The following is a 471,647-nucleotide window of genomic DNA, read 5'->3' on the forward strand; positions in this document are numbered from 1 at the left end:
AGATGTCCCTTCATTCTGATGAAGGGACGTCTCGCCACGAAGGCTACTCTATTTTATTGCTTTTTACTTATATATTTTTACAATTTTATGTATTTTATAGCTTTTAACGCTTTTATTTTATAACTGCTTTAGTATTTCATTTAGGTATATATATATATCTTTTATTTATTTTAATAAAGTTTAAATTAAAGCAGTTTGTCGGTCGTTGCTAGAAAGTATATAGTGGTAGAATCACAGATAAAAATACCATAAAGTACGAGGGGAGGTCGTCACCTTTTTCAAGCCGGCACTCCTATGCAGTGGTCCATGGGAACCCCGCATCCCAACGAAAAATTTTCCACGGTTTTCGATTTTGTTTGTGTTTTTAGGTTAAATTGATTGGTAAATGTAAAATAAATAAAAATCAAACATATTTATAACATATTACATATTCCAATCAATGTTTCCTCAATTAAACAATAAGAATATAATGCAGATGAGAAACCAAATAAGAATTCACTAGTTCCACAATATATAATAATTTCGATACACAAACGAAATTGTAATTATTTATTATTATTATTATTTAGTTTTATTTATTTATTTTATTATTATTATTTTTTTATTTATTTATTTTATTTTTTTTTTTTTTCAATTTAATGAGAGAGTTGTTGTTTGGCGTCCACCAAAACTTGAAACTGTAGAACAGTTTTCGCCAGACAAAGTTGCATGTCATCTGCAGCAACTCATCTGATTATTATTATTATTATTATTATTATTATTATTATTATTATTATTATTATTATTAGCAGCTACATGGTGCAAGGAAGCCTAAGGCTTATGCTGCACCAGCCAAAAAAAAAAAAAAAAAAAATCCCGAGTTACCCCGAGAGATAGAGAGATAAAAGGGAATCACCATGATTTGGTTCTTTGTCCTAATAGTACATCCCAAAAACGGGGTTTTTTGTCCAGCAAAACGGACAAATCGACCATAGAACACACGAAATTAACAGACATTAGACAACTGCACTACATATTAATTTAATTATTCAGAGACACTAAAAATAATAGTTTCGGTTTGTTTTTTTTTCTTCCTCATAGCACATCTGAAATCACAAAGTCGGTTCAAAGGGTGACGCAAATAGTTCATAGTTAGACCTATGTAGACCTGTTCATAATTAGACTAGTTATTTTTGCTTCTGTTCCGGAGAGAATAATGGAGTTACTGGTTAAAGATGCATTGCAGGATCGTCTAGACAAGACTACAGCAAAATTCAGACACAGCATGGGTTTGTTAAGGGAAAGTCTTGTGTGACAAGTTTGATTGGATATTATGATGTAGTTACAAAGGAACTGGATGCAAAAAATTATTTTGATATCATATACTTGGATTTCAGGAAAGCGTTTGATATTGTTGCACATGAAAGACTGTTATACAAATTTGATCGGTATGGCATTAAGAGCAAGCTGCTGCAATGGATAAAGGGATGGTTGAGGATGGTTGGGAGACGGCAGAGAGTGATAATTAATGGACACTGCTCTATGTGGACTAATGTTATTAGTGGAGTCCCCCAGGGTTCGGTGCCTGATCGATTGTTGTTTTGTTCATTTCTTAATGATATCGGTGAAGGTATATCAGGCTTAATGTCCAAATTTGCAGTTGATATAAAAGTTGGCAGGGTTGTTAACGATAGTAACGACAGTATGCTACTTCAACATAATCTAGAAAAGTTAAGTATATGGGCTGAAAAGTGGCAAATGAAGTTTAATACAACCGGGCCTTCTCCAACAATAAAATAGAACCTACTTTCACCTCTGAGGAAATGAATAAAGCGCATGACAGAACAAAAATAAATAAATGCCATGGTCACGATAATATTGAGGCTGACGTCATCAAGAAAGCAGCTATGCATCTTCCGAACCAACTATTAGTACTGTTCAACAAATGCTTTGCGAAAGGAATTTTCCCTGATTCTTGGAAACAGGTAGTGCTTCGGAGTAATGGATCGGCTGCTTCAATCCAGATTATCTACCTACTACCAGACAGCCAACTTAGACTCTACAAAGCAGTATGCCTTTAAGCTAGGATGCTCCAATGAAGACGTTATAAACAATCTCCTCAATACAGAAAGCTAAACCACAGAAAAATATATACTGGCTATCTCCATTGACTTTGTTGGTGCCTTCGATTCCGTCTAGTGACCCAGCATTTTCAGGAGATTACGTCAACGTAATATTCTACTCAAACTCTACCGCTGTCTCCAGAACTACCTCTTCAATCATTCAGTAACTGTTCAAACAATTTTTCAAAAACTCCCGACCAGTTGTTACAGGTTGTCCACAGGGCCCAGTTCTTGGCCCCTACTTTTGGAACTTAATACTAGATGAATTTCTTCTTATAGATCTTAGCCCTGTGGACTGCAGGGCCTATGCTGATGACCTCATCCTCCTTATCAAAGCTGATTCTGGAACTCAGCTTGAGCAATTTGCCTCCCCTGATGAGGTCATCAGCAATTTGCTGATGACCTCATCCTCCTTATCAAAGCTGATTCTGGAACTCAGCTTGAGCAATTTGCCTCCCCTACCTTAATTTTCTCCAGAGATGACTAACTAGTCATCTCTCGAGAAAAAACGAAGACTATCCTCCTCAAAGGATCCTTGGACATAACAAGACTGCCCCAAAATAAAATCTCTGGGCAGACATTGCAACTCAAAATAGAACTCAAATATCTAGGAGTAACCTTTGACTCCCGGTTAACATTCTTACCTCATCTTAATTACCTCTTCAACAAAATATGTCGTTATACTGCCATGATCGTAAGAATTAGCAGGGCAGACTGGGGTTTGAAGAGGAGGACTCTCATGCTACTTTACTAAACCATCTTCTTACCAGCTGTGCGTTATAGTGCAGGCATATGGTTCTCTCGTGCCATCATTGCACGTAATAAGGCAAAGCTACAAACAATTCAACGCAATATCCTATTCACTGTGACCAGAGCTTGCCGCACAGTCAGTAATTCCTCTGGACATGGAGGTTATTCGTCACGGCCATGCATCCCGCATGAAGAGAGGCATTCCCACCACCATTCTGGATATAACACTCGATCTAGCTATTGATCCAAAAAACGAAATGAAACAGATCTCAAAGCTCTTCCAGCATTGGCAAAGATCTTGGGAGCAAGCAGCCAAAGATGAAACAACTAAAAGATTTTTTCCATAAGTTATGGTTGCTGCACCAAAACCTCCTCAGTGGTACTCACCAGGCGTTCACGTCTCGTTCTTCCTCACTCACCGATTCTAATCTCTGGCCTTGTGGGGACAACAAAGACTGGATTCATCTCATTTATAATTGCCCTTTTTTTTTTGATTTACCCAGAAGTCTCCTAATTACCAGAACTGGAAATATACTTCAGGGGCAGTAACACCTTTACATAATTGACAAAACCGACTACAAAGCCTTCACTACTTTCGACCAGACTCTATTTGAAATGCGTCAAATCCACCTATAGCAAAGTTTTCAGCGCACCCCCTTCTTATAATGGAGCGAAAACTCAATTAACAGAACATATCCAAAATGGAATCAAAGAAAACACCAACAGGATATTGATCATTATCCTGACACAACAGGAATTTCTCAACGTTCACAAAGGAAATTCTCATACAAATCCACGAACCCAAAAGATATTTTCTACAATAGACACAAGAACTCCAAGCAATCTTTGAGCTTCATGAATCCAAAGCAGGGTCATGCCATTTGGCAACCTGACTTTGCGGTCACTTGACCTCACGATCTTTTCTCCATATCCTGAGGTAGGGTGCGCTTTTCTCTGTGGGCTCCCCACAGATTCTAGACTAAGTGGCCAGATGAGCAACATAACCCATACTAAGCGAACATGAACATACACTAATATATGCTATCTCGCCTTCACAGTACTGTCTTACTTCACAAGAGATCCAAATGCGGAATTGTGCGAAAGCACCGGTGCGGCGTGACAAAAAACATCATGTCACTATGCCTCCAAAACCTCTCTCAAGCTTTTAAATACCATTCAGGCAAGGGGAGTTGGTTTAAATAATGACTCATATCTAACAGAGTCCCTCCACTCACTGTCTCATAGATGTACTGTTTCCGCTGCATGCCTTTTCTACAGATAATTCTATGGGCACTGTTCTTCTGAATTGGGTTCTATAATTCGCTTTGTCTCTTTCAAAAAAGGCCGAACACGTGCCAACACCAGCCAACATCCATTTACTGTCAAACGTTACACTCACAGAACCAACTTTTCATCTTCCTCGTTTATTCATTCAGCTGCCGTTTTCTGGAACAACATTCCTTCATACATATTTCCTGAAAATTATTCTACCGACGTTCAAATCTAATGTCAACAAATATCTCCTTTCGTCTTCCCAACCTTCAATCATAAAAAAAGAAACGATTGATGTAAATTCTCCGAAAAACGACAGGAGCTGCACGTGCCATGGTAATCCTATCATGAATCTGCCACTGGATGCACATAAGAGCCTAATTTAGGTACTGTTTTCACAATTCATTGTCGCTGATATAATTTCCTATGTTATCCACTTGCTGTGTTTTTCGTCGTGTGAAGAGATCTTGCACGAACCATGTGAAGGCGTTGTAATCCTCTTCAGACTCTAAGAGATGGTTCTCTCGGTTTCATCTTAGGTATGCTGTCCTAGTAATGAAGATGCACCGTAGGTTATCATGTAATAGACAGTCATACATCAGGCGTTGCCAACTCTCCAGCCCCCCACATGAATGGGTCTGGTCCTCTGCAATGCCCAGCAAGGAGACTTTTGCTTTGATAGATCCGTGTCCGGTAAAGAGAAAAGTTGAGTAAAGGCGGTTGGAGAACCAAAGGGGAGTTTTCGAGTACACTCTGCCAATGCCAGCGATATATTTTCGTGTGATTTCTCCTTTAGGTGATCTTGTCCATCTTTCTTGCCATACCACATGCAGATTAGCATTAGCAAAGGCACATGAGGCAAGAAAGCAAGCTTATATAACATCAGCCAATAAAAAAAAAACCACCCATATTTCACCCATCCACTCGCTCCAAACGTTTATCAAGTTTTACCTTGAATCTATTTAAGCTATCAACTTCTTCAACGACAGATGGAAGTTTGTTCCAGCAATCAACCCCCCGCTGGCTGAAGGCAAAATTCCGAACATCTATCCTATAATCGTCTTTCCTCAATTTGCATTAATGCCCTCTCAGGTGATTATTCTCAGCAAGAGGAAGAGTCCCGTCAGCATTGAGCATGTTCAAACCATTCAAGGCTTTATACATCTCAATCAGATCACCTGGCAGGTGCCTAGTCTCCAGACACTGTAATTTGCAAAAATTAAGCCTTTCTTTGTAAGAGCAACCCTTTATTCCATTCATTAATCTTGTTACCCTTCTCTGTACTCGTTCTAACAGCTCAACATCCTTCTTAAAATGAGGCCTCCAGACATGTATACAGTACCAAAGGTGTGGCCTGACCATTGCCTTACACAAGGACACAACCACCTCCCTATCCCTGCTAGAAAAATTCCTCTTTATCATTGACAAGACACCAGGAGCTACCCTGGCAGACCGTCTGCACTGCTCAGGAAACTTCATATCTGCCTGCACAATTACCTCCAGGTCCTTTTCATTCTCTACCACTCTCAGTGTGGTACCACATTGACAGTGGTTTGAGAATGAAAGAGTTGACACGTTACTCTGGGGATCCTGCTTCCCATATGTAGTACTTTACATTTGTTAAGGTTAAACCTCATTTGCCACCTCTCAGCCCATCTGCGTAACTTTTCTAGATCCTGTTGCAGCACTTTACTGTCATTAGTGTTATTAACAACCCTGCCAACCTTCGTATCGCCTGCAAATTTGGACATTAAGCCTGATACACCATCATCAGTATCATTTATAAATGCAGAAAACAACAATGGACCCAACACCGAACTCTAGGGACTCCACTAATAACATTAGTCCATGAAGAGCAGTGGTCATTGATTAACACTCTCCGTCTTCTCCCACTCCACTCAACCATCCCTTTATCTCCAGCAGCAATTTGCCAGCCATGCCACACTGCTCCAATTTTGCAGCAGTCTTCCATGTGCAACAATATCAAAGGCTTTTCTGAGATCCAAATATATGATATCAAAGTTATGATATGCATATGATATGATATGATATGCAAAGAATAAGCATCCAGTTCCTTTGTGACTACATCATTCTATACAATCAAATAAGTTCAGACAAGACTTCCCATTAACAAACCCATGCTGTGTCCGAGCTATAACTGAAGTTTTGTCTAGTTGATCCTGCAATACTTCTTTAACCAATGCCTCCTTTAATTTCCCTGGAACATAACTGAAACTAACAGGTCTAGAATTACTTTTGACACCCTTTGATCCTCCTTTGTGGATTGGGGTTACATTTGCAGATCTCCAGTGCATGTGTACCTCCCCTGAGTCCAGGTAAGCTCTCATAGTTATGGCTAAGGGTTTGCTTATTTCCTTTGTCGCCTTCTTTAATATAACTGGAGAGATTCCATCTACCCAAGGTGGATGGAATCTCTCCAGTTATATTGTGTTTATCTTCAACAATTTCTTTTCCACTTTACTCCCAGTTATTACAAACTTATCTAGCTTACTGCCATCGTTCAATACACCTCTGGCATTCCTCTCCTTGAATAAATCCTCATGTGTGAATGTTGATGCAAAATATTCATTCAGTTTGTTTGCTTCCTGAGCAGGATCATCACCAGTTGAACAATCGATATCCAGTGAACCTATCTGATTCATCCCCTTCCCAGAGGCGGATTTAACGGCGGGCCCACCGGGTGCGCGCCCTGGGCCGACTTCTGAAGGGCCCACGCAAAACCCCAACAAATTATTTGAACATATTAGTTCAAAACTTTGTGATTATTATTATGCTATTATTAATTATATTATACATATGTTATATTCAAATTTTATTGGAAATAAAACATTAATAGTACATAATATTTTTTATTTATTTAAAAAATTGATTAACATGTATTTTTATTTTCTCTGTCTCCCTTTTTTTTTTTTTTTAAGAGGCCCAATATTTTATTCTGCGCCCGGGGCCTCAATCGACCTTAATCCGCTCCTGCTTTGTTGGTAAGTGAACCCTTTTGTTACGTTCACCAATCTTGTTGCTCTTCTATGCACCCATTCCATGAGGTCCAGATACTTCTTAAAATTAGGCTTCCAGACCTGTATGCAATATTCAAGATGTCACCTAACCATAGCCTTATACAATGGGATAATCGCATCCTTATCCCTGCTGGCAAAATTCCTGTATATCATTGACAGAACTCCATGAGCTGTTCTAGCAGTCTGTCTGGACTGCTTAAAGGCCTTCATATATTGGACTATAGAATTACCCCTAAGACTCTTTCACTCTCCACCTTGAGTGTGGAATCACCTAATTGGTATGTTGTTCTGGGATTACTGATGCCCATATAGCATTTATATGGTATCATAGCATTTATATTGTACGCATCGACTATCTGGTCATCTCTGGGGCCGATGACCAGATAGTCGATGCGTACAACGGAATCGGTGTAACGCATATAAGGATGTATTGAATCATAAGATGAGGGCTTCGGAGACCGGTGAGTTCTTGTCTAGTGCTCCCGAATGCTGCGTATGTCTTTTTCCTAATGTGTTCGAAGGGAAGTATGAAGTTTAAACCTTCATCCCACTTAAGGCCAAGGTCAACATGTGCGGGGAATTTTTGGACTCTGGTATTGTTCACAAAAATCGTAATTTCATTTTTCTTATTTTTGCTGGTGAACGTCATGTGGGCAGTTTTATTTTCAATAAGTTTCAGGCTAATGTAGTGCAGATATTCTTCTAGCTTCCTGATTGCCTTGTTTTCTTCCTCTGATAGATGGAGTGCAGTTTCTTGTTCTTTAGAGGTTACAAAAAATGTAATATGTAATAAATTGTTCACAGTTTTGAGCTAAAAATGGAGCTAGTGCTATTGCGAAGGTGGAGGACAATACGTCCCATTGAGGTACTCCCCTGGAGATACAGTAACTTGCTGTTTGTTTCCCGTTTATTGCGATAATTTGTCTTTCTTGAAGGTTGTTAGTCAGAATGGTTAAAGTGCTTCCTGAAATGAGGAAATACTCCTTGAGGATTATTGTTATAGCTGGGATTGAGACGTTGTCGAAGGCTGCTGCTACATCCAGGAAAACTATGTCCAGCTGTTGTTTATTATTTAAAGCTAGCTGTATTCGGAGTAGAGTCTCCATTAAATTTGTAATAGTCGACCTTCGAGGAAGCACAGAATATAAGTATTTTGGCCTGTCCCCAAAGCAGTGCTGATTGACGGTGTTCAGGATTGCTTTCTCAAATATTTTTTGCAGAGAGCTTCCGATTGCGATGGGCCTGAAACCTTTACTGGTTTTAGGATTGTTTTTTTGGAACTGGTTTTACGTAATATCTCTTCCATGTTTTCGGGATAACCCCCTCACTTAGTATTCGTTGGAAGAGGTGGTGGAGCGGGTCGATTATGTAAGGGCTACATATTTTTATCATGAATAGCGGGAACTGGTCCGGCCCGATCGCTGCTTTACTGGGGAGCGAGTTAACAGCTTCCTTTAAGTTTTCCCTGCTGATATTAATTTCACGTAATATGTTTCTAGCTCTAGTTTGGTTAGTGCCAGTGGGATCCATTCAGTTTTTCAATCATTTTCTGCATCTCGCGGTTGTTTTCCTCACAATTTTTCTGCTTTTCATTCAAAGGCTTTCCGAATGTGACTTCTGTCCACTCTCTAAACAGCTGGTCCGTCATTTCTTTTTTGTTGTTTTTCTCGCTAACTATTCTCTTTCCTTTTTTTAATTTTTCCTTCATAACCTCAAAGTATGCTTGTCTTTTCAGTCGAATGAACTTTGCCCTTTCGCGTTTATACACTGTCCGATCAGTCGGGTGCCCAGTTCTTTTCCACTTTCGGTAGAGCTTTTGCTTCTTTTTGAACATAACTTTAACTTGTGGAGTGAACCAAGAGTTCACTCTGTCGGAGATCTTTAATACTTTCGCAGCTCCTAGATGGGCGATATGCAAGAGTAACCGCGAAATCTCGTCTATGGCTTCTTCAGTGGACATCTTATGTAGACTTTGAAAGTTGTATTGCGCTAAGCATTGCAAGATGACCTCGTATTTAATATATTTTGTAAAAAATATCAAATTCGATTCATTACCCTGATGTGTGCCGCAGTTCTGATCGGCAGTCTGTCTTCGGAGAGCAACCTCCATTGAAAGCGCAGAGTGGTCTGAGGAAAACTGTAAGGAGTTGTCTATTAAGTTAACATCTTGCGCGTTATAATAAATTAAATCCAAGCGTTGTAATCCTCTTGTCGCAGGTGTTGTTAATTGTTTCATTCCAAGTGCTTCTACTGTGGCGTCTAGCTCTGCTTTTGCATCTTTATTCCTTGGTAACGGCATATTCAGATCTCCTAAGATGATTGTGTCAATATTTACGTCAAGTTTGATACCAGCCAGGTAAAGAACTCATTTCTGATCTCTCTCGTATGTTCTGGTGGCATGTACATAAGACAAAGCTGTACCTTGCTGTTCTCACCAGAGAATGTGGCGATAACAGCTTCAAAGTTATCAGAATTAGAGCTTTGTTCTTTCACAATCTGGAAGTCGGTTTTATATAGCATCATTACTCCTCCGCCCCTTTTGATCTCTCTCCCTCTACCAATGCACTTGTAGCCTAAATTGTCAACCAGAGCGTCAACATTTTCAACATGTACCGGAAGAGCATGTACCAGGAGTGGCACATCGGTTTCATGAACGTTTGTTCTGGATGTCTCATTTATAGTAGCAGACATGGAGAGTGATTCCAGCTCCTCTTGAAGACTGCAGAGGCATACCTTCTAAAAGCTAAAAACGTTTCTTTTGATTCTAACAGTTTGCTTTCCGGAATGAGTGTGGTTAAATTTAGATCCAGTAAGAGTTGATTGCGTATGTCCATGTAGATGTTACACGAGTGCATTGCGCGGTGGCAGCCCTCCAGTTCTCTGCATTCAAAATGGGCATCATTTATAAGCCGTTTATAAAAAAGGTTATACCTTAACTTCTAAACAGTGTATATAAATGGATATGGGTAATAATCTCTGCGTAAAGCTAGCGATAGTCCGCCAACTGTTTAAAAAGATGAAGATTATTAATGCAGTGGTGGGCTAAGTGATCCATAAATGTACGCAGCGACAAATTGCTGTTTTGGAGATCTAGGGCAATTGAAATTCTTTGATTAATCACCCTGAACCTCAGCCAGTGCCTTTTCTCAGCTGATTCTCCTTGTATGAGATACTCATTGTAGTTGGCCACTCTCAAGCAAAAGTTCACTCTCTCAAGAGAATGAAGACTCTCAATAGTCCACTCTCAAGCAAGTCTTATAGATGGAATGACATACAAACCCGTCTATGAACACACTTCTACTACAGACACGCGTATGCGGAACACGTTCTACTGCCGTTAAATTCAAATTATTTTTTGCTAGTATAATAAAAATGCTAGTATAATAAAAACACTCTCCTCCTCAGATAGGCACGAAAATAGAACTTGTGCTGTCCTCCTGCAATATTTATCGCTTTGTACGCTTGCTACCAGCCAACGAAAGCCCCCCTGTTTCTCGGTAGGGTTTGATTATGGCTGACATGACTGTTAGTTCGTTACTGAGAATTCGCTGACTGTTTACAAACAAAATAAATCGGTGCTTAGGTTCGTTTCTCTAGAAAACTGAAAAAGCACCTACTAGTACATGTACTGTAATTCGCCTCAGCAGTACAGATCAAGGCAATTATATGTCCTTTGAGAAAAAGGTGTTCAAGGGTGCATTGCTGTGCAATTAGTAATGCAACACACTGTCAGGTTCTTAAAAGTATATGCTTTTAGTGGCTTCCGTTCTCGTAGTTTCTGATCAAAATTAATAATAATTGCCAAGACTGTTTATGGCATTTACTAGACAAGTTAATTAAATAATCAAAAAGTTAGTAACATGGGAATTAAATTTACAAAATGTCACTGAACAGTTTGGAAATCATGTAAGAGTATAATTCAAAAATGCCCAGCTGGCGTATGACAAGTTCTGAAAAAAATTGGTTGTCCCTGACGTCCATCTTTCCAATAATTACCTGACATTCCACAAATGGCTGGCATGTGCAGTGCTCACTGTTTCATATATTCTATTTACCGCTGCTGCATGCTGCGTTTAAATCATTGTCGATGATCTTAGATATGCCTTGAGCTGTACGATGCATACGTAAACTATGTTATTTGAAGATAATAAAGCACTCAAACCTAGGTTGTTTTAATTATGTTTATATACAATTTAGAAATGTGTTCATAATGGAGTCAAACGTTTCGTCGTATTTTCTTGCCACTTCTTCAGTGACAGCTCTCTTTACAATATCACAAAAGGTCGCCCAGGTTAGAGGGCTTGCTTCATGCTCTTGATAAAAAACAACTTCTTGTGACTTAGGGTGACAGTGATATTGCAAAGATAGCTGTCATTGAAGAAGCGGTAAGCAGATACGACGAAACGTTTGACTCATTTATATACATATCTTAGTCGATCTGAACCATCTATAGTGAGGTATAAATAAATGAGCAATTGTTCAGTCACGAGATTCAGTGAAATATTTCAGTAAGATTAGATCGCAGTCACAAGGTAAAGCTATAGAAAGTTAAACAAAAGGCCAATGGAGTAAGATAGACTTGGCTTTTAATTTCAGTTTTCGTATACATAACCAAATGAATTCGGAAACATTTGACAAAAATTGCTTAAATGCAAATAGTACAGCATCTGTTGAGAGGCTTCTTTCAATCCACTCCTGAACTTTCCAGCGGTGGTACGTGGGTGCATCAACAACGTCGCATTAAAATCCGGCATTGATCCATTAGATCCGCTATGTAATGTTTCCTGAATTTCGATTTATTTTTGGCTGACGAGTGTCCCCTTTCCTTGCAAGTTCTGACACATCATCAAGAGAGCTAACCTAAACGTTAAATATTTTTTTTACGTTGTTTTACAATTTAAATGGATATCAAGCAGCAGATTCATTTTTGGAATAACAGTGATAATCAAATTTTATAGAATGCACGAAATCAGCAACACCAGCCCAACATTTTATGGAATGAATCGAAGCAACGTTGCGTAAAGCATACCAAGACCAGATATTCACTCCAGCAGAATATGATGCTCGAGAAAAACAAACCCCTCTGAAATTTAATAAAACAGAACATAAAAAGCTCGATATGACCATCTCTAGGAGATTGCAAGGGTACTCCACTTCCGAAAAATTATTCCATTACACACATTTGCTCACCACTTTTCCCTAGTTCAGCAGAAATGCTTTTCAATTCTATACTTCCATTAGCATACTACTCTGAAACGCCTATGGGACGAGTATTCAACTTGCCTCATGGCGTATCAATAATCCATTGTAAGAATATGCTTAGCACCGGCTGGTATCCCTAATTTCTGTTTGAAAATTGGGAAATGTCCAATCCACCTTAACCATTAAATATTACGCTAATATATAAAACGTACTATAGAAAGAATTACAGAACAATATAGGAAAAAATATTCGATACAATTCGGTACAAGCACCTCTTTGGCCAATTCCAGCATATCTCTTACGTCTGCCAACCTAATACTTTTCTTGGAGTTTGTATCGAAGTTATGGATCATCGATAGCCAGTCGATCTAGAAAATACACATCTGAGGTGGTTTTTGACAAGTGCAACACGAATTTTATTCTGAGGACTTGAGTATTAGCCAGTTGACGATCCCTTTTCATCTAATAATCTATCTTTCGCCCCATGTACATGAAGAAATTACTACCGAAATGCAGTCTAATCCATTCCCTCTCCCCCAAGAGGGTTCCTTCAAGGTGCTCCTCATTGTTGGTTTCATTCATTTGTGGCTGAATGAGATGCCAGGATTTTGATGGATCAATAGTGAAGTACAACCAATAGAAGTGGACTGTGCTATCGAAAAGACGGCTCCTAGAACGTCAGTTCAACTCCGCCCCGTGTCACTCTGGAGGACAGTACTACTCTCAATGGTTCTGGTATGTACACTGTGCTGCCACTTTATTAGGTATGACGCCTCCGTAGCCAGGTGAGCAGGAGCAGCAGTGCGTAGTACACGCTTCTTGATTAGACCGGGGTTCGAGCCCGTCACCACCAAATACGGACGATGCGGAAGGGTCAGGGAATGACCACCGCATATCCCCGGAGCAATATGGCCTTAGTTGCTAATACTCCTAAAAACCAAAAATAATTAACTAACTAATTATTTGGTACACCCCTGCTGTGCACACAATTGGTTTGTCCCTCAACGTTGCGTCACATGACCACAGTTGTGGATATAAATGCAGCAGAACAACCTTTCTAGTATCAATTAAGCGTACAAACCGTAGCAAGAATGGGGAAAAGGAATGATCTAACGGACTTCGAACGTGGCATGGTAGTAGGTGCAAGACGTGCTGGACAGAGCATCTGTGAAACGGCAGTTTTCCTGAACTTTTCACGCGCCACAGTTTCAAGAGTGTATCGAGAATGGCGTAACGAACAGAAAACATCCTCTCAACGGCACTCCTGTGGAAGAAAATCGCTTGCTGATGAGAGAGGTCAGAGGAGGATGGCTAGAATTGTGCAAGCAAACAGATGGGCCACAATGTCACAAAACACGTCAGAATACAACCTTCCTGTGCAGAACAAAATATCGAAACAGACCACTAGTCGCACTTTGTTGCGAATAGGCTACAATAGCCAACGGCCACATCGCGTACCTTTGTTTTCAATGAAGAACAAGAGAGCACACCCCGTGTGGGCACAGAAACACCAGCACTGGACTATCGAGGATTGGAAAACAGTTGCTTAGTCTGACCAGTCGAAGTTCCTGGTGCATCATGTTGATGGAAGGCTCAGAATTTGGCGAAAACAACATGAATCCATGGACCCGTCATGTCTGACGACTACTGTGAAAGGTGGTGGTGGGGGCAGTGTTATGGTGTGGGGAATGTTTTCCTTGCACACGTTGGGTCCATTGATACCCATAGATTCACGTCTGAATGCCACATAGTATCTAAACATCGTTGCTGACCAAGTGCATCCGTTCATGTTGACAGTTTATCCTCAGTCAGATGGTTACTTGCATAAACGTTATTACATCTTTCGTTGATGGATTACAATATTTATTGTATATATATATATTTTAGTTGTAATAATAAATGAGTAAATATTTTAAAAATCTAAATTTTAACACCGTTTAATTAAAAAAATATCTGTTAAAAATTAAACAAAAATACATTATAGACCGAAAACTTAGACGAAACTGTTAAATTTCCAACATTTTCCAGTGATGAAAATCGTTTAAAATGTGAAAATTTTTAAAAGTGCACATGCGCGTAGATCTTTGCATATTAAAAAAGAACTTAGTTCCATTCATATTTTGTTATTAAAAAATAGTTAAACGAGATAAAATTTTAAACATTCGCAGGCCCAAAATGTCTGAATAATTAGAAAAATTTAAAGATAGTTTTAAAGACTTTTAATGAATAGTCTTAAAAGTATAAAAACTATATACATTTTTAGAAAGTGTTATATAGTTTTACAATTTTACAATTTTACAATATTTTTACAATTTTACTTTTCCCCAGCTTTCTGCCAAGTTCTGAAATCAATAACTGCAACAGTAAGTGACATAAAGGAAGTCTGAAGAAAAGTCTTGATGTAAGTCTCCCATATTATCGTTCTGTCACCACCCCTTAGAAGTAATCGACTCTGGGAATTCTTTATTGTATGGCATTTTTATTGCATTGTGTTCTTTATTATATGGCATCCTTCTGTTCGTATTTTCTGCTAATTATTTTCTAAACGGACAGGTTATTGCATCTGCATCATATTAGTACATAGTGATCCCTGAAGTAGGTGAATTGACATCGTTTTAGTTATATCTCACATTGAAAAACCTTAACGACGAGTTGCCCTAATATAGAACTACTTCAAATAAACAATGCTTTACCAATGGTGAAGAATAGTGGTGTTACTTATTGTCGGTGGATTCCATCACCCAGATGGACCTTTGAAGGGTTTTTGGCCTCTCGTTGTTGGTCAGGTATGTACCTCCGTGTTGCAATAATCTCTGTCAACATTATAGGCTCCATTCAAAAGAGGACAGTTAGGTTAATCAAAAAGCCATCTCTCATAAATCTTTTCACTCTCTCTTTCTCTCTTTCTGATAGACATACTGGTTCTATTGTATGCCTTTTCATAGATACTACCATTGGCACTTTTCTTCTCAGCTGGCTTCTATAATTACCCATCTCTCTTCGAAACCGTGCTAGAAACGATCAACTTCCTGTTACTGACAAATTTCAAATTTACTGAACCAACTTCGCTTCTTTCTCATTTGTTTCTTCAACTTCCGCTTTCTGCCTCTTTCGTAGAATACAACGAATTTCCTATATTGTCTTCAAACTGCCATCTTCAATCTTAATTTCTTAACGGATTTCTAAATCCTACGACTGATCTTCAACCGAAGCAAGTCTACACCCTACACTCCTGGCTCTCCCAACTATTACAAAACGTTTGGTTGCTACAACATACAAGTGTAAAATTTTCTTCGTAATATTTGTAAAACTTTTCGGACATTTTTAAAGTTTACCCATAATATCATGTGTTCTTAATGGATTACAATAGTTATTGTATTGTAATAAAGGTGAATCTTTTTTTTACTGTTACTTTCAAGAAAAGTAATTATAGACATAGAATATGAATATGAAGAACTTAGTCCATTTTTTGTTATCAGAAAACAGCTAAATGAGCAGAATTTTACACATGGGCAGGCCATAAATTTCTGCCTGTTAAATAATAGTTGCAAAAGTTTAAAAATAGTTTTAAATACTTTTAATAAATAGTCTTAAACTATAAAGTGTTTAAGGGCAAAGGCCTCATGCTACGAGGTAGAATGACTAACATGTAGGTTAGTGCAAATGCATCAATTTAACATAGCTATCTCCCAAAGTAGTTAAACTAATTAATTTAATTAAATTGGCATCGTTTTGGTGAATGCCTCATATTGTGAATGCCTTCACAACGAGTTGCCATGGTATTGTGCTACCTCCAATAAATAATACTTCACCAGTGGAGAAGACTTTTTATTTATTCTCAGCGGATATCACCATCCAGACGGCACCCTTTCAAAGCTTGTTGGCTTCTCTTCGGTGGGTCTTAAAAAGATAGTCTTAAAAATGTAAAAACTATATACATTTTAAGACAGTATTATTTACTACCATATTCAAACAATTTTTATAATTTACTTTAAATTTGTCAAGGTATAAATGTGTAACTGCTTTAAAGAGATATGCAGTAAAAACTTTAACTATATTTAAGAAAGTTTAAAAAAAATTAAATCAGATTTTTTTTTCTTAAAGCGTACTCAGTGTTTTCGAAGAGAACCCCACATGTGTAGAACACCGCTACATGGTTAATATGTAGAAAAAAAATGTTCTTTTTTTAATTCTCTTGGGAGTATAACAATATTTCACAATTTATTAAAGGTTCCCATAATTGTGTTTTTTTTAAGTTTATAATTATAAATAAATAAATATTTTTAACAAGCTTCTTTCTAATACCATTTATTTAAAAAAAATATTCTGCTGAAAATTAAAAAAAATACACTCTGAAGAATTAAATGAAAAACTGTTAATTTTCGAGTGATTTAAACCGTTAAAAGGCGAGATTTTTAAAAGGACTGCAGCATAAATATTTGCTTATTATATGTATAAGTTGACACAAAACATTTCAGAAATATATAACGATTTATAAACTATTATCTACTTCCATTTTTAAAATGCTTTTAAAATTTATCTCAAATTTGGCGACAAAAACTTTGCAAACTACTATCCGAGTTTTCGTCTTGAATAAGGAAATTTTATATTAAAACAATATTTTCACAATTTTACTCTTTCCCAGCTTTCTTCTAAGTTCTTAAATAAATAACTAGAGCAGTGTGTGAAATAAAGGAAAGAATGAACCAATCTGATGAAAAGCCACTTAAAATAGGGGCTCACATCTGGTGAGTATGGGCTTGGCAAACCCAGGGTCCTCATCTGGATATCATCATTCTCTCTCTCAGGGTAACTCGGGAATTTTTTTTTTTTTTTTTTTTTTTTTTTGGCTGGTGCAGCATAAGCCTCAGGCTTCCTTGCACCATAGGAATAATAATAATAATAATAATAATAATAATAATAATAATAATAATAATAAAAGAAAAGGAGGCATTCCAATATTAATACCACAGCGACCTAACAGTTGCTAACTTTAAAGTTCTAGTAAGTGTCAACGAACCGGTTGGAAGAGAATAAGTTGTTTTTGTAAAAATAATTAATAATATTGCTATATAACATAAATGTAAATATAATTATTAAGATTATTCTTAAAAATAATTATAAAATATTTACAAAATTACTACAAATTAACTTTTATTTAATATACCATAATTTATCCTATGTATCCTGCAATTCTGAAAAATTGTGTGCTTGAAATTACCTTTTGTTGGTTTATTGGAAATTTATAAATCATGGGAGATTGTAGTCGCCTTAAGAAAATTGAAAGAATATATCGAATCCAATGTGGTGTTGTCTTCTCTGTTGCCAAGGCCACAACATCCTTTTTAAAATGATGAGGAAAAATTTTTGAACATTACTTCACTCTTCTAATTTCATTCCATCGTTCATCAAAAATGCGTCTGATAATCTATTTTCTTAAAAAGATAGCAGCGAAAACTAGTTAAAATAAAAACCTGGTTGCGTTTTAAAAATTAAAAACTTAATAATTTAATGAAAATTAAATTTTTACTTTAAAATTGAAAAAGAAAATTATGTAACATTAAATATATATATATATATATATATTTATATTAGGAATTAGCTTTTACTTACTGTAAATTATCCAGTACATGATCATATTTACATCACTCTTCACATACGCAGTTAACCTGAAGTTCTAAGAAGAAAGAGACTCTAAATAAATACAAAGGTTTTAAGTATTCAGTTCGGTTTCACAGTTTCCGACTTTATTGAAATTATGTGAATTGGAAAGAACACTTTTGTACCTTCATGCATTGCTGCAGCCACCAAGATTTAATCTACATGTGTACTACTCGTTTTTCAGGTGCAACAATTTTTCCTTCATGGTATTTCCGGATTTGGCACCACTTTCGAGCAAATCGTATCAACAGAAGGTGCAGTCGCATCGTTGAAAGGCTCAAAGGTAATAGAACCTATAGTACTCAGTACTGTGCTTGTGCTGGAGGTTCAGAAGACGAGAGAAGATATTTGTTAACATTAGACTTTAACTTCTGTAGATTGTAATTTTCAGGAAATACGTATGAAGGAAGGTTGTTCCAGAAAACGACAGTTGAATGAATAAATGAGGAAGATGAAAAGTTGGTTCTGTGAGTTAAGTTGGACAGTAAATGGATGTTGGCTGGTGGCAGCACGTGTTCGGATTGCGTTGAAAGAGAGAGCGGTAATTAGAAAATCCAATTCCGAAGAACAGTATCTGCAGAAAAGGTATGAAGCAGAAACAGAACGTCTACGAGACAGAAAGTGGACTCCGGTAGAGATGAGTCATTAATTAACGTAACTGCCCTCTTCTGAATGGAATCTAGAAGCCTGAGAGAGGTTTGGGGCGCTTTGCCCCAGATGTGGGAACAATATTCCATGGCAGGGCGGAATTGCGATTTATACAGAGTGAGCAGCTGTTTGGAAGAAAAGTATCGTCGAGAGCAAAAGAGAAAAACCAAGTTTTTTAGATGCAAAGGAAGCAATATTTGTAATGTGCTTGTGCCAAAACAGATTAGAAGTCAGGGTAATCCCGAAAAGAGATATAACATCTTGCCTAGAAATCGGAGTGTCACCAAAGATAATCAAAGGAGCAGAAGATTTCTTTTTGCGCGATATAAGACAAAATTGAGTTTTAGGATTGAAATCAACTAAGTTGTCTTTGCCCCACTGGAGATCGGCATTGGATAGGATTTCCAGTCAATGGAAGGTCATTAATATACAAGAGGAAAACAGTGGGGGAAAGAACTGAACCTGGGGGGACGCCAGCATTAGTGAAGTTAGAAAGAGAGCCATCAACCATCACCCTCATGAGCGATCAGAGAGAAAAATGGATGACCAATTATAAAAAACAGTTGGGAAACCATAAGATGGAAGCTTGTTTAGAAGGCCTTTAAACCAAATACGATCGAAAGCCTTTGAGATGTCAAGAGCAACTGCTTGGGTTTCACAGAACTTTTCCATTGAATTTGTTCATAAATGGGTAACATAAGCCGTTACTTGGCGATCGTTAATCAGACAGAAGGTTTCTAGGTAGTTTAAGAGTTGGTGATTAATTGATTTTTCCATTAATTTAGAGAGAGTAGAAGTATTTGCAATGGGACGATAATTGGATGGGAGGGATTTGTCACCCTTTTTTGGAACTGACTGGATAAGAACAAATTTCCAAGCAGAAGAAAAAAACACCCTTGGAATAAGAAAGTGAAAAAAGACGGCAAAGAACAAGAGTAAATTCAGGAGCACAGATTTTGAGAACAAGTGGAGAAATACCATCAGGACCTGGAGCTTTCTTATCATCAAGATTCGTCAAAATCCTTCTGGTATCCTTTTGACGGAAAACCACAAGAGGTATTGAAAGTGGTATATAGCAGAAAGACAGAAAAAAAAAAGAAAACAAAAACAAAAGAGGACGGATTTTGTTTGTTCCTTAAGATAGTTTGCATTATTCATATGTATGAGTAATGCAAACTTACTCGTATGTATGAGTCTCTCTTCTCTAACACAGATTTCCTTAATTCTATCTCCCTGCGAAGGAAATTATGACACATGTTGACCCCAAATGAACGCATGTGCATGTCGATAATAAATTTATATATTCTTTGCAGTCCCCAAATAAATATCATCTTAGTGAGATAAGCTTACTTCTCCACCAGTTTCAAATTTTCACTATTTTCTTGTACACTATTATATATATATATTTATTTATTTATTTATTAAAGAAGGCAGCCCAACCACCTTATTGCAATACTGTACATGTAATTTATTGCATAACATATACTACCACTAGTTAGTTATCATTCCTAGCAAATGGAATCATAGGCCAAATTCCGGATGGTATCAAATACAGTACGAATCATCTGGCAGCATACTGAAAACATCATATACAGCATCAATATAATACTTTCCCTTGGTAGGATACGTTAGTTCATATATCAATGAAAAAGATATTTCGCACTAAAGCTTCTCATGAATCTCCTGGATTTGCTTTCTTTCTCACACGGTAAGTGTTTCTCAAGAGGAAATATTCAACTGTTTCACTTCAACAAAGAAGGTCGACTTTGCACTTCAGTACATAAAGTCACAATCAGGATAAGTCAAGAACTTTTTAACTATAACAGCGTTTGCAAATGATACACCTTTCACATTTCCATAAAATTCCGCTTTCTTTCATTTTACTAAACCCTCAATTAGTTCCACTCAATGGTTCCATACTCGCCAAGCTCTGTAGTCCAAATAATCAAAGTGTCATTCCTCCTACAGTCCCCCGGTGCCGATCCCACCTTGAAAATTGTCGGTTTTTGGACACTTTGAAAAACCTCAATGTATCTTTTCAGATGAGGTCTAGATACTTGGACACAGTACTTGAAAGACAGCCTTACAATTGAGTTGTACGGTGGGATTCAGGCCTCTTCACACACTCTTTTTCCCCCGTGTATTTATGACCTTTTTTCCATGCACTGGAAACCTTATTCATAGTTTGCCGATGATAGCACATTGCATTCCACCTTGAGAAACTTTGCTCTGCACAAATAGGTACAACCTGTCGTAAAAACTTTAAATTTTTGATTTTTGTCACCAAAGCAGCTCATTCTTTTCAAAATGGATCCCGCATGTCTAAAACCACCGCTGCATGATAGACATCTAGAAAAAGTTGCATTTTTGGTAACGCCTGGTTAGAGTATTCCAATATAGTATTTTATCATTTCTTAAGGGATTCCAATACGCATTGTAAGTAGTTTTTTTACTTTGTAATAATAATAAAAAAATAATATATATTTTTTAAGCTGCATTCTAATACCATTTATTTTAAACGACCTGCTGAAAATTAAAAAAAAAAATGCGAAATTTTTAAAACGCGCACCTTCCCATAAATCTCGGCATTATATATTTATAAGCTGTTACAAAACATTTTAGACATTATTATTATTAGCCATATGGTGCAGGAAGCCCTTGCTGTACCAGCCAAAAACAAAATAAATTCTGAGTTACAACAAGTGAGAGAGAAAGAGAGAAGGGAAATCAGCAAGAAAGAGAGGAATGATGATATCCAGCTCAGTACCCTGGGTGTGCCAGGCCCATGCTCACCAGATGTAAGTCCCCGGGGTTATTTACCTCCATTTTTTTTTAAATTCTTAAATTTATTTCAAAATTTGGCACACAAAATTCGCGCCTGCTATCCTAGGTGAATGTCACATTCGAAGTTTTCGTTATTAGTATTAGTACATGTATTAGTAATGGCAGCGTGGTGCAAGGAAGCCTATGGCTTATGCTGCACCAGCCAAAAAAAAAAAAAAAAAAACGAACAAAACAATTATACAATGTTAAAAAACTAATAATTAATAAAAGAAAAGGAAATTAAACTTATCAACTTATGCATTTCCCTCCACCCGAAGGTAACTATCCATATGAACTTTAAATCCAGATAACGTTATTCAAAATTATAACGAAAAACATTAAGACAATATTTACACAGGCCAACAATTTTAGTCTTACTAGCTTGTTAGAGAGTTCTGAGATAAATAAATGAAGCAGAGTGCGTGAAAAAAAGGGAGGAATGATCCAGGGTGAAGAAAAGCCACTTGAAAGAAAATTAGAGATTCTAATATTTATACCACAGTGATGTAACAATTGCAAATCCATAATTTCCATTAAGGGTCAAAAATACGTTTGGAAACGAATAATTTGTTTTTTATTTCAATTTAAAATGTAGATTTCATGACATAAAGGAAAAAATAAATGCAATTTTTTTCTGTTATAATAAAAGGTTTAAAAAAATGACTAGAAATTAACTTTTAGTTACCATACCATAACTAATCCTATATATGTACTATACCAGGGGTGGGCACGCATGAGGTCAATGAGAGCCGCATTCCGGTTTTTCATATATTATAAAGAGCCACACCATAGTTACATAGTATTAAATACACAAATTCAAATTTAATTTAATTTAATTAATATGATTACATATTCTACACAAGCCTTAAGTGCTATGTAAAGTATACATATATAAGAAAATATAATTAAGAGAAAGAAAATACAAAATAATTATTTCAAAATTTTAATAATAAAAATGCATTAATAAAAAGTATAACATTTAACGAAGACCTTTGGTCAAATCTTTGAAATTTGGTGTAAAATTTGTTAAAGCCGTTCGCAGCAATTCAGCGAGATGATGATTGGTCAACTGTGAACGATATTTCGACTTCACGAACTTCATTGTGGAGTACAAAGATTCACAGCAATATGTTGTACCAAAAATTGAAATTAGACGGCAAGCAGCTTTCTTTAAATGTGGATATTTTGATTCTGGCACGAGTTTCCAAAATTCAATTACATTAGTAGATTTGTGCTGCATTTGCAATGCCTGATCCTCTTTCATCTCTAATAACTCCAATTGCCCAGCCGCTTTTTCAACAAATATTATTTCAGAAATTGGAAATCCATCTTCAATAATATCACAAATAAATGGGTTCACAAAATATGCAAATGTAGATTTCAAACTTTTCAAATCTTCAAACCTATGTTCGAAATCTGCTTGCAATTCTTCCAATTTTTCTTTGTATTCGTCTAACTTTTCTTCTTTGATATTAATTATATTTGCTTTTACTCGTGGAAAATGATTAAATATTTTGTTCTTAAGATCGTACACAAAAAGTCGAAGTTTAGCTTCAAAACTAAATACAGTTTGTGACAAATCAATAATATTTTTTTCCTTTCCTTGTAAAGCCAAATTAAGTGTTTGCAAATGTTCTATAATGTCTGTAAGGAACATTAAGTCAGAAAGCCAAGTTTCATTTTCTAATTCTGGGTATTTTTTACATTTTTCTTTTGTAAATGTTATGATAGGATTTAGGAGTTCCACAAAACGGCCCAAAACATTGTAAGTTGACAGCCATCTTACAACACACCATAGGGATAAATCACTGGGCAATTCATCTGTTTCGTCATTCCCTCGCAACTCTTCTAAAAATTTCTTAAATTGACGATGTGTTTTGGCATTTGTTCTAATTAAATTCAAAATCTGCAAAACAATCTTCCACACATTTTCGTATTTGAAGTACTTCGCTATGAGATGCTCGCGGTGAATTATGCAGTGAAGAGGTAAGAAACGTGGAATTTTAGGATCGCTGTTTAAAAGACCAATGAGACCTTGGTTTTTCCCTACCATTGCAGGCACCCCCGTCAGTCGCAACACTTACAAGTTTATCACGAGGCAATTCAAACCTATTCATTACTTCATCAAGCGCATTTCTAACATCGATACCGCGAGTTGTTTCGATAAGAGCTACTAGGTCTAACATTTCTTCCTTCACATTTACGTCTGCAGATACATAGCGGACAAAAACGGCCAATTGTGGAACATCCTGAATGTCTGTAGACTCGTCGAGAGCTAAACTAAATGCTGTACAATTTTTCAAATCACACATCAAACTATTTTCAACATTTTTACTAATTGCACCAATACGACGCTCAGTTGTACGGCGTGACATAGGAACCTGTGCGATCAATTTATGCAGTTTTGTATTATCTGGATCCAAAACTTTAACCACTTCTTCCAAGTTTCTTTTAATAAATTCTCCTTCTCCATATGGACGTTTGGCACGAGCAATATTCCAAGCTATCAAAAAACTAGCTTCTTTTGCTCTGTCATCTTCGCGACTAAAAGAAGACAAGAGTCCTTGTTGCTTATGAAGACCAGATTGCAAGGACTTAAGTTTCTCTGTTCGCAATTTTGAATTTAATGGATATTGAGTTGAAAAGTGGGGATGACTTACTTCGTAGTTTGCAATTGTAACTTTACAAATAAGACACAACGACTTTCCATTATTGTCAATAAAAGCAAAATTTTCTACCCACTCTTCTTGAAAGATTCTATTTTCTTGTTCGTATTTTCGTTTTTTGATATTTTCTGAGGTCATGTTATCAAAAAATTTAAATAACTTTAATTCCAAAGTCTGAAATTGAAACAAAATAATTAAATTAATTTACGGCGCGGAAAAATTACACTCGTAACTTTTTACGCACAAGTCCACTGGTGGCGCCAGCAGTGTAAATGCGCACGGATTTATTTATAATCAAAATAAAAATAGCAAGATATCTAGACAAAAAAAAAAAAAATAAACACAACATAAAATCCGTATAACAAAATATTAGTTACTTAGTTATATTTTTATAATTTAACAAGATTCACTGAAAAAATTTCTGAAATAATAAAAAAAAACGGATTTAAATTTTCAATGGGAGCCGCACTTAACTCAACGAAGAGCCGCCTGCGGCTCTGAGAGCCGCATTTGCCCACCGTTGTACTATACTGTACTTCTAAAAAATTATATTTAGAAGGTTAGCCTTTTACCTCCCTTATTTGGGAATTTTTCAAAATCATGGGAGACTCCAGTCTCTTTAAGAAGTCTCCTTGTTGTCTTTGCTGTTTCCAAGGCCACAACATTCTTTTGAAAGCGATGAGAAGGGATTTTTGAACGTCAATTCACTCTTCAAATTTGATTCCATCTCTCATCAAAAATGCGTCTGATTAACTATTTTCACAAGAACATAGCAGCGAAAACTAGTTAAATTAAGATCAAGTGTTTTCTTTATATAAAATGTTTAAAAAATTAAATTCTACTTATCGTACCATAATGTTTCCTCTACTTCTGAAAAATGATGTTTTGAAAATTAGCCTCTTTTTATTTCAATTTAAAATGCAGATTTCATGACATAATGGAAAAAATAAATACAATTTTTTTCTGTTGAAATAAAAGGTTAAAAAAAAATGACTAGAAATTAACTTTTAGTTACCATACCATAACTAATCCTATATATGTACTATACGTCTACAAAATTATATTTTGAAATTTAGCCTTTAGCTCCGTTAATTGGGAATTTTTCAAAATCATAGGAGACTCCAGTTTCCTTAAGGAAATTGTAAGAATATATCGAATGCTATGTGATGTTGTCATTGCTGTTTCCAAGGCCACTACATTCTTTTGAAAGCGATGAGAAAGGATTTTTGAACATCACTTCACTCTTCAAATTTGATTCTATCTCTCATCAAAAATGCGTCTGATTATCTACTTTCACAAGAAGATGGCAGCGAAAACTAGTTAAATTAAAAACAACTGTTTTCTTTATATAAAATGTTTAAAAAATTAACTTTTACTTATTGCACCATAATGTTACCTCTACTTCTGAAAAATGATGTTTTGAAAATTAGCCTCTTTTTATTTCAATTTAAAATGCAGATTTCATGACATAAAGGGAAAAAATAAATACAATTTTTTTCTGTTATTATAAAAAGGTTTAAAAAATGACTAGAAATTAACTTTTAGTTACCATACTATAACTAATCCTATATATGTACTATACTGTACTTCTAAAAAATTATATTTAGAAGGTTAGCCTTTTACCTCCCTTATTTGGGAATTTTTCAAAATCATGGGAGACTCCAGTCTCTTTAAGAAGTCTCCTTGTTGTCTTTGCTATTTCCAAGGCCACAACATTCTTTTGAAAGCGATGAGAAAGGATTTTTCAACATCACTTCACTCTTCAAATTTGATTCCATCTCTCATCAAAAATGCGTCTGATTAACTATTTTCACAAGAACATAGCAGCGAAAACTGGTTAAATTAAGATCAAGTGTTTTCTTTATATAAAATGTTTAAAAAATTAACTTTTACTTATCATACCATAATGTTTCCTCTACTTCTGAAAAATGATGTTTTGAAAATTAGCCTCTTTTTATTTCAATTTAAAATGCAGATTTCATGACATAAAGGAAAAAATAAATACAATTTTTTTTCTGTTATAATAAAAGGTTTAAAAAAATGACTAGAAATTAACTTTTAGTTACCATACCATAACTAATCCTATATATGTACTATACTTCCAAAAAATTATATTTAGAAGTTTAGCCTTTTACCTCCCTTATTTGGGAATTTTTCAAAATCATGGGAGAAATCTCCTTGTTGTCTTTGCTGTTTCCAAGGCCACAACATTCTTTTGAAAGCGATGAGAAGGGATTTTTGAACGTCAATTCACTCTTCAAATTTGATTCCATCTCTCATCCAAAATGCGTCTGATTAACTATTTTCACAAGAAGATAGCAGCGAAATCTATTTAAATTAAAAACAACCGTTTTCTTTATATAAAATGTTCAAAAAATTAACTTTTACTTATCGTACCATAATGTTTCCTCTACTTCTGAAAAATGATGTTTTGAAAATTAGCCTCTTTTTATTTCAATTTAAAATGCAGATTTCTTGACATAAAGGAAAAATTAAATACAATTTTTTTCTGTTATTATAAAAGGTTTAAAAAAATGACTAGAAATTAACTTTCAGTTACCATACCATACCTATTCCTATATATGTACATACTTCTAAAAAATTATATTTAGGAGGTTAGCCTTTTACTTCCCTTATTTGGGAATTTTTAAAAATCATGGGAGACTCCATGATTTTTTTTTCTCTTGTAATCAGTTAGACTCCATGATTACAATTTTTTTCGGTTATTATAAAAGGTTTAAAAAAATTACTAGAAATTAAATTTTAGTTACCATACCATAACTAATCCTATATATGTACTATACTTCCAAAAAATTATATTCAGAAGTTTAGCCTTTTACCTCCCTTATTTGGGAATTTTTCAAAATCATGGGAGAAATCTCCTTGTTGTCTTTGCTGTTTCCAAGGCCACAACATTCTTTTGAAAGCGATGACAAAGAATTTTTGAATATCACTCTTCAAATTTGATTCTAACTCTCATCAAAAATGCGTCTGATTATCTATTTTCACAAAACGATAGCAGCGAAAACTATTTAAATTAAAAACAACTGTTTTCTTTATATAAAATGTTTAAAAAATTAAATTTTACTTATCGTACCATAATGTTTACTCTATATCTCAAAAATGATGTTTTGAAGGTTAACCTCTTTTCATTTCAATTTAAAATGCAGATTTCATGACATAAAGGAAAAAATAAATACAATTTTTTTTCTGTTATTATAAAAGGTTTAAAAAAATGACTAGAAATTAACTTTTAGTTACCATACCATAACTAATCCTATATATGGACTATACGTCTACAAAATTATATTCAGAAGTTTAGCCTTTTACCTCCCTTATTTGGGAATTTTTCAAAATCATGGAAGAAATCTCCTTGTTGTCTTTGCTGTTTCCAAGGCCACAACATTCTTTTGAAAGCGATGAGAAAGGATTTTTGAACATCCCTTCACTCTTCAAATTTGATTCCATCTCTCATCAAAAATGCGTCTGATTAACTATTTTCACAAGAAGATAGCATCGAAAACTAATTAAATTAAGATCAAGTGTTTTCTTTATATAAAATGTTTAAAAAATTAACTTTTACTTATCATACCATAATGTTTCCTCTACTTCTGACAAATAATGATTTGAAAATTAGCCTCTTTTTATTTCAATTTAAAATGCAGAATTCATGACATAAAGGAAAAAATAAATACAATTTTTTTTCTGTTATAATAAAAAGGTTTAAAAAAAATGACTAGAAATTAACTTTTAGTTACCATACCATAACTAATCCTATATATGTACTATACGTCTACAAAATTATATTTTGAAATTTAGCCTTTTAGCTCCCTTATTTGGGAATTTTTCAAAATCATAGAGACGCCAGTCTCCTTAAGAAAATTGTAAAAATATATCGAATGCTATGTGATGTTGTCGTTGCTGTTTCCAAGGCCACAACATTCTTTTGAAAGCGATGAGAAAGGATTTTTGAACATCACTTCACTCTTGAAATTTGATTCCATCCCTCATCAAAAATGCGTCTGATTATCTATTTTCACAAGAAGATAGCAGCGAAAACTAGTTAAATTAAAAACAACTGTTTTCTTTATATAAAATGTTTAAAAAATTAACTTTTACTTATCATACCATAATGTTTACTCTACCTCTCAAAAATGATGTTTTGAAGGTTAACCTCTTTTCATTTCAATTTAAAATGCAGATTTCTTGACATAAAGGAAAAATTAAATACAATTTTTTTCTGTTATTATAAAAGGTTTAAAAAAATGACTAGAAATTAACTTTTAGTTACCATACCATAACTAATCCTATATATGTACTATACTGTACTTCTAAAAAATTATATTTAGAAGGTTAGCCTTTTACCTCCCTTATTTGGGAATTTTTCAAAATCATGGGAGACTCCAGTCTCTTTAAGAAGTCTCCTTGTTGTCTTTGCTATTTCCAAGGCCACAACATTCTTTTGAAAGCGATGAGAAAGGATTTTTCAACATCACTTCACTCTTCAAATTTGATTCCATCTCTCACCAAAAATGCGTCTGATTAACTATTTTCACAAGAAGATAGCAGCGAAAACTAGTTAAATTAAGATCAAGTGTTTTCTTTATATAAAATGTTTAAAAAATTAACTTTTACTTATCGCTCCATAATGTTTCCTCTACTTCTGAAAAATGATGTTTTGAAAATTAGCCTCTTTTCATTTCAATTTAAAATGCAGATTTCTTGATATAAAGGAAAAAATAAATACAATTTTTTTCTGTTATTATAAAAGGTTTAAAATAATGACTAGAAATTAACTTTTAGTTACCATACCATACCTAATCCTATATATGTACATACTTCTAAAAAATTATATTCAGAAGTTTAGCCTTTTACCTCCCTTATTTGGGAATTTTTAAAAATCATGGGAGACTCCATGATTTTTTTTTTCTCTTGTAATCATGTAGACTCCATGATTACAATTTTTTTCTGTTATTATAAAAGGTTTAAAAAAATTACTAGAAATTAACTTTTAGTTACCATACCATAACTATTCCTATATATGTACTATACTTCCAAAAAATTATATTCAGAAGTTTAGCCTTTTACCTCCCTTATTTGGGAATTTTTATAAATCATGGGAGAAATCTCCTTGTTGTCTTTGCTGTTTCCAAGGCCACAACATTCTTTTGAAAGCAATGAGAAAGGATTTTTGAACATCACTTCACTCTTCAAATTTGATTCTATCTCTCATCAAAAATGCGTCTGATTATCTATTTTCACAAGAAGATAGCAGCAAAAACTAGTTAAATTAAAAACAACCGTTTTCTTTATATAAAATGTTCAAAAAATTAACTTTTACTTATCGTACCATAATGTTTCCTCTACTTCTGAAAAATGATGTTTTGAAAATTAGCCTCTTTTTATTTCAATTTAAAATGCATATTTCATGACATAAATGAAAAAATAAATACAATGTTTTCTGTTAAAATAAAAGGTTTAAAAAAATGACTAGAAATTAACTTTTAGTTACCATACCATAACTAATCCTATATATGGACTATACGTCTACAAAATTATATTTTGAAATTTAGCCTTTAGCTCCGTTAATTGGGAATTTTTCAAAATCATACGAGACTCCAGTCTCCTTAAGGAAATTGTAAGAATATATCGAATGCTATGTGATGTTGTCATTGCTGTTTCCAAGGCCACAACATTCTTTTGAAAGCAATGAGAAAGGATTTTTGAACATCACTTCACTCTTCAAATTTGATTCTATCTCTCATCAAAAATGCGTCTGATTATCTATTATCACAAGAAGATAGCAGCGAAAACTAGTTAAATTAAAAACAACTGTTTTCTTTATATAAAATGTTTAAAAAATTAACTTTTACTTATCGTACCATAATGTTTCCTCTACTTCTGAAAAATGATGTTTTGAAAATTAGCCTCTTTTTATTTCAAATTAAAATGCAGATTTCATGACATAAAGGAAAAAATAAATACAATGTTTTCTGTTATTATAAAAGGTTTAAAAAATGACTAGAAATTAACTTTTAGTTACCATACCATAACTAATCCTATATATGTACTATGCTGTACTTCTAAAAAATTATATTTAGAAGGTTAGCCTTTTACCTCCCTTATTTGGGAATTTTTCAAAATCATGGGAGAATCCAGTCTCTTTAAGAAGTCTCCTTGTTGTCTTTGCTGTTTCCAAGGCCACAACAATTTTTTGAAAGCGATGAGAAGGGATTTTTGAACGTCAATTCACTCTTCAAATTTGATTCCATCTCTCATCCAAAATGCGTCTGATTAACTATTTTAACAAGAAGATAGCAGCGAAAACTAGTTAAATTAAGATCAAGTGTTTTCTTTATATAAAATGTTTAAAAAATTAAATTCTACTTATCGTACCATAATGTTTACTCTACTTCTCAAAAATGATGTTTTGAACGTTAACCTCTTTTCATTTCAATTTAAAATGCAGATTTCTTGACATAAAGGAAAAAATAAATACAATTTTTTTCTGTTATTATAAAAGGTTGAAAAAAATGACTAGAAATTATCTTTTAGTTACCATACCATAACTAATCCTATATATGTACTATACTGTATTTCTAAAAAATTATATTCAGAAGGTTAGCCTTTTACCTCCCTTATTTGGGAATTTTTCAAAATCATGGGAGACTCCAGTCTCTTTAAGAAGTCTCCTTGTTTCCAAGGCCACAACATTCTTTTGAAAGCGATGAGAAGGGATTTTTGAACGTCAATTCACTCTTCAAATTTGATTCCATCTCTCATCAAAAATGCGTTTGATTAACTATTTTCACAAGAAGATAGCAGCGAAAACTAGTTAAATTAAGATCAAGTGTTTTCTTTATATAAAATGTTTAAAAAATTAAATTCTACTTATCGTACCATAATGTTTCCTCTACTTCTGAAAAATGATGTTTTGAAAATTAGCCTCTTTTTATTTCAATTTAAAATGCAGATTTCATGACATAATGGAAAAAATAAATACAATTTTTTTCTGTTGAAATAAAAGGTTAAAAAAAATGACTAGAAATTAACTTTTAGTTACCATACCATAACTAATCCTATATATGTACTATACGTCTACAAAATTATATTTTGAAATTTAGCCTTTAGCTCCGTTAATTGGGAATTTTCAAAATCATAGGAGACTCCAGTCTCCTTAAGGAAATTGTAAGAATATATTGAATGCTATGTGATGTTGTCGTTGCTGTTTCCAAGGCCACTACATTCTTTTGAAAGCGATGAGAAAGGATTTTTGAACATCACTTCACTCTTCAAATTTGATTCTATCTCTCATCAAAAATGCGTCTGATTATCTATTTTCACAAGAAGATAGCAGCGAAAACTAGTTAAATTAAAAACAACTGTTTTCTTTATATAAAATGTTTAAAAAATTAACTTTTACTTATCATACCATAATGTTTACTCTACTTCTCAAAAATGATGTTTTGAAGGTTAACCTCTTTTCATTTCAATTTAAAATGCAGATTTCTTGACATAAAGGAAAAAATAAATACAATTTTTTGCTGTTATTATAAAAAGGTTTAAAAAAATGACTAGAAATTAACTTTTAGTTACCATACCATAACTAATCCTATATATGTACTATACTGTACTTCTAAAAAATTATATTTAGAAGGTTAGCCTTTTACCTCCCTTATTTGGGAATTTTTAAAAATCATGGGAGACTGCAGTCTCTTTAAGAAGTCCCCTTGTTGTCTTTGCTGTTTCCAAGGCGACAACATTCTTTTGAAAGCGATGAGAAAGGATTTTTGAACATCACTTCACTCTTCAAATTTGATCCCATCGCTCTTCAAAAATGCGTCTGATTATCTATTTTCTTAAAACGATAGCAGTGAAAACTAGTTAAATTAAAAACAGTTTTTTTTGTTAATATAAAATGTTTAAAAAATTGCTGGAAATTAACTTTTACTTACCATACCATAAAGTATCTTGTACTTCTGAAAATTTATGTTTTGAAAATTAACCTGTTTTTACCCTTATTGGAAATTTGTAAACTTCATGGGAGCTTCCATTCTCCTTAAGAAAACTGAAAGAATGTATCGAATGCAATGTGATGTAATATTTAAAATATATATATATATTTATTTATATTAGGAATTAGCTTTTACTTTCTGTAAATTATCCAATTAAATCATTCTTTACATACCTTCTTAATCTGAGATTCTAAGAAGAAATAGTCTCTAAATAAATACAAAAGTCTTAAATATTCAGTTAGGTTTCACATTTTCGGACTTATATTGAAATTATCTGTATTGTAAATAACAGTTTTGTACCTTCATTCTTTGCTGCAACCACCAAGATTTGAACTTCCTGTGGAATGCTCGTCTCTCATGTGCAACACTTTTTCCTTCTTAGTAGTTTCCAGAATTTACACCACTTTCGAACAAATGGTATCAATAGACAGTTCTGTCCCATCTTTGAAAGGCTGAGCTTTTAGACAAGGTGGCATCTTCCATGTAAGTGGCAGATAGATTAGCGTTGTCTAATCTATGTTGATGATAATTCTGGCTACGAGATCACGCAAAGGGATATTGATCGACAAAGGCTTAACAACTTCTATAGCTGTTCCCAACATACTTTTCCGTATTCTCATTTATCATTAAATACTATTTGAAATCTGTTTAAGGTTTTTCCAATGTCCAGTTTAAGTCTTGTGGATATTTAAAGGCGAGAAAAAAAATATGGGTATCAGTCAAAAATGTAAGTTGAAGTTCTTACATTTTTGACTGATATTCATATTTATTTCTTTGTGATTTCATTATTGTGCTTAAACAATTCAACTAATAGACTCATTCTGACAGTTTTTCATCTCCCAGATGGATGAAGTGTTCCGATCTCGTTTGCTTTCTTTTTTATCCTTTTCAACAGGTCTCTGTCATTGTGAAGACAATTTCTTTAGCTGTAGTATTTCATGTGGAGTATTGCATCTTTCTTTTTACGTCATAGAGAAGCATGCTGTTTTGGTACTTCTCCACCAGTTTCAAATATGAACTAATTTCCATCGCTCTACTACAGTGATATCCTGAACAAAAACTGCTTTTAGAAGTTGAGCAGAAAAAAGCGGGCGCAGAATTTAAAAAATTCTTACGAATAGTTTGAAAGTGCCGTTTTTCTGTTGTTTCTAAAAGGCAAAAGGAATTCGAATTAAACTTTTCCGAGGAACTAAGCCACCCAGACGGCACCCTTTTAAGACTTGTTAGCCTTTCCTCGGTGGACGAGTAGGTACCTTCGTGTTCCAATAAGTGACAACCCAGTTACAAAGTATAACTCCACAATCATAACTGTGTTGTCACTTATTGCGACATCAGGTTACCTACTCGCCCACCCAGGAGAGGACAACAAGCCATGAAACGGTGCGGTCTGGGTGGTGGTATCCGCCAAGAATAAGTAACAGTCTTCTCCATTGTGAAGTGTTGCTTATTCCAAGTAATGCAATATCAGGGCAACTCGTTGTGAATATTTTCACAATATCAGATAGAACTAAAACAACGCCAATTTACTTATTTCAGGTTCACTATATACTCATAATTATGATGCAATTGCACTAATGTGTCCATTTAGTGAATCTTATCGTAGTTTGAGGCTCTAGTCCAAAATCTGTTTTAGTATAACACTTCGGTTAATATTAAACGTAACTGCCACATTTTTTTTACGTTATATTATATGCTGCAAATAGTAATAAAAGAAACATGTGCGTAAAAGAAGCACATGTTTCTTTTATGACTTCTTTATCATGTTGAAATTGTATTAGAATTTTGCAGGGTATGGCGTATTTCTCAAAGAAATACAAAGTTCAAAACTAATATATATATCACTTACACCAAAAGAATAACTCAAAATCAAAATATTACCCAGAACATTCCTACGAAAGGACCGTATTTTGGGAAATTTAAGTCGTTAGGCTGTCATAAATATGCCATATGCTGTCTTTTAATAGTCACTGAGAAAACTTAACGCTGTCCTCGATGAAGGCTATTTGCTGAAGTGGGTAACAATACTGATTGTTCCGAGATTCAACAACCAACAACGCCAGCCATTGTACGTTTAGAGTGGTTAATCTCTTCAATGGTAATAATCGATTTTCTGAACAATCCCAATTGCTGTTCAAAATGGCGACTGTTGTGTTGTAATTAGATGAATGTTTCAATCAAGCTTTTTTTTGTTGTTGTTGTTGTTGTTGTTCTGTCGCAAATTAGGTTAAAATTTCACTGAAAGGTTTAAAAATGTCTTAAACCCATAAGGAAAATCAAAACATGCGTTTCCTAGAAGCAAGTTAAAACAACTTCGAATGTCCAATAATGTGTTTACGGAACTTCAATATTTATCCAGCATGAATGCGTCACAAAGAAATAGTGGTCCAACAGTGATTTATTTAAGCCCTTGTCGGAAGAAAACTATTATGGCACAGGACATCTTATAACTATAGTGGCTTTACAGCGGCCTCCGTAAAAATAAACCCATGCATAAAGGCCTACATACATATAGTTTGCTATATTTAAAACAAATACTGCACTCGCTCTGCAATCCGTAGGATTTTACTGCATGAGGGAAGATTAGTGTAATGCAATCACCATTTCAGCAAATTTGTATTATAAAAAAAACATCCATCAAACTTCCATCTGGTCTGAATACCAGACCCTGATCAGAAGTATAGTGAGGTTATGTGGCTCCCCTTTACCATAACGAAACCGTGTTATCTGGCACCTTGATGGAAACCGGGGCACATGCCCCTACTCCATCCCAGTCGCTATTCCACTGCCCTAAATACTGTCATAACCTTCCTTACAAATACAATTTCCTTTTAATGGCAATACCGTTACCGTGGCCAGAACAGTTCAAAACTACATTTTGAGGTTTTTCTGTAGCCGATATATACTGCGTGATCAGTTAATTAGGATCATCCATTGTCTGCGGCAGTGTACTGGCTTGATCTCGCGATCTGCTCATCAAGCTACACATATGACAATAGCAGTAGTATCAATATGATGTCAGGAACAAACTTATACGGCATTAATAAAGCACGAGAACGCACCAATCCTTCGCTTGCACCTCTCTTAAAATAATCTTTGTAATCCTCCTTGAAATTCATCTCTCCCATCTACATTGCACAAGACGGAAGTTTGCTCCAATAATAAATAACTCTGTGGCTAAAACATACATTTTCAATTTACATCCCCTTGTGTGTATCGTCCAACAGCTGGTACGGATGCCATAAGCGTTTTATCGACATAATCCACCGAAATCCTTATTAAACGTCAACAAGTCTCTTCACTGCTACCTAGTTTCCAGACTCTGAAATTAACGGTTCAAGCCTTTCCCTGCAAGGTTACCATTCTGTATCTTCCGAATCACTTCCGATAGTCTGTATCCTTCCTAAATTGAGGTTTCCACCACTGTTTGGGATATTCAAGATGCTACCTAACCATTGCATTTCAAAACGGAATAATCATCTTGCCCCTGCTGTCAAAGTTACTCTGTATCACTGAGCTATCCAAACAGCCTATCTGCTCTCTGAGAGAACTTCAGGTCGGACTGCACAATTATCCCATTATCTCTTTCGCTCTACACCAGCTTGATTGTGGTACCACCTAATTGCTATGTAATTCTGGAACTACTGCTGTCCAAAAAAGCAGTCCCTTTCATTTATCAATGTTAAACCTCAATTGACACTTTCCACCCAATCTTCTTAATTTATAGATATCTTGTTTGAATCCCAGGCCCTGATCATAGCGGGTTATGTGGCGCCCCTTTACCATAACGAAACCGTGTTATCTGGCAACTTGATGGAAACCGGAGCAAATGCCCCTACTCTATCCCAGTCGCTATTCCAATGTTCTGAATACTGTCATTCACCTTCTTAAGAACCTTTGTATGACAAAATTGGGCATTAAAATCGATATTTATTTTTCGATATCGTTAAGAAAAATTGAAACAGTAAGGCATCCCAAAACCGAACCCGAGGGAACTCCTCTAGCAACTTCGGTACATTTTTGGTTAGTAGCCATTAATAAGAACTCTCTCCTAGCTAATCAAACATCTCTTCCACACCAGTAACTTGCCATATTTTTACTCTGCTCTAGTTTGTACAGAAGTTGTATGTGGATCATTATCAAACACATTACTGAAATCTGTGCGCGCGATGTTAAAATGATTACTATACCCCCCTTCCTCTGGGGCTACCTCATATTAGCAAATGAGCATAATCAGACATGATCTTCTTTTAGCAGATCCGTGCAGTCATTATCACATAAATGCGTTCGTGCAAAAAAAATCATTCAGAGCAGTCTGGACAATATTTACACCATGTATATTGAGGGGTTTGGTTGGTCCCTTTCTTTCCAGTGCTAGTGAAATACCAATAATTCTCTTCCTCCCTCTCAGAAAGAGACTAAGCCATCCTGAAGTAAGGCAGCTTGTGGAAATTGCAATGAACACTCATTGTTCCAACGGAAGAAATTATAAAGAGGTGTGCAAGAATCAATCATTGTGCATTTAAGCTATTTGATGTAAAAAAATAATAATAAAAAATAATAAAAACCGAAAAGTTCTCTAATATCTCTTTGTGTTATCCAGCATTCAAAGAACAGAAGAAAGATATTTTAAAGGCAGTGTATTTTACTTTCCCCTAAGAGCAGTACTATTTATAATAATAGCGCAATACGAAGGCAACTCATGGCGAAGTGCCTACACAGTATGATATCGATGTAGTAAGTAGCAAACCCAGTTTACTGAAAGCTATGTACAGAAAGAGGTCCAGCTCAGAATATAACATTCATAGGGGAAATTACTTTATAACCACCCTATAGACCGAACATTTAAAAGTACAGCTGCCTCGCCTAAGTCCGGTTCTCAGGGGTTCTTTGCGTTCTGAGACACCGCCCTCTTAGCTACTTGCTTTTCTTTCAGATGGATTGTCTAATTACGGAGAAACACCAATAGGTGAAAGTTTGTGTAGATGTTTTTGATAACAGCACAGTCGAGTTGTTCAGTGTTCACTATAAAGAGGTAGATTTGCGAGTTGCTGATCTTTTTCAGAAAAAAAGGAGACAATCGATGGTCTTTTAAAAAAATTTCCTTTATCGTATATGCACAGTATTGATATCAACGTGGAACGTATTGAGCATTACAGCTCTGGTTTATACTAAGTAAAAACTTTCAGACTCTTAGGTGAAATCTCCACTATGAACATCAGCTACCACTGCATGGATGGTCTTGCTATTTTGCCCAATTACCATTGGCACTTTTATTCTCAATTGGCCTCTATAATTACCCATCACTCTTCGAAACCGTGTTAGAAACAATCAACTTCCCTTTACTGTAAAATTTTAAATTTACAGAACCAACTTTGCTTCTTCCTCATTGGTTTCTTAAACCACCGTTTTCTGCCTCTTTCATTGAATACAACGAATTTCCTGTCTTGTCTTCATCCACAATCTTAATTACCTTAACCGAATTCTGTGACTTTTCTTCTTAATATCTGAAAAAGTTTACGGATATTTTTAAATTCCGTTTAAGCCAGGTTTACCAATAATATCATACGTTCTTAATGGATTGCAGTAGTTACTGCATGTTTTTTTTTTTTTTTTTAGTTTTTAATTAAAAATAAATAAATATTTAATATAGGCGTTTCTTTTATAACTTTCATTAAAAAGAAAGTAAGAAATTGAAAGTGTCTGCAATTCTGCCCAAACAGGATAGAAGGGAGTATATGATGTGGACTTGTCAATGAATTCTGCCCTGAATGGATTGTGCAAGACTCATGGGCTATAATTTTTCACAGCGTGGTCTGTGCTTGTTAACAGGAGAGATTGCTTCTACAGGAATTGGATTCATTAAATAGAAAGGGTGCAAGAATATTTGCTGATGATATCGGGGCAATGTTAGGTGGGACGGACAACTGCTAGCTTGGGGGAAGACTCACAGACTAATAGATTAATAGTAGCCGCAGGCAAAGGTGAAAGTGATTCTCTCACTGTTTCTATAGGAATTAGCAGCAGCTTAGAAAGCGAAGTGCTGGGGATTTTAAAGACTGATGGGAGCCATCATGAAACAAACAAATACATGGGCTGCGTTAGGGTAAATCAGAGTAAAAACGGTTCATGTATAGCAATGCTAGGTATACACCTATGTATGGGAAATGAATTTGAAGTGCTGGTCAAGACATCAAAGGCAGATAATGTGTACAAATTGATAGAAAAAGAGATGGGGTCATGATGTTAGTTAATACATATATAAAATATAAGGAAGTGTATCCAGTTAACTTGGGTGGACAGTGCAGTGTTGAGTAAAAAGGATAGGCTGAGTAAAAGGTTGAGTAAAAAGGAAAGGGGCAATTTTTAAATTCTGTGCACTCGGACCAACTGATGATGTTACCAACAGCAAATTCTAAATGGGATGCATTGAAGGAATTATTCTTGTAAGATACTAGGCTTTTTCTCCCAACTAAGAAATACTGTTCAAGGTTTAGGCTTAAATGGATGTCAGATGAACTAATGAGACTCTTGGCAGACATAAAAAATGCATGGGATGCATATAAATTATCAGGAGACACAGATGCCTATGGTAGATATAAGATAGTCTGTAATCACGTCACAAATGATATTAGGCTAGCAAAGGCAGATTACGAAAAATCTTTGGTAAAGGGTGTAAAAAAAAACGGCAAAGATTTCTTTACTTGTGTAAAGTCTACAAGGAAGGGTATAAATCAGATTGGTCCACTTGATATCGATGGTTCGATTGTCGATGATTCTGCTCAGGTAGCTGAAAAACTGAATGAGTATTTTGCATCCACATTCGGATATGAAGAATTCTGTTGGGAAGTGGTGGGTGGAAGCTTTTCAAAATCTAACAAGGAGTTAAATGATTTTGTAATAACTGAGAGCAAAGTGGATGTGAAATTGTTTAAGTGAAATATAAGGAGGGCACCTGGGCTGGATGGGATTTGTCCAGTTATATTAAAGGAGGCAGCAAAGGAAGTAAGCAGACCCTTAGCTATGATTATGAGGGCATCCTTGGACTCAAGTGAGGTCCCCACGGACTGGAGATGTGCAAATGTATCCCCAATTCACAAAGGAAGAGCGAAAGGTGACACGAGTAATTCAGACTTGTTAGTTTAATTTTTGTTCAGAAGAAAATAATGGAGTCACTGGCTAAAGATGCATTGCGGTTATAGTTGATCATCTAGACACAAGTGCAATAGTTCGTGTTGGGCCCATTGTTGTTTTATGTATTTATCAATGATATTGATGAAGAAAAATCAAACTTAATGTCCAAGTTTGCAGATGATACGAAGGTTGGTAGGGTTGTTACCGACAGTAAGGACGGCACACTACTACAACAGGATCTAGAAAAGTTGAGCAAATGGGCTGAAAGATGGCAACTGAAGTTTAACATTGACAAATGCGAAGTACTGCATATGGGTTCAGAAACCCAGGATAACATACCAACTGTTTGGTACTTCACTTAGGGTGGTAGAAAATGAAAAATACCTCAGAGTTATTATGCAGTCACACATGAAGTTATCTGACAGTGCTGATAAGCTGCAGGTTTCTAAAAGGCAAAAGGAATTGGAATAAAACTTTTCATAGCAAATTAGTAGAGAATTAAATCCATTATAGCCACATTTATTGATATTTTACGAGAATGTTTTTAAATGAGCTTGATGGACTAATATTGTTCTTTCATGTGTTTTCGCTGCCAGCAGAATTTAATGTAATTATATAATGCGATTGTTTTAACTGCTCAGAAACAACCTTTGCATTATCAACGAGTTGCCTCTGATTACATTATATCTATATTCGAGCAGACCGATACGATAATTATTATATTTCGGATTTTTAGGTGTCTTCTCCATTGGTGGATTGCTGCTTATTCGAGGTAGTTGTGGAGGTTATGTAACATAGCCATTACAGATCGGGTGGTCAGAATTCAGTGATCACTGAGTAAGTAGCTGGGGCACCATTTTTAGATTGTATAAAAACATTTTACAGTCTGAAAATAATTATTTTAATAAAGAAAATGAGAAAAAATATTGTTTAATGAGTAAAAACAGATATCTATCTGTAATTCATAAGCTCATCTTTCAGAGGTTCAGCTTTTAGATAAGTTTGAGATACATGAGTGTTGTCTCAAGTACGTTAAAGATGTACGTGGCAACGAATTCTTGTATGAGCCATTCATGGATGGACAAACTTTCATAATTTCAACTACCTACTTTTCAGTATCCCTAGTCAGCACTCTATTTAAATTCTGTAGGCATCTGCTTAAGGTTTTTTACAATGTCCAATTTAAGTCCTGGAGCTATTCATTCGCCTTCTCACTCGGGTTAAGTCTAATAATGATCAAGAGAATTTTCTCTCTGTCTTGTTGTCTGAAGTTCTTAACATTTTTGGCAGCTACGCCATATTTCCTTTTTGATTCCATCAGTGTGTTTACAAACATTAATTAATAGACGCATGCTCACATTTTTTCGTCGCATGGATGAATACGAACGGTTTCCAATCTTGTTTCCTTTTATCCTTTTCAACAGATCCTCGTTCATTCCAAAGAGGATTTTTTAGCTGTAGTGTCGTTTGTTCTTCAGAAAATAGAAAGAGGGCCAGCGGTAGTACTTTCATAATAAACGAATGTTTCATTTATTTATTTTTTTACATTTAAAATGGTGTTGTAAGATGGACTTCAGTTTGTCCCTTAAGATAGTTTGCATTGATGGAAGGTTACTGAGAAACCCTTACTCATATGTATGACTCTGTAATTTCGAACACAGACTCCCTTAACTTCAATTTCCGTGCGAAGGAAATCACGACTGCTGTTGACCTCAAATGAACTCGAGTGCATGTTCGATAATACATTTGTATTTATACATTCTTTGCAATCTCCAACTAAATATCCCACAATTAAATAAGCTTACTTCTCCACCACTTTAAAATATTCACTATTTTTAGTTATTTACTGAACCAACTGCTGGGCTAAGAAAGGGCACCGAAGGATTAAACATTTTTGCGAATAATTTAAAAGTTTGGTTTTTATGCTGTTTCTAGAAGGCAAGGAAGACACAGGCTTTTGTTTACACCGGCCAAACAAAACAAAAAACCTAAATAAGAAAAGAAAATGCCAGTTATGTGCTTCCCTCTAAACATCTTCCCCTGTAATTTTAATTTATAGTCTCAACGTCTGGAATTCTTTATATATATATATATATATATATATTAAAGAGTGCGGCCCTAGTCCATTTTCCTGGCAACTCAACCACCTTATTGTAAAACTGTACACGTAATTTCAAGCATAATATATACCACCACTAGTTTGTTATCATTCCTGGTACATTGAATAGTCTGCCAATGACACTGATGAGTATAACGAACAACTGCACAGAGAAAGAAAATGGGCCAGTAAATCAGATTGTCCTATAATGGGGGATTTTAACTTTCCAAATATTAACTGGAACTTGTGAGTTAGTCACTTGAAGACTAGCAAGACTTTTGTGGATTTATTGAATGATTGTTTTCTGCTGCAACATATTCGAGAGGCAAACAGAGGGAATAATAGTCCCTCTGATTGCCTCTCGAACAGTGAATATTCACGTATTAAGAATCTGCAGATAAAGGAACCACTAGGTGACAGTCATCACTGTGTACTGATGTTGGATTTACTCAAAGATGTAACTACCATCAGGAGTAAAGGAAGGGTCTTTTCTTTCGTAGAGGTGATCAGACAGTTTTTAAAAATTGTATACAGTGGGACCAACTAATGATGTTACCAACAACAAATTCTAAATGGGAATCATTCAAGGAAGTAACCTTGGAAGATACTAGGCTTTTGGTCCCAACTAATAAATAGGCCTAAATGGATGTCGGATCAACTAACGAGACTCCTGGCAGAGATGAAAAATGCATGGACGCATATAAATTATCAAGAGACACAGATGCTTATGGTAGAAATAAAATAGTCTGTAATCATGTCACAAAGGATGTTAGCCTAGCAAAGGCAGACTGCGATAAATCTTTTGAAAAGGATGCAAAGAAAAACAGCAAACAGTTTTTTATTTATGTGCACTCTTTCTAGAGTTAGGAAGGTTACATATCAGAAGTTAGAAAGGTTACGTATCTTTCTAGGAAGGTTACATATCAGATTGGTCGACTTGATATCGATGGTTCGATCATTGACGATAATGATCAGTTAGCTGACAAACTGAATGAGTATTTTGCATCTACATTCACTTATGAGGAATTGTGTAGTCAAGTGGAGGCCAGAAGCTTGTCAAACTCTTACAGGGAGTTAAATTATTTTGTAATAACTGAGAGCAAAGTGGAGGAGAAATTATTGAAGTTAAATATAATGAAGGCACATAGGGTGGATGGGATCTATCCAGTTATATTAAAGGAGGCAGCAATGGAAGTAAGTAGGCTCTTAATATTGATTATGAGGGCATCCTTGGACTCATGGGAGGTCCCAGTGACACCATTCTGTTCTGAAGAAAAGAATGGTGTCACTGGTTAAAGAAGCACCGCAGTTATCGTAGATCATCTAGACAAGATTACAGTTATAGTTGAGACACAGCATGGGTTTGTTAAGGGGAAGTCTTGATGAACAATTTTATCGGTTACTATGATGTGGCCACAAAGGAACTGGATGCAAAAGATAATTTTGATATCATATACTTGGATTTTAGGAAAGCTTTTGATACTGTTGCACATGGAAGACTACTGTTCAATTGGGAGCAGCATGGCATTAAGGGTTGCTGCCATGGATAAAGGGACGGTTGAGTGGGAGAAGACCGAGAGTGGTATTCAATGGACATTAGTCTTCGTGGACTAATGTTATTAGTGGACCTACCCCAGGGGTCTGTGTTTGGCTCATTGTTTTTTCTGTATTTATCAATGATATTGACGAAGGTATATCAAGCTTAATGTCCATGTTTGCAGATAATAAGAAGGTTGGCAAGGTTGTTACCGACAGTAAGGACGCTACGCTACTGCAACAGGATCTAGAAAAGTTGAGCAGATGGACTGAGAGGTGGCAAATTAAGTTTAACATTGACAAATGCAAAGTACAGTACTGCATATGTTGTTGTTGTTTGTTGGATTTATTGGTGCGAGGACACAGTACTGCATATGGATTCAGAAATCCTAGAGTGACATACCAACTGTATGGTACTACACTCAGGGTTGTGGAGAATGAAAAAGGTTTGGGGGTAATTGTGCAGTGAGACATGAAGTTTTCTGAGCAGTGCAGACAGACAGTAATGTCTTTAAAAGGCAAAAGGAATTAGAATAAAACTTTTTATAGGAAATTAATATAATTAAATCCGTTATAGCCACATTTCTTGATATTTTACGAGAATGTTTTAAAATGAGCTAGCTGGACTAGTCTTGTTCTTTCATGGAGATACCCTTTCAGGTATCACCATGAAAAGTAATAAAATGAATCCTAAACACGATTCGTACAACTCTTTCTATATTCACTGTGAATAAAATGGCTTTGATCTATTACTAAAGGATTACTGTTGGCTTGAGTGAGTCATTATTCGGCCTTTTAATGGACGCCCGCCTCTTCCTGGTACTACGTCATCGGCCAGTGACTTAGTTATCGAAACAAGTCAGCAGGAATGATAATTGGAGCATTTTTCAGCTGTTCCAAAATACCCACTGGAAAGATTGTCTACAAATGATTCATCTATCTCTTCATCCCACTAGAATTTGTATGACACTAACTCCTCTGAAAACACCTTCCTGCCCTGTCACTTGCTAACAATTAAGCCACATAACTTATGCCTTACTGCAGCATCAAAAGATGCAATTACTGTATTCTTTATGAATGATTGCAGTCTTGTAAAACATAATTATGAAGTCCTCGCTTAACTGACATAATGGAATCTGCATCCAGACCTGACGGTTTTTTACTGAGACCTGGTTCACTTCTGGAGTTTAATTACAAATTCCAGACTATTCTATCTTTCAAAATTGCAGATGTGATTCTAAAGGTGGTAGAGTTGCTATTTAAGTTCACAATCATCTGCGATGCTCTGTCCTTCTTATCACAAATCTGCCCGATCAAGCTTGTGAACTCACTCTTATCCGCATTACCACTTTAATGATTGAGTGTCTATACAGACCTCCCTCAGCTTCAATTAATAGCTTCCTTGTAACTCTTGACAATATCTAACAGTCCCAGTAAGCACTGGGCATGCAAAATTGAGAGTAAGAGTGTGTTATAGGCCCAATTATTCTGATGAGTATAATGAGCAATTGTGCAGAGAAATAGTGAGCCAGTAAATCAGAATGCCTTGTAATGGGGGATTTTACTTACCAGATATTGATATTGACTGGAACTAGAAAGTTAGCCAAACGCAGGCTACCAAGACTTTTTTTGATTTATTGGATGATTGTTTTCTGCAGCAGCATGTTTAAGAGCCAACCAGAGAGGATAATACTCTTGATCTGGTTATCAGCAGTGATCATTCGTGTATTAAGAATTTGAAGATAAAGGAACCACTAGGTGACAGTAATAACAGTCTACTGATGTGGGATTTACTTAAAGATGTAACTACCATTAAGGGTAAACGGAAGGGGTTTTGTTTTCGTAACGTAGACTACAATGGTCTCAGACAGTTTTTAAATTGTATACAGTGGACTCAACTGACGATGTTACCAACCGTGAATTCTAAATAGGAAGCCTTCAGGGACTTAATCTTGGAGGCTACTAGGCTTTTCATACCAAATAAGAAATACTGTACAAGGTTCAGACCTAAATGGATGTCAGATGAATTTATGAGGCTCGTGGCAGAGAAGAAAAATACATGGGATGCATATAAATTATCAAGCGACACAGAAGCCTAAAGCAAATATAAGCTAGACTGTAATCAAGTCACAAAGGAGGTTAGGCAGGCGAAGGCAGATTACGAGAAATCTTTGGCAAACGACTGAAAGAAAAATAGCAAAGTGTTCATTACTTATGTAAACTCTAGAAGGAAGGGGATGAATGAGATTAGTCCAATTAACATAGATGGTTCGACTATTAATGACCCTGCTCAAGTATCTGATAAACTGAATGAGTATTTTGCATCTACATTCACAGATGAGGAGTTATTCAAGAAAGGGAATGCCAGAAGCTTATCAAACTTTAACAGGGAGTTAAGTGATTTTGTAATAACTGAGATCAAAGTGGAGAAATTGTTGAAGTTAAACATAAAAGAGGCACCTGAGGCAGATGGAATCTATCCAGTTATATTGAAGGGGCAGCAAACCCTTAGCCATAATTATGAGAGTATCCTTAGCGTCATGGGAGCTCCCCATGGACTGGAGGTATGCACATGCATCCCCAGTTCACAAAGGGGGAGGGTGCAAAGGGTTATAAATAATTATAGACCTGTTAGTTTAACTTCTGTCCCGGGTGAAAAAAATTGAGTCACTGGTTAAAGAGGTGATATAGACAAGACTGCGGTAATAATTCAGAAACACCATAGGTTTATTAAGGGAAAGTCTCGTCTGACCCATTTGATTGGATACTACGATGTGGTCAGAAAGGAACTGGATGCAAAAAATAATTTTGATATCATATACAGTACTTGGATTTCAGGAAAACTTTTGCACATGAAAGACCGCTGTACAAATTGGAGAGGCATGGCGTTAAGGATAATTTGCTACAATGGATAAAGGGATGGTTGAGGCGGAAGACGACAGAGAGTGGTCATAAATGGACACCGCTCTACGTGGACTAATGTTATTAGTGGAGTCCCCCAGGGTTCGGTGCTGGGCCCATTGTTATTTTGTGTATTTATCAATGACATTGGTGAAGGTATATCAGGCTTATTGTCCAAGTTTGCAGATGATACAAAGGTTGGCAGGGTTATTAATGACAGTAAAGACAGTATGCTACTGCAACAGGATCTAGAAAAGATAGGCAGATGGGCTGAGAAGTGGCAACTGAAGTTTAACATTGACAAATGCAAAGTACTGCATATGGGTAGAAGTAACCCCAGAGGTACGTACCAACTGTGTGGTACTACATTGAGGGAGGTGGAGAATGAAAAAAACTCGAGGGTTATTGTGTCATTAGATATGAAGTTCTCTGAGTAGTGCAGGCGGGCTGCCGCGCGAGTCATGGAGTTTGTCAATGATATATAGAAATTTTTCTAGCAGGGAAAAGGAGGGATTATCCCTTTGTATAAGGCAATAGTCAGGCCACACCTTGAGCACTGCGTACAGGTCTGGAGGACTCATTTTAGGAAAGATGTAGAGTTGCTAAAACGAGTACAGAGAAGGACAACAAGATTGGTAATCGGACAAAGGGGTGCGCTTACGAAGAAAGGCTTAAGTCCTGCAAGTTGCAGCATTTGGAGACTAGACACCCGCGAGGTGATCTGAATGAGGTGTACAAGGCCTTGAATGGTTTGAGCAGGCTCAATTTAAGGCTGAAGTAGACAAACATTTTGAGTGACCCAATGGGTGAAATGGAAAGGTTTTTTTTTTTTTTTTTTGGACGATGCTGTTTAAGATTACTTTCTTGCATCATATGCCTTAACTAATGCTAAACTCTCAAACCAGGAGCTCTTTTTTTTTATCCCTCCGCTCTGGGATCACGAGATTTAAGACATCAATTGAATGAAAAAGGGAGCCCCTGGCTTTGATCAAATATCTTCTGCTCTGATGAAGAAAGCCCTTAACTCAATTCTTACACCACCTAAGTATATTTACAATTTCTCCTTTCAATCTGATAAATTCCCTTTCAATTCAAAAGAGCAGCAGTCATTGTCCCTGTTCCAAAGGGAAAACACTGCAATTCTAACAACACTTCTCTTAGTTTTTTCAAAATTCTTCGAAAAAATTCTTCATAGTATACTCATGGGATTCCTGGAATTCAATCAGATTAATCATCATCAACAGTATGCCTATCGTTTATAAAGGTCCACTGACTTAATAATTGTTGACTTTTGCTCTAGGATCATGGATAGTCTTGAAAAGGGGTCACTATGCAATAGAAAATTTCCTAGACTTATCTAATTATAATAATATTATAAATTATATTTTACTCAACAATCTTGGCTTGAGATGAAAAATTAACCTTCTCCTTGAAGATTAGGAGATTTGTTATTTCTCCAGAGTAGTACCTCAAGGCTCACTTCTCGGGCCTATCCTATTTGTTCCTATCCTATTTTGTTTTTTACATGAATGAATTTCTCTCTCTTCTTCCATCTTCCCATCTTGTAGCGTATGCCGATGATAATTCCATTCTGACCACAGATAAAGACGGCAATCAGCTTCAACTCACAATCTCTGCCTTGCTCTTTGTAATGCATGACTGGCTTCAAAAGAATCAGCTTATACTAAATCCAGAAAAGTCGAAATATATGGTGTTTAGAACGAAAAATAAACCACTAAATATTTATTTCGAAATAACATACAAAGGCAAACAACTGGAAAGGTGAATGAAACAAATTTTCTAGCAGTTTGGCTTGAGTTGGGATAAAATTTAATCATCTTACGGAAGAAGACCGTCACTAGTGGGGAAATTCGCCCGAGTCTCTGCCTGGGTGTCTCCTTCCCTTCTCAGATTAGCATTCCCCTCCTTAATTCACCTATGGAATCATCTCATGGGGTACCCCCTGTCAAGAATACCTTGAGAGATTCAACTCCATTCTCAATCAATGCGTTCATTCAATTTAGGCCTCCCCTGGAATGCACTGGTTAATTCGAGATACAAAGAAGCAAGACTTCTAAGCATCTACCAACTGCTAAAGAAAGCTGAAGCCGTCTTTGTCTACAATGCACTGTCGTGCACAAATGAATCACACCTTTAGTTCTACTTTGCAGGGGCTATCATTCATCGAAATATTAAACGAAACCCAACGGCAGTATTGCTTTAACAAACGGATATTTTATATTTTTTAATCTTTGAAATGGCTTTGCAAGATGGACTTGCATTTGTCTTGAAGATAGCTTGAATTCGATGATGCGAAATTTCTGAAACACCGGAGCAAGCCTTAATCTCATCTGACTCGTAGGTATGACTCTTCTTTAACACAGACATCATTGACTTTTAATCTCATCTGACTCGTTAATAAATGGCCTCAGCCATTTATTAACACGTAATAAATGTATACTTAGTCCAGATATAGATATATATAATCATACTTTTAGCTATATCTCATATTAGGAAAACTTTCACAACGAGTTGCCCTGACATTGCACCACTTCGAAAAAGTAACGCTTTACCAATGGAGAAGACTAATGTTACTTATTCTCGGCGGATACCCTGGCAGAGGGCACCGTTTCAAGGATTGTTGGCTGTTCCTCGGTGGTTGGGTATCTTATCGTAGTTTGAGGTGTAGCCCAATTTTTTTTTTTTTTTTAAGTATATAACACGTAATTTAAAAATAAACATTATTGCTACAATTCTTATGCTATTATACAGGCTGCAAATGATTGCAAGTGTTTCTTTTGTGGCTTCTTTATCATGCTAAAATTTTCGTAGATTTTTGAAGGGTACGAGGGGGTTTGAAAAATTTTTAGCCTCAGCCATTTTTTGAAATATTTGACCCATTTAATTATCATATTTGTCATCAGAGATCTTTTTTATTATAAAAACCATAAATCCAGAAAAAAATAAATAAAAATGTAATTATTTTGTTCAGCCTTTAAAGAAATGGAGTCAAGGGAAAATCACAAGTTTGAGAAGATGGAGTACCATGCGATCATAAAATTCCTTCATTTCAAAGGGTTTTCTGCAAAAGCAATATTTGAAGATATGACCAAAACACTAAAAGAACAGTGTCCTTCTTATGCAACTATAAAAAATTGGGTTGACAAATTAAAAAGAGGCAGTTCTGTCCTTGAAGATGATCCAAGGACGGGAAGACCGATTTCTGCACCAACTCTCGAAAACATCGATCAAATTCATGAACTGATACTTAAAAAAAAAGGCGTCGAAAATTGAGCAAAGTCATCATCTTCCTTCAGGACAACGCACCAGCACACAAGGCACACCTAACAATAGAAAAAATCGAACAACTGGGTTTCAAATATTTGAACCATCCACCTTATTCACCTGACCTAGCTCCCTCTGACTACCACCTATTCCCCAATCTCAACAAAATTTTAAAAGGCACTTTGACACCACAAATGACGTCACAATAACTGGCATGACGCATGGTCATGCCAGTTATTGTTCCCGGTTAGCCCATGTTGTATTGGGTAGTCAATGTATTGGGCAGCCACATCAGATAGCTGCTGTACTGAGGGCAAAAGGAGGACCTACGAAGTATTAGATAGGTGGTCGATATTCAGTGATCACTCAGTGTATATATATATATAACCTAACAGAAAACAATAAATAAATAAAATTTTATGAAATATAAGAAAAAACGTATAAAAATAGAATGCAAGTAGAACGAGAATGCAGATTATGCATGAAGTAGATGTGTCTCTCCCACCCCAACTGCCAGCTAACATATCCTACCCCCGGGACAAGATGGGCAGTTTTATCATCGTACTGGAATCGACACAACACGCTATTTGGCGATCTGAACCGGGTACTCAAACCCGGTTCCCTTTAAAACCCATCTCCAAGCAGGGGAGATGGAGCCAGGTTTCTTGCTCATTCCACCATACTTTGCCTGGTGGGAATAGTCCCGACTGAGCTCTTTGGGGATGCCTACTCTGTTGTCCTCATCCTTCTACCTGTTCTCCCCAGTCTTCCCCCACTCTTAACTAAACTGACCGAGTACCCTTTAAGAATGCCGCCAAATTCTAAATCAACGTCTAAATTCTGCCGCTTTCTCATAAATCTTTCGGTCTTTCCAATTTCTACAATTTCTAGTGTTCAGCCCTTTTTTTTTTTTTTTTACATAGGCCTTGCCACTGAAATCCTTGGAAATAAGGTGGTGGAGCCTGCCAGAGTACTAAGGAAGCAGCCTTCCTGGTGATCGCTGCTTCCTGGTGGCTAAGAGGCCAGAAACAACTAAACAACACAAACATAGCACTACACTCATTTAGGGGCCGCCTTACATAAGACAACGCATGTTCTGGATGTTGCAGCAGCCTTCGACTACATCTCCATTCCAGCTTTGGCGATAATTCCTGAAGGAGTATTTTCTTATTACAGGAAGCACCTTAGGCGATCCTTCAAATAAGGCAAGTCACTGCAATTAACGGGAAACAAACCGCAACTTACTGTATCAAACGGAAAGTACCACAAGGGGCCGTTTTGTCCGTCACTTTCTTCGCAATGGCATTAGCACCAATTTTAGCGCAAAATTGCAAACAATTCATTGCATATGCAGAATTTTTTTTGTCGCCTCTAAAGATCAAGAAACTGCACTTCACTTATGCGAGGAAGCAAACAAGACGATTAAGAAACTGGAAGAATAGTTACACTACATTGGTTTAAAACTAAATAAAAAGAAAACTGCCCAAATCACCTTCACCAACAAAAAGAACGAAAACGAAATTAGAATCTTTGTCAATAATACCAGAGTTCAAAAATCCCCCCGACATGTCAACCTTGGCCTTAAGTGGGATGAAAGATGAGCCTTCATATCACCCTTGGAATATACTAGAAAGAAGACGTATGCAGCACTCTGGAACACTACACAAGAACTCGCTGGTATCCGAAGCCCTCATCTAATGATTCAATACATTCTTAAATGTTTTGCGCCAAATCCGCTGTACACATCAACTATCCATCAGCCCCTAGAGTCCAAGGCTTTCCTATTTAGCCATCTTAGGAGCCAGTATTCCACGCCTAAGGGTGTGGAATACTTGCTCCTGATATGGCTAAATAGAATAGCCAAGAAACGTCTTAACGCTGGCAAAGTTATTAGCAGAGAGACTAGATGCGCCTAAAGTTGAAAATGTGAGCCCTCACCCTAAGATGACGCGATGAAGAATAAAAAATCTGAGAAAAGACCGCTTTTCTCAGGTTCTTACATTTCTGATTGCTACCAATACTTCTTTTGTGATTCCATTATTCTGCTTACACCTGATGTTTTATATTTTTGAACTCTTAAAATCGCCTTACGTTTGTTCTTGAAAATAAATTGAATTCGATTACACCAAATAACTGAAACACTGGAGCAAGTCTTACTCGTAGGTATGGCTCATTTATTTAACACAACTTAATTAACTTTCAACTCTCTGCGGAGGAGGTCAAGATCGCTGTTGACCTCATATGATGTTCGATAATAAATTTTATACATCTCTTGTAATCTCTGATTAAATATACTCAATTAGACAAGCACTGTGTTGGTACTTCACCAGTTTCAATTAATATATATATATATATATATATATGACTTACCAAAAGAATAAAGTCCCAGTGTCTCTTCTGCTATCAATTAATTTTGCCTTGTGAGCACTGTTCTTTAAACAATACTTGAAACTTAAACGAAAAAAGAATTAAATCACTGCTGATAAACCGAAATCACAATAGTGCACAGAACTATCCTACGAATGGATCACAATTGGAGAAATTCAAGTCCTTAGGTTGTCACAAATATATTATAAGATCTCTTTTTGATGGTCATTAAGAAAACTTCACGCCCTGCTAGATGAACGCAGTTTGCTGAAGTGGGTAACAGCACTGATTGTTCCAAGATTCAACAACACCAACCATTGTACGTTCAGAGAGATTCATCTCTACAATGGTAATAATAATTTTTCTCAACAATCCCATTTGATTTTCAAAATGGCGGCTCCTCTGTTGCATTTTGATGAATGTTTTATTCGAGCAATTTATTTTATTCCACGAAAAATTATGTCCACACTTCGATGAAGGGTTTAAAAATTTCTTATATCTGTAATGAAAATAAAAACATGCTTGCGTTTCATAAACAACATACGAACACAATTTTGTCTTAATCACAATACTGCCAGAACAGTTGAACACTACGTTGCAAGGAGTTTAGCCAATATATACTGAGTGAACAGTTAATTTGGGGTCTTGCATTGGCTGCCTCAGGGTACAGGCTTGATCTCGTGATCTGCACACCAGGCTATACGTATTACGGTAGTAGTAGTACTATCAATATGATGTCAGGAACAAGCTTATACGGAATCTGTAAAGCATGAGAACACACAACTCCTTCACTCGAACATCCCTTAAAATCATCTTTGTAATCTTCCTCAAAATTCCACGCCACGAGGTGGCGGGCCAACTATACACGTACTAAATCAAAGGTATTACTACCAGCACCCATAGGAAGAAGCGCAAGTCGTATGGGTGCAGCAGTCTCCTATAATTACGTACGGTGGTGAAGACCATAAAGAATCCCGCATCCACTGGAGAAAGTCTAATACCAGTGGATACCAGCAGTTCCCAGGAAACTCAAATCTGGGTACGACGGAAGTTTATTCCCCTGTGAGAATTACATACTTTTTAAATGCCTTTGCCAGCAGAAAGGGATGAAAAGACAAGACAATGATTATAAATGTTCACAAAACAGAAAGGTAGTAATACATCACCAATTAGTAACCCGATAAAATAAAATATGAGAGATTCTTGCGTTTGTTTTAGAATGAAAAGGGAGAGATTTTTTCAATCTGCGCGAAAAGTCTGACTGATCATAACAGAGGATGGAGTTGACAACGAAGGAAGCATGCAGTCTTCCGGCTTAATTCCAAGCTTCCCAGCGTTACTGCAAAGATTTTCTTCCCAACTAGTTGCATTGGTATTGCACTACTTTCAAATAAACTACATTTTCAAAAGGTTAAACATTTGTATCATCAATTGATTCCATATTGAGATTTAATTTTTTAATATCTTTCTATACATTACAATAATTTTCTCCCTAGTGAAATTTATTCAGCCAATGGGAGAAGAGAGATGCGGGTTACGTGTTAATACGTAATAAATATTAAAATACGTAACAGATGCTTGTTTTACTGTGGAAAAATAAGCTCCTGGTTAAGCGTGGTCACGCACTGTGTTTATCTAAAATGACCACGCGGTACCATTCTTGATTTCCATATGTAACGTATTTATTTAAATAAACTAAATGCAACATCTATATAATATCGGTGTAGATACACCATAGACAACTTTTAAAGAAAAACTACGATCATAGTGTGAAAGGCACCCACCGATGAAAAGCCAACTAGCTCTGAAACGATGCCATCTGGGTGGTGGCGCCCACCGAGAATAAGTGACAATAGTCTTCTCTATTAGTAAAGAGTGACTTATTAGAGGTAGCGCAATACATGGTAACTCGTTGTGAAGAATGGGCACATATGAGATACAGATGAAATCATGCCTTTCACATAACGATCGTAGTTTTTCTTTGTAAGAGTTGTCTATCGTGTATCTACACCGATATTATATAGATATAGTAACATATTTATGTATTCTTTTTTTTTTTTTTATGAAAACCCAAAACACGAGAGGTATTAGAACCTATAGTACTTAGTACTGTGCTTGGGTTGGAGGTTGAGAAGACGAAAGAATATTTGTTGACATTGGACTTGAACTGTAATTTTCTGTAGACTGTAATTTTTAGGAAATACGTATGAAGGAAGGTTGTTCCAGAAAACAGCAGATGAAAGAATAAATGAGGAAGATGAAAAGTTAGTTCTGTGAGTTTGAAGTTGGACAGTAAATGAATGTTGGCTGGTGGCCAACATTCATTTACTGTCCAACTTCAGACTGTTTCGAAAGACTGTTTCGTGTTCAGACTGTTTCGAAAGAGAGAGTGGGAATTATAGAAGCCAATTCAGAAGAACAGTGCCCAGGGAAATATCTGTAGAAGAGGCATGCAGCAGAAACAGAACGTCTGTGAGACAGCGAGTGGAGAGACTCTGTTAGAGATGAATCATTAATTAACCTAACTGCCCTCTTCTGAATGGAATCAAGAAGCCTGAGAGAGGTTTGGGGGGTACCACCCCAGATGTGGGAACGATATTCCATGGTAGGGCGGATTTGCGATTTATACAGAGTGAGCAGCTTTTTGGAAGAAAAGTAACGCCGAGAGCGAAAGAGAAACCCAAGTTTTTTAGATGCAGAGGAAGCAATATTTATAGTGTTATATTATCTATCCAGTTATATTAAAGGAGGCAGCAAAGGAAGTAAGAAAACCCTGAGGCATAATTATGAGAGCTTCTTTGGACTCAGGGGAGGTACCCATGGACTCGAGATATGCAAATGTGACCCCAATTCACAAAGGATGATCAAAGGGCGACACAAGCAATTATAGACCTCTTAGTTTAACTTCTGTTCCAGCAAGATAAATGGAGGCACTGGTTAAAGAAGCACTGCAGGATCATCTAGACAAGACTTCAGTTATAGCTCGGACACAGCATGGTTTTGTTAAGGGAAAGTCTTGCCTGACCAATTTGATTGGATACTATGATGTCGTCACAAAGGAACTGGATGCAGGGAATAACTTTGATATCATATATTTGGATCTTAGACAGGCTTTTGATACTGTTGCACATGGAAGACTGCTGCACAAATTGGAGCAGTGTGGCATTGGAGGCAAATTGCTGCTATGGATAAAGGGATAGTTGAGGGGGAGAAGACAGAGTGGTAATCAATGGACACCGCTCATCGTGGACTAATGTTATTAGTGGGGTCCATTATTGTTTTCTGTATTTTTAAATAATATTGATTATGGTATATCAAGCTTAATGTCCAAGTTTGCAGACGATACAAAGGTTGGCAGGGTTGTTAAGGATACTAATGACAGAATGCTGCTGCAACAGGATCTAGAAAAGTTGAGCAGATGGGCTGAGAGGTGAAAAATAGAGTTTAACATTGACAAATGTAAAGTACTACATATGGGAAGCAGCAACCCCAGAGTGACGTATCAACTCTGTAGTACTACACTGACAGTGGTAGACAACGAAAAGGACCTGGGAATAATTGTGCAGGCAGATATGAAGTTTTCTGAGCAGTGCAGACGGTCTTGCAAGAGTAGCTCATAGTGTCTTGTCAATGATATACAGGAATTTTTCTAGCAGGGATAAGGAGGTGATTACTCCCTTGTGTAAAGTAATGGTCAGGCCACACCTTGAGTACTGTATAAAGGTATGTAGGCCTCATTTTAAGAAGGATGTAGAGCTGTTGGAACGAGTACAGAGAAGGGCAATAAGATTAGTGAATGGAACAAAGGGTTGCTCTTACGAGGAATGGCTTAAATTTTGCAGATTACAGTGTCTGGAGACTAGGCACCTGCGAGGTGATCTGATAGAGGTGTACAAAGCCTTGAATGGTTTGAGTATGTTGAATACTGATGGAATTCTTCCTCTTGCTCAGAATAATAACCTGAGAGGGCATAAATTAAAATTGAGGAAAGACAGATGTAGGATAGATGTGCGGAAATTTGCCTTTAGCCAGCGGGTAGTTGGTTCGTGGAACAAACTTCCATTCTTTGTTGTGGAAGTTGATAGCCTAAATAAATTTAGGACTCAGCTGGACAGGTATTTCGAACGAACGGATGGGTGAAGTGGAAGTTTTTTTTTTTTTTTTTTTTTTTTGGCTGATGCTGCATAAGCTTGCTTTCTTGCATCAAATGCCTCTACTAATGCTAATCAATGGATAAGACACATTTTTTCACTTTTTTAAAATCCACTTTTATATTTTTAAATTAGGGCATACTGGAAGATATAACTCCTATACCGCAAGGTTGTCTGGGTAATGTATTCATTTATATTCGGAATACCGAGAATAAACAACACAGACAACCTTGAGGGAGGTTATTGAGATAGTTCCCCCTAAACAAGGATGAAATTGTAATTTCCTAGTTCAGTCACTTTTCAGGTTTTTAAACAAAGGTGAGGGTGGGGGAGATATATCAGTAATTGTACAAAGTAAAATATTCACTGTATTCCAAGCAGCTAATAACGAAGTCTGCATTTTACATTAGGGACAAATAATAAAGAGGCCACATATAATAGGTTGGTGCCTAGTCTCCAGTGCCTCCAATTCACAGAATTGAAGCCTTTGTTGGTAAGTGAACCCTTCTGTTTCCTTCACCAATCTTGTTGCTCTTCTATGCACCCATTCCATGAGGTCCAGATACTTCTTAAAATTAGGCTTCCAGACCTGTATGCCTTATACAATGGGATAATCGCATCCTTATCCCTGCTGGCAAAATTCCTGTATATCATTGACAGAACTCCATGAGCTGTTCTAGCAGCCTGTCTGCACTGCTTAAAGGCCTGAATATTGGACTATAGAATTACCCCTAAGTCTCTTTCACTCTCCACCTTGAGTATGGAATCACCTAATTGGTATGTTACTCTGGGATTACTGATGCCCATATAGCATTTACCAATGTTAAACCTCAACTGCCACTTCTCAAGCCCATCTGCCTAATTTTTCTGGATTTCTGCAATCATGTCTCAATTTCTATTAGCCGCCCTGCCAACCTTTGTATCAATTGCAAACTTAGACAAGAAGCTTGATATGCCTTCTTCAATATTGTTAATAAATATCCTGAACAGTAAAGAGCCCAGCACTGAGCCCTGAGCAACGCCACTAAAAACATAGTCCCAGAACAGCAGTGCCCATTTATAGCACCCTCTGTTTTCTGCCACTCAACTGTCCCCTTATCCATAACAGTAACTCTTTCCTAATGCACACATTTGTACAGCAGGCTTTTGTGCATAAGTGTCAAAAGCTTTAGTGAAATCTGTCTATAATGTCAACTTATTATTTGAATCCAGTTTTGTTAGTACAGCATAGGGACAATCAGATAATTCAGACAGGTTCTCGTTTAAGCCCGTGCTCTGATTTCCATATAATTCCATTTCAGTCTGACTCCATTATTTGCCATAGAACAGAAGTTTGTGAATAGGAGACACATTTGCACACCCCAATCTAGAGGAAATTTTCCCAAATACAAGGATGGTCTCATAATTATGGGCAAGTATTTGCTTACCTCTTTTGCTGCTTATTTTAATAATTGGATAATTCCATCAACTCCAATTTTTTTTTCATCTTCAAGCAATTCTCTTCAACTTTTTTCTCAATTATATCAAATTCATTTAAACACCAGTTAGAAATTGGTGTTATCCCTAAAAATTTCTACATATATGAATGTAGATAAAAAATATTTTGTCAGCAATCTGAACAAATTTGAATTAATTTGAAATTTGAAGGTGTCTGCAATTCTGCCCAGACACGATAGAAGGGAGTACATGATGAGAGCCTTGTCAATCAATTCGGCCCTGGAGGGAATGTGCAAGGCTCAAGGGGTAGAATTTTTTTCAGCGTGGTCTGTGCTTGTTAACAGGAGAGACTACCCCTACAGGGATGGGATACACTTAAATAGAAAGGGTGTAAGAATATTTGCTGATGCTATGAAGGCAGTGTTAGGTGGGTCGGAAAACTGATAGCTTGGGGGGATACAAGGACTAATAGTTTAACAGTAGCCAGGAGCGGATTAAGGTCGGTTGAGGCCCAGGGCGCAGAAGAAAATATTGGGCCCCTTAAAAAAACAGAGAGACGGGGAAAATAAAAATACATGTTAACCATTTTTTTAAATAAATAAAAAATATTATGTATTATTAATGTTTTATTTCCAATAAAATTTGAATATAATATATGTATAATATAATTAATAATAGCATAATAATAATCACAAAGTTTTGAACTAATATGTTCAACTAATTTGTTGGGGTTTTGCATGGGCCCTTCAGAAGTCGGGGTCCAGGGCGCGCGCCCGGTGCGCCCGCCGTTAAATCCGCCTCTGACAGTAGCCGTAGGCAGAGGTGAAGGTGATTCTTGCACAACCTCTATTAGAATAAGTAGCGACCTGGAGCGAGGGGTGTTGGGGGTTTCAGGGACTGATGGCAGTCATCGTGAAACAGGTGAGTATATGGGATGTGTCAGGGTAACTAGGAATAGGAATAGGTGCATGTATGCTTGCATGTATACTAATGCAAGAAGTATAGTAAATAAATTTGATGAATTTGAATTGTTGGTCAAGACATCAAAGGGGGATATTGTTGGGATAGTAGAGACGTGGTGTCACACTGATATTAGGAATGCAGAATTGGAATTTGGGGAGTACAATGTGTACAGAAAGGATAGACAGGATAGGAATGGAGGAGGTGTCATGCTGTTAATTAAGAAAAACATAAAATCAAAAGAAGTGCGTCCAGTTGATATAGATGAACAGTGCGCTGTTGAGTCAGTTTGGCGTGACATAAACACTGCGAAAGCTAAAATAAGAGTAGGAGTGTGTTATAGGCCTAATGACCCGAATGAGTACAATGAAAAATTGTACAGAGAAATAGAGTGGGCTAGTAAACCAGAATGTCTTATAATGGGGGATTTTAACTTCCCAGATATTGACTGGAACTTGTGGTTTGGGCACTCACACACTAGTCAGATTTTGTGGATTTATTGGATAATTGTTTCCTGCATCAGCATGTTCGAGAGGCAACCAGAGAGGGTAATACTCCTGATCTGGTTATCAGCAGTGATCATTCGTGTATTAAGAATTTGCAGATAAAGGAACCACTAGGTGGCAGTGATCACAGTGTACTGATGTGGGATTTACTTAAAGATATGATTACCATCAGAGGTAAAGGAAAGGGTTTTTGCTTCTGTAAAGGTGAGTACAGTGGTCTCGGACAGTTTTTAAATTCTATACAGTGGGATCAACTGACGATGTTATCAACAGTAAATTCTAAGTGGAAAGCATTCAAGGAATTAATTATCAAATGAACTAATGAAACTCGTGACAGAGAAGAAAAATGCATGGGATGCATATAAATTATCAAACGACTCAGAAGCCTATGGCAGATATAAGCTAGTCTGTAATCAGGTCACAAAGGAGGTTAGGCAGGCGAAGGCAGATTACGAGAAATCCTTGGCAAAGGATGCGAAGAAAAACAGCAAGGATTTCTTTACTTATATAAACTCTAAAAGGAGGGGTATGAATCTGATTGGTCCACTTGATAATGATGGTTCGACTGTTGATGATCCTACTCAGATAGCAAACAAACTGAATGAGTATTTTGCATCTACATTCACACATAAGGAGTTATTAAATTTTGAAAATGGCAGAAGGTTATCAAATTGTAGCAGGGTGCTTAATGATTTTGTAATAACTGAGAGCAAAGTGGAGGATAAATTGTTGAAGTTAAACATAAGAAAGGCACCTGCGGTGGATGGGATCTATTCAGTTATATTAAAGGAGGCAGCAAAGCAACTAAGCAAACCCTTAGCCATAATTATGAGAGCGTCCTTGGATTCAGGGGAGGTCCCCACGGACTTCAGATGTGCAAATGTATCCCCAATTCTCAAAGGGGGATAGAAGGGTGACACGAGTAATTACAGACCAATTAGTTTAACTTCTGTTCCGGGGAAAATAATGGAGTCACTGGTTAAAGATACATTGCAGGATCATCTAGACAAGACTGCAGCAATAATTCAGACACAGCATGGGTTTGTTAAGGAAAAGTCTTGTCTGACAAATTTGATAGGATATTGTGATGTGGTTACAAAGGAACTGGATGCAAAAAATAATTTTGATATCATATATTTGGATTTCAGGAAAGCTTTTGACACTGTTGCGCATGGAAGACTATTGTACAAATTGGAGCAGAATGGCATTAAGGGTAAGTTACTACAATGGATAAAAGGATGGTTGAGTGAGAGAAGACAGAGGGTAGTGATAAATGGGTGCTGCTCTTCGTGGACTAATGTTATTAGTGGAGTCCCACAGGGTTCGGTGTTGGGTCCACTGTTGATTTGTATGGTTATCGATGATATTGATGAAGGTATATCAGGCTTAGTGTCGAAGTTTGCAGATGATACAAAGGTTGGAAGGTTTGTTAATGACAGTAATGGCCGTGTGCTACTGCAACAGGATATAGAAAATTTGGGCAGATGGGCTAAGAAGTGGCAACTGAAGTTTAACCTTGACAAATGCAAAGTACTGCATATGGGTAGAAATAACCCCAGAGAAACGTACCAACTGTGTGGTACGTTTCTCTGGGGTTACTCCTACACTTAAGGTGGGAGAAATTGAAAGAAACCTGGGAGTAATTGTGCAGTCAGATATGAAGTTTTTTGAGCAATGCAGACAGGCTGCCAGGGCTGGTCATGGGGTTTTATCAATGATATATAGGAATTTTGCTAGCAGGGAAAAGGAGGTGATTGTCCCTCTGTACAAATGGTCAGTCCACGCCTTGAGTATTGCGCACAGGTCTGGATGCCTCATTTTAGGAAGGATGTAGATTTGCTTGAGCGTGTACAGAGAAGGGCAACAAGATTGGTGAGGGGAATGAAGAGATTCTCTTACCAAGAGAAGCTTAAGTTCTGCAAATTGCAGTGGCTGGAGACTAGGCACCTGCGCGGTGATCTGATTGAGGTGTATAAGGCCTTGAATGGGTTGAGCACGCTGAATTCTGATGGGATCCTTCCACTTGTTCAGATTACGAACCTAAGGGGCATAAATTCAAATTAAGAAAAGACAGATGTAGAATAGATGTGCGAAAATTTGCCTTTAGCCAGCGGGTGGTTAATTGCTGGAACAAACTTTTATCTGTCGTTGTGGAAGTTGATAGGTTAAATAAATTTAAGGAGGAACTTGACAGGCATTTGGAGGGAATGGTGCGATTTTTTTTTTTTTTTTTTTTGGCTAATGCTGCATAAGCTCATACACTTGCTTTCTTGCATCACATGCCACTACTACTACTACTACAAGATCATTAATAGTTATGCCTTTCACATCTAGTGGACCAATGTTTTTCAGGAAAGCTTTTGATGCTATTGCACATGGAAGACTACTATACAAATTGGAGCAGTATAGTATTAAGGGCAAGTTGCTATGTGGATAAGAGTGTGGTGGAGTGGGAGAAGACAGAGTGGTAATAAATGGATGTTGCTCCTCGTGGACTAATGTTATCAGTGGAGTCACCCAGGGTTCGATGTTTAGCCACTGTTGTTTTGTATATTTATCAATGAGATTGATGAAGGTATATCAGTCTTAATGTTGAAATTTCCAGATGATACAAAGGCTCGTTGCCAAGGTTGTTAATGACAATAATGGCAGTGTGCTACTGCAACAGGATCAAGTAAAGTTCGGATCAAGTAAAGACAAATGCAAAGTACTGCTGCTGTTGTTGTTGTTGTTGTTGTTTTGGTTTTTAGGAGCATTAGCAACTAAGGCCATATTGCTCCAGGGATATGCTGTGGTCATTCCCTGACCTTTCCGCATCCTCCGTATTTGGTGGACACGGGCTCGAACCCCGGTCTAATCAAGAAGCGTGTGCTACGCACTGCTGCTCCTGCCCACCTGGCTACGGAGGCGCCACAAAGTACTACATATGGATAGAAGTAATCCCAGAAAAACGTACCAACTCTGTGTACTACTACACTTAGGGTGGTAGAAAATGAAAAAGACATGGGAGTAATTGTGCAATCAGATATGAAATTTTCTGAGCAGTGCAGCCAGGCTGCCAGAGCAGCTTATGGGTATCGTCAATGATATACAGGAATTCTTTAGTAGGAAAAATGAGGTAATTATTCGTTTGTATAAGACAATGGTCAGGCCATGCCTTGAGTACTGCATACAGGTCTGGAGGCTTCATTTTAGGATGTATAGTTGCTTGGGTGAGTACAGAGAAGGCCAACAAAATTGGTGAAGGGGGTGGTCTTACCAAGAAAGGCTTAAGTTCTGCAAATTACAGTATCTGGAGAATAGGCACCTGCGAGGCAATCTGATTGAGGTGTATAAAGCCTTGAATGGGTTGAGCCGGATCAATTCTGATGGGATTCTTCCTCTTGCTAGATTACAAACCTGAGGGGGCATAAATTCAAATTGAGGAAAGGCAGTTGTAGAATAGATGTGTAGAAATTTGCATTTAGTCAGTGCATAGTTTATTGCTGGAACAAACTTCCATCTGTCGTGAAAGTTGATAGCTTAAATAAATTCGAGGAGCTGGACAAACGTTTAGAGGGAATGGATGTGTGAAATGCGTTTTTCTTTTCTTTTTTTTTTTTTTTGGCTGATGCTATATAAGGTCCGCACATGTAGCAATGGTATCGTCACCATCCTCCCAACACCGGGTGGAAAAGGCGGGGGTTCTAATTTTGTCGAGGATGCAAGGAACTTTAGTGGGCTTTTTTCACTTAGTGACTGAGTTAGTCGGTCTCTGGCATAGTTAGCAAGATTTTTCCACCCAGAAACTGGGGTTTTTTTCGTCCAGCAAAACAGGCAAATTGACCAGAGAACACATGCAATTTACAGTCATAATACACACACACACACACATATATATATATATATATATATATATATATAGATGTAAGATTACAGGTGGCCCTAATATAATAATTTGAATTTTTTGATGCTTCATAAGCTTGCTTTCTTGCTTCACGTGCTTCTACTACTACTACTGCTGCTATCTCTTCTTTCTTTCAGTCTTAACATAAGCAAAGAATTCTTTGCTACATTTGTTTGCATTCTTAGCCAAGGAATGCTCAAAATCTCCCCTAGCTTGGATAACCCCTGAGTATCCTGACTGCAGACTAGTTTGTAATTGCTATAAGATTTCACATCCCAATACTTTATAACCATCCCACGCAATTTTATCTTTTCTGCCACTAGTCTCATCAGGTTATGTGACATCCAATCTAATCCTTGGAACAGTATTTCTTAGTTGGTATAAAAAGCTTAGTAGCTTCTATGATTACTTCCGCAAATTCCTCCCATCTAAATTTTGCAGTTGGTAATACCATTAAGAGTAGGAGACCGGCGCAATTACTTAACAAGTGTCAGGCCACTGTTGAAAAAAAGCCGTGAATTAAGGTTGAATTTGAAAATGTCTGCAATTTTGCCCAGTCTCATCGGAGCAATAGAATCGTATTTGCTACTTTGTATATACTTTGTACTTTCTCCTGCAGTGCAGAATTACGATATACGCAAATACGCGTATATTGTATATTGTTGAAATTATATTAAGATAAAATTAATTCCTGTTGTTACATCAGCGCCTGGATTTTCATAGTTTATGAGTAATTTTTGAATTTTAATTAATCATTAATTTACTGCACTATAACGAAAAATCTCTTCTCTAGTATTCTAATCATTCAGACTATTATATTTTATATTTTTCTTTTCATTGATAGGCTACCAATGGTAGCTAGAAAAATGAAACATCTATCAGGGGCTGAAAAAAGACAAATTAAAAAAAGACGCGAGCAAGTTGCCAACCAACAGAAAGGAGCATTGGACAAATTTATAACTGGCCTTGGCCATTCAGGCCATCATAATTCGAGCAACAATGAAGATGAAGAACAAGGAGCTTCCATCAGTCAACAGGGGAGTACAGTGGTCTCAGACAGTTTTTAAATTCTGTACAGTGGGATCGACTGACGATGTTACAAACAGTAAATTCTAAGTGGGAAGCATTCAAGGAATTAATCGTGGAAGCTACTAGACTTTTCATACCGATGAAGAAATATTGTTCAAGGTTTAGGCCTAAATGGTTATCAAATGAACTAATGAGACTCGTGACAGAGAAGAAAAATGCATGGGATGCATATAAATTATCAGGCGACGCAGAAGCCTGTAGCAGATATAAGCTAGTCTGTAATCAGGTCACAAAGGAGGTTCGGCAGGCAAAGGCGGATTACGAGAAATCTTTGGCAAAAGATGCTAAGAAAAACAGCAAGGATTTGTTTACTTATATAAACTCTAAAAGGAAGGGGCTGAATATGATTGGTCCACTTGACATCGATGGTTCGACTGTTGATGATCCTGCTCAGATAGCAAACAAACTGAATGAGTATTTTGCATCTACATTCACACGTGAGGAATCATTACAGTTTGAAAATGGAAGAAGGTTATCAAATTGTAGCAGTGTGCTTAATGATTTTGTAATAACTGAGAGCAAAGTGGAGGAGAAATTGTTGAAGTTAAACATAAGAAAGGCACCTGGGGCGGATGGGATCTATCCAGTTATATTAAAGGAGGCGGCAAAGCAACTAAGCAAACCCTTAGTCATAATTATGAGAGCATCCTTGGATTCAGGGGAGGTTCCCACGGACTGGAGATGTGCAAATGTATCCCCAATTCACAAAGGAGGTTCGAAGGGTGACACGAATAATTACAGACCAGTTAGTTTAACTTCTGTTCCGGGTAAAATAATGGAGTCACTGGTTAAAGATGCATTGCAGGATCATCTAGACAAGACTGCAGCAATAATTCAGACACAGCATGGGTTTGTTAAGGGAAAGTCTTGTCTGACAAATTTGATTGGTTATTATGATGTGGTCACAAAGGAACTGGATGCAAAAAATAATTTTGATATCATATACTTGGATTTCAGGAAAGCTTTTGACACTGTTGCGCATGGAAGACTACTGTACAAATTGGAGCAGAATGGTATTAAGGGTAAGTTGCTACAATGGATAAAAGGATGGTTAAGTGGGAGAAGACAGAGGGTAGTAATTAATGGGTGCTGCTCTTCGTGGACTAATGTTATTAGTGGAGTCCCACAGGGTTCGGTGTTGGGTCCACTGTTGTTTTGTATATTTATCAATGATATTGATGAAGGTATATCAGGCTTAATGTCGAAGTTTGCAGATGACACGAAGGTTGGCAGGGTTGTTAATGACAGTAATGGCAGTGTGCTACTGCAACAGGATCTAGATAATTTGGGCAGATGGGCTAAGAAGTGGCAACTGAAGTTTAACCTTGACAAATGGAAAGTACTGCATATGGGTAGAAGTAACCCCAGAGAAACGTACCAACTGTGTGGTACTACACTTAAGGTGGTAGAAAATGAAAAAGACCTGGGAGTAATTGTGCAGTCAGATATGAAGTTTTCTGAGCAATGTAGACAGGCTGCTAGGGCAGGTCATGGGGTTTTGTCATTGATGTATAGGAATTTTGCTAGCAGGGAAAAGGAGGTGATTGTCCCTCTGTATAAGGCAATGGTCAGGCCACGCCTTGAGTACTGCGTACAGGTCTGGAGGCCTCATTTTAGGAAGGATGTAGATTTGCTTGAGCGTGTACAGAGAAGAGCAACACGATTGGTGAGGGGAATGAAGGGATCCTCTTACCAAGAGAGGCTTAAGTTCTGCAAATTGCAGTGGCTGGAGACTAGGCACCTGCGCGGTGATCTGATTGAGGTCTATAAGGCCTTGAATGGGTTGAGCACGCTGAATTCTGATGGGATCCTCCCACTTGTTCAGAATACGAACCTACGGGGACATAAGTTCAAATTAAGAAAGGATAGATGTAGAATAGATGTGGGGAAATTTGCCTTTAGCCAGCGGGTGGTTAATTGCTGGAACAAACGTCCATCTGTCGTTGTGGAAGTTGATAGATTAAATAAATTTAAGGAGGAACTGGAGAGGCATTTGGAGGGAATGGTGTGATTTTTTTTTTTTTTGGCTGATGCTGCATAAGCTCCTACACTTGCTTTCTTGCATCAAGTGCCACTACTACTACTACTACTAATAATAATAATAACAAAAAGAGTTAGCTGAAGTTGAAAACAGGTATAGAAGAAAGCAACAATGATGAAGAAGATGAAGAACCAGTCAACAGTCAACCAGGTGAAAAACCAGTAGAAAAAATATAGAAGAAAGTCCATTAGAAAATATTGAAACGCAAACGGAAAATATTCCATTCGAAGTTACACTAAAAGATATTGCTCTCTGGACTAACGTTTTATCTAATGAAATGGTTCAATTTATAATTTCAAATAAACCAAAAAATATAACTACACTTAAATCGGTCTATAAACACGGTGATCGCATTTACTACAGAGGCTTGTGTAAAGACCATTTTTACAGAAAAATTTCGAATGGTGAAAAAGAAGAAAGGACGTGGCTAATTTTTCCCGAAACATCCAAATCAATTTATTGTTACCCATGAAAAATGTTTTCGGACTCAAAGTCTAAGTTGACTACAGGGTTCCAAAATTGGGAAAATATTGGAATAACTTTGTTTGAGCATGAAATGTCAAAAGAGCACGTCGCTTCAATTTGTACATTATACAAGCGCTCCTCTACATTAAATGTTCAAAATCTGCAAATTACATTGCAAAAAGAAAATTAATTAATAATATGTACAAAAAAGCATTAGATATGAAAGCAACTTTTCCAAATGTGGAAATTATTTTGAAAATTTTGTTAACCCTGCCAATTTCAAACGCATTGGGGGAACGCTCATTTTCTTGTCTAAAAAGAGTAAAAAATTATCTAAGAAATTCAATTTCAGAGGAAAGACTAAATAATATGGCTATTTTATATATAGAGAGCGATTTACTTAAAATTATTGATTGTGATGAGAGAGTTAATAAGTTTGCAAAACGAAAAGCAAGAAAAAAATTTTTTTTTTACAAATGTGAAAATATTTATTTAAATATTTTCACATTTGTAGTTTTAATTTCAAGTAAAATTCTATGATTTTTTTGTTCAAATTTCTGATTGTTACTCCTATTATAGGTATACTATCATTAATTATAATTATACTTTTACATATGTTCAACTATTAGTTCAAAACTTTGTGATTATTATTATGCTATTATTAATTATATTATACGTATATTATATTCAAATTTTATTGGAAATAAAACATTAATAGTATATAATTTTTTTATTTATTTAAAAAAATGGTTAACATGTATTTTTATTTTCCCTGTCTCACTCTCTCTCTCTCTCTCTCACTCTCTTTTTAAGGGGCCCAATATTTTCTTCTGCGCCCGGGGCCTCAACCGACCTTAATCCGCCACTGCCCCTTCCTTCTAGAGTTTACATAAGTTAAGAACTCTTTCTGTTTTTCTTTGCATCCTTTGCCAAAGATTTCTCGTAATCTGCCTTCGCCTGCCTAACCTCATTTGTAACTTGGTTACAGACCAGCTGATATCTACCATAGGCTTCTGTGTCACATGTTAATTTATATGTATCCCATGCATTTTTCTTCTCTGTCACATGTCTAATTAGTTCATCTGACATCCATTTAGGCCTAAATCATGAATAATATTTCTTTGTTTGTATGAAAAGCCTAGTGGCTTCCAAGGTTAATTCTTTGAATGCTTCCCATTCTGAATTTGCTTCCCATTCTGAACATCATCAGTGCGTTCCACTCTATAGAATTAAAATACTGTCTCAGACCACCGTAGTCACTTTTACGAAAGCAAAAGCCCTTCCCTTTACCCTTGATGGTAGTTACCTCTTTGAGTAATTCCCATTTCAGCACACTGTCTTCACTGCCACCTAGTCGTTCCTTTATCTGCAGATTCTTGATGCATAAAGAATCACTACTGATAATCACATCAAGAGTATTACTCCCTCTAGTTGCCTCCCGAACATGCTGCTGAAGAAAACAATCATCCAATAAATCCACAAAAACCTTGCTAATGTGTGAGTGACCAACCCACAAATTCCAATCAATATCCGGGAAATTAAAATTCCCCATTATAAGACACTCTAATCTACTGGCCCACTTTACTTCTCTGCACAATTGCTCATTATACTTATCAGATTCATTAGGCCTATAAGCCACACCTCTCATTTTTCCTTTCCCAAAGAAATTGAATTGTCCACCAACATCAATTGGTGCACTTCCTTAGATTTTATGTGTTTCTTAACTAACTGAAAAAAGCCTTCTGCCTTCCTGTCCTGTCTATCCTTTCTGTACACATTGTATTCCCCAAATTCCAGTTCTGTGCTTCTTATGGCTTTGTGACCCCATTTCTCTGATATCGCAACAATATCTGCCTTTGATGTCTTGACTAGCATTTCAAAATCATCGAATTTATTAACTGTACTCCTAACATTGGTGTAACTGCAAGTATACACGCACTTGTTTCACTCTTAGTGACCCTAACGCTCCCCCCCCCCATGTATTTACTAGTTCAACTATGACTCCCAGCAGTCCAGGAAATTCCGATTTCCTTGCTTTCCACGCTGCTGCTCCATTGCATTTCAAGAGAAGTAGTGCAAGAATCACTTTTACTCCTGCCAGCGGATACTGTTAATCTATTAGTCAGTGTATCCCCCACAAGCTAGCAATTTTACGACCCACCTAACTGTTCCACAGGTTTTTATGTTTTAGCGTGCGTGCTTGCCTAAATAATGTTCTCTGTGAATCACTTGGCTTCCAACAAGGCTGCACGCTAATATGTGTTTCCAGAAGACCGAGGTTTCCTATGATAGTCCAGTTGTTGGATTAGGGCAAAAACCTTGCGCCCTCAAACCCACTCAGATTTAAATAAGAGTAAGCTCGCAGCATCAAGATCACGTTGTGATTAAACTCAAAAGCTCTTTTTTTTTAATTTGACCTTTGAGCCCGCTTAACTCCAACTCAAAATCTACTCAGTGAATTATGTAGTAGTAATTATGTGTATCAGAGAATTGTCACAAGGCAAAATGATCAACAAAACAAGTTATATTAAACATTCTTGCATTGATCCTTGCAAGATGGCTACTGGATAGGAGGCAGAGGGTTGATTAATGGTTATTCTTCAGATTGAGCTAATAGAAGAAGTGGGATTCCTTAGGATCTGTCAGTTTTTGATTTTCTTAAATGACATGGACAAAAGAATAGAAGGCATGATATCATAATTTGCAAATGATGTAAAGATTAGTAGAGTAGTTAATGAAGAATGGCTTCTTCAGGATGACTTAAATTTAAGAAATGGTCAGAAAAGTGGAAGCTATGCTTTAATGCAGAAAAAGGCAAGGTCTTAGGCTTTGAATAGCAATTACAAATTAACTTTATTCACTTGGTGGGGTCGAATTAAAAACAGTAGAGGAAGAAAGGGATTTGGGAGTTGTTTGGCAATGAAGTTCTCTGAGCAAAATAGACAGACAGCAAGAAAAGCTCATGCAGTCCTATCGATGATATATGAGACAATTGCTTGTAAAGATAGGCCGGCCATAATTCCACTATATAAAGCAATTGTAAGACCACACTTGGAATACTGGGTTCAAGTGTGGAGACTGTACCGAAAAAAAAAAAAGCATCTCTTGTGAAAGGGGCCGAAGACAGACAACTTGCCTAGTGAAATTCTAAAAGACATCCAAATGAGAAAAGACTTCAAATCTAGGCAAGAACTTGGAAATTAAACATCTTAGCAGAGTGTATAAGGCTCTGAGAGGAGAAAGTAAAATTAATGAGAGTGAAATTTTCACTGCCATAAATGATTCCAGAACTAAGGACAATAAATTCAAATTATGGAATAGAAGTTTAGATTGGATTGCAGTCTTAAGTTTTCTTTTATCCAGAAAGTGGTTGAAGTTGCCTCCACAGGTAATTGAGACTGACAGCTTGGGGAAATTCAAAGGTCTTCTGAATAGGCACCTATGTGAAGAGTTGAACAGGTACTTGATTATTTTTATTTTATTTATTTTTTTTTAATTATTTATTAATTAATTTAATTTTTTTTTGGTTGGTGCAGCAAAATGCTATACATTCCTTGAACCATATGGCTAATTTTAAAACCAAAACCATATAAGTCATACACATGAGTACAATTGAACTGGTCAAGGCTTTAGATTAATTGGTATGTGGTTGCTTGGTGAATTAACTGAATAGCAAGCGTTATCTTGCTATTAGTAGTGTTACAATTTTGGAATGTTCTTCATGTGGCTTTTCCACTATTTCTCTTGCGAAAATTCACAATCCAATCACTGATGGCAGTCAGGCCATACAATTGCTCTACTATTAGAATAAGAATATATGTGTCAACTTAACAATTACAATGAGTATTATAACAACTAATGGTCAGGTCGCGTTAACTGTTAGATTTCAATTATGAAAAGTAGATACACAATTTTCAGCATGATTTTTATGAGAGGAGAGGTCAGTGTGTGTGAATTAATTAAAGGCAAGGGGAAAGTATGATTAACTTCGAATGGTTGGGTTTGTGTTGTTTTAAAAAAGGTTAATCACTTACCGACAAATGGTCGTTCGCCCCCGGTACTTCTTAATCCTGCTCTTTTATCCATACGTACGACTCTGGGCTAACTTCCTTGACTTTCTCTATCTGTTGATCTTAGACTATCGCTAAGCTTCTCGGATCCGCTCTCTGACTCTTACAACCTGAAAACTCCGAAACCTACAGTAAGACTGCCAAAAAGATTTCTGTTTTCTTTCCCCTTTTCAATATAAATACCTCTGCAACCCCTAACTGAATTACCCATGACCTGTTCTGATCTCACGGGTCAATAATGTGGAGCAAAGAATTACACTTGGGGACTGTCAACTTTGGGATTTGACACTACTACAAATGATATATTAAATAGATAAAGGAAATCTCATGTTTGTGTAGAGCAGTTTCTTTTGTCTTGCAATCGCGGTCATCGAACATAAATCGATACACTTATACGAACGGAATTTTGGAATGACAGTCATTGTGTTTTTTAGATTCGATTGCATAAGAAATTATGTCTCACGGTCTGGCACTCACCCACTTCTGTCAAAAGTCGCGATCTGCTCTTTCCGTTCCTGAGGCAGTTAAGCATACGCGGACTGCCCGTTGCCATCGGGGAGAGGGGTGACTCACGTCATCTAATTGCTCTGAGCACTAAACGACGGTGTATAGTTTCATCAACAACAACCCTTAGTGCGGTGCTGGTGCAGCTGCGGAATCGAAAGTTAAACGGAATTCATTCCATTAGATTAGTTGTATAGGCCATGGAAAAAGAAGACAGGCACTATAAGGAATAAATGCTTCTTAATAGCAGGTGAAAGGGATAAAAAATGATAGCATTTTTTAACACTTTAACATAACTCTGCCCCTCGATAGCATCAGTAAATATTCTTTCACCCTTTCAATTTAAATGTATCCCAACCCTCTAGATGCAGTCTCCCCTGTTAAAAAGCACAGATCAGGCAAAAAAAAAAAAAAAATTCTACCCCTTGAGTCTTGCACAATCTCTCCAGGGCCAAATTGATCGACAAGGCTCTCATCATATACTCCCTCCTATCATGTCCGGGCAGATGGGTAACAAGGCATTTCTTCTCTGCCTCTGTTCGCCGGATCCACTTTGAAAAATCTAGGAAGGTATAGGGCAGAGGTGGGGAACCTTTCTACATTCGAAGGCCATATTTGATTAAACCAAGATATTATTAAGCAGCATGCTGAGATTTAAATATATACAAAAAAATATATATTTTTGTAGGTATACACCGATGAGCCAAAACATTATGACTAGCGAGTCGTTATGCAAATCGAAGCAACTGCAGGTGAACTACGACGCGTGCGCGGGTCGGGACACGATATAAAAAACACCTGATACTGAGCCCGTTAATGAGTGTTACTCTTGTTCTTCAGATGTGAAAGGAAGCGGACTTAATCAAGTTTGACAAAGACAAATTGTAATAGCCACACGACTGGGTCAGAGCATATCCCAAACGGAACGTCTGGTGGGATACTCACGATCAGCCGTGATTAGTTCCTACCGAAAGTGGTCCGATGAGGGAAAACCCACGAACTGCAGGCGACAGAGGTGTTGGACGACCACGTCTCATCGATACTCATGGTGAGCGAAGGCTCTCCCAGATGTTAAGTGGCAACAGAAGGGCGACTGTGGCTCAACTCGCCGGTAATTGGAAAGCTGGTGGCGGAGGAATGTATCACAACACACTGCATCGAACCCTGATAAAATGTGGCTCCCTAGCCTAAGGCCGCTCCGGGTGCCCATGCTAACCACAGTTCACCGGCCTGAACAATAGGAAGATCCTAGTGCAGGCTCCCTACTGCAAGGTTGAACGCCAGGTACACAGGGGCTGCCCTCAGGGCTCTGTACTGGGTCCCCTGCTATGGAACTACGTGCTGGATGAGTTCCTCTCCCTGGAACTGGGGAGCGTGCAAGCGCTCGCATACGCAGATGACCTCTCCCTAATCCTCTCTGCTGATTCAAGAGCACAACTGGAAACGCTTGCCAACTCAGCACTTTCTACACTAAGAGAGTGGACTGAAACTCATCACCTTAATATCCCTGCCACCAAAACCCAATCTATCCTACTAAAGGGATATCTAATTCCTACCAGACCACCGCAGATAAAAATCTACAACAGAACGATCAAGTTGTCCACAGAACTCAAGTACCTAGGAGTGATCCTGGACGGAAATTTATCATTTACACCCCACTTAAAATACATCCAGAAGAAAATGAAAAACTACACTGCCATGCTTGCCAGGATTACCCGCCGCGACTGGGGGCTGAAAACAAGAACCCTAGCAATACTTTACAAAGTAGCCATTATCCCTGCGATTGCATGTGCTTCTGGTGTCTGGCACCATAAGGCCTCTACGGCGGTAAATCGTCGGCTACTCAACATCATTCACCGACCGATTTTATTAACCCTCACCAGAGCGTGCCGCACTGTATCTACTCATGCGCTGAAAGTACTCACTGGGACCCTCCCTCTTGATCTTGAAGTGATTCGCCTAGGCATGTTACAGCAGCTTAGACGCGGAAATCCAACTACCTTCCAGGATCACACCACAGACCCAACTGCAAATCGGACAGTGGAGAAGAAAAGACTCCAGATCTATTTGCGATCAATATGGCAGCAGCGCTGGACGAACTCCACAAAAGGGGAAGTCACGCGGAGGTTCCTCCCCGATCTACAACAAATATACACACAGTATCCGGTATGGCTTTGCCCTGGATTGTACAGCACGTATCTCCTAACAGGACATGGAGCGATCCGCCACAAATTACACCTTCTCGGACTCGAAAACAACCCAATGTGTCCATGTGGCTCTGTGGAGACCTGGGGACACCAGATGTATGACTGCGAATTTTATGAAGATCTTCGTGTTGAATTAATCATCCAAGTGCGCCTTAATTCCAAAAACAGGGAACACTACTTACTGGAAGATGAAGCCTCATATATAGCATTCACCAAGTTTACCCAGAACCTGTATGCTAGATGCTTGACCATTCCTCTGCCTGCAAACTTCGAATAGATGTGTCAAACAAAGCTTCTCAGAGACCCCCAACCAGATGTCAGGTTTCACTGTTTGATCCTTCATGCAAGACAAAACTGGAACTCTTATGAGAAGTGACAAAACTCCACTTCCCAGAAATTGACTACTGGACTGGACAACAGTCCCATGAATAACTCCCAACTGTGACATTTTGCACAACCTATTCAGCCAAACCAACATTGGATCGCCTCTGCTGGGCCTCAAGTTTTTCTGGATGGTGTGGACCTGACCCTACGGTCTGGTTTGCTCCCACTCATGCACACCGGCCACATTAGCAACCTGATCCAGCTCCCTTGTTTGGCTCACTGTCTTATCTGTTCCTGGCAGAGCGGGGAGGGGACAGTTTGCTGTCCCCTTCCCCCCTATTTCTTCCCTCTGGTGGGGCATGGGCATGCCCCACTGTAAACTGGAGTTGCCTTCCTTTCGGTTCCATATTTCTGAGTATCTGCCTTCCAGTCTTCAGCCTTCACCCCACGCTATCTGACAGCAACGTGAACATGCCCCAGACAATCTAAAATCACCAATCTAAATTAATTTTGCCCAACATTTTGGACTTCTAGCGCTCCCCGCGACGCGTACGCGATATATATATTTTTTTTTAGGTCCTAGCCACTGAAATCTCAGGAAATTAGGTGGCAGGACCTGCCAGAGTGAACTATATACTAGTGAGTACCTGGTCTGCCTCCACGGGGCGAAAGTGGGACAACGTCTGGCCTCAGTAGGGGTCTGGCGGCTAAATGACCAGATGAACAACGGTACAAGGCATCACACATATACAAAGTCCATACACTTTTGAATCTCTGGCTTTTCCAGTCAACTGGTTCGCCCACAATGTAAACTATGCGGAGATGGGGGAAACGCCTGGTGCCGCTTGACCCTAAACACACTTTACACTTTACACTTCACACAGTTCACCGGCGACATCGCCTACAATGGGCACGCGAGCATCGAAGCTAGACCTTAAATGATTGGAAAAACGTCGTTTGCCGATGAATCGCGTTTCCTGTTGCATCATGTGGACAGTCTGCGCGAGTAGCACAGTGGTATCGTCACCCTCCTACCCACACCGGGTGGAAATGGCCTTCGAATGCCGTCAATGACGCCAGCAACTTTAAGAGGCTTTTTTTTTTTCACTCCGTGGTTGAGTTACTCGGTCTTACGCGTAGATGGAAAGGTTTTTTTTTTCCCAAAAACTGTGGTTTTTTCAACCAACAAAACAGGCAATTGAACAGAAAACATACGCAATTTACAGATATAATAAATAAATCGGTAGATGTAATCATTTACTGGTGACCCTAATATCATAATTCGTTTTTTTTTTTTTTTTGCACCATGTTTACCGCCAGGTACGTGTGCATTGCTTTCCTGGGGAAGTGATGGAGGGAGTCTGGATGCACTGTGCATTTGCATTAGCATTAGAAGAGGGATATGATGCAAGAAAACAAGTTTATGCAGCATCAGCCAAAAAAAAAAAACTTCCACTTCACCCTCCGTTCATTCGAAATACCTGTCCAGCTGATCCTTAATTTTTTTAGGCTATCCCCATCCACAACAAGGGATGGAAGTCTGTTCCACCAACCAACCAATCAACCACTCCCTGGCTAAAGGCAAATTTACGCACATCTATCCTACATCTGTCTTTCCTCAATTTGAAATTATGCCCTCTCGGGTGATTATTCTGAGCAAGAGGAAGAATCCCATCAGCATTGAGCATGTTCAAATCATTCAAGGCTTTCACCTCAATCAGATCATCTTGCAGGTGTCTAGTCTCCAGATGCTGCAATTTGCAAAACTTCAAGTCTTTCTTCGTAAGAGCAATCATTTGTTCCATTCACTAATCTTGTTGCCCTTCTCTGTACTCGTTCCAGCAGCACTACATCCTTCTTGATATGAGGCCTCCAGACCTGTATACAGTACTCAAGGTGTGGCCTGACCATTGCCTTATACAAGGCAATAATCCAGAAAAATATTCCTATATATCATTGCTAGAAAAATCTGCTAGAAAAATATTCCTATATATCATTGATAAGACAACATGAGCTATTCTTGCAGACCGTCTGAACTGCTCGGAGAACTTCATATCTGCCTGCACAATTACTCCCAGGTCCTTTTCATTCTCTACCACTGTCAGTGTACTACAACAGAGTTGATACGTTGCTCTGGGTTTGCTGTTTCCCATATGTAGAACTTTACATTTGCAAAAGTTAAACTTCATTTGCCACCTCCCAGCACATCGGCTCAACCTTTCCAGATCCTCTTTCAGCAGCAAGCGTCAGTATTGTCCTTAACAATCCTGCCAACTTTTGTATCGTCTGCAAACTTGGACATTAAGCTTGATATACCATCATCAATATTATTTATAAAAACAGAAAACAATAATGGACCCAACTCCCTGAACCGTGAGGGACTCCACTAATAACATTAGTCCACGATGAGCAGTGTTCATTGATTACCACTCTCTGTCTTCTTCCACTCCATAGTAGCAATTTGCCTCCAATGCCACACTGCTCCAATTTGTGCAGCAGTCTTCCATGTGCAACAGTATCAAAAGCTTTTCTAAGATTCAAGTATATATTATCAAAGTTATGCCCTGCATCTAGTTCTCTTGTGACTGCATCATAGTATCGAATCAAATTGGTCAGGCAAGACTTCCCCTTAACAAAACCATGCTGTGTCCGAGCTATAACTGAAGTCCTGTCTAGATAATCCTGCAGTGCTTCTTTAACCAGTGCCTCCATTAATTTTCCGGGAACACAAGTAAAACTCACAGGTCTATAATTACTTGTGTCAGCCTTTAATCCTCCTTTGTGAATTGGGGTCACATTTGCACATCTCCTGTCTATGGGTAACTCCCCTGAGCCCAAGGAAACTCTCATAATTATGGCTAAGTGTCTACTAACTTCCTTCAATATAACAGGAGAGATCCCATCCACCCCAGGTGCCTTTCTTGTGTTTATCTTCAACAGTTTCTCCTCCACTTTACTCCCAGTTATTTCAAGATTCTGTTGCTTACTGCTAGAGTTGAATACACCTCTGGCATTCCCCTCGCTGAATAACTCCTCATGTGTGAATGTCGATGCAAAATATTCATTTAGTTTGTTAGCTACCTGAGCAGGATCATCAACAGTTGAACCATCGATATCAAGTGGACCAATCTGATTCATCCCCTTCCTTCTAGAGTTTACATAAGTAAAGAACTCTTTGCTGTTTTTCTTTGCATCCCTTGCCAAAGATTTCTCGTAATCTGCCTTCGCCTGCCTAACCTCCTTTGTAACTTGGTTACAGATCAACTTTATCTATCATAGGCTTCTGTGTAAAGTATTAATTAAATGTATCCCAAGCATTTTTCTTCTCTGTCATATGTCTCATTAGTTCATCTGACATCCATTTAGGCCTAAACCTTGAACAGTATTTCTTAGTTGGTATGTAAAGCCAGTAGCTTCCAAGATAAGTTCTTTGAATGCTTCCCATTTTGAATTTGCTGTCTGTAACATCATCAGTTGGTCCCACTGTATAGAATTTAAATACTGTCTCAGACCATCGTAGTCGCCTTTACGAAAGCAATAACCCTTCCCTTAACCCCTGATGGTAGTTACCTCTTTGAGTAAATCCCGCTTCAGCACACTGTGTTCACTGCCACCTAGTGGTTCATTTATCTGCAGATTCTTAATGCATGAAGAATCACTACTGATAATCAAATCAAGAGTATTACTCCGTCTATTTGCCTCCCGAACATGCTGATGTAGAAAACAATCATCCAATAAATCCACAAAAGCCTTGCTAGTGTGTAAGTGGCCAACCCACAAATTCCAGTCAATATCTGGGAAATTAAAATTCCCCATTATAAGACTCTCTGATTTAGTGGCCCACACTATTTCACTGCACAGTTTCTTATTATACTCATCAGAGTCATTAGGCCTATATCACCCTGCTACCCTCGAATTTGATCTCCCAGTGCTTATGTCACACGAAACTGACTCGACACTGCACTGTCTAGCGATGTCGACTGGCTTCACTTCCTTGGATTTTATGTGTTTCTTAACTAATAGCATAACCCCTCCTCCCTTTCTATCCTGTCTATCCTTTCTGTAGACGTAGTCTGCGTGGTAGCACAGTGGTATCGTCACCGTTCTGCCCACACCGGGTGGAAAAGGCCCGGGTTCGAATCCCGTCGATGACGCGAGGAACTTTAGTGGACTTTTTTCACTCTGTGGCTGAGTGAGTTGGTCTCAGGCGTAGGTAGCAAGTTTTTTCCCTCAGAAACTGGTGGTTTCTCGTCCAGCAAAACAGGCAAATCGACCAAAGAACACACGCAATTTACAGACACGAATACCCGTTAATGTAATCATTTACGGGTAACCCTAATATAGTAATTATTTCTGTAGACGTACTCCCCAAATTCCAGTTCTGTATTCCTTATATCTGTGTGACACCACGTCTCTGATATCCCAACAATATCCGCCTTTGATGTTTTGAGCAATACCTCAAATTCATCAAATTTATTTACCAAACTCCTACCATTAGTGTACACGCAAGTATACATGCACCTGTTCTTTTTCTTCACTACCCTAACACAACCCATGTGTTTACATGTACCGCAATGACTCCCAGCAGTCTTTCAAATATCCTGCGTCTTGTTTTCCAGGCTTCTGCTCATTCCAATAGAAGCAGTGCAAGAATCACTTTCACCTGTGCCAAGTGGCTACTGTTAATCTATTAGTCCTTGTATCCCCCCCAAGCTAGCAGTTTTCCGACACACCTAACACTGCCTCGATAGCACCTAAGTTGTCCGACCCACCTAACACTGCCTCGTTCTTGGAGATATTACATGTTCGATGCTTGCCGGCTACTATCGGGAGAACCACCTGACATCACTAATTGACTGGCACTTAACGGTGGTATAGCATTTCAACGACTGCATCCCCTTGGGCGGTGTTGATTGCACTTGCGAAAATGAAAGTAAAATGCAGCCATCTCCGAGGGAGTGACACTATCTTAAATGTAAAGGCCGTGACAAAAGTATAGGGCATCTTGAAGCATAGACTACTTCATATAGGCAAGCGAAATGGATAAAAATGGAAGCATTTTTTATTTCTCCAGAATTCCTCGATCGTCTTCTTCTTGGCTTGTCCGTTTTCTTCTTTCCTATCTGCTTCCAGTTTCCAGTAGAAGGCTCTTTGGTCTTCATCGACGATTCGGTGATGTTTATTTACCTCTGGGAGCTCTCTTTGTATCGGCCTAGTCTCTTGATGAGTGCAAGGAAGTTCTGCTTCATTGTGTCCAAGTATTCTCCTATTCTCTAATTTCTAGTCTCGTGTTTGCAGCGTATGCTGCCTCTCTTGAGGATGCTCTTCACCTTTCCAATCAATTTCCTATTTCTATTGCCCTGTTCGTACTGGGTCAAATGACCTATCTTTGCTCTTAAATCTTCTATCTTTTGGCGAAATCTTCTTTACCAAGCTGGTGGTTCCTTCAGTTTTCGGTTGTTCTGCTGCTGGTCTCTGGTTTCCATTAATCCTAGTGGCTGCTATGGCAGCACAGTATAAGGCTGTGTGGATAGCCTCCAGCATTGCACAATTGTTGTAGTAGTAGTAGTAGTAGTAGTAGTAATAGTAGTGGCATATGATGCAAGAAAGCAAATGTATGAGCTTATGCAGCATCAGCCAAAAAAAAAAATCACACCATTCCCTCCAAATGCCTGTCCAGTTCCTCTTTAAATTTATTCAACCTATCAACTTCCACAACGACAGATGGAAGTTTGTTCCAGCAATTAACCATCCGCTGGCTAAAGGCAAATTTCCGCACATCTATTCTACATCTGTCCTTTCTTAATTTGAATTTATGCCCCCTTAGGTTCGTAATCTAAACAAGTGGAAGGATCAGATTACGAACCTAAGGGGGCTTAAATTCAAATTAAGGTAATGTCGTATTATTTACCGATTGAGGTGGGCTGTTATTCTCTAGAGGATTTTATCTGGCCTCTGCTTGGGTATCACGTGGGTTCTTCTGGGTACATTCCTTCGAATTCTGTTAGGGCCTTCTTCCACTCGTGTTTTATTCTGGATATCATGACTTCGTCTCTTTTCACTTCAGCTACTCTAGATTGTATTTCTTCTTGATCTTCTTCCTCTGGTTCCGTAAATGCTTTTCCTCCTCTGGTTCCATATTGACCATATTCTTTGCTCCTTGAAGTTGATCGCTCATATTCTTCTTTCTTTTTTCCAATATGGCAAGACCTATTAGGTTCTTCGTTTTCCAACCACTTGAATGTAGTCGCGACCTTAATTGGCGTACTGATGCAAATATACATTGTCATATTCGGTCTCTAGCCTTGTTATTTCATCGAATACTCGCATGATGTACGTATTCATTTCAATGCTTCACTTCATGCATTGGCATCTTCTTCCTTCCAGGGTGGTCACTAGCACAGTTGAGCAGGAACCACTTCCAGTTGGTGGGGTTGGATAGTCTTTCCCTTCTCTTGTAGTAGCCTTATGGGGGACAGCGCCACTTGCTCCACTGTCTTTCTCGGGAGACTGTCTCTAACTTTTCGAACCGACTCATCTGCCTAAGGCCTGAACTCGAGTGACTTTATCATGCGCCACACTCGATGCAGTATGATTAATATTTCTCTGTGACATCATCCATCTATGGATGTGGACTTGTTTAGCTTCGGCTTATATCCAGTGTTTTTTCGTTCTGGCGAGTGACATCAGAAAGCGCCAATACCTGCCTCAGCCGTCACTCCTACCTTGGGGAAGGTTAGTCCTATGCAGCAAAATTGAACCCGGGTACATTGGGCTGGTAGTCCAGTTTCTTAACCACTGGGCCGTCGCGCTCCTATTATTAGACATATGGTGCAAGGATTCCTGCGGCTTATGCTGCACCAGCCAAAAAAATTTTCTGAATTACAGAGAGAGAGAGAGAGATTGTCCCATTTCATAAGGCAGTAGTCAGGCCACACCCTGAGAACTTCATAAAAGTTCGGAGACCTCATTTTATGAAGGATATAGAGCTGCTGGAATGGGTACATTGTAGGACAATGAAATTAGTGAGGGGAGCAAAAGTGAGCTCTTACCAAGAATGGCTTAAGTCCTGCAAATTGCAGTATCTAGAGATTAGGCACCTCGAGGTGATCCGATTGAGATGGGCTTTGAATGGATTAAGCAATCTTAATGCTGTTGGGAATTTGAGCAATCTTAATGTTGTTGGGAATTTTGTCTTTCTCAGTCGGCTCACATGAGAGAGCACAAATTCATATTGAAGAAGAAAGGTTGCAGAAGAGATGTGCAGGAATTTATCTATAGCCAGCAATTCCCGTTCATTGCTGGAACAAACTTCCATACGTTGTTGTGGACGTTGATAGGTTAAATAAATTCAAAGAAGAATTAGACAAGCTATTGGAGGGAATGAATACCCTGCAATTTTTCTGTTGTATAACTTTTGTAGCGCTTCCTTGCGAAACGATAATTGCTTCTGAACAACTGACTTCTGTATTCCGCCTTCTTTCTCGATGCTCCTGATGGTATTAATGCTAATCGCCAAATTGCTAAAAGTACTGAATTAATGAAACTGTATGATATTGTGTCTGCAGTTCAGTTGCGTGGATTCTTTGGTTTGTTTTCCTGTTTGCTGGCTGAATGAAAAACTTAGCTTTCTTCGAGGTTTGGGACTTACGCTATTCCGGAAGTGAAACACTGCCACGTTGCAATAAAACTAATAATTTTTTTTCCAACTGGGAGTATTCAAAGTCAGATCTTTTTTTTTTTTTTTTTTTTTCACAGTGTTCAAGTGCGTCGATCGTACTTGCTACCATGCACATTTCTGTCGCTTCCTGTGCATAACTTCCACTCCTCAACCCAGCAGTTTTCCCTTTTTACCGTAGGGCGACTCTGTGATCGTCGTATACCTTGTTTGTGTTATAACTTTATTTATATTTTATTTTTATCTTTTACAGATACACGTGGTGCAAGGAATGGTAGTTTCTTATAGTTTTTTGATTTCGGTTTTGTGAAAATGAGTGGTTGCCAAAGTTATGAATCAATTATCAATTTATTGTGCCGGTTTAGAATGAAATATATTTTAAAGAGGCATGTAATTAAGCCATTACATTTTCAATGGAAAACAACATTGTTGGCAATTTCAACATTCAACTGGCGTACCCACTCTGATGTACATGAATTGCCCATATCATTTGACAATGGGTAGGTAATTGTTGTGAAAACGAATTGGGAAATATTTGTAACTTAGCTTATTATAGGTTAGAAGAATGAGTATTAGCCATACAATACATAGCAACCGTTTTTTTTCCCGGAAACTCGGGTTTTCCATCCAGAAAACAGATAATCGACCTCAGAACACAATTTACAGACAATATATACAAAGCAATATGGTCTCGGTCGCTGATGTTCCTAAAAACCTACAACAACAACCCTTGTGCAAAGGGTAACTTTTCACATCCGTTTCATAAAATGTTCCTGATTAGTTTGAATTGATGCCACTCTCTACCTGTTGTTATGTTGTCCGAAAATTTTGTATTCATTCATTTTACTATTACCGCCAGTTTTATTAACCTCATTCAGACTCTTAGGGGTACTAATTTTTCCAGTCCCTGATATGAGAATTGAATGGCATGACTTGATCTCTAAGATACATAAAATAACATTTGCATTAATTACGACAATATTTAACACAAATTTTGAAACAACAAATAGACTCCTATACAAAACTATGTTTGAAATTCTTCTTTGAGCTTTTCATCTGTGGTAAGAAAAGAAAAAGGCACAGAAAAACTTTTAGGCTAACTTGCATGGATACAGGCCTTTTGTTATGTCAGTTTCACAGCTTTGACACTATATGTAGGGTTGGATGTACTGGAGATTGTGATTGGGTTGGATTTTTACAGTGTGCTAATGAGTGTGGATGAGGTGGTTTTGGACAAGTCCATAGCTGGAGTGTTAGTTTTGTTGCCAGTCTAGCTACTCGTTGCAGCAAGTAGGTCAAATCTCTGGATATTTCCAGGGTGTGTGATGGCTGTAGAAGAAACTGGACTGGCTCTTGCTCTTTTATTCCCAATACTTTTATTTTTTTATGAAACCCCTAAACACGAAAGGTATCAAAATTACAGTACTTAGTACGGTGCATGGGTTGAAGGAGATGTAGGTGGGGGTTACCTGAAACTTGGCTCTGGCTTCATGACATTTGTTTCAGTGCTTTCTATTCCCTGAATCCAAGGATGCTCTCATAATTATGGCTATGGGTTTGCTTACCTCCTATGCTGCCTCCCTTGATATAATTCCATATCAAGGATAGATTCCATCTGCTTCCAGGATTACTTCCTTGAATGGTTCCCATTTAGAATTCACAATTGGTAGCATCATCAGTTGATGCCACTGCATAGAACATAAAAACCATCTGAGACCTTTAGAAGACCAAAAGACCTTTGCTTTGCCTTTTTCTTTTATCATGTGATGTGAGCAATACATGAAGGAACCAGTTTTTTCCTGCTTCCTTCGTGTATCATAGCCTTGAGATCCAACCGGATAGTGCTGCACCATCGTGATATCCAAGCCTGAAGCAGGAATTGAATCTGCGATCTTTGGGTTGCCAGGCAGGCATTTTATCCACCTGGCTAGCCCGGTCGGCTGCTTTGCCTTTGACAGTAGTTATATCTTTAAGTAAATACCACCTCAATACACTATGAACACTACCTTATTGGTTCTTTTATCTTCAGTAGCCTTGATAATCAGATCAAGGCTATTGCTTTCTCTCATTGCCTCTCTAATGTGTTGATGTAGAAAACTGTCATCCAGTAAATCCACAAAAGATTTGTTACTGTGAGTGACCAATCCACAAGCTCCATTCAATATCTGGCAAGTTAAAATCCTGCATTATCAGACATTGTAGATTTAGATCTACAATTTAGATCTAAATTCAGATCTACAATGTCTGCATTATCAGACATTGTAGATCTGATTTACTTCCCCACTTTATTTCTTTATGTAGTTGTTCATCATACTCATTACAGTCATTAGGCCTTACAACACACTCCTCTCATTTTTGTTTCCCAGTGCTTGTCACATTCCTTGAAATTGCACTAGCCTCCCATATTAACTGGATGTACTGTCTTACATTTTATGTGCCTCTTAACTAAGAACATAAGCCCTCCTACCCTTTTTTCCTTTCTGCCCTTACTATATATAGTAGTGCTCAAAAAATTGCTTTGCTTCATTTTTTATGTCGTCCTATGGCAACTGCTCTTTTAGAAATAGCTGAAAGAACATAAGTAATAACATATGAAACTGTTACTTGCAGAAAAATTTAATTTTATGCCTTATTATTATTAGCCACGTGATGCAAGGAAGCCTGAGGCTTATGCTGCACCAGCCAAAAAAAATTTTTTTTCTGAATTACCCCAAGAGAGGGAGAAGGGGAATCACCAAGAAAAAGAAGAATGATGATATCCAGCTCAGGACCCTGGGTGTGCCAAGCCCATATGGGTACATATTCAATGAAATCAGTACTGTTCTCCATAAAGACAGCATGTTACTTATGGTTCATATAAAAAAAAAAATTATTTCTTTTCATTACTTTTTTAATACTACGATGACAAGCAACTATATAACCAGAAAACACAACAATGTGCTCACTAATATTTTGTTGGCCCACCCCTTGCTTTGATGACTTCTGCACATCATCATAACATTGACTGGATAAGGTTCTGAATGAATTCTTTGTAAATCTCATGGTACCAAACATGGATTAATGTCTCCTGTAGCTCTTAGCGTTTTTGGTTTCTTTTGCATTACTGTAATACCCATTTTGTTCCAAAATTTTCAGTTGGATTGAGGTTGGATTAAATAGTCCAGACTATTTTGTGAATTGATATATCCTTCAACCATTTTTACACCTGTGTACAGTAAAGCAAGAATGTGACATTTCATAAATTTAACACATTTGCTAATTTTATGAAGTAGTACTTATGGTTTTGGCTTTATGACACGGAGCAGAATTGTCGTAAAAAATGCAATTGGCAACATCCCTGTAGTGACTGATCTCTAATTGTGGGAAGTAATTTTATCTCAAGAATGTCCTTGTACACCTCAGCATTCACTGTACTCTTTGCAAATTCAAGTTGACCAACTCTTCTATGTAAAATATGGCCCCATATCATTTGAGATGCAGAATTTTTCACTGTGGAAACAGTACAGTCAAGATGACATTCTTATCCTCCTTGTGTAACAGTCTGCTGGCTATCCAAACCATATAAGTTGAATTTTGATTCATCAGGGAAAATAACACATTTCCACTGATCCTTAGACCAACGAACATGTTCTTTTGCCCACTTTAGATTAGCATTAGTAGAGGCATATGATGCAAGAAAGCAAGCTTATACAATATGCCAAAAAAAAAAACCTTCCCATTCACCATTGCTCCAAAAGTTTGTCCAATTCTTCCTTGAATTATTTAAACTGTCAACTTCCACAATTACAGATGGAAATTTGTTCCAGCACTCAACCAATCAACCACCCTGCTGGCTAAAGGCAGATTTCCACACATCTATTCTACAACTGTCTTTCCTGTTTGAATTTATGATGCTCAGCTTCCATTTAGACCAACTAACATGCTCTTTTGCCCACTTTAGATTAGCATTAGTAGAGGCATATGATGTAAGAAAGCAAGTTTATACAACATGCCAAAAAAAACAAAAAACTTCCCATTTCACCCTTGCTCCAAAAGTTTGTCCAATTCTTCCTTGAATTATTTAAACTGTCAACTTCTGCAATGACAGATGGAAGTTTGTTCCAGCACTCAACCGATCAACCACCCTTCTGGCTAAAGGCAAATTTCCTTACATCTATTCTACAACTGTCTTTCCTCAGTTTGAATTTATGGTGCTCAGCTTCCATTTTTTGCATGGTCAAAACTGGCTTTTTTTTCTTGGGAAAATTGCTATTAATCCCGATGAGAAAAGTTATCTGCATACTGTTGCAGTACTTGCCCCTACCCCTGTCTCCTCCCATGCTGTTTTGAGATCTGTCAATGAGGATTCTGTTTCGGACACACAGACAGACCAGTAATATGTCCTGCACTGTAGAATATCCATGGATGTCCACTTCCTTTTTTGCCGACCGGGCTAGCCAGGTGGGTAAAGTGCCTGCCTGGCAACCCAAAGGTCGCGGGTTCGAATCCCGCCTTGGGCTTGGATCAAAGTACTGCAAAAACCTTGGGAGGTGCACTATGGCCACAGAAGCCGATGCGCCAACAACTACAAAAAAAAAAAAAAAAACCACTTCCTTTTCTTTCTCTGTAGACTGCCAGTTTCTCTGATAATTTTCATAATAAATGTGCCACTGTTGGCTGATTACAATGAATCCTCTGAGCTATTTCATGCATAGAAGGTCCCTCTGCATTCAACACAGCAGCAGCAGCACTTTTCTACATGGTGTTAATTGTGAAAACTTAGCCATTGCAACAGCACAGAATATTGGACTTGTGGCATATGCTCTGTATTTATACTGCTGCTAATTGATACAAACATGAATGGCATGTAGCATCATCTCAATGAGCTTGCTAGAGATGAATGATGATTAGGGTAATGCTATTTCAAGACATATATGATATATTGCCAAATTTCACAGTAATTTGGGAATTTTTGCAAGTGATGCAATTTTTTTGAGCACTACAATGCACAGTAGTGATGATTTAGAGAATATGTATCATTATAGAGATTTAGAGAATATGTATCATATAATGTCTAATCATATAAATCTCTAATGTCTGAGTGATACCACTTCTCCGATATCTCTACAATATACACATTTGATGACTTAACCAGTACAAATTCATTAAATTTATTTACTATATTCCTAGCATTAGTATACACTCAAGTATGTGCACCTGTTTTTACTCATGGCAACCCTACCACAACCCATGTTTTTTCTTGTTTCATGAGGACCCTTGCAGACCTTGAAATCCCTGACATCTTGCTTTCCATTCTGCCGCATGTTCCAAATAAGAGCAGTGTAAAAATCACTTACACCTCTGCCTGCGGCTGCTGCTGTTACTCTATTATTCTATGTATCACCCCCATGCTAGCAGTTTTCTGATCCACCTAATACTGCCTTGATAGCATCAGCAAATATTCTTGCACCCATTACAACTATATCCCATCAGATAGCATTACCCTGTAAAATGGACTCTCCCATTAAAAAGCCTATTTCCTCCTGTTAATTTATAGAATCAGTTATGATGTTCAATAGCAGTTGATTTTTGTGGATATACAGAGTGTCCACTAAAGAATAACCACATTTTAAACTTTATTAATTCCAGAATAACTGAAGTTATACATAAGTAATTTTCATTGTCATTAAATGAAGAATGTTATTGGTGTATAATTATTATTTGTTTTTCCTCCCATGTCTCTGATATCTGACTGAAATAAATTGTAACCACTACCTAAAAGCTACTGTAATTGGGTAGGGCCAGTGTGTTATTATTATATGGTCAGCTGGAACCAAATCACCTACCAAGATTCACTGGCTTTACATTTTACTGATGGTAATGCGTGTGTAAAGTAATTGAAAAACAGACATATGTAATTTCTAAGCCATCATTTTTTAAAGGGGAAAATTAAAAGTCACCACTAGCAAAGAGAGATAAGACTTTGGCTATAAACATTTCTGGAAATCAGATTAGTAAACAAAAAACCCCAGCCAGTTCTGGTGTTTCTCCACAGCAAGAAGAGACCCCTCCCACCAGGGTTATTCTCTCTGTGCAGTCCTCCATTAAAATTTTCATTATGTATGAGGTAAGGTAAATTAGCTCAACCCTGTATTTGGAGTTCAGAAAATCTCTGAACAGTTAAGTAGTTAGTACCTCACTTGGTAGTCAGTCAAACATTCCTTAGTTTGAAGACTGACAACCAACTTTACTGATACATACAGAAGCACTCCTACACTAGGGTCCTTCTGACTGCTCGCGACTTGATGAAAATTTTAATGGCTGCTGGATAGGAAGGGATGAGCCCAATTCTTGGTGAGCACACTCACTTGATGTTACCCACTTGACTTCTCTTGGTGGGATTATATTAAGAACATCATATTCCCAGTTGTTATCAGGATTATCACTTTTGAAGCAGAAGATCACATGCACAAAATTGCAGTTGTTACTCTAGAAATGCTGCAAAATATTTGGAGAAAAGTGGAATTCTGTTTATTCATCCTGCAACTGACTAAGATGTCACGTATAGACATTTGTTTATCCAGTTATGAAACTTGATATCCATTCAGTGATAAAATTTGTCTATTTTTGTCCTGGAATTATTAAGGTTTGAAATTAGATCATTCTTTTGCAGATACCCTTTATAATTGTTTATAAAACTCATAAAATTGTTTTTTTTTTTTTTTTTTTTTTTTTTTAAACAATTCAAATTCAGATACCTTTCACTTAAGAATCTTATGTTTTCAAATATGGCTCTTAAACTTATTTAAGTTGCAGTGTTAGTGTGTGCATAATCTATAATGACTTTATATTCTTGATTAAAGTCCCTTAAATTAAAAAATTTAAATACCTGAATGATATCAGTGTCAGTTTTAGTATTCCTCAGGTATTGTTTTTGCTTTTGACCTATGTCACTGATTGCATTAGAATTACAGGATGTATGGCTGTAAAATCAGTTAACAGAATACTCACTTTTACCACACCATGCAATGTTTATTTGCATCCCTGTGTAATTTACTTGCCTTGCCCTCTAATGACTATTTCTTGCAGCAAACTGCCTATGCTATGCTTCGTGCGATGCATTGAATCATTTTTGGTAGACAGCTCTCTGTAGTTGACAGAGACCACTTATAGTGGTGAAGAATATAAAAACCACATGGAAATCAGAATTCTTTTGACAGTGAAACCATCTACTTTACTTCTAACCAAATATGGTTGTCACTATTGTTGGACTGTTGGTGTTTGTTTACCACTCATTTTATTTGAAAACTATTATTTTATAAATGTGATAAAACAATAACTATGTTTATCATTTAAAACAAAAACTGTGTTTATCATTAAAAACAATAGCTATGTTTATCATTTAAAACAATAACTACCTATGAACACAGTGATGTTTGTAAATTAGTACGGCCTCCGTAGCCGAGTGGGCAGGAGCGGGAGTGCAGTAGCACACGCTCTTTGAGTAGACCGGGGTTCAAGCCCCTGACTGCTGAATACGGTCGATCTGCCAACCCGCACTGGACCAGCGTGGCAGATTATGGTCCATTTCCCTCAGCATGAATTGTTGAGGAGGCTTCCATCCTGCAGTGGGTTGATAATGGCTGCACTTTACTTTTTACTAATATTTAGGGCTCAGTAAACATGGTTCCCATGGTGACAAAAATCCTGACTGCCAACTATCACTTAAGAGGTCAGTCTTACAGCTGTGAGATTGAACTGCAAATTTTTCATTTTATGATCGCTTTTTCAATTTATGATCATCTTTTTTAATTTTAACCCTTTCATGAGTGAATTTTCAGAATATGTATGGGTGTATGTGCTAAAGGAGCATAAATTATGTTATGGAATTTTATAGTTTTGTAAGAGTGCAAATTGTGTTACAAATGCTTTCTTTTAAATATTATTTTGTTTGCATTTAGAGTGAAACCATGAGCAACTATTAGTTTGTTTGTATTTTTACTCTAATATTTAGTAATCGTTTGACATGATTGTTAAATATTAGAGTGAAATTATTGTCAAAAATCAAATCAGAATTTCAAAAAAAATTGTGACAATAAAAAAAAAACTATTTACCACTATCTAAGATGCACTTTTTTCAGAAATCTATCTCAAAAAAAATCACCCTACATCTTATAAGGCAATGGTTGTGGTTATCATAAACAAGCATGTTGTTACGTTTTGTCTTGTCTTGTTGATGATTTTAGAGTTTTTACGAATATACTGGTACTTTTTATGAACCTTGCTAAAATGTTAAAAACGACCAGATAAATTACCAGTAAATTTATCTGCTGATGGAATAACCCAGAAAATGCCTTTTTTTTTTTTTTTTTTTTTTTTTTTTTTTGAGAAAAAAAAACCTTGCAGGATCTGTTAAGGTACCATAATGAATATTTTTACAGTGTAGCTGCAGCCACTGTGCATGTGTTCAATTTATTTTAGATTACCAGTACCCTAGTATGATGGCTTGCTTACACAATTGGTTACAAGTTATCAGTTATGCAAAGGAACACAGAAACAGATCTGCAGGAAGACATTTTAGGCCACCACCAGCAACAGAGAAAATGAACTGGGAGTGACAAAAACAAGAGGATAAACTCAATATGGCAATCAAAAACAAGCATAACCTTATCAACCCACAGTAAAATGGGCAGGACTTGAGAAAGAACTGAATAGCTGGGTAATAGAGCAGAGGAACTGTAGTATATCTGTTTCATCAGTCATTTTTGAGTCCTTTTGCTGCTGCCTTTTGCCTATATATACAAAGCTTGCCTATATATACAAAGGGACTTGATGATGTTGGTAACACAACAAGTTGATGTTATAGATTTATGAAGTGAACCAGCTCAGCTAAGATGAAATGAACAAGGATAACCCAGAAAATGTGAAAACCAAATCCTGGAATTTCTCAGATTTATATTAATGCTAGGAAGTACACAAACTACAAGCTTGGCCAAATTGGTAATATGGATGAAGTACTGACAATGTACAAATTAGTGCAAACACATCATATTAGTATGCAGCAAACTCTGAATTAGCATAAACAGCATTGTTTTAGTTAAATCTCATATCATGAATACCTTCACTGCTGCATACTAATATGATGTGTTTGCACTAACTTGTACTTTGTCTAATTCTCTTGCAGCCTGAGGCTTAAGCCCTTAAAGTGTTTCAGGATGAAGTACTGTTAACATTTGATGTACCCTCAAATAGAAGTGTGGATGCTGATCATACAGGTACAAAATCAGTAAATATGAAGACATCAGGCTACGAAAAGAACACTATAGTGCTGGTTTGGCTTGTTGTGCTGATGGAATGAAACTTCCACTGCTCCTTGTATCCAAGAGAAAAACTCTGCCAATGGAAATAAAATTCCACCAGGTATCTTTGTCAATATTGATCCTAAGGGGGTGGATGGATGAAGATGGAGTCAAAATGTGGCTGGAAAAAGTGTGATCATGGCATCCTCTGTTGGTCTTCTCAAAAACCAGTACTACTGATATGGGACCAATTTCGTTCACATAAAAACAGAGGCCATAAAGAGGAGGATGGATAATTTAAAAACACAACTTTCTGTAATTCTTTGTGGACTTACTGGCAGGCTACAATCACTGGATGTTTTTATTAACAAGCCATTTAAAGCTCTCATGAAAGAAGAATGGACTAAGTGGACGAAGGCACCACAATGCAACTTTACACCTACTAATCGTATGAAGAGACCAACGATTTTTCAAGTAGTAGTAGTAGTGGTGGCATGTGATACAAGAAAGCAAGTGTATGAGCTTATGCAGCATCAGCCAAAAAAAAAAAAAAAAAAAAAAATCACACCATTCCCTCCAAATGCCTGTCCAGTTCCTCCTTAAATTTATTCAACCCATCAACTTCCACAACGACAGATGGAAGTTTGTTCCAGCAATTAACCACCTGCTGGCTAAAGGCAAATTTCCGCACATCTATTCTACATCTGTCCTTTCTTAATTTGAATTTATGCCCTCTTAGGTTCGTAATCTGAACAAGTGGAAGGATCCCATCAGAATTCAGCTTGCTCAACCCATTCAAGGCCTTATACACCTCAATCAGATCACCTCACAGGTGTCTAGTCTCCAGCTGCTGCAATTTGCAAAACTTAAGCCTCTCTTGGTAAGAGGATCCCTTCATTCCCCTCACCAATCTTGTTGCCCTTCTCTGTACACGCTCAAGTAAATCTACATCCTTCCTAAAATGAGGCCTCCAGACCTGTACTCAGTACTCAAGGCGTGGCCTGACCATTGATTTATACAGAGGGACAGTCACCTCCTTTTCCTTGCTAGCAAAATTCATATATATCATTGACAAAATTCCATGACCTGCCCTGGCAGCCTCTCTGCATTGCTCAGAAAACTTCATATCTGCCTGCACAATTACTCCCAGGTCTTTTTCATTTTCTACCACCTTAAGTGTAGTACCACACAGTTGGTACGTTTCTATGGGGTTACTTCTACCCATATGCAGTACATTGCATTTGTCAAGGTTAAACTTCAGTTGCCACTTCTTAGCCCATCTGCCCAAATTATCTAGATCCTGTTGCAGTAGCACACTGCCATTACTGTCATTAACAACCCTGCCAACCTTTGTATCATCTACAAACTTTGACATTAAGCCTGATATAACTTCATCAATATCATTGATAAATATACAAAACAACAGTGGACCCAATTCCGAACCCTGTGGGACTCCACTAATAATATTAGTCCACGAAGAGCAGCACCCATTGATTACCACCCTCTGTCTTCTCCCACTTAACCATCCTTTTATCCATTCTAGCAACTTACCCTTAATACCATTCTGCTCCAATTTGTACAATAGTCTTCCATGCGCAACAGTGTCAAAAGCTTTCCTGAAATCCAAATATATGATATCAGAATTATTTTTTGCATCCAGTTTCTTTGTAACCACATCATAATATCCTATCAAATTTGTCAGACAAGACTTTCCCTTAACAAACCCATGCAAGTGTGCCAATGGGTAAAAAATTCTTGGGACGCAGTAAAGACTGAGACAGTTATGAAGTTATTTAAGAAGTGTGGCATCAGTAATGCCTTGGAGAGCACAGAAGATGATACAGGTAGTTCCCAACTTTAAACAATGATTTACTTATCCAAAAAAATGAAAAAATAGCCTTTAAAATCGAGGAATGAAAATCAAGCAAATTGTAATAAAGAAGTTGTTTATGTCATACAATTGTTAAAGAATGTTTATTCTCCATCATCATCGATTAAATGCACACTCGTTGGTGGTTCTTCACCAACGAGTGTGCATTTAATCGATGTGCATTTATAGTTCTTCACCAACGAGTGTGCATTGTTGGCTCGGAACTTGTTGGTTTGTTGGAAGCAAAAGGAGTCGTCTTCTTTGGAAATGCTTCAAGAGTCGTTTGTTTCCAAGACAGTCTTTTCTTTTCTTTATAAATTTCATGATAGCATGCATATCCCCAGGGGCTCATATCTGGTGAGTATGGGCTTGGCACACCCCAGGGTCCTGAGCTGGATATCGTCATTCTTCTCTTTCTTGGTAATTCCTTTTTTCTTCTGACTCTCTCTCTCACAGGGTAACTCTTTTTTGGCTGGTGCAGCATAAGCCTCAGGCTTCCTTGCACCACATAGCTAATAATAATAATAATAATAATAAGCATTTTTTAAATCTGTAGCAACTTTTCTAGTGCGCTCGAAATTTGAATCTTGTGACTCGAAAATCTCAGTTGCTTTTTCAATGTGTTGAAAAGCTTAGTCAAGCTCCTTGAGAGTGAACAGGAGTTTCAGCTTTAAATCTTCTTCTTCCTCAGCTTCTTCACATTTTGCCATTTCAAGGTCTTCATTTGTGAGCTATGCATTGTGTGTTTGAAGCAGATCAGTGATGTCAGTTGTAGAAACCTCAAGCTGCAAGTGGTTAGCAATATTAACAACCACTTCTGTTTAATTTTGTGGGATCTCTGCTGGTTCTTGAAATCCTTCAAAATTATCAATAAACTGATGACAGAGTTTATTCCAAACACTGTTCATATTGTTCTCTGTAATTTTGTCCCAGACTCAGGCTCATTTTATTATCTTGATTGCATCTAAAATATGGGATTCTTTCCATAATTCTTTAAGAGTTGGACCTCCCTCCTTATCTCTTTATCTCTGCTCAAACAAATAAACACACGCACAGTAGTACTGTATTGTATAGCTATGCATTATACTATTTGAAATGCTGTATTTATGAATGTTTAGCATTTATTTATCGCAATTAATAGTCATATTTTTGATTCTGTTGATACTTGAAAAAAAAAACTTGTAAACCCAGAAACTGCCTGTATTCTGTTTGATGAGAATGACCATTTTCACTGAGACAGCAGCAGCAGTGACCCTGAAGGTGAGGTTTGTTGATGGTCAGCATGACGAGGATGACAACAGCAATGGATTTCCAGCTTTTGAAAATGAATAAAAACTTTTTATTTTATTGCCTCATTTTTGTTTATTGTTCCTTTTTAAAGATGAATTAGAATAATATTTTTGTATTTGAATTTTGAGATGATTAAAATATTTTGGGTTCACTCCAGAGCATGCATTGTTATTATAAAAATAGTCATGTGTATAATAAGATGCTTTTGTTTAAAAATAATTAGAAGTATGGGCAATAAAAGAAATCAGTTTCTAAAAAGTGCAAAAATGCTTTTTTCCCTCCTTTTTTATATATATATATAAATCTTTCCTAAATTATGGGTGTCTTATACCCCAGTGCATTTTATATGGCAGGAAATGCTGTATATGAAAATGAACTCATGGTTACTTTTTTTGATGCAGTAATATCCTCTGCACGAATGCTCTATCTGTGTATCATTTGATTCAATTTCATTTCTGCTAGAGTGAATTCTAGAGAATTTATCAATTTCAGCTTGAAAAACTGTGACTAATTTTTTCTTCTGAGTTTCAAAGTATTTTTTTACTGCCACCTATTATATGAGTATATCCTAAAGATGACAGTACAAAATACTATATTATATATTATAGTGATATATATATATATATATGTATATATATATATATATATATATACAGGGTGTTTCAGTTAAACGTTTCAGAACTTCTAAGAGGGGTAGAGTACATCCTGACAACTCGAAATCATATAGCAATGTGGGGTCGGAAATGCTTTCCTGAAGCGGTGTTGTACACAGAAGCACCATAAAGAAAAGAGACCGTAAGTGAGAAATCGTTTTAATAATACATGAAAAGAAGCAAAAGGTACATGGATTAAAGTAAGTGTTCGAAGTTTCTTCCACGGGCTACAATGCACGCCTCACATCTCCGACGCATGGACATCCGAACATTCTGGAATACTCCAGGCGAATTTCGAATTTCTTCGGCAGCTATTGCGATTCTTGCAACCAGCTCCTCAGCATTGTCAACAGGGGTGTCATAAACTAGCGATTTCATATGACCCCAGAAATAAAAATCAAGGCATGATAGGTCGGGTGACCGAGAAGGCCAACGCACGGGACCACCATGTCCGATCCACTGTTGACCAAATGTGACATCCAGGTAGTTACGAACATCTCCGCTATAATGGGCAGGGGCTCCATCGTGTTGGAACCACATTGTCTGTTGCGTCGATGCAGAAATCTGTTCATCTCTCAAAGTTGTGGCAATACTTGCTGCAGAAAGATCAAGTAGATAGGTCCGGTTAGACGACACGGTAACAGGTAAGGTCCGATGAGGTAATCTCCCATAATACCGGCCCATACATTGACCGAAAATCGAATCTGTGCTGCACGACGTCGTATTGCATGCGGGTTCTCGATCGCCCAGATATGGTCGTTATGCATGTTGAAAATTCCTTCCCTTGTGAAGGATGCCTCATCGGAAAACAACACTTCAGCAAGAAAAAGGGGTTTTGTAGCACATTTTCCAAGGTACCACTGTGCGAAAGCAATACGAGGTGCATAATCCTCCGGTTGCTGTGTCTGGACACGCTGCACGTGAAACGGATGCAGGTCTTGTTCTCGGAGAATCCTCCAGACGCTGCAATGGGAAACCCCAACTGCGTTTGCTAGACTTCGTGTACTCATTCTTGGATTCCCCTGTACATGCTGCAGCACATTCTGTTTGACGGCTGGAGTCCGTGCTGTTCTTACCCTGTCCCTGTCAGCTCTTTCAAATGAACCTCTCTCAGCTAACCTCTGGTGCAGTCTTGCAAAGAAATTATGACTGGGAATACGCCTCATCGGATATCGTTCCCCGTACAAACGCTGTGCGGCTGGCCCACTACAATTTGCAGCCCCGTACGCCAAATGCATATCGGCTAACTCTGCGTTCGTGTAATCATCCATCCTACTAACTTGGCATTCTTGTGCGAAATTAAGATTCCCTGCACTAAAGCTCGGGATTTTCGATTCTGCCCATTGGTATATGATTTCGAGTTGTCAGGATGTACCGTACCCCTCTTAGAAGTTCTGAAACGTTTAACTGAAACACCCTGTATATATATATATATATATAGTGGCAGACAAAAAAACTGCATCACTTGTGAATTTTGCAAATAATGTGTTTTTTGCTGCATTGTGGGTTGCAGAAATGTTCAAAATGCATTTGTTAGATGGGATATATATATCTGTGAATGAAATTCAATAAAAAGACCCCACCTGATATACCTAATTGCCATAAATATTTTCCCCAAGGGTAAAATACGTAATTAATGGAAATATGAGAAATCATGCAAATGGCAATTATGAAAACCAAATATATATTTTATTGCATTCACATGTACAAACTGAAATGAAAAGTTAATTTAATAGTATTATGTACTGTAAATCAGCAAAATAAGTCCTCAGTATTTTGTTGTTCCTCCTTGAGCTGCAATTACAGCCTTGCAACGATCTGGCATAGAGCTAATCAACTTCTGGATATATGGTTGCCCAATTTCATGGTACCACACCCTTACAATGCTCTCCTGCAGCTGAATCTTACTTGTTGGCTTCTGAGCAATTGTGGATGACATTTTGTACCAGCAATTTTCAATAGGGTTCAAATCTGTACTCTTCCCGTGCCAGTCCAACACTGTAATTGCAGCATTTCTGAGGTATGGCTGCACCTTAAGAGAGAAAAACAAGGGAAAACATTGGTGTAAGTATGTTTTAAGCCTTGTGAGACAAGAAGACAAACTCATCATTAAATCTAAATAGCATTAAACTTACTGATTTTGCTGTGTGGCAAGGTGCTGAGTCCTGTTGAAAAATGCAGTTTTGGACGTCTGTATGGTGATCCCTAATAACGGGTTTCAGGCACTCCTCCAAGATAGCAGTGTGGGTTTCTGCATTCACCGTTCCGTTAATAAACTTAATTTGCCCCACCCTTTGCTTGTTATGCATCCCCAGACCATCTTTACGGTCGACATTATGCAGTCAGAATGTTATGCCTCTGATTTTCGTCTTCTGACATATCTCTTCCCATCCGAGCCATGCAGGTTGAATTTCGATTCGTCAGAGAAAAGATGATGTCCCATTGCTCTTTTGTGCATGAAACATGCATTTTAGCCCAAGCAAGTTGGCTCTTCCTCATTTGTTGGGTCAACACTTTCACTTCTTCTTGGGCCGATAGGTATGTAGACCACATTCCGAAAGCCGTCTTTGGATAGTCGTGCACTTGTTTCAACACCAGAGGCCATATCAAAATCCAGTTTTAGATCAGAAGCACTAGCATAGCAATAAGAAGGCATAGCCATTTCAAATATCGATCTTGGGAAGGCAAAGTCAATCTCTTACGGCCTGATCCAGGCCTTCTCTTCACATCACCGGTTTCACACTTTAATTTCAGCACCCAGGATACTGTTGGCAGCCTATTTTATCAGTGATAGCATGCGTAGAAAGTTCTTCCTGAGACAGAGCAACAGCTACACTTTTTGTTCTTGGTGTCAACTGAACATATGGAGCCATGCTTACACCTCTGCAAAACAGAATACTAATAAGCGTGTATACCCTTCCAGTGCCGTATTTATAGAAGTGGCTGATGCAATACCTTGCAATTACTGTCTGATGCAATAGAAGCTTTATCTGATGCAATTCCTTTGCTTTGCAACAAACAAAATAAATAAATAAATTTTCTGTTTATACTCCGGGACGACCAAACGGTCAGAGGAGTTTACAAGATACACAGAATACAAGAAACAGCACCGTATTCAGCAGTCACGGGCTTGAAAAATAACTGTAATCAAACAATATCTTATACGTTTCACTTCAAATGTTACTTTTTTTAAGGTGATGCTGTTTTTTTTTTTTTTGTCTGCCACTTTATGATTAGAAAAGAAAAAAAAAAGAGATTCTAGAAAATACTGGAAGATTTCAAGACATATTGCACTAAGTAGACAAATTATATATATATAATTTGTCTACCAACCTTTTGCTTCCAACCTTCAAAAATGTATATGTATTATATACTCATATACATACTTATACATGTTTGTAAAATGTATATGTACTTTTACAAAAAAAATTATATGTACATATGAATGAAAGGGTTAAATGGAATAGTCATATGTATAGTTATATAATTTAGGGCTAAGTTCATTTTAAAGAATTGGCCTGATTCATATGTGGCAATTAGATCTGTATAGGATTTCTAAAAGATGTTTTTAGCTCCTGAAATTATAGTACAAGTACATACTAATACAGAGGCATAGTTAAAATCATAAATTTTCTGGGTATGTCCTAATGAGAACAGACTTCTGTTTTAAATTGTGCAAATTGTGTAAAAATTATCAGACTTATAAATATATACTTATATGTATAGCTAGTTACCCAACTGAATTTGTTACAGCCTCATGTGTTATGAAATTTCATAAAGTATAACTACTTATTTATTTTATTTTATTTTATTTTATTTTTTTATTTTTGTAAAGGAAAGTTATGAAGATTGGTACAGGAAAACTGGCAAGGTTTTCAGATGGATGTGCTATTGTACAACTTGGCGATACTACTGTAATGTCAACTGCTGTTAGCAGAACATCGTCATCGTCTGTTAATTTTATGCCTCTGGTGGTAAGTTTTACTAAAGTTCCCCTTGTAAATTAAAAGATATCACATTCATTATATGGTTGCCTCTGACCTTAAATCCTTGAACCACCTCATCATTGAAAATGCTGAGAGGTGGGTTTAATCTGACCATGCTCATGTTACACTTGTCAGGTGCACAAAAATTTTGAACCAAGATCAATGGTTAACTTTCTCTACCTTCCCAAATATAGCTGTAGTTTTACTAGAATGGTTTTTAAAGTGAAATTTTATGGCTTTCACAGAGTAATTGATTGAAAACATCTTTGAGATGTAGTGTGGCCTTGGCACTTTTTTGTGTTTAGCATTCATGTTACACCCCTTACAGTTGCCACTCCAAAATCATTTTCTGTCACTTTATTTTGCATAGTTTTATTTTGTCTTTATTAAATTAGTTTTGGATAACCTGATCTACTATAAAATAATTATCAAAAATTTGAAATTTAAAAAAAGAAGAATGCATGATTTCTCAGCTAAAGCAGTTGATTTGCTATTTACAATTGACCTGAGAAAGTAGATGAGAAATATTCTGCAGAATGTCCGTCGGTGAATAAGTTTACTCTTGTAATCATTTAAATGAAATAAATGCAATTTTCAAATCAATGCAGGAGTAAGTGCTTTTTTTTTTTTTTTTTTTTTTTTATGAAAACCCCAAACACGAAAGGTATCGAAACCTATAGTACTTAGTACCGTGCATGGGTTGAAGAAGTATGGGGGGGGGATGCCGGAAACTTTGCTCCAGAGACTAAACATGGGTTTCACCACTTCAAGCCTCCAATAAGCAAAGTGGTGGTATTTCACCGCTTTTATATTCATATTTTAAAATTCCCTGTATAATGTATGTCATTTACGGATTTGATCACTGTAAACAGGTGTTATGGAAACATAATTTTCTTGCAAAATAGTAAAGGTCTCAGGGCCATATTTCGGTGTAGACATTGAAATAATTTTAAAATTATATTCAACTCTGCATTCAGTCTCTCTCTCTCTCCCTCCCTCCCTCTGATGTTTTAGTATCAGCAACTTTTGGGCATTTGAACCATTGTGTATTATATCTGTAGAAATGTGTTCATTGGTCAATGTGCAGGCTGAAAAACCTGAAATAGCTCATGAGGGGAACCCTTTCCCTTTGTAAGATACCCGATCTTACAAATGTAGAGATAAATTTTATTCAAGATAGGGAATATAAAAATTTCTGATATTTAGGATATGAAAATAGTGGGAAGGATAGATATGTAGTAGTCAGGGATTTCGGCGGACTGCTAAGGGGCTCCCGTGGGAAAGGAAGGTGTGGAACCTAAACAAAATAAATAAGGAAGGGAGAGGGATGCTATGGATGTGCAGAGGAACCAGTTTGAAACTATTGGATAGTATTTCAGTATGGATTGTAGGAAGAAATAAGGGACCGAAATTATGTGATATATGGAATGGCAGGAGAGGTATTTTTGCGGAAAGCGAAACAAAGTGAGTAGATGGGTGAATAGAATGTGAGCAGAGGGAAGAAGTTGAGGTAAAAAAAAAAAAAAAGGAAATTTGCTAGTGAGGACCACTGAGAGAGAGAGAGAGAGAGATCCCAGATGGCCATATTATTGAAATAAGACAAACAAAAAATTCCTGTGAAAGGGAGGCTCAGCCACAAGAGGTATGGCCTAGACAAAGAGGAGGAATTGGCAAATGAGAAAGAAAGGGACTGTTTTGAATTAATAATGATTGGTCAGAAGGAAAGGGGAATATAATAGAAGTGGTGAGATGAAAAAAGAGAGAACATGAGGGGAGAAAAGAGAGAGTAGAAAGTGAGCAGATGGGTGAGTAGAATGTGAGCAGAGGGAAGAAGTTGAGGTAAAAAAAAAAAAAAAAAAAAGAACTGTGAGTGGTTGTTGTTTGGTTTTTAGGAGCATTAGCAACTAAGGCCATATTGCTCCGGGAGATGCGGTGGTCATTCCCTGACCTTTCCGCATCCTCCGTATTTGGTGGTGACGGGCTCGAACCCCGGTCTAATCAAGAAGAGTGTGCTACGCACTGCTGCTCCTTCCCACCTGGCTACGGAGGCGCCAACTGTGAGTGGTGAGGAAGTTGAAGTACGTGAGAAAGATGAACTTGAAGTGAGTGAAGGAAAGATGGTCATGTAGAAGAAAGGGAGCGTTTCTTTTTCTCTTTGTGTGAGTAGTGCTATCCTTAGGAAAGGAAAACCAGGAAATGCCAAGGAACCTGAATAGTCAAGGAGAAGCCCAGAATGATTACATCGTGGATCTGTTGTTATCAAGGAGAGAACTGGAGAGTAACAGGACTTCGACAAAGCAGTGGAGATTTTGTGGTATGGACTATAGAGTGCGGAAGCTGTGTCCAGACTAGAGACGTGCCTAGAGACATGCCCTCCCCCGGTGTTCGAGGTACAGAAGGAAAGGGAAGCAGGAAGGAGGACAGTGCAGGGGTGAGCTAGGAGCTGGGAATCCTCATAGGAATATGAGGATTCTTAGGAAAAGGAGGAAGAAGAAAGTAAGTGCCAGACCAAATTTACATTAACCTATTTATACTGCTAATGAATAGGACTGGTGAGGTGGACTAGGTCTAGAGACTATAAGGATTATAGGAACTAAAGAATAGATTTTAAGTGTTATATTAGAGCTGGAAAGGGATAGTGATAGCATGGCCACCTAAACCAATCTTAGAAAGGGGAAAATAAAAAAGGGAAGAAGTTGAAGGAAGGGAAAATTAAGAATAATTTCTTAAAAAAAAAAAAAGGGAAGAAGGATGAATATAAAGAAAGAAAGAGAGAGAGAGGTGATTGAACAAATGATGAGGTTAAGAACCTGCCCAACTATTTTAAGAGGTAATAAATTTATAATACTGTTGAAAGAGAGAGAGAGAGAGAGAGAGAGAGATGATAGAAATGGGTAAGAACCTTGTCATCACAGTAATCTTGGTGATCATGTGAATGACAAAGAAGGATTGTGTGAAACTAAGAAATTTTTTTGTTGTAAAGGAAATTTGGCTAAAAACAATTAACAAATGTAATTGAGAGGGGTTAAAACATTAAAAGAAATCATTGAAGGAGGAGAAATTTTTTTTGTAATAATTAATCATGGTATTTTTTATTATGATGAAATTTAAGTGTGGATATATATATATAAGTCGCATTAATATTAAATTAAATTAAGTATGCATAAATGGATGTGAAAGTTACACAAGGTGCCAGTAACTATGCAGGTGACGAAAGTAGAAAAAGAAGAGTAGTAGATTTCTGAAAGGTGAAAGAATGTTAATATCCTAGAGGTTATGATGAATTAAGTAAATTATGGGCTGGATTGCCAAGCCAATATAAAGCAGGGAAACTGTGAAGTAAAATTAGTACAACAAAATACAGTACAGTCAGTCCTCGTATAACACGTGTTTACATTACACGAATTCAATCATACACGATTTATAAATAGGGGAATGATATCTTATATAACATGAACTGAATTTGCTTATGCACGATTCGCCTATGTGTTTACAAGAAATGGCAGTCAAACGCAGAATCACCCCAACCGAACGCAACACGATAGGAATGAAGAGAAGATTCTGAAAATGTATTTATGTTTCTTATATCAGTGAAGAGGAAACACATTTCACCATAATAAAGTAAAAACCCATACAATTCCAGCTATCGGTATTATCGCAAATGCAATTAGATCGAGTTTACTACCAGTTTATAACAGATTTCACTAGCAGAAACGCAACTGGAAATTGTTTTTATTGTTTTATGGTAGTAAACCCTAGAAACGTGCTTTAGTAACATGTGAGGTGTTAATAGTGTATCTCTGCCTTTACGGTATTGTTTATTCAGTTGCTACACGCGCGCAGCTTTGTTTATGTGTATCAAGCATGCCTCCTTGTTTTGTAATTATGCTTTATTCCCTAAAAATGAGTAAAATACTTAAAAGGTGTGAAAAGGAAGCATCCTGGTGAAGACACTACAGATTCAGAGAGAGAAAAAGAAAAGCAATATCGATAAACAGAGGCGGACTGGGTCAAAAATTCTTACCTGGGAAAATTTATAGTGGCCTCATACTAGCGTTTATGGCCAAAATCACACCGGCCTCCGGCCAACCGGGGTTTCCCCGGTAAGGCTTATGGCCAGTCTGCCTCTGCCGATAGAAAAAAAAAATATGAAATTGTGAAACGTTTTGAGCGAAATGAAAGACCATGTGATATTGCAAGTGCTACAGACCTAAATGAGGCAACGCCGAGAATTACAAAGAATGCAGAGAAAATAAAAACAACTTTCATAGCAGGAACAACTCAAAGTGTAATTAAAATCCATTAGATTAAGACACAAGAATTGGAAGAGATGGAACCGCTGTCATCTGTTTGGATAGAAAATCAAACAAAAAACAAGTTTTCTTACGATAGAAGCAAAAGCATTAGCAACATTTTATTACGTAATAGTCATAATAAAATACGTAACTATTTTATTACGATTATTTATTGTGTTTGGTAATGTTTTGGTTACAAATGTGTGTTCAGTCTTGGGTGGTCGGCACCTAACCCAATTTTTCTCATAGGGCCTGTTCATATTGCACGAAGGTTTCTAGGAACACAACTATTATGCTATAAGAGGACTGACTATACTAATAAAATGCAAATAAAAATAAAATAAAATGGTATAGCTGTCATCAGATATGGGGGGGAGAATAAATAAAGACGAATTTTGTCTTTATTGATTTAAAATACTCCTTTTGTCCCTTCCCAATCCTCAATTTAATATCTCACCCTTATACTATTTGCTTGTTCCAAATTCGTTGATTTCTTATCTATACAAAATTAAATCCTACACTAAATTCCACATATTTATATTAAACATATTGATATTAACCATTTTTATCCCAACTCGATACTTATTTTTACCTAAATAAATTACACTACATTGGGACTACCTTGTCCATGCTGTATTAGAAAGTGCTAATTTCATTTTCATTCATTTTTGGCCTTTTACCTTTCTTCTACTACTATGGACAAGTAAGAAACACAGTTCCTGATACATGGTCAGGTGTTGTCCCCTGATAAAATACCTGATCATGTATCATTATTTATTTCAGCTGACATCAGATCAAACATTTTTGCATTACCTATATTAGACCATTTACTAAAAATGTTCTCTCCCCCCCCCGACGACAGCTATACCATTTTCATTTTATTTTTATTTGCATTTTATTAGTACTATATTTTGTTGTACTAATTTTACTTTACAGTTCCCCCACTTTATATTGGCTTGGCAATTCAGTCATTAATTTACTTAATTCATCGTAGCCTCTAGGATATTAACATTCTTTCACCTTTCACTAATCTACTACTCTTCTTTTTCTACTTTCCTCACCCTTATAGTTACTGGCACCTTGTGTAACTTCACCCACATCTTCACCTGAAATCAGCTAACTACAGTTCTGATCGAAAAAACCACTAGAAGTTCCTCCAGTCTGCGATGGGATTCAAACCCAGACTACTTCAGATGAGCGACAAGATTAACTTAGAGACAAGATCAGCATCCACAAGTTGACCTAAATTGTTAATATAATTTTCATCATCAATAATATGAATCCACTATTTATGTAAAACTTAGGTTCATGGCAGCTGGTTTAAGAGTTTGGAATCACTCATCACTTTCTCTTACTGAACATATGTTAACCTGTGAATGATGTAATCAATTGTAACCATGCAGTGTATGGAAGAACTTTCACTGAAACACATAAGATAATATGTACGTTTTTAGACATACCTATACCTACATGTACCTTTTAGTCAGTATTCCTAATATTGGAACACATTTGCCCTACACAAAAAAAAAAATAGTAAAAGTTGTAGGGTTATATTTTGATGCAGATACCTGAATTATAAGAAAACTGTATGCATCTCTGCATTCAGTTTCCATCCTGTGGTCACTAGTCTCTCTCTCCAGCAATAGACTTTAAGCTGTCAAGTGTTGCACTTATGTACACAAGAAATGATGCCATTATGCACGAGTCAGCCTAAATTCCACAGATCATCAGAATAAGTTTTTTTGTAATTAGGCTTAGATATGATGTATACTGTGCAGTACTTTGTGCTAGAAGCTGTAAGGTGAAGAACCCAAATTTCTTTTTAATGACATGATAAAATTATAACCATGTAACTTTCACAGAAATTTACACATGTGAAGATCAGTTACATATTACATATTATTTAATTAATTGAGCTGGCTGGCTAAATTAAAAAAAAAATAAAAATAAAGAAAGAAGACAGCAACACTGCATTATGAATTGTGAAAAGAATGCATGACTAAACTGGAAATCAGAATTTGCACAAGTTGCCGGCATCAGACTTGGAATTTTTTTAAACAATAGCATATATGCTGATTATGCCTGTCATTCTTAACCAGAGCTTGAATTATTAACAACTGAAATGTTGTTAACAACTATTAACAAAATATTAACAACTGAAATACTAATATTTGGGAACAAAACCAAAAATATTTTTTGTCAGGGGCTTATCCAGTACATGTTTTAATATTATAGAATAGTTCTTATCGATTCTGACGTTCCATTTCCAGAGTTAAGATGTGCTCAAACTTGTAATTGGCAATGGCCAACTTAACATCTTGTAAAACTCTCTTTTTGGAAGCATAACAATGGATATCAACCAGTACAGTTAGATTAGTTTTGTTGAACAGATTTATTAAATATCACAAGAAATTAAAATTACAAATATGTTAAGTGCATGCTACGTGTACTTTACATTTTACACATACTACTGTATTGCATTTTTTAATAAAAAATTTAATTAAAATATTTATTAAAGAGATGCCATACAGTAATAAATGAATCCAAACTCCTAAAAAAAAAAAAAAAAGGCTAAAAAGCTGAGTTTTTGTTATCTGAGATTTTACTCATCTGAGACACTCTTGGTCTCATTCATCTCAGGTAATTGAGGACTCACAGTGTGTTTTCGGGATGATTGTAACTGGAATTTTTTGTGCTGCCTCTATTGGAGAACAGTACTTTGAATTACTGCTTCAGACATTTAGCTTATATCATCAATTGCATTTTGAGTGTTCTCTTTAAAAGAATCCATTTGTTGTGATTTATTTTTATAAAAATTTCACCAATTTCTGTCTATTTTTAAACCTGTTTCTGAAATCTGAAACTGATAGATTGGGAGACTGGTACAGCCAGTTGTCTTCACTGAACTGTGACATTGTTGAAACTTACATTGTTGAAATTATTGTTAAGGTCATACGATGTTTAAATTTAAGTTTAAATTTGAAAAGATTTAATGTAATTTACTTGAAGAGAGCACAATTTAAATTTATAATTATTTATATATTACATTTTATATTTATTATTTTATATATTAAATTTTATATGTAAAAAGTCAATGAAAAATAAGCCTAAATCACATGATAGGTTAGTGCTATGATGAAAGTTGTAATTGCCATGCCTAATGCTGGGTAACAGTTGATTTATTCACTATTAAAATAGTAAATTGTCTTTTATGTTAATGTGGCCCCATATATTATCCAAATACATTTTGATAATCTCTAAAAGTTACTTTAAATAACTTGTTGAAGTGTGTGTGTGTGTGTGTGTGTGTGTGTGTGTGTGTGTGTGTGTGTGTGTGTGTGTGTGTGTGTGTGTGTGTGTGTGTTATATAATACTATATAATTGCTGAATGTTACCTGAACTGAAATTGAAGTGACATTATTACCAGAAGAGGACAGAAATGCAATGTCAGAATTGAAATTCACTTAGATGGATGCATTTAAAATTACATAGAAACACTAGAAAAGAAAATAAAAAAAAAACTTAATAGAACTTGGTTGTAGGAGTGCGAATTAAAGTGAGGTGAAAAGGAAAAAAAGTCAGTGATATTAACATTTCACTTCTTTTATTATGTTTTTTAAGGATGGATAAAATTACTTTAAAAGAATGTCACTGTCTTCTATTTAGCTCTCTGAGATCACACAAAATAGGAAATCATTCCAATTTAAAATTGGTACATGGTAAATTTACAGGTTATAGTTATTTCACTTAACAAGTAACCTATTTGAATGAAAAAGAAAATGTTTTCATTAGTTTTGCTGAACTCTCTCTCTTTTTAATTATTATTTAATTGAGAGAGAGCTCAGCAATATTTCTCTCTCTCTCTCTCTCTCTCTCTCTCTCTCTCTCTCTCTCTCATTAATAGCAATTAGCTGTGGTATCTCAAAATGAAACATATGAAAAAACAATCATATTTGTGCTCTAGAATGCACTAAGATATGAATTAGGGGTCCCTAAACTTATGCCATAACATAGAATGGCATAAGTTTAGGGACTTTAGAATGCTTAAGAAACAGTGCCATTGTTGCTCACTGTACTGTTATGCCCAATGTTATGCCAAATTCAAAAACTTTCCCTGTTAACCTTTTCCCTTTTACTTGTATCGTGGAAAGAACTAGAACTAACCTCTTTTTTTAAGAGGTTACTTCTCTCCAATCAAAATTTTGTAGTTAAAGAGTGTGTATGTCATTTCTGTAGATAGTTTAAATAAATTGGATGATAACTTGCATACAGTTGATCTCAGAGGTTTGTCACAAACCTTTCATGATAAGGTTCACCTGAAATGCTAAAAGGTAGATGGAGTTAAGTGTTTCAAACTTGATTAATTCCAGTCATTTTTTGACAACCAGATCCTCTACTTATGCCTTCACACTGACAGGGCTATTAGTAATTCTAGGGATATCCTATATGCAAGGTCTAAAAATATTATGACTGCTTAGTGTACTGGAGGTGACTACCATGGTGTGAATCAACATAAGCTGGTGTGCTGTCAACACCACACAAAGAAATGGCTGAGCCTATGTGGCACTAGATAATATTAGGTTGTTGTGGCACTAGGTAATATTAGGTTAACCATCACCCACTGCAGCACTATCATTTTGCTTAAATGAGAGCTTGAAGTAGTCAGAACTACATTTTGCTTCCAGAACAATGTAAACAAAATGTAGTTCTGGCCATCTCATCTGTCATGCAAAAAATGTTCTAAGATTGTTTATTACAAATGAAGCAGTGAAGATAGATGGCTAAGATGATGATTTAGCTTATTTGGGGTGATGGGAGAGATTTCACTAGGTTACTATTTCAATCCATTTCTAGGTCCACCTAACCAGTAATGAGGTGTGTGTGTGTGTGTGTGTGTCTTCGGCTCACAATCATAATGGATGTGAAAGTAGAACAAAGTGTGTCAAGTTTTGTGTGAAGCACAGGAAGAATGAGACACATTTATGCTCCCTTTCCAAATGTTAAGAACTGAATTTGGTAATTAGCATTAGTAGAGGCATATGATGCAAGAAAGCAAGCTTATATAGCATCATCCAAAACAAAAAAACCCTTCCCATTTCATCCATCCATTCACTCCAAATGCTTGTCTAGTTCTGCCTTGAACTTATTTAAGTTTCTGACCTCCACTACAACAGATGGCTTCTGTAGCCAGCTGGGCAGGAGCAGCAGTGCGTAGCACATGCTTCTTGATTGAACTGGGGTTCGAGCCCATAACCACCAAATGTGGACGATGCAGAAAGGTCAGGGAATGACCACCTCATATCCCCAGAGCAATGTGGCCTTAATTGCTAATGCTCCTAAAAAACATATAATAACAACAACAGCAGCAGATGGAAGTTTGTTCCAACTATCAACCACCTGCTAGCTAAAGTTGAATTTCTGTACATCTATTCTACAATTGTCTTTCCTTAATTTGAATTTATGCCCCCTCAGGTGAGTAATCTGAGCAAGAGGAAGAATTCCATATGAATTGAGCTTGTTCAATCCATTCAAGGCCTTATACACCTCAATTAGATCACCTTGCAGGTGGACGCCTCCATAGTCAGGTGGGCAGGAGCATCAGTTCGTAGCACACGCTTCTTGATTAGACCGGGGTTCGAGCCCGTGACCACCAAGTACAGAGGATGCAAAAAGGTCCGGGAATGACCACCGCATATCCTCGGAGCAATATGGCCTTAGTTGCTAATGCTCCTAAAAACCAAATGACAACAAATAACCTTGCAGGTGCCTAGTCTCCATAAGCTGCAATTTGCAGAACTTAAGCCTTTCTTGGTAACATCAACCCTTTGCTCCACTCACCAATCTCGTTGCCCTTCTCTGTACTCATTCCAGCAGCTCTACATCTTTCCTAAAATGAGGCCTCCAGACCTGTATACAGTACTCAAAGGTGTGGCCTAACCATTGCCTTATACAAAGGGACAATCACCACTTAACCCCTGCTAGCAAAATTCCTATATATCATTGACAAGACATCATGAGTTACTCTTGCAGCCTTTTTGCACCGCTCAGAAAACTTCATATCTGACTGCACAATTACTCCCAGGTCCTTTTCATTCTCCACTATCCGGATGTAGTACCACCCAATTGGTATGTTACTTTGGGGTTACTGCTACCCAGTTCTTTTTTTGGAATGGTTGAGCCTACCGGCACCTTTACCAGTGACGTGTGACATTTGGATGCAGTGCACTTGGAAATTTGTAATATTCCGTAAATTTTTTTCACATGTTTACCTACTATTCAAATAAGCTTAAAATTATATTTAACTATTTGCATTTTTTATTGTCTATTGTTAAGATATTTTCTATATAAAACTGTATAACCATTTTTATAATTCTAAATTACTCAGTCGGACCTCTGTTTAACGAAGTCCTTTTATTGTAACAAATTATTTTGAATTCCCCTTGGAAGTTACATTTAAAATACTTTCCGTTGAGTGAGAAAATTTTCATATAGCGAACAGATTAGGCGAGAATTAACTCGGTACACGCTGTTTGCATTTCTGGCTTTCAGGCAATTAGTACTGCTGCACGAATTAAGAGAGCTAAAGCATTCTATAACTTAGTGGTACGCAGTAAAACCTATTCGACCACCTGTCCCACATACGGAGGAGTCACGCTAGTCAAGAGTGAGAAGATTAAGGTGTATTCCCAATAGGCTTTGGCCCACTTTCTACTGCAGTGGTGTCCAACCTTTTCCCTTACAGGGGCCATATTCAAAAAAATTCAAAGTTAGATTTCTTTAGTGTGTTACATTTTCCGTATTTTGTTGCATGTAAAAGTAAAATTGAAAATATTCAAAAATTTTATTAAGTACAATACACAGTTACATTTACTGAACAAAACATTTAATGAGAAATTTTTTTTTGATAATTAACAAAATTTAAAATTCTGTTTTAGTTCACTTTCCTCGCGGGCCGTAGGTTAGACACCTTTGTGAATCAACTGTAAGCGCCCCGTTCGAGAATTAGAAAAGTGATTTTCTTTTACCCCAAGAAATAATCATCTGTTGTTTTGCAGAAGTATGTTCTCCCCATTTTTTCGTAAATTTTTCCTATCTCTGTTTACATGGTCACAGTACCTGAATATCCGAATGACACTGTCATTTTGGACAGTTTCAAAACAAAGAAAAGAAAAAATTCAAATTTAAGAACTAGTGACAATACCGATGACGAGAGAAGGAAAATGAGGACAACAAAGGTATTAATCCTTCTAAACTTGAATTGTTGGCATTTGGTGAAAATGAAGTTAGAAAATTGTCAATTAGGTTACAGTTAAATTCATATAATCCTATATGAAATTTTCATGTGGTGCAAACAGGTACCCAGGAAAGCATATGGTATTTTGTCTAGGATTTATAGGACCTCTGCAAATAAGCAAATGAGAAATTCTCTGTGTAATGCAGTGGTAAGACCACATTCAGAATATTGTATTCACTTTTGGAAGTAATACTTGAAAAGACACAGAACTACTAGAAACGGTTCAAAAAAGGGTGACTAAATTGGTGAAAAGTTCTAATCAATATCCATATGAAGAATGGCTTAAAGGCGCAGAATGCAAAACATGGAAACTAGGTATCATAGGGGACCCTGACTGAAGGGCCTCGAGTGCCAAGTGAGTGATCTAGCAATTTCCAAAGAGAATTTTGAAGCATTTTTTCTATAAAGAAGTGGTTAAAGAGATTTCTAAAGCCTTTACTTTCAAATTTATTTATTTTCTGACTCTTTTTAAATAAAGAAGGAACCTTCTACAAGAAAGGAAAATACCTTTCTTTTGTATATATATATATAACTAACTTCTCTAACACACTAACCACTAACTTCTTATCACTTGGTCACTGGTGGCACCGCTTCTACCTCCACGTGGCAGGGCCAGTAACCTGGTGGATAAACCAACCCTCAGGAATAAAAGGAGCAGAAATGGAAACCAATGAATTTCCACAGCTAGAGCCCAAGAGCACTCAATGTAAAAACCTTGAAATGGATCATGACTTCCGTACCTCAAAGAGAATGAAAAAAGACGCTGGCAGACAGAAATCGCATTTTCCTGATTATCCATTCTCTGTCGGCACAACCTGTTAGCAAGCTTTCCCCTTTCATCATACAATGATGCCTGGAAAATGCAGCAGCATCACCAAAAATGGTGAAATGTCTTGTTGTTGTTATTTGGTTTTTAGGAACATCAGCAACTAAGCCCATATTACTCCGGGAATATGCGGTGGTCATTCCCTGACCTTTCTGCACCCTCCGTATTTGGTGGTGACGGGCTCGAACCCCGGTCTAATCAAGAAGCGTGTGCTAGGCACTGCTGCTCCTTCCCACCTGGCTACGGAGGCACCCCGAAGATGGAGGGGGTAACCTGACCTTTTTTCTTTAGAATTACTGGTAGACTAGTGGATAAATTGTTTATTAAGAAAAAAAAAGGCAAAGGAAGCCCACACGAGAAGCACGGCAAACTTCGAAAAAGTTTACCGGTGAAACTAGGTTACGAACATTTTTTATGATGCCAGAACTTCCAATATGACTCTGTTTGTGATTCAATTAATTAATTCAATTAGTGATTCTAAAGAAAAAAGGTCAGGTTACCCCCCCCAACTTCAGGAGGGTTTCAAGCTCCCATGGGATTCAACTTCTACTCCAGACCGATAACACCCACCGTCTGTTTACCGAGCGAGCAACAATACAAATGCCGTTACGGTAAAGTACTTTTATCAGTAAATTTCATCGAACGTTTGCATGCTTTTCGCGCAGGCTTTCTCTACCTTAGCCATTCATTCATAATGGTGGAAAATTAAAAGTTTGGAATTCATTGCTAAAAGCAAACACTATTTTGTGTTGAGCTGTAAATCGGAACAAATCTTAAAATTTTATAAAAAGATTATTCATCTATGTAAACTAATATCGACACAAGAAAAGAACAAATAAAACTGTGTGCCAAGTCTATAAAGCATCAACCAGTGTGCTAGTACTGAGTAGTTGTTATTTTCTTGTACCTTTACATTTACGGCACTCGTTGGCTGACCACTTAAGTATGACCGTTTGTTTACATTACATCACACCGCTTAGCTGCATTTTTAACTCAGATATGCATTGTGGCATATCACTCCTAGTGCTGTTTACACTTATATGCATAAAGGCAGCAAATATGTTAAACAAGGTGTCAGGAAATCTGCATTGGATTTGGTTAAACACAGTTTCTCACTAAGTCATCCAATTCTTGCTGGTTAAGGGAAATATGAGGCTTTACTTGAAGAGGTGTAATTCCAGTTATCCTGTTCACCAGACTCATCATCCAGTTCTGAAGCCTTTGCAAGGAAATTGGCAGGTCTGTGTGACACTGGAGCAGTAGAGGATAGTATGTTGAGATATGTTACAGCTTTTCGATCTGTAGACTTTTTAAATTTTGCTATATCCACTATAAGCAGCAATCACTGTGTTTTGTAGGCTATTTCTGTATTTCAAGTATAGCAAAAAGCATATACTTATGACTACCACATCACCATCCCTCTAGTTTTGACATGCAAAAAACACAGCAGAAACGAGGTGAACACAACTTGTCGTGATTAAAATTATAACCACATAATTTTCAGTAGGATGACTCTTTCACATCATGTACTCATCATATCTTTTTTCTAACCACAAATTATTCAAAAAAGAACAAAGGGATAAATATTCCAATTTCTATCCTTTGAACCAGTAATGCATTTCCACTAGATCTACCTGTTAATGAAGAACTACCAGTTACTTCTTTAAATACTCTAGAAGAAATGCATGTAAACAGAAAAGATACAAATGAGGAGTTGGTATCAGAGATGTTTATTGAGAAAGAAATATTTTCCCACGCTAATTTAATTGCAGTACAATAACTTGACATCTAGTTCCGAGATCAGCATTTGAAAAAAATGATCAAGTTAGGAATATGCAGTATTGCTTGTAATATTTGTGCTATATGCATTTATATGCACAAATGATTACCATTTTCCACAATATGCATTTTTATATATGCACATATGCATATACAAATATATATGTGCATATTTGTGTATGCATATATGTAATCTGAAGTCTAATGGTCATTATCCAGTGATAATTGGGCTACTTAAATTCCTTTGAACCAAACATTGGAAGTTATAGCGAGTAGACTGGGAGAAATACAAGATATGGCAAAATAGCTATACTTATTATTTAGAAAGGATCTGCATTTGTTGATAAAGAGTCAGAAATATTTAATTGAAGCATGTTACTGCATTTACACTCCCACATCTCATGCAATACTGCCTTTGCAACTTGTCTATTAATGGTGCTTTTTGAGTCTAAATAAATAAACATAATTTTTAATCCTTTTCAGAGAAGAAGATCAATCTGTCAGCTGCAGCCTTCTAGTAGATTAATGTGGTCCTTACATGTTCCTCTATGTTTTTCTGGATGCTCTAGAACTTGCACATCAGCTGTGAAAAAGTTCAAAAGATGTTTCAAAATGATCTTTTATTTAAAAATATGCAATGTACATATTATGATAATATTAATTTTTTATCATTAATGTTAAAAATATTGGCATAAAATATTAATATTCTGGGCAGAGTTTTTTCTGATGTTCTCACTTATGGGTATATGCATAAAGCAATTCTAATGGTTTTAAATTGCCATAAACTTATTCTACCAATGTCAGCCTGCTGCTGGAAAATTCTGAGATGGAACTTTGACTACCAGTGCATTTTCAATAGCTAACTAACTTCCAGTCCAGGCTCAGCCTCGATTTTTTTTAGTTTGTTGTTGCTACCACAGTTCCTTGTGAAGCTATTAACATGAATTTTAAAACATGATATCCTTGAAAAGATATCATCTAAAATAAGTATAGTACCTTTCTGACTGCAATTTGTGAATCATAGACTGCAATGGCAAAATGACTGGTTAAGTTACTAACTGATGGAAGGTAGCACCTAGAATGGGGAGGGGACTGTTGAGCATTTTATGAAGAAATGGGATGCATTTTTTGGTGAACCACATATCAGATTTATGTATATTATCATTCTAAGGTTAATGAGTCTTGTCCATCCTGAATACCAATTTGCTGGATGGATCATCTTATCTCATAGAACCTGCATGACACCATTTAAACTTATTCATTTGGGATATGCCATTTTCTGGAAAAGTTTTCCCAGAAAAACGTTTGACACAAATTTTCAAGCAATTCCATTAACTTTTTTGGATGGAGCAGTTTTTCTCACAGTTTAAGCTATTGAACATCTTTGATGCAACATCAGTTTCATTTCAGTTTAATTATCATGATTTGATGTTCATTATTTGTTAACTTGACAAAGAAGATTTGCATATTATGTTATATATTTTTTCCAAAATTTATTTATCAATAAAAATCATTTGTTAGGTAGACTACAGACAAAAAGCTGCAGCAGCTGGTAGAATTCCCTCAAATGTTTTGCGCCGTGAGCTTGGGCTTACTGAAAAGGAGATTTTGACTAGTAGGCTCATAGGCAAGTTTTATAGTTGAATATGATCTTAGTCATTGTGAATGTGATTTTGTTTTGTAATTTTATTTTATTTCTTTTCAACAAGGCTATAAATTACCCCTTGACGTTTCCTTAATTTTTCTTTGATAAATAGAAACCATTGAATGAATTTAGATAACCATATTTGACCCTATAGTACACCAAGAAGATTCCAACAACCCTAAACAACTAAATCCATAGATTTATTCTCCTACCTTAACCTCTTCACCAGAACACCTGGAGGTAAAATCCTCCATAATATATCCTTGTGCCCAAAAATCATCTCATAGAAAAATCACATGGACTGCACTAAAATCAATTACTTCCACCCCAATTACTTCCCAGAAAACTCCACTCCAGTATCACATAAACAGGTAAGCTTTTTAAACTTAATAGTTTAGGAGAATAACTCTAAGGATTCTAACTGAACTGTATGAATTAAATAATTAACTAACTAATTAATTTCTTATGATATACTAATGGTCTTTGTAAAATGTTTCAATTATTGTACATTGGACATTGTACATTATACAGTATATATTGTAATTATGACTCACAATAATGCTGAATGTTATCAAATTACCCATAAAGAATTATGTAACTGAAAGTTGAAACCAAGCAACTGTAACCCCATCGGTAATTTCTACAACTTTAATTATTTATCATAATTAGGTTATTAATAGAATTTTATAAAACTTTCTAGGAAATTTTACCTAAACCCAATGTTCTAACCCCACAGTCCTGAAGACACGAAACAGTGAGTTCCCGAAATGTAGCCAGAATTTTGAAGTGTTTGGCATTGAGGTGTTTCAGTCATTTCAATAATAAATTACTTAAATCTAACACATGATATAATAGTATAGTCTCAATTAATTAATTATCCCACAAAATGAATATCAGTTTATTAGTATTAGTAGTGGCAAATGATACAAGAAAGCAAGTTTATACAGCATCAACAAAAATTTTACAGAAAACATTACAATAAAACATTATACAGCATCAACAAAAAAAATAATAATAAAATAAAATAAAATAAAACCCTTCTCATTTCATTTGTCCATCCTTTCCATTAGTTTGTCCAGTTCTTCCTTGAATTTATTCAAACTATCCATTACTATTGCTGGAAGTTTGTTCCAGCAATCAACCACCTGTTGGCTAAAGGTAGACTTCTGCCGCACATCTATTCTGCACATTCATCTTTACTCAATTTTAATTTATGCCCTCTCGTGTGTAGTCTGAGCAGGAGGAAAAATCCTATCAGCATTGAGTTTGATTAATCCATTCAAGCCTTAAACATCTCAGTCATATCACCTCACAGGTGCTGTTGGTCAGCTTGCTCAAAAAGATGCAGTTGTATTGGAAGAACAACAGGAAACCAACCCTCTATGTCACATGGCCAGAGAGACTTACATGGAGAAAAATATTTACAATGCAGTTGATAATAAAATGCATGTTCAAAACTTTTCTATTGATGAAATAATCAGAACATATTAAAGAATTGCTTTGGTGCCAAATCAATAAACAATTACATTTAGCAGAATTCAACATAAAGAGTTTTTGTATAATTGATACAATACTGAAGTCATGAAATGTTGTAGTGAAGTGTTCTCACTTGAAGTGATGGCTTTATCAATTTTCAAGTCATTAGCAAAGAGCTTTGATTTGAAAAGAGTTAAGCTGTGCAGTGATGTCATCACTGCACAGCTTAAATAGATGCACAGCTTAAAACTGGTGAAAAACCCATACAACCCGAGGATGCAGAGTTGGTTGAGAATGAATTAGAGTTGGTGCCATTGACAACAAAAGCACATTGGTTAGATAATGCAAGATCCCAATAGAGGAGGAAGAATTCCAAATTCATTTGGTTTGTGTTTGGAAAATATGATTAATTATCAAAAGCCTGAGCTGAATCTTGGAGGAGAGTATTAAACAACTTGCCCTGATCCAGGCAATTACAGATGCCCTATGTAAAAAATAGCTAAATTAATGGTTTTGTCATGAATCCAAATTGAGAAACTGATAAGATGCTGTGAAGACAGTAATTTGAGTTCTATACTTGCAATTAGCATTAGCATTAGCATTAGTAGAGGCATTTGATGCAAGAAAGCAAGCTTATGCAGCATCAGCCAAAAAAAAAAAAAAAAAAAAAAACCCACTTCCACTTCACCCCTCTGTTCGTTCAAAATACCTGTCCAGCTGAGCCTTAAACTTATTTAGGCTATCAACCTCCACCACAAAGGATGGCAGTCTGTTCCACCAACCAACCACCTGCTGGCTAAAGGCAAATTTCCGCACGTCTATCCTACATCTGTCTTTCCTCAATTTGAATTTATGCCCTCTCAGGTGATTTTTCTGAGCTAGAGGAAGAATCCCATCAGCATTGAGCATGCTTAAACCATTCAAGGCTTTATACACCTCTATCAGATCACCTCGCTGGTGCCTAGTCTCCAGACACTGTAATTTGCAAAATTTAAGCCTTTCTTCGTAAGAGCACCCCTTTGTTCCATTCACTAATCTTGTTGCCCTTCTCTGTACTCGTTCCAGCAGCTCTACATCCTTCTTGAAATGAGGCCTCCAGACCTGTATACAGTATTCTAGGTGTGGCCTGACCATTGCCTTATACAATGGAATAATCACCTCCTTATCCCTGCTGGAAAAATTCCTGTATATCATTGACAATACTCCATGAGCTACTCTTGCAGCCCGTCTGCACTGCTCAGAGAACTTCATATCTGCCTGCACAATCACCCCCAAGTCCCTTTCATTCTCTACCACTGTCAGTGTAGTACCACAGAGTTGATACGTTGCTCTGGGGTTGCTTTTTCCCATGTGTAGTACTTTACATTTGTCAATGTTAAACTTCATTTGCCACCTCTCAGCCCATCTGCTCAACCTTTCCAGATCCTGTTGTAGCAGCATAGTGTCAGTAGTGTCCTTGACAACCCTGCCAACCTTTGTATCATCTGCAAACTTGGACATTAAGCTTGATATACCATCATCAATATTATTTATAAATACAGAAAACACTAATGGATCCAACACTGAACCCTGAGGGACTCCACTAATAACATTAGTCCACGATGAGCAGTGTCCATTGATTACCACTCTCTGTCTTCTCCCCCTCAACCACCCCTTTATCCATAGCAGCAATTTGCCTCCAATGTCACACTGCTCCAATTTGTGTAGCAGTCTTCCATGTGCAACAGTATCAAAAGCCTTTCTAAGATCCAATTCAAAGGCTTTAGTAACCATGTTGAGGATAGGTTTCCAATTTTTGGATCGAGTCTGTTTTTATAGACAGAATTAAACTTCTTTGAGCCGTCATTTCATTTCTGTCATTTGGTTTTTTTTTTAGGAGCATTAGCAACTAAGGCCATATTGCTCTGGGGATAATGCGGTGGTTAATTCCCTGACCTTTCCGCATCCTCTGTATTTGGTGGTCACGGGCTCGAACCCTGATCTAATCAAGAAGTGTGTGCTACGCACTGCTGCTCCTGCCCACCTGGCTATGGAGGTGCCTTTCTTTGAGCCAGATGGATAAAATCTCTCAGATGAACAAAAATTAAAAAACTTGTTTAAGTCCAAATTGGAAACCGATAGAAGCTGTCTTTTTCATGATTGTTTATGACATTTTTTACTTTTTATGCTGCTAGTTTATATTAAATTTTAAAACTGTATATTACTCATTTTAGAATTGACACACAGAATATTTTTAATGAATTAAATGCTTTATATGTTAAATAATATTAACATCTAAATACTAAATTAAATATAAAATTAAGGTAAATTAAAATCTTCATCTGTCAAAAATCTTTTTTCTAATTATAAACATTATAATTTTTAAGTCTGATACTGTTTAGAATTTACTTTAAGAATATAATTTATATGGCATGCAAATTTAAATCATTTAATTTATGTTTTTTAGATCGTTCTTTAAGAACCTTGTTTCCTTCTGGGTATTGTTGCGAAACTCAGGTAAATGCTTATATTCTTTCCTTCTCTTTTCTTTTTCTTTTTTTTTTTTTTCTTTTCTATTTCTGGTTAAATGCTTTTTTTTTTCCCTTTTCTTTTCTAATAAACTTCAGAGAATTGGAATAATTTCCTCTAAGTAATTAGTGGCTACAGTGTGACGTCTTGTATTGCAGATTAATTTTTAAAAAACCGTAAGAGGAGTTAGATTTTGAATTTATTTCTTATGTTACTTTCATTTTTTGTTTATTTTTTAAAAAATTTAAAATAAAGTAAGAATGAAAATTTTTTACCTAAATGCTTTTGAATATTAAGTTGCTCAACATTAGAAAGAAATTATTGCCAAAATTCAAATCTGATTTTTTAAAATTCATTAGAAACCATTAAAACTTGTAAAAAATTTTCTTAGTTATTGTTATTTTTTAATGCATTAATGTTCAGTTTATCTATTATTTATCATTTAATTCAATTTCATCAATTTTTGGATCTGAATTCCAGAGAATACAAAATGTAAATTTTGGCTTTTTTAAAACCCCAATCAGTAAACAATGTCCAGCAATTGTGACTTCCTCCTCCTTTGATTTTTAAAACAATTTTCACGCTGCTATCTATTAAAACTGTCCATAGTAGTTGGAAACATAAATAAGAGATAGTAGCACATCCTGGAAGATTTCAAAAACAGTTTATATGGTAACAAACTTTATACTTGAATCATATATGAAACAACCTTGGAAAGCTTAAATTTACATATGTACTCTGGAAAGGGTCAAGCATAGTTTTAGAAAATATGGTCTATAGACAGATCACATGGCTTCTAGAATGTAAAAATATTATGAATGGCAATTGAAATGGTTTTGAAAGAACCACTCTACACTAGATATTAATAATAATTAAATCTGAGGTGAACATCCACAGTGCATTATAAGAAGACAACATTTGGTTTTGGTCAATTCAGATATTGAAAAGGCTTTTGATACTACCTGGTGATATAGCATCCTTGAAGAACTATATAATTCTGTGGCCAGTAACCACAATTAAACTGAAGCTTCCTACACACTCAGGCATATTAGGTTTACTATCAATGTGTTTCAGCCAACCTGTTTGTCCAATATATATGAGGGTGTTCAGCAGTGGTCCATCTTCAGGTAACATTTTCACAATAAGAATTTCTAACAGGACATTCCAAAGACATTTGAAATATAGTAGGGTGTCGATAATCTGAACTAATGGGGACTGGGGGTAATTTGGACTTTCAAGAATTTTTGAAATTATCAAAAATACTGTTCTGGAGACTGAAAAAAAAAAAAAAAAAAAAAAAAAAGGTTTAGTAAGTTTAGAAATAAAAACACTGGCTTTAAAATTTGAGGGACCACCTAATTTTTTGTTAAAATTCAGTGCCTTTTCACATAACAAAGATATGGGTTCTCCTAAACTTTTTCTCTGTGTGAACCACAAATACAGTAAATAAACAGCATCTTTGAGGGATGGGTCATTGTCTGTTCTCATAGTTTTACTTTTTTTTACACCGTCTGAATCAAGTTTCAATTCAAACTTTAAAATTTTTTCCTTGTTGTTTTTAATGTCTGTTATGGTTGACTTTCCAACCTAGTAAAATTTTGCTATTGAAGACCCGCTTTCTCCCTTTGAAAATCTATTTAAAATCTCAATCTTTGATTCAGTTGTTAAAAATTTCTGCTTCCTTTTAAAAGATGAAGAAAATTACAGTACTAATCATAAAATAAAACTCTGTTCAGAATCTTTTTACTCCATATCTCACTTGCATGTATCGTGTTAGGTGTAATTTCTGGATGCTGTATTCTTTGTTATTGATTGAAGGTTATCTTTTTTTACTGTTTTTAGATTTTACAACCCCCCAAAAAAAAAAAAAAATGTCAGTGAACAGAAACATTAGATTGCAAAGTGTGTTGAATAACAGATTACAAACTGTTATGTTTAGTTAGTATTGTATGTATATTAATTAACCTATGTACATAAGCATAAATTAATTTCTATTTTTCTAACCGGTGGATAATGTTCTTCTGATTTTCACAATCATTTAATTTTAGTAATTGATAAGGATAAAAAGAGGTGTAAATTTGTGCTTTTTATCTTAATTTTTATAGCCTGTAGGTAATATTTCTCTGATTTTCACTTATTAGAATTGCCGTTTAATAGAATCAAAATTCAATTCTAAACGTGATCACAATGACCAGTTAACGGGTGCTTACTTTAACCAGTCTGTAGCTTATATATATAAATATATATAATATATATATAATAAATAACTTATATATATATATATATATATATATATAAAAGTTATTTATTTATTAAAAAATATAAAATAATTATAATACATGAGTAAATAACAATCAGTTTGTGATTACTTTAGTTTAGTAACAAAAAACAGTAAAAATTATTTGGCTTATTATTGCCATTTTAGTTTAGTAACAGAACAGTAAAAATCACAGTCAGTTATATATCCATTTTAATCATTAACATTAATTGTTAATGAGACAATTGTGGCTGGTGGTTTTATATAATATGTACAGTATATATTCAAGCTAAAATTACTTAATTTGATCCTTAGGTCCCCACATTCTGATATGCTCAGCCTGTCTCTTGTTATTCCCACTAAATTATTAATATGGCTTAATTCACCTTCCAGTAGATAAGGACTGGGGAAAGTTAACAAAAGCAATTCTGCCGGAGTTTGTAATTTAGGATATTTATTTCTCCTGTATCTTCACTATTCCAATAGGAGGCATACCCTTTAGTTTGGAATACAGATTTCTCCTACAGATCTTCTGTCATTTCAGTTAACTCGAAAAATAAATTTAACTTGAGACACATCACACTCAAACAGTCGTAGAATCCATCCTTTAGATCAGGGATTCTCAACAGGGGCAAAAATGGTTTTTGGGGGACCGAAAAAATCATGGCTATTACAATGGTTTGTGGCTCTCCAAAGTTCAACCCTAACCAACAACATCTTATTCCTTAATATTTAATTTCTCTCATTAGGTTTTCTTTTCCCCTGAGACAACTGATTTTTAACACATAGGTATATTATATTAGGAGTAAGTGAGAAATTTTGATAAAAGGAAGATAGTGGGCATGATTTAATTAAACCACATTTGTTTTTCATAGGCATTAAATGCCTAGGTGTTTTCAGAGGTAATGTCTCCACAATCCTAGGCATTTGCACCTTTCCGACAGCTGCGACTTTGGCAGCGGCATGGTAGGCATGGTTTATTTATTCTTTTGTTTCATTGGTCAATATATGAGGCATGGATGGGATGAGGAAATGTGTCAGTCTATTGTTTCTACTTTCTAAGCGACAATTAGTAATGATTTATTGTTTCCATGTAGCCGTGATCAAAGGAGGGAAAGTGTAGTAGCACACGCTCTTTGAGTAAACCGGGGTTCAAGCCCCTGACTGCTATATACGGTCAATCTGCCAACCCACACTGAACCAGCATGGCAGATTATGGTCCATTTCCCTCAACATGAATCATTGAGGAGGCTTCCATCCTGCAATGGATTGATAATGGCTGCTGCTTATCTTACCTTACCTTTTTATTTCCATGTGGAAGTTGTTTATTATTGATCCATAGTGCTTTTGTGAGTGACATGGGCTATGAGAGTTAAATAAAAATAGTTCATATTTTATTAATTAATTTGTAAGCTCAGACTTATTTAGGAAATTTTCATACTTTAATTCCATAATTTTTTTGATAATGTAGCTGCATCTTTGCTTAATTTAACAATAGTTATTTCAACACTAAATAATTAAATAAAAAGAAACGAGTAAATAATTGTTCGAGAAGGTGCTTAAAAGCAAGACAAATTCCCAGAAAGGAAGGCGAACTTTGACCCAGAGAAGGTCAAGACCAAATTCCCCTAAAAAGGCTGAGAAAAAAAAAAAGGGGGGGGGGGGTATATGCAGATAGCAGAGCAAAGGTATGAGATAGTCCAGGGCGACCGGATTAATGAGGATTAGACAATAATAAAGTGCAAAAAGGGAGCATGATTTTATATAAAAGGAACTGTGAGGTGGGAAAAGGGGTTCTTTCAGGTAAAGCCTTGATTGTGTAGAAGTGGTGTACTGGAAGGAGTTTTGGGTCAGTGTAAATAGCGGAGTATGACCAGGGTAGGCTACTAAGGTTTTGGGGGAAAAGATCAACTAGTCGCAGTCAAGGAGATGTGAAGGGTTATGGAAAACAGAAAGTCTGTTAGCATCTGAGTCCACTCTAAAGTCCTGAAACAAGAAGATAGCCTAAGAAAAAGGATTTTCGAATTTAAAGTCAAAAATGGAAAAATCATCCTCTGTTAAGGGAGCTGGCCCAACCTGCCGATGACAAAAGGAACTGTAAATACAAAATTTTCATACTATGTCTAGCCCAAAATCTTGTCCAGAGAAGAGGAATTAAGCTTAAATTGAGAACTAAGAAAAAAGGCACTCTATGTTCCTATTAAGAATTGACTCATTTAACAAGTGTAATAAGAAAAAGAATTAATGGTATATGTACATGAGTTCTAGCAGAGATATGTTTAATAAAGTAGTAAGGATCCTTGTTGAGAACTGGAATTATTGCGAGGCTTAGTAATTGAGCATACAAAGGAAAAGGGTTTAAATAACTTGCTTGTGAAGTTAGTGGTAAAGAAAGGGGAAAGTTATTTCTTATTATCTGTTACAATAATGTATAATTCCATGCTTAAAACCTTTTTTATTAACAAGTTGGAAATATATTTGTGTTTCTGTCAAGTTGCTTCATTATACTCTAGTTAACTTACAATCCCTAGACACACAAAAGCAGTCAGTGGCCCAAAAGGGGAATAACAATAGGTTATCCTTAATTCAACAGAAGGTGGTTTAATTATATATATATCAAGGTATATATTTGTATAAATAACATAAAAGCAACACCTACAAATTCTTTGTAGTTATTCAACCCATCGTCAATCATGTCAAGTGCTGAAAGGAAAAAGTGTCGACAGTATCTGGATGAATATGTAGCTTACGGTTTTATTGAAAGTCCATTCGACTCAAGACAGCCATGTGTCTCATGTGTAATAATTTTTTTTCGAATGAAGTTATCGAATATTTTAAAAATTTAAAACAATAATTTGAGCAACGTAACACTGCTACTTCCTTATTTAAGAAGAACACACACAAACAAATGACAATGGAATGATTACGTCTTATAAAATTGCAGAAATCATTACAAAAACTAGTAGTGCTCATACAGTTGCTGTGACCATGATACAACCCACATTAGAGACTAATTTCAACAGTGATGCATCAAAATCTTTCTAGTATTTTAATAGCATTGCCATTGAGCAATGATTCAATTCGAAGACGAATCATTGAGATGTCAGTTAATGTTGAAAAGCAGCTAATTGACAAACTAAAAACGAGAAAATTTTCTATTCAGATTGGTGAATCCGTAGTTACTGACAGTAAGGCCCTTCTAATGGCACCGGGTTTTGGCACATTATAGCCTTTGTTGCTAATGCACCAATAAAATCCAAACCAACCAACCAGCCCTTCTAATGGCATATGGTTTATTTCGATGATGATTGTAAATTGCAAGAAGAGATGTTTGTAAAATCTATAGAAACTGACTGTACTGGAGCATCCATTTTTGCTGCTGTAAAAACATGGTTTCATGAAAAACAAGTACCATTGGAAAATGTGGTATCCTGTGCCACTATTGGTGCTATCCCCATGGTTGGAAGACAAAGGTTTTATAGCCCATCTAAAGGAAGTATGTCCCAAAGTTCTTACAATACTCTGCATTGTGCGCCAAGGAGAGATTGCTTCTACAGGGATGGGATACACTTAAATAGAAAGGGTGCAAGAATTTTTGCTGATGCTGTCGAGGCAGTGTTAGGTGGGTCGGAAAACTGCTAGTTGGGGGGGATACAAGGACTAATAGATTAACAGTAGCCACTGGCAGAGGTGGAAGTGATTCTTGCACTGCTTCTATTGAAATGAGCAGAAGCCTGAAAAACAAGATGCAGGATATTTCAGAGACTGCTGGGAGTCATTGCGGTACAAGTAAACACATGGGTTGTGTTAGGGTAGCTAAGAATAGAAACAGGTGCATGTATAACTGCGTGTACACCAATGCTAGGAGTTTGGTAAATAAATTTGATGAATTTGAGGTATTGCTCAAAACATCAAAGGCAGAGATTGTTGGGATATCAGAGACGTGGTGTCACACAGATATAAGTAATGCTGAACTGGAATTTGGGGAATACAATGTGTATAGAAAGGATAGACAGGACAGGAGGGGAGGAGGGGTTATGCTATTAGTTAAGAAACACATAAAGTCCAAGGAAGTGAAGCCAGTCGACATCGATGGACAGGGCAGTGTCGAGTCAGTTTGGTGTGACATAAGCATAGGGAAATCAAAATTGAGAGTAGGAGTGTGCTATAGGCCTAATGACTCTGATGAGTATAATAAGATATTGTACAGGGAAATAGAGTGTGCCAGTAAATCAGAGAGTCTTATAATGGGGGATTTTAATTTCCCAGATATTGACTGGAATTTGTGGGTTGGTCACTCGCACACTAGCAAGGCTTTTGTGGATTTATTGGATGATTGTTTTCTACATCAGCATGTTTGTGAGGCAACAAGAGGGAGCAATACTCTTGATCTGATTATCAGTAGTGATTCTTCATGCATTAAGAATCTGCAGATAAATGAACCACTAGGTGGCAGTGATCACAGTGTGTTGAAGTGGGATTTACTCAAGGAGGTAACTACCATCAGAGGTAAAGGGAAGGGTTTTTGTTTTCGTAAAGGCGACTATGATGGTCTGAGACAGTATTTAAATTCTATACAGTGGGACCAACTGATGATGTTACCAACAGCAAACTCAAAATGGGAAGCATTCAAGGAACTAAACTTGGAGGCTACCAGGCTTTACATACCAACCAAGAAATATTGTTCAAGGTTTAGGCCTAAATGGTTGTCAGATGAACTAATGAGACATGTGGCAGAGAAGAAAAATGCATGGGATACATACAAATTAATGGGTGACATGGAAGCCTATGATAGATATAAGTTGGTCTGTAACCAAGTCACAAAGGAGATTAGGCAGGCAAAGGCAGACTACGAAAAATCCTTGGAAAAGGATGCAAAGAAAAACAGAAAAGAATTCTTTACATATTTAAACTCAAGAAGGAAAGGGATGAATCAGATTGGTCCACTGGATATTGATGGTTCAACAGTTGAGGATCCTGCTCAGGTGGCTAACAATCTAAACGAGTATTTTGCATCTACATTCACGTGAGGAGTTATTCAGGAAGGAGAATGATGTAGGTAAAGTAAACATTGGCAGTGAGCTGGATGATTTTGTAATAACTGAGAGGAAAGTGGAGGAGAGATTGTTGAGGATAAACATAAAAAAGGCACCTGGGGTGGATGGGATCTATCCAGTTATATTAAAGGAGGCAGCAAAGGAAGTAAGCAAACCCCTAGCCATAATTATGAGAGCTTCTTTGGACTCAGGGGAGGTACCCATAGACTGGAGATGTGCAAATGTAACCCCAATTCACAAAGGAGGATCAAAGGCTGACACAAGTAATTATAGACCTGTTAGTTTAACTTCTGTTCCAGGTAAATTAATGGAGGCACTGGTTAAAGAAGCAGTGCAGGATCATCTAGACAAGAATTCAGTTATAGCTCAGACGCAGCATGGTTTTGTTAAGGGCAGGTCTTGTCTGACCAATTTGATTGGATACTATGATGTAGTCACAAAAGAACTGGATGCAGGGAATAACTTTGATATTATATATTTGGATCTTAGAAAGGCTTTTGATACTGTTGCACATGGAAGACTGCTGCACAAATCGGAGCAGTGTGGCATTGGAGGCAAATTGCTGCTATCGATAAGGGGATGGTTGAGTGGCAGAAGACAGAGAGTGGTAATCAATGGACACTGCTCAACGTGGACTAATGTTATTAGTGGAGTTCCTCAGGGTTCAGTGTTGGGTCCGTTGTTGTTTTCGGTGTTTATGAATGATATTGATGATGGGATATCAAGTTTAATGTCCAAGTTTGCAGATGATACAAAGGTTGGCAGGGTTGTTAAGGACACTACTGACGCTATGCTGCTGCAACAGGATCTGGAAAGGTTGAACAGATGGGCTGAGAGGTGGCAAATGAAGTTTAACATTGACAAATGTAAAGTACTACATATGGGAAACAGTAACCCCAGAGCAACGTATCAACTCTGCGGTACTACACTGACAGTGGTGGAGAATGAAAGGGACCTGGGGGTGATTGTGCAGGCAGATATGAAGTTCTCTGAGCAGTGTAGACGAGCTGCAAGAGTAGCTCATGGTGTCTTGTCAATGATATACAGGAATTTTTCTAGCAGGGATAAGGAGGTGATTATTCCCTTGTATAAGGCAATGGTTAGGCCACATCTTGAGTACTGTATACAGGTCTGGAGGCCTGATTTCAAGAAGGATGTAGAGCTGCTGGAACGGGTACAGAGAAGGGCAACAAGATTAGTGAATGGAACAAAGGGTTGCTCTTACGAAGAAAGGCTTAAGTTTTGCAAATTACAGAGTCTGGAGACTAGGCACCGGCGAGGTGATCTGATAGAGGTGTATAAGGCTTTGAATGGTTTGAGCATTCTCAATGCCAATGGGATTCTTCATCTTGCTCAGAATAATCACCTCAGAGGGCATAAATTCAAATTGAAGAAGGACGGATGTCGGATAGATGTGCCGAAATTTGCCTTTGGCCAGCAGGTGGTTGGTTGGTGGAACCGACTTCTATCACTTGTTGTTGAAGTTGAAAGCCTAAACAAATTTAAAGCTCAACTGGACAGGTATTTCGAACGAACGGAGGGGTGAAATGGGAGTGGTGTGTGTTTTTTTTTTTTTTTTTTTTAGGCTGATGCTGAATAAGCTTGCTTTCTTGCATCATATGCCTCTACTAATGCTAATGCTAACATCATCTGGTTGCAAAAAATATTAGTCCAGTTCTTTATCAATCTCTCGGTTTAGTTATTAAAACCATCAATAAAATAAAGTCACACAGCAAATATCAGAAAATTTTGTGCTGATAGTGAAGAATGGTATGCGAGGCTTCTTTTACATTTCTTTCTTCTTTTCTTTTCTTTTTCTTTTTCTTTTTTTTTTTTCTTCTTTTAGAAATCAGATGACTTTCTAAAGGAAACTGTCTAACAAGATTTATAAATCTTTTTGATACAATAATTAGTTTTTTATAAAGTGAAGGAGACACAGATTTAGCAAAGGAGATCCGCAAACACAAAAACAACATATACTATATGGCTTGGATTTTTCAAATACTTAATGAAGTATCACTTAATCTTCAAGGGAAATTAATTATGGTGATAGACTACAAATGCATATAAAGCCCTTACTGAAAAACTGGAAATATTTGAAAGCAATTTAATGAGAAAACAATTTCATGGTATGCAAGAGTTAGACGAAATCAAAGAATCCCTCACCAAGAATGAGCTTAAGAAGTATTCAGACCGTTTGTGTTCTTTAAAAGGTGAATTAAAAATAGATTTTCAGATTTATTTTCTTTTGAAGTGAAGCCATGTATGTTAGATCCAATTGGATGGGATGCATGGTCTGCTAGTGAAGAAATTCAGGAACTCATTGAATTAAAATGTAATGAAGAATGCAAATATAAATTTGAAAAAAGGTGGAATGGCTGAATTGTGGGGGATCAAAAACAACTAAACTTCTTTTTCCAACAGTTTTTTGAGAGTGTGGTCTGAAATGGCCATATTTTTTTGTTTTACAAAATCTTATATGGTTGAAAGTGGTTTTAGTTCAGTAAATAAAATATTAACAAAGGAAAGAAACAAAATTCATATATGTTCAAGAGGAGAAATTAGAATTAAACTTACTAACATCATTCCAAACATTGAACATTAGCTAAAAAGCATCAGGCTCAGGGATCCCATTGAATAAAAAGAGTAAGTAAAAAGTATTTTCTTGGGGGGGGGGGGCGATTAGGGAAAGAAATTGTCTAAAAAAGCCCTTTGGGGGTGATAATTAAAAAAAGGGTTGAGAAACACTGCTTTAGATGCATCCTTCCAGGTGGCCTTTCATCTTTGATGGTTTCATGGAATCATTCTGAAAGGGTTTTCTCACATTGATTTGTAGCCAGACGAAGAAATAAATCCCAATGTTAAATAACCTTGCAAATATAGATGCACTTCTTTTTTGAGAGCAACATAGTATAAGGATCTTCTGGAAAACTAAATGTTATCACAATTGTAATATGTTATTATTTGAAATAGCTTACGGTAGTATTTAAATATGTAATATGCTTATGCATGAACTGTTCAGGTGGTAACAATGTAAATTTAACTATGACAGATCTGTCAGTCAACTGCCAGCAGCCATTAACTATCATTACTAGCAGTGCAATGCACGTATATCACAAGAAATGGCTGTTTGGTGGATTATGGTTCTGCTGCCTAGTGGTAAAATTCATATACCACTGTAAAAAATTCTGTTAGCTCAAACCAAAAATTAACAAGGCTGATTTTCATGATGTTCATGGTTATATTTTTAAATCTTATACAGTTAAATCTCCTTAATACTAATTTGGTTTATACAAAGTACAGGTAGTTCCCAACTTTACGAGTTAATTCATTCCTATCGCACGCTTGTAAAGCAAAAACTCGTAAAGTGGGAATTTATTTTCCATTGACATAATTTTAAAAACAGGGGTTATGTTCTCAACAATGAAATTAGTTAGCCAATTAGTTTATGTTTAAACAATGATTGATTTATCCAAAGATGCTTTTGGGAGACAAAAATAACATATTTTACATTGAGCTGATATAAATAACAATCAACTAAGATGCATTTACATATGATCAGTTCTAATTTACAGAAAATAAATGAAAAGTTTTAGGTTATAATAACAAATTAGCATTTAGCATATCTAAGTTATGATTACGATCTAAAGGAGCAATTCTATGTTACAGTTATGTTACAATGAGTTTTTTCAGTTACTTTGTGCTTAACCTATTTTTAAAATGGAAATCGAGAACAACGACCAAATTCCGTTCCTGGACATCCTTTTTTCAAGAAAGGCTAAAAAAACCCACAGATACCAGCATCAAACTAAACTGTAAATCCTGCCATCCTTTCTCTACAAAAATAGGCATTCGAAAGTCTTTCATCCAGAGAGCCTACAGTGTTTGCAATGAAGATAATATACAACTGGAACTAAATTCAATAACCAAGGTTGCCTTAAAGAACGGATATCCAATTCACGTCATCAATAAAGCCATCATAGACACCACCAAGTCCATTACACAACCACAACCTTGTATCGACAGAATAAGCACCTCCATATGTATGTATATACCTTCAATCAGCTCTAAAATAGCCAAAGAAGCCAAGAAATTTGGGATCTTCACTTTCTACAAAAGTTTAGCCTCCATCAAACAGAAGCTACAGTCCAACTACCCAGATAATCCTAGAGTTCCTATATATAAGATATAGGTCCTATATATAAGATAAGTGTGGATGTATTAGTATATACACCGATGAGCCAAAACATTATATCCATCTACCTAATGTGATGTTGGTCCTCCACGTGCAGCCAAAACAGCTCGTACCTAGTGAGGCATGAACGCTACAAGATTTCTAAATGTGTCTTGTGGTATCTGGTACCAACATATAACCAGCAGGTCCTTTAACTCCTGTAAGGCTCGTGGAAACATGAGGAAGACTTCCAGGGCAATACCTGAAAGTCTTCCTCATGTTCCATGAACCAGTCTCAAATAATCTGGATGGTGTGGCATGATGCATTATCCTGCTGAAAGATGGCACTGCCAGAGATCATTGCCATGAAAGGGTGTACCTGGTCAGCAGTGATGTTTAGGTAGGTGGTAGACATCAGAGTGCCCGGCACATGGATGACTGGACCCAGGGTATCCCAGCAGAACATCGCCCAAAGCATGACACTGCTGCCACCAGCTTGTTTTCGTCCCACAGTGCATCCACAGGTAAATGACGCACACATATCCGGCTGACCACATGGCCTTCTTTCAATCACTCAAGGTCCAGTTTTGATGCTTGCGTGCCTATTGTAGGCACTGTCGCCGGTGAACCGTGGTTAGCATGGGCCCTCAGAGCAGCCCCATTTTCAGCAGGGTTCGATATACTGTGTGTTCTGACATATTACTCCCGTCACCAGCATTCAAATTATCGACTAGTTGCACCACAGTCACCCTTCTGTTGCCACGTACCATCCGGGAGAGCCTTCGCTCACCTTGAGCATTGATGAGCCGTGGTCGTCCAACTTCTCACCGGGGTTCGTAGGGTTTCCCTCAGACCACTTTCAGTAGGTACTAACCATGGCTGACCGTGAGCATCCCACCAGCCATGCTGTTTCGGATATGCTCTGACTGACCCAGTTGTCTGGCCATTACAATTTGGCCTTTGTCAAACTGGCTTAAGTCCGCTGCCTTTCCCATCTGAAGAACAAGAATAACACTGATTAACGGAGCTCAGTATCAGGTGTTTTATTATACTGTGTCCCGACCCGCACACGCGCCGTAGTTCATCTGCTGTTACTTTGATTTGCGTAACAACTCGCTGGTCATAATGTTTTGGCTCATAGGTGTATATAGGGGAATCATACAGATGCCTACAGTGTAGAATAAAAGAGCACAAAAAAGATGTAGAATTCAACAATCTGATACAGCCTTCCAACGTGGTAACACCTTCAATTTCTGTAACACAAGCATCCTTTCCACAGATAGAGATTATAACAAGAAAATTTAAAGAAGCCTTTCTTATCAAATTATTTGGATACTCAGCAATCAATAGAAAACAGGGGGTTGATTTCAACCCACAGTATATTCATCTTTTAAAAGAAAAAATTAGTGAAGAAATAAAGTTCCAAGAAAGAAAAAGAAGTGAATCAACCAGAGGAGCAGACAGCATACAGAAACAGTCTACATACCTGATGAGCAAAGGTCAACTCAGGTATCCTCTACACTAGCAGTTCCCAATCGGTGGTTCACGAAAATGTTCTGGGGTTTGCACTAAAAATTCTGTAATCAGAATTTTTAGTGCAGACTGGAGATTTGCAGTCTGCGTGGGTAGCACGATGGTATCGTCACCGTCCTCCCCACACCGGGTGGAAAAGGCCCGGGTTTGAATCTCATCGATGACACGAGGAACTTTAATGGGCTTTTTTCACTCCATGGCTGAGTTAGTCAGTCTCAGGCATAGTTAGCAAGGTTTTTCATCCAGAAAAACAGACAAATCAAACATAGAACACATGCAATTAACAGGCATAAGACACACAGCACAGCAGATGAATTTAATTATTGGGGTGGCCTAAAAGTTTGGGTTTTTTTTTTTTTGCTTAGATTTACATAGGTATATATGTAAATTATATACCTATGTAATTATATATTATAATTATATATATTATAACTGGAATTATATATTATAACTACAAAATATAACTAATAATAAACAACAAAGTGAAATAAAATTAAATAAAAAGTACAGTATTGCCAAAGGAAGACACCACATCTCCCACAATCCCTTATAATTACTTGACTACCTTACAGTATATCATGTTAAATATGTTTTCCATACTAAATTTTTTTTCATTATTATTATGTATAGGTATTTTTATTATGTATAGGTAGTTTTATTCATTATTATGTATAGGTATTTTTTTTTGAACCTATAGTACTTATTACCATACATGGGTTGAATGTTGAAAAGGTGAAAGAAGATACTTGTTGACATTAGACTTGAACTTCTGTAGATTTTAATTTTCATATGAAGGAAGATTGTTCCAGAAAACGGAAGTTGAATGAATAAATGGGGAAAAAGAAAAGTTTGTTCTGTGAGTTTGAACTTGGACAGTAAGAGGATGTTGACTGGTTGCAGCATGTGTTCGGACTGCTTTGAAAGAGAGAGAGAGAGCTGGAATTATAGAAGCCAATTCAGAAGAACAGTGCCCACTCAAGTATCTATAGAAAAGGCATGCAACAGAAACAGAAAGTCTATGAGACAGAGAGTGGAGAGACTCTGTTAGAGATGGATCATTAATTAACCTAACTGCTCTCTTTTGAATGGAATCTAGAAGCCCAAGAGAGAGGTTTTGGGGGCACCACCCCAAATGTGGGAACAATATTCCATGGTAGGCTGGATTTGCATTTCTACAGAGTCAACAACTGTTTGGAAGAAAAGCAATGCCGAGAGCGAAAGAGAAAACCCAGATTTTTAGATGCAGAGAAAGCAATATTTGTAATGTGCTTTATGCCAAGAGAGATTAGAAGTCAGGGTAATCACCAAGATCTCGCATAGAAATCGGAGCGCCATCAAAGATAAGCATAGGAGCAGAAGAATCCTTTTTGCAAGATATAAGACAGGACTGAGTTTTAAAAGGATTGAAATTAAGTTATCTTTGCCTCACTGAAGAATTACCTGGATATCAGCATTTAAGGATTTGGCAGTGGGTACTCGAGAAGTTGAAGCTGTTTGAGCAGGGCAATTTTTCTCAAACTGGAAGGTGTGCTATCATCAGCAAAACTATGGATAGGATTTCCGGTCAATGGAAGAAGGTCATTAATATACAAGACAAAAAGAGTGGGAGAAAGAACTGAACCTTGGGGAACCACCAACATTAGTGGAGAAGTTAGAAGACAGAGCCATCTACCATCACCCACAGTGAGTGGCCAAAGAGAAAGCTGGATACCCAATTACAAAGAACAGCTGGCAAACCTATGGTTTGCCAGCTGTTCTTTGAAATAAAAAGCCTTTGAAATGTCAAGAGCAATGGCTTGAGTTTCACCAAACTTTTCCATTGAATTTGTCCATAAATTGGTAACATAAGCCATTTAAAGAGTTGGCAGTTAATTGATTTCTCCATTACTTTGGAAAGAGGAGAAGTAATTGCAATGGGATGATAATTGGATGGAAGGGATATGTCACTCTTTTTAGGAACTGGCTGGATATGAGCAAATTTCCAAACAGAAGGAAAACACTTTTTGAATAAAGTGAAACAAGACAACACAAAACAGGAGTAAGTTCAGGGGCACAGGTTTTGAGAACAAGTGGAGAAATACCATCAGGACCTGGAGCTTTCTTAGAATCAGATTCATCAGAATCCAAGCCGACCGGGCTAGCCGAGTGGGTAAAGTACCTGCCCGGCAACCCAAAGGTCGCGGGTTCGATTCCCGCCTCGGGCTTGGATCAAAGTACTGCAAAAACCTTGGGAGGTGCAATATGGCCACAGAAGCCGATGCGCCAATAACTACCAAATCAAAAAAAAAAAAAAAAAAAAATCATCAGAATCCTTCTGATATCCTTTTGATGGAAGACCACAGGAGGCATTGAATGGAGTGTACTGGGAATGGTTTGACATGATTTAACAAGATCATCAATACATGAGTTGGAAGAAAAATCAGCTTTATCTTTGGCTGATGTGGCAACAGAACCATCTGGTTTTGACAGAAGTCGGAACAGAGATGGGCAAAAATTGGGGCCAATAGCTTTGGCAAGAAACCAGAATACTCGGCTATCATTTGGACAAGAAGCAAGTTTTCTGCTCTTAGCCTGTTCGAAATCTAGTTTGGTCTGATTAATAACTGCTTTACAAAGTATAAATAATACTTAATATTAATTTTTATTATTACGCAATGTCGCTTATAAAAACGTAGTACTGGAAATATTTTATAATAAAAATTCAGGAATATTTCAGAGAATATAGGCTTAGTGGTTCGCATTTAAAATATTACGTTGAAAGGGGTTCGTGAGTGAAAAAACGTTGGGAACTGCTGCTCTACACCACAACCCGAAACCAGAGCAAGAGAAAAAAGGTCATCGCACAAGCACCCTGGATCCAGGATAGGCAACCGGCACTATTCTTATTGGCTAACTATATGAATACCTTACCTATAAACATATTGCTGACTGAGCCTCTTGTCCATTTAGGTCTGAGCATCCAGCAGGAGGGTTTGGTCAGCAGGTAAGAAGTTTATTTATTTAATTAAAAATAGATTAACCACAATGCAACTGAAAAAAGCTCATTGTAACATAACTGTAACATAGAATTTCTCCTTTAGATCGTAATCATAACTTAGATATGCTACTTGCTAATTTGTTATTATAACCTAAAACTTTTCATTTATTTTCTGTAAATTAGAATTGATCATATGTAAATGCATCTTAGTTGATTGTTATTTAGATTGGCTCATTGTAAAATATAAGTTATTTTTGTCTCCCAACAGCGAGGTCTGATGGGTATCGGCAAGGTAACTGAAACGTCACTCAATGTATATTAGTTTAGGTAACACCTAAAATAATATATTAAAAACTCCATTTGGTATAAGAGTGGTAATTTAGATAAATTATAATTTAAATGGTTAGAAACCATGTAACGTCCTTCCCTAACCATATTAATAAAAACAGTTTTTCTAAGTTGTTTACATACACTCCCTCGCTCTCCACGGGAAAAGATGGCGCCTCCGTATTCAGGTGGGCAGGAGCAGCAGTGCGTAGCACATGCTTCTTGATTAGACCGTGGTTCAAGCCCGTGAGCCACCAAATACGGCGGAAAGGTCAGGGAATGACCACTGCATATCCCCGGAGCAATATGGCCTTAGTTGCTAATGCTCCTAAAAACCAAATAACAACAATGGGAAAAGGTCAGTTGCAGTTGTTACCCCAGTTCAAAGAGTCTTTTGCTTCAATACAGTATAATCTATTTGTTGTGCCATTTTATCTGAGCTGATGTCTTTTTTGGAACTTGCATCTTTAAATTAATTTAAAGTTTGTTTATGTTAAATCTCATCTAGTAGTGTTATGGCGACAAAACGTAAACTGACAGAATTAAGCCTGGAAAGTCTTGTTATTGCTTGGGGCAGCATTGCATCAAGTGTAATAATCAACTGCTTCAGAAAGAGTGGCTTTGGAGAGAATATCATTGAGGAATGGAGTAATTTGAAGGAGCATATGGATTTTGTTGGCGAATTTCAAGAGTTTGTGAAGGACACAATGTAGTTTCTATCACAGCAACGCAACAACAAAAGAGTTACTGAGCACCAAGAAAATGATGATGTTTTTGTTACCAGTCCAGCGAAGCACACACACACACACACACACTGCTATTTAAAAAAGATGCCCAAAATGCATTGAGCATAATAGAGAATGTGTTTGCCTGCAGTAATGTTGATAAAGAAACAACTATTGCATTTGATAATGTCTATGCTGTAGTTAAAAATGCATATAGGACAAAACTGCACAAAGAACATTGGATTCTTTCTTTGAATTAAATTAATTAATTTATCAAAAATTAATGGTTTGTATGTCTCCTTTTATATTAAGATTAATTCTTTTTACTGTGATACTCAAATATTGTTTAAACTAAGGCAATTATTTTGCATGAAGCAATGGGACTATGCTTAAGATTCACTATTGAACGGGTCAGTGCCTTTGCACCATTATTCTGTTCGTAGTGAACTGTCCAAGTCAGTGATTGGCATCATTTTAATTGTATCTCATATTGTCAATCAACCTTCACAATGAGTGGCTGGGGTATTGCACTGCTTTGAATAAATAACGCTTCACCAGTTGCCTATTCTTGGCAGATACCACCACCCAGACGGCACCATTTCAAAGCTTGTTGGCTTACTCATTGGTGGGTGGACAGGTACCCTGTTGTTGCAATAGTGGCAACCCAGTTATGAAGTATAAGTCCACAATATGAGAGATGCCAGATGATGTGTAATAGTATAAACTAAGGCAATTATTTTGCATGAAGCAATGGGACTATGTTTAAGATCCACTTAAGATGCCAATCATCAAAATCTTTTGAAATCTTTGCAATATTTTTAAGTACATTATCAGTGGCATCTAGATTATGCAGATAATATCAGAACTAGTATTAATTTTTACATTAATAATGGAATTGATATCATGAATAAAGCAATGTTTCTATGGGAGGTTTTTTTTATTTTATTGGAATTTCAACGATGTGATCTTTTTAAAAAAGCAGTAGTAGAATTAGTAAAAATAAGATAACAACTGATTTTAGAAAGGGAAATAGCCATCTATTTATCATACACTGGGCAAAGATTTTACCTGATTATTAAAAACAGTGAGAATTATTAGACATATAAATGTTACATAGGGGCATCCAAGCTGTTTTGGCTAGGGGCCAAAACAGATAAAATGCTGAAGGTCGTGAGCCATCAAGACCAGTTTCTTACCATTATTATGCATTTTTCAAAATATAATTTAATTTTCTGTTATCTACATTTGTATATACATTTTTTTTTTTTTTTTTTTTTTGCATTTAATAATTAAATACAAAAATTAACCAATTAAAAATGGATATGTTCAACAATCAATGTGAAATTATATTTTGTGACAAGCTAATTTTAAATTTGGGGGGGATATAACAAAACTTAAGGCTGCTTACATGGCCTTGAACCACACGATGTGAAGGATTGGGCCACAAGGGCCTGCAGTTTGGAGGAGTGATAGACCATCAGGAGAAGGAAGCAAAACATATCGCTTGGTGCATAATGGCCTAAGTAGCTGATGTATGAAAAGTTCATAAAGAAAAGAATATTGAAACAAAAGTCCATTGCAGATTGTTTATGATTTTCTCACACATATATTTCTTAAAGGTTTATGGAGAATACCAACATTCAGTGTGTCTATTTGTAATAAAAGTGCATAAAATGTTCAGTAATAATTTTTATTAATGTTGAACTCTATTGTTTTTCTCCGTCTCTCTCTGTTTGTTTGTGCACCAGTAGACTAAATACAATAAACTCCTGTTATAGTGTTTTCAAGGGGACTGACCTGAAAGTGCACTGTAAGCAGAAAAGTTGATATACCAACCTTAAACAATTCAAGGGTGCTGTGATTTTGACAGAAAACAATCTTTCAGCTTTGAGCACAAATTTTCAATTGAGTTTGAGTTGACTATTACTTTGCCATTTGAACACTATTATTGTTATAATTATCAGCAGCAGCATCATTATCTCTTGACCTTAATTATTAGAAGACACCCCAAGAGAACCACAAGTTAAAAAGGGTGATATTTGCAAACTAAGGACACCACATATCCTAAGGTTACATTGGTTATACAATAGCTTCACATGTGAAATATTTACAGAGGTCTTATTTACATTTGCTTGTATTACATAGTAAATATGGAATGATATTGGTAAAACATGTATATATGGAATGATATTGGTAAAACAAGGATGTACGGACTCTGCAAGATGACATATTTACAAAGGCTGATTTTCAAAGCTATACGTGACTCTAAAATTTGGCAAAACACGGTAGAAAGAGTAATTGTATGCTCAGCATGCATGCACATGGTTCTTTTACAGTTGGGGGCATTGAAATAGAGAAGTCATAAATTATATTATGATCTTTTGGTCATTTCATGCTCATTTTAGCCATGTGGGTACCATCCTCCTGAAATATGAGATATGAAATATGATCAAAATATTTGAGGACTGAATTAATATTTGGGAAATGATGAAGGTTATGTGTCATTTGGGTAAATCTCCAAAGTTGACACTGCCTTCATCAATTCCAATGCTTCTGCAACTTTGGGAAGCATTCCTGACATTTTTTTTTTTTTTTTTTTAATTGTTATTTATTCCTGTGTCAATATTTTGACTAATTTCAAAGATATAAGGAAACACAAAATAAGGAAACACAATATAAGGAAAATCAATCACAAAGATATAAGGAATGCAGAACTGGAATTTGGGGAGTACAATGTGTACAGAAAGGATAGACAGGACAGAAAGGGAGGAGGTGTTATGCTGTTAATTAAGAAAAACATAAAATCAAAAGAAGTGCATCCAGTTGATATAGACGGACAGTGCACTGTTGAGTCAGTTTGGTGTGAAATAAGCACTGCAAAAGCAAAAATAAGAGTAGGAGTGTGTTATAGGCCTAATGACTCGAATGAGTACAATGAACAATTGTACAGAGAAATAGAGTGGGCCAGTAAATCAGAATGTCTTATAATGGGGGATTTTAACTTCCCAGATATTGACTGGAACTTGTGGGTTGGTCACTCACACACTAGTCGACTTTTGTGGATTTATTGGATGATTGTTTTCTGCAGCAGCATGTTCGAGAGGCAACCAGAGAAAGTAATACTCTTGATCTGGTTATCAGCAGTGATCATTCGTGTATTAAGAATTTGCAGATAAAGGAACCACTAGGTGGCAGTGATCACAGTGTGCTGAAGTGGGATTTACTCAAAGAGGTAACTACCGTCAGGGGTAAAGGAAGGGGTTTTTGCTTCCGTAAAGGGGAGTACAGTGGTCTCAGACAGTTTTTAAATTTTGTACAGTGGGATCGACTGACGATGTTACAAACAGTAAATTCTAAGTGGGAAGCATTCAAGGAATTAATCGTGGAAGCTACTAGACTTTTCATACCGATGAAGAAATATTGTTCAAGGTTTAGGCCTAAATGGTTATCAAATGAACTAATGAGACTCGTGACAGAGAAGAAAAATGCATGGGATGCATATAAATTATCAGGTGACGCAGAAGCCTGTAGCAGATATAAGCTAGTCTGTAATCAGGTCACAAAGGAGGTTCGGCAGGCAAAGGCGGATTACGAGAAATCTTTGGCAAAAGATGCTAAGAAAAACAGCAAGGATTTCTTTACTTATATAAACTCTAAAAGGAAGGGGCTGAATATGATTGGTCCACTTGACATCGATGGTTCGACTGTTGATGATCCTGCTCAGATAGCAAACAAACTGAATGAGTATTTTGCATCTACATTCACACGTGAGGAATCATTACAGTTTGAAAATGGAAGAAGGTTATCAAATTGTAGCAGTGTGCTTAATGATTTTGTAATAACTGAGAGCAAAGTGGAGGAGAAATTGTTGAAGTTAAACATAAGAAAGGCACCTGGGGCGGATGGGATCTATCCAGTTATATTAAAGGAGGCGGCAAAGCAACTAAGCAAACCCTTAGCCATAATTATGAGAGCATCTTTGGATTCAGGGGAGGTTCCCACGGACTGGAGATGTGCAAATGTATCCCCAATTCACAAAGGAGGTTCGAAGGGTGACACGAATAATTACAGACCAGTTAGTTTAACTTCTGTTCCGGGTAAAATAATGGAGTCACTGGTTAAAGATGAATTGCAGGATCATCTAGACAAGACTGCAGCAATAATTCAGACACAGCATGGGTTTGTTAAGGGAAAGTCTTGTCTGACAAATTTGATTGGTTATTATGATGTGGTCACAAAGGAACTGGATGCAAAAAATAATTTTGATATCATATACTTGGATTTCAGGAAAGCTTTTGACACTGTTGCGCATGGAAGACTACTGTACAAATTGGAGCAGAATGGTATTAAGGGTAAGTTGCTACAATGGATAAAAGGATGGTTAAGTGGGAGAAGACAGAGGGTGGTAATCAATGGGTGCTGCTCTTCGTGGACTAATGTTATTAGTGGAGTCCCACAGGGTTCGGTGTTGGGTCCACTGTTGTTTTGTATATTTATCAATGATATTGATGAAGGTATATCAGGCTTAATGTCGAAGTTTGCAGATGACACGAAGGTTGGCAGGGTTGTTAATGACAGTAATGGCAGTGTGCTACTGCAACAGGATCTAGATAATTTGGGCAGATGGGCTAAGAAGTGGCAACTGAAGTTTAACCTTGACAAATGCAAAGTACTGCATATGGGTAGAAGTAACCCCAGAGAAACGTACCAACTGTGTGGTACTACACTTAAGGTGGTAGAAAATGAAAAAGACCTGGGAGTAATCGTGCAGTCAGATATACATTGTCAGATATACACTGTCTACATTGCTCAGATAAGTTTTCTGAGCAATGTAGACAGGCTGCTAGGGCAGGTCATGGGGTTTTGTCAATGATATATAGGAATTTTGCTAGCAGGGAAAAGGAGGTGATTGTCCCTCTGTATAAGGCAATGGTCAGGCCACGCCTTGAGTACTGCGTACAGGTCTGGAGGCCTCATTTTAGGAAGGATGTAGATTTGCTTGAGCGTGTACAGAGAAGAGCAACACGATTGGTGAGGGGAATGAAGGGATCCTCTTACCAAGAGAGGCTTAAGTTCTGCAAATTGCAGTGGCTGGAGACTAGGCACCTGCGCGGTGATCTGATTGAGGTCTATAAGGCCTTGAATGGGTTGGGCACGCTGAATTCTGATGGGATCCTCCCACTTGTTCAGAATACGAACCTACGGGGACATAAGTTCAAATTAAGAAAGGATAGATGTAGAATAGATGTGGGGAAATTTGCCTTTAGCCAGCGGGTGGTTAATTGCTGGAACAAACTTCCATCTGTCGTTGTGGAAGTTGATAGGTTAAATAAATTTAAGGAGGAACTGGACAGGCAATTGGAGGGTATGGTGTGATTTTTTTTTTTTTTTTTTGGCTGATGCTGCATAAGCTCCTACACTGGCTTTCTTGCATCAAGTGCCACTACTACTACTACTACTATTTCCTCATTCCTTTTAAATTTCTGACCTTTAGGGGTGGGGTAAAAAAAGGGCTTGATATAAATAAAATAAAAATCTTAGGAGTAAATCCGGTGAATATGACAGATAAGGACAATAATGATGGGGTGCTTTGCAAGTAATTCTTGATTAGAAAGTGCTCAGCGTGCAAGAGCATTGTCAAGCATTAATTCCCCAAAGCCCACTTTTTCAGATGTTTTCTATGAATATCATCATGTAATCACTATAGAACTTTTGTAGTATTCTTTGTTCACCGTTTGATGACGTGGAATAAATTCATAATTAACAATGCACTTTAATTCAAGAAATACAATAAGAATGATTAATAAGATCATCACATTTAGTTAAGATTGTCTTGCATTTTGGAGCCTTGAAGAAGAATCCTCCACTGGAAGGACTGGCTTTGTTTCCAGGTCATAGCCATTCATCACCAGTAACGATAGAATAAATAAGTATGGGTCAGCAGCAGCATGTTGACAAAGATTCTGATATGTGAGAACTCACTGCTTACTCTCTCTCTCTCTCTCTCTCTCTCTCATTTTTCACCAGATACAAGCTCATCTTGTGAAGCTCAAAAGCAAAAGAAGGCAAGTAATTTCTGTTGGATCCCAGAACATGCAGGCATTGAAGGTAATGAAAGTGCTGATCGAGCAGCAAAGAATCCTACAAATACAAACCTAAGGCTTTACAAAGTTCCACATTCCAATTACAGACCTATGATAAAACAGATTCTCCACACTCAGTGGTCACAAATGTGGCAAAATGAACCAAACAATAAACCGTTTCAAATAAAAAATGAACTTCATCCATGGAATTCGAGTCTTTGTAAGAATCGGCACGAAGAAGTCATTTTAACCAGACTGCACATTGTACATACACATCTCACACACTTGTACTTACTCACGAAAGCAAATCCTCAGAATGTCTTCACTGTTCATGTCAACTCACTATAAAACATTTCCTTATAGAATGTACACAATACCACAATGGCGTGACAATTAGCCTTCCATATCTCTATAAATATTCAGGATTCCCTGACTTTATCACAAATCCTAGGCAATAACTCCAACATTGAAAATATATTTACTTATTTAAAACTAATAAGATATTTTAGCCAATATGGCCAAAGTTGCTTTTGCTCCAAAAAAAATCCAACAACAACCAACCTCTCTCTCTCTCTCTCTCTCTCTCTCTCGCTGATCATCAGTTAGAATGTGCAACACAAACTTGGCTGAAACGCATCACATTCCCAAATTTTGTATTGAAATTGATTGACATGTCCCATAAAAAATACCAGATTCACTGTGGATAATTAAACACTCTTGACTAGATTACAAACATGAGCAATTGAATTTTGGCTTTTGAAGTTGAAGAGTGGCTAGAGAAAAAAATCGTCTTCAACAGACAAACAGTCCTTTTTAAGCATTACGAATCACTGATTCAAACAATGTGTAATATCTTCTCCGAAAGTTGTTTTTAACATTTTGTTAGGCTTCTATTTCTCTTTTCTACTATTTGAAACTAAAATTTTATACAGATTTGCTGCTCAGTAAAATCACTTATTTTCAAATGTGACAGCATACATAAAACATGTTCAACTTGCACTGATTCAGACTGGCTATAGAGATAAATGGGTGATTCATGTGCATTATTATGTCTAGGTGAGTTATTAAACATATTGTAATGAATTGCAACTTGCTGTGATGCTGCAATTTCAAGTTATAAAGTCAGTCCTCAAACTTTTTTGATCACATCTATGCCTTCACCTTGTGTACCAGGGTTGTTTTTGTCATTGATTAATGTCAGGGATTTCCATTCTTGGATATTTATATATATATATATATTTTTTTTTTTTTTTTTGCATTTAAATGTACCTTTGATAACATACAATTGTCTGATACCATTCCTTGACATAACTTCCCATGCCATGACACATGATGTCACAATGCTTCTTTATCGCGGTGTGCATCTGGATTCTGGTAACAGTATCTTCACCCAAGGTCATATACATGCATATTTGATACCATTGGTGCCAAATAAGAAAATGCATTATATTATCATTCCAAATCACTTTTGTCCAATCATCTTGTAGTGAACGTAAAGATTGGCAGAGTCGTTAATGATCAGTGCTACGCAGCACTCCTTCAGGATGACTTAGCATTAGCATTAGTAGGGGCATATGATGCAAGAAAGCAATCTTATGCAGCATCAGCCAAAAAAAAAAAACAAAAAAAAAATGCTCCCATTTCACCCCCTCCATTCGTTCCAAATACCTGTCCAGCTCAGCCTTAAATTTATTTAGGCTATCAAATTTGGAAGTTGATAGCCTAAATAAACGACTTGAATGGACTTCAGAGATGGCAGAGAAGTGGCAGCTATGTTTTAATTCTGCTAAATGCCAAGGTCTTACATTTGGAGAACAGCAACCCACAAATAAATTATACACTTGGTGGGGTTGAATTAAAAACATTGGAGGAGAAAAGGGATCTGAAAGTTACAATACAGGCAGATATGAAGTTTTCTGAACAGTGCAAACAGGCAGCCAGGAAAGCCCATGGTGTTCTATTGATGATTTATCAAACATTATTCTGTAGAGATAGGGAGATCATAATCATACTGAATAAGTCAATTGTAAGACCACATTTTGAATACTGTATTGAAGTATGGAACCCTCAAATGAAAAAAGACATCGAGCTTCTTGAAAGGGTACAAAGAGGGGCATCTTGAATGGCAAGATTGGCAGAAGGATGACCATATGAGGAAAGACCCCAATTATGTGGGCTACAGAGCTTGGCAACCAGGTGTCTCAGAGGTGACTGATTGAGATTTATAAGGCTCTGAGAGGGATTAATAAAATGAATGAAGGTGGAATTCTCACTTTTATAAAGAATTCCAGAACTAAGGGCCATAAATACAAATTACAGGGGTTGAGGTTTGGATTAGATTGTAGGAAGTTTTTCTTTTAGTCAACGAGTCATCGATTGTTGGAACAAGTTGCCCTCGCAGGTAGTTGAGGCTGACATTTTGACTAAATTCAAAGTGCAACTGGATAGTTATCTGTGTGAGGAGGAAGCATATAATTTGTATTCTTTTATCTCCTTGTGTTGTTTTTTTTTTTTTTTTCCTCCAGTGCAGCAAAGTCCTGTGGTTTCCTTGCACTATACGGCAAATACTATTACTGTCATCTAAGATCTACATGCCTTAGCAGATTTACATATTGATGCCTATGTTTTTCATTATGCTTCTTTTTAGCCTTTCTCACCATTTTATATACCATTTTTTGCATAACTATTAACCAGTTTTGCATAATTGTTTAATAAACCATTTTTGCATTTTTTTTTTTTTTTTTTTTTTCTAATTGTTCTGTCAGTAATGTTCACCTCAGACATTTCTAAAATTTCTTTTATATTTTTGAAGTTCTGAGGTCTTGTGGGATCACTCAACAAATTTTTCTTTCATCTAATTGTAGGTATTAATTTAGGTTTTTGATCCATTTGGGGAAGCCCAAGGATTTTTTGTAATTTCTTCATACATATTAAGAAATATATATGAAGTATAGCTTCATGCATATTTCTCCTTCCTCGCAAATTGTAACTTATTTTCCTGTGAAATTTAATTGATTTAGTAACCAAGAATCCTTTTAATTTTCTTTGGTGTTATGTTATAACTTAGCATAAGAAATACTCAAAGTATCCTAAGACTAATTCAAAATAAAGTTGTATGTGATACGTAAATGCTAAACTTCAATAGTGTTTCTATATCTCATATAATTAATCATAAATTAATTCATCACATAAATGTAAACAGTGCATAATTGGACACTAGGACTGATATGACACAAACAAGCAATGATCATGTGGCTGTGATGGTTGCTGTTCAAATTCATACACAAAATGGCAGCAAAATATTGCAAATTGGCACATATTGATCCCAAATTGTGTATAAATTTTTTCTGTTTATACTCTGGGATGACCACATCCCAGAGAGAGAATAAAAGGAATAGCACCGTATTTAGCAGATGCAGGCTTGAACTGAGGTCACTCAAAGCATGAGTATTTGCTTTGACCGTGTGGACGCCGACATTGACAGCATAATAAGTAAGAAGAAGGACAGACACAACTTTATCAAAGCCCTTGAACCCTGATGTATTGTAAAGTTGTATTTACTTCTGTATTTGTGTCTAGCTCTGTGTTTTTATGCTGTATTTGTATTTCTTTTGCACTTGTGATCGGTATTTTGTAGCCTTTTTGTATGTGTTCGCTGTATTTTGTAGCCATTTCTATTTGTACGCCGTACTTATCTTATTTATATGTGAACCCCTGGCGCTTGTCGCCGTGATGGGATATTGTGCTGTAACTCTACTTCACAATAAAGATTTATTTATTTATTTCTGCACCCTCACACCTGACCATTTTTTTTTTTTTTTTTTATGACTATGATGGCCTGTATTTCATTAAATAGAATTTTTTTTTTTTTTTTTAAATAATGGTTGTAAATATCAATCTTAGATTTATGTTGCACTACAGTAGTTAATAAGTCAGATGTAAAATATGAAACAATTGGTCAGAAAAATTATTAAATTTGAAAGAGCAACAGTGAATGTGCAGAATTAAATTTTGTTACTGTAAAAGTGGTATAGATTTATAAAATTGTTTATGATATTTATTATTTTTTTTTACAGTTAATATGTACTCCTGTTGCATATGATGGTTTAAATGATCCTGATGTTATTAGTATAAATGCAGGTAAGCGAAAATAATAACTGTATTAATACCTGATTTAAAGATAAATTGGTAAAATCAGGAAATGAAATGCCCCAACACATTTCAGTAACTTTGTTTCCTGCTGCATACTCTTTTTTTTTTTTTTTTCTTTTTTTTTTTTTTCGTGATTATTTTTTTAAATTTTAATGTAAGCCACAAATGCAAAAGATATTAGAACCTGCAGTACTTAGTATCATGTATGGGTTGAATGTTGAGAAGACAAAAGATACTTATTGATATTAGATTTGAATTTCTGTTGATTGTAATTTTCAGATAGTACATGTGAAGGAAGATCATTCCAGAGAACCAAAGTAGAAGGAATAAATGAGGAAGAGGTAAAATTGATACTGTGGTGAGTGTGGAGTGGGACATTGTGTGGATCCTGACTGGCTGTGTCATGTGCTTGTTTTGGTCTAGAAAAGAGAAGGATTTTTGTTAAATCTAACAAAAAAATCATGTTTCAGAATAGAGCAGTAAAGCAAAAGAGCTCAGAGCAGTGAGAATGCTTCATCTTAGCAGGGAGAAATTGCTGGGGCACACCCTATGAATCAGGGTCTTATCTTTTTTTTTTTTTTTTTTTGTTTATGGCATGTTTATGGAGCTGTGAGGAAATTTAAGCAAAAATTCAGCATTTTGATGGGTGAATTTGAATGCTTGAAGAAATGAGGTTGATACCTTTGAAGGAATTAAAATGGGGGGCTTATTGAGCACTCTGCTGCCCACCTCAACACTAGAGCTTACACTTTTGCTTCAGGAAGCACAGCTGGATTACCAAAGGTAGACGACAGATCACATGGAAATAAGAAACATGCTATGCAAAAAGAATAGGTGGAATATGACAGTGTCTGCCTAAGATAGGAGGAAGTACATTATGAGAGAGCTGTCAATTATTTCAGCTGTAGAGTGGTACAAGGCTTGTGGGTTAAATTTTTTCTTAGCATGACCTGTGCTTGTTAACAGAAGGAACTGTTATTTTTATGGATGGAATACACTTAAAGAAGAGGTGCACGATTATTTGGCAATGCTGTTAAGGCTGCACTATGTGGGTTGGAAAACTGCTATTTTTTGAGGAGAATATGCAGATTATTAGATTAATGGCAACCATAAGCAAAGGTGAAATTGATCTTGCAATGCATCTATTAGGATGTTCAGCAGTCTGGAAAGCAATGTGTCGGGGATTGCAAGGGCTGCTGGGGACCCTCATGGGACAAGAAAATATATGGACTGCATTAAGAGCAGAAATGGGCATGCATGCTTACTTGCTTTGAATACTTATATTATAAGTATAGTGAATAAATTTTACAAATTTGAAGTATTGGTTAAATCATCAAATGTGGACATTATAAGGATATCTTTCTTGGAGAGTGCACAGAGGGGATACAAATTTAAATTGTAAAAAGATAGTTGTAGGCTAGGTGTGTGAAAATTTGCTTTCGGAAAGAGGGTAATTGATTGTTGGAATAAACACACAGATTTGGTCCTGTGGAAGTGGGTAGTCTGAATACATTTAAATGATTTGATGAAGTACTAGAAGGGATGAGTAAATAAAGAGTGGTTATGTTTTTTTTTTCACTGCCACCTAGTGGTTTCTTTCTCTGGAGATTCCTAATGCATGAAGAGTCATTGCTTCTAATCAGATTAAGATTATTGCTTTCCCTTGTTGCCTCTCTAACATGCTGATGTATAAAACAGCTATGCAATAAATTTAGAAAAGTTTTGTTACAATGTGAAGACCAACTACAAGTTCCAGTCAATATCTGAAAGTTAAAACCTCCAATTAATATTCTGATTTACTGATCCATTCTGTTTGTCTGTTTAGTATGTCATTCGGCCTGCAACATATTCTACTCTCATTTTTGTTTTCCCAGTATTTATATCACACCAAACTGACTCAATATTTAGGACCTGTGCCAAGCATATTATGTGAATGAGATTTGTATGTAACAGTTCCAGTTATTGTGCTGCTTTCATAACATGTGGAGCAGTATTGGTTACCATCATGAGCACCTTTTCCTCATTTTCACTTTTAGGCCATTAAAGTTTAAGAGAACCATTAAGTGGAACTTAATGGTTCTCTTTTAATGACATCATTCTTTCTAGCATTTTGCATGCTGAAGGCAAGACTTACTAATTTCTTCAACACATAGCTCTTTCCCAATCATTTTTACTGTGAATGGGAAAGAGCTGTGATAATTCTACCTGTCATTGCTAATGCATTGGTAGTTTTGTTTACTGATAATCACACAGAATTGTCAAATTGTGTCTTGGAAAATAGATTGCACTGTTGAGTGGTAAATTAAACTTATATAAATTTTGCATAGGGTGGATTTGTCAGTAGTTAATTAGCACAGTTTTTCTCCAGGAATTGATTAATTAGTACAAGGTAGTTTATGCTAATTAATCATTCATTCTACAGGAATGAATGGATTGATAATTTTTAAATGGTATGTTGCTACAAATCAGAGTTGTACATAGATTTTGGGAACAGGAAACATTTAGAAAAAATACATAATCTGAGTCAATGGAGACTGGAACGTTTTAACATTATTCTCCTCATGAGTAGCAGTGCTCACAAGGAGAATAGAAATAAAATGTTTCATTCTCTATTGATTCAAATTATGCCTTGGTTCACCTGGGATTTTTTAATGCAACACTTAAGAATGGACCAGATAAAATATTACCTTTTCCATTTCCTTAAAAGAAAAGGCTGAGCACTTTTTTTTTTTCTTGGCATGATTTAAAAATCAAGAAAGGATAAAAATTTTCATCATAATTAATTAATTCCATACAATTCAGTGCTTCAGACAAGCAGCTGTTTTCTTTTTTGCATGTTCTGATGGAGAATCATTTGTTTCCTTTCTAAGCAAAATTTGCTGAGCTTTGAAAAATACATGTTATGTGTATATGTATGTTTTTTCCCTAAAAAATGTATGCCTTTAAATATGAAATATGTACTGCATATCTTGGGCACTGCATCTGAAAAACTTGCAGGTTTAATGATGGAAGAGACAGTCTTGCTCCATCGTGGTATATTTGTAATTCATATACAGGGTGTCTCAAAAATACACGGCATAACTTCAGGAATGAGTTCCTCATATGTAGACAATAAAAATATTTTATATAAACATAGTTCCAGAAATGCTTGGTTCCCGAGTTATTAACTGGAATGTACTCCTGTACGCCTGCCCTGTGAGTTTGTTTGAAAGTACATGGGGCCCAAATAACTTATCACCAAAAACACCCGCCCAGACATTGAGGCTGAACCACTGTTGGTGATGTGATGGAAGAATTGCATATGGGTTTTCCTCAGCTTATACATGCTGATTGTGAAAGTTTTGGATTCCGTCTCGTGTGAACTGTGCTTCATCTGTGAATATCACTAAGGCAGGAAAGTGAGTTGTACCACACTGCTGCAGGACCCACTGGCAGAACATTACTCGCGCAGGGTAATCTGCTGGTGACAAGGCATGCACCCGTTGCAGATAGTAAGGATACAGTTGGTGTTCTCACAACACTCTCCAAATAGTCGAACGTTGAGCAGCCAGTTGCATTGCTATTCTGCATGTGCTGATTCCAGGAGTGGCATGCACAACATCCAAAATCTCCTCCTCTACTTCAGGAGTCATAGATCTTGGTCGTCCTCTGTCGGCAGCACGAGGTGTAAAGGTCCCATGTTCACAAAGGCAGCGATGGATACCTTCAAACGTTTTCCTGTCTGGACATCTTCGTTTTGGAAACCTTTCGTGGTACAAACAACGAGCCTCCAGAGCATTGCCGTCTGCCAAACCGTACATAAAGTGCATATCTGCTTGCTCCTGATTTGAGTACATGATCAGAATGGAAAACCACCAGATTCTGTCAGTACCTTGTGATGAAGGAGGAAATTCCTGCGGGAGATAAGACATTTTGGTTAATAACTCGGGTACCAAGCATTTCTGGAACTATGTTGATATAAAATATTTTTATTGTCTACATATGAGGAACTCATTCCCGAAGTTATGCCGTGTGTTTTTGAGACACCCTGTATATAAAAACTCCTTATTGCAAAAATTTACAAATCATTTTACTGAATAAATTTCAATTATTGTACTAGTTTTTTATTGTTCTCTGCCTGTCTGATAAAATAGCTAATGACCATAGTTACTGCAATGTTTTTATATTACAGCTTCTGCAGCTCTTGCAGTATCTGACATACCATGGAATGGACCTGTAGGAGCAGTAAGAGTAGGATTAATTGATGGAGAAGTAATTATAAATCCAACTCGTAGAGAGATGTCACATAGTATTCTTAATCTTGTAGTAACAGGTGCTGAGCAAACCCAAGTTGGTGAGTTAGTATCATTAATTGTAATATTAACTGTCAAAAAATGACAGTGTTCACAGAAAGTCACAAAAAACCTTTTAAACCTTAAAAATATTAAAATTGAATTAGATTAAACTGTAAGAAATATATTTAAGATTTCTCACTGCTGGTGTACTTTATATTTATAGGGTTGCTTTGAGTAAATTTTCAGTAAGACTAACTGGTTTTTTTTGGGTTTTTTTTGATGAAAAAAAATTAAAATAATAAAGGACAAAGAATCTATTTTTATTTTTTCCACATTTCCCAAAGACATTGAGAATGGCATAAAACATAATGTGTTCATTTGTATAACACTTTTTGAGCCAAAAAAGTGGCTTATTGTTAGTGCACATTTGCATTGTCGTAATGAATAACAATATATATTTTACTATAAAATTTAGCCTTTTTTCTCAGAAAAACCAGTGGTAGAATTTTTTTTTTTTTTTTTTTATGCCTACTAAGTGGTTAAGTATTTATTTATTTTTACATATTTTTAATAATGCCAATTAAAAATAATTGGCATTATTTTTAATGCCAATCTTATTTTTTATAGTTATGTTACAAGCAGCAGCAGAAAATTTACTTCAGCAAGATTTCCTAAAAGCCATAAAGAAGGGAGTAAAAGAAACTCAGAAAATAGTATCTGCTATACAAATGCTACAAAAAAAAATTGGAAAGCCCAAGAGAGAAATAACTGTATCCAATGTCCCTTCCCTTGAAATTATTGAAGCTGCTAAAGTGTAAGCAGAAATTTTTTTGATATACACATAAGTGTTATTATATATAGATATACAGTAAACCCCCGCTATTCGCGGGGGTTACGTTCCTGAGAAATGTCGCGAATACCGAAAACGCGAATGCTGAGTTATGGCTCCCATAGTAATAAATGGGTTCCTCTCCAAAGTATGAAATATATAAGAAAAACTAGTCTAAAATTTTGTCTATGTATGTATTATATGTACCTTCATAATATGACTATGTAAATAGGCAGTACATAGTGAAATGCAAGCATATGGCATCGAAATGAAAATAACAAACGATTTAATGTTAAATGTAATATTTATTAGAAATTTCAAACCAGCGCCTTTGCTGACTAAAAAACTTATCCCGCCAGTGCTATCACCAGTTTCGCTAAAGTGTTGATAAAGGAGTTTTGCCTTTTCACAAATGATGAGTGAACTTAATGGAATTTTATTTTGAGTTCGGTCTTCTATCCCCAGATTTAAAGCTTTTTCCATTTTTTCTAATTTAACATCACGAGTTACAGAGCAAATTTTTGAAGCAATTAGCGCGTTTTCACGGACACTACGGCAGATTTTTTCTTCCGATTTTTTGATTGATCGTACCCTCGACTCATTGATTTTATAATGTTTTGCCACTGAGGAGACACTTTCACCATTAGAAATTTTGTCTAATAACTCAATTTTATTCGCTAATGTCAGTACCTTCGATCTTTTCACATTTCACTTGTTATTCGTAGCCATATTTTTGTATGGGTTAGAAAGAACTTGTCCACAATAAAGTCACTTTCTTCCGTTAACTTTCTTCCAAAAAAAGTCTATTTTACACTGCAAAACGGTAGATTTATCACTTTTGTAAGCATATCAATTTATAAATTGATAAATTCATTCAATTTATAAGCATATAAATTAAAAGCAAACGACGAAACCTTCCACGACAAGCGCATAACACATACTGAACAAGGATTAGCGAGAAACATTCACGCTCACGATTTTTTCACCCCTCTCCCCCCACCCACTGAGCGTTGTTTTGACCGGGAATGATAATTTTAGCCACGTCCATGTTTTTTTATGGTGGAAAATGTTCACAGCATTTTAAAATTCACATTTTTTTAGGTTTCATTTTATATTAAATCAGCGACCGCGAATACAGATACAGTGAATAGCGGGGGTTTACTGAATTTTAATTATGAGAAATGGGAAACATTATTACACTTTCTGAACTTTTCTACATCATTGTGGTAAAAGAAACTTGTTTTAGTTCATTCTTTGTGTATTGTAACAGTTAATAGAAATAGATAATAATAAATTTAAGGAGGAATTAGACAAATTATAATTTGTCTAGTTGGTGACCTGTCCAACACCTCTAATTATTAGAGGTGTTGGACAGGTGACCAATTCACCAAACTTTTCACGTCATGGGAAATGTGGTTGTGTTTTTTTTTTTTTTTTTTTTTTGCTGATGCTGTATAAGTTTGATTCCTTCAACATTGTTTATGGAAAGTAGAACCAACACTAATCCCTGAGGGATCCCACTTGTTACACTGATCCAGCCTGTAATCCAGTGGAGGAACTTAAGCAACTCCAGTTTATGTAGCAGCCTTCCATGAGGGACAATATTAGCATTTGCATTAGTAGAGGCATTTGATGCAAGAAAGCAAGCTTATGCAGCATCAGCCAAAAAAAAAAATAAAGTAAAATAAATAAATAAAAAATAACCACTTCCACTTCACCCCTCTGTTCGTTCGAAATACCTGTCCAGCTGAGCCTTAAACTTATTTAGGCTATCAACCTCCACCACAAGGGATGGAAGTCTGTTCCACCTACCAACCACCCGCTGGCTAAAGGCAAATTTCCGCACATCTATCCTACATCTGTCTTTCCTCAATTTGAATTTATGCCCTCTCAGGTGATTATTCTGAGCAAGAGGAAGAATCCCATCAGCATTGAGCATGCTCAAACCATTCAAGGCTTTGTACACCTCTATCAGATCACCTCGCTGGTGCCTAGTCTCCAGACACTGTAATTTGCAAAACTTAAGCCTTTCTTCGTAAGAGCACCCCTTTGTTCCATTCACTAATCTTGTTGCCCTTCTCTGTACTCGTTCCAGCAGCTCTACATCCTTCTTGAAATGAGGCCTCCAGGCCTGTATACAGTACTCTAGGTGTGGCCTGACCATTGCCTTATACAAGGGAATAATCACCTCCTTATCCCTGCTAGAAAAATTCCTATATGTCATTGACAATACACCATGAGCTACTCTTGCAACCCATCTGCACTGCTCAGAGAACTTCATATCTGCCTGCACAACCACCACCAGGTCCCTTTCATTCTCTACCACTGTCAGTGTAGTACCACAGAGTTGATACGTTGCTCTGGGGTTGCTTTTTCCCATATGTAGTACTTTACATTTGTCAATGTTAAACTTCATTTGCCACCTCTCAGCCCATCTGCTCAACCTTTCCAGATTCTGTTGCAGCAGCATAGTGTCAGTAGTGTCCTTGACAACCCTGCCAACCTTCGTATCATCTGCAAACATGGACATTAAGCTTGATATACCATCATCAATATCATTTATAAATACAGAAAACAATAAAGGACCCAATACTGAACCCTGAGGGACTCCACTAATAACATTAGTCCACAATGAGCAGTGTCCATTGATTACCACTCTCTGTCTTCTCCCCCTCAACCACCCCTTTATCCATAGCAGCAATTTGCCTCCAATGCCACACTGCTCCAATTTGTGCAGCAGTCTTCCATGTGCAACAGTATCAAAAGCCTTTCTAAGATCCAAGTATATAATATCAAAGTTATTCCCTGCATCCAGTTCTTTTGTGACTGCATCATAGTATCCAATCAAATTGGTCAGGCAAGACTTCCCCTTAACAAAACCATGCTGTGTCCGAGCTATAACTGAAGTCTTGTCTAGATGATCCTGCAGTGCTTCTTTAACCAGTGCCTCCATTAATTTTCCGGGAACAGAAGCTAAACTCACAGGTCTATAATTACTTGTGTCAGCCTTTGATCCTCCCTTGTGAATTGGGGTTACATTTGCACATCTCCAGTCCATGGGTACCTCCCCTGAGTCCAAGGAAGCTCTCATAATTATGGCTAAGGGTTTGCTTACTTCCTTTGCTGCCTCCTTTAATATAACTGGATAGATCCCATCCACCCCAGGTGCCTTTCTTGTGTTTATCTTCAACAATTTCTCCTCCACTTTACTCTCAGTTATTACAAGATTCTCTAGCTTACTGCTAGAGTTGAATACACCTCTGGCATTCCCCTCGCTGAATAACTCCTCATGTGTGAATGTCGATGCAAAATATTCATTTAGTTTGTTAGCTACCTGAGCAGGGTTATCAATACTTGACCCATCGATATCAAGTGGACCAATCTGATTCATCCACTTCCTTCTAGGTTTACATAAGTAAAGAACTCTTTGTTATTTTTCTTCGAATCCCTTGCCAAGGATCTCTCGTAATCTGCCTTTGCCTGCCTAACCTCCTTTGTAACTTGGTTACAGATCAACTTGTATCTATCATAGGCTTCTGTGTCACGTGTTAATTTGTATGTATCCCATGCATTTTTCTTCTCTGTCATATGCCTCATTAGTTCATCTAACATCCATTTAGGCCTAAACCTTGAACAATATTTCTTAGTTGGTATGTAAAGCCTAGTAGCTTGCAAGATAAGTTCTTTGAATGCTACTCATTTTGAATTTGCTGTTGGTAACATCATCAGTTGATCCCACTGTATAGAATTTAAATACTGTCTCAGTCCATCGTAGTCGCCTTTACGAAAGCAATACCCCTTCCCTTTACCCCTAATGGTAGTTACCTCTTTGAGTAACTCCCACTTCAGAACACTGTGATCACTGCCACCTAGTGGTTCATTTATCTGCAGATTCTTAATGCATGAAGAATCACTACTGATAATCAAATCAAGAGTATTACTCCCTCTAATTGCCTCCCGAACATGCTGATGTAGAAAACAATCATCCAATAAATCCACAAAAGCCTTGCTAGTGTGTGAGTGACCAGCCCCAAATTCCAGTCAATATCTGGGAAATTAAAATCCCCCATTATAAGACTCTCTGATTTACTGGCCCACTGTATTTCTCTGTACAGTTTCTTATTATACTCATCAGAGTCATTAGGCCTATAGCACACTCCTACTCTCAATTTTGATCTCCCAATGCTTATGTCACCCCAAACTGACTCGACACTGCACTGTCCAGCGATGTCTTCATCCAATGTATCACAGTAATTTACTGGATTGGTCTAGCATGACCCCTGTTTTAACAAGTCCATGCTGGGATCTATTCAAGATACCATTCTTGTCGAAATGGTTCTGAATTATATCCTTAATTACTGACTCTATGATCTTTCCTACCACAAAAGTTAAACTTTGCTGCTGTATAAGTTTGGTTCCTTCTCTTTATCACCATCTTTGTGGATTTGGAAGGCATTAGCCTTCTCCAGTCCAAGGAAATATTCCTGGAGTCCACTGAAGCTCTTATTAACATTTCTAATAGTTTGATATGCTCACATTCAGCCTTTTTAATTACAGCTGAATATGTACCTTCTTTTCCCTGGAGCCTTGCCTTGCCTTTCTTTAATCTTAGTACCTTTTCTAACAAACATTTCTCTGTGTAGTGTAACTACCGCAGAGGAATGGCCATGCCTCTGTGATACTAAACCAGAAGTTCTTAACCTATTTGTTGTGACCAAAAAATGGGTAACCATGTTTAGGGTGGATCACAATGATCCACTTTAATAAATTGAAATTTTTTCCTACCCAACATGATAGCACTAATTTAACCAAAACTATTATTCTGTAAAACTACCATCTAAAAACCTAGTTATTATTCATATTTTAATAATATATATATATATATATATATATATATATATTTATTTTTATTTTTTTTTTTTCAGATACTCAGTTTCCTAAGCGTTATTATTTTAATAACAATAAATACTTAATTTGTTGACATCAGTAAAGTGATTAAACAAAATACGTGATTAATTCAAAACCAAACTGTCAGTTGTGAAGTTAATTTTTAAACATAATCTGGATCCCAGCCAAAAAAAAAAAGTTTAAGAACTCCTGGTATTGCACCAGGTGATGAGAGTTGTCTTCTACTCAGTAGACAACTCTCATCACCTGGTGCAATACCACCACTTTAAAGGAAGCTTGAATCAGTGACAAAAACAATGTTCGGACTCCATAGAAAAGTTCTGCATCGTGGCATTTCTTCTATCATCCTAGCTGCCAACTCTCCAGATTTACAATCGAGATTCTATCCTTTTTGACCCTGTCAATTTCTCATTATCCTAATATATCCATAACATTGTTTAAGGATATGCTTAAACCATGTGAAAGTAATAGTGCTGAAACTCCAGTGCATTGTGTATCACAATTATTACTGCTATTACGTTTAAAAAAAAAAAAAAACTAAACAGCAAACTAAATCTCTATGATAACCCTCAGGGATCTTGCGGTCCTTTTTGAGACTTATCACAGTCATTTCCTCAGATATGACAAGCCTAGAACCTCTTACCTGAGAGCTTAAAATACTTATGAAACTGATATTCAGGTGGCACTTCTGATTCATATGGATAAAATTTTGGTGAAATCCAGTCATTCTATGACAACCAAATCCTCTGTTTGCAACTTCATGATAGTCGGACCGTTTAGCAACCCTAGGTATACACTCTTCATGCATGTTCTGAAACACTGCACCTCGTATACTAGAGGTAACAACCCAGCTGTGAAGCAAAGTAAGCATTGATTAATATCACAGAGGAATGCCATGTCTGTGAACATGGCATTCCTCTGTGTGGCATCCACACCACACAGAGGAATGCCATGTGTTCACAGACCAACTGCTAGATTGTCCACTGGATTGAACCTATGGGTAACTCATAGGAGGCATCCGGATCAGCTAATGCATAATTTTCCAGCCCTATTCTTCCAGATAGTGACAGGAGGGAGTCCGCATAGTGTGTATGTGCTGGGGGGGGGGCCATTGTCAAACATACTATGTCAAGGAACTGGGTATGTTCTCATTGTGTGTATGTCATATCCAAAAATTTTATTACTTCACACATGTATCACCCTCTACTTTTAGAAGAAAATCTTTATTGTACAGTAAAGATACAGATACAATAATGTGCCCGCCACAGCCAGGAGGCCAGGGGCTTTTACTTTATCTACTGAATGCATCATGAATAGTTAGACTGATAGAACAAATTAAACCTCTCCCAAACACTTCCTTATTTATTTATTTATTTCGTATGATGTGATCAATACACAAAGGAACCAGTTTTTTCTTGCTTCCTTCGTGTATCGTGGCCGGGATATCCAACCAACTGGTTGGTTCGGCACCATCGTGATATCCAGCCTGAGGCGGGAATTGAACCCGCGACCTTTGGGTTGCCAGGCAGGCACTTTACCTACCCGGCTAGCCCGGTCGGCACTTCCTTATTCATTTCACAAATATACGTGGTCTCAGTTATCAATGATGTCTTTCTACTTACAATCTGCCAAGCCTACTTACTTTTTCTGATAGGATCCCAATTATTGGTGGCCTCATCTGCTGATTTCAGTTGTCCTAATTATTTGTTGTATGATTCCTTTCACCATAAAGGTGTTACTTGATGGCTTTTCTCTGATATTCCTTGTGAAAGAGTAATTTGGAATTTCTTTTTTTCTCCCATTCTGTCAAATTCATCTGTTGCCTTTTTCACTCCCAACTCCAGTAATCTCTTGGAACTCTTTGACTTCCTTTCTCTGAAACTCTAATTGCTCTAGGCCAACTTTCCTAACAATGAGGTACTTTTATTGGCAATTTTAACTTTCACAACTCAAACTGGCTTTAGTTTTCTAGTCACATGGATCCAGCTGGGTGAGATGCTGATGCTTTTGCTATAACAAAAGACTTCACATAGATTGTTCATTTACCTTCCAGAATGCCAGACAATGTTCTGATGTAAGTGTTTGCTCAGATCGTGTCAGTGAAATTATTCTTGTAGGAAGAAATCCTGTATTCCATACTCCACCTGAAATTCTCACCCTTAAACCTCAGTTTTCCAATAAATGTAAAAATGCTGTTCAAGATAAGAATGTTGCATATTGCAAGCCAATTGCAATATTCAACACTAAAGTTCACAACAGTAAAACAGTTATTAATCAATTCAAACTTGACTTTGAACATGATAAGAATAGAGAACTTGCTTCTTGTGTGAACATTCTGGACTCTTGTGAAAGCTGTTGGCTGCAGCTTTTGCCCATCTATACTCCTGCCTCTATTAAAACATGATGGTTCTATTGCCTGCTCAGCTAAAGATAAAGCTAACCTACTATCATCCTACTTTTCTTCTAATTCTTTTATTGACAATCTTGATAAACTACCACCTGCCATTCCCACACAGTCCACTCACTGCTTCATGTGGTCTTCCTTCAAAAGGATATCAGAAGAATTTTGAACAGCCTTGATACCAAGAAAGCACCAGTTCCTGATGGTATTTCTCCACCTGTTCTCAAAACCTGTGCTCCTGAGCTTACCCCTCTTCTATGTCACCTTTTTAGACTTTTTTATAACACTGGTGGTTTTCTTTCTGCTTGGAAATTTGCTCATGTTAAACCACTTACTTAAAAGGGTAACAAATCCCTCCCATCCAATTATCATCCCATTCCACTTATCTCTATTCTTTCCAAATAACGAAAAAGTTCATTAACCACTAACTTCTAAACTATCTCAAAACCTTCCAGCTGATCAATGATTGCCAATATGGATTCTATCATAAATCTACTGGTGTGATATATTGGTTATATTGCTCATCTGGACAAATTCAGTGGAAAGTATGGCAAAACTCTAAGCAGTTGCTCTTCACATTTCTAAGGCTTTTGATAAAGTTCAGTGTAAAGTTCTTCTATATTTGGCATAAACCTTATATCTTATGGATGGCTGACTATTTTTTGCAGTTGAGTATCCAGTTTTCTCTGGCTACCTAATTGAGACTGCTCACTGCAGCTACGTTAGATATCTCTCAGTCTTCTAAATTTTCTACTGATGCTGTTTTTTCCCAAGGTTCAGTTCTTTTCTCCTACCCCTTTTATCTTGTATATCAATGAAATTTTTCCCCTGACTGCAAATGTTATCTATTATTTTGTTGATGATAGTACATTGCAGTGCACCTTCCAGTTTGAGTACATACAAAAGCTTTTGAGAAACATTTCTCTGCACAAGCAGCTTCATCTTCTTGAATATCTATTACCAGTTCCTTAAATTCTGATCTTGAGGTAACTTTCCAACGAGTCAGAGATAACTTAGTTTTTTTTTTTTTTTTTTTTCCTTTATTAAGTAAGAAAAAAAATTTTTTTTCTTACTTTATTAAGTTAATAAACAGTTTGACTTGCCACAGTCATGTAGATTAGCATATTTTTCTATTTATTATTATTAGTAGTAGAAGCAGGGGCTTTTTTTTTTTTTTAATGAAAACCCCAAGCACAAGAGATATTTGAACCTATAGTATTTAGTATGGTGTATGGGTTAAAGTTTGATGCTTGTTATAACCCCAGGGGCTCACATCTGGTGAGTACGGGCTTGGCACACCCAAGGTCCTGAGCTGGACATCATCATTCTTCTCTTTCTTGGTGATTCCTCTCTCTCTCTCTCTCTCTCTCTCTCTCTCTCTCTCTCTCTCTCTCTCTCTCTCTCTCTCTCTCTCTCTCTCTCCCCCTCCCTCCCTCTCTCAGGGTAACTCAGAAATTATTATTATTTTTTTTTTGGCTGGTGCAGCATAAGCCCTGGGCTTCCCTGCACTGCACCATATGGCTAATAATAATAATAAAGTGCTAACATACTCATTGGGGGTGATAGATTGAACACCAAGCTGGAGGTTATCATGAGAAAGACAAGGACAGTAATGACCAAGAGCCGCCAACACTACCCAAAGTCAGCCGTGGAGAGACTGACAATTGCTCGGAAAGAAGGAGGAAGGGGCCTGATAGACCTCATCAAGCAGCAGAAAACAGCGATTGCTAACCTCAAGGATTACTTCAAAAAACACACAGCAGCACTCCACTAAGCCATAAGGAAGATAGACAAGCGGTATACCCCACTCAACCTAAGCGAGGAGTCTCCTCCCAACCAGGAGGCACAAACAAAGCTAGAAAGATGGGCAGAGAAGACACTACAATGTTCTCCATCAAGATCACATAGATAAAATTGCTTCCATTGCATGGCTCACGAGCGGAACGCTCTTCCTCGAGACTGAAAGATTCATGTTCACCGTCCAAGACCAGGTAATCAACACCAGAAACTATAGAAAATATATCGCCAAGGAGCCTGAAGTGTCCGATGATGCCACCTGGCCTCAGAAATGATCCAACACATCACTGCAGGATGCAAGGTGATCACCCAGACTGTGTACACTCATAGACATGACCAGTAGCCAGGATAATTCATCAGAAGCTAGCAAGGAAATACCAGTTAATCAAAGAAAGTGTACCGTAGTACAAGTATGAACCCCAGGCAGTACTAGAGACCCCAAACCACAAGCTCTACTGGGACCGCACCATAATAACAGATAAGACAATTCCGCACAACAGACCGGACATAACCCTTGTGGACAAGAAGGAAAAGGCTACCTGTCTGATTGACATAACAGTACCCAACACTGGCAACCATCAGAAAACCCATGGAGAAAAAATCAGGAAGTACACGAACCTAAGACAGGAGATCAAAGAGATGTGGCATATGCACCAAGTTACAACCATCCCGATCATCGTGTCAACCACAGGTATGGTGCCAAAGACCCTACATAACAGCCTAGCAGCAATAGGTCTCCCAGCAAACACCTACAGTGAACTCCAGAAAGTCGCAATCCTGAATACCTGTAGAATAGTCAGAGAGTTCCTCAACCAACAGTTCCTTGACGTGCTCCTGAATTCATCCCCAGAAATAGATCAACCAGTGCAGAATACATTGGTTTCATAGGAGGTAGTCCTAGTTGGGGGCCCAGTTGTTAGGAAAATGGAATATATTCTGTAATAAAGACAGACAATATGTCTTCTGCTTGCAAAATTTGACATTGTAACAAACAATTTGTCAGCTGTTAATGGCATTAGTGGGTGCATGGCAGTACATATGGGACTAATGATTTAAAGCTTCGATGAACTGATGAATTGCATTAAACACTGAAAGAGAAAGTGTAATAGAATAAAAATTAGTAAGTGTAATAGAAAGTGTAATAGAAGACCATTTGAAAAAAAAACACTTAACTTAAGTGATTCATCAGGATTGTCAAAATCAATAAAGTAAAAAACTTAATTTTTCTGTACCATGTCAGGTGTATTGTGAAGGGGTGGAGTGATACTTTTGGTCAAAAACTGCCTGAAGTAATAGCAATCTTCCCGGAATCATGTCAAGGTAATATGGATGTCGAGTCAGTGTGGTGTGAAAAGACTTGCAGTAAAGGGAAGATGATAGTGGGGGTATGCTATATGCCAAATGACACTGTAGTGTATGACAAAAATTTCTTTAGGCAATATGAATGGGTTAGCAAGTTCGACTGTCTCTTTATAGGCAACGTCACTCAACTTCTTATAGACAACTATGCTGAGACTGTAAAAACAATATTAGTAACAGGTTTTTGAACAAACTGTACGATTGCTACAAACTGAGTGTAAATATATCAAAAGCTTGACAATGGAGGAACCAATGGCAGAGTGTTACCACAATGCCATAAAATGGGTTATGTCTAAAGAAGCTTATGAGTTCAAGATAAAGGCATGGGATTCAATTTCAAGAGAGGGGACCATGTTGGACTGAGATACAGCAATACCCCGCATAGCACTGATAGCTGGTACTGAAACTGTTCCATGTTATGTGAAACTGTGCTGATTGAGGTGTAATTATAATGGATTTTAATTGAATGCATACCAGAGAAACAGTCTATAAACAACTTGTACTTGATAGCCAATTAAAAGGATTTGAATTAAAAAATATTGCAAAAATTTTATTAATGAAAAGGTAACATCATGAGAAATCAAAAAAAAGCTTTATTGTTTATTTAGGTATTTCAATAATGACGTTGTCTCTTTTTCTTGGCATGCAAGTCTTTGTAGCATCGAATCCCATTTTGTAAAATTTCCCATATCTTGATGCTACATTCAACATTCGGATCTCCAACATCCATAATCGCCTCACAGGCCATGTCAACCGCCAAAAAATTTTCTCCAATTCTTCCATTGAAAATTCTTTTGGTGTCACTTCAATGTTATCCACATCAAAATTGTTTTCCTCTTCTTCATATGCAATTTGCTCATCAATTTCAAGGACAGTTGCATCATCCAAGTCATTTGCATGAGACAATGCAGTCACATACACTGTCAGTGTCCAAAGTTTTGAATCCCGTCTTTTCCGATCTTTACAATGTCTTCGGTGATTGTCTGAACTTGTGATTCAAAACCAGTGAAATAATTTGCCAAATGGGGCAAAACATGCTGCCAAACAGAATGCATGTTGTTGGCGGTGATATCTAGCTAAGATGCAGATATATTTTTGATTGCATTCCTGATGTTATAATTTTTCCAAAATGTTTGTAAAGATGATGATCCCACTCCTGTTGAAGCTTCAATCGCTTGAGAAAAAGTTTGCCGCAGATAATACACCTTGAATGTGGTATTACGCCTTGATCCATGGGTTGTAAGAGAGATGTTGTCTTAGGTGAAAGAAAGCATATTTTTACATTTTCATTGAGATCAGAAATTTCAGGTGGGTGGCCTGGTGCAAAAGCAACAAAATTTTGAATTCCATCCCTTCATCTTTGCAGTAACCTTCAACCGTTGAACAAAAATAATTTGTGAACAATTCTGTAAACAATTCTCTTGTAATCCATGCTTTCTTATTGGATCGACAAATTATGGGCAATGTGCTTTTTATGCAACCCTTTAGAGCTCTTGGGTTTTGCTCTGAACACAAGTAGAGGCTTCATTTTAAAATCCCCAGATTTTCCACCCAACAAAAATGTTAATCGATCTTTTGGTGCTTTATATCCAGGTTGGGCATTTTCATTTTCAGCTAAAAAAGTTAACGAGGGCATTTTTTTCCAGAACTGTCCAGTTTTGTCGACGTTGAAAATTTGTTCCTCCTTGTAGACACCTTCTTCAATGATGTCTTTCAATTCACTGGGAACTCTTGCAACGCGTCTTTGTTTGCACTTCAAATTTCACCTGAAATATAAACATTGTGAATCCCAACATGGTTTTTAAAAAGGTAAAACCAACCATGACTGGCTGTAAATATTTATTTAGTCTCCTCCTCTTCATTTTCTTCTTTTTCCTTCAGCTTGTTATAAAGGTTCATGGCTTTCGCTTGAACGATGTTTTGACTCAAAGGAATTCTCTTTTGATTACAATCTTCTATCCATATTAATAAAAGACGTTCCATATTAATCAATAGCAAACTTCTTTGCTTATTTATCACTTTCGTCATGTAAGATGCTGTAAAAATTCCCAGCTCTTTATACCGATCCTTCTTTCAAATAATCATTCGCACTGATGTTTCATTCATTCCATTTTCCCGTGTGATTTTATCATGCGATGCACCATCTTCATAGCACTCAGACATTAGGTTTAATGTCCGAGTTTGCAGATGACACAAAGAGTGGCAGGGTAGTTAATGACAGTAATGATAGTATGCTGTTGCAACAGGATCTAGAAAAGTTAGGCAAATAGACTGAGAAATGGCAACCGAAGTTTAACATTGACAAATGCAAAGTACTGTATTTTGTTATCAGTAATCCTAGGGTAAATGAAGGTCTCTGAACAGTCCTCACAGGCTCGAAGGACAGCTCATGGAGTTGTGTCTATAATAGCAGGAATAAAGAAATGATTATCCCATGTGGAAAAGTATCGGTAAGGGTATCAAATCCACGTGTACAAGTTGTAGCTCTGCTGAACGAGAAGTTTTTTAGCCATATTTAGCCGCTTTATTGTTACATCAAATTATTTTCTATAAGTAGCTTATAGACCTAGTCAGGATCGTTAGTTTATTCTGAATTGAGACAGCGAGATTTGAAAGTTAATTAATACTTGAGTGTCCGTAGATTTACCGTTCATAACTTGTCGCCTTTGTTATACGATACAATGTATATCCCGAACTAGATAGCATTAGTATTGTATAGTATATAATATAATATTGTCAATTAATCAGTAAAATCTATTAATTTTGTTAAACTTCGTTGTCAATTAAATTGTACTTTAACTAAATACATATAACGACTTAGATTAATTAATGCCTAACTTGATAATTAATACATAACTTGATAACATAATTAATTAATACATAACATGATACAGAAGTTATATAAAAGGAACTCGTAGATACTTGATACTGAAAAATATATATAGCGTTATAACTGTGTTGGGATACAAGTTTAGGGTTATAATTTTGTACTGAAATTGAAATTAAATTGAAATCATGACTCAGACCAGAGCAGCAAAGCAAAAAGCTCAAGCTAATGGGAGTGCTGTGGCTCAGAGGAGAACTGAGGGGGGGGCAGTTGCCCTCTGAATCACAGCCTTCTAAAATGCACTGCTTGCATGATGTTTGTGGAGCAATCGGGTACTGGACATATTGCCATGGAGGATGTCTTTGTGTGTGTGTGTGCGCAATGCAAGAAGTGTAACGAAATTAGGCGACAACTCAGCGTTGTTATGGGCCTATATGAGAGCTTGAAGGACAGGGTGGATGCCCTCGAAGAATCTAAATTGAGGGGCCTATCAAGCTCTCAACGGTCCGCATCAACGCCAGAGCTTGCACTTGGTCATCACGCAACACAGCGGCAAATCCCAAAGCAGAATGCGCTGGTCCCACAGGAACTAGTAGTTGTTGGTGACTCTATTGTCAGGGAAATGGGGAACATGCTTTGTAAAAAGGATAGGTGGAACAGGACCAGGGTATGTCTGCCAGGGGCAAAGGTTGATGACGTTGTAGAGCTGATATCATCTTTTAAGGGCACAAAAGGTGATATAGTTGTACACATTGGCACTAATGATATTAAGATAGGAGACTGGCAGAATTACTTAACAAGTACAGGTCACTGTTGAAAAAAAGCCGTGAATTAGGGTTGGATTTGAAAGTGTTTGCAATTCTGCCCAGGCACGATCAGAGGGAGTATATGATGAGAGCATTGTCGATCAATTCGGCCCTGGAAAGATTGTGCAAGGCTCAAGGGGTAGAATTTTTTTCAGCCTGGTCTGTGCTTGTTAACAGGAGAGACTGCTTCTACAGGGATGGGATACACTTAAATAGAAAGGGTGCAAGAATATTTGCTGATGCTATTGAGGCAGAGTTAGGTGGGTCGGAAAACTGCTAGCTTGGGGGGATACAAGGATTAATAGATTAACAGTAGCCACTGGCAGAGGTGAAAGTGATTCTTACGCTGCTTCTATTCGAATGAGCAGAATCCTGGGAAACAAGATGCAGGATATTCCACAGACTGCTGGGAGTCATTGCGGTACAAGTAAACACATGGGTTGTGTTAGGGTAGCTAAGAATAAGAACAGGTGTACACCTGTTCCTATTCTTAGTGTACACCAATGCTAGGAGTTTGGTAAATAAATTCGATGAATTTGAGGTATTGCTCAAAGCATCAAAGGTGGATATTGTTGGGATATCAGAGACGTGGTGTCACACAGATATAAGGAATGCAGAACTGGAATTTGGGGAGTACGTCTATAGACAGGATAGGAAGGGAGGAGGGGTTATGCTATTATTTAAGAAACACATAAAATCCAAGGAAGTAAAGCCAGTTGACATCGCTGGACAGTGCAGTGTCGAATCAGTTTGGTGTGACATAAGCATTGGGAGATCAAAATTGAGAGTTGGAGTGTGCTATAGGCCTAATGACTCTGATGAGTATAATAAGAAACTGTACATTGAAATAGAGTGGGCCAGTAAATCAGAGAGTCTTATAATGGGGGATTTTAATTTCCCAGATATTGACTGGAATTTGTGGGTTGGTCACTCACACACTAGCAAGGCTTTTGTGGATTTATTGGATGATTGTTTTCTACGTCAGCATGTTTGGGAGGCAACTAGAGGGAGTAATAGTCTTGATTGGATTATCAGTAGTGATTCTTCATGCATTAAGACAGTATATAAATTCTATACAGTAGGACCAACTGATGATGTTACCAACAGCAAATTTAAAATGGAAAGCATTCAAAGAACTTATCTTGGAAGCTACTAGGCTTTACATACCAACTAAGAAATATTATTCAAGGTTTAGGCCTAAGTGGATGTCAGATGAACTAATGAGACACATGGCACAGAAGAAAAATGCATGGGATACATATAAATTGGGTTGGTCACTCACACACTAGCAAGGCTTTTGTGGATTTATTGGATGATTGTTTTCTACATCAGCATGTTTAGGAGACAACTAGAGGGAGTAATAGTCATGATTGGATTATCAGTAGTGATTCTTCATGCATTAAGACAGTATATAAATTCTATACAGTAGGACCAACTGATGATGTTACCAACAGTAAATTCAAAATGGAAAGCATTCAAAGAACTTATCTTGGAAGCTACTAGGCTTTACATACCAACTAAGAAATATTGTTCAAGGTTTAGGCCAAAGTGGATGTCAGATGAACTAATGAGACACATGGCACAGAAGAAAAATGCATGGGATACATATAAATTAACATGTGACACAGAAGCCTATGATAGATATAAGCTGGTCTGTAACCAAGTCACAAAGGAGGTTAGGCAGGCAAAGGCAGATTATGAGAAATCTTTGGCAAAGGATGCAAAGAAAAACAGCAAAAGAGTTCTTTACTTATGTAAACTCTAGAAGGAAGGAGATGAATCAGATTGGTCCACTTGATATCGATGGTTCAGCTGTTGATGATCCTGCTCAGGTAGCTAACAAACTAAATAAATATTTTGCATCGACATTCACACATGAGGAGTTATTCAGCGAAGGGAATGCCAGAGGTGTTTTCAACTCTGGCAGTAAGCTAGATAATCTTGTAATAACTGAGAGTAAAGTTGAGGAGAAATTGTTGAAGATAAACACAAGAAAGGCACCTGGGGTGGATGGGATCTATCCAGTTATATTAAAGGAGGCAGCAAAGGAAGTAAGCAGACCCTTAGCCATAATTATGAGAGCTTCCTTGGACTCAGGGGAGGTACCCATAGACTGGAGATGTGCAAATGTGACCCCAATTCACAAAGGAGGATCAAAGGCTGACACAAGTAATTATAGACCTGTCAGTTTAACTTCTGTTCCAGGAAAATTAATGGAGGCTCTGGTTAAAGAAGCACTGCAGGATCATCTAGACAAGACTTCAGTTATAGCTCAGACACAGCATGGTTTTGTTAAGGGGAAGTCTTCCCTTACCAATTTGATTGGATACTATGATGCAGTCACAAAAGAACTGGATGCAGGGAATAACTTTGATATTATATACTTGGATCTTACAAAGGCTTTTGATACTGTTGCACACGGAAGACTGCTGCACAAATTGGAGCAGTGTGGCATTGGAGGCAAATTGCTGCTATGGATAAAGGGATGGTTGAGGGGGAGAAGACAGAGAGTGGTAATCAATGGACACTGCTCATCGTGGACTAATGTTATTAGTGGAGTCCCTCAGGGTTCAGTGTTGGGTCTATTATTGTTTTCTTTATATATAAATAATATTGACGATGGTATATCAAGCTTAGTGTCCAAGTTTGCAGATGATACAAAGGTTGGCGGGGTTGTTAAGGACACTGCTGATGCTATGCTGCTGCAACAGGAACTGGAAAGGTTTAGCAGATGGGCTGAGAGGCGGCAAATGAAGTTTAACATTGACAAATGTAAAGTACTACATATGGGAAAGAGCAACTCCAGAGCAACGTATCAACTCTGTGGTACTACACTGACAGTGGTAGAGAATGAAAAGGACCTGGGGGTAATCATGCAGGCAGATATGAAGTTCTCTGAGCAGTGCAGACGGGCTGCAAGAGTAGCCCGTCTGCACCGGTGTCTTGTCAATGATATACAGGAATTTTTCTAGCAGGGATAAGGAGGCGATTATTCCCTTGTATAAGGCAATGGTTATGCCACACCTTGAGTACTGTATACAGGTCTAGAGGCCTCATTTCAAGAGGGATGTAGAGCTGCTGGAACGAGTACAGAGAAGGGCAGCATGATTAGTGAATGGAACAAAGGGTTGCTTTTACGAAGAAAGGCTTAAGTTTTGCAAATTATATCTGGAGACTAGGCACTAGCGAGGTGATCTGATAGAGATGTATAAAGCCTTGAATGGTTTGAGCATGCTCAATGCTAATTGGATTCTTCCTCTTGCTCAGAATAATCATCCTAGAGGGCATAAATTCAGATTGAGGAAAGACAGATGTAGGATAGATGTGCAGAAATTTGCCTTTAGCCAGCGGGTAGTTGGTTGGTGGAACAGACTTCCATCCCTTGTTGTGGAAGTTGATAGCCTAAATAAATTTAAGGCTCAGCTGGACAGGTATTTCGAACGAATGGAGGGGTGAAGTGGAATTTTTTTTTTTTTTTTGGCTGATGCTGCATAAGCTTGCTTTCTTGCATCATATGCCTCTACTAATGCGAATGTTGTATAAAACAATGCCATATATTGAGTACTGCCAACTGACACTCCGGGGGTCCTTGACAATATATTTCCTTTAGTCCCTCATGTTGATTATTTGGTTTTGGATGGCGATCGTGAATCTTTCAGTCTCAGGGGAAGAGCTTTTTATTTGTGAGCCATGCAATGGAAGCAGTCTTATATATGTAGTCTTGGTGGAGGTCATTCTAATGTCTGACATGGAGTGCCATCTTTCTGTCTCTGTGAGTGGGGGTGTCCTTGTTAAGGTTGAGTATTATGTGCTGTTTGTCCATCTTTCTAATAACTTGATAGATTGATGCTGTGTTTTCCCTTAATCACCTTCTTATCTTGTTCAGTGAGGTCAGTCAGTACCTTCCCCTCCTCCTTTTCAGTCTGTGGTCAGTGTCTTGATGGCCGACTTCAGGTGGTGTTGGTGGCTCTTTGTTATCATTATCCTGGTCAATCTCGTAACCTCATCCAGCTAGATATTGGTCCAATCTATGATGCCAAAGGAGTACATTAATACTGGGATTTGTGTGTTTATAGCTGTGACCATGTTCCCGCCATTCAACTTTGATTTAACATGCTTCTCAGTTAAATTGGCATTGATCTCCTTATGTTCTAACTGGTGTGCCTGCATGGGTTTGTTAAGGGGAAGTTTTGTCTGACCAATTTGATTGGATACTGCAGTGTGGTCACAGGAACTGGATGCTAGTAAAAATAATTTTGATATCATATACTTGGATTTCAGGAAATCTTTCAATACTGTTGCACATGGAAGACTGCTATACAAATTGGAGCGGTATGGCATTAAGGGCAAGTTACTGCAATGGATAAAGGGATGGTTGAGTGGGAGATAGCAGAGAGTGGTAATAAATGGACACTCTACGTGGACTAATGCTATTAGCGGAGTCCTCCAGGGTTCGGTGCCGTGCCCATTGTTGTTTTGTGTATTTATCAATGATATTGATGAAGGTATATCAGGCTTAATGTCCAAGTTTGCAGATGTTACAAAGGTTGGAAGGGTTGTTAATGACACTAAAGACAGTATGCTACTGCAACAGGATCTAGAAAAGTTAGGCAGATGGGCTGAGAAGTGGCAACTGAAGTTTAACATTGACAAATGCAAAGTACTGCATACATACCAACTCTGTGGTGTAGTACTCAGGAAGGTGGAGAATGGAAAAGACCTGGGGGTAATTGTGCAGTCAGATATGAAGTTCTCTGAGCAGTGCAGATGGCCTTCCAGAACAGGTCATGGAATTTTGTCAATGATATTTAGGAATTTTGCTAGCAGAAACAAGGAGGTGATTATCCCTTTGTATAAGGCAATGGTCAGGTCACACCTTGAGTGCTGTATACAGGTCTGGAGGCCTCATTTTAGGAAGGATGTAGAGTTGCTAGAATGAATACAGAGAAGGGCAACAAGATTGGTGAGAGGATTAAAGGGGTGCACTTATGAAGAAAGGCTAAAGTTCTGCAAGTTGCAGCATCTGGAGACTACGCACCTGCGAGGTGATCTGATTGAGGTGTATAAGGTCTTGAATGGTTTGAGCAGGCTCAATAATGATGGGATACTTCCACTTGTTCAGACAAAGAACCTGTTGGCACATAGATTCAAATTAAGGAAAGACAGTTGTAGAATAGATGTACGGAAGTTTGCCTTTAGTCAATGGGTAGTTGATTGCTGGAACAGACTTCCATCTGTTGTTTTGGAAGTTGAAAGCTTAAATAAATTTAAGGCTGAACTAGACAAACATTTGGAGTGACTGGATGAGTGAAATTGGAAGTTTTTTTGTTTTTTTTTTGGCTGAGACTGTATAAGCTTGCTTTCTTACATCATATACCTCAACTAATGCTAATTCCAAAATATTTACATGACAGAGGGAGAGAGAGGTCTCTATCATGGCTTAATTCTCTTTACTGGACTACAGCTCTTAGTTTCATCCCACCAGATATCCTTAATGCAATCCGTTTATCTTGTAATTGTCTATTCAAAATTGCATCGTGATGTAAGTGCTGAAATGTTTGGTGGTCTGGAGTAGCTGTTGTAACTAATTCTCAGTTGCCACACAGAGCTTGATGTCATCTATGTACATCAAGTGAGAGAGGGTGTACAGATTCTTCCTCCTTTCCTTTAGGGTATATCTGTACTGTTATTGAGCATGATGAACAGTGTGCTGAGTGCTAGACAGAATCATAGTGGGCTCAGGGCATCTCCCTGGAAGATTCTTCTTCTGATGGGGATAGGTCTGGTTGTGGTGTTCTCGACTTTTAATGGTGGTCTCCATGTTGCCATGGTTGCTTCTAGGAAGTGTGTCAGTATAGGTTTGACATTGTAGATCTTCAGTTTCTCTATCGGCCACTGTGAGACATGGACTTGAAGACCTTGCAGTAGTCAATGTAGGCTCTGCACAGATTGGGGTGCTTCTTGTAAGATTTGCTTCATAACTGCAGTGTCAATAGGCAGTTGCATCTTGCATCCTCTGCTCATCTGCTTACATCTCTTGTGCTGCTTGGTCATGATGAGATTCCTCTTCTGATGGGGATGGCCTGGTTGTGGTGTTCTCGACTTTTAATGGTGGTCCCCATGTTGCCATGGTTGCTTCTAGGAAGTGTGTCAGTGTAGGTTTGACATTGTAGATCTTCTCTATCAGCCAGCTGTGAGACATGGACTTGAAGACCTTGCAGTAGTCGATGTAGGCTGTGCACAGGTTGGGGTACTTCTTGTAGGATTTGCTTCATATCTGCAGTTTCAATAGTTAATTGCATCTTGCATCCTCTGCTTATCTGCTTACATCCCTTGTGCTGCTTGGTCATGATGTCTGGCTCTCCAAATGGTCTGATATCTTCTTAGTTATGCAGTTGCTCGGGATCTTGTACATTGTTAAGAGAAATGATAGCCTGTACTTTTCAGACTACTTTTCAGGCAAATGATTAATTTATACTTTGCAGGATTTGTTTTATCTTTGTCTTTAGCCTTCAGTTAGGTGATTCCTTGAGTCAGACTGTGGGATCGTGTCAATATGCCTTATTATCTGTGTGAACTGCTTGTGTGTGTGTGTGTGTGTGTGTGTGTGTGTGTGTGTGTGTGTGTGTGTGTGTGTGTGTGTGTGTGTGTGTGTGTGTGTGTGTGTGTGTGTGTGTGCAGCTGATACTTGTAGTTGTGGATGTTATCTATTCTTGGGTTCATCAGTTGTGGGGACTTGATGATCAACTTTTGTACTTCTTCCTCGCAAATCTCCCATTCTGTCATCTCTTGTACATCATTGGTTTTCTTCCATTCTAAATCTTTCTAGGGGAATGGCCATTATAGCTAACTTCACTGCTCCACAGCTTGCCCCAGAACATTTTTTGAGTGTCTTCTGAGTGGGGAGGGTCCATTTCCTTCCTTTCTTCTCCTCTTGTCCAATTTTCCTGTAGAAGGCTCTCTAGTTTTCCTCAGATATCCTGTCTATTTTCCTGTGGGCACTCTCCTTTTGCTGTGGATGTTGTCTTTGTATTTTGTTTTCTGTTGGTCTCTGCTTTCTCTTCTGTTCATCCTGGTGGCTGCTACAGTTGCACAATAAATTTTTAGTGGATGGTTTCTAGTTACTTCATTGTTGTTGTTGACGTAATCCAGTATTATTTGCTGATTTAGGTGGTCTGTGACTTGCCACAGGATTCTGTTGGATCTTTTCTGTATGGGGTGAGTCTTTGTGGGGTCCTTCCCTTAAATTCTGCTAGGACTTCTTCCACTCTTCTTCTATTCTGGATATTGCGATCTCATCTTTTTCCACTTTGGCTGCTCTGAATTGTAGTTCTTGTACTTGGTATTCCTCCTACAATTCTGGTTTGGTTGTGTCTTGTTCTTCTTAGTTGATCACTCACATCCTGATTTTTTTCAAGATTGCATGTGCTATCAGCATCTTTATGATGATGGTCCATCTCTGCTGTGCTATTCAGTGTTCAGTGACTTGAACAGTCAGGAGATGTTCCAACCTTTTGGTGTGTAGTATCGTCCTGTACATTGTCATGTCTGTCTTTAGCTTTGATACTTCATAGTATGCACGCATAATGAACGTATTCATTTCGATGCTCCACTTCATGCATTGGCTTCTTGTTCCTTCTTGGGTGGTCACCAGTACAGTTGTGCAGGAAGCACTTCCAGTTGGTTGGGTTGGGTGGTCTTGCTCTTCAGTTTGTGGCATCCATGCGGGAGACAGTGCTACTTGCTCCACTGTCTTATGCAGGAGACAATCTCTGACTTTTCAAACTGACCCCTTTGTGTAAGGTCTGAACGCTATCCTGCACTACACTTGATGCAGTATGTTTAATATTCCTACTTTGTTGGCGCCTCCGTAGCCAGGTGGGAAGGAGCAGCAGTGCGTAACACACGCTTCTTGATTAGACCGGGGTTCGAGCCTGTCACCACCAAATACGGAGGATGCGGAAAGGTCAGGGAATGACCACCACATATTCCCAGAGCAATATGGCTTTAGTTGCTAATGCTCCTAGAAACCAAATAACAAACAAACAAAAAACCTACTTTGTTTAGGCTTTTGCATCTAGTTGTGGGTTGTAGTTATTGGAAGTTGACACCAGATTGCATCACGCTCTGCCTTATTCCTTGTTTCAGCCTTTGGGGAAGTAGGTTTAGTTGAAGTGACTTTTGCGATTTTATGATTATTATTTATTTTTCTTGGTGCGTGATTCAAACTCAGGTCTATGATATTGGTGGTGTGGCTGCCACCACTATTGTGGACCTGCTTCAGCTCTCGTATTTGAGCAATTTCTAAAGCCAAGTAAGAAACAATTTTGCATACTTCATCAGAATAAGAGCTGCACTACTAATTTGGGGGAAAAAAAAAAAGAGAGAGAGAATAACAAACGCTGATAATTTTCATGTAATAAAACATTCTACTTAGCAGCTTTCAAAAATGGCTCCAGCTCAGTAGCTATCCCCCCCCCCAAGTTTCTTTATGAAATTTTGAAGCTTTGTTCTTAAATATTAATATTCTTTAATAATATTAATGTTCTTAAATATTAATTTCTTCTTATTTTGACTTGGATTGCCCATCATTATTGCCAAAAATGAAACTTGAATTAAAAAAAAAAATAATAATAATTTGGTTTGGGTAAAGAAAGCCTGCACGAGAACGACGCGAAACGCTGGATAGCTTACGCGGAAAATTAGCTTCCCGATACGGCATTCTAGCGCTGCTCGGTCTGGAGCAGAAATTGAGAAGGATATATTGATTGACAGGTAGGCGTGGCAAACAATGAAATGATTGGTGGTGTGTGCGACAGACGACAAGCTACTGTGTAGTCATTGGTTGGCATTATGATGTGTATTTACCAGTAAAGAACGGTGCATAATAGTTTTGTAATGCACCGTTGCACCTAAATGAAGTAAAATAATCATTGCACTTAAAATAGTACAATTTCGGTCTTATCAATTTAGTTTTCATCAAAAAATCAAGCAACGTTTTATTTTCCTTACAAATTTCTTCCGTCTTTAAAAGATTCATTGCTACTGTAGCAATGAATCTTTTTGCTATTCATTGCTACAGTAGCAATGAATTGCTACTGTAGCAATGAATCTTTTAAAGACGGAAGAAATTTGTAAGGAAAATAAAACGTTGCTTGATTTTTTGATGAAAACTAAATTGATAAGACCGAAATTGTACTATTTTAAGTGCAATGATTATTTTCAATTAATTGAATCACGAACAGAGTCATGTGGAAAGTTGTGGTGTTGCAAAAAATGTCCTTCACGAGTTTCTTTATTGGAACATAGTTTTACGGAAAATACGAAAGTTTCATTGAAAAAGATAATGTACATTATATACTTTTGGTCAACGTGCACGCCAGTAACTAAGCATTCCATCTGGAAATTTTGAAAGTGACAGCAAATAAGTTTTATAGGAAACTAAGAGATATTTGCGGATTGCAGTTAATAAAAAACCCATTAAGTTGGGTGGATTGGGGAAAATTGTAAAAGCAGACGAAACTGTATTGGTAAAACCAAAACATCACAGAGGACGAAATTTGACTGCTAAGAAGAAATGGGTGTTTGGTGTGTTTGAAAGAGAATCTAAATTCGTCTTCATGAAATTGATAAAAAATCGGAAAGCAAAAAATCTTTTGCGCATTATTAGAAAAGTAGTGAAGAAAAATACTACCATCATAACAGATGAATGGTGTGCATATAGCCATATTACGGCCTTAGAAAAAAAGAAGTACAAACATTTAACGGCGAAACACAAGGAACATTTTGTAGATCCACATACAGGAGCACATACGAATAATATCGAAGCCCAGTGGAAGAAACTAAAAAGTAACTGAAGGAGTAAATGGCAGCTGTGAACGTATGTTGATGGGTCACATTAATGAATATATGTGGCATCAAATTTATGGGAAAAATTATGAAGCTGCTTTTCACAATATTATTACTCAAATTGCGAATAGCTGTTCAGGTCCAACTGTATGATTTGTACTCATGAATTTTTTTTCTGAGAAAGTTTCATTTTGTTCATTTTTATGTTCTTCATTGTGTTTTTTTTTTCTCATTATTAAAAGCAGATTTTTGGAGTTGATGAGTGCTTTTACTGTATTATTGATTTAGGTTTGGTTATGAAAAAAGGAAAAGGTTTCTTTGTTTTTTGTTGTATTTCATAACTTGAGCTTAAATGGTAGGTTAGGAAATAAAAGAAAAGGTTTCCTTGTATTTCGCGACCTAAACTTAAATGTTAGGTTGGGAAATAATAGAAAAAGAAAGAAAGATTCTTTGTATATATATACATACACTGAATAGCTATTAAGGTGCTGATTGACGTTATGATACGTGTGTATCCGCATAAGTGTCTTTAAAAATAAAAGTACAGTAATAAAAAATTAATATTTTATTAATAAACAATTTATGTGTTAGTCCACTCATGATTCTAAAGAAAAGAAAAAAGGTTACGTTACCCCCTCCATTTCAGGAGAGGTTCAAGCTCCCATGGGATTCAAGTGGAGGTAATATGACCTTTTTTCACCATTACAGTAAATGTTAGGGTATGTGCGATTAGGACAAGTTACCATTAGTGCTGCTACAGTGATACTAAACCGATGTTATTGTGTGTTGTGTTTGCGCACCAATCAGCACGTCGTTTGCCACGCCTACCTGTCAATCAGTATATTGTTCTCGACTTTGCTTCGTACCGATAACACATACCGTCTGTTTACCGAGTGAGCAGTGCTAGAGTGCCGTATCAGCAAACTAATTTTCTGCGTAAGTTATCCGAAGTTTCTCGTCGTTCTCGTGCAGGCTTTCTTTACCTTCGCCACTATGTCAACTATTAATCGGAAGCATAGATAAGAGATGTGTGCATATAATAGAAAAATTTAAAGCCAGTGTGTACATGAATGCTTTATTTGAAATATACTTAAAATCATCTTAAGAATTGTAGATCAGTGTACATACTCCTCAGATCTATGTAAAACAGATCATCCTGTTCACTCCTGGAGGAGTTAAGCAAACTGCTGGTATTGTATTTAAGTGACAGTCTATCATACTAGTATTATTTAGCATCACAGAGGGTTAGTCATACCTCAGTGTGATGTGAATCCACACTCAGCCTCTGCTTACATTGGTTCTCAACAGAGTCATCACATATTTTTAAATCATTTATCATTATATTTTTAAATCTTGCATATGTTGCATAAAAAATATTTGAACTTCCCAATTCATTTTGACGAATGTATGGCCTCATTTCCAGGGTCAGTGATGCCCCATTTTTATATACAGTATACCAACCTTACTTTTTCTTAGAGAATTTCAATTATTGGTTGTCTGTACCACTTATCTGGTCTAGTTAAATACTCTGATTTCTTTTACTTGACCCTTTTAACCCTTTCAGTGCTTTTGCTGAATGGGTATGAATTTTCTGCTGTTAGATGGCTCTTTAGAGTGAGTTTTTTTCTTGGAATTTTGAAATTTTTTAAAAATGAAAATTCTGTATATGAATATTAATTTGTTATTATTTTTACTTTGTTACTCAAAATTAGAGTAAAATTTGTTGGTTTGTGACACTTCTATTAAAAAATCAAATCAGTATTTTAAAAATAATTAAAAGAATAGCAAAAAAAAAAAAAATCATAAAAAATGGCTTGTCATTGCGTCTTTTTTTAATCTTTTCTTAATCTATATATATATATATATTTTTTTTTTTTTTTTTTCAAAAATCTTCTTGCATCAACTTTTGAATTTGAATTTCAGAGAATTTCGATTTTTGTAAGCCCAAGTTGGACAACAATGGCTGACTAATGCCATGTCATCCTTCAATTTTAAAAGATACTTTCTTGCTGCCATCTAGAATAAACTGTACCTCCAGGAGAGGGATCTAGAGAAGCATAACCTTAACAGTCCTGCCAACTCGAACCAGTTGGCCTTAAGTTTCTTTTTTTATGGACGTTCTTTGTATGTCATGTTATTACACAAAATAGTGGATCAACATTGTTTAGTACAAAACTGGAGAAAAGACTCATTACACAGTCACATACAGTCAGTTCTCTATAACGTGGTACATGTGTTCCCAAAAATCTCTGCATTATGGTATTTCATGTATTAAAAACAACAGGGCTTATGGGAAAAATAGGGATAGGGACAGAGTACTAAAATAAAAAGTTCAGTCTTGTAAGTAAAACACTAAAAAAAGTTAGAAACCCAATAAAATTGCTAACAGGTTTAGACATCTTAAATTTCTAATAAATAAATAAATATTACAGTAAATATAGCACTTTACCTTGACAAGATATGAAGTTTGTTTGATTGATATCTGTTCACTGTCATTTTTTTTTGGATTGTAAAATTTAAAACAGTAAAAAAGATAAGCAATCAATAACAACAAACACAGGACGCACAAGTGAGACAAGTTTACAAAGCTTAAAAAATAGGAATGACGAGAAGATTTTGAAAATTTATTTATGTTTTTTATATGACTGAAAATTTCATGGAAGGGGAAACACATTTCACATAAATAATAAAAGCCCACCGAATTATAGCTATTGGTATTATGGCAAATGCCGCAAGATCGAGTTTACTACCTGTTTATAATTAGATTTCACTAACTGAAAAACCCAATAAACCGGGAACTGCAAATTGTTTTTATTGTTTTATGGTAGTGACCTCCAGAAATGCATGCCTCACGAAATGTCTATTCGAACAGAAAAATGTGAGCTCCTGAAAACATGAGTCAGCCTATAATATCACGTGTTATTTTGTGAATACAGTGAATGACAACTGTGTGTCTCCGACCAATACAACTACAGTAAATGGGAAATATAGCTCTCACACATTTGCCGTTTGACATTTTTTTATCTTCATAAACTTGTACATAATGCTAAGCAGGTTGCCACGTTCAGCTCAGTACTGGGTTTTGCATTCACCTAGTGTTACTCTCAGACGAAATCGCACGTGAGCCAACATGAAAATCACCTTATACTTGCATTGTTCCCTAATATATCAGTCGCATTGGAGCAAATTCGCAGTGCCAAAATGCCCATTATAGTAGAACTGACTGTACATGAAATGTTACTAACAGCTTATGGGGATGTGGCTCTGTCCCTAGCACAAACATTTTGATGGTTTAAGCATTTTAAAGGGCAGAGAGGTGTAGTAAACAGATCTTGAAGTAGACAACCGAAAATGACCTGCAGCCCTGAATTGGTGGATAAAGTGCGCAATTTGCTAGCAAATGAGTTAAATGTGAATAAGGAAATGATAAAGTCCATAATTACCACAAACTTGGGAAAAGAAACCTTTGTGCAAAGTGTGTTCCATGATGTTTGTATCATTATATAAAGCTCAGATGATTGGATGCTTGCAAGATTTTGTTCAGATAGCTGATAGTGAACTGGGTTCTTAAACAGCATTATTAAACAGTCTTTCCAAAATGGGAACAATATTTGGTGCTTCCAGGATGATCCTAAGGCCAAAACACCAAATGCAGAATGACAAACACAAAGCTCACAAGACCAAAAAAAGTTTGTTTCCAGCAATCACATATCAGAACCATTCTGATCACATTGTTTAATCACAAAGGGATAATCCATAAGGAATTCTTTCCAGAAGGAAGGACTGTTACCACTAGTTACTGAATCAAGCACGTGCAGCCAAATTTGGAACAGTCTAATTGGTGCATGACAATGTGCCTTCTTACACAGTGATCAGTGTGCAGACATTTCTGCCTCACAAACAGGTTGCAGTGCTCAACTACCCTCTTACTCCTCTGACTTCAGCAGACTTTATTCTGTTTCCCCAGGAGAAAGAACTAGAGAAGCATAGAAGTGTGAGAGAAGTGGGGAGGGGAGGTCTACTGTGAGATGCTGCATGTTGAGATTGAAAAGATGCCAATTTAATAGTTTGTGGTATTCAGAAGAATGTGACAGCAGAACTAAATACCATCACAAGAGACCAAGTTTTCCAAGTCTTTTCAAAGCTTGTATAAATGCTGTAAAAATGTATTTGGTCTCTTGGGGACTATTTTGAAGGAAACAAATAAGAAAATATTTTCCTTATCCATATTTTGACTTATTTTAATTCAGCCTCATTACTTTTTGCCGCTCTGTGTATCCATGCTGATATTACATCTGAAATCTCTTTTGGCCTCCTCTGGTGTAAAATCTCTTTACCCCATTATGTCAAATTCATTTGTTGTCTCTGTTGTTCTTTTAACTCTAAATCACTGTTGTTGAAACTAGACTTATTCCAATCTAACTTGCCTAACAGTGAAATAATTTCCCTTCATTTTAATGTACAGGTCTTAGCTGGTTTACGTTTTCTATTTTTGTAGACTCTGGTATAAATGATCAAACTTCTTCCACTTGTTGATTTCATTGTTCTAAAACTCAGTCCTGTCTTATATCTCACAAAAAGGTTTCTTTTGCTCCTGTACTTATCTGAGATAACACTCAAATCTTTAGACGAGATCACATATCTCTATTAGGGATTACCCTGACTTCTAATCTCTCTTGACTTAAGCACATTATAAATGTTGCTTCCTCTGCATCTAAAAAACTGGGTTTTCCCATTCGCTCTTAGCATTTCTTTTCTTCTAAACAACTGCTCATTCTGTACAAGTCTCAAATCCACCCTACCATGGAATATTGTTTCTATATCTGGGGCAACCAAAACTTCACTCAGGCTTCTAGATTCCATTCAAAGGAGAGCAGTTAGGTTAATTAATGACCCATCTCTAACAAAGTCTCTCCACTCTCTGTTTCATATCAGTTTCTGCTGTATGCCTTCTCCGTAGATACTTCCATTGTTCTTCTGAATTGGCTTCCATAATTCCTCTCTTCCAACCAGTCCGAACATTTGCTGCAACCAGTCGTTAATATTATATATTATTATTAGCTAAGTGGTGCAAGGAAGCCTGAGGCTTATGCTGCACCAGCCAAAAAAAAAAAAAAAATCCCCGAGTTACCCTGAAAGAAAGAGAGAGAGTTAAAAGTAGAAGGGAATCACCAAGAAAGAGAAAAATGATGATATCCAACTCAGGACCCTGGGTGTGCCAAGCCCATACTCACCAGATGTGAGCCACTGGGTAAGTCATCATCCTTTTACCCTCCAACTTCAAATTCCCAGAACAAACTTTTCTTCTTCCTCATTTATTCCTTCAACTTCCATTTTCTGGAACAACATCCCTTTATGCATATTTCCTGAATTACAACCTACACAAATTCAAGTCTGATATCAAAAAGTATCTTCTTTCATCTTCTCAACCTTCAACCCATGCTTTGTACTAAGTACTATAGGTCCTGATACCTCTCATGCTTGGGGTTTTCATTAAAAAAAAAAAAAAAAACTGACAACCTTATTTAACTTCATCATTTACACACTGACACTCGAAAATACTAATCACACACCCGGCACCCTTTAAATTTTCCTCACCAACAGCCCTTCAAACTTTTGATATGCCAAAGAAATTTGCAGTATTATTGATCATACCGATATAATTGATACAAAACAAAGTTGAGTTGATCAGTGTGTTTATGAGGATACTTTGGGGAAAATTAATAATAATGTAGATAACTTTAAATGTCACATATAATTTTTACATTAGTAATTTATTTCTCATATCTGCTCGACATTCCTTAACATTTAACAGTTTGTAATTAATGCAATGTTTTTCAGCGGGTTTTTTTTTTTTTTTTTTTTTTTTTTAAGCCAGGGTTGACCATTTAACGTTTTACACTGATTTTATTCAAATCCACTGATATTTGAAGAAATGTGATTCCATGAAAACAGTGTTTTCCACTTAACCTTTTATATATTAGTTATGCACAGTTTGCTATGTATATCGCAATTGTATGCTTTTGACTGTATTTGTTTACTAATGCCTTGAAAAATTTGTTTGATATAAAATATTTTGGCTTTAAATTCTTTTTTTCCTTGTCTGCACATCAAAATGGAAAGGGTTGAATTTCTGACATGCTGCACTATTTTTAATTTTGCAGACTTTGTGAAACAAAAATAAAGGAAATTTTAACAAATTTTAATCATGACAAGGTAAGTGTCTCCTTTTTATGAATATTTATTAAGATGTAATATATAAAATGCTGTCAATATATTAACATGGCCTTTCATTTAATGAAAGGCCATGTTTGTATGATGCAAGAAAGCAAGCTTGTGTAGCATCAGCCAAAAAAAAAAAAAAAAAAAAACCTTCACAGTTCACCCCATCCATACCTTCCAAAATGTTTGTCTAGTTTTTCCATGAATTTATTCAATCCATCCACTTCCACAACAACAGATGGAAGCCTGTTCCAACAATTAACCATCTGCTGGCTTGAAGGCAAACTTCTGCACACCTATCCTCCACCCATCCTTCGTCAATTTGAATTTGTCTTCTCATGCATAGGCTCAGCAAGTGGAAGAATGCCATTAACATTCAGCTTACTCGATCCATTCAAGGCTTCAAACACCTCACACAGATCTCCCTGCAGATGCCTACTCTCAAGACTGCAATTTGCAGAACTGAAGCCTTGATAGGTAAGAGCACCCTTTTGTTCCCTTCATCAGTCTGGTTGCCTTTCTCTGCACCTGTTCCAGAAGATCTACAACCTTCCTAAAGTGAGGCCTCCAGGCCTGTATATACCGTATTTCCCCATGTATAAGACGCACCTTTTTTCGAAAAATTTGGGGTATAAAAACTGGTTGTATCTTATACAGTGGTTGTAGATTTTTTTTTACTTTCATTTCCCACTTTTTTGCACTTGTCTTTGCGCTCATTGTTTCGCACTTGTTACCGGTATATTAGGTTACGTTTTTCCACGTTCTGCCCAGAAATGGCTCAGAAAAGATTTTCGTACAGTGCTGAATAAAAGTGATCCAGTTTGCAAAAGTGAATGGAAATCGTGCTGCTGAACATAAGTTTGGTCCTCCTCCAACTGAGAAAACAATCCGAGACTGGCTACAGGAAGAAGAAACCCTACTGAAAACGCCACAGCAGAAGAAGGCCATTAGAGGCAAGTCAGCAAAATGGCCTAATTTAAAGAGAGAATTGAAGATATAGATTGAGGAGCAAAGGGCAATTGGAATTCCTGTGTCCACAAAGATGGTTCAGCATGAGGCAAGAAGAATTTCTGATGAAAAAGAAGTTACTGATTTTAAAGGAGGACACAGTTGTGCTTCAGGTTCATGAAACGGAATGGACTATGCATGTATACACACACCAGACTTGCCCAAAAGATGCCTGAAAGCTGTGAGCAGAAGGTCCTTGAATTTCATCGTTTTGTCATTCAATGTCGGAAGACACATCAGCTTGAGTTGGGACAGATTGCAAATATGGACAAAGTCCCCCTTCAATTTGATGTCCCAAGTAACAGAACTGTTGATTAGAAGGGTGTGAAAACTAACTGTGAAGACAAGTGGACATGAAAAGAGCCATTATACAGTTGTTCTAGCTTGTTGTGCCGACGAAACCAAGCTGCCTCTTATGCTGATTTTCAAACACAAAACAATGCCAAAAGAAGACATTCATTGAGGAGTGATTGTCCACGTTAATGACAAGGGTTGGATGGATCAGGATGGGATGAAGATCTGGTTTGAGAAAGTTTGGAGCAGGAGACCAGGTGGGCTCTTACGCAAACTTGCCCTATTGGTGCTTGATCAGTTCAGGCACACATATCAAAAAATACAAAGAAGATTGCTGCAGAGCAAAAAACAAAACTTGCCGTCATACCTTGACATCCCAGCTCCAACCACTTGATGTCAGCATTAACAAACCCTTCAAAGCTCACATGAGAGACGAATGGAACCAATGGATGAAGTCTTCTGGGGACAATTTGACACCAGCAGGAAGAGTGAAGAAACCAACTATAGGAGAAATTTGTACCTGGGTGAAAAGATCCTGGGATAATATCAAGATTGAGATCGTTGTCAAGTCATTTAAGAAGTGTGGCAATTCAAATGCTATAGATGGAACTGAGGACGAGGCAATATATGAAGACAGTGATTTGTCATCATACACAGATGAGGACAAGCTAATGGATGGGAATTTTGACAGTGATGAGTTGTATGAATTTTATGATGAATAAAACTTGAGTTCAATAACTTTATGTAATAAATTTTTTTTTCAAATTTCGGGCCCCAAAATTAAGGTGCATCTTATACATGGGGAAATACGGTAGTACTCAAGATGTGGCCTTATACAAAGGAATAATCATCTCCTTATCCCTGCTAGCAAAGTTTCTGTATATCATTGACAAGATCCCATGAGCTATCCTTGGCAGCAGATAGGGATAGGGACAGGAATTGCATGTCTGACTGCACTATTACCCTGGTCCTTTTCATTCTCCACTACCCTGGATGTAGTACCACCCAGTTGATAAGTTACTCTGCAGTTACTGTTACCCATATGCAGTAGCTTGTATTTGCCAATATTAATTGCCATTTCTCAACCCATGACCCAATTTTCCTAGATCTTGTTTCAGCAATTCACCCTGATGACTGTCATTAACCACTCTGCCAACTTTTGTACCATCTTTGATAGGTGGAACAGGACCAGGGTATGTCTGCCAGGGGTAAAAGTTGATGATGTACGGCAGATATCATCTTTTAAGGGCACAAAAGATGACATTGTTGTATACATTGGCACTAATAACCTTAAGAGAAAGCGATCATCAGATTTAATTAACAAGTACAGGTCAATGCAGGAAAAAAGTCTTGAGTTAGGGTTAAATTTGAAAGTGTCTGCAATTCTGCCCAGACATGATAGGAAGGAGTATATGATGAGAGCCTTGTCAATCAATTCGGCCCTGGAGAGATTGTGCAAGGCTCATGGGGTAGAATTTTTTTCAGCGTGACCTGTGCTTGCTAACAGGAGAGACTGCTTCTACAGGGATAGGATACACTTAAATAGAAAGGGTGCAAGAATATTTGCTGATGCTATCGAGGCAGTGTTAGATGGGTTGGAAAATTGCTAGATTGGGGGATTCACAGACTAAAAGATTAATGTTAGTAGCAGGCAGAGGACGAAAGTGATTCTTGCACTGCTTCTATGATAATAAGCAGCAGCCTAGAGAGCAAGTTGCTGGGGACTTCAAGTGATGTGTTGGGAGTTTTATCTCCTTCTGAGTTAACATTAACTCTTAATGTTAATGTTAAAAACATAGTTCAAATTTCTTTTCAACAGTAAAACATCAGTGAATTTTTATTAAAATGCAGACTGATATATCTTTGTTTTGTTTCTTTTAATTTTATATGCGTCCACAAAATTCAAAATCTTAACATCCTAAATATCGTTGTGCTTGTAATGAGAAACACCCTAGAGAGCAAGTTGCTGGTGATTTCAAGAGCTACTGGAAGTCATTATGGAACAAGTAAATACATGGGCTGTGTTAGGGTAACTAAGAGTAAGTACAGATGCATGTATACTTGCATGTACACCAATGCTAGAAGTATAGTAAATAAATTTGAAGTGCTGATCAAGACATCAAAGCAGGGATATCAGGAATGTTGGGATATCAGAGACATGATGTCACGCAGATATAAGCAATGCAGAATTGGAATTTGGGGAGTACAATGTCTACAGAAAGGATAGACACAGTAGGAAAGGAAGAGGGATTGTGCTGTTAGCTAAGAAACACAAAATCTAAGGAAGAGCATCCAGTTGACATGGGTGGACAGTGCAATGTTTGGTCAGTTTGGTGTGACATAAACACTGGGAAAGGGAAAATGAGAGTAGGAGTGTGTTCTAGGCCTAATGAGTACAACGAACAATTCTGCAGAGAAATAGTGGGCCAGTAAATCAGTATGTCTTGTAATGGGGGATATTTTAAATTTCCAGATATTGACTGGAACTTGTGGAACTCGCACATTAGCAAGACTTTTGTGGATTTATTGGAGGATTGTTTTCTACAGCAACATATTCGACGGACAACCAGAGTTGAGGGTAATACTCTTGATCTCATTATCAGCAGTGATGATGCATAAATTAGGAATTTGCATATAAAGGAACCACTAGGTGACAGTGATCACAGTCTACTGATGTGGGATTTACTTAAAGATGTAACTACCATCAAGGGCAGAGGGAAGTGATTTATTTTCGTAAAGGTGCAATGGTCTCAGATAGTATTTGAATTCTATACAGTGGGCTCAACTGATGATGTTAAAAACAGTGAATTCTAAATGGGAGGCATTCAGGGAATTAATCTTGGAAGCTACTAGGCTTTTCATACCAACTAAGAAATACTGTTCAAGATTTAGGCCAAAATGGATGTTAGATGAACTAATGAGGCTCGTGGCAAAGAAGAAAAATGCGTGGGATGCAAATAAATTAGCAGGTCACACAGAGGCCTATGGCAGATATAAGCTAGTCTGTAATCAAGTTGCAAAGGAGGTTAGGCAAGCAAAGCCTGATTATGAGAAATCCTTGGCAAAAGATACAAAGAAAAACAACAAAGACTTCTTTACTTATGTAAACTCTAGAAGGAAGGTGATGAATCAGATTGGTCCACTTGATGTTGGTGGTTTGACTGTTGATGATCCTGCTCAGATAGCTGACAAATGAGTATTTTCATCTACATTCACACAGGAGGAATTCTGTAAGGAAGGGGAGGAAAGAAGTTTATTAAACTCTAAACAGGGAGCTAAATGATTTTGTAATAATGGAGTGCAAAGTGGAGGAGAAATTGTTGAATTTCAGCATAAAAAAGGCACCAGGGGCAGATGAAATCTATCCAGTTATAATAAAGGAGGCAGCACGTAGGTAAGCAAACCCTTAGCCATAATTATGAGGGCATCCTTAGCAACCTGGTGCACTATAGCCTTAGAGTCAGGAGAGGTCCCCATGGACTGGAGATGTGCAAATATATTCCTAATTCACAATGGGGTTTCAAAGGGTGAGAGAAATAATTATAGACCTGTTAGTTTAACTTCTGTTCCTGGGAAAATAACATTAGCGGAGTACCCCAGGGTTCGTGCTGGACCCATCGTTGTTTTGTGTATTTATTGATGATATCGATGAAGGTATTTCAGGCTTAATGTCCAAGTTTGCAGATGATACAAAAGTTGGCAGGGTTGTTAATGTCAGTATGCCTGTTGCATCTGTTGCAGTAGCATACAGTAAAGACAGTATGCTACTGCAACAGGATCTAGAAAACTTTGGCAGATGGGCTGAGAAGTGGCAACTGAAGTTTAACATTGACAAATGCAAAGTACTTCATTTGTCAAGGTTAAACTTCCTTCACGCACCTACTCTCATTTTCTCTTTCCCAGTACTTATGTCACACTACACTGACTCAATATTGCATTGTGTACCAATGTCAGTTGGGTGCTCCTCCTTAGATTTTATTTGTATCTTAACTTAACAGCATAATCTCTCCTCCCTTCCTGTGCTGTCTATTCTTTCTGTACACATTGTACTTCCCAAAGTATTTCTCCCTCAGTATCAAAAACTTTCCTGAAATCCAAGTATATGGTATCAGAATTATTTTTTTCATCCAGTTCCTTTATGACCGCATCATAGTATCCAATAAAATTGGTCAAACAAGACCTCCCTTTAACAAACCCATTCTATTTCTTAACTACTACTGCAGTCTTGTCTAGATGATTCTACAATGTTTCTTTAATCAGTGACTCCATAATTTTTCCTGGAACACAAGTTAAACTATCAGTTCTATAGCTACTTGTGTCTCATTTTGTACCTCCTTTGTGAATTGGGGATACATTTGCCCATCTCCAGTCCATTGGGACCTTCCCTGATGCTAAGGAAGCTCTCATAATTATCGCTAAGGGTTTTCTTACTTCCTTTGCTGCCTCCTTTAATATATCTGAATAGATCCCATCCACCCCAGGTGCCTTCCTTATATTCAACTTCAACAAATTCTCCTCACTTTGTTCTCAGTTATTACAAAATCACTTAGCCCCCTGTTAGAGTTTGATAAGCTTCTGGCATTCCCCTCCTTGAATAACTCCTCATGTGTGAATGTAGATTCAAAATACTCATTCAGTTTATTAGCTACCTGAGCATGATCATCAATAGTCAAACCATCTGTGTTAAGTGGACCAATCTGATTCATCCCTTTCCTTCTTTGGTGCACTATAGCCTTAAATGCTGATGCGTCATAAAAATCCTAATAACCAACCAACCAACCAACCCTTTCCTTCTAGAGTTTACATAAGTAAAGAATTCTTTGCTCTTATTCTTTGCATACTTTGCCAAAGATTTCTTGTAATCTGCCTTCGCCTGCCTAACCTCCTTTGTGACGATTACAGACTAGTTTATATATGCCATAGGCTTCTGTGTTACATGATAATTTATATGCATCCTGTGCATTTTTCTTCTCTGCCATGAGTCTCATTAAATCATCTGATATCCATTTAGGCCTAAACCTTGAACAGTATTTCTTAGTTGGTATGAAAAGCCTAGTAACCTCCAAGATTAAGTACCTGAAGGCTTCCCATTTAGAATTCACTGTTGGTAACATCCTTAGTTGATCCCACTGTATAGAATTTAAAACTATCTGCGACCACTAGTCACCTTTATGAAAGTAAAAGCCCTTCCCTTTACCCTTGATGGTAGTTACGTCTTTAAGTAAATCTCACATCAGTACACTGTGATCACTGTCACCCACTGATTCCTTTATCTGCAAGTTCTTAATGCATGAATAATCAAGTGAGTGCATTGAACCATTGAGGCTAATTATGCGAGCATCACTAGACTCTGGGGAGATTCCCTTGGATTGGAAAAGTGCCAATGTATCTCCCATACATAAGGGTGGCTCTAAGAGTGAAGTGGGAAATTATCGACCTGTCAGTCTGACTTCAGTGGTAGGGAAAATCATGGAGGCAATAATCAAGGGTGGAATTCAGGATCATTTGGATAGAATTGAAATGCTCAAGGATACTCAGCATGGTTTTGTAAAGGGAAAATCATGTTTAACAAATCTGGTTCGCTATTTCGAAAGGGTTACTCACGGTCTGGATTTAGGGAATAATTTAGACATTGTTTATTTAGATTTCAGCAAAGCTTTTGACTCAGTCCCACATGAGTGGTTGCTTTATAAGCTGGAACAGGTCGGAATCACTGGGAAAATCCTTAGATGGATGGCTTCAAAGCAGGAGGCAGAGGGTTGTGATAAATGGCTATTCCTCAGATTGGGTTGAGGTAAGAAGTGGGGTTCCCCAAGGATCAGTATTAGGACCACTGTTGTTTTTAATTTTCATAAACAACATCGATGAAGGGATAGAGGGCGTGATGTCTAAATTTGATGATGTTAAAATTGGTAGAGTAGTTAATGATCACTGTCAAGCTGAGCTTCTTCAGAGAGACCTAGATAGACTTCAGGAATGGTCAGAAAAATGGCAGCTATGCTTTAATCCAACAAAGTGTAAGGTATTACACCTGGGAAACAGTAATCCCAAAATAACTTATTCACTTGGTGGAGTTCAACTAAACCCAGTATTGGAGGAAAGGGACTTGGGTCTTACGATACTGTCAGACATGAAATTCTCTGAGCATTGTAAACATGTTGCAAGGAAAGCCCATGGTGTCCTATCGATGATCTATCGAAATTTTGCAAGTAGAGATAGGGACGTGATAATCCCATTATATAAGGATTTTGTTAGACCACACTTGGAATACTGTGTTCAAGTATGGAGACCGCACCTAAAGAAAGATGTCGAGCTTCTTGAAAGGGTGCAAAGACGGGTCACTCGCCTGGTGAGATTGGCAAAAGGGCGTCCTTATGAAGAAATACTTCGAATATGTGGGTTGCAGAGTTTGGAAACTAGACACCTTAGAGGTGATTTGATTGAGGTGTTTAAGGCTCTGAGAGGCATCAGTAAAATGAATGAGGACGAAATTTTCAAGATTATAAATGATGCTAGAACTGGGGGGACATAAATTCAAGTTCCGGGGAGAAATGTTTAGATTGGACTGCAGGAAGTTTTATTTTAGCCAGCGAGTTATAAATTACTGGAATAAGTTGCCCACATTGGTGGTAGAGGCTGACAGTTTGGGGAAATTCAAAGGTCATCTGGATACTAAGGTCATCCTATGCACTTCCCTGACCCCAAAGGTCAGGGAAGTGCATAGGATAATAGGTTTAATTTCCTTTTTTTTATTAATTATTATTTTTTATTTTATTTTATTTTATTTTATTTATTATTATTTTTTTTTATCATTGTTTTGTTTGTGATTTTTTTTTTTTTGCTTGTGCAGCATAAGCCATTGGCTTTCTTGCACCATGCAGCCATTACAAAAATAATACTACAAATTTAAACATATACACCAACCATTTATAACTGAATTAATAATAAAATAAAATAAAATAAAATGATACAAAAGACTGTAAAATAATATTTACAAAAATATGATTATTTACAAAAAACTAATTTACAACAAAAATAAAATAAAATAAGTAAATAAGTTAAAATGCATTAAAATATAAATTTAAAATCGAAAAAAACACTATTAAAGCTTTCGGAGGTGTCTGCCTCCTTCCTCAGCAATAATGAATATTTAAGCGACACATCCTTAAGTACCAGGTTCACGGCACACGTGGATGACCAGGCGCATACTCGGCATTCCTTTCACTTGTATCAGAACTGGAAGTGGTCTGGGGAAGTGGAAAACTAAAACGTTTATCTCTGGCAAAAACCACCACCTCAAAAAGGGGTGAAGCCTAACTCCCCTGTCTCTGTTCATGCTATTGTTGCCAGAGGATCCAATCCACAGAATCTATGTGCCCGGTCAAGGATGACAGCGTTGTCGGGGAAGATCTGGTGTTGTTTTTCCCAATAGTGCTCAGCAATGGTGGATTTATTGAGCTCTGCAGTCCGTATTGCTCTTGAATGTTCCCCCAGACGGTCCTTGAGATGCCGTCCTGTCTCCCCCACATAACATTCCCCACAATCCAGGCATGTGATCTCATATACGACCCCACTACTAGAATCCTTAGTAATGGGGTCTTTGACCTGTGATACTACTGTGTGCAACCTCCGGCCCGGGAGCTGCACACAGCATGTCTGAAAATCGCGAAGCATCCTCGCAATGCTATCCGACAGGCCCGGATAGTAGGGAACATACACTGTGGTAAGCGGTACAGGCGGAACTACCCGATTGGGCTCTTCCTTTCTATTATATTTATCAATGACCCTCTGGGGGTAACCGCACCTCATAAGATCCGTCATTATTTGCCTAATTTCCTTCTCCCCCTCCTCAGAGGTGCTGCAATGTGTCCTCACCCTACCCAAAAGTGCTCTGGCCACACTATTTTTATGTTGGGCAGTCTGTGCCATCCTATAATGTGTGTACTGGACCCTACACATTGGTTTCCTATAAACCTTAGTTCTAAGTCTTGGGCCTTCCCTATATACCATAATGTCCAGAAATGGGAGGGTACCATCCATTTCTACCTCAGAGGCGAATTTTATAAAGGGGGAAAAACCATTGAGAAACGAGACCACATCTTCCTCCTTCCCCTTCTTTACAATAGTAAACGTGTCATCAACATATCATTTCCACTTACGCATAGGGAACTCCAATCTCGCAAAAACCCTATTCTCTAGTTCCTCCATAGCCAGATTTGCAACAATGCCGCTGATTGGAGAACCCATGGCTGTGCCGTAAACCTGTTTATACATCACTCCTTGGAAAACCAAGGTTGTACTGGAAAGACATAATTCAACAGCACAACATATATCTTCTATGTTTAGGTGGGATCTAGCAGTTAAGGTATTATCCTTCTGTAAAGCCAACTTCACACATTCTACCCCATGTGCTATGGGGATACATGTGAATAATGATATGACATCTAATGACATCATCTCATCCTCTCCGATATCTTGACTCCTTACAAAGTTCACAAATTCCACACTATCTCCAATAACCAACGCAGACCGACCCACAACCGGAGAAATCACCTACGCCAGATATTTAGATAGAGCATATGTAGGGCTACCAATGAAGGAAACTATGGGCTGTAATGGAACATTCTCCTTATGCGTCTTAGGTAACCCATAAAATCTGGGCAGCCGACACCCTGTTGCATTCCAATACTTGTACTTTGGAATCTTTTCCATTTTTAGCCAGGAAAGTAGCATCTTATTTACACGCTGTTCTAAGCTAGCCAAGGGGTTTCTATGGATAATCTTATAAGTACCACTATCACCTAATAAGTCTAACACTTTCTTGTGGTAATCTTCCTTGCTTAATACCACCGTCGATCTGCCTTTGTCTGCTGGTAGGATTATAATATCTTCGTTCCGTTTAAGTTCTTCTAGTGCTTTCTTCTAATAATAGGGTTTTTTCTAGATTGGAGTTCCCTATGCGTAAGTGGAAACGATATGTTGATGACACGTTTACTATTGTAAAGAAGGGGAGAGAGGAAGATGTGGTCTTGTTTCTCAATGGTTTTCCCCCTTTATAAAATTCACCTCGGAAGTAGAAATAGATGGTACCCTCCCATTTCTGGACATTATGGTATATAGGGAAGGCCCCAGACTTAGAACTAAGGTTTATAGGAAACCAATGTGTAGGGGCCAGTACACACATTATAGGATGGCACGGACTGCCCAACATAAAAATAGTGTGGCCAGAGCACTTTTGGGTAGGGTGAGGACACATTTCAGCACCTCTGAGGAGGGGGAGAAGGAAATTAGGCAAATAATGACAGATGTTATGGCGTGCGGGTACCCCCAGAAGGTCATTGATAAATATAATAGAGAGGAAGAGCCCAATCGGGTAGTTCCGCCTGTACCGTTTACCACAGTGTATGTTCCCTACTATCCGGGCCTGTCGGATCGCATTGCGAGGATGCTTCGCGATTTTCAGACACGCTGTGTGCAGCTCCCTGGCAGGAGGTTGCACACAGTAGTGTCACAGGTCAAAGACCCCCATTACTAGAGATTCTAGTAGTGGGGTCGTATATGAGATCACATGCCCGGATTGTGGGGAATGTTACTTGGGGGAGACAGGACGGCATCTCAAGGACCGTCTGGGGGAACATTCAAGAGCGATACAGACCGCAGAGCTCAATAAATCCGCCATTGCCAAGCACTATTGGGAAAAACAACACCAGATCTCCCCCGACAACGCTGTCATCCTTGACCGGGCGCATAGATTCTGGGACAGCAAGTGGCTGGAAAGTCTGTGGATTGGATCCTCTGGCAACAATAGCAAACAGAGACAGGGGAATTAGGCTTCAGCCCCTTTTTGAGGCGGTGGTTTTTGCCAGAGATAAACGTTTTAGTTTTCCCCGTCCCCAGACCACTTCTGGTTCTGGTACAAGTGAAAGGAATACCAAGTATGCGCCTGGTCATCCACGTGTGCCGTGAACCTGGTACTTAAGGATGTGTCGCTTAAATATTCATTATTGCTGAGGAAGGAGGCAGACACCTCCAAAAGCTTTAATAGTGTTTTTATCGATTTTAAATTTATATTTTAATGCATTTTAACTTATTTTATTTTATTTTATTTTTGTTGTAAATTAGTTTTTTGTAAATAATCATATTTTTTGTAAATATTATTTTACAGTCTTTTGTATCATTTTTTTTTATTTTATTATTAAATCAGTTATAAATGGTTGGTGTATATGTTTAAATTTGTGGTATGAATAATCCTAACCTTAGAGGCCTTATTGCAGAAATACTAATACTAATCAGCTCAAGAGTATTTCTCCCTCTGGTTGCCTCTCAAACATGTTGCTATAGAAAACTGTCATCCACTAATTCCACAAAAGTCTTGCTAGTGTGCAAGTGACCAACCACAAGTTCCACTCAATATCTGGAGAGTTAAAATCCCCATTATAAGACATTCTGATTTACTGGCCTACTCTATTTCTCTGAAGAATTGCTCATTGTACTCATCAGATTTGTTAGGTCTATAACACACACCTACTCTCATTTTCCCTTTCCCAGTGCTTATGTCACACCACACTGACTCAACATTGCATTGTCTACCAATGTCAATTGGGTGCTTCTCCTTAGATTTTATTTGTATCTTAACTAACAGCATAACCTCTCCTCCCTTCCTGTGCTGTCTATCCTTTCTGTACACACTGTACTTCCCAAATTCCAATTCTAGACTGCTTATATCTGTGTGACACCATGTCTCTGATATCCCAACAATATCTGCTTCTGATGTCTTGACCAGCACTTCAAACTCATCAAATTTATTAACTATACTTCTAGCATTGGTGTACATGGACGTATACATGCACCTGTTCCTACTCTTAGTTACCCTAACACAGCCCATGTATTTATTTGTTTGCAACATATTAAAGGCTCTGTACCAATGAAGTATACAAATATTACAGCAAGACAACATTTCTAGTTTATTTATAGTCTATGATGCAAAATGAAATCGTAGAATTATATAATATTGTTAGAAATTAGAAGAATTGAGTCATCGAAGAGATCAAAGTCATCAAGATTAGAAGAGGAAATGCATGCTGATATGCCTTAAATTAATCCAGGGAATGGCTTTAAATCTCTGTGATGTTAAGACTAAATTAAGTGAAACATCCAGCAAAGGAACATTGATTACTAGTCATCATTGGTTTATGATGTTTAAGGCTAAAAATATTGCAGCAAGAGTTTTCCTGGGACTGTGATGCATACCAAATTTTCAGTATAGACAAAATGGGTCTATATTGGAAAAGAATGGCTGAAAGAACATACATTTCCAAAAAACTAGAAAAGTATGTCTGGTTTTAAGCTATCTAAAGGCAAGGAAGCATTCCTGCTGAATGGTAATGCAAAACTTAAACCTTTAGTCTACTATTCAGACTCCAAGGGCCTTCAAAGGAGCGTGCAGAACTAATCTTCCAGTATGTTGGAAGTCTAATGCTAAAAATTGATAACAGTCAATTTTTGAGGATGTTTTTCAAACAATTTCCATCAGATATGGAAATATGAAATATACTCTAATAGCAAGACATTGCTTGTTGGTGATTGATAATGCTCTGGACATTTCCCTGTACTTGATGACCTCCATCCTGAAATCAAAGTTATTTTTAGCCACTTAACATGATATCCCTCATCCAGCCTGTGGACTAAGGTATAACGACATTTAAGGCCTGCTGTCTCAGTTTAACATTTCGACATACTGTGAGGGCAACAGAAAGAGGTAGATGGGTGACATTAAGAAAGTTTTTGGAAGACTATAACATTTTAAAGACTGTAAACTATGGGATTTGAAGAAAGTGTTGAAGCTAACAAAGAGCCTGGTGAAAATTGGTAAACAGCTGAATTTAGATAATGGAACTGAGGTTCAGGAATTTATCTGAGAGCCATACAGAAAGAGCTTACCAAACAACAATTGCTTCAACTTCTGTTACAACAGCAAGAAGATGAAATCAATCAGGTGAAAGAGGTTACATAAAAACCCAAAAGGTTCTGTTGCAAGGATATGGCTAAAGGTTTTATTCACTCTCTCTGAGCGGGCATTGGAAATATTTCAAAAACAAGACCCAACATTACATGCTTTTCCAAGATTTCTTTATAATTCATAATGTCCTTGCTTGCTGTAGGGTCATATGTGAGGAGAAGAAAGTAGTAGCTGCAGGACCACTATTAGTCATTTAGTGCAAGGAAGTCACAGGCTTTTGCTGTACTCATCCCCCATATGTTTCCCCTCCTCACATAGGTTCAGCTGATCTTTGAGAATTTTCCCAAGCTATCAGTCTGCAAGACCCACAGAGCTAACTTATTCCAATAATTAACAACTATCCAGTTATAATGAAGGAGGCAGCAAGCGACATAAGCAAACCCTTAGCCGTAATTATGAGAGCATCCTTAGGGTCAGGGGAGGTCCCCATGGACTGGAGATGTGCAAATGTATCCCCAATTCACAAAGGGGGTTCAAAGTGTGACACAAATAATTATAGACCTATTAGTTTAACTTCTGTTCCAGGGAAAATAATGGAGTCACTGGTTAAAGATGTGATACATGATCACCTATACAAGACAGCAGCAATAGTTCAGACACAGCATGCATTTGTTAAGGGGAAGTCTTGTCTGACCAATTTGTCAGACAAGAATGTCACAAAGCAACTGGATGCAAGAAATAATTTTGATATCATATACTTGGATTTCAGGAAAGCTTTTGATACTGTTGCAAATGGAAGACTGCTGTACAAATTGGAGCGGTAAAAGGGACAAAGGAAATAAAGAATGGCAATCTTAAGAGGTTTCGTTAGCATAACCAGCAGCATGCAGGATAGTAAGATGGATAAGCACTGCAGAAAGTGAATGCAACTAAAGCACATTGGGGGCACGTTCTGTATTCTGTTTATTTTTAGTTGCTTATTTAGACTTCATTCTTTTGTTGGCAGTTTGGGTTTGCTTTGTGTAACTGCTTATGTTGCCTTGTTTTTATTTCTTTACTGCACTAGGGCCAGCATTCTGTAGGTCTATTGCATCAGTGGGCTGATGATATTTTGTCAGTTGCTGCATGAATTTTTTTATAATGTTTTAAATGCAGTAATTTTCACAACTGTTGTCCTGTGGTCTTCTGATGAGATAGCACTCTGATTGTCTGTTCTGTTTTTAGTTGTTTCATTTATTTGTTTTGTTGTGGTTAGTTAGTGGCACCATCTTTGTGATATTTCACATTATATGGCCTTGGCATTATCAAGAGGTCACCAGTCTAAATTTGTTCGTGGCTTGCAAATTTAGGCTATGTTTGCCTTTTATTTAAAATGTTTCAAAATTTTAGTATATATTCTTTCCATGGTACTCTTTTTCTCAATTCTCTCTCTCTCTCTCTCTCTCTCCCCCCCCCCTCCTGATTTTCTTAATTTGTTTTAGTTGTATTCACTTTTTTTTTTTTTTTCAACACTTATCCATTTTTTTTTATATATATATATATACAGTCAGTTCTGCTATAACATGCATTTTGGCAATGCGAATTTGCTCCAACATGACTGATATATTAGGGAACAATGTCGGTATAATGTGATTTTCGCGTCGGTTCATGCGCAATTTCATCTGTGAGTAACATCAGGTGAATCCAAAACCTGGCACCAAGCAAAACATAGCAACCTGTGCAGTAATACAAAAAAGCTTATGAAACTTAAAAAACTAAATATCAAATGTGTGATATTTAGCTGTATTTCCCATTTACTGTAGTTATATTGGCTGGAGACACACTGTTTTTTCATTTGCTGTATTCACAAGATATCGTAGGCCAACTCGTGTTTTCGGGAGCTCACATTTTGCAGTTCGAACAGAAATTTCATAAGGCCGTGATAGCGTGAGCAGAGGAGCACATTTCCGGAGGTTACTACCATTAAGCAATAAAAACAATTTGCAGTTCCCGGTTTATTGGGCTTTTCTGTTAGTGCAATCTAATTATAAACAGGTAGTAAACTCAATCTAATTGCATTTACGGTAATACCGATAGCTGGAATTCTGTGGGTTTTTACTTTATTATGGTGAAATGTGTTTCCCCTTCCATGGTATCTTCAATCGTATAAAAATCATAACTAAAATTTCAGAATCTTCTCTTCATTCCTATTTTTTAAGCTCTTTGTAAACTTGTTACTCTGTATCTCACGAGTGCAATTTGTGCGTACTGTATTCGTCACTATTGATTGCTTATCTTTTTTAGTTTTAAATTTTACAATCCAAAAAAAAACGTCAGGGAACAGAAATATTAATTAGTTTGTATATATTACAGTGCTATATTTACTGTAATAATTTTGTATTTATTAGAAATTTAAGATGTTTAAACCTGTGTTAGCAATTTTATTGTTGGGTTTCTAACATTTTTTTAATGTTTTACTTACCACACTGAACATTTTTTTGAGTGCTCTGCCCCATCCCAAATTTTCCCATAAGCCTTGTTGTTTTTAATGTGCAAAATGCCATAACGCGGAGATCTTTAGGAACACATGTACTGCGTTATAGCAGAACTGACTGGGTATATGTATATATATATATATACAGTTAAACTTGTTTATAACGAGCCTGCTTACAACGAGTTCCCGGATACAATGAGTAAACTGAAATATTTTGTTTGGTCTTATAGCATTCGATTCAGATATAATGAATGCATCCCGGATATAAAGAAGGAACATACTGCCATGTGCAGCAAACCAAGTGCTTCTTGTCATCCTTTACAAATGAGGAGAAAGTTCCTATTTGGCCTTCCAAAGAAAGTTCATAAAATTGCCTGTGAAATCCGCTGTCTAGAACGATCAACGTCAAAGCAGTGAATTCTTCTAAACTCTCTACAGCAGCTAGCTATTGTGACATCACCAAACCAATCAGCGAGCTGTAAAACACACCCCATTCCTTTTCCAATGACCAATCGATGGCCGCTGCTGAATAGATAAAAGCAAACCTCCGGAGAGCTTAGATTCATTCGCTGCTTTGATGCTGATTGTTTCGGATAGTGGATTTTTCAGAAAATTTTATAAACTGTCCTTTTAAGGACGAACTCTATTCTCACTTCTAAAGGACAGTAAGAGAAACTTAATTTCAATCTTGGAGCCCGAAAATGTCGAAGAGAAAAGCATTATCGGTGAAGGAAAAAGCCAAAATTATTGAAGAACTGCAGACTGGTCAGAAGAACATAGAGATATGCAAGAAGTACGGACTTTCAACACAGTGGAAAAATAGAGATGCAGTGTTGAAGGCCTGCGATGACAACGTAACAAATGCAAAGAGACTCAAGAAATGCGACAAAGATGACGTTGATCGTGCTCTCCTAAAATGGTTCACAACACAAAGAAATGCCTGTTTACCCCTAAGTGGACCAATCTTAAAGGCTAAAGCAGAAGAACTTGCACGGCTTTTCAACTATGCAGGATTTTGTTGCTAAAATGGGTGGCTTGATCATTTTAAGAATTGGCATAAAATTTGCTATGGCAAAATCAGTAGAGAAGCATCGGCTGTGGACATAGAGATAACATCTACATGGATGACTGATGTGTGGTCGCTTCATTCTGAAGGCTACAGTGATGATGACATCTACAATATGGATGAAGCTGGAATTTTCTATAATGGCACTCCTGACCAAACTTGGAAATTCCAGGGCAAAAATTGCATTGGAGGAAAGTTGTCGAAGAATAGACTTACAGTGGCTATCTGCGCGAATGTGTCTGGAACAGATAAAAGAAGGCTTCTGGTGATTGGAAAGTCTCCCAAACCAAGATGCTTCAAGAATGTGAAACAACTTCCAGTGGCTTATACATTGAATAGAAAAGCTTGGATAACTTCAGATATTTTCACACATTACCTCAAAAAGTGGGACAAAGATCTTCGTACAAAAAAAAATGCAAAATTATACTTGTTGTAGATAACTCCTGCACATCCACAGAAAGTCAACAATCTAAGTCACACAATGCTTGTTTTTTTGTCTCCAAACACTACTGCAGTGCTACAACCAATGAATCAAGGTGTGATCAGAAGTTTCAAAGCTCACGTTCGTTGAAACTTGGTCCTTTTGCTCATTGGCAGAATAGACAAGGGAATTGAAACGAAAATCTCAGTTGTCAATGCTATACATTTTATGAGCGATGCGTGGGAATGCATTTCACAAAGTTGCATTCAAAACTGTTTCAAGAGGCCTGGATTTCAGTCAAAGCAAGATAACGTTACTGGCGAGGAAGATCATATTCCGTTATCTGAGTAGTTGCCAAAAAGGAGTCCAGAGTATTTGAATCAACTTCCAAACGTCGAGAGTTGGGAGCATGTAGATGATCATGTCATAACTTCGGGAGCTCTTACAACAGAAGGCATTGTAGAAACTATCCGAGTAGAAGGTGAAGAAAGTGAAGAAGAAGTAGACAAAGAAAACTCCATTCAGCCTCCATCATATGGAGCAGCTGTTGACAGTGTAGAGAACCTTCGGTGTTTTTTCAAAGCTACAGATGATACTGATGCAGAGTTATTCAGTGCCTTAAGTCTGATCAGAAGAAAGTTGAGACAAAAGCAGAAGACCAGTCAAATGACCCTACATTCGTTCCTGAAAATTGGATAATCACTTTTTGAAACAATCGGCCCTTTTTTTGGGCCAAAAATAATTTCCATACATAGGTTAAAATGTTTTACAGTTAGCAATTCATGTTTGCCCTCTAGTTCTACTTCTATTGTTCCGAATCACCTAACCCGGGTATAACAAGCACTCGGATACAGCGAGCACATCCTGTGGTCCAGTGAAACTCATTATAAATGAGTTCAACTGTATATACAGGGTGTCTCAAAAATATTGGTACAAACGTTTAGGGAGGTAGGTAACATCTAAAGGAATGTGAATCGCATAGGAACCCATAACCGGAAACGTCACCGTAAGTCGGTAGATAGCACTGTTCATCAGTTTGCGAGAGGGAAAATTTCTGGTTTACTCATTCAAGCAGTAGTCACCGCACGAAGAGCATGCATCGATATATGAACTGTGAGCTGGCAGACATGCACCTGGTGTATGGATTAGCAGGGGGCAATGGACGAGCCGCTCAAAGAATTTATGGAGAACTCTTCCCAGACAGACATGTACCGGACCACCGTTTGTTTGCACATGTGCATCAAAATTTGTGCAATTATGGGTCATTTAGAGGTAACAGGAGTAGTACGGGCAGACCACGTTCGACGCGACCTCCCGCCATGAAAGAAAGTGTGTTGAATGCCGTCCAGAATAATCCTACTACCAGCACACGTGCCGTTGCTTCTGCCTTAGGAGTGTCTCGTTGCAGTGTACAGCATGTCTGGCATGACGATTCCTTACACCCCTTTCATCTCCAAAGGGTTCAGTTACTGCTCACCCAAGATCATCCAGCACGTGTGGCTTTTGCGGAGTGGTTTCACCAAGAAAGTGTTCAACAAGACTTGAATTTTCCATCCTATGTTTTGTTCACGTATGAGGCTAATTTCACTCAGGAAGGCTTATTCAATCAGCACAATGCTTATGTGTGGGCTCACGACAACCCACACGGTGTGTGCCCCCATGCGGCACAACATCGCTTCGCAATAAATGTGTGGGCAGGTATGGTCAGTGACTGATTAGTTGGCTCATACCTGTTACCATCCCGCATGAGCTCAGCGAAATATTGGATCTTTCTTGAACAAGTTCTAGTAAGGTTACTTGACAATGTTCCAGCAAATGTGAGATGCAACATGACGGGGTGCCTACCCATTATGGAAGGTGAGGTAGTGACCATTTCAACAGGCCTTTTGGGCGTCGATGAAATGGCCGTGGTGGACCCGTTGCCTGGCCCCCACGCTCACCTGATTTATCGAGCCTTGATTTCTTTCTGTGGGGGGCCCACAAATCTATCATGTATGAATCGCCTGTGGAGACGGAAATGGATCTTGTGGCGAGACTCGTCTGCGCTGCTGCTACTGTCAAAGAAACTCCAGGTGTGTTCGACCGTGTCTGCCAATCCATGCTGCATCGGTGTCATGCATGCATTGCATCTCATGGTGGAACCTTCGAGCATCTGTTGTAACATCATGAAATGCATCCATGTCGCACTCCATTGTTAATATTATGTCAAATAAATGTTTGTCACTAATTACTGTCTTGTGTCATTTCTGCTTTTTGTGCCTCTGCTATTACTTTCCCGTGACGTTTCCGGTTATGGGTTCCTATGTGATTCACATTCCTTTAGATGTTACCTACCTCCCCTAAACGTTTGTACCAATATTTTTGAGACACACTGTATATATATATATATACAGGGTGTCTCAAATATATTGGTAGAATATATATATATATATATATATATATATACACACACAGGTGTGTATATATATATACAGGGTGTCTCAAAAATATTGGTAGAAACGTTTAGGGGAGGTAGGTAACATCTAACGGAATGTGAATCGCATAGGAACCCATAACCGGAAACGTCACGGGAAAGTAGTAGCAGAGGCACAAGAAGCAGAAATGACACAAAACAGTAATTAGTGGCAAACATTTATTTGACATAATATTAACAGTGGAGTACGAAATTGATGCATTTCATGATGTTACAACAGATGCTCGAAGGTTCCACCATGACATGCGATGCATGCGTGACACCGATGCAGCATGGATTGGCAGACACGGTCGAACACACCTGGAATTTCTTTGACAGTAGCAGCAGCGCAGACGAGTCTCACCACGAGATCCATTTCCGTCTCCACAGGCGATTCATACAGGACCCCCCCCCACACACACACAGGAAGAAATCAAGGCTCGATAAACTAGGGGACCAGGCAACGGGTCCACCATGGTCACTACCACACCTTCCATAATGGGCAGACGCCAGCCCCATCATGTTGAAACCAAATGTTGTGTCTCACATTTTCTGGAACATCATCAAGTAACCCTGGTAGAACTTGTTGAAGAAAGATCCGATAGTTCATGTGGAATGGTAACAGGTATGGGCCAACTAAGCAGTCACCGACCATACCTGCCCACACATTTATTGCGAAGCGATGTTGTGCCGCATGGGGGCACACACCGTGTGGGTTGTCGTGAGCCCACACATAAGCATTGTGCTGATTGAATAAGCCTTCCTGAGTGAAATTAGCCTCATACGTGAACAAAACATAGGATGGAAAATTCAAGTCTTGTTGAACACTTTCTTGGTGAAACCACTCCGCAAAAGCCACACGTGCTGGATGATCTTGGGTGAGCAGTAACTGAACCCTTTGGAGATGAAAGGGGTGTAAGGAATCGTCATGCCAGACACACTGTACACTGCAACGAGACACTCCTAAGGCAGAGGCAACAGCACGTGTGCTGATAGTAGGATTATTCTGGACGGCATTCAACACACTTTCTTCCATGGCAGGAATTTGCGTCAAACGTGGTCTGTCCACAGTACTCCCGTTACCTCTAAATGACCCATAATCACAAAAATTTTGATACACACGCGCAAACAAATGGTGGTCCTGTACATGTCTGTCTGGGAAGAGTTCTCCATAAATTCATTGAGTGGCTCGTCCATTGCCCTCTGCTAATCGATACACTAGGTGCATGTCTGCCAGCTCACAGTTCATATATCGATGCATGCTCTTTGTGTGGCGACTACTGCTTGAATGAGTAAACCAGAAATTTTCCCTCTCATGAACTGATGAACAGTGCCGTCTACCGACTTACGGTGACGGTTCCGGTTATGGGTTCCTATGCGATTCACATTCCTTTAGATGTTACCTACCTCCTCTGAACGTTTGTACCAATATTTTTGAGACACCCTGTATATATTAAAAAAGGTTTATTTGTTTTTTTTTTATACAGGGTGTCTATAAATGGTGGGAACACTTTCAATAATTTATTGCACATGGAGTAAGGGACATACCATTTACTCATTTATACCATGTGAAAGAGAAAACATGAAAGTTTCTTAGTTGTTACTGCCAAAGCGTGTAGTTCCATAATTCACCGCCAGTTGGAATTACCTGTCATACCTCTACCACAAGCATAGCCTTGTTGAAAAATGGCTGCTTCCGGTCCCAAGAAGGCATTTTGTGTGCTACTGTTTGATAAGAACAAGAACAAGTGTGCAACAGACATTCAAAGGAAATTTTGAAGTGCATATGGTAAAGAGCCACCAACCAGGAAGGCTATTTATAAGTGGCATAAGCAATTTGTAAACACGGGTTGCTTGTGTTCGGGAAAGCAGTGGCCGGTCTAGTGTTACTGTTGATAATGCAGAACGAGCGAGAGAGAGAGAGGGAGAAACTCACAAGGAGCCTCAATAAATCAGTGTGGAGAGCATCACATGAGCTGCAAATGCCAGCCCCGACAGTATTGAAGGTTCTTCATAAAAAAACTTTCCCTTTTTTCTTTGTAAAAAACTTTTTATGTAGCTGTATAAATTGCAGTTGGTGCATATGTTAAAGGAAAACAACAAAAAGAAGTGTTTCCAATTTTGTTGTGAACTGCAAGGACTAACAGAAGAACATGATGACTTCATTAATCACGTAGTGTTTAGCGATGAGGCCACATTTCACACCAATGGAAAGGTCAAACGACACAATTGTCGAATCTGAGGCACCCAGAAACTTGATGAGATAATTGAATGTGAGTGTGATTTGCCAAAGGTGAATGTTTTCTGCGCCTTGTCACGCCGAAAACTGTACGGACCTTTCTTCTTTGCCGAGAGCATTGTAACTGGGCCATCCTACCTCTATATGCTTCAGTAATGGTTGATGCCTCAAGTTCAGAAAGATAGTGATGACTTTATTTACCAACAAGACTTGACCCCTCCCCACTTCCATAATGACGTTCGGGCCTACCTTAACTCGGAGCTACACAAGCGCTGGATCGGACATGTTGGAGAAACGGACAAATGTTTCTTGAAATTCTTGCTGAGATCACCTGACTTAACTCCATGTGATTTCTTCTTGTGGGGCTCTATAAAGGATCGTGTTTATGTACCACCTTTGCCATGTGACATCCAGGAACTAAAGCAGAGAATTGAAGACGCTGCCACCACGGTCACACAGGATATGCTGGACAGGGTATGTCAAGAGTGCGATTACTGTGTGGACATTGCCGTGTCACAAGTGGTTCCCACATTGAATCGTCATGAATTGATGTGATGTAAAAAAAACTGACATTTTCTCTTTCACAAGGTATGTATATGACACTGATATCTGTCCTAGTCTTTGTACAATAAATCACTGAACGTGTTCCCACCATTTATAAACATATATGTTACGTGAAGTGTTATTGGATTGGATATTGCTTACGCAGCCACTTATGCAGTACTATTCATAGCTGTTGTATTCAGGGTCTCTCTAACGAGATTGGATGCAATGGTTGTGTGTTTGTTCCTTGTTTTATTTGTCTTATACCTATTTTCTTTTGTGGTTGGTTTAAGGCATTTTAGTGATATTTCACATTTTTTGGCCTGTGTCTCAAGTCAATGCCAGTATAAATTTATTATTTATTGGCTTATAATTTTGGCTATATTTGCCGTTTACTTAATATTTTGCTAAATTTTTTCGCCACATACTCCTACTACATATCTTTCAGTTCCACTTCTGACTTTGTTATTTATTTATTCGCTCATTTTCAGCTTTCTTTATATATACAGTAAACCCCTACTATTCGCAGTATCTGTATTTGTGGTTTCGCGTATTCGCGGTCTCTGATTTAAACCTAAAAAAAATATGAATTTTAAAGCGCCGTGAACGTTTTCCGCTATGAAAAAAACATGGGCATGGCTAAAATCATTTTGCCCAGTCCACAGAGTAGTACAGTCAGTCATCATATAACACGTGTTTACACTACACGAATTCGATCATACACGATTTATAAATAGGGGAACGATATCGTATATAACACAAACCGAATTCGCTTAAGCACGATTCACTTTTGTGATTACAAGAAATGGCAGTTGGACAGGAATCACCCCAACTGAACGCAACACGATAGGAATGAAGAGAAGATTCTGAAAATGTATATATTTTTTTACAGCAGTGAAGGGGAAACACATTTCACCATAATAACGTAAAATTCCAGCTATCGGTATTATCGCAAATGCAATTAGATCGAGTTTACTACCTGTTTATAACAGATTCCACTAGCAGGAACGCAACTGGAAATTGTTTTCATTGTTTTATGGTAGTAACCCCCAGAAATGTGCTTTAGTAAAATGTGTCTCCTCAGTGGCAAAACATTATAAAATCAATGAGTCAACGGTGCGATCAATAAAGAAATCAGAAGAAAAAATCCGCCGTAGTGTCCGTGAAAACGCGCTAATTGCATCAAAAATTTGCTCTGTAACTTGTGATGTGAAATTAGAAAAAATGGAAAAGACTTTAAATCTGTGGATAGAAGACCGAACTCAAAATAAAATCCCGTTAAGTTCACTCATCATTCGTGAGAAGGCAAAACACCTTTATCAGCACTTCAGCGAAACTGGTGATAGCGCTGGCGGGATAAGTTTTTTAGCCAGCAAAGGCTGGTTTGAAAGATTTAAAAATTGATATGGCTTTCATAATGTGAAACTGGTAGGCAAGTCTGCATCAGCGGATTTCGTGGCTGCAGAAAGTTTCCCGACTGAACTAAAAAAAATTAATTACGGACAAAGGATATGTTCCCGAACAGGTGTTCAATGCAGACAAAACTGGGTTGTTTTGGAAGAGAATGCCAGCCAGAACATACTTAACACAAAATGAAAAATCTGCTCCTGGATTCAAAGCTTCCAAAGATAGGCTTACTCTTTTGTTTTGGGCAAACGCTAGTGGACACATGATCAAACCGATGCTCATGTATAAATCGCAGAATCCACGTGCATTGAAGGAAAAGAATAAAGGTCATCTTCCAGTTTATTGGAACTCCAATAAAAAAGCCTGGGTAACAACTACACTTTTTAGAGAGTGATTTAATGATAGCTTTGTGCAAGAGGTGGAAAGTTACTTAGCTTCAAAATCTTTGCCTTTCAAAGTTCTGCTTCTTATTGATAATGCGCCAGGACATTCAAGCAGTCTAGAATTTGACCACCCAAACGTTGAAATTGTGTTTTTGCCACCCAACATCACATCACTTTTACAACCACTAGACCAAGGTGTGATTTCTGTGTTTAAGTCCTACTATGTTAGGAGAACTTTTACTGGCTTAATTGAAAAAATGGAAAGGGAGTCAGACTTAACTGTAAGCCAAAGTTGGAAAAATTATAACATTGCATATTGCCTGATGAACATCAAGACATCAGTTGATGAGATAAGTGCATCTACAATTAACGCGTGTTGGCGAAAATTGTGGCCAGAAGTGGTTGTTGCTAAAACAATCCCTAATGTCAATGAACTGGTTTCCAATATTGTAGAAATCGCACAGGGAATAGAAGGCGTGGGCTTTGAAAACATCGATGCAACAGACATTCAGGAACTTATTGAGACTCATGCAGATGAACTTACAATAGAAGAGTTGGATGAATTAGTAACAAGGTCAAATGAAAACCAAAATGATCCTGAGGAGGAAGATCTCGACGTTGTTAGACCAGAGTTAAATAGTAAGTCATTAAAGGAAATCTTTAGATTCTCTATACAACTTTCAGAAAAGGTGGTGGAAACGGATCCTAATTTGGAAAGAAGCATCAAGTTTAAACGAGACCTAGAACAATTACTCTTGCCTTACAGGGAAATTCAAAAGGATCTCAATAAAAAAACGAAGAAACAACTTCGATTATGAGTTATTTTTCGCCCAGCAACCCATGTCTTTGATATGTTTTTGAAAGGTTTGTTTAAAATGTCTAATAAATATGTACAGTATTACATTTAATAAATTGTTTCTTATTTTCATTTCGATGCCTTAGGCTTGTATTTTTCTATGTACTCTCTACCTTTGTCTATGTACATAGTCATATTATGTAGGTAAATACACATAATATGTACAGACAAAATTTTAGACTAATTTTTGTTATATATTTCATACTTTGGAACGGAACCCTTTTATTACTATGGACGCCATAACTCAGTATTCGCGTTTTCAGTATTCGCGGAATTTCTCAAGAACGTAACCCCCGCGAATAGCGGGGGTTTACTGTATATTGTTTCTATATTTTATATGATGTGTTGTTGGATATTGCTTACGCAGCCACTTACGTTCATGGTCATCTTATTCTTTTTCTTTTCCTTTCTTTTTATCTTTTCTTCTTTCTCCTGATTTGTTATTTTCACAGTTCCGTATATACACGAGGTGTGGCAATAAAGATCCTAGACTGGTGCAATAAAAAGAATTCAAAGTGAAGGAGCTCAAAAATGGTTTTATTATATATATATATTTTTTTTTCTTTCAAAGTAATCACCACCTGATTGAATTCACTTATTACACTGTTCTGAAAGTTTCTGAAAAGAGTCAACAAAGACATTATATGATGATGTTCAAAGAGATGATGTTCAGTTTGGCGATTATGTTTTTCTTTATGACCTCAAAATCCGGATAATCTCTTTCTTTTGAGGGCAATTTTTGCCTTAGGAAAGAGGAAGAAGTCTGCTAGTGCTGGATTGGGAGAGTAGGGCAGATCTCTCTCCATTCCATTTTTTGTTAGAAATGTCTTTACAACAAGTGTGGAAGAGGCAGGAGCATTCCCCTACCTTTCTCTCCAAATTGTGGCCTCATCCAGGATGTGCACTGCATTAGTCTTTGAAGCACCTGTACACAAAACACAGCTTTAACTCACTGTCTCCTCCGTAGCCAGGTGGGCAGGAGCAGCAGTGCGTAGCACACACTTCTTGATTAGACTGGGGTTCGAGCCCGTCACCACCAAATACGGAGGATGCGGAAAGGTCAGGGAATGACCACCGCATATCCCCGGAACAATATGGCCTTAGTTGCTAATGCTCCTAAAAACCAAACAACAACAACAACAATAACTCTCTCTCTCTCTCTCTCTCTCTCTCTCTCTCTCTCTCTCTCTCTCTCTCTCTCTCTCTCCAAGCACAAATTCCTTGCGAATCGTACCCTGTTTGTCAAAAAACATGGTCAGCATTTTTTTGATCTTGGTCTTGATGATTTTGAAGTTTACTGCTTGCTCTCTGATGCTTTGTCTCTGGGTCATACTGAAACACTCAATGCCATCTCCAATGACAATCAGTTGAGGAAATTAGGATTACCTTGACAATCCTGGATAAAGTCTTTGCACAATGACACTCTTCTTTGCTTCCACTCGTCCTTGAGGCTGTGCAGCACAAATTTTGCACCGACCTTCTTTTTTCCTAAATCTTCATGCAGAATTTGATGAATTGTCTCCTTATTCACATCCAATTCATCAGCCATCATTCTGAGGATCAGTCAGCATCTCTTGCCACAATTACCCATACTTCTGCAACTCTGTCCTCATTTGAAGATGTACACTCACTTCTTGAGTCATTGCAAACATGCCCACATCCATCTTTGAACTGCTTATACCATTCAAATGCACTGGTATGACTTAACATTTTGTCGCCATAAACAGTTTTTAACATTTTAAATGTTTCTGTTGCAGATTTCCCCAGTTAAAAGCAAAAATTTGATATTTCAAGAATGAAAATCAAATATCATTTGATATTTGATTTTTAATGCTCCATTGCAAAATTGTGCCATGGAATGTTTATGCTACTAATGAAAATGGTTGTCCCTTCCAACCTGTCAGCCTGCTGGACAATCTTGGTACCACCATCTGTTGGAGGCATACAACATACCACCTCTATTTAATATCAAACTCATCAAATATGACTGTGACAGCACCAGTCTGAGAACTTTATTGCCACACCTCATATATAAAAAGATTGGTTAAAGGAGTTTATTAATGGTGAAGTTAGGTCGAGTTACAATACATTGTTGAATATAATTTAAAGTAGTTAACCCTGAAGATCATAGGTGGCTCTTGTTCTACTTCCTGTAACTAATAATGGGTCTAAGTTTATTCATTTTTTCTCCCTTCTTTCTAATAGTAGTGCTGCAAAGGGAAAGACAAATTTAGGATCATTAAGTCTCCTACCATTGTAATAGAAAAGTTTCAAGAATGTGCATGATAGTGCAGAAACGTTATTATTCTTGATTTTTTGTTCTGATTGTATTTTTATTGGAGAAATTTGTGGTAAAGAAAAAGAAGTTAGATGAACAGTTAGTGCTGATGAAAGTCTGCCATCTGAAAGAATTCGTTATTATGCACTTATTTGGTTTGCAATATGCTTTAATCAGTTATTTCCATTTCTTTCTATTAGCATTAGTAGAGGCATATGATGCAAGAAAGCAAGCTTATACAGCATCAGCCAAAAAAAAAAAAAAAAAAAATCTTCCACTTCACCCCTCTGTTCGTTCGAAATACCTGTCCAGCTGAGCCTTAAATTTATTTAGGCTATCAACTTCCACAACAAGGGATGGAGTCTTTTCCACCAACCAACTACCCACTGGCTAAAGGCAAATTCCCGCACATCTATCCTACATCTGTCTTTCCTCAATTTGAATTTATGCCCTCTCAGGTGATTATTCTGAGCAAGAGGAAGAATCCCATCAGCATTGAGCATGCTCAAACCATTCAAGGCTTTATACACCTCTGTCAGGTCACCTCGGCGGTGCCTAATCTCCAGACACTGTAATTTGCAAAACTTAAGCCTTTCTTCGTAAGAGCAAGTCTTTGTTCCATTCACTAATCTTGTTGCCCTTCTCTGTACTCGTTCCAGCAGCTCTACATCCTTCTTGAAATGAGGCCCCCAGACCTGTATACAGTACTCAAGGTGTGGCCTGACCATTGCCTTATACAAGAGAATAATCACCTCCTTATCCCTGCTAGAAAAATTCCTGTATATCATTGACAGGACACCATGAGCTACTCTTGCAGACCATCTGCTCTGCTCAGAGAACTTCATATCTTCCTGCACAATTACCCCCCAGGTCCTTTTCATTCTCTACCACCGTCAGTGTAGTACCACAGAGTTGATACATTGCTCTGGGGTTGCTGTTTCCCATATGTAGTATTTTACATTTGTCATGTTAAACTTCATTTGCCACCTCTCAGCCCATCTGCTCAACCTTTCCAGATGCTGTTGCAGCAGCATAGCGTCAGTAGTGTCCTTAACAACCCTGCCATCCTTTGTATCGTCTGCAAACTTGGACATTAAGCTTGATATACCATCATCAATATTATTTATAAATATAGAAAACAATAAAGGACCCAACACTGAACCCTGAGGGACTTCACTAATAACATTAGGCCACGATGAGCAGTGTCCCATTACCCTTGGTGGTAGTTACTTCTTTGAGTAAATCCCACTTCAGCACACTGTTATCACTGCCACCTAGTGGTTCCTTTATCTGCAGATTCTTAATGCATGAAGAATCACTACTGATAATCAAATCAAGAGTATTACTCCCTCTAGTTGCCTCCCGAACATGCTGATGTAGAAAACAATCATCCAATAAATCGACAAAAGCCTTGCTAGTGTGTGAGTGACCAACCCACAAATTCCCGTTAATATCTGGGAAATTAAAATCCCCCATTATAAGACTCTCTGATTTACTGGCCCACTCTATTTCCCGGTACAGTTTCTTATTATACTCATCAGAGTCATTAGGCCTATAGCACACTCCTACTCTCAATTTTGATCTCCCACTGCTTATGTCACACCAAACTGATTCGACACTGCACTGTCCAGCGATGTCGACTGGCTTTACTTCCTTGGATTTTATGTGTTTCTTAAATAATAGCATAACCTCTCTTCCCTTCCTATCCTGTCTATCCTTTCTGTAGACGTTGTACTCTCCAAATTCCAGTTCTGCATTCCTTATATCTGTATGACACCACGTCTCTGATATCCCAACAATATCCGCCTTTGTTGCTTTGAACAATACCTCAAATTCATCAAATTTATTTACCAAACTCCTAGCATTGGTGTACACGCAAGTATACATGCACTTGTTCTTTTTCTTAACTACCCTAACACAATCCATGTGTTTACTTGTACCGTAATGACTCCTAGCAGTCTCTGAAATATCCTGCATCTTGTTTTCCAGGCTTCTGCTCATTCCAATAGAAGCAGTGCAAGAATCACTTTCACCTCTGCCAGTGGCTACTGTAAATCTATTAATCCTTGTATCCCCCAAGCTAGCAGTTTTCCGACCCACCTAACACTTCCTCAATAGCATCAGCAAACATTCTTGCACCCTTTCTATTTAAGTGTATCCCATCCCTGTAGAAGCAGTCTCTCCTGTTAACAAGTACAGACCAGGCTGAAAAAAATTCTACCCCTTGAGCCTTGCACAATCTTTCCAGGGCCGAATTGATCGACAAGGCTCTCATCATATACTCCCTCCTATCGTGTCTGGGCAGAATTGCAGACACTTTCAAATTCAACCCTAATTCACGGCTTTTTTTCAATAGTGACCTGTACTTGTTAAGTATTTCTGTCAGTCTCCTACTTTTAATATCATTAGTGCCAACGTGTACAACTATATCACCTTTTGTGCCCTATGAAGGAATATGAATGGTTAAACCTCTACAGTTCTTCCACAGAATTCTTTTTTTCAAAAATGCATCAAATCTTAGTCCTGTGGAAAACGAAGAAGTTATTGACTTATTTTGTGGCAGAATGTTTAAAATGAAATTTCTTGATCTCTCTCTCTCTTTCTCTCCCCCCCAATCTAAGTTTTGGCTCTCCGTGTTAGAAGAATATTCTGAAATATCTAGAAGGGCTCTGGCATTACAGTAGAGCTTATTACCAAGAGCAGCTTACTCTCCTGAACCTCCTACCAAAGCGAGACTGTTTTCAGTTATGAAAACACTTGGTAAAAAATCATGTAAAATTGTAAGATATAGAAGGAGATTATGTTTGCTCTTCTGCTGTCAGCCCTAGGTTTCAGTGCTGGACTTGGTAGTCTTGGGAACTGGCAAACAGTTGCTCCAGGCCTGGTCCCTCTGATAACTGTGGCACTGAAACCTATTACATCCAGCCTTTCCATGGAATGAATGAATTCCATTCATTCATTATTATATAAGATTTCAATTAGAGTTTCAAACATAACATTTTATAAATAACAATATAAAGATTTTTGATGTGAAAACATCTTTGGTGGCACCTACTAAATTTTGGTCTGACAGTCAGTAGTGTTTGGCCCTTTGGCAAAAATGTGAAACAGAAATGAGGCTAATGCAGTCACTAACGTTGATTCGGTAGGGTAAGTAGTGGGTGTGAACATAAAATATTACATTGTTATTTTGTACTGAAGTAAAACTGATGAATTATGTAAGTTTAACAAACATTTACATAATTTAAGAAGTAGCGGGCATGAGCATAAGCTCACACTCAATACCTAAATGATGCTAAATCAGTCACGAACGTGAATTCAGTAGAGTAAGTAGTGAGTTTGAGCATAAAGTGTTACGTCGTTCGTAGTGAGTACAATTTTAAAACTGTTCTGATTTTTGTCAAAGATGTTTTCACATAAAATATCGGCGTCTCCGTAGCCAGGTGGGAAGGAGCAGCAGTGTGTAACACATGCTTCTTGATTAGACCGGGGTTCGAGCCCGTCACCACCAAATACGGAGGATGCGGAAAGGTCAGGGAATGACCACCACATATTCACGGAGCAATATGGCCTTAGTTGCTAATGCTCCTAAAAACCAAATAACAAACAAACATAAAATATCTTTCGTGCGTACAGGGTATGCATGCACTTTTTTTCTCATGACATGCTTTGCTTGATTACTGTAATAGTTTAACTGTCTTTTCATTTAATGTAAGTCACCTTTCATCATCATCATCAGCCATTTTCAATCCACTGCAGGATGGCCTCTCCAGAAACATTCCAGTTCTTTCTGTTTTGTGCAATGACCATCCGTTTACTACCCACAAACTCATGAATTTCATCTGTCCATCTCTATTGTTGTCTTCTAGGTTTTCTTCTAGCTCCTCTTGGGTACCATTCTGTTATTTTCTTAGTCCATCTGTCATCATGTGTCCTGCCCAAGACCATTTTAGTACTTTAGTTTTGATAAGAATGTCCTTTACTTGATTTTGATGCCTAATCCATGTGTTTCTCTTTTTATATAACAGTCTGATTCCCAATATAATTTGTTCTATTCTTCACTGTGTAGTTCTCAGCTTCTCTTTCATTCTTTTGGTGAGTGCCCAAGTTTCACTTCCATAAGTCATGGTGCAGAGTATACATTGGTTCGTTATTTTACATTTCAGGCAAATTGGGATATTGCTCCTCAGTATGTGACTATATTTCCTGAATGCTATCCATCCAAAATTTATTCTTCTCTTGACTACCAGCCATTTATCATTATTACAGCTAATGACTTGTCCCAGATAAGTATATGACTCCACCTTTTCAATTACTGCTCCTTCAATTATTATATCCCTTTCTGTGGCTGTCACCTGTACAGGTGACTAACTCCATAAAATTTTTTTCAACTTTTCAAGCTCCCCCCCCCTTTTTTTTATCCAAGAAAAAATTTTCTATATTCAGTATGCGCAGTTGTGCTCTTGTGAAGTACTATCTGCTACTTGCAATTGCCAGTTGAACACACATAATTGTGTGGCAAGCAACTTTGTTTCAAACAAAACTAATGTATAAAGCTTCCTTTTACAGTGGTATAATGAATAAATAACAGTTGTTAATGTTGTAAGTGCGGTTATAATCTTATTTTACTAACAAATATATTTTAAGCCTTAAAAAATACCATACTCCATACCAAACAATACAGCTACTGTACTGGAGGTGTGAACTAACATAAGCAGGAGTTGAGGTGGCATCCATATCACATAGAGGAATACTGACCCCTCTTTTTGTTACCAGGCAATACTAGGTGGTAGATGATCCTGATTATTCAGTGCACACTTTGCCTATTGGAGATTTGAAATGGTAAACCAATGTTTAGTCTCCAGAGTAAAGCTCTAGTAATCCTGATCTCTTTCATCAAGCATCATGAGCGATGTCTTTTGAGATTATGATTGGCATTATAACAAGATCCAATATTCCTTACATTTCGAGAGTATAGCTCTAAAGCAGTTTTCACAGGCTGGCTGCTAGATAGTCTACTGGACCGAATCTATTCATGACACTCTAGGAGGCATTGAGATCAGATAATGTATAATCTTGCTGCCTTTGCTATGCCAGCCAGCAACTGCTGGGAGTCCAAATAGTGGTGTGTATGTGGGAGTCATTGTTGAGGTTATGCTGTGTCAGTGAGCTGGTTATATTCTTGCTATGTTTATCCCATATACAAAAATTTTGTTAATTCATACTACATCTCCCTGCTCTACTTTTACTTTATCTGTTGAATGCATTATGAATAGTTAGACTACTGGAATAAACTTTGCTGTGTAAAGATCTAAATCTTAGATTTCTTGGATTTCTAGACAAGATCACATATGTCTCTTGAATATTACCCTGGCTTCTAATTTCTCTTTCTCTTTCTCTTGGCTGAAGCTCATTACAAATATTTCTTCCTGTGGAGAAACTAAGTTTTCTTATCCATTTTTGTGTTACTTTTCTTCTAAACTCTTTGTAAAAATTTCAATCCCTTCCCTACCATGGAATTTTGCTCCCACATCTGTGGTGGTTCCCTCAAAAATCTCTGTCAAGCTTCTAGACTCCAGTGAAAAGAGGGCAGTCAAGTTAATTAATGATCCATCTCTTACAGAAGAAACAAAACATAAATGTTTTGTTTTTGCTGTATCTTTTTTTTTCTTATAGATACTTTCATGGGCACTCTTCTTCCAAATTTGCATTTGCAATTCTCCCCACTCTTCTTAGCCAGTCTGACACATGCTGCAGCCAGTCAGCATCCATTCACTGTCGAACTCAAAAATTACAGAATCGGCTGTTCCTCTTCTTCATTTATCTATTCAAATTGTGTTTTCTGAAACAACCATTTTTTACATGTGTTTCCTGAAAATTACGATCTACAACAATTCAAATCTATTATCAGCAAGTCTTCTGTCTTTTTAACCTTAAACCCATACTTGGACTAAGTACTGTAGATTCTAATGCCTTCTACGTTTGGGAATTTTACATATGTATAACGTAAATTAAATTAAAAGTAAAATTAAGAAAAGGGAAAAATAATGTGTGTGTGTGTGTGTGTGTGTGTGTGTGTGTGTGTGTGTGTGTGTGTGTGTGTGTGTGTGTGTGTGTGTGTGTGTGTGTGAAAGTTGTATTAATATATTGAATTAATACAACTTTATCTATCAGGAAATTATATAAAGATAAAGATGCAATGAAATTACATAAGTCTTATCAAACAGGAATGATGGGCTATAAGAGTTTATGTAAAATTTATAAAATGTATATAAGACCGGGTTATGGATCCGGGAACTACAGTAGACGCAGAAAAGGACCAGCAACCATAATGAATAATAGACAAAAAGGTAAAAATCAGTATATTTGTGTATATGGTAGGGGAGTTGAGCTATAAGTGTAGTAACCATGGAAGAATAAGGAGAACCTGTAAGTAAAAAATCAATTTACCTGAAATAAATATAAAATGCAATTAATAAGGGCATAATAATTGTAAGAACCAAAAGCTGTGGGTCCTAGAACTTTTAACTACTTCTTCAGCAGGGTCGGCAGCGAAAATCGTAGGAGCCACAACAATAGTCCGAGTCTCTGTTTCTGTTATGATGTACACATAAACGGTATACGTATACATCACAGCCAACCCGACAGAGACCAGAAGGAAGAATAAAATAATAAATAAACTATAAAATAAAAATAAAAATGATAATGATAAATAAAAACCTGTGGAAAGAAAAGTATAAAATGTCTTGTCATCGTTTTTGTGTATTCTTATATTTTTATTTTTTATCTCATTCTGATTTCTTTAACATTGCCACTATTAACTTAAACATTTGAGGCAATTGTCCAGTCATCCATCCATGGGCCACCTGTGGTACGGGCTTGCAACCCCGGACTGCCCAAGCACTATACTTTATTCACCTCCATTTCAATTACTTTCAGCCATTATTTTTACTACATTTTATTTCTTGTGAGCAATTAGGCTGGCCGAAAGCAATATCGAGATGCTATTTCTCTATTATCGTTACTTGTTTCTTTTATTACAAAGTTTAGTGTCTTTTCCACACTACTTTGTTAGTTTTGTTTCTCCCTCTGCTGGCTTTTTGCCTCATCTGTTTAATTGTTCACTTACCCGTAACACTGGTACAGTGCCGGATTACGATCTTACACCTTCCCCCCCTACACGGGGCTACTTCAACTGACATATATATATATATACCATGAATGAACACTTAGCTCTCCTTCAATCACCATTGACGTCTTCCAGTCCATACAGACAATAAGTTCTCTTGTTTTTGCCCCATCTCTTAGATATTTTTGAGTTGAAATTTTATGCTTTTCTTTCCACAGGTTTTTATTTATCATTATTATTTTTATTTTTATTTATTATTTTATTCTTCCTTCTGGTCTCTATCGGGTCGGCTGTGATATATATGTATATCGTTTACTTGTACATCATAACAGAAACAGAGACCTGGACTATTGTTGTGGCTCCTACAATTTTCGCTGCCGACCCCATTGAAGAGACAGTTAAAGTCCTAAATCCCACAGCTTTTGGTTTTTACAATTATTATGCCCTTATTAATTGGATTTTATATTTATTTCAGGTAACTTGATTTTTTACTTACAGGTTCTCCCTATTCTTCCATGGTTACTACACCTTACAGCTCAATTCCCCTACCATATACACAAATATACTGATTTTTACCTGTTTTTGTCTATTATATATATATATTATATTATATTATATATATATATATTATACAGGGTGTTCCACATAAAACCGGCCTGCCCCATACTGGTGTGTTGTTCAAAGAATGAATTTTAGCCAAATCATTTCAGTTTGTGTTGCTCATTATACAGTCGGCATTTGATCTGTGAGAGTATCATCAAGAATGCCATATTCTGTGCAAGAAAAGATTTGTATAGTGGAAGCCTATATACGTACTGGCTCTTTTAAGGAAACAGGAATTGTTTTCTGAGAAATTTCCTGTTGCTACCATCCCAACTAAGAGTACTATTCAGTGCTTACTTGCAAAATGGTGGATAACAAGTTCCGTTGTAAACACACCGAGAAATCGTCTATCCTCTGTTAGGACTCCAAAGGCAGTGTTGAACATTCAAAAGAGAGTTTTAGCTAGCCCCAGAAAATCTATCAGGAAATTGTCGCAACAAATTGGAGTGAAACCAACTTCATTACCTGAAATTGAAACCCTATTGTGTGACGTGTGTCTAAGAATTACTGCCACCTGATGCAGCAAAACTTCTGAATTATTGTGAGTGGCTCCTTAACAAAATTGCAAACTGTGAACTCGACCCACTGCTTTATTTCATGAGTGATGAGGCATGGTTCCATCTTTCTGGTCATGTGAATTCTCATAACACTTGATACTGGTGTGCTGAAAATCCTAACAACTTACGTCAGAAACCGCTTCGCGACCAGAAAATCGGGGTGTGGTGTGCAGTTTCTGGCAATCAAATCATCGGCCCAATATTTTTTGACACTACAGTGAGCACAGCAGTTTATCTTCAGATTTTTGAGAACTTCTACACTCAGTTAACAGAACACGAGTGTGAAAACTGCTACTTTCAATAGGATGGCACCACATGTCACACATCTCATGAATCATTGGCCTGTGTTCAAGACAGTTTCACAGAGGAATGCACAGTTGGCAAAGGATTTTGGTTGCCGCATTCTCCAGATTTGTCTTCGTGTGACTTTTACCTGTGGGAATATTTGAAAGGAAGAGTTTATGAGCACCCCCCCCCCCCCACACACACAATAAATGAACTGAAGGACAGCATTTTAAGACATATCGAGGCTTTCGACATCACTGTTTTGTATCGGGTCACCTTGAATATGATTACACATTTGGAATCTCTGTTTGTACATTTGGAGAGAATAAATAAAGTTATTTTTGACTGAGTTTTTTTGTGTTTATCTCATTTTACTGTTGTCTAGATTTCTCTAATTGTTTTGCCAGTGACTGGAGCCAATTTTACGTGAAACACCCTGTGTGTGTGTATATATATATATATACACAGTAGACTCTCGATTTTCCAGGATAGATGGTAAAAAACAAATCCTGGATAATCGATTTCCCGGTTAATCCAAAAATACAAAAGTCCCCGACATACGTAAGAGATACGTTCCAGGACTTCTTGCTTCATCTGGTTTTACGTAACTCGGGAATGACTAATAACATATTGCTACTATATTATTATTGACAAATCTGAATTCTGCACGATACTTGTTAATGTTTGGCCATTTTCATACATCCTAATTAGTTTAATTTTCTGATCCAAATCGATGATGGCTTTCCTTTTGTTGGTAGATTTACTAGTAGCACTGTCACTTATTCTCTTAGTCGGCACCATGATAACTGTCGAAATGAAATTTTCTGAAAAGAACTTCACAGGATTAAGGGGGAAACACACTATTATCACCTCAACTAAACTCACATTTTACTAAAGCACATTTCTGGAGGTCACTGCATTTAAACAATTTGCACCTTCCAGGTTACTGGGCTTTTCTGTTAGTGCATCTAATTATAAACGGGTAGTAAACTTGATCTTATTGCATTTGTAATAATACCGATAGCTGGAATTGTGTGGGTTTTTATATTATTATGGTGAAATGTGTCCCCTTCAATGAAATCTTCAGTCATATAAAAAAAAACCATAAATAAATTGTAAGAATCTTCTCTTCTTTCCTATTTTTTTGCTTGTTACTCCATATCTCACTTGTGCAATTCATGCTTGCCGTGATTGTCGTTATTGATTGCTTATTTTATTTATTTATTATTTTTCTTTTAAATTTTACAATCCTAAAAAAAAATTTAGTGAAAAAAAATTTATGTAAATCCTTAGTTGCGTAAGTCGGGGACTTACTGTATCGAAAAATGTTCAGCAACCTACGTAAAAAATATGGTGATAGATAAAAAAAACAAATAAACTTACCACGCACTATTCACGTGTCCAATACGATGCGTCTCTTCCCTTTATTTTTTGCGATTTCAGTTTTAAGTCTTATAGCTTTTCTATATTTTTTTACGATGTCGATTTTAAATCTAATAGCTTCCCTTTATTCTTTACGATGGTGCGTGTGGTTTGGTCACCAACATTATAATGGTTCTTTAGAGATTTAACGGATGCACCGTTTTCAAACTTTTGAATAATTTCAAGTTTTTGTTTAACTGAAAACGCAACTCTTTTGCGTTTAACCATCATTTTCGCGATTTCTAAACAAACAAAACAAAAAAAACTATAAAAAAAATTCTGACATTTTTGACATAAATAATGAAACAAAATTTGTCCTTATGTGCTGCAACGGAACACAACAATCAACACACTAAAAACAAACTAAACATTTGGTCTCTTTTTTTTTTCCCTTTTTTTGAGCAGTGGGTGTGAAGACAGCGGGGATTGCAAGATAATAGGTACACTAATCTCCCAATGACGACTTATAATGCCGCTCTCTTGTCACTTATTTACAACTTGCAAGGCCCCGGGTGCCAAGCGTTTCCGTGGCCAAGTGATTATTGTGCGTATATCGAGTGTTTTTCTTCCCAGCGACTAAGTTTTCCTTTGTTTTCTCTTGCAGTTATTCAATTTTCTGTTAAGTAGCTCTAGTCTCTTATAAGAAATAAGAAGAGAGCCCAGAAGAAGGAAATCACCTTTTTCTTTAATTTAGATTTACTAACCGTACTAACTCTACGCTTGGCCACAAAGCGGCACTGCTCCTGCCTCCCCGTGGCGGGGCCAGTAACCTGGGCGGTAAGGAGAAACCCCCAGGGCGAAAAGGAGCCATTATGGATAAAAATAGTTATCCACCGTTAGAGCCTTCGAGCTCAAGAACAGACAATTATAATAATCATGACCCCAATCACGACTTAGAAAATGATCATCCAAAGAGACAGAAGACTAATCAGATGGAGCAACCCTGCTCATCCTTTTTAATTTTCCACTCCCTTACTAGTCAGCCAATGAGCAAACTGTCTCCCTTCGTAATACAAAAACATCTCAAAGGTATTGCAGGATCTCCTAAGACTGTCAAGAGATTACAATCAGGAGACCTGCTAGTGGAAACTATGAACCACAGGCATTCGGAGAAACTCTTACAGTTAACAAACTTTGCGGGCATTCCGGTAAAAATATCTCCTCACGCAACCCTAAATTCATCTAAGGGTGTCATATCCAGTTGGGACCTGTTAAATGTCACAGAGGAAGAAATTACCCAAGAGCTGCAGGGACAAAATGTAATTCAAGCCAAACGTATGATGACTAAAAAAGATAATCAACTTATCCCAACCTGAAACATTATTCTCACATTCAATACGCCCAACTTACCCTCCTCTATAAAAGTAGGTTATTTACTTTGCCGTACCGCCCGTACATTCCCAATCCTTTAAGATGTTTTAAATGTCAAAAGTATGGCCACTCACAAACTGTATGCAGAGGAGTTCCTGTCTGCCCCAACTGTGGTTCCTCGGATCACATACAAAGTGACTGTACGACTACAGAAATGACCTGTCCAAATTGCAAAGGTGATCATCCTGCCTATTCCAAAACTTGTAAAAAAATGGAAAACGGAGAAACAAATTGTAAAATACAAGGTCGAGAACAAAGTGAGCTACCCAGAAGCGAGAAGACTAGTGGCACCTACTATGAATAAAAATATTTCTTATGCTAATGCAGTTAAAAAATACCAAACAGTCTCTACTCAAACTAATGTTACAGTTCCTACTAATATTTCAATTTCAGATTGGGCTAGAACTGTCCTCTCTGAGGAAAAACCAAATGTACGTAAACAACAACCCAAACTCTCAGACCAAGCAAATAATACTCCTCTTACAATACCAGCGGAATCTCCTCCTCCAATGAGTGCTACCACACCATGTATTATAAATTCAAATATAATCAAAAATATTCAAGACACAACCATGGACACAGATGGCATATCTATACAGGAAGATCCTCTTTTAGAAATCCATGCTGAAGAAGAAGAAATGGACACTGGTCGGCCAGTCTTCCAAAAAAAAGACAAACACAAATTGGAATGCCATAAACCAGTCACTTTCAAAAAGCACTCAGATTCAGCTCCATCAACTAAACAAAAATAATGCCTTGTATTTTACAATGGAACTGCAGAGGCTTTCATTGCAATACAGTCGATATCCAAGATCTAATAAATCGATTTTCTCCAGTTGCCCTTTGTCTTCAGGAAACTTACTTAACTTTGCAAATTTCTCCTTTGATAAAGAACTATTGCCTTTATCGAAGGGATCGTAATACAGCAAATGCTGCCCATGGTGGTGTAGCAATCCTGATAAATTCGGTGATCCCAACTAAACATATTCCACTTCAAACTGAAATAGAAGCTGTTGCTGTGCGTATAACGCTCCATATTGAAATAACTTTAGTATCAATCTACTTACAGCCAAACAGTACCTACTGTTTAAAAGATCTTGAAGATCTCCTTATACAGATACCTCCACTTCTCTGTATGTTAGGGGACTTCAACAGGCACCACCCCTTATGGGGCGATCCTAAATAAGATAGACGAAGTCGACTCATTGAGAGCCTAATAGGGGCAGTAAACCTCACTATACTCAATACTGGCACACCCATTCACGTTCAGCTGCCAAATGGACATACCTCAGCCATAGATCTCTCCATTTGTTCTCCATTACTGGTCCCGACCATAGAGTGATATGTTTTAAATGATATAATGGGTAGTGATCACTTCCCAATCATATGCAACCTATTAATAGCACAGGCTCCTCCAGCTCAACCCTGCAGAAAATGGAAATTTGCCCGAGCAAACTGGGCAAAATTCCGGTCATCAATATCTTTTGATGAGGAAAAAATCCGTCTCCAGCCTATCGATGATGTGACAGAATACATCACGTCACATCTCCTAAATATGGCTAAAGAAACAATACCACTATCAAATCCCTCGTTTCGTAAGCATTATAATTATTGGTGGAATGAGCAATGCACAAAAGCCAAAAAAGCAAAAAATAAAGCCTGGAATTTGTTTCGGCAATATCCAACAACACCCAGTCTAATAAATTATAAGAAGTCAAAGGCAAAAGCACGCTTCATACAAAGGCAAGCAAAGAAAGAATCCTGGATCCATTTTGCATCAAGCATTAACAAAAACACTGACACCAAAATAATATGGAAAAAAATTAGACAGCTTTCTGGTAAGTTTCCTACCGTACCTTCACCAATTCTGTCCTGTAATGGGCAAGATCTGTCTAGTCCTTTAGATATCGCAGATGCTTTGGGCAACACATTTGCTGAAATCTCAGCGGCAACAGCTTATATTCCACTTTTCCAGAGAATTAAAAACACTGCAGAACAGCACTCTGTTAACTTCCAAACTGCTCTCCTTCTGCCGTATAACAAACCCCTACAGTATTCCGAACTCTTGCATGCTATCAGAACAGCCCACAATGGTGCTGCCGGACCAGATGGAATCTATTACGTCATGCTACAACATCTTGACGACAAAGCTTTACGTCTCCTTCTGCTCTTTTACAATCGTATTTTTCTAGAAAATGTCTATCCAACTTCTTGGCATCATTCTACTGTTTTGGCATTCCTAAAACCTGAAAAAGATCTAACCAATCTCCATAGCTATAGACCAATATCCCTCTCAAGCTGCCTCGGCAAAATTATAGAAAAAATTGTCCACTGTAGACTTGTCTGGATCATTAAGTCAGAACAGTTAATGAGCAATAGTCAGTATGGCTTTCGTCAAAACAGGTCATGCCTGAACCTTATGGTTAAAGCTGAATTTGCCATTCGTAATGCCTTTATTAAGCATGAACATCTAGTAATGGTTTCCATAGATATAGAGAAGGCTTTTGATACCACCTGGCGGCATGGCATACTAAGAGACCTTTACTCTCTTGGTCTGCGGGGCAACCTTCCTATATTTATAAAGCATTTTCTACACACTAGATCGTTTCAAGTTCGATACCAACATGCCCTCTCTGCAACTTACATTCAGGAAGAAGGTGTTCCACAGGGGGGATCAGTACTGAGTGCCACTCTTTTTGCCCTAAGAATAGATTCTATCACTAAACAACTTCCAAATACTGTAGAAACTTACCTTTATGCGGATGACCTTTCCATCTCCTATCATTCCCAAAATATGAGATCTATTGAACGACAGCTTCAGATATCATTAAATAAAATACAGCAATGGGCCAGCCTTAACGGCTATAGGCTATCACAGCAGAAAACAGTTGCCATCCATTTTTGTAGACAACGGAAATTTCTTCTGGATCCTGAACTCCACATCTCTAATATTTCCATCCCAGTCACTAATAACATTAGATTTCTAGGTTTAATCATGGAAAACAAGCTAAATTTCTTAGAGCACATTAAAAAAGTACGTACTGCCTGCTTAAAAAAGATAAACATACTCAGAGCTTTATCTGCACAAACGTGGGGCGCAGATCGTACCTGCCTTCTTCGATTATACAGGGCATTAATCAGATCCCGTCTTGATTATGGAGCTCCCATTTATGACTCTGCCAGAAAGAGCACATTACGCTGGCTTGATCCAGTACAACACAGTGCACTTGGCGCATTCAGAACATCACCAGCACATAGCCTTTACATTGATGCTCATGAGCCGCCACTATCTTTACATAGGAAATTGCTATTGCTAAAGTATTCTGTCAAGATACAAAGTTGTGCCTCGCATCCCATTCAGCCATATCTTTTCAATCCACCATTAGAAAATCTGTACAGAAATAAACCTAGCATAGTAAAACCAGATGGTCATCGCCTTCTTGAACTACTGCAGGTTTGGAATATATCCATCCATTCCGTACAACAAGTAGCCACTTGTACCCAACCACCATGGGTTCAAACTCCTATACCGACCTGTGACAATTACCTCTGTCAGTGGGGAAAGAATATTTTACAATCATCAAATATCAGACAAGTTCATGCTGTTCACACTCAAAAGTATATTGATTTTTTACCAATATACACAGATGGCTCTAAATCCAATTCAAAAGTTGATACAATTGTATCAACAGCCCTTCCTCCTGAATTCAGTATCTTCTCAGCTGAATTATTAGCAATTCAGTCCTTGGTCCTTGAGGTTGTCACAGACATTCTCTCAGATATGCCAGACAAGCTGTACTTGCTACCTGGGAGTCTAAAACGCTGATGGAACTGATATTCGGGTGACACTCAAATCAAGTGGACCCAATTTCGGCGAAGTCCGGACGGTCTGTGACAGCCAAATCCTCTGCTTGCACCTTCACGATAGTGGGACTGTTAGTAATCGTGGGTATAACCTCCATGCACGAGCATACTGTGGGTGACCACCCAGGTGTGAACCAACGTAAGCAGGGGTCGAGGTGTGGCGCCCACACCACATGGAGGAACGGCGCCCCTCTATGTTACCAGGCAGTACTAGGTGGTAGATGACTCTCATCAACCGGTGAAATACCACCACTTTGCTTATTGGAGGCTTGAAGTGGTGGAACCCATGTTTAGTCTCTAGAGCTAACTTCCGGTCAACCCTTCCCCATCTCTTCCATCATGCAGTATGATTGATGACTTTTGAGGTTATGATGAACGTCGTGGTGAGATCCAATATTCCTTACATTTCGAGGGTACAGCTCTAAAACGGTGTTCGCAGGCCGGCCACTAGTTAGTACACCGGACTGAACCTATTGGTAACTCTCTAGGAAGCTTCCGGATCAGCTAGTGTATAATCTTGCTACTTCTACTCTGCCAGATAGTGACTGGAGGGAGTCCGAGCAGTGTGTATGCGGGGAGCATTGTCGAGGCCACGTTATGTCAAGGATCTGGGTATATTCTTACCACATGTACGCCATATCCAAAAATTTCATTACTTCATACAGCATGTCCCACCTACTTTTTCTTACTATTGAATACACCATGAATTGTCAAACTAATAGAGCAAGCTTATCTGCGAAAAGATCTAAACCTCCCAAGGACTTCCTAATTCATTTCACAAATATACGTGGTCTCAATTCTAATCTCAACGATGTCCATTTCCACTTGCAGTCTGCCAAACCCCATGTACTTTTTCTGACAGAATCTCAGTTATCGGTTGATTCATCTACTGCTCATCTCAGATTCCCAAATTATTCGCTGTATGATTCCTTTCGCCTCAAAGGTGGTACTTGTGCATATGTCCGTTCTGATATTCCCTGTCAGAGACTTAGCAATTTGGAATCTCCTCTCTTTGATCTTCTCTGGCTTAAAATCTCTCTACCTCATTGTGTCAAATTCATCTGTTGTCTCTACTGTTCTCCCAACTCCACTAATCACTTGGAGCTCTTTGACTTCCTCTCTTTGCAACTTGACTTTCTCCAGTCCAACTTTCCTGACAGTGAAGTAATTTTCCTTGGTGATTTTAATGTTCACAACTCCAGCTGGCTTCCGTTTTCTAGTCACACCGACCCAGCAGGTCGAGATGCTGAGGCTTTTGCAATTACTAATGACTTAGCACAGATTGTTCATTTACCTACAAGGATACCGGACAATCCTAATCATACAGCCAATACGCTTGATATTTTTCTCACAAAAAACCCTTCTAAGTACACGGTCGAAGTGAGAGGTCCTTTAGGCACTTCAGATCACAACTTGGTGATTGTCTCTTCTCCAATGGAATCTTTATCTCATGGCTATTCCCAACCACGTGTTGTTTGGCATTACAAGAATGCAGAATGGGATGACCTGCGAGACTTCTTTTCCTTGGTCGGATTACTGTTTCAAAAGTTCTGATGTCAACGTTTGCTCAGATCGTGTCAGTGAAATTATTCTTGCAGGAATGGAAGCCCTTATCCCACACTCCACTTTAAAATCTCGTCCTTTATCTAAACCTTGGTTTTGCAATAAATGTGCTAAGGCTGTCCAAGAGAAGAATGTTGCATATCGTAATTGGCTTGTTTCTAATTCTTCAGTTTCATTTTCTGCCTACACCAAAGCTCGCAACAGTTGTAGAGCAGTTATTAATCAGTCCAAACTAGAGTTTGAACAGGCTAAGAGTAGAAAACTTGCTTCTTGCCCTAATGGTAGCTGAGCATTGTGGTCTCTTGCCAAAGCTATTGGCCACAACTTTTGCCCATCTTTGCTCCCACCTCTGTCCAAACCAGATGGTTCTGTTGTCACTTCAGCCAAGGATAAGGCTGACCTGCTAGCATCCCATTTTTCTTCCAGCTCATGTATTAATGATCTTGGTAAAAACCTCCCACCATTCCCAACACGCTCCATTCAATGCCTCCTGTGGTCTTCCGTCAAAAGGATATCAGAAGGATTTTGATGAATCTTGATGCTAAGAAAGCTCCAGGTCCTGATGGTATTTCTCCACTTGTTCTCAAAACCTGTGCTCCTGAACTTACTCCTATTCTTTGCCGCCTTTTTTCACTTTCTTATTCCAAAGGTGTTTTTCCTTCTGCTTGGAAATTTGCTCATATCCAGCCAGTTCCTAAAAAGGGTAACAAATCCCTCCCATCCAATTATCGTCCCATTGCAATTACTTCTACTCTTTCTAAAGTAATGGAGAAATCAATTAACCGCCAACTCTTAAACTACCTAGAAACCTTCCGTCTGATCAACGATCACCAGTATGGATTCCGTCAGTGTCGATCCACTGGAGATATTCTGGCTTATGTTACCCATTTATGGACTAATTCAATGGAAAGGTTCGGTGAAACACAAGTAGTTGCTCTTGACATCTCAAAGGCTTTTGATCGTGTTTGGCATAAAGGTCTTCTAAACAAGCTTCCATCTTATGGTTTGCCAACTGTTTTTAGTAATTGGTTATCCAGTTTTCTCTCTGATCACTCACTGAGGGTGATGGTAGATGGCTCTCTGTCTTCTAACTTCTCCACTAATGCCGGTGTCCCCCAAGGTTCAGTTCTTTCCCCCACTCTTTTCCTCTTGTATATCAATGACCTTCTTCCATTGACTGGAAATCCTATCCATAGTTTTGCCGATGATAGCACATTGCATTCAACTTTCCATTTTGAGAAACCTTGTCCTGCTCAATCAGCTTCAACTTCTCGAAAATCTGCTACCAATTCTTTAAATGCCGATCTTCAGGTAATTCTCCAGTGGGGCAAAGACAACTTAGTTGATTTCAACCCTTCTAAAACTCAATCTTGTCTTATATCTCGCAAAAAGGATTCTTCTGCTCCTATGCTTATCTTTAGTGACAGTCCGATTTCTAGGCAAAATGATATATCTCTTTTGGGGATTACCCTGACTTCTAATCTCTCTTGGCACAAGCACATTACAAATATTGCTTCCTCTGCATCTAAAAAACTTGGTTTTCTCTTTTGCTCTCGGCGTTACTTTTCTTCCAAACAGCTGTTCACTCTGTATAAATCGCCAATTCGCCCTGCCATGGAATATTGTTCCCACATCTAGGGTGGTGCCCCCAAAACCTCTCTCAGGCTTCTTGATTCCATTCAGAAGAGGGCAGTTAGGTTAATTAATGATTCATCTCTATCAGAGTCTCTCCACTCGCTTTCTCATAGACGCACTGTTTCTGCTGCATGCCTCTTCTACAGATACTTCCATGGGCACTGTTCTTCTGAATTGGCTTCTATAATTCCTGCTCTCTCTTTCAAAACAGTCCGAACACATGCCGCCACCAGCCAACATCCATTTACTGTCCAACTTCAAACCCACAGAACCAACTTTTCATCTTCCTCATTTATTCATTCAACTGCCGTTTTCTGGAACAACCTTCCTTCATACGTATTTCCTGAAAATTACAATCTACAGAAGTTCAAGTCCAATGTCAACAAATATCTTCTTTCGTCTTCTTAACCTCAAACCCAAGCACGGTATTAAGTACTATAGGTTCTAATACCTCTCGTGTTTGGGGTTCACATAAAAAAAAAAAAAAAAGAATTAAACTAGCCTTAAAAAATCTCCCTCCTGACTGCCCATTAAAATCAGTAATTTACACGGATTCCCTCAGCTCAATCAAGACTTTGTGTAGTTCCTCAGATAAATTTCACCCTGTTATAAATGAAATTAGAAAATTATTACTAAAGATTAAAGAACGTCACCAACTGGTCGCCTTCTGCTGGATACCAGCACATTCTGGTCTTTTAGGCAATGAACAGGCTGATAAAGCTGCAAAAAACCCAACCAGCTTAGATTTAACCAATATCCCTGTTCCAGCCTCAGACTATGCACTAATGATTCATGCTGCATGCCTATCAGAATGGACAGCACTATGGCATTCCCAAACAAATAATAAACTCTTTCAGATTAAACAGGTTCCGAAAATCTGGCTCTCCAGTGTCCGGACATCAAGACGAGAAGAAGTAATTCTTTCAAGAGTAGGAATAGGTCGTACTTACCTGACCCACCTTCATTTACTCACAGGAGATGATCCACCACAATGTCCACATTGCTATATAAATATGACTGTTAAACACATTCTCATTAACTGCCTCTATTATAAACAAGACAGAATTTCAACCCTGCAATCACTGGTTATCCTTCAACAACCAATAACCCTAGAGAATTTGATAGGTGACAAGGCAAATATATCTGAATTATTCCGTTTTCTGAAGCAAACTAGAATTTTTAATCTTTTCTGATTAAGGACATTTCAGACAGTACGATTCTTTCCCTTTTCCTTTAATATAAATGAATAGGCGCATTATAGCCAAAGTAGCTTATGCTCCATGAAACTCCCACAACAACAACAACAACAACTTGCAAAATATCTGTTTATACCTATTCTAGTTATTACTTGAAGCTTTTGATTTCTGGTTGATTTTTTTTTTTTTTAATTTGGAGTCTTGAAGTGTTCCGGATAATCCAATCCCGATTAATCGAAAGTCTGCTGTATATAATATAATTAATAATGGGTTGTAGTGATAAAACAGAATGTCTAAAAAATAATGAAAAAATAATAATATATAATAATGGATGATATAATGTATATCATCCATTATTATATATCCTCACTAATCTGGAGTAATTGGGGGATGAGGTCATCCGAATTAGTGGAGCAGAAGATAACCTTAAAAGAACAAAAACTTAGAACACAAATAAATGGAAAATTTAATAAATAAAATATAGGTACTGCTGATGAAAATAAATAAAAAAAATATCACTGTAGAGCCTTTATTTAAAAACTATAAAAAGACAATACATTTATCCATCAGTAGATAGATAAATGTATTGTCTTTTTATACATTTATCAGGTGATGCTGGTGTCGCACGCCAATGGTACTTTGCCGTTGCTGTGAATACCACTTAAATACAGCTTCTTCCAGCAACACTTCTTTTGGCTTTTTTTGTCTGTCTATTTGATACACTGCTTTTATCACTTCCCACATCGAATTTTAAAGCAAATGTTTTTATAGATTCGTTTTGTTTTTTAATATCTGACACAGTCTGTTTTCTAATACCAAATTCTTCAGCAATTTTTTTCCTTTTTCAAGTTCTATCACTTTGAGCTTGTTAATAATAGTTAAAGTAACATGTTTTCTTTTTTTATTCCACTTTTCAATTCTTTAGAACTCCTAATTATCTAAAATATATATATGCACATAATGCATATATATATTTTAGATAATTAGGAGTTCATAACTTATGTACATAATTCGTATAAAGAAGTACGCAAATGAAGCGATATAAGCAATAACATCCGCCTTCAGATTTTTGTCAGCAACCATACCGAAAACACCCAAAACAATTGAATGTATGTTCCATCTCTCTCTCTGCATGCGCGTGCACACACACACACACAGTCAGAGTGACTTATTTGCCTTCCTAAATCTCATGTGTCTTTCAAAGTACTCAACTGTGAACAGAATTTTTCATATTTCGATCCGGATTAACTGTAACCAGACTAGCGAGGGTTTACTATATGTATATATATATATATATGTATATATATATATATATATGTATATATATATATATGTATATATATATATATATATGTATATATATATATATGTATATATATATATATGTATATATATATATATATATACACATATTAGTCAATTTTATTTAATGGCATCTGTCTCTAGGGAATTAGGTGTATAAGGACCAAACTAACAAGTTATAAAAGTAAACTAGCTTTAGCCTGGAAGGCCTATATAAAATTATATTATTGAAAATAAAAATCATGATGAACAATGAAAATGACAATAAAAAATGATAATAAACAATGAAAATTGTAAATAACATTCTCTCACTTGGTCATCGGTCTGCTACTTCTTCAGGGGCTTTGAGCAGACCGATAGCCAGACTAAAAGAATGTCTCATACCTACCCATTTCTGTTGTCCCCATTCCAGTTTTGCCGGATTTTAATTTTTAGGTGATTGTATTGAAATTAATATAAATTAAATGGGAAGTGCTAATAAATGAGAAAAGATATGTGTTAAATTTAAATTTTGTAAAAATAGTATCAGAATCAGCAAACTGGGATAGGCGACACAAAGCCCAACGAGCATGTATGAGATTAAATGAGAATGGGTTCTTACTTTCTTCTTGTTTTGTGGTGGTCAGACTGAAAAGGGATCAATTCCCACCTTCTGGTTGTTTTATGTGTTGATTAAATGATACTGCGCAGCCGCGCTTTTCATTGAGTATGCTGTGAGGGTGAAATTGCTGTAGGCAATATGCCCTATGTCAATGAAATGTTCTGGATAGCTTTGAGAGGGTTTATATTTGATTAGTGGGGGGGAAGGTTGCTTCTGATGGCAGAAGGAACCTATATAAATGAAATGATGTGTTTATTCAAGTACAATAAGTGTTAGTATAATTAAATACAAGAAGTATGTTAGTGAAAAATACTAGATAAATGAGAGCTTACATATGCTCAATTTTTCCTACGTTCTATTAATATTTTGGAAAAAAACAAGGGGTTACCTTTTATTCAGTGCGTAGGATTTCTTCTTTCCCAAATCTCCTTATGCGAATAAATTACGAAATGATACTTAAAACAAATTTACATAATTAAAATAGTTTAAAACTCATAATGTATTCCTCACTATTGAGGAATACATTATGAGTTTTAAATGATAATAAACAATGAAAATTGTAAATAACATTCTCTCATTTGGTCATCGGTCATACCTATTTATATGATTCCCAACATACCCCTGTTTTGTTAGTTTCATTCTACCTACCCTGTGAACATGACAATAGCCGAAAAGTCTTAGTCCACTTAAGGGTGGAATCGTTTAGTTATTTTTTCTCATAGTATTTTAATAGTAATTTATTGATATTCCAGTGAGGAATTTTTAATTGCATGGTTTTATGGTACTTTCATCTTATTTTAACAGCATTTTATTTGTATTGTAATTTTGCGTTTATGACAAAATGTCTTCCTTCACTAAAGGTTGCATGGGGGGGTTTAATATTTCTGGGGCTGGGGTGGGGTTCTCCGCTGTGATCCTGGGGTGTTGGACTGTCCGTGTGTCAATAGTGAGGAATACATTATGAGTTTTAAACTATTTTAATTATGTAAATTTGTTTTAAGTATCATTTCGTAATTTATTCGTATAAGGAGATTTGGGAAAGAAGAAATCCTACACACTGAATAAAAGGTAACTCCTTGTTTTTTTCCAAAATGTTAATGAAAAAGTTTGTTAATGTAAATATATAGGAAATGCTATCCCCTGGACAAGGGCTGCCATAGCTTTTCTAAGGCATAACGACCCGTATATGTCTCCGAGGGTACAGGGTGAAAATTCGATGTGAATTTTCACCCTGTATCTCTAGGTTTTATACTGTTTGTAATTAAATGAAGGGATATAAATGTTATGTGTTTAAAATACCTTAGGCATGATTATTCTGTTGTTGGGAGTTTGATACGAGTTGATAAATTACCAATTATTAGATTGTCTGTTTGGGGGGGGGGGATTTTTGGTCAGCCGAGTTACAATGTGGTCAGATGACGAGCCTCTTCTGAGCACAATAAACCTGGGAATCAAAATTGGGAAGTCATTATCTTAGTTTGATGAAGGACACTGGTTTTTAGACAACCAGGCAAAGATGGGCTACGGGCCATTTATTGGTGTTATAGTTCTAAACTGGTTCAATGTATTTTCAATAAGTGTATTGGGATTGGCATTGGGGTGGTGTAGGTTGAGGTTCACAAGTATGGCCGTTTTAATATGGTGTCTGCTGTAATTGGCAGGTATATTATTCTTGATGAGACTATCTATCAGTTTTTTTTATTGCTTCCATCATGTTATCTAGATTATTGCAGATGTGCATTAACCTGTTTGTCTGATTTCTAATAGTGTTACCATGGATATGCTTAGCCAAATTGTTCTCCCAGTTGGTAAGCTTTATAGCTGGGAAGCTAAAATGGTCTCTCTTATCATAATGTCAAGCGTAAACATTGTCAAATTGGTGATGGTGATTTGGCTGTCGAGATAGCAAGCTTGTAGGTTACTATCCGGGTTGGTGCATTCTATGGTTAAATCTGCAGGATAGATTTACTGGGCTATAATATCGAAATTGTCGAAATTGATAACCAGGACATCATCAATGTATCTGTAGAATATAATTTCTTCTTTGATATTGTTTTCGAAATAATGCAGGTAAAGGTTGGCTGTGGAGCAAGAACTACTAGCCCCCATAGCCACTCCCCTACTCTGCACGTAAGTGCTGTCTCCCATAAGTACGTAATTGTTTTTGACACTAAGATTAATAAGGTTGTGCAAGTACTGTTTATTACATCCCATTAAATTCTGATAAGTTTCGTAGTAGTGTAAAAGAACTTTTTTTTAAATTGTCATGTGATATACTGGTGAAAAGGTTTTTAAAATCGTAAGTGTTATAGACTTCTGATTCTATTGTTTTTGTTTTTGATGTAGTCTAAATATTTTTTGTTATTGGAGATAAATTTAGTATTAGTGAGTTGGTTGGCTATAATATTTAATTTGTCCTCCATTAAATTACTGGATGATTTTATGTAGCTGTTTCTGCCAGAGGTGATGAACCTTTTTCCAATCGGAACTTTATGGAATTTGGGGATCCAATATACGAATGGGTATCTTGTATTATCTATTTTTAATTTGATTTTTTTGTGAATGGCTATAGGTTTTTTGGTAATGCAGCTAGGTGTGGAGTTCACGAGCTTATATGTATCGCTGAGGTTCATCTCCTCTTTAAGCGTGTCAATGTAGAATTTTTTGCATATAACACTGAAGTTGTTATTGGCCTTATCTGTATTTGTAATGACGAATTTATTTTGTAGTTCTTTCGTTTTATAATTGATTCTTTTAAGGTTGTATTGTTTAATTTAATTTTGGTGTGGTATGATTTCTTTGAATCTAGCCAGAATAAGTTCAGTGGAAGTATTTATCCAACTTTGAAAGGCTTCTATTGGTGTGTTGAATTTGTAGACGGTTTTAAAGGCAAACTGTAAAAGATCCATGTAAATAGATTTGCATGTGTTTTTTAGGTTGGCTTGGATGTTGGGTCTGAATTTAGTTCCCTTTTTCATAATCTCTCTTAGGGTATGGTCCTCTATAATGTTAAGGTCGCCTGTAATGATATGATTGTAATGGGGTTCTATGTATTTTTTATATTTGTTTTCCTGGCAGTAACAGGGTTGATCTGTGGTGTTCATATTAGCAATGGTATTTTTATAGTTACATATGGCCATCCCTATTGGCTTGTTGTATCTGTTTCTGATTTCTATGTTGATATTTTTTATAGGAAGGTATGTCTTGGTTTTATTTATATCTTTGATGTTGACGTAGTCAAATGAACAATTAAAGAATTTTATAATGCAGTATTCTTAAGAGTTCTATGAGATACAGAGTTATCTATGGTGTATCTACACCGACATTATATAGATATTAAACTTTTAACGTATTATGCCTTGTGCATTTAGTTATTTTTAAATATTCTCAATATAATACGTAGAACACTTCCATATGATACTCCCCAGCAATTAAAGCGATTTTCGATTTTTTTCATTTTATTTGCTGGAGAGTATCATACGGAAGTGTTCTATGTATTATATTGAGGTAAACTTCTCTTATTATTTTACAAATAATTTCTGTTATATATTTCAGTTCAACAGTTACTGTGTCATTCGTATGGTGTTGCCACCTGAGTGCTATATTCTGTTTCTGTTATAATTTCTCACTGCATAAGTGCCACCATTATTCAATCCCTTGCATCCATGGATCAATCAGTGTATGCTTGGATTTGTCTAATGTTCGAAATGCAATGATTCCCTGACCATTATTGGCCTTGTTGTCCTCTGTTGAGAGATGGGGCTTAATGGTCAGTCTTTCATTTTGTTAATGATTTCATTTGGTCCAGTATTGTAGTTGACTTTCGTTTCATATTTAAATGATATTTCACCTAATTTGGAAAAGGGCGCCATTAAATTATCTTCAATTGGATTTTAAATTATAATTTGTTACGTAATATTGTAACTTTTGCCTTGTTCTAAATTATTTAAGAACATTTATTTCTGCAATACCCTTTCTCCTCCCCCCCCCCCCTTTGTGTTATCTTATGATATATGGTTTATTTCATTTTCGCTCATTTGGTTTGCCATGCTACTGGCATTGAATTAATTATTTTATTATATATATATATATATAATAGAAATATAAGAGGAAGTGTTATTTTTTCAAAATTATTTAACTTCAGTGCATGTATAAGAGGAATTGGTGAACATTATTTTATTAGACTACTTACTTAATTTATTAGATTACTTCAGTGCATATATACCAAGGTTTAGTTTGGGACATCAGTGAGATAATTATTTATTTACAACTGAAGTGGAATGCACCTCAGGCAAAAACAAAATCAAAAATATGATGAAAATAATGAAGTAAAAAAAAAAAAAAAGTGAGGAATAATTTGTCATTGAACAGAGCATGTTAAAGTACAATGTTTAAATGCATTACAGTCAACTAGTGGAAACCCTATCAAGAGATTCTATGAGTCAAGATATCTTAATACTAAAATAATAATATTATTATTTTAGTATTAAATAATAAGGATGTTAGTTTCGTTTACTAGTGAAGTTCTTCCCTCTGATTCAGATCAGAAATGATTACCCACTTAAAAGAAAAATTAACAAAACAAAGATAACAGCTTAAAAATTTCAAATCCTGACAGTACTGTATTTACCAAAAAGTTGCAACTTTTTGTAAATGATTTCTAAATTTCAAACTACATAGTTAATATGAACCAGAGCTGTAATGCTCAATACGGTCTATGTTGATATCAATATTTGTAAAATAATAAGAGAAGTTTACCTCAATATAGCACGTAGAATACTTCCATATGATACTCTCCAGTAATTAAAACAAAAAAAAAAAAAAAATCAAAAATCTTATATTAGAGTAACAAATAATTAAAAAATAATTAAAAATCAATTTAATGGAAAAAAAAATTTTTTTCGTTAAATTCTTTTAATTAATTTTCTTATTTTTAATTGCCTTAAATTGATTTTTAATTGTGTTAAATTGAGTTTTAATTATTTGTTACTCTAATGTAAGATTTTCGATTTTTTTTTTTTATTATTATTTTATTATTTATTTATTTTTTTTTTTTTTCATTTTAATTTCTGGAGAGTATCATATGGAAGTGTTCTGCGTACTATATTGAGGTAACCTTCTCTTATTATTTTACAAATAGCTAAAAAAGAAAACTGCTTGTTGGAAAGGAGGGAATGTTGTCTTCTACAGATCCAAAACCTGGATAAAATGCACATGATTTTATTGTTCTGATGCTGAGAAAGAAAGATTGTGACAATGAAAGTTAATGCACAAAAGAAACATGTTTAAAAGAAGCTTGTGTTACATAATTTACAAAAAACACATTTTTTAAAGACAAACACCTATTTATAAGCATCAGTTTCTTAATTTGCTGAATTACTGAAATATTGAAATGCTGAAATATATTTTTGTATTTTATTTTATATGACTGTAATTATTAAGTTCATAAGATTTTCTGAGTTAACATTAGGTAATTAGCTAAACTGCTTTGTGAGATTCATTTTCCCTCCCCCTAGATTTCAAGAGATCAAGCATTAAATGAAGTAAAAGATGATATTCTTAATAAACTGAAAGGTATGTCACTGGTGATCATTTTCCCAGTATAATTTTCATTTTTACATATATATATCCGTATTAGGTGAAGAATTATTTGTAAATTTTAACATTATAGATAACTTAAGGTTGTTAATGAGATCAGCACCGATTAATGCCATCTAAGTAAAAGAATTATATTTTTACTCTATCATATCTATAACATATATATATATATATATAATTAATTAATAATAATGATAAGTTGTAGTGAAAAATCGGAACGTCTAATGAAGAACGAAAAAATTTAATAATATATTGTGCTGGTTTATGGATCTGGAACACTGCTAGTAACAACAGAAATACCTAGCAACCATAATGAAATATAGACAAATATATTAGATAAGTGTAGGAGTAGGTGTGCTGACCTGTCAGGTGTAGTCATAATGGAAAAAATTATTAAAAAGTGCTTGAAAAATAAAAGCAGATTACATAAAATTAAATTAAATTAATAAAAATATACAAATACAGTAAACCCCGCTATTCGCGGTATCTGTATTCGCGGTCGCTGATTTAACATAAAATGAAACCTTAAAAAATGTGAATTTTGAAGCGCCGTGAACATTTTCCGCCATAAAAAAACATGGGCGTTGCTAAAATTATCTTTCCCGGTCAAAACAGCGCTCAGTGGGTGGGGGGAGAGGGGTGACAAAATCGCGAGCGTGGATGTTTCTCGCTAATCCTTGTTCGGTATGTGTTATGCGCTTGCCATGAAAGGTTTCGTCGTTTGTTTTTAATTTATATGCTTTTAAAATTGAATCAATTTATAAATTGATATGCTTACAAAATTGATAAATCTACCATTTTGCAGTGTAAAAGACTTTTTCGAGTGTGTTAACGGAAGAAAGTGACTTTATTTGGACAAGTTCTTTCTAACCCGTACAAAAATATGGCTACGAATAACAAGGGAAATGTGAATGTGAAATTATCAAAGAAGATGATGACATTGGCGAATAAAATTGAGTTATTAGACAAAATTTCTAATGGTGAAAGTGTCTCCTCAGTGGCCAAACATTATAAAATCAATGAGTCAACGGTACGATCAATCAAGAAATCGGAAGAAAAAATTCGCCGTAGTGTCTGTGAAAACGCGCTAATTGCTTCAAAAATTTGCTCTGTAACTCGTGATGTTAAATTAGAAAAATGGAAAAGCTTTAAATCTTTGGATAGAAGACCGAACTCAAAATAAAATTCCGTTAAGTTCACTCATTATTCGTGAAAAGGCAAAACTTCTTATCAACACTATAGCGAAACTGATAGCACTGGCGGGATAAGTTTTTTAGCTAGCAAAGGTGCTGGTTTGAAAGATTTGTTTGAAATTTCTAATAAATATTACATTTAATATTAAATTGTTTCTTATTTTCATTTCGATGCCATATGCTTGCATTTCACTATGTGCTGTCTATGTACATAGTCATATTATGAAGGTACCTATAATACATACATAGACCAAATTTTAGACTAGTTTTTCTTATATATTTCATACTTTGGAACGGAACCCCTTTATTACTATGGGAGCCATAACTCAGTATTCGCGTTTTCGGTATTGCGGCATTTCTCAGGAACGTAACCCCCGCGAATAGCGGGGATTTACTGTAATACTTAATTCTATAGATCCTAAGATTTTAACTGTGTCATCAAGGACTGGCAGCCAAAACCGAAGGAAATACAGCAAAAAGGCCTTGCTTTTTAGGCCGATGCACCTAATAAATTTCCAAACAAACAATATTTTATCTGAAATTATTAGGGCAGTCTGAGGATGTAGAGAAAACTACTAAACATACTACTATAATTTCACCTTCGTAGAGTTCGGGTACTTTTACTCCTACTCCATCAGCCATTCATCCCACCTCACTATCGGCATGTTTCTTTTTTCCTTAACTTAATAGTAGCTAATTGGCTATTTTTCGGCGTGCTACACACATTTTACTGTATCCAACACACACAGGGGGTCACCACACGGTAATTCTCACTAGGGGGCCATACATTACACTTAATAACATTTCCTTTTTGACTGCAGTTTGTGCTACATATGGTTCATCAGCTTGGACACGGTAAATATGCCTTGTACCTTATTCCTACTTTAATTTCTAAACTTACATTTTTCGTTCTCTGTCAGATCAACGATGATCAATGAGTGCTTTTCAGTATTAATAAAAAACCTTTCTTATTGTATTATGGGTTAGATTTAAATTTGTGTAACCTCTAAATTTATTACTTGTTACATTGCACCAAATTATATTTTTGGTTATTCAACCTCAAAATTGATTTTGCCTTAGTGCATATTCATCCTCACAGAAACAGAGAACCCCTTGTCGCTTTCAATTTGTTTGGTTGACCCCAGACAAAGTCACCTAGATTGTGGGTAAGCAACGATAAGTTTTGTATATTATCCTTTTGTATATATACTAACTTTTGCACATTATATTATCCTATATGTTTTCTATAAATCTGTTGAGGTATATATCTTAATATGAATATCTTAACATGTTTATCTTACTATAATCTTCCTCTTAATATTATAAAAATACTATATACAACACATTATGGACTGAATGCATCCATTGCCACAGCAAGTGCATTATCCATAAATACAGTTTATTAATGTCAGTGTATCAGCGATTGCTACTCATTAAATATATATATATATAAATAAAAGATAAGATGGATTACCAAACATTCTGAGGCTCTTTATAACTAGGAGGAGGTCCCACATCTTTTAAGCTAGGCTTGTTGCAAATAAATTAACCTAAAGTCCAATCCTCACCTTTCTTCTAAACTAGCAACTAGTTTAGAAGAAAGTTTAAATGGAATTAATGCTATAATACTGGAAAACATTACCTAGTAGAGTTAGATGGGACAGATTTAAGTGAAAAGTGGAGAGGGTGTAATGGGAGGTGCCATCTCTCCCCTCCCCAAGGGAAGGGGAGTAAATGTTATAGGTAAAACACAAGGTTGCCATATGGATGCTGAGAACCCACTTCAAAATGGAAGACCTCTGCAGCATTCCAGACACAAAGAAAACTAACATCCTGGTCATGGAGATGCATGGCCAACAGGGGAATGAAACTCCTTGCTATGGATTGCAGAATATACTGCTGGACCCCTACCATCATCATAGATGTATCCAGGAGAATGGGGGCATGCCAGCCCTGGTGGCTGCTATAAGATATACCCCAGGCTGATGCAGGCAGCTGATCTCCACTACTCCTCCCCCACATAACCAATAGTACTTGCTGTTCAGTCAAGTGACTGATGTGAATAGCAAGTAACACTGGTTATCTGGAGGAAGAAGGACGTACAGACAGAAGAGGAGAGGTGCATCCATTCACAAGGGTGGCCAGTATAATGTCGCGTCACTTTGGTGGGATATAAGCAATAAGAAAGCAAAAATGAGAGTAGAAGTGTGTTATAGGCCTAATTACTCTGAAGTATTCAGCTAACAGCTGTACAGAGATGTAGACTGGCCAGTAAATTAGTGTCTTATAATGGGGAATTTTAACTTTCCAGATATTGACTGCAACTTGTGAGTTCGTCACTCAGACTAATAAGACTTTTGTGGATTTATTGGATGACTGTTTTTGCATGCAACATGCATGTAAAAACAGGCAGCATGTTAGAGAGGCAACAAGAGGGAGTAACACTCTTGATCTCACTATCAGCAGTGATTATTCAGGCATTAAGAATCTGCAAATAAAAGACTACTATCAAGGGTAAAGGAAGGGGTTTTTGCTTTCATAAAGGTGACTACACTGGTCTCAGACATAGACAACTTTTAAATTCTATACAGTGAGACCAACTGATGATGTTACCATCAACAAATTCTGAATGGGAAGCATTCAAGGAATTAATCATAGAATCTACTAGGCTTTTCATACCAACTAAGAAATACAGACTGGCCTCGATTAATTCATCCTGCGAGTGCATCGCACAAAACAGAAACATGTTAATCGAATATAATGACCAATAGGAAAAATTATAATTGGTCCATGACCTTCAGGAATGTCCTTAAAGAATTTTAAATAACTTTTTAACTGTATGCCATGTAAAAGATAGTGAAAATAATTATAGAATTAAACGTTTATTGCGTAAAATGCACAATGAAGAAACTATTTGTTACGGAAATATTTGAACATTCTTTGTTGGCATTCTTTTTTTCATTAATCAATTTCCGAAAGCTGACAACAATCATATCTAGGCCCTGGCTAAATAAATATCACAGAGAAAAACCTCAAACCTTTCGTTTGAGGTTCTCTACAATACAAAAGATTTCATCTAGTTCTTTTACCATTATCTCCTTTGCATTAACATCTGGCTCATTTAAAAATTCTAATTTTTAAATGAGCCAGATGAAAACATGACTTTATTAGCGGGAGACAAACAAGTAATGCATCTGCTTCCAATGGTTGATGGAACACACCGAGGCAGGCAGCAGGCAAATGCTTGTTTATTGCCCGTCCAACATGCAGTAAGCTTGGCGCGTGATCCAAATCTTTTTAAACTATCAAAAAAAAAAAAAAGATGGTGTTAACTGGAAATTTACATCATGTAAAGCAAAAAGTGGTATAATTTTCTCAAATAGCTGTAACTGAAAAATTTGTTAATCGAACTCGCATTATATGAGGACTGGCTGCATTTTTTAAAGTGGTATAGGGCAAGGTGGATGTAAGATGAATTAATGAAACTCGTGGCAGAGAGGAAAAGTACATGGGATGCATATAAATTATTGGACGACACAGAGGCCTATGATAAATATATACTACTCTGTAATCAAGTCACAGTGGAGGTCATGCGGGCAAAGACAAATTACAAGAAATCTTTGGCAAAGGTTCCAAAGAAAAACAGTCAAGACTTCTTTACTTATGTAAACACTAGAAGGAAGGGGATGAATCAGATTGGTCTACTCTATATCGATGATTTGGCTATTGATGATCCTGAATGAGTATTTTGTGTCTACATTCACACATGAGGAATTCTTTAGGGAAGGGAATGCTGGAAGTTTATCAAACTTTAACAGGCAGCTAAATGATTTTGTAATGACTGAGAGGACAGTGGAAGAGAAATTGTTGAAGTTATTGTTATTATTATTATTATTATCTATATGGTGCAAGGAAGCCTGAGGCTTATGCTGCACCAGCCATAAAAAAATTCCCGAGTTACCCTGAGAGAGAGAGAGAGAGAGAGAGAGAGAGAGAGAGGGGGGGGAATCACCAAGAGAAGAATTATGATAAACATCATAAAGGCACGTGGGGTGAATTGGATCTATCCATTTATATAAAAGGAAGCAAGCAGACCCTTACCAAACAGGGATTGTGTGAACATATCCCCAATTCACAAAGGGGGATCAAATGGTGACACAGGTAATTACAGACCTGTTAATTTAACTTCTGTTCCAGAAGAAATAACAGAGTCACTAATAAAAGCATCATCTAGACAATACTGCAGTTATAGTTCAGACACAGCATGGATTTTTTAAGGGAAAATCTTGTTTGACCATTTTGATTGGATGCTATGATGTGGTCACAAAGGAACTAGGTATAAAAAATAATTTCAATATCATATACTTAGATTTAGCATTAGTATGGGCATACAATGCAAGAAAGCAAGTTTATGCAGCATCAGCCAAAAAAAAACCTCCCATTTCATCCCTTCATTTGTTCCAAATGCCTGTCCAGCTCAGCCTTAAATTTATTTAGGCTATTAATTTCCACAATAAAGGATGAAAGCCTGTTCCACCAATCAACTACCCGCTGGCTAAAGGCAAATTTCCGCACATCTATTCTACAACTGTTTTTCCTCAATTTGAAACTGTGCCCCCTCAGGTTCTTAGTCTGAGCAAGATGAAGAATCCCATCAGCATTCAGCCTGCTCAACCCATTCAAGGCCTTATACACCTCAATCAGATCACATTGCAGGTGCCTCCTCTCCAGGCATTGCAATTTGCAGAACTTAAGCCTTTCTAGGTAAGAGCACCCCTTTGTTCCCCCACACCAATCTTGTTGCCCTTCTTTGTACTCATTCTAGCAACTCTACATCCTTCCTAAAATGAGGCCTCCAGACCTGTACACAGAACTCCAGGTGTGGCCTGACCATTGTCTTGTATAACGGGATTATCATCTCTCTGTCCCTGCTAGCAAAATTCCTATATATCATTAACAAGACTCCATGACCTGCCCTAGCATCCCATCTGCACTGCTCAGCAAACTTCATATTTGGCTACACAATTACCCCCAGGTCTTTTTTACTTGCCACTTCCCTGAGTGTAGTACCACCCAGTTGGTACGTTTCTCTTCAGTTATTGCTACCCATATGCAGTACTTTGCATTTGCCAATGTTAAACTCCAGTTGCCACTTCTCAGCCCATTTTCCCAACTTATCTAGATCCAGTTGGAGTAGCATACTGTCATTAACAACCCTGCCAACCTTTGTATCATCTGCAAATTTGAACATTAAACCTGATATACCTTCATCAATATCATTGATAAATATACAAAATAACAATGGGCCCAACACGAATGTTTTTAGTGGAGTTCCCTGGGGAACTCCACTAAAAACATTTGTCCACAAAGAGCAGTGTCCATTGATTACCACTCTCTGTTGTCTCCCACTCAACCATCCCTTTATCCATTGTAGCAGCTTACCCTTGATGTCATACCTCTCCAATTTGTACAGCAGTCTTCCATGTGCAACAGTATCAAAAGCTTTCCTGAAATCCAAGTATATGATATCAAAATTATTTTTGGCATTCAGTTCCTTAGTGACCACATCATAGTAAGCAATCAGATTGGTCATACAAGACCTCCCTTTGACAAACCCATGCTGTGTCTTAACTATTACTGCAGTCTTGTCTAAATGATCCTGCAATGCTTCTTTAACCAGTGATTCCATTATTGTCCTGGCGCCTCGGTAGCCAGGTGGGAAGGAGCAGCAGTGTGTAGCACACGCTTCTTGATTAGACCGGGGTTCGAGCCCGTCACCACCAAATACGGAGGATGCGCAAAGGTCAGGAAATGACCACCGCATATCCCGGAGCAATATGGCCTTAGTTGCTAATGCTCCTAAAAACCAAATAACAAACAAACATAACCATTATTGTCCCCAAACACAAGTTAAACTAACAGGTCATAGTTACTTGTGTCACCTTTTGAACCTCCTTTGTGAATTGGTAATACATTTGCACACTTCCAGTACATGGGGACCTCTCCTGACTCCAAGGAAGCTCTCATAATTATGGCTAAGAGTTTGCTTACTTCCTTTGCTGCCTCCTTTAGTATAACTGGATAGATCCCATCCACCTCAGGTGCCTTCCTTATGTTTAACTTCAACAATTTCTCCTCCACTTTGCTCTCAGTTATTACAAAATCACTTAGCTCACTGTTAGCGTTTGATAAACCTCTGGCACTCCCCTCATTGAATAACTCCTCATGTGTGAATGTAGATGCAAAATACTCATTCAGTTTATCAGCTACCTGAGCATGATCATCAATAGTCAACCCATCTATGTTAAGTGGTCCAATCCAATTCATCCCTTTGCTTCTGGAGTTTACGTAAAGAACTCCTTGCTGTTTTTCTTTGTATCCTTTGCCAAAGATTTCTCGTAATCTGCCTGTACCTGCCTAACCTCCTTTGTGACTTGATTACAGACTAGTTTATACCTGCCATAGGCTTCTGTTTCGCCTGATACTTTATATGCATCTCATACATTCTTCTTCTCTACCACTAGCCTCATTAATTCATCTGACATCCATTTAGGCCTAAACCTTGAACAGTATTTCTTAGTTGGAATGAAAAGTCTAGTAGCCTTCAAAATTAAGTCCCTGAAGGCTTCCCATTTAGAATTCACTGTTGGTAACATCATCAGTTGATCCCACTGTACAGAATTTAAAAACTATCTGAAAGATTTTGATACTGTTGCACATAAAAGACTGCTTAGCAAAATGGAGCAGTATTATCTAATGGACTAATGTTATTAGTGGAGTTCTCAAGGATTCGATGTTGGGCCCATTGTTGTTTTCTGTATTTATCAGTGATATTGAAGAAGGGATATTAGGCTTGATGTCCAAAGTTGACAGGGTGATTAATGGCAGTTTGCTACTGAAACAGGATCTAGAAAGGTTAGGCAGAGGGACTGAGAAATGGTAATTGAAGTTTAACATTGATAAATGCCAAGTACTGAATATGGGTAGCAGTAACCCCACAGTAATGTACCAACTGTGTGGTACTACACTCAAGTTAGTGGAAAATGAAAAACACCTGAGGGTAATTGTGCAGTCAAATATGAAGTTCTCAGAGCAATGCAGAGAGGCTGCCAGGACAACTCATGGGTTTTTATCAGTGATATACAGGAATTTTGCTAGCAGGGATAAGGAAGTGATTATCCCCTTCTATAAGGCAGTGGTCAGGCCACACTTTGAGTACTGCATACAGGTCTGCAGGTCTCATTTTAGGAAGGATGTAGAGCTGCTGGACCAGGTACAAAGAAGGGCAACAAGATTCGTGAGCAAAACAAAGTGGTGGTCTTACCTAGAAAGGTTTCAGTTCTACAAATTTGCAGTGTCTGGAGACTTGGTTCATGCAAAGTGATCTGATTGAGGTGTTTAAGTGTTTGAATGGTTTGAGTAAGTTCAGTACTGATGGACTCTTCCTCTTGCTCAGACCACGCACACATGAGACGGTACAAATTCAAATTGAGGAAGGATGGTTGCAGAATAGATGTGTAGAAGTTTGCCTTTAGCTAGCAGGTCATTGATTGCTGGAACCAACTTCCATCTGTTCTTGTGGAATTTGATACCTTAAATAAATTCAAGGAAGAAGTAGACAAAGTATTGTAATTAAATGAATAGGTGAAATGGGAAGGGTTTTTTTTTTTTTTTTTTTGCCTGATGCTGTAGAATCTTGCTTTCTTGCATCATTTTCCACTGCTAATACTAATGTCTAAATTAAAATATTCAATAAGTCATTAATTCAACATTATATTGGTTATATTGGGAATTATATGAGTTATATTCCAAAAGTCTCAGACCTTGCATTTGGCTGCATTAAAACTTAGCATGCGCTTTTATAGCCATCCCTGAAGCTGTCAGAGTTATTCCGAGGAAATGCTTCTTGGTCCTGATCATTAACTTCCCTACTGATCTTGATATCATCTGCAAATTTGGCCTTGCACCCTCTATTCCTCATCAATGTCATTTAAGAAAATCAGAAATAACAGTGTTCCCAGTACTGATTCTGTAGGAATCTCACTTCTTATGTTATCACAATCTAAAGAGTAACCATTAATCACTACCCTCTGCCTCCTACACTGCAGTTCATCTAAGGATTTTCTTTGTGATTCCAGTGTATTCTAGCTTATGCAAACCTGTCCTGCAGATCAAGTCAAATGCTTGCTGCAATCCAAATAAACAATATCAAAATTATTTCCTACATTCAGTTCATGAGTTACTGACAAAATATTTAACCAGTTTGGTTAAATATGATGTAACCTTTACAGACCATGTTGTGTTTTCTTCAGAAGTCCATTTCTGTATAAATGATCCTGTATTGCACTCTTCATCATTGCTTCCATAATTTTCCCAAAGTCAGACTGACTAACTGATGGTTATCACACTTCGCTCCTAACTGCCTTTATGTATTCATGATACACTGGCACTTCTCCAACCCAACGTAATCTCTCCTGAGTCCGGTGATGTCCTCATAATTAACCTTAATGGTTCACTGCACTCTCCTTGCCAGCTCTCTCAAAATTACTGGATATATGCCATCAGTTGTAGGAGCCTTCCTTGCCTTTAGGCTTGAAAGTTGTTCTAATAAATGATCTTCTGAAATTTCAGTACTGCTGATCTTGTGCTTCTATCCTCCTCTGATTATGAAGGGTCTCAGTAAAAATGCCAGTGCAAAGTATGTTAGTAATTCATTTGCAACATCAGCTGGGTTATCTAAGAGCTTCCTGCACCTATTACATTAGATCTAATCTGGTTCATTCTTCTCTTCTTAATATTCACATGAAGAATTTCTTGTCCCTCCATGTTTCCTGTCTTATACAGATTTCTCCTAATCTGCCTTTGCCAGCCTAAGTACTTTTTAATATATCAGCAGTTTGCAGTCAAATTTTTCACATAGATTTAAAAATACTTTTTAAAATTTCAAATCATATCACAATTTCTACATATACGGGTTTTTGTGTTTACCCATAATATATTACTACAGTTTAGGGAAGTAGATGTTACCACACTGATCTGTTGTATTACCTGAAAAATAATAATGTTTACATGTGCTTATAGGTGGCAGTAATGTTGGGGAAGCTTAACATGTTCAATTTTGTCTGTGTGCTTCCCACCTGTCTTTCAGTAACAGAAGGACAGTTGTAGTGTTTGTATGTGCAGTTTATCTGCATACCAATTGCATATATTGTTTGTTTCTTCTGTGTTTTGCTTAGCATTGTTAAAATGTTTAAACAGAAGCAAAGGAAGTTTCTAAATCAACCCTGACAGTTTCTGCTATGTGTGTGGACAGTTTACAACAAAACTCTGGGAAAAAAATCTACAATATTACTAAATTTGTATATTCTTTTTACTTTGGTTGTAAGATTGATGATCAGGACAAAACTTGGGTGCAACATATGTGGTGTAATATCTCCATTACAAATCTAAGTAATCTAATGTAACTGAGAAAATTAAAACTATGCCTTTGGCTTAATTATTCCAGTGTGCCAAATCCATCTCTTGTCTATCTCAACTCCACTAATCACTGAACTATTTGACCACCTTTCTTTGAAACTCGCTTTCTCCAGCCTAAATCTCCTAACAGCGAGGTAATTTTCTGTGTTTTTAATGTGTACAAATCTAGCTTTCTGGTTACTTGGCCCAGCTGGCCAAGATATTGAGGTTTTTGCAGATACTGATGACTTTGTTCAGTTTGTTCATTTGTTTACCATAATACCAGATAATCCTAACCACACATTACACAGATTACAACTTAGTGATGGTCTCTGCTCCACTGGAACCTTTCTCTTGTAGCCATTCTCAGCCTCATATCATTTAGTATTACAAGAATGTAAAATGGGATAATCTACAAGATTTTTATTCTTCTTTTCCTTTTTGGATTACTGTTTTAAATTTTCTGATTCCAGTGTTTTTGAAGATTTTGAAACTAACTATTGGTATGATAAAAAAGAATAAAGCAGTGTCATTTTTAAAGAATCATGCCATAAAAAAATATAAAAAAGTAAACATTTCAGAATTGGAGGCAGTAGTCCCAATGCTGGTAGACGTCATTAGATTGATCCTTGGAAATTTCAAAATATTAATAATTCTTGTGATCTACAATATATATGATATATAACATTACATCATTTAGAGATCTGCAATTGAGAAAAATTTCATATAGTCCTCAGATGCTACCAGTAGATATTTTTGCACACTTTTAGTCTATTTTTTATTTTAATTGTACATAATTATTTTTATCATTTATATATCACGCACACATGCACCACGCGCACACACACACACTATTTTTTTATTGTAAATATGCTTTCAACCATTATCAAGTTTGTTAATGCATTTGTGATCTCTCTCTCTCTCTCTCTCTCTCTCTCTCTCTCTCTCTCTCTCTCTCTCTCTCTCTCTCTCTCTCTCTCTCTCTCTGCATGTAAAGCTATAATTGCAGATATTTTGTTCAGCAAGTGATTTCAATTTGTCTTTCTGAAACAGTGAATACAAAATCAGACATATGCTCTGAATTCCACTGTGCCTTGGAGAATGATTTTTCATATGAACAATAAAAGCTTCCTTGATTGCAGTAGAGCAATCCATTTTTAAACATTTCAACATGGGTATTGATCTTGTTCTGTGCATCATGCTCTTAGATTCTTGAACTTCCTTTATTTTCATGCATTTGAACATTCTGAAGAATGGTGTCACATATATAAGTTAGGCAATTCAAGACCCAAATGAACTTTAAAAAATTTAGGTTCAAAACTGAGCCTCTTGTGATCAGACATGTGTGTCTCCCTGGCAAGACTATTCCAAATAAGAACATTTCAGCATCCTCACATTAAAAGATACAATAACCTCCTTGTGATTAGAAATGAATAGGAGATTAATTTTCTGAAAATGTATTCTAGTGTATTTGAAAGCAAAAGATTTATTTAAAGTTTTATTCAGTTCTTGAGTAATTTATAATATGAATAAAATTTAATGACCTAAATAAAGCGATGAAAGGACTTTTCTTTCTTTTGAAGCCAGGAGATTCTGATTTCAGTGTAATATAGACCTAGGAGTAAAAGAGAATATGTATTTATCCTAAATTTGTTTGTTCTAAGTCATAGAAAGATCTAGTGGAGGCAGACTGAAATGTATGGTCTTTGTTAGTCTTAATTCTAGTTTAAATTCAGTAATTTCTGAATTCTCAGTTTTTATTGTAATTAATTGTTTCAGCAAGCTCAGCAGAATAATTATTTAATTTTGTACATTAAAACTTTTCTTTATTACTTTCATACAGAGAAGTGTTTTTTAATGTTATCCATAACATATATTATCAACATATAATAATGACACATATTTATTACACAGCAAAATAATTATAAACTCTATTGAGAATAAAAAGTCACCTATATTTATGAAGAGAATGATAAGTTATAGAATTAAAGATAAGGAGATTTTAGTTTAATACTCTTTACTTTGTTTCAGATTGTATTGTTTAATAACCTAATTTTACTTACTGTTTTGTCCAAAAAAATGCTTATGAGGGTAGTTCAAAAAGTTCATATTCTAACACATGAAGGAAATCCATACTATTATGATCCCCCCCTTTTTTTATGTAGTCCCTGGACACTGAAATGCACTTCTCCCACCAATATTCTAGTGCCTTGGTCCCATTGGAAAAGAAACCACCTCCAAAGCATATCTCTTCCCATGGATGTTATCCTTCAGCTTGGGGAAAAGTCACTAGGGGCAAGATCTGGAGAATAGGGTGGTTGCTAAAGCAACTGAAATCCTGCAGTCTGTATGCTGCCATCACAATCTATGAGGCGTGACTGGGTGTACTGTTATAAAGAAGCAAGACACCTTTTCACAGTTTTCTATGTAACTTTTCCTTGATGGCTTCACAGAGTTGCCTTGTGAGGTTGCCATAGTGTGCACCTGTGACAGTGGTGCCCTTTTCCAAGTAGTCAATCCTGCTGATGTTGTCTGCATCACAAAAAACTGATGCCATAACTTTGCCAGTAGATGGAGCAACACAGAACTTCTTGGGAGGTGGAGGACACAAATGCTTCAACATTATACTTTGTTTTTTCAGTCTGGGTGATGAACCTGCATTTCATACATTATAACAATCTGGGACCAGAAGTCTTGTTGTTCCTCACAAAACATGTTCAAGTTGGTGATGCACATTTGTTTTGGCTTGCCTTTTGCTCATCTGTCAACATTCGTGGAACCCATTGAGCACCAACCTTTTTTATCTTCAAAGATTTCATCAGGGTCGAAACAACACTGCTGGTCACAATGCCTACAACAATGCCTACAGACTCAGCTATGTCTGTTTTCCTTCACTAGATCGTCACTTCACTTCGCAACTGTGGAACATGCAGGAGCCTTATCCTCCAATGTCTGCCTCATATCATCATGAAACTCCTGGGGACATTCCATTCAGAGACAGATATTTTATGATTGCCTGTAGTTTGTTGTTTTCCATTTCGAAAATTTTCTACTCCTTAGTTCACAAAATCACCTGCAAAAAAAAAAAAAACATTGCCTTTATTAAATTGAAATTTGATACAGTGACGTACAAGATGTACTACCTGCTGAAAAACTCCTGCATAATCATATTCAACTAGAAGTAGTTTTGAATACAAACCTTTTGAATGTCCCTCATATGTCATATAAGCATATATAAAATAAGTTTTTAGAAAAAAAAAAATTAGCTGATCAAACTTTTATCTCTGATTAGAAAACTATCCTGATATAGAGCAGAGTATTCTTCTAGCAGCTTTCAACTTATGTTTTAAACAGATTTTTAGAGACCTTGTGTTTGCTACTGAAAAAAGGTGAATAATATGCTTGTTAATGATTTATTCTTATAGATAATTTTTACATATCAAGAAATTGTTAGTAATTTACTTAAGTATTTTTCATGTTTTATAAAATTATTCTTCTACTTTCTTTAGAAAATATTTGAATGGGGGGGAAAAAAAAAAAAAAGTAAGTCGTACATTATACAAAATTCAAGTTGTCATGAAGAAATAATAATACTGGATTACCAGAAGTTAGATCCAGTTTTAATTGTACATAATTTTTAAATGATACGCAACTCTTGTTCTGTTACTGTCTTTGGAATGCTTCAGTTCCTCCAGTGATGGTGTAATTTTCAGCCCTCAAGACAAGGAATTATGCTCACATTGGAGGTGACACTATTATCCACAGGTTGACCTAAATTACTAATATAATTATATATATACAGGGTGATTCACTACCAGTGCGACAAACTTGCAGGAGGTGTAGGGGGCACAAAGACGAATCGGAATCATATAGCATTGCAGGGTCCGAAATTGCCTTCATCATGCGGTAGAGGACATTGAATGGGAGGTCGCGTGAACAGCGATCCCACTGGAAGTCAGCATTTGCGAACCGTTTCTGTTGAAGAAACCAGGTAGCAAAAGTCCTCCGGAGTGGATAATCTGCAGGCTCCAATGATTGGACGCATTGCAGATGGTATGAACTCATTTGGTTTGTTGACAGTATTCTCCATACAGTGGATTGGGAAATACCCAATCATTGGCCTATCGCTCGAGTACTCGTACTCGGATTGCCTTCTGCAAGATGTAGGACATTCTCCTCATTGTCTGGCGTCCTCATTGTTCGCTCTGGTACCTCTCGAGAAACAACCAGCCTCACGTAACCTTCTGTGCACACGTGCGAAAATCGTATGATGAGGAGCATGCCTGTGTGGGAAACGTTCCTGGTACAAGCGCAGAGCGGAGCGCCCGTTACAGTCCGCAGCTCCATATGCGAGGTGCATGACGGTCAGTTCAATGTTTGAATACTCGTCCATCCTACTGCCTCGGGAACCGGTTTGCAAATGCTGACTTCCAGCGGGATCGCTGTTCACGCGACCTCCCGTTCAACGTCCTCTACCGCATGACGAAGGCATTTCGGACCCTGCAATGCTATGTGATTCCGATTCGTCTTTGTGTCCCCTACACCTCCTGCAAGTTTGTCGCACTGGTAGTGAATCACCCTGTATATATATACAGCAGACTCTCGATTAACCGGGACACTTCAAGACTCAAAATTAAAAAAAAAAAAAAAAAAAAATCAGCCAGAAATCAAAAAAATTCAAGTAATAACTAGAATAGGTATAAACAGATATTTTGCAAGTCGTAAATAAGCGACAAGTGGCATTATAAGTCATGCAATCCTCGCTGTCTTCACACCCACCGCTCAAAAAAAAAAAAAAAAAAAAAGGAGAGAGACCAAATGTTTACTTGGTTTTAGTGCGTCGCATCGATTGTTGTGTTCCGTTGCAGCGCAAAAGGACAAATTGTTTTGTTATTTATGTCAGAGATGTCGGAATTTTTTTTGTTTGTTTAGAAATCACGAAAATGATGGGTAAACGCAAAAGAGTTGCGTTTTCAGTTAAACAAAAACTTGAAATTATTCAAAAGTTTCAAAACAGTGCATCTGTTAAAAATCTAAGAAATCATTATAATAAGGATGTATGAAAATGGCCAAACATTAACAAGTATCGTGCGGAATTCAGATTTGTCAATAATAATATAGTAGCAATATGTTTATTAGTCATTCCCGAGTTATGTAAAACTCGATGAAGTAAGAAATTCTGGAATGTATATCTTACGTATGTCGGGGACTTCTGTATTTTTGGATTAACCGGGAAATCGATTATCCGGGATTTGTTTTTTACCATCTATCCCGGAAAATCGAGAGTCTACTGTATATATATATATATATATATATATAGTATGTTGATAATCATTAATAAACAGAATTTATAGGCTAGTGCCATTGCAGTGCCAATATATACACTACAACCATAATGTAATTTATATACAGTATTATTTTGTTAAATATATGTATTAGTTTATGGAGAAGAGTATCATAAAAGATATACCTAGATAAATCTGTAGAGAACCCACAGGTAAAGTATGTTACACACACACAAAGGATAATATCTAAAAACTTATCACTATATACCTAGAATTTAGGTGACTTCTTCCAGGATCAACCACCCAAATTGAAAGAGGAACAATGATAAGGGGTTCTCTGTTTCTGTAATGATCAGTTTTGCCATAGTGCAAAACTGATTTTTCACTATGGCAGAGACAGTTTTGAGGTTAAAAACAAATAATAGAATTTAGGATTATATAAAATATAATAGAAGCTAAGAAATTTTGAATTTATACACTGAGTGATCACTGAATTATGACCACCCTTACGAAAAGTGAATGCAACCCATTAACAACGTGAGGTACGAGAGTGCATAGCATAGATAAGGTGTCAGTGGTTCAGTAGGTAGTAAAATTCCAAGTGTGATGGATAAAAGGAAGGATTTATCGGACTTTGATAAAGTACAGATTGTGTAAGCTTGACGATATGGTGCCTCGATTTCCCAAATGACTAAATTGGTGGGTGTTCGAGAGATGCTGTAGTTAAAGTGTACCAGGACTGGCGTCAAAATGATCAAACAATGACCCGGTGACAAAACTGCAAAGGTCAGCGAAAGGTTGAAATTAGAGGTGAGCGCCAGGTCCAATGACTCGTACAGGCGAACAAGTGCAGCACTGTTCAAGAGTTGACTAATGAATACAACATGGGCCAACCTGGAACAATATCTGGCATGACCATGCATCGCACACCCGCACGTATGGTCTATACCAGCAGACGACTCATACGGCATCTTCTCCTAACCAAGGTTCATCAGCGTAAAAGACTCTCCTGGTGCAAAGAGCATGCAAGTTGGACGTTATCTGACTCATCCAACCAGCACACCTTCTTCCAGGTGTGCTGGTTGGATGAGTCACGTTATTTACTCCACACCGTGGATGGTCGTGTACGGATTTGGGAACAACAACATGAGGCTCTTGGCCGGTGGAGGCGGTTGTATGGTGTGGGGCATGTTTCACTGGCAGGAACTTGGACCCCCCCCGGTGCAAGTGGAACAACATATCATTGGTCTCTGCTATCGTCAACTGCTTGCTGACTTTGTACACCCCGCTATGTTACACTTTTCCCGAACGGCGATGGTGTAAGATGGCAGTGTGCCGAGCCATCGGGCACTTGTTGTGCAGGAATGGTTTGAGGAACACAGTTATGACTTCCAGCATATTGATTGGCCTCCGAACTCCACCGATATCAATCCCATAGAGCACTTGTGGGACACTATGGAAAGGCATATCAGGCGTCTGGATACACCAATCACCTCCGTACTTGCATTGCTGACCGCATTACACACAGCTTGGTTGGCCATACCTCCCGAATGCTTCCGACCTCTTGTTGAATCAGTGCCACTTCGGATAGCTGCTGTACTGAGGGCAAAAGGAGGACCTACGAAGTATTATGTAGCTGATCACAATTCAGTGATCACTTGGTGTATAATGCATAGTACACATAGATCATTGTTGACCCAACACAGAGAATGAAGGATATAAAGTTAAAAACTAAAGCAAAAATAAAATGGATAAGCAGACTTACCATGTCCAAGCAAAAGAACCACTTGTGAATCTTAGACTGTTGCCGAAAAAGAACTGAAAAGTTTTGTATAATGTGTAGCCCTCTAGTGAGAATTGGGAGTGGTGACCCCGGTGTGTTGGGCATAGTAAAATGTGTGTTAATGTGCATGAAATTAGCCAATAAGTTATATACTAAGTTCAGGCATAATGAAACTTGTTGACAGTTAAGTGATGTAAATGGCTAATGGAGTAGGAATGACAGCACCTGAACTCTAGGAGGGCGAAGATATAGTAGTATGCTTAGAAGTAGTTTCTCTTACATCCTCGGATTGCCCTATTAATTTTGGAGAAATTAGAATGGAGAGTATGGGATAGCTGAAAGTTTAATGCATGATATTAAGATAAAGCTTGGGTAAGCCTGAAATTGCAAAGCCTGTTCCTATAGTAGTACTATAGGAACAGGCATATCTGAGCTGAATTTGCTGAGATATGGTAGTATGCTTAGAAGTAGTTCTCTTACATCCTCGGATTGCCCCAATAATTTCGGAGAAATTAGAATGAAGAGTATGGGATAGCTGAAAGTTTGATGCACGATATTAAGGTAAAGCTCTAGTGAGCTTTACCTTAATATCGTTAAGCTGAATTTTCAGGTCATTATGCATGAACTTAAGTGGAGTGATATACAAGATATATACATATATATTTGCCATACTAAATTTTTTGCCATACTACTGGCTTATGTTTTTATTTTGTTTTATTTTGAATTATCGAATATATATATATATAGTTATTATAGTAAAAGCACAATAAGTACTATTCAGATGCTGAACATGTATATGAACACAACAGTATACAGCTTACAGTAGGCCATAAGGCCAAAATAACTTATAAAAACAAAATAGCCCATGTAGGCCTACAAGGCCAAACCCTGGAAATAAACATATAATTAGTAATAAAATATAAATATATAATAATACAATGATGATTAGGCAGTTAACTATTGGTGTAGAGATACATTGAAAGGGACTTTTTCAAGGTCTAACCCTCTCAATATATCCTACCAATAATTAATAGAGCTATCTGTTTCTGATTGCCATCTGCCTGTTTAACGGTGTCCAAATCTTAAACTTAATTTTGTTATAATTTAGCATAATTAAGTTGCTACTAAATTCTTAAATTTAGTAGCAACTTAATGCTACTAAAATCTTAAACTTAATTTGGTTATAATTTAGTATAATTAAGTTGCTACTAAATTATAACAAAATTAAGTTTAAGATTTGGACACTGTTAAACAGGCAGATGGCAATCAGAAACAGATGGCTCTGTTAATTATTGGTAGGATATATTGAGAGGGTTAGCCCTTGAAAAAGTCCCAATACAATGATGATTATGTAGTTAACACCAGTAGTTAACTACATAATCATCATTGTATTATTATATATTTATATTTTATTACTAATTATATGTTTATTTCCAGGGTTTGGCCTTATAGGCCTACATGGGCTATTTTGTCTTTATAAGTTATTTTGGCCTTATGGGCTACTGTAAGCTGTATACTTTGTGTTCATATATGTTCAGCATCTGTATAGTACTTATTGTGCTTTTATTATAATAACTAGATTACAGACTGATGTAATGTACAATCTGCTATTGATGGCATTAATCTGATCTGGCTAGTAACTTTTATATTCATCCCTATTGTTTATATATATATATATACAGCAATAATGAAATAGTAAATAAATAAAAAAAAGAACATATCAAAGTGAGATAGAACTTAGAGCAATGTGGAATATATATATATATATACAGTAAACCCCCGCTATTTGCGGGGGTTACGTTCCTGAGAAATGCCGCGAATACAGAAAATGCGAATACTGAGTTATGGCTCCCTTAGTAATAAAGGGGTTCCGTTCCAAAGTATGAAATATATAAGAAAAACTAGTCTAAAATTTTGTCTATGTATGTATTATATGTACCTTCATAATATGACTATGTACATAGACAGTACATAGTGAAATGCAAGCATATGGCATCGAAATGAAAATAAGAAACAATTTAATATTAAATGTAATATTTATTAGAATTTTCAAACAAATCTTTCAAACCAGCGCCTTTGCTAGCAAAAAAACTTATCCTGCCAGTGCTATCACAGAGTTTCGCTAAAGTGTTGATAAAGGAGTTTTGCCTTTTCACGAATGATGAGTGAACTTAATGGAATTTCGGAATTTTATTTTGAGTTCGGTCTTCTATCCACAGATTTAAAGCTTTTTCCATTTTTTCTAATTTAACATCACGAGTTACAGAGCAAATTCCTGGCCATGTCGCAGTGATGAGAATTATTGTCTCTAGTGCATGTTCTGTACTTATCAGCAATAATAAAGAATTTAATAAATTTTTGAACCAATTAGCGCGTTTTCACGGACACTACGGTGGATTTTTTCTTCCGATTTCTTGATTGATCGTACCGTTGACTCATTGATTTTATAATGTTTTGCCACTGAGGAGACACTTTCACCATTAGAAATTTTGTCTAAGAACTCAATTTTATTCGCTAATGTCATCACCTTCTTTGATATTTTCACATTTCCCTTGTTATTCGTAGCCATATTTTTGTACGGGTTAGAAAGAACTTGTCCACAATAACGTCACTTTCTTTCATGAACACACTCGAAAAAGTCTGTTTTACACTGCAAAATGGTAGATTTATCACTTTTGTAAGCATATCAATTTATAAATTGATAAATTTATTCAATTTATAAGCATATAAATTAAAAGCAAACGACGAAACCTTCCATGACAAGCACATAACACATACTGAACAAGGATTAGCGAGAAACATCCACGCTCGCGATTTTGCCATTCCTCTCCCCCACCCACTGAGCGCTGTTTTGGCCGGGAAAGATAATTTTAGCCACGCCCATGTTTTTTTAAGGTGAAAAATTCGCGGCGCTTTAAAATTCACATTTTTTTAGGTTTCATTTATATTAAATCAGCGATCGCGATACCGCGAATAGCGGGGGTTTACTGTATATATATATATATATATATATATATATATATTGATATTAAACAAAACATAAGTAAAATGGAATACTAAAGATTCATTAAAAAGGTTATAAAAAATACAGTATAGGTTGTATTTTTTTTTTTTTTTTTTTTTTTTTTTTTTTTTTTTTTAGCCAGTGGGTACAAGTTTTTCAGATGGTAATACACCAAGAAAGCATAGTGTATGCTATATACATAGAACTAAGACCTGTTCTAAATCTAAAATCTGTTATATTAGTTTATAATTACTAAATTAGTGCAATAGGTTTTGACAGGAGTTTTTTTGAAATTTATAATATTTATGGTCCTTCTGAAGTGATATTTTAGATATGGGATAGGGAAATTATTATAAACCACTTTATTATGTAAGGCTTTGATGTTAAGGCGCCTCCGTAGCCAGGTGAGAAGGAGCAGCAGTGCATAGCACACGCTTCTTGATTAGACCGGGGTTCGAGCCCGTCACCACCAAATACGGAGGATGTGGAAAGGTCAGGGAATGACCACTGCATATTCCCAGAGCAATATGGCCTTAGTTGCTAATGCTCCTAATAACAAACACAGATTTACAGATTTAGAGATATGCCCAGTGATAAGACTGACTACATTGAAATTAAATGCATCTCTTTTGCTAGACATTTATATCTTTTGTATTGGCGAAGATTTATGTTTTTAAATACAAGTAATTGGCCGTGCTAGTTTTTTCCAGGGTAAGCTTTTCTGGATATAGGCTGCCAAAATCTTGAGTGAAATGTGGACAGTTAAGGACACATAAATCATCCGCATATCTGAATAGTAATAGGTCATATGACCTATTACTATTACATATATCACTAATATAAGCCATCTATTGCTGATGAGAGATCAGTGGGCTTGAAACAGCTGCAATCAAAAATTCATGGTGCATGAATTTTAAATAGCTGTCATCTTTTCCTGATGCTGTTTATAAAAAAACAGTATTAGCAGTGAAGGTCAACCTGCAGATAACAACTGATGCTCACGTTAAACAATTTAATGTGAACATAAAGGTTTTCCATCAAGGCCCAAGCATTGATGGCCAACTTTCAGCTGCCTTGCTGGAGAAACCAAAGCATCCCAAAGTTTAAAAGCAGAAATGGGTAAAATTTTCAGATACTGTCAGACTTTGTGCGGAAATATAATTCTGTAACCTTTACCATTTTTATTGTATATATGTACTGAAATAGATTATGTACAGTTAACTACTTAATAATCAAATATTTTTTAAAAAAAGACTGTAATCCAAAAAAGTATCACTTTTTTTTTTTTTTTTTTTTTTTTTGTCTACCCTCCTAACATTGGATGGCTTATGAGACTGTTACACGTGCATGTATGTCCCTTAATAAAATTTCTGTTTACAATCTGACTGAAACCAAATTTACCCTATGTAAAATCCCGTCCACATCCCCATTCCCCCCCCTTCACTGGAAGTGTCATCTTGTTTATAACTCATTTGTTTACAGTTTGATCCAAACCAAATTTAAAATACTTTGTTGGTGAGGATAGGCATGCACCCTATTGGGATTCCCCTTCCCACACCCACCTATCCAAAAAAAAAAGAAAAGAAAATATTTCAGTCTGCCACCTTGAAACAATGTTGCTGCCACTCCAAATATGGGTTTAATCTACACATGTTTTGAGTAGCAGCAGGCTTGTGACTTCAATCTGTGGACCTATGGCCACAGATTGATTTCTCTTCAAACAGAAGAGTTTCGTTATATATTGGACCTGTATTTGTTTGGCACTCTTCTGTTTTGAAACAGAATTTTATAAAATAAATATGAGACCAATGCTCAGAAGAAAAGTTGAAATGTAAAATGATGAAGCAGATAGCTAGTTAATGAAATCTAATGTCTAAGAATTTTATAGTATTAGTACCACATGCGTGTTGAAAGCTGAAAAGACAGTAATACCTGACATCGTACTTGAATTTCTGTAATTTTCATTTAATGCGCTGTAATGTAATGCACTGTTATCGAGGAAGATTGTTCCACAGAAGAGAAGGGATAAGTGTGGAAGAGAAAAAGTTAGTTCTGTGATTTTTGAGCCAGACAGCAAATGGATGTTCACTAATTGAGGGGCGCCTCCGTAGCCAGTTGGAAAGGAACAGCAGTGCGTAGCACACACTTCTTGATTAAACCAGGGTTCAAGCCCGTCACCACTAAATATGGAAGATGTGGAAAGGTCAGGGAATGACCACCGCATATCCTGGAGCAATATGGCCTTAGTTGCTAATGCTCCTAAAAACCAAATAATTTACATATTTACTAATTGAGGTGTATGATCAGGCTGGTTTGGAAGAGAGCCCTGGCATCATCGATGCCAGTTTGGAAGAACAGTGCTCGTAGAAATATCTATAGAAAAGTCATGCAGCAGAAACTGAACATTTAGAAGCTTTAGAGCCCCACCAACCCAAATATGGGTAAAATATTTTGCAGTAGGGCTGATTTAAGATGTATACGGAATCGTTAGTGTTTAGAAGAAAAGTAACATCAAGAGCAAAAAAAGAAACACAATTCTTTTTCTGTGGAAGCAATATTTGTGTTGTCCTTGTGCCAAGAGAAAGATTAGAAATCAGGGTAATTCCCAGTGAAGCTATGTGAATATTATCAAAGATAAGTAGTGGAACATAGTTTCTCTTCAAGAAATAACTCAGGACTGAATTATTTTAAAAGTTGAAACTGTTTATGCAAAACAGAGTTTTTCAACCTGGTAGGCAAAATGTAATGCGCTGTTATTGACAGAACCACGAATAGGATTTCTGGTTAGTGAAAAGAGATCATTAATATACAAGGGAAAAAGAGTGGAAGAAAGAACTGAACTCTGGGAAACTCAGCATTAGTTGAGAAGTAAGAAGATAGAGTGCCATCTACTATCGCCCAAGTTTAGAGAACTGAACATTTGGAAGGAAAATTGGTCACCCAGTTGCAGAAAAGCAGAAGGTAAACCATAGGTGCATTAAACTCTTCTTTTGAATTATTCAATTAAAATTAAAAGTCGACTCACTCATCCGTCAGTGAATTAAACCTGCTGGCATATACCTTCACTCCTTATTCAAAAACTGGCAGCTTGGTCTTTCTGAATTTGTCACTTCTGTCTTTTCTGTTTTTATCTATGGATCCCTCCATTCCTCTCCATCCACAAAAAAGCATTAAGCAAGTTTATAAAGCCCTTACTGCTCAACATGATTCTTACACATAGACAGCTCCAAAACTGGCAGCATATCAGTGCTTCTACTGCTGCTGCTGTTCTGTTATCTATAATCACCTCAACTTTGTCCAGAATGCAGCATTTTTACTGCAGAACTGTTGCAGTACAAATGATCCTGTAATAAATTCAGTCTCAAACAGTTGCCTGTATTGTTATTTTCTCTGATTTTCTTAGTACCATTCCTGCTTTACGGTGGCAGTAAAATATCACCTCAACCTACTTGGACGTATTCAAACCATATTGATCAGTCTTACTGAGAAAATACAAGTCATTAAATTTTACTTGTTCTGTAACCTTGTTAGCTCACTTGGCAGTGGAAATACTGACAGTGCTGCCAGATTCACTGAGGAGCCAGTTGATACTCTTCCACAATTCTTTAAATTAGAGATCGTAGGAGTCTTGTAATGACTTGATCGATGCATATGGCAATCCCACTATGAAAACAAACTCCTACAGATTAAACAAGAACTCTAGTCATGGCCATCCAGTTTCTACTCAATTAGAAAAGAAGAGATTGCCTTTGCAAGAATACAGATTGGTCAAAAACACCTTGCCCACTCATCTCCTACTATTACAAACCCACCTTTCTATCTTTATTGTTATACTCACAGACAATCTGGTGTGTATTACAAAGTTTGGCATGCTAAATTTTTATTGAGAGAAACATCACATAGTATCCTCATCTTAAAACAATTGTCTTGAGTGAAGTTCTAATATAGACTTAGTGTTTACTTTGTTGAAATTGATCTAGTGCTGTGATCAGAATTGATGCTGTACTGAAGATTTCAGCAGCATCAGCTGAAGGCCATAATACATCTTTTTTAGGTGCATAATGGCCTTCAGTTGTCCCCATGTCATAAAACCCTTGACAAAAACAATGACTGCATGGTCCATAGGTTCTTGCTGAACATGATGTTCTTATAAATTACCTTATAAATTTCACCATTTGGCAGTGCATTATTTTCAAATATGAAATTTTTTGTGGACTGATTTCCAGTACTTTTTAGTATCATTGGAGATAAATAAAAAAGGAATCCATGGACATTTTGTTTCAGCTATGCAAAAATATGAGAACCTACCAGCAGCTATTTCAATGAAGAAAGAGTTGTCTTTGGTTTACTGAACTGAAAAGTGCAAAAGGAAAATTGAACATAAATTATTTCAAGTTGTGCTTGGAATTTTAAAAATTCATGATAGCAGTGTTAAGCATAAGAGGATATTTAACTAGGCGAAATAAATAAAACTCAGGTCAAATCTTCTCTTTTTGACAAAACTGGAAATTCTCTTGACAACATCCAGATCTAGACAGCAGGGACATTATTATAAACAAAAATTTAGCTCAATATTTCTGAGGGGGGAGGCAGAATTTACAACAGTATCTTTCTTGAAGCATTGATAATCACTGGTGGTGTCTAACAGACAGTCCACAACAAAAATACAGAAATAAAAAACTTCCGTGTGCATTAATATTTGAAAACATACTACACTAGTAAACAGTCTTCTGGCTGTATCTTAAGGTAAAATGTGTATGTTGTCAAAGAAATTTAAGTTCAAGCCTGAAGTCTAATATCTTCTGCTTTCTCCCAAAAAAATTAAATCTCCTACTTCCTGTAAGTCTTAAAGGTTGCCAGCTATGTACATATTCACACTCCAAGCACATATTGATTTTCTCCTAAGTGCTTGTGACTATGACAACTATAGGTAGTCCTGATGTTCATTCTGTGAAAGTGATTATGTGGAAATAAATAATTAAAATTTCAAAAATAAAACAGATCTCGTGTATATTTGCAAATTAAATTATTTATTGATTGAAACCTAATGATGGAAAAGAGGATTTCCTCTTTTCCACTGCTGGGCTACAATCAACAGATCATTTAAATTGCAACTTCTCTTAATGATTTGAATCCACTCAGGAATTTCACTCTCAAGACAAGTTGCTCTACTGTGACTGGACACTTTTGAGACAAGTTTTAAATTGAAGGTAGAACACAAATAATACAATTTTTTAAGCATTACTCTTTAATTGTTAAACTTAATATCTGTAAATTTACCCAGATGCAGTTCCTCTTCAATCATGTTGTGTTTTTTAAAGTAATTGGAATTGGAAATTTTCTTTTCCAATTACTTTAAAAAATGCAAAGTAAAGAGTAAACTTTTGTGTTCTTTCTTAACATTGTTTTTTATTACTCTTAGAATGTAGAAACATTTTTTGAATTCTTGTCAGAATCAGAAAATTTAACAAGAGTATTGAGACAACTTTTGCCTTCAAGCATCAACCTTTTCTTCACTTCCTTTTTCACCTCTTGAAATGCTGTTGCTATTTCATCTTATTCTAACCAGGCTCTTACATCATCCAAATTGATATCTTTCTGCCATTGTTGTGCAAATGTAAAATCACATTTCAACACTGTTTTGCATATTGTGCAAAGATGTGTCACATTTTCACACATCTCTTATATAAATGATTGTGAAACCATTCTGAAAGAGTTCGATTTAAATTCATTTAGGAAAAATTTCCATTCTGCATTTAATAAAATATATATATATTTTTTTTTATGTACAAAAAAGAAGGTAGTCCAAATTGTAGGTGGTTTAAATTGGTGAAGTCCAAATTGTAGGTGGTTTAAATTGGTGAAGTCGAAATTGGTGAGGTTTTATTGTGTTCATAGTAATCTCTTTTAGTATAAAAAGCAGGTGCATTTGCCAGTTAATGAAATTTCTATTTCAGTATTGATTAATTTGTATTATGTATTGCAGATGTGATGGAAGAGGATTAAAGGATCTCCGTAATATTTCTTGTGAAATAGATCTGTATAAGCCCTTACATGGTTCTTCATTATTCCAAAGGGGACAGACACAGGTAAGTATATACAGTTGGACCTCTATATAGCAAAATTGATCATTCCCTTGAAAAAATTTGTTATACAGAAATTTCGTTATAAAGAAATATGACCTTTTCAACTATGAAAAATACTGTCAATTCAAAAATATAGTAAAAAATGGTAAAGAAGTGGGAATGAATAAATTTTCTAACATTTTAAAACAATTTATTAATACATACATATTAAGAAATGCCCACAATTTATTAGTACACTTTTAAGAATTATGTCATAAAATATTTGGTCATTTTTTGTTGTACACTGGATTCTACTGTACACCATTCATAAAAATTTTCTCGTTTGTTTAAACTTTAAACACACAGATATATTTTCTGTTACATTTCCTTCCCACTGAACTCCTCAACGCAAAGTTTCAAATGCTGCTAACATTTGTTTGGAAGGTTTAATATTGCCCTCATATTCATCCAACTCATCATCGATATTGTCACTGGTTCTTTAAATATGCTCCGAAATGTTGGAGTCACTCGGATATTCAGCTTCTATGACAGCATTATCAACTCCTAAAAATTCATCAAGAACAATTTCTCTACTGATCAAACCTCGCTTGGAACTCTTCCCAAGATTGCTCAATGTCTTCTAGTAGTTCATCCCTCTCATCTCTGTCAATTAGCATTTTAGCAAAACCCACTTTTGTGAAACAATTCTTAATCGTTTTTTCCATCACATCTTGGCTCCACACTTTTGCCAACTCTGATATGCACATCCACAAATCTATAATAGAATCTGTAGCTTAGTTGGTTTCTATTATAATTTTTTTTAGTATGTGCCTTCGGTAGTGCATTTTCAAATTTTTGATAATGCCATTGGTCCATTAGCTACAGTTAAGATGAATTATTCAGAAGGAAGAAAACAAGCTTCATACCTATAAGTTTCAAAATTACCAAGTTGTTGAAAATCAATGTGATTTTTCTGTTTTCTTTCGTCATCTTTCTAATGAAATTTAAAATCCACTGCTCAAAAATTTCACTTGTCATTCAAGGTTTTTTGTTGTAGTTGTAGTCCAACTCTAAAGACTATTTCTTTAAAACATCAGGGTTATTTACTTTTGCCTATTATCAAAAGCTTCAGTTTTTCATTACCAGCCATATTTGCAACTAAGAGTGTAATTCTCTCCTTACTATTTTTACCACTTAAACATTTATCACCTTTAAAAGTCAGTGTCTTTTTCGGCAAACATTTAAAAAATAGACATGTTTCAACAACATAAATGTCTTTGGACTCGTAGTCCTCCATAATTTTTTTAAAACTGTTTCTTTCCAATGGGTATAGCCTTTCATTATCATTATTATTATTACTGGCCATATGGTGCAAGGAAGCCTGAGGCTTGTACTGCACCAGCCAAAAAAAAATTCCCGCGTTACCCTGTGAGAGAGAGAGAGAAGTAGAAAGGAATCACCAAGAAAGAGAAGAATGATATCCAGCTCAGGGCCCTGGGTGTGTCAAGCCCATACTCACCAGATGTAAGCCTCTGGGGTTGCATCTTCGATTGCAACTCCACTTTCATCAGAAATAACTTTTTCGAATAAGCCATGATGCTCTTTAAATTTGTCCATCCAACCAGAACTGGCTTGGAATGTTTTGTGCTCAGAAAAGATGCATACGCCATAGTCTTTTCTTTTATTAATAGCTGTGATATTAGTATATTTTGGTCTTGAATCAACTTCATCCACTTAAAAACTGCTTCATCCAGATCTTCCCAAAGGCATAATTTTGCGGGCTTCCGACTGGGTCCTGTTTCCTCTAACAGTTTGAGAATCGAAACAGGGTTTTTCAGAATGGTTGACACACTACTGGCAGGGACATTAAATTTTAAAGCAATTTATTTTTCGATCTACACTATTAGCATTTCCACTTTTTCACACTACACTCAAGGATTTCCTCTTAGACACTGTAAGGTTACTTGCACAGCAGTTAAAACAAAGATGAAATTTGGGACCACTTGTAGCTACCATGTAAACAGAGACAGGTGAAATTTAGTGAAAGTGTGGATGACTCATTTCTTTGAAACAACAGGTGAATTTTCAAGATAAAGGAAAATCACTCTCTCCTAATTCTCTAATAGGATGCCTACAGTAGAAAATAGGTTGACCAGAGCCAGTGCCTGCATCGGGAATATGTCTTAATCTTTGCCAATGGCTGTGGACAGCTGACTAGTGGGACTTCTTGGCATAGTAGTGTATAAGTTGCATAGGTTTTACTCCTTTTTAGCCATTGCTAGCCCACTGTTGGGCAAAGGCCTCTCCCAAACTTCCATCTTTTTCTATCCTGTGCCGTGGTTGGCCACTTTCCTCCTGTAGGATTTTACAGGCTCCATTAAATTGTAAAATGTTTTAGCTCTTAATTTGTGGAATTAAAGCCTTTAGCTATTAAAAGCTAAAGGGATTAATGCTTAATCCTTTTAGCCCTTAATTCGTGCTTCCCACAGCATCAGCTTTATTGCCTAAAGGCCAGAGGTGCGAACAATGTTGAACCCAAGTCTCTCGAAATCAGTTTTGTTATATGGAAATTTTCTTCGTTATAGGGAAACTATTTTTAATGTAATGACCAGGGGGAAATCAAAAAAGTTCACTACATAGAAAATTTCACTATATGGAAGTTCATTAAAGAGTGGTCTGAATGTGTATATATATATATATATATATATATATATATATGTAATGAAATTTAGCCATGAAAGGCAGTTTAATCTTTTAAAAAAAAAAAAATCTTGAACTTTGCTTAATTGATCTCTCATGAAAAAATCTTTATATCAGGAAAAAAAATATCCTCTACTAAAACATTGCCTTCTTAAGAATGTTAGTATTTGATCTATAAGTTTCTGTGAGTAGTTATTTAAATATAGCAGTTACATAAATTATTGAACTCTCCTGAACTTTGGAAGCAATTTTTTTCTTTTCATTTATTTGTTAGTGATCACATTTAAGTCCACACTTGAAATTCAAATAAACCTTTCAGATTATACAGGTCAGTTTCTTTCTTGAAAAAATTACGAAAGCATTGACATTCCATAACTGTTAATTTCAGTGACATTGGCAGGTGGCAGTGTCACTACAATATTATTATTATTATTAGCCATATGGTACAAGAAAGCCTGAGGCTTATGCTGTACCAACCAAAAAAAAAAAATTTCTGAGTTACCCAGAGAGTGAGAGAGAGAACAAAATGCATGGGATACATATAAATTAATGGGTGACATGGAAGCCTATGATAGATATAAGCTAGTGACTTGGTTAGAAACCAAGTCACAAAGGAGATTAGGTAGGCAAAGGCAGATTATGAGAAATCTTTGGCAAAGGATGCAAAGAAAAACAGAAAAGAGTTCTTTACCTATGTAAACTCTAGAAGGAAAGGGATGAATCAGATTGGTCCACTGGATATTGATGGTTCAACTGTTGATGATCCTGCCCATGTGGCTAACAAACTAAATGAGTATTTTGCATCTACATTCACACATGAGGAGTTATTCGGGAAGGGAAATGCCAGAGGTGAATTAAACTCTGACAGTGAGCTAGATGATTTTGTAATAACTGAGAGGAAAGTATAGGAGAAATTGTTGAAGATAAACATACAAAAGGCACCTGGGGTGGATGGGAACTATCCAGTTATATTAAAGTAGGCAGCAAAGGAAGTAAGCAAACCCTTAGCCATAATTATGAGAGCTTCCTTGGACTCAGGAGGTACCCATGGACTGTAGATGTGCAAATGTGATTCCAATTCACAAAGGAGGATCAAAGGGTGATACAAGTAATTATAGACCTGTTAGTTTAACTTCTGTTCCAGGGAAATTAATGGAGGCACTGGTTAAAGAAGCACTGCAGGATCATCTAGACAAGACTTCAGTTATAGCTCGGACAGAGCATGGTTTTGTTAAGGGGAAGTCTTGTCTGAACAATTTGATTGGATACTATGATGTGGTCACAAAAAGAAACTGGATGCAGGGAATAACTTAAATATCATATATTTGGATCTTAGAAAGGCTTTTGATACTGTTGCACATAGAAGACTGCTGCACAAATTGGAGCATTTGTGGCATTGGAAGCAAATTGCTGGTATGGATTAAGGGTGGGTGAATGGGAGAAGACAGAGAGTGGTAATCAATGGACACTGCTGTTCGTGGACTAATGTTATTAGTGGAGTCCCTCAGGGTTCATTGTTGGGTTCATTGTTGTTTTCTAAGATTTCAAAATGTAAGAGCAATGAAGCTCAGTTTTTCCTACTTTAAGTACTCTTGTTTAAATATAAGATTGATATCATACCTTTATTGTAGAAATCTTGACCCAACGCTCACATCAAACTAATCTGATTAATGTAATATAAAATCTTTAAATATTATAATCTTTAAAACCGCGAACATATCCCTATTGAAGGATTGTTGAATGATGTATGATATGATATTATATAACAAACTAAACATGTTTTCAATTCACATAGTCTGCCAGCTGCCACCAAGGAAGAGCCAAGCGCAGCCGATGAACATCCACTTACCCCAAACTAAACCCATTAGCATTGGTAGACTAGAAAGAGAAGACTATTGTCAAAATATGTTAAAACTATATTAAATTAAAACCGTAATTAAAATATTCTAAGGTTAAACTTCTTAATACAAGACCATGTATTTCGGTCGAAACTGTGCTCACAAGAAGTAACAAGTTAAAAACAATATCCACTCTCTTATATTTTGAAAAATAGCCGCATCGTGACAAGATTATTATCATTAACCAATGTGAATCATGCTATTCACATATACGCATGAAGGTCCACGAGTCCGAAATAGTATATGGTCTCCTATTTTGAAAAATAGGCGCATTGTGACAAGATTATTATCATTGACCAATGTGAATCGTGCTATTCACATATACGCATGAAGGTCCACGAGTCCGAAATAGTATATGGTCTCCGTACATTTATAGAACAACAGTTTAATTTCATTTCAAGTGTTTCAGCTATTAACAGTTTTATGTATTCTTTCTGTGAATTAATTACTCTAGCTTTGTTAAACAGAAAGATATGGTTCTCCTGAATGGCGTGAAAGGAAAGTTCAGATGCACTTGTCCTTTTTGCCCTCACAGATGCCTTGTGTCGAAAGATAATTTTAGGTAGAACCAATGAAAAAGGAGTTGCACTCCCCACAAGCAATGTTATAGACAATATGTATAAAAGGAGTGTTATTTTCAACAGATTTCACAATGCATATAGATATAGTTCTATACAAGAAACCCTTAATGACGAACTCATGGAACTCACAACTAGATTTTTAAACAGGGGGTAATTGTGCAGGCAGATATGAAGTTTTCTGAGCAGTGCAGATGATCTGCAAGAGTAGCTCATGGTGTCTTGTCAATGATATACAGGAATTTTTCTAGCAGTGATAAGGAGGTGATTATCCCCTTGTATAAGGCAATGGTCAGGATACACCTTGAGTACTGTATACAGGTCTGGAGGCCTCATTTCAAGAACGATGTAGAGATGCTGGAACGAGTACAGAGAAAGGCAACAAGATTAGTGAATGGAACAAAGGGGTGCTCTTACGAAGAAAGGCTTAAATTTTGCAAATTACAGTGTCTGGCGACTAGGCACTGGCGCGGTGATCTGATAGAGGTGTATAAAGCCTTGATTGGTTTTAGCATGCTCAGTGCTGATGGGATTCTTCCTCTTGCTCAGAATAATCACCTGAGAGGGCATAAATTCAAATTGAGGAAAGACAGTTGTAGGATAGATGTGCGGAAGTTTGCCTTTAGCCAGCGGGTAGTTGATTGGTGCTACAGACTTCCATTTTTTGTTGTGGAAGTTGATAGCCTAAATAAATTTAAGGCTGAACTGGACAGGTATTTGGAATGAACGGAGGGGTGAAATAGGAGCAGTTTTTTTTTTTTTTTTTTGTTTTTTTTTGGCTGATGCTGCATAAGCTTGCTTTCTTGCCTCATATGCCTCTACTAATGCTAATGCTAAAACAAGAGTCAAAAGTAGAAGGGAATCGCCAAGAAAGAGAAGAATAATGATATCCAGCTCAATACCCTGGGTGTGCCAAGCCCATACTCACCAGATGTGAGTCCCTGGGGTTAAAAAGCAGCTATGGCATGTTAACACTTTCATGAGTGAGTGTTTCCAAATGTCAATGGGCTTCAAAGAGTGAATTTTTGAAAACAGTGGGTGGAATTTCTTTATGAAATTTTGAAGCCCTGTGAAAGTGAAAATTCTGTACATTTATATGCTTTTAAATATTAATTGCTTGATCTATGAGGGTTAATATTATAAGAAGAAAAAAATTCAGGTTGGGAAGTAAATGCCAAAAATTTATTACCTAATAGAACCCTTATACATCTCATTACATCAGCATTAGAACTGGATTACGTTAAATTTGAAGATAAAAAAATATACATACAAATATAAATTATATTAATCTGACGATTAGACATGAAGTTTCCCTGCACTGCATGAAGAATTTCATGTCTGCCTCTATCTTAATCCTCAAACTCTTTCTTATGCTACTTTTTAAATTCGACCTCAAGTGTATGAGTTATTTTTAGGTTGCTATTCCCAACTATAACATCTTGCAATTTTCTGCATTAAAACATACTTTTCTGATCATCCCTAAACACCAATTGATCTTGAAGAAGGGGGGGGAGCTTGGCACTGATCATTAACATCGTTAATGCCTTATCATCTTTGGTACTGATCATTAAAATCAGTGATCATGACATTCTCACAAAGAGGGATCGAAGGGTGACAGGAGTAATTACAGACCAGTTAGTTTAACTTCTGTTCCGGGTAAAATAATGGAATCACTGGTTAAAGATGCATTGCAGGATCATCTAGACAAGACTGCAGCAATAATTCAGACACAGCATGGGTTTGTTAAGGGAAAGTCTTGTCTGACAAATTTGATAGGATATTATGATGTGGTTACAAAGGAACTGGATGCAAAAAATAATTTTGATATCATATATTTGGATTTCAGGAAAGCTTATGACACTGTTGCGCATGAAAGACTATTGTACAAATTGGAGCAGAATGGTATTAAGGGTAAGTTGCTACAATGGATAAAAGGATGGTTAAGTGGGAGAAGACAGAGGGTGGTAATCAATGGGTGCTGCTCTTCGTGGACTAATGTTATTAGTGGAGTCCCACAGGGTTCGGTGTTGGGTCCACTGTTGTTGTGTATATTTATCAATGATATTGATGAAGGTATATCAGGTTTAGTGTCAAAGTTTGCAGATGATACAAAGGTTGGCAGGGTTGTCAATGAAAGTAATGGCAGTGTGCTATTGCAACAGGATCTAGAAAATTTGGGCAGATGGGCTGAGAAGTAGCAACTGAAATTTAACATTGACAAATGCAAAGTACTGCATATGGGTAGAAGTACCCCAGAGAAACTTACCAACTGTGTGGTACTACACTTAAGGTGGTAGAAAATGAAAAAGACCTGGGAGTAATTGTGCAGTCAGATATGAAGTTTTCTGAGCAATGCAGACAGGCTGCCAGGGCAGGTCATGGGGGTTTTGTCAATGATATAGGAATTTTTCTAGCAGGGAAAAGGAGGTGATTGTCTCTCTGTATAAGGCAATGGTCAGGTCATGCCTTGTGTACTGCATACAGGTATGGAGGCCTCATTTTAGGAAAGATATAGATTTTCTTGAGCGTGTACAGAGAAGGGCAACAAGATTGGTGAAGAGAATGAAGGGATCCTCTTACCAAGAGAGGCTTAAGTTTTGCAAATTGCAGCAGCTGGAGACTAGGTACCTGCGAGGTGATCTGGTTGAAGTGTATAAGGCCTTGAATGGTTTAAGCACGCTGAATTCTGATGTGTTTCTTCCACTTGTTCAGATTACGAACCCAAGGGGGCATAAATTCAAAATGAGGAAAGACAGATGTAGAATTGATGTGGGAAAATTTGCCTTTAGCCAGCAGGTGGTTAATTGCTGGAACAAACTTCCATCTGTCGTGGAAGTTGATAGGTTGAATAAATTTAAGGAGGAACTGGACAGGCATTTGGAGGGAATGGTGTGATTTTTTTTTTTTTGGTTGATGCTGCATAAGCTCATACACATGCTTTCTTGCATCACATGCCACTACAACTACTACTACTTCTACTATTACTATTCTCTACGTTTTGTCCCACATTGCTTTATGAATTTCATTTAAGAAAATCAGAAGTGATAGCAATCACAACTGGGGGATCCCAATTGGAATTGTGAACCATTAGTCACAACTCTTTGCCCTTCTGCCACCCTGTAATCCATAAAAGGGTGGCACCCTGTAATCCCAGAATGTTCTTGTTATACAATAGTTTCTCATGACAACTGAGGTGTCAGTAATAGAGGTGTAGTGTGGTGAAGTGTCGGTGATTAAAATAAATAGGAAATTTATTTGAATTTTAGCAAAGCTAAAATACAAATAAACAATGTTGAAATTATTTCTGCATCCAACTAATGTGCGATTCGGTCAAAACAGCTAATCAGGTTAGTTAAATATGAATTTCCCTTTATAAAATCTTGTGTTTCCTTCAGAAGTCCATTTCTGTCTAAATGACACTGTAGCATTAGCATTAGTAGAGGCATATGATGCAAGAAAGCAAGTTTATGCAGCATCAGCGAAAAAAAAAAAAAAAAAAAAAACGCTTTCACTTCACCCCTCCGTTTGTTCGAAATACCTGTCCAGCTGACCCTTAAATTTATTTAGGCTATCAACTTCCACAGCAAGGGATGGAAGTCTTCCACCAACCAACTGCCCGCTGGCTAAAGGCAAATTTCCGCACATCTACCTACATCTCTCTTTCTTCAATTTGAATTTATGCCCTCTCAGGTGATTATTCTGAGCAAGAGGCAGTATCCCATCAGCATTGAGCATGCTCAAACCATTCAAGGCTTTGTACACCTCTATTAGATCACCTCGCCGGTGCCTAGTCTCCAGACACTGTAATTCGCAAAACTTAAGCCTTTCTTCATAAGAGCAACCCTTCTTTCCATTCACTAACCTTGTTGCCCTTCTCTGTACTCGTTCCAGCAGCTCTACATCCTTCTTGAAATGAGGCCTCCATACAGTACTCAAGGTGCGGTCTGACCATTGCCTTATACAAGGGAATAATCACCTCCCTATCCCTGCTAGAAAAATTCCTGTATATCATTGATAAGACACCATGAGCTACTCTTGCAGCCCATCTGCACTGCTCAGAGAACTTCATATCTACCTGCACAATTACCCCCAGGTCCTTTTCATTCTCTACCGCCGTCAGTATAATACCACAGAGTTGATACGTTGTTCTGGGGTTGCTGTTTCCCATATGTAGTACTTTACATTTGTCGATGTTAAACTTCATTTGCCACCTCTCAGCCCATCTGCTCAACCTTTCCAGATCCTGTTGCAGCAGCATAGTGTCAGTAGCGTCCTTATCAACTCTGCCAACCTTTGTATCGTCTGCAAACTTGGACATTAAGCTTGATATACCGTCATCAATATTATTTATAAATACAGAAAACAACAATGGACCCAACACTGAACCCTGAGGGACTCCACTAATAACATTAGTCCACAATGAGCAGTGTCCATTAATTACCACTCTCTGTCTTCTGCCACTCAACCATCCCTTTATCCATAGCAATAATTTGCCACCAGTGCCACACTGCTCCAATTTGTGCTGCAATCTTCCATGTGCAACAGTATCAAAAGCCTTTCTAAGATCCAAATATATAATAACAAAGTTATTCCCTGCATCCAATTTTTTTTGTGACTACATCATAGTATCCAATCAAATTGGTCAGGCAAGACCTTCCCTTAACAAAACCATGCTATGTCTGAGCTATAACTGAATTCTTGTCAAGATGATCCTGCAGTGCTTCTTTAACCAGTGCCTCCATTAATTTTCCTGGAACAGAAGTTAAACTCACAGGTCACAAGCATTCAAAGAACTTATCTTGGAAGCTACTAGGCTTTACATACCAACTAAGAAATATTGTTCAAGGTTTAGGCCTTAGTGGATGTCAGATGAACTAATGAGACATATGGCAGAGAAGAAAAATGCATGGGATACATACAAATTAACACGTGACACAGAAGCCTATGATAGATACAAGTTGATCTGTAACCAGGTTAGAAAGGAGGTTAGGCAGGCGAAGGCAGATTACGAGAAATCTTTGGCAAGGGATGCAAAGAAAAACAGCAAAGAGTTCTTTTCTTATGTAAACTCTAAAAGGAAGGGGATGAATCAGATAGGTCCACTTGATATCGATGGGTTAACTGTTGATGATCCCGCTCAGGTAGCTAACAAACTAAATTAATGTTTTGCATCGACATTCATACATGAGGAGTTATTCAGCGTGGGGAATGCCAGAGGTGTATTCAACTCTGGCAGTAAGCTAGATAATCTTGTAATAACTGAGAGTAAAGTTGAGGAGAAATTGTTGAAGATAAACACAAGAAAGGCACCTGGGGTGGATGGGATCTATCTAGTTATATTAAAGGAGGAAGCAAAGGAAGTAACCAAACCCTTAGCCATAATTATCAGAGCTTCCTTGGACTCAGGGGAAGTACCCATGGACTGGAGATGTGCAAATGCGACCCCAATTCACAAAGGAGGATCAAAAGGCGACACAAGTAATTATAGACCGGGAACAGAAGTTAAACTAACTTCTGTTCCCGGAAAATTAATGGAGGCACCAGTTAAAGAAGCACTGAAGGATCATCTAGAGAAGACTTCAGTTATAGCTCAGACACAGCATGGTTTTGTTAAGAGGAAGTCTTGCCTGACCAATTTGATTGGATACTATGATGCAGTCACAAAAGAACTGGATGCAGGGAATAACTTTGATATTATATACTTGGATCTTAGAAAGGCTTTTGATACTGTTTCACATGGAAGACTGCTGCACAAATTGGAGCAGTGTGGCATTGGAGGCAAATTGCTGCTATGGATAAAGGGATGGTTGAGGGGGAGAAGACAGAGAGTGGTAATCAATGGACACTGCTCGTCGTGGACTAATGTTATTAGTGGAGTCCCTCAGGGTTCAGAATTGGGTCAATTTTTGTTTTCTGTATTTATAAATGATATTGATGATGGTATATCAAGCTTAATGTCCAAGTTTGCAGATGATACGAAGGTTGGCAGAGTTGTCAAGGACACTCCTGACACTATGCTACTGCAACAGGATCTGGAAAGGTTCAGCAGATGGGCTGAGAGGTGGCAAATGAAGTTTAACATTGACAAATGTAAAGTACTACATATGGGAAACAGCAACCCCAGAGCAATGTATCAACTCTGTGGTACTACACTGACAGTGGTAGAGAATGAAAGGGACCTGGGGGTAATTGTGCAGGCAGATATGAAGTTTTCTGAGCAGTGCAGACGGGCTGCAAGAGTAGCTCATGGGGTATTGTCGATGATATATAGGAATTTTTCTAGCAGGGATAAGGAGGTGATTATTCCCTTGTATAAGGCAATGGTCAGGCCACACCTAGAGTACTGTATACAGGTCTGGAGGCCTCATTTCAAGAAGGATGTAGGGATGCTGGAACGAGTACAGAGAAGGGAAACAAGATTGGTGAATGGAACAAAGGGGTGCTCTTACGAAGAAAGGCTTAAGTTTTGCAAATTACAGTGTCTGGAGACTAGGCACCAGCGAGGTGATCTGATAGAGGTGTACAAAGCCTTGAATGGTTTGAGCATGCTCAATGCTGATGGGATTCTTCCTCTTGCTCAGAAAAATCACCTGAGAGGGCATAAATTCTAATTGAGGAAAGACAGATGTAGGATAGATGTGAGGAAATTTGCCTTTAGCCAGCGGGTGGTTGGTTGGTGGAACAGACTTCCATCCCTTGTCGTGGAAGTTGATAGCCTAAATAAGTTTAAGGCTCAGCTGGACGGGTATTCCGAACGAACAGAGGGGTGAAGTGGAAGTGGTTATTTTTATTTTATTTTATTTATTTATTTATTTTTTTTTTGGCTGATACTGCATAAGCTTCCTTTCTTGCATCAAATGCTTCTACTAATGCTAATGCTAGGTCTATAATTACTTGTGTCAGCCTTTGATCCTCCTTTGTGAATTGGGGTTACATTTGCACAACTCCAGTCTGTGGGTACCTCCCCCTGAGTCCAAGGAAGCTCTTTATAATTATGGCTAACGGATTGCTTACTTCTTTTGCTGCCTCCTTTAATATAACTGGATAGATCCCATCCACCCCAGGTGCCTTTCTTGTATTTATATTCAACAATTTCACCTCCACTTTACTCTCAATTATTACAAGATCATCTAGCTCAATGCCAGTGTTTACTCCATCTATGGCATTCCCCCTCCTGAATAACTCCTCATATGTGAATGTAGATGCAAAATATTGATTTAGTTTGTTAGCTACCTGAGCAGGATCATCAACAGTTGAACCATCGATATCAAGTGGACCAATCTGATTCATCCCCTTCCTTCTACAGTTTACATAAGTAAAGAACTCCTTGCTGTTTTTCTTTGCATCCCTTGCCAAAGATTTCTCGTAATCTGCCTTCGCCTGCTTAACCTCCTTTGTAACTTGGTTACAGATCAGCTTATATCTATCATAGGCTTCTGTGTCACATGTTAATTTATATGTATCCCATTCATTTTTCTTCTCTACCATATGTCCCATTAGTTCATCTGACATCCATTTAGGCCTGAACCTTGAACAATATTTCTTTGTTGGTATGTAAAGCCTAGTAGCTTCCAAGATAATTTCTTTGAATGCTTCCCATTTTGAGTTTGCTGTTGGTAACATCATCAGTTGGTCCCACTGTATAGAATTTAAATACTGTCTCAGACCATCGTAGTCGCCTTTACGAAAGCAATAACCCTTCCCTTTACCCCTGATGGTAGTTACCTCCTTGAGTAAATCCCACTTCAGCAAACTGTGATCACTGCCACCTAGTGGTTCCTTTATCTGCAGATTCTTAATGCATGAAGAATCACTACTGATAATCAAATCAAGAGTATTGCTCCCTCTAGTTGCTTCCCGAACATGCTGATTTAGAAGACAATCATCCAATAAATCCACAAAAGCCTTGCTAGTGTGTGAGTGACCAACCCACAAATTCCCGTCAATATCTGGGAAATTAAAATCCCCATTATAAGACTCTCTGATTTACTGGCCCACTCTATTTCCCTGTACAGTTTCTTATTATACTCATCAGAGTAATTAGGCATATAGCACACTCCTACTCTCAATTTTGATCTCCCAATGCTTATGTCACACCAAACTGACTCGACACTGCACTGTCCAGCGATGTCGACTGGCTTCACTTCCTTGGATTTTATGTGTTTCTTAACTAATAGCATAACCCCTCCTCCCTTGCTATCCTGTCTATCCTTTCAGTAGACGTTGTACTCCCCAAATTCCAGTTCTGCATTCCTTATATCTGTGTGACACCACATCTCTGATATCCCAACAATATCCGCCTTTGATGCTTTGAGCAATACCTCAAATTCATCAAAGTTATTTACCAAACTCCTAGCATTGGTGTACATGCAAGTATACATGCACCTGTTCTTTTTCTTAGCTACCCTAACACAACCCATGTGTTTACTTGTACCCCAATGACTCCCAGCAGTCTCTGAAATATCCTGCATCTTATTTTCCAAGCTGGTGCTCATTCCAATAGAAGCAGTGCAAGAATCACTTTCACCTCTGCCAGTGGCTACTGTTAATCTATTAGTCCTTGTATCCCCCCAATCTAGCAGTTTTCCGACCCACCTAACACTGCCTCGATAGCATCAGCAAACATCCTTGCACCCTTTCTATTTAAGTGTATCCCATCCCTGTAGAAGCAGTCTCTCCTGTTAACAAGTACAGACTAGGCTGAAAAAAATTCTACCCCTTGAGCCTTGCACAATATTTCCAGGGCCGAATTGATCGACAGGGCTCTCATCATATACTCCCTTCCATCGTGTCTGGGCAGAAATTCAACCCTAATTCACGGCTTTTTTTCAACAGTGACCTGTACTTTTTAAGTAATTCCGCCGGTCTCCTACTCTTAATATCATTAGTGCCAACGTGTACAACTATATCACCTTTTGTGCCCTTAAAAGATGATATCCGCTCTACAACCTCATCAACCTTTGCCCCTGGCAGACATACCCTGGTCCTGTTCCACCTATCCTTTTTACAAAGCATGTTTCCCATTGCCCTGACAATAGAGTCACCAACAACTACTAGTTCCTTTGGGACCAGCGCATTCTGCCTTGAGGGTTGCCGCTGTGTTGCGTGATGCCCAAGTGCAAGCTCTGGCGTTGGTGTGGGCAGCTGAGGGCTTGATGGGCCCCTCACTTTTAATCCTTCGAGGGCATCCACCCTTTCCTTCAAGCTTTCATATAGGCCCATAACAATGCTGAGTTTTCACCTGATTTCCTTACACTCTTTGCATCGCGCACATACAAAGACATCCCTCATGGCAGTATCATGTCCCGTACCTGACTGCTCCACAAACATCAAGCAAATAGTGCATTTTAAAAGGCTGTGATTCAGAGGGCAACTGCCCCCCTCAGTTCTCCCCTGAGCCACAGCACTCCCATTAGCTTGAGCCTTTTGCTTTGCTGCTCTGGTCCGAGTCATGATTTTGATTTAATTTCAATAAAATTTCAATTACAGTACAAAATTAAAACCCTAAACTTGTATCCCAACACAGTTATAATGCTATATTTATGTTTCAGTATCGAGTGCTATCTACGAATTCCCTTTATATAACTGCCGTATCAAGTTAAGTATTAATTATTTATTTTTGCTAATTATTTATGTTATGTAACCTAAGTTGTTATATGTATATAGTTAAAAGTACAATTTAATTGACAATGAAGTTCAACAAGATTAATAGATTTACTGATTAATTGACAATATTATATTATGTACTATACTATACTAAGCTTATGCTATCTAGTTCGAGATATTTTGTATCGTGTAACAATGGCGGCAAATTACGAATGCTAAATCTACGGACACTTAAGTATCGATTAACTTCCAAATCTCGCTGTCTCAATTCAGAATAAACTAAGGATCCTGATTAGCTACTTACAGAAAATAATTTGATATAACAATTGGTTAATAAATCGACTAAATATGGTTAAAAAAAAAAAAACCTCTCATTCAATGGAGCTTCAACTTGTAACATGTGGATTTGATACCCTTACCGATACTAAGTAATACCTACAAAATCTCTATCTAAGTTAAACTTTAAACTAAGTATCGTAACTAGGAATATAAAGCTACTCTAGAAAATAAGTTAATATGCCAATTTAAGCTAATAAAACAGAAAAAAAATCAGAAAAAACTTCTCTGTTCCAGGAGCGGCAATAAGCTACGTCCGCACAGGCTACCCTCGTTCTCAACACTGTCCGAATTGACATTCCGTTTTGACCGAATCAACTAGTGTGTGATTCTGTCAAAACAGCTAATGAGGTTAGTTAAATATGAATTTCTCTTTATAAAATCTTGTGTTTCCTTCAGAATTCCATTTCTGTCTAAATGACACTGTAGCATTCTTAATCATTGCTTTTATGAGTTCCCTACCACTGAGGTCAGACTGACTGGTCCATAGTTATCCACTTCTCTGTTAGAACTGCCTTTACGTATTGGTGATACACAGACACTTCTGCAGTCTTAGCTAATCTTTCCTAAGTTGAATGATGCCTTGTTATTATTCTTAATGGTTCAATACACTCACTGCTGCTACCCTCAAAATTAATGGTATATGCCAGGGGTGGGCAACCTTTTTTGAATAAAAGCCCATATTCATTTTCAGAAATAGTGGAAAGGCTGCGCCGATCCTTCGAACCACTACTTACGAAGTAAAATACTTAATTATCAATGTTAAATTTTATTACATATAACTATAGAAAAGGCAAATAAATTTCAATAAAACATATATATTTACAATATTCTCATCATAATGCATCCACCTACATTTTATATGAACACAAAATAAAAAAAATATAATTATAAAGATAATAAATTATTTTCTAAATTGTTATTCAAATGAAAATTTATAGCAATTATTTAACATTCTCTCTGTGTATTATACAAGAATAATTAGAAAAAACTCTACTATTGTAAAAAATAATTTAATATGAGTTAACTAATGAGTTGAAGATTTGATGCTTTGGTGGTTGAGTTGTTTACCAAAAAAGATGTCTCGGCTGAAACCACTTCAATTGCACATTTTTAATGGGCTAAACTCATCGGAATGCATTGGTTTTAGCTGAAACATCTTTTTTGATAATTAACTAATGAGATTTTTGGGTTTGTTTTTTATTAGATAACAACTGGATATTAGGCTCCATCTTAGTTGTACGCAACTTGAGTTGGTCTTCTAAATGAATATCAGATATCTGAGTCCTTAAGTGACTTTTAATTTTTGTAAGGTATGAAAAAGTTGATTCGCAACAATACGTAGTTGCAAACCAAGACAGCAGTCGATGAGCATGTTGACGTAAACGTGGGTATTCAACTGCATTTTTCTATATTTCAATAGGATCTTTTTTTGTATCAAAAAAGTCTTTATCATATTATCTTCTCCTAATTCAATTAATTCCATCTGTAGTTCCGTGGGTGCCATCAGGATATCAACTAAATTTGGCTCATACGCCAATTTCATTTCTAAAGTATGTTCTTCGAAATCAGAAAATCTATCATTGTATTCTTCAATTAGCATGTCCAATATGGTTATGTAGTCTTTGAAAGTGTCACATACAACATATTTCTGCTCCTTTATCATATTTTTTAAATGAGGGAAATGTTCCCGAGATATTTCTGATTTAGAGAAAAGAGTTTTGTAAAAAATTAATTTTTTTCGAAATACCTGAATTTTTTGCCACATGTCATATATATGTCTTGTTTTTCCCTGCAAATAAACATTTCATTCATTTTGCTTTTCCATAATATCACACAAAAATGCAGCATTTCTAAAAAATTATTCATCTAATAAATCACATTCTTGTTTTTGTTCCTCGTAAAATTTTTTAATTTGTTCTTGCAAAGCCAAAACTTTTACTAAAATTTGTCTTTTTGATAACCAGCGCACTTTACAATAATATGGCAAGTCGACATTATGTCTCATTATCCAATATAAGCATGCTTCGAAATTGGTGATGTCTTAAAGCATTTACTGGCGCCTCCGTAGCCAGGTGGGAAGGAGCAGCAGTGCGTAGCACACGCTTCTTGATTAGACCGGGGTTCGAGCCTGTCACCACCAAATATGGAGGATGCGGAAAGGTCAGGGAATGACCACCGCATATCCCGGAGCAATATGGCCTTAGTTGCTAATGCTCCCAAAAAAAAAAAAAAAAAAAAAATGGCGCCTCCGTAGCCAGGTGGGAAGGAGCAGCAGTGCGTAGCACACGCTTCTTGATTAGACCGGGGTTCGAGCTCGTCACCACCAAATACAGAGGATGCGGAAAGGTCAGGGAATGACCACCGCATATCCCGGAGCAATATGGCCTTAGTTGCTAATGCTCCTAAATAACAAACAACAACAACAACAGCTCCTAAAAACCAAATAACAAACAAACAAACAACAAAGCATTTACTCGAATAAAGTTAACAATTGCAATAATTTTATCCAAAGTATTGCTCAATGTGGAGGATTTATACATCTTTGAAAAATATACATCTTTAGAGTGAATTATTACCTGAAGTTGTTCTCCTACATTCTGAGCTAATTCATATTGTCTGTTATAGTTTTTCTTGAGAGAGGTAATTGTTTGTATTTGTCAACTTTTTCTGGATCTAAACATCCTACTGCTTCAACAATACATTCTTTTATCATTTCGATGTCACTAAATGGTTTGCCTGTTTTTTCCAAGTACATGTGCTATTTTGTATGTAACATCGGTTGCAGAAGTTCCTTGCTTAATAAAAGCACCAAAAGCCTTTTCCTGGTGCTGTTTTTATTTCTCCATTTTTTTAAGTGCAGATTTACGAGCTTCTCCTTCTAATTTTACATATTTATGGTCCTTGTGAGATAGATAATTTTGATTTGCATTGTATTTTTTTAATGTTGTTAGTGCTGTATTACATACCAAACAAACCATTTTGTCTTTCACAGAAATAAGAAAATACTGCATCTCCCAATCTTCTTTAAATGTCTTGTTTTCTTCATCCAACTTCCTTTTAACTTTTTTGGACATGATGGACAATCTAAAAATTAAGCAACTGTGCAGTCAAACATGAGAAATTACAGAATTTCAAAATTCAAGACAAGAATACATACGGTTGTCAAAATATTCACAGTTACAAATGTGCACATAAAAGCAACAGATAAAAAATCACGATGTCACAATTTAAATTTTAAAATAAAAAACTATTTTTGTCAAATTATTAACTCTGTTAAAATATTTTTTTTTTATTTTAACAAACTTTAACGGTGGATTAGAATTTTTCTTTTATTAAATAGCTTTCGTTTTTTATCATTTGTGGTACATAAAAACGATTTTTAAAATAGAAAAGGTTAAACATGATATATTTTACTTTTTAGATCAAAAAATTTGTATGTTCCTTTTTTAATTATCTGAATAATGTTTCTATATTGTGAAAAAAAATATATAAAGCTTTTTATTATTAAAACGTTTTGAATATTTAATTTTAAAAAATATTAGTTTAAAAGTAGTAGGATTATTTAATGATTTTATTTCATCTTTGTGTGACAAAGGCCGCACATAAGATCTTAGAAGGCCGCGGGTTGCCCACCCCTGGTATATGCGATCAGTTCCAAGAACTTTATTCCCCTTTAGGCTTGAACCAAACCCTGGTTCTTGTCCGCCTATCCTCATTGCACAGAAATGTTACCTGTTCCCCTGATAATGATAAAACTAAATCCTCTTTAATTAGTATTATTAATGGCCAAATGGTGCAAGGAAGCCGAAAGCTTATGCTTCACAAGCCAAAAAAAAAAAAAAAAGAGTAAAATAATAATAAAAAAATTAAATAAAATAAATAATAATTAATAAAAAATAATAAAAGAAAAGGAAATAAACAACTTATGTGTTTCCCTCCTCTTGTAGGTAACTATCCAGCTGACCTTTGAATTTCCTTAAACTGTCAGTTCTACTGCCCATGTCGTAGATAATTTATTCCAGTAATTTATAACTCGCTGGCTAAAATTCCTGCAATCAAGTCTAAACATCTTCCTCCCCCCCCCACCCCCACCATAACTTGAATTTATGGCCTCTAGTTCTAGAATCATTTATAACCATGAAAATTTCATCCTCATTCATTTTTACTTTTGCCTGTCAGAGCCTTAAACACCTCAATCTAATCTCCTCTAAGGTGCCTAGTTCCAACCCACATATTCGATATGAGCAACTATATGAAGAAGTCTTTCCTCATATAGATTTCCTCATTTCCTCATTTTTGCATGATCTCACTAGGCGAGTTACCGGTCTTTGGGTCCCTTCAAGAAGCTCAATGTCTTTTTTAAGGTACAAGTCTCCATACTTGAACACAATATTCCAATTGTGGCCTAACAATAGCCTTAAATGGGATTATGACATCCATATCTCTACTAGCAAATGTTCGATAAATCATCGATAGGACACCATGGGCCTTCTTTGAAACCTGTCTACAATGCTGCTCAGCGAACTTCATGTCTGACTGTATTGTAACTCCCCAAGTCGCTTTCTTCCACTACTGACTTTAGTTTGACTCCACCAGGTGTATAAATTATTTTGGGATTGCCCTTTCCCAGGTGTAAGACCTTGCACTTTGCTGGATTAAACATAGCTGCTGCTTTTCTGACCATCCCTGAAGTCTATCTAGGTCACTCTGAAGAAGCTCTGCTTGGCAGTGATCATTAACTACTCTACCAATCTTTACATCATCTGCAAATTTAGACATCACACCCTGTATTTCCTCATCAATGTCATTTAAGAAAATCAAAAACAACAGTGGTCCCAATACTGATCCTTGGGGAACCCCAATTCTTATATTAACACAATATGAGGAATAACCATTTATCGCAATCCTCTACCTCCTGCCTTGAAGCCATTCTGCTATCCATCAAGGATATTCCCTGTGATTCCAACCTTTTCCAGCTTATAAAGTAACCACTCATGTGGGACTGAGTCAAATGCTTTGCTAAAATCTAAATAAACAATGTCAAAATTATTCCCTAAATCCAGCTCATGAGTCAAAATAGCTAACTGGATTTGTTAAACATGATTTTCCCTTTAAAAAACCATGCTGAGTATCCTTCATCCGTCAGAATTCCATTTCTATCTAAATGATCCTGAATTCCATCCTTGATCATTGTCTCCATGATTTTCCCTACTACTGAAGTTAGACTGACCGATCAGTAATTTCCCACTTCAACCTTAGAACCACCCTTATATATTGGAGGTACATTGGCACTTTTCCAATCCAACGGAATCTCTCCTGAGTCTAGTGATGCTTTAGCCTCAATGGTTCAATGCACTCTCTTGCTGCCTCCCTTAAAATATTAAAGTATATGCCATCATCCCTAAGAGTTTTACTCACCTGTAGGCTTGAAAGTTTTTTTATTAAATAATCGTGTAAAATTTCAGTATCATTAATTGCGTATTTTTCAACTTCACTCCCATAATTTCTCTTTGACATAAAGGATTTTTTCTTCTGTAAATATAGATGCAAAGTAACTGTTGAGTTCATCTGCAACGTCAGCTGGAGATATCTAATACTATCCCATGTCCATTGCATAAGAGTCTGATCTGGTTTGGCCTTCTCTTCTTTGCATTTATATATGTGAAGAATTCCTTATCCCCACTCTTTGCCAGCAATTTCTCATAATCTGACTATGCGAACCTAACCTTTTCTGTGGCACTATTACAGATCAATTTGTAGCTGTTTTAGGCTTTGGTACTTTTTATTGCCCTGTAACTTTTCCAATTAGAGCGGTATGCAAGCGTTTTCTTGAAAACTACATTATATTTCTTTGGCATATTACTGAAAGAGCTTATTAAATGAAATTTAGCTTCACACTACATATAAAAAAAAAATATATATATATATATATATAAATGAGTTTTTCGATGTAACTCTTTGAAGGAAAAGTAAAGAGTTACACAGAAAAGAGCTATACAGTAGATGAAATGGTTTCAGTGAAAGCAAGTTTATTAAATTAGGTATGACAGATGCACCTAAAGGCTCAAAGCAGCATTAAAGGATTGCAAGAGTATATGTAAGTTGTAATAATATTAATTTAATTAAGTATGCATAAATGGATGTGAAAGTTACACAAGGTGCCAGTAATTATAAGGGTGAGGAAAGTAGAAAAAGAAGAGTAGTAGATTAGTGAAAGAATGTTAAATCCTAGAGCTTATGATGAATTAAATAAATTATGGGTTGAATTGCCAAGCCAATATAAAGTGGGGGAACTGTAAAGTAAAATTAGTACAACAAAATACTAATAAAATGCAAATAAAATAAAATGAAAATGTTATAGCTGTCATCAGATATGGGGGAGAAACATATTTAGTAAATGGTCTAATATAGATAATGCAAAAATTGCTTGATCTGATGTCAGCTGAAATAAATATTGATACATGATCAGGTATTTTATCATGACAGCTATACCGTTTTCATTTTATTTGCATTTTATTAGTATTTTGTTGTACTCATTTTACCTTACAGTTCCCCCACTTTATATTGGCTTGGCATTTCAGCCCATAATTTACTTAATTCATCATAACCTCTAGGATATTAACATTCTTTCACCTTTCACTAATCTGCTACTCTTCTTTTTCTACTTTCCTCACCCTTATAGTTACTGGCACTTTGTGTAACTTTCACATCCATTTATGCATACTTAATTAAATTAATATTATTACAACTTATATATATATATATAAGTGAAGTGTAAAATACAGTTTAATGTTATACCTAATACAAAGTAGACTGTGATATGTAATGCTTCAATTCACATGCTAAAATATTTTATACAAACACACACACATGAAGACTATTTCATTAACTAGAAGTAAAAAATAAATTTGCAGAATTGTTTTAATAATTCCGATGTTTTAAAGTCCAATATTAACAAGTTTCTTTTGGCCGCTCAACAAACTAAAAGTTCTGTAGTGTCTCAACAACTTCAAGGTTCTGTAGTTAATGATATATCAGTGCATATTTTAGAATACGAATAAATCTTTTATTTCTTTATTTGAACTAAACAAATTGCCAATGAGAGAGTATAATAATGTTTTATGTCAATGACATTCATTTTCCACATTTTCAACACAATTCCTCAGCTGAATGGTGTGTCTGCTACTGCTGTTCATAGCATGTTTTCAGTGCAAGTTATTAAGAACATCAGTTTTTCTTTCTTCCTTTCATCCATTGATAAACTGTAAGGGAGTGTATCGTACATAGCTAAGAAGCATGAAAATTTCTTGGTTTTTCACAACACACTTCAGGACTGCATAAGGTCATTCATTCATGCATGCCATACCTTCCAGTCTGTTTACTGGGAAAATGTTGTTGCAGCCACTCCAGCACAGTATTGGCAAAATGAAGGTTGCTTCTAGAAGCACTTACAATGTCTCAAAAGTACAATTATTATTATTGTAAAAACGTTTTTTCCGTTATGGAGTTTTATCTGCCCTGTGATGGGTACTGGTAACAAGTGCATGGGGTGGTTGGTTGTGTCCGGTTACTATTATTATTGTTGTTATTACTGGTAATTGAAGAACCCTCTTACTAGCCTACAGGTGTTCAGGATCGTGGCTTTCTGGAGTTCCATGTAAGAGTTCTTTGGGAAGCCTATTGCTCCTAGGTTCTTATGGAGGCTCACTGATACCATGTCAGTAATTGACACAGTGATAGGGATGGTCATTACTTGTTCCATATGCCACATATCTTTGACTTCCTCTCTTAGGTCTGAGTACTTCCTGATCTTTTCTTTTTATATTTTCTAAAGGTTGCTGGTGTTGGACACCACTATATCGATCAGGTAGGCAGCCATTTCCTTCTTGTTGATGAAGGTTATGTGTTGTGTGGGATCATCTGATCCATTATTATGGCATGGTCCCAGTATAGTCTGTGAGTAGAGGTATAGTATGGCCTCGGGCTTGTACTTGTAATATGGTAAACTTTCTTTGATCAGCTGGTATTTTTTGCTCTAGCGTCTGATGTATTATTCGAGCCACACAGAGAACACTCACGTCTGTGAGTGTTCTCTTACATCGACGTCTCATGGACTCGCGAAGATGATGCCAAATTCCTGGCATGTTTCGTATTGTCTCACAACCTGCCACAATTTGATTGCAGAGGCGCCTCCGTAGCCAGGTGGGAAGGAGCAGCAGTGCGTAGCACACACTTCTTGATTAGACCGGGGTTCGAGCCTGTCACCACTAAATACGGATGATGCAGAAAGGTCAGGGAATGACCACCGCATATCTTGGAGCAATATGGCCTTAGTTGCTAATGCTCCCAAAAAAAAAAAAAAAAAAAAAAATTCGATTGCAGAGAGTTTCCACATCAGCTACTGGAGTCGAATACACCAATGACCTTAAATGGCCCCACAAGAAGAAATCTAGTGGGTTTAAATCAGTGAGCATGGAGGCCAGGCAGTTGGTCCACCTCTATCTATCCACTGACAAGGAAACCTTTGATTCAGATAATTGCAGGCTAGGTGGCTGAAATGTGCAGGAGTGCCATCATGCATGAAGTGTGCTTGTTGACGAATGATCGGTGGCATGTCGTCCAAGAAATCAGGCATGTAGTTTTCCAGAAAGTTTCTGTACATATGCCCTGTGAGTTTGTCTGGAAGTACATAGGGCCCAAATAACTTATCACCAAAAACACCCACCCAGATGTTGAGGCTGAACCACTGTTGGTGATGTGATGGAAGAATTGCATGTGGGTTTTCCTCGGCCCATACATGCTGATTGTGAAAGTTTCGGACTCCGTCTCTTGTGAACTGTGCTTCATCTGTGAATATCACTAAGGCAGGAAAGTGAGGAGTTGTACCACTGCTGTAAGAACCACTGGCAGAACATTACTCACGCAGGGTAATCTGCTGGTGACAAGGCCTGTACCCATTGCATATAGTAAGGATACAGTTGGTGTCCTCGCAACACTCTCCAAATAGTCGAATGTTGAACAGCCAGTTGCATTGCTATTCTGCGTGTGCTGATTCCAGGAGTAGCATGCACAACATCCAAAATCTCCTCTACTTCAGGATTCGTAGATCTTGGTCATCCTCTGTCAGCAGCACGAGGTGTAAAGGTTCCATGTTCACAAAGGTGGCGATGGATACCTTCAAATGTTTTCCTGTCTGGACATCTTCAATCTGGGAACCTTTCATGGTACAAACGACAAGCCTCCCGAGCATTGCCATCCGCCAAACCGTACATAAAGTGCATATCCGCTTGCTCCTGATTTGAGTACATGGTCGGAATGGAAAACCACCAGATTCTGTCAGTACCTTGTGATGAAGGAAATCACCTGCAGGAGATAAGACATTCTGGTTAATAACTCGGGAACCAAGCATTTCCGGAACTATGTTGATATAAAATATTTTTATTGTCTACATATGAAGAACTCATTCCTAAAGTTATGCCGTGTATTTTTGAGACACTCTGTATAGTCTAAATGGAGGTCATTGTAGTGTCTGCCATGGAGTGACTTCTTCACTCATCTTTCAATCTGTCTGTTTCTTCTGTTTGTGTCAGTGTGGTCTCCTTGTTGAGGTTGAGTGTTGTGTGCTGTTTGTCTATCTTTCTTATGTCTTGGTAGATTGGTGCTGTGTTTTCCTGGAAGTAATCCTGCAGGTTCTTAATCACCTTGTCTTGTTCAGTGAGGTTAATCAATCCTCTCCCTCCTTCTTTACGGACTATGGTCAGTCTCTCGATCATCAATTTCGGGTAGTGTTGGCAGCTCTTGGTCATCATTATCCTGGTCGATCCCATAATCTCCAGCTCAGGGTTGTTCCAGTCTGTGATCCTGAAGGAGTATGTTAGTACCGGGACTGTATAAGTGTTTATGATTGTGACCATGTCCCCGCCATTCATCTTTGATTTTAGCAGGCTTCTTAGTCAGGTGGGCCTTGATCCCCTTGTGTTCTAACTGGTGGGCCTGCATCATCCCCAAATATTTTGTGTCTCTCCCTGTCATGGTTTCATTCCCTTCATTGGTCTTCAGCTGGTAGTTTTGTTCTGCAAGATATCCTTGATGTAATCCATAGGTCTAGCATTTGTCTAGGCCAAATTGCATCCTGATGTCAGGTGCTGAAATCTTCAGTGATCTGGAGTAGCCGTTGGAGTTAATTCTCAGGTGCGGCATAGTTTGATGTCATCCATATAGATCAGATGAGTTTAGGTGTACAGGTTCTTCCTCCCATATTTTAGCATATATCTGTACTTGCTGTTATTGAGCATGGTGGAAAGTGGGTTGAGTGCTAGACAGAACCATAGCTGGCTCAGGATGGCATCTCCCTGGAACATTCCTCTTCTGATGGGTATTGGCCTGGTCATTATGTTCTTGACCTTAATGGTGGTCCTCCATTTCACTATGATTACTTCTAGGAAGTGTGTCAGTGTTGGGTTGACTTTGTAGTTCTTCAGTGTCTCTATCAGCCAGCTATGGAGCACAGAGTTGAAGGCCTTGCAGTAGTTGATTTAAGCCTTGTACAGGTTGCAGTGCTTCTTATAGGTTTGCTCTGTAACTGCAGCAATGGTCAGTTTTGGTGTTAAGCAGTGAGTTTGCTTCCATCCCTCGATTATCTGCTTACAACCCTTCTGCTGCTCGGCCATGATGTTCTGGCTCTACAAATGGTCTGATATCTTTCTGGTTGTGCAGCTGTTCAGGATCTGGTACATTGTTGGGAGACTGGTGATTGGTCTGTACTTCTCCAGGTTTGTGGCATCTTTGTCCTTAGCCTTCAGGTAGCTGAATCATTGAGTCAGAAACTCAGATGAGATTGTGCATGGGTGCCTTATCATTTGGGTAAACTGCTCTGCTATGTGCTTGTGCATGCAGCTGATGCCAGTAGTTGTGGTGTTATCTATTCCTGGGGTTTGCCATTTGTGGGACTTTCTGACTGACTGTTTTATTTCTTCCTTCTGAACCTCTCATTCTGTCATCTCTTGTTCTGCTCTGATTTTCTTCTGTTCTAGGTCTATCCAGGGAGCAGTGCCATTATGGCTAACTTTTCTGCCCCTCAGATTACTCCAAAACTTTTTGAGTGTCTTCTGGTCAGTTAGTCCATGACCCTCCTATTCCTGTTGTCCAATGTTCCTATAGAATGACTCAGTTTTTTTTATCATGATTGTCTGTTTTCCTCTGGGCACTTTTTTTATATTGGCGAAGTCTCTGACTGAGTGCAAGGAGATTCTGCTTGAGGGTGTTAAAGGATTCTTCAATCCTCTGATTATGGTTCTCATGTTTGCTGTGGATGCTGTCCTTGAGAATGGTCTTCACTTTTCTGGTTACCTCAATAACTTCATTGTTGTTGAGGTAATCTGGTATTATTTGCTGATTGAGTGGCCACTGTGACTTGTCACATAGTTCTGTTCGGTTTCTGTTTCAGTATGGTGTGAATCTTTGTGGGGTTCATGCCCCTAATTCTGCTAGGATTCTGAGTTTCCACTTCTTTCACTCTTCTTCTTCTATTATGGATATCTTCCATTATGACCTCATCTGTTTCCACTTCAGCTACTTTTGGTGGTAGTAGTTCTTGTAATTGGCATTCCACCTCCAGTTCTTTGTTTGTATTCATATTCTTTGTAGTTGGTCACTCATATCCTGCTTGATTTTTTTCAAGGTTGCAGGAACTGTCAGCTTTTTCGTGACGATGGTCCGTCTCTGGTCTGCTATTTTCTGTTTGGTGATCTGAACAGTAAGGAACCATTCCAACCACTTGGTGAGTAGTTTCATCCTGTACATTTTCATGTCTGTCTCTTGCTTCCTTACTTTGTAGTATGCCTGCATGATGAACTTATTCATTTTGGTGCTCCATTTCATGCATTGGCTTTTTATTCCTTCCTGGGTCGTCACTAGCACAGTTGCAAAGGAAACACTTCCAGTTTGGTTGGGCTAGATGGTCTGTCCTTTCCTTTGTGGTGGTAGTAGCATGCGGGTTACAGTACCACTTGCTCCACAGTCTTCCCTAGGAAACTGTCTCTGACTTTTTGAACCGACTCCTGTGCCTAAGGCCGGAACATGAGTGAATCTTGCCAACACTCGATGCAGTATGTTCAATATATCTAATTTCCATCTTCATCCAGGTGTGGAGGTGGACTTGTTTATCTTTGCTTTTGCATCCATTTACAGGTGGTAGTTATTGGGAGTGACACCAGATGGCACTACTGTCTGATGAAGGCCGTTTTTTTTTTTTTTTTTGTGTTTTTTTTTTTCTCTTCAACTTTTGGTCCATGATATTGCTGATCCATCATCGTAACCACTGGACTACTCGTGCCCCTTATTATTATTATTATGATAAGTGGCAAATGATACAAAAATTCAAATTTATACAGCATTAGTAAAAAAAAAGAAGAAAAAAAAGGCAACACTTTCCATTTCATCTGTGCAAAAAATCCCTCTAAAAGTTTATCTAGTTCTTCCTCGAATTTATTCAAACTACCCATCTCTACAACACCAGATGGGAGTTTGTTCCAACAAACAACCAACCACATGATTAATTCGCCCAGTATACTCAATAGGCATATTAATTAAATTATGAACAGCTAAATTTTACTCCACATAATCAATTTAGAAGTTAATGTATTTGATAATATATAGGATAAATACCCTTTTTTTTTAAATTATTCTTTTCTTTTATTTTTTAAAGATTTCAAAATTTTATAGTTACAGTCGAAGCTCTATATAATGACCCCCCCAGGGGAATGAAAAAATGGTTGTTATATCGGAAGGACGTTTTATCAATCATTCATAATTTCAGCAACAAAACAAATAAAAGCTTGAACATTTAATGTAATGTAATACAGTATTAAACAAGAAAATTATGATGGTAACTTTTGCATTGATTGTAGAGTGCAATAAGGTTACAATAAATTGTAAATTTCACTACATAAGCTACATATCTATCAAGACCTAACAAGAGAATTGTTTCATACTTTAAAATAATCTGTCAAAGCATGCTGTTTCAATGGTAGAGCATGTTTTAAAAGAGAATTATGAAGGTGTGGGATAGTGGTTATTTCTCTTTCACAGTTAGGCTGCAGTTGAAAAAATCAATGTACAAGTTCTAATCCTTAATGAGTATCTTTCACTGAAACTTTTTTTCAACCACAGTAGGTTCTTCATCTTCATCACTACAAATTTCGGAAGATTCCATTACATCTGCAATGAATTCCTCTTCATTCGTGCATATTCTTAAATATTCAATGTCCGCATCCACTTCTGTGTAATCTTTGAAGTTTAAGTTTTCCTTGTAAGTTTAGGTGATGATGCAAATGTTCACATATTTCTTCCCTATTATTGGACTGTCCTTCGTACTAATAGAGGAAGAAGCATACAAAACTTCACACATCGCATCATTCAAAGCGGTAAATCCAGCATGTTTAAAGCAGTTTGCGATTGCTTTTTCATCAATTTCATCCCTTGCTGAAACACATAAATACATTGCTTGCAGGATGTCGATTTTGCAATGAATTTTGCTTTCAAGATATAGCACAATTTTGTTTAATAGAATTCTTCTGTAGTTTTTCTTAAAACACTGGTTCACCTTGATCATTGGCTGAAGAACTGACATCATATTTGGTAGTGGGAACTCGACAGTGATTTCATATAAGTCGTGTACTTGACAATGAGGAGTGCAGTTATCCACAAGCAGAAAAACTTTTCTATTCTTCTCACTCATCCTGTGATCTAAGTCTCTGATCCATTCTTCATAGATTTGTGATACTATCCATGCCTTTTGGTTTGCTTGATGCATAGTCAGTACTGTCTTCAAACCTTTAAAGCATCAAGGCTTCTAGGCTTTCCCAATGATTAAACAAGGAAGCTTCTCTGTGCCAGACATGTTTGCTATTAGGGAAATGATAATCTGTTATTTGGTCTTTTTTTGGCTGCTATCCTGTAGAGATAGGGAGGTCATAATCCCACTGTATAAAGCAGTTGTAAAACAACACACGGAATACTTTGTTCAAGTATGGAGATCTCATCTGATAAAAAGACATATAGCTTCTTGAAAGGGTCCAAAGACAGGCAACTCGAATGGTGAAATCAGCAGAAGGACGACCATATCAACAAAGACTCCAAATATGTCAGCTACAGAGGTTTGCAACCAAGCATCTCAGAGGTGACCTGATTGAGGTTTATAAGGCTATGAAAGGGATTAGTAAAATGAATGAAGATGGAACTCTCACTGTTCTAAAGAATAGCAATTTTTTTTTTTTTTTTTTTTTGTGCAGTTACTATGGCAACAATCGCCATCACGGCTGAGTATATACACTGCACAGCTATCGCTAAAGTAACATCAGTATACTGGTAGCGAAGCATAGTTTCTACCTCTGCCTAGTGGAAAAGACCTAAACTCTTACAAAAATCCCAGCATCTCTAGGTCTTTAGGGGTGTATTTAATACACCCCTGTATAATATTTGGTAGAATACAATGTATTATACTTTTGTATTCTTGTGAACCATCACAGAAGCAAATTGCTGTAGTTAATAAATGCTAAAAAAAAAAAGTCAACATTATTTAGCATTAACCCATATTATAATTTCACTCATTTAACTTTGCACCAAATGTTCTTGTTCATTCTTTTATAGGTCTTTTCTACGGTAGCCTTTGATTCTATTGATAATGTCCTGAAAACTGATCCTGTTTCTGTTATAATGGGGTAAGTGAATGATGTAATTCTGTGTATTGGCAAACTTTTAATACTTTTCTGTGACAAATTAATAACCTTAGGCCATGAATGTTTATCTAATATTGTTATGCTGAGCGGAAAATAAGTTTAATCTGAAATGCCGTTAACTTTTAATCAGTGATAGAAATGTTTTAAAAATTTAAGTGTAAAATAGCTTTTGTTTAATTTGGTAAAATAATATGAATGTGGAGCATTTAACTAGTCCAGTGACTAAGAACCAAGCCATTCAGTAGTTATGGTAAAGCAAAAGAATGGTTAATTTACAAAAAATTATTTATTAGCAGAGTCCTGATGGGGTTTTTTTTCTCTTTTTTTCTTTTGTTGCTGTTTAAGCAAATCAAATTATTTTCTGATATTAGTATCTTTACTGCTTGAATTGGATATGAACTTAAATAATAATAAAGTTTTTTAATAGAATAGCTTTTTACTTTTAGTTTGTGCTTACAGTATTTATATTTTTATTCTGTTGTCATTATACATTAGCATTAGTAGAGGCACATGATGCAAGAAAGCAAGCTTATACATCAGCCAAAAAAAAAAAAAAAAAAAATCCCTTCCCATTTCACTGATCCATTCATTCCAAATGTTTGTCTAGTTCTGCCTTGAATTTATTTAAGCTATCAACTTCCACAACAACAGATGGAAGTTTGTTCCGGCAAGGCAAACTTCTGCACATCTATTCTACAACTGTCTTTCCTCAGTTTGAATCTATGCCCCCCTCAGTTTTATAATCTGAGCAAGAGGAAGAATTCCATCAACATTGAGCTTGCTCAAACCATTCAAGGCCTTATATACCTCAATCAGATCGCCTCGCAGGTACCTAGTCCCCAGAAGCTGCAATTTGCAGAACTTAAGCCTTTCTTCATAAGAGCACCCCTTTGTTTCCTTCACCAGTCTTGTTGCCCTTCTGTGTACTCATTCTAGCAACTCTACATCCTTCCTAAAATGATGCCTCCAGACCTGCACGCAGTAGTCAAGGTGTGGCCTGACCATTGCCTCATACAAGGGGGATAATCACCTCCTTATTCCTGCTCACAAAATTCCTGTATATCATTGGCAAGACCCCAAACTTCGTATCTGGTTGCACAATTACCACCAGGTCTCTTTCATTCTCCACTACCCTGAGTGTAGTACCACACAATTGGTAACTAGGGCTCACAATACCGGTCAAAATCGTAATACCGGTATTTTTAATTTATGAAACTGGGATACTGGTATTAATACCGGTATTCCAAAAAAAAAAAAACCATTTTTCTAAATAAATTTTGATGACAACTAGGTGCAATAAAGTAAGAAAAAAAACAAGTAATTACTTGAATTCATGTTTTAAATCAAACTTTTATTACAATAATAAATATTCTAACAAAATATTATTAAACATACACTTATTCTAAACCCAAAAAAATATACATATTGAAACTGCAAATTTTGTTGCGTACCATCCATACTACCTGTCTGAATAAAGTGAGCTCTTAAGAAATAAGCAATCAATAGTGTTATCGTTTAAACTGGATCTAATTTTGGTACATATTTAATTAGCGGCAGAAAACATCCTTTTGGATTCTGTGCTTAGTGAGGAAGAGGAAACCAAATCTAAGATGTGGGGATTATTTATTAATATTTATTTCCCTGTACCTTAGTATTGCCGTCAGTGGTCATTGTTATGATTTTCGTACAGCAGCTCCCCTCAAGCACTAAGGCCCACAAGCTACCTGACTGCATTAAAAAATCAGAATTTGCATGAGCTGAGGGATTTTCTCATAGTTTCTCATGAGCAATGACACAAATATTATAAAACAAAAGTCATTTATCATACAAAACTACTTACAAGTATATACATGATTGCTTTCATTCATTTACATCTAATCTATTCATTTTTCTCATTTAATCTGTTAATACATGCTATCATTTCCATAAAATTTCTCTCAGTTAACAAAATATCAACTCTTTCTCTACAGCTGCAACATTAATTCAGTCTTAATCACTTCCTCATATTTCTCTTAATCAGCAATATCAATTCTCTTCACGACAGCAATCCATAAGCTGACAATACTAACAATTCCATATATATCTCTGTCTTAATTTAGCAATATCAATTTTCATTACAACTTCAGCCAATAAACCAACTCAATACTAAACATTTCTGTAAATTTCTCGTAATTTATTCAACTTCATCCTTTAAAATAATTACAGTTTTATCAAAGCACCTTTTCAAATCAACACAGTTCAGAGGACTTACCTTCCTTCTTTTTCACGGTGGGATTCCTTCCATGGAGTGCGATGAAGTCTTTCTTCTTAGTTGAATTCTGCTGTGTAGCTCTTCCAGTACTGTCTTATTTCATGATTTCGGGAACAGTTCTCTGTTAATACTGAAGGACATTACCACAGCAGTAGTAGAAGCCAAGGCCCTAGCTGACTGACTTATTACTCAGCTTCCAGATTAACTTCTAGCACAGGAACATGCCTGGCGGAACTCTTCACTATATAGCAGGACACTCCCAGAACTGCAAGTCTGCAACCCCTCCAAACAACAACCACAACCCACTATTTTGGCGTGAGAACCTTATTTATTTCCTTTTTATTTACATATCTCTGCTTATCTAATTTAAACCTGACTCAATCACAGTGTTATTCTTTAAAATCACTCTTCTTCCTTTGGTGGGAAAAGCAGAATGTTTTAAGTTGACAGAATCGTTGTGTGGGAAAAACATTCTGTTTTTTCCCAAACGACGAAACCGTTTCATCTTTTACCTCTAGATCACCTGCTGACAATACATTTGACTGCTCCATACTGATGCCTTTTCCCAAAATGCACTAAGTGTCACATCCTCAAGTAGTACTGTAATAATGGGATTAAACCATTGTTCAGAAGGTTTTAAATTTAGCACACACCTGCCATGCCATTATTTACTATATTCCTTAAGTGGCCTGGTAGGCCACTTAAGGAATATAGTAAAAATCAAGAGGGGACAAGCCACTTGCTGACAACCAGCAAAAGCAGGCTCCATGGACTTCATAGACACCCCTTGTGACACTCACGTCAGGAGAGAAATCCACTGCATCAGGCAGATTGGAAGCAGGGCAAGCACTCAGAATAGCCCGCCTATAGGCTTTGTGTGTGCGTAGGAAAACGTTTTGAGGTCACAATTAAGATTTTGGATGTTGTGCATTTGGCAGGTCGTTAAGAATTTTATGGAGAGAATATGTTTATTAGTGTCTGGTAACAAGAAAGCAATCTCAGAAAACTGTGGGTGATCCTCCATGAGCAGGGATCCCATATGCAAAGGTCTGTGATTAAGCCAGTTAGCATCTTAACCAGTAAGACTAATCTTTTCTCCCAGATGAGTTTTGAGAGTCAAGTAATAACCTAAGGTATGCCCCATCTCAGTCATGATCATCAGCTGTGGGAGGTGAAATTTATATATCACCCACTTCAAGAGACAATATTCAGCAGTGAAGACTTTTAACTGTGGGGAAGATGGCAGAACCCCAAATTTCTGAGCCATGTGGAACTGGTGGAACAGTGTTGATAACAAAGTAACTGCAAACAAGAAAGAAGCATCTTACATGTAGAAGTTGATTTTTCACTATCCAATGAAAAAATTGCATTTTGTGAAAAGTTGTTGGACATGTTGATGGAACAGGAACTTTATGGGGAGTTCCACATAAAGTCTCTGAGTGTATAAAGGGTCATCCCGAGGACCATCTCATGAGTAACGTCACATATCAGCAAAAGTAATTATGTCACATCTATTGATGACAAAAGGAACAAGAGAGGACTTGGGAGAGAAACCCAGCAGTTATTGACCTTGTGCTCCTGGAAGGATCATTTTTGAGAATTATGGTTCTCTCATTAGGATAGCCTGTAGCAGCCAGAGAAGGTTACCGAGAATTTTGAAATAGACCTCGAGGAGGTACATAATAAAATTTGAATGGGAGATTTGGGAGGAAGAAGTACAACAGTCAATCAGGAAGTCCCAAAACTGGCGAACCCCAGGAACAGATAACATCCACAACTACTAGTGCAAGAAGTTCATAAGCAGGCACATAGCAGAGCATTGCAACTAGATGATAAGGCACCCTGACACAATCCCAGAGTCTCTGACTCAAGGAATCATTTATCTGAAAGCAAAGGACAAAGATGCTACAAGCCTGATGAAGTACAGACCAGTCACCTGTTTGCCAACAATGTACAAGATCCTGACCAGCTGCATAACCAAGGAGACATCAGATCACTTGGAGAACCAGAACATCATGGCTGAGCAGCAAAAGGCCGAGAAGCGATAAGCAGACAAACAAAGGATTCAAGGAGCAGTTGCCCATTGACACAGCAACTGTAGACCAAGCCTACAAGAAGCACAGAAACCCATACACAGCCTACATCAGAAGAGGAATCTTCCAGCGAGATGCCCTAAGCCCACTGTGGTTCTGTCTGGCATTCAACTCACTGTCCACTATGCTCAACATAGTGGACAGTGAGTATGGCTATACCCTAAAAGAAGGGAGGAAGAACCTGCACACACACTCTCTCTCACCTGATACAGGTTGAGCATCCCTAATCTGAAAATCCAAAATCCGAAACTTTTTGAGCACTGACATGACACCACAAGTGGAATAAGCATTTTTTAATGGAACACACAAATTGCAACTAACACGATTTACGTGGAGTAACAAGTTTACAACGCTTAAAAAAAAGGAATGAAGAGAAGATTCTGAAAATTTATTTATGTTTTTTATACGATTGAAAATTTCAGTAAAGGGGAAACACATTTCATCATAATAACCTAAAAAACCACACAATTCCAGCTATTGGTATTTTTGCAAATGCAATAACATGGAGTTTACTACCCATTTATAATTGCTTGCACTAATAGAAAAGCCCAGTAAACTGGAAAGTGCAAATTGTTTTCATTGTTTTATGGTAGTGACCTCCAGAAATGAGTTTTAGAAAAATATCAGAATGCCATTCAAAATTGATTCTTATAACAGAACATATGATATCGATGAAAGTGTAGTGCATTTTAATGATTTGAATTGGTAACGAATACAATTTACGCTATAAAAACGACTTTTCAGAGAGTTATATAGCAAAAATTTCAACTTCCAAGGTCGTGGAACGAATTACCAAAAACATGTTGTTGGGTTTACATTGCGATTTTTTCATGATACGATGGTGTCTCTAGAACGGATTAATATCTTAAAGCAGGGGTACACTGTATCATATAGCTACAAGTGTGGTTTGAAATGCAGTATTTATGAATGTTTAACATTCATTTTTTGCAATTAATGTTCAAATCAAAATCATATTTTTGATTTTGTTGATAGTTGAAAAAAAAAAAAAAAAACTCATAAACCCAGGAACTCGTAAAGCCTGTATATGCAAATATTCCAAAATCCGAAACACTTCTGGTCCCAAGCATTTCGGATAAGGGATACTCAACCTGTATACATTAATGATATCAAGCTGTATGTGACAACCGAAAATCAACTGCTCCGTATCACCAGAGTTCAGCACTGACATTAGGATGCAATTTGGCTAGACAAATGCAAGACCCATGGATTACATCGGGGAATCCAGTCATTCAAAACTACCAGCTGAAGACCAGTGAAGAGATGGAAGCTGTGACAGAGGGAGAGGCCTACAAATATCTCTGGATGATGCAGGCTCAACAACTAGAACACAAGGAGATCAAAGCCCTCTGCACTGAGAAATACCATCAGAGACTGAGAAGCCTGCTAAAATCAAAGGTGACAAAATACCAGCTGATCTCAATGAGTGATATTTTTAATTTAGATTTAAGGTAAAGTCCTTAAAATTTTGCATTTTAATTTTTTAAGTTATTTTTTAATTTAGAGATTTTTTTAATTGAATTTTTTATGAAAATAAATTTTTTCTCATATAAGATGTAAATTTTCATTTCAAATTTAAACTGAAATTTCAAATTATTTATATTGATTTTCAAATATAAAAAAAAATTCTATTAATTTTAATTTTTCTGCATAAAATAAGCTGAAAAATTTATGCATTTGCAGAATACATCCTCCTGAATTTTAATGTATTTCTATTGGATATTGGATCTTAATTACAAATCATTGCTTTTTGTGCACATTCCAAGAAGCAACCTATGTGTAAATCTCGAACACTCTCTATATTAAATAAAACTGGAGACAAACAACACCCCATCTCGCACTGCAGAGTTGGGGGAAATCCCCCGCTGCCACTTGACAAGAAACACTTTAAAAACCTCTTCCTTTCTGCTGGGGTCGTGGAAGAGAAAAGTCTGTAGATTTTTGGCTGCTGTAAAGGGATAAGTATTTTTAATTTTTACCATTTTCTTCGTTAATTTACATAGTACATTATGTTTTACAAAGATATTAAATAAGTTTAATAGCGTTCATTAGCTTCTTATTTTGAATTTAACCAGCGATTTTTGGAAGTTATGACTCCCATTTTTGGCACCAATATTGTTGAACTAGCCGCTATATTGTAGTCGATAAGAAATAGCTTAACGTATATATATCTTGAACTGATAGCATAAGGTATAAAGTAAAATTAGATAGTGTAATACAAAGCACTGTATTAGGAATCTGTTAGCTTATTATAGTATTATCAATTAATCAAAATAATATTATTCTTATTAAAATTCATTGTTAATTAAATTGTATTAAAATGGAAATCATGACCCAGACTAGAGCTGCGAAGCAAAGATCACAGACTAGCGAGAGTGCTGTGACTCGGGGGAGAAACAAAGGGGCGATTCTCCAACTCATCAAAGTCTCAAAAAATGTGAAATGTTTGCCGACCTTTTTAAAACAGGACATGGTCTAGCCAAGGAGGATGCCTCTTTGTGTGCTACATGTCTAGAGTGTCAAGAAATTAGGTGCCAACTCAGCATTCTGATGGGCATCTATGAGAGCTTAAGGTGTGGGGTAAATGCCCTCGAAGAAATTAATATGAGGGGCCCATAAAGCTCTCAGCTGCTCAGCTCAATGACAGAGCTCACTCCTGTGCATTAGGCAAACCAGAGGCAATCTCCAAGACAGAATGCGCTGGTCCAAAAGGAACTAGTTATTGTTGGCGACTCTATTGTCATGGAGATGGAGAATATACTGTGCAAGAAGGATAGGTGGAACAGGACCAGGGTATGTATGCCAGAGACAAAAGTTGATGACGTTGTAGAGCAGATATCATCTTATATGGGCACAAAAGGTGATGTTGTCGTATGCGTTGGAACTAATGACATTAAGAGTAAGAGAGCTGCAGATTTACTCAACAAGTACAGGTCAATGTTGAAAAAAAGTCGCGTTAGGATTGAATGTGAAAGTGTCTGCAATTCTGACCAAACACGATAGGAGGGAGTATATGATGAGAGCCTTGTTGATCAATTCAGCCTTGGAGAGATTGTGCAAGGCTCAAGGGATAGAATTTTTTTCAGCCTGGTCTGTGCTTGTTGACAGGAGAGACTGCTTCTACAGGGATAGGGTACACTTAAATAGAAAGTGTGCAAGAATATTTGCTGATGCTATTGAGGCAGTGTTAGGTGGGTCAGAAAACTGCTAGCTTTTGGGGGGGATACACAAACTAAAAGGTTAGCAGTGGCCGCAGGCAGAGGCAAAAATGATTCTTGCACTGCTTCGATTAGAATGAGCAGGAGCCTGGAAAACAAGGTAATGGAGATTTCCAGGACTATTGGGAATCAGTGGAACAAGTAAATACGTGGGCTGTGTTAAGGTAACCAAAAGTAGGAACAGATGCATGTACACCAATGCTAGGAGTGTAGTTAATAAATTTGGTGAGCTTGAAGTGCTCATGACATCAAAGGCAGATATTGTTGGGATATCACAGATGTGGTGTCACACAGGTATAAGCAGTGCAGAATTGGAATTTGGGGAGTACAATATGTACAGGAAGGATAGACAGGACAGGAAGGGAGGAGGGGTTATGCTGTTAGTTAAGAAACAAATAAAATCTAAGTAAGTGCATCCAATTGATGTTGGTGGACAATGCAGTGTCAAGTCTGTTTGGTGTGAAATAAGCACTGGGAAAGGAAAAATGAGAGTAGGTGTGTGTTATAGGCCTAATGAATCTGATGAGTATAATGAGCAATTGTGCAGAGAAATAGAGTGGACCAGTAAATCAGCATGTCTTATAATGGGGGATTTTAACTTTCCAGATATTGACGGGAACGTGAGTTGGTCACTCGCACACTAGCAAGACTTTTGTGGATTTATTGGATGACTGTTTTCTACAGCAACATGTTTGAGAGGCAACCAGAGGGAGTAATACTCTTGATCTGTTTTTCAGCAGCGATTTCCGTAAACATCCTACCACCTCCAATCTTATTAACTATAAACGGCTTAGAGCTAAAGCTCGTTATATCAGATGCAAAGCAAGAAAAGAAATTTGGATTAAATTCGCCTCATCGGTTAATAAAAATACCGATATCAGATTAATCTGGAGAAAAATAAAATGTTTGAAGAGTAAATTTCCACCTTTATCCACCCCACTACTGAACTGGAATAGACAAGAGCTCTTTAATCCTACAGATATATTAACTTCACTGGGAATTGTATTTTCTCTGTTTTCTTCTTGTAACACTTATGATCAGTCATTTCAAAAATGTAAAACCGTTACAGAGAAATCCAGACTGAATTTCACTGACGATTCTGCTTTATCTTATAATCAACCATTTACCATACTTGAGCTATAGCAATCTCTTACCAACTCAAGAAACAGTGCTGCTGGCACTGATGGGATATATTATGTAATGTTCCAAAATCTGGATCAAAGATCACTCTCTTCGCTGCTCATATTTTACAATCGAATTTTTTCTGAACACACCTTCCCAGTTCCTGGCGTCATTCTTATGTACTACCAATTGCCAAACCCAGTAAAGACCATTCTGTTCCTCAAAATTACAGGCCGATGTCCCTTACCAGCTGTCTCAGCAAAACTCACGAGAAAATTATACATTGTCGTCTCACTTGGTTCCTCAAGTCTCAAAACTTGATAAATAACAACCAATTTGGATTCCAGAAAAACCGATCTTCATCAGATCTCATGATCAAAACCGAGAAAAATATCAGAAATGCATTCATCAAAAAGGAACATCTCGTCATGGTCTGTCTTGATGTTGAGAAAGCCTTTGACACTATGTGGCGTTTTGGCATCTTAAAGGATCTACATTCTCTTGGCCTGAGAGGTAATTTACCATATTTTATCGAAAATTTCCTTCACCAGAGATCCTTTCAAGTTCACTATCGGGGAACCCTCTCTAAAAACTTTATCCAAGAAGAAGGAATTCCACAAGGGTCTGTTCTCAGTGTCACCTTGTTTGCAATGAGAATGAATCATATAATTGAACTCATTCCAAAAACTGTGGATTCATACTTTTTTGCAGACGATCTCACAATTTCTTGTCATTCTCAAAACATGTATTACATTGAACACCATCAACAAATATCAATCAATCGCATCCTGACATGGATGACACAAAATGGTTATAGACTATCCAGCCAGAAATCTACTGCCATTCACTTCTGTACCAGACGCAATATGCATCCTGAACCCGAGATCCACTTGAATAACCATCCTCTTCCTATAGCTAATAGTATTCGTCTACTAAGATTGTTCTTTGACAGTAAGTTAAATTTCCAAAAGCACATTAAACATCTCCGGGCTACTTGTCAAAAAAAACTGAACATACTCAGAGTCTTATCAGCCACAACATGGGGAGCAGATCGTTTCAGCTTGCTTCATTTATATAGAACCATAATCAGATCATGACTGGACTATGGCGCAGCTGTCTTCCACTCTGCTAGGGAGAGTGCTTTATCTTGCCTCAACCCTATTCAACATTCAGCTTTCAGAACAGCACTGGAGATGTGTTCAGAACATCTCCAGTGCAAAGTTTGTATGTTGAAGCCCATGAACCTCCTCTGAATATCAGGAGAAAGATGTTGCTGCTGAACTATGCAACCAAGATCCAAAGCCAGATGACGCATTCTAATTGGTCAATACTTTATGATCTGCAGTTTATAACCTTCTATTGAAACAAACTACAGACAGTTCGGCCTGCTGGTATTAGGCTAAAGCAACTAGCAGAAGATTGGGATATACACTTCAATAAAATCTTGCAAGATCCTTTAGATCCAGACCCACCTAGTCTGTGAGGGTGACTATCCCACAGAGTAAAGGCTATTTACTCTGTGGGATTTCTAACAAACCAACAAAGTAAAGGCTATTTACTGTCTCATCAAAACAAAGCCTTAAAGGAATTCTCCTTCATAATGGAAACAAGTATACATCTATTCCTATAGCCTATTCAGCATACTTAAAAGAAAACAATGAAATTTCATAACTGCAGGAACGTTGTTGTTGAGCCTTCTTCAGAAAAATGGGTAACCAGTTCTTTATTAAAATGTGTGTACCATAGATTGACTATTCATGGGGCCAAGAGATTCTTGAATTTTAGTCTTGACCCTAAAAGCTCTGCAACACCTTTGGCTAAGTTTAAATCTCTCATGAGAATGTTGAGTTCACTCTGTGTAGATTTGTATGATCCGGAATTGTTTGTTTGTTTGTTTGTTTGTTTGTTTGTTTGTTTGTTAGTTATTTGGTTTTTAGGAGCATTAGCAACTAAGGCCATATTGCTCCAGGATATGCGGTGGTCATTCCCTGACTTTTCCGCATTCTCCGTATTTGGTGGTGACGGGTTTGAACCCTGGTCTAATCAAGAGGCGTATGCTACGCACTGCTGCTCTTTCCCACCTGGCTACGGAGGTGCTCCGGAGTTGTGAACATCTTCACAATAGTTCATATCATACCTCTAGATCACATTTGTGATCTAGAGGTATGATATGAACCTCTAGATCACATTTGTGATCTAGAGGATGTGACTCAGGATCTAATAGTGGAAGTAGTACCAGTAGTTTCACAATTGTAAGCCCTCCACACACTTTATGGGGCTGAACTTTTATCTTGGTCACCTAATTTAATTCCAAAATATGCAGCAGATACATTTTTCACAAATGATGTGATATCTTGCCTTTGTTAACATAGTTTGCCACATTATTTACCACAAATGTAACAAAATATATTTGAATTGTTCACACAACCATGAGTGGCTGTTGTCAAAGACACAGAATTTGAAAGCCACATTAGAAGCAGATACTAATTAGTACATCTGCACCAGAAAACAACTGAATGTGGAAGAAACACTTTGCACGTTTATATTGCTATCTGTCTTGCATGCCTCAACATGTCTAAAGACATCTGTACTTGTCAGTCACAAAAGAAGTAGTGTTGCATGTTGTGCAAATCAAACTGTTTGAAAAAAGCTGTATACGATAGGTAAAAATAGTTTGGATTTGTAGAATTAGCACTGAAGGCATGCACAGAAACACCAAGAATTTTGGAAACATTAAAATCTATGCAGAGCAGTGTTTTTGTGTAGTTTAATCTCTTCACTTTCTGCCATTTCTGTCATTTTTACTTTATAGAGCTATTATGTTCATTTTATTAATTAAGAATAGTAAACAATGAACTGTAAAGTTCCGTTGTATATCTTTTATCAGACAGACTTTGAAAGAATTTTACTGTGTGAAAGAGAGAGAGATATTAATGTTATTTTGAGTTTTTATGTTAATAATTTTTTAATAACCTGAATTTTTATTTTTATGAAACTTGAAGTCACATCATGTTGTCTTAACATAATCTAAAGATTAAGGATTTTTAGTTGTAATTACTTCTGATTAATTATCTATCAATTTATTTTATATAGTTGTTAAATGTTTTTCTATTTTTCTCCCGTAGCATTTATTGTCTGATGATGGGGTTCCATAAGAATCCTAAAATGTCATCTGCTAACAATTTAGTATAGAAATTAAGCTTGTATTCCATAGGAGTATAATAAAACACTATTAACAAGCGTGTTATTTACCATATGAATAAAGTTTTAGTTCCAATGTATTTATTCCCTTCCCATGTACTTACCAAAAATTGAATAAGAATCACTGAGCGGTGAATAATTATTTGAAATGTGCATTTTAGGGCAGTGTTACCCAAACTTAAAATACAGTATTTGCATACCAGTACTTTCAGAATCTCAGCCTTATGAGTATGCCAAGAAAGTATGGCTCTGAAAGGCCATTTGGTAGAATTGCCCAGAATGGTGTGCAGCAAAAGAGTGGAAGTTATTGTGCAACAGTGAACCCACACACACCACTTTTTTCTCATGCACAAGAACTTGCTAAACACAATATTATTATTTTACCATATCCCCCTTATTTGCCCAACCTCTTACATGCACTTTTTTCTTTTCCTAAAGATGAAATAACATTTACATTGCCATCGCTTCCTCAGTGAACAAGAGGCTATTGATGGAATTCAAGATACTCTGCATGTGATTCATTGAGAAAAGTTCCAGAACTGCTACCGGCAATTGTAGTAGTGGTGGCAGAAGTTTCACCACAATTATGGTAGTAGTAGTAGTGGTGGCAGAAATGCATTACTCCTCTAAGAAAGTAATTTGAAAGTGGTTGTGTGTGACATGCTGCTGTAGTTGTTTAATATGCGAGTCTGGGGACTTTGACTATCCCATGTATTAAACTGGTTTCATGAAACCTATTGTTGCCCAACAACTCTATACGAAAATCTTAAAAACTCAATATCACTGAAATCTGCCGAACAGTTTAGACACTGATACTAAGTTACCAACAGGCAGAATGATTGGAGAAATTTTGCTTTTTATTTTTATATTTTTTTAGCAGCTCCTTGAATCATATAGCCATTCCAATACCAATGGAAAGGAAAAGCATTAAATATATGAATCAAGAATAGTATCGTTGGTATGGATACTAATTAAAAGAATGAGTATCCATACTAATGGTAACTTTCTTGATTCCTCTTCTAAACTAGTCAGACATTCAGAACATACAACTTACATTAAATATAAGAGCCTTCATCACAAACACACTTTTTCTAAGTAGTGAGACAAGCAGCAATACAGATATTGCTGAATTTCCCTGCTCAAGCCAAAATAAGAAATAACTTTGTTCAATTTTCTTTATATGATGAGTTCATCTGACAACTATTCTTCTTTATGCACTTTGAAAGCCTTTCACATGCCACTGGTGATATGCGTACAACACTTTGGGAAACACTGTTTTAAAGAATATATCACAAACTATTTTGTCTTGCATGTTCTGATATATATCTTAATAAATTTTTAATTTATTTTCAGTGCTGTCAAAGAGAGGAACTTCATGCTTCATTATGATGTAAGGAGAGCATGTATTTAATTCTATATTTTTTTTTTTTTTTTTGGAAAATTTGAAAAAAAGAATTCAAAAATTTTCCTAAAACATTTTTCACTTTTTTATAGTTTTAAAATTTTATTAGAAATAGTATTTTTACGTGCTGTGGTAGTTAGTTGTATGTCTGATTTACTCAGATGTACAGCTAAATATCTTTTTCTGGCCTTTTATTACATTTTTGCCAAAATTTTATTTTCTTATTTTTAGAAAACTATGAGGGTTTCAGACGTGCATGTTGCTTGTAGAATTACAATTAAATGTGGAAAATTACAACCAATTGTACATCTGTTCTTTATAAAGTAATAAGATGAATATATGTACAGCAATTTGATATGTTTAATTGTACAGATTAACATGTTCCTTTCAAAATATCCAATTTAAAATGCTTTGCACTTATCCCATTACTTAGTCCATTATTGTAACACATATTTTGACACCATCCTTTGACATTTTTAATTTTGCCTGTGTGACCTTTATGTGTTTTTTATTATGTTAATGGTCTGCCTCTTTAATATTAGTAGTTGTAAATGATGCAAGAAAGCAGGCTTATGCATCATTTTCAAAAAAAAAACCACTTCCCATATCACCTGCCCATTCCCTCTAATAGTTTTTCTAGTTCTTTCTTGAATTTATTCAAATTGCCCACTTCTACAATGTCAGATGCAAATTTGTACCAAGTATCAACTACCCACCTGGCTGAAGGCTAACTTCTGCACATCTATCCTGCAATGATCCTTCCTCAATTTGAATTTATGCCCTTTCATGGGTAGTCTTAGCAAGAGGAAGGATTCCATCATCTTTAAGTTTAATCAATCCATTCAAAGTCTTAAATACCTCAATCAGTTCTCCTCGCAGGTGCCTAGTCTCAAGATGCTGCAGTTTGCAGAACTGTAGCCTTCCCTGGTAAGAGCACACTTTTGTTCTTTCGTTAATCTTGTTGATCTTCTCTATGCCCATTTCAACAGATCCACATTCTTCCTAAAATGAGGCTTCTAAGCCTGTATGCAGTACTCAAGTCCCAAGTTCTCGAGGTGAGGCTTAGCTATTGCCTTATACAAAGGGATAATCACCTCCTTATGAGGCCGCCTCCATAGCCAGGTGGGCAGGAGCAGCAGTGCGTAGCACATGCTTCTTGATTAGACTGGGGTTCGAGCCCGTGATCACCAAATACGGAGGATGCGGAAAGGTCAGGGAATGACAACCGCATATCCCCGGAGCAATATGGCCTTAGTTGCTAATGCTCCTAAAAACCAAACAACAACAACCTCCTTATGGCAATTTATTCAATTTTGGAAGAGCCCTGACTCACATGATCCTAAATTTAGTAATAAATTAATTTTATGTTTATACTCCAGAATGATCACACAGTTAGAGGAGTTCACAAAATACAGAGAATATGAGAAACAGCACCATATTTAGCAGTCATGGGCTTGAACCCCAGTCACTCAAAGCATGTGTCTGTGTGCATCCTCATGCCTGACCACTCAGCTATAGCGACCTTCAATTTTGAGCTGTAAGTAACGTGTTTTGCAGTTGTGATGTGTGCACATGCCATGCTGGGTTTCCAAGAAATTAGAAACAGTGTGGCACTTGCAGGCATCACACAGTCATGATAAAAAAAATAATGTTCAGTGGTTGTTTCTTCATTAATATTGTCTGAAAAGTTGTAACAGTTCATGCAAATTGGCTGCCTTTCTATCACTTTTTGTTTTTGTTGGATGGGATTGGGGGAATTGTGATTTTTCCCATTGGCTGGTTTATCATTTGGCATTGCAATCATAATGAATATTAATTAAATTACTTAATAATTAATTCTCTGAATACTAAATACAAAATTGCTGAGTAAAAGACAGTTAACTCCATGTAAGTAGTGAGCTAAAATTATTAGTATATTAGATAATTGAACTGTTGCACTATAAACTTTTGTTAATAAAACTACCACATAGATGAAATACTCAACAACTGGACAAGCCTAGGATTGTCTGGGAGAGACCAAAGTGTGGTACAGTTTGGTCTTCCATGGTAAAGTTTTAAAACTCCCCTATACTCAAAATACCATGCCCAAGATGGACTTCATTGTTGAAATTCAGAATGTAGCAAATTTTATTTAATTATTGGGACTGTTTGCAGTGTAAGTGTACTGATGATTGTCCTTTGGGTAGTACCAATAAACTGAATAAAATATTTCCATTTCACATGGAAAAGTGTCTTTATTAATCTTTCTTCCTTTCTATGAGCTATTACAGACCATCAGCTTTAAATGAAATTCAACTCATGGTTCAATTTTTAGCACATGACACATGGTGTTTTGAAATTGCATGGAACAAATGGAGGGGCATATTTTATAGATAAAGATAACAAAACAAAGTTCCTTTCTAATCTGTTAGTAATGACCCTTGTGACCAACTTGTAGATGTGGGATAACAAGCTAATTGGTCTATAATTTCCAATTTCTGATTTATCTCCTTTCTTATGCAGCAAAACTATGATTGCATTATTCCACTGCTTAGGCATCACACCTTTTCTAATGCACTTTGTGAAGAGCCTTGCCAGTTTTTGTGTTATGTCTTTTCCTCCCAATTTTAACAACTCTACAGTAACTTCATCTTCCCCCAGGGCTTTCTGATTCTTCATTTTCTTCAATGCATGTTCTACCTCATCAGGAAGAATATTGGGTATGTCGTATGTGTTGCTACTTTTCAATCCATCTTCCCCACTGCTGGCATCATTCCCCTGCTCCTTGTATAATTCTCTATAGTAGTCTTCTGCTATTTGAATTATGCCCATGTCTTCATTCAAATCTTTCACATGTGTGAGCATCTCTTTGGCAGCACCTCAAAGTTTATGCCATGCCTTTTTCAGATTTCCTTCGACAACACATTCCAGGTATCTGCTAACATGTAGCAACAATCCTTAATGTTGAGCTTCTTTGAAAACTTAACCACACTTCTTCATCTCCCTCTGGTAGCAGTAAGCAATGCAAGACTTGTTTTTTTATACATCTTTTTTAGTTTTTCTATAACACCTTGATCCATTGGCTGCAGCAAGGCTGTAACATTTGTTGGTAAAGACCTGACAATGAAGTTCTCGTCAATTGAATTCAGTTTTTCAAGAGGAGGGCGGGATGGTGCATTATTGATAATAAGCAAAACTTTACCAGCTTTACTCTCATTTTCTCGATGCCTCTTTTCACACTTGGAATAAAATCTTGGCTAAACTAATCCAAACAATTGTTGGAATTCATCCAAGCATTTTTCTGTATTTTATATCATACTGGTAGGCAAGGCAAGTTACACCTTTAGAGCATCTTGGATCCTTGCATTTTCCAATCACCAACAATGGTAAAACATGCTGTCCACTTGCATTTGCATACACCAACAATGGTAAAACATGCTGTCCACTTGCATTTGCATACACCGTAACTGTAACACACTGTCTGTTAGCTTTGAAACCAGGAGCAGCCATTTCTCATCACTATACAAGTAACAATACAATACATCACAATTCAAGGTTTAGGCCAAAATGGATGTCAGATGAACTAATGAGGCATATGGCAGAGAAGAAAAATGCATGGGATACATACAAATTAACACATGGCACAGAAGCCTATGATAGATACAAGTTGATATGCAACCAAGTTACAAAGGAGGTTAGGCAGGCGAAGGCAGATTACGAGAAATCCTTTGCAAGGGATGCAAAGAAAAACAGCAAAGAGTTCTTTACTTATGTAAACTCTAGAAGGAAGGGGATGAATCAGATTGGTCCACTTGATATTGATGGGTCAACTGTTGATGATCCTGCTCAGGTAGCTAACAAACTAAATGAATATTTTGCATCGACATTCACACATGAGGAGTTATTCAGCGAGGGGAATGCCAGAGGTGTATTCAACTCTAGCAGTAAGCTACAGAATCTTGAAATAACTGGGAGTAAAGTGGAGGAGAAACTGTTGAAGATAAACACAAGAAAGGCACCCGGGGTGGATGGGATCTATCCAGTTATATTAAAGGAGGCAGCAAAGGAAGTAAGCAAACCCTTAGCCATAATTATGAGAGCTTCCTTGGACTCAGGGGAGGTACCCATAGACTGGAAATGTGCAAATGTCACCCCAATTCACAAAGGAGGATCAAAGGCTGACACAAGTAATTATAGACCTGTGAGCTTAACTTCTGTTCCAGGAAAATTAATGGAGGCACTGGTTAAAGAAGCACTGCAGGATCATTTAGACAAGACTTCAGTTATAGCTCAGACACAGCATGGTTTTGTTAAGGGGAAGTCTTGCCTGACCAACTTGATTGGATACTATGATGCAGTCACAAAAGAACTGGATGCAGGGAATAACTTTGATATTATATACTTGGATCATAGAAAGGCTTTTGATACTGTTGCACATGGAAGACTGCTACACAAATTGGAGCAGTGTGACATTGGAGGCAAAGTGCTGTTATGGATAAAGGGGTGGTTGAGGGGGAGAAGACAGAGTGGTAATCAATGGACACTGCTCATCGTGGACTGATGTTATTAGTGGAGTCCCTCAGGGCTCAGTGTTGGGTCCATTATTGTTTTCTGTATTTATAAATGATATTGATGATGGTATATCGGGCTTAATGTCCAAGTTTGCAGACGATACAAAGGTTGGCAGGGTTGTCAAGGACACTACTGACACTATGCTGCTGCAACAGGATCTGGAAAGGTTGAGCAGATGGGCTGAGAGGTGGCAAATGAAGTTTAACATTGACAAATGTAAAGTACTACACATGGGAAGCAGCAACCCCAGAGCAACGTATCAACTCTGTGGTACTACACTGACAGTGGTAGAGAATGAAAGGGACTTGGGGGTGGTTGTGCAGGCAGATATGAAGTTCTCTGAGCAGTGCAGACGGGCTGCAAGAGTAGCTCATGGAGTATTGTCAATGATATACAGGAATTTTTCCAGCAGGGATAAGGAGGTGATTATTCCATTGTATAAGGCGATGGTCAGGCCACACCTAGAGTACTGTATACAGGTCTGGAGGCCTCATTTCAAGAAGGATGTAGAGCTGCTGGAACGAGTACAGAGAAGGGCAACAAGATTAGTGAATGGAACAAAGGGGTGCTCTTACGAAGAAAGGCTTAAGTTTTGCAAATTACAGTGTCTGGAGACTAGGCACCAGCGAGGTGATCTGATAGAGGTGTATAAAGCCTTGAATGGTTTAAGCATGCTCAATGCTGATGGGATTCTTCCTCTAGATCAGAAAAATCACCTGAGAGGGCATAAATTCAAATTGAGGAAAGACAGATGTAGGATAGATGTGCGGAAATTTGCCTTTAGCCAGCGGGTGGTTGGTTGGTGGAACAGACTTCCATCCCTTGTGGTGGAGGTTGATAGCCTAAATAAGTTTAAGGCTCAGCTGGACAGGTATTTTGAACGAACAGAGGGGTGAAGTGGAAGTGGGTTTTTTTTTTTTTTTTTTTTTTGGCTGATGCTGCATAAGCTTGCTTTGTTGCATCAAATGCCTCTACTAATGCTAATGCTAATTTAAAAGGAAGTGACTTCCAGTTAAAAACGTCAGTAAACGTCATTTGGAAAAGCTTTCTTCCTCCGCCATTTTCAGAAAAGACTAAAAGCTTTTTAACTCCTGTAATGACAAATTAGGACTATTTCTATGCTAACCAGTGCACTAAAAATAGATACTGTAAATTTTATTTATTTTTTGTTTTATTTATTTTTGGGGGGGGGGAAGTGGTTCGAATAAATGACTTTCAGATAATCTACGTTCTGCTGTATTTTAATTGTATTTAGCATGTTCAGATATAAATAAAGGTAATGTATTATATATAATGAAAAAATTTCATATATAATACATTTCATATAGTCTAAATTTTGAGAGTAACCATTGATTATCAGAAAAAGAAAGATGACAGAAAAGGTTATGGACAGTTCTCAACCTACCTGTTCAATTTAGTTATAAGTAAAGGCTTGAATAGTAGTGCAGATCTAAAATTACAGGGGCACAGAACGGATGGTGTGCTTCTGTGATTTTTAGAATTGTTTTCCTTTTTTTTTATAAGGCAAGGAAGGACTAACTACATATGTCAGTTGTTATTAAAATCATTAAACATTCAGTTGCTGTTCACACGTCTTCATTTCTTGTTATAATATGCTTTTTAAGCATGAATTGTTTAACTTATTTCTCCTTAAGCTGCACACTTCAAGTGTTAAAGAGTCACCTTCAGCTTATAAAGCTGTTTGGCCATCCCTGTTATGTAACGTCTATATGGGGAAGAAGTTGAATTTTATTCATTTAAATCATAAATACGGAGCTAGGAAGGCAGATACCTTCCTAGCTCCATATTTATGCAGTGTGGAAAATTTCATTCTGACCGAATTGTAACCCAGATCTTTTTTCATCCTGAACTATTTTTAATCCCCCCCACTTATATATTTATTTTTTTCCTTGTTAGTTGTTGGCACATCAGCTTCTATGGCCATAATGCACCTCCCAAAGTTTTTTTGCATTTTACTGTGATCCAAGCCCAAGGCGGGAATCAAACCCGTGACCTTTGGGTTGCCAGGCAGGCACTTTACATACCTGGCTAGCCCGGTCGGCCCCCACTTATAAGTAACACCTGAATTTTTGTTCCCCAGGGGCAAAACCCTATATTTTAGAAGTATTAAACTTCAGTTGCCATTTTTCAGACCTTTTGTGAACCAGTATCTAACTCATTTTGAAGCAAAATGGCTGTTTCTGGTGGTCAGCCATCTTTCCTAACTTTTGATGACCTAATGTAGCCAAGTGGCCATGTGCACGAGGGTGCAGACAAACATGTGCTTTGAGTGGACCACTTTTCAAACCCACATTACTGATAAATATGGTTAATGATTGTATTCATTGTCAAAATAATTAACACAAACTCTTCTGACGTATTGGTCATGCCAGAGTATAAACAAGAACATTTAAATCATCAGCAAACTTTGTCAATTTCATGAGGAACCATATCGAGAGCTTTACTGAAGGTAAGGTAAATGATGTGAAGTTGTTTCTTACATCCAACTATTTTATGACTTCATCATAATATTTATCCAGTTTGATCAGGCAAGACCTCTTCATGAATCCATGCTGATCCATTAAGGATACCATTCCTACAATATGGTTCTGTAATGTTTCCTTGAAATTGTAGTGCTGCAACATGTTTGGTGGTTCATCTAGATATGGTAATACATGAATTGCTCATTTATCCGCAGATAGCAGAAATAAAGATGTTGAATTTAGGGAAACGTTAATAGCAGGAATAAAAGTGTTGAATTTAGGGAAAAGTTAAAAACAGTAAAAGATTTTAGTGGTTCGCAGAGTTCAAATAGGGCCACTTATCTGTTGAGGATGATTCTTGCTCTGGCCGCCCTTCAACTTAAAAAACTGATGATTCGGTGACTCTTTTAGGAATGGTCAACATAACAATCAATTTTAACTCAAAATTATGGAATATAGTACATTTCAGCCAAGTCTGTGCCTTACATGTCAGGATCTTTGTCAACCTGCATGCTGCTGCAGCAGCAGCATGCTACTCTTTTGTCATTACTTTTGGCAAATTTTCTTGCTTTTTAGGGCGTTTGTTTTTGGCTGTGACTCAGAAACAAAAGCCCTAAAAAAGCAAAACAACCTTGATCAAATATAGAGATCGTGCTTATTACATTTTTTCTCATAGGGCATTGTGGATTATGAATTTGTTGTGGGTGGTCATATGGTGAACCAGGAATACTACAAAGCTGTTCAGGTGATATGATTGTGTTAGAGAACATAGCTTGAAAAGTGGGCTTCAGAGAATTGGCACTTGCACCATGAAAATGCCTATGCATACTCACCATTTTTGGAGTACACTACTGAGTAACATTTTCATTCCCTGCCCCCATGTCTGTTAGCAGAGGTTTTATACTGGCATTTCTGATACAATGAAATATGAGTTTAAATAAAATGAGGTTTGGTGACAGAAAGATAAGTTTCAAGGTTAGTAAAGAAGAAATCTGATTCTGTGATTGACAATAGGAAATGTGTTACTAGTGTAAAGAAGGCCACGAAGATGCCTAAAATATCGACGAAGCTTAACCATTTCCTTGCAAAATGCCTATGCAACTTCCTAACCAGTGTTAACAAAGAATGATGGTTTGCCTTTTGTGATTCACTTTGTACTATTTGAAAAACATAATACTTATTAATCAGATATGGTTCATCAACAAAGCACACTGTCACCTTAGTGGCTACATCAGTAAACACAGTATGCATCCGTGTATAGGACACTGAGAACCCTAGTGCACTGATGGAGATGCTTTGCATCCTGAAAAATGCAGAGTGTAGTGCATAATTTCATTAGCTGGAATCATAGGACCAGTCTTCCTGGACGGTACAGTTAATGATTATTATCTGAAACACTTCAAGACTGCTTTGTTCCAATTGCTTATAGTGTAGGAGTAAATATTGAAGAAACATTTTCCCAGCAAGTTGAAACAAGACCACATATGGCAAATGCTGTTCTTGATTTTCTGAAGTTACATTTTAATAATATGATTATCTCTGTTACCCTCCAGATCTTGAATCCCTGTGATTATTTCCGATGGAGATGCCTAACAGATAATGTCTACTGAAATGACACACACACACACACACACACACACACACACACACACACACACACACACACACACACACACACACACACACACACACTGTTGAAGAATTGAAAGGTGAATTCTGCTGTTGTGGAGGGCATCTCTAAAGAAACACTGGATGCAGTTATAATAAACTTCAATGAATGCCAGCAAATGGTCTTAGATGCACTGGGATCACATATCTTATGCAATCCCTGTGCAAACTCCCATCTCTTATCTGACACCAAACTCAAGGCCAGGGAAAAAACATCAGAAAACTATAGGCTTTCAAAACAGTTGTGCCTTTTGATGATCCTGTGCAAAACAGACTATATCCCTAACCTGTTCAAATGAATAAGAACCTGATCATGCATAAATTCCATTTATTATAGACTGTTGCATCAGAGATTTTCTTGATATTTCTCCTCTCCTCTTCAATTTTTGTTCTCTTTTGTTGTACCAACTTCATAAATATCACCAACACAAATATTTCATTTAAGTGGTACAACAAAGAAGAGCAATCACTGAAGAAGCACATTAGGAACATCCATAAAACAGCTGTTGTATGGTCTTTTTATAATAAATACATTCAGAATTTGCACAAGGTCAACTTTCTCACTTGTTTGTCTTTTACACTTCCTCTTATTATTTGTATTATTTATTTTCATTTAATTATTTTATTTTTTGTAATTAGTTTCCTCCATATGCTACCAATGAAGTAGGGAAAATAGGATCACCTGGAAGGAGAGAGCTAGGACATGGAGCACTAGCTGAAAAGGCTTTATGTCCCATTTTGCCCAATGAATTTCCCTTTACAATTCGTCTCACTTGTGAAGTTTTGGAATCTAATGGTGAGTAAAGTGAATTGTACTTAAATTGGTTGTTTTGTTTCTTTCTTATTTCCAGTGTTGGATGGAGTTGATGTGCGGAGATTTAGTTACTATTTCCATGCATGCCATTTATTCATCCTTTATTATAGTAGCAGCCACGTTATTTCAATAAATTATCTTATTCAATGTCAATGAACACTAAATAAGACTTGAAACTGGAACCATGAATGTTCCAGTCTTTGCTGGCACATTCATTCATCCTTTGAATAAATGTAAAGAAGAGTTTCAAACTTTGGTATGTGCATATGTGGCTAAGTGCTATATCTAAACCATGAAAGCCAGTTTTTGGAAAAATAAGAAATGGTTTTAGAAACAGGGAAAATAGTGGCACATTTAGCTATTGACATAAATGTGACTATGTTATGTAACATAGTTACATTTATGCAAACAGTTCAGTAATAAATACAAAAAAGGTATTTAGTTTTATTTGTTCAGCAGATTGTGGCAGTGCCATGGCTCAGTGGAACTTTATAGTCAGCAACCACAGTTTTCTTCGCATTGTTTTGCCTAAAAAAGTTAAATATACTCAGAGATTTATCCTCCCAAACATGGGGCGCAGATCGTACATCTCTGCTTTAGCGGGCATTAATCATCTTGATTATGGAGCTCCCATCTATGATTCAGCCAGATTGAATGCATTGTGCTGGCTTGATCCAATTCAACATAGTGCTTTGAGACTTTCACTCGGTGCTTTCAGAACACCACCAGCACATAGTCTCTACATTGATGCCCATGAACCCCCACTAACTTTACGTAGGAAAAACACTGTTATCGAAGTATGCTGTCAAGATACAAAGCTGTGCCATGCATCTGACTCAGTCATACCTGTTCAATCCACCATTAGAAAACCTTTTCAGAAATAAACCAAGCATAGTAAAGCCAGCTGGTCTTCGCCTTCTTGAACTGATGCAAATTTGGCATGTTTCCATCCATTCTGTACAACAGGTAACAACTTGTATTCAACCACCATGGGTTCCACCTCCTATACCAACCTGTGACACTTACCTCTCTCAATGGGGAAAGAACATTTTACAAACATCAAATATCAAACAACTTCACAAAGCTCACACTCAAAGATACATTGACTTTTCTCCAATTTATACAGACGGCTCTAAATCTAATTCAAACGTTGGAGTGGCTGTAGTGTTTCCAAATACCGTTATTTCAGCATCCTTGCCATCTGAATTCAGTATCTTCTCAGCTGAATTATATGCAATCAAACTAGCTTTACAAAATCTCTCTTCTGACTGTGCTTTAAAATCTGTTATTTACACTGATTCCCTCAGCTCAATCTTGGCTTTATGTAATTCCTTAGATAAAGTACACCCTGTTCTAGACGAAATAAAAAGCATATTACTACAAATTGAAGAGAATGCCATCAACTGGTCACCTTCTGTTGGATTCCAGCTCATTCTGGCATTTTGGGCAATGAACTTTTCATTTTTGGCATTTTCTAAGTCTGATGGCGGAACAGGGATATTAGACTTAACTAATATCCCTGTTCCGCCATCAGACTATGCATTTACCATTCAGACTGCATGCCTGTCAAAATGGACAGCAATATGGCACTCTCCAATTAATAATAAACTCTTTCATTTTAAGCATGATCCAAAAATTTGGTGCTCCAGTGTCCGCACATCAAGACGAGAAGAAGTAGTTCTTTCAAGGGTAAGAGTAGGACATACTAATCTGACCTACCTTTATTTACTCACAGGGAACGACCCGCCACAGTGTCCACTTTGTAATATAAATTTGAGTATTAAACGCATTCTCATTGACTGCCCTTACTATGAACAAGACAGAACTTCAGCCCTGCTATCACTGGTTAATCTTGGTAGACCAATAACTTTAGAGAATCTCATTGGAGATGATGCAGATATTTCCGAATTTTTCAACTTCTTAAAGCAAACTGGACTTTTTAATCAATTCTGAATTTATGAAACTTTCTCATTTATTTTTATAATAAATGAATAGGCGCATTATAGCCAAAGTAGCTTATGCACCATCAAACCAGCATATCAACAACAAAACAACTAATTTATAACTTTACAAATGTGATGGTATAGTGTAATACTATTATGCTTGAAATAGTGGAGAACTCTGTAGTCGGCAGAGAACTGAAGGAGCACTTCTCCAATGAATCATGACCTTACAAAATGTGCTATTGGTTTAATATTTTTGGACCTATCTGGAATTGGATTCAATACAGCCAAGGGGGATATCTTTGTGTGTGTTCAGTGCAAAGAGTGTGAGGAAATTAGGCATGAACTTGGCATTCTGATGGGCATTTATGAGAGCTTGAAGAAAGGGAGGATACCCTCAAAGGAATTAAATTGGCGGCCCCATCAAGCTCTCAGCTGACCACCTCAATGCTAGAGCTTACACGTGTGCATCAGACAGCACAACATCAACCCCAAAGGCAGAATGTACTGGTCCCACAGGAAGTAATTATTGTCGGTAACTTTATTTTCAGGGAACCAGGAATATATTGTGCAAAAAGGATAGCTCGAATAGAACCAAGGTATGTCTGCCAGGGACAAAAGTTGATGATGTTATAGAGCAGACAGCATCATCAACTTTTAAAGGCACGAAAGGTGACATTTGTAGACATTGGCACTATTGATAATAAGAACAATAGAGCTGAGGACTTAACAAGGACAATGTTGGGGGAAAGTCACAAGTTATGATTAAATTTGAAAGTGTCTGCAGTTCTGCCCAGACACAATAGGAAGGAGTATGTGTCAAGAGACTTGTCAATCACTTTGGCTCTGGAGAGACTGTGCAAGTCTCATAGTATGGAATTTTTCTCAACGTGGTTTCTGCTTGTTAACAGGAGAGACTGTTTTACTACTGTGTAACCACATAGGCCACAGGAGTTTACAAGTAATCATTTTGAGAAAAATATTTTCATTAACATTATTTAGCAGTCGTCTGAACTTTAACTGCAGTCAATTCAAACGTGTACTACCACAACCATGCATTGGCTGCTTGACTACATCAGGCATTGCATTCTATACTGATTTGCCTGTTTCCAAGAGAAAAATTCTATGGTAACTAAAGGGAAACTTTTTTTTTTTTATGTAAACCCCAAACACAAGAGGTGTTAGAATCTATAGTACTTAGTACCATGCTTGTGTTGGAGGTTGAGAAGACGAAAGAAGATATTTGTTGACATTGGACTTTAACTTCTGTAGACTCATTTTCAGGAAATACGTATGAAGGAAGGTTGTTCCAGAAAACGGCAGTTGAATGAATAAACGAAGAAGATGAAAAGTTGGTTCTGTGAGTTTGAAGTTGGACAGTAAATGGATGTCGGCTGGTGGCGGCACGTGTTTGGACCATTTTGAAAAAGAGAGCAGGAATTATAGAAGCTAATTCAGAAGAACAGTGCCCGTAGAAGTATCTGTAGAAGAAGCATGCAGCAGAAACAGTACGTCTATGAGACAGCGAGTGCAGAGACTCTGTTAGAGATCAGTCTTTAATTAACCTAACTGCCCTCTTCTGAATGGAATCAAGAAGCCTGAGAGAGGTTTTGGAGGCACCACTCCAGATGTGGGAACAATATTCCATGGCAGGGCGGATTTGCGATTTATACAGAGTGAGCAGCTGTTTGGAAGAAAAGTAACGCCGAGAGCGAAAGAGAAAACCAGGTTTTTTAGATGCAGAAGAAGCAATATTTGTAATGTGCTTGTGCCAAGGGAGATTAGAAGTCAGAGTAATCCCCAAAAGAGATATATCATTATGCCTAGAAATCAGAGTGTCACCAAAGATAAGCACAGGAGCAGAAGAATCCTTTTTGCTAGATATAAGACAAGACTGAGTTTTAGAAGGATTGAAATCAACTAAGTTGTCTTTGCCCCACTGGAGAATTACCTGAAGATCGGCATTTAAGGAATTGGTAGCAGATTTTCGAGAAGTTGAAGCTGATTGAGCAGGACAAGGTTTCTCAAAATGGAAAGTGGAATGCAATGTGCTATCATCGGCAAAACTATGGATAGGATTTCCAGTCAATGGAAGAAGGTCATTAATATACAAGAGGAAAAGAGTGGAGGAAAGAACTGAACCTTGGGGGACAGCGGCATTAGTGGAGAAGTGGGAAGACAGAGAGCCATCTACCATCACCCTCAGTGAGCGATCAGAGAGAAAACTGGATAACCAATTACTAAAAACAGTTGGCAAACCATAAGATGGAAACTTGTTTAGAAGACCTTTATGCCAAACACGATCAAAAGCCTTTGAGATGTCAAGAGCAACTACTTGTGTTCACCGAACCTTTCCATTGGATTAGTCAATAAATGGGTAACATAAGCCAGAATATCACCAGTGGATCGACACTGACGGAATCCATACTGGCGATTGTTGATCAGATGGAAGGTTTCTAGGTAGTTTAAAATTTGCCGGTTAATTGATTTCTCCATTACTTTAGAAAGAGTAGAAGTAATTGCAATGGGACGATAATTGGATGGGAGGGATTTGTCACCCTCTTTAGGAACTGGCAGGATATGAGCAAATTTCCAAGCAGAAGGAAAAACACTTTGGAATAAGAAAGTGAAAAAAGGCGGCAAAGAATAGGAGTAAGTTCAGGAGCACAGGTTTTGAGAACAAGTGGAGAAATACCATCGGGACCTGGAGCTTTCTTAGCATCAAGATTCGTCAAAATCCTTCTGACATCCTTTTGACGGAAGACCACAAGAGGCATTGAATGGAACGTGTTGGGAATGGTGGGAGGTGCCTTACATGTTAATGCATGAGTTGAAAGAAAAATGGGATGCTAGCAGGTCAGCCTTATCCTTGGTTGAAGTGACAACAGAACCATCTGGTTTGGACAGAGGTGGGAGCAGAGATGGGCAAAAGTTGCATCCAATAGCTTTGGCAAGAGACCAGAATGCTCGGCTACCATTAGGGCAAGAAGCAAGTTTTCTACTCTTAGCCTGTTCAAACTCTTGTTTGGACTGGTTAATAACTGCTTTACAATTGTTGCAAGTTTTGGTGTAGGCAGAAAATGAACTGAAGAATTAGAAACAAGCCAATTACGATATGCAACATTCTTCTCTTGAACAGCCTTAGCGCATTTATTGGAAAACCAAGGTTTTTTTTTTTTTTTATGAGAACCCCAAACACGAGAGGTATTAGAACCTATAGTACTTAGTACCGTGCTTGGGTTGGAGGTTGAGAAGACGAAAGAAGATATTTGTTGATATTGGACTTGAACTTCTGTAGATTGTAATTTTCAGGAAATACGTATGAAGGAAGGTTGTTCCAGAAAACGGCAGTTGAATGAATAAATGAGGAAGATGAAAAGTTGGTTCTGTGGGTTTGAAGTTGGACAGTAAATGGATGTTGGCTGGTGGCAGCACGTGTTTGGACTGTTTTGAAAGAGAGAGCAGGAATTATAGAAGCCAATTCAGAAGAACAGTGCCCATGGAAGTATCTGTAGAAGAGGCATGCAGCAGAAACAGTGCGTCTATGAGAAAGCGAGTGCAGAGACTCTGTTAGAGATGAATCGTTAATTAACCGAACTGCCCTCTTCTGAATGGAATCAAGAAGCCTGAGAGAGGTTTTGGGGGCACCACCCCAGATGTGGGAACAATATTCCATGGCAGGGCGGATTTGCGTTTTATACAGAGTGAGCAGCTGTTTGGAAGAAAAGTAACGCCGAGAGCGAAAGAGAAAACCAAGTTTTTTTAGATGCAGAGGAAGCAATATTTGTAATGTGCTTGTGCCAAGAGAGATTAGAAGTCAGGGTAATCCCCAAAAGAGATATATCATTTTGCCTAGAAATCGGAGTGTCACTAAAGATAAGCATAGGAGCAGAAGAATCCTTTTTGCTAGATATAAGACAAGATTGAGTTTTAGAAGGGTTGAAATCAGCTAAGTTGTCTTTGCCCCACTGGAGAATTACCTGAAGATCGGCATTTAAGGAATTGGCAGCAGATTTTCGAGAACTTGAAGCTGATTCAGCTGGACAAGGTTTCTCAAAATGGAAAGTTGAATGCAATGTGCTATCATCGGCAAAACTATGGATAGGATTTCCAGTCAATGGAAGAAAGTCATTGATATACACGAGGAAAAGAGTGGGGGAAAGAACTGAACCTTGGGGGCCACCGGCATTAGTGGAGAGGTTAGAAGACAGAGAGCCATCTACCATCACCCTCGGTGAGCGATCAGAGAGAAAACTGGATAACCAATTACTAAAAACAGTTGGCAAACCATAAGATGGAAGCTTGTTTAGAAGACCTTTATGCCAAACACGATCAGAGATATCAAGAGCAACTACTTGTGTTTCACCGAACCTTTCCATTGAATTAGTCCATAAATGGGTAACATAAGCTAGAATATCACCAGTGGATCAACACTGACGGAATCCATACTGGCGATCGTTGATCAGATGGAAAGTTTCTAGGTAGTTTAAGAGTTGGCGGTTAATTGATTTCTCCATTACTTTAGAAAGAGTAGAAGTAATTGCAATGGGACGATACTTGGATGGGAGGGATTTGTAACCCTTTTTAGGAACTGGCTGGATATGAGCAAATTTCCAAGCAGAAGGAAAAACACCTTTGGAATAAGAAAGTGAAAAAAGGCGGCAAAGAATAGGAGTAAGTTCAGGAGCACAGGTTTTGAGAACAAGTGGAGAAATACCATCAGGACCTGGAGCTTTCTTAGCATCAAGATTCATCAAAATCCTTCTGATATCCTTTTGACGGAAGACCACAGGAGGCATTGAATGGAGCGTGTTAGGAATGGTGGGAGGTGTTTTACCAAGATCATTAATACATGAGCTGGAAGAAAAATGGGATGCTAGCAGGTCAGCTTTATCCTTGGCTGAAGTGACAACAGAACCATCTGGTTTGGACAGAGGTGGGAGCAGAGATGGGCAAAAGTTGCATCCAATAGCTTTGGCAAGAGACCAGAATGCTCGGCTACCATTAGGGCAAGAAGCAAGTTTTCTACTCTCAGCCTGTTCAAACTCCAGTTTGGACTGATTAATAACTGCGTTACAATTGTTGCGAGCTTTGGTGTAGGCAGAAAATGAAACTGAAGAATTATCAAGAAGCCAATTACGATATGCAACATTCTTCTCTTGGACAGCCTTAGCACATTTATTGGAAAACAAAGGTTTAGATAAAGGACGAGATTTTAAAGTGGAGTGTGGGATAAAGGATTCCATTCCTGCAAGAATAATTTCACTGACACGATCTGAGCAAACGTTGACATCAGAAGTTTTGAAACAGTAATCAGACCAAGGAAAAGAAGAAAAGAAGTCTCGCAGGTCATCCCATTTTGCATTCTTGTAATGCCAAACAATACGAGGTTGGGAATAGCCATGAGATAAAGGTTCCATTGGAGAAGAGACAATCACCAAGTTGTGATCTGAAGTGCCTAAAGGACCTCTCACTTCAACCTTGTACTTAGAAGGGTTGTTTGTGAGAAAAAGATCAAGCGTATTGGCTGTATGATTAGGATTGTCCGGTATTCATGTAGGTAAATGAACAATCTGTGCTAGGTCATTAGTAATTGCAAAAGCCTCAGCATCTCGACCTGCTGGGTTGGTGTGACTAGAAAACGGAAGCCAGCTGGAGTTGTGAACGTTAAAATCACCAAGGAAAATTACCTCACTGTTAGGAAAGTCAAGTTGCAAAAGTCAAGTTGGACTGGAGAAAGTCAAGTTGCAAAGAGAGGAAGTCAAAGAGCTCCAAGTGATTAGTGGAGTTGGGAGAACGGTAGAGACAACAGATGAATTTTACACAATGAGGTAGAGAGATTTTAAGCCAGAGAAGATCAAAGAGAGGAGATTCCAAATTGCTAAGTCTCTGACAGGGAATATCAGAACGGACATATGCACAAGTACCACCTTTGAGGCGAAAGGAATCATACAGCAAATAATTTGGACATCTGAGATGAGCAGTAGTTGAATCAACTGATAACTGAGATTCAGTCAGAAAAAGTACATGGGTTTGGAAGACTGCAAGTGGAAATGGACATCGTTGAGATTGGAATTGAGACCACGTATATTTGTGAATTGAATTAGGAAGTCCTTGGGAGGTTTAGATCTTTTCGCAGATAAGCTTGCTCTATTATTTTGACAATTCATGGTGTATTCAATAGTAAGAAAAAGTGGGTGGGACATGCTGTATGAAGTAATGAAATGTTTGGGTATGGCGTACACGTGGTACGAATATACCCAGATCCTTGACATAACGTGGCCTCAACAATGCTCCCCGCATACACACTACTCGGACTCCCTCCGGTCACTATCTGGCAGAGTATAGGTAGCAAGATTATACACTAGCTGATCCGGAAGCCTCCTAGAGAGTTACCAATAGGTTTGGTCTGGTGTACTATCTAGCGGCCGGCCTGCGAACACCGTTTTAGAGCTGTACCCTCGAAATGTAAGGAATATTGGATCTCGCCACGACATTCATCATAACCTCAAAAATCATCAATCATACTGCATGATGGAAGAGATAGGGAAGGGTTGGCCGGAACTTAGCTCTAGAGACTAAACATGGGTTCCACCACTTCAAGCCTCCAATAAGCAAAGTGGTGGTATTTCACCGGTTGATGAGAGTCATCTACCACCTAGTACTGCCTGGTAACATAGAGGGGCGGCGTTCCTCCATGTGGTGTGGGCACCACACCTCGACCCCTGCTTACGTTGGTTCACACCTGGGTGGTCACCCACCATGTACTTGTGCATGAAGGTTATACCCAGGATTACTAACAGTCCCACCATCGTGAAGGTGCAAGCAGAGGATTTGGCTGTCATAGACCATCCAGACTTCGCCGAAATTGGGTCCACTTGACTTGAGTGTCACCCGAATATCAGTTCCATCAGCGTTTTAGACTCCCAGGTAGCAAGAACAGCTTGTCTGGCATATCTGAGAGAATGTCTGAGACAACCTCAAGGACCAACCCCAAGGTTTAGATAAAGAAAGAGATTTTAAGGTGGAGTGTGGGATAAAGGATTCCATTCCTGCAAGAATAATTTCACTGACACGATCTGAGCAAACGTTGACATCAGAACTTTTGAAACAGTAATCCGACCAAGGAAAAGAAGTCTCGCAGGTCATTCCATTTTGCATTCTTGTAATGCCAAACAACACGAGATTGGGAATAGCCATGAGATAAAGGTTCCATTGGAGATGAGACAATCACCAAGTTGTGATCTGAAGTGCCTAAAGGACCTCTCACTTCGACCGTGTACTTAGAAGGGTTGTTTGTGAGAAAAGGATCAAGCGTATTGGCTGTATGATTAGAATTGTCCGGTATTCTTGTAGGTAAATGAACAATCTGTGCAAGATCATTAGTAATTGCAAAAGCCTCACCATCTCGACCAGCTGGGTTGGTGTGACTAGAAAACGGAAGCCAGCTGGAGTTGTGAACATTAAATGTTGTTGTTGTTGTTGTTGTTGTTGTTGTTGTTGTTGTTGTTGTTGTTGTTGTTGTTGTTGTTGTTGTTGTTGTTGTTGTTGTTGTTGTTGGGTTTTTAGGAGCATTAGCAACTAAGGCCATATTGCTCCTGGGATATGCGGTGGTCATTCCCTGACCTTTCCGCATCTTCCGTATTTAGTGGACCACGGGCTAGAACCCCGGTCTAATCAAGAAGCGTGTGCTACGCACTGCTGCTCCTGCCCACCTGGCTACGAAGGCGCCTGTGAACATTAAAGTCACCAATTAAAATTACCTCACTGTTAGGAAAGTTGGACTGGAGAAAGTCAAGTTGCAAAGAGAGGAAGTCAAAGAGCTCCAAGTGATTAGTGGAGTTGGGAGAACGGTAGAGACAACAGATGAATTTGACACAATGAGGTAGAGAGATTTTAAGCCAGAGAAGATCAAAGAGAGGAGATTCCAAATTGCCAAGTCTCTGACAGGGAATATCAGAACAGACATATGCATAAGTACCACCTTTGAAGCGAAAAGAATCATACAGCGAATAATTTGGGCACCTGAGATGAGCAGTAGTTGAATCAACCGATAACTGAGATTCTGTCAGAAAAAGTACATGGGGTTTGGCAGACTGCAAGTGGAAATGGACAATGTTGAGATTAGAATTGAGACCACGTATATTTGTGAAATGAATTAGGAAGTGCTTCTTAGGAAGTGAACTCCGTAAAACTGAATGATGCTAACCAAGTTAAAAAAGCTTATAAAAAATTCTTTGGCTAATGATAAAAGTTGTATTTGAACTCAAAGAATATGTTAAAATACTAACTACTGCTAATCCCTCCCCCCAAACTCACATTTCCAATCAGATGAGTGGTCAGATTGCTATACAAGATGTGTCCAAACTGTGAATCTTTGACATTGAGCTAGAGCACTCAGAGAACTGTTGACTAGAAAATTTCATCTCTTAAAATAATACTTTGGTTAACTGGAAGGGGGCGCCTCCGTAGCCAGGTGGGAAGGAGCAGCAGTGCGTAGCACACGCTTCTTGATTAGACTGGGGTTCGAGCCCGTCACCACCAAATACGGAGGATGCGGAAAGGTCAGGGAATGACCACCGCATATCCCGGAGCAATATGGCCTTAGTTGCTAATGCTCCTAAAAACCAAATAACCAACCAATAACTGGAAGGGAAAAAAAAAATGAGTAGTAACCAAATATCTAAATATTTTAAAACCACTTGCCATTTTTAAAATAATTTGCACATCCTATCAAAATTTTTATTTTTATTCATACAAAAATTATGCACATTATTAAAAAAAAAAAAAAAAAAAAAAAACCCACAATAACTGTCCTGAGAATTTTTGCTTAAGGCCAAATTGTTGTATTCTTATTCATTTGAATTTCCTTATTGGGAAAAGCAAAGTTTCTTCCTTATAATTCCTCTTTACTTACTTTCTAAGCTGCCCTTGTATACAACAGTCCAGTTTCTTTCTTTCTTTCTTCCCCCCCCAACCATTTAGTTCATTTTCTCTGTCATTTTATGATAGATTATATGATAGTATTTTTATAATAATATACTTTATTTATTAATGAGCAGTACACTAAGCTATTAATTATGATTTTTGAAATGATATGATCTGAATAGTTAATTTTTATTGCACGTGTGAATTTTATTAAATAAACTTTGCATATGCACTTAAATGGTTTGCAGTTCCCCAAGCCATCAAAAATTAGTTTTATGTTGTTCTCTGAATTACTTTGTCCACCCTTCTGTTGTGTTGCCATTCAGGGATTTACCTTGTTTGTTTGAGTTTAAATCCAAATTTTAATTCTAGTTCTTGTTCCTTCAGTGTTAACCTGGAATACCTTGTAAGGGGAAACCCTGCTCCCGTCCCAGATCATCTAACTACAGCCCAATGAAAAAGGCATTTTAAGGATTTGTCTCACCCATATACTAAATATGAGAGAACTTGTTCAGTATGCCATAATTTTCGGAATACCAAAAATTTCAATTTTCCAACATCCCCAGCTTTCCAAAAATTCGTTCATAATAGTTTAAAATGCAAAGTTTGGAATTCATTGCTAAAAGCCAACACTTTCATTTGAGCTGAGCTGTAAATCAGGATAAATCTTATAATTTTATAAAAATTCATCATGAACATAAAGTAACATCAACACAAGAACAAATAAAACTGTGCGCTAAGTCTGTAAACAAAAGCCAAGCATTGCTGCAAAGCATTCAATCAGCGTACTACCAGAACTGATTTTAGTTGTTAGTTTCATGTGCCTTTACGTTTACAGCAGCACTTGTTGGTTGACCGCTCATATGCATTACAGCACTGCACTTGGATGCATTTTGAACTTGGATCTACATTGCGGCACACACACTCCTAGTGCCATTTATGCTTGTATTTGTAAAGGCAGCAAATGTGTTAATCTCTGATGAGATTAAGACTATTCAAATCTCCAGCTTCATTTTCTGCCTACACTAGAGCTTTCAAAAGTTGTAAAGCAATTATCAGTCAGTCCAAACTCAATTTTGATCAGGCTAACGATAGAAAACTTGCTCCTTGACAAAGTCATAGTCAGTCCTTTTGGTCTTTCATCAGTGCTGTTGGCTGCAACTTCTGGTCATCTATATATCCACCTCTGTTACAGCCTAATGGTTGTGTTGCAATCTTTATCAAATAACATAAAGCTGACTTACTAACTTATAAAGCTGATGTGCTAAAAGCAGAAAACGTTTTTCTTGTCCAGGTCATAGTCACACCGTCTGTTCTTTGCCAAATCTCTTAGTCGCAGCTTCTGGCCATCCATACTTCCATTTCTGCTGCAAACTGATGGTTCTGTTGCATTCTTTATCTTTATGAAATAAACATAAAGCTGACTTATTAACATCTTAATTCTTTTCTTCTGACTCTTTTATCAGTGATCTTGGAAAATCCTACCCCCCACCTTATCAAACACACTCCACTCAGTTCCTCCTGTTGTCTTCTGGATATTCTTGATGCCATAAAACTCCGGGTCCTACTGCCTTTTCTCTACTTGTTCTCAAAACCTGTGCTGCCTTTTTTACACTTTCTTATTCCACTAATGTTTTTCCTTCAGGAAAGAAATTTTTCACTTCTAGCCAGTTCCTAAAAAGGGTGACATATCCCTCCCTTCCAGTTATTGTCTCATTGCACTTACTTCTGCTCTTTCTAAAATAGTGGAAAAATTCATTAACTGCCAGCTCTTACACTATCTCAAAGCCTTCCATCCGATCAGTGATCACCATTATGAGTAACCATCACTGTCAATCCACTGGTAATATTGTCATATGTTACTGATCTTTAGACAAATCCAATAGAAATGTTTGGTGAAACTCAAACTTTTCATTGCTCTTGCCATTTATAAGGCATTTTATCATGTTTGGCATAAAGGTCTTCTAAATAAGCTCCCATATTATGGATTGCATTTGTTTTTTGACAGTTGGATTACCAGTTTTCTCTATAACTGCTCGCTGCTGTTTTTTGTTTGTTTGTTATTTGGTTTTTAGGAGCATTAGCAACTAAGGCCATATTGCTCCTGGATATGCGGTAGTCATTCCCTGACCTTTCCGCATCCTCCGTATTTGGTGGTGACGGGCTCGAACCCCAATCTAATTAAGAAGCGTGTGCTACGCACTGCTGCTCCTTCCCACCTGACTACGGAGGCGCCCGCGCTGCTGGTAATGGTAGTTGTCTCTTGATCTTTTAACTTCTCATCTATTGCTTCTCCCCCAAGGTTCAGATCCTTCTACCATTCCTTTCTTCCTGTGTATTAATGACCTTTTTTTCACTGACTTGAAATCACAGTCATAGTTTTACTGATGAAAGCACATTGCAGTCTGTCTGCCCGTTTAAGAAACCCTGCCCTGTGAAAATAGCTTTTCAGCCTCAAAGAATACCCACCTCCAACTCCTTAACATTAGCTTAGTAGAGACATACATTGCAAAGTGCCTCCATAGCCAGGTTGGCAGGAGGAGCAGTGCATAGCACACGCTTCCTGATTAGACCAGGGTTCGAGCCTGTGACCACCAAATATGGAGGATGCGGAAGGTCAGGGAATGACCACTGCATATCCCCAACCCGGATAAGGAGTGGGGGTTGGCGTCAGGAAGGGCATCCGGCCATAAAAAAATTTTTTTTTCATGGCCGGATGCCCTTTTTTCATGCCAAAACACTAAAAACGCTGACCTCATATATAAAAAAAAATGAGAAAAAGGTGAGGACAAAAAAAAAAAAAAAAAAAAGAGAGAGACATACATTGTAAGAAAGCAAGCTTATATAGCATCAGCCAAAAAAAAACACCTTCCCGTTTCATCCATCCATTCACTCCAAAAGTTTGTCTTGTTCAGCCTTGAATTTATTTAAGCTGTCAACTTCCACAATAACAGTTGGAAGTTTGTTCCAGCAATCAACCACCTAAAGGCTAAAGGCAAATTTCCGCACATCTATTCTACAACTCTCTTTCCTCAATTTGAATTTATACTCCTCAGGTGTGCAATCTAAGCAGAATTCCATCAGAATGAGCTTGCTCAAACCATTCAAGGCCTTATACACCTCAATCAGATCACCTCGCAGGTGCCTAGTCTCCAGACTCAGCAATTTGCAGAACTTAAGCCTTTCATGGTAACTGCAATGCTTCGTTCCACTCACTAATCACATTGCCCTTCTCTGTATTCGTTTTAGCAACTCTACATCCTTCCTAAAATGAGGCCTGCAGACCTGTACGCAGTACCCAAGGTGCAGCCTGAACATTGCCTTATACAAAGGGATAATTACCTCCTTGTCTCTGATAGCAAAATTCCTATATATCAATGACAAAACTCCATGACCTGCTCTGGCAGCCCACCTGCACTGCTCAGAGAACTTCATATCTGACTGCAAAATTAACCCCAGATCCCTTTCATTCTCCACTACCCTGAGTGTAGTGCCACGCAGTTGGTATGTTACTCTGGGGTTACTGCTACCCATATGCAGCACTTTTCATTTGTAAATGTGAAACTTCAGTTGCCACTGCTCAGGCCTCTGCGCAAATTTTCCAGATCCTTTTGCAGTAGCATACCATTTTTATTGTCATTAACAACCCTACCAACCTTTGTATCATCTGCAAACTTGACATTAAGCCTGATATACCTCCATCAATATTTTTGATAAATATAGAAAATAACAATGAGACCAACATGGACCCCTGCGGGAAGCCAATAATAAATTAGTCCACAAAGAGCAGTGTCCATTGGTTACCACTCTCTGTCTTTTCCCTCTCAACCATCCCTTTATCCATTGCAGCAGCTTTCCCTTAATGACATACTGCTCCAACTTGTCTTCCATGTGCAACAGTATCAAAATCTCTCCTAAAATCCAAGTATATGATATCAAAATTATTTTTTGCATCCAGTTCCTTTGTGACCACATCATAGTATCCAATCAAATTGATCATACAAGACTTGCAATTAACAAACCCATGCTGCGTCTGAACTACAGTCGAATCTCATTAATACAAAGTTCAAGGGACCTAAATTTTCATGTTTTGTAATAACGAGGTTTATATTAACAAGGTACCCAAAATTGTACCGTTTTTTTTTTTTTTTTTTGGTACATATTGTATATCTAAGACTAATAAATAATAATAACAATAAAATTATATTAATTTAAATTAATAAAATAAAAACAAAAGCCTCACCTAACGATACATTAATAGGAATAACATATTTTTTAAAGATTTTATTTTATTTGTAAGATAAAAAAAAAAAAAAAAAAGCAATTAACGGAAATGAAAATACAGTATAAATTTTGATATATACAATATTTTAGTATAACAGTAAAAAGATTTACAATCTTAATATAAAAGGAGACATACAAACCATTAACGTTTTAATAAATTAATCTAATTTAAAGAAAGAATCCAATGTTGTTTGCACAGTTTTCGCCCTATATGCATTTTTAACTACAGCACAGACATTATCAAATGCAATAGTTGTTTCTTTATCAATGTTACTGCAGGCCAACACATTCTCTGTTCTATTCAATACATTTTGGGCAACTTTTTTAGATGGTAGTGTGTGTGTGTGCGCTTCTTCACTTTCGCTGTCACTAGTAATAAAAACATCATTGTTTCGTTTGGTGCTCAGCAGCTCTTCTGGTGTTGACATTGTAGCAACTTCATCATCCACCTTCACAAACTCTTCAAATTTGCCAACAATATCCACATGCTTCTTCAAATTCCTCAATGTTGCTATCACATTCATCTGCTGGACCATGTTTTTCAATGATATTCTCTCCAAAGCCATCAAGTGTAATAATCAACTGCTTCAGAAAGCAGTTGATTATTACACTTAATGCAATAACAAGATTACGGATCACATCCAAGACATTCCAATTTAGCTGCAAATTGTTCCCTCCTATGTTGCAGATCAAGTGCCTTATCAGGCAGGCTCTATATGCTCTCTTGAGGTTATAAATAACGCCTTCATCCAGTGGTTGCATTAAACTGGCGGTACTAGGGGGTAAAAACAACAGCCCTATATTTGTCAACTTAAGTATCTCGGCAGAATGTGCTGTACAACGATCTAGAATCATCAAAATGTTCCTTTTTTCGGAAGTCATTCTTCTGTCCACTTTTGATAACCAAGACTGAAAAATTTTGAGTGTAAGCTAAGCACTTCTACTGGCCTCATAATTACAAAGAAGTTGGTTAACTGCTTTAAAACATCTTAGTTTGAAAAACTTAGCAATCACAAGTAGGTGTAGTTTTGTACTGCTATCTGAATTGTAGCATGGCAAGACTCTCCTCGAACAGCAGATTATAAAATAAACCTGTCTCGTCAAGATTAAAAATATTCTTTGCCTCATATTTTTCAAGAATGGACCATACAGAACACAACCAGCCTGCAGCTTTTTCTTTGTCGACTAATCCAGCCTCACCACAAACATTTCACAAACTCAAGTTATTTCTGTCTTTAAATCTTTGGAGCCAGCCACTGCTGCATTTGAAGTCACTAATTCCTTGTTGCTGAGCTAGATAATTTGTCTTTTCTTGCAAAATCAGACCTGATATTGTCAAATTAGATGTAAGCATTTGTTGGTATCACTCGAAAAGTTTTGTTTCAAGCTCCTCGTGTTTTGCACCACAAATTCGTTTCCTGTTTTTCATCGCTGCTCCAGTGTCACGCACTGCTTCAAGTCTTTTTCAGTTTCTCAGTATTGTTAATAAAGTAGGTAAAGGGATGTTGTATTGTTTTGCAATGTCCGTTTTGCTTTTTTCCATCCTGTCAGTCTCTTGTATAATTTTTAGTTTAATTTCCAGGTTTAATTCCATCAGTTTACATTTTGTCACCATAACCCTACTAGATAAGATTTAATATAAACAAATTTTAAATTAATTTAAAGACACAAGTTCGAAAAAAGACCGTCAGCTCAGATAAAATGACACAAAAATTAGATTGCTGTATACGGTAGCAAAAGACTTTAAACTGGGGTAACGATCGCAACTGACCTTATTCCCTTGGAGAGCGAGGGAGTGCTTGTAAACAACTTAGAAAAACTTTTTATTCCTTTGTTAGTTTAACAACATCATCCTTCAGAAAGATGTTTATCAGAGTGCACTTGACATTGTAGTTACCATAAACTGCTTTTGTTTACACAAAACAAATTTCTAACAAATCAGTGCCATCCTTCGGGAAATAGGGAGCCGGGTGGCCAGAGGCAATAATAGGAGCAATAATCAGACAGCTCTGTCAAGATTTGTATTAAACGTACAAAATGACAATATTTATTTCTCACGGGGTGAAAAAGAACTTTGTAATACATATTAACCAAATTTTGTAAAAAACGAATATATTTACATAGAAAAGCCTATCCTTTTGTGGGGGAATGGTATGTGCTTCATATAAATGAGTACTTTGTATAAAACAAGTTTGTATTAAGGAGCTTTTACTGTATAACTGCAGCCTTGTCTAGATGATCCTACAGTGCTTCTTTAACCAGTGATTCCATTATTTTCCCCAGAATAGAAGTTAAACTACAGATCTATAATTACTTGTGTCACCTTTCAATACTCCTTTATGAATTGGGGATACATTTGCACTCATCCAGTCTGTGGGGACCTTTCCCGAGTCCAAGGATGCCCTCATGGCTAATGGCCTGCTTACTTCTTTTGCTGCCTCCGTTAATATAACTGGATAGATTCCATCCACCCCAGGTACCTTTCTTTTGTTTAACTTCAACAATTTCTCCTCCACTTTGTTCTCAGTTATTATAAAATCATTTAACCCCCTGTTACAGTTTGATAAACTGCCATTCTCCTCCCTTAATAGCTTCTCATGTGTGAATCTATATGCAAAGTACTCATTCAGATTGTCAGCTAACTGAGCAGAATCATCAACAGTCGAACCATTGATATCAAGTGGACCAATCTGATTCTTCCCCTTCCTTCTACAGTTTACATAAGTAAAGAAGTCTTTACTGTTTTTCTTTGCATCCTTTGCCAAAGATTTCTCGTCTCAATCAAGTCACAAAGGAAACCTCCTTTGTGACTTGATTATGGACAAACTTATTCACCGATGAGCCAAAACATTATGACCAGCAAGTCATTATGCAAATCGAAGCAACTGCAAGTGAACTATGGTGCATGTGCGGGGTGGGACACAGTATAAAAAACACCTAATACTGAGTTCCGTTGATCAGTTACTCTTGTTCTTCAGATGGGAAAGGCAATGGACTTAATCTAGTTTGACAAAAGACAAATTGCAATGGCAAGATAACTGGGTCAGAGCATATCCGAAACGGCATGGCTGGTGGGGTGCTCACAGTCACCGGTGGTTACTACCTACTGAAAATTGTCCGGGGAGAAAAAACCCACGAACCGCTGGCGAGGTATTGGACGACCACAGCTCATCGATACTCATGGTGAGCGAAGGCTCTCTCAGATGGTACGTGGCAACATAAGGACTACTGTGGCACAACTCACCTGTAATTGGAATGCTGGTGACAGGAGTAATGTGTCACAACACACAGTACATCGAACCCTTGTGAAAATGGGGCTGTGTAGCTGCAGGCCACTCCGAGTGCCCATGCTAACCATAGTTCACTAGAGACAGCACCTACAATGAGCACGCGAGACTGGACCTTGAGTGATTGGAAGAAGGTCGTCTGGTCCGATGAATCACATTTCCTGATGCATTATGTGGGCGGCCGGATGCATGTGCGTTGTTTACCTGGGGATATGATGGCACTTGGATGCACCGTGGGATGAAAATAAGCCAGTGGTGGCGATGTTCTGCTGGGATACCCTGGGTCCAGTCATCCATGTGTGGGCACTCTGACGTCTACCACCTAACTAAACATCTTTGCTGACCAGGTACACCCTTTCATGGCCACAGTCTTCCCCTCTGGCGGTGCCGTCTTTCAGCAGGATAATGTGCCATGCCACACCACCTGGATTTTTCGAGACTGGTTCACGGAACATGAGGAAGACTTCCAGGTATTGCCCTGGCCTCCAAATTCCCCAGATATCAATCCCATCGAGCATCTATGGTTTGTGTTGGAACAGCAACTCCGATCTGTTGGTTACATGTTGGTACCAGATACCACAAGACACATTTAGAGATGGCGCCTCCATAGTCAGGTGGGCAGAAGCAGCAGTGCGTAGCACACCCTTCTTGATTAGACCGGGGTTCAAGCCCGTGACCACCAAATACAGAGTTGTTAATGCTCCTAATGAGAGAGTTGCTAATGCTCCTAAAAACCAAATAACACATTTAGAAATCTTGTAGCATCCATGCTTCACCGGGTACGAGCTGTTTTGGCTGCATGTGGAAGACCAACATCATATTAGGTAGGTGGTCATAATGTTTTGGCTCATCAGTGTATCCACCATAGGCATCTATTTCTCCTGATAATTTATATGCATCCCATGCATTTTTATTCTCTGCCACTCATGTTATTAATTCATCTGGTCCTTGAGGTTGTCACAGACATTCTCTCAGATATGCCAGACAAGCTGTACTTGCTACCTGGGAGTCTAAAATGCGGATGGAACTGATATTCGGGTGACACTTAAGTCAAGTGGACCCAATTTCGGCGAAGTCTGGATGGTCTGTGACAGCCAAATCCTCTGCTTGCACCTTCACGATAGTGGGACTGTTAGTAATCCTGGATATAACCTCCAGGATTACTAACAGTCCCACTATTGGGTGGTCACCCACGATGGTGGGTGACCACCCAAGTGTGAACCAACGTAAGCATGGATCGAGGTGTGGCGCCCAAACCACATGGAGGAATACCGCCCATCTGTGTTACCGGGCAGTACTAGGTGGTAGATGACTCTCATCAACCGGTGCAATACAACCACTTTGCTTATTGGAGGCTTGAATTGGTGGAACATTAGCATTAGTAGAGGCATATGATGCAAGAAAGAAAGCTTATGCAGCATCAGCCGAAAAAAAAAAAAAAAAAACTTCCACTTCACCCCTCCATTCGTTTGAAATACCTATCCAGCTGAGCCTTAAATTTATGTAGGCTATCAACTTCCACAACAAGGGATGGAAGTCTGTTCCACCAACCAACCACCACCTGGCTAAAGGCAAATTTCCGCAGATCTATCCTACATCTGTCTTTCCTCAATTTGAATTTATGCCCTCTCAGGTGACTATTCTGAGCAAGAGGCAGAACCCATGTTTATTCTCTAGAGCTAAATTCCGGTCAACCCTTCCCCATCTCCTCCATCATGCAGTATGATTGATGACTTTTGAGGTTATGATGAACATCATGGCGAAATCCAATCTTCCTTACATTTCGAGGATATACAGCTCTAAAACGGTGTTCACAGGCCGGCCACTAGTTAGTACACTGGACCGAACCTATTGGTAACTCTCTAGGATGTTGTTATTTTGGTTTTTAGGAGCATTAGAAACTAAGGCCATATTGCTCCAGGGATATTCGGTGGTCATTCCCTGACCTTTCCGCATCCTCCGTATTTGGTGGTCACGGGCTCGAACCCTGGTCTAATCTAGAAGCGTGTGCTATGCACTGCTGCTCCTGCTCACCTGGCTACAGAGGCACAGAACTCTCTTGGACGCTTCCAGGTTACTAGTGTATAATCTTCCTACCTCTACTCTGCCAGATAGTGACTGGAGGGAGTCCGAGTAGTGTATATGCAGGGGGAGGGGCATTGTCGAGGCCACGTTATGTCGAGGATCTGGGTATATTCTTACCATATGTACACTATATCCAAAAATTTCATTACTTCATATCAGCATCTCCCATCCACTTATTTTACTATTAAATACACCATGAATTGTCAAACTAATAGAGTAAACTTATCTGTGAAAAGATCTAAACTTCCCAAACACTTCCTAATTCATTTCACATATATACGTGGTCTCAATTCTAATCTCAACGATGTTCATTTCCACTTGCAGTCTGTCAAACCCCATGTACTTTTTCTGAGAGAATCTCAGTTATCGGGTGATTCAACTACTGCTCATTTCAGTTGCCCATTTCAATTATTCGCTGTATGATTCCTTTTGCCTCAAAGGTGGTACTTGTGCATATGTCCATTCCGATATTCCATGTCAGAGACTTGGTAATTTGGAATCTCCTCTTTTTGATCTTCTCTGGCTTAAAATCTCTACCTCATTGTGTCAAATTCATCTGTTGTCTCTACCGTTCTCCCAAATGCACTAATCACTTGGAGCTCTTTGACTTCCTCTCTTTGCAACTTGGCTTTCTCCAGTCCAACTTTCCTAACAGTGAGGTAATTTTAATTGGTGACTTTAATGTTCACAACTCCAGCTGGCTTCCGTTTTCTAGTCACACCGACCCAGCTTGTCGAGATGCTGAGGCTTTTGCAATTACTAATGATCTTGCACAGATTGTTCATTTACCTACAAGAATACCAGATAATCCTAACCATACAGCCAACACACATGACCTTTTTCTGGCAAACAACCCTTCTAAGTACACAGTCGAAGTGAGAGGTCCTTTAGGCACCTCAGATCACAACTTGGTGATCGTCTCTTCTCCAATGGATCCTTTATCTCGTGGCTATTCTCAACCTCGTATTATTTGGCATTACAAGAATGCAAAATGGGATGACCTGTGAGAGTTCTTTTCTTCTTTTCCTTGGTCGCATTACTGTTTCAAAACTTCTGACATCACGTTTTGCTCCGATCGTGTCAGCGATATTATTCTTGCAGGAATGGAATCCTTTATCCCACACTCTACTTTAAAATCTCATCCTTTATCTAAACCTTGGTTTTCCAATAAATGTGCTAGGGCTGTTCAAGAGAAGAACATTGCATATCGTAATTGGCTTGTTTCTAATTCTTCAGTTTCATTTTCTGCCTACACCAAAGCTCGCAACAATTGTAAAGCAGCTATTAATCAGTCCAAACTAGAGTTTGAACAGGCTAAGAGTAGAAAACTTGCTTCTTGTCCTAATGGTAGCCGAGCATTCTGGTATCTTGCCAAAGCTATTGGCTGCAACTTTTGCCCATCTCTGCTCCACCTCTGACCAAACCAGATGGTTCTGTTGTCCCTTCAGCCAAGGATAAAGCTGACTTGCTAGCATCCCATTTTTCTTCCAACTCATGTATTAATGATCTTGGTAAAACACCTCCCACCATTCCCAACACGCTCCATTCAATGCCTCCTGTGGTCTTCCGTCAAAAGGATGTCAGAAGGATTTTCACGAATCTTGATACTAAGAAAGCTCCAAGACCCAATGGTATTGCTCCGCTTGTTCTCAAAACCTGTGCTCCTGAACTTACTCCTGTTCTTTGCTGCCTTTTTTTTTTCACTTTCTTATTCCAAAGGTGTTTTTCCTTCTGCTTGGAAATTTGCTCATATCTAGCCAGTTCCTAAAAAGGGTGACAAATCCCTCCCATCCAATTATCATCCCATTGCAATTACTTGGACTCAGGGTAGGTTCCCCACGAGCTGGAGATGTGCAAATGTATCCCCAATTCACAAAGGGGATCGAAAGGTGACACGAGTAATTACAGACCAGTTAGTTTAACTTCTGTTCCGGGTAAATAATGGAGTCACTGGTTAAAGATGCATTGCACGATCATCTAGACAAGACTGCATCAATAATTCAGACAGAGCATGGGTTTGTTAAGGGAAAGTCTTGTCTGACAAATTTGATTGGTTATTATGATCTGGTTACAGAGGAACTGGCTGCAAAAAATAATTTTGATATCATATATTTGGATTTCAGGAAAGCTTTTGACACTGTTGCGCATGGAAGACTATTGTACAAATTGGAGCAGAATGGTATTAAGGGTAAGTTGCTACAATGGATAAAAGGATGGTTAAGTGGGAGAAGACAGAAGGTGGTAATCAATGGGTGCTGCTCTTCATGGACTAATGTTATTAGTGGAGTCCCACAGGGTTCGGTGTTGGGTCCACTGTTGTTTTGTATATTTATCAATGATATTGATGAAGGTATATCAGGCTTAGTGTCAAAGTTTGCAGATGATACAAAGGTTGGCGGGGTTGTTAATGATAGTAATGACAGTGTGCTACTGCAAAAGAATCTAGAAAATTTGGGCAGATAGGCTGAGAAGTGGCAACTGAAATTTAACATTGACAAATGCAAAGTACTGCATATGGGTAGAAGTAACCCCATAGAAACGTACCAACTGTGTGGTACTACACTTAAGGCGGTAGAAAATGAAAAAGACCTGTGAGTAATTGTGCAGTCAGATATGAAGTTTTCTGAGCAATGCAGACAGGCTGTCAGGGTAGGTCATGGGGTTTTGTCGATGATATATAGGAATTTTGCTAGCAGGGAAAAGGAGGTGATTGTCCCTCTGTATAAGGCAATGGTCAGGCCATGTCGATTTGCTTGAACGTGTACAGAGAAGGGCAACAAGATTGGTGAGGGGAATGAAGGGATCCTCTTACCAAGAGAGACTTAAGTTCTGCAGATTGCAGTGGCTGGAGACTAGGTACCTGCACAGTGATCTGATTGAGGTGTGTAAGGCCTTGAATGGGTTGAGCACGCTGAATTCTGATAGGATCCTTCCATTTGTTCAGATTACGAACCTAAGGGAGCATAAATCCAAATTAAGAAAAGACAGATATAGAATAGACGTGCGGAAATTTGCCTTTAGCCAGCGGGTTGTCATTGTGGAAGTTGATTGGTTGAATAAATTTAAGGAGGAACTGGACATGCATTTGGAGGGAATGGTGTGTTTTTGTTTTTTTTTTTTTTTTTGGCTGATGCTGCATAAGCTCATACACTTGCTTTCTTGCATCACATGCCACTACTACTACTACTACTCTTTCTAAAGTAATGGAGGAATCAATTAACCGCCAACTCTTAAACTACCTAGAAACCTTCCGTCTGATCAACGATCACCAGTACGGATTCCATCAGTGTCAATCCACTGGTGATATTCTGTCTTATGTTACCCATTTATGGACTAATTCAATGGAAAAGTTCAGTGAAACAAGTAGTTGCTCTTGACATCTCAAAGGCTTTTGATCGTGTTTGGCATAAAGGTCTTCTAAACAAGCTTCCATCTTATAGTTTGCCAACTGTTTTTAGTAATTGGTTATCCAGTTTTCTCTCTGATCGTTCACTGAGGGTGATGGTAGATGGCTCTCTGTCTTCCAACTTCTCCACTGATGCCAGTGTCCCCCAAGGTTCAGTTCTTTCCCCCACTCTTTTCCTCTTGTATATTAATGACCTTCTTCCATTGACTGGAAATCCTATCCATAGTTTTGCCAATGATAGCACATTGCATTCCACTTTCCATTTTGAGAAACCTTGCCCTGCTCAATCAGCTTCAACTTCTCGAAAATCTGCTACTAATTCCTTAAGCTAATTACCTGGATCTCCAGGTAATTCTCTAGTGGGGCAAAAACAATTTAGTTGATTTCAATCCTTCTAAAACTCAGTCTTGTCTTATATCTAGCAAAAAGGATTCTTCTGCTCCTGTGCTTATCTTTGGTGACACTCTGATTTCTAGGCATAATGATATATCTCTTTTGGGGATTACTCTGACTTCTAATCTCCCTTGGCACAAGCACATTACAAATATTGCTTCCTCTGCATCTAAAAAACTTGGTTTTCTCTTTCGTTCTCGGCATTACTTTTCTTCCAAACAGCTTTTCACTCTGTACAAATCGGAAATCCGCCCTGCCATGGAATATTGTTCCCACATCTGGGGTGGTGCCCCCAAAACCTCTCTCAGGCTTGTTGATTCTGTTCAGAAGAGGGCAATTAGGTTAATTAATGATTCATCTCTAACAGAGTCTCTCCACTCGCTTTCTCATAGACATACTGTTTCTGCTGCATGCCTCTTCTACAGATACTTCCATGGGCACTGTTCTTCTGAATTGGCTTCTATAATTCCCGCTCTCTTTTTCAAAATGGTCCAAAGACGTGCCGCCACCAGCCGACATCCATTTACTGTCCAACTTCAAACTCCCAGAACCAACTTTTCATCTTCTTCGTTTATTCATTCAACTGCCGTTTTCTGGAACAACCTTCCTTCATACATATTTCCTGAAAATTACAGTCTACAGAAGTTCGATCAAGTCCGATGTGAACAAATATCTTCTTTTGTCTTCTCAACCTCCAACTCAAGCACGATACTAAGTACTATAGGTTCTAATACTTCTCGTGTTTGGGGTTTACATTAAAAAAAAAATCTGACATCCATTTAGACCTAAACCTTGAACAGTATTTCTTAGTTGGTCCTTAAATGGTAATCTACAGATTACCATTTAATCTCCAATAGTGCTGAAAAAAACTTAGTTAACTTCAATCCTTCTAAAACTCAATATGCCTTATTTCTCACAAAAAAGAGGTTTTGCTCCTATGCTCAGCTTCAGTGACAGATTTCTAGACAAGATCATTTCATTGGACATACTCTGATTTCTGATCTCTGTCTCTTGACATAAGCACATCACAAATATTGTTTCCTCAGCGTCAAAATCTGGGTTTCCTTCTTTACTCTCGGTGTTGCTTTTCTTTTAAACAACTACTGACTCTTTAGAAATCTGAAATTCACCATACCAGAAATAATTTTTCCTCACATCTGGTATGGTGACCCAAATGCTTTCCCCAGTTTCGAAGAATATTCAGAAGAGGCATTTTGGTTAATTAAAACCCTCTCCTACGAAGTTTCTCCACTTTCTAACTCACAGTTGTTCGGTTTCTGCTGCATGCTTCTTGTATAATATTAGCCACATATATTGCAAGGAAATCATTAGCTTTTGCTGCAGTGAACAAAAAAAAAAAATAGTAACTAAATAAAAATGTGTTTTAAATAAATAAAAAGTAAATAAATCTATAAAAAATGAAAAGAAACAACTTATATATTTCCTTCCTCATATAGGTAACTATCCAGCTGACCTTGAATTTCCCCAAGCTGTTACTTCAATTATACATGGTGGTAACTTGTTCCAGTAATTAATGACACACAGACTAAAATAAACTTTTAGCAATCCAGTCTGAATCTCTTTCCCTGTAATTTGAATTTATGGCTTCTAGTGCTGGAATCATTTATAACAGTGGAAATTTTGCCATCATTTCATTTTACTATCCACTCTCAAAGCCTCACTGAGGCCCATCTATGTGCCTGGTTGCTAAGCTTTGAAGACTACACATTCAGAAGATTTCTTCATACAATTGCTTTATGTAGTGGGATTATGGCCTACCTACCTAACTCTACAAGTCAATGTTTTATAAAGCATCAGTAGGACATCATGGGTCTTACCTGCCTGTCTGCATTGTGTGGAGAACTTCATGTCCAACTGTATCATAACTCCCAAATATCTTCCTTCTTCTTCCACAGTTTTTTGACCTCACCAATTGTGTGAGTCATTCTGAGATTACTATTCCCTAAGTATAAGACCTTGTATTTTGTCAAATTAAAACATAGCTGCCAGTTGAAGTCATCCTGAAGAAGCACTGCTTAGTACTGATCATTAACCACCCACCTGATCTTGACATCATATCTTCTGTTCCTTCATCAATGTCATTTATGAAAACCAGAAACAGTGGTCCCAAAACTGATCCTCAGGGACCACACTTCTAATGCTAGATCAATCTGAAGAGTTACCGTTAACACAATTCTCTGCCTCCTGTCCTGTACCCATTCTGTGATCGAGCTTATATGGTAACCTCATGAGGTACTGTTTCAAATGCTTTGCTTAAATTCAAATGAACAATGTCAAAATCATTTCCTGCATGTAGTTCATTTTTTATTTTATTTTATTATTTTTTTTATAGTAATAGCCATATAGTGCAAGGTAACCACAGGCTTTTACTGCACTGACCAGGGTGGGGGAGACAAGTAGATAAGAAAATTCAAATTATTTGCTTCCCTCCTCACATAGGTAACTATCCAGTCGACCCTTCAATTTATTCAAACTGTTAGCCTCAACTACCTGTGAAGGCAACCTGTTGCAGCAATCAATGACTCGCTGGCTAAAAGAAAACTTCCTTCAGTCTAGTCTAAACCTCTTCTCCTATAATTTGAATTTATGCCTCCGAGTTCTGTAATCCTCTATATTATAAACCTCAATCATGTTGCCTCTGAGGTGCTTGCCTGCAAAGCTCTGTAGCCCACATATCCAGAGTCTCTTTCCTCTTATGGTCACCTTTTTGCTGATCTCACCATGCAGTTTGCCCATCTTTGAACCCTTTCAAGAAGCTCAATGTCTTTTTTTAGATGAGGTCTCCATACTTGAACACAGCATTCCAAATGTGGTCTTACAATTCCCTTATACAGTGGGACTATGACTTCTATATTCCTATGGATAACATTTGATAAATCATAGATAGGACACCATGGGCCTTCCTGAATGCCTGTTTACGCTGCTCAGACAACTTCATATCTGCCAGTATTATAACTCCAATCCCTTTTCCCTGCACTGTTTTTAATTCAACCCCACCAAGTATATAATTTATTTTGGGGTTGCTATTCCCCAAGTGTAAGACCTTGCATTTTGTTTTATTAAAACATAACTGCCACTTTTCTGACCATTCTTACAGCCTGTTCAATCACCCTGAAGGAATGTTGCTTAATACTGATGATTAAGTACCCAACCAATCTTTATGCCACAGCACATTTCATGTCAAGCCTTCTATCTCATCATTGATGTTGTGTATGAAAATCAGAAACAACATGGCCCAAGAATCAATCCCTGGGGACCCCACTTCTGATTTTAGACCATTCTAAAGAATATCCATTAATCACAACCTTCTGCCCCACATGCACACAGCAATCCATCTTAGAATTTTTCCAGTAATCCCAACATGTTCCAGTTTATATAGTAACCTCTTTTGAGGGACTGAGTCAAATGCCTTCCTAAAATATAAATAAACTATGTCGAAATTGTTCCCTATATTCAGCTCATGAGTAACTCTGTCAAAATACTTACTAATTTAGTTAAATATGATTTTCCCTTAACAAAACCATCTTGTGTGTTATTCAGAAAGCCATATCAATCTAAATGTCCCTGGAATGCACTCTTAATCATTGCTTCTAAGATTTTCCCTACCGCCCAAGTCAAACTAACCGGTCTGTAGTTACCAACTTCACTCTTAAAACTGCTTTATGTATTGGTGATACGTTGGCGCACTTCTCCACTCCAAAGGAATCTCTCCCAAGTCCAAAGATGCCCCATAATTAACTTCACTGGTTCAGTACATTCTCTCACTGTCTCCATCAAAATTTCCCTTTTTTTTTTTATAAAAAAAAAAAAAAAAAACATGCACATGCACCACCACTCATAAACAAGCAACGAGTAGCTGAACCACTGTACTCTCATAGAGGATGCATGAAAAGTGAAGAATGCCATTACATCTCATGAGCTTTATAAAATCACTTTATGAGATTGTCCTTCTCTCCCCCCCCACACACACACACATCTCTTTCAATTGTTATTATTAGCCATATGGTGCAAGGAAGCCTGAGGCTTATACTGCACCAGCCAAAAAAATTGAATTATCCTGAGAGAGAGAGAGAGAGAGAGAGAGAGAGAGAGAGAGAGAGAGAGTGTTAGCAGTAGAAAGAAATCACCAAGAAAGAGAAGAATGATGATATCCAGCTCTGGACCCTGGGGCTATTGTTTACAGCTGTAGATATATAGACAAAGGTAACATGCTGATCAGATGGAAAAGATAGTGCAATGTAGTGGTATCAAGATCAAAATCTCTGTTGTGCTTTTGGTATTGCTACAATTTTTAGATCCATTTATTTCTATAGTGAGAAGTTTCCATCCTTTTGCAGTTCGCGCTTCAAGGTTTTTCTCAACAGATTTCTACCAGTTGAAAGTGCACAGTTAGATCTTTGGAATGTCTGTATACAAACCTGTCTAAAGCTCTAAGAGCCCATTTGCTAAAACATCCTGTCTGTCCAAAAGTTAAACAGAATTGATGGTGTATAACTCTGCTTTTTGGAACTCCATAAGCTATCATGATGTGCCAGTAATTTCACCAGATTTCCATGCACTACATGAAAGCTATACCATTGGAATCTGTGCAATGTGCACGTTTCTCATGTTACGGTAGTGTGTGTGTGTGTGTGTGTGTGTGTGTGTGTGTGTGTGTGTGTGTGTGTGTGTGTGTGTGTGTGTGTGTGTGTGTGTGTGAGTTTGATAAGAATGGATAACAAGTTTGATAATGTACACACTGCATCAATAATTATCTGGCAAATTGACAAATAGTAATAATACATGATTTATATATAAGAAAACAAGCAAAAAGCAATGACTCTTATGCACAAACTAAGAGCATTTTGTTTCAGTGTATGCATATCTGCCAACCCTCTGGATTTATGATATAGAATCTATCTTTTTTACTTTGAACCCTACTCCATCTCACCATCATAGTATAATTGGTGAGAAAGAGTTTCTCCGTCTTTTTGCAAACACTCAGCTTTTCTCCGTCTTTTTATTTTCATAAAAAAATAAATAAATAAAACCACATTAAAAAAAAAATTGTCTGTCAAGTGTGTTTTGGTAGTGAATGTTGCAAAATTGAAATCTACCCCGATAGCATTCACTGTAATGTGTGATATTGGACTTTTTATTGCAAAGCTAATTAACAATGTGAATTCTCTTCAGAATTTAGGCCTGATGACTGGGTTCAGTTTAACCTCGAAACGTCACCAAAATATTAAGTGTAAATTGATGTTATTCACTTCAATAAACATTTAAAACTCTATCACGTGGTGTAGTACTGTTTCTAATTTCCTTTACTTCATAGTTAGTTTTTAAGCCTTTCACATTTGTCTAAGGGCATTGTTTTAAATGCTATAGAAATAAGCATGTGCAAACATTACAGTTTTTCATTTGCTTTTATATTTTTCAGTGTTCGAAATGAAAAGTTTTACAAAAGAAGTCAGCAGTTAACATGTATGCATGACATAACCAATGTGTGTGAGTGCAGTGAGCTAGAATTGTGTTCCAGTGTGCTTTCCTTTCTATTCCAAGTTCCTTCCCTCTTCCCCCCCCAATCTTAGTATGTAGTATTATTTATTAAATTATATGTGAAATAACAAAAATTATAAGCTTTTTTATATGTGTTATTTGTATGCTACAGGTTCCTCTTCCATGGCATCTGTTTGTGGAGGTAGCCTAGCTCTGATGGATGCTGGAGTTCCTGTCACAACTCCTGCTGCTGGAATTGCTCTTGGTTTGGTTTCTAAATTTGATCCAGAAAAGCCCTATGAACTTACAGACTACCGATTACTTAGTGATATTCTTGTAAGTGTTACAAACACTAATATAATAGCTGGTTGTACCTTAGATATCCAATTTATTTCCATATTCGCTAAGAGAAGCCAGTATTGTTGCTTTAGTGGTAGATAAAAGTTTGATAAAGAAATGCTGTATTAAATAAAGAATTCACTATTATTAAAAGTTTTGACAATAACTTAAATTGAAAATTAATTATCTGTAATTAATTTTCTAAATTATTAAACTCATTACTGTCTTTTAAAGACAGCAAATGTGGTTCTCACATAGGGCGTTTTCATAATAATACAGCTATTAAAGCTAAGAATTGAAGACACAGCTTATCATTTTATTTATAATTATGATTTTATATATAATTTTTAGTATTTTATATTTATTTATTCTAAATTGAAGTTAAATCAATTCAGCCTTGAACACAGTTGTTTTTCCTCCCCATGTAATTGTTGATTAAATAGAAGCTGCTTATATGTAATTGTGTGTGTGTGTGTGTGTGTGTGTGTGTGTGTGTGTGTGTGTGTGTGTGTGTGTGTGTGTGTGTGTGTGTGTGTGTGTGTGTGTGTGTGTGTGTGTGTGTGAGAGGGAGTGTGTTAAATAACTAGGAATAATTTAGAATTTTCAAAACCAAATTTTAAAAAAAATTATAATAATAAAAAAAAAGCATATACATAACTAATTGGTAATGTGTTTTGAGGTTGTGCAAGGCATCATGTCAAAGTACAATCTTCCTTAAATTTCTAGGGTACAGCTCTAAAACAGTTTCAGTAGGCTGGCCACTGGATGGTCCACCAAAACAAACCACTTGTAACTCTCTAGAGGTCCGCCAGTGTATAATCTCGGTGACTACTTTGCTGGATAAAAACTGGAAAGAGTCCAGAGATAGTGTGTATATGGAGGGGGATTAGTGTCAAGGCCACATTATGTAAAGGAGCTGGATATAATCTTGCTGGGTGTACACTATATCCAAAAATTTCATTACTTTATACATGTCCTCCCAACTCTGCTTTTACTTTTATCTATTGAATGCATCATGAGTAGTCAGACTAATAGAACAAACTACTTATCTGCAAAAAGATCTAAACCTCCCAAAAACTTCCTCATTCATTTCACAAATATACATGATTTCAGTTCCAATCTCAGCAATGTCCATTTCCACCTATATCCTGCCAAGCCCCACTTTTCCTGACAGAATTCCTATTATCATTTGCCTCAATCACTGGACGTCTCAGTTCTCCTAATTATTTACTATATGATTCTTTTCACTTTTGCTGATATCTAGCTGGTTCCTAAAAAGAGTGGCAAATCCCTCCCATCCAGTTATCCTCCCATTGCACTTCCTTACTCTTTTCAAAGTAATGGATCTATGGATCTCTCTCTCTCTCAGGGTAATTCAGTATTTTTTTTTTTTTTTGGCTGGTGCAGCATAAGCCTCAGGCTTCCTTGTACCATATGGCTAAAAATAATATATATATATATATATATATATATATATATATAAATCCATCAACTGCCAACTCCCCCCCACAAATCTCCTCTCCTTCGGCCCATGCACTACATTATCTAGTACTAATACTAACCAGTACCCCTACTTATATAATATAACACACTTAGCATTAGCATTAGTGGGGCGAAGACAACTTAGTTGATTTCAACCCTTCTAAAACTCAGTCTTGTCTTATATCTCGCAAAAAGGATTCTTCTGCTCCTATGCTTATCTTTAGTGACATTCCGATTTCTAGGCAAAATGATATATCTCTTTTGGGGATTACCCTGACTTCTAATCTCTCTTGGCACAAGCACATTACAAATATTGCTTCCTCTGCATCTAAAAAACTTGGATTTCTCTTTCGCTCTCAGCGTTACTTTTCTTTCAAACAGCTGCTCACTTTGTATAAATCGCAAATCCACCCAGCCATGGAATATTGTTCCCACATATGGGGTGGTGCCCCCCAAAACCTCTCTCAGGCTTCTTGATTCCATTCAGAAGAGTGCAGTTAGGTTAATTAATGATTCATCTCTAACAGAGTCTCTCCACTCGCGGTCTTATAGACGTACTGTTTCTGCTGCATGCCTCTTCTACAGATACTTCCATGAGCACTATTCTTCTGTATTGGCTTCTATAATTCCCGCTCTCTCTCTTTCAAAACAGTCCGAACACGTGCCGCCACCAGCCAACATCCATTTACTGTCCAACTTCAAACTCACAGAACCAACTTTTCATCTTCCTCGTTTATTCATTCAACTGCCGTTTTCTGGAACAACCTTCCTTCATATGTATTTCCTGAAAATTACAGTCTACAGAAGTTCAAGTCCAATGTCAACAAGTATCTTCTTTCATCTTCTCAATCTCCAACCCAAGCATGGTACTAAGTACTATAGGTTCTAATACCTCTCGTGTTTGGGGTTTACATAAAAAAAAAAAAAAAAAATTGCAAAGGCACATGATACAAGAAAGCAAACTTATATAGCATCAGCCAAAAAGAAAAAAAAAAAAAAAAAAAAAACACATCCTCATTTCACCCATTCACTCGCTCCAAATGTTTGTCAAGTTCTGCCTTGAATCTATTCAAGCTATCAACTTCTACAATGATAAATGGAAGTTTGTTCCAGCAATCAACCACCCACTGGCTAAAGGCAAACTTCCGTACATCTATCCTACAACCGTCTTTCCTCAGTTTGAATTTATGCCCTCTCAGACGATTATTCTGAGCAAGAGGAAGAATCCCATCAGCATTGAGCATGCTCAAACCATTCAACGCTTTATACTCCTCAGTCAGATCACCTTGCAGGTGCCTAGTCTCCAGACACTGTAATTTGCAAAACTTAACCTTTCTTCGTAAGAGCAATCCTTTGTTCCGTTCACTAATCTTGTTGCCCTTCTCTGTACTCGTTCCAACAGCTTTACATCCTTCTTAAAACGAGGTCTCCAGAGCTGTATACAGTACTCAAGGGGCGCCTCCGTAGCCAGATGGGAAAGTGCAGCAGAGCATAACACATGCTTCTTGATTATACCGGAATTCTATCCCGTTACCACCAAATACGGAGGATACGGAAAGGTCAGGGAATGACCATTGCATATTCCCGGAGCAATATGGCCTTAGTTGATAATGCTCCAAATAAAAAACAAACAATAGCCTGACCATTGCCGTACACAAGGGGTTAATCACCTTTTTATCCTTGCTAGAAAAATTCCTGTATATCATTGACAACACACCATATGCTACTCTTGTAGACCGTCTGCACTGCTCAGAAAACTTCATATCTGCCTGCACAATTACTCCCAGGTCCTTTTCATTCTCTACAATTGTCGGTGTAGTACCACAGAGTTGATACGTTACTCTGGAATTACTGCTTCCCATATGTACTTTACATTTGTCAATGTTAAACTTCATTTGCCCCCTCTCAGCCCATCTGCTCAACTTTTCTAGATTCTGTTCCAGCAGTGTACTGTCATTAACAACCCTGCCAACCTTCATATCATCTGCAAACTTGGACATTAAACGTGATATACCATCATCAATATCATTTATAAATACAGAAAACAACAATGGACCAAACACTGAACTCTGAGGGACTCCACTAATAACATTAGTCCACGAAGAGCAGTGTCCATTGATCACCACTCTCTGTCTTCTCCCACTCAACCATACCTTTATCCTTATCAGCAATTTGCCTCCAGTGCCACACTGCTCCAATTTGTGCAGCAGTCTTCCATGTGCAACAGTATTAAAGGCTTTTCTAAGATCCATATATATGATATCAAAGTTATTCTTTGCATCCAGTTCCTTTGTGACTACATCATAGTATCCAATAAAATTAGTCAGACAAGACTTCCCCTTAACAAACCCATGCTGTGTCCGAGCTATAACTGAAGTCTTGTCTAGACGATCCTGCAATGCTTCTTTAACCAGTGCCTCCATTAATTTCCCTGGAACAGATGTTAAACAACAGGTCTGTAATTACCCTTTGTGTCCCTTTGAACCTCCTTTGTGGATTGGGGTCACATTTGCACATCTCCAGTCCATGGTTACTTCCTCTGAGTCCATGGAAGCTCTCATAATTATGGCTAAGGGTTTGCTTACTTCCGTTGCCGCTTCCTTTAATATAACTGGATAGATTCCATCCACCCCAGGTGCCTTTCTTATGTTTATCTTCAACAATTTCTCCTCCACTTTACTCTCAGTTATTACAAGATTATCTAGCTTACTGCCAGAGTTGAATACACCTCTGGCTTTCCCCTCCCTGAATAACTCCTCATGTGTGAATGTCGATGCAAAATATTCATTCAGTTTGTTAGCTACCTGAGCAGGATCAACAACAGTTGAACCATCGATATCAAGTGAACCAATCTGATTCATCCCCTTCCTTCTACAGTTTACATAAGTAAAGAACTCTTTGCTGTTTTTCTTTGATTCCTTTGCCAAAGATTTCTTGTAATCTGCCTTTGCCTGCCTAACCTCCTTTGTAACTTGGTTACAGACCAGCTTATATCTATCATAGGCTTCTGTGTCACATGTTAATTTATATGTATCCCATGCATTTTTCTTCTCTGTCACATGTCTAATTAGTTCATTTGACATCCATTTAGGCCTAAATCTTGAACAATATTTCTTTGTTGGTAAGAAAAGCCTATTAGTTTCCAAGATTAATTCTTTGAATGCTTCCCATTTTGAATTTGCTGTTGGTAACATCATCAGTTGGTTTCACTGTATAGAATTTAAATACCATCTCAGACCACCGTAGTCACCTTTACGAAAGCAAAAACCCTACCCTCTACCCTTGATGGTAGTTACCTCTTTGAGTAAATCCCACTTCAGCACACTGTTATAACTACTACCTAGTGGTTCCTTTATCTGAAGATTCTTGATGCATGAAGAATCACTACTGATAATCAGATCAAGAGTATTACTCCCTCTGATTGCCTCCTGAACAGGCTGCTGTAGAAAATAATCATCCAGTAAATCCACAAAAGCCTTGCTAGTGTGTGAGTGACCAACCCACAAATTCCAGTCAGTATCTGGGAAATTAAAATCCCCCATTATAAGACACTCTTATTTACTGGCCCACTCTATTTCTCTGCACAATTTTCATTATACTCATCAGATTCATTAGGCCTATAACACACACATACTCTCGTTTTTCCTTTCCCAGTGCTTATGTCACACCAAACAGGCTCAACATTGCATTGTCCACCAACATCAATTGGATGCACTTCCTTAGATTTTATGTGTTTCTTAACTAACAACATAACCCCTCCTCCCTTTCTGTCCTGTCTATCCTTTCTGTACACATTGTACTCCCCAAATTCCAGTTTTGCACTTCTTATGTCTGTGTGACACCATGTCTCTGATATCCCAACAATATCTGCCTTTGATATCTTGACTAGCACTTCAAGCTCATTGAATTTATTAACTATACGCCTAGCATTGGTGTACATGCACCTGTTTCTACTCTTAGTTACCCTAACACAGCCCATATATTTACTTGTTCCAGTATGACTCCCAGCAGTCCTGGAAATTTTCATTGCCTTGCTTTCCAGGCTGCTGCTCAATTGCATTTCAATAGAAGTAGTGCAAGAATCACTTTTACCTCTACCAGCGGCTACTGTTAATGTATTAGTCCATGTATGCCCCCAAGCTAGCAGTTTTCCGACCCACCTAACTCTGCCTCGATAGCATCGGGAAACATTCTTGCACCCTTTCTATTTAAGTGTATCCCATTCCTGTAGAAGCAGTCTCTCCTGTTAACAAGCAAAGACCAGGTTGAGAAAAATTCTACCCCTTGAGCCTTGCACAATCTCTCCAGGGCCGAATTGATCGACAAGGCTCTCATCATATACTCCCTCCTATCGTGTCTGGGCAGAATTGCACACACTTTTAAATTCAACCCTAACTCGCGGCTTTTTTTCAGCATTGTCTTGTACTTGTTAAGTAATTCTGTTGGTCTCCTACTCTTAATATCATTAGTGCCAACGTGTACAACAATATCACCCTTTGTGCCCTTAAAGGATGATATCTGCCCTACAACGTCATCAACCTTTGCCCCTGGCAGACATACCCTGGTCCTATTCCATCTATCCTTTTTGCACAATATTATATTATATTACTTATACTAATACTTACTATTACTAACATTTGGTGGCAGATGACTCTCATCAGTCAGTGCAATACCACCCCTTTGCTCATTGATATTTGTTCTGGGTTTGCAAGGTGGTTCATTAAGTTCTCTTGCTGTCTCTACCTCCCCAGGTAGATCTGCACTAGAAAAGAGAATGGTCTGCTAGAATTGAGTTGCAGCCTGGTAAACACAATGAAGTAAAAAGTCATTTTGTTGTAAGAAGCAGTCTTGCTTCCACTACTTAATATCAAACTGGGACTGATCAAACAGTTTGTTGAAGCATTGGAGCCTCTTGAAGTATATACAAACTGTGCTTTCAAAATTGTCTCATGCAAAAGCGAAAGTTGGAAAATTTATTAGTCCACAAGTTAAGGAGCACCTGAAGACTAGATACCTTCAAGGAGATCTGATTTGAAATGTTTCAGGTTTTTAATGGATTGAGTAAGCTCATTGCTGATGGAATCCTTCCTCTTGCTCAGACTACACACGTGGAGGGATGGCTGTAGAATATATGTACAGAAGACAGAAGTTTGCTTTCAGCCAGTGGGTAGTTGATTGTTGGAACAAACTTCCATCTGGTGTTGTTGAAGTGTTTTTTTTTTTTTTTTTTTTCCACTGATGCTGTATAAGCTTGCTTTATCACATTACTTGCCATTACTAATACTGATGCAATAGTATTAGTAATGGCAATCCTTTCTTCTTTGCTTCTCCCTATGAATTGTAGGATCTCACTCAAGAGCATCAGTGATTGCAATTCTAGATACCACTTAAGTCGGGTATTCTGTGGATGTGTTTGGGCTTTACCTGATTTTGGAAAAGCCAGTACAATTGAGTGGCACCAAGCACTAGAGTAGAAATATTCAGAGAAGATTTGGTTGAAGAAAAATAGCAAGGAATAAAAGGTATAAGCAGATGTTGATTTCACAAAAACTGGAAGACAAAATGACTGATGCAGAAGAAATGCTTGCAATTCATTTTGCTTTGTGGTGGATGGTTTTTCATAACACTAGGAATGAAAAGTATAAAGTTTTTGTAAGCTCTACAATCAAATTCTGTCTTATAACCCCGGGGTTCCGAGCCGAATATCATCATTCTTCTTTTTTCTTGGTGATTCCCTTCTACTCTCTCTCTCTCTCTCTCTCTCTCTCTCGCTCTCTCGCTCTCTCTCTCTCTCTCTCTCTCTCTCTCTCTCGCTCTCTCTCTCTCTCTCTCTCTCTCTCTCAGGGTAATTCAGAAAAAAAAATTTTCTTGGCTGGTGCAGCATAAGCCTCAGGCTTTCTTGCACCATATGACTAATAATAATAGTAATATGAACAAGGATTAATGTAATCAGTATTAATAACATTATCTTACAAATAATTTTTATGCTTATATTTAACCATTTCTTAGGGTTAAATATAAGCATAACCATTTCAAAATGTGCCAAAATCAGCAGTGTCATTGGTTTTTCTATATTGTCAGTATTTTGACACAACTGAAGTTACATATTTTTGCATCAGTTATATATATTATGTAACTGTATACAAATACTGTGAGAGGAGGTCCTGGTATTTATCTAGTGAGCTCTAAGAACAATTTATCATTACAAAATCACTTCAAATTATCATCAGCTCATTGTTTTGATTGTGAGTAAGGATGTACGACACTTCCTAAGCAACCTGACACATGTTCAAATAGTTGCTCAAAATCCTTTGAGAGCTTCCATGAGAAACATTTAACCTTCTTTAAGTTATCAACACTCAGCCATAGAGTGGTAATGATGCATGAATTGTCCAGCCATTTCAATTTTTTTTTCTGTGTATGAGCAGCTACAGGTCTTCCAACTTGGTTGGAAGACCTGTAGCTGTTCATCATCTGCTAAACTTTCCATTCCCTTTTTGAATTTATAATACCATGCAACTACAATAAAAGATGTTCAAGTCTTCTACAAAACCTAATTCATCATTTCCAGTTTTTCACAAGCAGATTTCTCTAAGTATTAGCAAAATTTGATGTCTTCCATGATATACCAAATTTCACATTTTTCACAATCAAAAGCTTTGATAAATCAAATGCACATCAAAAAAAAGGATGGGGGTTCTGAATGATTAACTCACTGGTAAAGAAGCATTTCAGGATCATCTAGACAAGACTGCAGTAATTGTTAAGGCACAGCATGGGTTTGTTAAAGGTAGGTATTGTCTGACCAATGTGATTGGATACTATGATGTGGTCACAAAGGAACTGAATGCCAAAAATAATTTTGATATCATATACTTGGATTTCAGGAAAGCTTTTGATACTGTTGCACATGGAAGACTGCTATACAAATTAGAGAGGTATGGCATTAAGGGTAAGCTGCTACAGTGGATAAAGAGATGGTTGAGTGGGACACGACAGAGTGGTAATCAATGGACACTGCTCTTTGTGGACAAACGTTATTAGTGGAGTTCCCCAGGGTTCGGTGTTGGGCCTATTGTTGTTTTGTATATTTATCAATGATATTGATGAAGGTATATCAAGTTTAATGTCCAAGTTTGCAAATGATACAAAGGTTGGTGGGGTTGTTAATGACAGTAAAGACAGTATGCTACTCCAACTAGATCTAGATAAGTTGGGCAAATGGGCTTAGAAGTGGCAACTGAAGTTTTACATTGACAAATGCAAGGTACTGTATATGGGTAGCAATAACCGAAGAGACATGTACCAACTGTGTGGTACTACACTTGGGGAAGTGGAAAGTGAAAACGACTTGGGGATAATTGTACAGTCAACTATGAAGTTTGCTGATCAGTGCAGACGGGCTGCCAGGGCAGGTCATGAAGTCTTGTCAATGCTATATAGGAATTTTGCTAGCAGGGACAGGGAGGTGATTATCCCATTATACAGGGCAACGGTCAGGCCACACCTAGAGTACTATGTACATGTCTGGAAGCCTCATTTTAGGAAGGATGTAGAGTTGCTAGAACGAGTACAAAAAAGTGCAACAAGATTGGTGAGAGAAACAGAGGTGTACTCTTACCAAGAAAGACTTAGATTCTGCAAATAGCAGTACCTGGAGAGTAGGCACCTGCAAGGTGATCTGATTGAGATGTATAAGACCTTGAATGGGTTGAGCAAGCTGAATGCTGATGGGATTCTTCCTCTTTGCTCAGATTAAGAACCTGAGGGAGCACAGTTTCAAATTGAGGAAAGACTTGTAAAATAGATGTGCGGAAATTTTCCTTTAGCTAGCAGGTAGTTGATTGGTGGAACCGACTTCCATCTTTTGTTGTGGAAGTCAATAGTCTAAATAAATTTAAGGCTGAGCTGGACAGGCATTTGGAACAAATGGAAGGGTGAAATGGGAGGGGGGGTTTTTTGGCTGATGCTGCATAAGCTTGTTTTCTTGCATCAATTGCCTCTGCTAATGCTAATGCGAAACGCAAAATTTGATATCGGATTGTGCAGCATTTATTCAGTATAGTATTGTGTGACCAGTCCAACAACTTTGTGTCTGTACTACATATGCTGTATACATAGCATAGCATATGTAGTACAGCCACAAAGTTGTTGAACTGCTAATTATTCTGCTAATAAAAGGTTGTTTATTTAAACATAAATCAGTAGCAACTTGAAATCCAGTGATGAAATATTTCCATAATGTGAGCAGTAATGAAAGATGTCTGCATTCAAAACAAATAATTATAGAATAAAGGCTTCAAGAATACTAAAGCTTTTAAATGGTGATGATTAGAACTGATAAAACACTGCCCTAGAGTGATAGCTTTCACTTCCCTATGGTTCATAAGAAACTCAGAAGCAGACATCTGAATTATGGTACACATTACAATTAAATAGTAACAAGCAGTTTATTAGAAGTGCAAGACCAAAATAACTTTTAAGTTGCTTTGTGAGATGAGATTAATGCATTTTTAAGGATTTGTTTAGCATGGATTTGTTAAGAGGTAATCTTGTCTGACCAATTTGATTAGATACTATGATGCAGTAACAAAAAATAATATTGATATTTGGTTGTCAGAAAAGCTTTTGATACTATTGTATTTAAAAGACTGCTGTACAAATTGGAGCACTGTGGCATTAAGGGCAAGTTACTGCTCTGAATAAAGCAATGGTGAAGTGGAAGAAGACAGAGTTGTAATTAATGGACACTGCTCTTTATGGATTAATGTTATTAGTGGAGTTCCCCCAGGGTTCAGTGCTGGGTTCGTTGTTATTTTCTGTATTTATTAATGATATTGATGAAGGTATATCAGGCTTAATGTCTAAGTCTATAGATGTTACAAAGGTTGGCAGGGTGGTTAATGACAAGGTAAGATACTCCAACAAGATCTAAAAAATTAGGCAGGTGGACTGTGAAGTGGCAATTGAAATTTAGCATTGATAAATGCAAGGCACTGCATATGCATAGTAGTAATCCCAGATTAATAATCCATTTGGAAGGATCCAAATGGATTAACAACTAATGAAATCGACTTCATCCTCACTAACAGAAGATACATTGTAAATGATGTTACCGTCCTGAATAAGGTAAATATTGGAAGTGATCACAGAATAGTAAGATGCACACTTGATATAGATGTAGGAAAAGAAAGGAAAAAACTGACTCGAGTAAATAATACAAAGGTCTTTGAGATAACAGAAGAGGAGAAAAAGCAGTATGTAATGGAACTTAAGAACAAGTTTGAGCTTCTGCAGATGGCTCAAGACCAAGATATCGACGAGAAATATTACAACTTTCTGAAAGTGATAAAGCCCAAGAAACCTATAGGGAAAAAGAAATCCAAAGAAGAAAAAATTAGTCAAGAAACACTTATGATGAACCGAAAGCGACAAATGAAGAGCAAGATAAACACTGACAAGGAGAAAAGTGAGTATACTGAGTTATGCAAAGCCATTAGAAAGAGACTCAGAGAGGAGATAAGAAGATTTAACACAAGAAGTGTAGAACAAGCATTAAGGGAAAACAAAGGACTTAAATCAGCAGCCATGAGCAGTAACACAAAAAGACAAATGATACTGAAACTGAAGAATACCAATAGTGTACTTATAAATAGCAGAGAAGGCATAATTCAAATCAGAAGACTACTATAAAGAATTATACAAGGAGCAAGGGAATGATGCCAGCAGTGGGGAAGATGGATCGCAAATTAGTAACACATACGACATACCTAATATTCTTCCTGATGAGGTAGAACATGTGTTGAAGAAAATGACGAATCAGAAAGCCCCGGGGGGAATATGAAGTTACTGTAGAGTTGTTAAAATTGGAAGGAAGAGACATGACACAAAAACTGGCAAGACTCTTCAAAAATGCATTAGAAAAGGTGTGACACCTAAGGAGTGGAATAATGCAATCATAGTTTTGCTGAATAAGAAAGGAGATAAATCAAAAATTGGAAATTATAGACCAATTAGCTTGTTATCCCACATCTACAAGTTGTTCACAAGGGTCATTACTAACAGATTGGAAAGAATACTTGATGAGAATCAACCGAAAGAGCAAGCTGACTTTAGGACAGGATTCTCAACTATGGATCACCTCCACGTAATATCACAGCTAATGGAGAAAGTAAATGAATATAAAACACCATTATGCCTGGCATTTGTGGATTATGAAAAGGCATTTGACTCCATGCAGCATAAGGCAATGTTTCGGGAACTGGAAAGACAAGGCATAGATACCCCATATATTATGATTTTGAAGAAAATATATTAGACTAGACAAAGACAGTAGCAAATTTAAAATCAAGAAAGGAGTTTGACAAGGAGACACAATATCTCCGAAGTTGCTTACTGTGCTGCCCTTGAGAGAGCTTTCAGAAGATTAGACTGGTCGCAGAAAGGAGTCAATGTGACTGGATCATTCACGATTTGCAGATGACATTGTAGTCATAAGCCACGATCCCAAAGAATTAGAGGAAAATCTTAATCAGTTATGCACAGTTATTAAGGATTTTGGACGAAAGATGAATATGGCTAAAACAAAAGTAATGATGAACAAGTATGCCACAGAAAGGGACATAATGATTGAAGGAGCAGTAATTGAAAAGGTGGAGTCATATACTTATCTGGGACAAGTCATTAGCTGTAATAATGATAAATGGCTGGAAGTCAAGAGAAGAATAAATTTTGGATGGATAGCATTCAGGAAATATAGTCACATACTGAAGAGCAATATCACAGTTTGTCTGAAATGTAAAATAATGAACCAACGTATACTCCCCACCATGACTTATGGAAGCGAAACTTGGGCACTCACCAAAAGAATGGAAGAGAAGGTGAGAACTACACAGCAAAGAATGAAATGAATTATATTGGGAATCAGACTGTTAGATAAGAAGAGAAACACATGGATTAGGCAGCAAACTCAAGTAAAAAACATTCTTATCAAAACTAAAGAACTAAAATGGTCTTGGGCAGGACACATAGCTCGAAGACATGATGATAGATGGACTAAGAAAATAATAGAATGGTACCCAAGAGGAGCTGGAAAACAACAGCGGAGATGGATAGATGAAATTCATGAGTTTGTGGGTAGTAAATGGATGGCCATCGTACAAAACAGAAGAAACTGGAAAGTTGCTGGAGAGGCCATCCTGCAGTGGATCGAAAATGGCTGATGATGATGAAGAATCCCAGATTAACATACCAACTATGTAGTACCACACCCTAAACTAGTGGGGTTTTTTTTTTTTTTTTTTGGTAGTTGTTGGCGCACCGGCTTCTGTGGCCATAGTGCACCTCCCAAGGATTTTTGCAGTACTTTGAATCAAGGCCGAGGCGGGATTCGAACCCGCAACCTTTGGGTTGCCGGGCAGGCACTTTACCCACCCGGCTAGCCCGGTCGGCTAAACTAGTGGTAACTCTGCTGATATGAAGATCTCTAAGCAGTGCAGATATGCATCTAGAAGAGTCCATATGGTTTTCTCAGTGATATACAAAAATTTTGCCAGCAAGGAGGTGATTATCCCATTGGTTAAACATCAACTTGCATTGGCATACATGTCTTGAGGCCACGTTTTAGGTAGAATGTATATCTGCTGAAACTGTGCAGAGAAGGGCAACAAGATTAGTGAAGAGAATAAAAGGGTGATCTTTCCAAGAAAGGCTTCAGTTCTGCAAATTGCAGAATCTGTAGACTACACACCTGCATGGTGATTTGATTGAGGTGTTTAGGGCTTTGAATGGATTGAGAAGTTCAGTGTTGATGACATTCTTCCTCTTTCTCAAAGAGGAAGAATGTCATCCTTGAAACAGTGACTAACACCAACTAGATATTTTGCCTTTGTTTTCACAAAGCTGAAGACAAAAACTAACACAGATAGTAGTGTTTGATCTCTTAGACCCTTTTGTGTACAGTTATGAAAAATAATTAACATATTATTATTATTATTAGCCATATGGTGCAAGGTAGTCTGAGGCTTATGCTGCACCAGCCAAAAAAAAAATTTCTTAGTTACCCTGAGAAAGAGAAGTAGAAGGGAATCGCCAAGAAGGAGAAGAATGATGATATCCAGCTCAGGACCCTGGGTGTGCCAAGCCCATACTCACCAGATGTGAGCCCCTGGGGATTATCATTTCAAAATTACCAAAATAAGTCTCTGTGTATAATCAGGAAGAGAGATAATTTTAACCAGTTAAAATAATTAGTGAAAGGTTCTTTGAAACATGCAGGTGTCTGGTTACTTTTGGTGATATAATATATATTAGTTACTTCTATGCCAACCGGGCTAGCCAGGTGGGTAAAGTGCCTGCCTGGCTACCCAAAGGTCGCGGGTTCGAATCCCGCCTCGGGCTTGGATCAGAGTAAAATGCAAAAACTTTGGGAGGTGTATTATGGCCACAGAAGCTGATGCGCCAACAACTGACAAAAAAAAAAGAAGTTACTTCTATTTTCAAAGCTTTTTGCTTTTTTTTTTTTTTTTTTTTTTCAGAGCAACACCTGTGAGGTGCATCCTGAGCACTAAGAAAAATATAGTTAATAAAGAAGAATGGTCACGCTGTACCTCACAAGTGTTTTCACATGATTGCCCTGCAAAACCATAAAATGTCTCTTTAAACCAAAAACTGCTCTTAATTTCTTTGTCTATAGGAAGGCCTTGTACAGCTTTTATACATGAGCTAACATTGGCTAATCAGTATTTTGAGGTGACACCTATGAGTATAGCATGACTACTACTACTATGATAATATAGAAGTAGAAGGCTTCTATATTCTCCATACCATGGCCCCAGGTGGTAAGAATATCTTCAATATCTACAGCTTAGGCATATTGGGGTGGTTGGATAGGTTGAGATTTTTAAATGAGCCATTAAGATCTCTGCAAAGATGAAGGACAGGAGGTTCCCCCATCCTGAGTCCTTCCTTTTGGAAATAGAACTAGTCTTCAAACCATAAAACAAAGGTCATCAAAAGACATGATAACATGATGGTCTCTAACTCTGTCATGTTATCATCTCTGGAGAGCTATCATGTTAATGAGATTGAAGATGTCTTCTCAAAGAAGGGTGTAGCTTTCTGCATCCTTCTCTAAAGAAAGCAATATGTTCTGGGCGAGTCAGGCTAGTTTTAATACTAATAATATTCAGAAAAGTACTGTTCATAATATAATCATATATTTTTATCCTACACTACCAAAATAATATAGAAATACAAAATAATTAAATTTGGATACCGGAAAAATTTTCTAAAAAAGTGAATTTCACTTAAGTGCATGTTTCTTAAAAAACAGACTTTTTTTACTAATTTATCTTGAACTAAAGAGCTCAGAAAAATGTGACACCTCAGAAGCCTACTAGGATAGTGGAAACAGGCCACTTGTTAAAATATAATACTTTTTTTTACAAATTTTTAGGGTATTGAAGATTATTTAGGAGATATGGATTTCAAACTTGCAGGAACAAAGAAAGGAATCACTGCATTACAGGTACAATAGAATAACCAAAATATTAGCTTCAATATAATAACTTATTCTGTTGTAATATACACTGGCAGACAAAAACTGCATCACTTTTGAATTTTGCAAATAATGTGTTTTGCATTGCATTGTGGGTTGCACAAATGTTCGAATTGCATTTGTTAGATGGGATATATATCTGTGAATGAAATCCAATAAAAAGACTCCACCTGATATACCTAATTGCCATAAATATCTTCTCAAAGGGTAAAATGCGTAATTAATGGAAATATGAGAAATCATGTAAATTGCAATTATGACAACCAAGCATACATTTTATTCCATTTATGTGTACAAACAGAAATGACAAATTAAAGTAATAGTATTATGTACTGTAAATCAGCAAAATAAGTCCTCGATATTTTGTTGTTCCTCCTCGAGCTGCAATTACAGCCTTGCAACGATCTGGTATAGAGTTAATCAACTTCTGGATATACAGTTGCCCAATTTTGCGGTACCATGTCCTTACAGTGCTCTCCTGCAACTGAATCTTACTTGTTGGCTTCTTCTGAGCAATTTTAGACAACATTATGTACCAGCAATTTTCAATAGGATTCAAATCTGGTCTGTGGCCATGCCTTCCTCATTTGTTGGGTTAACAAAGGCTTCTTCTTGGGCCGATAGACATGCAGACCTCATTCCAAAAGCCGTCTTTGGATAGTTTATGTGCTTGTTTCAACACCAGAGGCCATCTCAAAGTCCAGTTTTAGATCAGGGGCACTAACATTGGCGATTACAAAGGCATAGACGTTTCAAATATCAATCTTGGGAAGGAGTAGTCACTCTCTTACGGCTTGATCCAGGTTTCTTCACATCACCAGTTTCACGCTTTAATTTCAGCACCCGGGATACTGTTGACTGGTGGCAGCCTATTTTATCAGCGATAAAATAGGCTGCCACCAGTCAACAGTAAAAGCCCTTCCTGGGACAGAGCAACAGTTACACTTTTTTTTTTCTTGGTGTCAGCTTAACATATGGAGCCATGCTTACACCTCCACAAAACAGGATACTAATGAGCGTGTATACCCTTCCAACGCCATATTTATAGAAACCTTGCAATTACTGTCTGAATCAATAGAAGCATTATCTGATGCAGTACCTTTGCTTTGCAACAAACAAAATGACTGTAATCAAACAATATCTTGTACGTTTCACTACAAATGTTACTTTTTTTAAGGTGATGCAGTTTTTTTGACCGCCACTGTACTTAAGTTTAAAAAGAAGAAGAAAGAAAGAAACATTAAGCATATATTTGCATATAACATTTGAAGTTAGATGATATTTTAAAAAATAGCTTTATGATATTATGTTATTCTAACAAGAAAATTTGAATGGAATTTGTATTTGTCATTTTCACAATATATGAATTGCACATTCATCTGATTAACATGATAGTATGAATATTTTTTTGACTGGTATGCTAGTCAGAAGAATATTCTGGATAATATAAATGAAAAAAATATAATAAAATATATATTTATTACATTTTTATCATATTCATAACATACCATATATTATGAATACACTGGAAATCCGATTATCAATTCCAGTGGATGATTGCTGTAATGGTTGATCTAAATTGACTGTTCTCTTCTGACACCTATTAAATTTCTTGTATGCACTTTTATGCATGCAGTGGTTTGTCATTCAAGTCACACTCATAGTTAAAAGCCCTATTTTCATGTTACACCTCTGGATTAGCTCTTGAGCTCACTAAAGTTTTTCCTAATCATATGCCACACCAAGATGCTGAGGCACACAGTTTGGGAACTGCACTAATGAATAAGTGGTGCAGTCTTAACTAAATAAAAGGGATTTTTATTTGCTGATGCTATCAAGGCAGTGTGTCAGAAATCTACCAGCTGGGGAGGAGGATACACAGACTAATGCATTGATAGCAGCCACAGACAGAGCTGTGATTGATTCTTGTACTGCTTTTATTGGAACATGCAGTGGCCTTAAAAACAAGGTGCCAAGGGTTTCAAAGCCTGCTAGGAGTCCTCATGGAATAAGTGAATACATAGGCAGTGTTAGGGTTATAAAAGCAAAAACAGGTCGTGTATACTTGTGTGTACACTACTGTTCAGGTCATCAAGGGCAGACCTGAGCTAAAGCTCAACAATGTCAGAACATTAATTTATAAAAATATGTTAAATTTAAAAACAGCCACTTAGCCCTTATTGCTCTCTGAACAAGTCAGACTCTACAGTGAGGTTATTGCCCACATGGAATTAGGTCTACTATGTAATGTTTTAACTTGCTTCAGTAATTTGTCTTAAGCTTCAATGACTTTGATTAAAATTGTGGCCCAGAGTGCCAAGCAATAGCTCCCAAGTGATCTCAAGGGTAAGTGCTTTCAAAAACCCTCCACTGCTCGAAATGTTACTGCTGACCACTCGCAATGTTACTGCTGACTGCTCACAATGTTACTGCTTCCTTTGCTGAGCAACGTACTGCTCTACTCTTGTGCTGATCACTTGGTCACTGGTTGGCACCGCTCCTGCCTCCATGTGACAGGACTGGTAAGCTGGGAGAAGGAATTCCCTCTTCCAGGGCTAAAAGGAGCAACAATGGATTGCAGTGAATATCCATCACTGGAGCCCACAGGTGGCAAAGTTATTAACTCTGTCTCAGAACATGAGACAGAAAATAACTAGTTAAATTTCAAAAATAAGCTAATGAATGCTACTAAGCCTATTTAATATCTTTGTAGTACACAATGTAGTATGTTAATTAATGAAGAATACGGTAAAAATAACAAAACTACTTATCCTTTTCAGCAGCCGAAATTGCACCGCCTGTTCTCTCTGGATGGACAGCTGATCTGAGAAGGTTGTTGTTATTTGGTTATTTGGTTTTTTTTTTTTAGGAGCATCAGCAACTAAGGCCATATTGCTCCGGGGATATGCAGTGGTCATTCCCTGACCTTTCTGCATCCTCCGTATTTGGTGGTGACGGGCTCGAACCCCGGTCTAATCAAGAAGCGTGTGCTACGCACTGCTGCTCTTTCCCATCTGGCTACGGAGGCGCCGATCTGAGAAGGGTGGTTTTCTTTTTTTTGTGCGTGTGTATGATGCAGCATAATTTGCCACTGCTAATACCTCTGTTACATTATGATATTGTTTTATATCATTTATTTAATTATGATATTTAATTATTTATTTTAGTAGTTTCATTTCGAATTTTATTTTTGCATATTTGTGTCAGTTTCAGCATAGTCAGTTTGCTATTAGTCATCACAAAAAATTACATTTTGTATGTTTGGTTTCTTATGTTAGACTGAAAGAAGACTTGCTTTATTGAAGTTTCTGTTTTCTTTAATTCACTTTTTTATTTTTTTAGCTTACTCTGTTACAGTTCATATAGGGACACAAGCAAATGTTTGGCTCCTTTTCAATAGTTTGCTATGGAAATATAACCTTTTGAAAAAAATCACACCTTCCTTAATCATTCACTCGTCCTTTCTCCTTTCCATTCAGTTCATTGTCAGTTTCTTTTTGGAGAGTATTCTCTTGTCTGCAGGATGTGCTTCCATAGTGTTGTATAACATAAGACCCATGATTGCATCAATCTAATGGATTTCTGGGAATTCTTCCCATGATCAGGCTAGGCTCTTCCTAATTTTATTATTTTCTTATTGGTTTGTCAATTATTGTAGAATCTCATAAACCTGCCATCCTGAGGACCCAATTTTTTTGAAAATTCCAGTTTTTTCAGGGGTAATTCTTCATTTTTGTTAGATAATATAGTATATCTGAGCCCCATAATCCCCACAGAATTTTAGTTTCCAACATTACCCCTCATCGTTAGCCCATACCATCAGATTGGTCCAGTGGTAATGTACTTGCCTAAGAAATAAAGATCATGGGCCTGAATGCTGCCTTCAGTATGAGTTGCTATTGTCTGATATTTTTTAATATGAGATATAAATATTGCACTATGATTTCAGCAATCAAATTGCCTTAAAAACTAAATACATACTACTCTACTATTAAGTACTGTACTGTGAACTAGTATTGAATGTTTCACAAAATGAATGATTATTTACATTGCAAATACATATTAACAATGTCATACAGTCTGGAAAATATGTAAAACAGAAAGAAATTGATGTTTCAAAATTATTAACAAAACGTATTGCATAAATCTGACACCTATGTTTTTTTTTTTCTTTTTTAATTCGGCCTTCAATCAACACACAGTACTATTTTATGATAGGTTCCAGTACTTTTTAGGTTTGAGTTCATTATTTAAAAAAAAAAAACAAAGTGCATTTCAAAATGATCCTTGTATAATTCCTAAGAGGTTAATAGAAATAAATGGCCTATTTCTCCCCTGCCTTTTAACAGTCAACTACCCTCAGAGAAATATTCAGAAAGTGCCAATTTTTGAGGTTCTACTGTAATCATGTTTTTTTTTTGTTTTTTTTTTTTTAATGTAAAAATAGTAGATTCCTTTCTTATGTATTTCCTGAAAATTATAATCTACAGAAATCAAATCCAGTGGCACAAAATATCTTGTGCCTTCTCAACCAGTAAAATATGCTATTTTACTGGGTGTTATATTATATTATACTATATTATATGTCAAACTCCATGTTCGACAGGACACATTCAGTTTCTGCTCCATGCCTTTTCTACAGATATTTCCATGGGTATATCCATGTATATCTTTTCTGCTTCTGTTCTTTGGAATAGGTTTCTTTCTGATATACAGGGTGTCTATAAATTATTCACCGGATTATGAAGCTTGATTAAAATTTTATTGCAATAGATATCTTAAAATGGTGTGCTGCAGTTATCGGAGAACCTCAGTTTTTTCTTGTGTGGTTGGTAACCTTGATCCCAGCAACCATTGTGACAGTACAGCATTAAAATGGTGACGGTGAAGTAGAAAGCAATGTGTGTGTGTGTTGCCACTGTGGGATACCAAATCTTCAGTGATTCTAAAGCAGCGTTCCTCAAACTGTGTTCTGCGAAACACTAGTGTTCCATAAGATGTGAATAAGCGTTCCGTGAAAAATCGTAATTAATAATTAAAAAAATAAAATAAATAAATTTTGCATATTTTTAGCGTACACCACTTTTGTATTCATTATAATATTTAACATAATTTTTTTTTGTTTATTAATATACTGGCATAGACTAATAATCAAATAGACTGCGGAACACTTTATTTTGGCGGACTTTGCATAGAGAAGTATGCGTAAAGGTAATGACACCTACGAAAAAGTAGCAGTGTGGTGATCTAGTATGCCATTTGTATGCGATTTAGCCTGGAGAACACAGGTTGAAGGAGAGGAGGAAGCGAACCGAAATCATAACTAAACTCACTTCCTTGTTTAAATTTTTTTTGATAATTATTAGTATTTCAAAATATGATTATTAAAATATGTGACCATAGATTTTTGGTTGAAAAAAGGAACTTTAAAAATAGAAACGAAGTACTTCTAGTAGTGCAACTGTGATCGATGAAAACGAACACAATATTGTCACACTTCAAAGCGAGGATGAACAATCGCAGCCTTTTGTTCCCCAAAAATCTTAAGTGAAAAAACAGGAACCAACTAATAAAAGACCAAAACGAAAGTATAATGACAGTTATTTGAATTTCAGCTTTACATGTGTTGGAAATAAAAATGCTCCTGATGCACAGTGCATCATATGTAATAAAATATTAGCAAACAGTTCTTTGGCTTCCGCTAAACTTGTGTTTCGTAAGTGTTACATGAATATGTTGTGAGATGAAGTGTTCCGTGAATATGTTGTGAGATGAAAAGTGTTCTGTGACTAAAAAAAGTTTGGGAAACACTGCCCTAAAGAGACAGTTTCAGTATCCCGGAAAGATCCTTTCCTAAATCGTATAGGAATATATCATAAAATATAAAGCTATTACAATGAAGCTAATATTTCATATTCGCCATTAGAAAGACACAATATGGCCCTAGCAGCCTATGTGTCATTAAACTCAACAACATCCAGAAAGATCCACCTAAGGAACAATCAATGAGGAGATGGTTGAAACAGTTTCAAGAAACCAGCAGTGTGTTGCACCACAAGGGAGCAGGCAAGCCTGTATATCTGCAGATAAAGTTTTGGAAATTCAGGAAGTTTTTACCCAATGTCCTACAAAATCTATCCACTGGGCAAACCTGCAGCTGCAAATACCGTGAACAAACATTATAGAGGGTGGTTTGCAAGAGATTAAAGCTTTATGCTTACAAAGTGCAAATCATCCAGGAATCTCCATGACAAACCATAATGAGAGGAATTCACTGTTCACATTCTCAGCCATACAGATGAAGACAAGCACTTTCTAGAAAATGTTGTTTTCAGTGATGAAGCAGCATTCCACTTTTCTGGTAAAATTAACAAACACCAGGGGCTAACATCTGGTGAGTATGGGCTTGGCACACCCAGGGTCCTGAGCTAGATATCATCATTCTTCTCTTTCTTGGTGATCTCTCTCTCTCTCTCTCTCTCTCTCTCTCTCTCTCTCTCTCTCTCTCTCTCTCTCTCTCTCTCTCTCTCTCTCTCTCAGGGTAACTCGGAGAATTTTTTTTGACTGGTGCAGCATAAGCCTCAGGCTTCCTTGCACCATATGGCTAATAATAAGAATAAGAATAACACAATTGCCACAAAAAATGGGATCTGAAAATTCCTACTCAGTTCATGAGCACAAGCAGTCTAAGATAGACGTGTGATATGCACTGTTCTTCAGCCAGGTGATTGTGCCTTTTTTCTTCCATGAAAACACTGAACTCCACAAAATAACCAGATATGCTCAGATTGTATGCTGCACCTCAGCTGGAAGATATGCAACTACATATGTGCGATTTCCTCAATAAAAAATTTTCTAACTGATCAGCTGGGATGGTCCCATTCCATGGCCTCCTCATTCCCCAGGAAATCATGCCTATGAATTTCTTTGTATTGTATAGGATTATCTAAAGAACAAAGTATATGTAAAAGAATGTTAACAACATCACAATTAAAAGACCAAATTGAACAAGCGGTGACTTCCATTTCTCAAGAAATGCTTAAAAACACTTAGAATGAAATCAGCTACTGTCTTGACATTCTATATGTTACCAAAAGTGTCCATGTGGAAGTTTACTAACATGCATTATGTGATAAGAAATTCTTCAGGCTACTTTATTAAGTGCAGCAAAACATTTTACGATGTATATTACAATAAAATTTTAATTGTGCTTCAAGTGAAAAATTTATAGACACCCTGTATTTCCTGAAAATTATCATCTGCAGAAACTCAGTTCAGTGGCAACAACTATCTTGTCTTCTCAACCTTCAATTCACACACAGTACTAGTGTATGATAAGTTCCAGAACCTTTTGAGTTTGGGTTCATTATTTAAATTTAAAAAAAAAAAAAAAGGTTATGTCAAAATGATCCTTGTACAATTTCTAACAGGTTAATAGAAATAATAACTGAATTCTGAAGTAATATATCATATAAAATATACATTTATGCAAACTGTATATTTTGTAGTGTTATCCTGAATTCATGAACAATTAAGATTTAATCTTAACTTTTTTTAGATGAAATTTAAAAAAAAAATAGGAAAAAGAAAATTTTGTTTGAACTAAGGTGGGGGAACTTTCTGCAGAAGCTTTATTTTTTATTTTTTTTCCAGGTTGACATAAAAATTCCAGGCCTTCCTTTGCATGTTGTGATGGAGGCAGTGAAGCAAGCTTCAGGTAAACTTTTATCTGTAGAACAGGAAGGGAAAGTATATAAAATAAAAAACACATCACAAGAAACTTCAGTTTGATAAATATCATTTTATTGCCAACTGCACTCACAATTAAATTATTTATCTATTCCTAATTTTTCTGTGATCATTCCAAATGCATTTAAATCTAATCCCCTCCCCCAAAATAGACACTGTTATTTTTCATTTCTTACATAACCTGATTCTGTATATAACAGGAGAGATTGTATATAACATGTTAACAGGAGAGACTGCTTCTACAGGGATGGGATACACTTAAACAGAAAGAGTGCAAGAATATTTGCTGATGCTATCAAGGCAGTGTTAGGTGGGTCGGAAAACTGCTAGCTTGGGGGGATACAAGAACTAATAGATTAACAGTAGCCACTGGCAGAGATGAAAGTGATTCTTGCACTGCTTCTATTGGAATGAGCACCAGCTTGGAAAATAAGATGCAGGATATTTCAGAGACTGCTGGGAGTCATTGGGGTACAAGTAAACACATGGGTTGTGTTAGGGTAGCTAAGAAAAAGAACAGGTGCATGTATACTTTTATGTACACCAATGCTAGGAGTTTGGTAAATAAATTTGATGAATTTGAGGTATTGCTCAAAACATCAAAGGCAGATATTGTTGGGATATCAGAGACATGGTGTCACACAGATATAAGGAATGCAGAACTGGAATTTGGGGAGTACAATGTGTACAGGAAGGATAGACAGGATAGGAAGGAAAGAGGGGGTTATGCTATTAGTTAAGAAACACATAAAATCCAAGGAAGTGAAGCCAGTCAACATCACTGGACAGTGCAGTGTCGAGTCAGTTTGGTGTGACATAAGCATTGGGATCTCAAAATTGAGAGTAGGAGTGTGTTATAGGCCTACGTACTCTGATGAGTATAATAAGAAACTGTACAGGGAAATAGAGTGGGCCAGTAAATCAGAGAGTCTTATAATGGGGATTTTAATTTCCCAGATATTGACGGGAATTTGTGGGTTGGTAACTCACACACTAGCAAAGCTTTTGTGGATTTATTGGATGATTGTTTTCTACATCAGCATGTTCGGGAGGCAACTAGAGGGAGTAATACTCTTGATCTGATTAACAGTAGTGATTCTTCATGCATTAAGAATCTGCAGATAAAGGAACCATTAAGTGGCAGTGATCAAAGTGTGCTGAAGTGCGATTTACTCAAAGAGATAACTACCAATAGGGGTAAAGGGAAAGGTTTTTGCTTTCATAAAGGCGACTGGTTGGTCTGAGACAGTATTTAAATTCTATACGGTGGGACCAACTGATGATGTTACCAGCAGCAAATTCAAAATGGGAGGCATTCAAAGAATTTATCTTGGAAGCTTTACATACCAACTAAGAAATTTTGTTCAAGGTTTAGGCCTAAATGAATGTCAGATGAACTAATGAGACATATGGCAGAGAAGAAAAATGCATGGGATACATATAAATTAATGGGTGACATGGAAGCCTATTATAGATATAAGCTGGTCTGTAACCAAGTCACAAAAGAGATTAGGCAGGCAAAGGCAGATTATGAGAAATCCTTGACAAAGGATGCAAAGAAAAACAACAAAGAGTTCTTTACCTATGTAAACTCTAGAAGGAAAGGGATGATTCCAATTGGTCCACTGGATATTGATGGTTCAACTGTTGATCTTGCTCAGGTGGCTAACAAACTAAATGAGTATTTTGCATCTACATTCACCCATTAGGAGTTATTCAGGGAAAGGAATGCCAGAGGTGAGTTAAAGTCTGGCAGTGAGCTAGATGATTTTGTAATAACTGAGAGGAAATTGGAGGAGAAACTGTTGAAGATAAACATAAAAAAGGCACCCAGAGTGGATGGGATCTATTCAGTTATATTAAAGGAGGCAGCAAAGGAAGTAAGCAAACCCTTAGCCATAATTATGAGAGCTTCTTTGGACTCAGGGGAGGTACCCATGGACTGGAGATGTGCAAATGTGACCCCAATTCACAAAGGAGGATCAAGTGGCGACACAAGTAATTATAGACCTGTTAGTTTAACTTCTGTTCCAGGAAAATTAATGGAGGCACTGGATAAAGAAGCAGTTCAGGATCATCTAGACACGACTTCAGTTATAGCTCAGACACAGCATGGTTTTGTTAAGGGAAAGTCTTGCCTGACCAGTTTGATTGGATACTATGATGTGGTAACATAGGAACTGGATGCAGGGAATAACTTTGATATCATATATTTGGATCTTAAAAAGGCTTTTGATACTGTTGCATATGGAAAACTGTTGAACAAATTGGAGCAGTGTGGCATTGGTGGCAAATTGCTGCTATGGATAAAGGGATGGTTGAGTGGGAGAAGACAGAGAGTGGTAATCAATGTACACTGCTCATCGTGGACTAATGTTATTAGTGGAGTCCCTCAGGGTTCAGCGTTGGATCCATTCTTGTTTTCTGGATTTATAAATGATATTGATGATGATATATCACGTTTAATGTCCAAGTTTGCAGATGATATGAAGGTTGGCAGGGTTGTTAAGGACACTAATGACAGTACGGGACAGGATCTATAAAAGTTGAGCAGATGGGCTGAGAGGTGGCAAATGAAGTTTAACATTGACAAATGTAAAGTACTACATATGGGAAGCAGTAACCCGAGATTGATGTATCAACTCTGTGGTACTACACTAGCATTAGCATTAGCAGAGGCATTTTTGATGCAAGAAAGCAAGCTTATGCAGCATCAGCCAAAAAAAAAAAAAATAAATAAATAAATAAAAAATAACCATTTCCACTTCACCCCTCTGTTCGTTCGAAATACCTGTCCAGCTGAGCCTTAAACTTATTTAGGCTGTCAACTTCCACGACAAGGGATGGAAGTCTATTCCAGCAACCAACCATCCGCTGGCTAAAAGCAAATTTCCTCACGTCTATCCTACATCTGTCTTTCCTCAATTTGAATTTATGCCCTCTCAGGTGATTATTCTGAGCAAGAGGAAGAATCCCATCAGCATTGAGCATGCTCAAACCATTCAAGGCTTTATACACCTCTATCAGATCACCTCGCCGGTGCCTAGTCTCCAGACACTGTAATTTGCAAAACGTAAGCCTTTCTTCATAAGAGCACCCCTTTGTTCCATTCACTAATCTTGTTGTCCTTCTCTGTACTCGTTCCAGCATCTCTACATCCTTCTTGAAATGAGGCCTCCAGACCTGTATAGAGTACTCTAGGTGCGGTCTGACCATTGCCTTATAACTACCACTGTTCTCTACCACTAACAGTGGTAGAGAACAAAAAAGGACCTGGGGGTAATTGAGTAGGCAGATATGAAGTTTTCTGACAGTGCAGACAGTCTGCAAGAGTAACCCATAGTGTCTTGTCAATAATATACAGGAATTTTTCTAGCAGGGATAAGGAGGTGATTATTCCCTTGTATAAGTCAATGGTCAGGCCACATCTGGGATTGGCACACCTAGTGTCCTGAGCTGGATATCATCATTCTTCTCTTTCCTGGTGATTCCCTTCTACTTCTGACTCTTGTGTTATCTCTCTCTCTCTCTCTCTCTCTCTCTCTCTCTCTCTCTCTCTCTCTCTCTCTCGGTAATTTAGAAATTTTTTTTTTTGGTTGGTGCACCATAAGCCTCAGGTTTCCTTGCACCATATAGCTAATAATAATAATAATTCTAACCGAGACTGCTTAGATATGATCTGGTGATGTAAAGTTAATGTTACTGCCCAATCAATACCATCATAAATCTAGGATTAATCAGAAACTAAGATATTGTCACAGAATTGTCAAAAAGTAATAGTAATATTCAAATATTATATTTATTTTCGGCACTATAACTACAATCAGACTCTGTCAAAATGATGACCAGACTAGAAACATGGCCCCTAGGCAACTTTGTTCTGTTATTCAGTTTTTGTATCAAAGCATATTTTTGCAGCAGATATTGAATGTCACACTGCTATAACATCACATTAACTTGTGAATTAATTGCGCATACAGTATACCATGGGATTTAAGAAAAAAAAATTAAAAATTGATGAAGTTTTACAAATAACAGGAAATGTAGCAGGTTAGTGCATTAGCATCATGTTTTTACATAAGCGAATCACTGAAATAGTGAAATGGCATCGTCTTTATCATATCTCATATTGTGAATACCTTCACAACGAATTGCCAGATATTGCACAACCTCAAATAAGCAACACTTCACCCATGGAGAAGACTATTTTTACTTATTCTCGGTGAATATCTCCACCCAGTCGGCCGTTTCAAGGTTGTCTGGGTGGGGGTGTTCACCCAGACAGCCTTGAAACAGCCGTCTGGATGGTGGTATCCATCGAGCACCAACCAATCACATCAGTGACTGTTGTTTTTGCATCTCAAATTTCAGAATGAAAAGGAAAGACAAAATGAAATTGTCAGCCTTTAGATCTATTAATCATAATGACAAACTAACTGTTGTTCCAGAAACATGGTTACAAGAAGAAAATAAAAACAGAGATGACTCAGTTAGGTGAGCTCTGAATCAAAATATCGGTTGTCAGACCCAGAAAAGCCGCCTCTTGTAATTCAAAGTGAATTAAATGATCTTATGTGTGATTTAACTTTACCTGCAGCACAATCAGAGCTTGGATCTATGCTGAAAGAAGAATATGCTGCAAAAAAAACCATTCGTTACGAAACTAAGCTTTGGCTCCATGAATTTGGCTTACATGAATCTTGTACCTGGAAAGAAAATGTCATCTCTAAGCCATTAATTAATCAAACAAACAAACATATTTTTACCACTACTAAAGTTGGGTCCAGTGAAGAATTTCATAAACTTTGGACATGAGCGGAAGTGGCTTTCAATATTTAAAACTCAGAGGGGTTGTATTTGTCAGTGTTCAGATCATAGAGCTACTTAAAAGATAAATATTTTGAAAGAGTGTTAAATCCTCTAATTTTGGAAGTTTGAAAAAAAAAAAAAAATTAGAAAAGAAGTTTGAATATTTCTTGTGCAACAACAGAGCAGACAATTATAAAATCTTGATTGAGGATGCATTAGAAACTTATCAAAATCCTGTTGCATAAGGCAGTGTAGACTGCGTCTTAAATAATGCATAGAAGTCTGAAAGTCTTATATTTGGAAGGATGTGATCTGTTGAAATGGATTCAGAGAACAGCAACAAGTTTGTCAGGGTTTGGTTTTTTGGTTTTAGTTTTTTTTTTTCTTAGGAGCATTAGCAACTAAGGCCATATTGCTCCGGGGATATGCGGTGGTCATTCCCTGACCTTTCCGCATCCTCCGTATTTGGTGGGCACAGGCTCGAACCCTGGTCTAATCAAGAAGCGTGTGCTACGCACTGCTGTTCCTGCCCACCTGGCTACGGAGGCGCCAGTTTGTCAGGGACACAAAAGGGTAGTCACATCAAGAAAGACTTAAACTCTGCAAATTGCTGGAACTGGAAACTAGACACATGTGAAAAGACTTGATTGATATGTTTAAGGCTTTGAATGAATTGAGTAAACCAAATGCTCATGGCATTATTACTTTTTCTCCTAGAACATGTGTAAGAGGACACAAATTTAAATTGAGAAAAGGATGGTTACAGGATAAATATGCACTTGCCACTGCTAACACTAAAATCTTGGTTGCAGTATATCTCTGAAAATACACATTTTCCATTCACATTTAGACTTTTTTCATGGAAACTTTCATCAAGAAATTTCTCCCATTAAGAAATATTACAAAGGAAGACAGGAGCCCAGTATTAGAATTCAGTATTTAGTGTTAGTAGTGCCAAATGCGGCAAGGAAGCTATCATATACATAATTTAAAAAATAATAATAATAAATAAGTTTCATCCGCTCTAACAATTTGTCTAATTCTTCCTTTTATTCAAATTACTTTCAGTAATTTAGTTGCAGGATAGATGTGTGTAATCAATTAATTTCTTGCTGAAAGCAAATTTTCACACGTCTGTCGTGCAACTATCATTTTTCAATCTGGCGCCTCCCTAGCCAGGTGGGAAGGAGCAACAGTGCGTAGCACACGCCTCTTGGTTAGACCGGGGTTCGAGCCCGTCACCACCAAATACGGAGGATGCGGAAAGGTCAGGGAATGACCACCGCATATCCCGGAGCAATATGGCCTTAGTTGCTAATGCTCCTAAAAACCAAACAACAACATCATTTTTCAATTTAAATTTATCTCCCCTTAAGTGTGTTGTCCAAGACAGAGCAAGAATGCCATCAGTATTTAGTTTACTCAATCCATTTTTTTTATTTTTTATGAAAATCCCAAACATTAGAGGCATTAGAACTTTTAGTACTTAGTACAGTGCTTGTTTGATGGTGAGAAAGTGAAAGAAGATACTTGTTGACATTAGGCTTGAATTTCTGTAGATTCTAATTTTCAGGAAATACATATGAAGGGAGGTTATTCCAGAAAACAGAAGTTGAATGAATAAATAAGGAAGTAGTAAAGCTGGTTCTGTGAGTTTGAAGGTGGACAGTAAAAGGATGTTGACTGGTTGTGGCATGTGTTTAGACAGCTTTGGAAGAGAGAGAGGGGGGAATTATAGAAGCCCATTCAGAAGAACAGTGCCCATGGAATTATCTATAGAAAAAGCATGCAGCAGAAACAGAACATCTATGAGACAGAGAGTGGAGAGACACTGTTCGAGATGAGTAGTAGTAGTAGTGGCATGTGATGCAAGAAAGCAAGTGTATGAGCTTATGCAGCATCAGCCAAGAAAAAAAAAAAATTTCACACAACCATTCCCTCTAAATATTTGTCCAGTTCCTCCTTAAATTTATTTAACCTATCAACTTCCACAACAACAGATGGAAGTTTGTTCCAGCAATTAACCACCCTCTGGCTAAAGGCAAATTTCCGCACATCTATTCTACATCTGTCTTTTCTTAATTTGAATTTATGCTCCCTTAGGTTTGTAATCTGAACAAGTGGAAGGATCTCATCAGAATTCAGTGTGCTCAATCCATTCAAGGCCTTATACACCTCAATCAGATCACCGCGCAGGTGCCTAGTCTCCAGCCACTGCAATTTGCAGAACTTAAGCCTCTCTTGGTAAGAGGATCCCTTCATTCCCCTCACCAATCTTGTTGCCCTTCTCTGTACATACTCAAGCAAATCTATATCCTTCCTAAAATGAGGCCTCCAGACCTGTACGCAGTACTCAAGGCATGGCCTGACCATTGCCTTATACAGAGAGACAATCACTTCCTTTTCCCTGCTAGCAAAATTCCTATACAGGCGGGCCTCGATTAACGCAATTAATTTGTCCCGCGAGTGCATCACGCAAAACGGAAATGCGTTAATCAATTATCATAACCAATAGGAAAAATTATAATTGGTCCTTGACCTTCTGGAATGTCCATAAAGAATTTTAAATAACTTTTTAATTGTATGTAATGTAAAAGATAATAAAAATAATCATGGAATTAAATGTTTATTGCATAAAACAGCAGTTCTTAAACTGTGCGCCGCGGAATATTTTAAATTTTCGAGCGAAACACAGCAATACTTGACATCTGTCGGACACCGCGCGAACTACTAGCTCGAGGTAGTTCACAGTTTCAGCATTTCTTATTAAGTCATTTGGACCTAACTACTAAACGAAACTGTTAGGTATTTCTTTTGGTCTGGATGCACCTTGAAAAAATTACTGAAACATTAAAGGCGCCATGAACCGAGAAACTTTGGGAACCTCTGACATAAAATACACGATGAAGAAATTACTATTGCGGAAATATTTGAATAGTGTTGACTTTCTCTTTTCATCAATCAATTTCCGATAGCTGACAACAATCTTCTCTGGGCCCTGGCAAAATAAATATTGCAGAGAACATCAAACCTTTTGTTTGAGGTTCTATGCGATACGAAAGATTTCATCTAATTCTTTTACCATTATCTCCTTCGCGGTAACATTTTCATCTGGCTCATTTAAAAATTTGAATTTTTAAATGCAAGTCTGCATTGACTTTATTAGCAGGAGATAAAAAAGTCTTCTTCCGATGGTTGATGGAACACACTGAGGCGGGCAGCAGGCAAACGTTTCTTTATTGACCATACGACTCGTGGTAAGCTTAACGCGCGATTCAAATCTTTTTCAACTATCGCATAAAAAAAAAGATCGCGTTAACTGGAAATTTTCATCGTGTAAAGTGAAAAGTGGTATCAATTTTCAAATAGTGTTAACTGAATATCGCGTTAATTAAACGCGCGTTATGCAAGGCCTAGCTGTATATCATTGACAAAACCCCATGACCTGCCTTGGCAGCCTGTCTGCATTGCTCAGAAAACTTCGTATCTGACTGCACAATTACTCCAAGGTCTTTTTCATTTTCTACCACCTTAAGTGTAGTACCACACAGTTGGTACATTTCTCTGGAGTTATTTCTACCCATATGCAGTACTTTGCATTTGTAAAGGTTAAACTTCAGTTGCCACTTCTCAGCCCATCTCCCAAATTTTCTAGATCCTGTTGCAGTAGCATACTGCCATTACTGTCATTAACAACCCTGCCACCCTTTGTATCATCTGCAAACTTCGACACTAAGCCTGATATACCTTCATCAATATTATTGATAAATATACAAAACAACAGTGGACCCAACACCGAACCCTGTGGGACTCCACTAATAACATTAGTCCACGAAGAGCAGCACCCATTGATTACCACCCTCTGTCTTCTCCCACTTAACCATCCTTTTATCCATTGTAGCAACTTACCCTTAATACCATTGTGCTCCAATTTGTACAGTAGTCTTCCATGCGCAACAGTGTTGAAAGCTTTCCTGAAATCCAAATATATGATATCAAAATTATTTTTTGCATCCAGTTCCTTAGTAACCACATCATAATATCCTATAAAATTTATCAGACAAGACTTTCCCTTAAAAAACCCAAGCCGTGTCTGAATTATTGCTGCAATCTTGTTTAGATGATCCTGCAATACATCTTTAACCAGTGACTTCATTATTTTACCTGGAACAGAAGTTAAACTAAGTGGTCTGTAATTACTCATGTCACCCTTCAATCCCCCTTTGTGAATTGGGGGATACATTTGCACATCTCCAGTCTTTGGGGACCTCCCTTGAGTCCAAGGATGCTCTCATAATTATGGCTGAGGGTTTGCTTAGTTGCTTTGCTGCCTCCTTTAATATAACTGGATAGATCCCATCCACCCCAGGTGGCTTTCTTATGTTTAACTTCAACAATTTCTCCTCCACTTTGCTCTCAGTTATTACAAAATCATTAAGCACCCTGCTACAATTTGATAATCTTCTGCCATTTTCAAACCTTAATAACTCCTCACGTGTGAATGTAGATGCAAAATACTCATTCGGTTTGTTTGCTATCTTAGTAGGATCATCAACAGTCGAACCATCGATGTCAAGTGGACCAATCATATTCATCCCCTTCCTTTTAGAGTTTATATAAGTAAAGAAATCCTTGCTGTTTTTCTTAGCATCTTTTGCCAAGGATTTCTCGTAATCTGCTTTCGCCTGCCTAACCTCCTTTGTGACCTGATTACAGACTAGCTTATATCTGCCATAGGCTTCTGAGTCGCTTGATAATTTATATGCATCCCATGATTTTTCTTCTGTGTTACGAGTCTCATTAGTTCATTTGATAACCATTTAGGCCTAAAACTTGAACAATATTTCTTAATAGGTATGAAACTTTTAGTAGCATCCACAATTAATTCCTTGAATACACTTATGCAGCATTAGCCAAAAAAAACCAAAAAAAGCACACTTCCATTTCACCCCTCTGTTCGTTCGAAATACCTGTCCAGCTGAGCCTTAAATTTATTTAGGCTATCAACTCCTACAACAAGGAATGGAAGTCTGTTCCACCAACCAACTACCCGCTGACTAAAGGCAAATTTCCTCACAGCTATCCTACATCTGTCTTTCCTCAATCTGAATTTATGCCCTCTCAGATGATTATTCTGAGCAAGAGGAAGAATCCCATTAGCATTGAGCATGCTCAAACCATTCAAGGCTTTATACATCTCTATCAGATCACCTCGCTAGTGCCTAGTCTCCAGATGTAATTTGCAAAACTTAAGCCTTTCTTCGTAAGAGCAACCCTTTGTTCCATTCACTAATCATGTTGCCCTTCTCTGTACTCGTTCCAGCAGCTCTACATCCCTCTTGAAATGAGGCCTCCAGACCTGTATACAGTACTCAAGGTGTGGCCTGACCATTGCCTTATACAAGGGAATAATCGCCTCCTTAACCCTTCTAGAAAAATTCCTGTATATCATTGACAAGACACCGGTGCAGACAGGTTACTCTTGCAGCCCGTCTGCACTACTCAGAGAACTTCATATCTCCCTGCACAATTACCCCCAGGTCCTTTTCATTCTCTACCAATGTCAGTGTAGTACCACAGAGTTGATACATTGCTCTGGGGTTGCTGTTTTCCATATGTAGTACTTTACATTTGTCAATGTTAAACTTCATTTGCCACCTCTCGGCCCATCGGCTCAACCTTTCCAGATCCTGTTGCGGCAGCATAGCGTCAGTAGTGTCCTTAACAAGCCTGCCAACCTTTGTATCATCTGCAAACTTGGACATTAAGTTTGATATACAATCATCAATATCATTTATAAATACAGAAAACAATAATGGATCCAACACTGAATCCTGAGGGACACCACTAATAAAATTAGTCCACGATGAGCAGTGTCCATTGATTACCACTCTCTGTCTTCTCCCCCTCAACCATCCCTTTATCCATAGCAGCAATTTGCCTCCAATGCCACACTGCTCTAATTTGTGCAGCAGTCTTCTATGTGCAACAGTATCAAAAGCCTTTCTATGATCCAAATATATAATATCAAAGTTATTCCCTGCATCCAAGTTCTTTTGTGACTGCATCATCGTATCCAATCAAATTGGTCAGGAAAGACCTTCCCTTAACAAAACCATGCTATGTCTGAGCTATAACTGAATTCATGTCAAGATGATCCTGCAGTGCTTCTTTAACCAGGAAAGACCTTCCCTTAACAAAACCATGCTATGTCTGAGCTATAACTGAATTCTTGTCAAGATGATCCTGCAGTACTTCTTTAACCAGTGCCTCCATTAATTTTCCTAGAACCAAAGTTAAACTAACAGGTCTATAATTACTTGTGTCAGCCTTTGATCCTCCTTTGTGAATTGGGGTCACATTTGCACATCTCCTGTCTATGGGTACCTCCCCTGAGTCCAAGGAAGCTCTCATAATTATGGCTAAGGGTTTGCTTACTTCCTTTTCTGCCTCCTTTAATATAACTGGATAGATCCCGTCCACTCTGGGTGCCTTTTTTATGTTTATCTTCAACAGTTTCTCCTCCAATTTCCTCTCAGTTATTACAAGATTCTCTAGCTTACTGCGAGAGTTGAATACACCTCTGGCATTCCCCTCGCTGAATAACTCCTCATGTGTGAATGTCGATGCAAAATATTCATTTAGTTTGTTAGCTACCTGAGCAGGATCATCAACAGCTGAACCATCGATATCAAGTGGACCAATCTGATTCATCCCCTTCCTTCTAGAGTTTACATAAGTAAAGAACTCTTTGTTGTTTTTCTTTGCATCCTTTGCCAAAGATTTCTCGTAATCTGCCTTCGCCTGCCTAACCTCCTCCTTTGTAACTTGATTACAGATCAGGTTATATCTATCATTGGCTTCTGTGTCACATGTTAATTTATATGTATCTCATGCATTTTTCTTCTCTGCCACATATCTCATTAGTTCATCTGACATCCATTTAGGCCTAAACCTTGAACAATATTTCTTATTTGGTATGTAAAGCCTAGTAGCTTCCAAGATTAATCCTTTGATTGGTTCCCATTTTGAATTTGCTGTTGGTAACATCATCAGTTGGTCCCACAGTATAGAATTTAAATACTGTCTCTGACCTCCGAAATTGCCTTTACGAAAGCAAAAACCCTTCCCTTTACCCCTGATGGTAGTTACCTCTTTGAGTAAATCCCACTTCAGCACACTGTGATCACTGCCACCTAATAGTTCCTTTATGTGCAGATTCTTAATGCATGAAGAATCACTACTGATAATCAGATCAAGAGTATTACTCCTTCTAGTTGCCTCCCAAACATGCTGATGTAGAAAACAATCATCCAATAAATCCACAAAAGCCTTGCTAGCGTGTGAGTGACCAACCCACAAATTCCAGTCAATATCTGGGAAATTAAAATCCCCCATTATAAGACTCTCTGATTACTGGCCCACTCTATTTCCCTGTACAGTTTTTTATTATACTCATCAGAGTCATTAGGCCTATAGCACACACATACTCTCGTTTTTCCTTTCCCAGTGCTCATGTCACACCAAACTGACTCGACACTGCAGTGTCCAGCGATGTTGACTGGCTTCACTTCCTTGAATTTTATGTGTTTCTTAACTAATAGCATAACCCCCTCCTTCCTTCCTATCCTGTCTATCCTTTCTGTACACATTGTACTCCCCAAATTCCAGTTCTGCATTCCTTATATCTGTGTGACACCACATCTCTGATATCCCAACAATATCTGCCTTTGATGTTTTGAGCAATATTCATGTTGCTTTGATGTTCTGCCTCAAATTCATCAATTTTATTTACCGAACTCCTAGCATTGGTGTACACGTAAGTATACATGCATCTGTTCCTATTCTTAGCTACACTAACACAACCCATGTGTTTACTTGTGCCACAATGACTCCCAGAAGTCTCTGAAATATCCTGCATCTTGTTTTCCAGGCTGCTGCTCATTCCAATAGAAGCAGTGCAAGAATCACTTTCACCTCTGCCAGTGGCTACTGTTAATCTATTAGTCCTTGTATCCCCTTGTATAGTTATATTTTTATAACTCTAAATAAAATTTATCTGTTTGTTCCTCTTTTTCATCTTCTGGAGCATAAATTCCAATTATACATAAATAAGCTCTGTATTTTGCTTTTCCGTTTCTGATCTATTAATATTGCTATCACCTCCACTAGCTCCTTCCTTTTGATCTACTCCACTCTATATCATTGTATAAGAATCATAATCTTTCGTACCTTTTAATTTTTTGTTTCTGTTATTACTGCTATATTTACTTTCTTCTGTTTTAAAATTTTTAAGCAGTTCGACTTCTTTATATCCTAATCCTCCTGTTATGTTCCATGTTACAATATTTAAAATGTCCGTTATTCCTTTTCGTTTCCTTTTTCCAGTCCGAGTCGCATCCCTTTGTCCATCTGGTTTTCCTCTTTGAGCTTTATGAATTTTTATTTTTTTTACATGGGGAGGGAACCAGCGTCCCACACAACCCCCCAACCTGGAGGACCAGTATGTTACTCTTCGTCTGATCCCTACCCTTTGACTTGCCTAGATAGGGTGGCCCTACCGGTAGTCTAGCTACCACCAGCATAGCTCTCTGGGTCATCGGGATACCCAAGCCTCCTCACCGTGACAAGGTGGTAACATTTTGGGGAGGAATGTTACCACCTTGTAATAAATAAATAATTTTTTTTTTTTGTCTTCCTACTGAAGGGAACATTAATTGCGGGAAGGGATCCAACCATAAGAATAAAGTGTTAAAGTAAGAACCCTGAAAGGAAATCTACCTTTCTTTATTTATTATATATATTAATTAGTAACAAACTCTACTAACTTCTGCAACTGCTTCGTCACTGGTGCTCACTGTCTGACAAGTCAAACAGTGGCATGAGGCTGAGAGCTCAATAAAGGAGAAAGTAAATGTGTTGGAGTAACTAGGCATGTTTGGACTTTGGTCCAGTTAATGCATTTCCTATGCAGTTTGGTTTGAAATGATATTGATGGATATCCAGTTTTATTTTTCAGTGCTCTCTGCAGGTGATGGTAGCCAGCTCTCTGTCCTCTAACTTCTCCATTAATGCTGGTGTTTCCCAAGGTTCAATTCTTTCTCCCATTCGTTTCCTCTTGAAAATTAACAATCTCCTTCCACTTGTGGGAAATTCTTAGTTTTGCTAATGATTTCACTCTACATTCCACCTTCCAGTGTGAGAGATTTTGCCCTACACAAACTTCTTGAATATCCACCACCAATTCCTTAAATGACAATATCCAGGAAATTCTTCAGTGGAGCAAAGAGTTAGTTAACTCTAATCCTCCTAAAACTCAGTCCTGTTTTATTTCTTGATTGTTGTTGTTGTTGTTTGTTTGGTTTTTAGGAGCATTAGCAACTAAGGCCATATTGCTCCGGGGATATGCGGTGGTCATTCCCTGACCTTTCCGCATCCTCCATATTTGGTGGTGACGGGCTCGAACCCCAGTCTAATCAAGAAGCGTGTGCTATGCACTGCTGCTGCTGCCCACCTGGCTACGGAGGCCCCTTTATTTCTTGAAAAAAAGAGTCTGTTGCTCTTATGCTCATTGTCTTCAATGACATTCAGGTTTCTAGAAAAGATCGCATATCTCTGTTAGGGATTAACTTTTATTCTAATTGCTCTTGGCATGAGCACATCACAAATATTGCTTCCTCTGCATCAAAAAAAGACTGTTTTATTTTTTGCTCTCAGTGTTACTCTTCTAAACAACTACAAAAAAAAAAATACGCAGCTGACTCCATTCAAAAGAGGGCAGTCAGATTAATTAATGCCCCATCTCTTATGGAGTTTCTTCATCTCTGTTTCAAAGATATTTAGTTTCTGCTTTTCTATAGTATTTCCATGGGTGCTGTTCGTCTGAATTGGCATCGGTAATTTACCCACTGTCTTCTGAATCAATCCAAAAATTTATCGGTCAGCATTCATTCACTGTTCAACTCTGAACTCACAGAACCAACTTTCTCTCTTCCTCATTTATCTCCTCTACTTCTGCTTTCTGGAACAAGCTTTCTTCAAATGTATTTCCCAAAAATTACAATCTAGAGAAATTCAAGACCAATACAACAAATATCTTCTGTCTTCACAGCCTTCAGCCCATCAGGTACTAATTACTGTAGATTGGAATACCTTTCGTGTTTGGAATTTTAAATTTAAAAAAGAACAAATGAATTGGGCTAAAACCATTTTAACTTTTTCATATTTGGTTATTATATCCATGTGAGAGAATATGCATGTATTGACAACTTAAGTTATAACTGATCCTCAATGAGAATTATATTTCATTATGTTTTAAAGGCTATCTAAACAGTTGTTAAATTTAGTATTATTATTTTATTTATTTTTTTTTTTTGTTTATAGAGGGAAAGTCAAAGATAATAGACATCATGAATAAAACTATCAGCAAACCAAGGGAGGAGGAGAAAGACAATTGGCCTGTATCAGGTAATTTATTGTTTTTGATGAAATTAGTAATATATACACTGTTTTGAAATAATACTTACAGATCATTAAGCACGTATCTAGTTCAGCCCCAAGTGATAGCGACAAGCGATTTGCTCTGCGCTATATATAGTGCTCTTTCCAAGCGATCAAGTTTCATTTCTTTTCTAGTATCTTTTTGTCTTTGTTTATCAAGTTGTTTGTTTGTTATTTGATTTTTAGGAGCATTAGCAACTAAGGCCATATTGCTCCGGGATATGGTGGTCATTCCCTGACCTTTCCGCATCCTCCGTATTTGGTGGTGATGGGCTCGAACCCCGGTCTAATCAAGGAGCGTGTGCTACGCACTGCTGCTCCTTCCCACCTGGCTACGGAGGTGCCGTTTATCAAGTGGTTCTGTTCTTAAAGTGCTAAAGTAAGAACCCTGAAAGGAAATCTACCTTTCTTTATTTATTATATATATTAATTACTAACAAACTCTACTAATTTCTACAACTACTTGGTCACTGGTGGTACTGCTCCTACCTCTCCTCAGTGGGGCTAGTAACCTAGGAGAAGAAACTCACTTTCTCAGGGCTAAAAGGAGCAGCGATGAATATCAACAGATGTGCCACTTATCGATCCCTTGATCCAGATCCATCAACCAGAGATGATATAATACAAAGTGCAAAGAGGCAGAAAAAAGAAGGAACTGAAAACCCTGCACTCCTTGACAGACAACCAGTTGAGTAAGCTGTCCCCATTTTTAATTCAGAAATGTCTAGAAAATGTGGCTAGCCCTCCAAAAATGGTCTGAAGACCCCTCTGCAAACAACTTTAGAAGCAGTCACTGCCCTAGTCATGACAGACAACCGGTTGAGTAAGTTGCCCCCATTTTTAATTCAGAAATGTCTATAAAATGTGGCTAGCCCTCCAAAAATGAAGACCCTTCTGCAAACAACTTTAGAAGTAATCACTGCCCGAGTCATGGTCAGATAGCAATCACAGTTGTTTCTTTATACCTTTTTCACAATCATTCATACACTTTTGCTGATTGGGCTGATTTGGTTACTCAGCTGCCACAACCTTTTTGTATCTTGGGTGACTGGAATGAGCATCACCCCCTAGGGAGTCCCTTACGTCTTGATAAGAGAGGTCAGTTTGAAAAATTTCTTGAAAGGCACAACTCAACATTGTTAAACAATGGCAGTCATGCATGCATCTTTTCTCAAGGTCGACTTCTGCAATTGACCTTTATTATTATTATATATTGTTATCCACCAGTGAATAACACTGTTTCCGCCTTTAGTGCCATCGAGCTCAAGACAAAAGAAAATGACTTTTCTCAACCCAAGAGATTGAAAACAACCCCTCAAGAGGAGATACCAGCATCCCTAATTCTGCACTCTCTAACAGACCAGTCCCCAAGTAAATTATCTCCATTCCTAGTGCAGAAATGCATTGAGTCTACTGCAGGTTCACCGAAATCACTAAAGGGACTCCAGTCTGGGGATCTTCTGTAGAGACCATAAAATGCCAACATTCTGCAAAGCTATTAAAGCTGACTGCTTTTGGCGGACAACCAATAAAAGTTACTGCTCATGCCACTAGGAACACCTCAAAGGGAGTAATTGCAGATTGGGATTTATTAACTGTATTGGAGGAGGAAAGTGTTAAAGAGCTATGTGAACAAAAAGTTCCAACTAGGAGCATAATTCTCACTTTTAGTTCTCCTGTCCTACCAACATCTGTCAAAGCAGGCTATCTCCATTGCTGTTTTTGTCCTTACATCTCAAACTCTATCAGGTGTTACAAGTGCTAAGAATATGGACACTCCCAAACTGCATGTCGAGATGAGGCAGTATGCTCTAATTGTGGATCAGAGGAACACAATCAATCTGATTGCACTGCTACCACTCCTCAAGATAATCACCCGGCATTCTCCAAAATATGTGAACTATGGAAGCAAGGGAAAAAAATTCAAAAATATAAAGTGGAGAACAAAGTCACATAATCAAATCCACAAGTGTGTCCTACCATTAAAAATGAAACTATCTTTAGAGAGATAGGAGTACTGATTTGCCAGCCCGTGGAAGGGTGACAGTTCTTGTTAGAAACAACATTCCATCCAGACATGTTGCACTTCAGACTCCTTTTGAAGTAGTGGCAGTGCACACTATAATTGGTATTACTCGTACAATAGCATCTATATATATTATCCTCTTAATTTCTCGTTTTCCTCAGATGACTTAGAATATCTAATAGACCAGTTACCATCTCTGTTTTGTTTTCTCAGAGACTTCAATTCTCATCATCCACTATGGGGGTCTCCAACAATTGACAAGAGAGTTTAAACTAATAGAATTGCTTCTTAATAAACTTACCCTCTTGAACACTGGTGAGTCTACCTATATTCATTTTTCTACAGGATCCGTGAGTGCAATAGACCTTTCAATTTGTTTTCACTCCATAATATACCAATACAAAATGGTCTGTTCTTGATAATCCACTAAATAATGATCACCTACTGATTCACTGCATTGCCCACTTGGAAATTTCATAGGGCACATTGGAATGAATATGCCTCTCATGTCCAGTTTGATGATGAAATAGTCAAATCTCAGGCCATCTCACTGATCATATAACTAATCAGACATTACAAACTGCTCCCTGTGCAATACCAAAATCTGTGCTAGGAAGACGCAAACACAGTAATTATTGATGGAATTGGGAGTATACACATGCCAAACAGGAAAAAAATAGAGCTTGGAATTTATTTTGTAAATTCCCCACAACCTAATTAACTTTAAAAGACTGAAAGCCAAGTTCCCCCAAATAAGAAAAAAAGCAAAAAGATACCTGCATTAGCTTTTCCTCAAGTATAAAAAAGGACACAGACATCAGACTCGTCTTGAGGAAAATGCAAACACTTAATGACAAATATATGCAGTCCCCAGCTTCAGTACTAAACTGGGAATGGAAGGAGTTGTCCTCTCTGGGAGAAATAGCAAATGCCTTAGCCAAATCATTTGCCAGTATATTGGCAGTATCCACCTACAACCCAGTTTTTCAGCAAATCAAAGAATCTGCAGAACAGCATAAGATCACAATTTTTCTACAATAGTTTCACACCCATATAACCAGCCATTCACAGAACTCTCAATAGAACATCCAGTAGTGCTGCTGGTCCAGATGGAATCTATTAAATAATGTTAAAGCAACTAAACAACAGAGCAAAAAGAACATTGTCAATATGGTACAATTGAACATTCTTAGAAAATACTTACCCAAACTCCTGGCATCACTCAATTGTCCTAGCCTTCCCAAAGGCAAGAAAAGATCATACCTTTCCATGTAACTACAGGCTGATTTCTCTGACTAGCTGTTTAGGCAAAGTCCTGGAAAACATGGTTCCTAGAAACTTACAACTTGTTAAACATTAACCAGTACAGGTTTCGAAAAAATTGGTCCATGTTAGATGTGATGATAAAAGCAGAAGCAAACATCCATAATGCCTTCGTAAAGGGACAACATCTGATGATTAATCTCAATATCAAGAAAGCCTTTGACAATACCTGGTGACATGGTATTCTTCAAGATCTTCATTCTTTTGGCTTGAGAGGTCATTTACCCCAATATAAAAAACTTCCTACACCACAGAACATTTCAGGTTATATACATGAACAGTTTTATCCAAATCATTTGAACAAGAGGAGGGTGTACTGCAGGGTTCCATTCTCAGTTCAACATTATTTATAATAAGAATTACAAAAATGACACAGGATGTACCAAATATGGTAGAATCATGTGTGTTTGCTGATGACTTCATTATCTCCTGTCAGTCCCAAACAATGAATACCACTGAAAGGCAATTTAAAATTTCCATAGCTAAAATCTTAAACACTACGGAATGGTTATTCCCTAGCCGAAAAGTAATCCCTTTCAGTTCATTTCTATAAAAAATGCAAACTACATCCAGATCCAGAAATATATTTAAAAACAGCTTGATTCCTGTTACCAACTTCCGTCTATTGGAGTTATATTTAAATAATAAACTTAATTTTACTACTCACATAGCTTATCTTCCGACAACTTTCCTTAAAAAACTGAGCATCCTAAGAGCCATCTCTGCTATGTCCTGGGGTGGTGATAGAAGCTGCCTTCTACATATCTGTAGAACCTTAATAAGATCATGCTTGGATTATGGAACACCTGCCTACAATTGTGCTAGGAAAAATTCTCTATTACATCTGAACTCCATCCGGCATAGTGCCCTTAGGATAGCTGTGGGAACCTTCAGAACATCTCCAGTCTACAGCCTATATATTGAGGCAAATCCCCTCTACATCTCAGGTGAAAATCCTTATTGTGTAACTATGCAACAAAGATTAAAAGTATTCCATCCCACTCCAGCTAGCAGTATCTGTTGACTCTTAGTATACTATGCTATACCAAAATAAACCTAATGAAAACTGCCCTGCAAGAGCTCATGCTCAGTTGGGACATTAACTTCCAGAATATCTTCCAAGACAATGCTACTCCTGAACTTCCCTGGATTCAGTTCTCACCTCTTTGTGACAATTCCTTTATAAGATGGGTAAAATCATTCCTGGCAAACACCAAGTTTCAGCAGCTACATAAAACTATATTCAGCATAAAGCTACATTCAACAGCTACCTTCCTTGGAAAACTCAGAGAAAGTACCTATCTATACGGTACTTTCTCTATGCTCCAAAACAGATTCAGCTGTAGGTTTTGCAGCAGTCTCTTCAGCCTTCTCAGTAGCTGAATGCAGTATCTATACTGCAGAATTGTTCGCAATAAAACTAGCTTTAAATAACATAAACAACCACCATATCAAGCAATCTCTGATATATACAGACTCCTTAAGTGCAATCACTGCCATTTAATCTACTTTTTCTCTCTCTCATTTCATTCTTAAAGAGATCCAATCTAAATTGTCACTATGAAACAGCCAACCAGAAGGTTACCTTCTACTGGATCCCCAGTCTTGTCATTATCCTAAGTAATGAATGTGCGGATGCTAAACATCCCGACACTGGATCTTTCTGTCAACTGAAAGTTCCTTATACCGATTATAAATCGATTTTTAAAACATGTAGGAAACAGTGGTCTCAACTCTGCCAAACTCAAATCAGTAATAAACTGCTGCAGATAAAAAAAGAGCCACAGCTGTAGGTATCTAGTTTCAGGAGAAACAGGCGAGAAGTATTTCTAACAAGACTCTGCATTGGCCATTCCCATCCAACTCATCTGTATTTGCTTGTGAGAGAGAACCCTCCTCAGTGTGTATTTTGCCAGTCACAGCTAACAAAAAAGCATATTCTCACTGAATGTCCCTAACAATCAACTATCCTAAAATCCAGCTTTAGCTCCCTATCCAACTTGCAGAAACCTTTAACTTTATCACATATTCTTGACAGTGATGCTAATTTTGAAAAAACTGTTTAACTATTTGAAACCATAAATTTGTATAATTGTGTCTGATCATTATAACATGTAGAATTATTCATAAGAAAACCATGAACAGGTGCAATATAGCCCAAAAGGCCCTTGTGCCAAAACACCCAAATACAGTAAACCCCCACTATTCGCGGTATCTGTATTCGCGGTCGCTGATTCAATATAAAATGAAACCTAAAAAAAAAAAAAATGTGAATTTTAAAGTGCCATGAACATTTTCCGAGGCGCCTCCGTAGCCAGGTGGGAAGGAGCAGCAGTGCATAGCACACGCTTCTTGATTAGACCGGGGTTCGAGCCCGTCACCACCAAATACGGAGGATGCGGAAAGGTCAGGGAATGACCACTGCATATCCCGGAGCAATATGGCCTTAGTTGCTAATGCTCCTAAAAAAAAAAAACCAAATAACAAACGAACATTTTCCGCCATAAAAAACATGGGCGTGGCTAAAATTATCTTTCCCAGTCAAAACAGCGCTCAGTGGGTGGGGGGAGAGGGGTGACAAAATCGCGAGCATGGATGTTTCTCGCTAATCCTTGTTCAGTGTGTGTTATGCGCTTGTCATGGAAGTTTGTTTGTTATTTGGTTTTTAGGAGCATTAGCAACTAAGGCCATATTGCTCCTGGGATATGTGGTGGTCATTCCCTGACCTTTCCACATCCTCCGTATTTGGTGATCACGGGCTCGAACCCCGGTCTAATCAAGAAGCGTGTGCTGCGCACTGCCACTCCTGCCCATCTGGCTACGGAGGCACCTTGTCATGGAAGGTTTCGTCATTTGCTTTTAATTTATATGCTTATAATTGAATAAATTTATCAATTTATAAATTGATATGCTTACGAAAGTGATAAATCTATCGTTTTGCAGTGTAAAACCACTTTTTCGAGTGTGTTAACTGAAGAAAGCGACTTTATTGTGGACAAGTTCTTTCTAACCCGTACAAAAATATGACTACGAATAACAAGAGAAATGTGAAAATATGAAAGAAGGTGATGACATTAGCAAATAAAATTGAGTTATTAGATAAAATTTCTAATGGTGATAGTGTCTCCTCAGTGGCAAAACATTATAAAATCAATGAGTCAACGATACGATCAATCAAGAAATCGGAAGAAAAAATCCGCCGTAGTGTCCATGAAAACGCGCTAATTGCTTAAAAAATTTGCTCTGTAACTCGTAAAGTTAAATTAGAAAAAATGGAAAAAGCTTTAAATCTGTGGATAGAAGACCGAACTCAAAATAAAATTCCGTTAAGTTCGCTCATCATTCGTGAAAAGGCAAAACTCCTTTATCAACACTTTAGTGAAACTGGTGATAGCACTGGCGGGATAAGTTTTTTAGCTAGCAAAGGCACTGGTTTGAAAGATTTGTTTGAAATTTCTAATAAATATTACATTTAATATTAAATTGTTTCTTATTTTCATTTCGATGCCATATGCTTGCATTTCACTATGTACTGTCTTGTACATAGTCATATTATGAAGGTACATATAATACATACATAGACAAAATTTTAGACTAGTTTTTCTTATATATTTCATACTTTGGAATGGAACCCCTTTATTACTATGGGAGCCATAACTCAGTATTCGCGTTTTCGGTATTGGCGACATTTCTCAGGAACGTAACCCCCGCGAATAGCAGGGGTTTACTGTCAACAAAAACAACAAAATATTGTAGAAATTAATTTCACAAAATTACTGAAAAAAAATTTGCAAAATTACTAAAATAAGATTTTAAAACTACCAGAATTAAATTTAAGCTATTTAAACAAAAAATTTGTTACAAGATAGCTGATCTTAATCCTGTTTAGTTAATCCACTGGAGCTAGCTTAAAACAAATCTGCTCTCTTTGACTTAGCTTTTTGAACTAATCAGTTTTAAAACTAAACAGTACTCCTTAATCAGTACAATAAAATCCATACTTTGAACAGATTTATTATATAAGGAAATTAAAAAAAAAATAGCAAAAAATCCATTGAAATTTTAGTAGAAACCTACTTACCTTTCCCAAGCTTGAAGTAAATATGACCTGTTCTGCATTTGCAGGTTCCCCCTCTTACTTTTTAGTGAATTACCCTGAATGAAAAGCATGGGTTGCTTCAGAAATCATATTAAAAACTTATTGGAACAAGAAGGATCTATATTTCAAAATAAATATTGAAAGAATGCTAAGTAAATCTCAAATGGTTGGTTGCATTTCAATTCATTTCTTGAAAACTTGAGATTATACTAACATAACATTATTGCATTGGGGTGTAAATAATGTTTTTGATTATTTCTGGTCAATGAAAATAGAGAACCCAAGAAAAGTGAAAAGCAAAGAAGCAGGGTTTTAATTGTATATAACTCATAAAATTAAGAAAACTGTTCACCCTAAATACCTGTACCTGCTCTATTTTTTTTTTATTTGATAAATGAAATTTATTAAAGTAAACCTATAATCATACTTAGAAATGTTTGAAAGACCTAAACCACAATATAATAAATGTAGTCATTTTAAGTAAGGAAATGCATTTTTCACCATTCAGTGTTATAGAAAATTATGCAACGTAACATGTTGAGTAAAAAAAATGATTCTATTTAATTTAATTTATATAAATATATTTATTTTATTTATGTATTTATTTTATTATTATTTATTTATTATTTTGTTGTTTTTTTTTATAATTTCCAGGCCACTGTTATCTCTTTTCAAGTATTTAAACAGTAAATATCACAAACTAAAAAAAAAAAAAAAAAAAAAAACATTTGTATGTATGTTTTTAACTCAATATAAATTCATAATAAATTTTGATGTTTTGTGACATTATTATATCAAAGTGTTAAGATGTTACTTTAAGTCATTGTTCAACTATACTGATTTTAATTTTTAAAAAACAGAAAAGTTAACTATCCCTGTTCATAAAAGAGGACATTTTGTTGGAGTTGGAGGACATAATTTAAAAAAATTGATTTCAGAAACAGGTAAGATATCTTTCTTATTGTTTCACCTTACCCAATACAGAAATTGTTCATGTAATTTTATATATTTACATATTTACATTGCTTATTAAAAAACAGGCGCCTCCGTAGCCAGGTGGGAAGGAGCAGCAGTGCGTAGCACACGCTTCTTGATTAGACCGGGGTTCGAGCCCGTCACCACCAAATACGGAGGATGCGGAAAGGTCATTCAGGGAATGACCACCGCATATCCCGGAGCAATATGGCCTTAGTTGCTAATGCTCCTAAAAACCAAATAACAACAAATAAATAACTTATTAAAAAACATTCTGTATCTTAGATTAGGCGCCTCTGTAGCCAGGTGGGAAAGAGCAGCAGTGCGTAGCACACGCTTCTTGATTAGACCGGGGGGTTCAAGCCCGTCACCACCAAATACGGAGGATGCAGAAAGGTTAGGGAATGACCACCGCATATCCTGGAGCAATATGGCCTTAGTTGCTAATGCTCCTAAAAACCAAAAATAACAACAGTATCTTAGATTGTTAAAATGTAATATCAAATGTAAACATTAAAATAGAAAGAGTTAATTGTTATACTAATATAGTAACAGTGATGTTTTCAAATTTGAAATTTCAAATTTCAATTTGAAATAGCCTTTAATTTGAAATTTCAGATTAAAGGCTATTTTGTGTATTTTGGGACGAAACTTAATGGCCAAAAAACCATGGGCTCCACACATTGGCTCCACACTTGTGTTGCAAAGTTCAGGAAATAGAATCAATGTAGGAATCACCATTTCCTCAATAGCATGAAGGTAATAAATTTCTGTGAGAATAGCAAAAGGTCTGTCTTTTGCTTATCTGAAGTTTAAGGCTTATGACACTAAAAATAAATAGAACAACGATTTCATGGGTCTTATAGCAGATGATAGGTTCCTTATCTGATTGTAACTTCTCCACTGATAAAAATTATAAATTTCCAATACAGTGTGTATGAAAATAGTGAAAAATATTAAAACAAACTAAATAATTAAGTGAAAGATTGGGTCTTCAAAATCTTCTGAAGCGATCCTATGACCAAGACACTTAACCAAAAACCTTCTCTCTCCAGGGACAGCATTTTCTTGTTATATATACTGTGCTATGTACCGAGCACAAAATGTAACGTAACCACTATACACTGAGTGATCACTAAATTATGACCGCTACTATGAAAACTGAATGCAACCCGTTGACCATGGGAGGTACAAGAGTACGGAGCTAGCCGACCTACATAGCATAGATATGGTTCAGTAGGTAGTAAAATTCTGAGTGTGATGGGTAAAAGGAAGGATTTATCGGACTTTGATAAAAGACAGATTGTGAGTGCTTAATGAGCTGGTGCCTCGATTTCCCAAATGACTGAACTGATGGGGTGTTCAAGAGCCGTAGCTAAAGTGTACCAGGGCTGCCGTCAAAATTGTCAAACAATGACACAACGCAAAACTGCAAAGGTCAGTGAAAGGTTGATGTTAGAGGGGAGCGCTGGGTCTGCCGACTCATACAGGCGAACAGGTGCAGCACTGTTGAAGAATTGACTAACCAATACAACATGGACCAACCTGGAACAATATCTGGCATGACCATGTGTCGCACGATCGCACATATGGGCTATACCAGCAGACTCGCCTGGTGCAAAGAGCTGGTCCATCATGCATGGTATCAAAAGTGCAGGCTGGTGAAGGCAGTTGTATGGTGTGGGGCATGTTTCACTGGCAGGAACTTGGACCCCCTGGTCTATGTGGAACAACGTATCAGTGGTCTCCGCTATCGTCAACTGCTTGCTGACTGTGTACACCCTGCTATGTTACACTTTTTCCTGAATGGCGATGGTGTCTTCCAAGATGACAATGCACCGAGCCATCAGGCACTTGTTGTGCAGGAATGGTTTGAGGAACACAGTTCTGACTTAAAGCATATCAATTGGCCTCCAAACTCTCCCAATATCAATCCCATAGAGCACACTTGGGGAACACTATGGAAAGGTATATCACATGTCTGGATACACCAATCATCTCCATACCTGCATTGCTTACCTTATTACACACAGCTTTTTTGGCCATACCTCCCAAATGCTTCCGACATCTTGTTGAATCAATGCCACATTGGATAGCTGCTGTACTGAATGCAAAAGGAGGACCTAAGAAGTATTAGGTAGGTGGTCATAATTCAGTGATCACTCAGTATATTTGTTGGCAGGCAGTTGATCATGTTGTATACCAAGTTCATTTCAGTGTTCTACAACACACTGCCCACAAAAAATAAACATCACGAGATCCAGCCTTCTCTTACTCACCAAAAGACCCCAGGTGCCAAGCGATTCCCAGTGATTTATAGAGCATTCTGAAAAATATACCAGTTTCTTTAATTTTCATCATTAACTTCCTTTTATTTTTGTGAAACAGCTCTTTGTCTTACAATCAGTAAGTGAAGACGAAAAGGAAACTCACCTTTCTTATTTTTTTTCTTCTCACTTTTACTAATCTAACTTACAGTAGCCACTTGGTCACTAAGTGGCACTGCTCTTGCCTCCACGTGGCGGGGCTGGTAACCTGGGAGAGGAAAGTAACACTCCCAGGGCCAAAAGAGCAAACATGAGTAGTAAAATAACTACTAATACTACAGGGCTTCAAGAGGAAAGCCATACCAAGTAGTGATACAGAAAACACAAAGAGACAGATATGGACACACCAAAAATGCCGACATACATTGTCATACATGCGACAGGAGATCAGACATTAGGATGTATGTCTCCGTTCATAATACAGAAAACATTAGAGGCTCTAGTAGGATCTCCCAAGTCGGTTCAATGCCTGAGATCTGGGGACATACTAGTGGAAACAGAAAATCCCAAACACTCCCAGAAGTTGCTATCAACAACAATTTTTGGAAAAATACCAGTAGTTGTAACACCACACAACACTCTGAATTCTTCCAGAGGGGTGATCTCCTAGTGGGACCGCTTAAATGTGTCAGAGAAAGAGCTCACAGAAGAATTGAGAAGTTGAGGAGTAACAAGAGTGAAGAGAATTAATATCCAAAAGGGTGGAAATATAATTCCAAAAAGAACCGTTATCATAACTTTTAATACTCCGAAACCTCCAACAACAGTCAAAGCAGGATATCTGAACTGCCAAGTATGACAGTACATGCCAAATCTATTGTGTTGTTACAAATGTCAGAATTTTGGACATTCGCAAATGGCATGCAGAAACTCAGCAACCTATGCAAAATGTGATTCTAAAGAACACAAGACTACAGTTTGCTCTGCCAACATCTTAAAATGTACAAACTGTAAAGGGGAACACCCAGCCTACTCAAAAACATGTGAAAAATGGAAACAAGAGAAACTAATTCAGAAATACAAAACAGAACACAACACAGCATACCAAGAAGCAAGGAGAATAATACAGCCATGGCCTACAAACAAGCCAATGTATGCACAAGCAGTAATCCAATATAAATCAGTAGAAGTTCAAACTGAAATTTCCATGCTGCCAAAAGAATCACTTACTGTATCGAAGGCACAAAAACAGGAGAAAACAGTGAATACTCCAATTTATATTCAAACAGAACAGATATCCACAAATCAGCACCACAACAAAGACCGACCTAAACCTACAAACACCAAAGCAACCGAACAGATGGACATAGAAAAAATAAACACATCTGAAGAATTAGTACTAGAAATTTTCACAGAAGAAGATATAGACATGGACCGGCCAAACTACCCTAAAAAAGTAAAATAAAGTGTAAGAATGCTCCATTTCGGAAGCAACCTGAAAGCCCTAGGAAAACCAAATAATGGATCAGGTCATCCAGTGGAACTGTAGAGGACTAGGAGCCGATTACAACGATGTCCAGTATCTAATAACACACCATGTGCCAATATGCTTTTGTCTTCAAGAGACATACCTCAGACAACAAGACACCCTTTCAGTAAAAAATTATACAGTGTATAGGAAAGACAGAATATGAGATGGGCCAACACATGGAGGAGTGGCCATCTTGGTCCATAACCACATCCCAGCTGAACACATTCCTTTAAACCGAAATCTAGAAGTGATAGCTGTAAGAATAACAATAAGATTTTGGGTAACCATCTGTTCAGTGTACCTTCGACCAGGACCAGATATACCATTTGAAGAAATGGACCAACTAATCTCACAACTCCAATCACCTTACTGTATAATGGGAGACCTGAATGGGCATAGCCATCTGTGGGGAAACACTGACATCAACAGACAAGGATGAATAATAGAAAGAATAATAGATCACCATAATCTTTCTCTACTCAACAACGGTAAACATACTTATTTTCACTTTCCTGGTGATGCAACCTCAGAAGTAGACCTAATCATATGCACCCCTTCACTCCTACCAGAATTAAAGTGGCAAGTAATAGAAAACCCATGCAGCAGTGACCACTATCCAATAATCACCACACTGGCCAGAAACCCTTCCTGCCATCCCAGCAGACCATCCCACTGGAAAATAGAAAAAGGGAACCTCCAAAAAATTTAGTGAACTAGCAATATTTAATCCACAGATCATTCAAGAAAAATCAGTTGATGAAGCTTGAAACCCATCACAGATACAGTCAGTCCTCGTTAACATGTGTTTACACTGCACGAATTCGATCATACATGATTTATAAATAGGGGAACAGTATCATATATATAACACGAACCGAATTCACTTATGCACGATTTGCCTTTGTGTTTACAAGAAATGGCAGTCGAATGCAGAATTGCCCCAACTGAACGCAACACGATAGGAATGAAGAGAAGATTCTGAAAATGTATTTGTTTTTTTATGTCAGTGAAGGAGAAACACATTTCACCATAATCGCAAAAACCCACACAATTACAGCTATCAGTATTATCACAAATGCAATTAGATCGAGTTTACTACCAGTTTATAACAGATTCCACCAACAGAAACGCAACTGGAAATTGTTTTTATTGTTTTATGGTAGTAACTCCCAGAAATGTGCTTTAGTAAAATGTGAGCTAGTGAGGTGTTAATGGTGTATCTCTGCCTTTATGGTGTTGTTTATTCAGTTGCTACACACGCAGCTTTGTTTATGTGTATCAAGTGTGCCTCCTCATTTTGTAATTGTGCTTTATTCCTTAAAAATTAGTAAAATACTTAAAAGGTATGAAAAGGAAACGTCCTGGTGAAGACACTACAGGTTTGGAGGTATGAAAAGGAAGCGTCCTGGTGAAGGTATGAAAAGTATGAAAAGGAAGCGTCCTGGTGAAGACACTACAGGTTCAGAGAGAAAAAGAAAAGCGATATCGATAGACAGAGGCAGACTGGGTCAAAAATTCTTACCCGGAAAAATTTGTAGTGGCCTCATACTAGCATTTATGGCCAGAATCACACCGGCCTCCGTCCCACCGGGGTTTCCCCGGTAAGGCTTATGGTAAGTCTGCCAATGTCGATAGAGAAAAAATATGAAATTGTGAAACACTTTGAGCAAAATGAAAGAACATGTGATATTGCACGTGCTACAGGCCTAAATGAGGCAATGCAGAGAAAAAAAAAACAACTTTCATAGCAGGAACAACTCAAAGTGTAATAAAATCCAGTAGATCAAGACACAAAGAATTTGAAGAGACGGAACGGCTCTCATCTGTTTGGATAGAAAATCAAACAAAGAACAAGTTTGCTTATGATAGAAGCAAAAGCATTAGCCATATTTTATTATGTAAGAGTATTTTATTACGATTATTTATTGTGTTTGGTAATGATTTGGTTACAAATGTGTGTTCAATCTTGGGTGGTCTGCACCTAACCCTATTTTTCCCATAGGGCCTGTTATTTATATTGCACGATTTTGCATTGCACGAGAGTTTATAGGAACACAACTATCATGCTATACGAAAACTGACTGTACCTTAATACAGGCAGCTGAGCAAACAGTACCCAGAACTTCAACTCATTTTCTGCTACATCCAAAATCCTGGTGGAATGAGCATGAGAACAAAAATACAACAAAACAAAGCCTGGAATAAGTTTCGGAGGCATCCTACAACAGATAATCTTGTAAAATATAAACAAGAGTGAGCACTAGCTAGGTATACCTGGAAACAAGCCAGAAAAAATTCCTGGATCCAGTTTACTTCCTCAATAAATAGAACAACAAATACACAGACAATATGGAATAAAATACAGAAAATGAATGGGAAATACAAAAACCAACCATCCTTAGTATTACACTGAAATGGAGAAAGCATCACTGAACCTGCAGAGACAGCTAATATATTAGGAGAAACATTTTCAAAGTATCGTCAAAACAATTATACCATGCAGAATTTTTGACCTATAAAGAGAAAACTGGAAAAAAAAAACAGAAATAATTTTAATACCAAAAAGATTGAATCCTATAATCAACCAATTACATTGCATGAACTACGTGAAGCATTATCAAAAACAAAAACCAAGTGCAGTTGGACTAGACAACATACACTATGATATGCTTAAACATCTGAAGCAAAAAGAAGTAGAAAACCTTCTTAAACTGTACAATCGCATTTTCCAAGAAGAGCAATATCTTGAAGCATGGCATCATGCAATACTATTAGCTTTCCAAAAACCCAATAAAGATCAGAACAACCCAAACAACTATCGACCAATAGCACTCACTAGCTGCCTAAGCAGAGTTTTGGAGAAGATTATCAACAAAAGATTAATCTGGTATTTAGAAACAACCAACTGGTTCAACATTATGCAATGCGGGTTTAGACATAATAGATCCACCTTAAATCATAAGAATAGAAACAGACATAAGAGATGCATTTATAAGTCCAAAGCATATGGTTACCATATTTTTTAATATAGAAAAGGCCTATGGCACAGCATGGTGATATGGTATACAACGAGACATCCATGATACAGGCCTCAGAGGACATTTACCCCTGTTCATCCAAAACTTTATAAAAAATAGAACCTTTCAGGTTAAAGTACAGAACACCATGTCAAAAACATAAACAAGAAGAAGGAGTTCCCCAGGAGTCTGTCCTGAGTACCATATTATTCATCATAAAAATAAATAGCATCACAAAACAACTGCCAGCCACGGTGTTGCATGCACTATATGTAGATGACTTCAGTATATTGTATCAAGCACAGAATATGGGAACAGTAGAAAGGCAACTACAATGTGCAATTAACAAAATCAATAGTTGGGCCCAGAAAAATGGATTTAGAATTTCACAACAAAAAACAGCCTGTGTACATTTCTGTAGGAAAAGAATCTTACATCCCGACCTTGAACTAATAACAGAAGGTCATAGAATACCGGTTAAGGAAAGCATAAAATTTCTTGGACTCACTTTAGACAACAAGTTAACCTTTGTAGAGTGTATAAAGCAATTACAAATAAAATGTGTGAGACTACTCAATATCCTTAAAGTCTTAACATCAGTATCTTGGGGAGCAGACCATTATACCCTGCTCAACTTTTACAAAACGCTAGTAGGGTCAAAAATAGATTACGGAGTACCCATTTATGTATCCACCAAAAAAAGCGCCCTCAAATGGTTAGATCCGATTCACCACAGTGCACTACGAATAGCAACAGGAGACTTCCGCATGTCACCTACCTACAGTCTTTATACAGAAGCTAATAAACTACCATCGTTCCTCTGGAGACAAGGTTGGCGCTACTGTATGCATACAAGATAAGATCCACAAGAGACCATCCGACTTGGATATCCCTGTTCTCACCAAAATGGGAAAACATACACTGGTGTTCAAAGAAAGTGCATCGCCCCTTAAAATTGTAATTGTCATCCGGATAATCGTAAGTATATGGCAATATTTCTTACAGATTGCATCAGATAAGATTGACACGCGTAGGTGATGACTGAGTATTGCATCAGCTGTTACTTTCAGCTATATAAGCACGCTGTGCAAGAGTTGCAGTCATTCCTTGCTTGTATCAGGATGGCAAGTTACGTACAGTTGATGCCACAAAGAAAGACTGCTATTGTTGCTTTAAGTGAGGAAGAATGTTCTTCCTGTCATATTGCTTATAGAGTGTCTTGTAATCAGTCGACAGTGAGTAGATTTCTTTTCAAACTCAAGAATACTGGTTCTGCTGATAGGAAAAAAGGAACTGGACACAAATGAGATTTTTATGTCAAAGCAGGACTGCATTTTGAAGCGCTTATGCCTTAAAAACCATAAAGCTTTTTCGTCTGAACTGAAAAGAGAATGGGAAGAACATACAGTAGTGGTAGCAAGTGCAGTAACAGTCAGAAGATGCCTCTTCAAAAATGGACTTGTAGCCCATCCGCACACAAAAAATGAAAAAGGCCCAATTAATTTGGTGTAATAGCATGTAAAATGGACCCCCGAGCAGTGGAAGTCAGTTATTTTCTCGGATGAGAAGAAATTCAACCTGCATGGCTCTGATGGGAGACAAACGATTCGCCGTAGATGTGGTGAAGAATACCATCCATACTGCACAGTGTCTACAGTGAAATTCCCTATCAGTGCACTACGAATAGCAACATTCGAATACAAATAGTGCCTTTCGTATCACAGAGTAGGTCACCTGCAGTTTATAAAAGTTTCCGTAAATGCCAGTGGATACCTGGTTATGTTGGAAGGCAAATTGCTGCCAACCATTAGAGACCATTTCAACTTGCCAAGTAACTGCATCTTTCAGGACGACTCTGCTCCTTGTCATTGGGCGAAAAGTGTAAGTAGGCATTTCTGCTTTAGAGGTTCAACAGTAATGTGTTTACATTTGTTACAGGTGAAAAAATGGTTGGATGAAGAACGGTCCATTACAACTCTTAGCTGGCCAGGAAACAACCCAGACCTGAATCCTATAGAGATCTGTTGGCATTGTGTGGAATCTGCAGTTGCCAGAAAGAAACCAAACACCCTTCGTGAACTTCAGGAAGCCATAATTCATGTTTGGAACCATGAACTATCAGTTGATTATCTTCAGAAATTGATCTTGTCAGTGCTTCAACGGTGTGCTGCTGTCATCAGGGCCAAAGGTGGTTCAACTAAATATTAATTTGTACCTGGTGAACTTTTCATTTTGTTTTCCATTTAAAATGATTATCTGAAGCAAACTGAGGGCTTCTGATAACATTTCAGCCATAATTGTCGTTTTACCAAAACTGTTGTATAAAGGTTGCAAATGCTCATTTTGGAATATTTTGAGAGCACCTGTCAAATATTACTTAGCTTTGCCTTAACTATTAATAAATATCTTTTGTTTATATTTCTATTTGTGATGCTAGTCATTAATGTAACATACCATCATGAAAAAAGGGTTAGAAATGTGAAATTCCTAGGTGATGCACTTTCTTTGAACACCAGTTTATATAGGAACTGCAAAAGTGCAAAAAAGCCCCTAGGAATCAGACTGTAAGAGCTACTGACAACATATAATCTTAACATAGATCATATGTTGTCAGTAGTTCTTATAGGCTGATTGTTGCAAATCTAGAAGGGCACATAATACCACCATGGATAAACCACTCCATAACTTGTGAACTCTCCACACAAATCTGGAATAAAAATAATTTGTCAGACATCAACTGTCAACAACTGCATGCAGTATATAGAACTAAATATCCCAACCATGTACCAATATATAAAGATTGATCAAAATCAGAGAACCATGTAGGAGCATCAGCAGTATTCCCAGACACCACCCTGGTGCACCAACTTCCAAAAGAATTCAGTTTCTGCACTGCAGAATTAATCACAGTTCAGATAGCCCTGGAGCACTTCAGAACCACATACCATTTGAAAACAGTAATATACTCTGATTCATTAAGTGCAATACAAGCCATACAAACCACAAACAATATAACCCATCTAGTTCTTGTGCAAATTAAACAGATATTAACAGACTTAACAAAAGAAAAGCAAGAAATACTTTTTTGCTGGATACCAGGACACAAAGAGATAAAAGGAAATGAAGAAGCTGACAGAATTGCAAAATCAACAACTAACCTCCAGAAACAATCTTTTTCAGTTCCATATAAGGACTACAAACCAATCATCCAAAACTGCTCCCTAACACAACATCAAGAACTCTTGCAAAAACAAACTTCAAATAAATTATATGAAATTAAACCAAAAGTTGAACATTGGAAAATGAACACGAGGAAATCAAGGAGAGAGGACATCGTTCTGACCAGACTATGAATTGGATATACACACATCACACATGGTATTTACTGCGTGCTGAAGAACTTGCAAGATGCCAAACCTGCAATACTACCCAAACAATCAAACATATACTGATAAAATGCACAACCTATGAAAATGTTTGACAAAAGATTTTCTCATCATTATATAAAGGAAATCAAAACATCACCCTCAAAGATATCCTAGGCGACAAGGAACATGTATCAGATATTTTCAGTTTCATGTAGACAATCAACGTCTGTCATCTACTATAAATAAAGATATAGTGTATATAATCACAGAAAATATTTAACTCCCATGCATTTGATCAAGATATAAATGAATGTGCATACAAAGAACGTAAAATAACAAATGAACTGGTGCACTATGATGTCCGTTGTCAATGCACCAAACAACCAACCAACTCCCCAAAATTTTGTATTTGTGTCCCCTGGTTCTTTTGTCTTATGCCAGTGAAAATATACTTACCTCTTTAATTTTACTGATTCTCTTCAGAGCCTTATATGTCTATCAGATTCATCCCCTCCCCCACCAATGATGTCTTTGCCAAGCTTTGCATTTGACACCCTCTGATCCCTGTCATATGGACATCAGTTAGCATCTCTCTCTCTCTCTCTCTCTCTCTCTCTCTCTCTCTCTCTCTCTCTCTCTCTCTCTCTCTCTCTCTCTCTCTCTCTCTCATCTAGGTGTCCTGTACCTTTTCTAGAAGTTCTGTGTATTTCTTAAAAGTGTGGTCTGCAGACCTGAACACAATATTCTAAATGTGATCTCGCCATCATCTTATATAAAGGGACAGTGGCATCATTTTTACCTACTTGACCTGACGCGTGCTATGCACTCTTGCTCCTGACCACTGGACATAGTCCAGTGGTCAAGAGCAAGAGTGTATAGCACGCGTTCCTTGAGTGGATCGGGGTTCAAGCCCGTCACTACTAAATACGATAAATATTTGTATTGACGATTTATTGTAAGCTCTACTGTCTTGGCTGTCGTGCCAGAGTATAAACAGAAAATTTATTTTATTTATTTTTACTTGCAAAGGTCCTGTATACCATAGACAGAACACTATCTCTTTCCTGTTTGGAAAACTTCATGTCTTTTCATTTCTTCAGCACTTTTCCAAGCCACCAAATTATAATCACCAAGTCTTTCTTATCCTCGACCATTTTTAACTCCATCCCTAGCTTGTAATCCCTGGATTTCGATTCCATAGGTGAAAAATATTTACATTTAGAAGCATTAAAATGTTCTGTTGCCATTTTCAGACAATTTATATAACTAATATAAATCATTTTGAAGCAAAATTGCTTGTTTCTGATCATTAACTACTCTTTCTACTTTAAATCATATGCAGATCCCCTGCACTCCCTCATCATAAGGAAGATAAGAAAGAGAAGTGGGCCCCAAACTAATTCCCACCTGCTAAACTAGTCCACCCTTGTGGTGTGTCCATTTATGACCACTCTCTGTCTCCTATCTTTTAGCCAGCCCTAGATGCAACGTAGGATCTGTGGCAGAGCATTTCTGGGAGAAGCAACATTGGATCTCCCCTGAGGATGCGGTCATTACTGACTGTGCCCATGGATTTTGGGAACACAAGTGGCTCAAGAGCTTGCGAATCGGTTCATCCAATCATAATACTATTAACAGGGACAGGGGTATGCGTTTACACCCCCTGTTTGAGGTGGTTGTCCTCACATGGGTGACCAGTTCCGTTTGACACGCTCCCAAGCCGCTTCCGTTTCCGATGCGCATGTGGGGAATGCCAACCATGTGCCTGGTGAAACTGTACATTTCCATGTACAGTTTCTTATTATACTCATCAGAGTCATTAGGCCTATAGCACACTCCCACTCTCAATTTTGATCTCCCAATGCTTATGTCACACCAAACTGACCCGACACTGCACTGTCCAGAGATGTTGACTGGCTTCACTTCCTTGGATTTTATGTGTTTCTTAACTAATAGCATAACCCCCTCCTCCCTTCCTGTCCTGTCTATCCTTTTTGTAGACATTGTACTCCCCAAATTCCAGTTCTGCATTCCTTATATCTGTGTGACACCACGTCTCTGATATTCCAACAATATCTGCCTTTGATGCTTTGAGCAATACCTCAAATTCATCAAATTTATTTACCAAACTCCTAGCACTGGTGTACATGCAAGTATGCATGCACCTGTTCTTTTTCTTAGCTACCCTAACAGAACCCATGTGTTTACTTGTATAGCAATGACTCCCAGCAGTCTCTGAAATATCCTGCATCTTGTTTTCCAGGCTGCTGCTCATTCCAATAGAAGCAGTGCAAGAATCACTTTCACCTCTGCCAGTGGTTACTGTTAATCTATTAGTCCTTGTATCCCCCCAAGCTAGCAGTTTTCCGATCCACCTAACACTGCCTTGATAGCATCAGCAAATATTCTTGCACCCTTTCTATTTAAGTGTATCCCATCCCTGTAGAAGAAGTCTCTTCTGTTAACAAGTACAGACCAGGCTAAAAAAAATTCTACCCCTTGAGCCTTGCTCACTCTTTCCAGGGCCGAATTGATTGACAAGGCTGTCATCATATACTTCCTCCTATCGTGTCTGGGCAGAATTGCAGACACTTTCAAATTCAACCCTAATTCACGGCTTTTTTTCAACAATTAGATCACCTCATAGGTGCCTAGTCTCCACCTGCTGCAATTTGCAGAACTTAAGCCTCTCTTCGTAAGATTATCCCTTCATTCTCCTCACCAATCTTGTTGCCCTTCTCTGTACATGCTCAAGCAAATCTACATCCTTCCTAAAATGAGGCCTCCAGACCTGTGCGCAGTACTCAAGGCGTGGCCTGACCATTGCCTTATACAAAGGAATAATCACCTCTTTTCCCTGCTAGCAAAATTCCTGTATATCATTGACAAAACCCCATGACCTGCTCTTGCAGCCTGTCTGCATTGCTCAGAAAACTTCATATCTGACTGCACAATTACTCCCAGGTCTTTTTCATTTTCTACCACACAGTTAGTACGTTCCTCTGTGGTTACTTCTTCCCATATGCAGTACTTTGCATTTGTCAATGTTATACTTTGGTTGCCACTTCTCAGCCCATCTGCCTAAATTTTCTAGATCCTGTTGCAGTAGCACACTGCCATTACTGTCATTAACAAGCCTCCCAACCTTTGTATCATCTGCAAACTTCGGCACTAAGCCTGGTACACCTTCATCAAAATCATTGATAAACATACAAAACAATAGTGGACCCAACACCAAACCCTGTGAAACTCCTCTAATAACATTAGTCCACGAAGAGCAGTGCCCATTGATTACCACCCTCTGTCTTCTCCCACTCAACAACCATTTTATCCATTGTAGCAACTTACCCTTAATACCATTCTGCTCCAATTTGTTCAGTAGTCTTGCATGTACAACAGTGTCAAAAGCTTTCCTGAAAACCAAGTATATGATATCAAAATTATTTTTTGCATCTAGTTCCTTTGTAACCACATAATAGTATCCAGTCAAATTTGTCAGACAAGACTTTCCCTTAACAAACCCATGCTGTGTCTGAATTATTGTTACAATCTTGTCTAGATGATCCTGCAATGCAACTTTAACAAGTGAGCCCATTATTTTACCCGGAACAGAAGTTAAACTAACTGGTCTGTAATTACTCATGTCACCCTTCGATCCCTCTTTGTGAATTGGGGATACATTGGCACATCTCCAGTCCGTGGGACCTCCCCTGAGTCCAAGGATGCTCTGATAATTATGGCTAAGGGTTTGCTTAGTTCCTTTGCCACCTCCTTTAATATAACTGGATAGATCCCATCCTCCCCAGGTGCCTTTCTTATGTTTAACTTCGACAATTTCTTCTCCATTTTGCTCTCAGTTATTACAAAATTATTAAGCACCCTGCTATAATTTGATAACCTTCTGGCATTTTCCTTCCTTAATAACTCCTCATGTGTGAATGTAAATGCAAAATACGCATTCAGTTTGCTATATGAGCAGGATCATCAACAATCAAACCATCAATATCAAGTGGACCAATCTGATTCATCCGCTTTCTTTTAGGGTTTATATAAGTAAAGAAATCCTTGCTGTTTTTCTTAGCATCCTTTGCCAAAGATTTCTCGTAATCTGCCTTCGCTTATCTAATGTCCTTTTTGACTTGATTACAGACTAGCTGATATCTGCCATAGGCTTCTGTGTCACCTGATAATTTATATGCATCCCATGCATTTTTGTTCTCTGCCATGAGTCGCATTAGTTCATTTGACAACCATTTAGGCCTAAACCTTGAACGATATTTCTTAATAGGTATGAAACGTCTAGTAGCTTCCATGATTAGTTCCTTGAATGCTTCCCACATAGAATTTGCTGTTGATAACATTATCAGTTTGTCCCACTGTACAGAATTTAAAAACAGTCTGATCACTTTCAAAGAGAGCTTTTGATAAGAAGCACATCTCTCCTTCCCATTTGACCCCTCCTGTTCATTCTGAACGCTCTGTAATGATCATAATAAAATTATTCATCCCTTACCTCTAGATGACACTGTCTCTGTTCTGTTATATCAACTGGCCTAATCAGAAGCTTAAATTTATTTAATTTATTTATAATACTCTGGAATTACTATACAGACAAATTAAATTTTGTATTTTTTGTTTTTTTTATAACCCTAATCAGAGCCAGAACTAGGGTGGGACGAGCGGGGTGCCAGCCCCAGGTGCAGCATTTTAAGGGTGCATTCGACCAGTTATATATTTTAAAATTGCTTCATCTTTGATTTAATTACAGTCAGACCTGTTTTTAGTGAACTTCTTTATAGCGAATTTTTTGAATTCCTTTTGGTAATTACATTTAAAAGTTTCTGTAGAATGAAGAAAATTTCCATATAACGAACAGATTACGAGAGACTTGACTTTGTATGCTTTGTTTCCACCTCTGGCCTTCAGTCAATTTAAGCAGTTAGAAATTGCAAATTAAGGGTTGAAGGGATTACCATTCCACAATGAAAGTGGAACATAAAACATATGCTGCCACCATATACAAAGATATGCAACATATCCCACCACCAATAAGTCATGCTAGTCAACTGTTTCTATAACCAGTCAAAAGATTAAGGCGTATTCCCAACACGGATAATAGCTTCTAGTCAACTTGTTCTTTGTTTTTTTTTATGAAAACCCCAAACACGAGAGGTATTAGAACCTATAATACTTACTACTGTGCATGGGTTGGAGGTTGAGAAGATGAAAGAAGATATTTGTTGACATTAGACGAACTTCTGCAGACTAATTTTCAGGAAATACGTATGAAGGAAGGTTGTTCCAGAAAACGAGAAAACAGCAGTTGAATGAATAAACGAGGAAGATAAAAGGTTGTTTCTATGGTTTTGAAGTTGGACAGTACATGGATGTCGGCTGGTGGCGGCACATGTTCGGACCGTTTTGAAAAAGAGAGCAGGAATTATAGAAGCCAGTTCAGAAGAACGTGCCCATAAAACCTATAAAAGATAACTTTCTATAATCCATTTCAAATCCCTTCCCCATAATTTGAATTTATGGCCCCCTAGTTTTAGGATATTTTTGCCTTCATTCATTTTACTATCCCCTCTCAGAGCTTTATTAGCCTCTTTGAGGTCCCCAATAAGGTGCCTGGTTGCCAATCTCTGCAGCCTACATATTTGATGCTTTTCTCATGTAGGTATTTTTTTTACAGATCTTATCAAGCAATTGCTTGTCTTTGAGCCCTTAAAAACATATTTGATGCTTTTCTCATGTAGGTATTTTTTTTACAGATCTTATCAAGCAATTGCTTGTCTTTGAGCCCTCTGAAGAATCTTGATGTTCTTTTTTTGGGTGTGCTCTTACATTTGCCTTATATAGTGGGATTATGACCCTCCCTACCTGCACAAGCAAATGTTGGTATAAATTATAAATAAGACACCATGTACCTTTCTTGAAACCTCAAAGAACTTCATGTCTGCCCATAACTGCCCATAACTGCCAGATCCGTTTCTTCCCCTTTTTTTTTTAATTCAGCCCCACTAAGTGTATGTTATTTGAGGGTTACTGTTCTCCAAGTGTAAGACATCTGCTATGTGATTGATTTGACTTGACTTTACTTGTATGAGTGATTTCAAACATGAAAAATATGTGATTATTTTATAGGTTCTGGCTATCCTAGCTGTCTTCTCACCAATTTGCGATATAAAGGGAATATTTATGGTTTTGAAGTAGCTGGGTTTGGAATTGTGGAATTTCCTGACTATGTTATGATTACCTTTGCAATCACATCCAGATCCATACATGCCCATCTAAATATGACATTATCTCATATTTGGATGGGGATATATGGATCTGGATTGGATAGCCATTTTTCTTTGCTATTTTTGTAATAACTTAATTCTTTTTGAAGTTGATGGCCAATGCATAATCTTAAGGGCACTGAGAATGGATGATCTTAGGACACTTTCATTTAATAACATTTTTTTCACATGTAAATTGTGTACCCTCTTCATTTACTTGGAATAATAAATTATTCTAAATAAATTAGGAAAAATTAGAGTACTGGTTGACAGGTTCAAGGAAATCAATGTGAAAAGTAACCTCACTTAGGAACATGACATATATACATAACATGTGCCTTTCTTCTCAGAGTAGAACTGACCCCAAGATGTCAGACTGCTAATATCCCAGTGAATAAAGAAATACAAGTACTAACTAAATGTACAGAATATGAATTTTTGCCTTAAACGTGCTGTCTTGTCAAAGGTTGCTTTTAAGGTATAAAAAAATAGACAACAGAAAGCACAGCATAAAGATTCTGACTTTATATATAATACAAATAACATCTCTAGCACCACATGAACTGGTGCAGTATGGCAGCAGAAGTTGTTGTGCCAAAAAACTGACAAGTTATAATAAGTTGTTTAATTTGAAATTGTTAGTGAACTGGATACCAAGAGTTTGAAAGCCTTTGGGAACTTTTTGGTTCCCAAAGAGAATGCATTTTCAATAATATGAGCTTTTAAAAAGTTATATACAAAATAGGGTAATTTTTTTTTTTTTAACTGCTATATTTTTGCTAGTTCATATTAGTGAAGTAACTTTTAACCAAAAAAAAAATATATGAATTTTTTTAACTCTCATTTTCCACTTATTCTTTGCAGGTATCCATGTCACCCCTGTAGATGAAACTACATTTTCCATCTTTGCTCCCAACCAGCTTGTTTTGAATGAGGCATTAGAGATCATTAATCGCCTGCTTGCTGAAGAGGTGTGTGCACATTCCTCAAATTAGATACAATAAATTTAAATAATAATATAATTTTTATGATGCAATAATAGTCTAATACAGTTTCGGTTTTCAGCTCCAAATTATTCAACAAACTGGTTAAAAAGTTTAAAATATTACGTGCCATCCTTCAACACTTCTTCAGTATTCAGTTGGCTTTTTGTGACACTTATTTTTAAGTAAGTTGAAGTGTTGCAAAAGTATTGTTGAATAAAAGTTCATTTCACATATACAGCCACTCCCCGACTTATGTAAGGATTGCATTCTCCGGAACTCTGCGCAAGTAGGAATTTTACTTACAAAAGTAAAACAAAAGGCTTTCATTATAAGGCTCCATTTAGCAACTCACATGGATCGTGCATGTTTCAACTTCAGCCTGCAAACATTGAAATTGTGGATTACCTTTCTTCACAACGAAATCAAGAGAGCCATCTAGACTCTTACAAGAACTAAGAGGTAAGATGTCACCAACAGTATTTTCTAGCCTTATTCATACTATTTGTCGCCAAACTAACTGTACCTCTAATGCTTACCATTCACGGCGGAAACGGAAGTTTGAGAATTTAAGCAGAGAAGCCCACTCCTTGAGGATGAACACCCATTCAACTAATAACTCTTCCTTCATTTTAAACTTGAGCAGCAAGCAATTAACTGCTGAGCAGCTCAACGTTCTGATCGCCAGAATGAATTTCGCTGTCTTGCCGTCGAAGCCATCGTTCACACAACTTGCTATGGGAGTGAAAGCAAGCATTATCAACCTCCCTGATGAAGCTGCTAATGGAATTCGCTTCAAAACGGCCTCCGTCCTCTGATGCATACAGCCCACCCGCTCCAACCTTAACCACTGACAGCACGCTGCTCTTTCCTCCATAAGAAAAGACAACACCATCATTGTGCTTCCCGCAGACAAGGGACATCCCACTGTCATATTAGACCAGTCAGATTATCTAGAGAAAGCCCTCGTCCTCCTCCAACATCCCAACGTCTATAAACCTGTGACAGATCCGCCTATCAAAGTGGTGGCTTCTGCATGCCACGGGTTGCAAACTGCCTCAGTTTTACGGCCTACCTAAGATTCATAAACCAGGCATTCCCCTCCGGTTCATTGTGTCCTGCTGCAATGCACATACATATGAACTATCTAAGTATATTGCACGACTGACTTCTTATACCCCTTGTGGGAAATACTGCCCACACTGTCACTAACAGCGGTGAATTCATTAAAGAGCACTCAATCTCTAACAGCGAGATCATGGCGTCATTCAATGTAGTGTCCCTGTTTACGTCGATTCCAGTCCAACAGGCCGTAAACTGCACCAAGAGGCTTCTGGAGAATGACTCAAATCTACCGAGCAGAACATCACTATCCACAGAAGACGTCTGTACTGCCCTCAACCTATGCTTATCAGGCAGTGTCATTAAATTTGGAGATTCCTTATACAAGCAAGTGCACTGTACTGCCGTGGGCACTCCTGTTAGCTCCATCGTGGCCAATATCGCCATGGAGGAATTGGAAGAACAGATATTTCTGGACCCGCCTGTACCTATTACAACATGGTGCATATACGTCGATGACATCTTCACTGTCATCCCACGTGGTTCTGAAGCAACATTACTGGAGTACAGTCAGTCCTCATATAGCACGATAGTTGTGTCCTAGAAACCCTCATGCAATGCAAAATCGTGCAATATAAACAACAGGCCCTATGGGAAAATTAGGGTTAGGTGCCGACCACCCAAGATTGAACACACATTTGTAACCAAAACATTACCAAACACAATAAATAATCGTAATAAAATATGTAAGTATTTTATTACGATTATTTATTTATTGTACTTACGACTATTACGTAATAAAATATTGCTAATGCTTTTGCTTCTATCGTAATCAAACTTGTTTTTTGTTTGATTTTCTATCCAGACTGGGATTTTCTAGGCAGACTGGCCATAAGCCTTACTGGGGAAACCCTGGTGGGCCAGAGGCCTGTGTGATTTTGGCCATAAACCATAGTATGAGGCCACTATAAATTTTCCCGGGTAAGAATTTTTGGCCCAGTCCGCCTCTGTTTATCAATATTGCTTTTCTTTTTCTCTCTGAATCTGCAGTGTCTTCACCAGGACACTTCCTTTCCACACCTTTTAAGTATTTTACTCATTTTTAGGGAATAAAGCACAATTACAAAACGAGCAGGCATGCTTGATACACATAAACAAAGCTGCACGCATGTAGCAACTGAATAAACAACACCGTAGAGGCAGAGATACACTATTAACACCTCACATTTTACTAAAGCACATTTCTAGGGGTTACTACCATAAAACAATAAAAACAATTTCCAGTTGCGTTTCTGCTAGTGGAATCTGTTATAAACTGGTAGTAAACCCGATCTAATTGCATTTGCTATTATACCGATAGCTGGAATTGTGTTGGTTTTTACGTTATTATGGTGAAATGTGTTTCCCCTTCACTGATATAAAAAACATAAATACATTTTCAGAATCTTCTCTTCATTCCTATCGTGTTGCGTTCGGTTGGGGTAATTCTGCATTAAACTGCCATTTCTTGTAAACACAAAGGCGAATTGTGCATAAGCGAATTCGGTTCGTGTTATATAAGATATCGTTCCCCTATTTATAAATCGTGTATGATCGAATTTGTGTAGTGTAAACATGTGTTATACAAGGACTTACTGTACCTCAATTCGCTGTCAGTGTTCATCCAGTTCACTTTAGAGTTAGAAGTGGACAGGTCCCTTCCATTCTTAGATGTCCTGGCAAAAACTTGTGGGCCCACACCTGGAAACCTCGGTATACCGTAAGCCAATGTGGTGCAGGCAGTTCACAAACTACAGATTGGGCCATGCCCCTAGTCATCTCAACAACCCTGCTCACACCCTATTCTCCCATGCTTGGAGCCATTCCAGCTCAGATGAAGCTAGGCACACCGAGATTTCCAGAGTGAGGACAGACCTACATATTAGAACCCACATATTAGACAAGTGCTTATTGCAAGTGCAAGAGCTCACAATCCACCCGAGACCGTCATCAACACATGATAATATGCCTACCACCTACTATATGGGCATGTTGGGCCAGATTTCGAAAATTCTCCCAGAATACAGCATAAAATGCGTGCGACTACCCGGTAGGAGCTTGTGTTCTCTGATTTCTAACGTGAAGACTCCAGTTGCCCCTCTTTTATGCAGTGGTGTGGTATACCACGTAACTTGCAAAGATTGTGGCAGCTGCTACATAGGAGAGAGCTCGAGACGCCTTTAAGACCACCTTGCAGAGCACGACATGTCAATTCGCCTTGGTGAGACCGACCACTCCGCAATCGCAGAACACTTCTGGTCGACCCACCATGACCTTAACCCCAGGCACGATTTCAAAATGATTGACCAGTCCCAACACTTTTGCCACCGGCTCTGGCTAAAGTCGCCTAACATATTATGCAATTCAGGAACTATGAATTGCTGCAAGGGCACGAGGCTACACCATATCTTGGCGGCAACTATCTTGAAACTGGATAAACACTAGCAGCAAATCCACACACGTCCATGCAACAACAATGAGCAGCAATTTAATAGTTGAATGTTTAATCTTGTGACCATGCATGCATCACTGCACGCACAACTCTGTATCTGTTAAATTTTTGTCTCTAACGATTTTTGTCTCTTAGAATAAAGGGATAAAGAATCCTGTTATTCTAACAAGATTCTTCATCCTGTTAGAATAATTTGCTGAAGAAGAAGCCCATTTAACCCTGAAAGCTTCACACCATTTGTTATTAAAAGTTTTTCACTGGAATATACAGTATTTATCTCTTTATGCAATGGAATAAAAAAAAACAAGTCCATTTATTTTCATATTTTCAATTTTACGTAAGTCGGAATTTCCCAAAATGCTTATGAAGCACTCGCAAATTTGACTGAAGCAAAAAAAGAAATGTTCGACGAACATGTAAATAGAATTTTTTATTAAATTTTTTTAGCTCATGCACAGGAAAAATTACAAAAAGAGAGGAGACAGGTATAATGTCAACAAATTTTACCTTTCGAGCATCGTTGCCCGAATTAACACTCCAACTGATAAGCACGCCACTGCGGAAGTTCAGGGCTGTGAAGATTTAGAAGTTTTTTCCAACACATCACAAAATTTCTCTGCAGTTGCAGAATCGCCACTGGCAACTTCACCGCATACTTGAATGTTTTGAAAACCGCGATGCTTGAACCTATGCTTACCACGAACTTGGCTTGGGGGGATCACTATTCTTATCCTTAATATCTTCATAAATACTTCTTGCTTTTGCTTGAATGGCCATTGGACTCAGGGGCACTTGCTTCTGAATCTGATTTTCCATCCATGTTATTAATAGCTTTTCTATCTTCGTTATAACACCTGAACGCTGTTTAGTGATCACTGTTGCTCTTAAATGTGTTGATTCTTTAACGTGTTCTTTTATACGCAAGCTATCCCTTAAAACAGTGTTCACTATTGAAGCAATGAGACCTAATTCCATGCAATAAATGACAAACTTTGTCCTGCTTCTTACTTCTTAATCATTTTCATCTTCATTTTAAATCAATTTTGTTTGGTTTCCTAGCACTGCCAGCACTTGCACTTTCCATTGGTCCCTTTCCCTTCCCCAAAGTAAATAGGAATGAAGAGAAGATTCTGAAAATTTATTTATGTTTTTTATATGATTGAAGATGAACTCATTTCACCCTAACCATAACGTAAAAACCCACAGAATTCCAGTTATCGGTATTATCGCAAATGCAATAAGATCGAGTTTACTACCCGTTTATAATAGATTGCACTAACAGAAAAGCCCAATAAACCAGAAAGTGCAAATTTTTATTGTTTTATGGTAGCGACCTCTAGAAATGTGTTTTAGAAAAATATCACAAAGGTGTTCAAAATTGATTCTTATAATGGAGCATATGATAACGATGAAAGTGTGGTGCAATTTCCATTATAAAAAATGACTTTTTAGAGAGATAAATAGCATAGTTATATAACGAAAATTTCAACTTCCAAAGTCTTGGAACTAATTACCAAAAAAAAACAATGTGTTATTGGTTGGGTTCACATTACGATATTTTCACCATACCTCCATTTATTCCTACTGAATGTAAAATACATTTCCATGATTTTTTTATGTTTGTACTGGCTGGCAAAAACTTATGTAAAGTCAAGTATTACATAAGCCAGGAAATGGCTGTATTTATTGTCTTATTGACAGTATATTTTAGATGTGTTAATGTGTTATTGGTTGGGTTCACATTACGATATTTTCACCATCTCCGTATCCCTGCTCACAAAATTCTTGTATATCATTGACAAGATCCCATGACCTGCTCTGGCAGCCTGTCTGCACTGTTCAGAAAACTTCATAATTAACTGCACATTTACTCCCAGGTCTTTCATTTTCTACCACCCTAAGTGTAGTACCACACAGTTGGTACGTTTCTCTGGGGTTCCTTTTCTACCCATATGCAGTAATTTGCATTTGTCAATGTTAGACTTCAGTTGCCACATCTCAACCCATTTGCCCAAATTTTCTAGATCCTGTCGCAGTAACATACTGCCAGTACTGTCATTAACAACTCTGCTAAACGTTGTATTTTCTGCATACTTGGACATTAAGCGGCGCCTCCATAGCCAGGTGGGCAAGAGCAGCAGTGCATAACACACACTTCTTGATTAGACCGGGGTTCAAGCCCGTGACCACCAAATACAGAGGATGCGGAAAGGTCAGGGAATGACCACTGCATATCCCCAGTGCAATATTGGCCTTAGTTGCTAATGCTCCTAAAAACCAAATAACAAACAAACAGGGAATGGCTGTATTTATTCTCTTACTGACAGTATATTTTAGAGCTGCAGGATAATTATCTGTGATACTTCTCTACTATTACTGTGAACACACAAACATGAAAGAGAAGAAAGTAAACTTTTTCTTCATGATACAGTTGTTTTTGGTTGCTAGATAGGCAGTCCTCCATGACAGTACAGTGGCAGTTTTTAAGTTCAACTGCCACCAGACCCTGGTGGAATTCTTAAAGGCCTCTTTCAAGGCTATAATTATACAATCTTGACCAAAATAGACCTAAAACAACTACCTAACCAGCTAGATAAGTTATGCTAGTTGCTAATTGCAAAGAGAGAGATTGTATTAGTGTATTGATTGAAATGTAAACTGATCATGGATATATAGGAATGAAAAAAAAAAGTCACATGTATGTTTCTGATAGCTGAATGCTTGCAGAGCTATGGCTGTTTGATTTTTAAAAAAATTTCACACAATTCTAAATGCTGCAAAATAATAAAAAGATAAAAATGCATATAGAGACATCTAATGTGAATAAATATTTTACTAGATATGTAAATTACTATTTTATTATCTTTATTATTTAATTTTTTATTATTCAAAATTCCACTGCCATTTTTTAAATTCAAACATCCACAGCTTGCTGTTGAGAATGATACACATACTTATAAGATACATTTTTTCCCTCCTTATTTTGTACCCTAGCATATATTCCAGATTTTTTTATGCATACTTTTGAAACACCCTGTTTATTTATCAAATTTTAAAGAAAATTAACTCTTCAAAGAGCAGTCACTTTATGTACACTGCCACAAATGGTATTTCTAGTACCTTGGTTAATTCAGCATACAAGATAACCCACAAAGTGCATGAAAAAATAAGTATATTGTTATATTTCTGTGTCCAAATTTAAAGAAATTTGAAGTTACTCAACATAACTCTAAAAAAAATTTCATGACAATCCATTCATTGAGTTATATGAGAATGGATAAACATGCCAAAATATCATAATAGGCATTATATGCATTTTCAAACTTGCATATAAACAAATGACAAAGTCCTAAGTTTGATAAAGTTATACAATCAGTATTTGTGGTTGGTGTTATTTCTGCATTTTAGCTGCATCAGCAACTTAGATCATATTGCACTATGTGTATTACTTCTGTGCATAAATGTGTGTACACAGACATATTTGCATGCTTTGTAAGCTGAAACCCTAGAATAACTCATAGACTACTGTACACATTTGAGCAGTGTGGCATTAAAGGCAAGTTGCTGCTATAGATAAAGGGATCATTGAGTGGGAGAAAGCAGAGAGTGGTAATCAAAGGACACTGCTCGTCATGGACTAATATTATTAGTGGAGGCCCCAGGGTTTGGTTTTGGGCCCATTGTTGGTTTCTGTATTTATCTGTTATATTGATGAATATACACTGAGTGATCACTGAATTATGACCACCTACCTAATACTTCGTAGGTCCTCCTTTTGCTCTCAGTACAGCAGCTATCCGATGTGGCATTGATTCAACAAGATGTCAGAAGCGTTTGGGAGGTATGGCCAACCAAGCTGTGTGTAATGTGGTCAGCATTGCATGTATGGAGGTGATTGGTGTATCCAGATGTCTGATGTGCCTTTCCATAGTGTCCCACATGTGCTCTATGGGATTAATATTGGGGAAGTTCGAAGGCCAATTGATATGCTGGAAGTCAGAACTGTGTTCCTCAAACCATTCTGCACAACAAGTGCCCGATGACTCGGCGCATTGTGGAAATTTAAGCTGAAATTTAAGTAATTCTTGCTGTACTGTATTGCATGCTCACTGATCTCGATCAATATTAATTCAAACATACTGTGCGAAGTATTACACTTCCATGCCCAGCCGGAAAAATTTTCTGTGGAGAACACTGGAATTAATTAGAAAATCACAAAAAAAATACTATACTACAGGTCGACCATCACTAATCCGGTTCCACCGCTAATTCAGACATAATTTTCGCAAACGTAATTTCAAATTTCCCTGGTCGGTGCACCGACCTGCTGCTACTGTTTTGGTGGCATTGGTTGCAGCATCAGCTGTTCGCACGAACTCATAAACACTGGCAAGCCATTCCTACTTGTTTTTCTGCATTTATTATTATAACCTGCTCACATTTAGTCCCAGCCATGGTTCCAATGCATAAAGGAAGTGCCTCTCGTGGTGTAAAGCGCAAACACCGTACATTGTCCATAACAGATAAAGTTGAACTTCTGAAAAAACTCGACAGCAGTGTGTCTGTGAGAAGTTTAACTCTGCTTAGTTGTAAATTTCTGCAATTTCTCTCAGTTCCTCTTATTTTAGTAATTTTCTTTTAGCCATTTCTTTTTAGATTTTTTTTTACAACACACTTGTACAAACTTGTGGAAAAACAGAACACAATATGATGGATAATACAGTGTGCTAAAGAACTTGTTTTCACAAAATCTCTTAACAATACTGACAAACTTATTGCGATGTTTGAGAGTTTATTTTTTCGCAATTAGTTTTATTGCAGCACTCACCGCACGTGCAATAAACTAATCACAAACAACCTTCATATGTATGCCATAATAGCATCACACGTATGTGGCCGACACGGCTTCTCAAGAAATAAAGTAACCTACTGGGCCACACATATGCAACATAAAAAAAAAGACTCCTTTTTTTGATATTCTAAGTGAAAAAACGACAACACTGACATTGCAATATTTATTTTATAATTACTAATCAAATTATTTGCTAAATACTTTTTGACCCCTGGGGAATTTTTTTTCTTAAACTAGCTTGGCAGGCAACGTGTTAATGGTAGGATGGGGTAGTTAGCTGTTGGGTAAACTGTGTGCTAAAATAAACACTGATGATCCAGCAAACTCACTAATCCAGCACCCCATAGGTCCCAATGCTGCGAGATTAATGACGGTCCACCTGTACTTAATTTAAACAAAAGTTAGAGAAAAACAGTAATCTCAAATCAATAAATAAAAAAATCCACTTAGTGGCTTGTGAACGCATGTGGCTTCCAGTGCACAAATGTTAGCAACAGTGGTTGCAGGAGAGTGCAGCTGCTCATCAAATGGGTAGTGGAGCATGGCGGAAGACTGCAAAATGGGAAGATCATCCATTGACAGGTTTACACCTATAGCTACACTAGCTACTGTCTAATGAGCTGCAACGTCAGCTGGCTGTCACTCCATCACCCATCACACCACTGCATGCTGATTGGCAGAAGGAGACTGTCGTATGTACTAGCCATTATGTTGATTATCCCTGACTGCTGCCCATTTTCAGCAGCAACTGAATTGGTGCCATGTATGGGCCACCTGGAATACAGAATGGCATCAAGTGATCTCCAGCAATGAACCCCACTTCTGTCAGGGGCCTAATGATCACCGCATACACGATGGCAACAGTTTGTTGAATTTAATGATCCATTGTTGAACACTATACTGCACACCCTAATAGTGTTATAGTGTGAAAAGCTATCAGTCATCATTGGTGTTTGTCAATGGCAGTCTGACTGTTCACTGCTCTGTAACCTGTCACTTTCCCCTTTCTTACTGGGGTGCCTGATACCATTTTTCAGCAGGAAAACATCCAAGCACATACCACAGGGGGTTTCCTCTGAGTGACTTTGTGGTGTGGAAATACTGCCTTGGCCAGCCAAGTCCCTGGATATCTCTTCCATCAAGCAGATGTGGGCCATGATTGGACACTATCTACAGAGCCACTTGCAGCCAGCACAGACCATGGATGTTCACATCTGTCCACAGTCTGCAGGATCAGGTGCAAGAGGCTTAGTGGGAAATACCACAGGAGGATATTCGGCACCTGTACAATTCTATGTTGAGACACCTCAATGTACCTGCAACCGTGGTGGATTTACATCATATTGATCTGCATTTCTGCACATTTTATAATGTGTTCCTTAATTCCTTGGCTATCATAACTCCTAAGTATCCTCTCTGTATTCCTGTTCCTTGTAATCCTAATACACTCTGTGACACTGCAATTTCAGTGTCACAGAGTATATTAGGATCATTGCCACATAGTAGTACCTTTATCTGGAGATTCTTAAAAAAAAATGCATGAAGAGTCATATCAATAATCGGATCAAGAGTATTGCTTTCACTTGTTGCCTATCTAACATGTTGCTGTAGAAAATAGTCATCTAATAAATCTAGAAAAGTTCTGTTGATGAGCAACAAACCCCAAAATTCCAGTCAATACATGGAAAGTTAAAATCCTCCATTAAAGACATTCTGATTTGCTTGTCTGTATAAGTTGTTATTATAGTCTTCACAATCGTTTGACCTAAAACGTTCTCCTACTCTCATTTTTATTTTCTCAATACTTATATCACACCAAACTGATTCAGCATTGCACTGACTACCCCCCATCAACTGGAAGCTACCCCCATCAACTGACTTAGATTCTGTGTGCTTCTTAACCAAGAGCATAACACCACACTATATTATGCAGTCTTAACACAAATATGTACATTATCTCTGGCATTTACAGAGTTTGTACTGCATCACAAAGCATACTTCACAGTTTGTAGGGGAAAACCCTGGTGCCACTAAGACAAGAAACACTATACACTGTCTGTCCTTTCTGTATTTACAGAGTTGAACTAGTGTTTAAAAGCCACCCTATCCTACCCTGCCCTGGACATGTCCTTTCTGTGCACATTGTACTCACCATGTTTCTCCGATATCCCTGTTGCTGATTAAAGTCATACTTCTAAAGAAGTAATAAAGAGGGGGAGAGAGAATTCCCTGATGATGCTTCAGGAGCCGCTTTGCACCCTTCTGAAGCTGTAAGAAAATACAGGAAAGTATAACGTCATATAAATAAATAAAACATGAAAATATTAAAAAATCCTTGATTGTTTATTTTTAATTAAATTAAATGTTTAATAGTTCCAAATTAAATTCTAGCTTTAATAGTTTGTTGAAATTAAATTTCAACAAACTAGTACAGCTAGAATTTAATTTGGAGCAAGAAGAATAAGTTAGATTTATTTACAAATGATTAATATTTCATCATTTTGTAATCACTGTTGTAATCAATTTTGTAATAATTTACAAATTTTGCTCTTAACAATGACCTCATTATGTCTGGGAGCACTTGGTAATAAACTGCTGGAGCTGAAGTTCAAGATGCAGCAGCACTGTTAAACAAATATTCCCCATACTACTTTTAGTCCAGTTAAGAGAAATCTTGATTATTTATTTTTATCTGATTTAAACTCATTAAAAATAAACAATCAAGGATTTTTAAACATAATTAATTGATATGTTTAAATTTTCCTAGGGTGCAACATAGATATAAACTAGCACCAACAGACTTCTCATCAAAACACATATTATTTATTTGCAATTCATCGCCACTGCCGCAACAGCTGTTATGCTGGCTATTACTATTTCATCGGAAGAGATCAGGCATATTTAACCCCAGGGGCTGACATCTGGTAAGTATGGGCTTGGCACACCCAGGGTCCTGAGCTGGATATCATCATTCTTCTCTTTCTTGGTGATTCCCTTCTACTTCTGACTCTGACACTTTCTCTCTCTCTCTCTCTCTCTCTCTCTCTCTCTCTCTCTCTCTCAGTAACAGAAATTTTTTTTGGCTGGTGCAGCATAAGCCTCAGGCTTCCTTGCACCACATGGCTAATAATAATATCATCTGTGCTGCACTTGGTAAAGCAATGCTCACAATCAGTGCTTGACAAATTTTACAAGTAAAGACCAAACAAGTTTCAGTATCACTAATTAAGAAACAGTCTTGGAAAGGATTCAGGTGTGTGCAAAAATTTACTAATATATAAATAAACTAGCTTGCAGACCTCAGTTTTGAATGGAAAAGGCATTCTTTTCATAGTCAGTCTCTAATATAATGGATAGCCATCAAACTTATTCATGTTAGCACCACATTACATTTAAATAGCACTGCACTTCCTCTATGAGAATTCCTGTTAATTTGTAAGCTTATAATGCTAACTCTTGGAAGAGTTAGCATTATGAGAAGACTATCATTTTTTCACAACATAAAGCTGTAATTTCAGTTATTTTATATCAAATGCTATATGACCTATGAAATAAATTAGTAAATTGAGTACTCTCTTGTCATTTTATACATCTTGTAGCTAGCAGAGGGTTCATGTCTTGTCCTCAGTATATTTTGTGTGCCATGAGGGAATACAAAGGTCTTAATCGTCTAGCAGGTGAATTTTTTACACCAAAAACAGAACTTAAAAATTTAAATATCTGTTAGTTATTGTGAGTGTGCATTTTGTTATGCCCCAAATATGGCATTCACTTTCAATATGTATTATTAACTTTCATTAGGAGAAATATAACCAAAAAATTATTTTTATTTAGTTTCATGTTTGTGTACAAGGTATGCTGCATGCCCACTCCTGTGTTCATTGAGCTTCGGTTTCACTCACTTCACACTGCTCTGTGTTAGAAGTGAGTTAGCCAAGAATTTTTTTTTATTTGTTATTTATTTTATTATTTTTTTGACAATAAGACTTGTGATAATTTTATTTATTTGTTCTCATCTATAGTTACAGAATAAAGAACATTATGGATTTTTTTTTTTTCCCTTCCAACAACCTATCTAGGGTAGCAACCACTAAAGAGGTTGCTACCCTAGATAGAATAAAATTTCTTAAACCGGTGTGGTGGAGAAACCTTACACATGGCATGGATCTTTTTTCTTTTTTTAATTGTTATTTTCAAAAAATCAGGAAAAAAATTAATTATTCGAAAAATTAAAAAAATCTGTCAAAAAATATAGATTTGAATACATTATTTTGATCTATTTTCCAGTTGATCTATTTTACACTTTAATTTTCATTTTTTTTTTTTTTTTTTGAGGTAATCATTTTATTTCAAATTTGGCACTCTTCATGTGTGACATGTGATTCCTACTTATATTACTTCCCATGGAGTAACGTTCATCTTAAATGAATATCATATTGCATTTTGATATCTTTACTATGTTAAAATATTAATAAAGTCTTTCAAAAACAACTGCTCTGTAACTGTAGATGTTTAACTTATGGGAGTGGAAAGGCAATTAATCTTGAATATTAAACAAGCATGGAATTTGAAACTTCATACCAGTGTAAGTTCCCATGGTACTTCTCACACAAATGAAAAAATTGTTATACAAATGGTTGCACAACACCCAAGAGGTGCTCACAAGTAATTACTATGTAAGAAACTGTAAGGGGAAAAAATCAGGAACTGTTGCAGTAAAAGTCCAACTACATTTATAAGTAAGCTAGAAATAAGTTCAAAATTTTAATCATTAATTAAAGGGTAACGTGGGAGTGTTATTTTTGAAAAGCACCTGTCAGGTGCCACACTACCACTGATGAGTTAACCATGAATTGCTCTAGAGAAGCATGACTTTTAAACAAAGGATGTCGTCAAAAGGCTACTCTTTTATTCATTTAAAGTGTGAGATGCTACTATGATGAGTGATCTGGTGCTTCTATAGATGACTTATTATGAAGGAAGTTAGCCTATTAAATGAAATGCAGTTAAAATATAATTGAATAAAATGTAATGAATGATAATCCTCAGTTTACTAATTTAAAGCAGTTATACTTGCAAACCATAGTTTGCTAGAATTCTTATATAGTTTTAAGTTTTGCTATTTTCCCATTAGCACAGTGTTTCTCAATCCTTTCATTGCTGCAGTACACTTTTAAAAATACAGTAAAACGTCAGTTATCCAGAATAATTTGAAAGGCTGATCTTTCTTCTTTTTTTTTATTAACAGTAGTACAGTAAGCTACAATTATAGTGATCACGTTTGCAAATTGAATTTTGATTATAATAAGCAAAAGATAAGAGTTTACTACCAGATTGTACAAACAAAAAGCCCAATAAACTGAAGACTGCAAATTGTTTTTGTTTTATGGTTGTGACTTCTAGAATTCTATGTGACCTTCAGAAATTGTGCTTTAGAAAAATATCACAGAGACTACTGTGTTTTCCAAGAAAACACAGTATCTTTTTTTTTTTTTTTTTTTTTTTTTGCATTTTTCTGTGGCACACAGGTTGAAAAAGCACTGCATTAGTGGTATTATCCTACTACAATGCTGATAGCCTCAATTTTCTTTTTTAAATTCTAAAATTCATTGAATTATTACTGTTCTTTTGCAGAAAGAACCTGTTTTGGAATTTGGAGCAATATATACAGCAGAAATAGTTGAAATCAGGTATTATATATTTTATTTTTTTTGCACTATTACTTAAGTATATAAAACTTGTCATTAATGTTTTAAAATAAAATTATTCATAACTAGAGGATGGATGCCCCAGTACCCTAAAATTTGAAACATTTGCAGACCTCAGATTTTAAGGTACTTAATGCCCCAGTACCCTAAAATCTGAAGCATTTTCAGAAGAAAAAAAAACTGGAAAAATAGACAATACAACATATATATATGTATAACCAAATAACTATTTTTTTTATAATAGGGTCAAAGTAGGAGTGATATATATTATCAGTCCTGTTTAGACCCTATTATAAAAAATCTAAATTTTTGCATGCATCTGTGCTTATTAAATATGATTAACCCTTTGTAGTCCAGCATTATTTTAACAATCAAAAAATTGATTATATTGAATGTAATATTTAAAAGCTGTAATGCAATATTTCTTTCTGGAAGAAAATATTCACCAAACATTCCATCTAGATAATTGAAAATATTTTGTAGATTAGAGCACCTGCTTTGAATTCATTTTCTTTATCCTTTTGTGGGTGGACAGAGATGTAACATCCAAAATATCAGCATAAATCCCTTCCTGGTAAACACAAACTGTGACAATAAAGTTACCAGATTGGCACAATAAAAAGAACACAAAGTGAAGGAGCTCAAAAATGGCTTTATTTTTATTGAAAGTAATCACCACCTGCACTTATTACACTGTTGTAAAGTTTCTAAAAAGTCGGCGAAGGCATACAAAGAGGTGATGTTCAGTTTGATGGTTATGTTTCATCACTATAGGCAGTTTTTTAGCATTTCATACATTTCTGTTGTAGATTTTTCCAGTTTAAAGCAAAATGTGATATTCTTTCGTTGTTCTGTTGCAAAACTGTGGCACGAAACATTAACATTACTAACAAAACTGGTTGTTGCTTCCAACCTTTCTACCTACTGGACAGTCCATGTACCACTATCTGTTGGAGGCCATTTGAACTACAACACACCACTTCCATTTATTTTTATATTCGTTGAACATGACTGCGAGGCACATGGGAAAGCCCGGGAACTTTATTGCCATAACTCTTACATTCTTGAAAAATTGAATTCTGTATGCCTGTTCTTCAGACCAAAATTGCTTTAGTTCATTTAGTGAAACCAAAAGTCAGTCACACCATATAGAACAGTTGGAAACTATTTTATTTTAAGAGTATTTTTTTCCCTCTCAATTTCTTCAGAAAGGCCTAACAATTTCCCAATTTCACTATCAGAAAGGCCTATCTTTCTGATAGTGAAATTAGACAGTGCCACCCCATTAACAATTAAATATAAACATTGGTAAACACTGAATTGACTTAATTTTTCAGATCATTTATATGAAGTATAAATAAATGGCATACTGCAGAAAAACAAACTTTATAATTGGAAATGCCGAGAGTTATGTTTCCCCATTGGACCTGAAACTTTTTTTTTGCACCAGCCAAAAAACCATGAATAAATAAATTTATTTAAAAAAAATAAATAAATAATAAAATAAGAGGTTGATTCTTCCTTACATAAAAATCTGTCCAACTGACGGGTGAATTTCCCCAAGCTATCAGCCTCAATCACTGTGGAGGCAATTTATTCCAGTAGCAGTACTAGAGGCATACGATGCAAAAAAGCAAGCTTATGTAGCATCATCCAAAAAAAAAAAAATCATTTCACTCATCCATATCCTCTAAACGTTTGTTCAGTTCATCCTTGAATTTATTTAAGCTATGAACTTCCACAACGACAGACGGAAGTTTGTTCCAGCAATCAACTATTCGCTGGCTAAAAGCAAATTTCTGAATATCTATTCTACAACTGTCTTTCTTCAATTTTAATTTATGCCCCCTCAGGTGGTGCCTCCCTAGCCAGGTGGGCAGGAGCAACAGTGCTTAGCACACACTTCTTGATTAGACTGGGGTTCGAGCCCATGAGCCACCAAATATGGAGGATGCAGAAAGGTCAGGAAATGACCACCGCATATCCTCGAAGCAATATGGCCTTAGTTGCTAATGCTCCTAAAAACCAAACAACAACAACAACAGCCCCCCTCAGGTTTGTAATCTGAGCAAGAGGAATAATCCCATCAGAACCGAGCCTGCTGAACCCATTCAAGACCTTATACACTTCAGTCAGATCACCTTGCAGATGCCTAGTCTCCAGACACTGCAATTTGCAGAACTTAAGCCTTTCTTGGTAAGAGGCTTGTTGCTCTTCTCTGTCCACCAATCTTGTTGCCCTTCTCTGTACTCGCTAAAGCAACTCTACATCCTTCCTAAAATGAGGCCTCCAGACATGTATGCAGTACTCAAGGTGTGACCTGACCATTGCCTTATGCAAAGAGATAATCACCTCCTTTTCCCTACTAGCAAAATTCCTGTATATCATTGACAATATGCCATGACTTGCTCTGGCAGCCTGTCTGCACTGTTCAGATAACTTCATATCTGCCTGCACAATTACTCCCAGATCTTTTTTCATTATCTACCTTCCTAAGTGTAGTACCACACAGTTGGTACTTTACTCTATGGTTACTCTACCCATTTGTAGTACTTTGCATTTGTCAATGTTAAATTTCAGTTTCCACTTCCCAGCCCATCTGACCAACCTTTGTATCATCTGCAAACTTGGACATTAAGCCTGATATACCTTCATCAATATCATTGATAAATATTCAAAAAAACAGTGGGCCCAACACCAAACCCTGTGGAACTCCAATAATAACATTAGCATTAGTCCATGAAGAGTAGCATCCATTGATTAGCACTCTCTTTCTTCTCCACTCAACCATCCTTTTATTCATTGTAGCAACTTGCCCTTAATACCATACTGCTCCAATTTATACAGAAGTCTTCTGTTTGCAACAATATCAAAAGTTTTCCTGAAATCCAAGTATGATATCAAAATTATTTTTTGCATCCAGTTCCTTTGTAACCACATCATCATCATCAGTAATTAACTCACTGGCTAAAAGAAAACATCCTGCAGTCTCCATATTGTACAGTAGGATTGTCTTCCCAATCTTTACAAGTAAATGTTCAATAAATTATGTTAGGATACCACAAGCCCTTATTTTCAGCCGTCTGAATTGCACAGAGAACTTCGTGCCCACTCATACGGTAATCTTCAAATCCCTTTCTTTGTCTACTTTTTAATTCAACATTCAAGTGTATTGAAATTTCTATTCCCCAAGTGTTAAGCCTTACATTTTGGTGCATTAAAGCACAGCTGCCACTCTTCTGACCATCTGGCGTACTATGGTCATAGTTGCCAATGCGCCCAATAAATCCCGAAACAAACAAACTTCTGACCATTCTTGATGCCTATCCAAGTCATCTGAAATTTTTGAAAACAAGTCAGAAGGTCACTTCGCTCCCCTCTGACTTGTGTCACATGAACCTCAATTATTATAGGTTTTTATTTTTTTATTGGGGGGAAACCCCCCATATCCCCTTTATTATTTTATTTTATTTATTTATTTATTTTTTTTGTGTGTGGTGTGTGCTGAAACCACCCACACCCCCTTCTAATAATCAAGATATACAAAAATTATATTATATTATTTTATTATCTAAAAACAAATAGCAAAACGATCATTTATATTTAACCCCGGGGGCTCACATCTGGTGAGTATGGGCTTGGTACACCCAGGGTCCTGAGCTGGATATCATCATTCTTCTCTTTCTTGGTGATTCCCTTCTACTTTTCTCTCTCTCTCTCTCTCTCTCTCAGGGTAACTTGGGAATTTTTTATTTTTATTTTTTTTCCTGGTGCAGCATAAGCCTCAGGCTTCCTTGCACCATATGGGTATTAATAATAATAATAATAATACAATTTCGATTATAAACAACATTCATTTTTCCGTTAATACAAAGAGATTTTTAGCTGCCTTCACTCTACTTAATGTAATGTACAATTAATTGTCCATGCGAAAAATATGGTGATGTTACGTCAACACCAACCTTAGATAATGTTTGACCTTGACTTTTGTTTATTGTTGTACTAAAAGCCAATTTCACAGGAAACATGAAGTTATAAAATCAAGTTGAAAAATGAAGTTATATTCCCCTTTGTTTGAATACATATAAATCCACAGAATATATTGCTTTCGATCCAGCTCTGTCGCCTGTGACTTGTTCACAAACAAACATTTCTTTCTTATTTCCACTACACATAGTCATTGTTTATATCTAAGTTTTTCACAACCATAACAATTGTGTTTACCTTTAATAGTAATTTATGCAGAGGTAAACCTGAAGGCTCCAGAGAATAAAGTGTTTCGGGTGTGACAGAGTTGTATTCTTCAGCATTACAACTATCTGGCATAATTTGGTCTGATGAATAAACTGTTTTCATTTCTCCTGGAACCTTAATTTGGATAAAAAATTTTCATTCAGCGAACAGTATTATTTGTTGCGGCTAAAAACTTTTCTTTGGAGTTTCAATACTTTCAAAAACGTCATGTATTAAATTTCCTGAACTGCAAATATTATCAGGAATCTCTATTTGATCATTTTCGTCTTTTACCACTTTATCATTTTTTACGATTTTTTTTCTTTTTTATCAACAATTGGGATTTCAGTAGAGTAATCAACAATTTGTAATTCATTTTTTCTGCGCTTTTCGTATCTTTCCTTTCTTAATTGTGAAGGCTTTAACTTATTATAATTGCTTTGTTTCCTTCGATATTAGGATTTTTAATTGCTGCTTCCTACTCTTCGAGGTCTTTTCTTCTCAGCCTTTCTAATACAATCTTTTTCTTTTCTATTATTACCATTATTAACAACATTGCTTATAGCTGAAGAAAGTTTTGAAAAAATTGAATCGTTGCCTTGAGACATGTAGAACTCTAAAATTAAAAACAGTAAAAATTAAACACTGCAATTAACAATGGCCGAACTGTGAACATTGTATGACTTCATAATGCTACTAAACGCTGTCAGGTAATGAGTCATTGCTGTAGTATGTGCATCTTAATTTAAGAGTAACATGCCTAGGCATGGTCTTTGAGACAGACCTGTCAATCACTTTGTTGTTGTATGATGCAACAGCAGTTAGCCTCACCTTGCAGAAAGCAAAAACTGTGCACATGAAAAAGCACTATTTTCCGAAATATTCTTTTATATATAGATCAGAAAAAACAGTGGTCCCAGAACCAATCCTTGAGGGATCTCACTTCTTGCATTAGCTCAATCTGAAAAGTAACTATTAATCACATCCCTCTGCCTACCCTGCATCGACAAAGTTAAAATGTGTAGCCACACAATATCACACATTACAGAATGGGGTGATATTACTGTATTATATAAAATAAAATTAAATTAAAGGATAAAATTAAAGTAAAATAATAAAAACTTTTGTAGGTGTAAATCAGTTTTGGCATGAAAAGAGGAAATCTACTTCTTCCACATGGTGAAATGTGGGTACCCTGTGACATCATGAAGAGCCCTTCCTCACTCACTCACACATGTGCGCACACACACACACACACATACAATAACATAACTTGGATGCATCTTTAGAATTGGGGTAGAATGTTTCTCAGCGTGGTCTCTGCTTGTTAACAAGAGAGATTGCTTCTACAGGGATGGGATACTTAAATAGAAGGGGGTGCAAGAATATATGCTAATACTATTGAGGCAATGTTAGGTGGGTTGGAAAACTGCTAGCTTGGGGGATTCACAGACTAACAGATTAACAGTAGCTGCAGGCAGAGGTGGAAATGATTCTTGCACTGCTTCTATTGGAATGAGCAGCAACCAAGAAAGCCAGTTTCTGGGAGTTTCAAGAACTGCTAGGGGCTCACAAAACAAGTAAATACATGGGCTGTGTTGGAGTAACTAAGAGTAAGAACAGGTGCATGTATAGTTGCATGTACACCAATGCTAGAAGTACAGTAAACAAATTTGATGAATTTGAAATGCTGGTTAAGACATCCAAGGCAGATATTGTTAGGATATCAGAGATGTGGTACCACTCAGATATAAGGAATGCAGAATTGGAATTTGGGGTGTACAATGTGTACAGAAAGGATAGACAGAATAGAAAGGGAGGAGGGGTTATACTGTTAGTTAAGAAACACATAAAATCTAAAGAAGTGCATCCAGTTGATGTAGATAGACAGCGCAATGTTGAGTCAATTTGGTGTGACATAAGCACTGGGAAAGCAAAAATGAGGGTAGGAGTTCGTTATAGATGACTCTGAGGAGTATAATGAAGAATTATACAGAGAAATAGAGTGGGCCAGTAAATCAGAGTGTCTTATAATTGAGGATTTTAACTTCCCAGATATAGACTGGAACTTGTGGGTTGGTTACTTGCACACTAGCAAGGCTTTTGTTGATTTATTGGATGAATGTTTTCTACAGCAGCATGGTAGAGAGCAACAAGAGGGAGTAACACTCTTGATCTGATTATCAGCAGTGATTATTCATGCATTAAGGATTTAGAGATAAAGGAACCACTAGGTGGCAGTGATCACAGTTTACTGATGTGGTATTTATTTAAAGATGTAACTACCATCATGGGTAAATGGAAGGGTTTTTGCTTTCTTAAAAGCGACTACACTGGTCTCAGAGATTTTTTAGGTTCTATACAGTGGGACCAACTGATGATGTTACCAACAGAGCTACTAGACTTTTTATTCCAACTAGGAAATATTGCTCTAGGTTTAGGCCCAAATTGATGTCAGATGAACTGATGAGACTCATGGCAGAGAAGTAAAATGCATGGGATGTACATAAATTATCAGGCGACACAAAAGCCTATGGTAGATACAAGCTAGTCTGTAATCAAGTCACAAAGGAGGTTAGGCATACAGAGGCAGATTATGAAAAATCTTTGGCAAAGGATACAAAGAAAAACAGCAAAGACTTCTTTAGTTTTATAAACTCTAAAAGGAAGGGGATGAATCAGATTGGTCCACTTCATATCAATGGTTTAACTGTAGATGATCATTCTCAGATAGCTGCCAAACTAAATGAGTATTTTGCCTCTACATTCACACATAAGGAGTTATTCAAGGAGGAGGAGGAGAGAGCAAGATTGTCAAATTCAGACAGGAAGTTAAATGATTTTGTAATAATTGAGAACAAATTGGAGGAGAAATTGTTGAAGTTAAACATAAGAAAGGCACCTGGGGTAGATGGGATCTATCCAGTTATATCAAAGGAAGTAAGCAAACCCTTAGCCATAATTATGAGAGCATTCTTAGACACGGGGGAAGTCCCCATGGACTGAAAATGTGCAGATATATCTCCAATTCACAAAAGGTGACATGAGTAATTACAGACCTGTTAGTTTGACTTCTGTTTCAGGGAAAAAAATGGAGCCACTGGTTAAAGAAGCATTTAGCATTAGCATTAGTAGAGGCATATGATGCAAGAAAGCAAGCTTATTCAGCATCAGCCAAAAAAAAAAAAAAAAAAAAAAGCACAACCACTACTCCCATTTCACCCCTCCGTTCATTCGAAATACCTGTCCAGCTGAGCCTTAAATTTGTTTAGGCTATCAACTTCAGCAACAAGTGATGGAAGTCTATTCCACAAACCAACTGCCCGCTGGCTAAAGGCAAATTTCCGCACATCTATCCGACATCCTTCCTCAATTTGAATTTATGCTCTCTCAGGTGATTATTCTGAGCAAGAGGAAGAATCCCATCGGCATTGAGCATGCTCAAGCCATTCAAAACCTTATACACCTCTATCAGATCACCTCGCCGATGCCTAGTCTCCAGACTCTGTAATTTGCAAAACTTAAGCCTTTCTTCGTAAGAGCAACCCTTTGTTCCATTCTTGTTGCCCTTCTCTGTACTCGTTCCAGCAGCTCTACATCCTTCTTGAAATGAGGCCTCCAGACCTGTATACAGTACTCAAGGTGTGGCCTGACCAATGCCTTATACAAGGGAATAATCACATCCCTATCCCTGCTAGAAAAATTTCCTGTATATCATTGACAAGACACCATGAGCTACTCTTGCAGCTCGTCTGCACTGCTCGGAGAACTTCATATCTGCCTGCACAATTACCCCCAGGTTCTTTCCATTCTCTACCACTGTCAGCGTAGTACCACAGAGTTGATACATTGATCTGGGGTTACTGTTTCCCATGTGTAGTACTTTACATTTGTCAATGTTAAACTTCATTTGCCACCTCTCAGCCCATCTGCTCAACCTTTCCAGATCCTGTTGCAGCAGCATATCATCAGTAGTGTCCTTAACAACCCTGCCAACCTTTGTATCGTCTGGAAACTTGGACATTAAGCTTGATATACCATCATCTATATCATTTATAAATACAGAAAACAACAATGGACCAACACTGAACCCTGAGGAACTCCACTAATAACATTAGTCCACGTTGAGCAGTGTCCATTGATTACCACTCTCTGTCTTCTGCCATTCAACCATCCCTTTATCCATAGCAGCAATTTGCCTCCAATGCCACGCTGCTCCAATTTGTGCAGCAGTCTTCCATGTGCAACAGTATCAAAAGCCTTTCTAAGATCCAAATATATAATATCAAAGTTATTCCCTGCATCCAGTTCTTTTGTGACTACATCATAGTATCCAATCAAATTGGTCAGACAAGACCTGCCCTTAACAAAACCATGCTGTGTCTGAGCTATAACTGAATTCTTGTCCAGATGATCCTGCAGTGCTTCTTTAACCAGTGCCTCCATTAATTTTCCTAGAACCAAAGTTAAACTAACAGATCTATAATTACTTGTGTCAGCCTTTGATCCTCCTTTGTGAATTGGGGTTACATTTGCACATCTCCAGTCTATGGGTACCTCCCCTGAGTCCAAAGAAGCTCTCATAATTATGGCTAGGGGTTTGCTTACTTCCTTTGCTGCCTCCTTTAATATAACTGGATAGATCCCATCCACCCCAGGTGCCTTTTTTATGTTTATCCTCAACAATTTCTCTTCCACTTTCCTCTCAGTTATTAGAAAATCATCTAGCTCACTGTCAATGTTTACTTCACCTACGACATTCCCTTCCCCTTCCTGAATAACTCCTCATGTGTGAATATACTCGTGGAAAATACTCGAGGAAAATATGGAAAATACTCGTTTAGATTGTTAGCCACCTGAGCAGGATCCTCAACTGTTGAACCATCAACATCCAGTGGACCAATCTGATTCATCCCTTTCCTTCTTGAGTTTAAATAGGTAAAGAACTCTTTTCTGTTTTTCTTTGCATCCTTTGCCAAGGATTTCTCATAACCTGCCTTTGCCTGCCTAATCTCCTTTGTGACTTGGTTACAGACCAACTTATATCTATCATAGCATTAGCATTAGCATTAGTAGAGGCATTTGATGCAAGAAAGCAAGCTTATGCAGCATCAGCCAAAAAAAAAAAAAAACCCCACTTCCACTTCACCCCTCTGTTCGTTCAAAATACCTGTCCAGCTGAGCCTTAAACTTATTTAGGCTATCAACCTCCACCACAAGGGATGGGAGTCTGTTCCACCAACCAACCACCCGCTGGCTAAAGGCAAATTTCCGCACGTCTATCCTACATCTGTCTTTCCTCAATTTGAATTTATGCCCTCTCAGGTGATTTTTCTGAGCTAGAGGAAGAATCCCATCAGCATTGAGCATGCTTAAACCATTCAAGGCTTTATACACCTCTATCAGATCACCTCGCTGGTGCCTAGTCTCCAGACACTGTAATTTGCAAAACTTAAGCCTTTCTTCGTAAGAGCACCCCTTTGTTCCATTCACTAATCTTGTTGCCCTTCTCTGTACTCGTTCCAGCAGCTCTACATCCTTCTTGAAATGAGGCCTCCAGACCTGTATACAGTACTCTAGGTGTGGCCTGACCATTGCCTTATACAATGGAATAATCACCTCCTTATCCCTGCTGGAAAAATTCCTGTATATCATTGATAATACTCCATGAGCTACTCTTGCCGCCCGTCTGCACTGCTCAGAGAACTTCATATCTGCCTGCACAACCACCCCCAAGTCCCTTTCATTCTCTACCACTGTCAGTGTAGTACCACAGAGTTGATACGTTGCTCTGGGGTTGCTGTTTCCCATGTGTAGTACTTTACATTTGTCAATGTTAAACTTCATTTGCCACCTCTCAGCCCATCTGCTCAACCTTTCCAGATCCTGTTGCAGCAGCATAGTGTCAGTAGTGTCCTTGACAACCCTGCCAACCTTTGTATCATCTGCAAACTTGGACATTAAGCTTGATATACCATCATCAATATCATTTATAAATACAGAAAACAATAATGGACCCAACACTGAGCCCTGAGGGACTCCACTAATAACATTAGTCCACGATGAGCAGTGTCCATTAATTACCACTCTCTGTCTTCTCCCCCTCAACCACCCCTTTATCCATAGCAGCAACTTGCCTCCAATGCCACACTGCTCCAATTTGTGTAGCAGTCTTCCATGTGCAACAGTATCAAAAGCCTTTCTATGATCCAAGTATATAATATCAAAGTTATTCCCTTCAATCTGTTCTTTTGTGACTGCATCATAGTATCCAATCAAGTTGGTCAGGCAAGACTTCCCCTTAACAAAACCATGCTGTGTCTGAGCTATAACTGAAGTCTTGTCTAAATGATCCTGCAGTGCTTCTTTAACCAGTGCCTCCATTAATTTTCCTGGAACAGAAGTTAAGCTCACAGGTCTATAGTTACTTGTGTCAGCCTTTGATCCTCCTTTGTGAATTGGGGTCACATTTGCACATTTCCAGTCTATGGGTACCTCCCCTGAGTCCAAGGAAGCTCTCATAATTATGGCTAAGGGTTTGCTTACTTCCTTTGCTGCCTCCTTTAATATAACTGGATAGATCCCATCCACCCCGGGTGCCTTTCTTGTGTTTATCTTCAACAGTTTCTCCTCCACTTTACTCCCAGTTATTTCAAGATTCTGTAGCTTACTGCTAGAGTTGAATACACCTCTGGCATTCCCCTTGCTGAATAACTCCTCATGTGTGAATGTCGATGCAAAATATTCATTTAGTTTGTTAGCTACCTGAGCAGGATCATCAACAGTTGACCCATCAATATCAAGTGGACCAATCTGATTCATCCCCTTCCTTCTAGAGTTTACATAAGTAAAGAACTCTTTGCTGTTTTTCTTTGCTTCCCTTGCCAAAGATTTCTCGTAATCTGCCTTCGCCTGCCTAATCTCCTTTGTAACTTGGTTGCATATCAACTTGTATCTGTCATAGGCTTCTGTGTCATGTGTTAATTTGTAAGTATCCCATGCATTTTTCTTCTCTGCCATATGCCTCATTAGTTCATCTGACATCCATTTTGGCCTAAACCTTGAACAATATTTCTTAGTTGGTATGTAAAGCCTAGTAGCTTCCAAGATAAGTTCTTTGAATGCTTCCCATTTTGAATTTGCTGTTGGTAACATCATCAGTTGGTCCCACTGTATAGAATTTAAATACTGTCTCAATCCATCGTAGTCGCCTTTACGGAAGCAATAACCCTTCCCTTTACCCCTGATGGTAGTTACCTCTTTGAGTAAATCCCACTTCAGCACACTGTGATCACTGCCACCTAGTGGTTCATTTATCTGCAGATTCTTAATGCATGAAGAATCACTGCTGATTATCAAAGCAAGAGTATTACTCCCTCTTGTTGCCTCCCGAACATGCTGATGTAGAAAACAATCATCCAATAAATCCACAAAAGCCCTGCTAGTGTGTGAGTAACCAGCCCCCAAATTCCAGTCAATATCTGGGAAGTTAAAATCTCCCATTATAAGACTCTCTGATTTACTGGCCCACTCTATTTCCCTGTACAGTTCCTTATTATACTCATCAGAGTCATTAGGCCTATAGCACACTCCTACTCTCAATTTTGATCTCCCAATGCTTATGTCACACCAAACTGACTCAACACTGCACTGTCCAGCGATGTCGACTGGCTTCACTTCCTTGGATTTTATGTTTTTTAACTAATAGCATAACCCCCTCCCTTCCTATCCTGTCTATCCTTTCTGTAGACATTGTACTCCCTAAATTCCAGTTCTGCATTCCTTATATCTGTGTGACACCACGGCTCTGATATCCCAACAATATCTGCCTTTGATGTTTTGAGCAATACCTCAAATTCATCAAATTTATTTACTAAGCTCCTAGCATTGGTGTACACGCAAGTATACATGCACCTGTTTCTATTCTTAGCTACCCTATATCAGGATCATCTAGACAAGACAGCAGTAATAATTCAGACACAGCATGAGTTTGTCAAGGGGAAGTCTTGTCTGACCAATTTGATTGGATACTATGATGTGGTCACAAAGGAACTGGATGCAAAAAATTATTATTTGGTATCATATACTTGGATTTCAGGAAAGCTTTTGATACTGTTGCACATGGAAGACTACTTTACAAATTGGAGCAGTATGGCATTAACAGCAATTTGCTACAAAGGATAAAAGGATGGTTGAGTGGGAGAAGAGAGAGAGAGTGGTAATCAATGGGTACTGCTTTTCATGGACTAATGTTATTAGTAGTGTCCCTCAGAGTTCAGGGTTGGGCCTATTGTTGTTTTGTATATTTATCAATGATATTGATGAAGATATATCAAGCTTTATGTCAAAGTTTGCAGATGATACAAAGGTTGACATGGTTGTTAATAACAGTAATGACAGTATGCTGCTGCAACAGGATCTGGAAAAGTTGTGTAGATAGGCTGAGAAGTGGCAACTGAAGTTTAACATTGACAAATGCAAAGTATTGCATATGGGTAGCAGTAACCCCAGAGAAAGGTACCAACTATGTGGTGTTACACTCAGAGTAGTACAGAATGAAAGAGACCTGGGAATAATTGTGCAGTCAGATATGATGTTTGATGTTTTCTGAGCAGTGTAGACAGGTTTCCAGAGTAGGTAATGGGATCTTGTCAATATATAGGACAGGTATACAAGAATTTAGCAAGCAGGGATTAGGAGATGATTATTCCCTTGTATAAGGCAATGGTCAGGCCACACCTTGAGTACTGTGTACAGTTCTGGAAGCCTCATTTAGGAAGGATGTCAAAATGCTAGGAACAAGGACAGTCAGTCCTCGTATAGCACGATAGTTGTGTTCCTAGAAACCCTCGGCAATATAAACAACAGGCCCTATGGGAAAAATAGGGTTAGGTGCCGACCATCCAAGGTTGAACACACATTTGTAATCAAAACATTACCAAACACAATAAATTATCGTAATAAAATACTTACGTATTTCATTACGACTATTACATAATAAAATATTGCTAATGCTTTTGCTTCTATTGTAAGCAAACTTGTTTTTTGTTTGATTTTCTATCGAAACAGATGACAGCCATTCCATCTCTTCCAATTCTTTGTCTCTTAATTTAATGGATTTTAATTACACTTTGAGTTGTTCCCGTTATAAAAGTTGTTTTTATTTTCTCTGCATTCTTTTTAATTCTCTGCATTGCCTCATTTAGGCCTGTAGCACGTGCAATATCACATGGTCTTTCATTTCGCTCAAAGCGTTTCACAATTTAATATTTTTTCTCTATCGACAGAGGCGGACTGGCCATAAACCTTACCAGAGAAACCACGGTGGGTCGGAGGCCGGTGTGATTTTGGTCATAAACCATAGTATGAGGCCACTACAAATTTTCCCGGGTAAGAATGTTTGACCCAGTCCGCCTCTGTTTATCAATATTGCTTTCCTTTTTCCCTCTGAATCTGTAGTGTCTTCACCAGGATGCTTCCTTTTCACACCTTTTAAGTATTTTACTCATTTTTAGGGAATAAAGCACAATTACAAAACGAGGAGGCAAGCTTGATACACATAAACAAAGCTGTGGGCATGTAGCAATTGAATAAACAACACCATAAAGGCAGAGACAATTCTACCTCACTAGCTCACATTTTACTAAAGCACATTTCTGGAGGTCACTACCATGAAACAATAAAAACAATTTCCAGTTGTGTTCTGCTAGTGGAATCTGTTATAAACTGGTAGTAAACTCGATCTAATTGCATTTGCGATAATACCGATTGATAACATAAGATTTTACGTTATTATGGTGAAACGCATTTCACCATAATATCCGTTTCACGGCTATAAAAAACATAAATACATTTTCAAAATCTTCTCTTCATTCCTATCGTGTTGCATTCAGTTGGGGTGATCCTGGTCCGACTGCCATTTCTTGTAATCACAAAGACGAATCGTGCATAAGCGAATTCGGTTCATGAACCGAATTCGCTTATGCTCGAATTTGTGTAATGTAAACACGTGTTATACGAGGACTGACTGTACAGAGAAGGGCAACAAGTCTGGTGAAGGGAACAAAGGGGTTGCTCTTATTAAGAAAGGCTTAAGTTCTGCAAATTGCAGCTTCTGGAGACTAGGCACCTGCAAGACGATCTGATTGAGGTGTATAAGGCCTTGAATGGATTGAGCAGGCTCAATGCTGATGGAATTCTTCCTCTTACTCAGATTATAAACCTGAGGGATCATAGATTCAAACTGAAGAAAGACAGTTGTAGAATAGATGTGCAGAAGTTTGCATTTAGCCAGCAGGTAGTTGATTGCTGGAACAAACTTCCATGTGTTGTTATGGAAATTGATAGCTTAAATAAATTCAAGGCAGAACATGACAAACATTTGGAATGAATGAATCAGTGAAATGTGAAGGGTTTTTTTTTTTTTTTTTTTTTTTTGGCAAATGCTGTATAAGCTTGCTTTCTTGCATCATGTGCCTCTACTAATGCTAATATGAAGAAATAAATTAACATATATCTCTGAAAGCTTTTGGAGAGTTTCTTGTGGTGTTACACTCAGAATAGTGGAGAATGAAAGAAACCTGTGGGGAGGGATTTGTGCAGTCAGATATGATGTTTTCTGATCAGTGCAGACAGGCTGCCAGAGTCCTTGTCTTGTCAAGTCAAGTCTTGTCTTGTCATGGGGTCTTGTCAATATATTGACTTGAGAAATGATGCTTCATTAAAAGATCAAACTACTGCCAGAATTCATAAAAAATATTACTATGACCTTTTACCTGGCTGTAAAGACTGGCACCATGGTGAAAAAATATTATGGAAATATTACTGCTTTTAGCACAGTAAGGAAACCTCGAAACCAAGAATTCTTGGCTATGTTTCAGGCACTGAAGAATATTCAATAATTTACATAATGAGACATTGTCTGCTGTCAGGTACTTTTGATTTCCTTATGTTTAAAATGCAACTTATTCAAGAGAACCCTTCTAATTTTATATAATTTCTGGTGATATAATTACACACAATAATGTTGTTATCCTTGGGATTATCATACCTTTGCTGCACTATGTTGGATAAAGATTGGCTAGTGTAGAATTAGAGTTTTTTTTTTTTTTCTGTTCTTTTCTTTTCTTGTGTATTTACACTAATTTTATCAGTGATAGTGTAAATACACAAGAAAATATGGTTTCTTTGTTGGTTTCTTTGCTAGGTAGCAGTGTTCCAAATAAACTATCCCCTAAGTATTTTAACATGATAGCATTATAATCATATTATGCTATGATGTTAATATACGAAGGTAATCATTGTTTGGGGTATGCTGCCTTCCAAGCAGGTGGAAGTCAGCATACCCCAAGGTATGCTGACTTCCACATGTTTGTCAGCAGTACTATTTTCGCAGATGTTTGTCAGCAGTACTATTTTCGGCGATATTTCTACTGCTAATGAATGAGATACCTGCATTTATGGCCTACACTGACGATATCGTATGTTATTAATCAAGCCCTGTTAACACCTCGCCAGCGTATACCCCACAGGTCAAAATTTAATAGTTCCAAATTAAGTTTGCTCACATTTCGGTCTTTCAATCTAGCAATCAACCCACGCAAACGTTTTTTTTTTTTTTTTTTTTTTTGTTTTTTTTAGGTCCTAGCCACTGAAATCTCAGGAAACTAGGTGGCAGGACCTGCCAGAGTAAACTACAACTACTGGGTACCTGGTCTGCCTCCACGGGGCGAAGTGTGGGCAATGTCGGGCCTCAACAGGGGTCTGGCGGCTAAATGGCCAGAAGAACAACGGTACACGACATCACACACCTCAAGATCCATATACTTTTAAATCTCTGGCCTTTACAGTGAACTGTATCGCACCACAATGTAAACTATGCGGAGATGGGGGAAAACCCTAGTGCCGTTTGACCCTAAACACACTTTACCTCACCAGACCTGGCAAAGAATATCCAAAGTCTGTTACCCTCAACAAATATCTGTCTTCCTTCTGTAAACAGAAGGAAGACAGATATTAAAGACAGACAGATATATAAAAAAAAGGCGCTGTATTTATACGGCGCCTTTTTTTTTTTTTTTTTTGCTAAAACTAAACCCGGAAAAATCAAAGTATATCATCTTCTCACCAAGAGTACAAGCAGACCTCAATCCAGCAGTCTCTCTGGAGCCCCTCAATTGCGGGACATCTTCTCGTCATCACTCACTCAGTTAAATTCTTAGGGGTGATAACGGACGAAAATCTGACTTATATGTATCAAATCCAGCAACTGCACTTGAAAGTGTTATGGACCTTCTGGGGCATGGAACTCAACCTCTGTAGATCACATATAATAAAGAAACAGTCAGGAAATTTCTCTTCTACTACTTCTTTCTCCAGCTTGAAGCCGCTTTGGGGTCTAGAATTCTGGATCCTCAAGTGACATCAAGATCACAGCTCTGTAAAAATCTGAGCTACAACCCCGGCTCAGTACTTCGCATGTGCGGGGAAGCTCACAATGGCACTCAATCTGTGATTCATCTGTAATGCCACTAAATAACACTGACTCAAATCTATAAAACATCTTTATTATCAGGTTCACTTCTCGTGCATGATAATATAAAATAAAATACATGTGTACTGTATATTAAAATATTAAAACAAAATAAAATAAATGTTGTATAACAAGAATAAAATATATAGAATTAAAAGCGATAAAAGTTATTTAAAATCACTAGAACCACTAACACAGGAGCTTTCGGCAGCAGCGGCCACCTTCATCAGCTATAGTGGTTGCAGGATGACCGACAATCTATATGTACCACATACATCTCAGCAGGTTTGCGACATGAACGATGGCATCTGTGCACAGTTCACTTCTTGTGCATTGGAACTGGAAAGTGGACAGGCCACTCTAAACCATTCATCTCTTCATAGGATAAAGCCTTCAAAGAGTGGATGGATGCAACAGCCCTTATCCCTATTAAGACTGTAGCACCCAGACGAACATATTCTTAAACTCTCCAGCCATTTCCGGTTCCAAAAGCCATGCGCCTTATCCACGATCATGGCTCCTTTAGCAGTAATGCCTTCTGCTCAAACCTGCAGAAGCTCTTGACCTTCAAGCAGCACTTTCCCAACAGCATCATTGGTGCACTGAGCTCCGCCGACATTGATTTTCATCTGTGATAATTCAACCTACAGAGGAAAAAATAAAAAATCCATATTCACGTGTTTCCTGTAACTGTCATCAAAACTGATGTGGACTCCAAGTGAAAGATGTCCAGATTGGCTCAATCAGTCTGTCGGGTTATACCTGGATCATACTCTACAGTACAGGCCTATATCATCAGTATCTCAGAAGATCCAGTTGAAATGCAATTATTGATAACTCGAACCTATCTTCTACTGGAAAAAGCAATATATTCGCTGTGATTTTTGTATTATATAGATGTTGTTTGTATTTCTATGGATATTCTATACAGTTTTTTTCTGTTTTAGCAGTTTGTATGTAAGCAAATATGATTAGATTCATCTAATTATATTTACGTTGTTAGATTCCTCTGGATTGTTATATTTATATTGTTAGATTCCTCTGTATGCCTGTAATGGGAATCATATCCTTGTAAAATTTTGTGAATAAAGGTTTGGTTTGGTTTTTTTTTTTTAGAAGCATTAGCAACTAAAGCCATATTGCTCCGGGGATATGCGGTGGTCATTCCCTGACCTTTCCGCATCTTCCGTATTTGGTTGTCACGGGCTCGAACTCCAGTCTAATCAAGAAGCGTGTGCTATGCACTGCTGCTCCTGCCCACCTGGCTACAGAGGTGCCTGTGAATAAAGAATTTTATTACTATTATTATTATTATTTATGTAGCATGTAGTATGAGGAGTTTGTAATTTTTCATCTATTTGGGAGAGTAAATTTCAACATCTATCATTAATATGGTCTTTCTCGGCACTTTTCAAATTGTGCTAAATTGTTCAAGATAAGCAGGAGTACTTAAAAAAAAATATATATATATATATATATATATATTTTTTTTTATATGTTTTCTGTTCACAGTTGGGTACTTTGAAAGACACACGGGATTTAGGAAGACTGATGAATAAATCTGACTGCACAGAGAGAGATGGAACATACATTACAGTGTCTTGCTGGTTGTTCAGTATCGTTGTTGACTCTGAGTCAGACGGAAGTTATTGCTTATATCGCTTCATTTGCGTAATTATTTATACATATATATACATATGTACATATATATGTATACATATATATATACATATGTACATAAGTTAACATATTTTCTATAATTATGGGTTCTAAAGAATTAAAAAGTGGAATAAAAAGAAAACACGTTATTTTAACTATCATTAACAAGCTCAAAGTGATAGAACAACTTGAAAATGGTATTCCTGGAAAAAAAATTGCTGAAGAATTTAGTATTAGCCAACAGGCTGTGTCAGATATTAAAAAACAAAAAGAATCTATAAAGACATTTGCTTTAAAATTCAATGTAGGGAGTGATAAAAGCAGTGTATCAAATAGACAGACATTAAAAAAAAGCCAAAAGGTGTTCCTGAAGAAGCTGTACTTAAGTGGTATTCACAGCAACAATAAGTACAGTTGGCATGCAATGCCAATGCTACCCGATAAATTTATAAAAAGACAAAAGACAGTACATGTATCCATGTATCAATGAATAAATGTATTGTCTTTTTATAGTTTTTAAATGAAGGCTGGTAAGTGATTTCTTTTTTTTTTCTTTAGTGCTAATTATATCATTAAATTTTCCATTTATTTCTGTTCTAAGTTTTTTTGTCTTTTAGGGCTATCCTATGCTTCACTAATCCAGATGACCTCTCCCCCAATTAATCTGGATTAGTGAGAGTTTACTGTGTGTATATATACACATATATATATATTTTTTTTAAGTAATAAAAATTTATTCATTTATGCTTTCAAATATATGTTTAATGTATTTGAATATATTTTTATATGTTATAAGTTCAGTAAGTTCATTTAAAGAATATAAAAGTTTAATTCTAATGGTGCTATGCAATTAACTTTGTTTTAGAGAGTCCGGAGTGATGGTAATTCTCTACCCTGGCATGAGGCCAACTCTGCTGCACAATTCTCAATTAGATCAGAGAAAAGTAAATTTTTTTTTTTTAAATGTTTTTAAAATATCATTTTGTGTACATGTGTAAAATACATGAATATTAATACATGAATGTTATTAGATGTGTAAAATACATAATACATGAATGTTATTAAATGTGTAAAATACATGAATATTAATACATAAATGTTATTAGATGTGTAAAATACATGAATGTTATTAGATGTGTAAAATACATGAATATTAATACACGAATGTTATTAGATGTGTAAAATACATGAATATTAATACAGTGGTACCTTGTTTTGCGAGCATAATTCGTTCCTTAAACGTGCTCGTAATCCAAAGCACTCGTATGTCAAAGCGAATTTTCCCATAAGAAATCATGTAAACCCAGATGATTTGTTCCAAAACTCAAAAATATTCATATACTGTAAAAATGATTAATACAAAATACATACATACCTTTTCGTATTTTTAATATTTAAATTTAATATATATAAAGCAATCGGATTTGTGGTAGGACGACTTTCACTGTCACTAACGGAATCACTGCTATCTGTTGACTCTTTCTTTTTGTGTGACTTTAACAAGGAACCTCTCCAATGACACTTGCCTCCTCTTGAGGATTTCACGGAAATATGACAGTTGCATTGTCGTTAAACAGATTCATCGCTCACACTATTACAAAATGAGGAGGCACGCTTGATACACATAAACAAAGCTGCGCGCGTGTAGCAATTGAATAAACAACACCGTAAAAGGCAGAGATACACTATTAACATCTCACATTTTACTAAAGCACATTTCTGGGGATTACTACCATAAAACAATAAAAACAATATCCAGTTACATTCCTGCTAGTGGAATCTGTTATAAACTGGTAGTAAACTCGATCTAATTGCATTTGCGATTATATTGATAGCTGAAATTGTGTTGGTTTTTACGTTATTATGGTGAAATGTGTTTCCCCTTCACTGATATATAAAAAAAAAAAAAAAAAAAAAAAAAAAAAAAAAAAATACATTTTCAGAATCTTCTCTTTATTCCTATCGTGTTGCATTCGGTTGGGGTGATTCTGCATTCGACTGCCATTTCTTATAAACACGAAGGCGAATCGTGCATAAGTGAATTCAGTTCGTGTTATATAAGCTATCGTTCGCGTATTTATAAATCGTGTATGATCGAATTCGTGTAATGTAAACACATGTTATAAGAGGACTGACTGTACTCGTATTGCAAGACCTCGCTCGTTTATCAAGTTAAAATTTATTAAAAATTTTTGCTCGTCTTGCAAAACACTCGTAGACAAAGTTACTCACAATCCAAGGTACCACTGTACATTAATGTTGTTTGATGGATATCTTATTGTCATGTAAGATAACAATGACTGATAATTTTAATGACCTGATATAGACTTGTGCCTTTTGACACATTTTGACTCCTCTGCCATCACACCATCGCAACATAGTTTTCCTCCATATTTTTGCAAAAAAAATTTTTTTTTTAAATTTACTATTTTTAAAACTATGAATTTCTGCTTGCTTTGTTAATGAAATGGCTGTTGTGTGTGTGTGTGTGTGTGTGTGTATGGTGCATAGCTAATTGATAGTTTCCTCAGTAAGATTCCAAAGAAATGTTACAGCATGTCAGAAGACATTAGCATTAGTAGAGGCATATGATGCAAGAAAGCAAGCTTATGCAGCATCAGCCAGAAAAAAAAAAATGCTCCGATTTCACCCCTCCATTCGTTCCAAATACCTGTCCAGCTCCGCCTTAAATTTATTTAGGCTATCAACTTCCACAACAAAAGATGGAAGCCTGTACCACCAAAACCAACTGCCTGTTGGCTAAAGGCAAATTTCCGCATATCTATCCGACATCAGTCTTTCCTCAATTTGAATTTATGCCCTCTCAGGTGATTATTCTGAGCAAGAGGAAGAATCTCATCAGCATTGAGCATGCTCAAACCATTCAAGGCTTTATACACCTCAATCAGATCACCTTGCAGGTGCCTAGTCTCCAAACACTGTATAGCCTTTCTTCATAAGAGCAACCCTTCGTTCCATTCACTAATCTTGTTGCGCTTCTCTGTACTCGTTCCAACAGCTCTACATCCTTCTTAAAATGAGACCTCCAGACCTGTATACAGTATCTGTATACCAGACCATACAAGGGGATATCATCATCATCAGCCATTTTCAATCCACTGCAAGATGAAGGCCTCTCCAGCAACTTTCCAGTTCCTTCTGTTTTGAGCACTGGCCATCCATTTACTACCCAAAAACTCATGAATTTCATCTATCCATCTCCGCCTTTGTCTTCCAGGCATTCTTCTAGCTCATCTTGGGTACTATTCTGTTATTTTCTTAGTCCATCTGTCATCATGTCTTCGAGCTATGTGTCCTGCCCAAGACCATTTTAGTTCTTTAGTTTTGATAAGAATGTCCTTTACTTGAGTTTGCTGCCTAATCCATGTGTTTCTCTTCTTATCTAACAGTCTGATTCCCAATATAATTCGTTCCATTCTTCGCTGTGTAGTTCTCAGCTTCTCTTCCATTCTTTTGGTGAGTGCCCAAGTTTCACTTCCATAAGTCATAGTGGGGAGTATACATTGGTTAATTATTTTACGGTTCGGGCAAACTGGGATATTGCTCTTCAGTATGTGACTATATTTCCTGAATGGTATCAATCCAAAATTTATTCTTCTCTTGACTTCCAGCCATTTATCATTATTACAGCTAATAACTTGTCCTAGATAAGTATACAACTCCACCTTTTCAATTACTGCTCCTTCAATCATTATTTCCCTTTCTGTGGCATACTTGTTCATCATTACTTTTGTTTTAGCCACATTCATCTTTAGTCCAAAATCCTTACTAACTGTGCATAACTGATTAAGATTTTCCTCTAATTCTTTGAGATCGTGGCTTATGACCACAATGTCATCTGCAAATCGTAAATGGTTTAGGTACTCTCCGTTCACATTGACTCCTTTCTGTGACCAGTCTAATCTTCTGAAAGCTTCCTCAAGGGCAGCAGTAAACAGCTTTGGAGATATTGTGTCTCCTTGTTGAACTCCTTTCTCGATTTTAAATTTCCTACTGTCTTTTCTAGTCTAATAAAGGAGGTAGCACTCTCATATATTTTCTTCAAAATCATAATATATGGGGTATCTATGCCTTGTCTTTCCAGTGCCCGAAACATTGCCTTATGCTGTATGGAGTCAAATGCCTTTTCATAATCCACAAATGCCAGGCATAATACGTGAAGGTGATCCATAGTTGAGAATCCTGTCCTAAAGCCAGCTTGCTCTTTCGGTTGATTCTCATCAAGTATTCTTTCTAATCTGTTAGTAATGACCCTTGTGAACAACTTGTAGATGTGGGATAACAAGCTAATTGGCCTATAATTTCCAATTTCTGATTTATCTCCTTTCTTATGCAGCAAAACTATGATTGCATTATTCCACTGCTTAGGCGTCACACCTTTTCTAATGCACTTTGTGAAGAGCCTTGCCAGTTTTTGTGTTATGTCTCTTCCTCCCAATTTTAACAACTCTACAGTAACTTCATCTTCCCCTGGGGCTTTCTGATCCTTCATTTTCTTCAATGCATGTTCTACCTCATCAGAAAGAATATCGGGTATGTTGTATGTGTTGCTACTTTGCAATCCATCTTCCCCACTGCTGGCATCATTCCCTTGCTCCTTATATAATTCTCTATAGTACTCTTCTGCTATTTGAATTATGCCTTCTCTGCTGTTTATAAGTACACCATCGCTATTCTTCAGTTTCAGTATCATTTGTCTTTCTGTATTACTGGTCATGGCTGCTGATTTAAATCCTCTGTTTTCCCTTAATGTTTGTTCTACTTTTCTTCTGTTAAATCTTCTTATGTCCTCTCTGAGTCTCTTTCTAATGGCTTTGCATAACTCAGTATACTCAATTTTCTCCCTGTCAGTGTTTTTCTTGCTCTTCATTTGTCGTCTTAGGTTCATCATGACAAGTGTTTCTTGACTAATTTTTTCTTCTTTGGATTTCTTTTTCCCTATAGGTTTTTTGGGCTTTATCACTTTCAGAAAGTTGTAATATTCCTCGTCGATATCTTGGTCCTGAGCAGTCTGCAGAAGCTCAAACTTGTTCTTAAGTTCCAATACATACTGCTTTTTCTCCTCCTCTGTTATCTCAAAGACCTTTGTATTATTTACTCTAGTCAGTTTTTTCCTTTCCTTTCCTACATCTATATCAAGTGTACATCTTACCATTCTGTGATCACTTCCAACATTTACCTTATTCTGGACCGTAACATCACTCACAATATATCTTGTGTTAGTGAGGATGAGGTCGATTTCATTAGTTATTAATCCATTTGGACTCTTCCATGTCCACTTTCTGTTCACCCTTTTCTTGAAAAAAGTGTTCATTACTGACAGTCCTTGAGATTCTGAAAATTCCACAAGTCTTTCACCTCTTTTATTTCTTTCACCAATTCCAAAATTTCCTATAGTTTCTCTTTCTGCACTGTTTTGCCTTTTTCCAACCTTAGCATTGAAGTCGCCCATAATAATAGTGTAGTGGGTTTTCTGTTCATCTAGAAGACTCTCAATTTCGGTGTACATTTCTTCAATCTCTTCATCAACATGGCTTGATGTTGGTGCATAAATCATTATAATCTTTAGCTTGTACCTCTTAGAAATCTTGAGTATTAGTCTTGACCCCCTTGGTGATGCACTTTTGAATTCCAAAATGTTGTTTTTAAAATCTTTATAGACCAGAAACCCAACTCCACCTTCACTCCTTTCACTGTTTCCATTGGTGTACAGCAGATTTCCACTTGATAAACTTACAAGGGATAATCACCTCCTTATTCCTGCTAGAAAAATTCCTGTATATCATTGACAAGACACCATGAGCTACTCTTGCAGACCATCTGCACTGCTCAGAAAACTCCATATCTGCCTGCTCAATTACCCGGCCCCAGGTGCCAAGCGTTATAGTGATCAAGCGATTCCCTGAGTGATTTCTAGAGCGTTTTTGTCAAAGCTACAGTTATATTCATTTGTAAAAGTTTTCTTATGTTCCCATTAATTATTTGTTAACTTAGTATTACGAATTGTAACTAAGTTACAGGAAGGAAATTCACCTTTCTTTTTTTCTCTTTAAACTAACGCATTAACCCTTATACCGCTTGGTCACTCTAGCGGCACTGCTCCTGCCTCCCCGTGGCAGGGCCGGTAACCTGGGAGAAGAAATCCACTCTCCCGGGGCTGAAAGGAGCAAAGATGGAAAACAGTTCTTTTCCACCTTTAGAGCCATCGAGCTCAAGACTAGAAAATGATACCGAAAATGACTACTCTCAACCAAAGAGGTTGAAAACAACCCCACAAGAGGAAATACCAGCATTCCTCATACTACACTCTCTATCATAGTTGCCTCTGAGTAAACTGTCCCCATTCCTTGTCCAAAAATGCATCGAGTCTGCTGCAGGTTCACCAAAAACAGTAAAGCGGCTCCAGTCAGGGGATCTTCTTGTAGAGACCATGAAATCCCAGCATTCCGAAAAATTATTAAACATGACTACTTTTGGCGGACAACCAATAAAAGTTACTCCCCATGCCACCTTAAACTCCTCGAAGGGAGTAATCGCAGAATGGGACTTGTTAGCTGTATCAGAGGAGGAGATAGTTCAAGAGCTAAGTAAACAAAAAGTCATACAAGCAAGGAGAATTATGACTCGGAAAGATGGTGTTCTTGTTCCCACTAGGAGCATAATTCTTACTTTCAGCTCTCCCATCCTACCATTATCTGTTAAAGCAGGCTATCTCCATTGCCGTGTCTGTCCTTACATCCCAAACCCACTCAGGTGTTACAAGTGCCAAAGATATGGACACTCCCAAACAGCATGTCGAGGTGAGTCAGTATGTCCAATTTGTGGATCGAAGGAGCACAATCAAACTAAATGCACTGCTACGACTTCTGTTTGCCCAAACTGTAAGGGTGATCACCCAGCTTTTTCCAAAAGTTGCGAACTTTGGAAGCAAGGAAAAAAAATCCAGAAATATAAAATTGAGAATAAAGTGACATATCCAGAGGCGAGAAGGCAAATACTAAAAACAGATCCAAAACGTACATATGCAACGGCTGCTAAACAATTTCAGTCAACAGGTACACAAACAGATGTTGCCGTTCCCCCAAATATGTCTATCGCTAATTGGGCACGCTCCATGCTCTCTGCCCCCAAACAGTGTCCTTCGCAACAAAAAATTGAACAAGCCAGTAATACCCCAATTACCATTCCAGCTAATGTAAACCCAACAGCAAAACAAAAAGTGACAGAAACCATGGTACTGAAACCACCAAATTCAACCAGAATGGATATTGACCAGCACAATGACCCAGAAGATGCCATATTAGAACTTCATGCGACTGATGAGATGGACGTAACACGTCCCTACTTTCCAAAGAAAGATAAAGGAAAATCGGATCAATGAAAACAAGTCACAACTAAAAAGCAGTCAGAAACAAAAACAACCAACAAAACCGCCTAATGGAAAGAATTCTTCAGTGGAATTGTAGAGGGTTTCGCAGTACAAAAGATGATATATGTGATCTCATCCACCGTTATGATCCAGCAGGCGTATCCCTACAGGAAACTTATTTAAATTCACAAGTGTGTCCTACTATAAAAAATTACTCTATCTTTAGAAGAGATAGAAATATCAACTCTCCAGCCCGTGGAGGAGTGGCGGTTCTTATAAGAAAAAACGTACCCTCCAAATATATTGCTCTTCAGACTCCTTTTGAAGTAGTGGCAGTGCGCATTGAAATTGGCATCACTCTTACAATAGCATCTATATATATTCCTCCTAATTTCTCATTTTCTTCAGATGACCTAGAAAAACTAATAGAACAGCTACCGTCTCCTTTCTGCTTACTTGGAGACTTTAATGCTCATCATCCGATGTGGGGATCTCCAACAATTGACAAGAGAGGCAAGTTAATAGAATCCCTTCTGGACTCTTATCAACTTACCCTTCTGAACACTGGTGAACCTACCTATATTCATTTTTCGACAGGATCCATGAGTGCAATAGACCTGTCAATCTGTTCTCCTTCCATATATACTATTATGGAGTGGTCGGTTCTTGAAAATCCACTAAACAGTGATCACCTTCCGATTCTCTGCAAGCTGCAAACACGGGCAAACTCTCCTTCACTACGTCGCTCCACTTGGAAATTTCGTAGGGCACGCTGGTATGAATATGCAACCCACGTGCAGTTAGACAATAAAATAATTCAATCTCAACCCATAGACAATGTCACAGAACATGTAACTAAACAAATATTACAAGCTGCTACCTCCGCAATACCAAAATCTTTCCCGGGGAAACGGAAACATAGTAATTACTGGTGGAATCAAGATTGCACACACGTCAAACAGTACAAAAATAGAGCTTGGAATTTATTTCGTAAATTTCCCACAACTACCAATCTAATTAACTTCAAAAGACTGAAAGCTCAGTTCCGCCAAATAAGACGAAAAGCAAAGAAAGATGCCTGGATTAGCTTTTCCTCGAGCATAAACAAGGATACAGACAGCAGAATTATCTGGAGAAAAATACAAACACTAAATGGCAAATACATTCAGTCCCCAGCTACAATACTAAACTGGGAAGGGAAAGAGTTGTCATCCCCGGGAGAAATAGCAAATACCTTAGCGGAATCATTCGCTAGCATATCAGCAATAGCCTCCTACAAACCAACCTTTCAGCGAATTAAAAAAACTGCAGAGCAGCATAAGATTAATTTTTCCACGAGAATTTCACATCCATATAACCAGCCATTCACATTAACAGAACTTTTTGGAGCGCTCAATAAAACATCAAATAGTGCTGCTGGTCCAGATGGCATCTACTATATAATGTTAAAACAACTGAACGACAGAGCAAAAAGATCATTGTTAAACTATTACAACTGAATATTCTTAGAAAATGCTTACCCAGTTTCCTGGTGTCACTCAATAGTTCTAGCCTTCCCAAAGCCCGGAAAGGATCGTACCTTTCCACATAACTATAGGCCAATTTCACTGACCAATTGTTTAGGCAAAGTCCTGGAAAAAATGGTTCACAGGCGGTTAATCTGGTTCCTGGAAACTAACAACTTGCTAAATAGTAATCAGTACGGGTTTCGGAAAAACCGTTCCACCGTAGACGTAATGATAAAAGCAGAGTCAAATATACGTAATGCCTTCATAAGGGGACAGCATCTGGTGATGATTAATCTAGATATTCAGAAAGCCTTTGATACCACCTGGCGGTATGGTGTTCTTAAAGATCTACACTCTTTTGGCTTGAGAGGTCATCTACCCCAATTTATACAAAGCTTCCTATGCCATAGAACTTTTCAGGTCAGATACATGAATAATTTATCCAAAACATTTGAACAAGAGGAAGGTGTACCACAGGGTTCCATTCTGAGTCCAACATTATTTGCAATAATAATCACCAACATGAAAAGGGATGTACCAAATACAGTACAATCGTACATATTTTCCGATGACCTCATTATCTCTACTCAATCCCAGACTATGAACACCATCGAAAGGCAACTTCAAATTGCTATAGCTAGAATAGAATCATGGGCATTGCGGGATGGTTATTCCTTAGCAGAAAAGAAGTCTACTGCTATTCATTTGTGTGAAAAATGGAAACTACATCCGGATCCAGAATATTTTTAAAAAACAGCCTGATTCCTGTCACTAACAATTTCCGTCTGTTGGGGTTACATTTAGATAGTAAACTTAATTTTGCTTCCCATATGGCGTACCTCCGGAATACTTGTTTTAAAAAACTGAATATCCTAAGAGCTGTCTCTGCTATGATCTGGGGGTGCTGACAGAAACTCTCTCCTACATCTTTATAGAGCTTTAATAAGATCGCGCTTGGATTATGGAGCACCTGTCTACGACTCTGCCAGGAAAAGTTCTCTATTACGTCTGAACACCATCCAGCATAGTGCCCTTAGAATAGCTGTTGGAGCCTTCAGAACATCTCCGGTTCACAGCCTGTATATTGAGGCAAACGAATCCCCTCTGCATCTCAGGAGAAAAATGTTATTGTTAAATTATGCAGCAAAGATTGGAAGTACTCCAGCCCACCCCAGCTGGCAGTATCTGTTTGATCCTCAACACACCCTGCTATATCACAATAAACCTAATGAAAACCGCCCTGCAGGGATTCGACTGCAAGAACTCATGATCAGTTGGAAAATTAACTTTAAGAATATATTCCAAGACCTTGCTACTCCTGAACCTCCCTGGACTGAATTCATACCTCTCTGTGACAATTTCTTTTCAAGATGGGGAAAATCCTCCCTGGCAAATACCAACTTTCAACAGCTACATAAACTGCATTCTTTGGAAAACTCAGAGAAAGTTCATATCCATACCGACGGCTCCAGAACAGATACGGCTGTTGGTGCAGCAGCAGTTTCCGCCACTTTCTTAACAGCTGCCTCTCTTCCCACTGAATGCAGTATCTATACTGCAGAATTATTTGCAATAAAACTGGCTCTAGATAACATAAACAAATATCATATTAAACAATCTCTGATATATACAGACTCTTTAAGTGCAATCAGTGCCTTTCAATCTACCTTTCCTCCCTCTCATCCCGTTCTTAAAGAGATCCGGTCTAAATTATTTTACCATCAAACAGCCAACTACAAGGTTATCTTCTGCTGGATTCCTGGTCATGTCGGCATCCAAGGTAATGATCGTGCGGATGAGGCTGCTAAACATCCCGACTCTGGATCTTACAGTCAACTGAAAGTTCCATACACAGACTACAAATCCATTATTAAAAAAACATGTTGGAAACAATGGTCTCACCTCTGGCAATCTCAAACCAATAATAAACTGTTCCAGATAAAAAAAGAGCCTCAACTGTGGACATCTAGTTTTAGAAGAAACAGGCGACAAGAAGTAATCCTGGCAAGGCTTCACATCGGTCATTCACATCCAACTCATCTGCATTTGCTTTTGGGCGAGACTCCTCCTCAGTGCTTTTTTTGCCAGTCGCACCTAACAATAAAACATATTCTCATTGAATGTCCCCACCTTTCATGTGTCCGAAATTCCAGCTTCAGCTCCCTCTCCAACTTGCAGGAACCCTTAACCTTATCACATATTCTTGGTAAGGAAGCAAATTTCAAGGATCTGTTTATGTGTTTAAAACGCATAAACTTATATAACAGCATCTAATCATAACGTGAAATCAGTGATACCCAAACCATAAACAGGCGCAATATGGCCCAAGAGGCCCTTGTGCCAAAAACCTCAAATACAACAACAACAACAACAACAGCTCAATTACCCCCAGGTCCTTTTCATTCTCTGCCACTGTCAGTGTAGTGCCACAGAGTCGATACGTTACTCTAGGGTTACTGTTTCCCATATATAGTACTTTACATTTGTCAATGTTAAACTTCAGTTGCCACCACTCAGCCAATCTACTCAACTTTTCTAGATCCTGTTGCAGCAGCATGCTGTCATTAGTGTCATTACCAACCCTGCCAACCTTCGTATCGTTTGCAAACTTGGACATTAAGCCTGATATACCATCATCAATATCGTTTATAAATACAGAAAACAACAATGGACCCAATACTGAACCCTGAGGGACTCCACTAATAACATTAGTCCACGAAGAGCAGTGTCCATTGATTACCACTCTCTGTCTTCTCTCACTCAATCTCACATCACATCTCCAGTGCATGGGTACCTCCCCTGAGTTCAAGGAAGCTCTCATGATTATGGCTAAGAGTTTGCTTACTTCCTTTACATATCCATAGCAGCAATTTGCCTCCAATGCCGCACTGCTCCAATTTGTGCAGCAGTCTTCCATGTGCAACAGTATCAAAAGCCTTTCTAAGATCCAAATATATGATAACAAAGTTATTCCCTGCATCCAGTTGCTTTGTGACCACATATAGTATCCAGTCAAATTGGTCAGACAAGACTTCCCCTTAACAAACCCATGCTGTGTCCAGGGTATAACGGAATTCTTGTCTAGATATTCCTAAAGTGCTTCTTTAACCAGTCCCTCCATTAATTTCCCTGGAACAGAAGTTAAACTAACAGATCTATAATTACTTATGTTGCCCTTTGATCCTCCTTTGTGAATTGGGGTCACATTTGCACATCTCCAGTATATGGGTTCCACCCCTGAGTCCAAGGAAGCTCTCATAATTATGGCTAAGGGTTTGCTTACTTCCTTTGCTGCCTCCTTTAATATAACTGGATAGATCCCATCTACCCCAGGTGCCTTTCTTGTGTTTATCTTCAACAATTTCTCCTCCACTTTACTCTCAGTTATTACAAGATTATCTAGCTTACTGTGAGAGTTGAATACACCTCTGGCATTCCCCTCGCTGAATAACTCCTCGTGTGTGAATGTCGATGCAAAATATTCATTTAGTTTGTTAGCTACCTGAGCAGGATCATCAACAGTTGAACCATCAACATCCAGTGGACCATTTTTATTCATCCCCTTCCTTCTAGAGTTTACATATGTAAAGAATTCTTTGCATCCTTTGCCAAAGATTTCTCATAATCTGCCTTTGCCTGCTTATATCTATCGTAAGCTTCTCTGTCACCCATTAATTTATATGTATCCCATGCATTTTTCTTCTCTGCTACATATCTCATTAATTCATCTAACATCCATTTAGGCCTAAACCTTGAACAATATTTCTTAGTTGGTATGTAAAGCCTAGTAGCTTCCAAGATTAATCCTTTGATTGGTTCCCATTTTGAATTTGCTGTTGGTAACATCATCAGTTGGTCCCACCGTATAGAATTTAAATACTCTCTCAGACCTCTGAAATTGCCTTTATGAAAGCAAAAACCCTTCCCTTTACCCTTGATCGTAGTTACCTCTTTGAGTAAATCCCACTTCAGCACACTGTGATCACTGTCACTTAGGGGTTCCTTTATCTGCAGATTCTTAATGCATGAAGAATCACTACTGACAATGAGATCAAGAAGTTGCTCTACCCTAGTTGCTCCCGAACGTGCCAATGTAGAAAACAATCACCCAATAAATCCACAAGAGCCTTGCTAGTGTGTGAGTGACCAGCCCACAAATTCCAGTCAATATCTGGGAAATTAAAATCCCCCATTATAAGACTCTCTGATTTACTGGCCTGCTCTGTTTCCCTGTACAGTTTTTATTATACTCATCAGCGTCATTAGGTCTATAGCACACTCCTACTCTCAATTTTGATTTCCCATTGCTTATGTCACACCAAACTGACTCGACACTGCACTGTCCAGCGATGTCGACTGGCTTCACTTCCTTTGATTTTATGTGTTTCTTAACTAATAGCATAACCCCTCCTCCCTTTCTGTCCTGTCTATCCTTTCTGTAGACGTTGTACTCCCCAAATTCCAGTTCTGCATTCCTTATATATGTGTGAAACCACGTCTCTGATATCCCAGCACTATCCGCCTTTGATGCTTTCAGCAATACCTGAAATTCATCAAATTTATTTATCAAACTCCTAGCATTGGTGTACACGCAAGTATACATGCACCTGTTCTTTTTCTTAGCTACCCTAACACAACCCATGTGTTTACTTGTACCGCAATGACTCCCAGTAGTCTCTGAAATATCATGCATCTTGTTTCCCAGGCTTCTGCCCATTCCAATAGAAGCAGTACAAGAATCACTTTCACCTCTGCCAGTGGCTACTGTTAATCTATTAGTTCTTGTATCCCCCCAAGCTAGCAGTTTTTTGACCCACCTAACACTGCCTCAATAGCATCAGCAAATATTTTTGCACCCTTTCTATCTAAGTGAATCTCATCCCTATAGAAGCAGTCCCTTTTGTTAACAAGTACAGACCAGGCTGAAAAAAATTATCCCTTGAACCTTGCACAATCTTTCCAGGGCCGAATTGATCGACAAGGTTCTCATCATATACTCCCTCCTATCGTGTCTGGGCAGAATTGCAGACACTTTCAAATTCAACCCTAATTCACGGCTTTTTTTCAACAGTGACCTGTACTTGTTAAGTAATTCTGCCGGTCTCCTACTCTTAATATCATTAGTGCCAACGTGTACAACTATATCACCTTTTGTGCCCTTAAAAGATGATATCCGCTCTACAACGTCATCAACCTTTGCCCCTGGCAGACATACCATGGTCCTGTTCCACCTATCCTTTTTACAAAGCATATTCCCTGTTTCCCTGACAATAGGATCACCAACAACCACTAGTTCCTGTGGGACCAGCTCATTCTGCCTTGGGGGTTGCCGCTGTGTTGCGTGATGACCAAGTGAACATATCTCCTTCTGAGCTGTACTAATTATGTTGGATATGTTTCCCAGTAGTTAAATAATGAACACAGTGCATCACATTCAAGTGCTTTCAATTTTTTTCTTAAATTTTTTTTTTCTTTTTCTCTGATTAACAGAAGTGAAAACTGAATAGCCAATTATCTTGCTACCAATTAATTATTAATTAATTACTAATTGGTAATGAGGTATATAACCAGTGGATTGCCTAGAGAAATATGGATGTATAATAAAAGTTTTTAATTTCAATAAACTGTGCATATCTCACAATGTAATGTTTACTCAACTTTTGGAGTGTGCTCTGCTTATTTTCTCCTGTGTTTTTATTCAGAATTGAAATATAATGCATATTTCATGTGTCTGCTGTGATTAATATATTAAACAAATAGTAATAATTCATTATTTATATGTTTAGTAAATTGATAAGGAAAGAAAAGGATTGAAAAGGGAGAGTTCCTCTCCCTTTTAGAAGAGATTCTAAAAGCAACATCTTTCATGTGCATAGTTCTTAAATTGAAAACTCTTTTTCTGCACATTTACTTTATTGCCCATTCATTCCTGCAATCAGTACACTACAACAAACAAAATATCTAGGGTGCCTCCGTAGCCATAGCCAGGTGGGAAGCAGCAGTGCATAGCACATGCTTCTTGATTAGACCTGGGTTCGAGCCCATCACCACCAAATACAGAGGATGCGGAAAGGTCAGGGAATGACCACCGCATATCCCGGAGCAATATGGCCTTAGTTGCTAATGCTCCTAAAAACTAAATAACAAACATAACAAACAAACACTACAACAAACAAAATATCAAGGGTGCCTCCGTAGCCAGGTGTGAAGGAGCAGCAATGCATAGCACACGCTTCTTGATTAGACCGGGGTTCGAGCCCGTCACCACCAAATACGGAGGATGCGGAAAGGTCAGGGAATGACCACCGCATATCCCGGAGCAATATGGCCTTAGTTGCTAATGCTCCTAAAAAAAAACAAATAACAATAACAAAATATCTAGTGCTTCAGCTACAATATATATGGATAACTTATTTGATATGTATTAAGAAAATAAATAATAATTGCTGGATTTCTGTTTCTGCTTATGTGATTTTAATGAAATTTTGGATTTCTTGACAAATCTTTCTAAAAGACCAAATATAAAATTTCATGTATGTCTCTCCACTGGGAATTGCATTGTTACATGTGAATGGACAGACTAACAGACTGGTGAAGACAACAGGTGCATATATCATATGCAAAAATATGGATGTAGAAGAATAAAAACTAGATATTTTTAATGAAATTGTAAAAGAGAAGGATAGTAGAGATAGTGGTGAATGTGAAAGATATGCCATTTGCTACAGATAACAGTAATGGAAGTGATTCCAGACTATATCCCATTGTGGTTACCTTTCCTAATAAAAGCAAATTCTCAAATCAAAAGTAGCTTGCTCTCAGTGCCTTTGTTGGAAGCTGACTACAGGACACAGTATTGGGCTGCTTCTTCTGACAACCTGAAGCACATAAGATTCATTTAGAAAACTGTCTAACACTTAGTGCTGATAATGCTTCTTTTATGACAGATCTAAAAACTGCAGTAACAAGGATGGATGTTAAATGAGCCAATTAAGCATTTGGTGATAGTCTGCCCTTGTCGCCTAAATATTTTGTATGCTGGAAAGGAGGCTGCTAAATTATTTTGGCTGAGTGGATGAATATTTGGTAGATACTTACTACTCTCTAGAAAGAAGTACTAAAGGGAAAGACAGATTCAATTAATGTGATATGCGAGCTCTTTTCAAAGATATCAAATTGAAAGGTACAATAAGCAATCACTAGTGAGTAGCAGTTCATGATCCAAAGGAAGTTTGAAAAAGACATTAATTAATGAATTCTGAGGAAAAGAACACTGCATTTAATAATTCTTCATGGAAATGCTGTGAGAAACGATATTCAGCCAAGTATCAGGTTAAAAATGCACATTAGATCATCTCTTCTTTCTGGTTTTTTTGAAAATCTCTTTTTTGGAAATGCTGATGTCAGAAAAGTCTAGCCAGTTAGGCCACATTATAGACAAAACTTATCAATGATTCTAAAAAGGACAAAATCTGCAAGAGCGTTTTCTTTGAAGCAATCATTGGTGTCTTAACAGACAATAAACATCAGTTGGTGTTTTAACAACATAAACCCACACAAAAAAATCGTAGGGAAGCTGACAATGAAAAGCATACTGGTAAGGGTACTATAGGTGTATCTTAATATAAATATGTATGTTGTCAATGAAATCTAATTTCAAAATCAAAATCTGAATTTTAAAAAATTTCCAACCTTTCAAAAGTCAAAATTTGCCATGTATATCAGTATATCCACACAAGAAGTCTTGGTGAACTTAAAGAACAGGGAATAATTGAGGTTAAGAGAATTTCCACCAGAAAAGATGGTATTTTCATGTAGAATAGAATAGTAATAGTATTTGCCATATTGTGCAAGGACACCACAGATTTTGCTGCACTAGCCAAAAAAACAACCAAGTAGATAAGAAATAGGTAATTATCCAGTTGACCTTTGAATTATTCAAACTGTCAGCTTCAACTACCTGCAAGGACAACTTGTTCCAGCAATCAACAACTCAGTGGCTAAAAGAAAACTTTCTACAATCTAATCTAAATCCCAAAAATTTGAATTTATGACCCCTAGTTCTAGAATTCTTTATAACAGTGAGAATTCCACCTTCATTCATTTTACTAATCCCTCTGAAGTGCCAGGTTGCCAAGCTCACCATTTGAGTTGCCTATCTTTGGACCCTTTCGAGAATCTCAATGTCTTTTTTCAGATGTCTCCATACTTGATCACGGTATTCCAAATGTGATCTTACAATTGCACTATACAGTAGAATTATGATCCACCTATTTCTACAGGATAACGTTTGATAAATCATTCATAAGACAGTGTAAACAGGCAGACAGGAAAGCCTGTCTGCCCGTTCAGAAAAATTCATATCTGCCAGTATTGTAACTCTCAGATCCCTTTCTTCCTCCACTGGTTTTAATTCAATCCTACCAACAAGTGTATAATTTATTTGTGGGATGCTTTTTCCCCAAGTGTAAGACCTGGCATTTAGAAGGCATTAAAACATAGTTGCCACTTCTTTGACCATCTTTGAAGTCTTTTCAAGTCATCCTGAAGGAGTGCTGCTTAGCACTCATCATTAACGACTCTGCCAATCTTTTTTATGGGGTGGCATAAACTCAAATTGAGGAAACACAGTTGTAGAATAGATGTGCAGAAATTTGCCCATAGCCAGTGGGTAGTCGATTACTGGAACAAACTTCCATCTGTCGTTGTGGAAGTTGATAGTTTAAATAAATTCAAGGAAGATTTGAACAAACTTTTGGAGTGAATGGATGGGTGAAATGGGAAGTGGTTTTTTTTTTTTTTTTTTGCTGATGCTGTATAAGCTTGCTTTCTTACATCATAGGTCCAAGATCCAATCCTTGAGTGATCTGATGTTACACCAATCTAAAGAATATCCATTAATCACAACCCTCTGCCTCACCCTACATGCAATGTTATTATTAACCTTTAACACACCACATTGTTCAAGTTCCATGAAGGCTTGGTATTTGGTATGCAATGTCAGATTATATGTTATAAATCCATTATGGTGCCTCTTATTCAAGAAATACAGACATTCCCAGACAATTCGCTGGGAAATCCTTACTTGTACAAAGTGCATGTCAATAGAACACAATTTTTTCTGAAACTTCACTGCCCTACAACTGATATGTCCAAATCGAAAACAGAAACCACTGCCTATAAACTAGAACAGTGGTCTCCAAATGTTTTTGGTCATTCACCCTTATTTTACTTAAAAGGACTAGCGTGCACCCTGGAATAAAAAATTTAATATACAAATTTAATATTTTTTTAAATTTATAAATCATTTACATGAAAGGCATATCTAAAATCACATATAATTTTTAAAAGATCACAAATAAAAAAATACAAAACAAAATTAAATTGAAGTTCAAGCACAAAATGATATGAAATCATTAATGTAACAAGTGTAGTAAATGTAATGTAATACTATTTGTTTTATTTATAAATAATTTACATGGTATGCATTATATCTAGAATCACATATAAAATCAATCTGATTCGATGCAAAAATACAAAACAAAATGAAATTGAAATTAAAGTACAAAGTGGTATAAATCAAATCAACAGCATTCTTTAGTGGGAAATATGTGCTTGAATATTTTTCATTATTGCTGTGTATCCTGGTTTCATATTTTGGAACACAGCTACCCGAAGATCTGGTTCCAAGTTAAGTTTATTTCTAAACATGATTTTAATAATAGTCATTGCAGAGAAAGTCACCTCACACAGGTATGTTGATACAAATGGAAGGATTGCATCGATCGCTCTGCTTACCAAATCACCCCATGGATCATCTGTGCACCCCTAGGGGTGCACATACCCCACTTTGGAGGCCCCTCCATAGCCAGGTGGGAAGGAGCAGCAGCAGCAGCAGCAGTGCGTAGCACACGCTTCTTGATTAGACCGGGGTTCGAGCCCGTCACCACCAAATACGGAGGATGCGGAAAGGTCATGGAATGACCACCGCATATCCCGGAGCAATATGGCCTTAGTTGCTAATGCTCCTAAAAACCAAATAACAACAACCCCACTTTGGAGACCACTGAGCTAGAACATGCTACAAAAGTAAAAAAACATCATAATGTCTCCTACTAGGAACCAAAACAGATTATATCGCTAACCCATATGAAGAGACCTAGAGAAACTGAAACTGAGAACAGAAACCTTGAAACTGAGACAGAACTAACAATACCCCCAAAAGAGCCTTTCTCAAATGACATATAAAACCTACCTGTTGATAACAAAACACAAACTAGGGCAGAATCATCTAAAAACCCTTCAGTTGATTTTGTCCTAAAAGTTTTTGTTGAAGAAGACATGGGTCCAGGAAAGCCTTTCTGAAAAAGAATAACACCAAAAGTAAAAAAGTGTAGTGTTAGCAATGCCAAAAGCTTCACAAAATAAATAATAAATTCACTACTCAGTGGAATTTCCACAATTCATTCTGAACCAGTATTAATGATTTATATGATCTTACCTCTAAATACACACCAATGTCTCTGCCTCCAGGAGACATATTTGAAACCAAAGGATACTGTGTCAGTATTAGTATTAATACTGAAAAATGATGCAAATGATAGAAGAAAGAGAGCATCACCATTCCCCCCCCCCCTCTCCCAATAGTTTGTCTACTTCTTCCATGAATTTATTCACAGTTCCCACTTCCACAACACCATATGGAAGTTTGTTCCAACAACTAACCACCCACTGGCTGAAAGCAAAATTCCACACGTCTCTCCTGCAACCATCCTTCCTTAGTTTGAATTTATGCTCACTTGTGTGTAGTCTGAGCAAGAGGAAGAATACCATCAGCAGTGACCTTGCTGAATCCATTCAAAGCTATGACCACCTCAGGCAGATCACTTCACAGGTACCTAGTCTCCAGACACTGAAATTTGCAGAACTGAAGCCTTTCTCAGTAACACCACCCTTTTGTTCCCTTCACTAATCTTGTTGCTCTTCTCTGCACCCGTTCCAGGAGATCTACACAGAAAAACTTTCCTAAAATAGGGCCTCCAAATCTGTATGCAATACTGAAGTTGCGACCTAAACATTATCTTGTACAATGGGATAATCATCTCCTTATACCTGCTAACACAAAGTTCCTGTATATCATTGACAAAGCCCCGTGAGCTCTCCTGGCAGCCTGTCTGCACTGCTCAGAGAACTTCATATCCAACTCTATAATTACCCCCAGATCTTTTTCATTCTCCACCACCCGAGTGTGGTACCACCCAGTTGGTACATTAATCTGGGATTACTAGTGCCCATATGCAGTACCTTGCATTTGTCAGTGTTAAACTTCAACTGCCATTTCTCAGCACATGTACCTAATATTTCTAGATCTGATTGCTGTAGCTTACCCTGATTACTGTCAGTAACTGCACTGCCAACTTTTGTCATCTGCAAACTTAGGCATTAAGCCTGATATACCTTTATCAATACAGGGCCAGCCACAAGCATGTTCAACCAGTTCTGTCGAACAGGACCCTTTGCTCAAATGATCTAAATCGTAGGTTCCCAACCACCGGTACATGAACCGGTACCAATACACGAGGAGTGAGCTACCGGTACGCAGGCTGTGAATGAAACCACCTGCAATTTTCCTCATGGGAGAGTAAACTTTTTAAATGTTAATATCATACTAAAGCCAAAACTTATTTTTATTTTTCACTGTTTGTATCTATGTATTTCAGTCTTTCTTCTTGGGGGGCGCCTCCATAGCCAGGTGGGAAGGAGCAGCAGTGCATAGCACACGCTTCTTGATTAGACCAGGGTTCGAGCCCGTCACCACCAAATACGGAGGATGCGGAAAGGTCAGGGAATGACCACTGCATATCCCGGAGCAATATGGCCTTAGTTGCTAATGCTCCTAAAAACCAAATAACAAATAACAAAATAACTTTCTTCTTGGAAAATATACCTCTTTTCTTTCTTGTACTTCTTAATTCATATAACTTTATCCCTTTACTTCCCCTCTTTTTTTTTTTTTTATACGGTCAGTCTTCCTTTAGAGGCTGGTTAGTGAACATTAAAAATAATGTTTGCAGTTGTAGTGATTTTCACAGGTAAATATTCTTAATTAAAAAATATGCTTTTCTGTTTTTAGTAGAATAGCTCGGTTATGGTTACCTAATTATTTATGTGACTTTTCAAAACAGACTTATGTACTCATTAATTAACATATTGATATGTCATAAGATACCAATGTGGTTGACCGGCACACGGGCTTATAAAGGTTGGGCACCTCTGATCTAAATGATAATATTATCCACGTCTTTTCTTCATTTTTTATCAATGAGCCTACCCTAGTCTTATTATTAATATTATTTTGATTTGATTTTAAACAATTTAGCATTAGTAGAGGCATATGATGCAAGAAAGCAAGCTTATACAGCATCAGCCAAAAAAAAAAAAAAAAAAAACCTTCCAATTTCACCCATCCATTCATTCCAAATGTTTGTCAACACCTACAATGACAGATGGAAGTTTGTTCCAGCAATCAACGACCCACTGTCTAAAGGCAAATTTCCACACATCTATTCTTCAACTGTCTTTCCTCAATTTGAATTTATGTCCCTTCAGGTGATTAATCTGGGCAAGAGGAAGAATCTCATCAGCATTAAGCTTGCTCAAACCATTCAAGGCCTTATTATACACCTCAATTTGTCACCAGACACTGTAATTTGCAAAACTTAAGCCTTTCTTCGTAAGAGCAACCCTTTGTTCCATTCACTAATCTTGTTGCCCTTCTCTGTACTCATTCCAGCAGGTCAACATCCTTCCTTAAATGAGGCCTCCAGACCTGTATACAGTACTCAAGGTGTGTCTTGACCATTATCTGTACAAGGGGATAATCACCTTCTTATCCCTGCTAGAAAAATTTCTGTATCTCATTGACAAGATACCATGAGCTTCTCTTGCACAATTACCCCCAGGTCCTTTTTATTCTTTACCACTGTCAGTGTAATACCACACAGTTGATATGTTACTCTGGGTTACTGCTACCCCTATGTATTACTTTACATTTGCAATGTTAAACTTGAGTTGCCACCTCTCAGCCCATCTGCTCAATGTTTCTAGATCCTCTTGCAGTAGCACATTGTCATTAATGTCATTAACAACCCTGCCAACCTTCGTATTGTCTGCAAACTTATAGACATTAAGCCTGATATACAGCAGAGGTTCGAGGTTCACATCTGGTGAGTATGGGCTTGGCACATCCAGGGTCCTGAGCTGGATATCATCATTCTTCTCTTTCTTGGTGATTCCTTTCTACTTTTGACTCACACACTCACTCACTCACTCACTCACTCTCACACACACACACACACACACACACACACACACACACACACACACACACTCTTTTTTTTTGGCTGGTGCAGCATAAGCCTCAGGCTTCCATGCACCATATAGCTAATAATAATAATACCTTCATCAATATCATTAATAAATACAGAGAACAACAATGGAGCCAACACTGAACCCTGGGGGACTCCACTAATAACATTAGTCCATGAAGAGCAATGTCCATTGATTTCCACTCTGTCTTCTCCCACTCAACCATCCCTTTATCCATAGCAACATTTTGCCCTTAATGCAATACTGCTCCAATTTGTACAGTAGTCTTCCATGTGCAACAGTATCAAAAGCTTTCCTAAGATCCAAATATATGATATCAAAATTATTTTTTGCATCCAGCTCCTTTGTGACCACATAGTATCCAATCAGGTTGGTCAAACAATACTTCCCCTTAACAAACCCCTGCTGTGTCCGATCTATAACCAAAATGTTGTCTAGATGATCCTGCAGTGCTTCTTTAACCAGTGCCTCCATTAATTTCCCCAGAACAGAAGTTAAACTAATAGGTCTGTAATTACTTGTGTCACCCTGTGATCCTCCTTTGTGAATTGGGATCACATTTTCCCCTCTCTAGTCCATGGGTAACTCCCCTTATAGGTGCTATTCTTTTTATAATTTCAATTAATACTGTTTCTGATAGTGATTTAGCATTATTTGTTGATGATTTCTTTATAGACAATTATAAAGAACAATAACCTGCCGATGGGTACAAATTTTTTCAACTTGACCTACAGAAAATAGTGTGTATTCATTTTTAGTTGCCAAATAAACATGTACCTAGTCCAGAACTCCAACCAAATGGCCAATCAGTATCAACATACATGCAGCATACAATTCCTAGGAATCATGTTCAGCTGCAAATTACTTCTTAGAACACATAAAACAGCTGAGAATATCCTGTCAGCAAAAATTAAAAATCTGGATTCTCTCAGCCTCTAAAGAAGAAGCTGTTTACCTTACCATGCTACAGTTATATAATCTTGATGAGATCTAGACTAGACTGGAGTATGGAGCACGAGGTACAGCTCAGCAAGACCTAGCACACTCTGCTGTCTCAACTTCATTCATCAAAGCACAGTACATGATGCCCAAGGAGCATAGCACCATGTCTCCAGTCTGTAAGTTGAAGCATATGTACAACCTCTCTTTATATTATCAGTTAAAATTTGTTTATTATGTTTCTTTATATACCAACTTGATATTGTTCTTATAAAATTACAACTTTGCTAATAAGTACTTTTTTCTTTTAATTAAATGTAGACAGAAATAAAAAAAAAATAAATAAATTTTTTGTTTATACTCTGGGATGACCAAACGGTTAGAGGAGTTCATAATATAGACAGAATACAAGAAATGGCACCGTATTTAGCAGTCACGTGCTTGAACCCCGGTCACTCAAGGCACGTGTACTTATGCACCTGCACACCTGACCACTCAGAAAGAATTTTTCCCTGCCTTTAACTATGCTCCAAGCCCTGAAAAACTCCATGAGCATCGCCACCCAATAAAAGAAATAACCGCCTCCTTAAATACCTTAACTGAACTGGGGAGAAGCATACTTTGTTCGATCCTGGGATGCATTAACATTAGTAGAGGCATATGATGCAAGAAAGCAAGCGTATATAGCATCAGCCAAAAAAAAAAAAAAAAATTCCATTCAAGGGGTGGTTGAGGTGGAGAAGACAGAGAGTGGTAATCAATGGACACTGCTCATCGTGGACTAATGTTATTAGTGGAGTCCCTCAGGGCTCAGTGTTGGGTCCATTGTTGTTTTCTGTATTTATAAATGATATTGATGATGGTATATCAAGCTTAATGTCCAAGTTTGCAGATGATACAAAAGTTGGCAGGGTTGTCAAGGACACTACTGACACTATGCTGCTGCAACAGGATCTGGAAAGGTTGAGCAGATGGGCTGAGAGGTGGCAAATGAAGTTTAACATTGACAAATGTAAAGTACTACACATGGGAAACAGTAACCCCAGAGCAACATATCAACTCTGTGGTACTACACTGACAGTGGTAGAGAATGAAAGGGACTTGGGGGTGATTGTGCAGGCAGATATGAAGTTCTCTGAGCAGTGCAGACGGGCTGCAAGAGTAGCTCATGGAGTATTGTCAATGATATACAGGAATTTTTCCAGCAGGGATAAGGAGGTGATTATTCCATTGTATAAGGCAATGGTCAGGCCACACCTAGAGTACTGTATACAGGTCTGGAGGCCTCATTTCAAGAAGGATGTAGAGCTGCTGGAACGAGTACAGAGAAGGGCAACAAGATTAGTGAATGGAACAAAGGGGTGCTCTTACGAAGAAAGGCTTAAGTTTTGCAAATTACAGTGTCTGGAGACTAGGCACCAGCGAGGTGATCTGATAGAGGTGTATAAAGCCTTGAATGGTTTACGCATGCTCAATGCTGATGGGATTCTTCCTCTAGCTCAGAAAAATCACCTGAGAGGGCATAAATTCAAATTGAGGAAAGACAGATGTAGGATAGACGTGCGGAAATTTGCCTTTAGCCAGCGGGTGGTTGGTTGGTGGAACAGACTGCCATCCCTTGTGGTGGAGGTTGATAGCCTAAATAAGTTTAAGGCTCAGCTGGACAGGTATTTTGAACGAACAGAGGGGTGAAGTGGAAGTGGGTTTTTTTTTTTTTTTTTTTTTTGGCTGATGCTGCATAAGCTTGCTTTCTTGCATCAAAAATGCCTCTACTAATGCTAATGCTAATGCTAAAATTCAATACTGTAACTAAAAACACTTTAATAAAATAAGTATAAAATAGATATATATTTACAATAAAAATATAAATAACACTGATAAAATATACTAAAAATAGAAATTAAAAGCGATAAAATTTGCTGTAGCTTTCGGAGGCAGCAGTCTCCTTCCTCAGCAGCATATGTTTGCTGTGCGGCACATCCTTAAATAGCAGATCCACGGCACACGTCACATGGTTTCACGGTTGGAATTTTCCATTTGCGCCCTGGGACCGGAAATGGCTCGGGAGCGCGCTAGCTGAAACCATTCATCACATCCAAGAATGGCGGTTTCCAGGAGGGGGTGTAAACATACACCCCTATCCCTATTAATAGTATTGCTAGCTGCCCCAGTACGTAAGCTCTCAAGCCATTTATGATCCCAGAACCCTTGTGCATGATCTGTGATGACAGCATCCTCCTGGGAAATTTGATGTTGTTTCTCCCAGAAATGTTATGCCACAGCAGACTTTCCATAATTTGCGGACTTTATTGCATTTACATGCTCCCCCAGCCGGTCTTTCAATCGCCGTCCTGTCTCACCCACATAACACACCCCACAATCCGGGCATTTAATTTCGTACACCACCCCACTACTGGCTTCTTTGGATATGGGGTCTTTAACTCAAGATATCGCTGTGTGCAACCTCCGACCTGGGAGTTTCACACAGTGTATCTGACACTCCCGAATTATACGTGCAATGTGGTCTGAAAGGCCCAGATACTAGGGAATGTATGTGGTGCTCACAGGGGCGAACTGCTCATTACGGGTGGACTCTACTCTTCTAATGGCTCTGTCCAACACCCTCTGGGGGTAGTCGCACTTCTTGAGGTCTGCTGTGACCCGAACAATTTCATTATCTTAATCCTCAGAGGTGCTGCGGTGGGACCACACTCTGTCTATTACAGCCTTGACCACACTGTTTTTGTTTTGGCTGGCCTGTGCCGAGGTATATTGGGTATATTGACCCCGGCACATCAGCTTTCTAAATACTTGGACTTAGCCTGCCACCTTCCCTAATAACCAACACATCAAGGAATGGCAAGGTTCCCTCTGCTTCCACCTACGAAGTAAATTTAATAAAAGGGGAGCAACTATTAAGTATGTTAAGTACCTGATCCTCCCTCCCCCTTTGTACAATGGAGAATGTGTCATCAACATATCTCTTCCATCTGCGCATGGGAAATTCCAAATCCCCAAAAATCCTGACTTCTAACTCTTCCATAGCTAAATTGGCCACTATCGCACAAAGGGAGAACCCGTGGCTGTCCCATGGACCTGCCTATACATGACATCTTGGAATACCATAACGGTACTAGATAAGCAAAACTCCACTCCTTCACAAATGTCATCAATACTTAGAGGTGACCTGGTACTTAACATGAATGGCCTTAGAAAAAGGATGTAGAGGTACCAGGTCACCTCTAAGTATACATTCTGCATACATTCCCTACTATCCGGGCCTTTCAGACCACATTGCACGTATAATTCGAGAGTGTTAGATACGCTGTGTGCAATTCCCAGGTTGGAGGTTGCACACAGCGATATCTCGAGTTAAAGACCCCATATCCAAAGAAGCCAGCAGTGGGGTGGTGTATGAAATTAATTGCCGGGATTGTGGGTGTGTTATGTGGGTGAGATGGGGTGGCGATTGAAAGACCGGCTGGGGGAGCATGTAAATGCAATAAAGTCCGCAAATTATGGGAAGTCTAGGAGAAACAACATCAAATTTCCCCTGGAGGATGCTGTCATCACATCATGCACAAGGGTTCTGGGACCGTAAATGGCTTGAGAGCTTACGTTGTTGTTGTTGTTATTTGGTTTTTAGGAGCATTAGCAACTAAGACCATATTGCTCCAGGAATATGCGGTGGTCATTCCCTCACCTTTCCGCATCCTCCGTATTTTGTGGTGACGGGCTCGAACCCAGGTCTAATCAAGAAGCGTGTGCTACGCACTGCTGTTCCTTCCCACCTGGCTACGGAGGCGCCCGAGAGCTTACGTATTGGGGCAACTAGCAATACTATTAATAGGGATAGGGGTGTATGTCTACAACCCCTCCTGGAAACCGCCGTTCTTAGACATGATGAACGGTTTCAGCTAGCGTGCTCCCGGTCCCAGTGCGCAAATGGAAAATTGCAACTGTGGAACCATGTGACGTGTGCTGTGGATCTGCTATTTAAGGATGTGCCGCACAGTAAACATATGCTGCTGAGGAAGGAGACTGCTACCTCCAAAGGCTACAGCAAATTTTATCGCTTTTAATTTCTATTTTTAGTATACTTTATCAGTGTTATTTATATTTTTATTGTAAATATATATCTATTTTATACTTATTTTATTGTAAATAAAGCGTTTTTAGTTACAGTATTGAATTTATTTATCTTCTGGCTGGTGTGAAGCTTAATCATGAACATGAATTGTCCCAGCCTTGTAGACCTATTTAGAGATACACTTCTTCCTTGAATTTATTTAAACTATCAACTTGCATAATGACAGATGGAAGTTTGTTCCAGCAATCAATTACCTGCTGGCTAAAGGCAAATTTCTGCACATCTGTTCGGCAACTGCCTTTCCTCAATTTTAGTTTATGCCTGCTCAATCCATTCAAGGCCTTATACACCTCAATCAGATCACCTCGCAGGTGCCTAGTCTCCAGACGCTGCAATTTGGAGAACTTAAGCCTTTCTTCGTAAGAGCACCACTTAGTTCCCCTCAGTAGTCTTGTTGCCCTTCTCTGTACTCTTCTAGCAACTCTACATCCTTCCTAAAATGAGACTTCTAGACTAGTATGCAGTACTTAAGGTGTGGCCTGACCATTGCCTTATACACCTCCTTATCACTGCTAGTAAAATTCCTGTATATCATTAACAAGACCCCGTGACCTGCTCTGGCAGCTTGTCTGCACTGCTCAGAAAACTTCATATCTGATTGCACAATTAACCCCAAGTCTCTTTCATTCTCTACTACCCTGAGTGTAACTCCACGTAGTTGGTACATTGCTCTGGGGTTACTACGACCCATATGCAGTACTTTACATTTGACAGTGTTAAACTTCAGTTGCCACCCCTCAGCCCATCTGCTCAACTTTTCTAGATCCTGTTGCAGTAGCATATTGTCATTAGTGTCATTAACAACCCTGCCAACCTTCATATCATCTGAAAACTTGGACATTAAGCCTGATATACCTTCATCAATATCATTGATAAATGATAAATATACAAAACAACAATAGACCCAACACTGAACCCTGGGGGACACCTGATATGTGCAAATCTTGGGAAGTGAATTAGCCAACAACACTGCAAAAGTAGCTGCCCCACCACCCGATGGTAAGTGGAAAGTTCCACACTAAGACTGCATGTTAATAATCTGAAAAAATAAAAATACACATTTGTCAATGGCAGTTCTTAAAAACTGAGCATAACAGCAAGTATTAAACTAACCATTAAATTATGGCCCTCAAACTTCAGATCAAATCACCAGCAGAAAGTAATATATAGAGAATATTACCTTCTGAAGGTAATGCTAGCTTATCTGCAAACAAATTACACAAATATTAACACTGCTCACCTTTTAATAGTGGAGGGCCCCTCAGCATCAGTAATGAGGATCTTTAGTCAGACATATCCTCGTTGAATACACCAATTATGCAAGTGAATGCCCAACACTGATCTAAATCAGAGGTTCTCCAGTTAGCTTCATTTGCTTCATCTGAAATTCCCCTCACATTCCTCACTTTTGGCTAATGAAATAAATGTTTCAAACATTTTCGCCTTTCCAAAATTGATTAACGATAATATATTATACCTTCTCTAGCTGCAAATTCCAAAATTCCTAAACACTTGCATTTCTTTCATGGCCTGCTAATTGGCAAAAGGATTATGGATGCCCTGATGTGAGGAATGAAGATAGGCTCAACAGAAAATACTACTTAAATGCAGTTAACCCAATAAGCAGGAAACAACTCAAACTGAAAAATAAAATTTAAATTTCCATGTTGGTTCAAATCATTTGAAATTTACTTTCATTTTCCAGTTTGTTTGAAACTTTCTGATTATTGAATGAACTATATTGAAGATATTTTCTGTTATACCTGTTATCACTAATGCTGAGAGATACCCTAGTAATTTTGCCAATTTAGTAGACAATGACAGAAGTACATTAGTGTTTAGGAATTTTCAATGGCTGGTGCCTCCCTTCTGAAGTGGTCATCCTAAATTCTCTTTTTTTTTTTTATCCCCGGTTCTTAGTAAGAGACTGTATTCACACACAATGAGTTAATGCAGGTGGGGAGGGGGGGATTCCAGGCAGAAAGTATTTTGTTGTCTGTTTGCTTCCCTGGGTGAGTGCAAGTTCTTGCTTATCATCTTTGGTATTTTTACTTTATTTTTTCTTTATGTAATTTCAAATTTGTCTTTTATGTGCTTGTACACAGGTAGCAGTTTGCAGCCATTCTTGTGTGTGGTCTAATAGTGTTTAATTTTTTGTGCATCATTAGAAGATACTCATTTTGATAGGTTGCCATAGTGCCAAGCAGTTGGGAACAAGTGATTTCTAGTGCACCTATACAGCTAGATTTAGTAAAAATTCATATTCACATCTAGGAAAACATAATCTGGTCTTTTCCGGCAAACTTTCATTCCACGACTATACAAAAATTTTATATAAATGCTTCCAAAATCTAGGGATATAAAACAGAGCGAAAAAGAAAACATTGCTTTATAATCTAGGAAATACCAAAACTTAAACATCATAGCTTAAATTAGCCATCATTTCAGTATATTTTAGCTCATTTTAATGTTTAAAGAAGAATTGCAGTTTAATATTTATAATAAATAAATATCAGATTGAAGTTCAGTTAAATTTGTAATCAAATTTAATTTCCCTGCATCTTGATTATATTTTGTTTATTACACATTCAGTTTTCATTTGCAGGTTGCTCATCCAAGTGCTTTAGGTTTAGAAAGCGGCCAGAAGATCTCTGTAAAATACTTTGGTCGAGATCCAGTCACTGGCATCATTAGATTGTCCAGAAAAGTGCTCCAGGGACATCCTTCCACAACTGTCAGAAATTTAGGATTTGCAACAGAAAAATCAACCACAGAAGGTGTCAGCTAATACTTGTAGTTAGTAAAGACTTCATTTGTAAAAATATAATATAATAAAGAATTAATTTGTAAAAATAGAATAAAGACTTAATTTGTAAAAATAGAATAAAGACTTAATTTGTAAAAATGTAGTAAAGACTATTTGTAAAATATTCACATCCAGAATAGTCTATTCTGGATGGGAAATTTATTAAAGCTACACGTCTTTATAACATTTATTCGATACTTAGATTCTATTGGGATACATATTCCCCCCCACACACACACACTCTCTCTCTCTCTCTCTCTCTCTCTCTCTCTCTCTCTCTCTCTCTCTCTCTCTCTCTCTCTCTCTCTCTCTCTCTCTCTCTCACACACACACACACACACACACAGCAAAAGCCTCAGGCTTCCTTGCACCATATAGCTAATAATATCCAAAACACTGTAGTAGCATCTGCTGGATTACCATCCACTTTTGCCTTGCAATCACACACAACAGATACTGTGTATTTTACTGTGTAGTTGAAGGGCTAACTACATAGCAAGATACTGAGTAAAAGTTGCTCACAGAAGCTGGTGTACCATCAAGATTGTAGTTAGT

At 37.4% G+C, this 471,647-nt stretch overlaps 1 protein-coding gene across 1 annotated transcript; it reads left to right on the forward strand.

Moving 5' to 3' along the window:
• The first annotated feature begins 81,075 nt into the window (after positions 1-81,075).
• Positions 81,076-471,074, forward strand: PNPase (polyribonucleotide nucleotidyltransferase 1). Its single transcript, XM_090380364.1, has 23 exons — positions 81,076-81,313; positions 97,740-97,878; positions 113,606-113,711; positions 117,652-117,701; positions 144,923-144,986; positions 149,170-149,331; positions 149,900-150,086; positions 180,213-180,264; positions 234,694-234,751; positions 248,717-248,813; positions 261,483-261,585; positions 291,332-291,402; positions 304,677-304,713; positions 314,067-314,223; positions 344,239-344,402; positions 359,344-359,415; positions 367,099-367,162; positions 382,387-382,470; positions 390,812-390,895; positions 408,255-408,361; positions 422,413-422,468; positions 441,776-441,854; positions 470,892-471,074. Exons 1-23 carry the CDS (start codon positions 81,126-81,128, stop codon positions 471,072-471,074), a joined length of 2,364 nt encoding a protein of 787 aa, XP_090236490.1. The 5' UTR covers positions 81,076-81,125.
• The last annotated feature ends 573 nt before the right edge of the window (positions 471,075-471,647 follow it).

The sequence above is a fragment of the Mastigoproctus giganteus genome, chromosome 8 (genome assembly GCF_048544385.1).
Source record: "Mastigoproctus giganteus isolate SK-2022 chromosome 8, ASM4854438v1, whole genome shotgun sequence".
In the NCBI taxonomy this organism is placed as follows: domain Eukaryota; kingdom Metazoa; phylum Arthropoda; class Arachnida; order Uropygi; family Thelyphonidae; genus Mastigoproctus; species Mastigoproctus giganteus.

Bases quoted from the DNA above. Each gene is read 5' to 3' on its own strand.
- PNPase (XM_090380364.1), top strand. From the start codon at position 81,126: ATGAGTGGTTGCCAAAGTTATGAATCAATTATCAATTTATTGTGCCGG. The intron at 234,752-248,716 runs GTATGTCACTGG...ATCTCTGATTAG, and splicing joins TATTCTTAATAAACTGAAAG to AAAACTATCCTGATATAGAG. The intron at 408,362-422,412 runs GTGTGTGCACAT...GTTCTTTTGCAG, and splicing joins ATCGCCTGCTTGCTGAAGAG to AAAGAACCTGTTTTGGAATT.